This window comes from Ochotona curzoniae, unplaced genomic scaffold (genome assembly GCF_017591425.1).
Source record: "Ochotona curzoniae isolate NIBS_2020 unplaced genomic scaffold, NIBS_Ocur_1.0 scaffold_3890, whole genome shotgun sequence".
NCBI lineage: Eukaryota > Metazoa > Chordata > Mammalia > Lagomorpha > Ochotonidae > Ochotona > Ochotona curzoniae.
In genome coordinates this window covers 10719155-11243432 of record NW_024467115.1, presented here as the reverse complement: position 1 = coordinate 11243432, position 524278 = coordinate 10719155, and the positions used below count along the sequence as shown (strand labels likewise).

Sequence of the window (524278 nt, the reverse complement as noted above, 5' to 3'; positions counted from 1 at the left end):
GTAGTAAATAAAAGGGTGATGTAAATGACTGCAGTACAGACTGTGTTTATGATAGTTTTAGTGGTAGTACAGGAAAAATTACACATTTCTCAGATGCTCTTGCTGTCACTCTAATTAGGAGGGAAAACGCTGTTAATGAGAACAGTCAGAGAAGTTTTTAGCCTCTAATTACCAGAGCAGCCTGTGGGTATGATCCCGGAAATAATTGTGTGGTGATTTGTGGCATTATGGTTTTTTTTAATTTACAAATTTAAACAGAAATTTTGTAATTAAATGGCTTTTTTCCTAAATGATCTTCTCTCGGAATTATTAATTCTAGGTGTTCATAAGTCTCTACTTGCCTTTTTTCTTTAAGATGACTTTACGCTGCCACATGGACTGTTCCTGTGAAATGTCACCTCTGATTTTTAATTGATCCCATTGCCTTTGTGTGGCTGTTTTTTAAAACCTAGAATCCATGTGAAGTTGTCAAATTGTCACTTTTTTGCCTTAGCTTTTCTTTGTGCAAATTTCTGTTCTTTGGGAATTTCAAAATACACTGTTTATTCCATTTGTGAGTTTGACAATATGGATTAATTTCCCAATTAGCAACATTTAAACACAGTGGCTTCTTAACAAGTTCACAAAGACAATTAACAAAGTAAGACTAAGTGCTTGAAGTCTTTTATCCATGCAGAACTTCAGAAAAAAGAAAATACCAAATGTGAAGAAATGGTTGATTCAGTGGCTTTCTGGACCACGGTAACCTGGCTAGACACCTAGGGAGAGACACAAAAATTGTGCTAAGGGAAAAAATATCAGATCTTGGCAAAGAAAAATGTAAATGGCATTTTACCTTGAACCCGTTTTAGACTTAAGTTTGTTGCCATTGAACAGTATTGCATTTAACAAGAAATCTATCTGCACATTGAAAAAGCAGGAAGTGGATATGGACAGGCTAGGCTGTCAGTGTCCCAGCAGTCACGGTCAAGTGCTCTGTGATTTTGTTTTTCCTAGTGAGTTTTACGTCTCAGGTTATATTTGTTCATATTTGGGAGGGAAAATGAAAACAAATATTTGCCTTGAGTCTGGAACACTTTAACGCACTAGAGAAAAGTAAAATTCGTATTTATAGACAGGTTGCCCTGCTAGTATGCTGGCAAATGCTGCCCCTTTTTTGCTGGAAATTATTACCATTCTCTTCCTTTACATAAGCTTTAGTTAATGCTGCTGTAGGATTCGATGTTTTTCATTCCTCGTGAGCTTTCTTCGGGAAAAATAACTTTACCGCATGAGATTTTTTTTTTAATTGTTCTGCTTTTTGTTGAACCGAATTACAATTTCTGGTTGTTTTGATCCTTCACCCGCTCATCAGCAGATGGCAGTGTTAGTCAGGGATTCCTTTGGATCTAGAAAGTTCAGTCAGTTTTAAAAAGGAAGCCAGGATCACAGGCTGGGACTCAGTGCCTGGATGGGCACCGCAATTAGGAGCATTACGGTCGTCATGGCGTTGATCATCAACTTTGAGATTGTAAATAATAACTTCAGAGTTTCTGTTCAGTTTCTTTTATCCCAAGCCCATTAAATGGAGAAGAGGAGGGAAACAGAAGCCACCATTAGACATTTGGCCATGTATGTTAGCAGGATTATGACTAGGCAGACCAGCGAGATAAGAGGGATGTTTAGAACAGGAAGGCACAGTGACATCGGTGTTTGTCTTGGTGTGTCTCTGGTTATTTAACAAATACATGTTGGACACCTACCTGTACTCCAGGCATGTTCCACCACTGAAATGAGTCGGCGAAGAAAGCAACAATGATGAAAACAAAAAAGCCTTCATCTCATTGACCTTACATTCTGATGGAAGGAGATAGTAAATGAAATGCATTCAGAATAAAGAGCATGCTCAAAAATGTTTGTGAGGAGACAGAAAAAAAACATGATCAATGGAGCAGGGTAGAGGAGAAGGGCTTACTGCAGCATCAGTCAGGTTTCTGGGAATAGCTAAGACGTAGACAGACTTAGAGGAAGCTGGAGAAACTTGCCCTGTGGCTATTTGCAAACCCATCATTCTAGACAGAGCGAACAGGACAAACAACCTTACAGTGGAGTGTACCTTGCTGGCCAGAGGTTGGCAGGGGTTCTACTGTGACTGGAGTAGGTTTCATGCTGTTGAAAGTACTGGCTGTGGTCAGTGGTGATGCCAGGGTAGTTAGTGAGGGCATACATAGCCTTGGATTTGTTTTTGGTTGGTTGGTTTATTTTTTAATTGGGAAGCCAGAGAAGGAGAGAAGGAGAGAAGACAGATTTTCCATCCACTCTCCAAGTGGGTGCAGTGGCCTGAGCTGCGTCTCCCATGCAGGTGTAGGGTCCCAAAGCTTTGGGCCATGCTCCACTTCTTTCCCACGCTACACACAGGGAGCTGGATGGGAAGTGGAACTGTGGGTTCATGAAACAGCCAGCATATGGGATTTTGGCAGTTGCAGGGCGAGGACCCGAGGAACTAGGCTATTGTGCCGGGCCCATAGCCTTAGATTTGACAGCTTAATTTATTGCTCAAATCGGGACATTTTTGAGTTGCCTGTCAGAGTTGAGAGCACTGTTTGGGCAATGACAAGGAGTAGTCACATTCAAGGCCTTTTTGAAGGTGAAACTCATTGGGTTGCTTGTGATAGCAAATACGTATTAGGTCAGGAGTAATAAGATTTGGGGATTTTAGTTTTTGTTTGAAAGATCTGAACCTGTCTCAATGGCTAAATCCTCACCCTGAAAGTGCTGGGCTCATATATGTGTGCCAGTTGATGCCCTGGCTCCTCCACTTTCCATCCGGATCCTTGTGGAGGGTGACCTAAAGCTTTGGGACCCAGCAGTAGCATGTAGACCAAAAAGAGGGCCCTGGTTTCCGCTCAGCTCAGCCCCAGCTGTTATGGCTATTGGGGAGTGAACCACCAGATGAAAATCTTTCTTTTCATTTCTCCTCTCTGTAAATCTGATCTGCCTTTTTATAAATATATGCAGAGAGGAGGAGAGACCGGAAGATCCTCTGTCTGCTCATTCACTCTCCAAGTGACTGCAATGGCTGGAGCTGAACTGATGTGTAGCCAGGAGCCAGGAGTTTCTTCCAGGTCTCTCGTGTGGATGCAGGGTCCCAAGACTTTGGGCTGTCCTCGACTGCTTTCCTAGGCAGGGAGCTGGATGGGAAGTGGGGCCACCAGAATATGAATCAATGTTCATTTGGGACCGTGCCACTAGGCTACCGCACCAGGTCAAGTGATAGGGGTGATTGTAGTGGGAGAAAGAGAAAGTAGGAAAACTGAAGATTTGTCAGTATGGATTGTTCTTGCAAGGAGTCCTGTTGCTATGTGATTTAAATACATTTAAACAGATTCTTGGAAAGCTGAAATTTGAGTTAAGGATGTTGGCATTGGCCTGGCAGTTAACGTGGCTGGTTAGGACCTATGGCCCAGTGCAGAGTGCTTCCACTGCACAGCTGCCTCTGGCTCTCAGCTCCTGCTGTGTCCTGATCCTGACCTTTGGACACTGCACATGCTCACTCCTCTGGGAGATAAGACTTGAAATCTCTGTTCCCGAGTTTGGCACCTGCCCAGCCCTGGCCATTGTGAGCAATTTGTAAATGAACAGTAGCTGGGAGTTCTCTGTCTTTCTCTGTGCCTTGTGTAAATATTTTTCTGGGCTTGGTGCAATTGCCTACTCCTCAGTGCTTCAAGTCTGAGATCTCATAAGGATGCTGGTCCACATCCTGGCTGCTCCACTTCCTGTACAGCTCCCTGCTTGTGGCCTGGGAAAACAGAGCAGGATGGCCTAAAAGCCTTGGGACCCTGCACTTGTGTGGGAGACCAGGAGAGCCTCCTGCCTCCAGCTGTTGCGGCCACTTGGGAAGTGAACCAGAGGATGGACGCTCTTTCTGTCTTTCCTTCTCTCTGTGGATCTGCCTTTCCAATAAAAATACATCTTAAGAATATTTTTTTCTAATATCTGCGCTTATTCTGGTGAAGATTATTTTTAGGAAAGTGAAAACTATATGTTGTGAAAAAATTTGTGTGGATTTCAATTTCTTTGCACCAAAATGGACTCATACTTTCCATCATATTTTCGCCTGAACTTTAAGGCTCTGGGTAACTTGTGCCGATGCCTTAGGTACTGAGCTGGATAGCTTTTATAACTTATGCAGTGAAGCATTTTGAGAGAGGTAACATGGATACCAGAGCCCCTGTGTTAGCTAGTGTGTCCCTGGAGAAATAGCCTGAGCCTCACTCCCTGCTTTGTGTTAAGCATGTGTGAACTCTGTGGCAGCTAGCTAGAACTCAGCAGACCGTAGGAGGGTCTCGGCAGCCTACTTGCCTGGGACGTGGTGTTCGCTAAACCTGGATATTTTTATTAGTGATTTTGTGATTAATACTGTGAATTTTCAAATAGTGGTTTTGTGATCTGTGGTATTGCAAGCTCCTCTTGGGAATTATCTGAAAGCATCTTGTGATTGCAGCTATATTTTTCATCCACTTTCCCCTCAGTGTAGGGGAGAGATGTAACAGACCCATCAGTACAGAGCACATAGAAAAGGAGAAAGTGGGGGGAGGGTGGGAGCGACATCGATGCTAACCGGGCCTTCGTGATAATGTCCCGCACGAACATTCCATTGTCCAAGTTAGGAGCCATTTCTTAGAATTTGAAGGACTGTCCCTCCTTGTCTCCTGAGTGGCTATTTGCTTCAATGCCAGACGTTGGCACCTGGATCTTAGGGGTAAGCAATGCATCCGTGCGGGACCAGTCATGTTATAATAAACAGAATCAGGAGTCTAGATTTTTTTTTCTCTGATTCACATGATCTGAGTTCAATGTTAAGCATTACTGGCTTCATTTAAGATAAACTCACGTACGGGGTGGAGTTTTCTCCATGTGTCTCATACTCGGAGACCCAACATAACCCTGACCCAGTTTATATTAATTACATTGCATTATGTGACACAGTGTCATAGGCTCTGGGATTCCCCCAACCCCTCCCAGTGCCCTCCCCCGCCCCCCATGGTGGATTCCTCCACCTTATTGCAGTATTACAGTTCAAATTCAGTCAAGATTCTTTCATTGCAAGCATATACCAAGCATATTGTCCAGCATCTTATTGTCCAGGTAAATTCAACGGTTTCTTGGGCCATCTCTGGTCTGAAGGCAGAGCTGGCAGAATATCATCCCAATCAACTTGAAGCCACAATACAACATCAACAACAATTCACAACTTTATGGAATCATTTGACATGGTATTGAGTAATCAATGTTAAAAAATGCAAGCGCTTAACCACATCCTGTGACTACTTCATTGACATTTCAATTTTAGTTTATATGTACCTTAAAATGGCTATAGATTACTATTCAGCTGTCTTGTATCTATTTTCATTGTAGTATTTAGCAGTTATGTTGAAGCATAATTTTACTGAATTTGGCAGATTTTAGGATAGTCTAAACTGGCTTATAACTCTAACAGGGCATTTGTCAACAGTTGAGGTGCAGAACAGTTTTAGGAGGGGTGTGCAGAGAAATCCTCAATACCAGAGTGAGGAGTAACTAATCTTTGTGTCCTACCTAGTAAGGTGTGAGTCCAGGCTGACAGTTTTCTGTCTGGTTCTAAGCTTTCCTTATTGTTCTGTCTATCCTAATTTTGGGGGGATGAGGGCCTCCAGAGCAACCCTAATGGTGATTGCAAGAGAGGGTGGGGATCCAAAGTTGAAACTAAGCAAGGACCAGAGAAAGCTCCTCTCCCTATTCCTGAAGGAAGTTTACTGTTCTTCTGTTTCTACAGACCGCTCAGGGCTCCTGACTGTTGTTCCGATGACCTTGGATCCTGTGAGGAAGGATTTGGGCTTCTTCCATCCCATGTGGTAGATCCAAAGGGGGGTGGATGACTTCAGAATTCTTGGCCTCCGAAGGCACTCCAATTCCCCATGGTCTCCTTGGCAGTTGGGATGTCGTCCTTGATACCTGTACTGATAATCCTTGGTGAGAATCCGGGAGTCTCCAGGGTTGGGATACAAGCCTCCTCCTCTCCTGCTCCACTCTGGGTCCCCCCTGCTCTGTGTATATGACCGCCTGTTAAGAGGTTGTCTGGATCACTCTTGATTCCCTCTATTATTTCCCATTCTTGCTCACTCCCAGATGACCACGGGCTCCTTCATTAGTGTTGGTTGCTCCTGGTGATGGAAATCCCGCTTCGTAGTTTTGCTATTCCTGGGCATATGGTGTCTCAAATTTCATTTTAAATAAATATGAAAAAGCAACACTAATTTTCCTTCCTCTTCAGTTGAGGATTTGCCAATCAACTTTGCTTCCCACCTGAGACTGTAGGTATTAGTCAAAAAAGGGAAACATGAGAACTCACCTTCCTCTGTTTAACTAAACACTTTTTAAACTCCTTAAGGTTTCTTTGAAGTGTTTCATGAGATTTTTTCATGCATGGTTGCATATTGTACAAGAGAAACACACTGCAAGAAAAGGCACTTCTGTGAGTTTTCTGGCTAAAGCTAAGACATACTGGCTTTTTCACGGGTAAGCTTTTATCTTGAAACTTTACATCTTGATTTCTGACCAAAGGAGGCAGGTAAGCTTTAGAGAAGACCCCTCCACTCCTGCCATCCTCCCTCCTCTTTTTGATGTTCCCCCACTCACTACACCATTGGCAGCTCAGTCTGGCCCCTGTTGCACCTCTTACAGCCTGTGCAGGTGACGGCCTTTGTGTAATCTCTGTTAAGTCGGCTTCCTCTTCAGCCAGGACGAGAATGAACAAAGCATTTTCCCTGGAGTGGAGCCCTTAGGAAGACTTACAGTAGCCCCGTTCTGAATTGTCTGTTCATTAAAATCGGCCTTTCACTGGACTGAAGGTTTGCTGTAAATACCAGAAGGAGTGACTTACTAATTATTTTACAACTCTGGTTTCAATAGGGAGATATCTCAGGCCATCTTAGCTTTGATTATTTGTATCATTCAGTTTGTGTCTGGCAAAGAATTCTGAGAATATGAACTGGGCATGAGAGAGACTATACATTTCTTTCTGTCCAAGCATTCTGAAGTATCTTCTAGGATGTGCTTGGCTGATTCTCTGGCTTGATTTCCTGTGAAGAAAGGAGAATACAGTAGTATTGTTTGTTTTTAATTTGTTCTATTTTGACCTATACATGAAGTTGCTCATTTGTGGAGAGCCAAATGATATTTGATACATGGTTGTATTGTTTGAAGTCCAAATCATGGTAAATATATTTCCTCAAACATTTATCTTTTTTTTTTCAGAGAAAACAGTAAAGCTCTCTCTTAGCTCTTTAGAACTTCTCTCTGCAGGAGACTGCCAGAGATGCTTCCTCCAGTCTAACTGTGCCTTAGTCTCCAGGGGCCAGACTTTCGGCATGCTTCCTTCTCACCTGCTCTCCCCAGTGTTTACAGCATCAATTCTTACAGTTGACGTATAAGCCAGATTATGACGTATTTGATTTCCTGTGCTTGGATTATTTCACGTATTGTTGATGACCTTCAGTTCTCTCCATATTCTTGTAGAAGTTGAGATTTCATCTTTTTATGGCTGATGAACATATTCCATTGTGTACAGATAGCTCATTTCCTTTGTGTTGTGTGTTATGAATAGCGCTGTGATCGACATAGGAGTGCAGATATCTCTTTGACAGGCTGTTTTCATTTTTGTGAATATTCATTAGTAGATTTGTATTTGTAAAACTTTTTAGTCTGAGATCTTCCAACCACGGAATCAGATCCCAAATGTCTGTGACAGCCGGGGGCGGGGAGAAGAAGGGGGGCTGCCTGCTACTGTTGTAAGTTTTTTTTGAGGAACTTTCATGATGTTTTCCCACAATGTCTGTATTGATTTCCATTCCCACCATCAGTATGCAAGGATGTCCTTTTTTCCTGTCCCCACTTGCATGTATCATCTTTTTGACTTTGTGACAGTATTAACTAGAGCGAGAGGACTTCTCATTGGGAATTTACTTTGCGTTCTCCCGATGATTACCGGTATTGAGGAATATTAATATTCTTGAGAGATGATTAACTGTAACTAGTGAATGTCTTGAAATATGGTGTTAGTTCATTAGCTAAAATTATTATGATAAGTAATGCCTTAAAGGTTGGGGAGAAATACAGGTGTCTACTTGTTTCTTTTTTCAAAAAAGAAAAAAGAAAAACCTTTTAATGCTTGATGTGTGTTCTCCTTGGTTTGTATGGATTTTGTATGGATCTCTTAAAATATCAAATCACATGGTGCCTTTTTGTAAGTAGGCTTCAGTTTGCGGGTAGGATTGATGAACACGGATGGCGGATAGTGTTTTCAGCAAATGCTGTCTGATTCGAAGAAGATAGATTCAGGTACAAACCACCGGAGAATACAGTGACAGTGGAGAGGAAAAACATAAATTGGGTAATTTTTAATGGAAAGAGTGGTATATAAACTGGGAACCCACTTGGAACGCCATAGATAAGAGTTCAGAATTAGGGCTGAGGCAATAAATGGAGAATGGATTGGTCAGTGTTGCAGAGCTGGGGTCAACAGGACTTGGACCTCATTGGAGGGGAGGTATTAAGATACTAGTGATTTTCTCTGAGTTCTAGAACAAGGAGAAGTGCTGGTTGGGGATGAAGGAGTTGGGTCAAGAGAGGGGAGGCATTGATTGTGTGTAATTAGAAGAAAATGATGGGCACAGTGCAATAACCTAGCGGCTAAAATCCTTGCCTTTCATGTGCAGGGATCCCATATGGGCGCCAGTTCTAATCCCAGCTGCCCTGTTACCCATCCAGCTCCCTGCTTGTGGCCTGAGAAAGTAGTCAAGGATGGCCTAAAGCTTTGGGACCCTGCACACATGTGGGAGACCTGGAAGAGGCTCCTGGCTCCTGACTTCATATTGGCTCAGCTTTGGTCATTGTGGCTCCTTGGGGAGTGAATCATTGGATGGAAGATATTCCTCTATATCTCCTCCTCTCTGAATATCTGACTTTCCAATAAAAAATAATCTTTTAAAGAAAGAAAATGATGCTATGTTGAGACTGAGGTGTATGAACAAGTAAAACCATTAAAATGGGACATATTGGGGCTGCCAGTGTGGTGCAGTAGGCTAAACTTCTACCTGTAGTGATGACATCCTAAATGGACTGCTGCACTGCTGAATCAGGTCCCATCCTATGATATGGGAAAACAATGGAGGATGGCTCAAGTACTTGGGTCCTTGCACCTATGCGAGAGACCTGGAGGAAGCTCCTGGCTCCTGGCACAGCTCAGTTGTTGGACAGAGACCCAGTGTCCTTCTCTCTGTGTAACGCTGCCTTTCCTTTTTAATATTAAATTTATTTATTTTATGATGCAATTCCATAGGTTCTGGAACTTCCCTCCCTTTCTCTCCAAATTGCTACCCTCCAATGATTTCCCCTCTATCATTATCATAGTATAGTCCTTCATAAACAGTTATAAGTTCATTATGCTGCTCTTTAAGTGTACCCTGACATTGTAGGTATGGCAATGGCAGAGAGTCCAGCATCAATGTGAAGATATTTTCCACAGTTTCATTGGGAGTCCATGTTTGATTTGGAAGTAGAGATGCCCACTGCATTGTATCTTCACCCCTGGATATGATAGTCTCCATTACACAGTTACTACACACTGGAAGGTGAAGGAATTCGAACCCTGGCATGTTGGTGTTAAATACAGGCACCCCAATCAGGATCTTACGTGCTAGGCCAAATACCCTCCTATTTTTTTTTAAAAAAAGCAATTTGCAATAGTCTGACATAAGAAATTGTTATCTAGTTATGGCCACTTATTTGTCAGCTAATGAAAAGCAAGAATATAATTACCTGCTCAAAAAGTAAGAAAATTCAATCTCATTGAATATTTTGCCAAAAACAATTTTCAGGAAAATTATATTAACTTTATTTTTGTCAGTTGCAGTTGAGGAATAATATCTCTCCATAATATTCTTTATATTTTAAAGATTTATTTATTTTTATTGGAAAATCAGATATATAGAGAGGAGGAGAGAGAGAGAGGAAGTATTCTGTCTGTTGATTCACTCCCCAAGCGACTGCAACGGCTGGTGCTGAACCAATCTGAAGCCAGAAGCCCAGAGCTTCTTCTGGGTTGCCCATGGGGGCGGGGGGTACAGGGTCTCAAGGCTTTGGGCCTTTTTTGACTACTTTCTCAGACCACAAGCAGGGAGCTGGATGGGAAGTGGGGCTGCCGGGATTAGAACCTGAATGCATATGGGATCCCTGCATGTGCAAGGCGAGGACTTTAGCTGCTAGGCTGCCGTGCTGGCCCCTCACCATAATTTTCTTTAGAATTTATTGCTTCATGGGTGAAATAATCTCTGCTGTTTTAATTTGCATTTCATGTATAGCTAATGAGATGAATTATGTCTTGTGTTTATTAATGATTTCATAAAAGTATATCTGTTTCTCAATTATAGGACATATAAGTACTTACGTAAGCTATATTAGGATACTTATAAGTATAATATTTGTGCATTGTGACTAAGTATGTAACATGAAATGTAAATGTTCTAGAAGAAACATAATCCATGATATGCTTGTGTGTATATAGAAGCATTTGCATGTCAATCAGCAGCAGCATGATTACTTATTGGGAGATATATTTTATAGTTTTACTTTAAATATTTTGATTTCTTTTAACATAAAGTCCATTGTTGAACCCTTGATATTCCAAAGTGCTTCCGACCTCCAAATTTGCTTGCTAAAAAAATAGTGCCCAATGTGTATTTGGGATTGTTCTTTGGCTTAGATAGCCTTATGGGAGCAAAGAGAGAAAGAGGGGACGAACTCCTTTTTTGCATGCATGTGCCAAGATGAAGCCATGTGAAGACATGGTGAAAGTGTACCATCTGCAAGCCAGGAGGAGAGTTCTTGGCAGGAACTGGGTCGTCCAGCTACTTCCCATTGGCCTTTCTGTTCTCTGGAGCTGTAAGAATAAGTTTCTGTTCTTTCAGCCATCCAGTCTGTTGTATTCTGTTATATCCAGCTGAATTGGCTAAAACATAAGGCTTCCTAAAGAATATGAACTGTCATTCTTTTAAAAGCTGGTGTATCATCATGTATTATATCGTTATAAATCAATAATATTGATCCTCATCCTCTCTTTCAGCTTATTGATTTGCATGCAGGAATTGCTAGACAAATGGAATTCTTTTCACTTTTTTCTAAATTTTGGAATTTCCTACATTGTTTTGTCTAGCAAATTAGGTTATATTTCATACTGGCATACCCTATTGTATTTTATAACTAATAACTTACAATAAAGTCTATACAAGTAAATGTGTAGATGTAGGGGGACAATACTCAGACCTTGATTATTCAAGTGCCATGGAATTATATGGGCATTTCACCTGAAGAACTGGTATTGTACCATTCTGAGTCAAAGCAAGAAAATGTTTAGGTAGAAAGAAATTGGTATATGTATTGTAAATTTAAATGTGATGTCTCGGTGGGTCTCAGGATGAGGCGTCTCATGCCTGGATCCCGGACAGCCGCCATGTGCACATGGTGAGCTGTTCCCCGGGCCTGCTGGGTTCCGGGGGCTGCTTCCTTCAGGGTGAGTAGACCTAGGGGGGAGGCGTCCGGGACTGGGCAGGTCTGGGACCACCCGCCGCCTTCATTGGGTGGTGAATGGGATTTGGGAGGGGCGCAACCTTGGGCCTGGGTTATTTAAACCTCCAGCAGCCTCCCAGTAGCTGGTGGGTCTCAGGATGGGGCGTCTCATGCCTGGATCCCGGACGGCCGCCATGTGCACATGGTGAGCTGTTTTCTCCGGGCAGCCAGTGCGTCATTTGGTGCCAGGCTCCGCCTGCTGGCCGCTGGGCTGGGAGCTCTGGGGATTTGGTTCTTTGAGTCGCTGCTTAATTAGCTCCAGGTTGAACCCATTGTGCTTCTTGGACCTGAAACAGGCAGTAACTCTTCCTTTGTAAAACTTGTAATCACTAATAATGCTGAGCACCAAATACCAGTCCATGCAGAAGCTATGGCTTGGGGCTTGTCCTGCAAAAGTAGCTCCAACAGCTGGCTAATGTGTCAACTGGTAAGGGAACAGAGTAGATCAGGCACGACTGAGCAAACCTTAGCCCACAAGTAAAACTAGAAACCAGGAGGGAGCAAAGGTCATGCCGAGCTAGGCTCTTGTACCTACTGGTCTGCAGGAGCCAGGGATGCTAAGCCACAGTGTCTAAGGCAGAGTTCAGGACAGGGGAGGAGCTGTGCCAAGCTGAGTCAGAGCATCCACTGGCATGCGCATGATCTATGGCTGGGAACAGACCCGGTTGGGGAGCAAAGGGGACAACCCTAGCTGGGCTGAGGTTCCCACCAAGAGGCGTGTGGCCTGGAAGAGGGGCTGCGTTCTGATCTGGAAACAGTTGTAGTCTCCATTGGCACAAGTGTGGACTGGGATTGGATGCACCGAACCGGGCCAAACCCCAACACCCCCTGGTGTCCTGGAGGACCAGGGCAGATGTGGGATGGACTAGGCAAGGTCTCAAACCCCTACTGAGCCATGTGTGAGCCATACGTGGGTATGGACAAACCATGGCTGGGCTGGAACATCCAACAGCAAGAACCAGATTGGGTGGAAGGCCAGTCAGGAAAAGCCACAGTTCCTGCTATGACAGGAGGTGGACTGAGTAGGGTTGGCTCATGGACCCACTGGTAAGCGTGAAACCTGGCATTGGGAGAGGTTCTGATGGAGGAGCCTGGGCAACTCCTCTGGCAGGACACAGACCCAGCAGGTAAGTGCAAGAAACATGATAGGAAACAGCTCAGAACAGGCCATGGAAAACTACCCACTGGCATACAATTGGCATGGGTCATGGGCAAGACCAGGCTGAATCAGTTCACGTCATCCACTGGCAAATCCAGGCACCAGTGTGGGTCTACCGAGGGTCGGTCGCAACAAAGACTAATGCACAATATGGAATGCCGAGGTGAGGTTGCCTGTACCGGAAGGGACCGCAGTGCCCAACCAGCCTGAGAACAAGAAAGGAAGTGGGCAGAGCTGGCAGGGGAATAAGGGAGGGTTCCTTTGCTGGACAGCTACTTCCGCAGGAGAGCATAGGCTGGGATGGGGGCAGACCAGACTAGGCAGAGCTACCACACCTGTGCGCCTCATGTGGACTAGATCAGGGAAAAGCTGGGCTGGGCGGATTATTCCTACTGGTGCAAACAAAATTAAAGTGGGCGAGGTTTGTTTGGGCTTAGACGCAGCATCAACTGGAATCTGGGAGTGGGAGAGGCCTGGGATGGAAATAGTGGGCTCATCCCTCTAGGGCTACCACTTCCACAGGTGGACATAAAAGCAAGATAGCAGCTGGGGTGGAATGGGGTGTGGGACAGACTGGATTACTGCTACACTTACTGGCAAACCAGGGCAGGGGGCAGGCCTGGTGGGGGTTATTGTGGGTCACTCCAACTAGGCTGCAGCTCCCACTGGTTTATGTGATGGCCAAGTATGTGCTGGGCAGAACCAGGCTGGACTGCAACACCCATTGGTTCCAGTGGAAGTCGGGAGTGAAAACAGAACCAACCCAGCAATTACAACCACCAGCTGATTGGAGCGATGGACGGTGCCAGGCCCTGTACTTGTTAGCACATACAAGAAGTTTCTTTGGAGATCTTCCTAATCTAAATGCTGGACTCAGAACCCTAATGAAGAAAAGAGAGAAGACAGAACAGGGCAACCAACCATCTCAGCTATGATGGACTATGTCAATCAGTGGATTTTTCAAAGACCTCATAGTGCTTGGAGTGGCAAGATTGACAGCAATTCGTAACTCTGGTAATATCAACACTACTTGAGAAAGAACCTCAGAGCATGCCCTACATCCGGGACCTGGGGAGGGTGGGAAATTTGGTGGGCCTTCTCGCTTAATATCCCCCTTTAAACATGAAGGTAACAATATGGAAAACATACTAGTATTATCCACTTTCCTGTAGCCCTTGAACCTTCTTACCCTAATTAACTATGTAAAGAATGTCAAAATAAAGTTTATTAAAAAATAAATAAAAATGTGATGTCTCAAGTTGTTAAGCAGAATATACGTAGCTTAAAAATCTGTTTTTACAGAATGTCAGTTATTTAGTTAAAAGTTACCTGTGGAAGCAATGACACAGAAAATGAATTCTCTAGTGGTACACATTTGATGAATAGAAATTAGTTAAGAATGAAATCTTTCATTCGTATGTAGTGTTTGGCACAGCATTTAAGGTGTTGTGTGGTAGGCCTATGCCCCCATGTTGAAGGATCTGGATTTTAAGCCCAGTTTTACCTTGGTTTTACCTTCCTCACACCCTGAAAGGCAGTAGGTATTGCATCATTGGTTGATTGGGCTTTTCTGTCCACGTGGGAATTCCAGATTGTGTTTCTGATTCCTGGTTTTGGCTGGTCCAGGCCTGTCTGTTCTAAGCCTTTGGAGTGGAGATTTCTGTCTGCTTTGCAAATAATTTTTTTAAAGGATTTATTTGTTTTTTTATTTGAAATGTGGAGTTACAGAGAGAAAGGAGAGTGTGAATCTTGCACCCATTGGTTCACTACTCAGATGGCTACAATGGCCAGAGTTTGGCTGAACTGAAGCTGGGAGCCATGGAGTTCCTTCAGATCTGCCATGTGGGTGCGGAGGCCCAAGGACTTGGACTTTCCTCTATTGCCTTCACAGGCCACCAGCAGGGACCTGGATTAGAAGTGGAGGTACCAGGACTCAAATCGGAGCCCATGTGGGCTGCTGTCTCTTCAGGACAAAGGCCCAATCCACTGTGCCATGGTGCTGGCCACTTTGCAGTTGCATTTTAAAAACTGATCAAAACAACTTTCAGTTACCAAGGCAACATAAAACTGAGAGTGATGATGCTGACTATAAAAAGATCCTTCTAATCTCTAAATGGGTACAAGGAATAGTCAATGACCTTCAAGGATAACTACAAAGCATTGGGTTTAGGAGAAACACTCAAATTCGAAACGAAAAATTTGTTACCTCAAGACTGAAACTAGAGTGGAACTTTTGTAGATACTTTATAGAATGTTCGAGGAGGACAAAGGCTCAGTGAACTGCTGTGTCCCAATAGCCTTCTGAGTATCCAGCTGAGTTAACAGGGATACTAAATCCCAGTAGAGAAGGTACAGCAGAAAGCTGGGATGACACAAGCATTATGAGTTCTGGATGTAGTCTATGAGATCTTAGCATTGGTATACATTGCACATTGTAATGACAGTTCTGATAATGGCAGTGGCAGAAGTGCCATTATAATAGAACAAGAATGAGATTCAGGCTGGTGGTGATGACTTGAAAGATGCCATTTTGCTATATTATGCTGCTTCAGCTTGAAACTGACAAAACTGAGAAATAAGATCATCAAATACTATTAAACTGTGCCTTGGTAAATGTTAATTTTGAGTATTAAAGTGGATAATGCATCCAGAGGTAAGGCTATTTGCACCTGGAGAGCAGGATATTTTCTGTTTGGGTGTCTCTAGGGTTTAAAAGGTAGTAATTGGCATATAGTAGGTGCTCACTGGATGTTTGTAGCTGATACACACTCAGAACCCATTTGTACTAGAAGCGGTTCTAAAATGATTCAAAGAGCAAGGTTAGTTACAATATAAATATGATTTGCTAAAGGAAGCTGTTATCTTTGTTGCTTTAAACTTGAACAGAATCCTGTCAATTTCTAAGTCATCCCATTAGGTTTTTGGCTAGAGGCCTTACCCCAGAGTGGCCACTTTTCAATTTAATTCATTTATTGTACAAACACAATATTTGTACTTTTGGGTAGATAATGCACATCAATAGCACCAGGAAACTGTTTCCTCCAGAAATAATTTAATGTGAATCTTTGTCAGACAGTGTGTTTTGTAGCAGGCAGTACTATATGTACCTTATTGATGCTGGCTTTTGGTTTTTTACAACAGACCTAAAAGAGGGATATATTTGTTTCCTATTTTACCAACAAAGAACTTTGTCCATGTTGTCACACAGTTAAGTGGCTGAGCAAGGGCACTGATTCCAAACCAGCACCATATGTTTACAACCTAATTCATAAAGCAAAAACAAAACAGAATGTCCTTCTGTCAGTTGCAAGGATAAGGAGGAAGCTTCCTCATGAGGTAGAGTTGAGTCTGCATGGCAGGCTCTGGGCAGGCATATCATGCTCACTACCTTCTAGGCCTGGCAGGTCTGCAGATGAGGGATCACTCACAACTGGTTGCCATTCTGGGACTGTATACATACAGCTAAGATGATATGCCAACTGGGCCCAAATCAGCAACACATCCATGTTTGTTCTTTTTAAGGTAACAATGATATCATATTCACAGTGATGTGGATGGGACTAAAAGATACTCAAAGTGTCCCAGTGCCAGACGTCCATAACATGCATACCAGCACCTACACATGTTCTGTAATAAGGAACTACTGAATGCCAGAAAAGCTGTGCTCTCTGTACGTTCCCAACTTAATGCCATATTGTAATTGAGACTCATGTACTTTAAGCTTAGGATAATAAAATATAATTTATGATGAATTAACCTGTGGTGGTATTGTGGCATTGAGCCATTGCTTGCAATGCATACATTCCACATCAGAGGGGTAGGTTCTGTCTCTGATCCTCTATTTCAATCCAGCTCCCTGTAAATGCTTCTGGAAAGGGAATGGAAATTGGCCTAGATTTCTGAATTTCTGCCACCCACCCTGGAGACCAGGATCCAATTCCAGGCTCTTGGCTTTGGTCTGGTCAAGCAATGGTCGTGGCAACCGTTTGGGGAGTGAACCAGTAGACGAAAGAGCTGTTCATCTGTCTCTCCCTTTCTTTGAAACTGCCTTTCAAACAAATATATATATTTTTAATTTTCTATGAGCCTGAGGGCATATTCTGACCAGTTTCTGAAATGAGTTCTTGAAGGTTCTACTGGACATTTTTGCCTTTTCATTGTCTCCAACCTTGCTGAGTAGAGCAAACAAGAACTAGAGAAAAAGACAGGCTTAAATATTTCTGGCTCTACCAAATCCCACTATTTCCCTTAACATGTACCTGTGTGGGGTTCTGGTGGTCATGCTGCATGGTACTACCCACCTTGTGTAACTAGATCAAGAGTAGTCACTTGAGATGGACTATGATTTTTTTTCCCCCTTGGAAATAGTTGAGACTGAACAGCCTCTTGTTGGTCTCACCTGTTGGAATGGCTTGAACACTCGAGTTTACCTTATCCTGCCTTTGGATTGATCAGAGAAAGAGATGATTTTGCAAAACCTGAATGAGGATCTTGTAATTGTTAGGCAATGGAGAGCTACTGCATATGGATACTGCAGCTACTGCATAATGTAGCTGAGCTTACCTACTTTGCTAAATACATTTTGCACTTCCTAGTTCTGCAGTTTTCAATACATCAGATGGCAGCCATTTCATGTGATGATCTAAGGACTTCACAGAGACAAAATCAGAAGTCCTTTTGCTTTAATGCACTTGCCTTGACCTGAGTTCAAGGAGCACCTGCAGTGGATAATGTGACCAAGCACTGCTGACCATGTTCTCATTCCTGTGGGGGATCAGGTAGGTTTTCTCTTCCTTTCTTCTCCATAATCCACACTTATATTTTCAACATTCAGAAAATTATTTCTCTCTTTTTCTAACCAGATGCAAACAGAACAGATCCATTGAAAATCTTGGAAACACTCAGCTTTCTAGTCCTGTTAATATCTAAGGGGAGTGCATTTCCATCATTTTATTTGTTGGCAGCCACAGTCTTGTTTTTATGTGACTCTTTGTTATAGTCTGATAGGAGGTATGGAAGGGCCTCTGGAACTGCCAGCAAATGAAGAGCTTCTTCCTGCCTTGATTATGAAGAGGATTGATGTGTGTAGGTTTTTGCAGACACAGCAGCTGTAGCCAGAGCACAGCTTGACATGGCAGCTGCAGCAGAGAACAGCCAGTGTTCTCATTCTTCCTCCTCTTGTGTTCTGGTGATTTCCACCAGCTGAAAGTCAGGCACTCCAGGGGATGGCCTCCTTTTGTCACATTGGGAACTGTCCTCCTTTTCTCTTGGCTGTTGCCTGCACTTCCCTTGCCTGCTCTTGGCCTGTTGTTTGCTTCAGTTGCCTTGCAGGCTATCTCTTGCTCGCCTCATGGGTGTGTTCTGTGTTTAGTAGGGGTGTGGGCACTAACACTCCCTCTGGGGCATCCTTGCTGGCTTCTTCTCTGCCTCCTTTCATTTTTACTTCACCAAGCATTGAAAGTAATTGACATGTTAAACATATGAATGCAGCAATGTTATTGCTTTGTGGCATGCACTGTGTTAACTCTTCAGAAATATCTGCTCATTAAATTCCCATCAAGACACATGGGATATATTTCTATTAATAGCTTGATTTTCTGAAGTATAGCTGAGATTCAGAGAGCTCATCTAGTTTTCTTAACAGCAAACCTGTAACCAGCAGAGCTATGACTTGATCTGACTTGTCAAGCCAAAGTCTGTCCTAATATACAGTACCATTTAACCTCATGTCTTTGTAACATTAAGAAAAACCCATCTGTGATTCCTTGACTTAGTTCATTTTCCATAATCAGTGTTTAACAACCAAATGTCCCAATGATGATTTTTTCCTTTTCATGTGTTGTTGCTGAAATCTGGTACCTGGAAACCTCTCTCAAATTCATAGTCATCTCCTACCTTAGACAACAGGTGGTTTTTACATACGTCTTCTGAACCCAATCAAACTACAGAGGGCAGCTCTCCATCCACTATGCAAATATCAATGTTCTGTTGGTTTTTAACTACTTTGTGTTAGACAGAATCAGTATTTCCTTTCAAGAAGTAACTCTTGTATTAGGAATGGGTAGCCTATGGTTATAAATCAGTAGCTGGTACAAGTTATGTGCAAAACGTGGAACTTAATGTGATTTCTCATTGAGCCATATAATGGCTGGGAGATTGATAACAGCATGAACTTTGACAGAAGGTCTTAGTTTCAATGCAGGGCTGAGGATTTGTTATGCATCACATATCAGAGTTTTTAGGTTTGAATCCTAGCTTTTTGCCAGTGCCTGGTTTCATTTGTGTTCTGGGAAGCAGCACAGAGTGGCTCATGTAGCTGGGTTGCTAACATAATGTGAATAAACCTAGATTGAGCTTCCTTGTTCACAGTTTTTACATGGACCAGCCCTGGCTGTTGAAGGCATTTGAATAGTAAATCAACAGATGAAAAACATACTGATCTCCCCGCTTCTTTCTCTCTTTGTCTTTCTCAAATAACTTTTGATAGCAAAAAAAAAAGTTAAAGCATAGCAACAAGAACAAAAAATTCAGTAACAAAAGCAAGCCATTATCATCTAGATATCTCTCCATAGTGGTATTTTTTCATATTCCTTTGTTCTTGCATTATTTTTCATAGGAGCAATAGTATTTTGAATGTGTAATTGATTAGGCTACTTCCTGATGGAAATTTCCTCTCTGGTTCCAAAAGTTAGAATTGAGCCTTGAATCCTTATGGTGGTTCAGGAGAAGTGTCACATCCAATATTTAGTGCACATACCTATTTCACACATGTGGTAAGTTGAGTATCATTTCTCGCCCCAACCAAGGAATGACCCTGCCCTGATGCCTGGGTCTGTGAATAGTATCTTTTATAGCTAAGAGGATTGTCCAGGTACAAATAGATTAAATTAAGGATTTTAAGCTGAGATTATCCGTGCTTATTCATTTGTGTCTTATGTACTCAAAAAGAATCTGTTAGATGGGTGTGAGAATGGTGGACCTTGGAATAACAGAAGCAAGAAGTTGGAGTTAAAGAAGAGGGTTTTGGAGCCAAAGAATGCAGGCAATCTTCAGAATCTAAGAAAGCAAGAAAATAGATTTTGTAAGCTTCCCTAAGGAATAAATCCCTGTTGACTAGTTTGTTTTTAATTTCTAATTTTGAGAAATTTAGGAGAATCAATTTGTGTTGTGTGGTGCTGCTAAATTTGTTGTAGTTTTAAAAGTAGCAATAGAAAATGCATATACTACATGACCACATTTTAGAATATATTTATATCTTTATTTTGAATTTTTGAATTATGTGGTACAATGTCATATAGACTGGAATTTCTCCCCCTTCAAACCCCTACCCCCAACAGATTTTCCCCACTTTACTACAGTGGCATAGTTCTTCATAAGGAATCATAATTTCATCAGTCTCTTATTTAAATGTACGCCGCCATTGCTGGTACAGACAATGTCAGACAGTCCAGAGTCCCAGTGTCTACTGGGGTCCAGAATAATGACTCAGTGGCTGAATCCTCACCTTGCCTGCGCCACGATCCCATACAGGTTCCAGTTTTTCCCTATTTCTACTTTCCATCCAGCTCCCTGCAGTAGAGATGGCCCAAAGCCTTGGGACCCTGCATCCATGTGGGTGACCCAGAAGAAGCTCCTGGATCGTGGCTTCAGATTGGCTCAGCTCTGGTCATTGTGGTACTTGGGGAGTGAGCCAGCTGATAGAAGATGTTTCTCTCTGCCTTGCCTTCTCTCTGTAAATCAACCTTTCCAACAAAAACAAACAAATGTATTTTTTAAAATAGTTGACTCAAATTCAGCATACCCATGTGGGATTTGAGTGTCTCAAGCAGCATCCTGATAACTACATCAAACTCCCATGCCTCTGAATAGTATTTTAAATAAAGAGCAAGAAAGGGATAAGAGATGAGGACAGAAAAGGAATATGCAGAGGCCTTTCCACTGGGATTAAAGTACACAAGATGAAAAATGAGTGGAATATTAAAACATGACTACAGGACATGGAGAAATATATAGTTTACATTAGAAAACTGGTTATATATTTACGGAGGGAGATGTCCTCCATGAGAAATTCAGACACATTTGCAACAAATCTTATTTTTTTTCTCTAGCTAACAAAATACAACAACAAATTTCAGGGATAAATATTTGTATTTCTTGTGTGTGGGTTCCCCAGGGATAATGCCATTTCTAGAAGCCCCATAAATCTTGATGTTGTATCACTGGAAGTATCTGTTATGTAATATTAGTGTGGCAGCTTGAAGCAAGGAAGATAATCTTGTGGCTTGGAGAATGAATTAGTCACTGATCCACATTTCATAGTCAACATTATCTGACAAGTGGTTCTTATCTATTGTTTGGTTGAAATCAGCTGATAACACCAACTATGTATTTGTACTTTCTATTTCATAAAATTCTTTCATGTGTATTGTCACTTATTTCTTGGAGATAATGTTCTTGTTTATAAAGACAAAACATAGATTTCAAAAGGCAAAGCATTTTAACCAACACTGCTAGACAAGATTAAATATTTAGCCAAGATCATTTAATTCAAACTCAAGATGTCCAGTTCTTTTCTTGCTTCATTAAGATACACATTCCATTTATTATTGGTTTTTGATGTCTGCTTAGAGTTTCCAGGAAAGCAGAGGACACTTTCCAGGCTCTTTGGGCATTTTAGCTATTGAAAATTCAATAAGGTTGTGTAAAATGTCATATAAGGAAAAAAAAGGTGGACTTAATAGAAGTCACTGATTCTTCCATGCTTATCTCCTTCACAAACCAGTGGGTACCCAAGGCCTAAATTGTTCCTTGATTGTTCCTTGATTGGCCTTCTGATTTGTTGTGGTTGCAAAGTCATCTAATGGCCTTTAGGAACACTAATTCTACTGGTCTCCTCACTTGAAAGGGGGTTTGTTCATGAATCTAATTACCCCAACATTTCTTCTTTAAATTCCTGTCACTCTTTTTAGGTTATGTTTTCTGAAATCACTACAAGAGAAATTGGAGTAAGCATCATAAGAATTCTACAATATACTTCTCAGCATTTCTGAGAAGAAAAGAGATATTAGGGGGTATCCTGTCATCGCAGTAGGCTAGGTTTCTAGCAGGTTTGTTTGTTGCCAGGGGTGGGACACTGGCTTTAGGAGGAGTATGAAACGTGGAATTCTCTAAAGATACTGGAAAGCTGGAAAGGCTTTGGGGTTCGAAAAAGACAGATTTAGCTAGTCTGAATGTTGAGCCACCATTATGTAGAAGCATTTGAAACTGACTTCAAAAGATGATTTGTAAAATGAAGCAATGTTTTCCAGGAACTTGCACATATGAGTGGAGGTGGAATAAGGCACACTAAGTGGCAACGCTTGCCATTTTGAATGAATGCTCCCATGTGGATAAAAGGAGATAGCAAAGAGTGTGGGGGAAATAGTAGAGAATGCAAATGACGACGTGCTAAGTGTTCTGTCCAGTTAGAAAAGCTTAGGGTAAGGGGCATTGGGCCAAGTCCTTGAACAGAGGTAGCTAACAACTAAAGGAAAATGAAATCTAGCTATAAATAAATTTTAAAAGAAATAGAACTGGTTTCAGGAGAGTACAGGGGGAAATGTTTCCTCTCTAAATATTGTACTCATGAAAGTAGGGCAAACCCAGTGGGACCTGAGATTTGAAGGCTATGCTGCATACTGTTATATTTACCAAGTTTCTGAGGACAAGGTAGCCCAAGACTTTACTGATGGATGAGCAGAGAAGTCAATGGTTGGAGAGATCCAGAAGCACAGTACAAGATTGGAGGGCAGTGGTTCAGGTCAAAGGTCTGGAATATCATGAAGCTGTGGAGACCTGTAGCTAGAAACTTAAGTTGTACTTCAACCTGCAAAAGATGGAGACTCTCATGTTGCTATCAAGTCTGGTCAAATAGATCTATGCTTCAAATAACCTTTAGACAAATGGTTTCAGTATTAAGAACTATCCAGTTATAGTGAAGCAATAAGGTGAACTCAGAGAAAATCATGAGTTTTTAAAATTAAAGTTAATTATTTATTGTAAGCCTATAGGCACTCTGGGCAAATGTTTAATATATTCTGCATGGCACAATGCCTTGGCAGGGGAGGGGGAGACAATAATTTAAATTCTGTTAAAATTATGGAGAGTTAAATACAGAGAAGGGTTTTCAAATCATTCTGAGGAATTACATTAAATCACATGAAGTATGTTTAAAGAGGATTTGTGATGCTTTAACTTTCTGAGGATGAGAAACACAATGAGAAATGTAGACATGATGTCACATTAATCACAACAGAAAATGTCAGTGAAATTTTGAGATCAGAAGATGTCCATATAACAGTGTGATCTGAGCCATTGCAGATTCAGGCCAGGAAGGAAAACTGGTTGAAAGTATAATGAAAACCTGGAGGGAAGAAAGCAGAAACTTCTTACATTGAAACTGCAGTGGCCACAGATGAGGGGGAACAGGCAGCAAAAAAGTGGACAAAGTCTTCCAACAAAAAAGTGGAAAAGGGAAGGTGATGGGAAAAGTATTCATTGTTTCTTGATTGGGTTACAAGAAGAAAGCACTATATCTTTATGATCATATTCCTGAAATTTTGTGTCAAGAGTAAACATTTAGGAAGATGGGGCAGGATTTTGTGTGCTTTTTAATCAGTTATGCATTGTATAAAATGAGCAATATCTTAATCAATGATGGGTTTGAATGATCTAGGCGATCATTTGCAGGATTCAATTTGGCTGAGATGCCCAACTGCCTGGAGACTGTGCAGTATTCCCTCTTTATGTGATGTGATTTGTTGCGAAAGTGAGCAATTAAGATCTTGTGTATAGTATTTCCCCAGTGTATAGTCTTGCTTTGGTCACATAGATCTGCATCAAATTTATTTAACTTTGATAATAACAATGTGTTAGTTCATTATCCAGCATGTTAAACTCTACTTTATGCAGCTGTTATAACTCACTTTGAAGTCATAATATCCTGTGATTAATGTAGAGCACACTGATGGAAGAATCAGATGACTGTTTATTGTCCCATTATTAGTTTGGTGATATTGAGCCATCATTTCTTCTGTGAGTTTTATTTTTCTCAATCCTACAATGGGTCTAGCCTGTTTAATGTTTTCCAGGGCAAGCCAGCCTTTGGAGGATAAAAAAACAGTCTCTGCTCAAGGAGTTCAGTCTTTTTAAGATAGTTGTAAACAGCTAGTGGTTTGAATGAGAAGCAAGTAATGACAGTGTAAACATGGAAAGCCAATACAAAATGTAAGATAATATTGTACGTATCAAAAACAATTTGTTAAGCACTGGATATGACAGACTCTGTACAGAACCTAATATTAGACCATTGGTGTGAACTACAGCTTGGCTTTTAATTTTTCTTCCTGCGAAGTATAGGCATAACTTCCTTGAAAACAATTATAAGAAACATGTAGACTATCATATGAAAACCATGCCTTTTTATTAATTAGGTTTCTCTTTTTCTGTTGATTTGTAAATACCCAAGCTGAAGGAGAGAACGTGCTTCCAGAGAAGTGTCATAGCTTCTTCTTTCTGAATGGTAGGAATTGACAAGCAAAATGTCAGCTGTAACACTGTATATATTTTCAAGGTAGGCCAGTAAAAAAAGTTTTGATTATTTGGCTATGTAGTGTGAAGAAAACACAGGAATATAGGAAATTAAGGAGTCAAGGATGGTTCCCAAGTTTTTGGCTTCAGAAACTATAAGGATAAGTTTGCTGTTATTTAAATGGGAAAGATAACAGGAAAACGAAAGCTTAAAATAGACTGGTAGAGATGGTATTTTTCTGTTTTGGGCTCTGTTATAGTTGAGAGATTTATTTGACATCTAAGTGGAGATTGTCGTTAGGTAAAGAAAACATGTGGATCTGAGGCTCAAAAATAATGAATTGTGCCAGTCTGAAGCCTGGAGCCAGAAGCCTCATCCTTTTCTCCCACATGGAGGCCTTAGGTTTCTCTGGTCATCCCTGCTGCCTTCCCAGTTAGCTTAGCAGGAAACTGGACCACAAGCAAAGCAGCCAGGACTCAAGCTAGCACTCTGATGTAAGATGTCAGTGTTGCAGTATATATAGTGAATTTAAAATAATGAATATACATCTAAAGTGATGAGATTGAAAGTACACCTACACTATTTTAGCTTTTAATAATCAAGGAAAAAGAAAAAAGAATTGGAGAGACAAAAAGAAAATTCAGAATTTTTTTTTTGCCCTGGAGTTAAATGAAAGAAATATTTTAGGAAGGAGGGACTAACTATATAAATCAACCAGATGTAACTTAGAAACTATTTATCAGTAAGAGGAAAAAAAATATATAGAGATAATCAGTGGTCTTAATAAGAGTAGATCTGATGGAATGATAGGTAACGAAAAGCTCAATTCACAAAGGGATTGATATGGGGAAACTGGATAGGAAGTCAGACAATGTCTGGCTCCACACCTCTGCACTCTGAATCTACTTTTATGCATATGAATCCAGGAGGCCCAGGAATTAGACTTTCTAATCTACAAATTATTACATTCAGGACTAGGGTAACACTTGGAAGTTCAACTTCCTATGGAAGCAACATGAAACACCCAGAAAACCCTACGCACACTAAACTGCACCCAAACTTCACGCTTTTTTTGTATTTAATTAGTAGGCCATCCCTACTCTATAAAGGAAACATGGAAGTGGCCATTTTTGGATTCTTGCCCTTAGTATTGGCTGTTCTTTCACCATCTCCATGTTTTCTCATTGCTGGCCCTCTTGTTGAGGATATCTCTCATCAGGAAGTTGTCCACTCTGATGCTTTTCAAATAAAACTTGCTCATATTTTTGCATTGCATGTATGCCTCCACTTGGAGTTTTCATCTCATAATAGGGCAAGAACTTGGAATAACAACTGTGAAACATATTCTCATAACAGGACTAGAAAGGCTTGGAGGAGAAAAATTGGAAAAAATATGTGAAAACACTTTCAGAGTTGTTCCTATAAATATCAAAATGTAGTTTTTTCACAACACGTTTGCTGCCAGAGCACAGGTGTTATGAAAACCATTGCTAAGTCAAGGCCAAAATGGGAAAGGAGAAGTCTAACATCCACATCATTTTCAATGAACACAGAAATTCAGGCAAGTCAACCTTTGCAGGATAGCCGATCTAATCTATAAATGTCATAGGATTGGTCAAGGAACCAGTGGAAACTCTTAGGAGCAGGAAGCTGAGATGTATGCCTGGCCCTTGGATAAACAGAGCTGAGTTTGCACAAGGGATCACCCTTGACAACTCCCTGTGCAAATTTGGGACCCTCGTGTTTTCTGTGCTGTCACTGCTGCCCATGGAAACAGGGACTCTATCAGAAACAGACACATATTTGTTTTTTTTTTCATTTTTAATTATATTTTTGACAATCTTTACATAGTTAATTAGGGTAAAAAAGGTTCAAGGGCTATAGGAAAGTGGGTAAGACTATTATTTCCACATTGTTTCCTTCATGTTCACGGGGGTTATTAAGGGAGAAGCCCCACTGAGTTTCCCACCCTCCCTAGGTCCTGGATGTAGGGCATGCTCTGAGACTCTTGCTCAAGTGGTTTTGATAGTTCACCAGTTATGAATCGCTGCCAATCTTGCCACTCCAAGCACAATGAGGTCTCTGAGGAATTCACTGATTGACATAGTCCATCATAGAGTCTCCTTTTGCCCAGTATTTTGCTGCCAACATATAGCTGAGTTGGTTGGTTGACCTGTTTTGTCTTCTCTCTTTTCTTGGTTAGGGTTCTTAGTCCAGCATTTCGATTGAGGTGATCCCCAAAGAAACTTTGAGGTGTTCTCAAACCAGATTCTTATATGTACTAGCAAGTACATGGCCTGCCACAGTGCATTGCCTCGATCAGCTGGTGATTGCAATTGCTGGGTTGGTTCTGTTTTCAGCCCCGACTTTTACTGGAAACAATGGGTGTTGCAGTCCAGCCTGGTTCTGCCCGGCACATATTCGGTCCTTGCATAAAGCAGTGGGAGCTGCAGCCTAGTTGGAGTGACCCACAATAACCCCCACCAGGCCCACCCCCTACCCTGGTTTGCCAGTATGTGTAGCAGTAGTCCAGTCTGTCCCACACCCTACTCGGCTCTCATACATGTTAATGGGTATTAAAGTTTTGTTCCATCTAACCAGCTCCACTATGCAGCCCACACAGATGCTGTTGGGTGTCTGTCTAGCCACTTTGGCCCCTGTCCTAGTTTTCGTGCCCTCCCATGGAAGTGGTAACCCAAGCGGGAGGAGCCCATTATTTCCCTCACAGGCCTCTCCCACTCCCAGATTATGCACTCTCCAGGTAGTTCTGTGGTTTGACTTGACAGAACTAGCCCCAAGTGCCAGCTTTCTGCCAGCTGACACTGTGGCTAAGCCCAAACAACCCTCACCCACTCTAATTTTTTTGTACCAGTAGGAATAATCCGCCCAGCCTGGCTTTTCCCTGATCTAGTCCACATGAGGCACCCAGGTGTTGTAGCCCTGCTTTGTCTGGTCTGCCCGCATCCCAGCTCACACTCTCCAGTGGGAGTAGCTATCCAACAAGGGAACCGCCCCCCCATTCACCCTGCCAGCTTTGCCCCCTCTTTTCCTGGTTCTCATGTGTGCTGGTTGGGTGCTGTAGTCACATCCAGTACAGCCAACTTCACCTTGGCATTTCATATTGTACACTGGTTTTTGTAGCAACCAAATGCGGCTCAACCCACACTGTTCTAGTGCTCGGATTTGCCAGTGGATGACGTGAACTGATTCAGCCTGGTCTTGCCCCTGACCCATGCCAAATGTATGCCAGTGGGTAACTTACCATGGCCTGTTCTGAGCTGTTTCCTATCATGTTTCTTGCGCTTACCTGCTGGGTCTGTGTCCTGCCAGAGGAGTTGCAGAGGTTCCTCCATCAGAACCTCTCCCAATGCCAGACTGTGCACATACCAGGGGGTCCATGAGCCAGCCCTACTCAGTCCACCTCCTGTCATAGCAGGAACAGTATCTTTTCCTGACTGGCCTTCAACCCAAACTGGTTCTTGCTGTTGGATGTTTCAGCCAGCCATGGCTCGTCCACACCTACATATGGCTCACACATGGCTCAGTAGGGGTTTGAGACCTTGCCTAGTCCACCGCACATCTACCCTGGTCCTCCAGGACACCAGAAGGTATTGGAGTCTGGCCCGGGTCGGTGCATCCACGCCCAGTCCACACTTGTGCCAATGGAGACTACAACTGTTTCCTGATCAGAACACAGCCCCCCATTCCAGCCCGTGCGCCCGTTGGTGGGAAGCTCAACCCAGTTTGGGTTGTCCCCTTAGTTCCCCAACCAGGCCTTTTCCCAGCCATAGATCATGCGCATGCCAGTGGTTGCTCTGGCTCAGCCCCTCACCTATCCCGGCCCTTGCCTTAGACACTGTGGCTTAGCGTTCCTGGCTCATGCAGACCAGTAGGTGCAAGAGGCTAGCTCGGCATGACCAGTGCTCCCTCCTGGTCTCTAGTTTCGCTTGTGGGTTAATGTTTGCCCAGTCCTGCCCAGTCCACTCTGTTCCATTACCAATTGACACATTACCCAGCTGTTGGAGCTACTTTGCCAAGCTTGTCTGACCCCCATGTCTGGACCACATGTTCACCAGTAGGAGCCATGACTCACCAAGGGAGTTTCCCAAGTTTCTCCACTTAATCCACTCCCAGACCCAGTTCTCATACATGCCATTGGGTTTCAGACCAGGTTCCGGTGAAGTCTGGCCTTCCATTTGGCCTTGTATGAGCTGGTGAATGTTGTAGCCCTGCCCACCCCACACCTTATTCAGGAGGCATATTTGAGTGCTGCTGCTTGACCAGTCCAGACTGTTGGGCATTCCTTTTCCTGTGATTCATGGCAAGCTGCTTGGTCACATCTAGCTTAGTCCATCACTACCCCAACTTTTGAGCTAACCAGTGGGACTAGAATTTCCACAGGGTTTCGCCCACACATCCCCCATAGAATCTACCCCCAGATATGGTTCTCGAGTGCTAGTTAATGTAATGGCCCTGCATAATGTGACCCTTCTCCTGATCCATCAACATGTCAGGTAACAGGATATGATTCTGCTGGACAAGCCTTGAGCCATAGCTTTTGCATGGACTGGTGTTTGGTGGTCAGCATTGCTTAGTGATTACAAGTTTTCCAAAGGAACAGTTACTGTCATAGAAAATCTTTAGGATTGATTCAAGTCCCAGAAGCACAATAGGTTTCAACCTGGAGCTACCTAAGCAGCAATTCAAAGAACCAAAACCCCAGAGGTCCCGGCCAGGTGGCCAGCAGGCAGAGCCTGGCACCAAATGGCGCACTAGCTTCCCGGGGACAGCTCACCACGTGCACATGGTGGCTGTCGTCTGGGATCCAGGCATGAGACTCCCCGTCCCGAGCCCCACCAGCCTGAAACGGACACGTATTAGGTTAATTGTGCTCTCCTGATTGCTGCTGTGAATCTTGGGAAGTTTGAAGTTGAGATCTCCAGACTAGTGAGTATGCCCTTCTGGGTAATTCAGACTGGATGTGAAATAAATCAAGCTGTTGCTATTAGCAAAATGGATTCCACTGGGCCATGCTACAGCTAGAAAATATATAAGATACTTATTAAGGAGGCCATCATCTACATTAATAAAGTTGGCCATAACCCTAGCATAATAGCATTTTTGCTGCTTACTGGTTGGAATGGTGAAAATATACTAGATCCATACTTTGGCTCAAGGGATAGCAAGTCACCCACAAAGATGGTAATTCCAGTAAAACCACACACCCAAGGGTCTGGACTGTAGTCTATCACCAGCTTCCCAATTGGCAAGCAAAATAAATAGCAGGCATTAGTTCTCAGGCAACCTTCTTGAACCCTTCAGGCTAAATTCTTGCTGAATGAAATTTGTCACACAGCTCACATTTCTTTCTTGTTTTATTTATTTATTTATTTTTTTTTAATTGGAAAGGCAGATTTACAGAGAGAAGGAGCAATGGAGAGAAAAGTCTTCCATCTATTGCTTCATTCCTCAAGTGGCCAAAACAGCCAGAGCCATGCTGACCTAAAGCCAGGAGTCAGGAGTTTCTTTTAGATCCTAAGGCTTTTGGACCATCCTCTACTGCTTTCTTAGGTGATAAGAAGAGCTGGAAGGGAGATGAAACAGCTAGGATACAAACCAGTGCCCATATGGGATCCCGATGTGTGCAAGGTGAGGATTTAGACACTAGGCCATCACACTCAGCCCACACAGCTCACATTTCTAGCAGGTTTTCTGGGCTCAAGGGAAAACTGACATTTTAGCAAGAGGATGGGAAAAGCTCCTGAGTCTTGAAATCTGGTCATGCTGCAGTCATTGATTGGGTTCCTGACAAGACCATGAGTGTCGTAAAATGGACAAGAAGGCTGCTGGAGTTGTCAAGGTCCCCAAGTTCAGAAAGCTGAGAAGGATGGATGAATAGTTTTTTTTTCAAATACCTGTCCTTCCACATGTGAATCAGTAGAGGAAGAACCACCATAGGATTACCTGGCTCAATTGTGTAGTTAAGCACAAAAGATTGGCTAAGCATAACAGCCCATAGTAAAATCTCTTGGAGAAAAATAAAATGTTTTGTAAAACATTTGTTTTTGTTGTGGGTTTGTTTTTGTGCACGGAGATTTTAAGTTATTTTACTTTAAAAATCACTAATTTCTAAAGCAAACAACTTGACCAGAAAAATGTGCCACAGAAATTTCAGCCACAATAAAACAAAGTTTAATGATAAACAGAAAGACCACAGTTGTGGTCCAAGAATTGATCAAAGAAACAGAGTCAGGAAAAGATTGGTTTATTATTATAATTATTATTATTATTATTCTTAAATATTGGAGGAGGTAGAATCAGAATATGATACTGTTCCTGAAAATGATCAGAAATTGATGTTTAGGCTAAGAGGAGATTTGATGAGAGGAGAACGGAAGGAATGAGATGTAATTAAAAATGTGGGATTGGTCATAGAGAGGCACATGCTTGGTTCCATCCAGGTTTATTATTATTGTGAATACTTTGATGATCTTTACATACTTGATTAGGACACAAAGGGTCAAGGGCTACAGGAAATTGGATAAGACCTTTGTTTTCACATTATTGTTATTATTATTGTTGCTTTTTTCTGTATCTGGGGTAAGGGAAAAGAAAAAAGGAGAAGCCCTACCCAGCCTCACACCTATCCCAGGTCCCCGATGTAGGGCATGCTCTGAGGGTCCTACTCAAGTGGTTTTCATAGTTCAGTTGTTGTGAATTGCTGCCAATCTCGTCATTCCAAGCATGATGAAATCCCTCCAGAATCCACTGGCTGACATTCTGCTTGAGTCTTTGCCCAGATATTTATTGCCAACATGTGGCTGGGGTAGTTGATAAATTTGTTCTGTATTCTGTCCTTTGTCGTGGTACTAGTGTCCTCTACAGGCTCCAATGGATTGCCATATCCTCCATGTGCACCTGGATATGCTGTCCATTGATCCACCTGAGCCACTGAAGAGGCTCAGCTTTGACACATGCTCTCCACTGTGGAACCTTCAATTCTCTCCATGGTTGGGGTTCTGAGATCAGAAGTTCAGTTGAGGGTACCCCCCAAAGAAACTTCGTCTGAGGTGATCCCAGACCTGATTCTTGTGTGTGCTTGCCAGTACATGGTCCGCCACAGTCTGTTGCCCCAATCAGCCTATGCATATGCCGATAGTTGCAAATACTGGGTCAATTCGGTTTTCAGCCCTGTCTTCTACACAAACCAATGTGTGTTGGAGCCCAGTCTGATCCTGCCCACCACACACTCAGCCCTCACGCAAACCAGTGGGAGCTACAGCCTACTCGGAGTGACCCATAAGAACCCCCACCAGTCCTACCACCTGCCTTGGTACCTTTGCCTGCCAGTATGTACAGCAGATTGGTCCAGTCTATTCCACATTCCATTCAGTTTTCATACATATCAGTGAGCCTTGAAGCCTAGTTCAACCCAACCAGCCCACTATCCAGCCCACACATGTGCCAGTGGGTGCTACTGTGTCTAGCCACATCTCCAATTTTGGTTTTCATGCTCACCTAGTCTGGCCTGCCCAGCCCCAGTTCACACTTATGCCAAGAGACACTGCAGCTGTATCCTGACCAGCATGCAGCTCCCACTCCAGTCCCTGCACTCACCAGTGGGAACCACAACCCAGCCAGGGTGTCCCCTTAGTTCTGCCAATCAGGCCTGTTCCCAGACACAGATCTTGTACATGCCAGTGGTTGCTCTGACCCAGCTTGGTATAGTCCCTCATTGTTATGACCTTTGCCTTTGGATGCTGTAGGCTGGCTTGACCCAGCCTGCCCCTAGTCCTGATTCTTGTTGGTGGGTGGTGGAACCTGGCCCTGCTCAATCTGCTCCCATCCCTGGCTCATGCAAACTAGTAGGTAATTAAAAGCTTATCCTAGCATGATCTATGCTCCAGCCTAGTTTCAACTCTTGCTGGAGAGCTAAGATTTTCTAGGCCATACCTGGTTCACCCCCTTTCAAAACCAACCCACATGTTAGCCAATACTTGGAACTACTTGGTCTAGCTTGCCTGACCCCTAGGCCTGGACCATGTGATCACCAGTGGGAATTATGCCCACTAGGGAAGTTTCCCACATTCGCACTTGACCACTCCCAGACCCAGATCTCATACATGCCAGCTGGTGTTAGGCCCTTATCCGGCATAGCCTGCCCCTCCATCTTGGCTTTGTATTAGCTGGTTAATGTTGTGACCCAGTCCACCCCACACCCTGTTTTAGGATGCACATGTGGGTATTGCAGCCTGGATCTGCCCGCACTATTCTTGGTTCCTGTGCCCATAAATGATGGCAAGTTCCGGACTCACACCTAGCTCAGCCCATCCTCACCCAAACTCTTGAGCTAACCACTTTGACTTTTGTATCCGCAGGGTTTGGCCCACATATTTCCCATAGAATCTACCTCCAGACCTGGTTGTCTTGCATCCTGGTTAGTGTCATGGCCCTGCCTAATGTGACCTGTCCCTGTTCTGACATTCAGTCAGGTACTAGGATCTATCCCTGCTTACAGGTCCCCAGCCCTAGCTTTCACATGGACTGGCATGTGGTGGTCAGCAATGTTCCCTGATAACAAGCCCTACTCAGGACTCACATGTAGGTTGGTGTATCAGCCTGACCCATACAGATCATCCGGTCTTCCCCTCCAAACCATCAGGCTTCAATCCCCTCACTTACCTGCAAGTACAGTGATTCTGTCATTGCGAGTCCCTCAGGATTGATTCCTCACCTACATGCACAGTGTCCTTATCCATGGATGTCCCTAGGCAGCAATGGCATACCCCAAGACCCCAGAGTCTGCCACCATGTGACCAGTGGGTGGAGCCCGGCACCAGTTGGCATGCTGGCTGCCCAAAAGCCCAGAACTCGCTCACCATGTGGCAATAGTAGTGTGGATAGGGCCCTAAGCATTGAGTCTGCCCTGGCTCAGGTATTCCCAGCAGCCACAAGTCTACTGGAAGCTTACGGCCAAGCCCTAAGATCAAACTCCGTGCAAGTTTTAGAAGGGAATTCCATGGTGAGTAAATAGGTTTGGGAAGTTCTTTTGTTCACATTTTATGCTTACATTTTATCAGCAGAGCAGGAATCAAGATTGTTGGTTTAGAGTGAGGCTGGGGAGAAAGTATTGTAGATTTATGGAATAAGTTGAGAGTGTGCAATATTCATTAGAGCGAGCTGAAGGACAGTGTATACACTGGAATATTATTCCAACTTTAAAAGAGAATTATGAAACATGTGACAATATGGATGGACTTTGAAGATATTATGCTAAATGAAATGTTAGTTCCAAAGAAACTGCAGTGCTTCCACTTCTGCAAGGCACACAGAGTAGTGAAATTCAAACTTGGGAAAAAGAATGGTGGCCAGTGGGGACTTGGGTGGACAGAGGAATAAAGTGTTTAATCAGAGTTTCACTTTTGCAAGATGGGAAGAGTTCTGATGATGGTGGTGGTGGCACAACTAAGCGAATACACACAATACCACCAAACTGGATGTTTGCAAGTGATTAAGAAATCATGTGGTTTTGTGTAATTTTTTTAAAGATTTATTTATTTATTGGAAAGTCAGATATACAGAGAGGAGGAAAGAGAGAGAGGAAGATCTTCCATCCGATGATTCACTCCCCAAGTGAGCACAACGGCCGGTACTGCGCTGATCCGGAGCCAGGATCCAGGAACTTCTTCCGGGTGTCCCACACGGGTGCAGGGTCCCAAGGCTTTGGGCTGTCCTCGACTGCTTTCCCAGGCCACAAGCAGGGAGCTGGATGGGAAGTGGAGCTGCCGGGATTAGAACTGACGCCCATATGGGATCCCAGGGCATACAAGGGGAGAACTTTAGCCACTAGGCCATGTCGCCGGGCCCAAAATCATCTTGTTTTAATGAGAGAACAAAAAAGAACTCAACAAACGAAAAGTGGAATATAGAGTTTAAGGGAATTATGGAACCAGTTTCTTTATGGACAACCTCTTTTATAGGGCTTTTTGGGTTGGGGGAAGTTTTGGTTTTAATTTTGTTAATGATGGAAAGGAAAAATTTAGGACACTGGTTTTAGAGATTAAAAATAAGAAAAGGCTACTTGGCATATGAGTAGATTATTTTTTAAGATTTATTTTTATTGGAAAGTTGGATATAGAGAGAGGAGGTGAGACAGAGAGGAAGATCTTCCATCTGATCATTCACTCCCCAGGTGACCACAACAGCTGGAGTTGAGACAATCTGAAGCCAGGAGTCAGGAGCTGCTTCCAGGACTCCCACGCAGGTGCAGGGTCCCAAGGTTTTGGGCTGTCCTCGACTGCTTTCTCAGGCCACAAGAAGGGAGCTGGGTGAGAAATGGGTCTGCCAGGATTAGAACTGGTGCCCATATGGAATCCCTGCATGTGCAAGGTGAGGACTTGAGCTGCTAGTCTCCCATGCTGGGCCCATGAGTAGATATTTTGAAAACATACTTGAATTTGTAGGTTAGAAAACCAGAAGTAAGAACTGAGCTGTGGATATACAAGTGGACTATAATAAACCTTATACACCACAGCCAAAATGTCTGTGGATTTCATAGACTTCAGCAAGGGTTTGTTGGATTCTTATCAGATTAGTTTAAATTGGTCTTGTTTTTTTAACTAAAACTTTACCTTTCAAACCATTGTACTTTTCAAAATATAAGTGATGCTTACAAAAATAACGATCCCTTCCCTCCAAATCCAACACTTTATGTTTTTCATAGCTTAGTTTTACTTTAGTTTTGCCGTATTCTAGTTCTGTGTTCCTCAGTACCCTGTGCTGCAGACCTGTTGTGTGCCTGGTGTCCCCCAGTGTTACTCTCATGGTGTCCTTGGCCTCTGTTTAAGCTTAGACGCCTTAAGAGGGCAAGGCCTCAAGGTCACACACTTCTCCACTGCTCTAATCCATGTGAGGTTCTCTACATTCCTTATTTCAGCCTCCTTTAGCACCTTACACTGTTTCTAGAATCTGTCCACTGTGCCTCTGTGAGTCTCAGTATTTCAAGAGGAAAACCCTCTGGATTTTCAAACTCTGATGCTAATGAAGGCCTAACAAAAATATAAGGCATGCCAAAAGAAATTTTTGCTTCCAAGCGCCACCTATGTGTCTACATAATATCAGTGTAGGCTTCAAGAAATGTACTGTACTCTTAAGTGACAAAATTTCAACTATAAAGAGCCCTGTGCCTTTTGTTGCATGTTGATGAAACAGAATAAGGCCACATGTTTTTATTGTTGGGCAGAAGTCTATCATTTCATATTTTATACTCAGGTTTTAATTTTTCAGATGAGTTATTTTTAAAGCTAAGATTTACATTACTTACATGTATATAACCAAGGCATATTTCAATTTGGGCCAAGGGGATCAGTGCTAGCTGAAGGAGCAGATCAAAGAAATGACGACAGTGTACCTTTAAAATAAGTAAGTTGAACTTCACTGTGGAGCCCTATATTATAACACAGGAAGACAAATCTTACAGTGCATTTATTTATAGTCATCATGGGCAGTCAGTTTGTCACTACTCTGGTCAAGCACTGGGAAATTATATAGTGGGCATGGATTTCCTGTGAGCCGCAGTGTGGATGGATTGTAGTGTCAAAATCATGCCATCATGACTTTGATACTGTCCATTGAAATTCAGGAACTTCTAACTGACCTTCACATCATGAATGAATTGCTGCTGTTTCTGAGATTTTCAGGGATATTCACTAACTTTGCAATTTGCAAGAGTGATCAAATCAGTATTCTGTTCAGGTATGTACTACAAAAGAAAGATCAAGTTGGGTATGTTTTGAAAGATCAAGTTGGGTATGTTTTTAAAGATCAAGATACCAGTTCTATTTGAACACATTTTGCGTGGAAATTAAAGTGATTCTTTTTACTCACACTCCCCTCCTTTCAGAAATGTGTCTCAGCAGAGATTTGGGAAAACTCTGAGAATGAGAATGGTGGGAGCTTTTTGGGAATCAGCATCCAAAGGGACAAGCTGCGGTGTTGTGTATAGAGCTAGCAAGAGCATTGCAGGAAGATGACAAGTAGAACAGAATGCTCGGGGGAAAAAACGTGATTTCTTTCTGTGAATATTGAGCGCCCCTCTCTGCTGTACGTCACCCAGGGATTCTACCAGAGGCCAAATGGAGTAGAAAACACCCAGAAGTGTTAATTGGGAAAGTTTCACATCAAGAGCTCATATAGTAATTCATCAATAAGGGATCAGCTAATACAAGCCCAGAGAATGCTGACAAATGCAGGAATGGCAGTTATAAGGAGTCCCCGCCATGGGTGATGCTAAGATCCAACATGCAAGGACATGCCCACCACTTCCAGGGCTCAGACACAGAACTAGCTCACTGGATCACGACATGTACTGTGGTACCCTAGTGGAATTCTCTAGCAATTTTCCCTCTGGAGTTTTGGGGAAAAGTATAATCCCCTGAGTCATGCTTTGTCTCAGAACACTTGAAGAGAGCTGGGACTGCAGCTGTAGTGGTAGAACGCACAGCCAATGAAACTCCGCTCTGACCTTCTTTTGGGGGGTGCACAGGAAATTTTCCCAGAGAGTGGCCATGCCTCAGGGAAGAGTGTGCGGCATCTCATTAACGTTCCACTATGGGGTCTCCTGAAAGGCGCTGCTGAGGCAGCTGCTGTAGTGAGCGGTTATTGGCTGTTGGCTCCTAGGCACTTCTGAGTGAAGGAGCCCAGCTCAGTGGACTCAGTAGAACCACAGCTGAAAATGGAGAGACTGGCAGAATTCATGTGCATTTTTGCTGGATGTGGAAGGAAAGATGGATTTGGAGTTGAGAGGCAATAAACAAAACAAACTTGCACTGTGTTCTAGATATTTACCCATCACTTTGCATTCCCTGAATGCAGGTAAGCTTGTATACTTTGCGTTCTGGTGAACCTTTGTTTAAACTTATTATTTTCTATGCTACAAAGTGCCCTCTTTTGTGCTTAAAGTGTTTTGAGTTTCAGAGTCTCTCTCTTTTTTTTTTTTAAAGATTTATTTTTATTAATTTTTTTATTGGAAAGGCGGATATACAGAGGAGAGACAGAGAGGAAGATCTTCCATCCGATGATTCACTCCCCAAGTGAGCACAACGGCCGATGCTATGCCGATCCAAAGCCAGGAGCCTCTTCCGGGTCTCCCGCGTGGGTGCAGGGTCCCAAAGCTTTGGGCCGTCCTTGACTGTTTTCCCGGGCCACAGGCAGGGAGCTGGAAGGGAAGTGGGGCTGCCGGGATTAGAACCAACGCCCATATGGGCTCCCGGGGCGTGCAAGGCGAGGACCTTAACCACTGCGCCATCGCGCCGGGCCCAAGTTTCAGAGTCTCTTAATAAAGGTGTGGTGTAGAGTGTGACGTGGCCTGCACATAACAGTCACAGCTCTGTACCAGTTCTGTGCCACTCTGCTGGACAAGTCCTCGCAACACCTGGAGGTTGAGCTGAGGCTCTGATAGAAAGTAATGAAAAAGCAATTTAGAAAAGCAGTAATAAAAAGGGAAAGTTGGCGACCAAAGTCTATTCACAGGGAATTACCTTAAATATATTTGCCAATTTGTGTTTCTGGAGTGTTTCTTTTGTAATTACACGGAGGCCTCTAAGGAACTAGTTTCTTATCAGCTCTCTCAAATTACATCTGTAGAAGACAAGGCAAATAGTTAATGTAGGTCACCTTTATTGTTGTGTGTGTTTGTTTTCTCTGAATATTTCTGGAGAAAGAATATAAAATAAAAGGCACTTGGACTTCACACAGAGAAACTGAAATCCCTGGTTAAGGATCCCTCCTCCCCAGACCTCTCCCACCATAGCTCTCACAGGAAGTCTTTACAGTCGTAGAGGCTTATCTCAAACAAGGCTTGGCGAATCAACACTCTATCCAGCCAAGCCCTGTGAAGTGGGCTCCTCTGGCCTGTGCCCTGTGACTGCCTTGTCCAGACACCTTCCTGTCTCCATGAGAAGGACCAAGAAGAAGACCCAGAATCAAGGCACAAGAAGCATTTCCATCTGTATGTAGGAGGGATTGGGGCCAGCCTCCTTTTATGTGAAACAAGACCCACGAGGAAACTGCCAAAATGAACAAAAGATAGAGAACCGTTAATGGTAGTCTAGCATCTAGACGTGGGGACCATTTTATGTAATACACATTTTAAACCAAAAGCAACCAGTAAAACAGAAGAAAGGAAAGAAGTCAGGAACCAATACTGTGGTGCCGCGTGTATAGCTGTTAGTTGCGAAGCCAGCATCTCAAATGGACATTGGCTTGAGTCCCAACTGCTCTGTGTCAGACCCAGCTCTTGCTATGGAGCCTGGCAAAGCAGGAATGGATGATCCATGAATCCAGCTCTTGCCAATGAGCCTGGCAAAGCAGGAAGGGATGATGCATGTGGATGGGCCCCTGCCATTGATGGACCCCTCCAGCATGGAGTTTCTGGTGCCTGGCTTCAGCCTGGCCCAGCCATGGCCCCTGCAATGTTTGGGGGAGCCATTCCAGTGAATGGAAAATTTCTTCTCTTCATGCCGTCCTCACTCCGAAATGCTGCCTTTCAAATAAAAAATCTTAACAAAAGAAAATAAATCAAAGTGTAGTGAGCTTAAATAAGGTCCCATTGGTTGCTGGGCATTTGTTAACAGTGTGATTGTTCTGGAATTGCTGAGTTTGTGTGCTGTCATTTTAAAAGCAGTAATGATTTTTCTCCTCTTTTAAAATATGCATTTCATTAAAATGAAGTATAGGTTAAACGCCAGAAGAAAACCCACATCAGATTTTCCTTATATTAATAAAGGAATAGAAGATGAAGATAAAATGAAAACTTGAGTTAGAGCTGGGGGCTTGAGTGACATGGAGAAAATACTGTGGATGAAGGCACCAGAAAGAAAACTCTGACACACCTTCCAGGCCCAGTTTTTCTTTAGGGTAATCGCATGCACGGCCTACAATGAGCTTCAGGTTTTAAATATATTACATGTTTAAGTGAAAAAAAATCAAGTCTTTTTTTTTTAACCTACTAAACTCATCATAGGAGATCATTCAATTAATAAAGATCTACAGTCACAGATACCATGGTGTAACTGTGTTTCTCAATATCTTTAACAGAGGAGTCATAAGACAGATATCACACTCTGTACCACATCGTATTTTGCTAGAAAATTGATGGCACTATTTTTTCAATGTGTGATTATTTTTAATGGAAAGGCAGATCAGATCTACACACAGAAGGGGGTACAGAGATAAAGGTCTTTAATCTACTAGTTCACTCCTCAAGTGACTACAGTGACTGGAGCTGAGTTGAGCTGATCTGAAGGCAGGAGCCAGGAGTTTCTTCTGAGTCTCCCATGAGGGTACGGAATCTCAAGATTTGGGCCATCCTCTGCTGCTTTCCCAGGCCATAAGCAGGGAACTGGATGGGAAGTGGAGCTGCCAGGACATGAGGCTGTGCTCATAAGGAATCCCAACGCTTGCAAGGTGAGGATTTAGCCATTGAGCCAGTGCAGCAAGCCTCATGGTATTATTTTTAAAAGCTTAATGTATGCAAGATTTTGAAAATTGTGAGTATCTAATATTATGATTGTTTAATTTAGAATGTCAGGATGTCTTAAGGGATTAACATTAGTCAAATTACTTTTAAGATTGTCTAGTAAAAACTTCTCCAGGCTAGCCACGGCCAAAGCCCATTAGTATTGTACAGTTGTTTTAACAGGCCGTTGTGTTTATGGTTCTCTAGACTCAAGACGGAAATGGGAAACATTTTCTGTCTTAGGAACTGCCTTTTATGTGTCCTTAGCTTTTCTCTTCCATAATGATTTTCTTTCCCCAGCTACTTCTAATTTTTGTTGCTCACTGAAGTCCTGCTGTGCTATCATTATATGTACCATGAAAGTTGATCACTTAGTATAAAGCTGTTTAGAGCATACCCAGTACCAAGAGAGGATACGCAATCAGAAATGTGTGGATTCAGCCTTTTCTACTCCATCAGTTGCTCCCCCAGAGGGGTTTAGACTCATTGGGATCCTGTAATAACCCAGACCACCTGGGTGCTACTTTGTAAATTATTTTCTTCCTGATAAGCTTTTCCCTTCTGTTGTGCTTTCCTTGGCTACTGGTTGTTGCTGCTTGTCATACCCACTCCACTTCCAAAAAAGTAAGAAAGTGGGGCAATGATAGGGAAAAACAGAAGCAGAATTTGGAGCTAGAAATAATTTTAGGACAGAACTGCTGATTATAAAAATGGTCTACTGAGTGGAATAATGTTAGATGTTTTATCCATCTATCCATCTGTTTGCCCAGATGGTAGAATACATTTTCCAAGAAAAAGAAAAAAAAACCCTTGGACATTTGTAGAATTAAATGTATAAAAGATGCATATAATCTTACATTTATGCATAAAAGTCAATTCTGCAATTAGCAAGTGGAGGATCCCCACAGTGAGTACTTACATAGATTTGTGAAAAAAATAACAGGTGATTAAAAGCTCAACTTCAGCCAATAGCTGCCAAAACAATCCTGCCATGATGCAAACAGAACTAGAACACGCATCTCAGCGGTGTAAGAGTCATGACCTCCTTGATGATGCTTGACACACATTAGATCGTTTAGCTCTGAGCATCACATTGAAGAGGCATACTGTGCACCGATATCTTCAAGCTGAAGTTGGAAGATGAAAGTTCATTACCCGCTCTGATGCTGAACCCGTTGAGGGTGAGACCGGGAGCTCTAGGTGCCATCCTTCTAGTCATTGGGAAATCATTTCCTGCGACATGAAGGACTAAAACTAAAGCTGTAACGGCTAAGGAATCTCACGTGGGTAGTTCTTATTTGAAGTATCTTCATCAGGAGCGTGTGCAGGCAGGTGCTTAGCACTTCAAATGTCATTAAAATATTCACAAGAGGATTTTGTTACTTACTTGAGACCATGTTTTTCTTTGGAAAAATCAGTCCTATTTATAATACAAGCCTGGTTAGGAGCATTTTCAGGAACAAGGTCTAAAAAAAAAATCATTGTATTTTTCAAGATCTGTCGCTGGTTTTACATTCTTCCATGTCTCCTGACTTGACTTTAAGGCTAGATAATTCTGCCATGAATTTCATTTCTGTGTCACAGCAAATCATTGTTATGCAGTGGTGACATCAAACATGTAACTATTTTTGTAACTTCTTGCTAATATTTGCCTTTTAGTGTGGTGAGCAGAAGCAACATTTGGCTCATGAACTGGCTTTCTGTGTGTTGCACCATCTGGCTGCGGTTGTGTACATGTGGTGAAGGAATATCGTGTTTGTGCTTGGTATCAACTGCTCTCTATTGCTATCTGGGTATCAACTGCTCTCTATTAAAGAAAACAAACAGGAAAACTCTCCCTGGGAATGCCTCCATGCGATATTCACATGAGAAACACATAGTCAAAACCAACAAAACATGAAGAACTAATACTAGGTGTTTCGTTACTTTAACAAAATACCTGAGGCAGGGCCTTATGTGAAAACATTTTTTTTTCTATCTCTTCTTCTCTGTGCAATTCTGACTCTGAAAAAATTAATAAAATCTTAAAAACAAACAAACAAGGGTGCTGATGTGGTGGCCTAGCACGTTAAGCTGCTGGCTGTGACACTGATTTTCTATAGCGGTACAGCTTCCAATTGCAGGCACTCTAGTTCACTGCTAATGGCTTGGCAAAAGCAGCAGAGGATGGCCAACGTGTTTGGGCCCCTGCCACTTACATGGGAAACACAGACGAAGCTCTTGGTTCTTGTTTTTCACAGATTTGGAGGTAGAAGATGGTTTTAAAATTCACATATTAAAAAAACAAACTTACTAAAGATATTCCCTATAGCAATCCTAAAAAAAATGTTATAGATACAATCAGCTATAAATGGTGTCATGAAGCTAAAATGCAAACATTTTCAATCATAACTGAACTAAAAAGAGCTTGTAGTATCTTTTTATTCCCTCAGTTGACAAAGATATTTCCTAATTATTATCACAGAATAGTAGCTTTCTAAATATACAGTAGGAAACACACATATTATAGAGACAGTTCAGCAGTTAATGTATGTGTTATGTTTAAATTCGTTTGAATATTCCTCATTACAAAGAAATATTCATTTCATGTCTAATTTTCTATTCATACTTTTATGTACTTTCTTTAAAAAGAATCCCAGATTGTATAAATTGCAGGTCCAAAAAACCTGGATCTGTTCTAGGCTGTCAAAAGACAGGTTGACACATGGTAGATAAAATGAAATATTCCAATTAAACGAAGTCAGATTCAAATGAAGAGAGAGAATTTGAAAGAGGAATTATTCAAAGAGGTATGTGAGAGAATTGAAAAACAGTACATTAGGTTCAGAAAAACACAGATAACACCACACCTTTACCTAAATGAAACTATAGATAATTACCAACAAATATGAAATCTTCAAAAGTTTCAGAGAGAATAGAAAGAAAACCTACAAAGACTACGACCAGAATGAAAATAAGACTTCTTAGGAATAAATGATACAGGGAGACAATAAGGCTTCAAAGAGTTGGGGTGGATTTCCACCTAGCAGTCTACCCTGAAAACTATGATTTAACATTAGGACCCACATAGGAACATTTCCAGATATTTAAACGCCAAGAGGAGGGTGGGCGTCTTACCCCGCCGCACCTCACACTGTGGCTTTGGCTCCTGACTGCCGTTGGCTTCCCATGCAGGCCTGGGGAGGCGTTGCTGAGTTCCTGCTACCCCGTGGGGAGAGCTGGACAGAGTTCCCAGCTCAGGGCTTCAGCCCAGGGAAGCTCAGTCACAGAGCGATGCACATACAGAGTGTCTTGTCTCCTCCGCCTCCACCTCCTTCTCTCTCTAAAGACACCTGTTTCTCACGCTGAAATGCTCCATTTCCAATTCATGCTTTCTTTCAGTACAAACCCTGGCAGGCAGCAGGTGGCAACTCAAATAATTGGGTTTCTGCCACTCACATGGCAGACCTGCATTGAACTTTAGCCTGGCCCACTCTTGTCTGTCGTGGGCATTTGTGGAATGGACCACTAAAAGAAAGATCTCGGCTTGCTCTCATTTTTCAAAAAAATTTTTCAAAATCCATTTATTTTTATTGCAAAGTCAGATTTACAGAGAGAAAGAGAGTCAGAGAAAAATCTTCCATGACCGCAACGGCTGGTGCTGCACCGATCTGAAGCTGGGACCCTCGAGCTCTTCTGGGTCTCCCATGCAGGTGCAGGGTCCCAAGGCTTTGGGCCATCCTGGACTGTTTTCCCAGGCCACAAGCAGGGAGCTGGATGGGAAGTGGAGCCGCCAGGATTAGAACCGCTATCCATATGGGATCCTGGTGCATTCAAGGCGAGGACTTTAGCTGCTAGGCCACCGCACCGGGCCCCTCATTTTTCAAATTTAAAAATAAAAAGTTGAAATGATCTAGAGTCAACTATCCAAGTGGCAGAAAGCAAAATCTTTTGGTATTTCATTAAGCTATCAATGTCCCCTTTACTTCCCTACTTGATCTCTGAAACAAGGTAATTGTAAGATTTGCTTACCATCAGGGAAAGAATACCTCAGCCAAATATATGAAGACTTTAGGTGGCCTTTATTACAGGGAGCCGCGGTCACGGGCGTTCTTTCCCCGTGCAGTGGAAAGGCAGACGGGAAGGAGAGGACTCCAGAGGAAGAACCAGAAAGAGTGCTAGGGCTTTTTAAACTCCCCCTGATGGGGAAGCTGGAACAGGTGCTGTTTCACTGCCTGAGGCGTGCGCCTCCAGAATTCTGCCAGGATTCCGTCCTTCCGGGTAGGGCTCAAAGCAAGCTCTGCTCTCCTCCAGTTACAGGGGCAAGAGCCCACACTCGAGAATCAAGTGCCAGCGCACTCCCACGGGAGCTGGGCACCCCGGTGCTGAGGCTGATTTTGATCTCAGATTTCTCCAGTTCAGGCTGGCACTCTTTATCAGTGGGAGGATCCTCTGCCATGGTCAGGGGGTGTCATCGTTCTCACAGGTTCAGTTGGCATAGCATAATCTATCACATATGATATTTCATTAGCCTCTTACACTTTCTCCCACTGGTCTTTATTTTACTATCATAAGAAATCAAAGGACTTTCAATCTGGTAAAAACTTGCCATGTTATGCACTTTCTGGTTGTATTAAATAATGCAGTTACATAAGACTTGAAGCAAGTTAAGTCTGGATTCTCTGTTACCACCGCCCCCACCCCTCCAAATCCCACTTCTTTTCTTTAGTCTGTTAATGACATCATCATCATTTACATGGTCACTCAAGCCAGAAATCGACAAGTCATTCTTGAGATGTCCTTTTCTGCCTGCTCTCTCAGGTGCATTCCCTACAGTCAATCCATTTCAAGTCCAGCCCCTTCTGCAAACTATTCCTTAATCTGTGCCCTTCTCTTTATACATTATAGTTCAGGCCACTCTCTCATCTTTCTCCTTTATACTTCTATGCTCCAGTAATCTTATCTCCAGAAAACATCAGACGGGGGCTTCTTACTGTTCTTAAAATCAAGTCCCAAATCCATCCCCATGGCCTGGAACTCCATGTAAGATGTGCCCTGGTTCTCTGTCCAATCTGTCCATGCAGTCTTTCTATGGGCTTGTTATCCCTGGCCACACTGATCTTTTTGCTCTCTCTAGAAGACAGTTGTTCCATCAGTTTCAGGTCTACATATTCTAATTCTTCCTGGGCTTTCTTTGACAGGTGACACCTTGCCTTTCACAGGAGCACCTGTTTCTCACGTAGCTGATTAATTTTCCCATCTTAGTTATCAGCATAGCGGATGCCTGCTCATAAAAACCTCCCGTGTGCACTTTTCATTCTAAAGTTGGTTAGACCCATTTCTCTACTTTAGTTGCTTTTTTCCCTTGTTGCAACTAATTTTTGTTTTATTTGATGCTTCACTTATCGGTCTGTCACAAGAAGAAAGGTAGAGACAAAGGATTCTTTCTGTCTTTCCCAATAGTGTCTCTCTGGCATTCAGCCAAAGCAGTTTGTACAGGAGGCCCCAAAGTTGGGTGTTTGATGTAATATGAAAAGTAACTGTTCTTTTTCTTCTTTCTCATAGCCAGATCTACTGATCTGATTCTGGCATTTATAAAGATTAGATTTTTTTTTGTTTGTTTAAAATGAGAGTGATATAGAGAAAGTGAAAAAAAATGAAAAGACAGTAAAATGAAAGTATGGAAAAGATGTTTTGTAATTCCCCTAGCCTTGACTATTAGTATCTTAGTGTCTTGCAGTTTTTATTCCGCTTGAGTGGGGAAGCAGTTTAGTTTAATGCAGTAAAGACCATCATGGATCTGTGGCCGTGCCCTAGTTGTCTGTGTTTATCAGGTATTACCAGATAATGAGAGAGGTCAGTGGGATTAATGTTCACTCGTCAGCCATGGTTTCTTTCAATACCGGTTTTTCTGCCATGAGGAAAAGCAGTTTCATCGGCCTTTCAGACATACCTTTAGACCAGGTGAATTATAGCCTTTCCGTTAAGAAAATTTGATTTTTGAAAAAATATTGGTACCATGTGGACTAGAATAAACACACAAACCAAACATTTTGAATAGACCTTGGGCCTTCAAATTATGGCGCAATTTAGATTAATCTGCCAGGCCGATAAGGTTGTTTAGAAGGAGGGGAGGGAAAGGAGGATTTTAAAAACTCATTATCATTTAATCAATGACTAAATATTTTTCAGTTGTGGTGATAAAGCTTTTATTTTAAAGCTAACACTCCATCAAAAAATTCTTCTATTATCTGTTGTTTTGGAAGAACTCAAAGAGACAACACATAATTCTCACAACATCTCTAGCGATATCTAAAAGCTCCATTTTCAACAATGTCAGTTCATTTTTTCCAATGTCTGTTTCTGTTGTTACCTATTTAAAAAGTGAGACTTTCATTCACTGGATGTCTTCAAGAGCCAGGTTTCAGATTCTCCCATCTGGAGCCCCTTTTGCTCCTGAATCCCTTATGACCAAAGTGAAACTCCCCTGGGGATGCTGCACCTTCCCTTCAGGTGGCTCCACAGCTCCTTCTTTTGTCTCATTTTATATTGCTCTTATGCCACGGTCTTCCAGCTCTGGGGTTTATATGTAGCCAACCCTCTTAAAGAAAATCCCCATCTCTCAGTTGCTGTGGAGTGTTTTATGCAGGTACGCTTGTAGCACCTGATTCTTTTTGTGGTAGTACTGATCGGATCACATGGGACCAATGCCTGATTCATGCCCAGCCAATCATGTTTCTTTGGCAGGAATTTGTGTATTATGAGCAGCTGGTTCTTCTCCAGGGACCTGTTGAAAGCGTTTATAATCAGAGGTTCTATTTAAATACAGTCAGAGCAAGGGCTCCTATGGCGGCCAACAGAGATGGGAGCAGGATTGCTGCTTTGGAACCTGAGAGTTTTCACTTTTTTTTGGCATTTCCTTGGGAGCTCATGTCTTTTTCTTGGATTCTGTGGAAATCCCTGGTGTGTGGATGATGAACAATCTGACGCTGATGTGGTGTACTTGAAGATGTTATGAACAAACTACAAACTGCAGGTAAGGTTATAAGCTTCTTCATAGTGCCTGGTTATTTTAAGATTTAAATGAATGTGTTTGTAGAATGAAGAGTCAGGAATGATGGATTCACCTCTCTCCTCCAAGAGAATAGCACTGGGCACACCATCAATACTTTCTTCGTCTTGCAACTCCCATTTTTTAAAAGTAATTGGAGTGTGAGCAAAATAATGTAATTGGAGGTTATTGACTCGAGTGAAAGTGCTTTAAAAATTCATGGTTCCAGGACTGCCTGACTTAGTGTCCTTGTGCTTGTCACTGAATGTTCTAAATTTCCAATTCTTAACTTAGATATCTAACATGGAGAGGACAGAGGGAGTGAAGGGATTCTCTTGGAAATCGTCCATAGAGTGCCTGTTGCTTACACCTGGATGCTATTGGCGAAAGATAATCCTGTTTTCTTTTGATCAGGTGTGTGTAAGGTGAACAGTGCAGGATCACAACAAACTTCAGCTGAGGCACTACTCCATGATGTGATTTCCCAGTGTCACCTGAGTCCTCAAGTTCCATCCTTTGGTCTCTTGCAGATGCAATACCAAAGCAAATTAGATGTAGTCATCCGGGCCCACACATCATGTGCTTCTGTGCCTTAGCTCAGGAGGAGGCTGACTTGCTTCAGATAGGCCTCACACTAAACTCACCACTTCCACTGGATTCCTTACCCGGTAGACTGAGAAGTGGAATAAGGACAGAGGCAAGGTTCCAAAGTAAATGCCAGGAGCTCTTACAGAATAAGAGGCTTACACTGAGTCAGGTGTCTTCTACAAATCAAGACATTTAATAAATGTAAATTTCTTTTACTCTAGGATGAACTTCAAAAACAGAGCACATGATCTCCTGCCATGTTTTATATTCTGTAGTACAATTGTTGGCTCTCCATATGACTTTTAAAATGGTTAAAGAACATTTCATTCTTAATTCAAAGGTAGATTTGAACAAATTTTACCTTGTCTTTTATTAGCCTCTTTCTCTTATGAGAGCTGTGTTCTTCAAATTATACTAAGTTAATACAATTTTGGGGAACGTTGTCTTTTGGAAAATTACTTTAATGTGCCAGATCTGGATGTGTTTAGCTCCTTTTCTATCTTATTCAATTATTCCTATGAAACCTTTATTCTGGCATGATTCCCCTTGGTCATTGCTACATCTGATTTCTGTGCTTGTGGGGGTGATGCAGCTGAGGTCCTTGGTATTCGGTAGAGGTGGAGTGATCACAGTTGAGGAGCTACTAATAAGCTACACTTTATTTTTTAAAGATTTATTTATTTTTATTGGAAAGTCGGATGTACAGAGAGGAAGAGAGACAAAGGTCTTTTGTCTGTTGATTCACTCACCGAGTGGTTGCAATGGCTGGAGTTAAGCCAATCTGAAGCCAGGAGCCTGGAGCCTCCTCCAGGTCTCCCATGTGGGTGCAGGGTCCTAAGGCTTTGGGTTGTCCTTGACTGCCTTCCCAGCCCACACGCAGGGAGCTGGATGGGAAGTGGAGCCACAGGGATTAGAACCGGTGCCCATATGGGATCCTGGTGCATGCAAGGTAAGAACTTTAGGACTAGGGTACCATGCCAGGCCCACAATTCAACACTTTTAAGTGGAATATTGTAGTACAGTTTATAAATTCAATGGCATGCATTATATTGGTCAGCCAACCTTATTGGATTAAATACACAAATTTTACAAGTTAATGATTCTAATAACTTCTGCTATTATAGCAAGAAAAATACATTTTATTTTGCCTTTGTTCTTGTTTTCATAGCTTATTTCATCATACTGTTTTTCTTTGTTAATGCGTTTTATAACATTACACAGTATGTGCATTCACAAGACTACACAGGGAAGCAAATTTCCTGAAATGGTCCTTACTCTGAGCAATGCACTTGGATGTTGTTCTCTGCTGTTCCCACCCACTCTTTACTATGTGAGTGACAGTCCTATACTTTGATCTTAACACTCACTGAGCGGTTCCAACGATAAAATTTGAAAATTACTGCTAGAGCCAGACTTTCCCACTAATTTTATGACTATTTCAGAGTGTTCTTGTCTCTGTAAGGCAGCATTAATAACATTTTAATTTTCATTGAAAAAGTCATTGTACAAATAAAATGATTATGTAAAGTTTCAATGGAGACCTTACTGGTGCACATCATATAACAATGAAAGTCAGATGAATCTGAGCATGATCATATTTATGCAGTTGGCTTACTCCCGTGAACCGTGGTCTGGATACTTTGATGTTACTGCTTTTTTTTCTTTGTGAAGAAAAGATATTTTTATAAAGTGGACAGAGTTTACATGTTTCACAGTGCAGACCTAGTGTCGTAGTGACACCTCCCACCCTACTCTTCCTCCTAGCTGAGTTCCTCGCCCACTGTTTTCTTTCCTTAGTCCTTGCTGTCCTTGCTGTTACAACGCCACAGTTTCTGTTCACATTGTAATTATGGGCGTAACCATCTTTAGGTAAAGTTCTCAACATATAGCAATAAGGGAAGAAACCCACTTCTCTATAAATAAAGATCGTAGACAGTAAGCAAATCTCAAAATGTGTATTAGTTGCCACAGGGCAGGGGAAACACATGTTGTTTTAGAGAATGGGTTATTTCACTAAGTATAATGGTTGCCAGTTTCTGCTATATACATTCTGCAAATATATATATTATATATAGGATTAGTACACTTATTTATTTCAGCATAATTTACAGTAGCCAAGAAATAGAATCAACCCAGATAGGTTGATTCATAGGTTGGTTGTATTTTGTTTGGGTAAATTCTTGTGAGTGTGATGCCTAGGGCTTATGGGCTATTTTCAGGTTTCTGAGGAATTGCCACACTGTCATCTATAGTGGTTGTGATAATTTACATTTGCACCAACAGTGGATTGGAGTGTCGTCTTCTCTACATATGTGCCAGCAGTTATTTTTCTTTCTTTCTTTATTTTTTTTGCCATCAGGTGATACCCATTTTGATTGGGGTGAGATGAAACCTTGTTGTGGTGTGTTGTAGAAATTTGCATTTCCCTGATGGCTAATGATAACGGAACATTTTCATGTGTCTGTTAACCATCTGTTTTTTATCATTTGAAAACTGTGTTCATCTTTGCCCATTTCCTAACTGGATTACTTGTGTTCTTGGGTTCAGTTTCCTGAACTCTTTTTTTTTTTTTAATATTTTTTATTTTAACAATCTTTACATGGTTAATTTGGGTAAAAAGGGTCAAGGGCTACAGGCAAGTGGATAAGACTATTATTTCCATACTGTTTCCTTCATATATCTGAGGTAGAGGGGGATATTGAGGGAGAAGCCCCACCTGATTTCCCACCCACCCCAAGTCCCGCATGTGGGGCATGCTCCGAGATACTCATTGAAGTGGTTTCAATAGGTCACCAGTTTTGGAATTGCTGCTAATCTTGCCTCTCCAAACACGATGAGGTTGTTGAAAAATCCATTAATTGACATTGTCCATCATAGCGTCTCTATTTGCCCGGTATTTTGTTGCTGAGGTGGTTGATTAACTTGTTCCATCTTCTGTCCCTTCATGGTTTGTGTTCTGAGTCTGGCATTTCAATTGGGCAGATCACCAAAGAAACTTCGTCTGAGGTGTTCCCAGGCCAGATACTCGTATGCACCAGCAAGCACAGGGCCCAGCACAGTCCATCACCCGGTCAGCTGGTAGTTGCAAGTGCTAGGTTGCTTCTGTTTTCAGCCCCGCCTTCTACTGGAACCAATGGGTGTTGCAGTCCAGCCTGGTTCTGCACAGCACATACTTGGTCTTCACCTAAACCAGTGGGAGCTGCATCCTGATGAGAGCGGCCCACAATAACCCCCACCAGGCCAACCCCCTACCCTGGTTTGCCAATATGTGTGGCAGACCAGTCCAATCTGACCCACATCCCCCTGGTTGTCGTACATGGCAAATGGCATTGAAGCTTGGATCCATCTACCCAGCTCAACAGTCCAGCCTTCACGGGTGTGGTTGGGTGCCTCTCTGTCTAGCTACCCCAGCCCCTGTCCTAGTTCTCGTGCCTTCCCGTGGCAGTGGTAACCCAAGAGGGGGGAACCCACTATTTCCCTCCCAGGTCTCTCACTCCCGGATTGTGCACTTTCCAGGTGGTTCTGCAGTTTAACTTGACAGGATTAGCCCTCAGTGCCAGTTTCTGCCAGCTGATGCTACGGCTATAACCAAACAGCCCTCTCCCATTCTAATTGTAGGTTGCACCCAAGGAACAATCAACCCATCCTGGCTTTTCCCTGGTCTAGTCCACATGAGGCGCACAGGTGTTGTAGCCCTGCTTAGTCTGGTCTGCCCCCATCCCAGTTCACGCTCTCCAGTGGGAGTAGCTGTCCAGCAGGGGAACCTCCCCTTATTCCCCCGCTGGCTCTGTCCCCTCCCCTCCTGTTTCTCACATGTGCTGGATGGGCACTGCAGTCACATCCGGCACAGTCAACCTCCTCCTGGCATTCTGTAGTGTGGACTGGTTTTTATCGCAACCAAACCTGGCTTGACCCTTACTCTGTTCTGGTGCTCGGATTTGCCAGTGATGATGTTAACTGATTAGCCTGGTCTGCCCCCAATCCATGCCTAATGTTTGCCAGTGGGGAACTTCTTGTGGCCTGCTCTGGGCTGCTTCCATTCATGCTTCTTGCGCATACCAGTGGGGTCTGTGTCCTGCCAGAGGAGTTGCCCAGGCTCCTCCATCAGAACCTCTCCCAGTGCCGGCTTTTGCGCATGCCAGTGGGTCCATGAGCCAGCCCTAGCCAGGTTCATGACTAGCTTTTGACCCAAGCTGGTTCTTGTTGTTGGATATTTCAGCCCAGCCATGGCTCGTCCAGTCCATTCCCACATACGGCTCACACATGGTTCAGTAGGGGTTGCAACCTAGCATAATCCATCCCACTTCTATCCTGGTCCTCCAGGAGCACCAAACAGTACTGGGGTCTGGTCCAGCCTGGTGCATCCAATCCCAGTCCACACTTGTGCCAAGGGGGATTTCACTGTTACCGGATCAGAACACAGCCCCCATTCCAGCCCATGTGCTACTTGGCGGTAGCCATAATCCAGTTAGTGTGTCTACTGGACAAGACACATGCCAAAGCTTTAGCATGAACTGGTATTTGGTGGTCAGCATTGCTAAGTGGTACACTTTCTTTAAAGGAAGAGAAACTGTCATTGGGAAACTTTAGGATGTATTCAACTCCAACTCGCAGAAACACATCGGGTTCAACGTGGAGCGACATAAGCAGCAATTCAAACCACCAAAATCCCAGGGCTCCCCTGCCGGGCGGCCAGCAGGCAAGCCTGGCACCAAATGGCGCCCTGGCTGCCCAAGCCCGGTTCACCAAGTGCCCATGATGGCGGGCGTATGGGATCCAGGCATGAGACGCCCTGTCCCGGGACCCACCCGCTGCCAGTTTCCTGAACTCTTTAAGCATTTTGGTTATTAATCCTTTACAGAAGCTTCTTAACTTGAAGTAATCCTGGTTGTTTATTTTTGCTTTATTTGCCTTATGCATCTGGATCCTTTTCCAAGAATTCTGCTTGTACCTTATGTTGCAAAGTGTCTATGATATTTTCCTCTAGTAGTTTGGTGGTATATCATGTCATGGACTTAGACTCCGGTCCCTTTAGAGTTGATTTTTTTGTATACTTCTGCACGCATGGATCCAATTTCCCAGTACCATTTGTTGAAGGGCCTGACCTTTCTTTCTGGATTGATTTTAGAATGTGTGTGTGTGTGTGTGTGTGTATGTGAAATATTAGTTGGCTATAGATGTGTCGTTTCATTTCTGGGATTTCTAGTCTGTTGTATTGATCTGTATGTGTGTTTTTATGCTAGTACCAGGATATTTTGATTATAACTCCACTTTGTTATGTCTTGAAGTCTGGTAATGTGATGTCCCTAGCTTTGTTGTTTTTTTTTTTATTATTGTTTTGTTTGTTTAAAATTGACTTAATTATTCAGGGACTCCTACATTTCCCTATCAATTTTAACAACTTTCTTTCTAGATTTGAGAATATCATAGATGTTTTAATTGGGCTCACAATGAATCTATTAGTTGATGTTGATATGGACATTTTGTTTATTAATAATTTCTGCAGCTTTCCCTCATCAGTTATAGTCCAGTTTATATTTCTTCAATTTTCATTCTTTCCCTTATTACTTTTCAAATTGGCTTGTGCTTATTTTCTTCTAGACCCTTATAGTGCATTGATAAGTCACTTATTGGATGCCTTTTCACATTCTTGTGAATGTACCGACTGCTTTAAATTCCCCTGTTAACATAGGTTTTGCTATATCATATACATTTTAATGTGTTGTCATCTTCATTCATTTTTCAGAATGCCTTGATTTCCCTTCACATTTCCTGTATGAACCACTGTCTATTTTGGCATACATAATTAATTCTTATGTTTGCACATTTTCTAGAGTTTAAAATGTTGATTTCCATCTTTTTAAAATGGTGTTTAGAATACACACATGATATAATTGCAATTCCATTGAATGTGTTGAACTTTGCTGTATGCCCTGGCATATAGCCTATTATGAGACAGTTTCTTGAACTGTCCGCACTGATGAAAAGAATATGTATCTGCAGTTAAATGAAATAGACACCAATTTAATCCATTTGGTCAACAATGTACATTAGTTCTGTTTCTTTGTCAGTTTTTTCTAGTAGATTTGCACATTGATGAAATCATGATATTGATGTCTAATTATTATTTATTGGAATCCATGCCTTCCTTCAGATCAATTGACATTTGTTTTAAATAGCCAGATGTCCTAACCTTGAGTACATTTTTATTTTCTATGTTCACATATTCCTGGTGGTTTGATTCCTTAATCATCACGTAATTCTCTCATCTGTTTCTTAACAGTTTTTGCTCGTCTATTTTGTCTCAATAGGATGGCTATTTCTGCCTGCTTTCATTTGTTAGTGTGCAATTTTTTCATTCTTTAAATTTCAATCTGTAAATATTTTTGTTGGTGAGATGTATTTCTTATAGAGAGCAAGCTTGAGTCTTGAATTAAACCATTCAACCAATCTATCTCAATTAGAGATTTTTGTGCATTTATATTCAAGTTTATCAATGCAAAGTAATAATTTGGTTTTGTCATTATCATATAAATACATTCATTGTTTTGGATTGCCTTTGTAATTTTACTAGATTTTTTGCCTTCTCATTTTGTTATTGTTCTTTTTTCTGATCCTAGATTCATATATCCAGCTCCATAAAATATTGTGGACTTAACAGACTTCATAGTTTAAACTCAACATGTCACAAACTGTTTGCTTTTTCAGAAAAAAGTCTACTCCATCAACCATAACAATACATACTCTCCCTACTCCATCAACCACTACAATCCATACCCTCCTCCCCAAAATAGCCCTGGTATTCTTTCAGATCAGAAATTACCAGTGTTTTCTTTCACAAGACATAGATGTTTCAGAAAACACTACTTACCTTCAGAATTTATCGCTAATTCTTATTACGTTCTTTTTTTCCCCATGGACATGCTTATTTATTTTTTGTTTTTGTTTTTTCACAATGTGTATTTTTTATTATATTTTTGACAAGCTTTACATAGTTAATTAGGGTAAAAAGGTTCAAGGGCTATAGAAAGTGGGTAAGACTATCATTTCCATATTGTTTCCTTAATGTTTACAGGGGGTATTAAGGAAGAAGCCCCACCCAATTTCCCACCCTCCCCAGGTCCTGGATGTAGGATATGCTCCAAGATTCTTGCTCAAGTGGAGTGGCTGCCAATCTTGCCACTCCAAGCACAATGAGGTCTCTGAGGAATTCACTGATTGACATAGTCCATCATAGGGTCTCCGTTTGCCCAGTATTTTGCTGCCAACATATAGCTGAGTTGGTTGGTTGACCTGTTTTGTCTTCTCTCTTTTCTTGGTTAGGGTTCTGGTTCCAGCATTTCGGTTGGGGAGATCACCAAAGAAACTTTGTCTGAGGCATTCCCAGACCAGATTCTTGTATGTTGTAGCAAGCACAGGGCCTGGCACAGTCCTTCACTATGATCAGCTGATGGTTGCAATTGCTGGGTTGGTTCTGTTTTCAGCCCCAACTTGCACTGGGAACAATGGGTGTTGCAGTCCAGCCTGGTTCTGCCCAGCAAATACTCAGCCCTCGCATAAAGCAGTGGGAGCTGCAGCCTAGTTGGAGTGACCCACAATAACCCCCACCAGGCCCACCCCCTACCCTGGTTTGCCAGTATGTGTAGCAGTAGTCCAGTCTGTCCCACACCCATTACACCCCTGCCCCTGTCCTGGTTTTCGTGCCATCCCGTGGAAGTGGTAACCCAAGAGGGAGGAATCCACTATTTCCCTCACAGGCCTCTCCCACTCCCAGATTATGCACTCTCCAGGTAGTTCTGTGGTTTGACTTGACAGAACTAGCCCCAAGTGCCAGCTTCTGCTGGCTGATGCTGTGGCTAAGCCCAAACAACCCTCACCCACTCTAATTTTGTTTGCACCAGTAGGAATAATCTGCCTGGCCTGGCTTTTCCCTGAACTAGTCCACATGAGGCGCCCAGGTGTTGTAGCCCAGCTTAGTCTGGTCTGTCCGCATCCCAGCTCATGCTCTCCAGTAGGAATAGCTGTCCAGCAGGGAACCACCCCTTATTCCACCTGCCGGCTCTGCCCCTTCCCTTCCTGGTTCTCACGTGTGCTGGTTGGGCATTGCAGTCACATCGGGTACAGCAAACCTCACCTTGGCATTCCGTATTGTGCACTGGTTTTTGTAGCAACCGAACCCGGCTCAACCCACGCCTGTTCTAGTGCTTGGATTTGCCAGTGGATGACTTGAACTGATTCAGCTTGGTCTGCCCTGACCCATGCCAAATGTATGCCAGTGGGTAACTTTCCATGGCCTGTTCTGGGATGTTGCTTATCATGTTTCTTGCACTTACCTGCTGGGTCTGTGTCCTCCAGGAGTTTCCCAGGTTCCTCCATCAGAATGTCTCCCAATGCCAGATTTTGCACATACCAGTGGGTCCATGAACCAATCCTACTCAGTTCACCTCCTTTCCTAGCAGGAACAGTGGCTTTTCCTGAATTCTCACTACTTTCAATGTACCACCTCTTAGATCACTAAGCTGTTCCCTGTAAAAGTACTGAGCTGCAAAGACACAGCAGTTCTCTACCGGCCTATGAGGATGCAAGACGACATGAGTTCTGCAAATGTGAACAACCAGCTTTCAAGAAAATCCTCTCTGCTGAAGAGTTCAAGAAGTACTGTACTGGAGTGAGGGTTTTAGCTTTTTGACTTATAATTGCTTATAATTGCTATGTAGCCATTTCTAATGTTCTCAACAAGTTACACAAATAGATTTTTTTGACTTAAGTCTGTGCAAGGTTTTTATCTCAATCTTGCACAGGTCATCACGTAATTCACTGTAATTGATACATGTGTTACACCATTTAGAGAACATGAAATGGCCTGGAATTGTATTTGTTAAATTTTATAATATTTTAAAGTTTTTATTTACTTGTAGTGAAGAAATATTCTCACTGTTTTGGGACTGCAATACTACAGAATGGGTGGTATAAGCAATAGAAAATCTGTTAGATTTCTGAGATCAAGCTGTCAGCAGATCAGTTTCTTGTGCCATTTGGCTTCTAGCTGGATAGCTTCTCATTGCATCTTCTCATGGTCTTCTGTGTCTGTGTCCTAATCTTTCCTATAAGAACACCAGACATATGAGTTTGTTTCACTATATACTTCTTTTTAAGGGCCAGTCTCTAAATACAGACTCTGATGTCTTGGGGTTAGAATTTGAACACAAGTGTTGGGGGTGGAAATCCATCCCATCATAGTTTCAAGGCAGAAATTGTGGACAATCTGTGTGTCAAAATGCGAAAATAATGTTAAAATTCTGGGGAGAACTGGTGGGATCCTTTCCTCTAGGTTCTGTTTGTACTGATGTTAGGCAAATAAGTTCTGTTGTTTGTATCTATTGTCTTTTTTTTTAAAGATTTATTTTTATTATTATTGGAAAGGCGGATATACAGAGAGGAGAGACAGAGAGGAAGATCTTTCGTCCGATGATTCACTCCCCAAGTGAGCACAATGGCCGATGCTATGCCGATCCAAAGCCAGGAGTTTCTTCCGGGTCTCCAACGTGGGTGCAGGGTCCCAAAGCTTTGGGCTGTCCTCAACTGCTTTCCTGGGCCACAAGCAGGGAGCTGGATGGGAAGCGGGGCTGCGGGGATTAGAACCGGTGCCCATATGGGATCCCAGGTGTGCAAGATGAGGACTTTAACCACTGCGCCATCATGCTGGACCCCTGTATTTATTGTCTTGACCAGATCGACTACAACACATTTAAGAATGAAATTGAAAAGTTGTATCTTTCGTAAGTGATTGTAAAGAACCACTATTTGTAAAAAATGATACTTTGTTTTAATAATCATGATTAAAGTAGTATTTTCTTCTGCTACACTCTAAAAAGAATCTGCAGTTGGGGACAGTAGTCTAAATAGCAGCAAAATAAAAAAAATATTTTTCTAATAGTTATTGTGGGGCCGGGGCAAAGAGGTCACTAAGTCAATAAGATGGTGATTATCAATTCAGGTCATTGGCGGGCAAGATGGCAGCCAAGGATAGAGCCCTGGACATCAACCAGGGCAGGAGTCACGTAGCTCCAAGGAAATACTGATTGACCAGGGCCATTTTGTTCACTTACCCCTGGCCTATGGGAGGTGGCTTCTGCAGTTGTTCTCCTAGCAATTGACTCCTAGTTTCTCCCCTCCTGGAATTTCCAAAATTCCTGGCCTGAGGCTATCCCTTATCCTATATAAGAAATTGGATTTCCCCAACAAATCGGAACTGCTTAGACAGAACCCCTGTCTGTCTGTCTGTGTCTGTCACAGGCCGGGAGGTTGGGGTGGCGGGCAGCAGGCTCATCCCCTCCGGCAACAAGGTACCAAAGGAATCTGTGGGGGAGACCCCGCAAGTTTGAGTTATAAAACTGCTCACTGAAATGATGAGGGTCTGCATTATGCTCAGTGAAATAAGTCAATCCCAAAAGGACAAATACCATATGTTGTCTTTAATATAAGGAAGCCATTGTGCAAATTGTAAGTTCAATAACCCTTTCCATACTGTTTTGCTGTATTCTAGGTATTTTGATTTTTTTTATTTCATTTTCATTTCTTCCAAATGGTTTCTTTTCTCTTGTGGAATTCATCGCTGGCTCATGGATCATGGTGGTATCATTTTACCCAAAGGCTGTTGTGTTTTCTTTCTGTCACTCATGCATTGGTTATTCAGTGGAGCGCTTTCTCGACTCCATGGTGTTTTAATTAAGTTTTTTGTTGTTTTAACTTCATACCTGTTGTTGACTTTGTTTCATGGCTTCTCATTTAAGGGAATGTATAGTGATGGTGTAGTAGATACTACCATATCCAGATGTGAAGATACAATGCAATATGCATCCCTACTTCTGAATCAAAGATGGACTCCCCATAAAACTGTTGGACATATCTAAACAATGGGATGCTGGACTGTCTGACATTATCTATATCAGCAACGTTGGGGCACACTTAAATAACAGATTGATGGAATCATGACTTCTTATGAAGGACTATACTGTCGTAATAATATGGGGAAATCAGTTGGCAGGGTGATGATTTGCAGTGGTGGGAGGGATCCCAGACGCTATGCAACTATACCATAAAATTCAAAATAAAAAAAAAAAAAGTTGAGCTTCTGTTTTGGTAACCTGTGTCTGAAATGTGCCAGTTAGTTTCCATTATCAGTTGTGTTCACCATGGTAACTTCAATGAAAGTTTTCTATCAACATTTTTTATTCTAAACACATTTGTAAAGGAAGGAATGCTAACCTAGTAGGAGGGGGTGTGTGGAAAGAAGAGTATGATGCTTTCCTGGTGATTGTTGTGGGTGGCAATGAAATGAGCGAATGATGAGGGGATAGAATTCAAGAAAAGTTTTGTTTTGGGCCAAAAATTTGAGTTTTGAGGTAGAAAAAAATACTTGAAATATGATAGGGAAAATTTTTATATTAATAAGTGTTCTTTATTTCAGACCTTAAAATGCTTAAAAGATTTGCCAATACAAATACACAGGCTGCTATGAAGTCTAGATAAAGCAAGTTAATTTCTCCAGGGTCTCAATACAATTTTCTTGTATCTGTATTGGAGACTTGCTATGGTGGGAAACTGAGCATGCCATCAAGTCTCCCTGAGTTCCAGGAACTTCCTCCCAGACCAATGCAGAGGTGGCAGCATCAACTGTGAATCTTTAAAAAGTACCAGTGATAGAACCCTGGAGGTTATGGTTTTGTTAGACTAAGTGACACCCAGATGCAGATTCTGCTTTTTAAGGATCTGAGGCTCTATTAATATGTAAGTAATTGAGAGTCACTGTGGTTTGTTCTCAAATGCGCCTTCCAAGTCTACCATCTGAAGGCATTTAGGTACAATTTGATTTTTGTAGGACTTTACTCTAAAAGGCATATCAACTGAAAGCCTTTGCCTTTGAATTTATGCATCTGGGTGCACAATTCTGGAAAGAAAATCATTTGTTTTTAATTTAAGGAACCTAGTTTCTTTACATCTGTTTAACCCATTCAGTATCTAGAACCCCTCCCTAAACCCTTATCAGTGTTCAGTGCAGAAGAAATATTTTTAAATTCAAAGCATATTGATTCTCAAGTACTATTATTACTTAAAGGTCGCTTTAAAGGTTAAAGATATTAGGTTCAATATAATTTTATATGTATGAAAATGGTCATGAAAACATTTACAGTGATATTTTGAAATAGCTGCACAAGCCCTTTGGTGTGGTAGTTGATTTTTCCCCTTGGGTTTTCCTCTTTGACTACATAATTTTAAGTATTCTTTTGAGTGTTCTGTTATCAGACTATAATTGCTTCTACCAAAGGGGGCAAATCATTTACTCCTTAAACCGAGGGAGAAAACCTCCACCACTCTTGTCCCAGGCTCTTTGACAATGGTTGAAAGAGAATGCAAAAGGAGGGAAAAAGAGCAGAATGTTCTAGCAAAGGATTCTTACATACTGTTACAGCCACAAAAGAATCACTGACGGATACCTTTGAAGTTTCTGGCTTATTGTTTCTCAATAAGTGAAAATACTTTTCAGTATTATTGCTTTCCATAAATTGTGACTGTCACTGAAAACATAAACAACCCCAGGCCTCAAATGCTGTGGTATCAAATGTGTGCTTAATTGTCATTCCACAGTGTAGTGCCGGTACTCCCGAAAGCCTATAAATCATCATCAAACAAGAAAATCAAGCAATTAAACTCTCTGACCTGGATCCGATCTATACTCTCTACCTTCAGCAATAAAAAGGTGTTCGTTCATACAGCTACTTAAATTCTCTAATAATGAATGTGGATCAAGAAAATGATTTGCTAACGCTTTTACAAACACAGGGAGTAAGAGAGCAGATTTCTCCCCAATCACATATGCCAAGTTCATTTGCTTTCAATAGCTTGGACAGAAAGCCAAAGCTGACAAACACGGAAAAGGATGATAAAAGTATTACTTGGAATACATTAAAAAGGACCTCTGCCTTTCCCAAGTTGCATCTGTAGTTGCAGACTCCAGAGTAGTTTTCAAATCCAACAGTTTATGGTTAGTTGCTTTTTATCATTAATGATCACACAAAACACAATTATTTAGAATGCAATACTTGTTTTAATATTCATAGACTTGAGAAATAATTTGAATTAGAAATCAGTGTAGGATTCTGAATTAGCACCATCTGAATACAGGAAGACTAAATATGTGCACACATTAGTTTTATTAACATACGTAGGTACATATACTTATTGTACTTGTAATAGTGGCTTTGATGGTCCCTTCTGAAAGGGAAACCTCTTCTGGTTAGTTGGCTGGGCATGACACTGGTTGAACGCCTCTTAATTCCAGGGCCTTGGCAAAATTAATCTCCAGTGGTTTGCCAGTGCCTTTGGTGAGCCTCAGGGACCGGATACATCCTCGGAACCGGATGTTGGTGGTCAGGCCGAACTGGTTGAGGTCATCTGAAGAAAACAAACCCGAAGCTGAGCTTAATATGTTACTGACCTGAATGTCAACAAGTTTCAAAGTCAGCTGTTAGCTGGAGATTAAACTAAAACCTGGTCTTACATAAACTTAGATTTTTTTTTTTTACCTTTACTGATGCATTTGTAGAAAGTTCTTTTTAATTACAAAATTTGTAAACATAGATTTATTCCTTTTACGATATTAAGCGGACTATTCGCTTAAGAATAAAAATTTACTGTTCTGACAAACTGTTTCATTAAGCATCATTTTATGGATTATCAAATACTTCTAATGGTGAATTAGGACATGGATTATTGCTGAAATTTAAATAAGTATTTGTTTGAAAGACAGAGTGACCCAGAAAGACAGAGGTGAAAAATGGAGAGACAGAAACATCTTCCATGTTCTAGTTCACCCTCCAATCATCACACAGCAGAAGCCAAGAGCCAGGAACTTCATTGGGTTCTCCCGTGTAGGTGACAGGCAGCTAAGAACCCCATGTCCGCTACCTCCCAGGGTGCACCTGAGAGGGCCTCACTCACTGTGTCACTTTGCCTGCCCCAGGGCCTGGATATTTAAAGGTGACATTTTTTAAAAAATTTTTTTAAAGATTTATTTTTATTGGAAAGGCGGATATACAGAGAGGAGAGACAGAGAGGAAGATCTTCCGTCCGATGATTCACTCCCCAAGTGAGCCCAATGGCTAATGCTGTGCCGATCCAAAGCCAGGAGCCTCTTCCGGGTCTCCCACACGGGTGCAGGGTCCCAAAGCTTTGGGCCATCCTTGACTGCTTTCCCGGGCCACAGGCAGGGAGCTGGAAGGGAAGCGGGGCTGCGGGGATTAGAACCGGTGCCCATATGGGATCCCGGGCGTGCAAGGCGAGGACCTTAACCACTGCGCCATTGTGCCGGGCCTGATGACATTTATTTTTAAGATTAAATTTCAACATGTGGCATGGAGGCCCACATTAAATCTTTCTTACTAAAGAGGTTGGCCCTTTTTATAGCACGCCGATAAGAGAGCAACCAGCAGTTTATTTTATAGACTGTACAGTAAGAAGAATATGATCTCATTTGCAAAATGTTGGCATTTATCGTGATTGAAGCAGGTCTTCTTTGAACACCAAGCAACACCTTCGGGGAGAAGAGGTCTCAGTGGTCCCTGTCACATTTGTGTCTTTTGCTCTGGCACTCACCACAATGTATCTTCGCTGTGTGACACATGTGAGGGAACACTTCAGGAATCTTGTGATTACACTGCTAAGAGTCACTTGGCATGTGCTTCACAGGTTGACCACTCTTCATGAGCACTTTAGGTGATTCTGTGGTTCACGTGGTATACTTAATATGTGGCAGAAGGACTCTGAATGCAGATCTATTGCTTGGGCTTCTTTGTAATAGAAATATAACCTCTAAATAATCTCTAAATAGCCTAAAGGGGGAATTAGCTATGTCTAACCCGATGATTTCCAGAACATGAGGAAATTAGTGTTACAGCTTTTTATGATTCCTCTGGTATATTAATATTAAGTGAATAAGAAAGAACACCAGCTTTGGTCTTTACTAGTGTTAAATGCCTCATATCTTTTATAAGCCAAATTCATTTCCTCTAGTCCATATCTTCCACAAATGGAGTTTTGGGAGTTGGCACGAAAAGATCAGTCCCAGGTTGTTTTTGTAAGTAATGCACTCATTTGATATCCTAGAAATTCCACAGAAAGTTATTGATGGGATTGGGAGAAGATTCTGAAGCTGCAAAACAAGCACACTGCAGCACACATTCTTGAACACACTGACGTGTTGATGTTTTCAAAGACAGGAACAAGAGAGCATGCAAATCCTTGCTATTATAGCCCACACTCACCTGGGAAACCTCCCACAAACACAGGGTCGTTTGTATCGGTGGAGGTAGATGCAGGGTTAGGGCTTTCCGCTTCCACCTGGTTCCCATCGACTGTGAGCACAATGCGGTGTTTGATCTTGTTGGCAGTGACTTTATGCCATTGTCCATCACACAAACGCCCTGGGGTTCCCGCATCATAGATAGCAGTGAATAAGCCAGCACCATTGTCCACATGAAACATCAGCTAGAAAGTAGGGAATGGAACAGGTACAGGTGACTTGATTACAGGGTCTTTATGGTGGCTCAAGTGGCTGAAATTCTCAGGGCCCCATGATCGCTGGCTGGAATCATTTGAAACAAACACTGGGGTATCATAAAAAAGTTTAACAAGTGTACGAAGTTAAAATATAGCTCTAATCATTAGACATTTTAAATTATGTTCTTTGCTTTTCGCTTTTCAACATTTGGGGGATTAACTGGCAAATGGTATGAAGCTGGTGTTGCTGGAAGAAAATTTGGTATCAGGTGACAAAAGAAGCCTCTAGCATCACGAGAAAAATTTCCCCTTAGATCTCCTTTCAGTATAAGAGTTCATAGTGACCCTGACAAAATACTCTTAAAAGCTGTTGTTTGAGTGGCTCATTATTTCGGTCAACAAATTCATTTTAAAGTTTTTTTTTCTTAAATTAACCGTTTGATGTTTTAATTGTATTTTTTTTTTCCTGCATGGATTTCATTTTCCATACAGATTGGGAGTTACATAAATCACTTTTCTGGGACATGTTTCATGTTGCAGGTGCCAAAGACTTGAGCCAGAAGGCCAGTTAAATTCCCAACAATGAAGAACTTAGATTAGAAGTTCTTGCTTAAATGAGAACAATCTGTTTTCAGTAATGTAGAAAGGCCCCTGAAATTTGAGATGATAGAATTCTTTTGAAGTTGATGAAGAAAAGAAACATATTGAAATATTAAAAACATCAGTCAATTTGGGAACACGTTTTGAAAAAATATGAAAAGTCAAAATAAGTGAAAAGTTTGCAACCCATACGGGGATGTAAATGGAGTGAGGAGTAAGCACAGGATTTTGCATGACACCTGACAGGAAAAGTGACTGGTTCGAAGCCTGTGGGGAAATGAAGCTTACTTGCAACATGTAAAACAAAGTATACATTGAAAATATGGCACAACTATGAAGTACTGGTTATTTTATTTTTTTACCTCTAAGCCCTTTCCTGTTTTTTTTTTTTTTCTATGTTTTCTTGCTGCTCTGAGTATGGTTTGAAGATTGATGGGAGCAAGGGAAGCCCGTTTTGGGTCACAATGTGTTTTTCTTTTCAGAAGGCCAACAGTGCTCCAAGAATGGAAATATGAACAAAGCTGATGTATCATTGTTATTTAATAGCTAGAGAGGAATAGACTTATCTGGTTTTGCTTCCTCTTCTGAACTCATGGTAGGAAGTACACTTAAGCAGATCCTCACACTGCAGGTTGCTGGTCTTAGCAAGGCAGGGGTTTCAGAGATGCTTAGAATTCAATTATCCATTGTAGGCAGAGTGAAAAAAGCACTTCCATGAATTAGTTCTTTCCCTCTTTTTGAATAAAGTATCTGGTTGCTTGTAAATAACATTTGAGAAGCTCACATACTATCTGGCTGACTTGACTGCTGAGAATATCCTGTCCTGCTAAGTGGCAAGCAGATCACAAATGAGCCAAACCTTCTCTATTTTTCTTTTCCACTGGAATTAGCCGTTTCCTAGACTATATGTTCATCATTGTGCTTATGGCAATAGTTTAAGATCTTGTATTATAAAGTCATTTGGTCTACCAAGGGTCAACAAGTCAGTTTTTTGTAGAATTAGCACATATAAAGTATATGCTGGTTTGCATAAAAGAAATACTGGAAACATATACAAATTGAGATAAACCAGAAGGATCAAAAACAGATTTGAGGTTTCTGTCAACAAAAAACACAGCAGGGCTTCAGATTATAGTTCTTCCCATATGGACAATCCCGCAAAATGCAGAAGTGTCCACAAGTGAACACTCACCTTTTCATCGAGCATCTCAATTCCCATCCCGTCCATTTTTTGACTGCTGATTCCCAGAAGAACTCCAGTGGTTCTTGTTGTGCGGAATTCAAATTCTATAAGAAGATCCAATCCCACTTTGAATCCACCAACTGAAAAATTAAGATTTAAAAATGTATGAAGTAGAGTACAAGAATCTTAAATTCTCATCTATATGAGGCAGTATTTGTGCTACATTAATATGCATGCTGTCTAATTATAATGAGGGTTGTACATTTCAAAGCTACCTATGGCTTATTTTTCAGCAACAGTTATATCCATGACTTATTTTCCAGGTAGATTTTCCTCCCAGAAAGTAAGTTTTAAAGGAAAGAGAGTTTCTATTTCCCATCTTTATTCCTGTCTCTAGTAAAGTAATGTAGCATGTGATGGAATTTTAATTTATTTGTTGAAAAAATGAAAGGATTGACTCGGAATCCCTCAGCCAGGTAAATATGAGATGTCTCTTACGGATTAAGAAATGCTTTTCAGTGATTATTCAATACAATTTTATTGGGGTACTTGAAGTGATATCATAATGGTCTGAAAGGATTAAGCATTTCTAAATTGTGTTAACAGACAGACTAATCATAAGCATAATTTTGTTAGGATGGATCTGGAACATAGATTTCTTCAGTTCATCCGTTTATTCTCTGTATAATTATCCATATTTGATTTATTGATCTGTTTCATCTTTTAACTAGTGCTTCAGACATGACTCAGGAAAAATATTAAGATGCATTTAGACCACATCAACTGCTAGAGAAGGACAAAAATAATTTTTCTTATGCCATTTAGTTATTAGGTAATAAGGGTAATAAGTAAATCTTTTGTGTAGCCACAGTTGTCTCCATTAATGGATGAAGCCTACTGTGTGAAAAACGTTCCTTCTGCTCATCCCCTTGATGGATTGGGGTGAGCAAAGGTGAATCTGGAGCAGGTTTCAAGAGCAAGGGTAGAAGTTTCAGTCTATAGGATAAAACAGGAACAAGGAAATAAGACAAGAGTGACCAGATGGCCGTTGGACTGAGGACTTAGAAAGTAAAGACACTAATAAAAACTCGAGGGATTGGGTGACTTGAGAGCTTTTGAGAACAAAGATACCAAAGGCTAAATTGAAATAGTATGTTTACCAGCTAAGTAATCTTCTCTACTACCCACCCACATCTTACGAGGCTTTTATTATGGTGCATGTTGATGAGATGGCAGAAATTTGGAAATTGGGGATGTGGTTAATTTTCTGGATTGGTGTGATCCAGAACCAAAGGAACCCAGGCAGTCTAGCAAGCTAATCCACCAACTGCAGATGCCAAGGTCCAGGTCAAATTTGTAGGCGAGAATGCTAGCCATTTGTGAATCCCCCAAATGTTGGGAGATTCTGGACTCTCACAGCACAAGCAGTTTCAAGATTTAACATATCCTGTGTCTTCTGTTTCTGCAAAGGTAAGGTTGTATTGAGAGGTCTTCCTGTTTCAGCCCTACCAGTTATCCTGGGAGTGCTTAGCATTTCAACTTAATTCTAGCTCACATGTTTGTTCCTCTGCAAAATATTTTGTGATTTCTGCAACCAAAATTAAACACTCTTACAAATACATACAGGATGTAGCTTGCATGTCTGTTAGTTTTGAGATACTTTACTTGTCATGTTTGAGCAAGTAGAACCTTTAATATTGATATACGTATAGGTAATCCGTGTGTGTGTGTGTGTGTGTGTGTGTGTGTGTGTATTCAGACTTCTATTAGGCAGAGAGAAGTGTACCAATCTGCTGGTTCATTCCTAGATGCCTTCAATGGACAGAGTACAGACTGAGCTCGAAGTTAAAACTGGGAACTTTGTCTACTTGTCCCAAGCATACAGAAAGGCCCCAACTATCTGAGAGACCAATACTGCCTCCCTGGGTCATTTTTTGCTTCTAAGATCTTATTTTTCTTGGAAAGTCAGATATAAAGAAAAGAGGAGAGACAGAGAGGAAGTTCTTCCGTCTGATGATTAACTCCCCAAATGGCTGCAAGGGAGGTTGCTGAGCCAATCTGAAGCCAGGAATCTCCTCCACATCTCCCACATGGCTGTAGGGTCCCAAGGCTTTGGGCCATCCTTGACTACTTTCCTAGGCCACAAGCAGGGAACTGGATGGGAAATGTAGCTGCTGGTATTAGAACTGGCACCCATATGGAAACCAGGTGCATGAAAGGCAAGGACTTTAAGCACTAGGCCACTGCACTGGGCCCTGCCTCCCTGGATCTTAGCCAGGAAACTGGAGTCAGGACCCAGATCAGCGAATTGAATCTTGGTATGTTAATGTGGTCTGGAGGCATCTTAATGACTCAACTAAATGTTCTTTAAAATGATATGTTTTTTGAAGGAAAAAATTGTCTTATTTACTAGTGTGCTATCCTCAATAACTTAAAGGTATTACTTTTTCTACTGAACAATTGTCTATGAAGATCACAGGACTGAATACTGCTATCTTAAAGTATGTTAACATTAGTTATATTGTGATTAAGTAGAAGTTATTTCCCATTTTTCTTTCCAAAGTATAAATTCATGACTAGTGATCTACATCTATATTAGGAAAGAAAGCGAGGGTCAGCTGCCACACATAGCCATGAAAAAAGAAATGGACATGAGGATATGTGCATTGAAACTGTGTGTATTGGCGATCATGTGGCAGGGCCTGGCAAGGAACTGATGAACAAGACGTGAAAACCATTCTCCTGTCCAGAAAGGTAGTTGGAGAACTGGAAGATGGAGAATGAAAGAATCTAACACACAAGGCTTTTTGCAGAATGTTGTTGATTTTGCTATTATCTGCAGAGAAGAGGATGGCATCAACCTACCCAATAAGCTTGACCTTTATTTCTTCTATTGATTCTTGGTAGACATTGACACACACATTTAAGAGGCATTATTTTATTAATTTCTATAAGTTTATTTCTGGTTTACATTAAGCATGTGAGTTAGGAACTTGGCAAATTTTAGCAACAAATCAGTATTTGTACCTTGACCACAAAAAACAGGAAAGAAATGCAGGAGACTCACTTGCTCTGGCAAAACCGGTTCCGTCAAAGTACGTTCCCTTCTGAGCACGTGCAAAACACGTCCCCACGTGGAAGCTGGAGGTTGGCTGCTCCAGATCCACAGGGGCCTCTGCCATGTGAAGGTTCCGGATGCAGCCATCAATACTGTAGGTCACCTGAGTATTGGAGACAGAAGGAAGCTTACATTTGATCAAAACTTTAATATGGAATGCAGTCTTTTTTTTTTTTGGTGGGATACACCATGCTTGAGGTTAGCAGGTTGTTGTTTTAGGGCATCCCTGGAATCCTGCTGGGTCTGTTTTACCATCCCAGGCTTCCCAGTGCTAGGGAAGATGATCTTGTGCTTCCCGATGTATCTGACTTAGAATATGAGCATTCTGGTATTGCAACTGCTCTGACACTGTTTCTACACTATGACTGTTCTGTCACAGGGTTGCTCCTGATTTGACAGAACTGTTGGTTCCATATGAGTGTCAAAACTTTTAATTATGTTCCTGATATTATATTAATAGAGTTTGTTACCCTTAGTATATGTGTGTGTATATATACATAATACACACATATATACATAATATGCAGTCATAAAAGGTTTCCAATTTCTACTGGAAAAGTTAATTATGTTTGGGTCTATACTTAAAGAAGTAACTGCTCCTCTAAGAAAAGACACACACATATAAAACTTGAAAGTTTGCATGAAACATTTAGCTTTCAAGGAATTCAGAAATAACACACCATGCTGTTCTCCATTATATTTCATCTGGTTTTAGGAATTTAATTACTTCTGTCACTGTCACTAGAGAGACTTCTGATTTTGATGCACCAAAATAGCACATCAATAGCTGGGAAAAAAGTCAAATTGATGATCCACAGAGGGGCAAAATGACGAGAATTATAACTAGATGGGCAACTATCTTTGATGAATGAAAAACGCTATCCAGTTTTGATATGAGCATAGAAACCCATTACATTTGTGTTAAGTGTATGTTCTGCTGTAATCTTTGCTTCTCAGAACAATGAGTTCCAAGGCAAACCAGGATACACAGTCTGGCAAAAAAAATGCTTAGTAAATATTGATTTATAAAATTGAGGGTTCTAAATTCTGCATTGAAAATTAAATAACTATTTTGAACACTGCATCTCCACAGTTCACTAAATCTCTAGACTTGAAACATTACCATAAGTACCATCTTTTGTTGTTGTTGTTCTACAGTGCTGCCTAAGTGCATCTATGTACTCTTCCAAGCACTTTTGCCATCTCATTTCAAGGTGGGCTTTTAGCCTAAAGTTGCTAAACCTGCAGCTCTTGTAGGGGAACCTGGATTCAGTACCAGGTTAAATCCCTGCTAATGCTTATTCTTTTGGAAAGCAGTGAGTTAGGCTCAGAGTAACTGGGTTCCTGCCACCCATATGGAGACTTTGATTGTTTTCCTAGCTCCTGGCTTCAGCTTGGCTCAATTTTCACAATAGCACACTTTCATTATACTTAATAGGTAGCAGATAATTGGGTCCTGTTTGTTGATCCATTCTCTTAATCTATGTCTTTTGATTAATTTAGGCCATTTGTGTTTCGAGTTAATACTGAGAGGTTGCGATTTTGACCTGCCATGCCTGTGTATATGTGTGAGTATGTGTATATGTGTATTTGTGTGTGTTGGTATCTCTGTTGAATTGTCTCCTTGTGTGGACCTTAGTAAAGCGGTCTTTCCATTTGCCATCTTTGACTATGGCTTGCATCCTTTCTTTCTGGGTTTAGCACTTTCCAAAGGAGATCACAACTATTAGTACAATAACAGCCTCATTTCCTTTCTTACAAGGTGATCAATGGTAGGCGACCAATGCTTACTACAACCCGCTACCCACATCAGCACATGTATCATGCAAATCTGTGTAATTCTGTATATGCTTAGAGTACAGTTACGTACCATACACTATCATCAGTCACAGAATTCCCACTATCTTGGCACACTATTCCAAATCAGAAGATCCTTGGGATCTCCACAGGCCCTTGAGTCTGCTCTGATTTTAGAAACGACAGAGGTATTTCCAGCATGAGAAATCTGTGAGCGCTCCACTTTGGCAGCTAGTGCTGCAACTCCCCTCAGGGCGTGTAGTCAGGTAGGGGTATGTGAATACCTCACAGTTCTTGATATGAATGCCTGCTGCAGCCAGGCCACCAGCCCAGCAGCCCAGACTCAATGCCAGTGGGAAATACAAATTTATCATCTAGACAGAACTACCTAATTGCATGTGAACTCAGAGAGCCAGGCACCTGGTGGAGATGCCCTAGCCACTGTGACTTTGGGTGATCTTACTCTGGTGGACTCTACTGGATGTCCCTTCTCCCACTGGTATGGGTCCTTTCTTGGAGAATGGCGGGGGGGAGTGTACTCTTTGCAGCAATGAACTGTTAGAATCTCTACCCCCCACCCCCGCCAATTCTGGCTGTGGTTTGAACCTAGAGTCAGTGTGGTTCACAAGATTCTGCACCAGAAAACATTGTGGCTCTGGCTACTGCAGCTGCTGCCACCCCTTTCTGGATCTGCCATCTTCCTAGTTCCCTGGTGTGGTGTCTCTGCTAGCTTCCTCATGAATATACCACCCACATTGCTCCATGGTGCCTTTCAACCCTCTGCAAAATTTCCTCTGTGAACCTGGCTTCAACTCTTCCCTAGGAGTGTACCTCCTTTGTTCCTCTTTCTCCAGCCCTCCCTGGTCAAAATCAGCACAGCATTCCATATTCAGATATCTTGGTGACTAATCAAAACACATACACAAGTAAATGACTCAGCCAGATAATTTAGGCAACAAAGAAGCCATCAACACTTACTGGACCAATCCTTCGGGTAGTGTAGTTGATGGGTAATCCACCAACATAGAGCATCCCTACAACATCCAGGATATCTGCCTTCTTGGGACTGATGGTTCTGTTAGAAGCATCATCTACAGAAAGAACTCCTTCTTGCTTAATTCTTGTGATCTTTATCTGCAAAACAGAGGAACCATTAATGCCCATCTTGAATTTAAAAGCTGCAGCATCTAAGACCTACTTTTTTTTAATATTCCAAAAGAGAAATAGAACAAGTGATAAAGTGCATGGTATTTGTGTACCTCACAATATATATGAGAGGAAAACCTATTTACAAAATATGTCAGACGAGGTATTTTTTTGTGGCTATCATCTGCAAAAGAACCAAATTCTTTTCCTGGATAAATTTTCAGGTGAAGTCTGTGCATGCTTATTGTGAGGTAGGGATGTTGCAAGGAAAGCTGCAGATGCATAGCACTATCATGAATTAGGTGAGCTAAAACAGGTTAAAGGGTACATTTGTTGATCGAGTAAAGCACAGCTTTGGATCTGCTATATCCCACGAGCTAACAGGCTCTTCTAGTAGAGAATTAAAGAGGACCAGGGCACACTTGAAGCACTGCTGTTCCTGCGGTGTTGATTACCACACAGTCAAGAAGGAAGCTGGTGCTGGTAGAGTGAATCACCTGGTGGGACAGAATGAAGTGAGGGGTCTGAACATTGGCTTGTGCATAAAAATCTGACTTTTGGAAAAGGAGTATATGAATATCTGACTTTTGGAAAAGGAGTATATAAGCCTGTGAACTGGTGGCATGCCAATCATGTTTTTTTTATTATTATTTATTATTTTTATTATTTTTTTCATTGGAAAGGCGGATATACAGAGAGGAGAGACAGAGAGGAAGATCTTCCATCCGATGATTCACTCCCCAAGTGAGCGCAACGGGCCGATACTATGCCGATCCAAAGCCAGGAGCCTCTTCCGGGTCTCCCACGCGGGTGCAGGGTCCCAAAGCTTTGGGCCGTCCTTGACTGCTCTCCCGGGCCACAGGCAGGGAGCTGGAAGGGAAGTGGGGCTGCCAGGATAGAACCGGCACCCATATGGGATCCCGGGCGTGCAAGGCGAGGACCTTTAACCACTTGCGCCACCGCGCCGGGCCCCAATCATGTTTTTAAAATGAATTGGGATCGTGATTAGAGAAATGTAACAGCTTATTGTATGCTCTCTATTCTGCTCTGGGAAGTGTTCTTTTAATACCTACAAAAATAAAATCCATCTCTAATTTGGTTTAATTATGGCATTTACATGCTTTTTCTTAATCCAAGGCTCATTGTGGCCCAACAATATGTCTTTCTTTTCTGTCATGTTTATTACACTATTAGCTAGAGCTGAGAATAATCCTTAATGAGGGCTTTTCACTAGCAACAGTATTGCACATCACAAGCTCCCAAGTAAGTACCAAAATTCCATTCCTTATTTCCAAGGTAACCAATTGGTTGATGTTGAGTTTATTGGGTATTCTTTTCTTTCGGGTTCGTTGGCTTTCAACATAGTGTGACAAGTCCAAGTATTTTAATACATCAAATTTAACTTAACAATCTCCTGATTGGCAAATATTTTATTGTTCTACCTAGGAAAACTTTACTTAATAAGCAATCACAGGTGCAGAGACAAATTGTGAAAGTTTGTTTCAATTGGGAAGTATATTATCTATTTATAGTCCTGCCAAAGAGGACAGTAGGCTGGCAAAGGAGTCGTCTGTGTACATAGTTGTACCACTTTCCACGTGTAAGGCCAGCATTTTAGAAGTTGTTCCAAATGACTGTCAGTACAAATGACACCTTAGAGCCCTTTAAACATGAAAGAGCAGAGGTTCCCAGACACTGGGTTCTCACAGATCAGTATGCTGTTGGTGGAAGGTGTGGGTAGTTGGTCTGAGATCTGTCTTAGCATTGCTAACTTTAAGAGATCCTTTGGCACCTTAAACAAATATGTAACCTCAGACTGGATCTGTTCCTTTAAGCTGAATACATAGACTTTGATATGAATACACTGTTGTCCGTATTTCTCAAAGCAGCAGCAACACATTGAACTGCCTGCTTCTTGTTTGTAGACACATGTTTTGGAACCACAGACAAAAAGCAAAGAATGCAAATGTAAACCCACCTACTTCCATCACACTTTCCAAGGCTGAGACAGTTGTTTGAGGTACTTGCTTTATTTTTAGCTGGAGTTAGATTCCAGCAGCACCAGGGTCAGTGTCTGCATTTGTTAATCGGTACTGGCACCAGGGGAGTGCCAAAGGCTGCCATGTGGTTTCCCACTCCTACGGTATTGCCAACTTTCCTGGCATCATTACCTTGTGCCACCGGCCATCATTGATTTGGGTGGGAATCATGGTGCTGGTGTTCCCACTGCCCAAGTCATAACTGAAGTAGGGGAATCCATTTCTTAGCTGTACTGTAGCAAAATCCGCATGATTGACTCGAGCCATATAAAAAAGCAAGCCTGATTCAGCTTCTGTTCGAACCTCCAGCTCAATTGTGAGGCTGTAAAATAAAAACACACAAAGAAAACCAGGATATGGGCATGTTCCTGAGAGAAAGCGGAGTGGTACCCAATTGTGGATATATATGCATAAGATTTTGTAGAAGAAACTTTTCTACGGCTTCCAAACTGGGTACAATTGGCTAAGACAAATGTAAGTTCTTTCCTGCCATTCTCACTGAATTATTAAAAAAAAAACTAACCTCATTAATGAATTAAATGAAGTTGGTTAAGTATGAAAACTCAGTTCATATTTTTTAGCTCTTACCCAGTGTCACTGAAAATACATACCGGTTTTTAACTTTGGTGTCATCAAATGCAATTGCAATGTGACTATTTTTTGAAAGACCAAATTGCTTGCTCCCCATCAAAAGATCTGGCACTGATTCTGCAGCACAAGGACCCTGTAAAATATCAAGGAGGGAAAAAGAGGTGACAATGGATCAGTTTTTCCAAGACAAAATGCTGCTAATTACTTCTTCTCTAGTAACCTATTATCCACGTATAGCTGTAAGTTCCTTAAGAATGAAATCCATCTTTTCTTTATCTCTAGTTTTTACTAGACATTAGGCACTTACTACTCTGTGTGAATTACTTTTCTGATACCACCTCTTTGAATTTCTAAATAAATGTATTTTCACTTTCCTGTAAGGAAATTCATTGTTGTTTCTGAGGGGACTGGAATTTCCTTTTCACTTGCACTTCATTTATGCAGGGCCATATTCTTGGGAAACTGAAGCAGAATGACAAGCTAGCCACCCAGGGTAGTAAGAGTAGAAAAATTGTTCCTTCTTGCCCCCCCCCCCCCTTTTCCATCTCACATGGTATTACCCTTCCACTTGAAGGTTGTCATGAATTTAGACTTTCAAGATGGTGTATCAGAACCTGCAAGTCAGCGCATTCAGGCCTGCAGCTAGTTGCTAGGCAACCTAGCACTTTTTTATTTATTTAATATAACCCACCACATGCCATTTCAACTGCCACTGTTTAAAGATCTGCTTCCCAGGGTATTTAAGAGGGACAGCTAGGTGCAGGGCTGTGCAGTCACTGGGTTTAAAGCTTTACGGTCACTATCTCACTTTTTGTAACAATTTTCTACAAGCAGCCCTGTGTTTGCATTTTGCATGGGGCCCTACAAATGGCATAGTCCGTCTGTCTAACTGGAACATATTTGGCCACTGTAACACACAGCTCAGTAGATAATTAAGACTCCTTGAATGACCCATACTCCTTCTCCTGTTCTCTATTTTCACAAGGTAGTTGGATGTGCAGGTGGTTTACAATGCCATTTAGAACATGCAGTACTTGAGGAAATAAATAACCGAGACATTTTCCCCAACACATCTGTTTTTGAGATCTGCATTTAATAGCTCTGGATTGGGCCATAGCCCACGGAGCACTGACTCAGCAGGGGATCCTGAAACCCGAAGCAGGATTTTGGTGCAGTGTCTTTCCAAGTAGTCACTTTGGAGGCAACGCATCTGCAACACAGTCACTGCACTTTCAGTGGAAACGCCTAGCTGCCTTTCCTCCTGAGTGTGGTCAAATGGAGCCCTGTGCCACAGCAGGTAAAAGGCTTCAAGTGGTGGGAAATGCTCTAAAATTGGGCTTCCTGCAAATGTTTCCCTTCTGCTTCCCAGGAGATCGTCGGCTATGAAGGGCAGACTGTGACTGGAATGCACACAGCTGTGCAAAAAAACACAGTAGGCAGGTCAGGAAAATGCACAGAGCTGTACCTTTCTTCTTACGGTGCCTGCAGAATGAGCCCGAATGGAAAGGCTGTTGTGACTTAATGCCTTTCAATGAGGCTATTAATAGAAGTACGATCATTTATCAACTTCTCATGCTATTTCCTGTGCAGATGACCATCTCAACAAACACATGTAGCCTTCAGTCTTCAGAAATCACTAAGAGGATCTTCACTGCTAGGAGTCCACTGAGGGCACAATTCCACTAAGGCATCCCTAAACTCACTGCTTTGAAAACTGGAGGACTGGAAAGGTCAATATATACACAGGGGATTTGTAATAGTAATGTATTATCAAAGAGAAAACTAACATATGGTGATTTCCATATTGTCGTGTCAGTCACTCAGATACAATGCATAAATATTAATACTAGACTTAATTTAAGTTTTTAAATGATCAAAGTGGAGGTTGTAAAGGTGACATATTTTGTTGATGGGGGCTCTATGTTGTACAGACCCTTTGTCTTTCTCTTCCACAAGGCAGCCCAAATACCCTCATGACTTTGCTTGTAGGTAGAACAGGCAGGAGTTTCTATAGCTTGCCCTGAGCTGAGCAGCAACTCTTGGTCACATTCTGTTGGGTTTTCCGCATGAAAGAGGTCTGGCTTAAAATAAAGGGAACTTTTGATCAGAAAAGAGGTGCTTTGTCAAGGTCCTTTTTAGATAACAGGACACATTCACTTGGAAATTGGAAAGAAACTGAGAGCTGGGAGATCCTTTCTTACTGTTGTGGAGGGTGCACCACAGGGAGCTGAGAGAAGCAGTGGTTATAAAGGACATTCTCAGCTTGGCCACTACAGAAGGGTGTAGTAACCAACCGTTGGTAACCTCAAGATAGACAATCGTGACGCTATGTTCATTGTTCTGAAAGGTTATCCAAATTGATGTTTACCATCATGGATTTGCAGTAGGATTGATATTAATATTGCTTTAGTAAACATTCCCTTCATAAAATTGGCTATTACAAAGTTCTGAGAAGTGTTCATGTAAGGTTTTTGGATTTAATGGAAAGAAAACTCTGACTTCTAACATACTAACATTTTGGTGCAACTGAAAATCCTTCCTCATTTCATTAAAGGCAGGACATATTGTGTGTTCCATGCACTGTTTTCCCTAGGTGGAGTGGAACCAAGTCAGATTTGAGGATGGTATGGGGCAGCAATCTCCCAGCATGTTGCTGCTGATGCACTTTTCCCATTATTCTCCCCACATCCTTCGAAGAGTGAAATCGCTTATTCTGAAGCTCCAGCTTCCTTTATACCCCATAACACTGAAAATAATTCTTAGCAACATACTCTCATTCTTGGATTACTCCCTAAAATCCTGCAAAGATAAGAGCTGGACCAGACCAAGCCTAGGAGTGGATAATGGATACAGGTGGGTGGCAGGGACTCCATTACTTGCACCATTACTTCTGCCTCCTGGATGCACACGGGAAGGAAGATGGAGTCAAGAGCAGCATCTGGACTTCCGCTCAGGCATTGTGATGGGAGACAAGGGTGATCTGCTGCTGCTTGCTTTGTCACATAATAAGGAGAAATGTAAGAGATAGAAACGGATGGAATAAAGTCATGTTGTCTATAAGCATGTTTTCAACCCTGATTCCCTATGAAATCTAGCTAAGGAACAATAGGTAGGAAAGAGCTGATAAGGTGATTTTAAAAGACCATTTAAAGAATGGTCATTGCACAATTAATCTTTCCCTTCTAAGCTAATGTGAGCTTGAGAGAAATAATCAACTTTATGCACATGATGTTTTACCTATATTTTGGAAATACCGGTCACTGAAATTTGTTAAAACAATAAATAAGTCAGAAGCTCAAGAGGCTCATCAATCTCAACGTGTTACAATTCTGCCACCTTGTGGGGACTGCATGTATGCAGGAGGAAGAACAGCGTATAGAAGGACAAGATGTTCTTTCTCCTGATTGGTCTCTTCTTGGCACGTGAAAAGTTACAAGCAGACAGAAGCGGAATGAGAAGTGTAGTGCAGTGGGACACCTATTGAGGGAGCAGTGCTGTGGCTGAAGGTGATTCCAACAGAAGCTGTGCTTGGGATCCATAGGGAAGTGAAGAATACAAAAGATAGGTCAGCAGCGAGTGCAACACCCTGTTGCTCACACACTGCCACTCATTTCAGGTCAGAATGAAATGGCAGTCATTTCAGACTCCTGTTTGGTGACTGGCAAATGGAAATGATTTATTGTTTGCAAGGTAGCCTGTGATTTATTGGTAAACATCTCTTGACTTTAGATAGGTGCAGAGCAGAAATTTAACTTGTATTTATCAAAACTGGAGTCTTCGTTCTTGAAAGTTTTAAATGACAAATCACCATCAAAACTGCCCAATTTTCTTTTTTCATGAACCAATAATCCTCCGAACAAATATGGGGAGTACCATATCTGAGGCTTATTTATGATGACCTTCTCGATGCATGAATACTGACTAGAAGATGCTTTTATAGTACAGACTCCGGTGTTGTGAACTGTAAAATCCATAATTAAGCTATTTATTGGGAAATTAAGTTATGGCAACTGCCTGTACATGAGTTCTTTTGGAGGTTCCTGAGTAGATACAGTAATATTTATATACTAGTTCATGAAGAGACATTTGTTAGAGTATGGGAAATAACTTCAAACACATTCTGTTTCAAATTGATTATTTGACCTTGATTTTCTTCAACTTTCAAGGTTGTAGCAATAAAGCTGTTAGAGGACTTTTTGCTTTATTCTTCTGTTCTCTGCCCTCTTTTTTCCTGGGTTCCCAGAGCTGTGATCAACATAGGAGCTCTTCACGTCTACTACTATTGTTCTTAGTTTACACATTTTAAAAAAGATTTAGTTATTTTTATTTGAAAGGGAGATTTTTACAGAGAGAAGGAGAGGTCTTTGATTCTCTAGTTTATTCTCCACTTGGTTGTAACAGCCATAGCTAAACTAATCTGCAGCTGAAACTCAGCAGATTCTTCCTGGCTTCCTACATGGATACAAGGACCCAAGGCACTGGACCATCCTCCAGTGCTTTCCCAGGGCATAAGCAGGGAGCTGGATCAGAAGTACAATAGCTAGGACATGAACTGGTGCCCATAAGGGATGCTGGTGCTTACCAGTGGAGGATTAGCTTGCTATACCACTGTGCTATCTTGATTCTAAATTTTGAGGTTCACAGTTCAACTTTTCATTAAAATTCAAACAAAAGATACCTTCATATCAATGCAGCTAAATCCATGGAGGCCAATCTTGCTCTAACTTACACATTGGTACATTTCTGTAATACTCAAACTCCAGACTTGATCTATGCTTCCTGCCATCTTTATGAGACACATGCACAATTACAATATGCAGACATGTTTTCTCCAATTAAAAGAGAATAAGAGGTATAAACAAATTAGACCATACAAGAAAATAGAGGGGTGGGTATTGAGATATAATGGATTGAGACACAATTTGTGATGGTTTCACCCCATATTGGCATACCAGTTGGAGTTCTGGTTGCTCCACACTTCCCATCTAGCTTCTTGCAATTGTCTCTGGGATGAACTGGATGATGGCCTACATGCCTGGATTCCTGTCACCTACCCAGGGGATCTAGATGGATCTTCTCTCTCAGACCTGGCCGTTGTGGGCATTTGGGGATTTATCACAAGACAGAAGATCTCTTCCTAATATTCTGTGTTTCAAATAAATGCACTGTTTTTCTAGACAGAAAATATTGGCAATGAAGCAGTGTCATTACGATCCAGGCATTGTGCTAGGTCGTTTGCAAGCACTATGTTTCTTCATGATGATCCTGAAAGGTATACATTGCTGTTTTTCTGTTGTTTCTTACATTTTGAGGGGACAAGGAACTTGCCAGAGTTTAATGTAGGTGTGCGCTGGCAGGTAGGTCAGACTGTTTTCTCCCCATCCTAGGCTGACATTGATAGTACTTTACTCATCATTGCAATCTGTAGGTTCTTAATAAAAAATCACTGTAAGTCAAACTCTGAGCTTTTAGTAATCTTCCAACAGAATACACCTGCTCCTACCAGCAAAGGAAAAATATAAAAAAAAAGCAAACTTAAAGAAAAGGGATTTATGCCTTCATGATCTGAAACTCTAAAATGCAATGTGATTCAATAGAGATGGGAAGTTTTAAAATTAGGATTCTGGCCACACAGTCATAATTTGATGTCATAAGAGACTGGGAGATAAAAGTCAGAATTTAGATATCTGTTTTAGAGCAAACTGCCTCTCGTATGCAGGACCACATTGTATACATTCCAGGACTTGCTTTCTTCAGATATAGGGTTGGAATCCTTAGGGTTTTTTCTTCATGGTCTTTTTTTTTTTTTTTTTTCCTAAACCAACCAAATAGGCAGTTACTATAATCCTTTGCTTCGGACTCATCATTTAAGTGGAATGTGCTGTTTTCAAAAACACTATTGTGAAACAATGCAGACCAGATTAGAACAGAAGGTTAAAACAAATAATAAAATAAGAAAACAAAAACCTCAAATATGTGAACATGTCCAGTTCCAGAGAAGCAAGAATCTTTACTTTCAGCAAAGGAAGCTCCTTAGAAACTACAGAGGGTTTTATTTGGTATTCCTACAGAACAAAATGTGCTTGAGAGAAGTTAAATGATCAGGGGGATAGCGGAATTGTCCCTTTAAAAGCAAAGCAAAACAAAACACAACTCAAACCAAGACCAACAGGCTAGAGATCTGAGTGAAAGAATTTAGAGTGATAAGAAAATCCTTAAGGTCTTACTTGATGAAATATGATTTCCAATAACATTCAATAGCACCGTGCATTTGGTAGAAACATAAAAGCATTTAAAGGTGCTTTGCTAGAATATAACAGACCAAAGAGGATTTCAGTGTCTCCTGGGCTGGTCACTTCATTTTGACTAGTGTAGTCTAGGTACTATATTTTGAAAAGGCTATTTCAACTGAAGAATGATGATTAGGGATGTGATAATTAGACGTTAGGTTATAAAGGAATATCTGAGTTTATTGACTATTTAGCTTAGGGAAGGTGAAGATATTTTTAAATCTTAAAAGGGGCGAATAGAAAAATACAAATTTAATGCTAGGGTTGCAGAACCTCTTGCTCTTCCAAAGGATATTTGGATTTTTATAAAATAATTTGCAAGCCATACAGAATTATTAGCATAAAATGAGCATGCTACAGATTTATTGAGTTTGGGGTAGCCCCTGCGGTTACTTAACAGGGACAGACCAAATAATTTGGTGGGCCTTAGATAACCCTTTGGTCAGATATTCTCTGTGATTAAAAGTTGCAAGCATGTCATTTTATTTTAATATAACCAATAGCTACCTACAGTTATAGTCTGTGCCATCACAGCCCCAGGAAATCCCCATTAAGAAAGTGTTATGGCAAAGGTGGCAAGTCTACATCAAGTGTCCCATAGAAAGATGTCATGTAGCAACATAGTCATTTCACTAGATGATCTCCAGTGCTCTTGCTAATTATAGCCAACTTACATGGATGCAAGCTCAGCTGATTTCTCCTGCTAATGATTTTGTAATGATTTTTGACCCAAGGTCAAAAAGTTTATTCAACTATGGATACATATAAATTCTTCAACTGGAAACACATTTGTAAGGCATATAAGTGAGGCAAGGTGGAGGATCAGTAAATAGTCCCTTGGCTAGGGAAAAATCAGCCTGACACACATTGAGACATTCTGAAATCCATGCTGCAGATCTCAGGCCTTAGACAGAAAGCAACTGCTTGAACTAATCTCTGCTTGACTGGTGGTTTTCTGCTTGAATGATCTTAGTTATATTCTTTGGTGAACTGGAGTAAATTCCAGTAACACAGAAAAGTGTAAATAAAACAAGAGAGTGTGAGACCAGATGAAACAGTGGATATAAAATTCTTGGCATAGCAGTGGGTACACTTTGGTTATGTAGTACCTGCAGGGGTTCTTCTCAGTAGCCACATGGACATGCTCCTTTCAATTTTCAAATACTTCCATGTGTATCATACCATTTGATTAATACAATAAGGAGCAGGCACTTAGCCAAGCAGCTAAGAGCTGCATTTAATATCAGCGACTAGTTTTGAATCTGGGCTCCAGATTCTTGCTGACATAGACTCTGGGAGGCAGCAGAGATGGCTCAAGTAATTGGGCTCCTGCCAATCCTGGGTTGCATTCCTGATTCCTGGGTCTAGCTCAGAAGCAATGGTTCTTGCTCGCATTTGGAGAGTGAACCAGCAGACAAGACACTTGTCTTTCTATACTTATGTGGTGGGTAAGATATGAGCAGTAAGCACACTTTAAAAAACGTGAAATGATGTTGAATCACAGATTTTCCTGATGGCTCACTGACTTATTTATGAAGAGTTTCTGATGACAATTATCACTTTTACCATGGGCAATAAGGAAGAGGAGTGTTAGAAGCAGTTCAACATCTGTATTCAAGGAGACTTTTCATTCATTTTTAGCATAGCTGATAAAGATCAAGCATGTGTCACCACGAATGTAGTGAGACTGGCCTTCCTGGATACACAGGTGGGGAGAGTCCGAGTTGGTAAAATCAAAAGCAATTTAGGTGTATTGAGAACTTTAGCAAATATTTGCATTAGGGCTCTATAACTCGCCATTTATGTATATATTCTAAGAAAATTATCAGAAATAATTAAAAAGCTTGATGCACAGATGTGTCAGATGTGCACATCAATATAGTTTTTAATAGTGAAAAACTAGAAGAAAGAAAAGCCCACAATGGGCTCTTAAAGTAGGATGCATTGTAAAGCCAGAGCATTACAGGGATAGTAAACTATACTCTGGAATCTGACTCACTGGATTAAAATTCTCACCCTTGCAGTTACTAGTTGTGTGAGGAAGTTAGCTACATAAACTACTTAATTCTTAATAATGTGACTTAATTGGGCAAATGATTTAAATTTCAGAGCCATTAGCAGGGGGTTATATAATGCTGGCAGGAAATGGTTTAGTTGGGGTCAAAACTTGAAAGCAATGCTTATCACTGTAGTATCATAATTATGCCATTTATCCAATGCCTAGTATTATCCCAGGCATTTAGAAAACATGGTCTTTTTAAGAATCCTGCTGATTACTCTTAGTTATGACATATGCACTGTTAACATCTTAATTTTATGGATGAAGATATGGAGGAACTAAGTGGTTTTTCCAGATTCATATGGATGGTAGGTTAGAGGCTGGATTTGAACCTAAGTACTCTGATTTAGCAGCCTACTAGCTCACCAAAGACTGTGTACTTTGATATATATATGTATAAAATTTGTGTTATATATAATAATGTGCATATATAACACACTCATATAAGACACAAATACATAATTTAGAAACAGTTTTAATTATGTGTGGTCATCTCTTGGTCATCCATGGAGTCTCACGATAGCCACCTACTGATGCTCAACTTCCTTATAAAAATGACGTAGAATGTGCATACAGTCTATGCATATTTTCCTGTTCAACAAGAAACTTCATATTTATAGATTACTGGAATATTTAATATGCTATAAATGTTATGTAAATAGTTATTATACCACCGTTAGAAAATGACAAGAAAACAACACACTTAAAAAATATCTGATTTGCAGTTTGTAAAATCTGGAGATGTGGAAGCTGCAGCTGTAGAGAAGGACTGTATCATGTCTGTGGATGAGATGTGTGTAATGTGCAGATGAGGACCGAAAATGCACAGTGTTGCACCCCTGAAGTTGTAGCATCACAGGTGGTACTTGTTCTTGGTTCTTGGATATTTCTGCTTTCTAGCTTTTCAACTAAAAAATACCATTTTTTATACTCAGAGTAGATATGTATAAATAGAAGTAATTCAACGAAGATTTGAAGTGGGTAAGTTTCTACAGAAGACCACCCTTCCCTCAGTTCTAATATGTACTGTATACAGTGTTTGCTATTGCTGCAGTATTTCAGATGACTCAACATGCTGGGTAAAACTGGAAAGCAATGTGAACATAAATGCTTACATGCGACAGAGTCACGGTAGGTGTAGGGAAAGCTGGCGTGGGAACTGGCTCCGGCTGGATCACTATTTCAGCTGGAACTGCTCCATCTTCATCTTCACGGGGTTTCTGAAGAGCACAGTGGCCGATGTCTGCATTTTTGAAGGACACAGGCCTTGCAAAGTCCATGGGGCTATGGAAAAACGATGAAAATATTTTCCTTATTTTTCAGTGTTTTCTTTCCTTTACACTAAAATCAGATCCTCCCATCTCCCTCCTTGAGGCTATTAGTGCAATTTCCTGAATTTAACTTGAAGACCTTCATGGCTTCTGTCCCCTGAACATGATTTCAGATAGTGCAGATTCAAGAGTGAGTCTCCTACCAACAACAGCACAAATCAAACCTGGTACCAGGGAAATTCACTTACATGGAGTTAATAACGAGATTCCATACACAGCCTTCAAAAGGAGGAATATTCCTGAGAGAAGACGGCTGAAATTCAGGTGGTGCACCACCAATGAAAAGCTTTTTGACTTCAATGGCTTGTTCAACTGTTAGGTTTTGCATATACTTCCTGTCTTCATCAATTTGGACGGTAAAGATGCTGATATTGGAAATAAACAGATACAAATAAGAGAGTACTCAATAAAATTCTTCCCTGCTACCCCAACCTTCCCTTTTCCCTCCTGTAACTTTTAAATGCGCCACGATAGGATGGTTAGGCATGCTACACTAAGCAAGTGCCATGGTTAGAACCTTGGCACGTATCTCCCTTGTTAACTCTCCCTGGATGTTTACTGAAACCAGGCAATTGTGCAGCTGGCACATTAGCATCTGGTGGAGGTGGCAGCAGCAGTCTATAGCCTAGCACAGGAGCCTATAGGCAGCAAGGCTTCCTGTACTGTGAAGTAATGTCTGATTGTATCAGGATCAGTGGCGTTAACACAGCATGTGGCCCCATTTTGTTTGGTTCTCTATTTCTTGGTTTGTGCTAGCTATTATCTTCTTGCTAGGGGACAGACTGTACTCCCAAGAGGTTAGATTGCAGGAATCAACAGCAAACACTCAGAGCCCATTTTATAAAGCATGTGGCTGCTGGCTTTGAATAGAAGAAGCAGGCAGGAACACTAAGCTAATTGTTGTTTAAAATGATTTTGCTTAGTGGCTGTTTTATTAATTTCCCTAATTTGTTTATGAGAGATAAGCCACACTACTAACTGAGAACCTCACACTACTTCACTACAGTTGTTGGATCCTTGGGCAAAGAATCAGGAACAGAAAAAGAATTTTATAGATGAAAATGATCAAAGGAATGTTCTCCTTGGTTCTAGAAGCAGATTTTTGCCTGCTAATCCAACAGTCATCTAGCTATCAATCAGATGTATTGGACACCAACATGAGGATCATGAGTGAAATGCTGGCAACTTCATATCTGGGGACAACAATCAAAGTACTTCATTGGAAAATTCAATTTTATATTTCCATCTCACTGGATTTTCCAGAGGCAAAATCACACGTGCAGCTGGAAATAATAAGCTGGAGCAACAATGCTCTGACTAGTCAGTGAGCAGTTGATTCCTTTCAGTACAAACCACAAGTAAAAGAACGGAACAAGAGATGAATTTGGCTATGGCTTGGGGAGGATGGGGGAGACCAGTCAGTTGAAAGGGAAGACAACATTTACTTATTGTAGCAGTCTGTGCAAGAATGCATTGGCAAAAAATCAGAGGCACAGCGTCACTACTGACACTGTTGACACGTAGTGGTTTCATGAGACTCAGAAAAGTTCTCTTGTAGGCTTGTGTGACTCACTGAAATGTTTCTCTACCCGCATTTTTTTTTTTATTTTGGGAAAAAATAGCCTCTTCTAGTATATAACAGTGTTCCTAAGGGTTTAGCAGGAGCTCAGGTCACCATGAGACAGGGTCTAAGGAGAGGAGATCTTTGCACTTGGTTAAATTTTTAAAGATTTATTTATTGAAAAACAGAGTTCACAGATAGAGAAAGGTCATCCATCTACTGACTGGTTCACTACAAATGGGTGCAATAGCCATAGCCGGGCCAGGCTGAAAGCACCATGCCCCAGCACCACTGGTGGGTGTTTAAAGAGCCACAAACCCTCGCCTATCTGGTGGAAACTTCTTAACAGAGTACTGCCTCAAGGAATATAATAGTTGTCCATGCTTGCTAGATTACAGGATGGTGATGCAGAATGAACATGGGCTTTCAGAAAGAACACACTGGAAATTAAGTTTGACTGTGGAAGCTTAGTAGCACTGTGACCTTGGACAAATTGTTTAATCATGTTTAGTTTCATTTCATTCATTTATAAATTGAAGATAAAATACCTAATTTAAGCTGGGGAAAATATTAATTAAGGGATTGCCCTGAGGCTGTATTACTTAACAAGGGAAGTGATAGAACATTATAGTTGAGTCTTGCTTGCATTTTTCATTCCAGGAACAACAAAGCCATACATTTACTCTTCTTCTTTTTGATTCTGTATACAAGGACATCATGAATATATCCATTATGCTGCTGGAGACTTTAAGTACTCATTAACAATATCCAATGTGAAAAACTGTTGAACACTGAAGTACTTAGATTTTTGATCAGTCAGGGGTATTTATTTTTGCAATTTCAGTTCTTAGATTTTCATAATTACATAACTTATTTTTACATTGTTTCTTGCTGGGGAATATGGTTGCAAGACTTTATGTCACTGCTGATTGCATAGAATATGTGGAAGAAGATACCAAGACAAGCAAATGCCTTGGTAATTAACATAACACAGCAAGCAAGTAAATTGGTAATTTAGAAAACCTGAATTGTTTTGGAGGGATGGATAGAGAATCAAACAGAAGCACTAAGGAAATAAATGAGGGAGACCTATCATATCCACTGGCAAGTTCCCCAAAGTCTACAGTACCTGGACTGGGCTGGAGCCACAGTTCACAGGTTGAGACTCAGTCATGTACTGGAGGCAGGAATCAGTCACTTGAGCAATCACTGCTCCCCACAGGGCTACTCTGATTGCAGTCAGGATTCAGAGACAGGAATCGAACCCAGGGACTCTGATGTGAGACCCACATCGTCATCAGTGTGCTTACTGCTTGCTACTTCGATTTTTTTTTTCCTGATTGGACATATCTTAGAAGGTTAGAAGAAAGAAAGCATTTGGTTTCACTTTCCAAACTGCTCTTACTGTGGAAACTTCAAATTACTGCTAAAACCTCTCTTTAACTCTGCAGTTCTTCATACTTGTGTGAAGAATGTTGTTACAAAGCAGAGATAACTCAGCTATTTATCTTCCTGACACATACAGTTACTTAAGCTTTTGGGGATGAAGAGTTTTGTTCTGTTAGAACTGCTGACCACTGAGATAGAGCCCAGTAGAGGTTGCAGAGGGAAAAATAAATAGAGAAGGCAGAGGTTGTTAGAAAACCAAAAAACAAGCTACTGGAGCAATTAAATGAAGGGATGGAAACTAGAAAGATAGGCAGAAGAATAACAGGATAATCATAAAAAGCTTATCCCCCATTTTGGTGAAAATTCAGTGATTATGTGACATGGGGTTTCAGACAATTCTAGTCTGGAAAGTGCAGGGAGAAAGTGATAATAATATAAAGAAATATAAATCTTTATGATCACAAAAGGGTAAGAATAAGTTGATCATAAATGGAGGTATTTCAGTCAAATTTGGGTTTTAAAGCCTGCTTTGTTATAATAATTTTGGATCAGTTAGGTTTTCTCATCTGTGAAGAAGGACTATTGTAGATCTCACATGAAGAATGAATAAAAGATTTAATGTTTTTCTAGCGCTCGACTGAGAACGTGCCACACCACAGGTACAGGAAGTACCAATGTTTCTAGCGTTTGAGGTCACTAGTGAGCTGTTAGTTTTATGTGGCACTTGCTTAAAGGGCTAGGGATTGTTGCATTTTGACCTTAGAGTGTTGAATGAGACATTATGGAGGTAAATGTGTTCTTGATTTGGCAGAGTTCAGTGGCTGCACACTAATATATCCAATACATTATCCTGTAATCAACAGTAAATGGCAAAACTGTTTGTTTATATGGCCAATTAACTGAATGGCCAGCTTTCAGTGATGTACTGTACACTGAGCTTAATCAGATAAAGAAGGATTGATGGTCAACAGCTGTGAGGTTGACATAATAAAATACCCTTTGCGGAGAAACACCTGTTAAAAGGACACCTTACTACATAGAACATTGGGGAATTCCAGAATAATCTTTCTCAACAGAAAAACATTTTGGGTGATTTGGACTAACTATGTTTCTCAAACCTGTGCTTATTGAAATTCTTTAAAGATTTTTAAGTTTTTTTTTTTTTTCAATGAGAAAGATAACAAAAGGACCTAGAATCTAGTCAACAAGACATGGGAAAGCAGCATTCTGCACATTGCCTAAGATGTAAATGAAAAAAAAAAATCAGTCTGAATTTCTCCTCAGGGACCATGACTACAATGTCTGGCAGAATAACAAAATCCTCAGTTTGCCCGATATTAGCCCCTCATTTGTCTTAATCATGGCTTCCAATCATTGCAGTTAACAGACATGCTGCATGGCTGCTCAGTATCGGTTTAGCTCGCAGCTTAATGCCCTATATAATAGTCAAAAAAATAAGTGGAGGAACACTTCATTACTTACTTTGAAGGCAAGAAATCATTATTGCTAATCTGTGATGCACACCAGAGGCTAATTAGAGCATGTAGATTTTAGGCATAGAATTGTACCTATCTATTTGTACCATTGCCACACATTTACACTCCTGTTGTATAAAAAGTATTCTCTGAGTTTTGGGGTTTAGTCAAATTGGATTTCCAGTTCTTCTCTATGTCTTCAGCCTGACATATGGATGGCTGGTTAGAAGGTCTGAGGTCCCTGAAGTCTCTGGGCTTCTGTTCGCTTTCCCTTTAATTGTCTTTCTAAACTAATTACCTCTCTGTGTTGCCATAGAGTATTTTGATGAAAAATACAGATGGCTTTGCCAACAAAGTAAAGTAGAAAGTGCTGCAATGTTTTGAAGAGATGAAAACTCAGTTTGTGCACTATTAAGGTCAATTCTCTGGCTTGGGGCTCAGGGGAAGAAGACAGGGCTCCCTCCCGTTAATCTGATATCACAGAGATTGGCCGGTAAGTGGGTCCCAGGACAGCAGCCATTTCCCTTGTGGTCTCAGCTCCCTTTCCAAGCTACTCTGTAGGGACTTTGCATATGTTGGGGATGGGGACTGGGCAAGGTGTGCACGTTAGAGGTTCCACAGGGCCTGCAGTTGCTATCATGCTTTATGTCTATGACAGTTTTCTGAGTAGCTGCCATAACTGCTTTGGATCCTGAATGAAATAACAGCTGCCTAAGGCTGCTGGCTCCCACTGAGCTGTTCTGGGTTTTTTTGCTTTGTGCATACGTCATATGAGAAGGGGCAGTCAGAGAGGTGTGGAGCAAGAGAGATTGTTAGTTGCAGCTTCACAAGCTCCACTGGATTTTCACTAAGGTGAAAAAACTGTTCCAAATACAAATATTATGAACAGAACACCCTAGGGCTCAGTTAAATGAGGTTCCCGAACTAGACACATAATGAAGACATGAAGCCATTTTATCGTCTTGCAATGCATAGCATGTCCAGAGACAGTGAGGGTCAGGCAACGACGAAGGCTAGCACAGGAAGTTCATGTTAGTCTCAACAGTGCGTCCTCTAGTGTTCCCATTACCCTCTCGTTCTTTCAACATGAACAGAATGTTCTCTTCCGTCATGAAAGAGGCCCGGGTCTGGTTTGATGACAATTTTCCTCATTGTGCGTGCCCCTGTGGACAGATGCACCTCCAGACGACCTTTGTTGAGGAGTATCGCGTAATAAGCCTGCAAAATGACAAATGTTATCAAAGACTGTCAGGGTCTCCTTGATGAATTTAGAGATTCTGTGACAGAACTGCAGGAACACTTGCTCTGAGATCTTACCTGGTCAGCCGAAGACAGAGTTTTAACAGGAGCTACGAATGCATTTTGGTCACTTACCATTGTTTTTTTTTCCTGTTGAAGGATTTAGAAAATACATGTAGTAATAGTGAAGTTGTCTGCAAGACACATTTGCGATACTGAAGGCAACAGCTGTGTGCACAGTGGTGCTCTAACTTACAAAACCCAGCAGGTAACAAAGGTTGTCGATCAAGCCCCCTTCCCTATAGTCACAGGTGGACAGCCAGCTCTCCAAGTTGAGTCTGACTCTGAGTATTGTGGCATTTTGAGGAGGTAGGCTTCAATCTGTTTTTTAAAGGTGGTGGAGTGGATCACTATAACCAATGTGGAACTTGTCTCTCACATTTAGAAAGGAAGAGGAAAATTTTTCATCACAAACACGCCTGCTGTCTTCCTGCTACAGTTACCATAGCAACGAGAATGGCTTTGATATCTGGTTATGAACCCCAGAGAGTTTGAATGCAGTTCTCATCTTTCAAGCGGGTGCCACATGTTCTCCTTTTTTTTTTTTTTTTTGTATGGGGTATCAGGGCACCTGCTGCAAAATCATTGCTCAGTCCTTATGTTAAATTTAGTTACATTTTAATCCTTCTTCCTATGTCATTATGCAAAAACGGCTCTGGTTATTGAATTGGACTTCAGCTGATGAACTTTTTTGTTTCTAATTTCTTCTGTCATAAGAATACTAGGATGAACATTTTGTGCATATTTCATTGTGTACAGGTGCATAAGCTTAGGTCTTTAGCACTGGACTTACTGGATTACAGAATATGTACATGATCATTCATAAAATTGTTATCCAAAGTCACTGTAGAAATTTACTCTCCTTTTAAGCTTTTTAAAAAGACTTATTTATTTTTATTAGATAGAGAGGAGGAGATACAGAGAAGAAGAGCTTTTGTCTGCTGATTCACTCCTCAAGTAGCCACAACAGTCATAATTAAGTCAATCTGAAGCCAGGAGCCAGGAGTTTCTTCTGGGTCTGTCACATGGGTTGCAAGGTCCCAAGGCTTTGGGCCATCTTCGACTGCCTTCCCAGGCTACAAGGAGGGAGCTGGATGGGAAGCGGCATTAGAATTGGTGTCTATATGGGATCCCAGCATGTGCAAGATGAGGACGTTAGTCACGGGGCTACTGTGCTGGGCCCAGGAATTTACATTTTTTTCTTTTTACCAGCAATAATTAGGATTTCCCTAGTCTCCAGATCATTTGAGTACTTGGTATTAGCATATTATATATGTTATTATTGCTATTATTTTGCCATTCTATTGGGTATACAGAGTGGCTTCAATTTGCATCTCCCCCATGATGGTGACACTGGACATGTATAAAATATTTTTGAGTCAATCAAGCTTTCTGTGACATACCTTTTTGATCCTTTACTCATGGTTGCCTTTTTTTCTCTCCCTGGTTGTTTAGAATTACTTAAAAAAATTCAATTATTAATTTTTATTGGAAAATCATATATACAGAGAGTTACAGAGAGAACTGACATCCACTGGTTCACTCCCAAAGTGCTTACAACAGCTAGAGCTGAGCCCATCTGAAGCCAGGAGCCAGGAGCTTCTGGGTCTGCCATGTAAGTGCAGGGTCCCAAGATTTTGTGCCATCCTCGACTGCTTTCCCAGGCCACAAGCAGAGAATTGGATGGGAAGCTAGAGCAGCTGGGACACACACTGGACACCTGTATGGAATTCTGAAGCATGCAAGACAAGGATTTAGTCACTAGGCCATCAAGCTAGGCCGGGTTAGCATTACTTTTATATACTAATTTTTTGGTAGGTTATTTGCATGGTACATTTCCAGAATGGAACTCCTGCTTGATGTTCAATCAAAGATTTTAAAGTTCATTTAGTTTTAGTATTTATAATCTTGCTTTGTTCAACAAGTCATCTGCTTCTCTATAGGTCAAAGTTAGCCTTCTATATTCTGAAGATGTTATAGCTTTTTTCTTCCATACTTCCAGATTTCAGTTCATTTATTTGTGATATGGGTGTAAAGTAAAAATTCAGCTTTGATTTTCCATGTAATTAACCAGTTGCCCTGAAATCATGCACTGAAAGATGCATTGTGTTTCAAGTGATGTGCAGAGTCACCCTGCTGCAGGCTGTTCTCAGGCTTGGGTGTGTTCAGCTGGGAGAGTTCTCCCTGACTCAACACCAGTATGCCACAATCTCAATTGTGCAGATATGCGGGAGCAACTCCACACCTTTATCTTCTACTTTAGGTTTTTGCAGATTTTCAACTTTGCATATTAATTTTAGAACTATCTTCCCATGATTTATGAAAGGATGAAGTGCTTTTCGAATAAAAATGGCATCATTTGAGAAAAAATTGGCATCCTTTAAATATTAAGCCTTTAATATTTTTTAGTGAAATTATGTAGTCTATATTGGGTTTATGCCTATTTTGTTATCATTTTTTAAAATGTATATGCATGTTCTTACATTATGTTTACTTTTTGTTTTTTATTCCATTGGAATGCAGTAATAATGTTGATTCTTGTGTGGGGCTTGATTTCCCAACAAATGTTTTAAACTACTTCCTACAGTTTTCATGCAGTTAACTAAGAGAGCTCTTTTCTCTGTTTACTGGGCAGTTTTAATCATGAATGGCTGCTATATTTTACAAAATACTGAAATTACTAAATGAGTTTTAGATGTTCTACTCTTAATCTTTTTGTGTCTTTGACATTGCTCAAATTATTCGTTTTTAAGATTTGTTTTTATTAGAAGGGCCGATTTACACAGAGAAGGAGAGACAGAAAGATCTTCTCTGTACTGACTCACTCCCTAAGTGTCTGCAATGGCCAGAGCTGAGCCAATCTGAAGCCAGGAGCCAGGAGCTTCTTTCAGGTCTCCCATGCATGTACAGGGTCCCAAGGCTTTGGGCCACCCTGTACTGTTTTCCCAGGCCACAAGCAGGGATCTGCATAGGAAGTGGAGCAGCTGGGACACAAACTGGCATCCATATGAGATGCTGGTGCACACAAAGTGAAGACCATGTTTAAGCTGCTAGGTTATCATGCCAGACCTAAATTATTCACGCTTATAAAATTTTTTTACAAACTATTACTCTTTTGTGTTAGGATCTAACTTTTAGGGAAGGAAATAAAGTGCATATTCAATATTATTGATTATAAACATTAAATGCTAAGATTGGTTCTTATACTAAAAAATCACATGATTTAGTTTTTAGATCTGCATTAATATTTAAGGACATTATATATATATAAATCAATTCATTCTACTTATCATGGTAATTAGATAATTTCTGCATTTTCTCTCACTGCATTAAGTGACACATGTTATCTATCTTAAATTATTTTTTACATATCCTAAAAGATTTATTTCTTTGAATGGCAGAGTGGCAGAAAGAAGTATTTGCCATTCACTGATCCATTCCCTAGATAACTGTAACAAACAGGGCTAATCAGAAGAAATTCAGGAACCGCATGCAGGTCTCCCACATGGGGAGCCGGGACTCAAGGACTGGAGTCGTCACTCACCACCTACCACATACATGAACAGGTAGCTGGATCAGATGCAGAGCAGCCTGGCCTAATACTAGGCAACCTGATGTGAGATGCAAGTATGCTAAGCAGTGTCTTAACTCACCATGCCACAAAATCTACTCTCCCAAATCTGTTTTTGGTTTTTTGTTTTTAATTGACTGATGTGTGTTAACAGAGGGAGTAAATATTCATGATTCTTGTACCTGGGATGCTGAAGAATGGCTTCGATGAAATCAAATGGCTAGGGGATATAAATACTGAAACATCTGGGTATATAGCAGATGCTCCTTTGGCTTTATTTTAACATTCTTGAGGGGATATTGTAAGCTACAGTCATTCAAGGGTTTTGCTTGTGTTCTAGCTGTCACCTTCTACCCCTCTCTTTATATATTTTTTTGTGTTCAGAAATTCATTCAAAACAAATTAGCATACAACATATTACACAATATTACCCACAGCAATTGGGAAAAAAATTAGAAGGACTGTAAATGCAAATATAAGGAACTCTAGTTAAAAGTTGATGAATCTGATAAGAAATTAGAGAAAGGATTAATGTGTAATTATTTCAAATTTTTTGTATCTATGCATATGCTCAGCCCTGATGAACACAGGTAGGAAGTCGGGTGTGACTTGGCACCTGAAATTGAACAGAAAGAAAATTTAGAGCAGACATTGTCTGAAGATGTCTGAAATGCAGGAGGCCAGCCTGGGTAAATGGAATGCTCATCTTGGTTAACCAAGATAAGAATAGATACAAAAGGTGAAAAAAAGAGAAAGAAATGGTTCAAAATAATAATAATAAAAAAGCAGTTTGATGAAAGCATTAGAGAAAACATAGGGTGAACTGCTGAGAGTACCTGTCCAGTCTGCCTTCTCTTTCTCCTGGGTGCTGGTGCGCCTCCACTTCCCAGGAGGATGATTCCAGACTCGTTCTTGGTACTGAAAGACAGATTGATTTCTGTCCCTACATCAATTGGCACGGGGGAGAGTTCCACAAACCCAGGCTTGGAGAAACTAACTGTGTGGACATTCTGTGGACCAGAGAAAAGAAAAAATGAAAACTAGAACTGGAAATTTACATTCATTTCCCCACCTTGTTCATTCCATCCAATCTCTTTTATGGAACACAAAGCGACCTAATAAAGTGTGAATAACCAGCTTCATAGAAAACTCAACAGCAGTTGAAGAAATATTCTTTTCCGTTATAACTTCGAATACTTCAATTAGTAGTTTGGGATAAAGCAAAAATGATGGCCTCTGCTTTTGATGGCAGAACTTCTGTTTGAAAATATAGATTATTGCAGGTAACGTTCTTTTAGGTTTCAGGCTGCCTTCCTGAGTCTCGCTGAGAACACTGCATTTCAGCCCTTGAAAATACTCTGTCAGTCCTTTACAGATGAATGTGACCATGGTCTACGCATGCATTCTTCCTCGTGATAAGCACAGACTAAATATGCTCAGCGTTCTTAAATGGATATTCTCCAAAACAAATGGAAAATCAACTGCAGCCTAGGCCTTAAAGATGAATTATTTTTCATAGAAATGAAAATGCTATTTGTTGACAATAATAATCAAAGTTACATTTAGACAAAGTACAAAAGGGAGAAAATTCCCATATCCCAAAACGATGATGCAGCTTTTAAGAGTTCACCGACTCACTCGGTAACTGAATCTATCTCAGTTTTACACTCTTTCTTCTTTCCTGCATTTGAGTTGAACTATGTTAGACATGTTCATTTACAATGTGAAGTATCTCTCTCAGTAAGCATAAATGATCATCATTTTAAACGTCTGGAAGACATTCTAGAGTGTGAACATGCTAGGCCAGGCCACACAGGTATTTGAAATGCTTAAGATATTTATCTTTAAAATCTTACAAGGAACCCTTTATACGGAGTATTTCTAGCCTGCACCACAGTATTTCAAGGCCGGTTGAACTGCACAAGAGCTTGTAAGATGTATAATCTGTTTTTTATTCCAATTTTCAAATTGGGGAGTATTAGATCATCTAGATAAAACTACTGGGTGGGCAGACTTTTCAATATTTATCCATGTCAAATTTCTGCATCATACTTTATTTGTAGAATAATTTCTGGTTATTAGAAAGTACGTTTGCAGAATTGCCATTTTCATGCATACAAACAATTCACTGTGTGGACAGCACTCTGTATTTATGCATGTATCTTTTGAAAGCAGATGAAAGTTAAGCTTTGAAGGTTAGAATTGTCACTAAAATTTTCTTTAAGAAACCAGTATAGATCTGTAGTTTTATTTTTGTAATGCATTTCATTTTTCCTTGTCTTTGGTGAATTCTAAGCTGGAGTCTATGATTATGAGCAGTGAAAACTGAAATTCCTGTTCTTTATAACTCATTACTAAGAAGGCAAGTTCATGTTTTTTCCCCTTGTTTCCCTTCCTCTTCCTAAATTCTATCAGGAAATAACTTTAATGGGAAGAAGCAGCCAAAATGTATTATTGTATTATAGTAACGTAATAAAAAATGTAGGTTTTATTCATAGTGAGCATTTTCTTATTTTAAAAAATGCATGCTGATTGAGTTCTCATAAAGTTTAAATATATCATTATTAGTTTAAAAATGTATGTAAGGTTTAGATTTCACAGTTTTTATGATACAGATTTAGAAGTATAGAAGTTACTCCTTCTCCTTTTTTTCTCCCTCTTTCTTCTATTAACTGCCTTATTTTTCCCCTAAATGATCACAACAAGAAATTCATAAGCTTCATAGTAACAAGCTTAAGTTTGCAATATATGATGGTATCTTAACATAGCAAAAAAAGGGAAAAGGTAAAATGACTTAAAAATAAAATAAATCTTATTGTTCATGAGTATACATGTATGTTGCATACAGCAGTTAACTATAAATATTCTAATCTCACAGAGATTAAGATGTTTGTGCTCTGTGCATTAGTTGTCACAAATCAGGGAACAGATATTTGTCTTTTTGGGACTGGCTTATTTCACTAAGCAGACTGGTTTCCAGCTGGGTTGATTTTGTTACAAACAATAAGATTTCATTCCTTTTATGGCTGAGTAGTATTTCAGAGTGTATATTTACCACACTGTCTTTATACAATCATCAGTTGATGAACATCTGGGTTGTTTTCATCTAGTAACTATTGGGCATAATCATGGGATTATAGGTAACTTTGTTATATGCAGGTTTCACTTCATTGTATGTATTCCCAGAAGTGGGAGGGTTGGGTCTAGGGTACATCTATTTTCAGATATTTGAGGAATCAGCATACTGTCTTCCATAGTGGTTGCACTAATTTACATTCCCGCCAACACTGGATTTGAGTATCTTTTCTCCTGCATTCCTGTCAGCATGTTTTTTTTTAAAGTTTTAAAAAAATTCTGTATATTAGCCATTCTCATGAGGTTTAGGTAGAACTCACAGTGGTCTTATTTACATTTCCCTGATATCTAAAAAATTTAGACATTTTTTATACGCTTATTATCCATTTGAATTTCATGTTTTGAAAGATGCTGTATCCATTTCTTAATTGGACTGTTTATTTTGTTGTTGTCCAGTTTCTGAGGTTGTCAGTCCTGGATATTCGACTTCTATCTGTGTTGCCCTTTCTTTTGGGTGTGTCTTCACTTTATTAATGGTTTTCTTTGTAGTGCAAAAGCATTTTAGCTTGATGCAATTTAAATTGTTTATTTTTTGCTTCAATGGCCTGTGCTTTGGGCATCTTTTGTAAGAAGTCTGCCTACAGCTATGATTTGCATAGTGTTCCTGATGATTTCTTCTATAATTTCATGGTGTCTGATAAAAGAGTTGGTGCTTGATCCATTTAAGAGTTGATTTTTTTTTTTAATAAAGTGTGAAGCAGGGATCCTGTTGAATACATCTTTACATGTGGATAGATACTTTTTCTCTGGGTTGATTTCCGTGTGCTTCTCAAATATTAGTTGGCTGCAGATGTATGGGCTCATTTCTGGGATTTCTATTTTGTCCCACTGATGTGCATGCCTTTTGCGTTTTCATTTTTTTTCTTCTTCTCTCTTTCTCTCTTTCCCTCCCTCGCTCCCTCCCTTCCTTCCTTCCTTTCTCTTTCTTCCTTCTTCTCCCCCTTCCTTCCTTTCTTTCTTTCTCTTTCTTTCTTTCTTTCTTTCTTTCTTTCTTTCTTTCTTTCTTTCTTTCTTTCTTTCTTTCTTTCTTTCTCTCTCTCTCTCTCTCTCTGTCTCTCTCTCTTTCTCTCTCTTTCTATTTCTCTCTGTTTCTCTCTTTCTCTTTCAGGCGTGTGAGTGAGTCATTCCCACATACAGGTTTTATTTGGTTATTTTCAATACAACATTATGAAGATCTGAGTGTTATTTTTTGTTATTCATTGCATCAAAGATGTCAGCAGCCGTCACTACTAGTTATGTTTAGTGAGTCATAGTCGTTTTTTCCTAACTGACCCTGCTATAGACTCAGATCTGTGAACCATTATCTCCAGGGCTTCTATGGCAGGCAGGCAAAACTGTAGGCTCTCCATAGTCAGTCCCCACCATACACGGGCAGGTGCTCTATCAGCACAGGACATTTCTTGGTAGCTTCTATTTCTTTATTTAGCGTTTTGTACTTGTCATCACAGAGATTCCCTCTTGTCCTTGATTAATTTTTTCCAAGGTATTTAACATTTTGCTGTTGGTGTGAGTTGCACTGATCTCACAAATTCTCAGTCATGCATGGAACTGTTTGTGCATACAAAGGCTACTTACTGTTTGTGTCAGTTTTAAATTCTGCAATGTTCTCAACTCTTCCGAGTTTCAGCAAGTTTTTGTAGAGTCTTTGGGTTTTCCCTTTGTAAACATGTCATCTGCAAACAGGGAGAGCTTGACTTCCCCCTTTCCAAAGTGTATCCCTTTGATTTCTTTTTATAATGGCACTAAAGTTTCCAATACTACATTGAAATGCATACTAAGATTGAGCATCTTTTTTTTTTGTTGTTTCGAATCTCCCAACTTTTCTGGACACAATACGATGCTGGCATTGGGGTTTTGAAAACTGCCTTGATTGTGCTGAGGAATTATCCTACTATCACTAATTTACTTAAGGTTTTTAACTTGAAATGACACTGTATTTTTAATCCTATGCTTTTTCTCATCTATTGAGATAACCTTATACCACATTAACAAACCAAAGAATAACAACCATATCACATTTATAGGATTGCATAATGTTGATCTATTCCTGCACAACAGAGGTAAATCCCACTTCGACTGGGTGAATGATTTTTCTGATGTCTTGTTGGACTTGATGAGCTAGAATCTTATTGTAGATTTTTGCATTTATCTTCATCAGGGATATTAGTCCATAGCTCTCTTTCATATATCCCTTTCTGGCTTGAAAATTAAGGTGATGTTGGACTCATACAAGGAGTGTGGAAGAGCTGCCTCCCTTCCTATTGCTTTGAATAGATTGTGAAAACTTAGAATTAGTTCTTGAATGGTTTGGTATAATTTAGCAGTGAAATATTCTGATCCTGGACTTTTCTGTGTTGGATGAGTCTGCATTACTATCGTAGGTATTGTGCAATGTAGCTTTTGGATGGCTTCACAACTCAGTTTTGGTGGATTATGTGTGTCCAGAAATCTACATTTCTTCTTAATTTTTCAATTTATTCCATATAGCTGTTTATAGTAATTCTTGATGATTCTTTGCATATCTGTAGCATTCACTATTTCCATTTTTGGTTTTACTTCTGACTTTGGGGGTCTTCACCCTCTTTTGCTAATTTTTATACCCTTGGCCCAACTATTTCTTTTTAATATCTATGCTTTTGGTTAATATTATGAACCTTTTTGATTCCACTTTTTATTCTGTAATTTTAATTCTACCAATTTTGGGTTTGTTTTGTTCTTGTTTATCTTGATCTTTAAGTGTCATTGGTAGATTGTTTATTTGATGTCGTTCTAATTTCTTGATAGAGGCACTAATTGCTATGAACTTCATTCTTAGCACAGTTTTTTGCCATATCCCATGTTTTGATGTATTGTGTTGTCATGTTCATTAATTTATAGGAATATTTTTTCCCATTTAATTTCTTTGACCTACTATTCATTCCACAGCATTTTGTTCACTCCACATGCATTTGTATATTTTCTAGAGTTTCTTTTTTTTTTTTTTTGACTTTTTTTTTTTTATTATTATTGTTGCTTACATTGTATTATGTAGTACAGCTCCATAGGCGCTGGGGATTGAATTATTTATTACCAACTTCATTCCTTGGTGGTCAGAAATGTTATACTTTCAATTCTTTTGACTTTATCAGGCTGTTTTATTGGCCGTCTTCTAGTCTATGCTGGAGGAGTTGCCATGAACTGATGGAAAACAATATGCATTCTGCATCTGTGGATATGTTAGGGCCATTTGATTGATGGTATAGGCCAACTCTGCTGCATGTTTGTTGATCTTTTGTTTGTCTGATGGCTCCATTGATCATAGTAGAGTATTGAGACACATCCTGTTATTGTATTGTAGTCCTTGATTTCCTTTACACCTGGTAACAATTGTTTTTGGACCTGGCATTGGTGCATATACATTTAATATGGTCACCCCTTCTTATTGCATCGATCCATCAATCAATATATAAAGCTCTTGTTCATCTTTATTGGTTTTGTGTTAAAGTCTATTTTGTCAGATATTGGAATGACTACACACAATCCTTTTTTCCTTTCTTTTAAAATGAGATACATTTTCCATCTTTCCACTTTCATGCTGTGTGTATGTTTGTTGGGGAGGTGTGTTTCTCATAGGCAGCAGATAGATGGGTCTTGAGTTTCTGGTCCACACTGCCAATCTATGTATTCTGACTGGAGAATCTAGACCATTTGAGCATAGGGTTACTGAAAGGCAATAACTTTGTCCTGTCATTTTAACATAGATTTCCTTGTTATTTGCTTTAGATTTTCTATGTAGCTTTACTAGGAAGTTCTCCACCTTTTTTTTTTTTTTGATTATTGTGCTTATCACACACTATTTCTGTGTATGTCATATCCATAAGCATAGTATTGTAGGGCTGGTTGGTGGGTGGCAAATTCTTTCAATATTTGTTTTGGAAGTCCTTTATTTTTCCTTTATTAAAATTGAAACCTTTACTGGGTATAATATTCTGGGTTGGCAGTTTCTTTCAGAATATAGATTCTGTTTCTCTTTCTCTCCTACCCCACAGGGTTTCTGATGAGAAATCTGCAGTAAACCTTATTTGAGATTCTCTGAAATTATCACCATTTCTCACATTCACGTTTGAGAATCTTTTCTTCATATTTATTGAAAGTTTCACCCTAATGTGTCATGGTGAGAGTTGTTTCTGGTCATCTGTTTGGAGTTCTCTGTGCGTGCTCTTCTTGGATATTCTTATTTTCTCCAGTTAGGGAAGTTTTCAGTTACTATTTCACCAGTAGGTCCTCTTATCCATATCTTCAGGAGAGCTGAAGACACTAATGTTTGGTTGTTTGATGATAGCACATAATTCCTGGATGCTGTTTTTGGTTTTACTTAATGCTTATCCTCATTAACTCTTTTTTTTTGTCTGAGATCTACCCCAAGAATTCTAGTTCTGCGATTCCTTCCGCTCACTGGCAGTGACTGTTTCAACTGTTGCACCATCACGTCTTCATGTCTTCTGCAGTTTCCCTGCCACCCAGTCCTCTGCACACATTGCCTGGGATCATACTTTGTCTGCTAATCTCTTGTTAGCCCCTCCCAGCCTAAATGAACATGTCTTTAACCCTATTCAGCCATCTTGCAACCCACTTATAAAATCTCTACTACCATTTGTTGTTGACTATTGATTTTTACAAGGGAGAAGCTATGGCCAAGGGCCTTTCTTACATATGGATCAGCACTAATTGAAGCCAGTGCTGAACAATTAACAATAATTGAGAGGTGTTAAGCTGCGTCGCCAAGAAGAATAGTGACTGAGGATATCTTCCAACAAGTGACTTTGCAATTCTGTAGAAGACTAGAGTTTTTGTAGCATTGGATGAAACAGATCCAAGTCTTTGCTATCTCAAAGAGCGAGAAGGCTCAATTTCAATGGTGTTGATCAGATGGCATGCACTAAATGGTTATTCTACAAATCAATACTCCTTATTTGTGTAAACACATTCTAGAAAAAAGTTAAGGTGCCAATAAAGTCACCTAAATACATATACAATGAATAAGTTCAAGAGAGTTATCAAACATGACTAAAGATCATGTAGTGTTAGGAGGAAAGAATTAGAAAAGATATTAATATTGTACATAACATACATGATCATACATTTGAAAGAATGGACTATAATATTCTATTATTGTAATATCATTTATAGCACAATAATTTCTACATTTCAATAAGTTCATGGACATTTTTGTAATACATTCATAATTTTTCATGCTCATTTTTTCATGCATTTTTTGAAAACTAGATAGAATGCTTCAGTTTTATCATTCATTTATCAACTAAGCCCAGGTTAGTTGAAATATAAAACTACAGTAATAAAGGAGTGAAAACACACAAACTGAACAAAATGATATGAACATGTTATGGAGCCATTAAAAACAGACTCACCTCCAGTGAACATCCTTTGGTAACACCAACATAATCAGGGCTGCTGAGTATATTGTATGGAGTTCTTGAAATTTCTATATCTCTGAGGCAACCAGAATATTTTTTCAAATTCACTTCTGGCCTATTGGAGAGTTAAGTGGAAAACAAAAGTGACATCATTGAGCTGATGGCAGTTCAATCTCTATTGGCAGGAAACTATGTGGGAAACTATCAAACTCTATGCACAGCACCCAGGTAGTCAGCAAACTACACTTTCTGTTACCTACTGGATGTAGGAATTACATGTTAACACCATCGTGCGGAAAAAATCTGCATGTGTTACTTTTTCTCTTTAAAAATAATCTCCTTGTATGGGAGGGGTGGGGGGAATCCCCAGCGCCTATAAAACTGTACTACATAATACAATGTAAGCAACAATAAAAAAAAAAAAAATAATCTCCTTGGCCTGGCGCGGTAACCTAGCGGTGCAAGTCCTTTCCTTGTGCATGCCAGGATCCCATATGGGCACCAATTCTAAATCCGGTAGCCCTGCTTCCCAGCTTCCCATCCAGTTCCCTACTTGTGGCCTGGGAAAACATTAGAGGACAGCCCAAGGCCTTGGGGTCCTGCATCCACATGGGAGACCTGGAAGAAGCTCCTTGCTGCTGACCTCAGCTCGGCTTGCACTGGTCGTTGAGGTCACTTAAGCAGTGAATCAGCGGATGGAAGATCTCTGTCTCTCTTCCTCTCTGTGTATCTGACTTTTCAAAAATGAATAAATCTTAAAAAAAAAAGTTCCCTCATAGGGGCTGCTGCTATGGCTCAATAGCCCAATCCTTTATCCTGTGGTGCCAGCATCCCAGCACCAGTTGGTATCTTGGCTGAGCCATTTCTGATCCAGCTCCCTGCTTGTGGCTTGGAAAAGCAGTAGAGTTTGGTCCAGTTCCTTGGGACTCTGCACCTGTGTGGGAGACATGGAAGAAACTACTGGTTCCTGCTCAGATCAGCTCAAGTTCTGGTCACTTGGGGAGTGAACCAGTGGACAGAACACCTTCTTTGTCTCTCACTTTATAAATGTGCTTTTCAGATAAAATCTTTAAAATAATCCCATTATAGTATTCAGATATAAGGTATAGGAATTAACTGATTCCTTATTAATATTTTATGTACATAAGAAATTTTTTTTTCTCATTCAGGAGTAGGTAACTGTTTAAGCAGCACAAAGTATCTAAAAAAATGTTTAAAAAATCTGGCTCAAAAATAAATATGGAAATGTTTATTTGGAGAGAAATATTTTTTAAAAATTAAAGATTCATTTATTGATTTGAAAGACAGGGAGATGGAAAGACCATTGGCTGGTTCACTTCCCGGATGGTCCCAATGGCCAGAGCTGGAATAGTCCAAAGCTGGGAACCAGGAGTTCCTTTTAGATCTCCCATATTCTTCACTGCTTTCCCAGGCACATCAGCAGGGAGTTGGATTGAGAGAGGAGCAGAAGAACTTGAATGGGTGACCATATGAGATGCTAGCTTCATAGGTTCCGATGTTGGCCCTGGAAATATTTCCTTCAGTAAAATTCCTGGAGCAGGCATTTGGTATAGTTGCTAAATTTTTTATTGGGGTGCTTGCATTGCTATATTAGAGTGCTCGAGTCTAAGTCCTAGCTTCTAATTTCATATTCCTAGTACTGCAGATCTTTTGAAGCATCAAGTAATGGCTCATGAATCCTTGCTATCCTTTTGGGAGACCTGGAATGAGTTTCCTGACTCAGCTAGGGCTGGTGCTGCCAGAATATGAAAATGGCATGTATATGTATGTCTCTCTGCTGTTAAACTAAACCAAAAAAGTAGTAATTTATCAATTTGTGCTCTGTATTGAAATAATAATGAAGCAGTCAACTTCAGAATATATTTAATCTAACAATATTGACCAGTAGCTATAACACACTTATGTTTTGTTCACTATTTCCTTTTTTCCAAATACTTATTAATTTTAAGGCATAGAGAGAGTAGTAGAGGAATAAAGGTATCTTCCATGTACTACATCACTCTGCAATTACCAGGTCTAATCCAGGCAGGAATTCAAGAGCCCAGCATTCTGTGCACATCTATGAAAGTGGAGAGGGCCTGAGTCATCTCCTGTTGCCTTGCTAGTTGCATTAACAAGAAGCTGGATTGGAAGTAGAACAGCCGTGACTCAAATGGGCACTCCAATTTGTGTTGATGGCATTTATAGATAGCAGCTTAGTTCATTGTACTATAATACTGACCCACTTATTTTTTCTTAAACAGGATAAAGATGATACAGAAGAGAAAGGATCTTAGTTTTCAAATTGCTAACAGAAGTCCCTGTCCTGGCAGAAATACATTGTTCTGATTTATAATGTAACAATTATGCAAGTGTTCTGACTCACTCAGCATTCTTTTATGTGAAAAGGGATGAAAATATTATCTACATTAAAGTGTTTTGAAGTTTGGAAAATGAATGAATGGCAAAGTACACAATAAGTGCCCAATAAACATAAGTTAGTAGGCAGTAAATTCTATTTCCTCATGACTGAGCTTTCCAATGGAACTTTGAGATGATAGTATGTTCTGCTCTGCACTATGTGTGCTTATGTAGACCTAGCATGTCGATTATGTCAATAAGGAATTGAATATTAACAACTACACATTTAAAGGTAAAAAGCCACTGTGGTTAGTGGCTGGCTATCATTTTGAACATTGAAAAGTGAACTGGTGTAAATATTCATGTGTAAAATCTATCTACTCAACATCAAACTGTTGTGTTTGATAAGGTAATACTTCTCATTATTCCATGATGTTTCCATTTTTCTCTTGTTCAGCTAATAAAAACCTCATGGCCTTTCACATAACTGAAAATTAAAATAAACAAAAACCAGTGCATGATAAAAACTGGTGGGAAAGCAAATTAGACCCTGGTAATGGGTACCAGATACCTTGCTTCAGGTCAGCTATTTGTCCTGCCTTCTGCCCTCATCCCTCTCGTCTATTGGAACATGTTTATTTTTATATGACCACTTTTCTTTTATTCCAAATGTTCTCTCATTCTGTTCAGTCAGTTGATTATGGTGAAGAGTATGTACAACTTCAGGGAAAAGGTCTTACTTATATTCTTCTATAAAGTCAAGGGAATGGGTGAAGTTCATTTGTTGTGTTCACTTCCATAATTTATCATATTTTCCCAGGGTATTTATAGATAAGGCAATTCATTTTTATACATTCATTGCCTCAGGGAAATCCACAGGACTGTTTCAAAAGATAAGGCAAGTTCAATATTATGAAAATCAGGGAATGAATGATATATGGGAATTGGACTCCTAATGGTAACCAGAGACCTCAGTTTCATGAGGGTCTTCATTCAAAGGCAACATTCCAAAGTCATCCTGTGATATCGCAACGTTGATGGATATATTTTCCATTGAAAGCCAGTTTTGTCTTATAATCATCATCTCAGTAAACATTGCAAGTGTTCTCAAAACTGCATCATGATAGAACAACTTGACTTATTTTTACCAACATTCATTTTTTCTGTATTCTATTTTCTGGTATTAAAAGCCTAGCCTCTACTTCAAAAATGTCTTGGATCGCTGAAGCTTCATTATCTCCTTTCCAGAAATTTGGCACACTGACTCTGAAATGCCAAGATGCCAAGCTTTAGCTCTGACCAGAGTGTGCCAATCCTCTACATTTCTGCAGTTTTGATTAGCCCTTCACAGGGTAGGCTTAATTCTTACACTAATGCCTAACTATAAATAAGAATTTAAATGCTTCTGAGAATCTGGGGGGACTTTCTGTAAACTTCATTATTTTTAACACAAATACTTGTTGTACATAAGGCATTTCTTAGATTCCTTTCAGCAGGCTTCAAAGCAGATTCCTAGTATTAAGGGCAATAAATAAGCAGTTTTGAGAACAGGTGCAAAGGGTATGAAAATGCTCGCATATTCGCACGCCTGCACAACAGCAGCAAGGCAGAAGCAAGCATTTGGAAAGCATAGGTGAACGGTTCAGCAGACAGCATGGTCCCAGGGCAACCAGAGTTGGGTTCAAACCAAGAGACCTCTTCTGTCCATTTCCTAGAACCCGGCTGTGCTCATGAACTTGACCAGTTTGCTGTTAAGCAAGTGCTGCTGAACATCAGAGGGCACTATGCATAGGTGGCTGAACGAGTGAGCAGAGCAAGTCTACCATTTTTGCTGGTGAAGTAACTCAAATTGCAGCCCAGTTTTTGGCAGATAAGCAACAGGATCTTTTCTATGAAGAGCAGCATGAGAATGTTCTTAGAATGCATTACTTGCTCTTGAAATACATTTTGAATAAAGCTGCACAGGCATCGCTCTATTTCTGCGTAGCTTCTGTATCTAAGTGCCAGGCAGTTGAAAGGCATGCATACATTTAAAAAAAATGTTACCTTGCTTTCATACTAGGTAAAAGGGAGGAGAAAAACAAAACAAAATCAATTTATTTATAATTGCATTTTCATTGAATGTCAAACAATAATAAACTTTAACCATGAATCTTTTTGTAAAACTATCTCAAAGCAATTCTTATGGAGAGAAATGCAAAAAGCAATGAGAACAGAAGACAGCCTCTGTTCTCACTGTAGTGAAATTAGAACCCAAACTTGACTTTTTTCCACACTATTTCCTTAGAAAAAATTTTATTTTGAAATATGAATTTAAAGTATATCAAATTAATGATTGGCAAAATGTACAAGTGATACTTTTCTGCATTACTTGTGAATAGCTCACGTATTGCTTCTCAAAGAACTTCAGCTGAACAATATTTTTAAAAACAATAAAATTCTAAGTATGGAAATATGACCAGTAACTCTGGATGCTTGCTTTTTTAATAAGCCACAAACAGGTGTCTACTGAGTGTTCTGAAATAATATGCAATGCTATAGCTATAATGTAATTTTGACTCCTATAGTCTGAAAATAACATCTTCGTGACAAATATTCATTAGTTATGTGGTCTCCAAACCAAATAAAATAGTAAGCCTATCACAACGAGATTAACCTGTTTCCCTTTGTAGATAATTCCTAAAAGTCTTTTTATGATAACTAGTTCTAGCATAATACATGAAGGCAGGTTTGGATAGTTTTGTTTTGGCTAATTCTTTAATGGACTAGCAAGGTAAATCTTATTCTTGAGCAACTGCTAGATACCTAGTACTTAGCATAATGCCCGGTACATGGTAGAAGTTCAATAAACTCTTGCTGAACAATGATGTAATAAATAGATTTCCAGTAACCATGTCACTATTAAATGTATATTCCTAACTCAAACACTGTAGCTGAATGGGCACCGAGTTAATTTATAACCGAAAACTCACCAGGTTATACCAAGGAAAGTTTGGAAGACAACTTCCTGCTCTTCTAATCCGTTTATGTTCAGGGAGAAAAATAAAACCTCAAATTTCATAGTAATTGCTAAAAGATGAAACTAACCTTATACTGCTTACTTGAGAAATATGGAAATAATTGATTACTGAACTTTCAACTATATCATTCTGAGACTTTCCCAAACACATTCTATTTTTTAGGGTAGAAATACCTATATGAAGACTTTATACTCATTAACAATAACCAAAGTAATTAAAGCACAAATTAAAGTCAAAATAGTCTGTGTTTACAATAAACATGTATGTTTAGCCAAATGAGTTTTCTTCATTTTAATTAACTTCAAGTAAACATTACTGAACACTAAGTACTCTGGGTTTGTTGTTTTATATCAAGCAGTACAATTAGACACTACATGAAATATTCTGACATTTTTTGTTACTTTATTTTCTTAACCATGAGATAAGTACGTTTCTCCATTTTTCTAGATAGAAAGCATCTGTGCTGGCCTGGGCTTGAGACCAGCTAATGCATTTCTAATATTAGGCATATGGGACAGTTCCAATATGCCATTATTCTGCTAATGCTTAGCAATAAAATAGGTTACATGCACAGTATCCTGGAACACTGACTAATTTTCAGAACACTAAGCAATGTCTGAGCACTATTATTTCCAGTGAATATGCAAAGAGAACAGCAATTATAAGATCTACATCCAACTCAGGCTTCCACCTTTAATTGCTTTCATAATTCTATTCAGCAGGTACCTGTAAGGGAAACAGTGATTCCAATCGATCTTTTCAACAAAGATGTCAAATTAATCCTTTAGTTTCTAAACTCTGATGCTGTTCTAATGCACAACATGGCTTTTTTTTTTGATTAGACCTTTCTGTAAGTAAAGGTTATATGACATTCCCATTGTAATTGAACTTCAAAACTCCAGTGAGCACAGCGACCATTTAATTGAAACTTAATCCTTAGCTTTAAGTGTGTACTAAATTACCTCAGGTTTCTCAGGGTCGGCAGGCCACCAAAATATATTTTATCATCTGCTTTCAAGTCAAGACCAAAATTGTTTCCGGGAGATACAGTTGATAAATTTTCCTCCTGGTTAGTGTCTATATCTAAAATTGATATGTTGGCTGAAAAGGAGAGAGAATACTTTTCATTGGGCAAATATCAACCATGTTGTATTACCACTTACTCGAAGATAAATTCAACTTAATTTTAAAATTAGCATCAACCCTCTTGAGCACTTGTACTCTATTTAGACATTTAATTACTACAGAAACAACCACATCAACAAAATGCAATAGTTAACTACACATAAATGACCATGAAGATAACTCTACTACCAAAGAAAGAAAAAATAAAATTAACAATTTATAAGGCTATCAAAGAATAAACTAATACACTTTTCTGTGATGCAGATATAATGAAACGATTTTAATTGAATGCTGATATATATATGTATAATGAACAATGAAAAAACTAATTGTAAATATGCCCATCCATGGCTCTTCTTGTAAATTTCAGTATGTACAAGTATGTATAGTCTGGGGTTCAGATTCCCCTGAAAAATGTATTATTTCCTTTCATATTAAGGATGTATATGGAAGTGGAGGACAGCAATGCTTGGTTCTGCCAAATGGGGTGGGATTCTCTGCTACTGTAAGTAACATTTTTGTCTGGTGGCAACGATTGTGAAAGAAGAGCTGTTCTTAGGTGTCGCTGACTTTCTCTCGTGTCTTTCAAAGTAGTTATGATTATGATGAGGCTAAAGAATTCAGACTTGGAAATAGAAGAAAGGTGCTTCTCTGTTTAAAATGCATTGTTTGCGAAGTAGTTGGAAGCTCTTCCATTCACTAATTTTCTTACTTTAAATTGCCAGATTTAAGAATCTCTAATATCTAATCTTCACACATTTATGCCATACAATGCAATATTTTGACATTTATCTAGAGCGTAAGTGGATGAGGTAACTTCTATTTCTTAGTTTGTGTTTGGATTCTATCAGTTTCTCCCAATTCTCTTTATATAATGGGTTATTATGAAATATAGATATCCCACTGTGCTGTACCACACCAGAACTCATTACTTCATTATTTTCTTCTCTATTTCCACCCTTCCCAGCCTCTAGAATTCACTATTCTAAGTTCAGATACATTATTTTTAATTCCACATATGAAACTATTTGCACTGTTCCTTTCTGCATTGGTTTTACTCTGCTTATATAGCAGTAGGTGCCACTATATTATTTTTCTGCAAATGTCAGGATTCCATTTGGTTTAGTGTGTCTGATCATTTTTAAATCCATTGATGGGTACTTAGGTGATTCTGTATCTTGACTATTATGAATAGTCAATGAATATGAGAGTGTATCCCATCTCTTTGATAAGCTATTTTAATTTCCTTTGACTATATATCCAGAAGTAGCATCTCTTACATAGTCAAATCTTTTTAAAAGATTTATTTCATTTGAAAGAGTAACAGAGGGAGATACAGAATGAGAATCTCTTTTTTTCTTTTTTAAAGATTTATTTATTTTTATTGGCGAGTCAGATGTACAGAGAGGAGGAGACACAGAGAAGAAGATCTTCTGTCTGAGGATTCACTCAAGTGACTGCAAAAGGCTGGAGCTGAGCTGATCCAAAACTAGGAGCCAAGACCCTCTTTTGAGTATCCCATGCAGGTACAGGGTCCCAAGGCTTTGGGCCATTCTGCTTTCCCAGGCCAGAAGCAGGGATCTGGATGGGAAATGGTGCTGCTGGGACACAACCTGGCACCCATATGGGATCCTGGCACATGCAAGGTGAAGACTTTAGCCACTAGGCTACCGCACTGGTTCAGAGAGAGAGAGATCTTTCATCTATTACTTTGCTCTCAAAATGGGTGTAAATGCCAAGATTAGGCCAGGCAGAAAGCAGGACTCAGAACTCAGCCTGTTCGCTCATATGGGTCACAAAGAACTGGAAAACTTGAAGCATCATGTGCTTCCTGCTACACGTGCATATGAGCAAGAAACCTGCTTAGAAGCAAGGTAGACAGGATTGAAAAGGCATTCATATATAGTTATTGGCATTCCAATTAGGGGTTTAATTACTACTTCAGCTGCTACCCGTGGGAAGGAATCTAAAATGGGACATACATATCTTAATTTTATGGCTGTATAAGATTTTGAACATGCTAATATGTGATGAAATGCTCCATGAGAGGCCTATGGAACAGGAAGTATATCCTGAATTTATTTGACCATGGAAAATTATTATTTTTCCCTACTCATTATCTTTTAGAATTGGTATTCTATGAAAAATGGAGGTATTTTTTAGAAATTCTAAAGTACCATTGTACTCTATTGTTCTACCTTTCCAATAAGTTACAAAAATGACCTGAATAAGATATCCAAAGCTATTAATATTTCAAAAGTTTAGGTTTTTGCAATAAGAAACAATGCACCAAAATGAGTAATTTTACTATCAGAAAAACTTAGCAAGGTAAGTTTTAGCAATCTAATTATTTTCACACACCATCATACACTTATTTAGTAATTTTCACATACACAGATACTTTCCTACGTTCCCATCTCCTTGATTCAACTGATGGTTAAAATAATAAAGATTCATACAACATGGGCCCGGCGCGGTGGCGCAAGTGGTTAAAGGTCCTCACCTTGCCGCCCGGGATCCCATATGGGCGCCGGTTCTAATCCCGGCAGCCCCGCTTCCCTTCCAGCTCCCTGCCTGTGGCCTGGGAAAGCAGCAGAGGACGGCCCAAAGCTTTGGGAACCTGCACCCGCGTGGGAGACCCGGAAGAGGCTCCTGGCTTCGGATCGGCATAGTATCGGCCCGTTGCGGCTCACTTGGGGAGTGAATCATCGGACGGAAGATCTTCCTCTCTGTCTCTCCTCTCTGTATATCTGCCTCTCCAATGAAAAAATAATAAAAATAAATCTTTAAAAAAAAAAAGATTCATACAACTTTAAAAACATTTTTCAGGCATTTTCTTTTTTACTCTGATCAGCAGTGAAGTTTTCCTATGGGGCTGTTGACTGAAACATGAAAACAGTAGCTTTCTACAGACCTAATGAGTATTTTGATGGTGCCTGTGGGAGAATGGGATTCTGCTTCTCCATCGCAAGCAAGCCCATAACTCACTTATTCCTGAATGAATATGTTCATTTTGAGCAATCATTTCTAGGAAAAACTGATTAAAGAACAGCCACACAATGGAGTTGAAACTTGCTGACCCAAGAGTTAACTATTGGCAGAAAGACAGATTCAGGATAGCGTATCTCTACTAACTTAAAGGAAGGATCTTATTCCACCCTTTATGTGGGATACTGATGAAGTAGGGTCTGCTAGAAAATACTAACACTTACTTTTATTTCTTACCCCATTTCTTATTGAATAAGGAGATAAGTTATTAATATAAAATTTCAAAGCTGATGACTGTGGACATTTTATCAAATAATCACAGTAGGATTTTATACTCAATTATGAGTTATCAGCTGGTTGTTTTTCCGTTGGTTATTCTTCTCTGTCTTAATCCAATGAAAAACTAGTAAGCATTCTCAATTTGTTTAAAATCAATGTATTAAGGGGAAAATGCACACTTGTGACCCTGGTTCTACTGGCTGAAAGATAAAGCAGGATCCCCTGGAAGATTGTATTTGAACCTTCAGGGACAGTGCTCTCATACACAAGCAGAGAATAATTCACATAAGACAGGTTCTGATGGGAGCTAGGACCTGAATAGCTGGGCCTTACCTCATTTCTATATCCACTCTGTGAACTCCAGTCTTGCTAGCCCCTGGACCCTTCCTATATGGAACTCCCAAAAAATCCTTTTGGCCCTCATCATATATATTACATTATGTTTATATGTAGTTCTTTTTTTTTAAAGATTTATTTTTATTATTTTTTATTGGAAAGGCGGATATACAGAGAGGAAGATCTTCCGTCCGATGGAGCCGCAACGGCCGATACTATGCCGATCCGAAGCCAGGAGCCTCTTCCGGGTCTCCCACGCGGGTGCAGGGTCCCAAAGCTTTGGACTGCCGTCCTCGACTGCTTTCCCAGGCCACAGGCAGGGAGCTGGAAGGGAAGCGGGGCTGCCGGGATAGAACCGGCGCCCATATGGGATCCCGGGCGTGCAAGGCGAGGACTTAACCACTTGTGCCACCGCGCTGGGCCCCTATATGTAGTTCTTAAAGCTTATGAACATTTCATTCCTTTGTAAATGTTTCCTCTTCGACTTTCACAATACCGAGAAGCTCTCTTGCTTCTCTTTATTCTCAGCCTCACACGGTGAGACACTGTTTTGTTTAACATGTTTTTGCTTCTTCTGTTTTCCAGATTTTAATCACTGGGCTAAACTTACATTTGATATCTACTTATAGTACATTGATAATGCAGAAGTATTTATTCTTGGATCTTTTTTGAGGCCATCTTTGTTTCACTTCAGTGTTTCAAACTAAGCAGCTTGCAAAAGTGATTTTGTCTTCCTTGTTAAGTCAGAGTTCTTTATTACATTTGGTGGGAATATGATGCTGCATGAAATTCCAAAGGACTTTGTCTAAGTTATTCACATGTTATCATTCAGTATCCTCACTATATTTACACTTAAGTAACTCCAATATCTGTCCCACTATGAAAAAATATAAGCAGTTAGCTGATAAACTATAATTTGCTCATATTTTTCAAAATATTTGCTATTTTAAAGAAAGTTATAGTGGGAGAGAGAGAGGGAGACTGGGTTTGTATCTACCAATTCATTCACCAGGGCTACACCAAGGTGATATCAAAATATGACAACTTTACCCAGGCTCCCATCTCCCCTTAGCTGGCAAGGACCCTATTAATTCAGCCATCATGTGCAACTTCCTGGTACCTTACCAGGGCTCAGGGATCAGAAGCAGTCAGTCATGAACTGAACCAGTCACCCCATTAAGGGATGTGGGCATCATATGTAGTTGTTTAATATGTGGTGTTACAACTCCTACCCATTTTGAATTTTTTTATACTCCTTTTCCTGTCCCCGTTTGCAAAAACCTATCTGGTGTCTGTAACTGCAGTTTTCTTTTACTTTTTAGATTTTTCTGTTTTGCACATGTATTAATAGTTTACTACTTTATTATTGAGTAGTACTGGATTATATAAATATACAGTTTTTCCACTTCACAGCAAGGATGCTTTATAATAAATACTTAGTTGATTCCATGGTTCTGTGATTATCACAGGGTACAGTTATTCAATCCCAGAGGATGTAGTCCACTTCACCATACTGTATAGTATAACTTACTGTTCCTAGGCTACAGACCTCAAAATAAATACATGTGGTGAATACTACAGAAAATTAAAACAATGATATTTTTACATAGAAATACATTCAAACATGGTAAAGGTACAGTGCAAAATCAGTTATAGGAACACTTTCTATTTCATTACAATGTTTTTCAATCACTATTGTTTATATAGCCTGCTATACAGAGCAAAACATTACCCAGTATATGACTGCACATCAACTTACTTGTTGATGAATATTTGCATTATGTTTAATACTTGAGCATCACACATACAAGAAATGGACTAAAAAAGATATTTTAGAATATATCTTTGTACAGATACATGCTTTCCTGTGCCATGGGTGAATGCCAAGAACCACAATGGCTGGTTCAAATGATATGTATACATTCAAACTTTGAAAAATATACCAATCTGCTTTTAATAATCATGTGCCATTTTACATGGTCAATAGCAGCATGTAATAGTCCAGAAGTGGGCATGCAGTCAGCAGTTAAGATTCTGGTGTTCCACACTGGAGTGCTTGGTTTGACTCCCACCTCTAGCTTGGAGGTCTGGAGAGTTTTCTCTCTAGATTCACACCGCGCCCTGGGCCATGCATGGCAGTTGGAATCATTTGGGAAGTAAACCAGAGCTCTCTGGTCTCTGTATCTCAGCTGCTCAAAAAAACAGTATAAGTTCTAAAGAGTTCCACTTGTTCCACATCCTTGTCAGCACTGGTTAAGGTCAGTCTCAAGTTCCAGACATTCTAATAACTTTGCAATGATATCATTGTGCATTTTTTATATATTTCCCTGAGGCTGGATCCCAGGGCAATTCTTATTTCAAGCATGATTCATATTCTTCATGGACTATCATTATTGAACCTAACTGGTTACTCTACCTTTACTTTTGTCTTCTGAAAATAGCTCATCCACACTGATACCTAGATTAATATGCTTCAGCTGAAATTACTCCTGTTGCAACTATACTTAAGACTCTCCAAGAACTCATCAAAAATGAACTCCAAACTTTTTAGGAGTTTACAAGGCCTTCTGTGACACTGTCCTTGCCAGAATTCTTTCCCACCAGTGCTTTGAAACTTTCAACTTCAACTCAAATGAAGTACAATATCTATTCAAACAATACTTGCTTTTACGTATCTTTACATTTTCTACATGTAAGAAGAAAACACTATATTTCATGAAATTCAGATCTAAAATAAAAGTGAGAATGACAGGCAACATTGGATAGCTTTAAGAAGGCAAAAAGCATTTTAAGGCTAGAGTCAATTTGAAGGCCAAGGATACATACAAAAAAAAAAAATAGGTATCATCTACTGTTTCAGAAGGATGGACCTAGAGAACAGTAATGAAGAAATGGGCTAAGACATAGAATATTTTTTTCTCCAATTCTGTGCCACAAAATAATAGCAATGTGACTTTGGTAAAATCTAAAATATTAGCTATAGAAGAAACTATGAATTTTGAGGTATTTCAAAACTGGGGGTGCATCTGGTTGATGGTTAGTACTCTTCTGTTAGGTTAATTTACAGTGGTGGAAACAGTTTCCACATTCGATGCTTCTTACTTCCTCTCATGACATTCTAGATAATTCAAATTAATTGACAGTGTAGAAATGACTCCAGAGGTTTTGCACTGGGCCCCTCCTGCATTCTATTGCGATAGTTTAGGTTGGTTAACTGCAGGAAGACTTTGGGATCTAGCAGTTCCCTTCCTGCCTGCTGCACATGGAAACTTTGTTCTGTATGGCTCTTAAATTGATTGGAGAGTTAAAGCTTTACAATCCTTGATTTTTTATGGTGCAGTGTCTCCTGGAGTAGCTTGGGAGCTGCTGTCACCAAGCCTGTGCAATGAAGACAATCCCAGCAGCCTACATTTGGTTCTGGTGTGATCCCTAACACTCTCCACAACATAAACTACTTTAAAATCTATGTACCATTTTTATCCTTTGATCAATAGTTTCACATCATGAACATTTTTGATAATTTCAGTGGACAGAATAAAATTTCAGATAGCTGAGTAATTGTAGCAATTAACAGGTTCAAGGAAATACCAGTTAATAGAAATTATTTTAAATTGTTGGATCATTATACCTCTGTTTTTTATATTACAAATTTACTTAACTCATTATTAACTAGAATTTAAAACACTGGATGGTCCAATCCAATCTCCAGTTTCTTTCATTTATTTTCTTCTCAAAGCACATTGGTTATTTCCTTCTTTCCTCAAGCTTGCTATTCTGTTACCTGCCACCTTTTCCTATAATCAATTTTCTACCTGTAATTTCAATGAAAAGCAATGGTGGATCTTGAGGGAATTATCTCAGAATCTCTGTACCTATAAATTCTTCTCACCTTCGTTTGTCCCTCCTTCTCTTCTTCCTGTACTGGAGAGGAGGAAGTATTTGTTTCCCATTGAGCAATTTGTCTCTAGTTTCAAGTACCTATAATTTAATTATAAGATTATGTATTATAATATTTATTAAATATTTATATATTTATAATTTTAAAAATAAAGATTAGAAATTTAATTATAGAATAAAAAGAAAAACTATACTGAACCATCAACCACTTTATTTTTAAATTTGCTATTTCCAATTCTTACCTCTTTACCTGAAACTTCTTCCTTAGCCTATAACCATGATCAAGAGTCTTTTGTTCTTTCATCCAAAAAACACTTGATAATTAATATGTTCTGGGAACTTGTAGAGAAAAACAACATGGTACCTCACCTTATTATTCTTGCCTTCTATTTCCATATCTCTTTTCTTCATGACTGGCCTGCCTGCCTTGTGCATTTCAGAGCAAAACTTCTTTAGAATCCACACACGTGCACACTTTCCTTGATTTCCCCGAGCATTTGGCTTTCCGGGTAACCACATCAGCATTCTTTCCAAATTCTCCAATGACCTCAATATTTCCTTTTTACCAATCTTCCTGATCACTTCTTGCTACCATGAGGCAGTATTTTCTCAAGGATTCATTTTTCCTCCATTTTAAAATTGCTTTTTCCCTTTGTGAAATTTTCCTCTACTGTATTAGTTCAATACAAGCGTACTCCAGAGCTTTGCAACCTCGTACTCTAGATTTGATGGCTGGTTTTTCTTACTACTATTCAGGTACAATTGTTTATAATATGATAATTTCTAGTTACTCATTTGTATCTTAGAAATTTACTGATACTCAAATACATTTAACTAATTGCCTGCCAATTACACAGCTTTCCTGCTAAAGGTACTGAAAATATTCTCAATACAACATGTTAAAAATAGAACATACCTATTTTGCAGAAAAAAAACTTTTTTTCCTGTATTCAATAGCTTGGTGAATAGCACTGATATATTCTTGCTATGCAAGAAAAAATTTCTACATAGTGCTTTTAGCTTAACTTCAATATCAGGTAAATTTTTTACTTTTAAGATGCTTAATACCTGTAAAATCTTTAGCATCCTCTCCATTTTTGTGATTATTGACTTATTTTTCATTCTCCTCACGCTTTGCCTGTTTTCTGCAGACTGCAGTGGTATTCAAAATGGTCACAAATCTATCCTCAAAGCTACTGCCGCAGAAACATCACTAAAGCACAAATCTGAGGGTGTCACATCCTTGATTAAAGCTCTTAAACTCCCTGATAACTTTGAGGAAATAGCTTTAACTCGTTCACCGATATCAAAAGGCCCTTTCACATACCAGCTTCATCATCCTTTAGTCTCAGCCAATTTTCTGCCAGCATTTTTCTGTTTAGCCTATGGATTCACTTGTAGTTAGTAAGGTGAGAGGATACTTCCATAGGTTAAAGAGAAATGGATTTAAAAGATAAGCTTATTTCTGTGAAAATTTTGAAGTGAATATCTAGTTTTCATAATATGCATTTTTCAGGGATTCTCTGATGCACTCTTACACATGGATTTCAAAATGCTTTCATTAAGATGAATGTATTGTTTAGTTTGATTTTCCATGAATTTTTGAGGCACATTTGCATCTCCTAGAGGGAAATTTTAGCAGTATATTAGTAATTCCGGAATGGAAGAATTTTTGTCAAGGCAGAAGCTTGGAAATTGTGGAAAACTAAGTTAAAGTTCTTTTTTGAGCACCTGTGCAAGGCTTGTGACATGCAAATGTGCATTGCAACTTTCTTACTTGGGAGCAATGTATATGGTGATGCTGCAATTTACACACAGGCACATATCCAGGTTTTCTTCTAGTTGGGATGTTTCTCCAGATTTTTGTTTTTTGTTATTATTCTTGCTTCTGATGTATTATGTTGTGTGATGCCTCCAAGGTTGCATATGCCTTCACTGCTCTGATATATCCGTAACTTGAATTAAAGCACTTCACTCTTCACCTCATACTTACGCATCAAGGCCCCCCATAGGCTGAAGTCTGATTTCTATGTCTCTTCAGTCTGCTGCCTATAGGTTTCTATCAAGGTAATTATACTACTTGCCTATCTGCCCTTGAGAGTTAGAAGCTTTTTGAAGGCATGGATCTGTGTTAGATTTGACTTTGACCTTGCACAGTGTTCAGTAGGTAAATATGGAATCCAGGAAGAAAATACAATATATATTCTAATCTAAATTTTCAAAGAATGTCACAATAATATTTTTATATGCATTAGGTCTACTTAAATGAACAAGAAGTGTTAGAGTTCCTTTGGTAAATATTGGCAATACCACAACACACAGGATTAGGGAAATTATAGCTATGATTAATTATCAGAACTAATAGACTCACACATCTGTGTTGGTATGAGATTATATTTATATATATTAATTTTATGAGCACATTATATATATATCTAAATATGTACATGTCTATGACACAAACCTGTTTGAGAGCGTATTTTTCTGTGATACCTGAACAAAACACATAATCAAATAAAATAATATTGCGAAAGTGGTTTTAAAATGTCCTAGAACAATAAATATGCCACATAATTATATACTTGCACTCACAGTAATTCCTGAGACTTTTAAGGAACAAAGAGCTATTGGCACACCCATGCCTTATCAGCCTTAAAAATTCTACTGTGGGCTGCTTTAAAGGAAATATCTTGGCAAAATACAGACAGAAGATAAGCACACAAGATTTTTCAGACCTATTATAGGATATAATTTTACAAGTTATAGGACAGTTTTATGCCTTCAAATTAAGCTCTCAGTTTCAAAAGAAAAATGACAGAGATGCATTTGGCTCTTCAATCAATCATAGCTAATCCAAACTACTCAGAATCTGAGCCAAAGAAATGACTGCATCTATTTTCACAGAACTTGTGAGTAGCTACAATTATAGAAAAAAAGTTGCTTTGTTGATGAGTTTCGTGGGTGCTTTAGATAGCATGATTAAGGCACATCCTGCATTATTCCTATAAAAACTCACCTTGTTTTTGAATTCTTGACAGGGTGAATGATTTCCATTTCCCATCATTATGGTTTTGACTGCTGACAACTGAAGTCATTCCTGAACCCAGATCATAGCTGACCTTTATGTATCCATCTGTTAGCTCCACACTCATGAAATCTTTCTATTAATATAGGAAAAATACAAAAGGTGATTAGATACAAAAGTATAAATTGGCAGTCTCTCCATTTTTGGATTTGATAGTAATATCTAAAGGCTAAATTGATGAATGTAGGTTTGCAAGAAAATATTGCAGAATTGGCATCACTGTTTTGTGAAATTCTGTGGGCGTGTTGTAAAGGCATGCAATGGTCAAACTGAATTACTAGCTCTGGACTTTTGTTTCATTAGTACAAAGAAGGTTGCTTTGGAAATATTTTATGGAACCTTAAAGATGGTTTCCCTTAAGGAGTCTACGAAGAAACACTAATTCCAAAAGTGAAAAAGGACAAGCCATATTTAATCATCTTGGAAGTTAGGTCTCTAAAAGATTACAGAAGTAGTTTTGCATGGCAAATTACTAAACTGGGAAAATCTTCACAGGGTGCTTTTCTTGAAAGATTCTATAAGCAATTATGCCCAAGGTAGGTACCAAATTTATATTTGTCAATGAGGACTCATAAGTACTACCTATATCACACATTCTTAGCTGTCAGTCATCTCAGACTTTAAGTAATAATTGATAATTTTATCAATAGTTAATGATTGATACTTCACAAAAAAAGTAATACAATTATTGGAACATGTATCATGTACGTGATCTTTTACCAGGTCTCGTGTGGCCAGATACATCAGGAGAGCACTTGAAGAAAATGTCCGGAATTTGAACATGACAGTGGAGATGTTGGGGTACCAGCGGATGGGGCGGCTGACCATGGCATAACCTTCTCCATCAAACTGAATAGTCCCCTCGCTATCTTCCACCTGAGGACTGAAGGTGAGATTTCATACAGTGAGATCATATCATGTTAGTCTGTCATTTTTCTTTTCTTTTTTTTTAAGATTTATTTATTTATTTTGGAAAGGTAAATATACACAGAGAAGAAGAAACAAACATTTTCCATCTGCTGGTTCACTCCTCAAGTGGCCCCCATAGCTGAAACTGAGCAGGTCCAAAGACAGGAGCCAGAAGCCTCTTCCAGATCTCCCACATAGGTGCAGGGTCCCAAGACTTTGGGTTGCTTTCCTAGGCCACAAGCAGGGAGCTGGAAGGGAAATGGAGTAGCAGGGATATGAACCAGTGCCTATATGGGATCCAGTGCATGCAAGGCGAGGACTTTAGCCGCTAGGCTACCATGCTGGGCCTAGTCTGTCATTTTTCAAGCTGTCCCCTGGGAGTAGGCTGCAGCCTGCTGTGGGGAAACCATCATGAACCCCATCTTTGGTCTCTTCGCTTATCTCCACTTCTGCTACCACAGTGGACCAGGTAACAACCCCCTCTTGCCTTGATTTCATTTAAGTCTTCAAAAGTGATGACATATGTGATTTAACTGTTTTATGTTTAAAAAAAATAAAGGGTGCAGAGTTATATTGATGTTGATATTTATGCATAACTTTGTGATAATTTTCCAGAAGTGGAGGAGTTTTTGGAGGGGTTGGGAATGTACAAGACAGTCCCCAATTTTAGAACTGTACAGACCACATTTCCTACTCTTCGAACATCTGCCATCCAAAAGATCTTCTACTAAAGCAGAGCAGATCAGACAATAAATGATACTAGTACTTGGTTTCTATGGTTTTTTAACTTTGTTTTCTTCTCAAAAATTTAAACCCTGCGAGAGCACCCAGAGGCTGCAGCAGGCTTTTCCCTATGCCAGGCACAAACTCAGCATCTTATGTACTCGCCTCAAATAATCCAGTAAATGCTTTGTAAGTTAGTGACTTTAGTGCAGCAAATTGCTTCATGTTCAATCAATATTGGTTGAATAATTAATGAAATATAAGTGATTCAGGTGAATACAACATTTAGAAACACTATTTCAAACTGTGTGGTTATTTATTTTTTTTTAACTATGCAATGGTTTGGAATAAGTCTTCATTGTGAGGATATTTTTTCAGACTTTAAATATTTGAATATTAGCATATATTTGAATCCCTGAAATTGGAGTCTTATGTTAATTTGATAAGGAAGAGTAATTGAGAAATATTATGGTAATATCAGTATAAAATAACAAGGGGCAAGATATTAGTTTCATTAATTCTTGGCTAATGAGAAAAATAATTTACAAAAATTAATGGGCTCATAGAGAACCAGTTGTTATGCATCTTACACAAAATGGCTTTTTCTCTGTTTCTGGACCAAGCAGAAGTGAATCACCAGAGACAAAAGGCAGGCAAGCAGCTGGATTTTTGTCTTTCATGATAGAATTTTTAAAATTTTATAACACATGGTGAGTTCCTGAAGTACTTTTTCCAATAACACTAAGATATGCTTTTTCAATACTTGCAAAAATGTTAATTCAAAGACTTAGGAATCAAGTTGGGCTATTAAAAATATAAATCATAGTGAATAAATCGACCTTAGTCTTCCTTCATCATGACAATGAGTGGATTAATATCTGGAACATTGAATTAGAGATAAAATGTTGTATAAAATATAGTTAGTAGAATTTCATTCAAGTTTCTATTAAGATTTTGCATTTTCTACAGATATTTTACCAATGAAAACCCAGAGAAGAATTATGGGAATCACTGACAACAGTTTTCTAGATATTTTGCTGTATATATTATAAATGATAATAAAAATTAAAAATCTAAACAAAACTTTGTTACCCAATGTGAAGGTAAACAGTGGGAGTCAAAATAAAAATACCATGTTTCATCTTTTTATACAAAACCTCTGGACATTTATATCTAGATATAATTAGGTCCCTTAATTTATTAATTTATTCAATATACAATAGAAAAAGACAGTTAATGAGATGACAGTCCCCTGTAGTTTCATGTGGAATTTCTTTTTTAAAAAAAATTCACTTGTTTATTTTATGGGAGTGAAAGAGAAGGAGAAAGATTTGTTCTCCTCTCTACGTTCCTTGCCTAAATGTCCCCAACAGCTGGAGTTGGATGGGGCTGGGCCCAAGCTGGACGGAAGGGTCTCCTGTGTCACTGTCACCTCTTGGGGTACATGACGGAAGGAAACAGGGATACTGTCAGGACTTGAACCTAAGCATTCTAAAATGTGAGGGGAGCTTCCCAAGAGACACCATAACCACTACACTGAATGCCCACTCCCAGATATGCAGTTTTTATTGCATCCCATGATTTTTGATAGTGTTTATTTTCATTTCTTCAGAATAGATCTTCTCTTATTAAAATTCTTCACTGACTCATAGCTCACATAGTCACATCATTTTCTCCAAGAAGCATTTGTGTTTTCTTTTTCATTTCTTCATTGACACATTGATTATTCAATAGCCTGTTCCTTAACTCCATGGTGCTATAAGTCTTGTTTTATTTTTATTTCTGCTCTTGATTTTGTTTCATGGCTTCTTATTTAGGAGAATATATAATTGTAACTGTGCAATATACAGACTATCATATCCAGATGTGAGGATACAATACAGTATGCATATCTAAGTACAAATTAAAGATGGACTGTCAATGAAACTATTGGCTATATCTTAACAATAGGATGTGGGACTACCTGCCACTGTCCGTGCCAGCAATGCCACTTAACTAACAGGATGATGGATTTAGGGCTGTTCATGAAGTACTATAGTATTAAGTTGGGGAGATGGAATATGGGGAATGGGTAGGGGAAATCCCAGAGTTTATGGAATTGTAGCATAAAAGTAAAAACAAAATAGAAGAAAACAAAGTCAACACTTCAGATATCAATTTCTCAGCAAAGAGATGAAATGGCTATTTCCAAGGCCCATTTTCATTCTAATATGGTATGAGATGCTTGTATTCAAGCAAAAAAAAAAAATCTGTTGGGAGGAGTTGTGTGGGGATTAGCAGACAGAGAGAGATCGGTCTATGTCACACATTAGCTTATATAAGCCAAAACATGCAGAATTTGGCTTTCAGCTGCCAAATCTGATGGGGAAATACTTTTTCAGGTATATTCAATAATATTTGAATATTCAGTACAGGATATTTTCTACTAACTTTGAAACACTTTCAAGGACATACAGTTACTCTTTTATAAAGAGTAAAAGCTGAGCTTCATTTTCTGCTTTTAAAAAGGTAGATAATAGACTACTTGGATTAAAATTATGCCATTTTTGAATTCCATATTCTTACATATTAATTGTTCACTATACAGCTAGATGTATATCAAATTTAGGGTAGGAGAGTACTTTGAAAAGTTTTTGGGGAAAGTAGTGTTTGGCCTGGTGGATAAGATATTTGCATCTCACCTGAGAGTGGGTTTGAAACTCAGCTATGGTTTTTGAGTATTGCTTCTTGTTCATGGAGAAGCTGGGGAGAAAACTGGGATGGTTAAGAACTGTCACCCATAAGAGAGACGGGATTGAGTTCTCGTCTCCTTGACCCCACATACAGTCACTGTGGGCATCTGGGGCATGAACATGCAGGGGGAACTCTGTCTCAAACAACTAAAACAACCAAAATTAGGGAAGGGTGTGGTGGCAGAGTAGATGAGAACCTTGCTTGGGCCTCCCACATCCAACATTAGCGTGCCAGCTCAAGTCTCCTATTACATTTCGGATTTAGCGTCCTACTGGTTCATGCTGCGAGGCAACAGAAGATGGATCCTGTGCACAGGTCAGTACAACTCACATCGGATACCCATACTGAATAACAACACCCCAACTTCTCCTGGAACCAAGTTGTTACTGCTGTAGGCAATTGCAGGATTTCTGTCTCCCTGATGCTCTTGTCTTAAAGTAGATGAAAATAAATATTTTGGAAAGTAAAAATGTTTAAATTGTGAAAATTCATTAAGTTGTTTTAGTGTAGAAATTTTTGAAACCCTTTGGATTTTAAATGCATTTTCTGTTAACTGAAAATTTTCTGTTATTTGAAAGTTCCTTGTATTGAAGGCTCCTCATGATTCTAATTTTCAACTAAATTCATTTTCGGTTGCGGCACTATTTGTGATTTTAATTTTAATGTGATTTTCCGAAATTCCAGAAGAATAAAATATATCATTTATAGCCTTGTCAGATTATTCTTTCTAAAGCATAACAACAGATTCTTCTTAAGATATATTAATAGTTTTTAAAATATGCATATACTTAGCATAAAATTGTCTTTAACTGGATGAATGGTCTTTATATTAAATATAAACATATGGTATAAATACATGTATGATAATACAAATGTTTTCATTAAAAGAACATACCAGGAACTCCATTAAAAATATATCTACAAATTGGCTGAGATATAGTATTTCAAAGTATGTAACTATGTAATCAGAATACCCACAAAATCCATTACAATTTTGATTAAATATTAGTATCGCTCAAAAGTGTATGTGAAAGAACTAAAATATGGAGTCATTTTAGAAACTATAGAACTTCCCAGGGAAACTTAAAGGTAATTTAATGACAAGAATCTACAGAACATCTGATGCTGCTGACTGGTGAGTGGCATCAGTGTTGTCAAATGCACAGTGATGGAGGGGAGCTGGGCAATGAACACTTGCAAGATACAGAGCTAGTCCAAGATAGAGGGTAGACCAGTGCCTGTAAGAATAGGAACTTGTGTAGGCTGCATGTGTGGTCACAGTACCCTTGAACCTGGTGTCTTCAGCTTGTTGTTTGATCTGGTATTTACCTACTCTTGCCTGGTGTTACAAAACATTAATATGCTCTGGAGAACTGTATGCAAATATGTAAGGCCACAACATCTTACAATATTTCCTTATTCTTTAACCTATATATTAGTACATCCCCAATAATCCTTTTCTGATAATATGCAGGCTTTACAAATAGCCTAGTGTCACTTCCTCTTGTATGTGGGATGAGAACGCTTTCCACTTCCCACTGGCTTATTAGCCAGATAATGAATAATATCAGATGTAGAGTATATCTTTCTTTAAAGAATTTTTATTATAATTTGCATTTTGAATACTTTAATAGCTGTCATTTCCTATCTCCCTGGCAATAACTTCATTGATGTTTGGGACTGGACTATAATCAACTAATTATCAGAAAGGTGTGTAAACCTCTGCAATCAACAAAATATACTATGTAAATATAGAAAGATTACTGTAACTACTTTATCAATTTCATTTTATATGTACATAGTGGAATATCATTTCAGAATTGGAGGGGATTTAGTAATTATGCATCCCATACAATGCTGAACAAATAATCAAATGCTTTTTATATTTTCTTGATAAAAAGGCTTTCAAAAATCCTAATTAGAAATGCACAAAAATGTTTAAGGAAAACTGGTATTTATTTGTGAATAGCAGAATATTGTTTGTTGTAGCTAAAAAATTCATAGGCAACCTTCCATGTTAGCTTTCAATTGAAGATTTAGGACTAAACCATCTTAAACTGTAATGGATCAGGCTTTCAAACGATTTTCCATGCCATGGTGACAAGGTCATTATGTCAAAAAGAGTTGGAAATTAGAATGTTTAAAGAGGCTATATTTTTGGGCTCCATTCTCATACAATTCTAGACTTGTTTAGAAGGAAATATGAAATATACTCTGGTACAGTAACAGAAGATTTAGGTCATGGCAAAGTGCATGTGTCTTTTAAGTTGAAAATTAGAAAACTCGTTACCATCTTTGAATAACCTTGCATATCATAATAAATTCCAGGCTATTTAATTTGCATTTTATAGTTTTCACTTAATATGATTAAAGTAATTTTGGATTCAGTTGATTAGTGGGCTCTATTTTGTTTAATGTTGCCAAACTCTAATTCTAGTGAATGATTTGTATCTTCCATCCAAGATTATATAAAAGTATTTGTTCCCCATTTTTGATTTCTGTGTTTATTCTTCCAACGTTACTTTTATAATTAATCATGTGTAAAGGTCCTTTTCTCCTGGACTAACTAGGCTCCTCATTATTCTCTAAAGAGTTTTTATGTCTCATTGCTTATACTTGACACACATGTAGGACTTTGTCAATCTGAAATATCCTATATGACATGAATCCCAGATAAGGGTTCTAGATTTTGCTACAAAGGGAAGTGGAATGAGCACAGACTTAGGAAGCCCTGAAATATTATTTTTTAGAAAAATTCATGACTGATCCCGGCGCAAAAGTGTAATGGTTAAGGTCCTTGCCTTAAACGCGCCGGGATCTCATATGGGCACAGGTTCTAATCGCGGCAGCCCTACCTCCTATCCAGCTCCCTGCTTGTGGTCTGGGTAAACAATAGAGGACATCCCAAGGCCTTGGGACCCTGCACCCACGTGGGAGACCCAGAAAGAAGTTCCTGGCTTCTGGGTTCGGATCAGCACAGCACTGGCCGTTGTGGCTACTTTGGGAGTGAATATTCAGATGGAAGATCTTCCTCTCTTTCCTCCTCTCTGTACATCTGTGTTTCCAATAAAATAAGTGAATCTTACAAAAAAAAATTCATAACTACCAGGCTCAGGCACAAACACCCCTGAACATAAAGGATGATAGATTACAAAGAAATAGTGTTAAGTGACTGTGGTTAAAATCTCTTCTTTATAAATTTTATAAAAAACACAGGACCGTGCAAAAACACTGATTTAGCACCTATTAGTGCCTTTGAAAAGGACATCCCCAGTGGGAGAAAGGCTACTGAAATTTCAGTGGCTTCATGGTAAATTCTCCTCCAAGAATAATCATTTCAATCATGTTCCACATCATCCACAAAATAGAATATTACAAAATAACACTGAATCTGTTTTGATAAGTAGGACAGATGTTGGCAAAGTTCTCAACTCACCTGACAGTACATCCTTTGCAGTCACCTTCTATTTCTCGGAAATTCCACAATCCTATAGGCTTGTTGTCAAAGTACGTTTCTCCCATACAGCCAGTGAATGTAATCACACGCACAGCATCAGCCTTCTGCAGAGAGAAACATTTGTCAGAAATAAGAACGTCATAAAAGCCATCATGTGTCTGTGAGATTTCTTACCAGCAGTTATTTGCAACTGGAGTATGAACCAACCATACTCTGATGTTCTTGGTTTTGCACATTATCATTTCTTAACAATATATTCCCAGAGCAATTGTCAGAATGGATCAGCAAAAGGGCAAAAGCCCAACAATTTCATTAATGGATACCTGTTATTTTTGATAAGCCATTTTATCACCATTTCCAAATCAATACTTCCTAGCCTCTGACCTTATGTGACCTCTTGAATTTCTCTGCAATTCTAGTTTTTTTTTCTGTAACAAAGGATTATTTTGGAAAGCAAGCTAAATAACTAATTTGTTGTTCCCAACTCAATGCCTTTCTTTGAAAAGCTATTCAATAAACATTAATGCCTCTACATCATTTTGGGGTGAGGGACAAATGAGGGCTACAAATACATATATGGACAAATCTAATGATATGCCATCATAAGAATGGGTACACACCTGAAAGAGAAAAAGAGATGCATGGAACTTGTTCTATTATATTCCTAGTCTAACTTTTCATTCCCATCCACAAATAAGCAAGTTTTCAGTTAAATGAAGAAAAACAAACTTTTCTTAAGGGATCATGCCAGTGTTGTTTGTATAGACTGCACAGAGCTTCTAGCTAAGAAAGAATCAACAAGTGCTTGTCAAAAACTCATCCTGGTGTCTTTGTCATAATGTAAGGTCATAAGCATGATGCCTACTGTAAGCACAGAGGAAGGGAATGACTAGTTCACATGAAGATTTTGATGCAATTTAAACAACATTTCTTGGCATCGAGAGGTTACAAACACGCAATATGCTACCTGCAGCTTTAGAAAATCTGTGCCAAAGCAAACCCATATTTTTTGAATTACGCAGGAGAAACTGTAAAATGTCAGGTTCAAATTTCAGAGCTCAGGAGACAACACTGAATAACTAAAATTTTGCAGTTTTAATTTTAGGTCAAATGCAACCCCATCCTCCTGTGACCATGATCAAACGGTGTGCAGCCACGCAGAAACCATGCTGATCAGAGTCACTGACATGTACAAGTCAGAATGGTCCTTGGAGTGCTCTGTCTCCAGTCGGAGCCTTTTAATTTTCCAGAGGTTGCTTATTCTACTTCTGGATGCAACTTGCTTTTTGCTTCTCCTCACAGCCTGGGAAGCTATGCTTGAGATAATTTACTGCTCATTTAAATTTTCATGAGTAAGTTCATTGGTTTATTTTCAGCTTTGGCTCATATGGTATAATGAAATCCTTGAACTTCTTGGAAGCTCTTAACAAATGATTTCTTAAGATTCCCAGATTTGGTTCACCTACATTATCTTACCTTCTGAGATTAACATAAAGTATCTTTGTGCCAAAGCTTTATATGCCTACATAAAGCTAAGGGTTATTCAAGGTCACAGTATAAGTGTGACCATCACATGTCAGCTATTTGTCATTTATTTTCACATACTCTCACTAGTCACAGTGGCAGTTAGCATGCTAAGAGTGCAGGTGCCTTGGTCTGTTAATTTGTGTTCAGATTCAAGCAGCATTTGTCTTCTCTCTTCTTCAAACTACTTATAAAATAAGGAAAGTGTTAGTTTCTGTTATGATCCAAATGCTTAAGATCCTTCAGAATTCATGTTTTAAATCCTAACTCCCAATGGGATTTTACTAAGAAGCAGGATTTGTAAAGATGATCAGACTGGGAAGGTTAGGGTGGAGCCACCATGAAAAAGATCACTGCCCTTAACAAGCAGGCCCAAATGGACATGTTCACATCTCATACAGGCTTTCAATGAGGAAAGGGTCCTCACTGGGAGCCATTTCTGCTGCTACTTTCTTATTTCTGGACTTTTCCAACTCTAGCACTGTGAAAAAATGCTCATTATTTATTGGCCCCAGGATCATACAGTCTTTTTATTTGTTTTCTGGGAGAATCTCAAATGGATTAAGATATCAGTTGTTTGGGGCTGGCGTGATGGTGCATCAAGCTAATCCTCTGTCCTGGTGCCAGAATTCAATATGGCTGCAAGTTTATGTCCCATTACTCCATCTACTACCCCATACCACTCTACTTATACCCAGCTCTCTGTTCCTGACCTAGGGGAAGCAGTGGAGGATGCCCCATGTCCTTGCACCTACATGGGAGACCCAGAGGAAGCTGCTAGCTCACAGGTTTGAATCAGCTCAGCTTCGGCTGTTGGCAACCATTTCAGTAGAGGGAAGACCGCTATGTCCTTCTCTGTAAAATTTGCCTTTCAGATACATAGAAACATCTATTTTTTTTTTTAAGTTATGAGTGTACTCAACATGAGTTAACCCACAGTAAAGGTTGTTAACATGTCATAGAAGCTCATGATTATATCAGTAATATTTGAGCTTTCAAGTTTTATTGATTTGTTTTTATTTGAAAGGCACACACAGAATCAGTACGCTATTTGCAGGTTAATTGTTCATTCGCTCAAATGCCTGCAACAGTTGGGCTTCATCAGGCTAAAACCAGAAGCCCGGAACTCCGTCCAGGTTTGCCATGTGAGTGCCAAAGCCCAACACATCGCCTGCTGCCTTCCTGGGTGTTAATTAGCAGGAAACTGAAATTGGAAGCAGAGTGGGAACAAGAGCCCAGGCATTCTGACTTTACTAAATATCTGCCACAAAGGCCAAATTTCTCTTTTTATCAAATTTTAAATGCAGAATGGGTAGACCGAGTGGGGGAGAAGGAAGAGGTAAAAAGGGGTAGGGGAGACAAGAAGGGGAGGGAGAGGAAGAAGACGGTGACTGACTGCCAACACTTATTTTACTACCCATATGGCTGCAACAGTTGAGGCTGGATCAGGCTGAAGCCAGCAATTAGAACTCCAACTGGATATGTCAAGTGGACAGCAGGAATCCAGGTGCTTGAACACGGTTTGTTGCTTTCTGGGTGTTATCAGGAGCTGGATCAGAAGTGGAGTCATGGGAACTCTAGCTAACAGCTCAATATGGACTGCAGGCATCTCAAGAGGTGACTGTACCACAAAGCTCTTGCTCAAAGTAAACATTCTTATCCCCAATTTATAATTGAAAAAACTGAAGGCCAAAGGTTAAGTGACTTGCCAAGGATCAAGTTTCAGTACAATGGTAGAGGAGGGAATTTGTCTGGGTTTGAATTCAAAATCTGTGTCCTTTGTGGTAATCTCTGATTCTCCTGTATTGCCCATATGTGAAGGACAGTTAGTAATACCACTCTGTTATCATGCGCCACTATGACTTTAGTGTATAGTAGTGGAATCAGTTCCCAGAGTTCAGCGTCACTTCACATATACAAAGCAGGTAAAACAATCTCACTCTCTGAAGGCTGAGTTCTTATAAATTTCGGGTGACCCTGGATTTTCATATTTTCTGACTAATCATCCCAGGGTGATTGTCACATGTCCAGGATTATTCATTTTATTTGATTGTGCCCTTGCTTCTCACAGGTCATTTTAAACACCTAATTCCATATAATCAACATAAGCTTCTTTAATATGCAGGTACTTTACAATTTAAAATACACGAGTACCTGGCATACAGCAATTATGACTATTAAGTGCATAACTCTCTAAGAATGTGGAGAATAGTAACTTGAAAACTTGTGAAATCAGATCATGATTTGAAAGCGTATGGCTCCTGTGATATTTCCCAAGGTATTCATCAATCTTTTAATTATACATAAGTATGAACTTTATAGCACTTCATTCCTATAAATTATAAACAGATTCAGAAAATGAAGTATACTTTAAAAACACTTTGCTCTTGAGTCAACTAAAAGAAGAATACAAAAGCATCTAATGCCACAGATAAGGGCATTGGCAAGCCAACTCATAAAGGCTAACGAATATTGTGTTTACAGATTGAATTTTCACAGTTTTAAGAAGAATCACATTTAAAATAAGCCTATATTCCCATAAACATAAACAATGGTCACCTTTTGACAGAGCTTCAACACAGCTTCTGCCAAACTAATCATGCCAGAGGTTGTATAAGCAATAAAATTAACAGGCTTGGAAAGCACAAAAATATAGTACCTTTAGTTTCCCAGTTAAGCCTCCAACAAACAGCATTGCATTTGCGTCCACATCTAGGATAGTATACCCTGGCGGAGACGCGGAATGGTAGGTACGGGGCATAATGCTGGCTTTGGGTCCCTCCAAGGCTCTTACAGAGATAGTTCCATTTCTCCCAGTCCTTCAGGTGTGTATGTTGAAACACAGAAGAAGAAAAAATACAGAAAATCATCTATGAATCACATTTCTGGGAACACTCAATTTTAACACAAATATATAAAATGCACAGATATGTAATGAAATGTTTAAGAAATAAAAACATTCCAGATACACGAAATGTAGAATAAGGATACGGGGTCAGACCTTCACTAGATAATTGCCATCAGCTTCAAGCAAGACCAGCAAGCACATATCCTGATTCTGTGTGTGTGCACTGATATGAAATGACATAGCAGTAATTAGCAGATGGAATGTTGTTGCTTAAGTGGAAAGCATTTTTCTTATAGCTTTACCAAATAGCTTACTATTTATAAACATGTGCAATTTAAGCAAGTTTATTCATGTAGCACTCCGTTGTGTTCAATTCAGCAATCAAGTCATATAGGATCCATCTTTCTATAGTGTAAGATGCAAAGTTTTCTTAAAGTCCCTTACTATATCTTGGATCCCAATTGCTAAAATATTCTTCTTAGAATTGTATTATATTGTTGGACATGGCAGCTTAATGTGTACAGTCTTCAGAATTGTAAATACAAATTTTATATAAGAAGTATAAATTCAATTTACAGAGCTTTAAAGCTGTATCATTTTCTTTCTTTTTATCTTCTAACTGATTTATTTCCACAAGTTGTTAAATACAAAAATCTGGTCTGTTTCCTGAGACAAGAAGTTATAACAAATTTTTCTATTTTTCTCCCTCCTGTCTCACTTCAGCTATCTTTCTTTCAGGGTAAAATATGATGTGAAATACATGGTAACAAAAGAATGAACTTAACAAATGAAGCTATATGTACTCTGATATAAGGCTATAGTTTTTATGTGTAAATGCTCTTAAATCCTATACATTATTTAATTCTCCCAATATCACACATAAATCCATTTAGTGTCTCACCCTCTTTCATACATACAGCACACACACAGGCATATCCGAATTTGCTGAATAGTTGAAGAACTAAAAGTAGTGCTTCTCATTAAGTTTTATTTTACATATTTTACTACAGGAATAGCTAAACTCATTCAAAGAGAATGAAACTTATGTATCCTTCACTTACTTTCCATTGCTACCAGAGCATCCTGTAATGCCTACCGTGCTCTGTCGGTTTCATTTCTAGCCCCAGGTACTCAGCAACACCTCCCAACTGTTAGCTGCTCTGTGCTTAACAGAGAGTTGGAAATTGGCCAAAGAAGAGAAAATGAGAGGAAAGTATACAAGATAGAAATGGTCTTTTAAGTAATCTAAATGCTGCTCGAAGTTAATAATTGAATGGAAGATTAAAGACAAGATTATTGAATCAATATCCTGTTACTTCCCATTTCAGGTTGTGTGGAGCTGACATACTGCATATGAACACCAGAATTTTGGTTCTGCATATATCTGCAGGCAGGGACTATGTATTGCAGAAGAGGAATTGCACGCACCAAAGATCAGCAGTAGTGTCAGCTCCTGTGCTCTAGCTCTTTCTTAATGAATGTCAGTACTTTTATTATTTCAGAAGGGAAAGGGTGAGTGAAAACAGCTGAAAGTCCTAATTCCTACCGGATAAAATGTCATTTCCGAACAGGTGACCCGTTCTCACACATCTGTGCACGTGCACATGGTCCGTGAAAGCCATATGCATGCATGTATATACACACGAAGCTGCCTAATTGAAATGGCCACAGTTTTCTTAAAAATAACTTCCCCATTCTAAAATTTGTCTTAATTGCTGTTGCATTAGATACCTTGATGCTTCAATACGGTACCAAGATGAATCATCAATAGTCAGATCCGGGTACTCCACACGCCCAACTCCAGATCCAACGTCCCAGAGGAAGCTTACTTTGCCTTTTCGCATTTCTATAGCCAGAAAATCAATCTAGTTCCAGAAACAGGGAAACAATGGGTATCAGATACAAAATGGGTATCACTGCCCAGAAAGCAGGGCAGTGAACTATTTTTCAGTAGGCTGCATTTATTTGTCCAATAATTAAAGCCTCATGACAAAGTTTCTAAAGTAACAACATTATGCATTATTAAAACAACATTTTATTACTGCATTTTTAAGGTAAAAGACAGACCATGATGTTGAGGCACAGGTGCTCATTTCTTGTCTTCTAACTAAATTTGTGAGACAAAAAGACCTTTTCTTACTCTTTTTTGGTAGAGACAAACATGAACATTTGAGTCTGTTATTGCTTATTACAAAAGGAGCAATTTTAAAATAAGAAAATAATGATCTTTTGAAAACATATATATGTTTATTCAAAAAGATCTCAAACCACCTGAACTTCAAATACTGACTTAATGCCATGCTGGATGTGTTAAAAAGCCAGAGTATTCTGGAGAAGGACTATACTACAAATCCAAATGGTGGGGATGCGAAGAATTAGAACCTTCTGAATTTTTTTTATAAACTCATCATTTCTGTTTGAGTCATAAATTTAACATGAATAAGAAGAGTTTTCACTGGTAATCAGTACATGATTTGCTCTGTTCATTTTCACTTCATTCGCATGGCAATTCTCTGTAATTGAATGGAATGTAAATTCTTAGTTTGAGAAGAGTTAAAGCAAGCTTAATTTCTATTTGCCTTTCTCCTTAAATACCTGGATCTGAAAATTTGGTTCAAATTAAACACTGACATGCTGATAAAGGGACGAGAACATGCTTAAACACTGTCAAGAATTTTCTTCTTTTCGTTTGCCTTATTTGGTTCTTGAGAATGATGTCATATAAGATTTTGAAATTTCAGGGTCTAAGAGGCTATATTAGAAAAGTTTGAGGTGATATTCTTAGACTGTATACTTTTTTATTACCAAAATTAATCTCTGAGTATGCACATTCACAGAGGCTTTGACTTACAAATTTAGCACTTCCAAGATAAAAAAGGAGATTGTCAGCAACAGGTGTTTTGACGTTGATGATAATATTATTGTAGCTCCCTTTCTTGATTTCTGGCTTGTATGTCCGAATGCAGTCACCTCCGGAGGACACAGATACTTTGATCTTCAAGAAAAACAAGGTACAAAGAAGCAAAACTAAGCATCTCAGCAAGTTGGAAGTAGCTCCCAAACACACAGACATAATTATTTCTTTGAAGTTATTTTCCTATCGCAAAATAGTCTCATTAAATGACATGAAGACACATTATACTTGTTAATGAGGGGGAAAGGACCTGCCTTCCACTAGCATTTTGAGGATACACTCTCCCCAGTTCCAAGTCATGTCAGCATGCTACTCTTACTTAAAGCATGCAGCTAACAGATTTTTGCCTTGTCTCTCTTGTTTATGGATAAGGGGACATTTTCAAAAGATGATTTTATGCGAAGATTTCAGAATTGTCTTCATAAATAATGTTTATTGGAAGTCTCTAATTTAAATTTCTGTGATTCTGATATTATTTAAAGTAGGAAGCCATTTTTCTTTAGTCCTTCAAGGGAAAATTACCTACCTGCCTATGTTCTTACAGTTGAAAAAGACCAAATAGATTTTGTTCTAGATGTCCTAACAATAAGAAGGATATTAATCATTCTACTCAGAATATACATTTCAGAATAAATTATACCTTTCTATTAAGTTGCCAGGAAATGAAATGGAAATGATTTCTAATGGCTATCACTGCTAATGTATTTAACAGTGCCTTTTTATTCTGAATAGTACTTTATAAAAATTACTATAAATTGCTCAGGAAGGAATTCCTATGTGAATAGAGTGACACTGCTCATACCGATTTTTTACTTACATTTAGGAAGGCTTCCTTCAATCACAAAGCCATGAATTCGTTATTTAATTTAATTTCCTTGGGGATACGTGCAAAATTACCATCAATGGGGCACTTTGAGGACAGCAGTTAGTTCCACGGATTCAGACAGAAGAATATTTTGCTCACTGATAGTTCTAAAAGCAGGAGGCAGAGTTATGGGAAGTGTACTCCTCAGCTCATAACTGGTTCAAATTCTTGGCTTCAGAAAGTCTTTTGGCCCTCACGAGTAGTAATCTTCCATTGTCTCCTGTCTTCTAGCATTTGTGTTACTCATCTAGTCTGTACACTCAGGAGAAAATGAACTGGCATCGTTATGTCCACGGAAGGGCTGTGCAGACTCCAGAGAGTCATTGCACACCAAGCTACCTTGCATATCCTGGTGACACAAGGCACTCGTAGAGTGTCATTTTGGTGTGAGTGTAGGCAGCTCTGTGGTCCCTACACAAGCATAGGCGAATCTGCCCCAAGAACATGCTTGGTGCAAGATTGGCTGTATTCAAAACAGAAAACTCAGCAGAGATTTTTTGGTCCATAGAAATGTGTAAATTTAAGTCCATTTGAGAATTTCTGAGGAATATTGCGAGTCTGTTAAATCCCCTGCCAACTCAGCAGAAGTCATCTATTTGTACATGATCGCCGTTTCGCCTCATCTGCTAACCAAATTGCCTCTCCACACAGAGAAAATGCCACACGTGACAGAAACAGGGGCTATATTCTCCATCTTCTGGCGGAGTTGGGGCAGGGACTCTTAGAGCCCTGCATGTGGCAGACCTGAGCTGGATGCCCAAAGGAAGCCTCCCAGGATTAATTTCTTCCACTTTTGCTCCACAAAGGGTGAAGCCCAACTGGAAGACTGGAGTCAAATTTGGTCCCCAGAACACTCACTCTGCTCAGGCAGAGTTTCCCTGGAGACAAGATTGTCAATCGGTTATTTGCTCCCCACATGGTAGAATTTTCTTTTTATATACAGTGCCAAGAGTAGTGGGATCAAAACAGATTATGCAAAATGGAAACAGGATAAGTACATGTTTTTTACTCTGGTATATATACTATAAAGTATATAAGCTGGGGGTTGAATCCAGTGTGACAGGTGACAGAACAGCAACCACACAAAGGATTATCCAAATGTATAGCAGTAAATAAAGAAAAAGATAAAATAATATAGGATATATAGGGGAAAATGCAGTCCTTAGATATTTTTAAGGTGCAGAAAAGGGTGTGACATAGAATTTTTGTTGTTGTGTCAAAATTCATTTTTTAATCATTTTTATTTGAAAGACAGTTATGGAGAAAACAAGAGAGGGAGAGTCATTTTCCATTTGGTGGTTTAATTCCTGTAATGGCCACAACATGCTGGAGCTAAGCCAATCCTGAACCAGGAGCCAGGCACTTCCCTTGGGTCTCCTCCTGCTGTCCCAGGCCATAGATCGGAGCACCTGGACTCTAACCGGCACTGAAATATGCCGGTGCCAAAGGCAGAAACTTAGCGCACAGAACTAAAGTATGGCCCTCTAAGCCCTCTAAGTGTTTTTTTTTTTTCTTTCTTAAACAGAAACAATAAAAACAAAGTAACTGCTGCAAGTACACCAAAGTGTCATCAGGGAAAACCTTGTGTAGAACAAGCTTAACATCTGAGGCAGACCATGAAGGCCACTGATATCATGAAACCATCAGAGAGAGCGGTAAATCAAGATCCGACTGGAACTGATGAGAACTGAGCAACATACTGAGCTGTCCCTGGTGGGAAATCACACCTGAATTCATAATGGAGCTGGAGTGGTAGTCAAAAGTAGCTATGTGTGCTTTGTTTCATCTGTGGTTCACAAATGCTCTCAGGCTTGGCCACAGAGTCATGTTAGGCCTCGTCCAATCACTGAGAAGTCATTTTATTTAAATAAATAAAGGATCTCAGTTACTGCTTAGAAAAGCAGCCACTAAATATGTAGGCAATGTGTGACTTTTTCGGGCACCGGGTGTGTTTCACACTACTTAGAAAAACCTGGAAGAAACAACAGAAGACTAAATGAGGGCTCTGTGGAAACAGTGTCTGCTGAAGCATGGAAAATAGAGCCCCAGAACTGAAAAATCACCAAATGAATGAGAGCTCACCTGGGAACTCAGTGTGCAGGAGAATGGGCATTTTGCAATTAAGGATATTTAATGTTGCCAGGAGTTACAATTAACCTACTTTAGAGTATACTTAACATATATAGATAATTATGGTTCCATGAACCCAATGACATTTTATACCCAATATACCAGCAATTAATCTTATAAAACAATCTATTGCATAACTCTTACTCATATGAACACTTATTCATATAAAAACGATTTGGATTTCCTGCTTCTAGAGAGTGATTTGAAGTATTTCAATACCTGAAGAATCCTGGCAGCCCAAACCGCTGGCAACCATTCCAAAACTATTAATTCTTTTCTTTTAAATGGTTTGTATTTTGATTTCTAATTATAGGAATTGCTTTTGCTCAACACAGGTAAATAAAATCTTAAATGTATATGAAGTCCTTTAGTGGAAATCTGGACTCAATCCCTCCTGCAAGTGGGAAAAATTTCGGAGACACAAACTTTCCGAAATAGGTTGTTTAGAATTGTTTAATTTTACAACTTTAAAAAATTTTTTTGAGAAGCAGGAAGAGAGACAGTGAAATGTAGAGAGAAGAAAGGAGCTGGAGCTGAAGAGAATGATGGAGGAGAGAAAGGAGAGGATAGGATAGGAGAAGGCAGTGGGGAGGGGAGGAAAGAAGATGGAAGAGGGTTGGGGAAGAGGGGGAGAGAAGAGAGGAGGGGAGTGGAAGGGAGGATGTGTGAGGAGGTGAGAGGAGAAGAGAGAAAGGGAAGGGAGGAGGGGAGGGGAGGGGAGGTAAGAGAAATTAATTATATCCTGCTGCTTTACTCCCCTCCCTAAATGCTTCCAATAACAAGGGCTGGTTTGGGGCTAGACTAGGCACAGAGATGGGAGCTTGGAATGCTCTCAAAGTCCCCTACACAGATTTCAGAAATTTAATTATTTGGGTTTTTACAAATGTTCTGAGGATGTGTATTAGCAGGAAGCTGGGGTCAAAGCTGTGGCCAGGTATTGAATTCATGTTCTCCATCATGGAATGCACTCTCAACCAGTAAAGCCAAACACCTGCTTCTGTGCCATTTATTTCTATTGTGAATCCTTTAGCAACAAAGCCAAACAAAAACCATTGTTATGCATTTCTGATACACCTGTTAATCATCATGAATTCAATTAAACATTATTGAGAACCCTATTTTATCCAACAGATTTCCACTGCATTTTTCATCTAGTAACTGGCATTGGAAAATATTTTAGCCATTTGACTTTAGAACTAGATATTTTAAGACAGATGTCTTTGATTCCTAAATATGGTGTTTTCTTTTGATATCAAATATACGTGAGGCTCATATACCAATATTCATGCTAGGTTGCAAATATATTTCAAAGTCGAAAGAGGGAATTGTCTTTTAGTACAAAACTAAATTTTAAAAATTCAGCTGCTTGAATATTTCTAATATTCTGTAACATGTAGTGATTTTATTAAAATCTGCACATCTAAATAAGGGGGTGAAAATTTCCTAAAAAGGCATAGACAATTTTTAGAATTTCTTAGCACTATAATTCACTTTCACAAGGTTCTTGGAGACAGGTTTATGTACTTAGCACACCAGGATTTCATCTTTTTGTGAGACAAAGGGAAGGTATTCATAGATGATGAATATAGGCACAGTCTTAGATTTCTTACAGTGAAAAAAGAAACAATAAAAAAGTCCATATGTCCAGATTTTATCACTGAGAAACTTACTAAATGTGATTCATAGAAGAATATTTACTGCTTTTTCTTCTAAAAATGTTACACTTCAGAATGCATATAAAATGTGAAAATCCAACTCTTGGTACTACCGCGGGTTTTATTTTTTGAGACTTCTTTATTTTATTTCGAAGGCAGAGATACAGAGAGATGGCAAGACCGAGAGAGTTGATTCATTTCCTGGTTCACTCCCCAGGTGTCTGCAGTAGCTGGAGCTGGGCTGGTCCATAGCCAGGAGCTAGGAGTTTCTTCTGGAGCTCCTCTGAAAGTACTGCAGCCCAGGTACTTGAGCCACTCTCTGCCACGGACCAGATGCGTTAGCAGAGAGTTTTTGGGTCATAAGAGGAGCAGTTAGAACTTGAAAGGTTTCCTGTAGAGGATGACAGGATCAGGGGCCACGCCATCATGCTGGCACCTCTCTAAAGGTTTTTGATGAATATCAGCAGAAAACAGTCTTTCATTGAAGAATTAGAAATGTTTTCCACTGTTTAAAATTTGTGTAAATTCTGATTATTTTCTTTGAGTTTATAAAAGCTTGTACTATTTCAGCATCATATGATGGTATAACAATGCATTCACACACAACTTACTGTTGCTTTATTGTTGGGTTTTTAGCATCAGAGGGTACCATGCCCCAATCTCCAGTTGATGTGTAATTCAGAATGATGTGGAGAAATATGTACAAAGGAGTAACACCATTGGCACAGGTTTGGGGTCAGTTGCCAAGGGTTTTTATACCTGGTTCTGGGTCTCACTGTGCAAGAAATAGTCCCAGATTCCTATGTCATGTCCTGGTAACAACCTCTTTCCCCCTCACATTGGATAATTTTAAAAATAATCTACTGATTTTTATTGGAAAGGCAGATTTACAGAGTGAGAGAGAGACACAAAGAAAGATCTTTTGTCCACTAGTTCACTCCCCAAGTGCCTGCCATGGCTCAATGGCTGGAACTGAACTGATCTGAAAGCAGGAGCCAGGTGTTTCTTCTGGATCTCCCACGCTGGGATTTTGGGCTATCCTTCACTGCTTTCCCAGGCCACAGTAGAGAGCTGGATGGGAAGTGGAGCAACCTGGATACAATCCAGTGCCCATTTAGGGCCTTGGCAAGGACTTAACTACTGAGCCATAGCTCCAGGCTTCAAAATGGATAATTACTCTGTATTGTACTACACATGTTGGAAGAACAATTATGTGGCAGTACAGCTGTTACTAATGCCACAATGCCAGGCCACACTTGAAGCTTCCTCATCTCTAGACTAGTGCAGCATGGAGATTGGATGAAGGTTCATAATACCATATGCTGCCTGTTCTTGAAATGAATGTTGTTGCAACCAGCCTTAGCTGATGCTGCACAGAAGAGGTTATTAATTCCAATTGACTAGGGCCACTGATTTCTCCTTGTCTCCAGGGTAATTTGAGACTCCAGACATGAGCAGGTCCTGGGAACATGGACAATTAGGAGCTCCCCTGAGTTACCATGTCCTTCTCCCATCAACTGGATTCCTGTTCTTTGCTGTCTACTTGAAGTTGTGGGAGGGAAGTAAAGGCAATCCCTTGATATCTATGCTGAAATTAAAATGGGTTACACCCCCAGCTACAGAACTCTGCTTAAGGCACAATCATTGCACATAAGGTTGGCAGCATTTCAGGCTGAAATACAAACTGTTTTACGAGGGCACAGGCCCATGACTGATGCCTGGGTGGGTTTAGAGGCTCCATCTGTGGAATATGGACCTTAGGAATTTATCTGCCATGGACCTCACTATGGTGGGACTGATGTTGAACTTCAGAGAAAAGACCTGAACTCACTACCCATTCTACTTCTCTGTAGTTGAAGTCTTATTCCTTGCTGTATGCCCAAGGATGGTGAGGGCCGTGGAGGCTGATACTAAGCTGTGTCACCTGGACTTTCTTGGTCTCTGGGGTTTGTGCCAGTTCTATGTGTGACTGGTATTGATGCTGAGTGCCTTTTACTGAGAAAGAAATACCTACCTTATCTTTGGGGTGGATGTACAGGCCCAATCTGCAAGCACTAATCTGAAAATAGACACTATTTGGGACTCATCCGATGCTGTGTCTTACAAGGGAAAACCAATAATTAGCTCCAGGCAAACACTTTCGAAAGGCTTGAGTTTTGTTGTGTTGTCTTCTGAAGGTTGGATGGGGCAGAGTGGCAGAGGCAGTTCCTTGAATTCCTTGCCAACAACAATCCAAAGGCTCAGTGTACAGCTACTGGCATAATTTCAGGGGCCACGGAGTCCTGTGTGGCAATGGGTTTAACTGTAGTGGTTCTGGTATCAAGTTTCAGATCTAAGAACTGATTTAATTGCTCCTTCTTTCCAAAAGAAGGGAGTGAGTTTTCTCTCCAGGCTGTGCTACTTGGAGAGAAGTCATACAAGCAACCCTTCCCTTCATGTTTTCTTCAACAGCGAGTCTTCAAAATTATATTAGGGGGCCTGGAACCACAGCATAGCAAGCTCATCCTATGACTGTGCTGTTAGCATCACATGTGGGTTCAAATTCGATTCCTAACCACAGTATTCCAGTCCAGCTACCTGCTTATGAGCTCAAAAAGTCGGGGAAGATGGCTCAAGCCACTTGGCCCCTAAATCCACTTGGGAGACATAGAGAAAGCTCCTGGTTCCTGACTTTTATCTGGCTTAGCTCAGGTTATTGTGGCCATCCTGGGAGTAAATGTGGTGAAAGAAGAATGTTCCCCCCTCCTCCTCTCTGTCTTTCAAATAAAAATAAATAAATAAAAATCATTATACATGTGCCAGGTATAATAATCTCTTGACTGCCTTAGTTTCTTCCTTTTATTTTAAAGATCTATTTATTTTTTATTGAAAGGCAGATATACAGAGAGAAGGAGAGACAGAGAGGAAGATCTTCCATCTGGTGATTCACTCCCCAAGCTACTGCAACAACTAGTGCTAAGCCAGGAGGCGGGAGCTTCATCCAGGTCTCCCACGCAGGTACAGGAACCCAAGACTTTGGGCCATCCTCGACTGCTTTCCCAGGCCACAAGCAGAGAGCTGGATGGGAAGCAGTGTGGCCAGGACATGAACTGGCACTCATGTGGGATCTTGGTGTGCAAGGCGAGGACTTCAATCACTAGCATACTGTGCAGGGCCCCTATCTTAGCTTCTTTCAAGGTAGCTTGATACATATATGGCAGTTCAAATTTGTGTCTGCGTAGGGAATGAAATACTGTAGCTCCTTTTTTGGGTGTCATCATGGGGCACTCTTCTCTGAATGCAATTTTTCCTAACCTAAACTGTTTAACATATCTTTGAAGAGCCCATAAGCCTGAGTCTATATTGATATTTGCAGTTTAACATTCATTTGAACAATTTTTTTTCTTGGCAAACTAGACTGCACCTTCACACACTGGCACTTGCCTTGTCCCAAGCTGTGCAAGATTATGTTTCATTGTAGCACAAGATAGACACATCTTGTCTTAACTGCTTTCCTTTGTTAAAGTGTTTTTTAAAGTCATACATGAGCTACTTTTTAGGCTTCACCTTAAATGGTGTTATGCTTGATTAGAGGTATTGGTTGTGTCTGCATATATGTATATATATGTGTATATATATAGACACAAACACATATATGTGGAAGAAAATGGATTATGTGGTTAAATGAGTATATTTTGAGTAGCAATGTGTAAATTAATTTAGAAAAGACTTTTCATTCCAGTTAAGATACTGAACAGTGGGATTAAAGAGATGGAAGACTCAGATATGTATAAAGAGTTATAGTAAAGCCTGAAAACATATTTTTTTTCTATTTCTAAAATTATTCCAGGATGATTTTGCCAAGCTACAGGTTGACAGTGGCACTTCAGTGTTCTAGCTGAGTAGCATGCTATGTTCTTGAAAGATGTTCTTCTAACCTACTGATTTTCTAATTGGGTAAACAAAGAGCAAGAGCAAACTTTTGATGTTAGCTAACGCCTGCTGTCAATGAAACATAATTGTAAATATTTTAACCAAATAATTTTTGTTACTGCTACTTATACCAAAGATTATACCATTTGTAAAATAATTGGTTAACTTCTGCTCCCATATAACTGTTCACTCATTCCTTCTATACCCCATTTGTCCTTTTGGTTGTATCAAGAACAAAGTCCTCTCATCAAACCTTTAATATATGTAGTGAACAAGTTTTTATTTCTGTTATTTTTACTACTCTGTTCAAACAACAATTCAATATAACGAAATCTGTTGTGATTATTATTCTCATGAAATGTATTTTGAAATTAGTGGAAAAAAATCCAATCCTTCTCCCTCTATGCTACCCCATATAGCTTGAAATGAAAGGCTAAGAACCAGAGGCCATTCGACAGAGTCCAGGGAAGATATTTTCTAGGGCGATAAGATCTAATCAACTAGTGACATTAAAGATGAAAAGAACTTACAGAATTGGCTTGTTTTCGGGCTTGGTTTATCAGTTCCTTAATCTCAGAAATGTTTTTCTTCAGGTTATCCTCGAGTTCTTTGATGGGTTTGAGTTTGTCTATGAGCCGGTCAGCTTCTTGTTCTAAATTTTTCACAGTAGCATCTGCATCTGCAACTGCATGGAACAGATTTAGTGCACCTGCATGCATACCTACAGTTAACACAAGTGCAAGCAGTAGTTAACACAGCAAGTGCTTTGCAGAGTTCATCTTATCCACATGGCAAAGCAAGGCCATGGCTTCTGAAGCAAAGTGTATGATGGCATGTGACACAAGGGAATGTTTCATTTAAGATTCATGCAGCCCGGAGGAGATGTTAGCAAAGTCTTTGGCATTGTGATTAAGGTGAAAACTGGCACTGGAGGCAGCACATTCAATGGACTTAATTTAATGCTTAATTTTTAGCTTTAGCTAAAAATCTAACCTTTAGAGAATAGAATTTTAATCACAGAAGCAAGAAAATGAAAGCATCTTTAAAAATGTCACCTGGTATGTTCAAGCCAGACTGTATTTAAATCAGAGTTCTCACACAAAATTGGTTTTCTTTCTTTGTATATCTTAAACAGAGACACTATCAAAATGTCTTTTGAAGAACATCTGATGTTGAACAATCCTTCTGCTGAAGGCCTCTGTCATGTTTAATTAAATCTTTCACTTGGCAGCTCAAATCCTTTTTGAAGAATAGTTGATTTTTCCTGCTCTATATATGCATGTATGAGACTGAACTATATTAAAAACCTATATTTGAAGGTAATAAAATAAAATAAAAGTTTGAATTCCACATTTTCCATATTGCAACCCATAAATAATTGAAAGGTAACAGTGATCCATGGTCTCCTAGTGTTTCTCATGGAAGAGCAGACAACATGGAAAATCAGGGCTGTGCTCCTGGAAAGTGGGTATTTTCACCCAAATATGCCATATATGCTATGATTCAGTATACATCATATGTCTTTCTGTCATTGTGCCTGTGACAAAAAAGTAAAACTGCTTGTGGTCTTGGGCCACATACCTTGTTATTTTTCACACGATCTATTCTCTGGCTGATATTTAACCCTGAGAACTAAACCTTAGGAATAAATCAAATATATGCTAAAGGAAGCAAACTGTTACCAATTTTAATCTAGGGTTTTGAAGCAGGTGTTTCGAATTCATGATCATAAACATAAATTGCATAGCTAAGGTCATTTGGAAAGAACACACATCTCTGGGGCTGGCATTGAGACACAGTGGATTAATTCACTGCTCACAGTGCTAGCATTGCATATGGTCATGGGTTTCAATCCCAGCTGCTGAAGTTCCAATTCAGTTCCCTGCTAACTTTCCTGGGAAAGAAATGGCAGATGGCCAAGTATCTGGACCCCTGCCACCCCTGTGGCATACCTGAATCTAGCACTGAGAATCTGGCCTCCACATGGACTATTCCTGCTGTTACAGCATTTGAGATGTGAAACAGTACATGGCACATTCTCTATTTCTTTCAGTCTGAAGCCAGGAGCCTGGAGCTTCTTCCAGATCTCCCACAGGGGAAATAGACCCAAGGATAAGTAATTTATTTCTGTTGCTTTTCCAGACACTTTGGCAGGGAGCTGGATTGGAAATGGAGAAGCCAGTTCTCAATCCTGCACCAACATGGCATGTCAGCACTTTAGGCAGAGGCTTTTACCTACTATGCTATGATGCCAGCTCCAATCATTTAAGTTGAGAGTAATTATACAGGAAAAGGGCTTGAGAAAGAAAACCAACAATGCAAAATGATTCTCTTTGGGTTCTGCTTCAAGGAGGCCATCTGAGCTTTGGTGCTTGACAACCATTGGAGTTTACCTAAATCTGTGGAGGGATTTAGTTTTCCATTTTCATGGCTTATCACTTGACTAAGTTTTCAAAACACTATTAAACACATAGCACCTTTTTGCAGAGGGAGATTCTTTCACATATCTCGCATTAATACTGTGATGGAGGAGAGTGCTATGTTTAAAGCAATACCAAAGCACAGTGAGCATGCAAAGCTGAAGCTTTTGGCGACAGGCAACAAAGCATGAACATTATTGTTTGTGCAGCTGAACATATACATACTGATTTCTGCAGGGTGTTTCATATGGAAATAAAACAAAAAGAAATTTAAAAATTCATGAGAAATACTTTCTATAGATGTTAGATAGTGTGACTATGATATTTTTTCATGACAGGCACTCATAAACAACGTCACCCCATTGTAGGTTAAACAAATATATTTTAAGTTCTCAAATATCTGTTAGCAAGCTATTTTTAAACCAAAAGACGATTTACTATAACATTTTAAGAAAAACAGAAACAGTGATATTTATAAATAAATAACAGGCATCAAAAGCTCAGGATGCTATTAAGATAAAATAATATGAATAAATCAAAGTTGAAAATCCAAAATTGAATAAAATCTATAATTATGATTTTATACATAGTAGCATTTATTCAAAAGTTTTCATCAAACTTGGGTGGAAATATGGTGATTTGTTATGTATCAGAAATTATTTAGGTGAAGTCTTTGAATTATATTAGCAGCTATTTCTGTGCTTACAAAGAATAAAAAACATACCAAGTTTTTTCCATTAATAACTTCTGAGGAAAGGCTCCTTCTCAATGAAAGGTGTTCTGGGTATATGTACTCTTTTGTATTTATAAAGGATCATGTTAATGTGGCTAAAATCTCACAGGACTCTCAGCATTTATCTAAGTCATGGTGCTCATGAGGTTTCTTGCCCCATTCAAACAGCATCAGAGCTGTAACGTGTCCACTGTCACTAACAATGTTTTAACACTGTACTTTAACATATTTCAATGCTCAATGACAAGGCTGGTATGTTGAAAATGAAAAGTCCAAACACTCAAGCATCTCTCGTTAAAATGAACACCAAGACAGTACCTTATCATGTGTTAGAAAAGAAATACCCCTAAAATCCTGATATTTATCACATTAACTAAATTATTAGTTTCTCCCAATGTTGTCATATAATCCATATGGACATCACATTATATAATACAATACTTAACAGGTGTGAAGAAATAATCTTTATAAACAGGAGAAACTCCTTAAATACCTAGAATTTAAACAATTACTTATCAAGGTTTTGAGTCTGATGCCATTTCCATACAACCCATCAATAGTTGTGTTCTATAGTCACTATGCTGCATGAACCTTCACCAAATCTGAGCACAAAATTTCTCCAATACTTTTGTATTTTCTGTTACACTAAAGGGCTTCAAGGAATGGCATCCTCACCCCAGATAACCATGGAGAACTCAACTGGACAAAATTGAGATCTAGAAAGCACTGGAACAAGGCTGGGGGACTTGCGTTCTGGCTCAGAGTTATTGTTCAATGAACTCCTGAGCGCCGTTTCTGAGGAGGAAGGCGGGCTATGCCTTTCTGAGGGGTTTTCCAGATCTAATATTTATGAGTCCAGTGCACATGCAGAGTTTGAAGAGTTTAATGACATCATTGAAAAAGTAGATCTTACTGTTCTTGGCAGGATCTTTCACCACAGCATTGGTTTGGGCCACACTGTCTGCCAGTTGTTTGTAATTTTTCTTCAGACCGTCAAGGTTCTGGTGGAGCTCTTTAATCTGGGCCAGCACTTCCTTGGCTGTGTCGTTGGCTTGTCTCGCCTTGTCTTTAACAGCTTGCAGCTTAGCAGCTGTGTCTGTGAGCACACAGGAGCATAGGAAAGAAAAGATCTAGTCACTGGCTTCATCCATGCTTGTCAGAGAGAGTCTGCGGCCGCTGGGCTCAGGGACACATTTATAAGGCAAAGGCCTTGTTTCATCCAGTTGTAGTAAATTAGGCCAATTTTTTAGCTAAATTAAATTTTCTCGGGGACCTTTGCCATGAATACGTGAATAGCTTTCAAAATAGCAAAATGATTATCCTAAATGTTCATTGGATAAGGGCATATTGTGATTTGCTTCAGAACATAATAGAGGCAGAAATTTATCCACATGAAACTCATAGTTTTATCAGGAACTAGGCTCAAGATTTAATCTTCCAAGGGGTGGGGAATAAATTTATTTCAGTTTTAGTAAAAGGTTTGCTTTTGTATGTGTATGTTTCTATTTATTTTCAGTTTGGGGAACTTTTTAAAAAAGAAATGTGCACAAGAAAAAACAAAAGGTTACTCAATGTATTTTAATATTAAAAAAGTAAAATTCATTTAGCTTCACTATTTCTCATGTTGTAACAAAAAAGTATATTGGTTTCTTATTCATAGTTTGTACACAGTCACTGTGCATACCAATGCTGTTGGGTGTAGGTTAGTGGTTAAGACCTTGGGATCTTCAAGCGGGTGTCTGGCTCAGCAGTTTGGATGCTGCTCAGGGAGTTTGGTGTCATATCAGAGTGCCCAGGCTTACAATGTTGTTTCACTTCTGTTTTCAGCCTGCTGCCTACCTGAGGAAGTCATGGGACCCTGCCACCTGCAGTGGGAGACCTTAATTGTGTTATGACCTTCTGAAACTGTCCTGGTCCAGTTCTGGCTATTTTAGGTTTTGAAAAGAGAGCCAATAGATGGAAGATCATTTCTTCTGTCCATCTCCCATCTCTCCCCATCTTTCTCCAAAGAGAAAGAGAGATAACTCTCATCTATTGATTCATTCCCCAATGGGTCTACAGTTGGTGGCAGGGACCGGGGGGGGGGGGCGCATATGAGCAGGACCTAGAGTTAGGATCCTGAGACTTGAATCTAGGTTCTCTGATATGGAGCACAAGAGACACAATCACTAGGCCAAAATCCTGCTCTTCATATGTGCAGGATTTCAACAATGGCTTTTAATATCCTGTGTGTCAGTGTCTCACCTGTGAAGTAGAGACAACAGTACTATCTACTTCGCAGTTAGTATGAGAATTATATAATGTAACCTAAGCATTCAATAATGTTTGCAAATTTTGTTAATGTAATGCTATACATACACAGAAATGTTATCCATAAAATAAATAATTTCAGAAACTAAAGTTCAACAGCTTATCTGAAGTAATTCTGCCAAGTAGGGATTTATTACAGAGTGTGAGCCGTAGGGTTTCTGACATCTGAATTAACTAAGGTATTTAATTTTGCAGAGATGAATGGAAAGATAGCAGTCTCTAACTCATTGCTATGAGTACTACAATAAACAGATGTTTTGGTGGTACGTTAATATTTTAGAGTGCCCAGATGGTTTTATTTTTTCCCAGCAATAGAACATTTTTTGGACAGAAAATATGGAGACATTATAGTAACATAATTCTATGGTTGCCAGCTAAAGACAATAAAAAATAGAAAATACTACAATGGAAGTTGGGGTATACCATCTCATTATTTTTTTATAGAAATTAATAAATTAATGTAAATGGCAATGTGTCGGAGAGAGCAGGGAACACTTTCAGGCTGTGATTTGCAACCCCAAATGCCCAGAAAAGTTAGGGCTGGACTCAGATGAAGCCTGGATCCTCGCTGTTTCTTTATGTGAGTGGCAGCAACCCAACTAGTTGGGACATTATATGCTGTCTCCTAGGTGAGTTAGTATGTTACTTTGGAAACTCAGGCAGGACCAGATTCCAGGTACTCCAATATGAGATCCAGGTGCTGAGGGGGAGGCTTAGCTTGCTGTGTCATTTTGTTGTCCCTTGTGGATGGTTAAAATGAATTCCTAAGGAAGAAAGCCAGTGTCTTCTGACAGTAGTACAAGTGGCATTAGGGACGTGGTAAAGGGTAAACGTAGTCTGTAACAGTTGAAGTGTTCAGAATGCTCACCGTTTGGAATGGTTGATAACTTGCCCAGAGTGTCATTCAGTGTCCTCAAGATAGCCCCGTTCCTGGCATCAGCATTTTCTAACCGGATGATTAGGCCCCTTAGATGGGCATCATTTTCTGGGAACAGAAAACACACAAAAAGAAGACAAAGTTACTAATCCAAGTTGATATCTGCATATGTCATTTTAGGTTATTTTAACACAAAGTTAATAAAAAGCAAGAAAATTGATTTACTTCATCTACTTTATTGGCTCTTGTCATAGATATATTTCCAATTACAACTCAAAATGTGTTGTTGTGGCCTATTGATGCTTTAACATGCTGAACAATTACATTTCTTCTCGGCATTTCATCTGTATCTGATTTAATTTGATGATTTTCTTTGCAAAAGAAAAAGCTGCAATAATCATCAATCTTTTGCTGCATTTGCATGCCCTCTTAATATGATTAATTTTACTTATTTTTAAAAAGTTTATAAAATTGAAAGAAAAACAAAAGAAGGAATGATGAGGCTAGCGGATGGAGAATACAAGCAAGTAAGACTAGAGTGGGAAGCATAACTATGTTCCTAAAACTCAGTTGTGAAACATGCAAACTTAGCTTGCTTTCAGTAAAAATTAAAACGTAAAATTATTTCTGTGATTTTTATTTTCATCCCTATTATCAACACTAATTTTGTCTTTCAAAACTTTTTACTTTCTAAGCCACTCCATTGCAAAGTTTGGAAAGATTTAAAAAAAATCTTAGAAAATTAAAAGTAATTAAGGAAAAAAATTGTGAAGTGTCAAAAATGGATTGTTGTAACTTGCAAATCTTCAAATATGATAAGCAGTTTGCCAACTTTAGTAAATGCTACATATTAATATGTAAAATGAAACAAAAATCAAAGAAATTGAAAACAACTTTTAGCATATCTTTGATATTTTAGAAAAACAATATCTTTGCAAATTTTCCCAAATAAATTTTATATTTGTTCTTTCTAACTTGCAATGCTTTCTTCAAGATTCAAACTATCATTTGCTAAAGGGAATTTATTATTTAATTTCTGAGTGTCTTGACTAAATTTTTTAAATAATGAAGCATCCAGGTGTTCAGTGAAAATACCATTAAGTTAGAAAGCATCAATGGTTTATTTATTTATTTATTTCGTGTCTTTTGCTTGCAAATGCACACTGAACAATTAAGCCAATTATGCAGGAAAAGGACTTACAAGATTATCTCATGAACACTTTCAGTTTAAGGTTGTAGCTGCAATTCTATACTTTTCTGCACTGGAAAGTTAAAAGCATATTATCTGTTCTATGATTTTAATTTACAGCTAATTAATTTTTCCATTCTTCCATTGACCTGGTTGGTGATAGAATGTCTTAAGTCTAAATGTTTTACAGCTGCAGTGATAGAACTATTTGAATAGATGTATAGAGAAAAATTGGGAGTCCTAAAATGGAGACTTATAAGAGAGGAGGATCAATGGAGTAGCATAGAAGCAACAGAAGGGAACCCATACAGATACAGCCAAATAATCTTTGACAAAAAAACAGACGACAATCCAGGCAAATGGGAAGGTCTCTGCAATAAATGCTGTTGGGACAACTGGTTGACAGCTTGCAGAAACAAGAAGATAGACCCACATTTTTCACCATATACTAAGTTCAAATTGAAATGGATAAAGGACCTAACCCTACATCAAGAAACCTAATTTTCTGGACAATAAGAGGCTGCACTCTATGCATGGAACATGCTCGCAATGAAGGAATCATGACTGAATATGAACTGCAATACTGCAACAATGTGGAAGGAATCCAACATGGGGATAGGGCATGAAGGGGGGTTGGGGGAATCCCAGAGCCTATAAAACTGTGTCATAAAACGTAATTTAAAAAAATGGAGACTTATAAATTGCTAGCATGGAAAAATACAGAAAAATAAGCACTCTCAGGTTGGTTTTAAATGAAAAGATTTATGAAACCTCAGGGACGCACAAGTGTGATAGAAAGGATGCGTGTGATTCAGTTGTTAACAGTGCTGATACTGGCAATTGTTTAATGAAAATTCAACCCAATTCTTTACTGGCAATTTTTGAAGGAGAGGATCCAATTTATAATTTGCAACTATGTTTTATAGTGTTTCTCCTGTTCTTAAGCTTTTACATCTAAAGGGTGTAGCCAAGTCATTTTTTCTAAAGACCACACCCAACAACTCTGAAAGTTCACACACACACACACACACACACACAGTTAGCTGTGGCTAACCCTTTCTCATTCTCTCTTTATAAAGTATGACAAGGGTCCTGAAATGAATTTGGGGAAAAGATGGGGCTCATACAGCAGGCAGCAGATGCAAACTGTGCATGAACCTGACAGTTTAATTTCCCTTTGTCATATGTCTACCAAATTGTACTAGATATATTTAGAGTGAAAATTTTAATATTTTGAAAGTCTCTTGCACTAATAATAAGCACATAGTCATGCTCTTTGTGTAGAACCAAAAATGAATTAGAGATGAGATAAATTAGAACTGGAGCCTCAAACCACGCTTTGTAAGGTCTCGAAGCTGTTAAACACTATTCCTTTAATTGTTAATAATTGCCTTCTTATATAAAATTCTGGTCATTGGAAATACAATGTACAATGAAAATGGTACTGTTTATAGAGTTGGCAGGTGTGGTTTCAGCTATTGCTTCGTTTTCTTGTACTTCTGTAACTGAAGATAACACCTTCCTTCAAGTGACAGATGAACGAGATTAATTGCAGGTTGTGTGTGGAACTACGAATTTACCAGTTTTCTGCAACGTCATTTATATCATTATCTTCTTTATGCCTACTTTTAAAAAATGTGTATTTTATTGATTTAAAGGCAGAATGACAAGGGGGGCGCAAGGAGAGAAAGTGGGAAAGATGCAGAAAGCAAGGGAGGTTAGCGGAGGGAGGAGGAGAGGGAGGAGGAGAGGGGGCAAGTTCGATTTTCCATCTAGTGGTTCACAACCAGATAGATTGCTGCAAAGGCTTGGACTGCAAAGCTCCCCACTCTGAGTTTCCCATGGTGGGAAGAGCTCATGGACTTGGCTCACACTGCTTTCTCAGGAGCAATAATGAAGCTGTATTGGAAGCAGAGCAGCTGGGACTTCAACCCATGCTCTGATATGACATGCCAGAATTGTAATCAGTGGCTTAGTCTACCGTAACACGATACCAGCCACTTTGACACTTAAACAACTTCATCCAGAACCTTGTTTCCCTTTTATATTTCCTAAGCACATCTACATATACTCCTATTCAATTAAATATCAGGATTTTTTTAAATAGAGATGTTCTATTTGACTATTCAGACTCTCAAGTCTGTCAAATGCAGTTTCTACTTTTAATTAGTAGAAAATTGATATAACCAAATTATCTGAGCAAATCTCCCAGTTGCAAGAGTGAAATCTGTAGGACTCCCATAATTTTGAGGGCATACTACTAAATGAAGTCTATGACCAAATTCCTGTCTAGTAAAATTTAAAATAAACTTTTATTTTCATTGAATTCATTTTATAAAATACTACTTTAAAGCTCCATTCAAATTTTTTCATGCCTTCCCTACCACCTGCACACAATTAAAAGTTTTAACATTTATTTAGGGTTTTCTTGTAGGCAACAATCTATGGAAACATCTTAGACAAAGGACCTTTCAGACTCTAGAAATGTTTTGCTTTTCTAAACATTAAGCATTTTTATAAAGCAAAAAGATCCAAAACTACAATTTTAAAAAGGCGGTTCTGGGGCTGGTGTGATAGCTTAGTTGGTTAATCCTGCTCCTGCATGTGCCAACATCCCAAATAGGCACTGGTTTATGTTCTAGTTGTTTCACTTTTGATGGAGCTCTCTGCTTGTGGTCTTGGAAAGCAATGGAGAATGGCCCAAATCTTTGGGACTCTGCACACACATGGAGACCTGGAGGAAACTGTTGGCTTTGGATCAGCTCAGGTCTGTGTTATTGTGGCCATTTGAATCAGAACTGTTGGCTTTAAGATATTTCTCTTGCTGCAAATCTACTTTTCCAATAAAAATAATAATAATAATAAATCTTAAAAAATGAAGTGGGGGTATTCCTCTGTCAATCTCTCTAAATATTGCCTGTCCCTAAGGGCATTAATTTCTTTTTTTTTTATATGATACATGCATTTTTACAAACTGGATGAAGGTCAACAGGAAGACCAATTCCAAAAAGGAAAGACAGTGGTGGGATTTAGGCTTCACATACATGCCAAGTTCTGCTTAAATTTCTATGTGTATGTATATACGTATAGAAACAACATGAATTATTGACACATGCATAAAATAGGTGCTGAAGTATTTAGTGTAAACAACATCTCTCTGTTTTCATTGTGGTTGGAGCCTGGGAGCTCCTCTTTTCGATTTGCTGAGTAAAGGTATAATACATCATTATGGGCTACAGCCATCCCACAGTGCTGTGAAACGCTTGGAACTTAACACTGTCTATCTAATTCTGACTTGGCACTGATTCTCTAACCTCCATCTCACCTCTGAATCCTCCCATCTTCAAGCAGTTATTTCTCTATTTTAACAGTGAGTTCTAAACATGTTAACTTTAAACCTTTATAACTGATCCTTTGGAACTGTTTCTTATAAAACTAAAATACATTTATGAGTTACTCAACGATCCTGTAAATTTACAAATTATCTCTTAATGTCATTATGATTCTGAGGAGTTGGTTTTCTTGCTGCCTATTCTTTTATCTCCTGCTTTCCATATAGTTTATTCCCTTATTTCAATCAATATAAACATTATTTTCATAAATTTTTGAAAACTATATTGATCTTAGTCAACACCAAGGGATTAAATCATTCTGTTATTGAAGGAGTTGAGTGCATCAGTGGACAAGGGAGCTATTCACAAGCTAGGAACACCTGGGCTTGCGTCTAACCTTGGAACACCAAGTGGCAGATGGAAATCCACAGTGCTATCTCTCCTTTTGCTTCCCTCTGGTTAAAAATAACAGAAGAGAATGTCCCTGACCTCAATGCTATCTCTTCTTATGCTTTCCTTGAGTTGTAAATAACAGACCAAAGCATACCAAGATGCTGTGTTAATGTTTTCTCTTACTTTTTTTTAGTTTTACTAACATAAGCACAATTATTCTAAGAATTGTAAGTTTCATATAAGAATTAATGAAAGCCTTTGTGTGACATTTGCATTCTTTTTGGGTGTAAATGTCTCTGTATTCTCAAATAAATAGCATCATCCTGAAAGTGTGGATGATGGCCATAGTGTAGAATAATAAAATCATTTCTCTGTTAAGCTTCTTGTTGTCTGATTAATCCTGACATGTTATTGATACTTATCGTATCCCTTGACAACTTAACATATACGAAATATATTCATCTATTTAAAAATTATATCTCACAGAAAAATAAATATATATAATATGAATATATGTAGATATGGTTATTTAAATGTGTGGAATCAATTTTCAGAATTTTCAAAAAAGTTATGTTTGCTAAATAGCCTACCAGTTGTTAAATAATCAAAAAAGACAATGCCAGGGTTTCTGATGTGTCAAAGCTCATTGTAATGCAGTGGGATAAACCACTCACCACTGACACTGGCATCCTATTTGAGCTCTGGCCCCAGGTTCAGATGCTCCACATCCTATCCAGCTCCTTGCTAATGTCACCGTGAAAGCAGGTGAAGATGCTCTAGAGCTTGGGCCCCCACCACCCATGGGAGACCCAGATGTAGCTCTAGGCTCCTGGCTACCTGCTAGCCCAGCCCTGAATGAAATGGAGATCTGGGGAGTGAATTAGTGAGCAGATCTCTCTCTCTCCCTCTCTCTCTCTCTCTCTCTTTTTCTATCTTTCTCACCCTTCCTTTAAAATAAATACATATTTTTTAAAGAAGATAATTAGATTGGAAAAAAACATTTCTTTAAGAATTCCTATTTTAGAGTTTGTTTCCTAAACCAAGTAGAAAATTTCAAGTTAATTTCTCATTGTAATTCTAGTTCGGTTTTTTTTTTTTGAAGCAAAATTTTGCCTTAAATCTAGCAGGTTGAGCTTTGTTTCTTATGAAACTATTATCTCCCAAAATTTAGCTTGCTTGGCAGCTGAACAGTGATGGGTGTGCTTGTTCTGCTTCTCTCCTGGCTTTGGTCGAAGGTGCTATAGCTCAGGAAAGGAGGCAAAGGGCACTTGTCTGGGGCAAGCTTTCCAAAGAGTTAAGTTTTGGGTAGTGTGAGCAGCAATCTCCCAGCCAATGGAATGAGAAGCTGAATGACCAGACTCCGAAGCCCAAGTTTGATTTCTGCAGGCTGTGCTCTAAGCCTGACTGTAGGCACGCAGTCAGGAAACTGAATCCAAATAACTTCTGAATATGACAAGTATGCTCTGGTTTAATATATGCTTCACCATACCTTTTGTTGTCTTTCAGGCTTTTGATGGCATCTATGTTTGTTTCTAATCTGAATGTGTTTGCTTGTGCATAAACCCACAGAATGCAAGACTCTTAGCATACTACACAGACTGGGTGAAGTTTTATCAGTAACCTTCATTTTTATTATATATGCTTCTTTTTAAAAAGACAATAGGAATGTTTTTGAAGGCTTGCTTCTTTTCCTGTATCCTAGTCCTGGGGCTGTCCAGTGGATCTTTAACATGTTCTTGGAAATGCATATCATGAAAAATCTATGCATGGTTTTAAAAAGACATAAAAGTAAATGGATCATTTAATTCCACTGTCAATGAATTTCCTTAAGTATTCTTAAACAAACCAAGCTAAATCTTATCGTTAGGGAACCTCTTTCCAATGGTTCAGACGCCTCCAAGTTTAACACTGGTTGCTTTTGTTTTGCCTTCTAACCAGAATCCCTTCCAGTTCTAGTCTTTTTTTTTTTTTACTGTGTACACTCCAGAAAATACAAAGTTTTTTTTACAAGGGATCAGCAGTTGCAATGAGATGTGACTGCTTTGTTTTCCACATTACGATGGACCAAGGCATTCAGGATAGCGTTCAATTGTTGCCCAGGAGGCAGAATTTGTCCTCCATGTGGCTAATTCTGAGAAGGCTGAGCCAGGCAAATGGCAGGATTCCAATTCAGAAGGAGTGCATCCTTAACAATCAAAGCATACTTTAATCAGAATTCAACCCCTGTTTCACATTTTAACTGCACTGCAGTATGGCTGTTGTTTCTTTTTGTAAAACAATTACATGGGATCGCAACAGATTAGCAGGTGTGATTGTATTATATCTACAATTTCAGAATATTTCTGATACACCTGTCTGAGCTAAAAGGCTGAGTACTGGAGACCATAGTATGGAGGAAAAGTGTTAACTGGTTTGATAAAGATTAACGAGGTTTAGCCCAGTGTGTAGGAAAGCAGCATGATATGCCAAGAAATACACTGAATCATTATTCTTGGGCTCAGGAATAGATGTTTGATGTCTTGTGTTATGATTCATTTTAAATATTTAATTTTTCCTAAGTCTCTAGATAATTCCACTTATGTTTGGAAAAGACAAAAATGAGGAGTACATTAAGAAGTAAATAAATTTTGAAAGCTACTCAATATAAAGTGCATAATTTAAAAATCTTAGTATTTACACAATACTTCCTTGCTTGCCACGTGCACATTCCACAGCATCCTCACTAATGGTTTTATTGACAGTATTTCCCATTTATCTGTAAAATAGCATCAGGTCACCCCATGGTATTAATTCAACTTCAAACACTTTCAATCATCAATTTGTAGCACGCTTCCATCTACACAAGGATCTGTGTCTGCTCAGATGTTCAATCAGTGCAGTATCATCTTGCTTCAGATCTAAGATTTGCTTTCAACAGATGTATGTTCAACAATTAAAAAGCAAAACAAATCGCTACTGGCAAGTTCAGATTCCCCAAGATCAAGGGCAGCACAAAACGTTAGGGAGCAGGTTTCAACCAGTCGTGACTGAAGCTCACGGTCTCACTGAGTTGCACCGGGTTGAATCAAGCAATATTTTAGAAATATGGAGGGTAACCTGGCCCAACCATCTTTAATCTTTCTAGCTCAAGGAACCACGATGAACAAAATGACTAAATCTCTATTTTAATAGCTGCTGTCAAGAGTTTTGCTCTGTAGGGCCCATTTTAGCCGCGCCTGGTGGTAATCTATGGCATTTTCCTGATTAACAGCCATTTTATAACCTGTATAATTGGCCACAAATCAGGGAAGTGTCATAATGTAGCAAGAAAACATTGTCATCTCTGTCATAGTCTTGGCTTGGTTTTCTGGAGGAATTACTGGAGTAGTTGTAGGCTTTCATTACTTTAAATAATGTACTAACTGAAACACAGAAAGAGACATTTAAATTAATGAACAGTTCTGTCTCCCAACCCTTTCAAGCACTCCTGCTTTTAGTTTTTCCTTTTACCTTAGTGGAAAAAGTACCTAAAAATAACATTTCCTTTATGGGTGTACTACCAGTATTTGGGTTGTAGGGAATGGGGCTGGGGCCAAGGCTAGGGCTTGGAGTAGTGCAAGGGTGAAGATGATAGTTCAAGTGTGAATTTAACGTGGGGCCAATAAACTCAGTATTCAGGATAAAACATTATTTTAATTCAGTACTTTAGGTTTAAAAAAATTATTATTTTTTTGTAGCAAGACTACTGCTCAAGCACTGTAGTTGGATTTATTCTGTGCCTCATTTAGAACTTGATGTGATTTTGCATTTTCATTGTTATGCCTATCTACGTTTTCCTTTTCTTTTGATTATTTTTTAGTTGCACATAAGGTCTTTCAAATGTTTCTGTAAAAATTTAATTTTAGGGCCCGGCGCGGTGGCGCAAGTGGTTAAGGTCCTCACCTAGCACGCCCGGGATCCCATATGGGCGCCAGTTCTAATCCCGGCAGCCCCGCTTCCCTTCCAGCTCCCTGCCTGTGGCCTGGGAAAGCAGTCGAGGACGGCCCAAAGCTTTGGGAACCTGCACCCGCGTGGGAGACCCGGAAGAGGCTCCTGGCTTCGGATCGGCATAGTATCGGCCCGTCGCGCTCACTTGGGGAGTGAATCATCGGACGGAAGATCTTCCTCTCTGTCTCTCCTCTCTGTATATCCGCCTTTCCAATGAAAAAATAATAAAAATTAAAAAAAAAATTTAATTTTATTTTTGTGAGAGGCAGAAAGAGAGTGGGAGTGGTGAGATAAGGGGAGGGAAAGAAAAGGGAGGAGAAGGAAAGAAGAGAAACAGAAAACTCTTCTAACTGCTGATTTACTTCCCAATGTCTGAAGTTGTGTGGGATAGACTTCAAGAAAGTCAGAGCAAGGGACCCCATCTGTACCTCCCCAGTCACTCCCAGACATTCACATACTTGAGCTATCACCTGCTGCTGTGCAGAGTGCACCACACACGAAGCTGTGATCAGACCTGGAGCAAGGACTCAGATCCAGGCATGCTGATATAGGAATGCAGGTAAATCAAGCAGTCTTTCATGTTATACCAGATTCCTATTCTAACATAACATTTTTTGAATGCCCCTAATCATCACAATGACTAAAATTCCAAAAGCTTGAAAAATGGGAGGATCTTACCTCCGTCCCTGACCTTGAACAAGTCATGTCACTGACCTGCCTCTAACCTTCCTTTGTGGAAGGGTGTTGGATAGGAGAGAGTATACAAAATAAGGGGTTCGCCTCTATCCAACAGGGAAAAGTACTTTGGTTCTTTACAGTCATCATCAGATTGCAAAAAGATCTATCTGCTATGCACACTAGTGCTAGTTGGGAATTTTATTTCAACCATCATACTCATTCTGAACTATTTTACTATCAAATTGCTATATATAAGGGAGACAGATCTTATAATTCCATAGCAACTTTTACTGAATATTAAGCTTATTAATTTGCAGCATTCCAAGTGCAAATTATTTAACTATGTGTTTAGGATAAAGAGTAAAGTAATCACTCTACGAAAACATAATTAACTTATTTGAATCGAGCAGTAATGTGATACATGGGAAGATCTAAATTAACAAGATCCTATGTCTTTTTTGAAGAAGATAGATAGAGCAAAGTCCGTGACTCAGTTTTCGACAAGTGAACGTGAAATCATATGCAGAGGGGACTTGTGAACTTGATAATGGGCTAGGATCCCTGTAGTAGATAACACTTTGACGGAAGCTTGGTCAGGTAGAAGGTAGTGAGATGTTGCAGGCAGGATGAAACATTTCAAGAATGAAGATTAGCAATCTGAAAGCATGGAGTCTTGCACCCTGAATATTTATGCAGGTTGTGGGGACAAGCCAAACAATTCTATGAGATGAGACTGCAGCAAACCAGAGTAAGTAATGGCATTCGAATGAAAAATGTTACAGGAATGGAAGAAATATTATCTTACATAGAGAGTAATCATGTTTACAATATGTCAACACAAACATAAAATACAGGAGAATATTGAATACATTTTGATGTTTGATTCAGGAATATAATATATGGGGGGAAAGCATATTTAAAAAATTTGAAAACTTTTCAGAATCCACTAATAAAATTAAAGTTTTTTCATAGACAATGCAACATCTGCCTAACCCAGACCCCTGTGCTTGTCATTCCTGAAGGGAACCAAGTGAAGTTTGGTACTCTTAACAATTTGTCATGCAAAAAGCTGAGATGCTTTAGATAGAGTTAAAATGATGCTGTGGAATTAGTCTTTAAATGGTTAACTTGTAGCCAATATAAAAGAAGATATTAACACAAAACATAAAACTAGTAAGAACATAACTTCCATTAAATTAAGATTATAGAATAATCATACAAATCATATTGAATATATTATATTCTCCAACAGTGGGATAGATTGTCCTGTCCATTACAAAAACATTTAATCTGAATGTAATAAAAACAGTGGCCAGACTCACCTTGTACATCCTGGGCTAGCTTTCTGGCCTCATTTAGAATCCTGAAGCTTTTCTGCAGAGAGCCTTTGGCATCCTCCTTCAATGAACCCTGCGGACTTACTGCCTGTAGACAGAGAGAAGAATATCTAGTGTTCAAAGCCATGGAATCAAAAATAGAACTATTTAAAGGCAGTGTCTGTACAGAATTTAGTTTCAGCAAAGTGTTCTAGACTCCAGATTTGGCACTGTCAGCCATTTAGCACATATTTGGTAAAATCAGGAGACTGTTTATTAGAGTTGAGAAGATGTTCCAAACAGAATTTTTAATATATTTAAGAAGCAGGTGGAGAAAATGGGGCTGGTTGCACCTGCAGAGAGACAGAGGATAAACAAAGAGGGTATTTTCTCAAATGAATTATTTTGTTTATTTAAAAGGCAGAGTGACAAAAAGGAAAGAGAAAAGGGGATGGAGGAAGTGAAGGAGGGAAAACAGAAGGGATGGAGGGGGACAGAGAGGGAAGAGAGGGAGGGATAGAGGGAGGGAGAAAGAGAAAGATATTTGCCATCTGTTGCTTCACTCCCCAAATGGTTGTATAATCTCAGACTGGGTCAGGCCCAAGCTAAGAGCTTAGAACTTCATCCCAGTCTCCCATCTGGGTGGAAAGAGCCCAAGGAGTAGCTCAATCTTCTGCTGGTGTTCCAGGTGCATCATCTGGGAGCTAGTTCAGAAGCAGAACAGTTTAAGACTTGAATTGATGCTTGGATATGGGATACCAGCATTGTAGACAGCACTGGCTTAACCAACTTGTACCATAACGCTTGCCCCAAATTCACAGGCTTAAGGAAGCCAGAAATTACTCAACACTGATGTTGTTACAATGTCATAAATGGCCTTATTATTCAGTGCTGAAGGATTCATGTACATCTAACATAAAAGTATCCAATGACTTCATTCCTAAGCACGGTTAACTCTAATTATGCAACCAGTGGGGAACATTTTCTGTATCCTCCAAGTGTCACAATGATTCTTTGAGAAATCCACCTCAAAGTACCATAGCAAACCATAATCTTGAAAATAACAATTTCTGAGCCATAATCATTTCCTGGCAAAGATCTATTCATTGAGGCTTAGATATTAAAAAAGTGACACAAAGATAATGAAAAGGAAAAGGGTCACATAATTTGGCTGTCTAGCTATCCATTTTAATAGTGTTTGCTCCTCAGCAATCATTACATATTACATGTATACTGGGAGATAAATTAAATAAAATCATATGTGGAAATGTTAAATTGGAAAATCATTTCAGAATATAAATAGAGTGAAATATTTGAAATTATAAACTCATCTGAAATAAAATATTTTTCAGATATCTTCAGTACCTTAGAAGCACTGTTTTAACAATTCATGCTATAACAGCATTAAATAAGAGAGACTACAGAACTTTACTGCTATTGTAACATGTCCTTCCAACATCATTTGTTTAAGTAATCCATTGCTCTTAGCACAGACTGAGTATACAATTCCATGATATCGACAATAGAACATACTAGAAACTTGACATGAATAACATGAGACATTGTGTATAGTTATTGCAAAAAGCCACCTCAGCACATTATTCTGGGGGAAATTAATGGAATGCTGAAATTCTTAGTCCTACTTTTCTTTTAGAAAATAGGGACAGTAACATTTCCTAAGTACAATCTATCTTGCAAAAAGATAAAAACTAATGGCACAAATTCAATACAGTTTACTAAATAAATTTAAAAAAAATCCTGCATGCTTCTTATTATCCACTTAGTTTCTATTTTTGATCCAAATTTCCACACTTAAAATTCCCATGGTTATAGCTATTCTGACTCAAAACATGTTAGAGAGAGGAAATGATAAAGAATGATGTGTGAAAATTCCCTAGACACATGAAAACAGCAGAAGTGATGGCTGGAAAGCTGTCCGAACACGAGGAAAGAGAAAAGATTATTCTAAAAAAAAAATGAGAGGAGATTTTTCTAAAGCTTGGGTGTCAACTAAAGTTTAAGAAGGGTAAGCTATCTATAGGTAATATAGGTCTCAGTAGAAGTAGCACCATTATAGTACAACTTGTTTTGATAATAATGATTCTGATTCACAAAGGTAAGATGGTCCTTTATAATATGAGAAAAATCTAGAAGAAACAGAATTAATACAAACTAAAGAAGGAGGAAAAAGATACAACAGCTTTCCCTGCAATCTCAAGGTTTGGATACCTTTTTTATGAGATAATCTGGCAAGCATTTAAAAAGCACAAGATTAAAGATAATGTTGGATGTGTAGAGTTAATAAGCATAGAAGAGTAGATTTGCTGCGTGAAAGAAAATTAAAGGGAATTTTTGGGACCTGGTGCATCAGCCTAGTGGCCAAGTCCTCATCTTGCATGTGCCAGGATCCCATATGGGCACCAGTTTGTGTCCTGGCTGCTTCACTTCCCATCCAGCTCCCTGCTTGTGGCCTGGGAAAGCAGGGAAGATGGCCTAAAGTCTGGGGACCAGGTGTTCATGTGGGAGACATGGGAGAAACTCCTGGCTCCTGGCTTCGGATCGGGGATGAACCAATAGATGGAAGATCTCTCTGTAAATCTGACTTCCAAGAAATAAATAATAAATAAATCTTTTAGAAATTACAGGAAATTTCTGGAAGTGAAGAGAGGAAGGGCCATGCAGTACTGAGAGGCTTGAATCTGAGCTTTGGAAAGTGTTGAGGGATCACAAAAACTGATATTCAAAATTCATTTGTTTGAGGCCAGTGTGGTGGCTCAACAATCTAATCCACCACCCGCAAGCACTGGCATTCAATATAGGCATCACTTTGTGTCCCAGCTCCTCCCCTTTCCATCCAGCTCCCTGCCTGTGTCTTGGGAAAGCCGTGCAGGATGGTCCCAGGCCTTGGGTCTCTGCGCCCACACGGGAGAGCCAGAGGAGGCACCTGGCTGAAGGCTTTGGATCAAATCCCCTCTGGCTGTTGTAGTCATTTGGGTAGTGAACCCACGGATGGAAGATCTTTTTATCTCTTCTCTGTGTAAATTGCCCTTTCAAGCAAAAATAAATAAATCACTATTTAAAAAAAAAATTAAGAGTTCTTACTTTAATATTTTCAATAGCTTTCTCATATTGCAGTGAAAGTCACCAAAATAAACTTTACATATTCAATCTGTTCAGCAATCCATCATTGTCTCACACAAGAGGATCCTCACAATCAAGGTGGGAACGTATTCACTCCTGCTGTTGAATCCTCATCCACCCCACTCATCTCCTTCCTTTTCCCACAAACTTCCATGCTTTCTATTACCACATATTTGGACTCTGTACATTTTTACATAAGAATCACATTTAAACTATTTTTCTGCTGTTGGGCTTGTTTTACTTGGTATAATCTAAATATTCATACACATTGTATATTAATATTTGATCCTTTAGTAGTTACAGAAGTTGCAACATATGGATATACTCCCAATCTACCCACAGACTTATTAAAGGACATTTGAGTTGTTTGCAACTTTGGCTATTGCAGTTGAAAGTGCTTTGAATAGGTGTGTATAAATATTTGTATGAACATATACCCTCACTCTTCCTAGGAGGAATCCCCACAGATAGAATCGATGTATTACACTTAAGTGTGTACCTAGTATTAAAAATGGATTTCCCAAACCAATTTATGCTATTTTACATTCCAAGAAGTGTATAGAAATTTCATTTGCAAGACTTCATGTGGCTAATCATTTAAAAATTTCAATATTGTAATAGATGTTTAAATCAGTTTGGTTTTAATTTGCATTATCCTAATGTAATTTCTGTTTAAATTCTTTGCTCAATTGTATGAGTGAACTCTGAAGGATATTTATGCATAACATAGATATATTTCCTGCTAAATTAATTGGATCTATATTACTCCAATTTATTTGCTAATCTTTTCATTTTCTTAAAAGTATGCTTTGGGTGCAGTTCTCAATTTGGGTGAAGTCTAATTTATAGATTTTTTTCCCTTTAAGAATTATGCCTTCAGTATTATACTAACGAATCTTTGTTTTTCTGCATATCAAAAGGATTTTTCTTGTATTTTTTTATGTTTGACACATAGATCTACAATCTATTTTGAGTTAACTTTGGCAGAGATACATGCATACAATGTTTTTTCTGTGAAGGGGTCATATACATTTTTTTTTCTGCTGGAGTTTGTTGAATGGACTTTCTGTTGCTTTTCTAACTAAACAGAGATCATTTGACCATATCTGCCTTTCAATTGCTGGCCTCCTAACTTATTCTAATGATCTATTTGTCAACATTGATATCAGCATCATACTGATACTGCAGTATGTGTACAAAACTGCCATTAAAGGAATGATTTTTCTGATCAATGAATAAAGTTGATTTATTTAGTGTTTTATTTCTCTCAGTAGTATTCAGTGTAGGGGTTTTGCAATTTATTAAAATTCTGATTTTTGGAGTTAGTGTTTCGGCACTGCAGGCTAATCTGTTGTTAGCAAGGTTGCGTCCCATATAGAGCTGCCAGTTGGCCTCTTAGCTGCTCTGCTTCTGATCAAGCTTCCGCTTACTGTGCCTGGCAAGGTGGTGGCAGACAGCGCCACAATCACTCATGTTAGGTACTGGGAAGGTATCTTTCTCTCTTTGCATTTCAAAAAAATAAACCTCAAGAAATCAAATGTATTACTAAATATTTTATTTTGATTATATTATAAATGTATTGTTTTATTTATCTTTAGTGTTCTATATATGATTAGTTTTGTAGATTTATGTGAATTGTATCATTTAACATTGTTAAGCTCATTATTTCTAGTAGCTTTTGCAAATAAATCTCACTGGATTTAATGTTTAGACTGCCATGACATTTCTAAAGAAAGACATTAGTACTCCTTTTCAATATGGATTTTTTTTTCAGCTTTTGTACTGGGCAGTGAAATGTTAAATGGAAGTCATGAGAGCAGACATTCTGGCATTGTTCCTGATCTTAAATAGAAAATATTCAGCCTCTTACTATTAAGTGTCATGTTAACTATAGGTTTCCTAGAAAATAAATGTTTATAGATATCAAGAAGTTTCAGTTGGATCTTAGAATGCAGAAGTTTTCTTCTTTAAAAAATATTTATTTTATTTTTTGAAAGGCAGACTTATCGAGAGAGAGAGATCCATCAGTCTCAGATCTGCCTGCTCATTCCCCAGTTGGCTGCAATGGCTGGGGCTGAGCAAGAACAAAGCCAGGAGCTAGGAGCTTCATCTGGGTCTCCGCCACAGGGGCTGGGGCCCAAAGCCTCCGCCATGCCCTTGCTGCTTTCCCAGGTGCATTACCAGTGAGCTGGTTGGGAAGTGAGACAGCCTACATGGGATGCCGGTATTGCAGACAGTGAATTAACCTGCTAAATAAACGTGCTTGCCACACAGTGTCACTCCTCTTCCTCCTCCGCCACCTCCTTCTTTTCTCTCTCTCTTTAGTTTTTATTTTTTTACAATACAGTTCCATTGGCTCAGAGTTTCAGATTTTATCAAATGCTTATTCTGCCTTAGTTGAAGAGTTTTATATAGTTTTTTTTAATCTGCTATTATGGTAATAGATTTTTCAAACAGCAAAACAAGCCTAATTTCTTTGTATCTCAGGAATTATCTATAAAGCATTCAATAATTGGTTGGATTTTGTTTGCAGTGACTTTGTCAATTTTTGTGGAATGAGCTTTGGTGCAGTGCTTAAAAGGCTGCCCTGGATGCCCACACCCTTTTGGAGAACCTGTGCTAAGTCCTTGCTCCTCCTCTTCTGATTCAGCTTTATGATGCAAGCTAAAACAGCAGATAATGACTTGTGTACTTGGTTCCCTGCTACTCACAAGAGATCTGAATGGTATTCTAGGTTCTGGCTTGGATTTAGCACAGCCCTGGCGATTGCAAGCCTTTGGGAGGAACAGCCCTTGCTATTGCAAGCATCACAAGATGGAAAACCCTCATCTCCCTCTCTGATTCTCTGAAAGAAATAGGACCATACAGTTGCAAGTGCAACATTTTTTATTTGAGTATGTCATGGAATTGTAGGTATTGGCAATGGTGGAAAATCTAGTATCATATTGTCAAGATATATTTAATAGCTTCATTGGGAATCCTCCTTTTACATGGGAGTAGAGGTGCATACCCCAATGTATCTCCACGTGCCGATATGCTAGTCATCATTATATAGTTCATCTATGAAAATATGTGTGCATGTGTGTGTAATATATACATATATATGTTTTGTATTTGTTATGAATTTCCTCTTAATATCCTTTGCTATCTGCAGAAGTTGTACGGGCTTCACTTCTCTTACCCCCTCTAATATTAGTAGTTAGTGACTTTTCTGATTTTTTTGTTCTGTTAAGTCTGGCTGGATGGCTGTCAATTTGAAGATCTTCCACTAGACACTGTTCCTCCCCCCAGCAACACAAATGAGCTCTGACTGGAGATAAACTACAGACTTCCTTGTTGCACTTTTTCTGTGTCCTTGCCTTCCTGAATATCACCATTTTTCGGCAAACATGCCTGGTTGCAGCAGCAGTGTGAAGAACTACGGCTACCTGGCACAACAGGGTCCACTGTTAAAAATTGTGACTATCAGACAAAAGAAGCTGGACAGCATGCTGTCTGGAGGCACTGGAAGTTTCTAGATAGGAGAGGACAATCAGGACTGGGCTCTATGGGTGGCTATGTGGGAGAAAACAAATCACTAGGTGGCTACCACAATCGTATGCACCGGGGAAAGCAGGGTATAAATCTCAGGCAAGGAGCACAGAATTGAGAGAGTTCGACACACAGGACAGGCTTGAACACTTCAAGAAGCTCTCCAGAATATTAATGGGTTGATGGCACACAACTGTCAGTCATAAGTACTTGGCAAATATTCCAGGTTTAGATGACAGGATTTTTATACGATAAGTGAACGGGAAACCACTCTCCTTGTATGCATGGATTGAGGACTGTTCAACTTGCTGAAATTTGAAGAGAACCTCTTTCATCCTTGCTTACTAAGTTGCTGAAGCACATCAACAATATCAGGAGAGGCGATGAAGCAGCATTTTTCAAACTAATTATACTTCATGTATATTCATAAGCATCACATCTGAATTTCTAGCTGTGTCTAGAGTTTACAGCACATGTAAAATATAAATGACAGTCTTACGGTTGCAGGATATTTTTTGTTTAAGAGGCTGTGTTTCATAACAACAAATTCTTCACATTCTCAATGTTGTATCTGTATACACATAATGGCATATATATGTATACATATAACATATAGTCATTTTATGTCCTATGAAATGGAATATATTGAACATCAGTTGTCATGTTTTGTCATTCATAATTATTTACAAAATGTGATATAATTAAAGCACCTGACCAACAAATACATAAGAAGCAATGAAATGACAAAGACTATAAAGATTTAATGGTGGGTCTGGCACTTGATTGCATTTTAATATGTGTTAGTTTCCTTCTCCTATTTGTAAAATATTCATAGCAGCTCTGGGGAAAGCATAATATCACTGTTTAATGAGAACTGAGTTGACTGATTTACCTCACAATAGTTTTGAGATGTCTCAAGTACCACATGAAACTCTGAGCATTCAAAATGGAAATACCACATTCTTCCCTAATGGACCTGGAGTCAAGTCAAAGAAAAGGACAAAGAAGTCACTTTTAAAGAAACACTTTTAAAGAAACACTTGTCACTGCCACAATGAAGCACAGAAGTATCTAAGTATCCCCCTGCCCTGTGGGTTCGATTCTGGCAGGTGAGACCTGGAGATGTGCTGGCTTACTTGATGCCCACACTCGTACCTCAAACAAGCCTGTGGGTCATGGGTGCTGTTTGCTTTATTCTGGTTCTTATATTTTTTTCAACATTGCATCACCAATACCCTTATTAGAGACACATTTTCTGAATACACTAAAGTTAATAAAGTAGTAACAAAAGAGTTGATCAGCATGGATTGTGGTCTAGGCCATTGCTCTCCTCATGTAACATTTTAGAAGACAATCCTGCACGTTTCCACAGGGATTAGCATGTTAAAATAACATGTCAATTTGGGTGATTTCAAAGTTAATACGTTTTAATAAATAACTGTTCCGAGTCTACAGGGAAGATTAGTTGTAATGTGTTTATGTGCAGCAGGAATGAGAAGATACTCATTTTTGAGTATCCTCTACTTCAGTTACAAATCAGGGACAATGTTCTCACTGTAACAGATTCTCAGAAGCAATAGTGCAGTCCACTCATGTATATTTTTAAACAAGGTATAGTTTTTGAACCTAAAAAAGTAATTCGTGTGTAATTTTAATTGACTTAAAATGATAAAAGTATTAAATAGCAACCACTTATATGTGCAAAAATTAACTGCATAGGAAAATGTAGAATATAAAAAGTACTTGAGATTAGGTTAGCTACATATGTATTCTCTGCCTCTAGGTTGTGTGTATGTCCTACTTTTCATTAATGAGGATTAACTGCTTTAGTCAGAACCTTTAAAGATCATGCAAAACGTTAAAATAAGGAAATCATTACATATTAACTTAAATACATTTTAATATAATCTGCATATTTTATATAGTAAGAAATACGAAAATGAGATGTGAATTACAAATGATCCAAGAAATGAATCAATGAAATGGCCTTAGTCAGACTTCGCCTGAACGGCTGTAGACTCCTGGCAGTGCACACTGTCCCAGGGAGGTGGTAGGGCAAGATAAGCCTCTTTGAAAATTCTCAAAATTCATGAGGAACATCAAGGAAGAGAGGAGAGTGAGATTTATGAACTAGAGAATAACAATAAGAATGTAGCTAGCTAATAATCACTTTTGTCCAGTTGCAGCGTAATTGCTCCAGCACCCCCGGGGACCAATGGCAGGGTCCAACGAGGCAGCTGCTAGATTAGCAGCTGGACACAGAGGTCAGATAAGAAGAAACTGTAAGGAGCTTTGATTTTGAGTAAAGGCAAGAAAGAAGTAAGACCAAATGAAAGGCTACTCTTAATGTCCAGAATCCAACCAAGCCAAGCCAAGCTTTTAATTACTCCACTTATGAGCGGGAATGCTAAATATTAGGGTGATGCCCACCAATGATCTTAAATAAATTTAGTTGAGAAATTATAAACTTAGAATACCCTACAGCATTATCTCAAAGAGTTTCTGATTGAAAGTATAAATGACCTGAATTGTTAAAAATATGTTTAATGCTTGGTCTTATTGAAAATCTGCTCCCTTGGGCCCAGCGCGGTGGCGCAAGTGGTTAAAGGTCCTCGCCTTTCACGCCCAGGATCCCATATGGGCGCCGGTTCTAATCCCGGCAGCCCTGCTTCCCTTCCAGCTCCCTGCCTGTGGCCTGGGAAAGCAGTCGAGGACGGCCCAAAGCTTTGGGAACCTGCACCCGCGTGGGAGACCCGGAAGAGGCTCCTGGCTTCGGATCGGCATAGTATCGGCCCGTTGCGCTCACTTGGGGAGTGAAACATCGGACGGAAGATCTTCCTCTCTGTCTCTCGTCTCTCCTCTCTGTATATCTGCCTTTCCAATGAAAAAATAATAAAAATAAATCTTTAAAAAAAAAAAAAGAAAATCTGCTCCCAACAGATTATTAGATTTTTAAAATGTTTATTCATTTGAAAAGCATTTATTCAGAGAGAAGGAAAGTCATACACGCAGAGCAAGGCCGAGAGAATGAGAGTGAGTCAGAAAGAAACAATAGTCCATCTGCTGATTCACTATCCTAATGGCCAGTGGTGCTAGTCCAGGCCAAAGCTGGGAGCCAAGAGCTTCCGCGAGGTCTCCCACACAGGTGGGAGAGCCTCAAGCACCTGCACCTTCAGTGCTGCCTTCCCAAAGCATTAGAACTGAGCTGGATTGGAAGCAGAGCAGCTGTGACTCAAACACCCCTGTGGGAAGCTGGTGGTGCAGACAGCAGGATCACTTGTGGCACTGCAGTGCTGGACCCATTGGATTCTTTCAAATTACTCTCTTAAGTCTACCATGTGCAAAGAAAGTCATTAGAATCAGCATGCTTGATGATTTCTTTTTCACAGGCAGACTTAATACTCTTCACAACTTAGATTCTTAGTGACTTTTCCATGTTTTCATTATATCAGTCAGTTCTCAAGTAAACTGCTGAATGGGTGATGGAGGGAACGTGCTCACCAGTTTCAGTGACAGATTCCACTGTCAACTCAGTCACAAGATTACACTGCCTTCCATTCATTTTACTCTAGTAAAAAACGTAAATTGCAATGATTATACACACTAATGAGCAGCCAAAATTGCTGTTTCATTGACTGCTATGGAAGGGAGATAAAACACACATTTAAATATTTACAACTTGGCTTGAACCACAACTTTCAGACCATTTTAATACAATGGATTTGCTTCTAATATCTATATAGTCTGTTATGTAAAAAATTAGGACTCAAAAGATACTTACAGGTATTTTTTATATCTTTTAGTTCAAACAATTTCAGCAATTATATTTTAAAAAGATAGGAACTGGCGCTGTAACATAATGAATTAAGTTACAGCATGTAATTTTGGTATTTAATATTGGAATTGCAGTTTGCATCCCTGATGTTTAATTTCTAACTGAGCCTTCTAGTATCATGTTCGGGAAGGAAGGAGATAATTCAAGTATTTGTATTCCAGGTCTCACAAACCATGGGTGAGGGAGAAGGTGTGAGTCAGTCATGACAATAAGAACACATAATTCCTTGCAGGTTGCTTGATGGAAATAATCACCCCTTCTCTTCTGTAAAAGGGCAATGCTATCTAAACACCTACTGTACTCTACTGGAATAAATCAGAGTGAAAAAATTAGAACGGCACTGAATGTCACAAGAGAAAGACTTAATTTTTCCATGCAACAATTATCTAAGTGGGATCACTGTGAAAATTGATGAGACAAAGACTTAGAGGAGGAAAGAAAAGGAGAGAAAAAAGAAAGGGAAGAAAGAAAGGAAGGAAAGAAAGGAAGGGACAGAAGAAACAAGCAAGCAAACAAGCAAGAAAACTAAAAGGGAGAAGCAGGACAATAATATTTTTCTCTTTTAAAAAATATTTATTTATTTGAAAGTAGAGTGACAGAAAGAAAGAAGGGAGGGGGAGGAATGAGAATGAGAGAGGGAATGAGACTCTTGTTGGCTCACTCCCCAAATGGCTACAACAGCCACATCTGGATTAGGCCAAAGCTGAGCCTGAAATTTCACTTATATCTCCCATGTGGGTGACAGGAACCAACTACTTAAGCCATCTTCTGTTGCCTTCCCAGGCACGTTAGAAGGAAGCGTAAACCAGTACCAGTTAGATCGGAACTTGAACCAGTACCCCATCCAGTGGTTTGTTTCACTGAGCCACATTGCTGGACCCATAATTTTGCATATGGGATGGAATTCATTGATTATGGAGCAAGAAACAAATATATTAGTGTATGCACTTAAGTTTAAGACCAAAAGAGTGAAGGAGCTAAACAGGATGATGAGCTCATATTTGGTCAAATATACTATATCTTATTCATCACACCATTAGTTAAATATACAATGCTCCACATTAATCAAATATGTGATGGTTCATTATATATTTTGCTAAGCATGGCAATAATAAAACTAATATTTGAACTATTTAGAAGTGGTGCAGGACACAGAAGTGCTGGGTTAGGGAATTATTAACTGAACATTATTGTGTTAAAGAAAATTAAAACAAGAATGTTGCTTAGAACAGAAAATAATTTAGGGTCCCTTGTTTGTGTGAAGAATGAGGGTTGCTGTTTAATTTCCACATACGTTTTTCTTGATTTTTTAAAATAGTCAACATCTGGGAAGATTGATTTTCTATCTTCTCTTCATTTTCAATCATTTTAAAAATATTTAACTTAAAAATAATGTAAGCACTTTGAGAAGTTGAGAAACAAATACAGATACCTGCATTTACAGCATCATCGAATGAATGTGAGCTGTTTCTGTATTTGTGCAGATCTTTAAGACACAGATCCTCAAATGTTCTTTCATAGCATAGTGTTTATTCAGTTCCACGTTCCTTTTTTTTTAATATTGCCCTGTATATATTTCGTGTCAAGATTATACTAACTTCAAAATGTTAACTTGGGAACTTTGTTTTGCTATTCTTGGAACAATTTACATGATCCATCCTATATATTTTGGTGGACATTGTTATTTTACTGCAGGAACAATATTAGCTACTGATTCAATTTAGTTTCTTGATAAAGTTGCACTAAGGGTTACTGAGTAAATTTTGGTCTAGTCTTATTGTTCATTGCATCTATGTCTTCAAAGTCATTTAAATAAAGCAGACATACATTTAAGTATATCTATATTTATTTTAAAATCTAGACTGCATAGATATAGCCCCCTTTCATTGTTAACCCTGTTCAAACATGCCATCCATCTTTTCTAATTGCTCTGTTTATTTGCCTGTTTATTTTATCCTAGGAACAAGCTTTTTGCTTTGTCAATCTGATCCAATGTATTTTCTAGGTCATTACTGTCTGCTTATATTTTTATTTCTTTGAACTTCTTTTGGATATCTTAAGCAAAAGCATTAGGTAACTAGCTTAAACTCACTTTTCCAATTTTGCACTATTTATGAAAAATACAAATTTTCTTTCTCTCTCTCACACACACACATAGAATTCCTCCATGACATATTAGTTTTCCTTGCTTTTATTTTGATTAGCTTTTTTGAGATAACAGATTTTTATTTTCCTCATACAGGGAATGGGCACTGCGAGTTATTTAAAAGAGCAGTTCCTGTATTTATAGGGATACAATAAAGCTTCATTTCAAAATAGAGGAAGATTTTTATTTGTCGATAGATCTTAATGTCAGAGAATTTTATTTATTTTGGAAACAGACAGATCCAGGAAGCAAGACAAGCAAACCAGGATAGGGGAGTGACAAAGAGAATTAAGGAGAATTTCCATCTATCCCAATGCTTAAAAATACACAGGGCTGTGCCAGGCCAAACAGGGGAATTGGGAACTCCATACAGTTTCCCAATCTGGATGGCAGTGTCCTAACTTCCTAGGCCATTATCTGCTACATTCAAGGTACAAATCAACAGGAAGTTGGCATTGGGGGCAGAGCTGGACACTGAATCCAGACACTCTGCCGCAGGATTTTGGTGACTCAAATGGGGACCTAACCACTAGATTACATGCTCACTTCAGTGAGATGATTTTTATATGATTTTTTTTTGCATATTCTATAGAGTTAAGAAATAAAATTACAATATCATTTCATCTCATCCTTATTTTTCTTTGTTGAGTGTATGTTGCTTGGATACACTGTATGAAATAGTATAGACCTAAGATTTTTCCATTTAAAGGGGCACAGGGCTCATATCCCAGTGTCCTTGAAACTGCTTACTGTCTCTGGTGGTAATGGCAGAAATGTCACAGCACTATAAATCTATTTGTTCATAATTAAGTAAAACCTGATTTGGTTTATAACCTAGGATTACATCACTCATAACATTGAATTTTCAAAAATGCACCTGTTGTTTTAGAGTCTTTGATAGGATTGTAGTAAATTAGGACATAAATTAATGTATGTTCACATAACATCATCTAAAAAATGATGCATTTTATTTTACTTTTTCCTTGTAGCCACCAAAGGAAAACACTACACAAGATGTTATTATGAAGAGCATGCATAGAACACAAATGCCCTGGGGTACGTTCCACATCCCCACTGAGTGTTTTCATAAGGTCTTGATTGTCAGGGGAACACCGGCTCTGGCTCTTGACTCTGGCTTCCTGCTAATATGCATCCTGTGAGGCAGCAGCAGTGAAGAGTCAAGTAATAAGATTCTGCTACAGGGAGAGGAGATGTGCGCTGAATTCCCGGCTCATCGCTCTGGCCTAAGTCCAGGACTGGCTGGTGTGAACATTTGTGGAACAAAAGTGAGCCTTCTGCCTTTATACACTATACGTATGTCTGTCAGTGTCTTCACCTGGTCCTCTCTAACCCAAATTTAAAAAAAAAAGCCAATTTATTTCTCAGTTGTATGTGTCTGTCAAATCCACTCTTGATTATCTGTGTGTCTTTATAAATAGTAAGATTAAGTACACTTTGAAAAGTAGAAATGATATGGAAAATATTGCTTCAATTATGCCTCAGATCATTTCCATCATTATTTATTTCTTTTCCTACAATAGTTTCAAAATTTTCTTCTCTCAAAACTTCTCTTTTTATTTTTAATTAAAGATTTATCACCTCTATTGGAAAGGCAGATTTACAGAGAGAAGAAGAGAAGAAAGACCCATCTGCTGGTTGACTCCACAAATGGCTTCAATGGCCAGAGCTGAGCCAATCCGTAGCCAGGAGCCAGGAGCTCTGTCCAGGTCTCCCATGTGACTCAAAGCTTTGGGCCAATTCCTGCTGCTTTCACAGGCAACAAGCAGAGAGCTGGTTGGCAAGTGAAGTAGCTGGGACACCAATAGGCACCCATACAGGATCCCAATGTTTGCAGGAGGAGAATTAGCCAACTGAGCCATCATACCAGGCCCCACATTCTATTGCATTTTGCTCACGGTGATTATAATTATTGTTTCATTGCTTGTTAAATGGGTGTTTTGTTTCCTCCCTGTAAATGCTCTGCTTCTTTGTATTTTCTAATTTATTTAGGCCATTTTTTACTTGTTTGTTGCGTTACAATTAAATAAGCAGAGAACCATTCTCTATTGCTATCATTGAAGTCTAAACTAGATATGGAGTAATAAATTTAATCTCACCCTTTTATGTTTACATCCATTTCCAACAACAATAGCAGATCTGATATATAGTGTATGCTAGTCCTGTTGAGGTAATGGTTCAACTTAATATTTGGCAACTATATTTCCTATCTGGCAGGAAAGAAATATTTTATAATGATCTCTAAAAAACTAAAGCTTTCTTTTTTTTAAATATTTACTTATTTTTATTGGAAAGGCAGATATACAAAGAGGAGGAGAGACAGAGAGGAAGATCTTCTGTCTGATGGCTCACTCCCTAAGTGAGTGCAATGGCCTGTGCTGAGCCAATCCGAAGCCAGGATTCAGGAGCTCTTCTGGGTCTTGCAAAGCTTTGGGCCGTCCTCGACTGCTTTCCCAGGCCACAAGCAGGGAGCTGGATGGGAAGTGGGGCGCCCAGGATTAGAATCAGTGACCATATGGGATCCTGGTGCGTTCAAGATCAGGACTTTAACTACTACACTATCGCGCCAGGCCCTAAAGTGTTTCTTTATTCAACTGATGAAACATAAGATCCAAAAATATCCTGAAAAAAAGCTATCTTTGTATTTTCTGTAGTCATTTCATAAATTAGTCATTCTCTTTAGCAGCTATCTTACAATTTTTTAGACATTAAATATTTTTACAAGGTTTGTGGAAACAGGAAAAAAAATAATCATAACATGGGACATGTTATAATGCTTCACCAAGCCTGATGAATCATGGTGAGCACTGGTGGTAAGGAGAAATAAATGTACATTTCACTGTGGCATAAAACAAGTGTTTCTAAGCATAATGTAGTAATATTAGATGTGGGTAAAAATAAACAATTATTAATCTAAAATATTAGAAGTAACTTATAATGAAACAATATCAAGATTTTCTTTGGTGGGCCAGATGCAATGACTCATAGGGCAAGTCTTCACCTGGCATGCACCAGGATCCCATATTGGTACCAGTTTGTGTCCCAGCTACTCCAATTCCCAACCGGCTGTCTGCTTGTGGCCTAGGAAAGCAGTAGAGGATTGTCCAAGCCTGCGCACCCTTCATCCATGTGGGAGACCCAGAAGAGGCTCCTGGCTTCAAATTGGCTCAGCTCCGGTCACTGTGGCCATTTGGGGAGTGAACCAGCAGATGGAAGATTCTTTTCTCTGTATCTCCTTCCCGCTCTAAATCTGCCTTTCCAAAACAAATAAATAAATCTTCAAAGAGAAACGATTTTCTTTGGTGCAAAATATTAATCTAGTTATAAAAGATAACAATTATAATAAAATTAATTCATCAATTCCCTCAATCATAAAATCTTTTTGCCAGGCACCATTAGATATTGAAATTAACATGTAATAAAGCATAGGGTAGATGAAAACGGTGAATTTAGAAATTAGGAATTTTAAAATGCAAAGCTATCTGACGAATATAGGTTTAAAAAAAAAACCCTTAGTTTAGATGTTAAAATTAAATTCAAATTGAAAGGATAATGGGGGTCCAGTATTGTGGTGTAGATAATGAGGTGGCTGCCTTCAAAAGTAGCATCCAGTACGGCCACATGTTCATGTCTGTTGCTCCATTTCTGAACCAACTCTCTGCTAATGCTCCTGGAAAGGCACAGATGACCCAAGAGATTGGGCCCTTGCCCCAAGTGGAAAACACAGATAAAGCTTCTGTCTCTGAGATCCCTGAAAGCATTTTTGTTCAAGACCAACACAAAGAAAATATTTAACTCTATTGTTTATGTATATTTAATTCATGGACAAATGTTCACTCACTCCCCTTCCCCTTGAATTCTGAAGTCTTTGGTAGATTCTATGAGAAGCAAAAGGAGTAACTGTTGAAACTGAACCCTTTAAATTCTACAGTGCTATGAGATGTTAAGGACAGTGGGTAATATTATTAAGGTTTACTCACAATTTGTTTGATCAGTGACTCAGAAAAGAGTTTTGTGATTATAGATTATAGAATATTGAGCATTTTCTTTGGGTTAAATTTTAAAAGGGTATTCAAAAATAATTCAAAGTGACTCTTTTGATTTATTGGCATTTTCCAGAGCTCATATGAATCTGCAAAGTTTAATTTAGCAACTTGTTCAGAGAGGTTGACCTCCATTCTCAGTACGTGATGCAGTTTGTTTCTTACCAGTGCTGCAGCTTCCTGTGCAAGCTCTTTGGCTTCTTTAGCAACTTTCTCAGCCTCATCAATGTAGTCCTTGATATTGCTGTACGCTTTGAAGGCTGCAGTGGCATTGAAGGAGATGTTTTTAGCCTCATCGAGGATCCTGTTGGGGAAGTCAAAGTAGTTACTATGTAAAGACAGAATATCGAAGTCATGACAAAAATAGATCCCAAATGACCATGTCAACATGCCTGTGATAATTCCAAATCACACTGAAATACCAACTTTATCTATTTTGCTGTTGGAACTCAAATTAACATTCCTAAATAACTCTTCTAGAAAATTCTAGCAGCATACATTTAATGCCCACAACATCCTCAAAACCCCTTTCATCCAAGTGTATCAAGTAGGTATGTTCAGTGGAAAAAATCCTCTGCAATATTTGTGATGTATACTATTGGTTTTGGAACACTTGTATCACATGACTGGAATCAACCTCCCAGAATATCCTGGGGTGGTACACTTTTTATAGCAAAGACACATGACTCTCAGATGGTTGAGTGGCTTATTTCTGCTACATGACCAATACTTAATTAAGGACTTGAAGCACAGATCACTGATGCCTGGCTTACTGTGGAATCTGTCACCTTTAATTCTACCTTTGTAAGTTGGTTATAAAATAGTTTGTCTCAGGGTATTTAAGAACTTCTTTTGTATCAACGAGTATTAAATACATAGCTTTGTGTATAAAACATGTTAAATATAGATTTATTTAGGAAAATCATTACTGGAACTAGTAGTAACTGTCTGCAGTATGATGGGTCCAGAAAATACAGAGGAAGCATGGTACTCATACTTACAAAGCTATTAAAAGGTAAAATACAGCTTTACTTCCTGCCCCCTTTTCCATAAACTATGGAGCAATCCCAGTTACAGCAAGCTGTTATTTGACAGGGAGATTCGAATGTCTTACCACAGTTTGCAATGGCCATATGAATTTAAACTATACATGAGGATACTTTATGAAAAACAACCCTTTAAATAATATTTTTGAGTTATATTAGAAATGTGATATTGAAATTTGAAATAGTTTGTGTGTTTATATATTAGTATTTAAAATGCTAATAAAGCAATTGCTATCCTTTCCAATAAAGAACGGAAACTAATTTTTCTAAGTGTATCCCTAGGAATATGTTAGTTTCCTACCTCGCCATATTTTAATCCAAAGTTAATTTGGACTTTTGATGCTGATCCCATAGATTTTCCAAAACCCTCCTAATCAGGCTTTTTTACAGAGAAGCCATGAAACTCATGTATTCATAATTACAATTAATATCTGGAAATAACTCCCCACATTTCTGCCTGTGCAAACTTTGGGACAAGCATCAAGACACATAGACATTTCCAATGACAAAAGACATACCCATCAAGGATGGCAGATGAGTCGTTCAACTGGGCTGCATGACTCTCGGCCTGGGACACCTTATCAGCAAGATTCTTGTCCTTGATTTCCTGGGAGAGTTCATCTACTTTATTTGTGAGCTCCTCAGACATTGGAGGCAATTTGGTTTGAATGTCTTCAACATACTGATATATGAAAAAGAGAGGGCATTTTAAACAATTCCATCCAAGGCTCTACTAATTTTTCTATCAGACATAATTTCACACACTTAGTGTTTCATGAAATTTCAAATTTATTATCATAAAAAGAGAATAAAACATATCACCTAATGAATGATACTAGGAACTTTATGAAACCAACATATACCAAGAAGAAACTATTTTTTAAAATGTTAATGGATTGGAATAAATGGACAAATGATAATCATTATGATCTTATCACATTAACATTTTTATTACCATATATCACTCTGTGTAATGTTCTAGAAGCATGTTAACAGTATTTTTAAATTAACATTTCTCAAATGAGAATTAGAACAATGTGATGTTCTAATTGTTTTCAACAGAAATATATGGTCACAAAATAATGCCAACTAATTTCAAATAAGGAAATACTGACATTTGCTTGTGATATGGAATATTTGATTGATTTCTTCTTTGGGCGAGCCTATGCCATAATGGCTTATGTTAACCTAGGGTTTGTCAAATACTCACTTCTATAACTGAGTTGATTTCATCTGCAAGTTGGCTGGCTTCATTGAGGATGTCATTACTCTCTTTTAAAGTGTTCTCAATTTGTCGTTTACCACTCTCAACAGCCTCCTTCTTTTTCTGAAATACAGGAGGGACAAAACATCAAAATATCATTTGAGTAAAATCTTTCCAGTTCTGTATTCTTTACATTCCTGAGCTGTCTGAATAAAATTTTCCCATTGACTTTATTTCAGGTTGACAGTCTGGCTAGATGAGAATGATGTTAAGTACTAAAAGTTATTCTATTTAGAGATCTGCACAGGTAATTTCACTTTTCTATTGTGAAAAAGTGATCTAAGTGAAGAAAAGTCATAGGGCAGCAGGTGAGGAATTGAACTCATTTTTAAAACAAAGTGGAATATCTCTTTTAACTAAAATTTAAGTGCTGAGCTATATTGCATGCTGAAATACACAGGAATTACATATTGAGTTCCAGAATCTATAAACAAATGAGTAGTTCATGAATATAAATAGAAGTTTATCCTACAGAAGTTCTATGAGAGTCAAAGAAGTGGGAGTTTTATGAAAATTTAGATGAAGTGTTTTTCAAGAAAAAGGAAAAAAAATCTCCCAGGGAAGAGTAAGCAGAATGGACTGCTTTTCCAGGAGGGAGCAGACAACGTCATTGAAACTCATAGCTTCGTTCAAAACTCTACGAATTCATTCCTGGTCTCACCACAATATTAAAGCTGTGTTTTCTATCACTGGGCATGTAAAACCCTGAAGTTTTTAATTGAATTAATAAATGAAAAGAAAGCGCATCAATGGATGTGTCCCTCCACTACTCCATTGCTGATTATTTCAGGGAATATTCTGACATGTAACTCTCTTTTCACAGACAACTAAGGTAGGGACATCTCCTAAATCTTTCATTTTAATGTCATATTTTTCAAGGGTTTGAAGTTCTTTTAAAACACAGCCAATTTTAGCCCTTAGCTGCTACATGAAGTGATTAAAAAGTATATCATGTATAAGAATTCCAAGATTATTTCCTCTAATAGGGCTTGTTCTTATTAATGAATCAAGATAACTTAAAATGTGGCACCAAGGGAAGAGAGAATATGTGTGTTAAGTGAAGTTATAACTGTTTTGATTTCAAGAAAGTAATGAGACTCCTTTGTAAAGTTCCAATGAAATTACATCAAGGAAGGAGGCAATTGTCATGCAAAGATCAAAACTGCTCTTCATCACAATAAAATAGGAATGATGATTGAAAGATTAAAAGGATTTTAGAAGTGGCTAATTTCAGATTGGACATTGATGGAATCTAGCTTTGAAACAAGGAGTGACACTGATTTGGAGGTACCAAACATGAACAAATGTTTAAAGAAAACTTTTATATAGGCTTAACGTTTTCTTTTTCTTAAGCATTTAATTATAATAATCATACAACATTTATACTACATATACTATATAGTATATGTACGATATAAGAAGAGCATGAGTACACAATTACTTCGTCATTAAAATCACTGGTAATTAACACCAAATTAAGAGAAAAACAATACTTGTACCTCAAGCGTCCTCACTACTTTTTATTGGGAAAATAGTCTGTTTTCCCTTTGTGGAAGATTCTGTTACAGGCTCTGTGGCTATAGTCTGGAAGATCTGCTTTTTTGGATTATTTGAAAGAGGGAGAAGCTGAATAGGGAATGAATGCATCATACATTTTTTTTAAGTAACGATAAATGAATGCTAAAAAATAAATAGAGGGAATGTATGTATAATGTTTTCGCATGTGAAACACTTGAAACAGGGCTTTGAAGTGATCTGAAGAAGAAAGAGTAAGGCCCATGTACAGATTTCCTCTTCAAAATATGCCACGAGCCTTGTTGTTCATCATTCTGTTTGAATATCAAGGTTGACGACATTTGTATTCCTGGCTTCTAATTAATTTGTCTTTTTTCATTCCCAAGCTCTTTGAGTTGAACATCTTTTCTATTTTGTGAGTGTGCAGGAAGATGAGCAACAAATGTTCAGGATCGTGCAATAGCAAACTTCCTGTGTATTCTGCATGTAGCAACCAACTCTCTTTGTAGTTCCTCTCCAGGCAAGCTCACATGGTAGACACTGGGACAAATGGTTTCACATGCGTCCTTTGCTTCGGCGAATTGTTCATTGCTACCTTTTCAGTCTATCAGATCCCTCACTGCCTTCTGACTCATCGTCATCACTGAAAATGCCTGTTTACTGCTATTAGGTGACATTGAATAATCGCATTTGAATTCCATTTCTGGAGCCATTTTATGCTAAAAAAAACTTCAGGATTTGAACAGGTGTGGTTGTCCCATCTGATCTATCCTAGAACCCTGAAAATACCACACCTCTGTTTTTGTCATAATGTTGGGCTTCCCTTTAATCAATTTCTTCCAATTTCTGGTTTGATGTAGTCATTTTGTGAGTCTTTCACCAACTCTCCAGATATTTACTATCTCAGCATTAGATACAGGAATCATTTCTCTTCAACCTAAAACAACCTGGTTAGCAACAGTACCTTGATATGGGCGATACCTGACCAACATTTGCATATCATCCCACCAGCTTTCCTAATGTAGTGTTTCTAATTTCCAAAGTAAAACCAATACTCCAATTTACAAAAAAAAAGAAAAAAGCACTCATAAATTTCCACAAACCCATATTTTAGTCCTCAAGTATAATATCTAAATTTCTTTATATAGTTTGCAGGGTAAAACCAAGTCCTTTTGGGCCCGGCACGATGGCGCAAGTGGTTAAGGTCCTCGCCTACCACGCCCGGGATCCCATATGGGCGCCAGTTCTATCCCGGCAGCCCCGCTTCCCTTCCAGCTCCCTGCCTGTGGCCTGGGAAGGCAGACGAGGACAGCCCAAAGCTTTGGGAACCTGCACCTGCGTGGGAGACCCAGAAGAGGCTCCTGGCTTCGGGATCGGCATAGTATCGGCCATTGCGCTCACTTGGGGAGTGAATCATCGGATGGAAGATCTTCCTCTCTGTCTCTCCTCTCTGTATATCCGCCTTTCCAATGAAAAAATAATAAAAATAAATCTTTAAAAAAAAAAACCAAGTCCTTTAGTCCATTGCATCGCAGTTCTGTGAAAACCCAGGCTCTGGACCCTCTGATTGTCCCTTTGGCTGCTCATTGATGTGCAGTCTTCATTCCACTACTATCAACCCTTTGAATTTTCTCCAATTATCTTCTTTTTCTACATGCTTTTGCATATATATTTTTCTTATATCTGAAATGCTCTTTCTTTTCTATTAATTAGTGTTTCCCCTACTAGACCTAGCATCAGGGCTTGTATTAAGCCCTTCCAAAGTCCCAGCAGATGTTTGGAGCTCCTCTTTTGCGTCTCCAGTGTGTTAATTCCTACAGCACACAGAGTGGCTTCTGTGTGTACATTTTTCACTAAACATGAAGCATTTGAAGCTATCAGACATGCTGTTTTGTACATTATATCGAGGATTGTAAAGTGTATGTCATGGTAAGAGTTCAACCTAAACACTCAAATTCAGGTACAGGTGCTGATCTTCAAGTTTATACCTGATGCACTGGAGAGATTTTAACACACAGATTGCTGGGCCCCAGTCTCAGGGTTGTGGAGTTAACAGACCTGGGGTAGGGATTGAGACTTGGCATTTAGCAAGTTTTCAGATGACACTGAGGGTCTTGACTAAGAAGCAAGTGATATGAAGTCGGATACATTCATTTCTTAGGTTTAGCAACTTCAATTTTTATTTTTTTCAAAAGGCTGGGAACTCAGGCCCGGCGGTGTGGCCTAGCAGCTAAAGTCCTTGCCTTGAACGCCCTGGGATCCCAAATGGACGCTGGTTCTAATCCCAGCAGCCCTGCTTCTCATCCAGCTCCCTGCTTGTGGCCTGGGAAAGCAGTCGAGGACGGCCCAAAGCTTTGGGACCCTGCACCCACGTGGGAGACCCAGAAGAGGCTCCTGGCTTCGGATCGGCATAGCATCGGCCGTTGCACTCACTTGGGGAGTGAATCATCGGAGGGAAGATGTTCCTCTCTGTCTCTCTTCCTCTCTGTATATCTGACTTTCCAATACATAAATAAATCTTAAAAAAAAAAGGCTGGAAACTCAATTCAAGTCTCCCATTTGGGTGGCAGGACTTCAAACACCTGAGCCACAGATCTGCTGCCTCTCAGGATGAGCAATAGCAGAATGTTGGATTGGAAGAGGAGTAGCTGGGACTTGAACTAAGCACTCAATATGAGAAGAGGACACACCAAGTGGTGACTCCACTTGCTGCAGTGAACTCCTACCCCTGAATATAATGTGTTTAATAAAACTCACATGCTTGCATCCCTAATATATATATTATATATTATATTATATATTATGTATTATATATTATATATTATATATACTTTTAAAAAAGATTTATTGCAAAGTCAGATATACCGATAGGGGGAAAGACAGAGAGGAAGATCTTCAGTCCATTGAGTCACTCCTCAAGTGGCCACAATGGTCGGTGCTGTGCCAATCCAAAGCCAGGAGCCAGGAACTTCTTTCCGGATCTCCCATTTGGATACAGGGTTGCAAGGCTTTGGGTTGTCCTCAATTGCCTTCCCAGACCACAAGCAGGGAGCTAGATGGGGAAAATTCTTTATATGATCTTTTTGTGTACAGGTACAATGGAATCATCAGATGCTTCAGTTGTTCTCAATCCTTGGTGGGAATTAATTAACCCAGTCTTTGGACACAGATTGTGGGTCACACCCCAGAAAAGCCTATGCAGACCTTGGAAGGAAGGAAACACATGGGATCTGTTTAACAAAACAGCTTGTCTGAAATCAGAATCAGTGGACTCAAACAATCTTAATTTGTGCCTATTCATGTTAGATTAGTGAGTTTATTAGATGCAATATATCTTTCAAATGACCCTCTAGTTAAGGTTGGCTTATAAAATGAGAATATAGAGAGGACTACTTAGAACTTAGCATTGAATAAACAAGCTTCTGGCATCTGCAGGGGCACCCAAAAATGATGGCTCCTGGTTTCAAACATCACAAAAAGGAAGCAGTGGCTGGAAGCACCATTTACTGGGTGACTATAACTCTTCTTGAAATACTTCTCAAATGCTCATTACATTTTCCACACAGGTAATTTTAATTTCTTAAACTGTCGCCATAAAATGGAGTGGAGCACCTCCAGGTAAGTTACACAACTGATGCAGAGGAGGATGAATCACACTGCAGCCTGGAATGGGACAGCAGCTCAGGTTCCTGCCTCTCCAGATGGTGCTTTTTCTTGAATATTACTGGCATGTCAGAAGGTTCCGAATTGGTTCAGATTAGATACATTAGTTAGGACAAAAGTGAGCCTTGTCAGGTTATTACCAGAATGACAAGGCTAAATTGCAGAAGAGCAATGTGGAATTTAAAAGCAAAAAACAAAACAAAACAAACAAAAAACATTTAATGCATCCTTCGCTACTTATTCAAAGGAAAATGAAAATAAATGGTGAAACAGAAAAATCCTAACTTATTCTATCCAACTGCCATTATCATTCAACAATCATTTTTAGAGCATTCTATAGAGCAAAGTGCCACCACTGAAGATGAAATTATATGTTAGAGGAGAATATAGGTTTGTCACTCTTTTTGCACCTGCTGGAGTCAGACCCTTTGAAAAAAGCAAAGGAAGGTTAGTCTCTATGGATAAAGTTCTTTAAATGCCAATTCAGGCATGTGCCACCGGAAGTGATGAGTTTAGTCATAGTCCATACATGCTTAGATTGAGAAGGAAGTGACAAGAAGTGAAAGGGAAATAAAAAAAACCTCCCATCTACTGGTTCCTTTTCCATATGGTAGGGACACAACAACCTGCTCCCTCGCAGGGTGTGCATTAACAGGAAGCCTGAACCAGAGGCACAGCTGGATCTGAAAGCCTGAACCAGAGGCACAGCTGGATCTGAAAGCCAGGCAGTCCAACAGGAGATTCAGGTAGCCCCATTGTGGCACAAAACCCCTTTTCCTTCCCGTAAGTTCTTAATAGGAAGTAACTCCAGTCCATGGCAGAAAGGAAGGCAAAATAAACCAGTCTTGATCCATCCACATTGGTCTCTTTTGAAATGTCATCTACATATTACACATTGCACAGAAAAAGGGACTAACATTTTCTCAGAGCTCACCTTTCAATTTCTCATGAATTCAGATGTCACTTCAACACATGGAGAACTTTTATGGTTTTTAGCAGCCAGATTATGAACACATTAGTGGATTGTGCTAGAGGAATTGCAAAATCACGTGCTAACTCTTACAGATGACCAAGATATACAGTAATACAGGCCATTCATTACAGAGTTGGGGCATCTATACTTTAAAGGCAGTATTGACATAGCTGGGAATTCTAGTTAGTGGCACAGCTATCATTGAAATCAGTCTTCTGACTCCCAGCAGTGCGCATTTTTCCCCATTGTATTTTCTTAAGAAAATAATCAATACTTTAAGTGACTTACATTTTATTTGATTCTTGTATTAAAGTAATTAAAAACCATGCCTCCTCAAATGAGTATTCTTTATTCTCATAATTCTCCCAAGTTTCTATCCTTGACCTTTGAAATTGTACATCCACTTGACCTTTCCAGTTGCCCCCAGTATGGCCACTGACCCCTACTCCCCAAGCCTATGGTGAACGTTCACCCAGGGCTCACCTCCAAAGCAGTCATGTTTCTTTGGTTTGCAGTAGATAAGCGATCAGCTTCTCTGATTTTATTGGTGGCTTCTGCTAGGAGCTCCCAAGCATCATCAACTTTGTTTTTGTAATCTGCCAGTGTCTCACGAAGGTCCTTCTCCATTTTTTCATTCTTCCCCCGGGCTTCTGCCAACAGCTTGTTCACTTTCTGCAGGAGGGACTCTGCAGCCCTGGAACCACCCAAACACAGGCTGTAAACCCATGCCATAGCTGTGTGATTATTTACTTTGTAAGCAGTCACTAATACGTGAAGAATGAAAACATAAGAATTATTCAGGCACAGTTACTATGTACTAAGTGAAATGGAAAAAAAAATGTTCCTGACAGTGGCAAGATTACTTATCATCAAAATTAAACTGAAATGTCACATTTTTTTAAGTGAGATTATCTTTTCCACTGGAGTCTCCTATGCTACACTCTACTCACTGATGAAATCAGTTTTATGATTCATTTCGCAAACCAGAACAAAGTAAAGCTTGTGTTTCATCATCATGAGACATTCTCTCTATTACTTTGAATGGACAGAAAGAAAATTGATGCCTGCTCAGGAACAGCAAACAGAACTCTGTGTAATTGCTGTGCTAGTGAAATGCTGTCATTTTGACCTAATTTTCCATTTTTTCTTCTGAGTGATTCTTGCTTATTATACCTACATTGCTTAAGGAATGACACCTGAGTTCTTAACAGGGCTACATATTTGAGAAGCAGTGATTCAACAGCTAGAATGTATCAACCTCCCCCATGGGCTTTTTAACACATAGAGTGCTATCACATATCCTCAAAGTTCCCCCATTCAGTACGTTCAGGAAGGAGCCTAACAATTATATTCCTGAAAGTTCTCAAATATGGGAGATGGTTAGTTGTGGCACAGCAGTTTGAGACACTGCCTGTGATAGGAGCACCCCATACTGAGGCACTGCTTTGAATCCTGGCTGCTCCATCTGTGATCCCATTTACTAGCTATTATGCCTGGGAAGACAGAAGAGGACTCAGTTCTTGGGCCCCTGCCATACTCATGGGAGACCTGGATGGAATTTCTGGTTCCAGGTTGTGGCCTGCCCTAGCTGTTGCGATCACTTTGAGAGTGAATCAGTAGCTGGATGAATCTCTTTTTCTTTATTTTCTCCCTCATGTCTCTGTCGTTCTGCCTTTCAAGTAAATAAATCCTTTGTTCCCTCCACAAATGACTGAAGTTGCCAAATGAGTGTTTCAGTCAGTAGGCTTAGCTTCTTTTCAAGTCCCCAAAATGGTTACACGGGTACAAGGATTTGAGCCACCCTCCACTGTTTTCCAGGCAAGTGGAGCAGCTCAAATAGTAACTTATGCTATTATGGGATGCTTGACACTTCAAGTAGAAAATTAGCCTGTTTCATCACTGCACTGGCACTCAGGAAAATAAATCTTTAAAGTTGAAAATCTCAGATGTTTGTCACATTGCTGGCGTATGATGTTATTTAATTACTAATAAGATCATCATGTTTAACTTAGCTCTAAATGTATAAATGTATTGATTTGATTGGTTGTGAGATCACTACAATCCCACTGTCATTGAAAATATCATTATTACCTTTCCCAAACCTCAAATTCCCAACCATTATTTGAAAATACTGGATATTTCCCCCTTGATTCTTCAGCATTTTGTAAGATGACTAAGTGTACAGGATGACCTGGGAAGGTCATTACTGTATTTATCTGAAAGAGCTGTTGTTAAAAGAAAAGGACACTGGGATTCTAAAATGTTCTGTTACAGGCAATGTACAAAACAAATCCATTGGTCTGTTTATAGAAAGGATCATAAAAAGCTTTTAATTCATTTAACGTCAAGGTGAAGCATGAATAGGAACCAAATGAAAGAGCAAAAAACATTCTTCAGCACAGAAAAACAAAGTTTTTTTCTGCTCCTGTGTGTAAAGGAGGTGTAGATATGAAAGTGTCACAGAGCACGTACTCACACCAACTCATCTTCAGCAACTTCCTTCTGCGTTTCTAGATTTTTCCTCCTCAGTTCTTTCATCATGTGATCAATCTCCTTCTGAAGTTCTGGCAAATGTCTCTCAAAGCCCTTGTCTTGAGTTCCTAGAGTTTCATTAAGCTTTACAGCTTTTTCATTTACAGCTGCAGGGGGTAAGACAAATTGTGTAAATCAGTAAACCAAAATGGCACATGCAAAAATGACATTCAACATCTGCTCTTCACCACCATCCCCAGATGAAATGCGATTGGCCATGGGTGTTCCTGCTGGGAAAGAGAAAGCCAGTTAATACAGGGCCTGGAAACACACGGCGAAATGTGATATGACTGTCTGTATTATGTATCTTTTCCAGGGTATGGTAATTAAAACCTGGTGTTGCTACAAAGGAAGAAATACAAATGAAGAAGTAAGTTAAACCTCTTCAGGTAACAGGTAAACATGTGAATTGTAGCAGAACCCTAAGCAGCTGAAAACACAAGCTCCACACTGCAGATAAGACAGTCATAGTCAGTTAAAAAATACTGCGTATAGAAATACCATCAGCCAGGAGATCTCTGAAAATGAATGTGCCATGCATTTCCACACGGTTGTCTAGTGCTCATTTTTTTCTTTAGGCAGTAAGCAATGGAGCACTGATGCGGGGACAAGGGTCATAGTTTAGGCCTGAAAGGTACCTTCCAGCAGTTACATCCATCGTGAGAGTCCGTGTTTACTATGCATTAAATGGGGCTTCAAGCTGTGCTCCTTGGAATATTAGGATTCTCCAGGTGCTTCAGGTATTTTACAGATGTCTGTTCTGCCAGGAACTTGTTTTATAGGTGGTGTTCGGTGCAAAATTTCATTTGGAAAAAGAATTCTTATGTCAAATAAAAGTCTAAAAAACTGGTGAATTGAAACATTTATGCAGTCCTACTCCTAGCTTAAAGTTTCTTAAAGTATGTTCTATGGAGCATTCATTTAGTAAGTTGAAATCCAGTTACAAAGAGAGAGGAGCAGACGTGGGCCAAAGCTGGAACTCCTTCTGGGTCCTATTTTCTTTCCAGAATATACAGCAGACTGAAGCTGGGTAGAAAGCCAAGCAGGCAGGACTTGAACCAGTCACTCCGATTCTGAAACTTAATGTGAAGGTATTTGAAGGGATGGCCTGTGAGACTAGATGAGATCTTGAGGTGGGATTGAGATCAGCGTCCTTATGCAGAGGGAGTCCGAGACATCCCCTGTCCCTTTTACAGTGTAAAGTTATAGTGAGAGGGCAGCCATTGATGAAGCAGACAGGGACGCACATGAAGCAGATCTGTTCATCTTGTGCTTCTTCATCTCCAGACATGGGAGAAAGAAATTTCTGTTGTTTATAAGTCACGAAGGTTGCAGTAATTTTTGTTGTAGCGGTCACAATAGACTAAGACAGACAGCTATTCATTGCATAAAAATTTCAGTCACATAGCAACAAATAATGAAGTCATTCCTAGTACAGAAGAAATTACTGCCTGGATGTTATATTGTTGTAAGCCACTGAGGGCGGTCCTTAGTCCAGGGTCATATCTGGACATAAGCCGAGGACTCTTCCCAAGATCCCACCAGTATTTTCAGTGACATATCACATGCTAATAACCCATGTCTGATTTGTCATGGAAGTAGCATGATTATGAACTAATGATTGTGTCACCTGATCCAGCAGATCATGTGGGAAGCACGCCACAGTATTTCTGCTTCTAAGATTTTAAGAAAAGTGGTAGATTTGGTGGTGAGTTCGGTGTTGCCTGTCTTTACAGCTGATTTTAAACAACTGATAAATGCCACCTCCCAATTCTCAGGGCTCTTTTTACTTGATTATATGAATATATTGATGAGTTTTTCTAAGAGAAATCATTTCAAATGTCTTTAGCCTAGGCACTACTTTGTAAACAAAGAACATGAGCAAGAGCTCACTATGTTCATTGTGTTATATTATTAATGTTCTATTCTGCCAAGAATTTGGTGGAAAGAGAAAGATGTCTTACAGAAACAAAGGGAAAAGTAGTCTTGGAAGACATACCACTGCTTTTGAAAATTAAAAACTTTAGGGAAAACACAGAAAGTTGGTATTTGAAGATAGAAAATTTGCCTTCTGTGAAATGACATGTTAAGATGGAATCCATCATTTTCCATCAATTAAAACATTGGACCTTTTATAGCTTTATCATTTATGTATGTACATTTGTATGTATGTGTTAATATATATCTTGGAACACCTACGAGTATTTTTAGACAAAAAACATTTTAGACAAATGTTATTTACTCTAAAAAGGTATATATATCCCCTCTTTAGTATACATACAGAGTAACAACAAAATAAAAATTATTCCTCAGAAGACACAAAACTATTTTTCACATTAAATCTTTTTAAAAAAATTGATGAGTAAGTTTATAAAAAATGAGAGATATTGATCTGAGGAATACTGTGACCTGAGAAACACGATAGAAGGGAACCAAGCAGTTACTAAGGCCTGTTATGATTCTGGAAACAAACAATAATGAGTTTATGATGTCCCATTCATTAATTCTAACAATCCATGGAAGAAAATATAATTTATTCATGATCTAATCAGATCTCATACATAGCATCGTAGATATTACAAAATTATAGTGAGATAAAAATGCCTTCACTGAATAGAAGCTGATTATGTATAAAGAGACTACGACTGTTAAGGAGAAATAGGCCAAGTATTTTACTATGTAAATACAAAATTACCATGAAATAGACAAAGGTCAGTTTGCAGCATTCACTTTTGTTACAGCAATTTACTGCAATAAATAAGACGCTGAAGTTCTATTGATTATGATCCATTGTTTTAGTTTTGAGAGGGAGAAAAAAAAAGATGTGACAAGTCAAGTCACTTAAGCTTTTGGATTTACTTTCATTCTCCCTGGCTCAAATGGTTAATCCTCCCCTTGCAATTGCCCAAATCCCATATGGGTGCTGGTTTGTGTCACAGCTGTTCCACTTTCATCCAGGTTCCTGCTGTAGCCTGGAAAAGCAGTAGAGGGTGTCCCAAAGCACTGGGATTCTGCCCTTATGTGGCAGACCTAGAAGAAACTCCTGCTTCCTGGCTTCAGATCAGTTCAGCTCTGGCCATCGCCGCTTTTGGGGAGTGAATCACTGGATAGAAGATCTTTCTCTCAGTCTTACATTCTCTCTGTAAATCTGCCTTTCCAATATAAATAAATAAACCTTAAAGAAAAAGAAGAGGCCCATCTGGATGACACAATCGAACCATCAGAGTAATGCACTATTCAGGGAATGAGAGCCACCTTTGGTAAGAGGTAACAGCTTTTTGATGGTGACCGTGGATTTTGAATGTTAAAGTTTGTATTAAACCTTATTTCCTCTCTGTACCCAGAAGGGGAGATGTGAACTTTACAGACTGTACAATGCCCCCTAACACTTGTGAGTTGGGGAAATATTCCTATTAAACAAAGCGTAATTAAAATTGAGTGCCATAAAAGCAGGTGTTACATATCATTAGGCCTCAGTTTCCTAGTTTCCCTCCCTTAGAATAAACATTGTCTACAGAGACCAATGTTGCAGAGTAGCAAGTAAAGCTGCTGATTGAAAGAAAGGGCATGTGATATAAACATTGGTTCAAGTCCTGATTGTTCCATTTTGGATCCAGCTGCCTATTAATATGCCTGGGAAAACAACAGAAGATGCCACATGTTTGGGGCCCTGCCACCCATGTCGGAGACCTGGACGAAGTTCCTGGCTTCCAGCTTTGGTGGTGCTCAGCCCTAGCTGTTGAGGCAATCTGGTGAGTGATACAGTGGATGGAAGACCTTTTTCTCTCTCTTATTCTTCCCCTCTTCGTCCCTCTTTCTGTCTCTCCATCTATCTCCCCATCCCTGTCTGTAACTCTGGATTTCAAATACATTTTTAAAATGTCTGCTTTAAAGTATTTGCATTCTGTATTTCTGATAGTAAATCAACTTTCAGTGAACAAGCTGAATTCAGGGAGTCGTACAGCTGGCTCTACAAGTTTCTAGCTGTCAGGTGCATGATGCTATTTTCTTCTGCAATATATATAAGACCTAGGACACTGGTATTGTCCCAAGAGACTTCTTTTCAGAAAATTCCAGGTTTGGGACATAATTTCCATGTGCATGTGTATCCCAGCACCTCCCTTGCCCCACCCCATAGTGACTGGAGCCTAGTCAGCCATCATAAAATCTCCATGAAGAACACCGTATTGTCAATATCTTAAAGGATGGCCATGGACACCACGTTCAACCTGACATGGACACACGCTGGCTATATACCTCCACCTCTCTTCTGAACTTCAACCCCTAAGTGTCTTCACCCTTACCCTTTGAGAAGCCCAGGAACTAGAAGATAGGCCCTTGTTCCTTGCTCTGCGCTCTGCAGTAAATGCTCCCTATCTTCCACCAACCCAATTTCAGTGACTGGTTCTCTGCATGCTGGGTGAGTGGACCCAGTTTTCAGGTGACTACAGAAACTCCTCCAGCCAGCTTTTGGGGTATCATCTATTAAAATGTGTAACCATGAATAGGCACCTCCCTTTGACAGGAGGTGAAGAGCTAATGGTGAAGGAAAAACAGTAAGCAGATACTAGAACATGATAAAAGTAATATTAACCTTTGTTCTCATGGGCAGTGCATTTGATTTCAATGGAAGGAGCCCCAGGACAGGTTGCATTGTGATGAGTGTTTGAGATTTTAGATAAAAGGAAACAAAGTTTCTGGAATACTAACTAGTACCTTCAGAGTCCCACACAGTGTGAAGCCACCCAACACCCAGGGGGTTTTGGTGTTGCTCTTGCTGTTTTTGAGAAGTTAGGATATTTTCAAGTAACATCAATGAAAAATAGTATCTGGGGAAGAACACCCTCATCTGGATGGGTATCAGCCACCAGGCATCCACTGAGATATTCCTAGGAAATGTCACCTTTGTTTCAGACTGTGACACATGTGCTTCACATCAAGCCTCAGATTAAATCTCTGTTGCTACTTGCAGGGATAGATCTTCAGGACTTTTTGTTTCTTTGTGGCCTGGGAGGTATATGAATTACAGTGAAGATGAGCCTTGAAGGTCACGCCCCATCCTGATGCAGTTAGCTATGTCACAAAGCAAAGTATTGAAAATACAGAACACCGAGGAACAATGAAAATGTCTATTCTTAAGACGATTTTGTTTCTGATATTAGAGGATGTCAGCATTTTCTCTGAGTTGCTTAATATGGATTTTGGCACAGAGATGATTTTTCTGTGAATCCCAATCATATTGAGAGGTTCCATAAAGTTAAGCCTGGAGAATTTTGTGCTAGCGGTTATGTGTCTGGTAACGGTCTGATGGGGTACAGCCTGGTGATATCCCCCCAGAGCATTAGGCAGATGTAACTCCATTTTAAATCCTTGACTAAGTTTCAAGCATAGCTAATGGCAGTTATTTCTATGTAAACATGTTTGGTGGCTGACTGCCTTAAAGTATAGTCTAAATTTAAGTTGATTGGATTCAAAATGCACAATACCCAATCTGACTGGATTATTTACGATATGTGCCAATTAGAATGTGGTCCACTGATGGAACGGGTTGAGAAAAAAATCCCTAGTTGCCACATACCAATGGGAGCTTCAAAACCTCTGACTTCAGCCATGCAGCACAGTGGTTGCTGGAGTGTAGCGGGAGCTGCTGTCACCAAGCTGGGCTAATCAAGACTCCTACTTACACCCTACACTTGTGTCTGCTGTGACTTCTCTCACTCAATGTAACAAAGGCGCGCATCCAAATGGCAAGCAAATGGTGTTCTAATAAAAGCCAGTTCATTATAGACCACTTTGAGAAGTTAGAGTGCTGAATGCAATAAAACTGGTTTGCTTAGCGAAAAGTCTTAAAATAGTTGGAATATAAGCAAAAGCCAAGCAGAATTTGCCCACCAGTTAACCCTGAGAGTCATTTCTCAAGAACTGTCTGCTAGTGTACACTTGTAATCATTAATTCGCAGAAGAATGTTATTAATTCCACACAGCTGGTTATAGGTTGAAGCAGATATTATACTAAATGTGTTAGTTAAAATACTTTTTAAAATTTGAATTTGGAAATGTTGTCAGTGACAAGAGAAGTTCCAGGCAAATGTAATCTATTTTTGTGTTTTTATTTTGCTAGAAATAATAGTAAGGTAAGAATTTTCCAATACCTTCTGCATCCCTGACCAGCTCCTGGATGAATTCTTCCAAAGACTTGACTCTGGCATTGGTCCTTTCAGCATCCTGTCCAGTTTGCTCGCCATCTGCGGTTACTTTGGTAGCCTAATGGTTCAAATTTTGGAAAATCATAATTAATAGAGATGACAAAGCCATGGCCAGCTATTACATTTTCTTTCAAATATTACTTTGGGCCAAAGACAATCAATGAATTATTGATCAGAGGTACTGGAAATAAGGCCCCACGCTCAAGTATACAATTAAACTTTATTACTTCTTCTATTAAATGAAAATCACAGAGCTATATTTGGTCTTTTAAAACTCTCATTATACACAATGGCACAGAAGAAGCAATAAAGCACAATTATTTTTGAAATATCTTTAAGGTATTATTGCCAAAGGTCTATAATGGGATTTTCAGCCTCTTTTATTTTACAGTTTTGCCCATATTTTGTTTACTGGAAAAAAAGTGTGAAGTGCAAAGATGACCTCAAGGGAGAGGCAGACAGTCTGTCTCAATCAGCTTGAACGTGTAGACTCGGCTTAGATCAATACGTTAATTAAAGAAACAAAGAGGGAAATGCTTAGCTACTCAGTAGTGAGTGCCTGTTTTAGAATACTTTAAAGATAAGAAATGTTTAAGGAAAAATAAATGCTACCTTTTCCCTTATAATATCATCAGGGATACAGGTGTTATTCACACATCCACACATTATCAGCAAAATCAAAGAGAACCCCAAATAGCTCCGCCTCTCGAGGAGCATGCTTCTATATAATCACTTTTATCACACTGAAAATACCATTTGACATAACAGAATACAGTTCAAGTGCTCACAATTAACATACACCATGCTTAGACAAATACAAGCGGTGTGTATCCCAATTCTTTAAAAGATACTACAGGTATAGAGCATCTTGAAATAGGTTCACACTTTACCTTTCTAAATGTGTATGTATATACTAATAAATATGACTTGTGTTAAAATAAAAAAATGAACAGTCTAACTGTAGATCATAAATCACAGATATAATATTTCAATATAATTTTCAACAATATTCAAGTTGTCAGAGTTCAATACCTTACAGCTTTGTCCTGACTATCTGAATTTTAGGCATGGCCAAATAGTTAATTACATTCAGAAGTGGATTTTAAACAGAATTAAATATCTGGCCTGTAAAGAACACGCTAAGAGATTCTACAGGTATTGTATTGCAATCAATGATTTCCTAGTGGCAGCAAAATATTTAATTCATGGTAGTTTTCGCAGCTTTACATAACGGTACATAAACTATCACTACTGATTTTCTCAAGCTGTGGTGTCACCAGAAATAAAATATGAATGAAGAATCCACTGGAAAATTTCTAAGTTTCCTCTTTGCAGTTGTTAGGACATACACAAATGATTTGGAAGCTACCACCAAGGGACTACAATACTCAGGATTCATTGTTCTAGATGTTAATAACGAAATTATTTCACTTTTAGGCGTTTGAAAAATTCTCTTTGGAAATAAAGGCATGTAATCTCTAAGTTTCTCAAATTCTGCTTTTGTCATAATGGCTACAAACATTGATGCAATCATTCCCTAAACTTAGTATCATATACATGTTTGCCATCAAGACTGACCAAACATTGTTTCACATGCGCCCACACACACATACTCACTCATAAAAATCATTCAAAAAAAGCACAGTGCCTTAAATTTATCACGTTAGGTCACTTCCCTCTATCGGCACTCTAAGTGCTTTCAATGTTTCTCTAGTGTGGACTTCATCGTACTCAATGGCACCATGCCTGTATTCGTAAGCCACAAACAGCACAGTAAAGGACTCTGTCTATATTATCAGCAGGTTCTAAGATCTAGCCTAAGAATTAACGATACCAACCTCGATTATTACCTGTTATTCTGAAAAGACATACTTCAGTTTGAATTTAAAATTTATCTTTTGCCTCGACAATATTTTTTAAATATTGCCAAATATTTTTTTAAAGATTTATTTATTTCTATTTTTGTTAGAAAGTCAGATATACAGAGAGAAGGAGAGACAGAGAGGAAGATCTTCTCTGAATTGATTCACTCCCCAAGTGGCCACAGGGCTGAAACTGTGCCTATCTGAAGCCAGGAGCCCAGAGCCTCTTCCACATGAGTGTAGGGTCTCAAGGCCATCTTTGACTACTTTCCCGAGCCACAGGCCGGGAGCTGAATGGGAAGCAGGCCTGCCAGGATTAGAACTGGCCCCCATATGGGATTCTGGTGCATGCAAGATGAAGACTTTAGTTACTAGGCTACCATGCCAGACCCACCAAATAATTTTCTTACATGTTCTTACTAATAGCTGAAAACATATAATTCTTCAGAATAGATGTATATTCATAAATTATCTCTTAAGTTCCAGATGATCAAGATCATGTTCCCTGACTTTTAACTTACTCCTTTATGTGGTAGCATGAGTCATCACTCACAAAGCTTTCAGTCTTAGCATTGATTATTTAATTAAAGATGCCAACGAGTCTGCTAATACCATAAGAAATCAATTTTAAACATTATCACTAAGATATTGAAAAATTATTAACTCTCTCTTCCTTCATGCATACAAACTAAGCAACATTCTTCTTTGTTTTGTGTGTTTTGTATTGTGTTCTTTTTGTGCAGAAAGAGCTTCTGCTCGATTCTTTCAGAAACAGAGCTCCTGTCATTCATCAGATCTTAATTTAACCATCCACTCTTAGAATACGATTCCTCAGGTACCATCTGGGTTTGTGTGTTTCCTTTAGCAGATGGCACCACTTGTTTATTGCTTCTAAACTGATTTTTACTTAGTAAAACTCACTGCTGCTTTTGAGATTCAGTCCCAGTTCCCTGTGAAGCATATGTATTTTAGAAATACTTATTTAGTTATATAAAAAAGTTATTGTTGGGGCTGGTGTTATGGATTATCAGGTCAAGCCACCACTTGTAACACTAGCATACTGTATGGGTGCCTGATTGAGTCCCTTTTCTATTTCCAATCCAGCTCCCTGCTGATGAGCCTCAAAAAGCAGTGGACCATGGCCCAACTGCTACAGCTTATGCATACACATGAGAGACCTGGAGAAATTTCCTGGCTCCTGGCTTTGACCTGGTCAAGCCTGGTCATTGCAACCATTTGGTAAGTGGTCCAGGGGATGGAGACATACATGTCTCTCTCATCTTTCTCTATGTCTCTCCATCTGCAATTCTTTCAAGTAAATGATTCTTTAAAATGAACAAACACACTTTAAAAAGTAACTGTCTTGCCAATTTATTGATTACTTTCCCAACTGCAAGATAAAATCTAAGAGAGCAAGAAAGCAAGAACTTGGACTTTAAAATATACTTTTTTAAAGTTGTATTTATTTGTTTGAAAGGTAAAATTATAGAAAGCAAGCAAGAAATACGCACAGAGACAGAGTCCACTCGATGGCTCATTGTCCAAATGAGGCTGGGAACAGCAGAGGCTGTGATATGCTGCAACCAGTAGATTTTCTTATGTTCTTCCAAATGGATGGTGGGGCATAAGTACTTGGGTTATCATCTGCTGCTTTTCCAGGCACATAAGCAGTGAGCCGTGTTGAAACCGGAGCATCTGGGACTACAACCTGTGCTCATACGGTATGCCAGTGCTGTCGGCAGTGCCACAGTGCTGGCTCCACTTGTCCTGTGCATCAATTTACATCCAGCTCCAAACATGTATTTGTTGATAAGTATATTACAACACAGCAATCTTCCTAACCGATGTTGCCAAACTATAAATTTCATTCTTCTTTCAGCTCTTTGAATATTATCAGAAAGACTGTATTTGTATCATTGTTTCTCAGCTTCTTTCTACTCATCAAGATGAATCAAACCTTAAGATTCAGCTCCACTTTCATCTTCTGCATAAGGCCACCCTTGCCTATGCATGTGCTCCCCTTTCATCAATCCTGATGAAAATGTGTAGTGCTGTGTTATCTGTATGCTCTGTCTACCAAATGTCCATCACTAAGGCTAATTCTCACTTTTCTCTTTGTATCTGTGACAGTATAGTTCTTGATCAGTTGCAGCAGTAAAAGATGCTGGCTCATTGCCTGCTACAATACTATTCAAACCAACTCCCTTGAAGTTCTAAAGCCCTTTGGAGCATTCCCAATGCCATTCAAACTGACCATATGCCTTGTGCTAGGCTTGCCAGCAAGTGCACATGGCTGAGCAGTTTTCCAAGCAATTTTAGAGTGTCAAAGGAAGCTGCTACTCAAGAACAGCAGCTGAGCGTTTGGAAGGATAGCCAGGCATAAGAACATCCAGCCTCACTGCTCTGTATTCTAGACACTGTTTTGATAGTAGTTCAAATCTGGGCCTGTAATTACACACGGAATCCAGTGCTGCTTGGATAAGGATTAGGCAGAACTCTTCGGGGCCAGCAGAGTACTGCTGAAGAGCCTTTCTCTCGGCACACATGATGTGAGCTTCCTTTCCTGTTTACTCCAGGCGAGGAGATGTCAAATTCCTGGCACCAAAACCATAGATTCCTGTGAGCTCACAGTCTAAAACTAGGGTTGCACAGACATGCTCAGCTGCACCCTATGTTTATATGCTTACTTGGAAGGGCAGAAAACACTCTCATGTCTCATCTACTCTTTTTGTCTTTAGAGAAACAGTGAAAACATAATCCCTGGTTTCACATCAGTCAAAATATAGTATAGAGAGGTTATCTCAACTCACATATACGTAGGTAAGATAAATTTTCTGTTTCATAACTTTATATTCTATTTTCATTGAATGCTATTTTATATTTGACTAACATACAGGAATGCTAGAAAAATATATGAAAGTGTTGAACACACTGGATAAGAGCGACATTGTTTTGGCTTACATAGTATCTTAAGTGTGTATAAGCTTGGGCTTTTAGCAGATTAATGTATTTTGAAATCCATATCAAAACGTCATCTAGATATATTTTTAAAAATCATGTGACTCTGTACAGTAACTAAGTTCAAGGGTCTTTCTTGTCAACACTCTGAGATGCTGCATAAGGAAAGGCTATCCCAAAGTAGTGGGAGCAGAGATGAGAATGTCAGCAGCGTCACTGAGGTACCACTACAAAGGTCAAACATAGGTCAAGTTCACTCAGTACATGCTGTTGATACTGTTACATGAGTGCTAAATGCTGCCTTATAAAAGCTACCCAAAAGCTAGTTTGCCTCTTTCCATGTTTCATTAAATTGCCAACTTCATCTCCTATACTTGCTCCTTATTCACAATTAAGTGTCCTCTGAGTATTTGACAAATATAATCTCATTTATCTTAATGTTTTTCAGGCTCCCTCTCATTCTCTTTTTCTTATTTTTTCATCTTGCTTCCTCTAAAAATCTTTCCAATGTTCTTTTTAAAATGATGCCTAATACAGTATCTCATACATCTTTCTAATCTTTGATTAATTTTTTATATTCAAGCTCATTCAACCAGGTCCTTTTTCTTTTCTTCCTTGTGTTTTTAAAAGAGTATTTATATCTAGCTAGCATGCATTACCATTAGGCACGCATTAATCTACTTCTGAACAATGTAGCAGTTACTTTTTTGCTTTAGCTCAAGCAGCTCTCACTGTGACTTGTGAAATCTGCACATAATTTTCTTGGTTGGATATTACTGAAGTCATTCATTTTCTGCTGTCTTTATGTTAAAACTAGAATGTAATGGAGCATGTCTAACTACTGAAGAGACAACACTGCTTAGATGCCTCCCACCTTTGCATCTACAGATTCATATGGCTTACTCCAGAAATGAAACTTAAGAGCTGATCATTTGTACGATACTCTCAAGGGTGATCTGAAAATGTTACAAGTCTTGTGTGTCTAAGTGTAGTGACACATTCTTCAGGCAAATTATCAGAATCAGCCAAAAAGAAGGAATGGCAGCAGCCAGCTAATCCTGGAGAATGATAAGGAGTCCATCTTCCTAAATATTTCAGGTGTCAAGTTTTTACAGATTCAAATCTAACGAATTTGCTTTGTTACATATTCTCTCTTGACTGGTGAAGACGTAAAATCATCAACAAAAAGCATAGCTGGCTGCTGTGAAAGTTAGTTTCTGTTACTATGAATAATAGTTAAGCTACTTATGAAGAACAAACTTAATTTTGGCACATAATTTGGGAGGTTCACCGTGCTAGACTGGTTTGGCCATCGGCAGGGGCAGACCACATGTGGAGGAAACATCACACAGCAAGCCAGGAATCAGAGAGTAACTAGGGTGTGTATAAACAATATTTCATGAAATGTATCTTGTAAATCCCCAACATAATGACCTTAGAATGTCCTCTAGGCTAATTTCCTACACAGCATAACTGGATTAAGATTTCACCCTTCTACTAACATTATGTAATGAGTTGATCTTTAACCACTGTGAAGCATGGATGTCATACTTCCTTCAACTACAAAAGCAGCTGAAATCTTTGAAAACTATACCTAAAACCTTGTAAACATAGGAAGCTGAAGGACCTTCATTAAGTTCACAGAAAATGAATAATAGGAGTAAATTATTACATAAATCATACAAAAATAGCTTTGTATTGAAAAAAAAAAACTGTTTCATTTTCCCACATTGTTAAGCAATCCTACATTACCAGCATTTAAATTACTGAAAACAAATCTAATCATTTGGAAAAAGGCTTCATTTTCATTATGAAGGAGGGAGAATATGCAATAAAACCAATTAGTTACCTTTGGATCTTTATAAAATTTTGACAGCTGAAATACTTAGAAAGATATTTCACGTAGAATATTTAAGTCTCAAGATGTAGTAAGACAGTATATGTAAAGCTAAATTTTTATGTACTTCAATCAAGTATATAAAAATCCCCTCTATTATAGAAGATATACACCTAAGAAGTTTTTTAAATAAAAAAGAGCATTCATCTTAAAATAAGTACTTATACTTGATTTCTATGCATGTTAGAGAAACTAAAATCAATACTTATTTTATGCTTATCTACCTTTAATTTGCTTGGCTAAATACTATAATCTTCACAATTAATTAAGAAGTACTCGTTGAACACCTATCATGTATAAAATATCAAGAAACCATGTAAGTCATTCCCCATCTCGAAGATCCCAACCCATGCCAAATAAAAGTCTTCTTGTTGTTTTGGTGTTTAAAGTCCTTTAGTGTAGGGTTACTCAGCAAATACTCATGCAGATATGATTATAACCAGGAATGAAAGAAAATATACTACAGACAATGAAAAGAGAAATCTCATCACACCCAGAGTGCTTTGGGGGACTGAAATTTGAAAGGTGAGTTGAAGTTAACAGAAGTTGACAACATGTAGCAGGGAGTGAAATGAAAAAACAAATTTTGGAAAGACTGTTTTAAGATAAAATGATGGAAGGTTAGTGTAGCTGGAGTACAGATGAGGAATGGGGGACATGGGTGGTGCAAGATATGACCAATGGGAAGATTTTGGCCTTCATTCTAAGAGCAATGGGAAGGCAAACTAGAAGACAGAGTACATTCAAACTACACAGTACAGAGAAGATTTGCAGAACAAGAGGAAAAGCAGAGAGATTAGCCAGAAAGCTAATTTGATAATCATAAACTAAGGATTATGGGAGAATGTAAAAATGTAGCTCAAAGTATTTTGTGAGTTAGCTACATGGGAGGACAATAAAGGAAGATGGGTATCTTAAGGAAGTTTGCTTCTGGCTTATTTGCTGATTATAAATACTACAGGGAATCCAAGAAAAATTAATAAAGTGACTGTTGGATTTAATGACTAGCTTGTGATTGGTTATCTTATAAAATTAATTTTCATAGTGGGCTGGAAATGGAAATGCAGGCCACGGTAGAGTGAGAAATGAATGCATGCCTATTTCCAAATGTTTCAAAACTGTTGGCTATGACAGATGGAAGGAGCTAAGGGTAGCGGCTCTAGAGGCATATCAAACTCTCATCAAAAAGCATTCCAGTATTTCACACATGTTGCAGAACAGTCTGGATATGCCAAGTATTATTCTCATATTCAAGGAATCAATATTCCAATGAAGGAAACAAGACAGCAATACATCAAAGTACATAGAAATAGATATATAATACTTTAACGTAAGACAATATTTGTAAGTTAAAATATATCAAATTTTATAGTAAATATTAGTTTTGGGGAGGTTCATTATCCTCTTTACCCAGTAATATTAAGAAATCAGATTCCCTATGCAAAAATAAGCAACAAATATAGAAGTAGTTGAAGGAGATGCACACACTCCAGATAGAAGTTGCCAGTTTCAGTCCTGGGTATTCTGTTTTCAATCCAGCTTTCACACTTAAAGGCAGGGGATGGTCCAAGTACTTCATTCGGTGCCATCCTTGTGGGTGACATGGGTGGAGTTCCCAGCTCCTTGTTTCTACCTGGTCCATCCTGGATGAAGCAGCCATTTGGGGAATCAATCATAGGATAGGAATTTAATCAATCCATCTCTCACTCTCCACTTCTCCGTCTTTTCTCTTTCCTCTCTTCCACCCTTTCCCTTATCTTCTCTCTCCTCCCTCTCTTCCACTGTTTCTCCCTCTTTCTTTCTGTCTCCCAAATAAATACAACTTTAAAAATGTTCTAAATGCTTGCAATTATGGCTGAAAATCATTGCAGTGGTGATAGTCTACAAAATAAAACAGAAACAGATATCTAAGAGAGGCACAGCCTACAGAATACTTGAACCTGTCAAAACTGTCCAGATCATCAAAATCAAGTGTGAGAAACCAATACAGCACAGAAGAAACTCTGACAAGATGTGATTACTAAATGTAAATGATGTCCTGGAATGAATTCATAAACAGAGAAAGAACATTTAGAACTCACTGAGGAAATCTGAAAAACAAGTACAGTTTCCACCAAACAATAAAGATCCAGATCATGAGTTGAGACAAGGCAACACCCTAATGAAGAAGAAAGAAAGTTGGCTATGGGGAAAGTGGGGAGGCAGAACATGGACCCTCTCTGCACTGTATTTGCAATTTGTCTGAAAATCATTCTAAGATTGAATAAAAATAGCATTGGAGTTAACCACACGTGTATCCACAACTAAAGGAAAAATGCAATATTGTAAATTTCCAAAAGAATAACAGGAGAAAAGCTGGATGACCTTGAATAAGAAAATAGCTTTTTAGGTACAAGAGCAAAGGCACGACTATAAACACATCAAATGATCAGCTGGACTTCATTCAATATAAAAACTTCTGTGAAAGATACAAGAGAATAAGAAGAAATGTCAGAGAATGGGAGAAAATATTTGTAAAAAAAAATCTGTGCAAAAGACTGCTATCCAAAATATGCAAAGATCTCTTAAAATTGGACAAAATGATTCTATTAAGAAACAGAAGAGAAAATATGGATGTCTCCACAAAGAAATTAAAGAAGGCAGGTGAGGAAATGAAAAGGTCGCCAACACAGGTTAGTGGAGAAATGCAGAGTATAAGATGCTATAATTTTGTATTAGAATGTTCAAAATCCAAAGCACTTTAAACTCAATTGTTGAAGAGGACATGAAGTCACAGTATAGCGGACGACAAAGTGAAAAGGCACAGCTAATTTGAAAGAGATTTTGGCAATTCTTACAAAACTGAACATCCTTTTACTATAGAATCTGTTAAGTTTGTTCCTTGGTATATGCTCAACGGAATTGAAAAACAACACCCACATATAAGCCTTCATTGACATGTTTTCAGCAACGTTTTCACGTTGGTAAAACTCAGAAACAATTAAAATGCTCTTTAGTTGAACAGCGAAATGAGACAAGATATGGCAAGACAAATGAACAGTACAAGCTAGCAAGGCATGAAAACATAGAGCAAACTCAATTGTGTGTTATTATTAAGGGATAAAAACCAACCTGAAAAAGCTGAATTCTTGGTCTAATTATATGACATTCTAGAAAAGATAAAACTATGAAGATATTCTTGCTTTCAGCATCCCCCACGTGAGTGGTATAGTAGAATAACTGATGAACCACACTAACATATCATTGTTATTGAAAATGCCCTATATTTCCAACAGAGTTCACTCCACGTGTTGCATCTGTATGGCATGAGCCCATCATTCAAGTGCCATAAACAATAGTTTCATTGCACTAAAAATCCTCTGTGCTCTACCTGTATACCCCTTACCACGCCTCAGCTTGATCATTCTAGTATTTCTATAGTTTTACCTATTTTGAAATGTCTCATAGTTGGAGTCATATGGTATGTAACCTTTCCCAATTGACTTCTTCAATTGAGCAATACTTATTTAAGCTTTCTTTTGGTTATTTGATATCTCCTTAGGTTTTTATTGTGAATAACATTCCATTTTATGGATGTCCCATAAGTTATTTATCTATTCACCTAGTTATGGGACATATTAATTGCTTCAAAGTTTTGGCAATGATGCGCAAACCTGTTGGAATCATAAAGAAATCTATGGCTACAGTAAAAAGACCATTATCTTCCGAGTACTATGGTGGGGTGGATGTATGAAGCACGAGACATTTTTAGCGCAGTGAAGTGACATAGACTGTATCTGTATCAACACTCATAGAATACACAATAACAACACTGAACCCAAAGTAACAAATGGATTTTGGGTGATAGCAATGTATTTGCATTGAATATAACATGTAGTACTCTGTTAGGGAGCTTAGTAAGTGAGGTAGGGGTGTGTGTGTGTGTGTGTGTGTGTGTGTGTAAGGAGGTCAGGAGTTGACAGAAACACTATACTTGCCACTTCATTTTGCTCTGAAAGCTATTCTGAAAGTCTACTTTTACAAATTAGACTGTCAATAAATATAATGAATGAATCAGTTTTAAAAAATTAGTTTGGAAGAATCTTTTGGAGAATATCAGGTAATAGGCGTTGACCTAAACAAGGTCAGACACTCACACTGAAATAGGTCATGAGTCTCCAGGCTCAGATCACTGGGCTACAAGACACTCAATAGGGACTCGGCTGCCTATACTTCTTTCCCTAGAATTTATCATAGAACATACAGCTTGACACAGTCACTGATTAAAAAGTAAGCAAATGAATAAAATGCCTCCAGTTTTAAGGAATGTTTTGCTGAGTACAATGATATTAATTTTTGTTTTCATATAATGCATCAATAATATTTTTGTCCCCTTGCTGTTTGTAATGTATTTGCATGAAAATGTTTCATACTGTTCTGTATATTCCTGCACACTTAAACACACACACACACACACACACACACACACACACACACACACACACACAACTCAAATCTCCTGGAAAACAGTAAGAGCCTTATTAATATTTTTTAATTGCCAACACTTAACATGGGCTTGTGTATTTTTCCATGGGCCATTTAAAATTTTGTACCAACAGTTATGTAAATAACATAAAATTGTTAAATATTAAGCTAATGAGAGCTATATTGGCACCTTAATTCAGTGTCCAAAAATATCTGGTAAGACTTCTGTTTTCTATCGACACATTCTACATTGCTGGAGTGAAATTCTTAGGGGTGTTTAGTAGGGTACTTGTGACATCAGGGATGTTGTTTAACATTTTGTACTCAGAAGCTAGTTGATTTCCCTGTGGAAATTTTTTTATACCAGCAGCAGGTTATGTAGGAAAGTCCTGGGCCAGTGGGAATCATAAGAAATTGGTACTTTTTAGGTCCCTGAACTTAGAAAATCATATGACCATTAATCACATCACGATAATGGTGTAAGCAGCTAGTCTTTAAAATTTAAAGCAGCTGAGAAAATCGTTAGGAACTTCATGGCTCCAACACTCCTTATTTAAGATAATCAAATGGATCTTTACTTCGCAGGTCTGTCTTCCTGTCACGCATAACTCTGACCACAAGATGGCGGGCTTTATGCTGTTTTCTTCATTCTCTAGCAAAAGGAACATTAACACTCTGTCTTGTGGATTTCCAAAATTGAAAACTCCCTATACCTTAAATGCAAAATGGACTTCACATTCAGACTTTTAACAGTGCCTCGAATGCTTTGGATTTTCTTTTTCACCATAATGACTTTCTTCTTTTGTGTAGGAGTACAGATTTAGACTGGATTTTATACAAATGCCAAGCTCCTGGGAGGAGATCAAAGAGACAAGCATTTTCATTGGCTTTTCTTTACATAATCAAGGACAGTGCTTCTGAAATTTATTAGCGATTAAAAACTTTAGCAAGGTATCTACAGGATAAAATTCTCAAAATCCACAGTCATTATGATATTTTTAGCTATCGACATTGAAGATGCCCAAGGACCTCAACCAACTTGTTAAAAAAATCTGCTGGGTTCTAAGATTTGACTTGAAGTAGAAGCAGCAAGCTCTACTCCATCTATTGCATAAACCCAAGTGGTTATTACAAAGAACAAGATTTGCATTTTGAACCTTGAGGTAATGTTCCTAAACTCTAAGGACATTCTTGAGATCTGTTTTAGGAGTTGGCGTGCTTACCCTGGTCAGCAGCTCATTCATTTCCATCACCAGTGTGTTCAGATCCCCCTCTGCCAAGGTGGCAAGCCTCTCCGGGGCGCGCTGTGGCGAGAGTAAGTGCTGCAAAAGACAGTATCCCATACGTGTTTCAGTAAATGCATTGTGACACTCAGAGCTGCACAGAAAAATTTCCCCAATTTACCAAATAACTAAACCTTCTCAGATCACAGGAGAGCAGAACCTATTTCAATTGGGAATTGGATGCTGATTGTGCAGGCAAACAATAAATACTGTCGTGATCTATTGGGAAATGTTGATGTACTCAGGCTTTTGTTTGTATTGATTTACTTTTCATTTAAATCTTAAGAAACCCTGTGATATCAGCGCTGACACATTTGTGGAGGAATAAACTGACCTGCAGAGGATTAAAATACCTTAAATCTTATATAAACCAGTAAGGGTTGAGTTGTTATGGAGTCTTAGATTCCTTGGAGCCTCCCCTCCACACAACAGACAGAATTTACAGACAAGAAAGGAACAGCCACGCTCTACATAGGGAGCGTAAGGCAGGGCCCTAAGCCTTGGGGCTGGCTTCAGTCTGTCACAGCTGGCCATGTTTGCTTGCTGTTGAGCATGGAGACAACCTCACAGGACACTAACTGCAGATAGAGTCACCACTGCGAGTGACAGAAACAAAATGCGACTACCCAGCATTCTCATGTGAGCCAGACAAAATTCCACATTTCCTGGTCAATAAGGGTATCCACTGCCTCTCTAAACCTAGTCTATTGCTCCCTATTAGATGATATTAGAATTCTCAGAGACTTCATTCCTTATAGCATCCAATCTAGCACAATCCCCTGCTTCCTCAATCTTCCCTACAAATTGACTAGTATAAGCCCTAATGCTATATTATTCCTAACACCTCCACTGACTAGTCCCCTAACTCCTACTGTGCACAATAAATGATACTGCAACAAGTTAATAAATGCATCTCTGTTCTTTTACACGTGTATTTGTGCTGGTTTTGACTGGAACTTGAGGGCACTCACAGGTAAAAGAACTGACCAAGGAGGTTAATGAGATTCCTTAAAGTTTTAAAATATCATCATGGGAACTGAAGTGTCCAAATATCGCATGAATTATGGCAGAAGAACATAAACACAGAAACAAACATGGAAAATAATGTCACTGTGATCAAAACCCAAGGAGGTGGGTGACTGAATCCTTGGCCTAGATTATGGACATAAATTAGAATCTCTTTCTTATTCAGGATTTTCTCCTTCAGAGGAACTGGAACTGCAATGTCTGGTTTTTAAATTTAGTACCCATGTTTCTTCTCCAAGTACAAAAAACAAAACAAACAAAAAACCTGCTCAGCATCCTCTTTCTGAAATTTCCCTGAATATCAGATGACAAGGTCAGCTCAGACACCTCTGCTAGGCTTTCAAGGATGTCCTTCTGTGCCGGCCTGCCCCGTGTAAGTCTCCAGGCTTATCTCTCCCTAGCAGACCTGTTGTCTAACATCTGTGAGGCAAACAGGCACACCTCTGCCTCTGTGCCTGCCTAAGGGCCATCCAGATGCACATCTAAGCACTAATGTGGGCAAAAGAGACCCCACCTCTGTCTGTCTGGGACTGCCACACAAGACACAGGTGAGCTATGCAAAGAACTTGTATTCTCACATGCCCCAAAGTTTCATTATCTCTATTCCAATGATGCTCTACATGCAGTAGCCTTGTGACTGGAGCCTGACAGTTTCTCTTTGCCTCAGTTTCCCATCCTGGACCACACAGATAATGCAGTATTTCTGTTTTAGTTCAGGCTACTCTAACAAAATATTACAGTCTGAAGAGCTTATTGGCACATTTCTTCATGGTTCTCAAAAATGAGAAATCCAAGATCAAGATCAAAATGCCCACCAATTTGGTTTCTGGTAAGAACATGCAGATGTCTGCCTTTTTCCCTGTCTCCAAGCATGGGGAGAGGATATCACTGGGGCCCTACCTGCATGTCTGAGTAACAGTAAATAACTCCCAAAGGCTATTACAGAGTGCCATCACAAAGGGGCATGAGATTTGCCACAGGTAGGGAATGGTTGCACCTCCCTCATATTCACAATGAAATGCTGGGTGATGGTATTAGAAAGCAGGGGCTCTGGGAAGTATTTGGATCTTGAAGATGAAGCTATCTTGGTTGGGATTGCTGCTCTAATGAAGGCAGCCCCTAGGACCCTATCCTCCGCTACCCTCTGGGTACGCAACAGAAGCACCAACTGCACAAACAAGCCTTCTAAGCCATCTCCTTGATGGTATTTTATTCCAGCAGTCTGAAAAGACTCAGGAAGTCAGTACTTTATCATCTAATTTATGGAGGATAAGTTGAGGATAGTTCTTTTCTTTCTTCTTTGATGAAAATCCATGTAAGACTTGCGTTAATTGCTGACTTTACCTTAATGTTTCTCTTGTTATTATCAGTATTGGTCTCTTTTGGAAAATAGATGTGATAACACTGTAAAGGCTCTGGTGAAACAAAGACTACTTCTCCTAGAAGAACTTCTGCTAATAACAAGGAATAAATCTTAACTTGCTTCCTTTAGGCCTCACTCAACCCACTGACGTTGGAAATTTTGCCTACTCTTCAAGTTATAACCCAAATCGCATTCTCATTGATGATGCCCTCCCCAGCTCCTGTGAATCTTACTGAGTTCTGTAATCTTTGTACCTCACTGTACTTCCACTCTTTATACAGCACATCATTATGCATTTTAGGTAATTATATAATAATTTAACAATTTTTCAAAAAAATTCTATAGGCTTTACGCTTCCGGAGAGAATTGTGGTGTTACCCGAGTCATGAGATGGCCACACATATTTCTCTCTTTGGAAAATACAGTGTAATTTCTGAATAAATGTCTGATAATCCATTGATAGTCACCTGCCAATTTTTCATAAGATGAGGCAACCCTGACTTCCTAACACTAGCATTTCTTCCCATCCAGTTAGTGTTCCAAAGATTTACAAATGTTTTAAAATAATGTTTGTCAAATTAGTGCTGGCTGAAGTATCTTTAAAGGTTTAGCATTTCTTTAGTACAAAATTTGAATCTTATTTTTTCAGTTTGAGGACAGCTGTAAACATTAATATGTTTCTATCACTTATGATTAGGTGAAATGAAAAGTACTTGAGAGACCAACCTGACTGCCCATCTCTGCCTACATTTGCATAAATTTTTGACCATATGGCAAACTAAGCTCCTAACTCACCTATATTTGCTAAGTGATGCCAAAGGTCATTTCAAAACCCCCATGTAGTTCAAATGTGGAGAGAAAAGTTACCACATATCACCCGATCATTAAAGAACTCCTGTGCAAGTAGTCAATATCATATTTGTGTTGTAAGCAGCAATTTACTTTCAGCCAAAATCATATTACTTCAGATTAATGTTTTTAATTTGAATTTTATTGGTTTTTTAGGCTTGTGTGAGGATTAATTTGTTTCGATTTTATGGCGCTATAAGTATAAGGAGCTCATACCTGATTTTATGTTTGTACATGTTTAAGTAACGTAATAAAACTGATTTAGCCCAAACACTGGGGGGTACATGAGACATTTTTCCTTTAATGGAAATCTGTATATTAAAGTTTCAAGTTTGAAATACACTAGAAAGTCTGTAAACATTTATAACAGCTGCTTCTCTTCATTTGGGGCAACATAAGGACTATTAGCAAAGATGTCCACTGCCCTTGGGTAGTTCTGTCATCGTGCGCCCAGCTATCATTGTTACCCACAGCAACCTACCTTTAGTTCCTGAGTTGTATTTTCAATACTGTACAGCATTTTATATGGGGCAGGCAGTGGGCCGGTGAGGTTGACGGTCATGACTGCCTGCTCCAGGCGAGCCAAGTCCCCAAGAAGGAGGCCCGTGCATTCGTCACCACAAACTGGGAAAGGAAAATGACAATGAAGAGTTATTTCCACTAAACATCCAAGGGAAATGTTTGGAAATTTCAGCCTTGAAGTGTTTCTTTCCTCTCCAGCCCCCCAGCCTAGAAGTTCTTTATGAACCATGATGGTTTCTGTGAAACACAGTGTTACTCTAGCAGATAACTAATGCTGCCAAATCAATGGCAGCTGAGAAAAGACGAGGGGAACAGGAGAATAGATATGCCAATCAGCTTGAATCTGAAATATGGAGCATGTTGTAAATAGAAGAGCTAAAAAGGAAAAGAAAATATGAAGAAAAAGGTATTTCTCAGAAGAATTAAAGGTGAGGTCAGACTTAGGACATAATACTGCAAAGCACCCCCAAACAAATCCATCCCTATCCTGGAGAAAACCTGTACATTTGGAGCAAAACACATTCCAGAGTGTAATGATGCATAAGAATGTGCGGGTCACCAAGGGGCTGCACTGTGGAGTGCAGCCACATGGCCTTTCCATGCTTAATGTATTACACAATCAAAATTGCACCAATTATTAGCCTGCTACCTATTGAGAAGAATGCTGTAAGCGAAAAGAAGAGCCTTCTCCTAATTAGTGATTTGTTTCTCTTGCTATGTACTTATTTATTTGCCAACTCTTCTCAGCAGCTCTTTAGCACGTTGTCTTCGGCGATTAGATGCAGTGCCACAAATCCCTACTTTGATGTTGAACCTTACCCAGGCTTGAAGACAAGTAATTGCAAAGGACGATGAAAAAGTGTTCTCGAAGTATCCAAAAGTGCTAACATCATTCCTATAATCCTTCAATGATCTGAAAAGACCTATTCAAGTCTTATGATGGTGGACTGGCGCTGGTACAAGAAAAGTCTTCAATTTCACATGAATCTCATAATTGGACTTTTGGGGAGAATTAAAAATACATACACATTTCACCTTGAACATTTACAGTTTTAAGTTGCATAATAATGTTTCCTCATGCCAAGCAGCACATGCTGTCATATTTTTGAAATGTATCATGTATACAGTTATAATCAGTTTTATATTCAGCAGGCAGAGGCAAAAGAAGTGCAAACACTAGAAAAAAGAAAAAATAGGCAACATGGACAATACTGTGTTTAGAGCAGTACTGGATCATGCCCCAAATTGGCAAGAATTCAATTAGTTCTCCAAGAAGCACTCCCCTGAGCTGCTCAGTGGAGAGAGAGCCATTAACTAGAGCTTGTAAACAAAGAGTGTAGTACAGAGAGTGAATTCTTGATAGGACAGCAGGTATAGGTGAGTTACAACATCCTTGCACAGGGATTAAAGTGGTCCAGCAGGGCTTTAATGAATTACATCTTGCAGGTTGCACCTGTAACTCTGGAGCATTAGCTCCAGGGCCTTGCAAGCTCCTGATGCTTCTCTGGCTCATTGAAATGAAGCAATGGAGGTAGGAGTGGACATTCCTAGTGAGAGCTACATTTCTCATACTTCTGTCATCCAAAAATAGAAGAGATTTGCATTTCACAGAAAGTTGCTAACAAGACAGCAATATGGCTTCATATGCTTATTCAGAGCAAGCCTCTCTACATTAAAAGTGAGTAAAAGAATGTAGAAACAAGAAAGCACTAAATTGACCAAACTACTACACCACAGAACCACGAGGACACACACAGTTGCCATTTCAAACTGCTGAATTTTGGAATGGCAACAGATAACACACTTCCCCAAGTGTCACATGCATGATATCCAGGATGAAACCAGATGAGATTTTCAAGGTGCAATTCACAGGATAAAAAAGAATTAGTAACAGTTATTGATTTTACTCCAAATTACAAAACGCTGAAGGATTCTTTCCTATAAACAAGTTACATTTGATTTAAAGTGAACATGTGTCTTTGATCTGTCTTCCTAGGACACAAACAAGGAAATTCTCTCTCCTTTTTTCACTTCTCAGATTCTCAAAGATTTTTTGATAATATAATGCCTTATTAGGTTTTCTTCAGGGCAGGCTGTTTTTCAATAATCTGTTGCTAGCCCTTCCTCTAATTTATTTATAATGCATAATCTATTTCCAAGAAGGAGTAAATCCGTTTGTTGATAATCATGTGGTTAGAGTCTCTTTACTGGATGGTTCCAGAAACTTGCATGGGAAGCACTGACAGTTTTCTCAGTTTTTACTTCATGTGACAATAAACCAGGAATAGAATGCAAAAGTAGATCTGATTTAGTATAATATACCACACAGCAAATTGCTGAGCTAGAATGCCAAGAGGCATGATGAATGCTGATTTTTCTCTCATTTATTCTACCCCCTGCCCATCTGTTTTGGTTCCTCATCATCAGGGTTGAAATGAAAATGTACTTAATTGCTCCTTCAAGGACTCATACACTCTTTACATCTCTGTGGTCGAAGTTCTATTATTAACTTATGTCATACCTTATCTGAATTTGGTTTTTGGAAAATAAGAACAAGTACATTTCCATAAGTGAAAGGTAAGCTTTTTATTGTGTTCCAAATAATCCACTATCATCTAACTGAGTCGGTCAGAAATACTTATAAAATTTATAGCCATGGAGTTTTTTCAAAGCCTTCGTACATCTCTAACTCATGCAAGTAAGACAAACACATGTGGAAATGTGCCCTTTCCATAATGGCTTGCTGTTTTACTTTGACACAAAATATTTTACTTATATCACAAGCTACTTTCATTTGCCCTCAAAGGGTCTGAAGTGTCTGGCAACGAACATTGGAAATGGGATGCAAATTAAAAACAAATTTAATTCACCATGATAGGAAAGATCTGACAAGTGTACAGAGACGTGGAATATTCACATTATGTAAACAACTGTTCTTTGGTAAGGGTGCAGTGAACGCTCAGTGTAAATTAACGTCTCGCTATAATCAGGAGCCCAAAGAACTTCTGCAAACCATTCTCCTCATTCAGCAGTACAGAAAAGGCCATAAAATGAATTCCTGCCTGAAATTCATGGGAGCAAAAGCAAATATTTCACGACTATGATTCTATTTTACATGACTAAATGTTTCCAAGCCTTTGCCAATAAAAATGTCAGGACAAATTTGTGTCTAATATTAACAAAGGCATTACTAAATTCAAATCATTATAGCTGGGCATAAGTAAGAGGCATATCATACAGCTAATGTTACAGATCTTTTTGCTAGCAATTAGCACAAAATATTGCATTTCCACCAGAATTCCCCAAGCATTGTAACCACTGGCTCACTATCACACAAAATTCACACAAAGCATGCAAGCATAAGAAGCTGAAGTTGGAATGAGTATATTCTATATTCTAGGAAAGGCCAAGGTTCATAGCCATTTTCAGTAAAGATAAAAGCATTATATGCCCTAGTGAAATAAAAAAGATAAAACTTACAAACTCTTACCCATGTTTTATGTTCTCTACATGAACATTTCTAGTAGGTCCCTAGATTAGGATTTTTAGATTTCTTTCTCTTGAGTCCCACTGAAAGTAACTTTTAGAATATCAAATTTTTATACATAAGTAAAAGGGATTTAGTTATTTGGTGTTATCTGTTAATAAATATCTTTAAACTTGATTTCATAACGTTTTTAATCTGTTATGTCCATGTATAGAGGGAGTAGTATTCTGGAGGCTTCCATTGAGGATGATGAATTTGTCCATGTACCATGTTGCTCTGTATATGTAATTGAATACATCCTATAAATGATGAATATGGAAAGTTCACTATGGTTCACAGATGTTGCAGCTCTTCACAAATCAACAGGGAACTCTGTCAGTACTAGAACCAGTAGGAGTGAATATCCTCACCTACATAACAATTGACAGGCAGTGTGATGCTTTGCTATCATTATCTGATCCAATTTCTACAATAATTCTTTGAGGAAAGGCCTATTGATATCTTTATTCACACATGAAAGAAATAGTTATGATCAGGGTATATATGCATCCATAAGTAATGCCTATAAAGAATTTTAAAAAAAGAAACATAAGTTTCTCGTGAAAGTTGTTTCTGGTGACTCGGAGAGCCTGGAATGGGAAGAGAGCACAGTAAACGCCATTCAACCCACCGCAAAGACAACACTGCACTAGAAGCTGAGGGGCTGCACAGAGCATCACGCCTGTAGGGAAAACGGGAGTCTCCAACAATAACTCCGGCAATAATTTCAGAATTCACCGAACACGTATTATGCTTAAATATTTTACATACATGCCCATCCTATTTTATTTCTGTGTTGCAGATTAAAATGTTTAGAAATGTTATATAATGTCACACAGGTTCTATAAAAGTTTTTCAAAAGTGCATGGGAAATGTGTACTATGACTACCTTATACATAAGTTTTATCATTTTTTTTTCAAATAGCCTTAGTATTTAACTCCACTTTTTCCCAAACTTTTTGAAGTACCCTCATGTGGGGGCATGCAAGGACTCAAACCTTCCACTTGCTCCAGAGCAGCAGGCTTGCTTGCATCTGCATACTGTTTCAGGAATGCCACAGAGAAAGGAAAGCTTAGCCTACCTCATAGACTTCCAAGTGTAAGATCAAATAATTTCACCATTCATCAAGATCAATCAACCTTTTAGGCTAAGCCTGAGTGGAAATCGTAACCAAAGTGAAGTTTACTCCTACAATAAAGCCATTCTGAAAATGAGAAACACATTGATCAACTTTCTGTGAATGAGCTTTCAGCTCTACAACTCCTTTAGCTGCTAACAGAACAGCTCGTGCAATGCGATGTGCACACAGGAGACTGATGCTTAATCATTTTGAAAAATAGGCAGAACAAAAGTGACAGTTGCAGCTACCTATGTTTTTAGGCTACACCAATGCTAAGCAGATTGACAAGAAGAAATTTAGTTCCTTTTATTAACAACGTAGATGCGTAGGAAGATGTAAGGAAGATGACAGTGAGCAGCTTTAACACACTTCCCACCACCTGGATTTGAGAGGCATGACATGCCTTAGAACTCTGGAAAAACTGAGTAGATATATTGACTGAAAAACGGAAGATTAAGTCTGGGGTAGAGAAAGCAATGAGATTTAGGTAGCTGGGACAAAGGGTCCTCATGATAGATTGATCAAAAGTTTCTGAAGGTCCACTGATGATTCTGTCTTAACTACGGTGATGACCATTTTCTACTATTTAGTTCCTGCACCTGTAAATAGGGATCACCATTTGTGACCATCTTTGATTATAAGTGACCAAGTATTCTAATGATAACAAAACCCTCTGCACATCAGATACAGATCTTTGGTGGAATCTGTTTCCTATTATCAATAACTATAATTGTGTCTTTGCAGTTCTTATATTAAAGACACTTCATGATCACATTTGAAGACAGGTAAACAAACCAAATTAAAAAATATGGCTACTTGTATTAAAACCAGTATATGGGACATACCTCACAAGTGATGATTAAAGTAAAACATCAACTTGATATCTATAAAACACTATCTCAGACATACAACATGGAGTTTTTGTTTTGCCAGCGGTTACTAATTATAATCTATTCTGCAGAGAGATAATACATCTTGTGATGCCATTTATAATGTATATTAAATGACATGAGTTATTCATTGTCAACTATGAGTGTGGGGAAAAATAGGATAAAGGGGGGCAGTGTTGTGGTGCATCAGGAAAACCTATCTCTGTGCCTTCAGCATCCCAGGTGAGCACTGATTCCAGCACGGGCTGTTCTACTTCCTACCCAGCTACAGAAAATGGCCCAGGTACCTTGGTCATGCCACCCTTGTGGAAAACCCAGATGGAGATTCTGACTCTTGGCTTCAGCCTGATCCAGTCCTGGCAATTTTGGACAGTTAAGGAGTGAACCAGTAAATGTAACATCCAACCATCTCTGTCTGTCTGTCTGTATCTCTCTCTCCCTCTCTCATCTGCCATTCAAATAAAGAAGTATGTAAATAAATCTTAAAAATGAGATGTAAACTAATTCAAGTTTTGTGTTTCTCAACACAACATTTCAATATTATAAAATGACAGGTTCTTGATGAATGAGAGTTGAAAGAGGCAAACAGAAGTATAGTCTTACTAAATGAATATTCTGATTCAGAAAAAGCCAATAAAACATCTATTCAGAAGTTATCTACAAACATATGGGAATGACACATTCTAGAACTCTCCCAAACTGTTACTATCAAATATATATTAAAACCTGTGAAATTTATGTGAGCACCTGACGAACATGTCATTTCTTCTGCAGAGAGGGCACTTAATAATGATCATCTCTGAAAAACGGGACTCTTTCATAAACACCACAATCATTTAAAAATTAGGGAGAGAATCTCAATGATTAGCAAGAAAGAAATATGTCCTCATTGATCTTAAATAGATTTTTAAATCTTTTATGTTTTAAGTTCACTTTATTTTCAGTCTTCATGGAGATAATGTGGGCCCAAGCAAAGAAGAAACAAATAAAGGACTGACTTCTTCAGCATTGAAGGCACTGAGTGAAACGTGCTGACTTAATTTTAGAGTGATAGCCAAAAGAGATTAACAAAGTTAGATTTAGGTCTGGCATGGTAGCATCATGACTAAAGTTCTTGCTTTGCACATGCCTGGATCCGCATTAGCCTCACTTCCCATCCAGCTCCCTGCTTGTGGCCTGGGAAAGCAGTCAAGGACAACCAAAGCCTTGGGACGCTACACCTGCTTGGGAGACTAGGAAGAGGATCCTGGCTCCTGGCTTTGAACTGATTCAGCTCTGGCCATTGTGGACACTTGGGGAGTGAATCAGCGACGGAAGATCTTCCTCTCTGTCTCTCCTCCTCTCTGTATATCTGACCTTTCAAAAAATAAATAAATCTTTTTATAAAAGAAAGATTCAAAAGGCTGACTGAGGTTATGAATCATAGCTCTGTCAAGATTCAGTCTGAACTTTGAAAAGCCACTTAAAGTGCGTAAATCTATTTTATCTTTTTTCCCCCAGTCATCCTATGGTGATAATAATTTATACAGATGTTTCAAGAATTAAAAGAAGAACCACCTACATATTAAATGCTCAACATAGGGCCTTGCAAACGGCAAGCTTCAGCCAAGCTTTCAGAAATACCTAGACTCTGTGAGATTTACTGCTTAGTTATGCCCGGGCACCTGACTCTACTTGCTCAAGTTGATAACCTTGGCACCAGTGATTTTCACTCAGGCTCTTACATGGCCATGGGGAAGTTCTTAAACAATTTCTGTACTTATTCCCTGTTGCTCAATCTCTTCAGCTGAATTTTATAACTTTTGTTAAACAAGAGCTAATTTAAGCTAAATTTATACTATGTATATACTTGGGAGATGCCTCTCCCCCACCCCTCACCCAGTATGCACTTGAACTTGGATAATATGATGACTACTATTAGGTCATTTATGCTATGGGCCAAACTTAAATTGTTTCCTAGTGCATTAACAAAAGAGAACAAAATTAATCATTGTGCCTCACATTCTAGTGGATTCGCTGTTAACCGATGTCTCTTTAATGAGACAGCACTACATCTCTCTGACTATATCCCTCACTACATGTGGAGCTTTTATGCAAACCAGGCTACCTCCTCCAAGGCCCAAGCTAAAGTCTTACAAATTTCACTGCACTACACATAAGAATTTTGGCCTTGTAGATCAAACACATCTAAGAATTCATTCTTTGATCCCTTGGTCTCATTGACCTTGAGAGCATGGTAGTATCCTATAAAGGGAATTGAGAATAAGTCGGAACTATGTTCTTGCTCGCCCCTTGATCTTGTCTGCCAATTTGAAATGAGGCATCACATCCCAGCCATGGGCAAGGCCACTCTGAGTTCTGGCCAAGGTCACTCTAATAGAAACACAGGCATAGTTTTTCAAGTGGAGAGATGTTAGAAGATGAGAAAAGTAGACATGTCTCAGCAAGCTCTTTGCAACAATACTTAGGGTTCACTTGAACAGAGAAGAGAAAATATTTCAGGAATGAAATGGAAACCCATTCCACATAAGGGGAGTACAAGGAAAAACAGTACAGTATAGCAAAAAAAAAAAATTAGAAAAGGGGTCTAGAGGTAAAAACAATGCCATAATTGAACATTTTTATTGTAGAAGAAACATCTCTGTTCCTGAGTCCTTTGGAAGAACATTAGCGTATCTAGAACATGACAACTGAACTGAATATCATGTGCAATGGTTGCAATCGCACAGTCATGTTCTATCTGAAAAACAATATTTTGGTCGGCTGTGGATGGCATGTGCAGCTGTGGTCCCATAATAACGGGTTCCTGGCAGCACAGCTGCCCTCTTAGTTTGTGTAGGTGCACTCCAGGATGTCCACACAAGCCACAAAATCTCCTAACAATACATTTTTATGAATGTTTCTCTATTGTTAAGCAATGTATGATCACAGATTTCTCAATGGAAGAAAATGACACAAATAAGCATTATAACACTGGAGTAACAGGGACTCGAACACCTGTTAGTATTACACGGGGCGTGTGCAGGTGACAGACCGGTATGACAGAGGCAAAGTCTTCTTGTGATAAAGCTATTTAAAACGTATATAAAGCTTTGCCTACTAGCAAATGAAAAATTTAAAGTCCTACTGAGAACATTTTCAGGAAATGATTCCATGATTCGTCCATCCTAGATGTTAATGCATCATTTACTCATTTCTTTAGTATACCTTGAATATTACTTTTCTATTTTAAAGTTTATTTCTGAATAATTAATCAAGTTGACAATATGTTCAGAGTAGTATTCATGTTAAAATTAACTATACATGATTTAAATGTTAAAATACATCTGCATTAATAATTTAACTTGAAAGCAATATTATGAAATACTTTGTTGGTCTACTTTTTAATTACCATTAAACCACTCCATTTATTTGGTAAAAATGATAATCCCTATACCAAAAACTGAATTTTATAAATGTATGACATTTATTTCTAATATATTTTTACTAAGTATGATTGAAAAAACAAACGAAAAATTGCGTAAGTCTCTTCTTCCTAAACATACCCAGTCTTAACTGTTTGGCATCTTTTTAAGTTCAGACTTAACATTTGAGGTTAACTCTTATGAAATGAGAACACACACATTCTTCTAATTAAAATGCTATTAAGATTCAGACACACGGAAGATGTTAAAACATGAAATATTTGGCATGCATAAATACATAATAATAGGTGAATGTTGAAATAAAAGGGGCTGAAGTAAATTTCTATTAGCAAAAGAATATTAAAGTACAATTTTCCCTCCTCAACTAAACCCATTTAGATTAGAACTGATATAAAATCCAAAAGTCATATTTCACTACCGATTTCAATGTGCATTACTGATCAAAAACTAGAAAGTTAGCATGTCATACAGATATAGAAGCAGCTCTCCGTTTACGGGGCATGAGAGCAGAACTACTTGGGTTTACTGTTACTACTTCTAGGATCTGCAGTTGAAGAGAAAGTGATGAAGTGTTATGGCCGTGGACTTTCATGAAAGATAGAAAAGAGAAAAGCCAGTGTTAATTCAAGGCTTAAAGTGTGAGTCCAGCTGATTACAGATTCGGGAGGATTCTAGAAAACTTAATATAAGTGGATATTTAATCCATCACAAAGGCAATACCAACTTTAGCAAAAATGCAACCCTGGCATAGACAAAAATAATGAAATGAAATGAAATGAAATGAAAAATAAAAAATGAAATGAAATTAAAATAAAATAAAATAAAATAAAACAAAATAACCCTGCAGGAGCTTTGTGGAAGGCCTTTAATGCACTGGCTAGCACAGGCTGAGGATTTTCTCAGCTGCTTTGGCTCAGCAGGATGGAGATAAGAACAGCAGGCAAATAGCAGAAGGTGGATGGATAGTGTCAGAAAGAGTGAGAAGTAGCACTAGCTATTGTAAAAAGAAAGTCTTTGTTATTGCAGATGAGACAGAAAGGGAAGCAAGGCCCCCAAAGTACCAGCTAAGTTAGTATACGTACAAACACACTCTGTGCCCTCGCGTGCATGCCAGTGCTCGCAGCCGTCACACTTCCTGCCCGTGGCTCCGGGTCGGCACGTGCACAGTCCTGTGATGGGGTCACAGGGCACAGGCAGAGAGCCGTAAGGGTCACACTCACATTCTTGGCAGGAGCCTCCAGGGCTGCTGGGACTGCCAGTGTAGCCAGGGGCACACCTAGATAAAAACAGCAACAAAACACAGGAGGTTAAAAGCAAGTTGTGTATCCAAATTGTTGCTGTTGTTGAATGCACCAGTTTTGCTTCCTATAAAACAAAATTCCGATTATCAGGAGGTTATTGGCCAGGAGACAGCAAAACTGTTCTATAAAATGTCAGATGATAAATATTACACTCTGCGGATCTGGATGCTAAAGCAACGCGATGTAGTAAAAGAGAGACAGATATTCATGTGCTTTCAATGATGGAATTCAATATTTCATCATAATAATGGAGCAGAAACCAGTGTAGATTATCAATACCAAACGGGAAGAATGAAATTCTTTTTGAGGTATCAAACATTATTTTATTTTAGCTCAGATTTAATGCTCGCTGTCATTAAACTGAGTGCAGATGTTTAATTATAGCAGTGGTTATCAGCCACTTGTTAGGAGCCATTTAGAGGCAGGCAGTCAGCCAGAATTGCTTGTGAATAGATTGTGAATTACTCGACCTGTGGAACACAGTTTTGCTAATTCTGTTCTAGATTGTAAACTTTTAAAAGATTTGCCATCTAAACTATGAATAAAATTATATACTGACTTCTGGTTTTCTATTATGTATTGTAGAGATCAAATTTGCAAAAATATAAAATCCATTAATTTTTTAATGAAGAAAAAGGATAGATTAAATGACAGATAATCAGATTTTTTTGGACTTTTTTGTTGTATATATGTAAAGGGTAGGATTACAAAAATAAAATACACATGGTTGATTTGAGAAACAGAAAGGAAATCAATAGGATGAACCCCAAATGTAGCCCATTTATGACCCTGTACCCATTCACGCATTTATTCACCTAACATCACTATGGATTACCGTACTAGAAGCTGATAGTGGTACTGCAGTTCCTCTTGTCCTGGCTTAATGTGTAAAAACATTTTGTGTCTCTCATTGAAGTATTCATGAGTGATCACAAAAATCACATATGTGGTTAGTGTAAATACAACCATTAGATTTTGTCCTGCATACAAGTATTGGGGGAAGTTGAGGAAAATAATATTGTTTTGAAACCAAAATTTATCAAAGGATCATGTCTTTTAAAATTGCTTCTAAATCTTATTTATTTATATATTTACTTATTTGAAAGTGAGAATGAAAATGAGAACAGGAGAGAAAATCCCATGGGTGGATTCACTTCCTAAATGTTCACCACAGTTGGGATTGGGCTGGGTGAAGGTTTGAAACAGGAAATCAACTCTCTTCCTCCCTGTGGATGCCAGGGGCCGAACCACTGGAAAAACTATTATATCTGCTGAGAATGCATATTATCAGCAAGTCAGATTCAGAAACTGAGGCTGGACTCAAAACCAGGACCTCAGTCACAGGAAATGGGCATCCTATGTGGTGTCTTAACTGTGATGCCAGAGGCCCACACCTTAGAGCATTGTAGTGGCCTGGGACTGCAGAAAATTTGCATGGTTGATGGTTAAAGTGAATTCATTTTGTGCTAAAGGCAAAGCAAGAAGAATAACTTGCCACAAAATCAAGTTTTTAAACACAGTCATGGGTTTGCTTGCTATTAAAAATGTCACTTAAATAAGGGAAGGTGTTTTGTTAGAACCACATGTGAGAACACAGCATCCCAACATCCAAGTATCTTAGTTTTTTTCCCAGTTGCCTGATAATGTGCACCCTGGAAGCAATGGTGGTGGCTCAAATTGTTGGGACCATTTTGCACACATATGGGCATTTGGGCAGTGAACCAGTGAATAGGAATATTCTCTCTGTGTCTCTAATACGAATGATGAAGATGAAGAATAAGGAGGGGCTTCTATATTACAGGGACACTAAAAAATGTAAGCGGTTTTAGCCTTCAGTTGATGGGTTTAGGTTAAACTGAAGGTGATCTAAACAATTTAAAAGCTCAGAAGTAGAACAAATTTATCTGGAAGGTTACAATAAAATTTGATCCAATATATTTGGCTAAATCAGATGAAGAATGGTGTTTTTTTTTTTCAAGAAATTTAATCAGATTATTTACATGTTCACCATGATGGATGCAAAGCTATTAAAACAGTGGAGAATTGCGAAAACAATTCATACCACTCACAGTTGATATTAAGTGTATAAGTCTATTCATCTATAAGCTATATGAACTGTCAGCCCTTATTGATTAAAATGGATATTAAAAATAAATTTTCTGTAACTGCTATGATTTAATTCCAATGATTGTCATTTCTGCATAACCTTTCAACATTCACATGCTTTTGCAGATAGCTGTAACCCAAGTTTATTAATGTAACTACATGATAAAATATTTTTTCCATAAATTACTACAGATAATCCTGTCGTACAAATCCTTGTAGTCATTATCCTATTGGTATTTACAAGGGCATGAATGAATATTAGTTTAAGCATAAATAGTAAACACACTAGTGGAAACAAATTTATATATAAACATGCACATAAAATATTCAAATTACACTAAATATTCAAAATCAATGGAAGTGACTTGAGTTTCCCATTGCAGTGAATTATTTAACTACTGCTAATTTCTGCTGACATGGACATTGTGAATGTGAACCTGCAAGTAATAGATGCCATGCTTAGAATTACCACCTATAGCTGATATTTAGAAATGTATTTTATTTATTTTACTCTTATTTTTATAAGGTGATCATACTTCCTGCATTTCACGATCCAGAATTAGGAACAAATTAATAGTCCTCACATTATACTCTTTTCTCCCTTTTTTAAATTTTTACAACTTTTCAGTTCCCTTTATAGCCACAGACTTAACAATTCATTAGCTAAATAACTGAACAAATAGCAGAGTAGAAAAAACATCACTCTTCCTCAAAATATAGAGTGACTGTAAACAATAATCAGTCTCAAAATGTCAGTTTCATTCCGGTGGAATATACTGTTTGTTCCCTGCATTTTATAATTTTAAAATTTATTTATAAATTTCTAACTACATTGGCATTTTCATTTAGTTATCTTCTTGTTGCCTTTATTAATGTGCTTCCTGTTGGCTATGTAATAAGAATATTCTTAAATATGTAAATTACATCTTCAGATTCTTTAGTTTGGAGGTAAATGAGCAGGACTTTGTACTTGTTCACTAATGAGTCATTGGAAAAGTTTCAGGTCTGTTTTGTGCCTCCTACTAAAGAGGTGTTTGCCTTGTAGGTGCCTAGGTAGAGTAACAGCAAAGTCCATTAAACACGTTCAGTGCCACACTATCAATTTTATATAAAGTATCAGTCATTATGATGTACAAATAATAAAGAGGGGAACAGTTATGTTGGTGGAATGAAGCTAAGTTCACATATCCCTCTAAAACTTGAGTTACACTTCTACCAATTATGCTAAAATGATTGTGTATGAAAATGTTTAAATAAGACTTGTTCCCTAGAATTCACACAAGAGTTTAATTTTAAGGTATATATTAATGATATTAAGCAATAGGCATGTTATCTGACATTGGGTTTAAAACCGCATTGGAGTCAGTTTTCAAAATGGGCCCTTTGATTGAATCATGCTTAAGTTACCTTTCACAGTACTGGCCTTCATACCCCCGAGGACAAGCCGTGCAGCGGTAGTCGTCCAGACCTTGCATGACACATGAAGGACTGAAACTGAATCAACAACATAAAAGATTGTAAAAGAGACATTAGCTGAGTTCTTTTTTTGTTTTAATAATCAAACACATCTGTCATTATCAAAGTTATTAGGATAGATCGGTAGGTGGTGACGAAAGCTACATTTATAACTACTGGTATTCTTCTTGTGCAGTATCAGTTAAATACTACTAATAGTGAACATATAAAATTTGCTTTGATGAATCAACAATGCCTTGCATTACATAAATATCTTACAATTTTAATAATTAGCTAACAGCCAGGGAAATGCTAGACATTTAGCAAGATCCTATTAGTTATTAATTAAAAGAAAATATGATTTGGTTTTATGCACAGGAGCCAAATGCAAAAATAGGTATTACTAAATATCTGTCCCATTTAAACATGCACAAGAGCTATATAATTTGTTCCTAAAAACCTAGTCCAAATTGCCACTGACACTTTAATACATGGTATGAATAAATGCTTTGCCTAGAATAAAATAATTCCTTTTTAAATTCATATCCAGATTTCAAGCTATATTTTACTTTAAGCACAAAGTAATATGATTTAGTACGAGGAAAGAAGAGAAAGTTTTCTGTGTAAAGCTGAATATTTGCTATTTTAAGGTCTTTTCTAATAATTAGGTGATCTATAACTGGTCCTGTGTTTTCATTCCAATACTAGTAATAAGAGCCAGCTGGTCTTCTTTCAAGATTTTTGTTTTTCTAACAATATAAAGGAAACTTGGACAACGAAACAGTACAAACAAGCAGCTTTGAGCAGTTAAGAACAACTGGCGGATATAAGCAGAGCTGTGTACCCACTGGGTTAAATTTCCCATAGCATCATACACCATTGTAGAAGATGACTCTGAAAGACTCTCTTTTAATTTTGATGAACTTCTAAGTGAGTTGATATTGAAAAGGCAATATAAGAAGTATGGACCAGGACCAAAAAATCTTCTGGACTCTATTTCAACTGTCCTGCAAGGTATTCAATCTATATTCCACGAGTGAATGACAAACTAACCTTCTCAACATGGGAACAAATTGAGCTAATACCCAGTAGCTCATTATCCAACCAATTTACAGTTGGCCTTTTCAAAAATAGACCCACAGACTCATAATTGACACATTCTTTCAAGTTTTCAGCTCTTTAGTTCAGAGCTTGCTGCTGAGTGCATCTGCTCACACACATGGACACACAACTCACATATATATATATAGGCACCAAAAACAGATTTGAGACATTTGAGGTGTAATTGGACAGAGCCAACACCAAGAAGTTACATTCCTCTACAGTAAAGCTGTAAAGTGGCAAGAAATGTAACATTCAATAACAAATTTTAAAAGTTTCTGAAAGCACTGTGCAGAAATGTAGCAATTCTCCTTGGAGAGTTGATAGAAACTTTTAAAAGTTATGATATTAGGGCGAATTACATTTTTTCCCCTGGAGTCACATGAAGTAGGAAGTAAAAGTAACATGCTGCTTGAAGTGAGAGTTAACCCTTTCTGCTCTCATTCTCAGCCTGTCTCGCAGTCCACCCAGAAATTTTCATCTGCCTGTTTGGTTGCCCTGTTTCAAATTCCCCTATGATAGGTAATTCTTTTTTTAAAAGTTATTTTATTTATTTTGAAAAGCAGAGTTGCAGAGACAAGGGATACAGAAAGAGAGATTTTCCATCCCCTGGTGAACTCCCCAGATGGCTACAACAGCCAGAGCTAGCCCAGACTGAAGCCACAGGGCAAGAGTTTCTCTCTGGTCTTCTCCCACCAAGGCCTATATACTTGGGCCATCTTCTGCTGCTTTCCCAGGCCATTTGCAGGGAGATGAATCAGAAGTGGAGTCAGACTAAAACTGGCACCCATATGGGATGCTGATGTTGTAGGCTATAGCTTTACCCGCTATACGACAACACCATTCCATGTGGTGCTTGATTCCAATCTGTTCTCTGAGTCATGCCCTGTGGATTCTACAGAAAGAAACGTGCTTCCCACAAACTACCATCTGGTTTTACCCATTCGTGGGATGTTTCCTCTTCATTTCCTTTGCTGGATGTATAGTATATCATTGCTCTCGTATGTGCTTCACAGTTGCTTTCAACTTTTCCTTATCTCTCTTCTTCAAATGACATAATTATGTCTTAAGGACTTTAAACACTTTTTTTACTCTAGCATATCTAAAACTGAACTCCACTTCGAAAAGTACACATGACTTTTCTGTAATATTTTCCCCACCTCAATGAACACCTCCATGTTCCCATTTGCTCAAAACCTGTGGTGTCAAATCTGTCTTTTCTCTCCCACTCCACATATACAAGGATACTACAAAAAAGCCTGGGAATTCTTGTATTTTTCTTCATAGGTTTTTATAGCATCCTTATATTCTATTTGCAAATACTACGGGCGCATTCATTGGTACCATGACTGTGTAATATTTAACCAATTGACCTGTGATAGCACATTTAAGTGGCCATTGATGCTCTGATGAATTCATTTCATGCCATCCTCTTCATCATTAATTCTGCTTTGGCCACTCTGCCTCTTTGTATTTTGCCAAGTATGGACCTGTCTCTGGGTCAGTGCATTAGCTTCTCTGTTGGGCTGTTTTTGCCTATGGACACTTATATGGCTCATTCCGAGTCATATGTTTGTAGAGACCACTGCCTGCATAAGTAACTAATATGATGTCCCATCATCCTCAATGATCAAAAATCCTTGTGATCCTTTGTGATGTAATACCCAATATCATATTCTATGTGTATTTGGTCATTGTCCACACTTAAAAAATACAAGCTTTAGGAGAGCAGGAAATGGGGACTGTTTTGTTCATTTACAAACTCCCAGCATGAAGAACTATGAGTTGAATTGGGTCCTTATGAATAGTTGTTGAGTAAAGGAATATATAAAACAGTTTCTATACCTTCAAAAAATTTAAAATTTGTGTGAAAGACATTTAGGTTTAAAAATAAGACTGAACTCTTATCCTTTATCTATTATTCAAAATGTTCAAAACACTTAATATTATTCAAAACACTTAGTCAATATTTAATTCTTCTGCAAAAGATTTATTTATTTATCTGAAAGTCAGAGATGGAGAGATATTTTCCATGTGCTGATTCACTCTCAAGATGGCAGCAATGGCTAGGGTTGAGCCAGGCTGAAGCTAGGTACGAAAGACAGGAGTGTCTTCTGAGGTTCCAAGGTTGTAGCAGTGGCCTAAAAGTTTGTGCTATCTATCTATCTTCTGCTGTTTTTTCTCAGTCATTGACAGGGTGCTGGATCATAAGTGGAGCAGGCAGGACATGAATTTTGACCCAAATGGGATGCCATTATTGGATATGGTGTCTTTACCTCACCATACCCCAATGCTGTCCTTCCTCTTTTTAGTGAATGTTTAATATCTTTTGTTAATTTTTACGAATATAAAGGCAACAGATTTCATGTATTTCATAGGTACAGTTCTAAGATGATAACCATACTTCCTTTCTTCCCTCTCCTTTTTCCTCAACTCTCCTCTGTCTTTCCCTTTTGTTCTTTAATTTTTTGCAAAGATATAATTTCAATCTCCTCTATAATCACAGGCTTAATTCAGCACTAAAAATAATTTCTGAAGCAACATTTGATTGAAATAAAGACATGAGATTAAATGCATGAGGCGTGTAAAAAAAGTACAAAAGACATGCTGTGCTATGGAAATATTTTACAGTCACAGTGACATCTCCACTGGGCCTTTAAAAATAGATTGGATTTCACAGGGATTGTCTTGGGAGCAGCAACAGCAAAGACTGCCGAGTACGTGCAGGGAAGAGAGAGCAACTCCAACCTCGTCTTCTTGCAGAAGGCAATGCAGGGCAGCAGGCCTATCGAGTTGTTTAGATTGCAGAAGGCTGCTTGTGCTCAGCTAAGGCTTCTTCCCGGGGGGAAGAAACCCTTTGAGGGCATTTGAATGTTGCTGCTCCATCACAACCCTACAGATTCTGACATAATTGCTTGATACTCAGGAATGAAGATGTAAGCAAATGTTGTACAAGTGAACTGGGGATCATTCGTATCTTCCTTATGCAGATGCTAAAAATGCGATAGCTCAGCTTTGTCAATCTGTGCCTTAGAATCTCTTTTTACATCTCTGAAAGAAGCGCTTCTTTGCCATGACCTACTTTTGTACTTTATATTTTAACTCTTCTTTACATAAACTGGTCTGCTTGGCTTATACAATTACATCTAGGTGACCAAATTAGTAGGCTATGAAAATGACTTAGTTTTAACAAAAAATGAGATAATAAAATGAACATATGTTACATACATAGTATGTTTCTATATCTATAGATGTAAACTTTTACATGCTGAGTTATGATGTAAAAAATTTTGCTCGCAGTGCTATAACCAGAAAGTTTAAAAACTATTCAATTGGCTAGTTTATCTTGATAGTTGGATCATTTGTATAAAATTATATGTACTATAAACATCATAAAAAACAAAAACGATTTCAGCCCTATTGATCCCATTCATCAATCACATAGTACTCTTTCTTCTTACTCTTGAGGTTCTGGAAAACTACCACAGATATCTTCTAACTTCCATTTCCACTATCATTTTCAAAGTTTGTCAATGACCCATCTGGTCAATGGCTGCCATGTTGTTTGGGATCTCTTAAAAGACCATCATTCGATACATGGTCACAGACCCTGCTCTTTCCCTGAGATGCAAGAACCCAGGTGCCTGCATTCCCCTGGATGCTCCTGCCTTGAAACTGGATTCTGCTTTGCTTTATTCACATAGGAAATCAAGTGTTTCCTGCTTTTCCTGTGCTCGCATTAACTCTAGCCTGGAAAATCTTATGCAATTTAACCTCATTAGTAGCATAGCTCTTTTCTCATCTGCACCTCCAATTCTCTTATTTCCATTTCCTGAAACTATCTGCATATTTCCATTCTCATCAATTAGGATGTATTTGAAACATAATATATCTTTCTTCTGTAGCAGCTCACCCCATGTTTCTCTAATAGCTATGGCCCCATCATTTTGGAGGGCAAACTTGTTAATTTCAGTCTCCAACTTCTGCCTAGATTCTGACCCCTCACATCTCATTCAGAATCTGTACTCCTGTGTTTGACAATTTTCTCACATTTATCTCCTTGTCTCCATTCTTGCCACATTACCTACAGTTGGCTTCAATCTTCTCTTGCCTTGGTTAACGTAATGCTTTTCTTCTTTTCCTGTTTAAATTTATTATTCTAGATTCTATGATAACAGTCTTCTTAAACTGCAGCTTTAACTATATTAACCTTTTAAAATAAAATCTTGAAGTGTTTCATTACTACTAAAAATACAAATTTTGTGGATTAGTATTCAAAAATTTCTGCAATATCCACCTCTATTCTCTCACTCAGTTTATTCTTTTAAAATTTTATTGGAAAGTCAGATACAGACAGGAAAAAAGAGAGGAGGATTTTCTCCTTCGATTTATTCCCGAAGTGTTTGCAACAGCCAGAGCTGCATCAATCCGAAGCCAGGTACCTCTTTCAAGTCTCCCACACTGGTTCAAGGTCCAAGGCTTGAGACTGTCCTAGACTGCTTTTCCCGACCACAAACAGGGAGCTGGAAGGAAAGCGGGGCCGCCAGGACATGAACTGGCACCCATCTGGGATCTGGCATGTGCAAGGAGAGGACTTTAACCATTAGAGCCCTGCTCATTCATTTTTATCAACAGACAATTTCTATATGAACTCCATATTCCAAACTCTATTACTAACACATTTGTGTTCTCTGTTATCTAGGATTCTGGTTATGTGATTTCCAACTGTAACTACCAACAATAGTCAAACACCTTTAATAAACAGGTTGAGAACTACTATATGCTACCTACAACTTCCTTTAACATATTCTTTTTAAAAAAGATTTATTTATTTTTATTGGAAAGATGGATATACAAAGAGGAGGAGAGACAGAGAGGAAGATCTTTTATCCAATGGTTTACTCCCCAAGTGACCACAATGGCTGGAGCTGAGCCAATCTGAAGCCAGAAGCCAGGAGGTCTTCTGGGTCTCCCATGCTGGTGCAGGGTCCCAAGCTATGGGCCATTCTTGACTACTTTCTCAAGCCACAAGCAGGGAACTGGATGGGAAGCAGGGCCGCTGGGATTAGAACCAACGCCCGTATGGGATCCCGGTGCATGCAAGGCAAGGACTTTCACCACTACACTATTGTGCCAGGCCCTTTCAACATATTCTTAAAGGTCAAAATTGTCGTATGTTGTGCCTATGAATTCTCTTTATATTTGAGTTGACTCATCTTAAGACGCATGCATAATAGTGAATGTCTGTAAAAAGTAGCATACTATTGTTGGATAATTTTTACAGCTTTTATTATAGTGTACCCAACAAGAGATTATCCACAATGATCAAATTTTTGTAACTCAATTTGCTCATACTTTAATAAGAAAACTATTTTTTGCTTAAGTTCAGTCATCAGGAAGAGATTAGGGAAAACAATATGAAAGTAATCTTATGTTTCACACACCTGTACTTGTTGTTTTAATGAGCAACAAGAATATTACAGTCTCCAACTCACCTAAACATCTATATTTGAAACCTCATAAAGGGTTTGTGATTCCAGTTAAGAAGAACTTAAAGAGGAAGGGCAGACAAACTCTACCAAAGAATGTTGAGGATAGAAGTAAGGCATAGAAGAAGACGACAAATACCCGGGCACAGGTAGAAAGATCGTTGTCTGAATTGCTCCACGCTTCTTGTATAATCAAAGTAAGATATCTAGAATTCTAATTCTGAAAAAACTGTCACACATTCTTTTCAAAGGCTAGTTCTTAGAGAAAAAAATACCCAACAGATTGAAGCCTATAAATCACTTAACACAAAGTGTAGAGAGTCTTGCACAAAGTAAATGAAAATGCCTGGGTTTTTCATCAACATATAAAGCAGTACAGAATGTTCAGACTGCACTGAAATAAGTTATTCTTGGTTTTGTTTCCCCTTATGGCCATGTTTCCATGGTACCAAGCTCAGACCATCTTACAGAAGGGGGCTGTGATTCTGGGAAATACTGACTGTCTTAGAGTGTAGCAATAAGTCACCCTGCTTTAATGTTTCAAATCTTTTTTTTTTTAAATTATTTCCCAGTCTTAGACAAAACACATGAAATGAATGGGAACAGCTACAAAAGTAATGTAATATGCACCCAAACGATCCATCATAGCTGGATTTATGGTAGAGCTATATGAAAATACTAGTTCTGTATATTTATAAAACTGTGCACATTTGTACATACATCATTTATTTTATAAACATATCTTATGCAAATGTAATTATTTACATTTTAGTAATTATTACTTAGGACAGAATTTATAAAGGAAAAATTAGTCCTCACATATTATATATTAAATTTTGCCATGCTTATACATTGCTAAAGGGCTTTTCTGTCTTACATTAAGATTTTTGTCTATATGGGTGAAACAAAATGGCCAAATCTTAGCCCATGTGCTAGACAGATGGCATTACTGATTGGGAAATATGGGTATGTTTTTCAATCTTACTTGTTGCTGGAAGAAATCAGAGGGCACGCACATTGCTGACAGTCATTTGGCAATCCCTTGACAATTCCATAGTATCCAGGAGCACATCGCTCACAGAAGTCCCCAGTGGTGTGGTGCTGGCAGCTCTGCAAGGAAAGGGCGGAAAAGGCCTGGTTTTCACTTCCCAAGAACTTTAATGTGATTTATAATAAAACTCTCAACACTTACCATACACACACACACACATACACAATACACACAATACACACTGACTCTCTGTCACTGACAGAATACTTGCTTTTTAATGTGAATATTTTAGAGAAGCACCTTCATTTCAGATTCTACTCCTACGCTACTGAGGCTGTACTGACAAGTTTCTCGCCTCTTTTCTCTGTGCCTGTACCTGTGAAAATTTAGTTTTTAGCCTTAGGGAACAGAATTAGAGAGTCTCTAACTTTTATCATATCACCTGGTCATTTATTTATTTATTTATTTATTTATTTATTTATTTTCATCTCTGGTTTTAGTTCTATAAAACACTAGGAAAAAATATACTAGAAACACCAGACCCTTATGCATGCTGGCTAGTGGTATGTTTGAAGTCAAATCTAGAAGGAAAGCGAAACTATCCAAAATGGAAATGACCGCTACAATGTAAATCTAGTCACTTCATTAAGAACTTCGAACTTCATTTGGCCAATCTTAATGGATCTTGAAAGGATCAGAAGACACAAAACAAAAATAGCCATTTAAGGTATTCTGCTTTTCATGCTCTTATAACAATAGACAGTAGGGCGACATGACTAAAAGCATTTCTAAAAGCAGGTGAAAACTGCTTTAAAGCAATGTACAGTTTTGACATAAAAATTTTCATAAGGTAGAGGAAGATGTACTATCAAGCAATAGAGTGACGTGCAAGACATGGACATGGGCACTGAGATTGTCAAGGAAGGGGAAATGTAAAATATTCTTACTCTCCAGGAAATCGCTTCCTTTCTGGCAAACAAGCAAGCAAACAAACAAATAAAAACTTAACAAATAATAAGCATGGGAGAAAGAACATAATATTGAATATTATTTACTGGACATGTAGTACTTGACTTAGGAAATTGAGAAAAAAATAAGATACATTTTTTGAAATGTTTTTAGAAAGCACATGGAAAATAAAATTATTTTTATTTAAAACTTGTAAAAGCATGCACAGTTTTTTTTAGCTAATATAGATGTTTCAAAAATCTTTGAAGATGTCACTATAAAGGAAATTTGCAGTTGGATTCTAGCTTCATCTTATAAGATGGTGGGTGGTAAAAATAGCAATTTACTTCTGGTAAAAAATAAATCAAAGAAAATTTGAGAAGCAGTCAGTTACAAAACATATATATTTGTGAGTGATTTGATCATCTGATCAACTTGACCAGAGCCGCAGGGCTGCCTGAAGGCTCCATACTGAACTTGAATATACCACATTCTGAATATGGCTTTATTCACAGCTGAAAAACCGTAGTTAGTTTTCATATGTCTCCTACTGAGCAAACAACCTTGGCTTTGAAAATGTCATCTTTCATTAAATGCTATTAACTAAAGTCAATTCCAACACATATATTGTGAAATTCTAAAATATTAACGTTCGCAGTATATTTATGAGAGTTTATGTTGTTATCTGCAAAGAAACTGCAATACTGCCATAATGAATATTAGACTACTGGCTTTTTATGTTACTGGTATATTAACATATTCTATGTCATTCAGAAATGCTTGTGGAACAAGAAAACCACGCAATTTTTTAATATGATAGGGAATGGATTTCAAAGCTTCTAATGCTCCACTTCACTCTCAGTAGATGCTGGATCTGTAGTATAAGAGCAAAGAACACCATCATCTAGGTATCCACTCAGATTCCTGCCAAGCAATGCCCCAGCTTGCCTGCTTATCATGCGTCTCTTTGACACACAGTCAGGGAAGTGTTATTTTATCCTTGGTCCATAGATACTTTTCCAACAAACTGGCTTCCCTGTCTCCTGCACCAAATCTTCTCCAACGTTTTTTCTCTTTCCTTGTCTTTTTTTTTTCCAATTTACATTTGAAGCTAATCAAGAATTTCTATTTAAAAATATCTGTGGTATCTTAGTCCCTCAACAACTTCCATATTTGCTAAGCTTTTGAAAAAGAGAACAGGTTTTATGCATACACATCCCATAGATATAGTTCTAAGAAGACAACCTCATGTTCCTGCTCTTCCCTAACACCGGCTCCTCCTCATCGCTTTTAAAAAGGCTTGGCTTACATTCTTGTTTTCCACTCACTCAACTCCAATACATTCTTTGAACAGGCTTCTAATATCTCCTTCTAAGCATAATTTCATGCTTATTAAAACTGCAAAATGATTAGTTCTCAGAATAGGTGAATTTTCTGCAACAGTTGATATTTCTGAACCCTCCCTCTTTGAAGTATCCTTTTCTTATGATTCCTCTATAGTTACTCTTACTTTCCCTCATGGAGTATAACTTCTCTTTCAGCTAGGCAAGTTTAATGTTCTTTATTCTAACATAACCTGCATGATTTGCGGGGAGAGTCCCTAAACATTGTACTTGGTGGTTTCAACCAATACTTAAAATTTACTATGAGGGTATTAAAAATTCTACATTTTATTTATTCAACCTGCACAACGCTAATGAATTTCAGACTTGGATTTCTAATTGCTTCTATGATCGATATTATGACGTGATGCAAAATTGTACTGAATTTTAAATGCCAAAAATATAACTCATGTCTTTATTACCTAGATAATATTACTATATTCCCATTTCATTTCATTTCACTCAGCTGTCCAAGTCAGCAACCTACAGGCCTTCTTATTCCATGTATCTATTTAATGACTTACTCCATGATTTTATCAATCTATATATCTTCTTTCAACATTTACTTTTATTTATTTCAAACTCTGAGTGATGGATGTATGTTTGTGGACAGGGTAGGCAGGAGAATGACATCTAAGTTCATTCCCTAAGTGAGCACCACAGCCATGGCTTGGCCAGACTGATGCAATGAGCCTGGAACTCCAGCCAGGTGTCCTACATGGGAGACTGGGCCCACACACTTGGGATATTTGCTGCTGCTTTCCAAGCTACGTTAGCAGAGAACTAGTTAGAGGCTAAGCAGCAAGGACTCCAACTGCTATCCAGCTAAGGGTGCTGTAGGTGGCAGATTACACTGTTGTATCACAACCTTGACTCTACCTCGTGCTTCTAGACTTTCTTCACATATGTTCATATATAATCAAATATATATGTATATATTCATAAATATGTACATGCACATGTATTCATAAATATATATAAACTGCTAGAATATTTTCTTATCCAGCATTTTCTTCTTCACTCCTTTTCCTGCACCATAATCAGCAATCAACCTAACATTAATTTTTCACTGCCTTGTGTATAAATCACAAACTTCCTTGTGTGAAAGAAAGATCATTCTTTGTCTGCCTCCGTTTACCGCTGCAGTTTCCAGCCAATGAGTAGGTACTCTTCTTGTGTACTGTGCAAGTACGCCATTTGAAATTCTTAAATCATGCAATTTTCACTCTCACTCTTGGAATTTCTCATTTGAAAATTCATTGCACTAGAATGTTTTTCCTCTGTTTACCTGGCTAATACCTATTCATCTGAGCTCTTATTTTAAATGTTATTATTTTCCGGCAAATAATTGCTGCTGTCCAGAGTCCGACATAAATTCTCCCTCTGGGTTAATACAATGAATGAAACCTAGTAGGTTTTCAATGAATATTTTGAATGAATGAATGAACATATGTTTCAGGCAGTACAAAGCAAATGGTCAGAGTTCCTAACATGAAAAAGATGATGTTTCAATTCTAATAACAACAGCAAACTGTTTTCTCAGTTTTAATGTTGATTTAGGTAGCATGTGCCTCATATTCAATATTCAAAGCAACACACCGTATTTTTGCAATGAAACAGCTATTTCATATTTAACAGTATCATTGTGAGAGATAATCGCTTCAAGATAAAATGATTGTCTATGAATACCGGCATCAAGTCATTCAGCCAAGTGCCAAATGATGAATAAGTGCTAACTGGGGAATGTTTTAAGAATATATTTTATAGTCATGGAAATGAATGTTTGCCAGAAGCACATGAGATCTTTAGCAATAATTTTCTTCAATTTGGCTTTGTAATAAAATCATTGTATAATGAATATTTTGAGTAATATAAATTTAGGATTCACATCTGAATCAAAATACTGAGATGATCATAACTCAAACTACAGAGATGGAAGCAAAAGATTTGATTTCTTTGATACATGCAATTTTATGAAATTTCTTCCCTGAATAAGCAAATATTTTCAGCTCTTCTGGTCAGTCAATCTTTCACAGGGCTGCTGACATACTCAGTTTGGTTAAGTGAATTAAATGTCCTGATTAGGTCTAAAAACAACACAAAAATTACAGAACATTGTAATAATAACTAAAAGATAAGCAAAACATAATAAATGGCCCATGAACATTTCTTAATACATAAAATGTGCTTATATCTATTTATTTACCATGGCAAATCAAGGAGAAAAAAGAATACTTTTCAATAGATCACTCTTCACAGAAATACATATTTGAATAAATATTTCCTAATAGCACAGTGAATTCTAAAAAGGTTAAAGTGTTGCATCCAAAATTAAATTGTGAAATTAATGACAAAAACTATGGATGTCAGGAAATGTATTGAAAATCGCTTGCTTGGGTGATATCATTGTGAGAATCAATCTGCCAGAGAAGGAAATGCCTCCAAAGCTGAATCACAGGATCACTACCACATGGATTTCCAGGTAATGAGGAAGAAGAAGCCATAAGGCTGAAAAACTCCACATTGTCAAAGCAAGCTTAACCATAAATTTAAAAAATTTTAAGATGGAAATAAAAATAAAAGCTGGTCATTTGAAGTAAGGGAGATTCAGTGCCGAGGCAATGTGCATGCTCGGGAGGAATCGGAAGTAACGCGATCACAAGTGCAAGATTTGGTCTGCTCTAGAAACAAGAAGAGATTGGTGAAAGTCATGGGAGAGAAAATCGTTTGGCATAGATGCAGAAAGGTAGCAGAGCAGCAGAGAAAGCTCATGCCACCTCTCTCTTAATCACCTTTAATTTTTTTCATGAAGTACGAAATATCACCTACTGCGATTACAGATATAAAGGAATGAGCGGAGAAGGTTAGGCTTGAAGAGTGCTAGGAAGAAGTTAAACAGTGATTAAGCAATAGAAGGGAGGAAATGGACAACCATGAAGTGTCATGACTGAGAACAGCATAGAGATCTGCTGAAACAGGGTGGTCATAAACTTTACAGTATTATACCTGTTGTCCTGATGCCTGTCTCTGTGTAGACCATCTAAGTGTGGAGCAGACAGTAGGATGCAATGAGCGTTGAAGTTAACTGAGCAAAAATGAGTGGTAGACTAGAAAGGAAAATGAGTGTTGCAAAGCAATGATACCAATGAAGGGCCATAGTTTTTAGCTGGTTAGGACAGTTAGGGCATGGATGAGATAGGACCAAATAAAAGGTGTAACCACCACTGTGAGGTTAAATACTGAAGTACTAAGATGTGCACTAAAGAGAACAAAGGTGCTTGGCAACTAATAGGGTTCTCATAAAACAGAGACTATAGAATCAAAAGAGGCCAAGAGTTAAATAATGAGAGTTGTGATAGCTGCAGTGCTGGAGAGAATGGCAATGATATAGAGAAAACATCTTACAGAAATGATTGCAAATCATAGTTAGCAGGTGACATCAGCGAGGTGTGGTAGATAAAGAGATGGAAGCATCACTTTCAGAACTAGGTGTTGGTGTGAAGAAGAGGAAGAATGTGTGAAAATGGCAGCAAGCTGCAGGGGCATCTGCCTTAACTGTATTCTCAGAAGAATAAAATGTGACCACCATGTGAGTTTCCAGGGCAGCAGAGTGGGGTTTGCGTTGGAAACAGGTGAATAACTTTAAGGGAAAATGGCTATGGATGGCATTCGACAGTGAGTCCCATAAAGATCATTGGAAGGACTTCAGAGATGAGGAAAGATGGAAGAAGTTGGCAAGGATGTCAGACCTGTGCCAGGAACATAGTTCTGGGTGACAGGCGATGACACAGGAAACTTGGGTTTCTCACTGTGACTGTAAAGGACAGAACACATGAAGGCTGCTGATGCACATACACACTAACTCTGTGCACTGCGGATGAGCTGGCCTTTGCATGCTGAGCACTGTAGACAAATGAGTAAAGAGACTTGTTTCACAAACGGTTCAGATGCCCACCTGGCATATGGAGGTTTCCGGGTCACACAGGCTGCTATGTCCATTGCACTGACATGGCACGCATGTGCCCAGGGTGGGTCCAGGGGTGTGACCACCTGGTTGAGAACGCAGTCGATAAAACCCTGGCAAGCATGTCTGAAAGAAAAAGATGCCAATTACGAAAGTTAGGACAGATACCTAGCTTTAGTAATGCCCAAGTTTTTCAATTTTTGAAATTACAGAATGTTTTCCCCTCCTTGTACTGGGGCCACACTACTTGCTCATTCCAACACTAGTTTGATGGTATCTCCGGCGCATTTATGCCCAGCCCCTGAAATAATCAGGTAGGCAGCCTGTGTGGAATCAGATTAGCTAAAGAATGCGTCCATTTGCACACACAACACTTATGCTCTGTTTTAGAAAAGTCTTTGAATAATCCTTTTTGCTGTTGTCATTCCTCAATTTGTTTTTTGTTTTTTTTTTGTAATTCTGGAGGTTGAACTAGTGAAAGAATTGAATGACAACCTTGATATGTCCTTGATAAACTAAAACACATTTCTTCTGAGCTTGATGAATAACTAGCAAATGTCCAATGAGACTCACCAAAAAAATATAATTGAAAAAATAAAAAAGAATAAACATGTGTCATGGATCTATCATACATATATTAACAAAACCAAAGCTATAAGTTTAAAAATATAAAATAAAAGTTGTACTTGTTTGGGGACTAGTCAGCTGTCAATAAGATTTAATCTTTCCCTGATTGTTTTTTTTTTAAATCTTTCATTTCACTCTAAACACTTGAATATCAAGGAAAAGCTACTAGTGAAACTGACATATGCAAAATCCAGGCCTTCATGTTCATTTGGGTCTCTATGTAATGTATCAAAAACACATCTAGTTTTTTGGAAAGAAGGCCATGTTTTTGGAAAGGGAGTAAAAACAGACCTGCACCGCAGGCTGAGCCCTTCCATACAAAGATGCCACACTGAGCAATTGTTGGTTCTTTTATGAGTCAAATATAGAATCAGTTTTTTCAGATTCTGGTAAGGATTGTTAGAGAAACCTTTTTACTGTTTTGGTTAGGGAGGGTATTTATTTCTCACTGAAAAACATTTCCCCAGTACGTTAAATTCCCAGCTCACAATTGGTTCCCTGGATGGGAGCACAAGGTAAGTGAGGCAGGTACCAGGGAAAGGTCAGGATCTTCTTCATGTATGTTCTCACTCCATGACGCCTGGAACTTATGCGCATTGTATTTTCCCACAAGTTTAGAAGTTTAGAAACTTAATGAAAACTTTCCAAAGTGAAAGTAAATTTTTTGAAATGGAAAAACACAACCATGCTCCCAATTTGAAGAAAAATGATTTATTGAATAAGTAGGAGAAAATGCTAGTTTTAGGAGTTCCATGTCCTCCACACACTTTCAGGAAGTCCCTCAGAAAAAGAATATGTGTTTTCTTTGTTTGTTTTTATTTGGAAAATGCCAAAGCAGCTCAATCAAGCCCTTAATTAAGAGCTTGCCCGCTTTTATCAGAGCATGTAAGAAATTCTAGTAAGATTTAATAACACCCCAGAGTCGAAAAAACTTAATTAAAATAAAAAACATTGCACTCAAAATATTTTGAGTTACACTTGTTTTAAGGTAGATACAGTTGTATCTTTTAAGTAAATTCATTTTGATTATGCAAGTCAATTTTCATTTTTGTTGTTCTTACTGAATTAGATCTGAAAGCTACGGTTGCAGAATTTAGTTAAGTATAGTTAAAGACACAGTGCAAAAGTATATTTTAAAGTGTCTCACCGTGTGGGTTGTTCCAATTTGTTAGCATGCTGACTGCTGGATAAAATTAGATTTTCTTTACTTGGATTTCATCCTTCAATACCTGTATAATTATTTTTCTCTTATTGTTACATTTTCTTGAAGGTAAGGATGTGTGTGTATGTGTGTGTGAAAAAGTCGCTCAAAGTGAGGAAAAAGTTCCTAGCTCCTTTCTTTCTCAAATGAAAGTTTAAAACACAAGTTAGAATAAATTCTTCAACTCTTGGTTGAAGAATTACATGAAACTCATTATTATAGCCTGAAATGCCTGGGGAGCACTAAGCTGAAGTTTATTGTGTGGCAAACCTCACCTTGTTCCTGTTGCTGTGGCTCTTCTCTGAAGGGAGAGAGAAACGGAAAAGCACCTGGGGTGGGAATTCATGAACTTCCTGTCAAACTCTGGCTTAATTCTTTTTTAGAACTTTTCCTGGCATATCTGAGTTTCTAAAAATAATGATACTTAGCTTTACTCTAAGAAGCCAAATTTAATTGGTAGAAAGTGGGGTTGGGGTGTGTTTTAAACCCCGAGAAAGTCTAGTAAGCAGAGGATCACTGGAAAACCCTCACTCTATGCATATACTGCTTTAAATGAGTGCTACAATGTGAACAGATTTACAAGTCCTGATTTTAAAAGTGGATTTCATCTGAGCTATGGGCAAGTTACTTGTTGTTGCAATTTTAACATTTTAGGTGAATTTAATATTCTGATGGATTAAATTTCTGAAAGCAAAGAAAAAACCAAGACTTTCACAATGCAAATGTTAGAAATAATGTTAGAAATTTAAAATTGTTTCCTTTAAACAAGGTGATCTATTTCTTCCTCTTTAGTCCCTTTTATGTGTCCTCTCATATTTCTTATTTCCATTTTTAAACTTTTTCAAGATGTTTAATATTATATATTTCTTCCCTGAGTGGACTGATAGATCAGTTTCTTGAGAATAAGCATGTCTGGGTTGAAAACAAAGGAAAGACATTTTGAGTCCCAGCTAAAATTCTTTCTGGAACACAATAAAGAATTTAAAAAAAACTGCACATTCCTGATTTCATCTTACTCCCTTTTTATCCATCACTCAAATTTTACCAAAGTTCTTTTTGCATGTGCTGAAATTATTCACAGCTAAATTTTCCCCTTCTCTCCTTCCATCTTTCACTTACTGCCATAAAATAGTATATCAAGATGTGAGACTCAGATTCACACAAAAATGTTTTTGAATAAAGAAAAAAGAAATTAGACAGCCAACATGTCCAGATGGACAGTTGTACAATGCATTCCCCCTTTCCTCAGAATTGAATAGTTAAAATAGATACTTGTGGTGCAGCCAATGAAAGCACTCTTCTATTTCATCTTTCCATAAGTTCATTGACCAGCTAACACATGACACTGGACAGATTTTGAATATTGTGTGCCCCGTTTCATTCCCTGAATCATAAGGATGGAGTGCAACTGCCAACTATGCATTTATATGGATTTTGGAAGTAGATTTATTAGGGTACAGATTGTAGTTCTGCTACAGCTTAGCTGTGTGATAATGAACTGAGCCTCAGTTTCCTCATCGGTAAAATGGAACTCATATATTATCCTGAATGACTGTGCTATCATAGTGTCAGGAAATGTGCTGGGGTTAGGCAAGAGACAAAAATCCGTCCATAAGTGGTGAGGAAGAACAAAGACAATGCCTCCATGCCTGATGTGAAATAAGTTAATATATCCACCCCTAGTATATGATTTACATATTTTACATATTTGCTGTGGATAAACCAGAAGTAAAAAATCATTACTGTTCTAGGTATCACTGGGAAACAAAATTGGCATATTGCTGTAGTGATAGGATTTGCATGCGGGAGCTGAGCAAACAGATATGCCTATTTCTACATTTTGCCTTTTGGGTTTTATGAATTGATCATAAATATTACTTGTTGAGATTTTATAAAAAATACTAGTTTTAATAGTCACGCTTGACAGTCACAGCCTCATGGCTTCAAGAGACAAATCTGGTAAGGAAACCATGTTACTTTTTTCTCTTCTTAAAACCATAAATTATAATAATCAGGCATTTATAAAACAGGGTTTTAACGAAGTTGCCATAAATGCCCTATCACTACAGGTAGTAGGCTAAGGCTTTCAAACAGATTGTGTTGTAACTGGCAGCCAATGTTTAACTGCCAATAAATTCTGCATAAAAGTGAGGATATACTGTTGATGCATAGGCCTCCAGGTACATTTGGTGAAACTATTTTAAAGGGATTGCTTTGTGTATTCATGGCCCAAAGCATATGCTACTGAAATGGAATGTATTATTTCACAACTGTCCTGCGTTCTTGCTTTGGTGATTAGATTTTATGCTTGAGTAATTGTACTTTAAAATCAGAATGAATTATAAATAAGGTGTATAATAGATTAGAGGCAATGGATTGTGGAGAACACCTCAGGTATCTTATTATGAGAGAGAAATCTTTGTCTCTGTAATCTTTCCTTTAAGATATTACTATAATTATTGTCTATAAATAGGAGCTTAAGTGAAATACACAGGACATAACTAAAGCCACTAATGCAGATGATAGTTTAGCTTCTAAAGAGTTTTCTTCATTTATCATTTGCTTTTCTCAACCAATTTTTAATCTCATACAATGATGGAAAGTTAATAGTTAAGTTTATTTTAGAATATATGATTTCAGTATTTTCGGTCACGTTAAGAGGAGCTTCTGTAAAACATAATCTTGAATAAAAGGTAAATTGCATTAAAATAATTTGTTACTTTCAAAGTATTTGTGTTCATTAGTGAACAATATTATCTTAGGTAATACAAACAATATAGCTGAACTAGCAGCATTCTTTTCAAGATATATAAAGGTCAACCTTGACAAAATACTGAATCTTGTCTGAAGCCAAACAACATTGCAACGTCAGAGAATTTTGGAATTTCAAATCCCAACCTGTCATTTCATAAATTGGATACATATATAATAATTAAGGTCTACAGAAATTAAAAGAATGTGCCAAGGTCACATAGTCAGCAGTGTAGTTGTATTTTTTGTGGGATAATATGCTATTCTCTTGTCTAGAAAATCCAAGGTTCTATCTGGCCTTTGAGATACACACATACACACAAAAATACAGACACACACACACACACACAAAACCAGAAAGAGAGAAAGAGAAATAACACCTCATCCATTGCTTGATTCCCCAAATGGCCACCACAGCTGATCTGGGGTCAAAGCTTTAAGCTGGGAATGCAATCCAAAGGTTGCCGGGGTTCCAATTATTTGAACCATTACAGTTGCCTCCCACTGCGTGCATTAGTAGGAAGCCAGTATTAGGCTAGAGCTAGAAATCAAACCTTGCTACTCTGATGCTAAATGTTTGGTTTTCCTTTATCTTCTAATCTTTCAAAATTAATTGCAATATTAGAAAATGTGATATTTGTACACCATACATTTTTTTATTCACATGCTGTTTCTACATGTGAATTTGTGTGGGTTTTGCATACCAACACATACACATTATTTATTGGTATGTACATATGAGTTACTATTTAATGAGGGTATTTTCTTCTTTGTTGCATCAGAATTGACAAATTCATTCATGAAAATTGCTGTGGAATTTTTCCAAGAATGCCTTATATTTGTAGTTATCCTATGAGACTCTTCTCTGAACAAGACATTTTTATGTAATGCTAACTGAAATAACTATTTATAAAGAGGCTTTCCCATATATGTTTTCCTTTAAATTAATCCTTATGTGAATATACTATAATTCTATTTGAACCAAAGGTACCAGATCAAGCAGAGCTGATGGTGTAGTTAAATGAGATTTAGCAAATTTCTTTTCCTTTTAATTTTTCCATGCCACCGGTTAGTAAACTGAGTTGATATTTGTAACTTATAATTCAGTTTGATATGGTATTATCTTCTGCAACATTAATGTGACATCCCAAACTGTATTTACAAAATTATTTGCATACAAGAGTTGATGCATGTATATAGTTAAAGATTAACAATTATAACAATTGCTAATTGATGTTTAATATTCAGCCCTGCATTGCCGACTGCATGCCAGGCACTGTGATATATATTTAAGATATATAACTCATTCAGTTTTCATAAGATTCATAGGTTGCAGTAGGTACAGTGTTGAACTTTCATAAAATCTAACTTGTCCACCGGGGGAAAAACCAGCATGATGTATAAACAGGCATTTGGGCAATGGCGCTCTGGCAGGTTCTGGAGGTCCTGTCAAGCCTTTGTTTTAGGTAAGGGAGTCTTTGGTGGAGGGCAGATCTGATGGCAGCCACTCAAGGATGTGGACTTTTATAAGCTGAATCCTTAAGTGACTTAGTTTCTTGTGCAAGATGTCTGCATGCTTGAAGTCCGTGCCTGTTTCTTAAACTATTTTTTCTGAATATCACATTAGTCTTACTACTAAACAACATTTGCAGACAGTAAATTAATTTCCAGAAGATGAAGATCTAGTTTGTCAATTTTGCTGATATATATATATATGCATATACAGATTTAACTGAATGTGGGTTTGAAAATATATGACTGGAATGAAAATACAATGATTGTAACTTGAAGAGCAGGTGTATGCCCATCTGTAAAGGCTGTGTTGAAGGGTTCAGCCTACTAGTGAATATCTACTCAGGTATATATGACCGATTACTGTTAGATTATAAAAACACTTTCAAACTTGATATATTCTTATTTATGGCCACTGAAATTTAAAAGCCTTTATTTGCCCAGAAACACCACCAAGAAAATAGATCAGTTTTTGATAAATGACCCTGATGTAATTTTATTATTTCCTGATTGTTCCTTTTTTTCTCAGATTTTTCACGCTATCAGTTGTGACGAGAAACTTTCAATTGGCACTCACATCTTCTTGCTATCATGTCTCACACTATAAGTGAAAGACCAAATAAAACAGGTTAAGAGTCTTCATAAGAGTAAAACGGATGGAAGCAGTTGACTGTTCTGCAGGCATTTCCATCCGACTTTTCTTAATGGAACTGGGTGGAATGAGAAGAGCTTACCTCACAGGACAAGCCTGAATAGCCTGGGGGACAGTCACATTTTTCTATCAAGTGAGCTGGAGGAGTTGCTGCTGTGATCTGCCCTGGTTCAGCTACCTCCATTGAAATTTCTGAAATCCTGAAAAAGAGCAAGTGCACACTTAGATGATCCCATCAGCAATTAACATCAGCATTCAACAGAAGAGTCTGTCAGGGTTCCATCAACCTCCTACACATTCTATTTTCAGTTGTTTTAGTTGGTAAATATAAATAACATATATATCTGGCATATATTTACCAAAATAATAAACTGTTGTTAGTAATATACATACATTGTAAGTTGACCAAATCCAGCCAGTTAACGTATCATGCAGAAGTTACTTAAACTTCAAGTACTCATGTGCTATATCTTATCACTGCAGCTTTGCATTCTCTAAGGCTGAGATTGCACATTAGCAAAATAGCCACATAAATCACAAGAAGCTTAGTAAATTGGATATCTGACATCCTGTTGAGAAGTTATTACAAATGTTTTTCTGCCACTTTTTAAAATTTGAGCAGACTCAAGTAGATATGACCGATTACTTGGACATTTTTAATCATGCAAATAAAAAATTCAAGGACATCAGACTATCTCCTGTAGTCACTAGCAAAATCACTTTTCATTTACTGATGTCCTTGATTTATTTCTTTTGAACTTTTGGATATCTCTTCAAGAACTTTAGAAAACCATCAAGTGTATTCTGGTAATCTTGATCACTTCTACAGATAAAGACCTTTTCAAATGAATAGTTTAAATGTTATTAACTTGTGAGAGATTGAGATAGAAGGAGAGAATCTCCATCTGCTGGCCTACTCTTGACTCTTCAAATGACTGCAGTGGTAAGAACTGGACTGGGCTGGAATTTGGCATTAGCAATGCAACCCAGCCTTTCTAAGTGGCTGATGTGCTTCTAAGGATTTGAGATATAGAATATCCATCTAAGGGCCTATGCGAGTCAAGAGCCAAGGCTTGATACCCAACCCAGGCTTTATGATTTAGTGGGCATCTTAACTACTAAATCAAACTTAAATTTTATTAAGTTTATTAAATAAATCATTCAATTGACTTAGCTAAAATTCTTATTGGTACAAAAGTTCTTATGATTGGGAAAAAAAAAAAAAAGCACAGTGAAACCATTGATATCCTTTCCATCAACTCTAAGTTGTACATTAAACCATCTGTGTAGTCCGTAATGCAACTGATTTCACGGCTCACTGTTAATGTATAAATGTTCTGCAAATACATTTTTGAAGGAGACAATGGATAATTTTGCTTCCATAAAAGCACCTCCAACAGTTTAAGGAGTTTCAATCATAAAGTTTATAGCCAGCATAGGTAGATTTTGTTGACTGAAATATGCATGCCTGTTCTAGCTTCACTAGCATTGCAGTCTACACTCAGATCAGCCAGTCTTTATGAAATACAGTGTGTTAAAATTCAAGTTTCTGCCTGCCTTCTCAGAACACACAGAAGAAAGCAGCTATGAAGAATTATTCCTCTCCCCATAAGAAAAATTCCACCCTTCTGCTCCCCTGGCAGCCAGGAACCAGGTACCTCAGTGGGAGTCAGGAGGTAACCAGAAGATGCTGCTCTCTACTGGCATCTCTGTGGAACTTTATAGCCAGAGGTGCTACTAGTATAATCCTCCCTTCTCTCTTCTACACATGGCTGCACACAACAGATCAGCCTGTGTTTAAAAAATCAAATGAAGTCTGAATGACAGCACAACAGATATTTCTGGAATGCACCATCTTTCTCAGGGGATTTGTGAAAAGTGTTATTGGTTGCATCACAGCTTGGCTGTGCTGAAGTTTCCTAAATGAATACTGGAATGCAAAAGAGGCTCTCTTTGCAAAGGCAAAGAAAAATGAATATGCCAGCACTGGCATATGATATGGTCCGGGTCTCAAAGCACAGGTGTGGCTCTTACACTTTGCATATGAAATAAAAATTTCTAAATGATCTTAAAACTTTAAACAATAATAACAGAATTGCTTTACATTTGTAAAATGAAAAGGGTGAAATAGCATGAAGAATTGCCAAATAACACACATACAGCTTCCCTTACTATTTTTTTTTAATCTAAATTCCCTCTGTCTTTCCCAGCCTCTAGATGAATAATCAAATATAGAAGGGTATGTCTTAATCACACTGGGAGTATATAAATACTTTTAAAACCCCCTGCTGCTACTCCACTGCCCTGCAACATCAAACACTGCTATTATTCACTTTATTTTCTATCATCACCAGCCTGTAACTCTAACTTTTGTGGCATTCACAAAATGTGAAATGTTTGTTTATTCTGAAGGTTCAAAAAATTGCCACTTAAGCCAAAGGATCTCATTTAGTGAGACATGTGAATTAACGTCACAGAGGAAGAGACATATAGCGAAAATAAGATAAAGTGTTCCACTGTAGAAAGATGAAATCATGTGAAACTCTTTTAGGGCAGCATGGAACAATTTGCAAAATAATCAATTTGCATGCACACAGAATCACCTGCTATCCCCTATGACATGCAAACCGGCTTCGGTTTTTGTCACCTGATTTCTATTTAATATTCTAACATAATTAAAAATGCAGCTGAAGGCATTTTTTAGTGCATGAGCTGTTATTATTGTTTTTTTCTAAATCTCCAATTACAGTGAGAAGCATAACAAAGAACCCAAAAGAACAGATCTGAGATTGAATTTTTGGTCCTTGATTTATTCTTTCACCAAAAGACCCCACGTCAACCCGGAAAGCAAAGTGGATATTCTGCATGAGCCAAAAAGACGTTATAGACTACTTTGTGCTTACTATACCAATAAATACTTGAAATACAGTCTTTCCATGTTCAGTAGTTAGAATACTTCCATGCTTTTGGTGGGGATTATCACCATAACACTTTCATTCTTTCTGGTCTGATAATTTAGCCTATGAGGCTATTTATAAACATATGTTGATTTCATATTCCTATAACATATTGAGCAATCACATGAGACAAAGTGAAAATTTGTATATACTTAACTTGCTATGTGTTACAAAACTTACATCTTTATGATTCCTCATAAAGAATTTGACAATTTCTCTTCTACTCTGAAGGAACAGAGCACTTTTGATCTTGATGTAAAAGTCTCTTTGCTCCCCCATTAGTTATTTTCTCCTTGTTCTGTATTTTCATATTTTGCTTGCTACTGCTCCTTTTCCTGAGGCCTGTAAACATGTTTAAGTCTCTCTCGTAAAATAATCATCCTTTAAGACTATGCCATTTTTTCCTCTTTTTACTTATGTTCATCCAAAATAACAGATCATAATTACAATATTATGATTATTGTGTTCCATTGTTTTTTTAAGATTTACTTATTCACTTAATTAACAAAGTGATGGAAAGAGAGGACAAGAAAGATAATGAGAGAGAGGAGTCAAAGGAGAGATTTTTCTTCTGCCCACCACATCCACAGCTGAATCAGGAAGAAACCAGAAGCCCAGGCTGGATCTCCTTTGGCTGTCAGGGACCCAATTAGATGCCACGTAGCCCACTACCTTCCAAGTGGCATTAGGAGGCAGCACATTTACAGGTGAAGTAGTGAGAAGCAGAACCAGCACTTTGACATGAGATGTGGGCAATCCAAACAGTGACTTCACCTATTACACAATAGCAACTGTCCCTTAATTCATTCTTCAAAACGTTGATATTATTTCTTTTTTTTTTTTTTAAAGATTTATTTTTATTATTTTTTTTTCATTGGAAAGGCGGATATACAGAGAGGAGAGACAGAGAGGAAGATCTTCCGTCCGATGATTCAATCCCCAAGTGAGCGCAACGGGCCGATACTATGCCAATCCGAGGCCAGGAGCCTCTTCCGGGTCTCCCACGCGGGTGCAGGTTCCCAAAGCTTTGGGCCGTCCTCGACTGCTTTCCCAGGCCACAGGCAGGGAGCTGGAAGGGAAGCGGGGCTGCCGGGATTAGAACTGGCGCCCATATGGGATCCCGGGCATGCAAGGCGAGGACCTTTAACCACTTGCGCCACCGCACCGGGCCCGATATTATTTCTGGTCCAGGAGTTCACTGTAGTTAGTATTATGACTGGGACTGGTGTCATTTCAAGTGTCAGTTCTCACAGCCTTGCTTTAGCTGTCCTCTTTGGTTCATACACAAACACCGAGCACTTTTTCAAAGTAGGCCTAACAATTTGAATTCCGTGATCAATACATTTATTCTTGATCTTCTGTATTTTTTTTTCTTTCAATGTGATTCCTCATCATTACACATCATGATGCATAGGGAATGATAATACCAGGTGGCAGAGCAGGGCATAATAATAAGAGCAATAATAATTGGAGCAACTTGGCAAGTCTGATTCCTGACAGTTGAAGGCAGTCACTTGTATAAAACTGAATTGTATCTGACCTACCACACATGTTTTATATGTGTTCCTGAACTTCCAACTGGTATCTTAATCTCATCATGTCTAAAACTAAATCATTTTTCTATTTTCCATTTTAAACTTGCTGCTGCTTTTTTTTTTTTTTTCTTGTTTGGTGAAAGGCAACAACCTCTATCAGGTAACAGGGAGACATTCTAGTCTTGGTTTCTCTTATTGCCCTCCCAAATCTATCACTTCTAAACTGCTCTTACCAAGACGTATTATGATATTCCCAATAGACTATAGAGAACGTTTTCAGCTTGAGGCTTTTTATTATAACTTACCTGCTTTGTCGCATGATATTCCCATAAGTAGCCTTAATAAGAACATAATGAATATCATACAGGACATTCAAAAAGTCTTCCCGGGTCACAGTTCTACTGATTCGAGGATCATCACCATAATATTTCCATTCTTTCTGTTAACAGGAAAAACAAACATTCTCACAAAACTGAAGACAAACCAACTGGCATATTTAGACAGAGCAACTAGTGAATTTACCTCTGTCATTTCAATTTCATGCCTTGTCAACTGGCCAATAAGAGGAGCAGCCATATGCCTGACGATAATTCTAGCATGTGTAGGAGTCCCACCTCGAATGATTACTTGAGGTTTATATGTAGAGAAACCCGTCTCTTCCCGAGCCTCAAAATAGATTGTGTACTTGAGTTTTCCTCCATAGGCCATCAGCTGACAAAATAAAATGAAGAGTAATGGTTTAGATAACTTCTGCAAAGGCATGATTGCCAAAACACATTTCTCTTTGTTCTCTGAGACTTAAGTGTTCCTCATACCTTCTTGCCTTCAAATTGTTCTGGAAGTTTCCAATAGAAAGGTTCCAGATGGAGATCCTGTCTCACCAATTCCATGTTGGCAACAATTTCTGGATGCTGAAAAGCAATCCCTTTTGTGGTTGTGTGCTGCAGTGCCTCATCCACTAGAGGCAGAATTGTCTGCTCTTCAGTCAAAGTAACCTGCGGGGTTCAAAGCACAGCAGGAGGCTCAATTCCATTTTTTTGCAAATCCTTTGAAATCCCAGTTAAGAAGGACTACACATTCATCTGCAGCACTTGGCCCTGATTTTGCTGAGGTACTCTCACAAGTGAGGGGGCTTGCCACAGAGGAGGCAAGTATGATTTTGCTTAAATGTGTAGTAAAAACAGCAATGTTGTTAAAGAATAAACTCTTTCACGCCAATACCTTCAGAATTTAGAAGTAGGAAGAGTTGGGGCCAGCATGGTGGTGTGGAAGGCTTATCCTTCACCTGTAGCACCAGTATCTCGTATGGGCACCAGTTAGTGTCTCAGCTACTCCATTTCCAATCCAGTTCCCTACTCATGAGTTGGGAAGGCAACAGAGAATAACTGAACCCCTTGGGTACTCTACCCACATGGAAAATCTAGCAAGAAGCTCCTGGCTTTGGACCAGATCAACTCTAGCTATTGTGGACATTTGGGGAGTGAACCAATGGATGGAGAACATCTCTTGCTGTCTGTCCTTTTCTCTGTATAGAATATGCCTTCCAAACATATTAACCCTATAAAAATATTTTTTAAGTAGGAAGAGTTAAAGAAACAGAAAAAAGCTAAAGGAAAACAAAACTGTAAACACACACTTAGCCACTTTAAAAAGGGATAGTTTCCTAGGGCTAGTTATGCACACGTTTTCATGTTGAAATTCGTATATCTGGACATCCAGGCTAAGTGCCTTCACTCACAAAGCCTTCTCTTCTAAGCTAGAGCTTACCACTTCCCTGACAAATTTTTCCTTTGCACTTGGCATCTATTTCATAATCAACAATGAACTAATTTTACGGAAGAATTTTAAAAAAGACATTTGTTCCAACTGCTTAACAGCACATGGCCCCCTTATCATTTCTAAATGTGCACAGGGGGAAAGGTTACTTGAATGTGTCGCCATTTCCTACTACCCCTCAGTGGCTATCTAAAAGATGCCAGCAGGAACTAACATTATACCATTACATGGCTCAGCAGCTCCTTACTCACCCACGTCCGGATCAGTCCTTTTGCCTCAGAGCACTGAGTAGTTACACCAAAGCAGTAACAGCTGCTACAGCCAAGTGGATTCTTGGCATCAAGCCCGAATTTTCCAGGCCGGCACCTGTCACAGTGGACACCTTCCACATTCACCTGAAGAAAAAGAGCTATCCTTTAGAGTTCACACTGGCAGAGCTCTGGGGGATTCAACTCCAAACAAACAAATGGGTCACGTTTGCTTTCATTTTGAAAAGTCAAAATAAAAGAATATCGAGCGTGCCAGACTCACATCTCAAATGGCATATGTAGTTTACCTAATTGTTAGGATTTCATGGGTCCTTAAAAAGTTATGAATAAATGCATATGGTACTGATTATATTTTGTCTTTTAAATATAGGCAGTGTATTTCCTATCATTCTAACATAATAGGAAAAACTCATGAGAATTTTAGGATCAAAATAAAAGCATTATTTCCTAGGCAGTGCTTTTATGCTTATGTAAAGTTGTAGAAAACAGAAGGTTAAAATGTTCACTTATATAATTCTGAAAACATAATATATGTCTTCATACACTAAGTTGATAATATCACATTATAAACATGACATAATATATAGCCATAATTATAGTGTGTAATAACATAACATTGTATTATTTTGTTCTGACTGGGGTCTCTATAGCATAAGCCACCTTTATACTAATTTCTGAAAACTAGATAAACATTTGCTTCTGAGATTTCATTCTCCAGTCGCCTTTGGCCCTCTCTCCATAGTCTTTGTCTTGAGATGATACCTAGGTCAGATTAATTACATTTATCCTGGGATTTATTTTTCAGAAATGCATACAAGAAAAAAAATCCTACTTATCCTTTTTAATTGGCTGTTTTTCTACATCATTTAGCAATATTAATGAGAGCTAGAATTTGTATATTTTCCCTATTTGTAATGGCAGTATGTATAAGTGATGAAATTTTACCAAACTTCCACAGCAGTAAATATATTTTTCAGCAGAGAGTGATCACAGAAGAACTTCAAGAGAAATGGTCATCTAAAAACTTGATTGTTTATGTGATTTTCTCTGATGGTGCTTAAAAAAACTGCATTACTTGTCTCCCCAGTGCAAGATTAGTATTATTGTCCAAAAATAAGGAAAATAGCTTTATTTTACCATGGAAATTGTGTCACCTGCATCTACTAGATTAAAGCATGGCAGTTGGGTTGAACAGTTCTTGCCACCTCAGCAGCACCTACCTTGCAGGTGCACTGCCCTGTTGCATCAGTGCAGGAGCATGTCTTAGTGTCCGAATCACAGGTGGCAGCATTTGTCCCTGGCAGGAAGCAGTCACAGAGCCTGCAGTGAGGGTAGTTCCAGTGGCCTCGATTGCACTCAGTGCACTTTGCACCAGAGAACTTTGGATGACACTTGCATTGGCCAGTATTTACGTCACACTGGAAATTCAAGGATCCCACTGCGCTGCAATTACAAGCCTAAGGCGGAGAGACAAACAGAAACCATTAACACAAAATCATGACAAATATCTTAAAATGTTAATTCTAATGTTGCTATGCTGCCATGCAGCACATACATATTAATGGAGTATCTACTATTTGCTTTGTCTTAGTTTAGCTCAGGCACTTGGGAAACATCAATGATCATAAACCTCAAAGTTCCTTCTTGCATTTACAAAAAATACATATGAATGTCCAGAAATCATAATGCTGTGTGCAGAAGAAACATTTTATCTGACACTGTCGTGGTGATGAGAGATTATATACGGGATCTCCTAAAACTCTTTTTGTTTCAAAGATTAAACCTTGAAGTCATCTTGTCATAATTTCTTGTTGTAGCATTTGAATTTTGCAAAAAAGGATCATGCAATCTAGTAGAGGAAAACAACTGAATACATAAAAAGTGTTACAGAATCCACACTACAGCCAGGAAACAGTGGAAATGTTGATAACATCATAAGGAGACAATAGTACATATTTTTTGGCATTTAGTTTTACCAATAAACCTGATTTGAGAGGCATCAAGTCTTTTTCTTTGCCCTAGATCTTCACATGACTTTTTATCCATATAATAATTTTTATTTCTCAGAATCTTTAAAACTTCAAGTTTTTTCTTATATATTTACTGGAATATGGTGAGTTTTTTCATTTTAGGGAACAACACTTTTTTTTTAATACAGTGCTGTTTCTTCTGATTTGTCATATTTTTGAATATGTTTTAATTTATATGATTCCTTTTTTCCAATTCTAATTCTTAAGCTACATCATTCCATTCACATGACAAATCTCCAATATCCTAATGTCTTCTCTAATCTTTGTGATGTACAAGGTATGGGAGGGTCTTCAACAATTTTATGAAAAATGCATATTAAAGAAAACCTACACACAGATTACAGAGTTTTTAATGTTGAAACCCCTTTTAAACTGCTCTGTTCTAGGAACCTTTCTGGGGATCATTCTATTTCTCTACACTTACTCTCCACTGTACAGCTTCTATTTTGCAGAGTACAAATTGTCACATGTGAATACCATCAATGCTTATTGTAATTACATGATTATAATTTCAGCTTCCTTTGAATAATCATATTTCATTTTGCTCAACTTCAATCTGCCCACCCATTCGTCTCTGTACTGTATGCTTCTTTTAAGGGTCTTTGCTCTTGATTTTCAGAGCTCCTATCAACTTGTAATTTAGTGAGCATGCAAAGAGAATTTCTAAAACACAATTTAGTTTTCTGGAATTAAGCATTTTTAGAGGCCAGCTGTGCTAATTATCAATCTACAGTTCCAAATTCACTCTACTTTATGATACTGTGGTTAGATTGTACAGACACCCTTCTTTAGCTAGGGTTTAATCAACATGGGGCCCTCAAAGGACCCAGTGAAGTCATGAAGGTGGACATAAAGCGTATTCCATCCTGGGTTGTGGTTCCTTGGTATCATTATCACTGTTATTTTATTGTTTAGTACATGTGGTCAGTGGGCCAGAAAAATATCCCAGTATTTCCTTAGGGCACTCTGCCCTCTCAGTGCCTTTCTCAGTAACTTTGGCCCTGATCACAAAAGTCACTTCTAAGGAACTCCAGCAACAGGATGTAGCTTGTCCTGACCAGCACTGGCCCATCACTATGACATACTGGTTTTGGTTATTGCCATTTACCATCAGCATACTGGGTGCTGACATAAGAAGAAGCAGTCTGTTCTCCACTGGCTTTTAATTTCTCTCCTGCACATCTTCTCTCAGACTAGAGGTAGTAGCTGACATTTCTTTTTACTACATAAGGATACTTTCCATTCTTCATGAGTTTTAGTAACTAGCTTTCTGCTGTTAGTTTGTTCTTTACATCCATCTTTCCATACTTAAATAGCCACTATGGTTTCTGTCCCCCAAAGTGGGACTCGGTCTGAATTTGTCACCACGTATTATTGTTTGTTCTTCGTCTGTGACCTGACTCTTTGGTGTATTTTCTATTATCCTTCTCAAACCTATAGCCCAGAGGTAGACTTACACATGCAACTTGCTAGGAAATTTTCAGATACAATTCTGGCTGGACTCACTTTTTTATCTCATACTTTTATTGTTAAGATTAGTTCTTATTTCCACCACTACCAGGACATGTCTGCCTGGTGGTTTACTTAAACAATTAGTCTTTTTGGAATGTGATAAACAATCATAGTTTCTCATATTGCTTTTCCTGGCCAAATGTGTGATTAAAAAAACCTTTCCAGGTTATGATATAAAAGTAATCATCAGGCCTTATTTTTGCTGCCAACATAGTCAAATATTTCTCTATGTTTTCATTGTTATAAGCTATAATAGATAATGTTGTCTTCGCCAAGTAGCTTAAGTGTACGGTAACTCACTTAAAATAAGTCAAATTAAGCAGTAAATAATTATATGTATGGAAAGCATAACAATGCAATAAACTTAAAAATCTTGGGAAGCATTTTTATTTGAAAATAACACACGGAATACCTGTTATCAAGTTTATTATATAAACCCAAACTTCTTCCAGAAGAATCAACAGTATACATTGGGATATTCACAAATCTGAAAGTTTATTCAGGAAACTATAGAGCAAGATAAATAAGATACTTAACTGTATGTTTAAGTAGCACTACAACCAATATCAACCTCAAATAATATTTGAGTGTAATGACTAGTTAGCAACAGAAAATTTATTCAGCATTTCCTTGTGAGTTAAAGATTTTAGCCTTTATTCTACTTTAATAATTCTATTTTAATAACAACTCAGATGTTGTTTGTGCTCACACCTTAGCATGGAAAGGTTACCTATGCCACAAGGAAAGGGAAGCTATAAACCCAAATCACCATTCAGTTCAATTATAGTCACTTAAGTTCTAAAAATAGTAAAATGCATGTTCATCAATAAGTTACTTGTAAAGAATCTATGAATTTTCTGTAACTCTTTATAATGATGAAGTGCTTAGTAACTCTGAGGTTTAGATTATTAATCACAGTTCAAAATAACAAAAAAGTCATTCAACCAATATAATCTTTATCGAATAGCCACTGAAATTGATAGAACAAGGCATACAATTGTTTTTATATAAATCTGGAATGAATCCTACCCAGATTAATATGCTAAACATCAAGTAAAGATTTTAGTTTTAGAGCTTTGTTAGAATTTGACAAAATCTTATTTTTATAGATAGAATGAAAATCCAATTCATTTCTTTATGCCTTATTTTTGAGTGTAAGTGATATAGAAGGTGTATATATTACATGTTGAGACTACAAAATATCAAGCATAAAATCTTTCAATTTTGATTGTACCAAAGTACCCTGAATTTGACAAAGTTTTGCTTAGTTTCCAAAAACATAGCTCTGTGGAACTTCCAATTTAACAACATGACATGAGAAAAATAAAGTGAGCTGTCTGTAATGAGGCAGAGAAAATGACTGCTGAAGTGCAATCATTGGCCAAATTATTTTAAACGAACTGATTTAATTTCTTTTTCATATATCAGAAAATAATTGCTCCAGAAAATAAACTCATCACCTTTTCTTCCTGTTCTTGCTTCTCCCCAAATGACCTTCATCATTATCCACTCTGTCATAAAGCCCAAATCAGGAGTCATCAGTGTCTTTTCTATGCCCTGGATCATTAGATAAACAACACCCAGCAGCTTAAAGGGCTGTCCCTCACTCCTCATGGAGACACTGACCAGCTCCAGGGTTTAAACAGTTCTTACCAGGATTTCAACAGTCATTCTAACTGGCACTTTAACCTATGGCGCTGATTCTTTAAAACGGAGTCTGGCTACGCCATGTTCTATCGTCCATCCAGGAAGAAATACTGAAGATTTTTTTTTTTTTAGTGTTGGAAATGCAACTCTTCAGAATTCTTCCGACTGCTTACCAAAAACTGAAATCTAGTCATCATTCCTATTGATTTTGCAACATCCCTAGAATTATTTCCCCATTTCCTTGCCTTGTAATTCTCAGGAAGTTTCAGCTATATGCTGTTATAGAATTTTTTGTTTTCTTCACTTTTTTGGTAGGGATCATGGGAGGCTGCATTCCTACACTTTTTCTGATCAACCTTCCTATGAGTAAAATGTAGCACACTGATCAATGTGGGTCATCACACTGTAGTGACAGGTCCACTCTGTTCTGTGACATAATTAGAATTTTGAAATTGTCTATTCTAGTGTCTACCAAAACAAACATGTTTTAGAAATAGAAAGCTCAGTGCAAAGTATGATTCACTCACCTTACAACCAGTGATAATGCTGTGGCCCCACGTGTTGGGTGCGCACTCAGAGCATTCTTCTCCAATGGTATTGGGAGGACAAATGCATTGGCCAGTCCTGGGGTCACAGTTATTACCCAGATGGGAACAGTCACATGCTTCATACATACAAGAGGGAATCAAATAAAAACGAAAACATTAGAAACTTGATATAAAGAGTGGAGCTTTATATTGTTTTGATTTGTGATGTTTTCTTTTCCTTACACTATTTAAGGATATTTCCAAATATGCAAAATTCAAGTTTGAGGATATATTCAAATTTGCTCAAAGAATGTGTGTAAATTACAAGCAATTGTTGACCTAGCTACTGAGAACATCTTTTATTTTACTTTTTCCATGAAAAAAATTGACATTTTAAAATCTTATTTCCGTGACATACAGCTGTAAGAGTATCATGCCACTTCCCACTATATCCTCCCCCTTTATGATTTTAACTTTTTCTTTTAATATTCACAGAGACATATGATAATATGTTTTATTCATATACTTGGTAAACCCTCCATTTTATTTTTATAGGCTAGGAGAAACAAAGAGAACAAGATTACATATACTTTCAAAAAATGCACAAAGCCAGCAGCTCCATGTAGGTCTGGAGTTGGGAGCAAGGAACTGAACCCAGATCTCCCATATTGGTGATAGAAGCCCAATTATTTGCATCATCATCACTGCTACTCAGGGTCAGCAAGAGCAAGAAGCTAGAATTAGCAGCCTGCAGTGTCTTCATTGCCAGGCTCAAGTCCCACCACTAAAAGCATTTTGTAGAGGACAGTTTCACATCAGATTAAGAAAAGAAAAACATAATTCTTAAATTCAAGTGAAAGGCAAAAGTTCTGAGAAAAAGTGATTTTAGAAGAATATCCTTAGCATATTTGCTTAAGTTTTCTTTTTATGGGCTCACAATTACCGCTGTGCATTCACAGCATTCCATACCAGTTGTGAAAATTGTCTAGCAGAATGCTGGATTCAGGGTAAACACAAAAGATATTAGTCATTTTTTGTATTATTACAGATATTTTCAAGCCAAAGGATGTATTTTACATGTGCACTAGGAAGAAAAGTAGTTAGCATTATGATTAAATTTATGTGCCAAAATATATCTTGCCACAGTCTGAATCATTACTTGCAAACAGAAATCCTCTAACTCGTTCTTCAATGGAAACAGAACAAGGAGCAGGAAGACCCAGACCATTAGCTAGTTTTCTGCAAAGCGCAATGTTTACCACAGTTAAAGATATTAATAAAAATAATAATGATAAACACAGGACATTTATGCATCAGCTGTTATCTTCAATATTTGGAAGTCATTAACACAGATAATTCTTTCAGAAACCCTATAGCATACACACTGTGGTTATCCTAATTTAACACAGCAATTTTGCAAAAGGGAAAATGAGGGCAAATTACTCATTCAAATTGACAAAATCAGTTATTGATGAAGCGGTGGGACAAATCCAGGCTATTTGGTATAATTCACACTTAATGCTTCTCTGCCCTTTTTTGCACATGCTGGCAATTTTGTTGCTTTGGGTTAGAATGCTACTGGATCTGCATTTCTGTAATGTGATCACCATTTTATAATTGCAAATTCAGAATGACTTCTAATAATTTAACCTCTGATTTAAAAAAACCCTTATCTCTCAATTGCTGTTTGACATCTCAAACTTATTCGTTCTTGAAATAATTTACAACATTATCCCCACTGCTTCTCATTAACAATTACTATCATAGTCAATGATAATATTTAAAATGTTATCAAAATTCTGAGGATAAAGGAATAACATTAAGGTTAAAACAACGACTTCAGAAAGCTAAGGTAAGTTCCAATCATGATTGTTTGGTTAAGGGTTAAGTCTAAATTAGTGACATATAAATCAAAAAAGTAATGTTCAGTCAGTGTTTATTTTCAGGTTTGCTAATTATTTTCTCCATTCATGACTTGGAATGCTTTAGCTGGGCATATGAGAATGTTAGTTTAAGGAACCTCTGTCTACATTTTCCGATGCACTAACTATCTGGAGCCACCTGTTTTTGTGTCAGACCATTACCATTTTCAAGGCAGCAGAAAAAAGATAAAAACACTCTTTGGTATCAGAAAGATCTTTGCACAAATTTTGCAACAGGAAAAGGAGAAGTTGAAAGTCATTAGCCTGGGAATAGAGTTTAAACAAAGATAATATTGACAGCAGAAAAAACTGAACATACAATTTCCAAGGAGCAACAGCCAAGGAGCAAATAGCCAGTAGATCTAACAGTTAGGCAGGAAAATAGCAGAGTTTTTAATCTGTAGATGGATTTTTACCAGGTTCTTGTCAACATGGTTATACACGGGGCAGTGTTGCTGCAATATAGTTTATTTTCTACTTAAAAACAGATATGCATTACTCCTAGATAATTTGTACTACATATTAGGGTCTTCAGAAGCCCCATGGAATGGTCAGGTGGTTGTTCAAGCAGGGATACCTACCTCCTTCATCACAGTGGTTGGTTTTGAGTCTCAGCTGTGCTTCTTGCTAATGGGTACACCGGGAAGCAGCAGGGGCCCAAATAGGTCATTCCTTGCCCTCCAGCTGGTGGACTGGGATAGAATACCCTGCTCCTGGCTTTGGCCTGACAGTACTAACTAGTGTGGACATTTGGGAAGCAAACTGGTGTATATAAAAGATCTGCTTTGTTTCTTTCTGCTTTTGCATAAATTTGAAAAGCTCTTATGGGAAATGTGTGTTATGGAAAATGGTACACAGATTTCAATATTTCTTCCAGCAAAATAAAAAAAATGATTCTATTTTCCTATGATCTATTTGAAGTACCTATGTACTCTTTCCTGTGCCTTTCCAGAAGCAAAATGCACTCCCACAGAAGGGAGGGCACCACAAGCAGGGCATGAATATTCAGGACTCGGTCCCTTTGTACAGACCTGTGCAGCCTCCTTCTTGGAAGTTGAAATATCCGTGGGCACAGCGGTCACACTTCTTCCCTGTGACTCCAGGCTGGCACCAACATTGCCCGCTCTCGTCACAGTCAAATGATTTAGAGCCGAAAGAATTACAGTTGCAGGGAACACATCCCCTTGCTGATTGCAGGCCGAATGTTTCACGCTGGCATCGAAGAGAAAAAAAGAAAAATAAATTTAAATCAATTAACTCACAATGAAATAAGAGGCTTCTCACTAAGATCAGTTAGGAAAAAGGAACTGAGCAGCCATCGGGACTCTGCAACTAACATTGCAACAACCATGCTATCATTAAATCGAGCAGACTGTTTCTATGCTGGTCAAAGAAAAAGATTAATTACTTCAAGATTCCATTAAATTTAATGGCAAATTAGGCATTACTGTTCTTTGTATATAAATGATAATTGATTAACGTATGTATTTAGTTGAAAGGCAAAGCAAGAGAATGAGAGGGGAAAGACAGAGATGCAAAGCCAGGAGCTCTTCTGGGTCTCCAACTCGGGTTCATGGTCCCAAGGCTTTGGGCCATCTTTGTCTGCTTTTCCAGGCATGAAGCAGGGAGTTGGACAGGAAGCAGGGCTGCTGGGATTATAACTGGCATCTATATAGGATCCTGGCACGTGTAGAGTGAGGACTTGAACCACAGGACTATTGCGCTGGACTATTACACTTTAACTCTGTGTGTCACAATACCGGCATCCAACATGAGTTTTTTTGCATGCTTTGGTTTCTTGGATTACATTATGATATTTGAAATCCATTTTGGAACCACATATTAAAACAGCAGATTTGGGAGAGAGAAGGAGGCTTTTATTCTTTAATGTTTACTCATTTCTTTTATCTATTATAAACAATCCTTATAGTAAAGCTGGCATTGTTACCTTTTGCTGTCTTTCTTGAAATTCATAGTTTCTGGTCAAGAAACTCTATGATGTAGGATAGCAGTTTAAGTCCCAGCCTACAGCACTGCCTTTCCACAGGGGCACCAATTAGAGCCTTGGCTATTTGGAACTAAATACTTCCAATCCGGCTCTGAGTTAATGTGCCTGAGAAGGCAGCGGAAGGTTGTGCAAGTGTGCAGGGCCACGATATCATGTCAGTGACTCAAATGAAATTCCTGGCTTCTACTTCTAGCCTGAGCTTGTGATGACTGTTGGGGAATGAAACAGCAGACAGAAGACGGGAAGACCTCTCTATTTCTCTCTCTTTATCTGTCTTTTCCTCTTCATAACCCTGGCATTAAAGAAAAAAAATCAGTCCTATGATGAAATGAAAAGCATATATCCTACTTAAAGCATGTGAGGGTTGTCCTTTTAAATGTAAACTATGTCACATTATTACGATATTTTAACCTGGAAAACTACCTTCGGGATTATGTCTTTGTAAAAAACAATCTTGATCTTAGCAAATTTAGTCATAAAAATTACTTCCTGATAAAAATAGATTCAGCCACTTAATGTGCATACCCAAAGAGAAATGAATAGTCCTCATTATGTATTTCTTGATTATGATTATTAGTATTAAAAATAAGTTCAAAAAATGAAACTGTTGAAGATTAACTTTTCTAATGATTATAGCTAAAAGTACTTCTATTTTTTAAATGTAAACTAGATTGAGTTTGATAATTATTTTGATCTTTATATTTACTGCTGGCTTTAGGTGTATATAGTTTTTTTTTTTTTAAAGATTTATTTATTTATTGGAAAGTCAGATATACAGAGAGGAGGAGAGACAGAGAGGAAGATCTTCCCTCCGATGATTCACTCCCCAAGTGAGCTCAACAGCCGATGCTATGCCAATCTGAAGCCAGGATCCAGGAACTTCTTCCGGGTATCTCATACAGGTGCAGGGTCCCAAAGCTTTGGGCTGTCCTTGACTGCTTTCCCAGGTCGCAAGCAAGGAGCTGGATGGGAAGTGGAGCTGCTGGAATTAGAACCGGCACCCATATGGGTTCCTGGCGCGTTCAAGGCGAGGACTTTAGCTGCTAGGCCATGCTGCCGGGCCCTATAGTTCTTTTTCTATTTTTTTTAAAGGCAAAATGTGAAGGTGAGACAGGGAGATATGGGGAAAGAGACACAGGGAGAGAGAGAAGAAGAAAGAGAGCGAGAGATTAATCTTCCATATGCTTGCTCACACTTCAAACAGCCACAACCACTAGAGCAGAGCAGATCCAAGGCCAGAAGCTTCTTCCAGGTCTCTCACATGGTACAGGAGCCCAAGGCCACAAGTAGGAAGCTGGATCAGAAGTGAGCAGCTGGGACACAAATCCACCCATCTGGAACACTGGTGCAGCATGTTCAAGCTAAGCATATTACAACACACTGCCAGCCAGTATTTCTAGTTCTAATTCAGATTTCATTATGTAATTGAAGAACAACATTTATAATAATTCTAATGACATATATTTTAATTAAAATGACCTATATGAAAATAATGATATAATATTATTGTTAAGAAAAGTCAATTTAATACAAAATTCTTATTACTTGGATTAGGGAATCAGAAATTAGGATCACAAGCTGGAAACATGCCAAGTACAGTATGACCTATAGTAACAGTTAACAGGTTAGCTGTCCAATATAAGAGAAATAGTACAACAAATAATGACACACAGTATAAAATGATAATGTATAATTAATATATATATATATCTAAAGCAGTTCAATGATAAGAATATGCTTAGGATATGGAACTAAGTAAGATTATTCAAAGTAGAATACAAAATTACATATGCATGTATCTGTAATACATGCATATGAAAATTTCTAGTACTAGATTCCTCAGACACACACAAATAGAAACTTACATCCAAATGAGCACGGAGAAAACTGACTAGCATGCAAAAAGGCTATTTTTTTTAACCAAATGAATTTTAAAAGTAATATTTTATACTTCTGTTCATTTCCTAAATGTCTTTCACTTAGCATGGATTCATTCAGCACCTGCTTCCTGGAGGACACGGGTCAACAAAGACCCTAAGATCTAGAACTGCAGATGAAAAAGCCAAAATATAAAGTTTTTAGGAATTTACAGCCAGGAAGACCTGAGGCTGGGTTCCACATGAAGCAATTGGGTATCAGTAGACACACACATACACACATATTGGTAAGCATGTGTATACACATTTATATGAGCATATATTAAATATGATTTGAAAAATCAGTACTATTTAAATTATGTATTATTTCAAAATATTTTTCCAGCAAAATGTCTTTTAATTCAATTCTTTCAAAAATGTTCAAACATGTTTTCTGAGAGGCAGAAATCCCATTTGCTCTTTTACTTGGCAGATACCTGTATCTGGTTAGCAGGGTGGGACATGAAGCCAGAAGCCAGGAACAAAGTCCAGGTCTCCCACATGGGTGGTAGGGACCCAGTCAGTTGGGCCATCAGCACTCCTTCCTACCCATTGTGGTAACAGGAACCTGGGGTTAGGATTTGTAGCTGGTACTTTATTTTAGCATATAGGCATGTTAATCAGAGTCTTAACCACAAGGTCAAATGTATGCCAGCCAGTCAACTTCTTGAAATACCCCCCATATATGCAAATATACCCGTAATGAGCAAATAAATATTAAATGTGCATGCATGTTCCTGTTATCATTACAAACTCTAAATTGATAATTGCAAAAGAATATACAAACATAAATGTTTCTACCATAATTTTGTAATTTTAAAATAATATAAAGTCTAAGTCATATACTACCAGATCTCAGTAATAAAATATTCATAAATTAATTCTTTAAAAATCTGAAAGCATAAGGAAAACCTTAGTAAATAAATTTAAGGAGCAAATGTTCCTTGGCAATAATTGAGATTAATGAGGTACAACAAACATAGGAGAGAGTGCCTGACCAGTCCCAGTGGGAGATGGATGAGCTCACATAAATTGTGTTCCCGTGGGGGTAATAACACATTCTAGAATTTAGATATTATGTTTCCCATGGACTGAGCCCTGCTCTAAAGTCCTTCATAAATATGAACTTGTTTATTCCTCAGGACAACCCTGGGAGATAACTGCTATTGTTAGCAGTTTATTTCTTTTACAAAATGGTGAAACTGAGGCCCCAAGAAACACACACTGCCTGAGAAGATGAGGATTCCGGCCACCCTGCTGCTAGTGCATACTTCTCAGCCTCGCCTGGGGCCTCAGAGCAAGAGTCGCAGAATCATCCATCACTTTGCACAAGAGGATCAGAAAAGCATGCATGAAAAGGACACACATAGGAGCCGGTTTTCTGCTAACTTAGTATTCTGAGATTCTCTAATCAGGCTCTATTCTTTTTAATTTATTCATTTGCTTTTGAAAAATGTCTTTTTAAAAGTGTATTTAATAACAATAGTAATGCTATGTAACATTCACTAAAAATGCTCCATATTTGTGTCTCATTCACGATTCTGTAATCCTGACAATGCCTCAAGGAGTCCCTGACTGCTCCCACAGTGTGCAATGCTTCTGACCCACACCCTGCATTTCCCAACCTTCTGGATCCATCAGTGGAGCTCCGTGATAGACCGGATGCTTATGCTCCAGGTGATGGTTTTGGATAAGATGCTCATCCTTCGCAAGGGGAAGAAGAAGAAGCATGATGGTGAAGACCTCAACAAATGGGATTCATGGCTTTATAACTGGGGAGCCAGGGATAATTTGCCAGGCTGCAGTACCAAGCTGTGGGTCCTCACCAGGGTAGAGGCCCTGCCAAGGTCTTCAGATTTGGGCTGAGTGCACTGCATGAAGCTTTTCCTACTGCCTTTTCTTGCTTTCCCCCTATCACAGCCATCAGAGCTTCACTGGAGTGGAAGGCCCTTGCTTGCTGCACTCTTACTCTTCAACCTTCATAATCATTGCCCCCAGGAAGTATCTTGGCACTTGTTTTTTGGAGGGACACATCCCAACAAGACCCTTATGACATAGATCCACAAATGAAATGGCTGAATAACAGAAAGCCTAGGAATTTATAACCAGGAAGAAGAGAGGAGAGGAGAGGAGAGGAGAGGAGAGGAGAGGAGAGGAGAGGAGAGGAGAGGAGAGGAGAGGAGAGGAGAGGAGAGAAGATTTGACCTGAAGCCGTCATATATCAGAATTTATTTTCTTAGAATTGCAGGATCATGAAGCAAAAACACATCATGATTTCTTTTCTTCATGTTTTCACTTTCTCTTTCTTCTGATACTCTCCACTCCTTACAGGTACATACTATACATTTTATTACTTGTTATTCTGCTGTGTTGACAGGTATTCAATTTTTTTCTTCCATCCTTCTTCCATTCCTTTCATTATTTTTTTCAAAGCCAATGCCTTCATCAGTAAGTGTAATTTCTAAATTTGTAGTTTGCACATATCGCAACCATTATTTGGTGAAGTTCAAGCCAGGGACCTTCAGCTTCAGCACACGAAACACAACATGCTGAGGCACAAGTCATGCAGTGCCTTTGGGATTACCGGAGCTGGGGCACGGTAAGCTCCCCGAGGGCACCCGCTGGAGCTGCTGGAACCCCATCTCTGGGAAGAGCCCAGCACCCGTTGTGATCTCCGTGGCTGCTCCTCCTGTTGATGCACCTGCCTGCTGAGGTTGCACTGGGTCCCTACGAAGCCTGATTTACAGACACATCTTCCTGTAACATCACATTGTGGCGATGTAGAGCCAAGAGGATTGCAGTCACATCGTGCACAGAATTGCTTCTCTGGATCCCACCACATGTTGGGCTTCAAAAGCCAACAGAAAAGTAAAGTGAAAACAAAGCTGACAAAGAGCACACAGCATAGTGGAGAGTTAGATACTGACGATACTTTGAAGCCTCCAAAGAAAGGCAAGTTTGACATCTGAGAAGCACTGGTTTTTGCTTAAAGAGCTTTATTACCAATAAAATGAATTTTAATGCACATCCATCCACTATCACGGAAGAACCTAAAGACGCTTTCTCTACTGAAGGCAGGGCAATCAATACATCCTGGGACTGTCAGCAACTGAGTAATTGAATATTGTATTTTAACAAAATGATATAACCAAATGTACTTTGATTGGTTTCTTGTCTGAAAATAGAGTATCCACTGAAAATAACTTTTACACGGCAAAACCAGAAAAAAGATGTTTGCCAAAAGTAAAGGAATTGACATACTTTATTGTCAAAATTTTGGAAAGCGAAGGAATCATGGGTTGAAATTGTATGCTAGTTCCCTAAAAAACAACTCAATTACAGCAAATATTATATAAATTTGCCATCACAAAATGAGGTTTACAATTCATTGTCAACAAACAGGGAATTTTGTGCTATTCTGAGAAAACATTTCACTAATCATTTACGTCTCTTGTAGAGACACATAATCCTGAATTCTTCTTTTAATACACTGGTGCGGTAAGGCACGGCATTGAAATCCTCGGAAAGCTTCCAAAGGAAACAGAAGAAATGCCCTGGTCGGCTTCTGCTCCTTACCTTACATTCATCACACCGCTGTCCCTGCACATTGGGTCTGCAGTCACACTGTCCAGTGCGAGGGTTGCAAATGTCTGAGAAGGAACCATTGGCATTGCAGTGACAGGCTGCAAAGAGAAGAAAAGTCTGTAACTCAGACGAGATCGGGCACGTTCAGGGTGGTATGGCCGTAGACGAAAAATCTGTAACTCAAAATTCTTTCTAAATATCTTAATGGGTTGTTGATGGTATCCCTGATGGTCACACTGACACCTAAAAATTCCTTAATGCAGTATTTTATGGTTTGCCAAGTTTTGTGTTACGAATTCTAATCTTTTCTCCCTTTAATTCTACAAGTATGGACACCACAGTGTCTTTAGCACCATAAAAGCCACTTGATATTCTATTGTAATACTTATGTTGACATTTTTTCAATGTTGAAAAATCCCCTGGTTTAAGGTATAATATTTCACTACTCCACAGCTACATTTGGGTAACACTAAAAATATTATCATTATCATAAACAATATTATACATATTATCATAAACAATGTATACTGACTCCTAGGTCAAAAATTATTTGAGAACATTTCTAAATTGCTAATTGCATAAGTTTAGCAAAATTATTAATTGAAAAACATTTAGTTATTGTTAAAATGTAATACTTATTACTAGGTAACAAATTTGAGATTAGGATCAAATACTGAGTTATAGCAAAAACAAGGCATCTTCAAAAATGTTGTGGAAATTAGTGTATTAAAAATGCACGGCTTAAAAATTTTTTATAAATATGAACTTACTGATTTCATTTTCCAAGAACATTTTAAAGTGACCCTGCACAGGTAGCATCAAAATTAAAAAAACAACATAAGCAGGCCAGCATGTTGGAGGAGAAAACTAATCTTACTCCTCCCTATGGCATCAGCATCCCATATGGATGCCAGTCCATGCCCCAGCTGCTCCACTTCTAATCCAACCCTGTGCTTACAGCCTGGGAAAGCAGCAGAGAGTGGCTCAAGTCATTTTGAACCTGCAGCTACCTAGGGGGACCCATATGAAGTTCTTTGCTCAAAGCTTCATGTCAGCTCAGCTGTGACAGCTGCAACCATTTGAGGAATGAATCAGCACACAGATGATACCTCTCTCTCTCTCTCCCTGTAGCTGGTGTGCCTGTACATACACACCCTTGCCTTTCTCTGTGTAACTCTGACTGTGAAGTAAAAATAAATCTAGCCTTAAAAAAGAACATAAGCTAAAGATATTATTTCAATTCCATTAGAGATTTATTATAACTTTTAGAAACTTTTGTCTTAGAATTTTGATACAAAAAGATAATTAACATTGATTCAAGTAATCTTTTACAATAATCTTTTTCATTTTTGTGTTACAAAGTTGTCTGGTATTATTTTGAAATATATAATAAATCAGTCTAAAACTTAAGTGGTCTTTTCGCAAAGAGAACAGTAATTAGTGGTTTATTCTGTACTGTCCAAACGTATTTTTAATGTGACAAATAATTGCATTGATTCCTGAATAAAAATGTGAGGGGAAGATGACATGGTAATTTAGACTCATCATAGATGGGTTTTAATATATTTTATACAATGTTTCTGAATACTTTGGCTTGAGCACACTTACAGAAACACATTGTCAATAGTTACTGCATCAGCACATGCTATTCTGATCAGCTGGATCTGGATTCTACTTCCTTCCACTGCTTTCCTAAACTCTGCGTTATTCTTCTAGCAGCATTTGGCCTCAGTGTCCATCGGTCTGATACAAGCAAGGTGGCCACTGAGTCACCGGCAGTCATCAGTCAGGCATTTTCCTCAGGTAAAAAAGGCCTAGTACAGTCTATAGCTGAAGTGCAAGAAAAGCCAAAGAACATATTTTCTTTGAATACTGATTTACATTTGAATGCACAAAATGTTTTTACACTACTATTTTCTTATTAGGGTTCTCAGCTCAAATTTTGGAAATCTATGGTTAAGTACATAAATCTTTAAGAAAAGGTAATATAAAGTTTTGTCAAAAATGACGTTTTAACAGAAACACAAAAATATACATTTAAAATGAAAATTATATTTCTTTGCAGGGGTGTGCTTTATATGTGCAAATCTAGAGGCTACTATTCTTTTTTCATTCATTTTCTCTTAAGTTTACCACATGTGCACAGAAAAGCTAATACATCATGTAAACTTACACACAGAAATAGGCATCGCTTTTATAGTTCTGAAGACAATTATACAGTAAACTGCTTTAAAATTGTAACCATGTCCACATTTCCTGAAAAGCAGTATCAAAATGGGCTATTATGTGAAATGTATTCATTTCTATGTGTTTATAAGAGTTCATAGCCCAGACCCAAAATTTATCATCATAAAATAAACCAAAGAACACTGTCAGTTTCATGGGTGACAGAATCACAGGTCATTAGATGATTAACATGGCCTACTATGGAAGGGGTTAGTTCATGAGTATCTGCAGGCTCCTAGAGCTGCCTGGGCACTTGCAGTGTGCTAGAACCTTTCATCCCCAGAGAAAATTCACAAATGTTTCTGTAGACGAGTCTCAACAAGAGCAGATTTCTTGCCCAGGAGCACACAGGAAAAAGCACAGTTTATAAGTGATCTGTCTGAAGGGAAGACTTTCTTTTCTTAAACGCTGTACAATTCGATTTATACATCCTAAATTCACTCTCCTATGTAAAGGGCCTCTTGGAAATTCACTTTTATCGACATTATTGATTTACAGCTACTATTAACATAAGCCAATTATTTGAGATGGTGTTTTGCTTCTGATACGACGCATCATCATCCTCACTTTTTTCACATTATTTTTCTATGGTGCATGCTGTCACTTATCTAAATACCTAAGCAGAGGACATATTTGTTGCTAAAGCAGTGAACTCTGTCAGGTCTTCAGTACTTACAGGAGACAGGATGATGCATTTTACCTTCAGGGGTTTGTACACTTTTGGAAGGCCTGGGACCTACCTGAATGACTAGTAGAGTTTCTCTTCTTAGTACACAACTTCAGCTGAAACAAACTATTGGGCTAGTTTCACAATATGCCTTGCCCACACATTGTGAGAGCTGATGACACTGACCCTGACAGCATAAAGTGCATGGGTACCACCGAGGACTCACATTTCTTGTGACTTTCTTGTAATAATATAAAACATCATAAAATTCTGTAAATTGGAGTTAGAGAATTGGAGAGGAGGGAATGCCCTTATGAATATGCATGAAATCCTAGAATAGATAATTTTGTGTAAGAAAAAAACCAGAAATTGTCCTAAAAGGAAGCTTAAACACTCAATTATAAAACCCAGCATGTGAAAATATTTTACACCTATGATGAAATACAAGAATATGAAAAGCAAAATTGATCAACACCAATTGACAGGTACTAATGAAATAATATGAGCACATATATGTATTTTAGGAAAAATACTGGACTTGAGATCAACAAAAAATGATGAATTAATTTCCAAGTTCCTGATTCATTTCCAAGTTCTTTCTGCCATAAAGATAAATGAATTTATTTTAAAATCTTCATCCTACATGCTAACAGAAATATTCATATTACTTGAAAAATCATGCTACTTTCACAATTCAGCAATTTTCAAAGAACTTATTCTACAAGCTAGGGCAAAGAAATATTTTACCACATGCAGACTCTGTGTCTATGCTGTGCATCCATCATCCTTATATTACAGACAATTTCCTACTCTTCCATCCCCACTCAAGAACTCATCAGCGACTTTGACGCACAATACATCAACTCTGTCAGGAGCATCAATAGTTCAGGACTTACGCTGACAGTTCTTTGCATCAACAGCGTCTCCAAAATATCCATCAGCACAGAGCTCACAGTGCTGGCCTGTTGTACCTGGCTTACATATCAGACAGGAGCCAGACAGGCTGTCACAGCTGCCAGGGATGGAGAAGTCAAGGTTGTCATTGCATTGGCACGGTTGACACGATCCTCCAGGTGTAGCAGGTTGTCCAAAATAGCCTTCTGCACACCTAAAGAAACAAATTGTATCAGGAAGTATTTAGGAGAATTCATGAAACCCACAGAGGCAATGTTTACATAATTTTCATGCTGTGCTTCTTGCAGGATGATGGGTTTTTCCTTTTAAGCATTCCTTGTCCCCGATGCAAGGTGATTCAAAAAAAGTTTCTCTGTGACTGCATGTAGATTTGAAATGAAATCCTGCCAGTACCACTAGTAATTAGATTTCAACCAGAAAAATAAAAAAGTCTTGTTGTTGGCACCAAAAATGAGAGCAAAGCACAAGAAGAAATGTGCTGCTGGCAGTTGCGAGGAACACAGGTCCTGGCTGGAAGGCCTTTGTAGAACGACCCATCATGTGTTTCTATGCCAAGTGTTGTTGTTGTTGTTATTGTTTTTCTGTGCAAATATCTAAGACTCATATTTGTTGTTGCAGCAAGAGCTTGTTATACAGAAACAGGCTCTCAAGTAAATTCAGCAGTGTGAGTTCAGAATTAAATAGAAATTGTGACTCAGAAAACTCTTACCATTCAGCAGGGGATATGGGTATCTGAATTAATGATAGGTTTGTGTATATTTGCATAAGGGTCAAGAGGCAGATTTTCTTTGAAGTCTGGGAGGTATGCCTCCTGTTATGCGAACAGCTCGTAATGTGATGCTGAATTGTGCTCACCACTCATCTTAACAAAATCCAAAACTTGATATAAAATGCCTAGAATGTGTTGCACACATTATTGAAAAATTTTCGTTTATTTGTAAGCTATGACACCAATAATTTTTAAAAATTAATTGCTTCAAATTTTTCTGGATTCCAGTGTAACATTTTGAAATGTTATTTAATGTTCCCAAATTACAGATACATCCTTATAGGTAGTGACAATTTATAGCCTGCTAGCTTACAGTTATATCTGCTCATGCTTCCTATTAAGCTACATTTGCCAGATGAGAAATGAGACAGGGCAGCTAAAATGTGATGATCAGGCCAACTCTGTTAGCTATTCCATCTCATCAAAACAAAGTCTTTCAGCATGGATAATAATCCCACAGGGAACAAAAAACCAGTGTGGCTGAATAGAATTGCCTACATCATATGATACTTTGTGACTCAGCCACTCATAGATAGGGAAGTCACTGAATAAAAAAAAAGACTTTCTAGTATTTAAAATAGAAATGACCTCAATCTAGCATATTAATAACACAATTATGAGGTAAGCCATTAATTTGAAACTGGTTGTGCTTTTTTCCAAAAAATATGGAGGTGCTGTAATTTTGCATAATTTAAATTATAATTTTAAAACAGGCTACTTTTTATTATATTCACAATAAAATAGTTTATAAAATTATGAATGCTGCATAGACATACTTAGAAGGATGTTGCACCCACAAGCAAAATTGCTAAAACATGAGATACTATTTTAGGACATACTATTCAGTGTTATTGAATAAAAATAATAATATTCTTTTGAATTTTAACCTCATTCTCCTTGCCTTATTTGTTATTCTGGGTTTATGATGATATTCTCATGTATTCACGTCTCATTTTGTTTACCACTAACAAAGTGACTTTGCTCCACTGGAACAAGAATATAAAATTGTCATTATCACAGCCAACAAACACCTATTATTTTCAGCTCAGTTGTCTCAAAATGACTTTCTGCCCTCAGGAGACATGGCAATACATAACCACATCTTGTGATGTTTCTTAACATAGACACCAATTAATAAGTCAGAAATCATTTCACAATAATAAAAAGTTCCATTTAAAGATAAATCTATGCATTCAACCAAAGAAGCATCTGATTTTATTTATAGTGCAGGACATGAAAGGAAAATCTGTGTATATATTACAAAAAATGTCATATAGCATTTTGTTCTAAGTGGGACCATCTCCTTGTAGAATTCTCAGATTTCCTCACTGTGTGTAGTTTTAGAGTTATAAAAACAGTACCATTAAGGATTGAAAAACAATGCTAAGGTCACAGAACATAATAATGCTAATCATTTTACATCCAGGAGAGCAACTAACATCAGTACTGGCCTCACTATTTTTTATATTCATTTTAAAATCGCTAAATATTAGTATGACTGTTTCAGCCACATTTGCCATTCAAAATGCAGCCTCTCAGTTTTTCTATTTTTAAATGTGTAGATGACAAAAACTGCATCTTAATACATGCTGTTAATAAATACCTTCTACCTTACCTTTTTCCTTTAAACATTTCGAAGCAATGATACCTCAAAGGCATCCTTGGCTCCTAGCCTGTGTTCCCCAAGCTATAGCTAATGTTCTGTATGTGGCAGACTATGAATACATACTTCAATGGAGCATCTTGTTTTGTCAACCTCCTGTTTACTATTTTTCTCCAGGTTTTCAATTCAAGAGCCAAGATGTTGCTTTACTACAAGCCAGTGTGAGGAGATGTGGCATAGAGACAAAACAGAAACATAGCAATCTTTTGGAATGTGGTCTCTGAAGTTCTTCACATCTAATATGTCATCCACCTTCCATACAGGACATGGAAGGGAGGGGCAGACCTTGGGGGTCTCAGTGAGAACTGAAAGACATCAGACATCGAATGGCTGTTTGGTTCTCTAGAGGAAGATGAAAGAAACAAGAATTGCTACATCTGGTAGTGAAGTAACTCGAGAGACAAAGAAAAGGCACAGGTCAGTAGATTGGTGCTTAGATGAGTTACTCAAGACTACTTGAGCCTATCATTTGTCCCCTTCCCCAATTCATGAGTTTATATCACACAGACACACAGACACAGACACACACACACACACACACACACACACACACACCCAAGGTAAGACCACTAGAACCAGAACTGATGTTTGGGGGTAAAAGGAGAAAAAGCATTTTATTGGATGAGATCCTGTTTACTAAACATTCACCATTGAAACACAGAGAATGAGGTCTCAAAGTAGAAATCAGACTGAAGTGAAAAACATAAGTTAGCATTTTTTTCTATCTGAGTCTAGTTTTACATATGTTCTCACGACACAATAAAAGCAGAGGATTTACAGCCACTTAAGCCTAGAAGTGCTGAACTAAACAAATTGATTTCTTCACTGCACACTACAAGAAACAACTAACTTTGGACATGTTAAAGGAAACTTGCCAAACTAGAATTCTTTACTCCAGGAGTACCTCCTTGGGAAACAATTTTCTATGCTGATTTATGTAGATGATGCTCATGTGCTGATCACACAAATCACTTAAAGAATGATTCTGATTACAAGCTTTTCCAGTTAACCAGTGTCTTCTCTACACCCTGACCTTGTCTCCCCTCCCCACTGCTTCAATATGCACATTTTAAAAAGTATTTCTGCTAATATTACAGATTCATCCATCTTTTGGTTCATATAAATACAATGAAATGAAAAAATCCTAGATATTCCTAGAAAATGTTCATCCAAAATTTGGCTAGAAAAAATGTAATATTCATATAACGGCATAATAAATATAGTCTACATAATAATGAAATGTTATTTTTGATTGAACAACTTGAGCTGAGATAAAATATGCCATTTGATACACAGAATACTTATGTGGCTATATCATTCTGAATAAGACCAATGCAGATTTTACACTGGAAATCATGGTTCCTGCCAGGTCTTTCCCATCCGTGTTGGTGACATTTATTATTTAACTAGATTTCTCTTTATAGTATGTTTGACTAGTCTCACCTGCATTAAACAAAGATGTGACCTGATTGTGGGTAAGGCTATGAACACCTGTTCCTAGCTCAGGGATGACACCAAACAGATATCTGTCAAATAAAGTGTAGACTTCCAAAGTGTAGATGGCTCAGAAACTACTATCAACACAGAGAGAATGCATAATGTGTAAGACAAAGCAATATAAACACATCAGAGATTTGCTCACCTAGATGAGTGAACGTAATGGCCTGGTATAACAAAACAATTGTCATTTTCCAGTTACTAAAAAAAAATGTTGCCTGTAGTAAGCTGGGGGGTCGGTGTGCAGCATTTGGTGGAAATCTATCTTGGCAATGATATATCTTCCTATTATAATGAGTAATATATATATGCCTTCCTTTCTTTAAAAACAAACCACAATTAAACATTTCCAGAGTCCCAATGTCAAATACTCATAAATCCTACTTATTTCAGCAAGTTTCCTTCATAACTAACTTACAGATGATGCCTATTCACAAATAATACTTGTTGCTGCTAGAAACTTGATCTGCAGGCTGCTGGTTGCTAGCTAAATTCTCTCTGGGTGACTGGCTCCTTTTATTTATTTATTTTTTTTTATGCATACTGGTTGAAAGAGGATTTGGCTGCCAAAAAAGTTAGGAGTGCAGAAGCAGAAATAGCTCTTTTCCAAGTTAGTCTGGCAGTAAGGAGTGAAAATAGGTCATGTCCATGGCCTTCCTCATCCGGTGCTCTGGGACTGTGGCCAAGGGGACTATCTTCAGCGCTTAAGCCAATGGCAATAACGCAAAGGGAAGAAAGACTGTACCATTTGTATACTGAGTTTGAATATATTTTCCAAGGAAAAATACTTGCATGAACACATAAGATAACACCCTGTCAAAGTCACATTGACAGATATCTTGGATTAGGAAAGAACATAAATCATGATGATAAATTATATTTTGCATCTATTTTCAAATATATTTAAAGTGAATTATGGAGCACTTTCTGAACTATAAACTGAACATTTAAACTACATTTTAAGGACAAAAAGCTAATTATGAAAAATAAATGGTGCCAGTGTTGACGGTCAGATAAATCTTAAAGTGTATGACTCTCTACTTGAGCAACACTTTTGGGAAAGATTGTAGGTTAATGCTTAACCTTTAAGATTCAAACATTAATCAGGCATCCTCTGACTGAAGATTTATAGAGAAACTCATAGAGAATGACTAAACTAAACTAAGTATAGCAATGTTTGTTTGACAAGTGTTAAGGCAAACTTTACTTGAGCTCCTTGAGCGTAGCAGCTTTTCTGGGATGGGAAGATGACAAGGCCTGAGGTCTTGTAACTTCCCAGGCAGAAATTATGTTTTGCAAGTCAATGTGGTAAGTGCTTACCTCTCACAGCGTGGTCCTGTGTAGCCAACAGGGCATGCATCACAGACAAGTCCAAGACTCCGATCTAAATGGCAGGTCGGGCTGAAGCTGGGTGGTTGTTGGGGAACACCAGGGGCAAAGGAAAAGCACACAAACAAAGTCGTTAGCAGCATGTTTTCATTTCTGCCTCCCACCACCGCTGTGACAAAGGGGTGCACAGGCTGGCCATTCTCGTCTCGCAGACAGAGATTAGGGTCTAGCCAATCGAGGATGAAATGACATTGCTATTTTTGCAGATGTGAAAATAGCCCAGTGGAGAGCAGTATCCCTGTGACACGTTATTAACTGACTTTTGACTGTTCTGAGTCTATGATCATCAGTGACAAGAGGGAATGTACAATTGCTTCTGTGGAAATCCCCGAGTCTGGCAGTCTCCCACACTTTCTCTCTACATTGATCTCAATGTGAAGCTGTCTAGAGAAATCCTCTTACACATTTGGGAAGCCTCAGTTTCTAGGAGTGTATGTGAATGGGAATGGTTTTGGCAATGCTATCCCCTTCCAGTGCTCGTCACGTTGCCAGGTGCTGCATATAGATGTTTAGTATGTGCTACATAGGTGAAATCCCAAGGAAAGCTTTCAGAAGAGACAAAACTCAAATTATACCAAGACTTATAAATAAAAGAAACTACCAAAACAAACTTGTTATTTCATATTTTCTAGCAGATTACAAAATTTCCCTCTCTTTAAATATATATGATTTGGGACTGACATCACAGAGTTAAACACCAAGGCAAGAACCAGCAGAGTACACATGTGTATTAGTTTTAGCTTTCAATAACATTTTCTTCTCCAGCCAGACCTCCAAGCCTGGTGGGTAACATCTCTCATGCTTGAATGGCTTGCCCCAAGACTGACAGATTGTAATTTGACTCTCTGATGAACAACCAATCATTGTGAATTTTATGACTTCTATCGCCGTATCATTTTAAGGGAAATGCCCTCAATTAATCTTTCTTCCATTACATGTTTCCAAAATAAAGTTATTTTTCATTATCTATGACAAGACAATTCAGTGGAGGCTTGCTTGATGGCTAAATGAAATAGAGAATAAAAATTAAACATTGCAAAGTCTTGATCTCATTCTGCTTCTGCCTTCATACGACTTTGGAAGATTTTCTTAACTATCATGCACATTAGATCACAGGTATTCTTCTGGCTTAACTCATGGTACTTCTGTAAAGACTGTAATAATTCAGATTTGGGGAAATAGTACTAAACTATTAGAACTAAATGAGTGTATTTATTTTAATCTGAAGGGCAAACAGTGAGAGACAGAGGGCGAAAGAGGGGAGAGAAAAAGAGAGATTTCCTGCTCACTGGTTCACTACCCAAATCCCACAATGGCTGGAGTTGGACTAGGTCAAAGCTGAAAAGAGCTAGGAAAGCAATTTAAGTCTGCTCGTAATCCGCTGCCCACCAGAATGAAAACAAACAAAAGGCCGGAATCAGGAATAGAGCAGGGACTGAAAACCAGGTACTGCGGTATGGACGCAGGCATTCCAAGCAACATATTAACAGCTAGCCTAAATGCCTCTCTCCCAGCCACCATTTTAAATATTGTAACTCAATGGGATGTTGGCTGAGGGGAAGAACCTAGCCCAGAATATCTTGACTTTCTAAACATCACAAAGGTAAAACGTTCCACATTAAAGGGTTCTGGTGACTGCTACAAAACAGCAGGGACAAGATGGAGTCAGTCTGTGCTCTTTGAGAACCTAGTTCCTTTGAGAGCAGCCTGGGTCTTGCTATTCACTTTCTAACAAGAGCTCACTTGGTGACTCATGGCAGGGGGTGATAGTAGTGGAGAGAAGAGGAATGTATTTAAATGTGTAAAAGCAGGATTTTCTCTTATTAAGATCTAGCAATTTACTATGGTATTAAGGCACACCAGAGGAGATGGATTTTGACAAAACTGCCACAGGGTATATAAATATTCTTCACAGATCAGCATTCTATGGCTCATCTCTCCTCACCTACAGAAAAACTGACTCCAACTAAAAGCCCTGATTTCCTCCCCTCTATGGGACCACACGGATTAAAGGTATACCATAACAATCATTTTTTAAGACTCTCAATCAGTTTGGTATAATCATGTCAAAGATGGTTGGCCTGGCTTTAGGCACTTATGGGAACATATGGAAACAATATGGAAAATAGATTTCTTAGATTATATTCATACGTCAGTGAATATCAAGAAAATTAAACAAATATGTTTTACTGTATATCTGAACTCTTCGCCATCCAGAAAACTTTCACAAAAAGGTTTCACAGAACAGTTTTAAAACATGCTTTGTGACAAAATATGAGCTGGTAGAGTCAGGGAGCATTTCTTTGTTGAAGGTCATGATGTAATTTCCAGCAGCATTTACTATGAGACCTTTGACCCTCTCCTATGCATAACTGTCATTCAAATCTACTGGTCAGAATGATGTGACTGCTGGATTCTGGAATATAAACAGTTGATATGACACTTCAAATGATGCATTTAAATAAAATCTCAATATTTATGATTTGAACTTTTAAAAAATATCCTGAAAGTTTATTCTCTTAGCACTGTAACTGGAGTCATGGCCTTGACAGAGAAAGGAATAATAAAAATAAATTCAGGATGAAAGACGACTAGGCACAGCACCAAAACCAGGTCCACCCAAGTTGGATTGGCAAGTGTAGCAACTTGACATTGACTTTGCTCTAACCACAAAACACCATTCTATGCTTTAAAGAGAGAACCACAACCAGACCATCAATGGTTATAAGTGATTCCAAAGTTAGGCTGTTTAACTCTGGCTAGCTCCACACTAGCAGAGAAAAGAATCTATTTCTCAGATTATCTAATTCATGCCACAGAGTATACAAGAGAGTCCAGAATGAAAGCCATTTTCCATTAATGAATACAGGAGAAAAGCCTTCAATGGAGTAATTTTAATGTTATGAACATTGGTAAAATCCCTCTTCATGTTTAAGCACATATCATATATGTATAATATATAAACATATATAAATATATAGGTGATAATTCACACGTATATAAACATATATGTGATAATTCATTTATAAGTATGCATGTGTACATAGAAGAATTGCCCTTGAACATATGCCTACATTTATGAATGTGAATACATACATGCAGTTACAATTAACCTGATTTAATTTTTATCTATTAAAATATGTACATTAAGAAAAATTATGCAATAATGCTAGTGTGGAAAAAACACTGAAAAAAAGATAAAACACATGATGCATTTAGTGTTAAAATGTTTCTTCTAAGGTATACTTACTTGATAGATTGAAACCTGGTTTTGAGATGTTTCACAAATACAAGAGAACATTTAATAGACAAATGATTCAGAAAATTCCAAAGTGAAAACAAGTCAATTGCTAAATAGAAGCTTAATAATGCCTATCAGGCATGCCTACTCACACTCTGAGAAATTTATTCTGTGGACTCTGAAACTTAGCTCTCGTATAAAAATCCTTTAGAAGAGTGTTAACCTTATATGGTAAAATAAAATTTAAATACATTAAGTCAGTGTGTGATTCTATCTTTTATAATAGTTTAAGCCTGATGCATTTGGAATAGAAAATACTTCACTGAAATTTTGTTTGTAATATGATGTGAAACAACTATTCTTTTCATCCTCAGGGAATAAAGTTTCCACCATGAAGGTTAAGCAATCAAGGATTTGTTCTGTATTTGTATACACCATAGGAGATGAGAATTCTGACTCAAACATCATCCTGTATATACTATTAAGACACGGAATTCTGACAGCATGAGTTCTTGCACCCCATCAGAGACAGGCTGGACATAAAGATGGTTAGATACAGCAGTGTAACTAGGACAGGGCACCACACTGGCAGGTGTCGAGGAAGGAGTACTTATCCACTTCACGATGTTGGTCGGAATCATATGAAGTGTTAAAGCTTTGCCTTTTTTGGATTCAATGATCTCTGTTTGTTTTCCAGGAGAATCTTTAAGAAAGCATGCCTGTGGTGATTTCAAGAAGCTTCATGGAAAATTGAATTTAAAAGCAAATTGATTTGGTGCAATATATATGGGATCAGCAGAAAGTTTGATTACAAAAGTGTATATTATGGAAAGATTTGTAAAAAAATTTCAGGCACCAAAAGAAGTTTAAATTTTAATTCAATTTCTGTGATTCTGTCTCTATTATTTCTTTAATCTCCTGTAAGCTTATGAAACCTGAACTTACTTCCACAATTGAAATTAATTACACTTGACTCATTTTCTTTTATAGTAATTCTATGTGAAAATCACCATTGTTAAGTCACTACTAAATATGAGTATCATAACCATCAATTACTACAAGTAACATGGCATTTTAGCTCTTAAACTTGCTTCTGCCTAAGCGTATAGGGCATAGTTGCTTTTAAAATTTTCTATCATTGGGCCCGGCGCGGTGGTGCAAGTGGTTAAGGTCCTCTCCTTGCACGCCCAGGATCCCATATGGGCGCCGGTTCTAATCCCAGCAGCCCCGCTTCCCATCCAGCTCCCTGCTTGTGGCCTGGGAAAGCAGTCGAGGACGGCCCAAAGCCTTGGGACCCTGCACCCACGTGGGAGACCAGGAAGAGGCTCCTGGCTTCGGACCGGCATAGTATCGGCCTGTTGCGCTCACTTGGGGAGTGAATCATCGGACGGAAGATCTTCCTCTCTGTCTCTCCTCTCTGTATATCCGCCTTTCCAATGAAAAAATAATAAAAATAAAAATCTTTAAAATTTTCTATCATTTTCTTCATTTCTAATTTTTTTATAAAAAAGAATTACCAGACACACAAGATGTACAGATTTATAGGATACTACGTGATGCTTCATCACAAATATGCAGATTATGTGTTTATGACCTTGTTTCCATTGGGAACAAGGGTTAAAATGATCTGAGAGGATCATAGGGACAAATTATGACAGCAAATACTGAACATGGAGCCCAAATAAGGCATATGTGCCACTAAATAAAAACTTTAAAAATAAGCTTTCAAGATATATTGATTGATTTAATTTTAAGGTGATCAGTGTTATCACTCCCTGGGGTTTTGAATTTGAGCTAACATCATTATTGTCAAGCAGAAACTGTTAATAGTTTTTTAACATTAAGCTCTATTCGTTGTCATTTTCTTTAATGTCTTCCTTATTTCCATTCCTATAGATGTATGAGAAGAATTACAGAGCAGTGCTTTTCTCACATTGATTCTGCCACCAATAAGCTCTGTAATCAATATCAAGGCTTTTGGCATTTCTAGACTTTTTTTTCCCATCTGGCATAGGGGACTATTAAGAACTACTACAATCACCAACATGCAATTACCTAAAGAACGCTCAAATGTCTCAAAAAAAGTGGTTCAATCCAATGTTCCTTTAAATTTGCCTTTTGTCTTGGAGTATATTTCTGCAAGTACTAATTTACTTTATTTTTTATTGTCTAAATTTATTTGACATACAAGGGTAGAGTGGGGTGCAGGTTTTCCATTACTGTTTCACTAGCCCCTAATTCTTGTAACACCTTTTGGGGTGAATCAGTCTAAATCCAAGAGTCAGGCACTTTACCCGAGGTTCCCAGATGACTGGCAGGGAGCTACACTTGAGTCCTCATCTACTGACAGGATGTACAGTAGCAGAAGCTGGATCAGAAACAGAGCCGGACTTCAAGCAGGCATTGAAGCTGAACCTGCTGTACCACAGTGCTCAGCCGCCACAAGCACCAATTTCAGTCAATAACTCGACTTCCTGAATGAACCCCAAAAATAAGTTCTAGAAATGTCTCATTCCTTCAAAAATTTTAATTTTAGCATTTATTATGCACACAATGCAGTACAAGTCACAAGGATTTTAGAATATTACCGTCAACAGAACTTGTGGAGGCACTGTGTGAATCTTTAATATTATTATGTGACTGAAAAAAAATTATAAAAACTGTGATAATGTGATATATTCAAACACATCCAAAATGCATGGGCAAAGATGCTTATGTGATTATTTCATATCTCATTTAATCTGTGAGCTACAGGACACAGGCAATAATGAATATGCATATCTGAAACATTTGCATTTTCCTTTCCTTCTCCAGAGATAACCTTCACCACCTACTTGCAACCTATAGCTGGAATACACATTATCAAGAGGAAAAGGCCAAGAAAACAGTGGACACTGAAAATAGCAGATGGAGTTGATATATTTGTATCATTTATATATTATATGCTTGTCTGTATTCATACATCATAATAATTATACCAATCTATCTCTATCTTCCTGCACATTTGATTTATTTAGTAATATTATCTAAGAAATTTGGAGCCAAAATGCTTGTGATGTGTAAGATTTATGATCAAGGATTAAGTAGATAAATCACCAGGGACAATTATTTCTGAGGCTTATACTGTAAATGAAGGTTGCAGCAACCTTTAGCTCCTCTCTGCTCCCCTTCCACCCAAATAACATGGGAAAAAATCAAATCCAATCTCCTGGATTACAGGTTAGGTAGAATCAATCTACACGTGAAGTTTTCTAACTTAGATTAAAATTGTAATGATCAAAAAACAGCTCTTAAAATCAAGATAGTTCCCAAGGTCATCAAATGTTTTATTGTTAAGTAACTTTATTTTCAGGGCTTTAAGCCACCAATAAATACTTCTCATTGCATTTGTATGGCTAAATAATAACATCCTAAATTATTTTAAAAATTTGAAGTACCTTAGAATTCAGTAACAGAACTCTAGAATTTATAAATGAAGTATACTTGTCACTATCTCCTCTTTCTACTTATAAAAAGGCCACGATGAAAGCTGGAATGTAAAATATGCTATCAATAGATTCCTAATTCTACTACTAAAGAGAAAAATTATTATTTAATAGCTTAGCAATTACACATTGCAATGAAAAGCACCTTGAAAATGAAATATTTTTTACTTGATGACAGGCATTGTTATAGTGGTATGTATTTTACAACATCAAGCTTAATATGATTATACTGAGTTGGAATATATATATGAAACATTTTCATATGTATATATTTATGTATATAAATATATACAAATAGTAATGTTTCATATATACATATTTATACATATATAAATATGTAAAAACATATATGTATATATAAAAACATTATTATTGGTGTTTGAGATTCCAAAGTGTTTGGCACTGAAGGATGGGAGTCAATTATTGCTTAGTTTCAGGAGTAATAGGATTAGAATCCACTGTCAAACGGAAACTCAGTGAAAACAGACAGAAGAATAGATCATGAATTCTACAACCAAAACCCTTTCCCTAACACTTTCTCTTCCGTGTAACATGTGATTGTGTCCCATCTACAATCTCAAGAAATGATATACTTCTAAAATATTAGTATAAGGATAGCATGATTCAATAAGTAGCTATCTCTGATGAATTGACACTATTCCTATGCTGTTTTCTCTGGGAAGGAAATGCATGAAGTGAGCGAATGATCACATACAGTGTTACTGCTTTTCTTAGTAAGAGTTAGTGTGGATCAATGAGTAGGTGGCTGGTTTGGATGATGCCTTTCAGCCATGGTGAATGAACAGATTTTCCATTATGTGGTGCGACCATTTACTTACATGCCAAAAAGAGAGTTTTGTGTCCCGCTATGGCCAACTTGTGGCTGAGACTCCATTAATTGGGAATTAAACCTAATTATTTTCCATCATTATTGTCTCACAGATTTCTCTTTTATCTACTTCCTGTTACCTGGCAGCTTACCTCACGTTTCATGCTTTCGAGGCGTGTACCCTAAGCAATAGAAATGCACCACGATTTTCTCAGGACCTTGAGTTATCCGGCGGGTCAATCAATTCTCTCTAGCTCTCTCTCACTTAACATTCAATGTGTATATTTCTTAAAAGATGGCTGCCATGGAGACTGCAGAGCATATACACACAGGAGGACACGTCTCAGTGTGACACAATACCTCATACCCTGAACAGGTAACTTAGCAAGAGCCAGCCTTTAATAGAGCCCACCACGGCTAATCACTGTTTTAGGTGTCTCACATATTTTAAATATATAAGTTACACAATGACCCTCTAAGTGAGCACACTTTACAAAACCAATGACCAAAAACAAAAACAAAACAAAACAAAACAAAACAAAAAACTGAGGAAGAGTTTATATAACTTGGCAAAAGTTAGTGCAGAACTGAGGGTTAAAGCCAGAAATCCTAGCTCTGGGGTAATGATGCCACGTTCCCATTTAGCACCTTCATCTATTAATCTATAATATGCATCTTATTTCTTATTTTAAAAAATATATTAAATAACAAAGATATTGCCTGGCACAATGCCTGGTTAGAGGGATAATTCACTAAATACTGGTTCAGTCTTTTCTTTCCCAAACAATAAATAAATAAATAAGGTAGAAAATTCTGAAAGAAGGGGATACACTGAATTGTAGGAGACACACATATAATGAAGACTTGTAAACTTAATTACAGAACTTTGTTTTTTTTGACAGAACTATTTTGAAGTCTTTAGCTATTAGCATTCATTAAAACTACCAATAAAGGACTATTTTAACTAGGATCACCTTCAGTAAGATCTCTGAGGACAAACTGCTTGCTGGAAACTTCACTTTAAAAGACTGTACCTAACAAACAACAGTTTAAAAGTAATTTAAATTTTCCCTTTCCAAACATCACTACAGAATTAACAACTAGCTAGTACCAATAAATATAAAAGATGTTTAAAGTTATGGCTACTTGATAATTTTAATTATTTGGAAAGTATGTCATAATTACTAAGCACCTAAGAAAGTTCACCATGAAGAATGTACAGTTATTTAACATTGCTTACTAGTGAAACATTTTAGCTTTGACTAAAAATTGTGTGTCCATTTTATAAAAATTTGCTTTAGGATCTAATTTCTTAGAGGGTTGCCATGCATATATATGAGCCACAGCAGCTAAAACAGCATTCTCCTAAAATGTAAAGGGGAAGATGAAGCTAAATTATATTTTTATATCATTTAAAAGTGCATTTTAAAAAATTAATGATCTCGAGAGAATCAAGATGGCGGAATAGGGTAAGGACATGTATAAACAGAGGGAAAAACATTTAATCAGGATGAAGCAGAGATGACACATTCCAGGAAATAGGAGAGGACAGAACAACAGCAGAGGGATGCCTGGAGACTGACAGACACAGGAGAGCAGCGGATACAACGGTGTGGTGTTGCGGTGTGTTGCGGTGACTGATATTCCAGTAGCATTCAGCTAACATTTGAACTCCACCAGCAGCCGGAACTTCACCAGCAACCAGGTGGGAAGGGACTTTCTCTGGGAGCTTGGGAGGTGAACCCAGACAAAGAACCATCTGTCCTGCTGCTCTGTTTGATTTGACTAGCAGCAAAGACAGAGCAGCAGATCCCAGACAGGCAGTGCGAGAACAGGGTGAATTTCACAGCCCAGTCAGTCCCCTTGAGCTGAATTGGATGCCATTTTGCCTAAGGAGGCAAAGGCAAGGGAAAGGACTGAGCATACACTGAGCTGGGAGTGAATTCCTTTCTGACTCGGTGAACTGCAGCAACATGGCATTCTACAGGTTCTACCCAAGACAGGACTGGGTAGCCCTCAGATCTGACGGCCAGCAGATCAAGAACTCTAGTAGTGGCATGTCAGGCGCCATTTTCTACACTGTGGCAAGAGATTTAGGACTGCAGGGGACAGCAGTGAACTGCACATGTGCTGAGCTTGTGAGAACTTAGTGACTTAGTGAGTTCCGTGAATTGCACTGGTCCCGCAGGAAAATAATACCAACTGTGACATCCTAGGGGTTAAAATTGGTCCGTGTGGCATTCAGACCTAACATCCAACAGGTTCTAGAAAGGTAATGCCACAAACAACCTAGCTATATAGCACCTGGTGTCTCTCTAATCTTGGGACCTGCTCGAACCAGAAGTGAATGGTTGCAAAGACAACAGAGCCTATGATACTGTGTCACATAATGCAATGTAATTAAACAAATAAATAAATAAATAAACCCCCCCCCCAAAAAAATAATGAAAAGGAGAGCAGCAGAGAGTGAAACCAAAAAAATTCTCAGGAGTTGAATTTATGTAGACAAGTCGACAATTTCAAATAAATATATTAATTAACCTTAACAACAACAAAAAAGATGCTCTCTTGACAGATAAGAGGAATAGCACCTACCAAAATCAAAGGCAAATGTGAAGAACATCCTGGTAAAATGACAACAGAAGACTAAACCAATGAACAACCCATTCCTAAAATGATAGGACCAAAGTACCACCCATACATATTAACCCTGAATGTAAATGGCTTAAGCTCAATCAAAAGTCATAGATTAGTAGACTGGATTAAAAACAAAACAGCATCTATTTGTTGTCTAGAAGAGACACATTCCACCAACAAATATCAGTGGAAACTATATCACATGTTTTCGATTAGTTTCATCTCTTCAAAACACTTTCTTCTGATTAAATCATTCTATGACTCATAGATCATACAGTAACTTCATTTTCTTCAAGAAGGTTTTTGATTCTCATTTCTTCAGCTACACGTTAGTCATTTAACAGCATGTTATTTAACTTCATGGTGTTGTTCATTTCTTTTTTCTTCCTAATGTTGATTTTGTTTTGTGGCTAAAGGAACGTATAGTAGCTGTGTAATGGAGACTGTCATATCTAGTAACATGTTATTTAACTTCATGGCATTGCAAATTTCTAATTTTCTTTCTATTGTTGATTTTGTATTATAACTTTTCATTTGAGGGGATGCATAGTAGCTGTGAAATGGAGACTAACATCCAGATGTGAGGATACTATGTAGTATGCATTTCTACTTCCAGACAAAGATGGACTTACAATGAAACTGTTTCCTATATCTTGACAATAGGATGCTGGACTCTCTGCCATTGTCCATGCCCGCAATGATAGACATATGACTGTGTGTGAAGAACTATATTTTAGTAATGATATAGAGGAACTAGGTGGTGGTGGGGGGAAGTGGGGAAGGGATAAGAGAAATACCAGGAGCCCATGGAATGGCACCATAAAATAATAATAATAATAATAATAATAAATGTAAAAATAAATAAATGAATCTTTAAAAGAAAAAAATTATTGATCTCAGTGAAAAATCAAAACAAAACTATGAAACACGGTTAGTCAGAGAATACTATAAATTTTGAATTAATGCTTTTATGAATCTAAATAGTTTCATAAAGATAATCGTGATCACCATAGTTTAATACCCCTCATTATTTATAAAACAACATGTGCCAATCAAGGAATTAGAAAATCAACTGTGTAACTATGAGAATTTTCTAGTTAAGGGTAAGTCAAATAAATATTTTCATCTTACTTTATGAAATTTTTTTCTGACATATGCAAGAATTACAAGTAAATAATGTGAGAGTAGGCAAGAACAGCATTTACATGCATTGTCTTTTTAATAAGTTATGAACATGATGGTGTGTGTGTCTTGGTGAGTGTATCTGTATGTATGTATGCAAAGGCACACACGTGTTGCCTAAAGCATGTCTATTCTATAGAACTGATATAGAAATTCTGAGTTCTATGCACACATTAAATCACCAGAATTAGAGCCAAATATTTAGAAAACTTACAATACCTTCTTAAGACTCCCAAACACAGACCCCAATAGTCTGCGACTCACTTGTTGGATGGGATGTTGAGCGGACAGGCACAGGGCTGACAATCCTCAGGAGTTCCTTTGGTTGGATCACCATAGAAACCAGGAAGACACTGATCACAGTAGGGGCCACCTGTGTGGTCTTCGCAGCTCTGACAAACAAAAGAACATAGGACTACTATTTAGCTCTCATGCAGCAGTATGCTGCCTAAAGTCAGGTCTGTAAGGTCATCAGTCTTTTTCCCAGGAGGAAGATTAATTTCTCAATATTAACTGGTCAGTTTTAGAGTGGGGAAATGGCACTGAAAGTTGATTCCATTTCCAACTTATAAAACCACATATGCATTTCAGTATAGGCATATTTACAAATAGATGTCTGAAATTTACCATCATTGCTTTCATTACTCAAACATAATTCCCTCTTTAAATTTTAATTCCTAAGGAATGAGTGTGTGTGCGTGTGTGTGTGTAAGTGCATGAAAAGATCCCTAAAAACACATATTTAATGGATATTGTTGCTGATTCTAGATGAAATTAAATTGTCCAGCATAAACATGCCCATTTAATGAGAGCTGGGGCTAATCATTGAAATCTCCTCAGACTGGGACCTCTTACAGTAATTTCGAACTTATTGTACTCAGATGGGTTGGATAAGCTTTTCCTCCATTATCTTTGTGAATATATTGCTTGAACCTTGAGAAAATTAAAAAATATATATTAAGCATACAACAATCTATAATTAAATGAGGTGTATATTTTCTTCACACATTTAAAAAGAAAACTGAAATTATATTTTTCTGCCAATTAGCAATTTCCAGACCCAATTTTTTCAAAAATAAAGGTAATTTATGTCTTAAATTCTTCATGTGAATTAAAATATATTACTTAAATCAGCATGTGTTCTTAAAACCCCTCACAGTTAGTATAAAAATGAACCATTCAATAAATAACACAGTGGAATTATCTTGAGGCTTCTAGTGACGCATCTTGATGAATTTTAAAATGTCTTGGCGTCATGTATCCATAATTCCTGGCAACATTAGTATAATAAAATATATCTAATTCTAATTAAAATCTTGGGCTTATTACTAAAATATGATTTTATATCAATCCATATATATACAGTTATAATTTTCCACATATTGAAAATTTAACAAACTTCAGGCAATCACAACCTTCATTTTATGATCAATAAAAGAATTTGCATAGGCAATTAACAAAATATATATTTTAAACCGACACTAAAAATATGCTAGTCTGTGTGAGCACTGGAATGGTAGGATATAAATCAGTGAACTATTTTAAATTATTATTACAATATATTCTAAACAATTTAAATTTGGACTATCTCATGAATGAATTTGTAGAAATCAAATACAAGTAAATATTCATTTAAACACAACGTCTTAGGATAACAGGATTGTAGATTTATTTACCTAGGGAAATATCTTAAAGTTATAACTCAATTATTTAATCCACAGTACCTCTCATTTACATCCTGTGGAAAAACTGTGCTAAAATCCAATTAATAAAATTTTTAAGACGTTAAAATCCATGCCAGTTTCATCAATTACAGGTGAACAGGTACTTTGTGATAACTGATGATTTAAATGAAAAGGGCTTTTTTTCCTTTCTTTAAATTTTCTCTCAGAATTATTTAGCCAAACCTTTAAAAATAGATCATAGCATTTAAATTTAGTACTGGCAGCAGTCAAGACTAAATTTGATGAATTTTAAATAAAACTAAATAAAATGAAATCTGCCAATACTTGTGAGTTTTTAAAGGACCATAAAATTGATCTTGCCTTAACCAGACTGAAATTTTTTTTGTAGAATTCAAGTAAAAACATTGCATAATTGAAAGATCTTGTCTTCAACTATCAGTTTAAGATGCAATAATATATAAAATTTTCTTATAATTTCAAGTGATCTATTTTCTTAAATGTATATGAAAATTTTATATTGAAAATATAAAACAGCATTAGTCCATCAATATAATGAGAATCAAAACCAAAGAAGATGAACCTTTCAGTCTGATGGTTGTTTATTTCTGCAGGTGTCCTGCCATGAGGCACACGCCAGACGACTGTTCACATTACAGATCATACGGGCCACAGGAAGGAGGGTGCACACAGGCCTCCTTTGTGAACATGGATGCATCCTGAGTCATCTCCACTGCACCTTGAATTTAAATAACATTTTGGCTTCTTTTCTAGGATTTATATTATTTTCGTTAGGTAGATTTAGGGAGAAAAGGAGAGAATAAGATCTTCCATCCACTGGTTCACTCCCCAGGTGGCTGCAATAACCCAAGCTAAGATGATCCAAAGCCAGAGACCAGGTACTTTTTCTGGAACTCCCTCAAGAGTGCAAGGGCCCAAGGCTTTAGCCTGTCCTCTACTGCTTTCCCAGGCCACAAACAGAGAGCTAGATGGTAGGTGGGGCAGCTGGGTACAAACTGCTGCTCATATGGCATTCCAGTGCATGCAAGACGAGGATTTAGCCACTGAGCCATCATGCCAGGCCCTAAAATAATGTTTTATACAGTCCAGTTGGAGCAGAGGTGTGAGTTTTGCTCTAATGTAAAAAATTTATCTCAGTTGACTGACCATTTTATTTCAAAGCCAAGCTAAGCTGAAAAACAGTTTACCTCTAATTTCCATAAATCGGTTAGCTAATATGTGGAATGGAAAACTGGAAAAAATAAAAAGCTAAAAGTAAAAGAAAAAGGAAGGTTGAGCAGTAAGAAAGTCCATGCCTCTGGTGTTGTGACACAGCCTAGGGACAGGTTGTGACACTGACATTTCCATTCCAAAGCTCCAGTTCAAGTCTCCACTACGCCGCTTCAGATCCAGCTTCCTTGTGCTATGGCAGCAGAATATGGCCCAGTTGTTTAGGTCCCTAATACCTAGATATAGAGTTCTTGGTTCTTGGGTTTTCAGCTGGCCCGTTCCCAGCTATTATGGGCATTTGAGGAGTACCAGAGAGATGGGACCTTTCTCTCAATCTCTTCCCCTCTTTTGCTCTCCAATACTCTGTTTTATATGCAAATAATTTTTTAGACAGACTGTCATTGATGTGCATCATTTGAATACCTTTTCTTCATGGATTACACTTGAATCGAGGTGTTCAAAATGGAAATTCCTTGGTATGATTTTACATTACTGCATCTGCGCCAACTACCCAGGAATACACAGAGTACAAAATTCTGTCCCTGGTTACTGAATTTCAGACTCCAAACTTCTTGTTCTCAGATTCCACAGTTCTGTCACTTCTTTCTTACAAAATTGTGCTAACAGAGAAAAAATATTCTAAGAAATGGCATCTGTTCTGAGCAAATCACACTAACAAATGGACCAAGAACATATGGTATGGTGATAGGGTTATTTTTGTACTTTTTTTTTTTTTGCATCAGTTTTGAGTTGAGTATTTCTTATTCCATGTTAGTAAAGTTTTAAAGGATAATTTGATATTTTTCCCAAGGTATATTTTAAAAGACTTGTGACATAATTAAAATGAAAACTACTTTTTTTCTATTCTTAAAATGTTATTTGAAAAATCTACTGATTCACAAATTAAGGCTATCAGATTTTATATTGCAATGCAGTTAAATAAAATCTAATATATGCAAAACAAAAAGAACATCCATAAACCTAAATGCTAAATTACATCAAAACAAAAACCCTGAATTCTCATTTTGTATCTTCCCAGAAGCTTTTACATAGCAGAGAAAGTGAGGGGAAATGAGCAAATGAGAGAACATTAGGAATTACTGATATTAGAGTTTGCCTCAAATTCTTGAGGGAAATGAGAGTAGGATATCCTCCTAAATTGGCACAGCTTCAAATGTGTTTCTCAAGACTAATGAAATGAGAAGTGTTGTTTCTAGTTTCATGTCATGTCAGACAATGTAAGACTAACATGTCCTTGAGTTAATCAGAATGATCTATTTGGCATAATTTTCCCATCCAAAGGCTCCTTAGCAAGATTGAAAGTGCTTTGCACTTTGTAGAGCTTACTTTCTGGTTAAAAGCACTGATTGATTGTAGAAGCAGCAACAGCTCTGATGAGTACATATATAGTATATGTACTTATTATTTTTTAATCTGTGCATGGCATTGAGTTTAAATAAAAATTAAAACTTCAATAAAACATGCAATATGTTCTCATTTTCAATGTGAAAAAACTGAGTTATGTCTTTCATAAGGTAATGTTTTACACTTTTCTTATTATGGGGATATAAATCCTTTCCTACTTTAAAAGCACAGTTTACTTTTGGTAGATTTATGGGAGAGTGAAACCGCACATTCATGGTGGATACACATTTTGGTCAGTAGTTATGCTTTATGATACATCTGATTAAAACTCAGTTCTTCAGACTAATATGAAAAAAGCCTTTCCAAATACATGCTGGGGGAATTGCTAATGAAAGAATGGCTGCTTCCACATCAACTCAAAGACCTTTGTTGAGCCGCTTGTTGGCTTCAGTGGTTGAGAAGTCCTGATGAAACACAGGGTCTGTAGAGCTGATTTTAGCAATGTTATTCAGTGTTCTCAAAAGCAGTGAGGCACTTACCAAACATTCTCCAGTGACGTCATCACAGGATTCCGCATGACCAAAGCACTGACATGGTTCGCAGATGCCACCGAAAATAGTGCCATTAACCCTTCTGTGCCTTGGCCAACAAGACTGAAAAAATGTAAAGTTTTATTAAGTTTACAGGACTAAAAAAAGGGAGCTTTTTTTAGCAATAATAAAAAAAAAACACAGCAAACTTAACAAGTGAGTCAACACATTTTTCAGTGCTGGTCAAAACATTGGTATTATTAAAACATAACCACAAAGCTATTCTTGACACCAGAACTTTATACTGACCTTAGTGTTACTGGCAGGTATGAAATTAGAGGAAACAATAGCTTGGTGTGTCTTCTGAAATGGTAAAATAAAGCACAGATATAAAGAATTGAAAGGTGACAGCTTCAAAGCAAAAAGTATAGAAGAGAAATAAGAGGAAAAGTACTGAGAAAAAAAAAATAAAACAGCACACACAAAAGAACTCTCCAGAGAATCTGAGGCTAAGAAGATTGCCAGTATCATCCAGGCCATTTTGATTATCTGTAATGTGATCCCTTTCCCACAGCCCTAAGAACTTCACTTTCAGAACACCTTTGATGGTCTGGAAGACACGCTGCCCCAACTCTTCCAATGAACAACATGAACAGCTGGATTCCTTGCATGTGCAATTTACCTATTTCACTCCGCATTCCTAGGTTTTTGCACGTTTACAAAGTATACTGTTGATGATTTATTTAGCATATATTACCTTGATTGTTTATAGTGTTATTTTGCCATGACTTGCTTATGTTTATCCCTTCTTCCCTTGAGTGGGACACATTTCTTGGTATATAAGCACAGTGCTATTTTGAGCAGTATACTTGTATGTGTGGAAGTCCTGCATGGCTGGGCTGCTGACACCCTTAATTATGTCTCCTGTCTGTGCAAACTATGACAGATTTTAAGGGATACAAAATAACTATGTGGCAAATACTGCTGTCCTCCCAGAACTTATGATTCCCCTCATTGATAATTTCATTTTTACTTTTTTAAATACTCTATTTCTAGATGACAAAACAACAAAATACATTATATGCAGCAAGAATGGCTTTTTTTTTCCCCCTAGTTGAGATTGGAAACAAGAAATAAATCACTGAAGTAACAAAGTATATAGAATTTTGTTCAGTATGGTTAGGAAGGTGTCTTCTGCCCAGGACAAGAGGACTGGAAAGTTTGAGCATCAATAACTAACATACAAAAATATGGAAATAATTCACATCTGAAAATTAGGTGCACTTTCTCCTTAATTTGGTCTGTCCAAAATAGAAGGGGCTAATTTCCAATCCCTTTCTGATAATTTTTCCCCACTGAAGTGTTTTCTCCCTAGATTACAGAAATGCTTTCTTCTTTAAAATATGCTCATTGACACTATGTAACCAAGGAGGGCAAAGGTTGAAGATGTTGAGAATGGGGGAAAGGTTGATTATAGTTGTAGGGGAATATGTCCATAGGGTTTAAATTAATCTATCTATCTATCTATCTATCTATCTATCTATCTACCTATCTATCTATCTTGTTGGAAGATCAGATTTTCAGAGAGGAGAAACAGGAAGAAAGAGCTTCCATTTGTTGGTTCACTCTCCAAGTGGCTATAACAGCCAGAGCTGAACTGATCTGAAGCCAGGAGAGGCATCTAAATTCTGGGTTTGGCCTGGCAATGTCCAGACCCAGATGTTGCAGACATTTGGATAGTCCATCAGGGGATTGAAAATCTCTCTTGCTTTCTCTCTCTTTTTGTCTCGCTCTTTCCCTTTCTGTAGTGCCATCTTTGAAATAAATAATAAATCCTACAAAAAGCTGTAGTCCTATAAAATTAGATTTTTCACTGAAATATACATTAGTTCAATCATATGAATATCAAATTACTATGTTTATCAGCACAATGTATTTTGCTTTTGCCCTAAGACACTGAACAATGAGTACATTTACTGCAACAGGCACACATTTCACAACCCAGACAAGAAATCCCAGGTACTCCCAAATGGAATTCAAGCATTCTAACTGGCATCTTAGCCCAAATATATAAAAATGCCTGCCTCTTTTTTTTTGTTCCTATTAGATTTACTATCAGCTCAAAAATACGATCTAATGTCTCAATAAAAATGACAAATACTCCTTAAACATTATTTTCAATTTCCTACTTGTCTGTCTTTTAAAGAAAAGTATTCAGAAAAATCTTTCTTTCTATGTCTATGAATCATTCCATTATAATCTTTCCTTGGCCACTACCACATCATTAAAGCTGATCTTGTTTTTCCCATCAAATTCCAGATAGCCACAGTCAGTGGACAGTTCTATAACTGCCTTTTTCCTGCTCTCTCATCATCATTTGAGTCAGTTGGCTCTTTCTTCTCAAAAGCCTTATCTCAATTTCCTTATCACATAGGGTTTGAGCATGATTATTTTAACTTTTTAAAAAATATTGGAAAGGCAAACTATAACAAACTATATTCTTTTTTGGGTAATTCTATTCTGTTTGGCAGTAAATGATGGTTTTGAAATATCTATGTTTCGATCAGAAAGACATGCTTATTCAAAGCTTGCACAGTCTAACTCTGCATTGATATGAACTCTTCACCGGATTCCCAAACCTAACATTTCTAAAGCAAACTTGGTTCCACCTGCTTCCCAAATCCTTCTCACCTTATTTGTCCAGCTCTGTAAATAGCACTGCATCTAATCATTCCACTATTTCTCTCATCTATCACTCATGTTACACAGTTCTTTCCTCTCCCCTACCAACATGCATATAGAAGATACTTACAGGTCTCCACATTATGCCATTACCTTATCACCAATTATCAATGCTATATTCCCATAAACACCTTCCTTCCTACCACTCCTGCCCTCTTCTAATACATTCGTCATACCTCCATCATAACAGCTTTTACAAAAGTATAATTCAGATCATGGTGCTACTCTGCTGACACACTTCTAATGGTTTTTCATGAAATTCCAAGTTCTGAAGCTGCATGTGAAGCTCTGTGTGGCCTGCCCCTCTGTACCACTCTTAGTCCCTGCATCACCAACATACTTGCCTCTTCATAGGCCCTTATAGTCTCCAATATTTATGCTACCTTCATCACCAGCTCTTTTTATACTGATCTCCATCTTATTTTCTAATATTCAGTTGAGATATCATCATCCCAAAAATGTCTTTCCTGATAAATTTGCAGAAAATAGATTCCTTTCTCTTTGTAAATATACCCTTTCCCATCTAATCTTTGCATATATATGTTAATATGTTAATATATATCAAATTCTATCCAGTCTATTTTATCCTGTTTACCTTTTCCATAGCTTGTATTTATCTACATTTTCTGCCTGGCATATTATTTAGCCAAACAATAGATGTGAATTTCCTGAGTGCAGGGACTTTATGTTCATCAAATTAATCTTTATGTTGGTGATCTTATCTCTAAAAATAGGCTCATCAAATAATTACTAGCCAAATTACAAATTACAAGTATCAAAACATATACAAGCTTCTGCAAAAATATTAGGAAAGGAAAAACATATTTGAAATATTAAATTTGGAGTAATTTGTAAGATCTCAAAATAGATTCTAAAAGGATTTTGAGTCAGTACAATGGTCTCAAAAAATAAGCCGAAGAGATTGATGTCATAGAGTCATTGGGTTTATCTTAGGCTCATGATTTTCATCAAGCTAGAATTAAGGCATCATTGCAATCCATTTTAAGAGATTCTGGGAGGCCACTAGTAAGAAAGCTAGAGTGACTGGCTTTATAAACTAAGCTCAATTTGAAAAAAGGCAAAAGAGCTGAAAAAGGGAAAGACTCAGTGAGTTTGGGAACAGAAAGTTGGGATAAAGAAAAGAAGGCATTATTACACAGAAGGAATGAGGAGATCAGAGAAATTGCTCTCCTCAGTTGACAGAATTCCCATATGTACTTTAAGATAACTGTGTATCAAACAAGTGTAACAGACACAACCAGCTTTTATTTACCCCCTTTGCATCTTTGTTCTTTCATTCTCACATGGTTTTCTTTTGTAACACATTTGCTACTGTTCCTCAGCATCCAACTGGAGATTTTTTTTTCTAGACTTCTTTCTAAGACACCTTTCTTAGACTATTCACCCTTTATGTGATTATTATGCTCTTCCTATGTGCTGATTCATGAACTGTTTGGTGCTGTGACCCAACTTTTCATAAATATTTGTTCTGTCTCCCTAAACAGATGATTTAGCTCTTCAGTGGCAAGGATTTTGCTGGCTAGTGATGTTACATGATGAGTGTTATATACTTAATCATATATATATGATTATATGTATATATATATTCAAAATGATTTCACAAAATGGAAGAAACAAAAGGTATGATCAAATAATGCTAATAGTCAATTTTATATTAAATGGGCATTTTGACTTATCAGTAAGTTGATGAAAAGGATTGGGGATGACTAATCTAGGAATCAAATTATTTATTACTCCAACTGAAACAAATCTAAGAGTTCAATGAAAGATGGTTGATTTAAAGTCAAAACTGGAAGGCCTATAATAATAGCAAAGGTTTCATTAAATAAACATACATTTTATATGTAAAATCAGATTAGGCCAATCTACCTAAATAGGAATATTTTGAATATCTTTTCAGTATGAAGTTTAGATTAGTAAGTATGGCCATGGATACTACATGGTTTCTTTTCTATCCAGGTGAGTCATGCATGTGACCACACCGTGCACCTTCTCCAGTGGAATGTATTATTTCCAGGTAAAGAGAAATGACAGAGAAATGCCTAGGGTATTTCAATAAATGGTATAATGTGGTAGTATTCTGAAATGTGGTAGACATTCTGATATACTCAGATGATTCCTTACAAGCATGAGCTTACACAATCTCTTGTTTGAAAATTATGCCTCCTATCAAGGAAATAATGTTCACCAGGTTTTAAATTAATAAATTTTATAATTATCTAAAGTACATATAAGTTCCTCAAATTAGTATCTTGAAGTGATACATGGTAGTATTAAGTTAAAATTTTAAGCTATTATATGTTAAAAATATTAAGAAAACAACATGTATCTGATTTATTTAGTTGTTACATAAATCAAAGATCTCAGAAAATTTTTAGAGCAAGGCATTTCTTCTATTTACTATATTTTTGCATTCTGAAAATTACATACTTAGTTGATTGAACTTGAAATTTCTAGGAGTACAGTAAAGCAAAATGTGTTATATGGGATCAAAAAATTGGAAAACTTAAACAAAATTTTTAAAATGTGCCAATTTCCAGATAACCACTCAAATGGACATGAAGGAAAATATGTTAGAATATTACTCTTTTATCATGTATCATGCAAGCCTTTCCATGGGGAAAATCATTCATGGAACTACATTTTCTGCTAAAGCAAACACTGATTAAAAAAACACAATTTCAGGATAACATTATGTGGTTTGCACTCCCTTTGGAAGCCACACTTCAGCAGACATTCATATTTCTCTATCACTTGCTTGTACAAATATCGACAGAAAATAAGACGCTTCTGTGAATGATTTTTTGACAGCAATGTTGGTGGGACTTAGAATGCAGTAAGAAGACATTCTTGCAAACTTACTTCACACGAGGAGCCACTGTACCCTGGTGGGCACTGACACATTTCCACAGCTGCTGCAACACTTGCATCGGTAGGGTAGGCGACTGCAGATTCCAGGTTAACGGAGCTCAACCTGGAGAACAGAGAAGTGTGGGTAATTAGGAAAATATGCCCTGTTACGCTGTACATCTGGAGGCATGCCACTAGCTGCATGGAGAAATAAGGATAATAACTATCCACAACCTGAAGAAGCGTATCATCTCATACATTATTCAAAGTCTGCTCCACGAAAAACGCTGACAAGCTGGCTTGGTGGCCCAGCAGGTTAAGTCAGCATCTGGAATGCAGGCAACCTGTATGAGGCAAGGTTCCAGTTCTGGCTGCTCTGCTGGTGGAACAGCAGTGCCCTACTAAGATGTCTGGAAAAACAGCTGGCAGTGGTCCAGGTACTCATCCCCCTGGCATCCACAAGGCAGACACAGACGGAGTTTAGGCTCAGGGCTTCATCCTAACCCAACCCTTTCCTTTGCAGTCATTTGGGGAATAACCCAGCAGAGGAGAAAATCTTCACACCTCTCCCCACTTTCCATAACTCCTGCTTTCAAAGAAATATATATATATTTAAAAGTTGACAGTTACCATCACCATCAAATGATGCAAAAATACGAGAATGCTCATTTCTTGGTTCTTGGCTACGTAATTTTACTGTTTTTTCAAACAGGTGGCAGAAAGTTGAAAGGATTCTTAAAACAGAAAACACTGTCATGAATTTTTTTATATTAACATTTAGACAAGAAAAGCAGGAGACTTGGTAATATTCAATTACTTCAGGTTTTAAGCTGAAAGAGACAATGGAAGAAATTTTGTTTTCTGTTTCTCAGAGACAAATCTGTATACTTCAGTAAGAATCATGTCTTCAATTTTGACTTAAATGTATACTTCTGTGGAACTGTGGGCTTCATTTTATTGGCATTTTTATATAATCTGATGAGCTCAGCATATTAACTTATCATTAGTCACTATGTTATAGAAATTATTGTTTGGGCAAAATTGAAAATTTGAAACAACTTTTTATAGAGCATACAGATACAAGCACAACTCATTATATAGATAAGCATATGTATATATACACATATGCATTTGCATATATATAATTTAAATACTTATTACTAGTGTCTTATACGTGGTTATCCATTATTTTATAAAAGAAAAAAATTTAAAAGTTAATTATTAAGAAAGAAAATATCAGGAATGAAATAGACAAAAATTTGATCCTGTGTATATTTACAAGCCTTATAAACTAGCAAAAAATGATTCTTTGCCATCTATAAAATGGAGATATATAGTAGTCCATACATCATGAGCTTTGGTAAAATAATTAAATGAAACTACAAACACAAGCTCTAAACATAGGATTTAATATGTGGTTGATTATAATAATACTAGATATTTTATTAAATTATTTTCAGTGATTGCTGAAATAGGACAAAAATTTCAAGACTAGTATCAGAAATGCTATTTATAGCCCCAGGACATATTAATATATGAACGTAAGCTTTAAATAACTTTAACATCATAAAACTAAATGGCTACTCTTATATTTATTGATTTTAATATGACTGATAGACCATCATAACTTCATAACCATTATACTTCTTTGACCAAGTGACTTTTCCTAGGGCGTGCCTTGTCAGTCTGTTTCTCAAGAGTAAAGGTGTCTTTCATTTATCTGTGATTTATACTTAATAAAGACCCTTGCTAGCCTGGAGAGTCCATGTTGCAATCAAACCAGAGAATAAAATAAAGAGCTCACTAGAAACTTTTAATGCTTGCTCAAAAACGACATTTAACCAAGCTGTAAATCTTCAGTTTCTAAATCTTTATGGCTTCCACCCCAAACCTTTACCATCCCTAAACATGCTTTTCTGTTTTTTAATAATGTTCACATTGTTGATGAAGGTAGGAAGAGTTAGCAGAAAGTGGGTGAGACCATTGCTTCCACATTTTTCTTTTTCTTCTTCCTCTGTCTGGGGAAAGAGGATAAGGAGAGAAGGCACATCAACTTCTCAGCTGCCTCAGTACCCAGGACCGGGGATGGCGACATGATTCTGTCCCAGGGTCCCCAGTGTGGAGCACGCTCTGAGCGCTCTGCTTAGGCAGGTCTGATCATTTTGAAATGCTGTTGTTCTAACCGCTCTAAGGTTGAGGAAACCTTAGCTGACATAGTTCAACTTTAAGTCTCCATCTGCACAGATCTTTACCTCTATTGCTTGGCTGGGTAGTTGATCAGCCCGCTCTGCCCTCTTTCCCTGCCCCTGTACCACACGTCCTCTGCAGGCTCTAGTGGGAGTGAACCAGCGGACGGAAGATCTCTCTGTATCTCATTCTCTCTGTAAATCTGCCTTTCTAATAAAAAATAAATCTTTTTAATATAGGACTGGATTTTATATCTTTTCCTATAACTGTAATGTCATGAAGCACTTAAATAGCAGAATGTTGAACTTGTAACTGTTATGAAAGGACTTTAGTGTTGTGACAATACGGGGGAAATGGTGGGACGGAAAATGAGGAAGGAGAGTAGAAGTGAGGAATTCCTTTATCTGCTCAATTTTTCCATATAAAATAATTATAATAATTTAAACAATAATATTGATTAATAAGACATGCAAACCTTAAGGAAGAAATATTGTAAGTTTCAAGATGAAAAAATGAATGCTTGACTAAGGAAGAATTGAAAACAGAAATTTAAAAATATTTTCCGGGAAATGCCAAATATCATTTGTCTTTTTAACAACAGGTGTTCTTCTCCTTAATCTGTGTAACCATTTTGGGCAATGAGAAATTTCCACACTGAGATGTATTTCTCAGTCATATTCCATATTAGTATTCAGCTAGCTGTTTCAGTGTTCATTAGGTTCTGTTACTTGTTAAATGGGATTTTAATGCATTTAACAGTTTTAAGTATTATTCATGAGAAAGCTACAGATTATTTTTTTCTTTCAATATGGTCATTTTATTTTTTTGAAATGTGACTGCATTCATTTAAATATATACTTTTGACAGCAATTAAGTACTGAAGTTTGGAAATGCATAAACTATCAAAGATCTGTGAAATAAGTCAAATGCTGTAGTTGGTTACTTCTCATTAATTTTATGACTTGGAAAAAATCAGATACTCTGATGAATCAATAGAAATGAGGTAATTATTTGAGCAGCTATGGAAAACACTGAAATTACCTTAAAACACTGACGTGGTACTAATGTAAAGCTTACTGTACGTGTTCTGCTTTAACATATCCCATCAGAGTTTTATATGTCAGCCTCCCATGAAATAGCCACTATGACACATTATGATTTGGCACCAAAGCTCTTAACTAATTGTTTCTGTTCTACCCACCATTTTTTTTTTCATCTCAAAGATCTCTAATGTATTCCATTTAACAGGATATCACTTTGGTCGAATGACCACAAATATTTTTAATCCTGTGAAAGTATTTTTGCTTTTGTCAAAACCTAAGATGAATCAGGACTTCTTCTAGACTCTGTCTGGTGAAAATTACACAAAGTGTTATTAGCTTGATAATGTTGATTTTATTTTTTGAAAGACAGAGTGGAGGAAGAGACAGAAGGACTATGTTCTTCCATCTATTGGCTCATTCCCTGAACAGCCAGGACTAGGCAGACAGAAGCCAGGAAGCAGGTGTAAGGACCTGGAGGCTTGGCCTGTCCTCTGCTGCTTTTCCAGGCTCACTAGCAGGGAGATGGGCTTAACATGGAGTGGCCAGGAAATGAACTGGCATCCATTTGGATGCCAACATCACAGGCAGTGTTTTAAAGATTTATTTTTATTATTTTTTCATTGGAAAGGCAGATATACAGAGAGGAGAGACAGAGAGGAAGATCTTCCGTCCGATGATTCACTCCCCAAGTGAGCGCAACGGGCCGATACTATGCCGATCCGAAGCCAGGAGCCTCTTCCGGGTCTCCCACGCGGGTGCAGGTTCCCAAAGCTTTGGGCCGTCCTCTGCTGCTTTCCCAGGCCACAGGCAGGGAGCTGGAAGGGAAGCGGGGCTGCCGGGATTAGAACCGGCGCCCATATGGGATCCCGGGCGGCAAGGTGAGGACCTTTAACCACTTGTGCCACCGCGCCGGGCCCAAGTGTTTTAAATTGCTATAGCTCAATGCTGAGGCCACTGATGGTTTTTGCTTATTTAGGCATTGCAAAGGCAGGGTGCGAGAGAGGCAGCTAGAGCTCTTTCATCAATGGTTCACTCCCCAAGTGCTCACAATAGCTGAGGACCGGTCAGGCCAGAAGCCCAGAGTTTCAACCATGTCACCCATGTGGGTGGAAGGGACTCAACCACTTGAGTCTTTATGTCCTATATCCCAGGATTACATGACCATGAAACAGAATCAGAAGTGGTGTAGGTGAGATTCAATCCAGGTGTCTGATCGGAGATGTGGGTATCCTGGACAGCAGCTTCACCCACTGCACCACAATGCCTGCCCCATTAAAACAATATATTATGTTTTTGTATTTATTTATTTTTGTACTCATTTCAATGGCACAACAGCAATGGGAAGGCAAGAGAGGGAGAAACAGTGGGAGAGAGAGAAGAGAGGAGAGGGGAGGCAGGGAGGATGGGAAGAAAGGAGAGAGAGACAGAGAAAAAGATCGATCATGTGTCCTCTAGGAGTGCGTGGGTGAGGGAGGATCGGAGAGGCAGCGATGGTTCCTCCAGTGTGAGTCCCACATTAAGTAAGGGAAGTAACTGATAGATTCTGATTCTGAAGAAATTTTATGCAAAACGGCACATATATAAAACGCTTACATAAGAACTCATGGCTTCCTCCCTTCTCCTTCTAATGTAAACTGTGTACACTTCTATCCAACTACCTGCTCTATATTTTCTAAAGATTTATTTATTTTTATTGGAAAGGCAGAAATACAGAGAGGAGGAGAGACAGAGAGGAAGATCTTCAGTCCGATGATTCACCCCGCAAGTGACCACGAGGCTGGAGCTGAGCCAGTCCAAAGCCAGGAGCCTCTTCCAGATCTCCCACGTGGGTGCAGGGCCCCAAAGCTTTGGGCCATCCTCGACTGCATTCCCATGCCACAGGCAAGGAGCTGGATGGGAAGCGGGGCTTCTGGGATTAGAACTGGTGCCCATATGGGATCCCAGCGTGTTCAAGGCGAGGACTTTAACCACTATGCTACTGCGCCAGGCCCAAACTACCTACTATATTTTAATTGTGTCTATCTGCCTTCCCTGAGACTATACTTTGAATGCAATAATCTCTCTATTATTGTATCCCTATTGGGTGGCCTAAAACTATCACCCCATAATAGTTGGCCCTTATTACCTGTTGTTTTTGGTGCTCTATAATGGAGGCTTGAAAGATATGTCATGTAACTATAACGAAATCCACCAAAGAAACTGTGTTTTACGTATATTCACAAATAAATAGTACACAAAATACAGGGCTCAGAATAATCCACCCAGCACCTGATGCAGCACAGATTTGAAGCCAATTATGATCTCAAAGCCACTGGTCGTCTAGGTATCATTTATTGCCTCCCAATTATGTGAGACAGTGAATGAGGTGCCCTAAAGTCTTTTCTATACAGTATGTGATCACTTCCTCTTTGATCTTGAATGTAGAGATCTTTCCCTGCCATTTTACAGAAGATAAAAACTGAAATTTAATGAGATACACGTGGAAGGTGCTCATTAAATGTTTACAGAATATCCTTGGGAAGCAAAGATAATTAACAGCAAGCACACGCAGGCCTCGCCTGCTGGCTGGCTCAGAGCGTGGTGTGTGAATTCCCTCAAGCTTCAACGTCATAATCAGCATACTTTCCTCAAAACATGGTTACCTGGCTCATTAAATTCCAAAGGAAGAAGCATTCTGGGCGTCCATTGCCACAACCGTAAGAGTTCTTTATTTGCATGGACTTTTTTAGACTACTTCTAACACAATTTCTGTAAAATCTTTCAAAATATAAAAAAAAAAAGGTATTTTTTTCCCCTTTCAAATATATGTGCAAATATTTTGCCTGAAAAACACTGTGTATTGATTTTTAGGCCATAAAGACATATGATCTATATCAGGAGAAATTTCTAACGGGCTTGGTTACACTGTGCTGACATTTCCAAATGCTCAGTGGTGCCCTGCGCCTGGAGGGGACTCTACACAAGGCGGTCTTTGTTCGGCAAGCCAAAGATCTAAACCCCCAGTGCGGCTGACCTCCCCGTGCTGTCAGGGTTTTGGGGTGTTTTGATCTTCTGCTTGCTGAATAAACTCCAGAAACTTTCACAGTGGCGATTCAATGTTGTACTTCAGGGGGAAAAAAAATACTAAAGACACCTTGTTTGTGTGCATATTTCATTGGCTAACCCAAGTCATATGATTATACCTATTCTCAAGGACTAGAAAAAGACAGTATCTTCAAAGGATGACACTGAAAATCAGGTGATTTTAATGTGTCTGATAAGGAGAAAGGAAGCTACTTTTGGGACATACTTCTGTATTTAATAGGTACTTGAAGATCAAGGTTTCCTGAATTCAAAATCAAAGCAGTCATAAAACTCAAGATTTAGAAAACCCAATAAAGAACGCTATACAGTTTTGCTAAGTTGATTTCTCTTACATTCTTAAAAGAAGAATGCAAAGTATTCTATTTTTCTTTTTAGCTCATGTGTGAGAATAGTAAAAGGAAAAGTAATAAATTTCATTTAATGGCTCTCTCAGCCTTCTGGAAAAGACTAGCTGTGTAACTGCCATAACTATGGAAATAGAAATTGTGTCTTATTTGATATCTCCAAATCTTCAGGCTACTCGAAGAGAAACTATCCTTTGGAATGAGGTGAGCTCCATGGAACACTTCATGTTTGTATTCTGACTCGCCATGCACAAAACGATCTGGAAGCCCTTTAATTCCTCTCTTATAGCGACCTCGTAAAAGCCAGCACAGCAACTGTCTTCCTCCTCATTTCACAGAAGTGACTGGAGTCCACAGAGGTCAAAGCCATGCTTAGGCCAACAACTACTAAATAGCTGAATTGAAAACAAAATTCAAAATCCTTGACCTGCAGCTCAAGTTTCCCTCAACGCTTCAATTCCATCAAACCATGCAACTGGAAAATCTAAGCTCATCCACTGCAGAAACAACCACAGAAGCAGATCCTCTCTAAATGTCTTAAACCTGAAATTTTGCTGTGATAGCTTCCATTTGCTCGCACTTGCGCACAAACAGTACACCCAGTCAGAAGCCGACTGTGCAGGACAAGTTGAAATCAATCCCAGTGATCTTTTACAAATAAGGGTCCATCTCCTGTGTCTAGTTCAGAGATGAATAAAATACAACAAGCTGGCTGATTCAGAATTCGTGCTTTCAGTTCATCCAAAGAGGGCAAGAGTTTTAGATTTGACACTGGTTTTTTTTTTTTTCTTCCTGAATCAGAGATCTGTTGCGAGAGGTGACAGAAAAAGCCCTTGTGTCAGCACACGCCGCCCACGCCCGGAGTGCATCACCCTTGTATTGCATAATCTCAGAAGACATCAAACTGAAATCAGTGATTGTAAGAGAAGCAGATACTGAAATTGTCTGACATAAATCAGGAGGAAATGTTTTTAGAGTAATCCGTCTGAGAAGCAAATCTGACAAAAAAAATTAATTAAATAAAAAATGAAAAAGCCTCTAGCCACTTGGTCAAATTTGCTTGTCATTCATTTTGAAAGCTAGAGGACTCATCTCCTTGTACTGTGTAAACATCATGACAATCTCTATTTACAAATGGGAAAAACATAATTAGTTCCTAAGTGCTGCTCTCATCTTCACGGCATGTTTAACCCAGCTCCTAGCAGAATTGCCTATGCAAAAGAGAAGTATTGTTTGGCAGTGGCTCTGTTTACAAATCTGTAATTCTCCCCTTTGGGAAATTGTAATAATGATTATACTTAGTTGAAATATTACTAGTGAAAGTGAAACTAGGCAGTACAAGCAAATGATGTAAGCGGAAAATATCAGCAATAAAATAAACACAATATTGGAGACATTGCTTTGATTAGAGTATGCCAAGTTGTCAGGTGGGAGTCACGTCTGATCATCCAACTTGCTTGGATATAGGTAAAACATCCCATTATATCTTGTACATTAGAGTAGAACAGCAGAAGGAAAAAAGAGCTCCTGGGTCTGGCATGGTAGCCTAATATGTAAAATCCTCTCCTTGCACACCAGGATCCCATATGGGCACCAAATCGTGTCCCAGCAGCCTCACTTTCCTTATGGATCTCGGCTTGTGGCCTGGGAAAGCAGTCAAGGACGGCCCAAAGCCTTGAGACTCTGCACCCTTGTGGGAGACCCGAAAGAAGATCCTAGCTCCTGGCTTCAGATTGGTTCAGCACGAGTCATTGCGGCCACTTGTTGAATGAATCAGTGTACAAAGATATTCCTCTCTGTCTCTTCTCTCTGTATATTTAACTTTTCATAAAAATAAATACATTTTTTAACAAGAGCTCATTAAGCATTCAGATTAAAATCCTATCAAAACAAAGGCAGGTGGCTGTTGCAGCAGTCAACATAGCATGGTTGGGTCCCTGCATCCACACTGGAGTATTTGGTTGGAATCACAGTGCTATGCTTTGGATCCAGCATTCTGCTGCTGTGCACCTCCGGAGGCAGGAGTCCCTGTCATGCACGTGGGAGACCTGGATTCAGTGTCGCCTTCAGTATCTGACCCCGTCCCAACTGCTGATGTCATGATGAGTGATTTAGCTAGATGGGCGATCTTTCTCTTTCCATGTCTGTCTCTCTTTTTAATGAATGAATGAACAAATAAATAGATAAATAAATTTTTTAAGTTTTCAGGCAAAAAATCATTGTTTTAAAGACAGAAATAGTAACCTAGAGTCAGTTGGATATAGGCAATATTGTGCTCAAACAGAGGAATTGTCACTTTACATAATGAAAAATGAGAAGACGCTATTGCAGCGAAGTGTTTAGGCAATGATCAGTTCATGTAATTATCACATATCACTTTCACGAGGACTCTGTATGGTAGGCCTTATTCTCTCCAATTTGTACTTGCAGGAGTTGAGTCATTCAAAAACCAATGCTTGAGAAAGCTCACATCTAATACGGTCCACAGCTTACTGATCAGTTTGGCTCCAAAACTTTTTGTTTTTAAGATTTATTTATTTTTATTGGAAAGTTAGATATACAGAGAGGAGTAGAGACAGCGAGGAAGACTTCCGTCTGATGATCCACTCCCCAAGTGACCTCAAAGGCCAGTGCTGTACAGATCTGAAGCCAGGAGGCAGGAATTTTGTCTAGGTTTTCCATGCAGGTGCAGGATCCCAAGGATTTCGGACATCCTCGACTGCTTTCGCAGGCCACAAGCAGGGAGCTGGATGGGAAGTGGAACTGCTGGGATTGGAACCGGTGCCCATATGGGATCCCGGCACGTTTAAGGCAAGGACTTCAGCTGTTAGGCCACTGTGCTGGGCCCTCCAAAAATTCTCTCCTCTATATCATGTAGTTATTATGGTCATTCAGTGTTTTATAAAGAGCAAAGATGAAAAAGAGCGAATGAAGAGGTTTACATGTCTTATCCTAAATTATATATTGTTCTGTCAAATTCTAGCGAGTGAATTAATGGAACAAAATACATAGTAAACAACTCTTTGTATATAGGACTTCCAAAATTAAATCTTGTATGATTCCCACAATCTAAGCCACTGTGAAGAAAACTTTAATTTCTAGGATGGTATTTTCCATATAGGAAACATTTTTCCCCCTAAAAGCTATGGCAACACAGCTAGTGAGCCATCAAGTACATTAAGCAACAAAAGAAATCTATTCTTTACATTTAACATACTGACGGCATGTTAGGGATACCATTCAGAAAAATGCTGTTTATTCCTATTTGCTATGTGAAGATCATAAATCTAGAGATTTAAACTATCCTAGCCAGTGCAGGTTTGCCTAATGATGAACCTGTGAGCAAGGGGAGATGCAGTTCTTGCTTTTACCTGAAGATGGCATCCATCCCAAAGCTGTATGTGATCTGTATCAGGACTCGCTTCACATTTGCCAGCACTGTCATAAATTCTCTTCTGTTGATTGGAATACGTGTGTCATATCTGTGAAATGATTCTCTTTTAAGCAACAGTACGTGAACGTGCTCTTCAGATGGTTGAAGGTAGACTTCTTCTTGGGCTGTGCTGATTCTCAAGCCATGTCCCTAAAAGGAGAAAGTGTTAAGAGCTAAAACTAGGAGGCTCTGACAGAGTATAGGGTACCTCAACGGGTGTTTAATTCTAGCTGAATTTATCATTAAGTGTGTTTCTCGTATCCATACAGGGAGGGCCACGCAATGGAAGCATTAGTCTTAGCCAGACACAATACAAAGTATAAGTTTCTTGAACTTCAATGACCTTGCTCTCCCCATGAGCTCTACAATAATAATAGTTGGCAACCTGTAAATATGCATTAATTACAAGAATTAAAATTACAAGATGCTTGATTTTTTAATACATGACAACATTATGCACTTGAAATGCATTATTTTCTAATGGGTAAAGGTTGTAAAGGACATTGAAAAAGAAATTTCAGTTAATTAAGCTATCCTTTGAAAAGACTCTTACAAATGGGGAAACGCAAATGAAGAAAAGGCCTGCGTTCAAAGTCACAAGCGGTTCATGACATTCGAGCCCACAGACATATACAGCATACATTTCTTCCTGCATTTGTAAGAATGATATGTAACTTGCCCACATTTGACACCCAGAGAATCCCTTTATGCTTAATGAATCCCAAGCTGAAATGATAGTTTTCTATCCGACCACCTCATTATCCAACCCTGGAAAACACTCATTTCTAGGGAGGCATTTTGGAACTTTCTCACTGATTCTCATAAAAGATTCAAGACAAAGTACACAACAGCCTGATGACAAAATAACACCTATTCACTTGGAATGATAACAGGCTTGCAAGGATGCGTCTTTGAGTTTGAGAGTATAAGCTACGGGGAAAAAAAAACATATGAAAGACAGTATCTATGATACCTACATGTTTTCCACATGGGAAATTTCTATGAGCTCCGTGTGTTGAAAGGAATTTGTCCTATACATTTTTTTTTTGCCTAAATTAGGATGTTAAAGCAAAAAATAAACTGAAGTAAATCAATTTTGTTTTTTCATTTACTTCTGCCTAAAATCAACAAAAGTTCAGGGGAGATGGAAATATATAACTATGTAAACATACATTCACTTAAATATTGTCATGTGTGCATTCTTGGAAACATTGCCATTATGTTCTAAATTTTAATTACAAATTTGGTGTATGGGCCACCTTTCGTAATGAGGACTCGGTAACTGTTCTTGGCTTCTTCAATATATCTAACAGTGAAGTGTGGAAGAATAAAAAATACTAAGGTACATTTTCCACAGTAGTATAGCTGATGTTAATATAACAACAAACTTGCCCATGTCAAAAGTAGCACGCCCAAATCAAACCAGATAAAGATTCCAAATGGATGGACATGAAGAATGGCTCAAGGACTCTACCTCTAAGATGATCAGAAGCTGGAGGGTACGTTCGATGTCTTCTTCTTCTTCCTCGAGGTCATAGGATATAGTGAATGTCAGTTGTCCTCCGACTGCCGAGAGCTACAAGAAAGAAGATGGGTAATCATTACAAGACAGGAGATGAGCCACTAAATCAAATGTCACTTATCACGTGAGAATCATTGTATTTCTCTAGAGGGTAGGGTTAGAAGATGCAGAGAATCACTGCTGCACGGAGTGGGAATGCCAGACACGTCTTTAGGACTAACCTTTCCACCAACCATTCCCAGCAACGACAAGCTGAAATAAATACAATGCATATCTTATTGTTTCTGGTGTTGCAGGTTTGCTGAAATCGGGGGAGTCCCGTGAAGCCCAAGGAGCCCTTCCCGTCATCCCTCAGTGTATGAGTTGAGCTGTACAATTTCCAAACAGTGAAAGGGTTTCTGACAAAATTGGGAGATTTCTACTTGTCCCCACGGGTCATTCACTTTTGGTGATTTTAACTGCTTCCAACGAAGACATTCCTCTACCTGACAGGCACTTTAGCTCACAAGCCAAGCTGGGAAGTGTTGTTGGTCGAAGGATAATTCGAGTTTAGCAGCAAATTTTAATTTTTGTTAAAATTCAATCAAAACTGCCAGAGAAGGTAAACTTTTCCCTATGTAATCAAATTAACTTAGTTTGAATGAATGCTTTAGCCTTTTTTCATTAAGTCAACTTCTTTCCTCCTCACACACATGCCAAGTACGATTCAATTATGCTTGAGGTTTACATTTTCTGACATTGACAATAACCTTGTAGAAATTAAAAACGGGAAAAGGAGAAAGCAAGATTATTGATAGGATGAGAATCAAACGCAGAACTATGAGGAACAGAGTCAATGCAAATGTGGCAGGCTGTTTCTCAAAATTTCCACTCTAGCTTTGTAAATAAATATATTCATAGAGTCAAGTACATGACTGCTAGTCCATTGTTTGCTCGACACTAACATAAGGAGATTCAGCTTTGCAGCTGTCAGCTCTCCATGGCCCTTCAAGGAGTGATGCTGACCAGAAAGCAATCGAAGTGCAGAGGATGAAAGAGGAAGGACTGGACGAATCGTACACATGGCAATGTGGCTGATTCAACACTTTTTTAAAGATTTGTTTATTTTGCTTGAAAGTGATACATGGAAACAAAAAGAGACAGAAACAGCTTCCATCTGCTGGTTCATTCCTCAAATTGAGCAACAACCAGAGCTGAGATGAAGCCGGTAGCAGGAGCTTCTTTCGCATCTTGCATGTTGGTGCAGGGACCCAAGGCCTTAGTCCATCCTGTGCTGCTTTCCCAGGAGCTGGATTGGAAATGGAGCAGTCAGGACTTGAACCAGTACCCATATAGTATTCCATTGTTATAGGAGGAGGATTAATGGGCTATGCCATTGCTCCAGTCATGGAAATCTTTAAATTACACCACACCAATAATTCTAAGGAGTCGTTGGTGTTCTATGAGGAACTAAAATTCAGAAAACTTGTATTCTCTTGCTCCTCTTCCTACACAAGTTAATAAATAGTTACTTGGAAGATATCATTTGGAATTATTATGAATAACGAGGGGGGACTTAAGTAAAATACTTCCATTAAGACATAAAGTCCTTGTGCAAATTTGCAAGGCATTTGTTCAAGAAGAGGGAAAGGCAACACAAAGAATGCTTCATTTATTTCAGAGAAGATTGAAATTATGCAGAGTTTTGTAAATAATTATATTTGGTTAAAATTGGAGATTATTTGGAAAAGACACAGGGACACATATCTAAAATGTTTCACAGTTTTAAAGATTTATTTTTTTATTATTTTTATTGGAAAGGCGGATATACAGAGAGGAGAGACAGAGAGGAAGATCTTCCGTCCGATGATTCACTCCCCAAGTGAGCCGCAACGGGTCGATACTATGCCGGCCCGAAGCCAGGAGCCTCTTCCGGGTCTCCCACGCGGGTGCAGGGTCCCAAAGCTTTGGGCCGTCCTCGACTGCTTTCCTGGGCCACAGGCAGGGAGCTGGAAGGGAAGTGGGGCCCCCGGGATAGAACCGACGCTCATATGGGATCCCTCCCGGGCATGCAAGGTGAGGACCTTTAACCACCGCGCCACTGCACTGGGCCCTCCACAGCTTTAGAACTTAAATAATATATATATATACACACACACATATATATATGTATATGTATATATATACATACTTATATATGTCTAACAGACATATATATATAATTAAATGCGCATGTTACACTATCATTTCTTCTGTATATTTTTCTTAAAAAAACAACATATCCAAATTAGAAACTTTAATTTATACATACAAAAGTCAGAAGTTCTAAAAATGTACCTTTTCATTGTTTTATATTCATATAATTATCATCACATCTAGAAAATTCTTTAGTCAAATACATACACAAACAGGTTTTTAGAAACAGATGCTTAAGGTTTCACTCAGCAGTTTAGAGGCTAGACTCCTGGAAATAATAACTAATGCCCTGTTTTATTTCTTTGTACCTGTCTTCCATGAATTATTTCATTAATTGCTTATGGTGTCTCGTACGTGGGTGCAGAGGTCCAGGGAAGTTACTCAGCGTTTTCGGATGTTTCCAGCTCATGCATCTCAAAGAGCACATGCCATCGTATGTGAGACTTTCCAACAAACCAGTTAGGAGACTTTTTCTTAGGACATTATTTTCATAGGGAAATTTTGAGAATGCTCAGAGCCTACGTTGTCCTTTTCCACCTTTTGGAGAAATGTTTGCTGCCTCCTCTCTGCTTACTTCTCCCCTGTGCCAATGCCGCCTTTGCTTAGTTTCTCCATAGCCTTGCCTCCACACACCAATGACTCTGTGTCATCCCAATGCTTGTTCTCCATCAAATCCCACATGCCTTGTGCTGTCAATCACCGAATGGATTCACTCTGTCCTCTAGCTTTTACTAAGGGCTGTTTGTTCATTTCACCACTATACTAGTTTTTAGTTGATGTAACAAAATACTTGAGGCAGGCCATTCATGAAGAAAACGAGGTTCTATTTACCTCAATTTTGGAGATCTGACTTCGTGACTGTATGCCAAAGAGTCTCTTAGGAGTTTCCGTTAGACTGCCTGACCACAGCCAAGGGTAATGGTAGAAACGTGTAAGGCAAGGAGTAATCACATCTCAGAAGCCAGAGAGACACTGTGTGGGGCTTAGTTCATGATCTCATAAGGATATTTTTGAAATAATTAATTAGTGTCCAAGGAGAAATACTAGTGTTGGATACCTTAAAACCACACTGCAGTTGAGCCGATAACCTTCCTCTAGCCACCATCTTTAAATACCACAGTCAGAATACATTTTTACACCCTCACTAACTCAAAGCTAGAATTAAATAACAAAACACAAGGTCATGGGCAGGGGTGGGTTGGGGAGGAACACTAAAACCATATGTAACCCCCAGCAATCCACCAAACTTTAGGATACAGGATATTACACCTACTCTTTGTATTCCTATCCATTCATCCATTGTCCAGCATCAGAATTCCATTAAATATGTTTTTAAGCTTACTGACAAATCATGAAACATCTTTGAAGCCTTATTGTTTAAAACACCTAAGGATCCTCTCATTTTCTCTCATTAACTTTTTTTTTTGCATTTAATTTTATAACAATGTTTCATAGTCTCTGATGTTCCCCCTTCCCCTCCTCTTACCCTCCCCCCGTGGTCATTAACTTTTATTTTTAATCTTTATCTGACCTGTGATAGCTTTTAGAATCCCTGACCTGCTTGTTTTCCATTAGCATGAAATCTACACACCATCTGCTCTGGCCATATGTATCTCAGTGTCATTACTAGCTACAGTTATGTTTTTCTTATCTCACACCCAGTTTTCAGTTTAAATAGCTCTCCCTCTATTGGTTTCAAGGAAAATTCACGTCTCATTCCTCAGTCGACATCTCGTATCATATGCTACGATGCTGCATTAATTCCCTTGGGCCACCATGACAAAGCACCACATACAGAACAGTTTAAGCTATAAAATTTTGTTTTTTCACAGGGAACAGGAATAGGCCAAAATTGTGAGATCCAGGTCAGTAGAGATGGCTTCTCCTGAGGACTCCCCTGATGATCATCTTCCCTCCATCTCTTAATCTCATCTCCCACGTGTATCTGTGTCTCCCTCATTTTATCTTCTTGTAAAGTCCCAAGTCAGGTAGTGCTCAGCTTAAGGCCTTCAGTCTGTCTTAGTTACTACTTTAAAGATTGTCCCTGGGGAAAGCACTCCTAGCCCAGTGGTAAAGATGCCCATGTCCCACCTCAGAAGATCTGGGATTCCTACCTCCAGCTTCCCTCCAACGCAGGGGAGCAAAAATGGCCCCTGTAACATGTACACCACCACATGGGAGACCTGTGCTTTCCTTTTCCAGCTTGTGTTCATTTCCCAGGTCTCTGCTTAAGCCAATCACAGCCCTGGCTGCTGTAAGCATCTGGGGAGTAAGTAGCCGAGAATGTTTTCTCCCTCACTCTTTCAAGCAAAACAGGCTTTTTAAAGATTATAATATGAGACATTTAGAGGAACAAAATTGTATCTAACACAAGCTTTCTCCAGTGTCAATCTCATTATTTCTAAGTTTCCCAAAAACCACACTTTTTTTCATTTTTCTCAACTTTCATGGTTAGTTGTAAGTTTGATCAAAGAACCAAAATCTCCCTTATCTTCACACCTGAGTGCATTTCCCGGTACATACACTGTATTTCAACAAAATGTCTTTATAAGTGCTGTATTTCTCCATTTTAAACTAGAAACTCAAGAGCACTATGATGTATATCACTTAATTCTTTCCCCAATCTCCTTTGTTGAAAAAAATCATGTCTAAATTTCCATTCCCATTGATATATCACAGTATTTAAATTCATTTCTCCTACTTCAGAATCTCTGTTAAAACAAGCAAAGTTTCTTCAATGATTATTTCTATTGTTACACCTCCTAAAGCACAGCTTTCAGGGCCTCTGGGATCTCTAACACCATTCGCCTTTCAGTGTAGATTCAGTACCTTCCGGGAGCTCGCCAGGCCCTGATTACAAGCTGTGGATTTACATTCTTCTGGGCACCACACTAAACTCTCAAAGGCATTGTGGGATATGAAATACACTTGGAAGAGAACTACAACAAAACTAAAGACACTGCACAGCCAGTTCAGGATAGTTTATAATTTTCAGTTAACTATCAATGTATTTATGAGTCAATATTGTGATTTAGCAGGTAAGAACCAGTACTTGGAATGCTGGGGCATCACACCCATGGTCACCATTTGGATCCCACTTGCTTCTTTTCCAATCCAGTTCCCTACTAATGGTCAGAGAAAGCAATGACCCAACAGCTTATGTTGCTGCCCCATGTCAGGAACCTGAAAGGAAGCTCCTGGCTCATGAAAATGCCTCAGCCCAGGGCTGATCACTGGCAGACTTCTGGGGAGTAAATTAGTGGATGTAACGTCTTCTTTGCTCTCTCTGTCTCTATATCTTTTGAATAGATGAATTAATGTCAAAACAAATAAAATCACACATACATATTTTTAAATTATTTTTACCCTAACTGCACAACAAAACTACGACACATTTTTCTGACTCAAGGAAGCACTTTGAAAAGACTACAAGAAAAAGTTCTCCAGAGTAAGTTTGAGAACTTCTACTGTAGTCTATTTTTATATCTACATACCCTGATATTTTTTCCTGTTGAAATTCTTATCAATACAAACTCAACTATTAAAGTGTTTTAAAATATACTTATTTTCATTTCATTTTATATCAGAAAGAACTACAGAAGGGTGGAAGAGACAGAGAAGGGGAGCTCTTCCAATGACTCCAGGCTCACTCCTCAAATGACTCCAGGCCAGGAAACTAGAACTTCCTTTAAGACTGCCATGTAGGTATAAGAGGTCCACCTGTCTGGGTCATCTCCACTGCTCTTCCAAGTGCATTAGCTAGGAGATGAATATGAAGTGGACAGCCAGGACTTGAGCAGGTACCCATAATGGATGCCAGTGTCACAGGCAGTAGCTTAAGCTTGGACATGAAGCTGTCTTAATATGGAATGCCAGCATCAGAGGTGGCAGCTTAGACCACTATGCCTGAAAAGCTACTTTTCACTGATTTCCTGGATAATGTTGCAGTAGTTTTAAGACTTTAGAAAGAAATGCTTACCCTTGATATTTCCACAATAAAGGACTCTAGGATTTGTAGAATATCATTCAAACAAACTCATCCTTTAACATTCATTCAAGAATTCTAGGAAACATATCAAAATATTGGTATGTTATATTTACTATACATAAGTTTAATTTTCCATAATTTTGAAATTTTTGTGGTTCTCATTTATTCTTTTTTATCTCTGAAAGTTTCAAACTAGTTCATTTTGGGAGTGATAATGCTTTCTGAACTTATAGAGAGTTTTACCTATGCAGCTAGTAGAACATTTTATATTCTTTGTAATTTTGGAAATCAGCTGTTATCATTCTATTGGGTAGCAAAATACAGCCAACCAAAAACAGAATTAAGTGCAATTTCAAGTATACTTCAAGGCAATCCAAGACATAGATTAGATACCATTTACCAGAAAAAAAAAAACTGTAATCCCTTCCAGGACTTAACCTAGAATAGTTCATTCCATAAGGTTCCCTAACAATTTAGCCTTTCATTTCTTTGTGTATTTATTAAGGGGAATGCACTTTAGGGAAATTCATTCATCAAAACGAGAGGCCACCACAAGGAAAAGGCGCTGTGTCCATCCATCCTTGGAGATGGCTTGTGGCTAAGCCAATCACACTCAGTTTTGCCCATCAAGAAAAGGACAAAACAAGTAGCTGTCCCCTGTGAGACCCTATTTTCATTCTTCAGGGAAAACAGTCCCATTTGCAAGTTATTGTCACTAAGCAATCTATAACCCAATTCCAGATTGTACTGTAGAGTGCATGGCACATGACTGCATTACAGATTTAATAAGGCAGGAAGGTTTCCCACTATGACTAGAAAGACAAAAGGTAACTGAAGAAATTTAACTTTATGGAAACTTTTAATATTAGAATACTTGTGTTCTGGACTTTCTTTCAAACGTTGAGACTTACTGGTATGAATTGAGGCACCAAGGTCTGATAAGCTTTCAACCTGGAGAGAAAAGTCTTTTCATAACACCATCCTGAATGTTTAATATCCTGATGATTGATTATATTAGTTTGCTAAATGGAGTGTAAAACTTTACTATTTGATTTTGCTCATTAGAGCAAATATTTTAGGAATGATATACCAAAATCAGATGAGGAAAAGGCTTTGTAATAATAATGAAAGGGTAAATTAACCATAGATCACAAATGGGGCAAACAATTCATCTTTGTAGATCTGAAATTTCAGAACCTTCGACTTTCAAAGAAATTGTCCCTCCCACAAAAGCATCTATTAATACATCTATGTATGGTGTTCCTCCGTGATATAGAAACACTATCAGACTTCAAGGCTTTGTTACATTCCTAAGAACATTGGCAACACTGAGATAGAAGTTCTGCTTTCTTAGAAAGCTTGATAGTTGCCAAGATTGGACAGAAACAAAAGGGTTCAGAATTAGCAGATAGAATGTAGAAGGAATGTCTTAAGTAACATTGCTTTAAGTGCACAGAGAATGAACTAGGGGTGCTGTGCATCAAATAGAGACAATATAATTCTAGAAATGGTGACTTGGGAGAGAGGGAAGGAGGGAGAGAGAGAGAGAAATGAGACAAGAAGAAAAACTAAACACTGTAGTAGTTCAGGGGCTACAAAGAGGGCATCTGAGGGAATGAACTGCCTTCCTCTATATTTTTTTCCTTTCTGCTTCTCAGCAGTTTCCACTCTCTTTCACAGAATTCCCTCCCTCCCTCCCTCCCTCCCTCCCTCCCTCCCTCCCTCCCTTCCTTCCTTCCTCCCTTCCTTCCTTCTATCTCTTGCTCGCTCTCTAATTTATCTCTCTTCATCTCGTCTTCTCTCCTCCACTGCTTCACTCACATAGAAATTCTCGTTGTCCTTTAGTGCACAGCATTGTTTGGATCGCAACAATGTCCCCTTTTTACATAAGCAGTGATTAAACTAGTAAGTAATACATATGATTTGGGGGCTCTTACTTTGGTACAAAACCTTTACAGTCAGTCCATGGAGCTTGATAATTTTGCATTCCTCTGTATTCAGGTCTTAAGTTTATAATGTAATGATGAACATTATGGATATCACAGAGCCAAAGACACTACCAGAAATACTCCCTCAGTGTAACTAACAATGGTAGATTGATTGAGGTCTTTCAACAGCCCACAGACCTAGTTTATCATATCCATTCTCCCTACTCACTTTAATTCCCCAAATTCCCATAAATTACCTCCTAGTCAACATTTATATAAACATTTCTTATTGGTGTCATCAAGTGATATTCACTATAACATTTTGATTGGCAGATGGAAGAAAGTAATTATGAGAGGCATTTATAGAGGAACCAAGAATCCAATATGAGCTCATCATAGGAATGCTTGTTTATTCACTGGAATCATGTCAAGCTATGTTTCTAATATTTTTCTTCCTTTTGTGTAACAAAGAAAAGACCAAACTCTGTTTTCCAGTAACTCAGTTATAGCACAAAGCAAGTAGAACTTTATGGGTCCAATCAGGTAAGACTATTTTTGGCTGTAATTGATCATGAAAAAAATCAATGTTTTTTTTTCATATAACAGGAATTTCATATGAAAAGTGGGACTCATACAAGAAGACACCCAATAAAATTTTAGACAGTCCAAATTTGAAAACACAATGGATTATTTTATTATTTCATATACATTTTGTAAGAGATCTACTTGAGAGCTGATGAAAATATAAACTCATAAATGTGTTTGCTATTTATCAAGTACTTACAAAAAGAACATCTTATACTATTGGTATTTAATGTTTGTTTTCAGATTTCTGATTTAGAAACCTACTTGATACTTTGTAACAAACACTGATAAAATTTTGATTTGAAATAGTAGAAACTCAGTTGTTCAATGTTGTGATATAACAGGTTAAGTCATTGCCTGTACAAAGGTTTGAGTCCTGGATGCTACACTTCTAAACCAGCAGTTCCCTGTTAACAACACTGGGAAAGCAGCAGAAGATGGCCCAAATGCTTGGGTCCCTGAGCGCCCATGGGATACCTGGAAAAAGCTCCCAATTTCTACCTAGCACAGAGCTCTAGCCGTTGCAGCAGTTTGAGAAGTGAACCAATAGATGGAAAATTACCTATTGCCCTGCCTTTCTGCGTGCTTCTGTCTGCCAGTCTCACTGTCTTACTAGCTCTGTGTTTCAAATAAAGAAGCCCTAAGAAAGAGAGAAAAGAAATAGCATAAGCTCAACAGATGTGAGTAAAAGGCAGGAGCCAAGTTTTATGAACCACTTTGGATTATCAGGCCAGAGTCAAAAACAGGTTGTCTGTAACAGCTGCATGCTCTCCATCTGTTGGTGTTTGGACAGAACATTCCATTAGTGCTCCTGTTATGGGCTGGATTAATTTATGTGTACATATTCGGTTCAAAAATACATGCAATACATAATTAAACACCAATATAATCAAATAAACCATAATTTTATATATATGATTGTTTCTTACTGACTTGGGCTTGAAATGTTTTCATTGTCTCTGCCAAGGAAATGGGAAAACTGCAAGCTTATGATATAAACACTGATGTTGATGAAAATAACAGGGTGCATTTAATCCAAGTTCCACCAAGTTAAATAGAAACAGACTTATGATTGTTATTTAAATGACAAGTCGGGAAAAATCAAATGTGTAATTCTTGTGAAAAAATTTTGAGAGAGCATAATGAAGTGATACCCACATTACTATTTTTCTTTTCTGTAAGAGATGTTTCGTTATTCTTTATCTTGCCAGTTAAGGATTTTTTTCTTCTCATAAGGATATGCATGATCCTGAATGGAATACAGCTGTTGTGCAGCCATTTCTTCCCTCTATTTTCAATGGAGAAGAAAGTGTGGAAATAGAGTCTTATTTTGCCTGTAGGTACCCTTCCGTGTGGTACCTTCTGCATCCATGCACACAGCCAGAATTCTGGATGTTTAACTGTGCTTAATTAATTTGAGTTTACCTTGTTCATACTGAGGCTATTTTTCAATAGTGGTTAAGAAACTGAAACACCAACTTTATAATACCTCATTGGTTTGATGCTAAGTGCTACTGATCTATCACTATCCCATATTCTCACTTCGTTCACTATAAACTCTGCAGGTGATTCTTTATTACAGTAGTAGAAGCTGGTTGTGAATTTTAGGAGGTAAGAATCCCTAGGGTTCAATGAATACTAAGTGATACTCCCAAGGAGAATGGGCAGGTTAATAAAATACAGTCAAGTGTCTACTTTCAGTATAAACAAGTAAAGAGTTCTGTTAGTATCCGACATGATTATTAATATAAAAGTCATATACAAACCACAAATGATTAAGCTCATTCTTGGAAAATTTCCAGACCTAGTTTTGGATATTGTCTTTAAGTGCTGTTTGGTCCTTTGGAAGTTATTTACATCTCTGAGTTTCAGTTAGTTTTCACTAAAATGAGCTAAATTAAACATAGGCCAGAAGTTGTTCTTTTTTTTTTTTTTGAGTATGAAGTGAGAAACTACAAATAAACTCATCACCTGGTACCTTGTTTTCAACACCTGTTGTTAGTCATACTATTTTATAAGTATAGATTTCAAAGTTAAAATATCACTAAGATTTCACACTTAAAAATTCTGATGACACTAATATATATTTCAACTTGCTAAATGCACTTTAAAATCTTAGGAAATGGGAGAAATTACAGTGTGGTAAGATTCAGATCTTAATTCATGCCTTAATGTTTTCCTGTGCTATTCTGCATATGCATTTTACAGACAGTAGTCGCCACATAAATATCTTCTAAATTTTATTCAACTTCATCACTATATATCAGCTAAATATAATATACTCAGACAAGATATAAAATCTGGGATAAATTTATATTGTCCCTATGAGATATCTTGCAGGTATTTATAAAATATGAATTGATTCATTTTCTATTATTTTTGTCAATTGTAACATTAGGTCAAAGGAGATGTGTCTATTGAGCCTTTTGGTGATTTCAGCTTATTACAGCAGCTTACTGTACTGGTTAAACAAAAGCATATTTGTTTTCAAACAGAAACCTTTAGCCTTTGGGAAGTTTGATCTGAAGTTGAAGGGGACAAACCAATCTCTAAGTCATTTAGACATTTACACACACAAAGCAACCATATAGCATTACTTTTTGCCATCTCTTTTATGCTAGAAAAGTTATGTAAATTCCAGCATCCAATGCATATTTTAAAAGTCACAAGGCAATTTCAATGCATTGCAATATATGAACAAATAGTACCTATCTTACTCCAAAGGTGGATAATACATGGATTACAAAAAGCAGTGATCAAGCCACAATCACAGCTAGTCAGAGACTATTCGGAGGAGAGGTATCATTCCTTGACACCACCATTCCAGAGACGAGTGGACAAATTAGAGTTCACCCAGTGGTATGTACGACCAGGATGGTGATGGTTCCAGCAGCTGAACAAAAGATCTGGGAAGAGGATGGGAATCTCACACCTTAAAAGGAAATGACTTTAAAAATGTGACTGCTTTTTAGAAAGGCTGGGAGGCCTACTGAATATACTTGGAAGGAAATTTGCTGCTTTTATTTCATTCATAGAGCCTAAACGCACACATTATATTAATTTATGAAACCTAGAACCACTATATATGGAATGAGTTCTCTAGGAGGATACACATGTGTCCTAGACATGAGTCCCTGAAGAGATTTACATGTATCTGCAAGGATGAAAACACTTTCTTGCTTCTGCAGAGAGCTTGGTCTACATCTCTGATTTTGGTATAGAACTCATAATTCCATTCTGCTAAAGAGTACAGCTGATGTATTAGAAGCCTGTTACATTTCACCCTTTATAATTTCTACTATACAGCACCAGAAAAGCAATTAGCTTTATATAGATCTGCACCATGTTTTATGATTCTGGATATAAAGTATAAAGAGGTAAGCATAATATGTTTGATAAGTAGTGTAGGATTAACATATTTAATAACATACTTGTACAGTATTGATTAATGTATTATACTATGGTGAAAAAATACAATTACAAACATAGACTTCTTGATGTAAAATACCAGCTCTGCCACTTGTTGGTTCTGTGTGAGCAGAGTAAATTAGCTCTTCAATTTTCACATAATAAATATATATGTATATTTATACAAATATATATATTTACAGAAAATTAAGATTATATAACACTACCAAATATGTTTGTTATGATGACTCAACTGATTACTCTGGTATAGTACTTGACAATTTGTAACTGCTTAAGAAAGATTATCTGTCAATATTGTTATTTTCATTATTGCCCTTGTAAAAAATTATCTCCAAAATTTTGTAAAATAGAAAAGCAGAAATATAACATTTAAATACAACACATGGTTTTTGTTCTTTCAGTATTACTTATTCTTTTTTATTTTTACATTTTATTATTATTATTATTATCATTTTATTATACAGTTCCATAGGCTCCTGGCATTTTCCTTATTCCCTCCCCACTTCTCTCCCCCCACCTAGTTTCTCTATATCATTACTAAAATATAGTTCTTCATACACAGTCATATGTCCATCATTGCAGACATGGACAATGGCAGAGAGTCCAGCATCTTATTGTCAAGATCTAGCACACAGTTTCATTGTAAGTCCATCTTTGTCTGGAAGTAGAAATGCATACTACATTGTATCCTCACATCTGGATGTTAGTCTCCATTTTATAGCTACTATACATCCCCTTGAATGAAAAGTCATAATACAAAATCAACAATAGAAAGAAAAATAGAAATTTGCAATGCCATGAAGTTAAATGACATGTTACTAGATATGACAGTCTCCATTACACAACTACTATGCATTCCCTTAAATGAAAAGCCACAAAACAGAATCAACATCCAAGAGAAAAAAGAAATTAACAACACCATGAACAACAACATGCTACTAAATGACTAACATGTAGCTGAAGAAATGAAAATCAAGAACCTTCTTAAAGAAAATGATGCCACTGCATGATCTATGAGTCATTGAATGATTTAATCAGAAGAAAGTGTTTTGAAGAGATGAAACTACAGAAAACAAGAAAACCCATGTGATATAGTTTCTGTTGTGCATGTGAAAAAAATCAACTGACATATAAAGGAATGCCGATTAAATTCACAGGAGATCTCTCTCAGGAAACTCTATAAGCAAGAAGAGAATGGAGTGACATATTCCAGATTCTAAAAGAAAAATTGTCGGCCTAGGATAACATATCCAGCAAAGCTTTCTTTCATCTTTGAAAATGAAACAAAATTCTTCCAAAGTAAAGAAAAGCTAAAAGAATTTGCCTCTTTCAAACCTACCCTACAAATGATACTTCAAGATGTTCTCTTGACAGAGAAGAGGAATAGCACCTACCAAACCCAAAGGCAAACAGGAAGAACATCCCAGTAAAATGACAACAGAAGACTAAACCAATGAACAACCCATTCCTAAAATGACAGGACCAAAGTACCACCTATGTATATTTAACTCTGAATGTAAATGGCTTAAGCTCAATCAAACATAGATTAGTAGACTGAATTAAAAAACAAAACATCTATTTATTGTCTAGAAGAGTATCACTTATTCTTAAATGTTTTTTAACAGGTGAAATGATTTGAATGAAAAAGATCTCCACTATTTGTGATATCTGAGCAATATATTTGTGATTTTAATACCTACAAAATGTCACTGGTATTCAATTAGAAAGTATACTTTACGTAGAGTACTTTTAAAAGATGTTTTTAAAAACCCATAGGATTTTCTGAAACAGTACGTTGAGACAACACAACAAAAAGGAAGTCATTTAAATGATGCCAATAAAAATTGTTTAAGAATCAAACCAAAACAAAAATGCAAACCATGAAAGTGAAAAGTACAGAAACAATGTTTTAGCTTAACTATTTCCTAAAGGTATGGCTTGGGAAAAAGAAAGCACCTGCACAGTGAACATTTAAACCATTTGCAGTTTATTGCGCTGTGTAACCGAGACTGCACAAGCAATGCTTAATGCATTTTGGAGACTACACTTTATCATTTGACACTTTTGGTTCTGCAATTCCCTGACTTAAATGACTGATTTTAAAGTTGTGAAATGCAAATCTGTTGTCTCTGAAATCATACCACCTCAGTGATTGTTCAAAACTTCTTGCTTAGTTGAGTTTGAGTAATACTCAAAATGTTAATTTGTCTTCATTTTTACAAAACAGATCACTAGAATAAAGCTATCTTGTCAGAATCCACAAATTTCATTACACACACACACACACATATAAATGGATCAGAATTCAGCTTCCCTGGCTCAAAAAATTACAAGAAGGACAAGAGAGGAGATCAAGAGAAAGAGGAGTAAAAGGGAAAGAAATATTAGGGGCAGGAGACGATGATGAGGGGGTATTATGAAGAGGAAGAGGAAGGAAAGTGGCCAAAGGCTCAAAACAAGCGAGCTTTTCCCATGAGCTACATAAGAAAGTTTGTGATTTTTCTACCAAGTTCCCCAAATCCCATAAATGGTAGGTACCCTCTGAGAACAAAGTGAGGACAAAGAGTGTTCTTTACTATTTTTTAAGAAAACAGAATTCCTACTGTACAAAGGCAGACAGACCCCCAGGACACTCCAAAGTTCCTGCTAACAGTTCAAAGTGGGCCATGAAAGGCTTCCTATCAATCACAACATGAAACACACATCTTCTCACACTCTCATGAGGGTGCAAATATTTATGCAGCTTTGAACACTTATTTTCTTCATGCACTTTCACATCAGCTCTGCAACTGTATACTTCCAGGCAGGGGGCATGTTTACCCATCCTGTCAACTTCACCATAGTGCTTGGCATTTTGTAGGATGCAATTCCTTGCATAGATTAGTTCTAAAGAATTAAAAATTTTTGATGCTCTTTTTTTTTCAGTCATAACTAAACATTCCCTCCCACACAGAGCAGCTGTTTCTTTGTTTAAAAGAAGGCAAATAATTCAACATCATAAATACCAAAGCTCATCTCAAGGTCAAAGTCAAAAGCTTGCATGTCTCATTTATCTTCAGACTCTTTTATCAGTTTTTCTCATTGAGCTTACATTTAGATACTGTTATGTAAAAATGCAGGAGACTTGTGTTATCAGTTAAAACAGAAGACTACTAGTGACTAACACACAACAGCCCCAGTTAAAAGTATCGTATCTCATATAGGCATTTGGAAATGCAACAGCAGTGATTTTAATAATTCAATGCTCTATAAAGTTTCTGCCATATTCAACTACCATCTCTCCTTTCACTGAAAAGACAGAAAATACCTCTTTGTGTTAATCTATGTCCTAACTGTTAAGACTTCGTAATACTGAACTTTATCTTCCTTCTAAATCAAACCCAGTTCAATCAGACATGTAATTTTTGGAAGTGACAATTCTGATTACAAAACATCAGGAATGTTAGAAAATCATTAAAACTAAGTAATGAAAACCTGTGTGTACTATTATGTTTTGCTAAATAAACAATAGTTTTATAATACTTTACATATCTTTAGAATCTGTATTTCTGAGAGTAATCATATAAAAGGGTGCTGAAATAAAGTCTTGTTGATTACATTTATATTCTCATTACTTAAAATATTTTAACATGATTTAAGTATTTATTTATTTTTATTTGAAAGACAGACCTACAAAGAGCAGAAGAAAGGAGAGGAGAGGGGAAGGGAGGAGAGGGGAGGAGAGGAGTAGAGAGGGGAGGAGAGTAGAGAGGGGAGGAGGGGAGGGAACAGAAGTTGTGGGAAGGGGAGGGGAAAGGAGTGGAGGTTGAGATCTTGCATCCACTGGTTCAATCTCCAAATGGCCACAATGGCAAGTTGAGTCAGTCTGAAGCCAAGAGCCATGAGCTCTTTCCACGTGAGTGGGAGGACTTCAGCCATCCTTGACCGCCTTTCCAGGCACATTAGTAGGAACACTGTATCAGAAGTGGAACAGTAAGGATGTGAATCAGTACATATGGGATTACACCACCACAGGCTGAGGCTTAGCTCCATATGCCACTGCACCAGCCCTGAATTTCACACAATTCTTTACATTTTTAGCTGAAAAAAATTTTTAAGTCCAAACCACTTATTTTATCATTAAAAATATGGCCAGGGAAGTATTAACAGTATAATATACATGAGTTTAAACACGAATAATGGCATTAACTCTGTCTCATGTCTCTGTGTGTCCATCAGTTCTATCTGGTTTGGACAACATGGTTGTTATTTAATTTTGAAAATGATTTGAATTTTTTTTTTTAAATCTTTATCCCAGGCAGCTCTGTCTCTTGAGTTTAGAAGGGAGCATGGTTGCTTTGATCAATGGACTGTTGTGAGTGTGCCTCTCAGCAACTTTCAAGGTACTCTTATTTTTAGGATCATGGTGATTTTTGCTTGTCCTCTGATTACATGCTCTTTTGGATCCCAGGGCGGCAAGAATATTACCTGACTCTGCTGTGCTCTGAGAAAGTCCACTACACCTGTTAAATTTGTCAGCATATTAACATAACTATTTCTATACAGCTAATTAAAAACATCTGATTGCTACAGGTAACCAACAAATAAGTGGGCATTGCTAGAGTTTAGTGGTATCGCATATGATTTTGAGTAAACTGGCTAGTTGGTAAGCTTAGCTACCAGGAGTCAAAAGTCAGGCTGTGCATGTAACACTTACATAATCTTCTGAGGTATAGCACAATATTTTAACACATGTATATAATGTAAACTGATAAAGACAATCAACTTACAACTTCCTTATCCTTTCATTGTGTTTAGTGCTTACCAACTTCTGTCTTTCAGTTATGTGGATACCATATCTTGCAATGTTGTGGAATAGTGAACCCGCTGTGCAACGGAACAACAGAATTTACTATTTATATCTTCCTGTGTTTTTGTACTGTTTATCCTACCTCCCAGTTTTCTTTTAGTTGGTGATTTTCCTTCACATCTATAATTATTCCATATTTCCAAATATTATTTTTATGGACATAGAGCACAATCTTTTGGGTCAAATTCTTTAGTAAAAAATCTTCCTCTATGTAACTGTGCAGAATTAATTTGTTTTAAAAGATTCACTTATTTATTTGAAAGAGTCACAGAGATGGACACAGGTACAAACACACATAGAGAGAGAGGGAGGAGATAGGGAGGGTAGGAGGGAGGGAGAAAGAGAGAGGAGAGTGCATCCATCTACTGGGTCACTCCGCAGTGCCCACAATGGCCAATGTTAAGCCAACCCAAAGCCAGAATCCAAGAATGTCTACTAGGTCTTCCAAGCAAATAGAAAGGAATGAAACGCTGGGCCCATCTCCACTGCTTTTTCTAGGTCATTAGCAGGGAGATGGATCCAACAAAGAAGATGAAAGCAGCATCCCTGCAGGATGCAGGCACAGCAAACAGCAGACTTAACTACTGCATCACAATGCCAAATCCATCTTTTTAAAAAAAGTAGGAAAGTAATATAAGATAACTGAATATCATAAAATAAACCAGGAGTTTCATTATTTCTGAAAAAAAATTGTTGAAACACAACAATATACTTTTTATTCATTAACAAAAGTACAAGAGACAAGAGAATATCTAAGACCAAAAATGTTTTTTGCAAGATAAGTTGCATAATAAATTTTCAGCAAATTAATGCCGTAATAGATATTTTAAGTGTTACATTACATTTAGCTAATGAGAGATGAAGAAATGTAAATGTGTATCATAATGATTAGGCAAGTACATACATCATATTATCAGCTTTTGTAATATTTCATATCTATCTGACACACAAAAATTTAATCATTTTCTGGTCAAATAAAATTGTTACAACTTTCATTATAATTAGGTAATTCAATATGCATATTTTTATATATGGCTTGGTGCTAAGCTTGGACCCATGCATAGCCTGCATAAATCTAAAGATTTTGCTAAGCGGATCACTGCATTTCTATTTTGGTTTAATTCACAAAAATAAATCTACTTTCCTTATCATGCAAGAATAATATGAAGATCAATATTTCTCCAAGAAGATGGAAAGGATGAGCAAGCCAAGTTAACTTCTTTGAAGAAGTGCTGATGGTGCACAGCATGACAGAGGACAAAGCAGAGCATCGTGAAAGGGCTTTGAGACATCCACAAAGAGCCTGCTTCTCCTCGCTGAGGTCTGATCAAAGTAAAACAACACATGGCAAAGTTGTGGACGTGCAAGTAACATAATAATTGTTTTATTTTTGTTGACCGATTGTATACACTGAAATATCTAGCATTTATTTTGTTCCAGTTAAATTGGCTCCAAACTTCTCACTCCCTGATGCTCCTTGCTTGCCTCTTACATGAGAACCTATTGGTGAATGTTAAACATATTCAGATGGGTCATCTAAGTTCTCATACAAATTTGAAACAAGATTATCTTTTAATCACCTCAGAAAGCATTGAAGATTTTATCTCCAACTGTATTAAATTGCACATTTGTCCAAATAAATCTGATAAGACCAGGTCAATTCAATATGCCACATTTCAGTCACACAAACACACAGACCTCAATTTATAGTAGGAAAAGATGACTGAAGGAAAACTTGACCTAATAACTGGCAAATTTCCCTTCCTTATTTGTAGTTGCATAAAGACATAAATTTGAGGATGACTTTTATTTCTTCTCTATATGTGTTACCAGGGTGACTTAAATATTAAGTCACTTAATATCATCTATACATACTAAAATTTTCTCAATAGTAATAAAGGACATATACCACTGACAATGAGTAATAACTTTCACTTGTTCCTAAAATAGACTTAATTTGAAAATCAGGTTTGACTTCAGAATTCTTCACAAAATATTCCCTAGCAGGCTAGTGCTATGATATATTGTTGCTTTAATGACACAGGCTGGCTTGCTTGCTTGTTTGCTTGCTTGCTTTCTCTTCATATCTTCCTTTTTTCCTCTTTCTTTCTTCATCCTTCCTTCCTTTCTTTATTTTTATTTCTTTCTTTTTCTTTACCCTTCCCTCCTTCCCTCCTTCCTTCCCTCTCTCCTTCCCTCTCTACCTCACTTTCTTCTCTCTCTCTCTCTCTCTATATATATATAAATATTTATATATATAAATATATATAAATATAAATATATATTTATCTCTATATATATAAATATAAATATTTATATATAAATATATATATATAAATATATATATATATTTATTGGAAAAGCAGATTTACAAAGAGAAGAAGAGACAGAGAGAGATACCTTCCTTCTGCTGGTTCAATCCCCACAAGGCTGCAATGACCAGAGCTGAGCCGATCTAATACCAGGAGCTTTCTCTGGGTCTCCAAGGTAGGGGCAAAGTCCCAAGGCCTGTTCTGTTCTCTACTGCCTTCCACTGGCATAAACAGGGAGCTGGATCAGAAGTGGAGCAGCTGGAACACAAATAGACACCTCTTTGGGATGTCAGGCTTTGCTTATGGAAGATGAGCCAATTAAGCCATTGTACCTGCCATAATAAAACTAACTGAATTTCTTATTTTTCAAAACCAGTCCCAATAGACCATATGTAGGGGAGAAGGCACAAAATTACATTAAAAAAACTATCATCTTTTTTTTTTTTTTGCTATATTCTGATCATCCAAACTTGTCTATAACTGGAAAACTCATACAAGTCAGTAAAATAAAAGGATGTCCTCTGATAATGATAAACACTATTAGGATGAATAATTCACTTTTTAGGTTCTCTTTTGCACATGTGCTACTATGTTGACATCATTTAAGTTGGTTGACTATTCTACACAAATTACCTATAGTTCTTTTAATCATAAATATGGCTTCTTTGCATAATGTACATATATACAGGCCTTAAGTTTGTATGGATGGAAATAAAGTCTCAGCAACACGGTTATCCGGGAGAGAGAGCTCTTGGGCCCTTTGTTGTCTCCAAAGCAAATATGCTGTGGCCACCCAACAAGGAATTTATTACTCTGCAAGCAGAGCTGTCCTTCACCTCTTATCAGTCAGTTATGGGGAGAAAAAGGCCCTTCTCCACTCTGAAGTTGTCTCACAATATTTTCCACAAAAGTGTCTCCTTTATTTCTGGTGTTCCTCTTTTTTTTTTTTTTCCTTACAGAGTGAAGCTTTAAAATTCATTTTCAATGCCCCTGAATACGGCTGGAGGGAACAAAAGGGACAAACACTATATTCCTTCTCCTTGAGTGTTCTGATTAGTTCTTGCCAATCTTGAGGACAATATATTTCCCAATTTCTTCCAAAGAAGAATCCATCCATATTTATTATATCATATCCATTCCCTACTACTGCCTAATATTCAGCAGGTGAAAGCAGTACCACATTATTTCAGCCCTTTGATCAAGAATTCCAACATTGGTGTCCTAGATTAAATGAACGGTGTCAGCAGGCATCACGCCATTCCAGATGCTCTAGCTGAGCATCTATTTTCTTACTCACTCAGGTTTTTGGCAGAATCCATTTCTTGCAATGGTAGACCTGGGGTTCAGTCAAGAGCTGATATCCAGCTTTATGGATATTTCCTACATCCTTTGCCAACAAGTCCTTTCTTTCTCAAAAACCTGCAATGTGGATTGCTGTTGTACACTGATCCTTAGCCTGCAGTGCTGGCATTCCGTGAGGGCACTGGCTTACGTCCCAGCTGCCAACTTCCAGTCCAACTCCTTGCTTATGGCCTCAGAAACAGAGGAGGCTGACCCAAAGCCCTGGGATCCTGCACACAAGTGAGAGACATGAAAGAAGCTCCTAGCTCCTGGTTATGCATCAGCTCAGCTTTAACATTGTGGCCATTTGGCCATCAACAGATGGAAGAACTTCACCCTCTGTCTCTGCTACTCTTTGTGAAAATGTGCCTTTCAGATTAAAAAATATTTTAAAAATAAATATTTTTAAAAAGCTAGCAGAGATACATCTACTGTTTCCTTTTTCCAATCTTTCTTCTTCTATCACCATAAAACTTCAACCATTTGTTCTTTCTACTTAAAACAGCCTCAGTTCACCAGGATAATTCAGGCTAACCATCCTACTTCAAATGTCCATAAACAGAAGCACATTTGCCAAGTTCCTTCTGCCATGTAAGGTGGTCATTGCTTCCACGGAGTATCATGCGGACATCTTTTTGGAGGGGGGATGGGAAGGAATCTTGTACCCAAATGCAAGTGATGGTCTTAAACATTATGGAAAAATGAAAAGATACTGTGGTTTTTTTTTTCCATTACCTCTATGATTCAAAGTTAAAAAAAAAAAAAACACTTTGCTGAGAGTGTCACTGGCCACCAGTTATGCAAACACACTAAGAATTCCAACTTGGAATCAGTTCTTTTGATTATAAATACAAATAAAACTGAATTGTGGGAGGATGAGTACTGAGACAGAAGCAGGAAGTCTGCAAGTGTTGTGTTTTACTGGGTCACTGCACAGTCTTCAGGGAATGATGGGGTTAACAGATTTACTTGCAATACCTGGAAAAGGAAGGCTCACACTGAAACTTCTGACAGACATTTTTAACAATAGGACCAGAGCCCTAGTAGACATGTTTATAAAAAGAACATATACCTTTCTCTACCTATATAATATCATTTTTGCTGAATTTCAAGTAGGAAGGAGTAGAGATCACCTTGGAATAAAAATCATGTCAAAAATGAGAGTTAAATTCCAAAATACATTCATTAAAATTTCAGGTGACAATCCAAAGCCTAGCATGGACAGATACAAATTAGAACCATAGTGTATAAATGCTGTACATTGATAATAATCTGCCTAATAAGAAGATGCCTTCTCTAAATATATAGCCATATTTTCCAGGCTATAGGGATGAGAGAAAAGGACAGCATTGAGTATTATTTCAACTGGGAGGTCACAGGAACCACAATTAAATCAAAATCATCTTCTGTAATATCTTATAGCTACATGTATAGTATAAAATACTGGTAGTAAATACATAGAAGCAAACAACATACACTCATTTAAAATTGCATGTTACTGCTGTGTGACAGCATGTCAATTCAGAAGCTAAAAATTTTGTTCAAGCAGTCCTATATTATTTTATGTTTAAGAATGCATTAAATAATATTTTGGAAGGCATGTGTTCACTCTTTTTTCTAGTCTCTAAGCTCTCAATTTTAACAATCAATATAAAGTAAGCAAAAAAGATGTGTGTGAACAGTTTAAGGAACTGAAGTACAAAGGAATAAAACGTGATAATGCCTAAACAAAAGGATAGATGCACCATGTCAATTCATATAAATGAAAAATGCATAATCATACTGCAGTATTGCAACATTTTCAATTATCTAAATAATAAGCATGCTTTATATTGTTTGTTATATAATCAAGGTAATCATAACATAAAGGTATTTTTAAAAGTTATTAGAAAATAAAATCAAAAGATAATGCATGTTGATGCAAAAAACCCTGAAATATATGCATGGAGGACATTTTCAAAAAGTTTGAAGACTCTGCATTATAAGAACCTATTATCAACATTGATTTCTAATTTTTTAGCCAAAAATAAAGCATCTTTATTTATTTATTTTTAATTTGATTAATTACACTGCATTATTTGACACAGTTTTATAGGCACTGGGATTCCCCCCACCCTTCCCCTAACCCTCCCCCATGGCGGATTCCTCCACCATGTTGTTGCATAACCTCAGTGCAAGTTCAGTTGAGATTCCTTCATTGCAAGCATATACCAAAGTATCTATTAATTCCAAGGTCCATGAATATTCTGCAGTACACTTGTACATAATTTCAAATCACTGTATAGATCAAATTAGACAATACAGCAAAAACAATGAGCATGGTGGTTATATCCACCTCCACCCACACCCACACCCACACACACACACACAGACACACATGACTGCTGTGCATTTCATTTATTAACATATGTACATATGGAAGAAAAAAAGCACAGATGGCTGGTAGAAATTGCAATATGTCATGTGAAATATACTTTTAAAATATTAGACTACATTTTCCTTGTTGATGTGCTTGTTTTACTGTGTGTAATTGATAATTAGATGACTGGACTGAATTGCCTCTTTGTATCAACATTTTGGAATTGTATAAACTAGTTTGGTCTTTGAAACATGTAAAAAAAATCCATTTTAAAACAGAAAATGTGGCCCAATATGATGACTCAATGGCAAAATCTTCACCTTGAACATGCCAGGATTCATGCCCTTCTGCTCCTTATTCCATCCAGCCCCCTGCCTGTGGCCTGGGAAAACAGTAGAGGACGGCCCAAAGCCTTGGGACCTTGGACCAATGTGGGAGACCTGGAAGAAGCTCCTGGCTTCAGATCAGCTGAGCTTTGGCTATTCCAGCCACTTGGGAAGTGAACCAGCAGACAGAAGATCTTTATCTCTGCATTTCCACTTTCTCGAAATCTGCCTTTCTAACAAAAATTAAAAATTAAATAAAAATTAAGAAAATCCAATAGTCTTAAAAAGTGTCAAATATGAAATAGAAACATTCCAGGTGATGTGATTGTCAAGCTGGCATGGAACTGATAAGCCAATTCAGTAAAGTTTCAGGCAAAAAATAAACATACAAAAACTGTGGCTTCTACATAGTGCTGATAAACTTGTAGAAAATAAAAAATATGTCATTTGAGTAACTACAGAAAATCCTACAATTAGGAATAAATTTAGCCTAAGAGGAAGATCCCTATGAGGGAAGGTATAAAACATTGATGAAAGAAATAGTCAAACACACAAAGAAAGTATAGATAGTATTGCCTCGTGTTTCAGAAGAATTCATGTAATTAAAGTATCTATTTTACCTAAAACAATCTGGAATTAACAAAAAAATTACTAAATACCGATGCCATTAATCACAGAATTAGTAAAAACAATAATAATAATCTTAAGGCTAAATGGCATCACAAAATATTCAGGATAATCAAAGCAAACCTGAGGGAAGGAAAAAAACCAATGTGGAGGCATCACAATATCTAATTCCAAAGCATACTATAAGACTGCATTAATTTCAATCAAAACACCAAAACAAACAAACCACTCAAGAAATGGGCACTGGAAATGGGCAGACATTTCACAAAGGAACAAACCAAAATGGCAAACAAACATATGAAAACATGCTCAAGTTTCCTGACAATAAGGGAAATCCAAATTAAGACAACAATGAGGTACCACTTAATGCCAGTAACAATGGCTCATATACAAAAAACCACCAACAATACTTGCTGGCGAGGATGTGGGGAAAAAGGGAACCCTTCTCCACTGCTGGTGGGACTGTAGGTTGGTGCAGCCTCTATGGAAATCACTATGGAGAACACTCAAACAACTGAAAATCTGCACACCATATGATCAGCAATAGCACTCCTAGGAATATATCCCAAACACCTGCTACATGAGAAACCTACATGCACCCTTATGTTCATTCCACAATCAATAAGTGCAAAAACTTGGAAGCAACCGAATGACCATCAGCAGAAGACTGGATAAGAACGCTATGGTTCATTTACTCCATGGAATACTACTCAGCTATTAAAAAAAATAAAATGCAAATTTTTGTGGCCAAATGGGCCTACCTGGAAGTCATTATGCTAGGGGAAATGAGCCAATCCCAAAAGGTTAGATACCATGTTTGCCTTAATTTAAGATGAAATGATGTCAATATGAAAAATACTACCTGTAAATTGTAATATTATTTCAACCTCAAATAGCCTGTAACACATGCAATAAGACATTGTGATGTAATCAATGAACCAATAATGTGAGTCAGATTGCTCATGATTTACATCAAAGAATTGTAAAACCTAATGCATTTTTAAGACCCTATGCTTCTTGGTAATGGGGCGGGAGAGCAGAGAAATCTTCCATCTCCCCAGAATGTGTGAGGAAGACGTGAAATATAACCTATCAAGAACATAACTGGTAACTCATAGACAACAGACACAAATCAGCATTAGAAAATAGTAAAACTATAAAGATATACTGGGGAATCAAGAGCGATCCTGACAACCTCTGAGCAGGAGGTCATATGCACAGAGCAGGGCAGACCCCAGAGTGGAGCAGGTGGACAGGAGGAGGCAGCTTGTAACCCAACCCTGGAGACTTCCGGATGCTCACCAAGGACTATCAGTGTGGGCATCTAGAAGTACATCCCAACTGCCAAGGAGACCATGGGGAATTGGAGTGCCTTTGGAGGCTGAGAACTCTGAGGTCACCTACCCCCATCTGAGTCTCCCACATGGGATGGAAAAAGCCCAAATCCTTCCTCGCAGGGTCCATTGTCATCAGAATAGCATCCAGGAGCCCTGAGCAGTTTGCAGAAAACAGAAGAACAGCAAACTCCCTTTGGAACTAAGGAGAGGATTTTTCTCTGGTCCTTACTTAGTTCCAACTTTCGGTCCCCACCATCTCCTGCAATGATCATCAATGATCATCAGGGTCGCCCTGGAGCATGCCACCCCCCACCCCCACCCCCCCGCTTAAAAACAAAACAAAACAAAACAAATTAGAATAGACAGAGAACAATGAGGAAAGGTTAGAACCAGACAGGAAACAGTCAGCAGAGACTCACATATACCTTACTACGTAGGACATGAAAATAAATTACTCCTCACTGGGGTATTGAAGATTTCTCTGCACACCCCTCCTAAAACCGTTCTTCACCTCAACTGTTGATATATGCCTTGTTAGAGTTATAAACCAGTTTAGACTCTCCTAAAAACTGCCAAGTTCAGTAAAAATTATGCTTCAATACAATAAACTGCTAAATACAAAAATGAAAATAGACACAAGTCAGCTGAATAGTATCCTATAGCCATTTTAAGGTATATAGCAGCTGGTTGTATATAAACTAAAATTGAAATGTCAATGAAATAGTCACAAGATGTAGTTAAGAACTTGCATTTTCTAACATATCAGTCAGTCAATACCATGTCTACTAACTCCATAATGTTGTAAAATGTTGATGTTATGTTATGGCTTTTAATTGGTTGGAACAATATCTGCCAGCTCTGCTTTTAGACCAGAGATGGTCTCCCCAAGAATCTGCTGAATTGATCTGGACAATACGATGCTGGACTCTACGCTTGGTACATGCTTGCAATGAAATAATTATGACTGAATTTGAACTGTAATACTGCAATAAGGTAGAGTAATCCACCATGGAGGGAAGGTACGGGGAGGGGTTGGGGGAACCTCAGAGCCTATGAAACTTTGTCAAAAAATGAAATGCAATAAAAAAAAAAAAAGAACTAAGGCCCATATGGGATCCCGGCGTACGCAAGTTGAAGACTTGAGCCACTAGGCCATTGTGCTGGACCCAAGGTTGCTTTTTTTTAAAAAAAAAAACATGTTTTGTTAACCGATTTCATATTGTAGCACTCTGTGGTCAGAAATCCTTGATATTTTTGGCATACACTGAGTCATGCAAACTGAAATGTTCAAATCCTCGATACTCTGTTGTTTGCCTTGTTCTAATGGAACGTTGTCCTTCCTCCCTTCTCTTTATGTCAACTATGTGATGATGTTTGATGCTAAGAGAATCCAAACTGCTGAATGTTTTTGTGGTGAATTGTTCATATTTTCTTTTTTTTCATACTTTCTCATTTCTAATAAAACAAAGTCCTTTCTAATGTCAATATTAAAAAAAAAAAGACCAGATTAATTTCAACAGCATGGTACTGGCATACAAGCTGACATGCAGGTCCATATAACAGGAGAACAAAATCTGAATTTTTGCACATTCAGTGAACTTATATTTTATTAAAGTGACTGGATCATATAAGCAATATAAGGGTATTATTTTCAATTATGCTTGTAAAACTATGCATACAAAATCATGAAATGAACTCCATATCACTCAACAGATACAAAATTAACTCAAGTTGAGTCAAAGACCTAAATTTAAGACCTGAGATTATAAAATTCCTGGAATAAAATGTAGGTGACGCAATCCAAGGATCTGTTACAGGTGATGGTTTTCTGGATAAGACAGCTACAGCATATGCAACAAAAGCAAAACTTGACAAATGGATTATATCAATCTTAGAAACTTTGAGCATTAAAAGAAACAATCAATAGAGATTTTGGCCTATCTGCCAGAATGGGAAACTATTTGCAGCTACTTATCTTACAAAGGATTAATATTTACAATATATTAGCAATTCAAAGACCTCAAGAACAAAAAGTAATCAATCCAGTTAAGAAAAGAGCAAAGGACCTTCACAGATACACAAAGATAGAAAGAAGGAAAGAACAAAGAGAAGCGAGGGAGGGAGAAAGGGAAGAGGGAGGGGGAGGAGGGAGGGGGAGGAGGGAGGGAGGAAAGGAGGAGGGAGGAAGGGGGAGGAGGGCGGGAGGGAGGAAGGAAGGAAAGAAGGAATGAAAACAGAAAAGAAGGAAATGGAAAGAGGGGAAGATGGATAGAGGAAGGAACAAAAGGTTAGAAGGACCGACAGACAGAAGGGAGGAAGCAAGGAAGACAATTGGTAACAAATATTTGTGGGAAAGAAAGGTCAACATCACCAGTTATAAAAGAAATGCAACTCAAAACCACAACAAGATCACCTCAGCAGGGTCAGAATGGTTATTATCCAAAAAATAGAAAGTAACAAATGTTAGCAAGGATGTGGGGGAGGGGGTCTTTTACACTGTTGGTGGTAGTATAAATTAGTGCAGGCACTGTAAAACAGTATAGAGTTCTTTAAAAACTAGAAATAGGCTCTGCATGATCGAGGAAGCTCAGGCATGCTATATAACCCCAAAGATGTGAACACACCATGTTTGTAGTGGCACTATTCATAATAGCCAAGATAATTAATCAACCAAGATAGATATCAGATCAATGAATACAGATAATATTCAGCCACAAAATAATGAAATTATAATTATAATGAAATTCTACCATATGCTTCTCAACAAATGCAACTGGAGTCACATAACAGTAAGTGACATGAGCTCAGAACAGAAATAAAAATATTGCATGTTCTCTTACATGTGAGAACTAAAATTAAAAAAATAAAAAAGAAATGCTGATGCACATTAGTATTATGACAGTTTTGGCAAACTTTGTTCTGTATCTTAGCAACTAAATAAGAAAACCAGACTGCCAGTTTTAATGATCCATGATTACTTCAGGGTGACATAATTTTTGTTATGGTCCTATGTTCCTGGTGAACTACGGTCTTTTCGATAGAGATGCTCTGTATTTACTAGGACATTCAGGCTTTGAGTGTAAGGCAAAACATATACTCCATCTGTGCATCTTTTCTTCCACCTATTCTTCCTTCCTTCCTCTTTAAAAAGGTAAAGATGAATGGATGGAAGGGATGAAGGGCAGATGGAGCAGAAGCATCATTATTTTATTAGATTCACATCTAGGAACTGCATTAAACTGGTTTTCTACATATTAATAAAACTTAAAAAATAAGTCTAACAAAAATTTCCAAAAATTACTTACTGTCCTTTAAAGATAAATTTTGCTAATATTTAGTGTGTTGGACCAATTTATATCAAGTGTCTTTAAAAAGTCTTTCTAGAGTTCCATAAATTATACAGTTGTCTTGACCAATACTTGACTATCACTTTGTCGCCTCTCTACTTCACAGCACCTGAACTCCTCTGGCCATTCTTAGCTCACTGCAGAAAGCACACAGTTCAGTTCAGTTTCCTGCCTTTTCTGTTTTCTGCCCACAACCACGTAGCTCGGAATTTCTGAAGAAACATACTATCTGGCTGATTTATCCCCCTGCAAAATCATGTTTATTAAGCTGATGTAAATATTTCATGCTTACAAATCCTTCACCCCTTCTTCTTGTTTCCAGATAAAATTTCATACTTTTTTTTTTGCTGCAACTCCAAAATCTTCTCCCATATCCTTTTATGAAATTATCTTCTAATTTTCTAGAATAAAGAGCAGGCAGAAACTGCCACTCTCTAGTGAAGCCCTAATCCAGTTAACAGGCATCTTAGTCCTTATAGTCTTTCTTAAAAGAGGATTCTATACTTTGATGCCTCCACATTGCTCCTTGCAATTCTCTTTTGAAACTACTCCAGAGGTAGACACCATAGTGTAGTTGTTGAAACCTCCACCTATGGCACTGGCATTCCATAGGCCACTAGTTTTTCCATATTCAGCTCCCAGTTAACAGCTTAGGAAAGCAGCAGAGGCCAGCCGGAGGGCTCAGGTCCCGTCACACAGGTGGGAGACCCAGGAGTAGGTGCCAGCTCCTGGTTTTTGAATGGCCTATCTCTGACCATTGTATGCACATGGGGAACCAACTAGCAGATGGAAGATATTTCTCTGCCTCTCCACTTTGTGTGACTTTGCCTCTCAAATAAAAACAAATACATCTTAAACAAATAGTCCAGTCAACATTTAACCCCTATCACATATAGCCAATGTACTTTTGAAGGTCATCAGTAGCATTCACTGCCATATCAATAGAGAATATTCATCCCTTACCTGGATTTACCCAAGGATAATACTAGACTAAGTTGGGACCGGTGGTGTGGCCTAATGGCTAAAGTCCTCGCCTTGAACGTGCCAGGATCCCACATGGCTGTCGGTTCTGATCCCGGCAGCTCCACTTCCCACCCAGCTCCCTGCTTATAGCCTGGGAAAGCAGTCGAGGATGGCCCAAAGCTTTGAGAACCTGCGCCCGCGTGGGATACCCGGAAGAAGTTCCTGGCTCCTGGCTTTGGCCCGCATAGCATTGGCCATTGCGCTCACTTGGGAAGTGAATCATCAGATGGCAGATCTTCCTCTCTGTCTCTCCTCCTTTCTGTATATCTGACTTTCCAATAAATAAATAAATCTTAAAAAAAATACTAGACTAAGTTTCATATTACTGAAGAACTCTATTGACTTTCAATACATTATTCATGCGGTTTTGCTTCTATGTCTCTAATCCCTCTTGTTTCCCTTTTCTATTTTTCCTTACTTTTTAAATCTGCAAATTTTCTGATGCAATGGATTTTACTGTTGAATCTTCTCCTTTGTTTACATTTCCCCAAGTTTTTTGCGCATCTCATCTAACTGCCTCTTTTGAATGACATGTATGTTAATGATTCAAACATGTTTCAATTGTTTAAAATTATTTGAAGGTAGAGGTGCAGAGAGAGAGAGAGAGAGATCCCTCCTGCTCGCTCACTTCCCGAATAGCCCCATTAGTTGGGGCTGCACCAGTCTAAAATCAGGATCTAGGAGCAACATCTGAGTCTCCAGTGTTGGAGGGAGAGTCCCAAATATTTGGAACATTTTTCTACTGATTTTACAAGCATACTAGCAGGCACTGGATTCAAACTGGGGCAGGTGAGACTTCACCCGGCTCTTGTATGAGACACCAATGCAACATACAGCAACTTCATCCAGTTTTTCACAATACTGGCTCCCTCATTTTTTTTTTTTTAATCTTGACAAGTACCATGCTACGCACTGACCTTCTGAATCATTTGCTATAATTAAAACACTACACTTAGTTATTGGATAGGTTTACCTAATTTTGTAAAATGAGCTAATGAGTTCCTATTCTGCCTGTCCACATATGCTCTGCGACAGTCGTTTTATATGTCAACTGTTGCTGTCTTCTTTCAATTGTTCAGGCCCCTGACCTTAAAGTCATCTGTTGCCTCTTTCCTTCTTGTCACTAAACTTTATCAACTTTTTTTTTTTTTCAAAAGACAGACTCTGGCATCACAGCACTCTTCATTGTCTCTGCTGTCACCACTCTGGTCCTAGTCACCACATCTCAGAAGTGGATGAATGCAAGCTATCCTATCACAGATGGTCTGTCTGCCCTTGTCTTCTCTCAGTCCATCCTCAGTGTAATTGGCATTTGACTCTGTTAACACATAAGTTAGTCGTACATCTGTGCTCAGAGCACTGTCACAGCTTCACATTTTGCTGGAAGAAAAATGTTCATTGTAATGGCCTTCAGTCTTATAACATTAGTTTCCTTCCCACATCCATCCACCCACCATCACTCCTTCATTTATTCCATTCTTGATACTCTGGAGATCTGGAGGTGGCAGGCTCATCCCATCCTGAAGTTTTCACACTTGCTTTCCTCTTACCCTATGAATCCTTGTGCCCTCAATATCCCCATTGTTTGTTCCTGTGTTGCTTTCAATTCTCGGGATCAAATGTTCTTGGTAAAACTGTATCTATGCGTATCCATCATCATTCTTCCCATTTTTGCCTTTCTCTTTCCCCTAAGTATTTATCACGACTGCAATCACTACGTTTTACTCCTTATCTGAATTTCTTCTAAGTATAATATAAGCTCCATAAAGTCAGCATCTGTTCTATTCATTGTAACAGAAACTGGAAAGTTCCTGGAAAATCAGTCTTTTTGAACAATTAATCAAATCATATATGATGAAATCACATATATGTTCATATATGATTTATATATGTATGAGTGGATACATAAATAAGTCAAGCAAAAATTACTCTTTTTTAAAGCTTTATTTTGTTTGAAAGACAGATATTATTCCATTCTCTGTTTCTTTCTCAGGCCACAAGCAGGGAGCTGAATGGGAAGTGCAGCACCTGGGAGTAGAACAGATGTCCGTATGAGATGCTGGCACCTCCAGGTGCAGGATTAGTTTATTGAGCCATGGCTCAAACCCCCAAATATTACTCTTAAAATTACTTTTCCTAAACTTAGTTCCTTGAATGTTCACACTCACACATATACATACTCTACATACAATCATTATGTACAAGTTCCTTGATATTAATGTTTATTAAGAGTTAAAAATTGGGCCCGGCGGCATGGCCTAGTGGCTAAATTCCTCGCCTTGAACGCCCCGGGATCCCATATGGGCACCGGTTCTAATCCCAGCAGCTCCCTTCCCATCCAGCTCCCTGCCTGTGGCCTGGGAAAGCAGTCAAGGACAGCCCAAAGCTTTGGGACCCTGTACCCACATGGGAGATCTGGAAGAAGCTCCTGGATCCTGGTTCCTGGCTTCAGATTGGCTCAGCTCCAGCTGTTGCATTCCTCTGTCTCTCCTCCTCTCTGTATATATGCATTTCCAATAAAAATAAATTTTAAAATCTTTAAAAAAAACTTAAAATGGCAGTGTGATCAAATATGTATTTCTGCTTTTAAAAATCTTGATTTAGTACTCCGAGATATTGCTAAATAGTGGTCATTGAAGGTATGTTTTTGATGTTCATGACTGTTCATGATTTGTCAGAGGAGAAAAGAGATACCACACAAAAACTACATAGGTCCTACTACAAAAATTGACTGATAGCTGGTCATACTAAATTATGATATCTTCAAGCCTTCTGTGGAAATTTGGCTAGCACATTTAATGATTTTTATTGTTTTTAATATGAAAAGTGTTTAGGATTTGTGGTATTTTAACATATTTAACAAAATGTTTGAAAACTCACTGAAATTGTTCAGAAGATGTTAAATATAGTTGCATAATTAAATTTAGAAAATCCATGTTCAGAAAAGAGTATTAACGCATGATTAGAAGAGTATTAATGTGTGCCACAAAATCACGTAATTACAGAAACCTTCTGAATAAATGCTTTCAAAATACTTTCGGGAAATAAAGACTGTTTTGCTAGACAGTTAATTTCTCACTCAGTGACCCATTTTTCCATCAGTTCAATGTGGTCATTAATTTCATTTCGTTACTGAGGAAAAACTTTTATTAACAAGGGTAATAATCATTTAAGTGTTCTTGTGTTTGTTCACTGCATTAACCTGTGTAAGTCTTTGGGCAGGCTTCCTTTAAACAAGAATGTCAGTAACAACAGTTAACAGAAAACAAGATACATAACATTTGCTGAAGTTAAGGATCTAGGTAGTGTATTACTGTAAACTGCTTTCCTTGGAGATGATACATTTTCCTTTATATCATCTTAAGCAAGAGATTACACCTGCATGCAGACAATGGAAAATCCTTTACTGGCTTACTTTTTAGATTAAATAATAATACAGAAGGCCTAATGTTTCACTCCACATGCTCCTTTGGATCTCAAGCATACTTCCTTGGCTCTTGGAGACAGCTGTCCTTTTTTTGCTCATATATTTTTGACATATATATTACAGAGCATTATATGGTATTTTAACCTGAATGACTAAAAATTTAGAAATGAGCAAATTTTTGAAGGGCTAAAAATTGAAAAATTCTAGCCACATGTACTTCTGTTAACATAACACTCAACGTATATCTTAGGTGGAAGTCTTATATATAAATGGTTTACAATTCAATAACAAATCTAATAAAAATGATACCTGCTACCCAATAGTTTGATAGATTTAGAATATGAAAAAATATCCAAATTGAGATACATACAAATAAAAATACTATCTTCTCATATTATCTCGTTCAAAACGAAGCACAGAAAACAAAAAAAACTAAGATATTTTGACAGAGAAATTTCACATTTCCTCCAGTAAAATATTTTACATAATTAGAACATCAAAATTCTACTATTTAATCTATGACTGGATGACAAATTTCTAATGATTAGTTTATCTTTACTGCAATCAGTTTTCAGAAAAAAACAAAATTTCTTTTAGGATTTAATAAACTGCTGAAAGTTTAACATGTAGCCTAAAACTATTTTATAGTGTAGATATCATTTATACTTAATATACAATGTTCCTTTAGAATCTTATCAACTAAAGATATCTTGCCTAATTTTTGGAAATGCTTTTTAATTTATATAAATATTTTAGTGCATATCAATTTTTTGATATTAAGAGTGTTTTGAATACTGAGAAATCTGTTGACTAACTATTGTGCTGAAGGTAACACACAGTGCAAAACCCTCACAGGATGAATGAAATATTTTACTTTCATCAAGAAATGTTAAGTCTAGAGGAGAAACAATTGCCCAAATGAACAATAAAAATACATTTTAAATTAAATGTTATTTTAACGTTAACATATGGGCATTCTATATTGATACAATGAGTTAATTACATTATCTTCACTCAATGTCAGTTGAAATAATGAGTTTGAGGATATAATCTTTATGAAAAGCTTGCACTTTTTCATGTTAGGGCTTTAAATTTTGATTAGTTACTCAGAGTTTCCACAGTTTCAATATGCCCTGAACCTTATGGTAATACAACCCTGTGTTTCCATGTTTGGTAAATATTAATTTTGGTAGTCTGAAGGAAGAGATGTTCACTTTGTGATGGGTCCGGCTGGGCTGGTAGTGACTACTACCTTCTCTGTTCTGGATCAATAACAAGCTAATCAGAAGGACACTTCATCAATTCTGGATCACAAGGATTTCAATAAAATATAAAGTGTTGCCTACTGTGCCATATTTATATTTTCTTAGGAAACTCTGAGGAACATTTTGCAAACTTATACAGGATGAATTTGAATCCAAACTTCAGAATAAACTCTGCAGTCAAGGAGGCTGGACTGTGCCAAGCCCGTAAGTGCAAAGTTACCATTGCCCGGGACATCTGGTCCAGAAAAGAAAACATCTTGGAACTTCTCAAAAACTGATATGTTTATTTAAAATTTCTATGTCTTCCTCTATAAAAATATTTGTAAGATCCACAACTTGATCTCGCAATCCTATTTCAAGGAAAGACATTTTGTTTTAGTATCAACAAAGTGTTTTGATAGAAGGAATATTTGAATTTACTTTCAATTTGTTAACAGATGGTATCTCTGGAAGGCACCATGGGCACGCCTGCAGGAGAAAGGACGATGGAAGGACTAATGTGCAACCCTCTGGAGGTCTAATTCGGGGGGAGACTGTTAGCGCTCCTTCCTCTTATTTAAAAGGAGAACTCAACTCAACACAAGCAGAGAAGGTAATCCTCAGAAAGAATTCAAACACTTGCTAGATGACTTGGTATTCACGGTCATCTACACAATTAACATAATTATAAATGTAATAGGCACAGACTGATCATGGAAACCAAGAGTTGGGACTTGCATATGAAAAGAAATAGCTTGGAGGTTTAAGATTCTAAAAACACTGGGGAGGGGTGGGGGAATCCCAGAGCCTATGAGACAATGTAATCAATAAGAAAAAGATTCTAAAAACACTCATTGGTATTCAGAACACTCCACTATTTACTTGTGCTATAAGAACATCATTATGCAGCTTGCCTTCTTGCTCCAAAATCTAATTCTCAAAACAAAGGCTTTAACACATATTTATACTAAGTCCTTCTGATGATTAGAGATTGTTGCAAGTATTCTCCAATATTTAAAAGTATTTTCTAATTTTGCAGCAAACTTTTATAGCATAAAAAAAATAGTAGTGCCACTTTAGGTTAATATTCCCTGTATTAGTGAATAGAATAAGAATAAAAATAGATCTCATATTGCCTTACCTAATTATTGACAAACATTTATTATGATAAATACTTTAGTTGTCACGGAGACTATCACATTATTCCAGAAAAAAAGTGGCTTTTTTTTATTTTAATCAATTAAAATCCACTTGTAACATAGCATGATCCATTACATATTCTGATAGTAAAAGTCTACTTACTGAAAAACTAGCTCTAGGCTGTTGAGATAACCATGTGTCTCCAGTCTCATTCCAAAGAATATCAATTTAATTACAGAGATTACTTAGTATTTTTACAATGTTCCAGAATATGCTCGGGGTAGCCTAAGCATAGGAAAGGGATGATTCACCCTTAGGGATGTTCTTCTACCTTAAGACTGAAATAAGAACAAAGGAGAATGTTTTGCATAAACCATAAAAGATACAGTTTCCATCGCTACAATGGTGTTCCTTGTATAGATATGTGGCTGTAAGTTATTAGAATTATATAATCAGGGGTAGCGATTCCTAGTTGCTTTATCATCACCATTTGAAAATGACAATTTTCCTTCTTATTCATTATTTTCATCATGTATTGAGACAAGTTGCAGAGTAGACATAATCAACCCTTATTGTCCCTGTTCATTTAAAATCCATAGGTATTCTGCATATAGTCACTGCTTTCATTTCTATACATATTTTTAAATGATGACACAGAAAAAAATGTGAAAAGTATCCCCTTTCCACAGATTTATTTATTTTACTGGAACTTATCATATACTTCTAGGTACTGAATCAAGAAATTTTTTTTCTGGAAATATGGTAGAAGCAAGGAAACTAATAGTCATTCAGCTTTTACTATGTATCAAATATTTTATGTATTATTAGACTAAGTCCTCCTGGGATGCCTTTAAAATGGCATTTAAAATCTCTAGTTTCTAGTTGAACTAACATAGGGTACAAATGGAAGGAATTTAAGGTATCATGGCTAATAAATGTTAGTTTCTAAGAAGTAAAATAAAGTTGATTTGATATGAGCTAACTGCTATTCCACAACCTGGGGAAATATATTTGGCCTGAGATGAACCAGTGCTCTATTGCAGTATTTAAAATACGTGTTATGATATGCAGTAGCCTCATTAGTTCCAGTTGAAAGATCAGTGCACTTGAAACAGAAGAGAGTGGCTTTAGTGTGGGCAAGAACTGGTATAGCAGGTAAAGCCATTGCTTCGAATACCTGCATTCCATATCAGAATACCTGATTGGATTCTACTCTGTATTTTTGACTCAGATCTTGCTAATTTAATTGGGGAGCAGAAAGTGGCTGTGTAACACTGGGATTTCTGCTACTTGTGTGGTAAAACTAAATGAAGTTCCTTGCATGGCCTGGTCTCCACCTGGATATTTCAGGTATTTGGGAAGTGAACCAGTAGTTAGAAGATCAATTCCCTTTTGTCACTCCAGCAAATATTTTAAAAGAAGATTTGGTCCTGGATTAGGTCTGAGTCCAACATAATTCTGTGTAAAGCATCAAGGATTCATGGAAAATCAAAAATTCTGATTTTGAATAACCACTTGACACCTTACCTTATTCAGTCACTTAGGTCTTAAGTCTTATATAAGGATTTTAAAGGCATACTTCATTCATAAACTTCAGAAGTAAAGTCTATCATTCTTAGAAGAAAGATGAGATTTTTAAGATGCTTCTATTAGCTAGAGCTTGGAGAATATCAGTTTCCAAGTCACTTTTTTGCAGCTGTCAAGAAATAGTTCAGACACAAGTGCTTTCTAATATAGTATAATGGTAATTTAAATTTTCAATGAAACACACAATACCAGTTATATCAGCATTACCCCAAATGCTTAAATATAATCCAGCAAGATATATACGAGACCTATATGTGGAAAACTATAAAACCCCAATAAAAAAATCAAAGAAATACTAAATAGAGAAATATTCTATGTCCATGGATGGGAATACTTGAGATTGATGTCAGTTCAACACAACTTGATGTATAGGTCCAATTATTAATCCTTATCAAAATCCTTGCACGTTATTCTGTGAATATTAACTCACTGATTCCCAAGTTGTCATGGACAGGTAAAGGCCAAGAATTGTGAACAGAATACTGAAACATACTGAAGAGTTGGCAGCCTGACACAGTTCAGCATAAAGACAGACATGCTATAAACCTATAGTAACCAATAAGCTAACGACTAGTACAAAAAAAAAAAAAAGGCCAAATTGATAAAAGAACAGAGCTCCCTAAAATAGATCCACTAAACAGTCATGTAATGTTTGACAAAGAAGCAAAGGTAAATTAATTTAAAAATAAAGAAAGAAAGTCTCTTCAAAATAGTGGTGAAAAAACGGGACATTGATGGATAAACATAAGTAAATCAGGATGCAGAACATGTGTTCTAAACAAAAAGGATCATAGACCTCAAAATATATGAATTTAAAGCCAAACCTAGGGCCCAGCACATAACCTAGCAGCTAAAGTCCTCACATTGAATGCCCAGGATTCCATATAGGCATCACCCAGTGCCCTGCTTCCCATCCTGCTCCCTGTTTGTGGTCTGGTAAAGCAGTCAAGGATTGGAACCCTAAACCCATAGGGGAGACCCAGAAGAGGCTTGGGGCTGCTGGCTTGGATGGGCTAAGTTTCTTCCGTTGTGACCACTTGGGAAGTGAATCAACAGATGAAAGACCTTTCTCTGGCCCAGCGGCATGGCCTAGCAGCTAAAGTCCTTGCCTTGAACATACCTGGATTGCATATGGGCGCCAGTTCTAATCTCAGAAGCCAGGCTTCCCATCCAGCTCCTTGCTTGTGGTCTGGGAAAGCAGTCAAGGACAGCCCAAAGTCTTGGGACCCTTACACTGCGTGGGAGACCCAGAGGAGCTCCTGGCTCCTGGCTTCAGATTGGCTCAGCTGTAACCATTGCCCTCACTTGGGGAGTGAACCATCAGACGGAAGATCTTCCTCTCTCTCCTCCTCTCTCTATATCTGCCTTTCCAATAAAAATAAATAAATCTTAAAAAACGATCTTTCTCTGTGTAAATCTGTCTTTCCAATGAAAATAAATTTTTTTAAGTCAAAGCTATAAAAAAATACAATTAAATGTTAAACTATGAGAAAATCTAAATGATTTGGTTTGTGATAACTTTGTATACAATAATGAATTTCAAATCCATAAATAGAAAAATTGCAGCAATTTCATTATGACAATAAATAATCCTCACAAGACATGGTCAAAAGACTGAAAAAAATGGCTGGTTCAGTGACACAGTAGCTGAAATAATAGCCTGCAATGTGAGCATAATATAATTCAGATGCAGCTCAAGCTTAAGTGTCCCATTCCTGATCCTGCCCTTTGTAATATGTCATGGAAAGCAGCAGAAGATGAGCCCCAGTCATACATGTGATAGACCCTTTGGAGTTCTGGGCTACCACAACAGCTGTGGCCATGAGTGGGGGTGAACCTGCAGATGAGAGTATTTTTCATTCAAGATTATATGCAGAAAAAATAAACATATGAACATTATTTACTAGTATATGCCATAGGGAAAGTACAATGCAATTCAAATCAAGATGTCGTTACACAGCAGTCAGCGTGATTAAAGTCTAAAACACGGATCATGGTAAACGCTGGTGAGGATTTGGAGCAGGGAAACTCTCACCCAGTGCTGAGAATGAAAAAAGGCTCAGTAAATGAAAGGCAGCTGGGCATGTTCCTACAAAGTTAATTGTCCCGTACCATGCAGGAACCACACTTCTTTGTATTTATATCAATATGGAGAAATCTGCCCAAAAAAACAGCACAAGAATGTGTATAGCAGTCCTGTTTATATTGCTATAATTATCCATTCACCACTGAATGACCTCATGGATTAGTAAACTACAGTATATTCTGACAACAGAATATTATATAGATAGTTTTACTATTAAATACTAAATATTTTTTAGTATTACATATTTTAAACAATATCTTTTCAAGCTATGAAAAGACATAGAAGAATCTGACATGCCTATTTTCAAGTGACAGAAGCCATTGTGGAAAGCCTATATGTTATATGATTTTAACTCCTGGATGGCAGGTTGGCATCCAACAAAAGACAAAAATGTAGAGACAAAGAATAAACTGTCCTACCCCATATCTGTCACTTCTCAAATATTCAGGTTACAAATCTTAGATATCAACTTAAAATATATGCAGCCACCGCAAAGACCTGACTGTGAAGAGGGATATAGGGCAGTAGAAACACAGCCAGACTTGGGATCTAATAAACATTTGAAAAGCTTTAAAAATGTGGATACTTCCCTTGAGGAGAATATTCTGGAATCCAGTAGACTAAACAGCACTAATTCAAACATTTAAATTAAAAGCCACAGCTGACCAAATATTATTGTATCTGTTTATTTTACTATCTTGAAAGGCAGCTGCTTCCTAAGTGAAAGTAAATTAATCTCAGTTAACCAAATTCTTCAATCAGCTGACATGAACTCTAAGTCGGCGTCACAAATTTAAGCGACATTGGCCATATGTAAATGGCCCATGCTTTTATTTCTGTATTGCATAGAAAAGTTAAAAGAGATGTGCAGTGGAAAGGAAACCATAAATCTAATCACATCTTGCTGGGGTACGGAGAGGCTGCGTAACTTTGTCCAAGGAATTTATGCTCTCCAGGTTTCAGTCTGCACATTTCATTCCATGTTCTGTCCACATGCATAGCAGATAAATACTCCCTGCTTTTAGAGGGAAAGGAAGCCTTTCTTGCCTCCTGCCCTAGCATGGGAAGACCACTCAGAACATGTTATAAAAACCATTGAGTGGAGTACCACCTAAGTTTTCCCCAGGTTGGAAATTTGCTCTTTCAAAAATCAATATACAAAACATCTTAACTTCTTCCTGATTCACAAAGAACATGATTTTATAAAAACTATGCTGCTTGGGCTCATAAAATTTAAGGGCAAGAAGCTATTTAGCAAACTATGCAGACTATGCCGGCATTTTCCTTGGTTTTGAAGTCTTGGCCTTCCTTAAATGATTCCAGGGAATGTATATTCCCTTCTGAAAAAAATAAAAAACCCCAAGTGAGTACATATTCAAAAGGTTTCATTTCTTTAAAAGAGAATTCTACCTTTCTGTTTATTTGCTAAATCACATACAATAATGACTTTGTATAGAATATTCATTCAGTGAGGAGTTACTGAACGCCTGTGCTGTCTAATGCAATCTGGTGGGTCCATGAGGCATACAGGTGAACAGACTGCAGCCTCCAGGACCTCACTGTTTAATGAGAGTCAAAGGAGTATTTCTACCTGCTGGGCAGTGGAGGATCTCAGTCAAAGAGAACAGAGAAGAACGGTCTCAACTACAGCTGGGAGATGCGGCAAACAGTTTACTACACAAATTAGCACTCAAACCACATTTTGAAGGATCAAGAGCAGCAAATCATGAAAATGCTACAAGTGAAATTCAAACAGGAGGGAATCCTGTCAGAAACCTCCAACTATTTATGAGCAATTTAGAGAACACCTGCCTGAGCACTAGTTCTAGAACAATTTCAAAGCTTTCACTTTATTTTTATGGCAGTATGATTTTACACAAGAAAAGAGATAGTCAAATTTGAGCTTCCTAGTTATTCTATCAGGTATGTGAATAAAATTTTAAACAGCAGAGGCTAGTGGCAGAAGTAAGTTCAATGATAAGAAACTATGAGACCTGGAAACCCACTGTTCATCTCAGTCACTTTGCTTGGACACTCCCTAGTTTCCTGGCCGGGCTTGCATATCAGAACATCTGGATATGGACAATAACTCATGTCGTTTTCTTTACCACATTTGCAAAGTCATGATTTCTTTGTTCGCAGGCAATTGAGTGTGCATGATTCGATCTGGGGTCAGAATCATATCATTTGCAATTTGCAAGAGAACTTCTAATTTACATAATTAATTTGTTTTCACAATTTCTTTTCTAAAACCTAGGTTTCTTATGGGAGGACCCCAGATAAGGATATGGGGACTTAATACAGATGGGGCTCATGATCTATTAAGCCATAATAGGTAGAACCTGCTTTAGTGGTTTCTGTAATAACTCCAGTCCAAGCCCCTGTGTGAATCTAACCAATCTTGTCTCCACGGTAACCAGCACCATTCCTGTCTCCCATTGTAAGCAGCACTGGCTGTTGCCATCCAGTTGAAGCATTTTTTTTCTTGATTTTTAGATTTTCCAATAAGAGTTTGCCAGTAAAACAGATTGTGCTGTTCAGACATTAAAACTCCTTCCCAAATTCACCAATGAAGAATATAGGTGCCTTGCCTGTATGTAGTTACTTTCGGTTAGTAGGCAGTAGAGTTCAAACACTGAAGCTGTTAGAAACATATTCCGGAGAAGTTAGAAACTATCCTAAAATCTAAAACTTTCTCCAACCATCATGAAATATTCAGATCCTGTCAACTTTTAATTCTTAACTACTAACATTAATGACAGTGCACTTCAGACTTCCTATTAAATAAAGCAGCTGCATTCTAATAGTCTCTTCTATGTTAATGCGTATGTTTTGTGTATGTGTGTGGGGGGCATGTTTCTGCTTGTAATGCAATTGAAAGTATATGTGGATTTGCAAAGTTTTTAGTAACTTAAGGAGATATCATTTTAAGGTTCCCTTATATAGGCTATACTATTGCCTATATTGAATTCTTAATTCAGATTAAACATGATGCGTAAGTTGTATTTTGTTTTGTTTATGCCTTAGAAACGATCAGATTCAAGAAATGTGTATAGAAAATTAGTCATTAGAGGCTTTTAAAAGGTGAGGTCTTTAAAAGTTATATATGACAGGTCAGTTGGAGAGGCTGCGAAAAACGTACTTACCCAAATTCACTGAGTAAATCTTGGATAAGGAATCCGAAACATCTGTTTTTAACAGTCTCTGCATGACCCTGACACAGTTGGCTGGATGCAGTATTTCAGAGACTGTTATTGCTATAATTACATTTTAAAAGGAATCTATTTAAACAGTTTTGCTGAAATCCTTTACCCAGTCTGGTTTCAACTCACTAATGATATTGTACTATATTAGCCAGCGACAAATGGTCCAACCTCAACCCAGCTGAGGCTTCTGGGACCAAGCTGTGGTGGATTTCATTCCCAGCATAGTTAACATTTTCCCTAGCCTAATATCGTTCATCAGGTCCAAGTTCATGAGCATAACATAAATTATTTCTTGCTTCACACAGTTATTCTACCCTTAGTCCTCTAAATACCTGTTAGGCATGTCATACATACAGTTTATTCTTTCCAGTGTAAAGTTTCAAAAGAATTTTTTATTAAGATCAGAATATTAGGTATTATGATGATTAGATTTCTCTATACTTTGAAGGAAAAATGAAACATTTTTAGTTCTTTTTTAAAGATGTATTCACTTTTAATGATGAGTCAGATTTAGAGAAGAAAGATCTTTCATCCACTGGTTTACTCCCCGACAGGCTTCCACAGCCAGAGCTAAGCCAATACAAGGCCAGGAGTCAGGAGTTTCTTCTGGCTCTCCCAATACAGTACAGGCTCCCAAGATTTGGGCCATCCTCTACTGCTTTCCCAGGTGACAAGCAGGGAGCTGGAAGGGAAGTGGAGCAGCAAGGAAACCAAGTGGCACCAGTTTGGGATCCTGGCACATGCAAGGTAAGAACTTTAACCACTAGGCTATAATATAATCATAATTATTGTAAGAACTACAGTCAATACAACTTCTTGAGTTAAGACTGAAAACAATATCAGTTTCCAACACCCAAATCAAACTGTGAAGTTCCAAGTACACTTGTTCTTACGAGGGACCACTTGAACTTTATTACTTATAGAAGAGCATATGCTGTTCAATGCTTGAATTGAGACCCTTTGTGAAAAAAAAAAAACATTAAACTGTCATTTGTCCTATTAGCTCCTGGTCATGGAAGATCAGCCTTGGAGCTATTCCATCTTTCCCTCAAACCCATCAATGTTTTTCTCCCTTAACTTTATAGGAAGTTAGCTCTGTGTCATGGTGGTAGTTACCCCTGCTGTAACAACTGCATCAGTTTAGTTACCTTTAACCAATAGGTTTGTTGAGGCACGTTTTTGGGAAGTTGGCTGATGACATCTGATATTTTATATGAATTAAAAGCCTTTTTTATTACATAACCTTTTTGGTATTAATCATTTTGCTTGGTAGTTAATACATCAGACTACGTATACTCAGTTCCAAGTTGTGGCTCCTGACTTGAGCTCTCTCTAAACACGCACAGTATACTAATGGAAACGTAAGGTTACATGGAAACGAACAGATGGCTCAAAAAATAGGACCTCGCCGAACACTTCAGAAACCTGGGCTGAGTTTTTGGTTCCTCATTGTGATGTATTCCAACCTCAGCTGCTGTGGGCATTTCAGAAGTGAACCGGAAAATGAGAGCTAGCTTGCTCACTGTCTCCCTCAACAACAATTTTTAAAGCAATCATTTCCACCCATTAAAAAAAAAAACTATCACTCTCACACTCTCATAGCACACAGAAATTATCACTCACTAATAATCCAGAGGAAATTTTTACACTTTCCTAAAATTAAAAAAAAAGCCTGAAGTATTTACAAGGATGTTTTAAACTATTTGAAAATGATTGGTTGTCACAAAACCCTATATAGCAAAAAACAAACAAACAAACAAACAAACAAAAACTTTTAGGGTGGCTCCTAGAAACCACATCAAATAAAAATGGTGAGATTTAACTAGAAATGAAATACTATTTTACAAACACATTTGTGTGTATACTGTAAGCACCTTAAATATCTAGATACTCTTAATCTGAAATTTTACTCAGTCACAAACCCAATAAAAATGAGGAATTTTAACCTGTAAACAAGAGTCAAAATAACGAAAAAAAAAAAAAAAACCAAGAGCCCCTACGTGCAATTATCTCCAGATTCTTCAGACAGAATTGCCGGTTTGCTTCCTAATGAAGGAAACGTCACACAGTAAACATTTCAGGTATGGCCACATAGTGCGCAAAGGAGGATCCGTTCCTGCGGCAACAGCTGTAAATATATTCATCCGAATGAAACAATCATCTGTGCCTAGTCATGCATGCTCCCTGTTCCCGCGGCTGTCACCGCTGTCGATCTGAAGCTGAGAGGTAATGGCCTCATGATTCAAGGGGACTGCTCAAGTGTGTACTCAGCCTTCACTTGGAGAGATGGGTTCATTTATCATCATAATAAGCTATTACCTTTGATAGGTCACAACTCACTGAAGAGACAGTCGCTCTAATTGGCTCAATTCCGTTCGTTTTCGATGTGTCTCGAGGAGATAGGCACTCTTTTGCAGGTAATTTTCAATCACCCAGCAAACCACCTGTTTAATAATTCATGACCTTTCAGATTAGGGGTCCTATCACATAGCTCCTTCTTCAACACAGCAAATGTTGAATTTTAACTGCTTGGAATCTCTGGCCCAGGCAATTGAAGAAGAGTTTTAGAAAAGTAAGGCAGGAGAACACCTGCTTTCATTCAACTGCTATTCTTGAGTGGGTAGGGAAGCTTTCCGGAATGCAAATGTAAACTTTGTGCTTGCTCAACTGGTTCTGCTGAAAAATACCAGATTTCCTGACTACATCTGGAAAGACAAGCATGCTATCCCAGCCCTTGAAACTAATTAAACATGACACCCGATTCTTAGCTGATAGGATGGGGGTGCATACTACTTATTAAGTAATCATTTCAAAGCAGAGGATTTTATAACAATGTCCAAAATATGGATGAAAGTGTAACATGTTAATTTAAGAAGAAAAAGTAAGGCTATCTAGTTAATACATCTTATTCTACACACTTGACAAGATTCTATATTTTAGGAGGGCAGGAGAAAAGCCTTTGAGACAAACTCACTTCATTTCAAATGCCACTTTAAAAGAGAAATGGTAGCCAAAATTATATGCTATTCACTTCTAGATTTAATTTCTTAAAACTGCACATTTGATAATTCTACATTAGTATACAAAGAAATTCTTCAAACTATTCCTGGTTTTATGGTGTTTGTATGGATATGCAAAAATTCATTTATTCAGGTCCTAAGTTGTAGCATTTTATGGTTATCATAACACTTTTAGAAAAAATAATTCTGTGTATATCTATTTCATACATTTGCATATACTTCTAGGATAAATTCTCAAGCAGGAAGTCTATAAGAATATGTGTCACTATAATTTTAGTGTAGAATTTTAAATTGGTGTCCTTGGATTTCATGAACACATACCGCCACTATCAATGAGAGAGTCCCCATGTCCCCTTGGAAAGCCTGCAATAGACACCGTGTGACCCACTGTTGTCTTTCCTATATGACATGAAGGCATTCCCCAGCATGTTATCACAAAACAATCGAGGTTGAAAACTACCGCACGTTTAAAGGTCATTTGCACTTTGTCCTCTGGGACTGTTCTCTCCTCTGTTGCTCGTTTGTTGCTGCTATTGAATTCTTGGCCTTTTATCAACTTGTATTAATTTATATATGTTATACTATCCCATACATTGCAGCAAGAATATAATTACTTATGTTCTTAGTTTGACATTTGTCTCAGTTTCTTCAGGCTGTCACAGTAAATGAGGGTAGACTGAGTAACTTAACCACTAGAACTTGGATGACAGTTATAACCTAGACTCCTCTCCTTAGTTTGGACAGAAATTCCCAACCCCTTAACTTGTTGGATCTCTAGTGAAGCAGTGGTAATGCAGGGTTCTCATATTGCATGCTAGGGAAGACATGCAGCAGTCCATTCTAGTTCCATTTAGTCCCTCAAAATAAATAAAAAATACTGTAGTTATTTTTCAATTTTATGACTTGATTATTTTTCATTTTGACAAGACCTGCCATTTAAGTTAAAATTGCTGAAATCAGCTTATCCGCTAAAATTAACTCTCCATGTTTGTCCACTTTCATTTAGAATGACATTTTTTCCTTACCTTAGTCATATGCTGTTGTCAGGCTGGGGACAAATGTTATCAAAGATCTTTACTGACACACTGTAACATACAAATGCAACAATGCACAAAATACCTGAGACAATAGAACAGCTGTTACTACTAAGGACAGAGAAAGGGAGAGGAAGAGAGAGAGAGAGAGAGAAAGAGAGAGAGAGAGAGAGAGATCATTCATCAGCTAGTTCACTCCCCCAATGCGGTGCAACAGCAGAGGCTGAGCAGGGCCTAAGTGAGAAACTAGGAGCAAAGAGCTTCTTATAGTCCCCCCATGTGGGTAGCATGGGTCCAAGCCTTTGGGATACTCTCTGCTGGTTTTCCCAGGCTGTTTATCAGGGAGCCAGGTCAGACGTAGAGCAGCTGGGAAACAAACCAATGTTTAGGGAATGCTGATATTGCAGGTGGTAACTGCATAACACCAACCCCTCTTTGTTACCTGAGGTCTAATGCTAGAAACAGTTGTTTCACGTCCCCTCACCCCTCAGCATTTCTTATTTACAGTAGAGAGGTAAATCAAGATCGTTTTAATTTAGTCATCTTTAGAAAGAGAACTCAAATATCTTCACACAGAAATTTTACTATGGTTTTTGAAATTTTGGTCCCCATTTCCATTGGCCTTTACTTTTATGTGTCACAAAAGTAGGGATGCAGGGCCCGGCGGCGTGGCCTAGTGGCTAAAGTCCTTGCCTTGAATGTGCCAGGATCCCATATGGGAGCCGGGTCTAATCCAGCAGCTCCACTTCCCATCCAGCTCCCTGCTTGTGGCCTGGGAAAGCAAGGATGGCCCAAAGCCTTGGGACCCTGCACCCACGTGGGAGACTTGGAGGAAGTTCCTGGCTCTTGGCTCCAGATCGGCACAGCACCAGCCGTTGCGGCTCACTTGGGGAGTGAATCATCGGATGGAAGATCTTCCTCTCTATCTCTCCTCCTCTCTGTATATCTGACTTTGTAAAAAAAATAAATAAATATTTTTAAAAAAATTTTAAAAAGTAAGGATGCAGAAACTGTTCATTTTCTCCAGTTGAGATAGCTAGTGGTGTCAGAAACATTTAACATATCCTGATGTCAATTATCTGCAATTCCTATTTTGTCTGGAAACCAAGTGTCCATACGTGCCTTGGGATGCCTGTAGGTGTTTGTGTGTGTCAGTTCCATGGGTTTGTTTATTTTCATACCAACGGACCTTCTTGTTGATCATTATGACTTTTAAAACGGCGTGAATCTTTATATAAGAGGAGATTTGATTAAAGCCACCATCCTCAGCTTCCCCTGAGATTATTCTGATTACTCTTCCTACTCTGCTTCGCCACTCATATTTAACCCAGGGTATTTTTAATACATTTCCTATTATAATCAGATTTTTAAAGTATTTTTAACACTCATTGTTTCTGATGGAAAAAAATAGGAATGACTTTAAAACATTAATAATCCAATATAATTCTCTTCCTGAATAACTTATTAATAAATTTATCTACAGAATCAACCGAGTCTACAGACAATGGAATCATCCAGCTATGACTGTTTTATGACTTGCTTTTCAATTCCTGTATCTTTTACTTCTTATCTAAATGCCCTGTCTATTCCATTAAAAAGTTGAATAGGAAGGACAATATGAAAAATGGTTCTTGTTTGTGGTTTTAAAGAAATATTTTAATACTTTATATTAAATGAGATAAAATTCTTGGTTTTTATGTAGATACTCCTCATGAAAAGGGCTTTCCAAATACAGTTTGAAAAATTTCAAATATCATGAATGGTTAATAACTATACATGTTTTCCCTGCATCTCTATAACTGAATTTTTTCTACCTTTTAATAAATAATTATAGTTACTTATTTAAAGTAATTTGTCAATATTAAACTAACACCAACCCCTACGATAAAATCACCTTAGTCAATGTAATTAAAACACCTTCATAAAGTGGTGGATTCGAATTTTTAATTTTCTGTTTACGACATTAGCATCTGTTTTTGTGACTGCCTTGGGCAGGGGCTTCCTTTTTGGTAACTTTTGCAAGTTGTATAAAAGCAAGGTTTCAGGCCCATGAACACCTTTTCTATTCACTGATACACTTTTATATAAGAGATTATAAAAAAAATTACAGTGTGAGTATTAATTGAATTCACTTGAATAAGACAGACTTTGTTACGTCTTTCCGGGAAGAATTCTTTGGATTACTTATTCTGTTACTTTAATGTTTATTTGAATTTTCAGGTTTCTCTTCTATTCCGTTGGTAATGATTTGCATTTTTGAGAAATTTATTTTTATAAATATTACTCAGATTTGTGCAGTATGGAATTTTATAATACCCCACATTTGTTTATTATTGTAATTTTCAAATTGGTCATTTTTACATGTCAAAGGTAATTTGAAAGTCTTTACACTTTTAGCTTCATTAACTCAGTGAGCTCTTTGGCATCCTTTTCAAAACAACTATCTGGATTTCCATCCTCTCTCCTGATACTTGCTTTCTATTTCACTTATTGACATTTATATAAGCTCATTTTATTTTTTCCTTTCGTATGCTTTCTTCTGGGTAAATTTTTGTGCATTTCTATTCCAAAGTTAAAAGTCTCAAACTAACAAACATACTGAAAAAAGGCTAATCCTTTTTTTAATAATTTTTTTAAAGAGTTATTTTTATTATTTTTTTCATTGGAAAGGCGGATATACAGAGAGGAGAGACAGAGAGGAAGATCTTCCGTCCGATGATTCACTCCCCAAGTGAGCCCAACGGCCCATGCTATGCCGATCCGAAGCCAGGAGCCTCTTCTGGGTCTCCCACGCGCGTGCAGGGTCCCAAAGCTTTGGGCCGTCCTCGACTGCTTTCCCAGGCCACAGGCAGGGAGCTGGAAGGGAAGCAGGGCTGCCCGGGATAGAACCGGCGCCCATATGGGATCCCGGGCGTGCAAGGTGAGGACCTTAACCACTGTGCCACCGCGCTGGGCCCAAAAAGGCTGATCTTAAAACAGCTAGACACATCTGGATTTTAGTTCTTCCCAGATACCTTTTTTTTTTTTTAATTTACAATATTTGTCACATGCTTTCACATAGATAAAAATGGAAACTCATCAGCAGGTTGTGTTAAGTGACATGGCTTTTATTCAGAATCTGTGCTGTCTTCACTCTTTTTGTTGTAACGGGCCATGTCCTATCAAGGGAGCCCTATTTTGCATGAGTTGCATTGTCAAGCTGACCACAAACGGAGCCACTGCAAAGTTATTGTTCAGTAAACATTTTGATTTTTACTACCAAGCTGTTAAGCTGAACATTCCCTCCTCTAACATTTACTTACTGGATTAGGTGTAAAAACTAACCTTTTTCCTATTGTATTTCAATACTCTACACTGTAAATAGAAGAATGAACACAAATATTTTATCTTATCATATGATAATTTCATAACATTAGAATCACTGCTATATCAATTTGGAAAAATATGAAAGTATTATTATATCTAGGCTTTGTAACACCATAAGGTTTCTGTTTGGTCTTGAATCTTCCTCAGGGGCTAATTTTCTACAGTAGGTCTCTATAATAACCATAGGCAAAACACGCGTTTTTGAGGATTTTTTTTCTCTTTGTTTGCTCTTAATAATTCAATGGGTCTATTCCAGGCATTACTTATTTTTTACTCTACTGCTTTACAAAATCATTCTTTATGGTCCATAGAATAGAAAGGAAATCACATTAAATCATCCTATTCACCTTAATGGCCATGTACTCTTCATATGCACTATGATATTTCTAATTAATATTTCTTAAATGAGGAAAAGTAATTTGAACATCACTTTTAAGTAATTTTGGGAAAAGTGGAACAAAAAATTAGGAAATAAAAATTATACCACTGAAAGGAAAGGCTAACATCTTGGTAGCAAATTTTAATTAAGAAAAAAAAAAAGAGATCATAATTCAATTTACACAAAATTCTAATTCCAGTCATTTCTGACAAAGCTAATCAAATCAAATCAAGTTTTTGAGTTTGGCTTGCATTCAACCCACATCATTAATATCAAACTATTTGCTGAATTTCTCTTAGTGATAAGAACTACCCTGCCCTATAAACCCCAACTGCCCATCTCTTTCTAAACCACAGCTTTAATCTGGGATCAGTGAAGCAGAGCTGAAAATCCAGCTAATCCAACCAATGGTTTCCCTTCAGAAGCCAGCTGCTTTTGTGTCGCCGATGCTCCTGCTTGTGTGCCTCTTAAACTACATTACTGGCCTTCCTGGCAAGGACAGGAGCAATTTAAAAACTTCTCTGTGCTAGAAACAGAAAGATGCCATAATGTTGCAGAAAATAGAAAATGTTTTGTAAAAGACAAATCACATAACATTAATTTAATAACATTTGGGAGACATAATTTCAAACCAGTGGTAATGCCAGAAGCGGAAACAGGCTATGCCAGATTCTCTGAGAACTCTATATATGCAGTGAAATTGCTTTTGGAAGCTATACTAACTATTTCAGACCACCAGGGTAACTTTAAGTAAATGGTTATTTCAATGTTCCAGTAGCACCAGGTTTATAAAAGTAGTACATTGTCCCAGATCTGAAGTTCCCAAAATGTTTCTGAGCAGTTTGGAGCAAATCAGTATATTCTTTGTCTTCCATAACTTGCTACTTTTACCTGTTTCATGCTTAACCAAATACCCTAAAACCAACCCTTAACACTTACCAAATATTTAAGAAATAAACACCTCCTAGGATAGCACTGTGCTTACCTGATGTAATTCCCTTTGTTTACAATGAGATGGAAAAATTGTCAATTGAACTTGCTATTTGTGCCAAATGTTCATTCTCACATAACAAAGAATTCACAAATGCTAATGAGGAATTAATTCACAGCTGAGATTAAGAATTTTTTTTTTCAATGGATAGCATAATATTTGCTGGTCTCATACTCAAAATACTGTGATCACTTATTTAATCACTTCTTTCATCCTGAAGAATAAAAGAGAGATTATACTTCTTTGCCAAATGGACTTGTGTTCCTAAATTTTATTATAATAGAGAAGACTTTTATGTCTGCAAAGTGTGCCATGTGAATGAATTTTTATTATTGGGAGTTAGATTCCTAAGAAAGGAACAAGGGAACAAGGGTGTTTCCACTACAAGAGAATATGTACAGCAGATTCTTTCCCTTGCAAGTTGCCTTGGTAAATGTTTAAAAATTTGTTTCATAAACATTTAGAGAAAGCTAATAACATGTCATAAATATTTTTTAAACTAGGGAATTAACACTCAAAAACCAGAGGAGGGATTATGTACCCACAGCCTACTAGTCATGGATGTAACTGAAATTCTATTTAAGCAGATGCACTAGTGTCTTGATGTACTATTTTTGTCAGATTCTGGCAATAACTTTGAATTGAACAGCAATTACTGGTAAAAAATTTAGCCTCAACTATTTAGAAGAGTGGCTTTATTGAATTTATAAACAAGGCTCTACAATTTTCCATTTCCTTAGGAAGATATTAAATCAACCAAGCTAAGCATGTTATCATGACTATAATTTACGTGATGGGACATGACAGTTAAGATGTACTGTGGTAATTTTTGAGAGCTTGCAGTATTATTGTAGTATCAAAAATTTATACGGTTCAGTTATTAAGGCAAATTGTTTCATTCATACTGAGATGCCTGACAGTAAACCACCAAGGGTTTCCACATTACATTTAAAAACGTCTTCCTTATTCAGACAATTTACACACCCTGTTACCATTATTTTGTTCACTGAGTAGAAACTGGAACACAGACAAACACATAGTTCTGTGTGAAAATGATCTGTAGGGGAATTTTCATCATGGGTGGTAATAAGAAACATTAGAAGCCAGGTTATAAGCCAAGATAAGGGGAGTTATCTTTGGGAGCCAACAGCAATGAGCAGGATGTCCAAATCCTTTTCTGGGATAATATTTAGCAACCCATTGACTTGCTTTCCTTCTGTCAATTTGATTTTCAGCCAACAAAAAGAAACAGCATATGACCAAAGAAGAAATGATGGAAAATGTGGTTATTTCTATAAATGTTATCATAAAATTATAAGAATTCTGGGTCATATTCAATTTAGAGCCAAAGCTCTTCTTGGAGTTCTTCATAGCAATTAAAAAATTATGCTCATTTAGGTTTTGGCAAATTTAAGCAATAGAAATTAAAGTCTTCTCTGTTATTTTACGTTTGTTGGGAATACAGGAGGTTCCTAAATAGAACAGGATAAAATGACTTGTCATGAAAGGCCTTGCAAATAAAAGTTTAATTAGATTTTTATTACAGCTATTGAATTTCATGGAACATACGCTGTCTCTTTAAAAATATAAGTTCACTGAAAACTTGTTTTATTAATTTACACTCTTTTTTGTAATAGCACTTAGAAGCCTGTTAAAACTAGGAAATTGTCCATGAGTTACAATTTATCAACTGGCTAAAACCACTGTTTCCCATTCATAGAGTAGCATGTAAGGTACTGATTTTTTCTATTCTAATACTCAGACATACAGAGAATTACAAATTATAAATATACTTATGCTTACTCCTTAAAAATACCACTGCATTCTTGAGAATCTGGTTTAAGCATCAGAACTTTTGGTGCCATACAGTCAGTTGAACTTCATAGGAAAAGCAAGTACTCGTATGAAATTTAGTTTGCAACCAATTCTTAGGCAAAATAAAATGAAACAGCAAACACAAAGCACATTACCTAGGTAAGCACTCACACAGAAGAGGGGGATAAGAATGCCTGTAACTGCAAGGCTACATTTGCGTATCTGTATATGTTTGCACATCTATAAGTGTGATTTAAGACATACATTTTCCATCTGTCACTTTCAAGATAATTCTCTGTCTATAGGACATATGTTGTTTACATGGTCTCATGACAAGCATTAAATTTGTCATGTAATAATTTTTCCCAATGAACATTCATACCAGGACAAGCAGTGCTCTTGAATATCAGTTTTAAATGTAATAGACACAGATGTCACTAAATAGCACTCCATAGGCAACTCTACACAGGAGCTATCTCTAGAATATACAACATGGCTTCTTCCAAAATCTATAATTCATTTGATAAAAATATCCTAGCATCTTAATTAACTTCTCCATTCAAAAAGCCTGCACAGAAATCCAGCTGTCTGTGGACAAAGTTGTGTACGAGGGATGCCAAGAGACAGTAATCCATCGATAGCCAGCACACACAACATGGGAGAAAGGACCAAGTTGGTATAACTTGGCAGTTCTGGCACAATGCTCGGTGTTTGACATCATCTTTCTTTAGTGAAATACTGAACAAAACCCCTGCTCATTACCTGTCCATTGAAGCAGAGTCGTGAGAAGGATGCACTTACTTTGTTCCCCAGGTATGCAGCTGGTGCACTCCAGTAGTAGCTGTTGGGTAGGCTTTGCCGGACCTGTGTGTTACTGATGCTGATCTCTGGAGAATCCAAATTGTCTCGCTGAGGAGCAACTCGAATGCGGTCAGAGATGTCAGTCAGATACCAGCCACTCATGTCTTGTATCTTAGAGAAAGACACAATTAACATTAAGTCAAAAAGAAAAAACTCCATCAGTTCCTTTCATATTTCTTATAGTATCTATCTTTGGCAATTTATTCCTAAAAATCTGAGAAAGTCAGAGCAAGAAAGACAGAAGGAGATCTCCCCCAAAGCGGTTCAGTGGTTTAATGCTCTTAATGCTCTCAATAACCTATGTTTGGAAAGGCCAAATCTGGGAGCAGAGAACACAAATCTGGGAGCAAAGGACACAAATCTGGGAGCAGAGGTCCTATGTGTGGCGGGGACTCAACTATCAGAGCCAATACCATTGCTTCCCAGTGTTTATGCTAGCAGAAAACTATTCCCAAAAGCTGAGCTGGCATACAAAACCCAGGTAGAGAGAGGACTGATGGGGAGAAAGATGTTCCATCCACTGTTCACTCCCCAAATGGCCACAGTGGCAGGAGCTGACCCAATCCAAAGCCAGGAGCCAGGAGACCCTTCCAAGCTACCCACATGAGTGCAGCATCCCAAGAAACTGGGCTATTCTCTGCTGATTTCCCAGGCCCCACTCAGAGAGCTGGAGTAAAAAGTGGAACTGCTGGGACACAAATGGGTGTCCATATGAGAAGTAGCAGGAGGATTAGCCAGTAGAGTTATTGCACTGGCATAAGGCTTTAAATTTCCTATTTTTTTTTGCTCCACTAGTAATTTCTTGTTATTGGTGGAAATTATTACAAAATATGTTAACATATGTACAGAAAAGTCTCAAAAATTTCACAGAAGGACCCGGAACGGTTGCCTAGTGGCTAAAGTCCTCTCTTTGAATGTGCCAGGATCCCATATAGACACTGGATCTAATCCCAGCAGCCCCACTTCCCATTCAGCTCTCTGCTTGTTCCCTGGGAAAGCAGTCAAGGACAGCTCAAAGCCTTGGGACCCTGCACCCATGTGGGAGACCCGGAAGAGGCTCCTGGCTACGGATTGGCACAGCTCCGGCCATTGTGATTACTTGGGGAGTGAATCATCAGATGGAAGATCTTCCTCTCTGTCTCTCCTCCTATGTATATATCTCACTTTACAATAAAAATAAATAAATTTTTTTTAAAAATTCACAGAAGACAGCATTTTAAAACTTTGTCTATAAAATGCTTTGAAATCCATACACAGTTTAATCATGATACACATTTTAAAAAACTTTTTGAAGAAAATAAATAAAAGCAAGAACCAGAAAGCTTTCAATTCAACATTTCCTCCTTTCCTATTCTTAAAATTTCATCTGTGGAGCTTAGACATTTGACTCCACTAACATGTTACTATGAAAATACTGCATATATCACTTCCTATAGAGCCCCAAAACCTAGATTGCACATTCAATAAAGTTATTTTTTAAAGGGATAAGCATGCTGTAATGATTTGCATTTTCATCTTTATGTTCCAAAGTCAAGCACATGGACATTTTTCAAATTTAAAGCATCCCGTGTTTTAAATACCATCAAATAATAAAGTATCCTACCAAGTAAGAACAATATCTTGGTCACTAACATTTCTGGCTTCCAGCCACTGGTAACCTACTAAACCTAGGTGATATATTTGGAACAGTGTACATCAGGAAGCAAAAAGTAGAGACAGCATGCAGTGATTTTAAAAACCTATTCATATACATAGTATTTGATTCTTCTTGTTCTAACACTCCAAAGTCACGGGGACTTCTTTAGTCAACAGAGAAATAGAATCTAGATAACAAGTTATCGGCCACATACACCACGTAGGTCCCTTCTGTTTATAGTATCATTCTTGGTCTTTGTAAAAACAGTTATGCATGATTCAGTGGATGTGGCTTCCATAGATCAAGGTATGACTGCCCTTTCTATTCCTTGGCTAGCTAAGAAATTCTCCTCACTGTGGAGCAGGATAGAGTGTTGGCTGGAATTTTACAAATAAAATGAGAAAATTAAGGATAGATGTCTATTTGCTGTTGACCTTTCTGTGGTCCACTCCAACAGCAGCAGTTTTTATATAATACACACAGTGATAAAGGCTCAACTGATATCTTATTATTTAAAACATGACTGGAAAGCTGTATAGACATAGTAAAATACTTGACAGCTGTGTTCAGATTCTTTAATACATTGTAGTTTCGGAAAACAGCAGTCTTCATAGAACATGGCTTTGATTACATAATTTCTCTCTTTGAAGTCCCTTAATGACTTTCCAAAGAGAATATAATTCACTTCTCACCCTACTCAAGCACCTGAGCTATAGTTTCTTACTCTCTATATTACTCTCTCTCCAACCTGCTTTTCAGTATTTGACAGTCTTACATTCAGCTCTTTAGGCTATCTGTAATTTTCTAAATGTCTCTCTTCCTTCACATACCTTTTCTATAAGCAAACAAAAATCCTGTCTGCACTGAGAGGCAGTGCCCACCATGAAGGTATTCATTGTAGAAAAAGAAAATCAACAGTTTGAGTAATAACAATTTTCCAATGACTTAAGAAGGATAGCAGTAGCCATTCAATAGCAATTATTCATGAGAGCCAAGTTAGCAACAAATTGTGGTTGAAAACCCGGACATACATGTGTATGATATAGGTAGATAATTTGGGGGTTGGGGCTAGCTCACTTATTTATTTTCCCTGTTTCCTTGGATGTCAAAGAGAGGGAGAAAGAGGCAGAATGGGAGAGGAAGGGAGCAGGAAAGGTGAGAGAGGAGAGTGGAGAGAGTGAGAGAAGGAGAAGAATAGGGAGGGACAAAAGGGAGAGAATAGAGAGACAGAAAAAGAAAGTGATTTTGTTTTTATCTTCCAGTTAACTCCCCAATGATTCTAACAGTGGGGAGTTGACAAATATGAAGCTAAGCACTAGAAGTCAATCCAGATCTCTTACGTGGGTAATAGGGACCCAGACACTTGAGGTATCAGCTACTGCTTCCTAGGGTATATGTTAGCAGGAAGCTGAAATTAGGAATAGAACTAGACTTGAACCCAATCATATAAAGGATGAAGATGTCCCAAATGATATTTTAACTGTGGTACTAAGAATCTGCCTCAAGAAGAGTTCATTTCTTAACTTGCATACAAAAACCACAGTGTGTGAAAAATTAAATTCTTAACATCCCCATCCAATGTTTCTTAAGTCATGTATTTTGGAATTGAAACATCATCATTAATCCCATTTTTGTTTCATATACTAATTTTAACATCGAAAAGTTAGGGTCTGTATATTGTAAATGGATCCAGTCTTCACACTATTACAAATGCAACTTTGACCCTTTGAGTGAAGAAACAGAATAGGAAGAAAATCTCATAGCCTTGTGATAACTTTAAGCCAAAATTCATAACTAGACAAAAACTTTTAAAAGTTGTTGTTAAATGATCACAGCAAAGACCCAACGACCCGTGGTTCAGGCAGGGAAAGATCTATGGGTCAGGAAGGGAATGGGGATTGCTTACATTGCCATAGGTCCAGTAGGAACTTTGGCATCTGTTTGAAACTCCTGAACAGAAACATTCTTCACAACCTTTTGGATTATCCTGTTGCAAATTGAAGAAGCCTGCCTTGCAACGACTGCAGTCACCTCCTTCAACGTTCTCCTGTAAATACACAAATGCGTTAGCAACAAACAAAAGCAATTTGTAGAATGAAGGTCTCTGCTTATATCTGTAAACAGGAAATACTGCTACACATCTCTTCACTTTCCTCTCGATCATGTTTTAGGATATTATAGTGTGTTCAAAACCCTGCACAAAATCTCATGGTTAAGAAATATCTAACCACACTTCAAGGAATGATTACTGGATACTAAATTACCTTAATAAAAATTACAAATTTGATTTTTGCATATGTTAAGGATAGGGAATCAATGTCATAATAAATAAATATGCTTGACTGACATGGATCCATTCAGATGCGTTCCTTTGTGTCATTGAGCTATTAGAGCTACTTCATCTTAAAACAAGGATAGAGCTAATATTAAAGACATTAAAATAAAGGATGAACTTAGAACAGAACATGGTTCTTAAGCCAATTGTAAAACACTTCTCATAGATTAAAATTATATACATTCCAGGCAGCATAAGAACTTGACAACTAAGCAGATGGGGAGAGGAGTTACTGCGTTCCTGATTTGACCGGGTCAGAAATGAGCATGCTTTTTCCCTCTGCTTCCTTTACCTAACAAGTACAGCCAATTAATTCAATTATATTATGTCAAAAAATTGTTCTTGTTCAGTAACTGCTCTCCAGATTGCTTTGATTAATCCTAGTTGCAGCACACTCAAAATCATTTATAGGTAAGCCACAACTTGGGCTTAGACCTGTGACAGTTTATTCTATAATAAATGGGAAAGTTCTTGATGTAAAGAATGTTTAAACTTGACTAATACTGGTAAAAGAAGGTTTCCTAGCTTTAGGGTAGCAAGTTTTCAATATTACCCAAACATGTATTTACTCCTCTTTCACGAATTCCTTTATAATGCCATTTGAAAGCTTTCCTTTTTTGTTAAAGAATCAGCCTGCTTCTCCAGTGTGTTTTGTAGCTGTTTATGCATTGCCTCATTATAATCACACAGCTGTTTTGTATGACTGTACTCTCCAACTTTATACCAAAATCTACTTGAAGGTAGAAATTGCATTTAGTCAACACTAACCCCTAGCTTCATAAAAATCCATTAAATGAAACTTGATTGTAATGTTCTTTATTTATGACAAGGGGTTATGCACACAGTAGATAATTAATAATAGGAGGTTTGAATAAGCCCATGTTGAGCAGAATATAAAGATAATAGAATTTATGCATATTCAGGGCCCGGCGCGGTGGCGCAAGTGGTTAAAGGTCCTCGCCTTGCACGCCCGGGATCCCATATGGGCGCCGGTTCTAATCCCGGCAGCCCCGCTTCCCTTCCAGCTCCCTGCCTGTGGCCTGGGAAAGCAGTCGAGGACGGCCCAAAGCTTTGGGACCCTGCACCCGCGTGGGAGACCCGGAAGAGGCTCCTGGCTTCGGATCGGCATAGTATCGGCCCGTTGCACTCACTTGGGGAGTGAATCATCGGATGGAAGATCTTCCTCTCTGTCTGTCCTCTCTGTATATCCGCCTTTCCAATGAAAAAATAATAAAAATAAATCTTTAAAAAAAAAAGAATTTATGCATATTCAAGCAAAAACAGAAAAAACTGGCATAAGAAGAAGGAGAAGGCTGAGGTGGTAGCACTTTAAGCTATACTCCTCAGCCCTGTAGGGCTGGCATGCCATGAATGGGAATTCATATCCCAGCTGCTCCATTCCTGATGAAGCTTATGAACTAGGAAAGCAATGGAGGAGACTTAGAAGAAGCTTTTGGATCCCAGCTTCAGATCAGCTCAGCTCTGGCCAACAAGGGGTGAGGGAACAAAAGAGCAGACGGAAGATCTTATCTCTCCTTCTCCTACTCTCTCTGTAAAATTTACCTATCAAATAAAATAAACATCAAAAAAAGGAGAAGGAATTTCAAATAATGAAAAAGAACATCTCCTTATGATGCAAAGAATTTGTTGAAATTTAGTTTTTAGCTCTTAATTTCTGACTTATTTACAGGGTAGATCATTTTTATATTGATGACACTATCAACAATGGGATGTCCATAATCCTGTTTCATAGTGCTTAAATTTTAGCACCATGGAATGCACATATAGCGAAGTATTGTCACTACAATTCTTGTCAATTTTTATATTTATTCTAGACTAAATTTGGGAGCCAGTCACTTAATACTGTTCTCTTATATGGCTGGCAAACCCCAGTCAGCTGAGCTATCACTGCTGGCTCTTAGACAACGTATAAGGAAGAACCAAGAGAAATGTGCCAAGGTTGGGGGTCAAATTCAGGCACTTGATTCAGAGGCTTCAGCATCCTAACCATTAGGTGAAATACCTGTCATGTCAGTCTGTAGTCTTAAGGTATTTGTCAGATATTTTGATTCGACAGGTGTCAGTAAAACCATCAAATTAATATATCTCTAGTGACAAATGAATCCCCAAAACACTGAAATAGGGAGCATCTTGAAAGGGCATACAGACTGAAAATTCAAAACACAGCACCTGTTCCACTGAGGACATAATACAGCTGTTTTGAATATTGTGTCTTTACATGCTTTGTCTCATCTACTTCTCATTTGCTCTTAGTTGATACCAAATAAGACCACTTTTCTGAAGTTCATACCACGTTCTATAATTAGAAAATGTTAGCATTAGTTACAATTTTTTAGCTCTACTTCCACTCGGTAATATGACTTTAAAAAAAAATCACAATTAAATAATTGCATGCTGAATGTAAGTGAATAACCTGAAGTAAAAAGTTAGGCAGGAATTCTGGATGCCATAAAGACAGGTCAGTCACAGTTTCTGTGTAAAAACCAAAGGCTAGTTCAGGAAGCGTTACACACACTATTTTAATGCAAGGCAGAATAGTGTATGTGCACTTCAGAAATGAAATACATTCTGATAACTTAGGTGAGAAAGCAGACATTTCTGTTTTGAGAATTTGATCCATTTTTATGATAAGAATGCTATGTTTCCTAAACCTTGAAACACAATCTAAGAATGAACTTTTCAGCAGAGCCAGGATGAGAAGAAATTTGAAATAAGGAATTTGAAAAGTAGAAAGTACATTTATTATATATGCTTCCAAAACAAATATATTTTGTTGCATTTTAAAAACCAATCTTATAATACAAAAGTAAAATGGAGGATGCAGAACAATTCAGGGAAAAATGTGTCAAGCAAAAACTATCACATAGATATCAATATTGTGGGGTACCAACACTTTTTATTAAAAAATGTAAATGTACTGAGTAATTCTGATATGCTTCCGGGAAGCTCACTTGTTTCTTATAATCCAGTGTGTTTGTCCTTAGGTAGGTAACATTTAAATATAGTGAGGGGATAAGAATATTTCCCCACAGGAATTACTAAGTTGCTAACTGTTGTCCAGCAGGAGAAAAATAGAGCTATTTTTGAGGCACTTAAGTACACAGCAGAATGTCTACAAAATGTGTGACAATTGAATACAATAGGAGTACGGTTAACACAAGTGATCTGGGAAGCTCAAACCATACACTTTACAGTGTACATGATGCTAATATATAAACCCTCCTAACACCTGCCCTATGATCGTGTCTTTGTATACTAGTCACTTCAGATGCCTATATGCCAGCAGTTCGATATAAGGTAAATTCCTGGTTTTGTTGAGTGAAATGCCCTAAGACTTCAGCTTTACTTCTGGAAGTTCTGGAGAAGGAATGGTTAAGGCCAGTCAAACGGGTGCTTGCTATCAATGTGACAAGCTCCCAATCAAATCCTTAGACATCAAGACCTGCATGAGTTTTTCCAGTTATCAACACTCCGTTTCTGTGATAACTTACTGCTGGAAAATTAAGCTCTCTGTATGATCCCATAGATGACTAGTGAAGTCCATACTTGGTCTCTCTTGCACTTCCTTGTGTATTTCTTGTCTTTGGCAACTTCAGCCTGTAAGGTTTTGTGTAATAAACCATACTATGATGAGAGTACCTATTTTTGTGAGTTCTCTGAGCGAACAACTTAAAATAGAGAGTTGGCTTTGAGACCCCTAACACTTCATATTAAAGAATATTGGATGTATGCACTTAAAAATGTGTTATTCTAGTGGTAGTTTTTCTTAGCTTATTGTTACAGATCTCTGAACCAAAAATACTTTAGTTTGATACAGGTCCTCCAATCTATCCAAATTCTCTCCTAAGGTACAATTCACGTCAATTTTCCTCACAATGGATTATCACATCTTAATATTATCATGTACTTTATATAATATTGCTCCACATATCAACTGAATACCAAAACTTCATATCTTTTGACTCCCAGTTTTTAATTTTGCATCTGTACCAGAGTGGATTAAAATTATATCACCCCAAGTAATTACTATGCAATACTAGTTAACCATAAAAAAGGAATAAAATTCTGTTCTTTGCAACAAAATGGATGCAACTGGAAATGATTCTGCTTAGCAAAATAAGCCAATCTCAAAAAAAACTAAATGCCCCATGTCTTCTCAGTGGAAATTAATACAGAATACACATAGAGAAAAGTGTAAGAATGAAATGGTCACTTGAAGACAATGGTTGTTTTTAGCATGTGTTCATACTCCAGTGAAAATAGGTTTTGTGGTGTTTTTACTTGTTGAATATTATAACTAGTGAATATAGTGAATAGTCTGTCACTATAGAGTGGATTAAAATTATATCAGCTCAAGTAATTTTGAAGTGATGGAATGGAAAGGTGGTGTATTGAGGTGGAAGGAATGAGATAAGTCTGGTTATATTCTTGAAACTGTACCTATTGAATTCAGGAATTCTGTTCTCCAGAATTTAATGAGTTAAAAGAATGAGTTCTTTGTGAAATTTTATTTGTCTCAACCTCAAATCATCAATAAATACTCTGTACATTATTTTTTGTTATCCCTTCACTCTTCATTTCATTAGTTCACTTACTGAATCATAGCAAAGCCAATCTAAGCAAGGCACTGTAAGACACTGAGGAAAATATAAAAGTATCCTCAAGAGGATCACAACAAAGGAAATTAGAGAATTTATTACCAGAGATCCCTATATTCCTGAAAGAAAACCAAGATAGAAAAGCCATCATATGGCAGAGTGAAAATCATGTATTCCAAGATTTCTATTACAATATTCAAGTAGGCTACAGTGGTGTTATCTAATTAGAATGATTCCAGAAATCAGCACAAAATAAAGACAATTTATCGAGACAAATAAATACAAGCAGTGAAGCTGTAATTTTTGGCATTGCTTTTCATTTATGTTAGAATTTTGGCAGAAATGATGCCTTAGATGGTGTTGCCATATATCTCAGTCCATAGAGCAAAACTGGGAATATACTTAAGTCTAAATATCTAACGATGATAATAGTTTATATATTTCTACTCTAACGACATTTTATCCATTCTGATTTTTTTATTGATCTCCTTCTCAAAGTTATTAACATAAAGAAATAAAAATGTTAGTTATTTTTATTAATTTAAAAAGTGGGAAACAGAAGCACATTTTTCATCCAACACTTCACTTCCCAAAGGCCCACAACAGCCAGGGTCAAAGCCTGAGGCCAGGGGCTCAGGCTCACACAGCAGCCATCCCACCAGAGTTGTTGAGTGTTCACCTGCTACATGAAGGCATTAGCAGGCATCAGGAACGGGGAGTGAATCTCAGACTCAACCCGCCGCAGACACTTCAGAATGACATGCAGGCACCAACGTCAGTGACTGTCTTAACCACCGTGCCAAATGTCTGCCCCAAATTATGCAACCTAATTATCCAGCTGAACAAAATTCCGTTTAAATCAGTATTTCTACTAAGCATTGTATTCTGCTATCCATCGCTGTTATCCAAGTCGCTGGTTTAATGAAAATTTTCACATTGAATGCTATGAAAGTGATAATTTTGAGAATACTCCAGAGTACCACTTTATGGAGATTAATATTTACATCACCATGCTTTCTTAAGACAAAATATTTGACTTTCACCCTTTGTTTCTAGATCATTTTCTGAAATAAGCAAAAAATTGAATATATGCTAATAATAGTCTAATAATAGTCTGCACTCTTTCTACTGGAAATAATCCAGATACTTTATCATTTTATACACTGTGATACTTCAGGTCACTTCAGGTTAGACCAGTATTCTCAACCAATTCTACCTGTTTTTCATTAACAAGTCCCTAAGGAATCTGCTTATTTTTTCCGTTCCATCTCCACCATGAAATTTTAATACTACACATACACTGAATGTGCAGATGAACGGGGTGAATGCTTGCTTTCAACATAAAAAGAATATGTAATATTTTGCCCTCAACAGCCAACTCTTATCCCATTAAGGACAAATGTGTGCTTTAGACACATACCGCCTTGAATGTCTTTAGTTGAATGTCTAATTAAATGTATCCTGTCATATCCTATATATAATGGGGACCCGTTTTTCCCATGATACTCTTTTCCTCTGAAAATAAACTTGGTTTAGAAAATTCTATCTCTTTCTCTTATTCTGATTTATTGAAGTTAGATTCTGGTGTGTTGACATCAATTTTCCTTTTGTTATTGCTTCCTCACTGCAGGTTCCCTCTGGAGAGTTAGAGTAACAATAGTTTGTATTCTTTTTCATGAAGCAGTCTCATTGTAAATTAGGTACAACTTTAGCAGCACATGTTTAACTGTGTTTGTTAGTCAACTGGGAATTGTACTGACAAAGTTACCAGGAATATTTCTAGTGACATGCAAGCTATGCTCTATGATAATTGCTTCATGAATGTTGCAGTCTGCTTGGTATTGTGGTTTTCTGTAAGTAACTGCCAAGTTTTCCTATCTAATGGTCTTCACACTAATATATCAAAGCATTAGGAGATATTAATGAATGGGAGGATAATTAGTTAATTGGCAGTAGACGATGTCGAGTGTTTAAACTTTTTTTTTCCTAAGGCTACATGATACACATTGTATATCAGGAAAGCAACAGAGTAGGAAATAAAGGAAAATTGTTTTTCATTTTCAAAACCTTAGCTTTTCATATTGACTATAAATGGAACCAGGGCAATAGGTAAAGCAGAAGGACAAACTTTCCTCAGGAACTATTGTAACAGGGAAAGTAACCTTGGTATAGAATAAGGCTGCATGACAAATACAATAAGGGTAGGTGCAAATGTGTAGCCAAGGAGCAGGTGAGAGGTCAGAGGATGGAAAATTGGCAACAGGAAACATCAACACTAAATGGATTCTTGTTAAACCGGCCTAATAATGTTTACTCATGAACATGAACCAAGGTGAGAAAATCAAAAGGAGTGGAATTTATGTGTAAAATGACTTAATACGGTCCCTTCCATATGGTTCTACAGTTAGGGCTAAAGCAAACTATAAGGCTTAATCAATGGGCTCAAAGGAGCCTAAGGTTCAGTGTGGGAGAAAGTCTGTATAGATATGGTAATTTATCATTGTTATTATAATAGCAATAATTAATTATGTTATTATTAACCTTAGCTGTTGCAAAAGATAATGCCTCCATAATATGCCACATGGCTATTCTTATGCATAAATGAAAGAGGAGCATTTAGAACCAATGCAAATGCTGAAAATACTATACAAAGCCTATAGATAAAATTTGTGCAAAGCAAGGTAAACAAGAACAAAGAATAATGCAGTAGGAATGTATTCCTAGCTTCATATTCATACAGCATAGAGAAATTCAATGCTTAATTATACCTATTGATTAGCTAGAAAAGAGCTAAAGCTATCATTTCATAAATTATGAATTGCAACCCATAAGTGAATGACTGCCAAAATTTCACAATTGCCAGTTTCCTGACTTTCGTTTTTTTTTGTGTGTGTGATTCACATGTGTCACTGTTTAATAATTAAGAAAATACATAGAGTCCATGCCACCAAGGAAGTAAGCCAGATACATCAGAAGGGTGGAAACTGTGAATGATCATAAAGGAAAAAATAAACCAAAGGATTGTCCTTCATTATGATGACAAAATGACTTACATCAGTGGATCAAACTGGCTGAATGAGGTCTAAGCTCATACTGGAAAATTTCTGGTTAAGCAATTGGAAAGGGAGGATAAAGTTTTCCAGGATTCATACGGACGATGCAGTACCATAGTTGCAAAGACCCTGGTACTCAGGTTTTCAGTTAGGCTAGCAGATATAGCCAGAAGTTCTGAGAAGTGTAGACCAGATCACAGTGTTGTGAGCCATTAACTTAAAATATAAAATGAAGATAAAATTTAACTGCTGGTTTTTTTTTTTATTTCACTATGTAATATAAGGCTTCAATTAAAAAAATGAAACACAAGTTCGTACCTAAATCTAGATTAATTTGTGTTATTTATCAGATACTGCAATGCAAATACTTTACATGAATAATAAGATAGTAAGTGTAATTATTCAATTTCTTGCATGCACTGCTTGCAATAAACAAATGCCACAAATGAGACAACACTAATATACAGTAGACTTCTTATGTGTAAACCTGAGATTGACTTGCATCTTATAATTTGTAAGTAACACATTTCAAAATTGTTAATGATGCATGACAATTCATAGACATTTTAGATCTTGAGCTGGCATTACTTTCATTATACTTTGGAAGTATAATGAGGATCTTATTTACTAACATTTTCTAAAAAGGCCACAAAAGAAAATTCTAGATTTAACACTGCTAGTGTAGCTCATGTTATTTTAAGAATTTAACTCAGTTAAATTAGAATTTATTTTTATCTTCCATTAAAATAATTTTAGATTATTCGTTTTAAATTAGAAAGTATTTAAAAACGAGTAGAAAAGTACATATGACATCACTTACCCTAACACAAGAGGCAATAAAATATTTTTAACTTACATTTTTGCTTTAATTGCTTTATTTAAGAATAATACTTAGACAAAATTGCGTCTCCTTTCATTTCTTATTCTATTTCCTTCCCTCATTTTCTAGCATTAACTAGAGGCACAGGGAACATCTTCCATAAATTTATTTATAAATATCATTAAGAATAACAAATAATGTTGCCAAAAGTAATCTTTTATAAGCTATGATTTAAAAATGATTTTAAAGTTTTATCCTTATTTTGACTACTTACATCTGTGGGGTTTGTAATAATAACTCTACATGTGCATTCAATAAGTGGTAATAAAACCAGATCAGTATTTTCATTCCCATTAAAGCATGTTTGTTAATTTAAAAAACTCAAAAAGAGAAATAGCACATGTTTTCTCTAATACAAGGTATCCATCATGCAATTTGGAATGTATAGTGGTGGAGTAATGAAGACTACCATATCTAGAAGTGAAGACACAATGAAACAAGCGACTCTGCTTCCAAAAGGTGGACTCCCAATGCAAGTGTTGGATATACCTAAACAATGGGATGATGGACTGTCTGACATTGTGTGTACAAGTGTTGTCGAGGCACAACTAAATAGCAGACTGATGGAAATGTAACTCCTTATGAAGAGTGTAACATTATGGGAAAAATCAATTGGGTGGCAGAAAATGGGGGTAGGGAATCCAAGACTACATAGAATTGTATGATAAATTTCAAAAACAAAAATTCAAAATTGAAAACCCAAAAAGTGTTAAATCGTAATATTATGTACACGGGCCTAGCACAATGTTTTAGTGTCTAAATCCAAACTTTATAAATGCTGGGATCCCATATGGGCGTAGGTTCATGCTCCGGCTGCTCCAATTCCATCCAACTCCCTGTTTGTGGCCTGAGAAAGCAGCTGAGGACGGCCCAAAGCCTTGGAACCCTGCACCCGCATGGGGAACTGAGAAGAGGATCCTGGCTCCTGTTTGCTGGCTCCGGACTGGCTCAGCTGTGGCTCGTGCAGACAGGGCGGGCATGAACCAGTAGGAAAATCATTCTTTCTCTCCTGTCTGTAAATCTGCCTTTCCAAAAACAATGGAAAAGTCTTTGAAAAAATAAAATTAAATTATGTGAACTTTTGGGATATGTATAATGCTTCAATAAATATGTGCAGTGATCAAATATATCTATGCCAACTAATATTTATTATTCACTTTATGGCAAAAACATCTAAAGTCCTACCTTTGTGTTAATTAGTTTTCTTTTTATAAATACAGTGTATTAACCTTATATATAGCCATCCTATTGTGCCATGAAACTGAGCTGTATTTAAAAATTTTTTGTTATTATTATCATTTTGATACAGTTTCATGAACACTGGGATTTCCCTTAGCCCCTCCCAAGACCTCTTCCCCCATCCTACTGAATTCCCCTGTATTCCTATATCATAGTTCTTCATACACTGTCCTATATCCATCATTGAGGGCATGGAAAATGGCAGAGTCCAGCATCCTACTGTCGAGATACAGTAAACAGTTTCACTGGGAGTCCATCTTCATCTGGAAGCAGAGATGCACACTGCATTGCATCCTCACATCTGGATACAACAGTATACATCCCCTCAAGTGAAAAGCCACAATACAAAATCAACAACAGGAAGAAAAACAGACATTTACAATCTGAGCTGTATGTTCAGGTACATGAATCGACCCCTCCCAGTCTTCCTTCCTTCTCTGTCTTCCCTTCCTCTGGTAAACACTATCGACTTTCATGGAATTACCTCAGTTAGCATCTACATGAGTGGCTTCTTGTGATCATGCGCTCTTTTGTGCTTGGTTTATGTCTAGTTTTCTGAAGAACATTATGATTATTTCAATAAAGACTGCTGAATCGGTACTGTTTTTGGTGATAAGGACATCTTAATATTAATTGTTCTAATGTATGAAAATGGATGCGTTCTTCCCATGCTGTTTGCATCTTCTTCGATGCTTTTTGATGGTATTTTGTAAATGTCCCTGCTCAAGTCTTTCGTAGTTTTAGTTAAACTTATTTTTAAGAATTTTATTATTTTTGTATATGTTCTGAATAGCATCACTTTTGCAATTTCATTCTTAGGAAATCTGCTGCTGATACAGAATGCTAGTTCTTGTGATTTGCGTGCCACAACATCACTACATTTAGAAGTTCTAATAGTCTTCAGCTTTCCAAAGAGGGGCCTAGAAGTGGATTTTTGTTTTACCTTCTCCAAACTGAAGTTATAATCTTTATACATTTTTGATTATGCTTTACTCATTATATACGTTCTCATCTTAAAAAAAAAAAATCTTTCTTATTTGCAAGGCAGATTTTTGGCCCGGCATAGTGGCCTAATGGCTAAAATCCTTGCTTTGAAAATGCCGGGATCCCCTATGGTCGCCGGTTCTGATCCCCGTGGCCCCGCTTCCCATCCAGCTCCACTGCCTGTGCCCTGGGAAAGCAGTTGAGGACGGCCCAAAGCCTTGGGACCCTGCACCCATGTGGGAGGCCTGGGGGAGCTCCTGGCTCCCGGCTTCGGATTGGCACGGTACTGGACATTGTGGTCATTTGGGGTGTAAACCATTGGATGGAAGATCTTTCTTTTTGTCTCTCCTCCTCTCTGTACATCTGACTTTGCAACAAAAATAAATAAATCTTAAAAAAAAAAAAGGAAAGAAAGAAAGGCAGATGTACAGAGAGGAGGAGAGACAGACAGAAGGATCTTGTGTCCTTTGATTCAATCCAAAGTGGCCGCAACATACCTGCGTCAATCCAAAACCAGGATCCTGGCGCCAGCAGCTTCTTCCATGTCTCCACGCGGGAGCAGACACCCAAAGCTTTGCACCATTCTCAACTGATTTCCCAGGCCATAAGGTGGGAGCCGGATGGAAAGCAAGATCTCTGGGAGTAGAACCAGTGCACATATGGAATCCCAGAGTGTGCAAAGAGAGGGCTTTAGCTGCTGGGCTACCACGCCGGGCTTTCTTTCTCATTTTTGTCCACTTAATCTTTTCTTAGCTAATTTCCATACCATTATAATTACTGTTTTTTTTAATCTCTACCACCCTATATAAATTTACAGAAAATTTCCTGACTTCTCTTCTTTAGTTCTCCATCTAAAACGTTTCTAGTCTATTTATTTCTACCAAATCCACTGTTTTTTTTTATTTTACTGACAATATTTTTACTTCTATAATTATATTATTTTCCATCCAAAACTGATTTTCCTTTATTTTACTACAGTTTTCTATTTTCCATTATTCTTTCTTACTCATTCTGCTTGCCCTTATAATATTTTGGTAGCATTTTGCAATTGATTTGAAAAAAAACATGACAAGCTTCAATAATAACTTTCATAGATTGTTCTCTAGTTCATTTTGTGCAAGTGTTTCCATTGTCCTGATATTCCTTGAGGTTATTTCCTTCATGTGAAATTTGTGTTCTAGCATAAGTTTGCTTTCAGTTAGGTCTGCATTTTATTTTCCTGTGGGAATATAATTTGCTTGCCCTGTTGAAGAATCCTAGCATACAAATACGGAATAAAATCAATCCTATTCCCATGTGGCAACAGGTACGGTGAGGTTTCTGTTCACAAGATACAAACATTTTTCCTCTCCTACCCCTGAGGAAAAAGAAAAAAAATTAGTAGCTGCCTATCCAGGCTTGAGAGAAATCTTGTAGTTCACTCATCACAGTGGGAAGGCTTTTGTAAAGCTTCAGTTTACGTGAGCTGAGTTGCTATTTGTCTTTTGGGGTCTAAAACCTGAAGTTTGATGAGGGCATAAAGACCCAAAACATACCACTAATCTCGAAATAAGATCAGCCTCTCACCACCACAGCATGAGAATAATTATCCATCTTTGTTGATTTTATGTTTAATATTAACCTTCCAATTTTGACACCTAAGAGTTTCACATTCCTGAATCACTGGTTTATAAATGTATTTGTATTTATCCAGTATGTTTGTGTGCTTGGAATAGAATAAATGGGAAATGTGGTTTCTGTATCAACACAGCATTTACTCAAATACCAGCCACTGAAGAATGATGAGGTTTCCCTTTTTTAACCAGCACATTTTCTGTATCCATTCAGCATTGATTGAACATTCAGGTTATTCCCATTTTTTAAAGCTTTATTTTTATTTTACAGTCAGATATACAGAGAGAAGGAGAGACATAGAGGAAAATCTTTCATCCATTGATTCATTCCCCAAGCGGTGGCAATGGCCAAAACTGAGCTGATCTGAAGCAAGGAGCCCACAGCCTTTGCCATGTCTCTCAAGGCTTTGGGCCGTCCCCTACTGCCTTCCCAGGCCACAAGCAGGGAGTTGGATGGGAAGTGGGGCCGCTGGGATTAGAACACATGCCCATAGGGGATCCTGGCACATGTGAGGCGAGGACTTTAGCCACTAGGCTACTGTGCCGGGCCCTATTCCATTTGTTATATGAACAAGCAGCAATAAACATGAGTGTATAGATGTCTCTTCAGTACATGGATTTTATTTTCCTTGGTTACAAATTCAGTAATGCAAAATCTGTTTCATGAAACCGTTTTAATTTAATTCTTTTAAGAATCTTTTCTAGGGCCAAAAGCAATGTCCTAGTAGGTAATTCGAAGTCTTTCATGCAGCAGGATCCCATATGGGCACCGGTTCCTATCTTGGCTGCTCCACTTTTCTTCCAACTCCCTACTTATGACCTGTGAAAGTAATTAAGGATGGCCCAAAATTTTGAGACCTTATGCATGCATGGGGGAGCTAGACAAAGTCCCTGGCTCCTGGCTTCAGATCAGCTCAGCTCTGGCCGTTATGGCCACTTCTTGAGTGAACCAGTGGATGGAAGATCTTTCTCTCCATATTTCCTCTCTGTAAATCTGTCTTTCCAGTATAAATAAATAAATCTTGAAAAAAAAAAAAGAATCTCTGTAATCTTGACAGTGGTTTAATTATTTTACATTTTCACTAGCAGTATCTCAGGGTTCCCTTTTTCTACAGTCTTACCAACACTGATTATCTTCTATCTTTCTGATAATTGTTTATCTTATTAAAGTGAAGTAATTCTCATTGTGTTTTTTTTAAGATTTATTTATTTATTGGAAAGTCAGATATACAGAGAGGAGGAGAGACAGAGAGGAAGATCTTCCGTCTGATGATTCACTCCCCAAATGACCGCAATGGCCAATGCTATTCCGATCCAAAGCCAGGATCCAGGAACTTCTTCCAGGCTTCCCACGCGGGTGCAGGGTCCCAAAGCTTTGGGCCGTCCTCGACTGCTTTCCCAGGCCACAAGCAGGGAGCTGGATGGGAAGGGGAGCTGCTGGGATTAGAACCGGCGTCCATATGCGATCCTGGTGTTTGTGTTCAAGGTAAGGACTTTAGCCACTAGGCCATGCCGCAGAGCCCTCATTGTGGTTTTGATGTGCATTTCCATGATGATCAACAATACTTAAACATTTTTTTTTCCTCATTACTTTTGCCCATCTGTATGATTTCATTTGAAAAATGCCTGCTTGGATCTACAGCTCATTTTCTAATTGGATTATTTGTTTTTGCTACCAGGTTGTTTGAGTTCAGTATACACTGCAGCTTCCCATTCCTTGCCATATGTGCAGTTGGCATATATTTCCACCATTTTGAAGGGTGTCACTTTGTTGATGGTTTCTTTAGCACCACAGCATCACAGTTCTCTATTCTTTTTGTTTCCTCTGCTTGAGGTGTGACCTACAAAGCTCTTGCCCATTCTAATTTCCAGAATAGTTTTCCTATGTTTTCTTTTAACAGTATCAAAGTTTTAGGTCTCATATTTAGATCTTGAAAATTGCCTGTTCACGTCCTTCTCAACTTCTTAACTGAACCACTCGTCTGTTGCTGAGTTTCTTTGCTTCTTCACAGATCTTAGCTACTAATCCTTTAAGTTTCACAACAGTTTCTCCCATTCTGTTGGCTGCCTCTTCACTTTGTTCAATGCGCATATGCTTCTTAGCTTATGATCCCATTTTCCTATTTTCAGTTTTTTGTATTTAATTCTTTTTAAAAATTATTTTTATTATTTTCCATGATATAGTTGTGTAGGTGTAACGATTCCCCTCCCTACCTTTTCCCCTCCACCCTTCACCCCGTGATTACTATAGTGTTTCAGTAACAGCTCCAAGCTTAACAACGTGCTATTCAAGTGCTTAGTGCATTGTAGGTACAGACAAAACTAGAAAATCAAGTTGTCCAAGTACATTTAACTGTTTCACTGGAAGTTCTTCTTTTAGTCCGGAATAGAAATGCCTTCCGCAATGTATTTACATTTCTCAGTATGCTAATCTTGCCTATACATTCATATATAATATATATGTATATACATGTTCATACATATATATATATATTTGTTTTTTATTTTACAAAAATGTTGTCTCATACCAGTGAGAACACAGGATATTTGTTCTTTTTGGGTTGGCTTATTTTACTTTTCTTGCCTTTGCTTCTGTGGTTATTTCTAAGATGTCTTTGCCTACGCCATCATCATCAGATTTTTCCTGATGTTTTCCTTTAGCAATTTCATGGTATCTGGTCACATATTTAGGTCATTAATCAGTTTAGATTTCATTTTTGTATAAACTCTAAGGTAGAGATTGTGTGTTATAGCTTGGCACATATGTATTGAATTTTTCCTGCACCATTGTTTGAAAAGACTGTTCTTTCTCCTTGTATTGATTTCAGCCCTCTTGTCAAAAATTAGTTGGCCTTGGATGTATGGGTTAATTTCTGGGATTTCCATCCATACTATTGATGTGTAAATCCTTTTATGCACCAATACCAAGCTGTTTGAATACAACTGCCCAGTAGTATATCTGAAGTCTTATATTTTAATGCCTACAACTTTGTGTTGTTTTAAGCCACTTTTATCTTTTTGGGTCTCCTGTGTTTCCACATGATATTTAGTACCAATTTTTATTTATTTCAGAAAAATATCATAAGCATTTTGGTGGGGATCACACTGAATCTGTAAATTGCATTTTGGTTGTACAGATAATTTGATAATATTGGTTCTGCCAATCAACGAACTTGGAAGATTTTTTTCCATATTTGGAAATTTTCGCCACAGAGATCTCTCACATCTTTGATTAAACTTACTGTATACTTTTTGAAGCTATCGTGAATGGGACTGATCTTACAAGTTCTCTCTCAGGCATATTTTTGTACATGCAAATGATGTCTTTGTGTTGATTTTATATTTTGCAATTTTATCAAACGCTCCAGTGAGTTCCAATAGATTGTTAACTGTCATACTGCCTTGATTGTGCTGAGGAATATCCCATCTGTTCCCAATCAGCACAAGGAATTTCTCATGAAAGTATATTATATCTATCAGTTACATTTTCTGCATCTACTTAGATAACCAAACTTTTTTGTTTTAGAAAAAAATATTTAGACTGAAGCCTTCCTTGCAAAGCACTTTACTAAAATGATTTTATATTTTAATAAATGAGAGATTTTTCCCACGGAATTATGAAAAATTGCAGTATTGTAATTAACCAAATATGTTTGGTTAATATGTACTTGGAGATGAATACTTCTATAATCCTGCATTATATGCAAATTATTCAATTTACAAATAATTACTCTTTCAAAGTTACTAAATTTGAGTGTAGCTGTATGTGGAAGTATATGTTCTTCCTATTTAGTTAAAAATTCCATTTTATTAAAATTTAAAACTCCAATATTTTATTCTCTCAAAAAATTTTATATATTCCCTAGCATCTTATGATTTTTAACTGTCTAAAACACATATGTCAAATAAAACTTTTGTGAATTATACATAGTTGCCTTTTGCTATTTAAAATGGAAGTATAGTTTGTTGTTATTGTTCTGAGGAAGAGGCTACTGGTTATTGGAGCATGCTGCAACATACTTATACCTTTTGATATAATTTATTCTAATCTATTATGGCATAATTTTGTGACAGAATTCATAGTTCATGCATATTGAATTTTTACACACATTATATATAAACATATATATATATAAACACACGTATATAAACCCTGAGATGTTTTCTTTCTATGATTTGTATTCTAAAAATTCAATTTTTAGAAGCATGTGGTCTATTTTAAATATCATCTTTGAAACACATTATCCTAATGATGGTATTTACTTAATCTTTTATTTTGCTTTACAACTTTTTAATTGTTCTTTGCTACTGTATTTTCGTTGTCTGCGAGATACAAGTGGCTACATGGGAGGCATTTATCTTATTAGGGCTATAATCACTACTGATACAGTATTAAGTCAGGCCAAGAGCTGCCTTGTAATTAGGTAAAGGTACTATACAGAGAATTCAGGGAATACAGAGCTATTCCCGCTTCGCTTGCTCTATCCTGTCTTGCTGCATTTGAAGGAGCCAAATAAATAAAAATTAAAAAAAAAATAGTAAGGCCTCTCTTCCTTGCGAATATCAGATATTATAATTCTATAATGATAGATGGATCAAAAATCCTCACTACCCTCCTCAACTCCTACACTCATTTGACTTGCTGTATTCTAGAGACTGGGCAAGCTTGTCTTCAACTTTATACTTAGTTTTGCCTGCTCTGTATTTGAGAAAGTGGTGAAACACATATCTGCTTTTATGAAAAATGAATACAGCTCACACAAGATATATTTTGGTAAATATCATGGATGTACTAAAAGCCTGTAGAATTTTCACAAGGGAAATCCATGATATAGAGGGGAAGTTCCCTTTAGCAAGCAATCAGTCACAGAGGACCTTGAAGTCAATGTCTGTTGGAGCAGTATTTCATTTCTGATAGTACTGGAATGAAATACACTAAACTTGAAAATACACTGTAACATATACTTTACAATAGACCAGTACATGACAAGTCAATACTAGAACACTTTGGACTTTCTACTTATTCAATGAGCAGGAGTTTTATTGTATTAGATAACTTTCCCTGATTTTTCTATTATGCAACTACTATGATAGTTAGCTTTGTGTTTAAAATAATTCCTGGCCAAAACACACACATTTAACATTCATTTAAGTTCACATTTCCTTTGTATGTTATGATTTAATGTTTATATACACAATAATATACCCACACAGAGATCAACTATGTACATAATATTTTATCATTGTCTGGAAAAGACTAAAACAATCAGAAAACAAAAAGAAATATCAGGATTCCATCTGTAATTTAAAGCAAAAATGGAGAAGTAATTTCCACAACAGTATAACAAGCCTGTTTTTTCAAAGAATGGTTTATTCTCCCAAGCTGTTATAGTTACACACTGATGAGAAAATTACTGCTCAAGTGTGCCAGCTTTCCCTTTTGACTTGGGTATGCCTCTGCTTCCTCAGTGTGTATAAACTACAGATGTAATGCATCCCTTGGTGTTAGCACGAAGATCTATTAGCTGAGTGTTTACCACAAACGTGGTTTCATTTCTAAAAGTACCCTTCAGAGGAAATGTTCAATCTTTAATCAGTTCTACCAGGACTTCTCACAGTTGCTGTAATTCAACAAAAGAGTTTGCATATGGTGAGTATTGTTTGACCTATCTCAATTCAAACTTCAGAATGCTATTTACAAATCAAGAATGACAAATTTGATAGCATTCTTACAAGAATTAGACATCAAACTGTAGAGTGAAGTGTCCCTTACTTTTTAGAGACTGTTATGTTTAGGGACTATACTTTTAAATTACCGTATTTTATGGGCAATGTTAGCCAAATTCTTTGAAATGAAATGGCAAATTCTTGAAGTGATTTATGCCCTGTGTAATTTTAGGTTTTTAGGTAAATAATAAGTAATTTAAAAAGATCTAGTGACAGTGTACCTGGCAAGAATTTGAGGATGCTTATCCATGAAAGACAACAGGAAATCAAAGAGAAAAATTGCTACCATGCTTAATGTAAGTATACAATACTAGGTGCATTAGAGAAAATAGCTCTCTAGGTTGGCACTGGGACATTACCATAGTAAATAACATACCTTGCAGTTACAAGGTCCTAAACAAGGGTCCTCATTTGTACTTCCCGAGCCACTGCAGTTACAGGATTTGCAGTCTGGATAGCCAGTGTAGCCCCTGGCACACCGATCACAGCTCACCCCTCCGAAGCCAGGTTTGCAATAGCAGGATCCAGGGGCCAGACCTAAGGGAATGTGAGCCACATACTAATATATTTTTCAAACAGATACTTCATTAATTCTTAAGAATTGTTACAATATTTTGGAAATGCATATCTTGATCATACAAGTGTAAACCAAAAGGCCCAGTGTTCAGCTAGAAGCTTATGGTAATGATAACATAGCATATTCTGCGTAAAATTAATTTAAAAATCAGGGAATACTGTCCACAAACTCTGAGGCTGATAACAATTCACTGAGAACTAAATTTTAGCTGAGGTTATGAAAGCATTAGAAAATATTTCTGGGGACAGCACTTTGGTACTAACCCACAGTGATGCTGACCCACTTGCAACGATGGTATTTCCTATGAGCACCCAGTTGGAGTCCCTTTCTACCTAGCTCCCTACTGCCACGAAAGCAATAGAATATGGCTTAAATGCTTGGGCCCTGCTCTTCATATATGGGTTTCCTACTGGTGCTCCGGAATCCCAGATTAGACCTTACCCAGTCCCAGCTGTGGTGGGCATTTTGGTGATGAACCAGAGGACAGATGATCGCTCTCTGTCTCTGCTTCTTGACTCTGTCTTTCAAATAAGTAAGGTAAATCTTAAAAAATCAAAACTAAACAAAATCTCCATAATGACTTCTTATGTTAAAATATCCAGAAATGAAGGTAAAATGTAAAGGCTTTCCATGTAACAAATAACTTTTAGGTCGATTTTTTGTTTCTGGAAATCCTGTGGGTTAGATATCCAAATACCCTTTTTTGTTCAGAACATTAGAAGATACAGAATAAAAAAGGATGGATGGATGGAAGGATGCATACATGGGAGAAAGGATGGAAGGATGAAAGGAAGAGTGGGAGGAAGAGACATTTTATGTCAAGCGCTCTATGTTTGAAACATCAATAAATTTCATTCCCCAGAAGTGTTTTGTTTAAACGAACATCAGATTGCCTCCTTTAATTAGCTCATGGCTACACACCAGTGCATAATCTCTTCCCATTGTACCACACCTAACCCTTACCTTTCACTGAATGTTAATACTTCATCCTGGAACCCATGGAATGCACAAAATTACCTTAATAATAATAATAGTAATTTATTCTCTAAATATAGACATAGACAATATATAAACTTGCGTATACCCAAACCATTCAAAACAAATGATTCATCTCTCATAAACCATGAGAATCAAACATAATTACATTAATTACAACAATGAATGCAAGCTGCTTTCTTGAGGAAGCATGGTACACTAATGGATTTATAAACAGATTGCATTGTTGCCATTTACAGCATTGGTTCACAAGATCATTGGCTCTGGCTTCTACTTTTCCGTTCAAATGAAGCACTCACCTCTTCGAGCATGTTTCTCATCCTTGACGCAAAATTCGCTTATAGAGCCAATTGGATCACAATGGCATGGCTGGCATGGCCTTGGGTATTTAGGAGACACCTAACAAACATATTAAAATGCTCTTAATCAACTAAAATAAAATAATACCAGTCTTTTCTAGATCTGCAAACATGAAAGAATTAATTATTTTTAAAAACATGTACTGATAAGTCATTTAACATAAGTTGTAAGAAAATGTTTCAGTGGGTTTACATTTAAGATCTAGTTGTTCTAACAGACACATAACATTAAAGAGCACAGAACAATGAATTTTACTTAGATTCAAGAATTTTCAAGGTTATTAAATGTCATCACTTTTTACACTTTGGCAAGTTTCTAAAAATGAGTTTCCAAAGAACAAGTCTTTAATTCTGATACATTTTGGCCTTCAGCTCTTTCTAACCACAGTGTCATTTTTAATAACAAATAAAAATAATTAAAAATGGATAATGAGAGTTCTGCTTGGTTTCCACAATGGTCTTAGTAATTGTTCCAGTCTCCAGTGCAACACAGTTTGAAATTATTGATGTAAAGATTTTATTTAGTAAGAACTCTGTACAGCACAGACATATAAAACATTATTTCTATATTCAGATTACAGGTATAGCATATTTAAAATATATTGGCTAAAAAGAAGATGCCAAATGACAGAACAGATGTACATAACAGATTGTTACAGGGAAAAAAGAAGACAATATAACAAAGCAACATAATAAAGTAATATCTCACAGAAAAAGTGACAGATAAAGTGGAATTTCATATATGAGTAGCAATTAGAGGTGGAATTAGGTGACAGATTTTTATTTAGAGAAATTACTAAGTCATACAACGAACCAACCAACATAAGAAAATAATAAGACACTTATGTGTAGGCATAGTACAAACCAAAAAAAAAAGGAAGGAAGGGAGGAAGGGTCGGTGAGAGAGAGGGAGAAAAAAAAGAGAAAGAAAGAAAGAAAGAAGGAAGGAAGAAAGAAAGAAAGGAGAATGAAAAAGAAGAAAGAAAATGAAAAAAAAAAGAAAGAAAAAAGGAAAAGGAAAGGAAAGGAAAGGAAAGAAAAGAAAAGAGAAAGAAGGAAGGAAAGATGGACAGACCTAGGACCAAATTTTGGCCATTTGAAATAAAAAACCTCCTTATTCTTTCTTGAGACTATTAAGGAATCTGCCTAAATAAAGTTGCTCAACAGGAAATCTTATCAGCTCTGTAAGTAAGCAACATATGAATTCCATGATGATCTTTAATTTTTTAAAAAAATATTTATTTATTTTTATTGGAAAGGCAGATCTAGAGAAGAGAGACACAGAGAAAGACCTTCCATCCACTGTTTCACTCCCCTAAGTGACTGCCACAGGTAGAGCTGAGCCCATCCAAAGTTAGGAGACTATTCTCAGTTTCCCACAAGGGTGCAGGGTCCCAAGGACTTGGGTCTACCACTTTTGCTTTCCCATGCCACAATCAGGGAGCTGGAAGGGAAGTGAATAATCAGAACACAAATAGGCACCTTAATGGGATCCTGGCTCTTGCAAGGTGAGGATATAGCCCTTTGACCATCATGCCAGGTCCTACCTTTAAATTTTGTTAAAATAACAGAACAAGGCCTGATACAATGGTTCAATGGCTACATTCTCACTTTAAAAGTTCCAGGATCCCATATGGGTTCTGGTTTTTGTCTCAGATACTTCACTTCACATCCAGATCCCTGCCCTTGGTTTAGAAAAGCAGACGAGGATGGCCCCTGCACCCATGTGGGAGACCTGGATGAAGATCTGGGTTCCTGGGTTCAGACTAACTCAGCTCTGGCCAATGAAGCCATTTGGAGAATGAACCAGCAGATGGGGGATTTTTCTCTGACTCTCCTTCTCTCCATAAATATGATGAGCTTTCCAATAAAAGGAAATAAAACTTAAAACAATATACATGAAACAAAAGAATAGTTCAGTCTACTATAAAAATTGTCTGTATTTAGTAGAAAGATTATAAAGATAAATTTGACAACATTAAGATAACATGTAATGTTTAAAGCACAACTCATACAACATTTCTATCTTTAACTTCATAGACTTCTGAAATACGAAGTCTTTCCAACGTTTTCATTTTACATTGCTCATTATAATTATTTTATAACTATTAAAATGCTAAAATTTAGGCTGACACTACTTAGTTACTGGAATTATAATAAAAGCTTGCTCTAACTTCCATTTAGACTTGGTATTGTGTCTAACATAGGACATAGGACACCACTGAGTAATATTTATAAATTCTAGAAAATATGCAAAATACAAATGAGGAGCTAAGACAATAATCAAAAGGAATCAGAAATCGGAAAGATTTGGTCTATGGAAAATAAATAGACCAAACTCTGAAAATGAATGCCACTCAAGGGTGTTATTGCTGCCTTTTCTGTTATATATGTACACATGTAATACTGTGTTTTGTTTATTTTTTTGCTTTTATTTTTTGCTTTCTTTAACCAGGCTGCTCCTTGGAATCCAATGGAAGGCAATAGGTAGAAAGGCAAAGAATCTAATGAATTCTCAGGGGCTGATACTAAATGTAACAAATAATAAATAAGATTTTGATTCAATCAAATTAGAAACCTTAGATTAAAACCTCTGACCTTCTCTTCATCAATATGCCTAAAGCATAAAAGCAAGTTCTACCAGTTGCTGCTGATTATTCATTGTCTTCACAAACTGTAACCAGATTAGCACTATCTGAGGAATCTCATCATTGCTTTATTACGGGGTCCTTACACAAGAAGAAATAAATTAATAAAAGTAGACTCCAAGGTGACCCAAATATTAAAAAAAAAAAACTTTAGGAAACAGAGAAATAGGAAATGTTTCCTGCCTCCTTTCTGGGACCATTTTATCCCAATAGAGTGAAATAAGCCAGTCCCAAAAGGACAAATACCACAAGTTTTCTTTGCTATGTCAACCTTCTTGCCAAATACAAATAGGTATATAGATAGGTTAACGATTTTACACATGTATTCTTCAAGATGAACTGTGTAATAGAGATGATCATATCAGGAAGTAAAGATATATTGCAGTATGCATCTCTACTCTGAGTAAAATCAGGACACTCCCTGCTAAAACATTTAAATATGCCTTGACAACGTGATACCAGATTTTCTACCTTTTGTCTCTGCCTACAATGCCATGATGCCACAAGTATTACTAAAGCATTGTACGACTGCGATAATAAGGATGGTGGGGATGATGGGAGGAATTGGGGTGGGAGGAAAGAGAGGGGGAGAGTGGATCACCATGTCTACAAAACTGTATCATGGAAATTAATAGGAGTAAAAAATAAAATTAAAAAAGAAAACAATTCTGACAAAGATAAATAAAATCACAGACTGATATCTCTTAGAAGACACAGAAACTCCTGGGCAAATAAAGTCATCCGCTAAATAAAAATCCTATTTTAATAAAAAAAAAAGTGGATTTTAAATCACAACTGAAAATTTGGTTTAATGTTAAAAAAAAATTCTCAGGGAAAACTGAGCTCAATGACAACAGAGAGGCAAATCTTCATGTCTACTTTGGTAGACATAGAAAAGCATTTGACAAAATTCAATGATCCTTTGTTTAAAATTTAAAAAAAAACTCTCTCAGCACTCTAGTAATAAAAAACTTCCTGTATTTGATAAAAAAAAAACTCCATAAAATATCTACAGCTCCCATCACACTCTATAGTGAAATACTGTACTTTGCTTTGATTTTTAGTGTGAAGTAAAAATTCAGCTCTCACCACTTCCACTTAACATTGACACAAATATTGGAAGGGAGGAAGCCTCAATTTATTTGCAAGAGCAATGATAGTGTGTATACTTATAAATAGTGTAGTTTAAAACCACCAGGACCAACACATGAACTTTGAATGGAGTGGAACCGAAATATTCAAAAATAGTTCAAATAGGACATCAAAACATGAAAAACGTGTTTTTAAAAAGCAATGTTTCACAAAATATAAAGCAAAGTGCTGAATATAAACTCCATAAAGGCAAGTGAGATCTGTACATGGAAGACATTGTTATCAGTAATCAAAGGGCATTCAAGTAAGCAGAAAGATGTACTCAATGCCAGGGACCTCTACATTTGTACATACATACCAAACAACTCCAAGCAACAGATTCTCTACTTGACAATGCAATTTTAAAATTATATGGAAATGCAAACAAACTGCCAGAGACAGAACAGTCTTCAAAGAAATATAAAGCTGCACTTACAAATTTTAGAATTAAGAAAGCTAAATCAGGTAGGTGAAAAGAGGGCACAAGCACATCCAACAACTAGAGGCTCCAGAAACTGACATGCAATGAGCAACTTACTCTTAAAATTCTGTTCTGGAGTATCAGGTTAGCTATGTATACCCTGCTTGATTACTTCACACCTCTAATTAATATTTACTTGAGACTGTCCATAAAGTTAAATGATAGAGTATAATTTCATACCCACTAGAATGACTGCATTCCTGCAAGAACTGTCAGCATCAAATACTTAAAGATGGAACAAATGGGCATTTAAACATTTTTAGGGAATGTGTGAAATGCTACCATTGGTTTGTCCATGATCAGCAGTTAGCTATTATATCAAACACTATCATATACCTGTGTTATGTAAAATTCTAGGTATTCACAACTTGGGTAAGTGAAACTATGATCATATACTTCTACAAAATAGTTGGTATTAGGTAACTGAAACTATAAATGATTCAAATATCTGTCAAGAGGAGACTATATTAAAATATTTTGTATATTCAACAGAGGACTACTCATCAATAATTCTTAAAAATCAGATTCATTTAACATGGATCAATCTTAAAATCCTATGATTGAAAAGAGAAAAGATACAAACCAGTACATACCGTATATTTACATTTTTATGAAATTTTCCAAACTCCATAAGTAAGTTATAGGGGCTGGTACCATGGCATAGCACATTAAGTCTCTATATGTGAAGCTGGCATTTTATATGTTTCTCCACTTCTGATCCAGCTCCCTGCTATTGGCCTGGGAAAGCCGTGAAGAGTGGCCCAAGTCCTTGCACCCATGTGAATGGTCTCCCTATAACCACATAGGAGACCTGGAAGAAGTTTCTGTCTTCCGTGTTTGACTGGCCCAGCTCTGACTGTTGCAGCCATTTAGGAAGTCAAAGAGCAGGTGAAAGATTCTCTCTCTCTCTGCAAACCATGATTCACTCCCCAAGTGAGCGCAATGGGCCGATGCTGTGCCAATTCAAAGCCAGGATCCAGGAGCCTCTTCCAGGTCTCCCACAGGGGTGCAGAGTCCCAAAGCTTTGGGCCATCCTCGACTGCTTTCCCAGGCCACAAGCAGGGAGCTGGATGGGAAGTGGAGCTGCCGGGATTAGAACCAGTGCCCATATGAGATCCCGGTACGTTCAAGGCGAGGACTTCAGCTGCTAGGCCACGCTGCCTGGCCCCCAAAAGAATATTCTTTAAAAACTCATTTATACTCTATAATAATATTTTAAAAACAGATTTCTAGAGTTGGGGACTGATTGGAATGTGGCATAGTGGAACTCTCAGCAGTGAAGAAAATATTTAGTGTTGTGTCTTCAAAGATTACAATTACTCAACAATCCTTGTCTCCGGAATTTACAGTTTGAAATTCAAATTTTTGGAAGACCAATCCAAACAATTGTGTTATATCATCCTTTTTTGTATGACAAGGTAATAACAACACTTAGTGCAGGGGAAAAAAGATACTCACCCCTCTGGGTCGGAAGAAACCATCAATGCATGTTTCACAATTTATACCAGCAGTATTCTGGGTGCAATTAATGCACACCCCTCCTCCAATGTACTTTCCATGTATATTTAAGCTCAAGTTTCTTCTAGCAACTTCTTCATCATAATAGCATTCCTCAGCTTTTCCATGGCAATTGCATGCTGTATTTATGAAGAAAAATAAGTGATCATTTAATTTCAGGACTTAGAATCTTTTAACAATGATTTTCTTGAGTAAGAGCTCAGCATAGGGGCTAAGAAAATATTTCAGATGCCCAGATCCTACTGGTTGGAGTCCTGACCATGCTCCCAATTCCAGGTTCCTGCTGGTGCACACTTGGACATGGGAAAGCAACAGGCAATGGCTCAGGTGTTCTGTTCCCTGTCACACAGTTGTGTATCACCCTGTCACGCAGCTTTAATATGCCTTACTTTCAGGATTTTGAAAGAGTGATCTAATGATTACAAGATCTGTCTCTCTACCCTTCAAATAAAAAGCATACATACATAAATAGTTTTTTTAGGCATTTGCAGCACAAAATTGTCTGGAAGACATTTGTATTTATTAGATACATTGACAATATACACTTAAATATGTTATATGTGACCCATAGCCTATTTGCCAGCCACATGTGGTGAACATGACCTGTGGCATACCTGCCAGTTCTGAGTATTGTGTGTGGCCTGTGACATGATCCAAGGGTCCAAAGAGATAAACATGCCTTCTAGCCAATTACATTACCATTGCAGGGTAGAATAATTGTCGGGAGACACCATTCTGCCTTCCTCCTTTCTTAGTCTATAGAAGTTTGTGCTTGCTTTACAGTAAATGGACATGTTTGTTCAGACTGCCTCTGATTGGTTCTTGCTACTGCTGAGCACTGTCCATCTCACCCCTTGGTGACTGCAGAGACCTGCTGGTCAGAAAACTCCCAAGGAACATGGAATGATTAACAACCAGGAATCAATAGTGACCGATTAATATATATGCAGCCCAAATTAATTGTCTTTGTTAAAAGGAGGCATGTAGTATGTAATTCTTTTCTTTTACTAATACCATCAATTAAAATTGTTTTGTAGCTCTGGCACTGTGGTGGCATAGCAGGTAATGCTGCCCCCTGTGATGCCAGCATCTCATGTGCATACCAGTTCAAGCACTGGTTGCCTTATTTCAGATTCAACTCCTTGCTCATGCATCTGCGAAAGCAGTGGAACACAGCTCACACGCTTGGGCCTCTGAACCCTTGTAGCAGACCCAGAAGATCTTCACAGCTTTTGGTTTTGGACTGGCCCAGCTCCAGTTGTCAAGACCATTTGGTGCACAAGACAGCAAATGGAAGATCTCTCTGTTTCTAAATCTGCCTTCCAAATGAATAAATTAATCTTTAAAAAATATTTTTGCTTCCCAATGTCAGGCTGTGTTCCAATTGTTTTTTTTATGCTCACTGACTTTACTTTCCAAAACATCTTCACCAATCAAGTATTGTCGCTGATCTCTTTCTTTAGGAATCTGAAGCACAACTAGTGAAAACAATAACTATGGTAAAAGGAAACATAATTGGTACTGAATACCAAACTCAGAATTCAGACTCTGGAAACATGAAGCGTTATGTCTGCCACCCTCTACCTGGTGAGCAGGACAAGACCTACAGAAGGTACCAAAGAATCAAAATAAAACAAGAGTTGCTTGTTTAGTGGCTAATATTACGCTACTTTCCATCAACAGGTATTCTCTCCACTAATTAGTAGTCATGTAATGCGAGGAACTTCTTAATTTCCCTCAAAACTTGGTTTCCATTTAAAACATGGGTGATCAATAGTAATTACCAGCTAAGGATACTTAAAAGCATCAAGTGAGATAATGCATATAAAATCATTAGCATAATGGCTTATAAATAAGTTTTCAATTGATTTTTCCTCCTCTTCACCCTACTTGTCTTTTTCATGTCACATTATCTGAATTCAAAGAGGTGAGAATCACTTTCCCCACAAAGGACTAGGTAAGACTTTGAAAATATGCAGACTTTATTTCAGGATGGAAATCAAAGATATATATATATACACACACACGCATATATTCAAAGCCTCCGCTATCTCAGATGAGTTGAGCTTCTTATTTGCTCTGATATGGATTTTCATGTATGTATGCAGGTGCACAATAGAACACAGCTCAATGTATGGTTTCTTTCACTCCACATAGGTTGTGGAGGGGCCAGGGCAATAACTTCTGTTCTGTCTGTAGTGTTCTGAACTGTGTCATTTTACAAGCAGTAAATAATTACGGAGTTACTTCCTAATAGTGCATAAAATCCCTAATGCTATGTAGTGTACTTCATGACAGGAGTTATTTATCATGTCCCATTAATGGACAGACAGCCTTCTTCCAGGCTTTCCTTTACAGTAACACTGTGCACACGCTGGGTGGTCAAGGCAGGAGTGGGAAGCTCGGGGGCTCAGATGTCAGATTGTCTCCTATATACCAATGAGTGATTTTGAGGAAAACAAAACCAGAATTTTACTGCTGTTTCTCTTACACTCTTTTGAGAATGCAAAACCACTGAATTCTAAATTCTCAGCTCTAACAAATAAATCACAGCAGTTGCTGCATAATGATAAAGATCATTTTAATATGGCAGGTCCATTTACATGAATGCATGTATAAAGGACATGGAAAAACTTAAATTTTAATTTGAAAAGTTCCCTTCTAAAAATGCTATGTCATTCACTCTTCCTGCAGCAGATACTGCAATCCATCTCCCTAGGGCTTCTCCAACATCTTGTGTTTTCAGTCCTTTTGATACTCCGCTGGACATGGTAAGCCTTCAAGATTTGTTGAATTGATGAATAAATACTTCAAAACATGAGTAAGAAGTCTTTCATCACATTTAAACAACATTACTGAATTCTGTTTGCTGATATATAAGCTCTGTTAACACAGTATAGATATTATCTCCTTGTCATGGTTGTTGTAGATACCTCCTCCACTCTGCTTACTTTGTACTCAGATTAGAATATTCTGTTAAACTAATACAAAGTTTTAAACTTTCTTCTAGAGAACACATAGCATATATAAAATCAGGTGCATGTGTGAATATATATGCAAATATATATGTATGTAGCCAAGCAACTGTTTCTTAGACTATCCAAATCATTGACATCAATGTGTTCCAAGTGAAGGCTTAGTAAGTGGAATGAATATTCTTTGCTCTTTAGAGAAACATCTGGGTATAAATAAGCAAGATTGAAGAAAATCTAAATCAAACTCAAATGAATTAGAAAGAGATTATCATTTTACGGAAGCATTTGTTATGTCACTAAAGGATTTTTTTGAATCCTATTTTGCTCACAATATTATTCAACTTGGAAAAGGAAATTTTCACTTAAGCTGTTAGGAACATATGCATGACTTAAAACACGATGCTTATCTAAGGTTTTACAACTGAGATCAAATTTTTAATTTCTTGATCTATTAGGTATTCATTTTTCAGTTTTGAAATGTAACCTGCTCTCTCTCCTACAGAGAGAAACTTGCTTCTAGATTATAAGAGAGTATACATGGCTATAAATGAACTCTTTTCCTTGTACACGCCAGCTGCTAACAAGCTAAGTTATTCTTTTGTGTTCCAACACAAAATACTCAAATGAAGAGTTCTAAAGGCTTCTGACTACCCACTTAAAAGTATGTATTATAACTACATGATAAAATAACTTGAAATGTTGCTCCAAATTGTAATTACTGATATTGCACAAATAAAAAATGAAGTTTAACTAAAATTTAAGCAAATTTAAGGACAAATATGTTTAGGTGGCATGTCATTTCAAGCCACACTGGAGTAAGTCTCCCTTTGGGAGAGCTGTGCAGAATCTGGCGGATTAGCTGAAACAAGACTGTAAGTAGTTGAAGAGGACAAGGGGGAGCCCTAAGGTCCCCACAGTGATGTTAACCACAGATGGCCCATGACCCCACATGGCCCAGTGGTAGAGTGCTCTCCTTTGTACTCTGTATATTAATTTCCAAATGTGTGAGGAAATGTAATATTTGTCTTTCTGGGTCTGGCTTCTTTCATTTAGCATAAAAACCTCCAGTTCTGACTAGAGATTTCTAAGTATCTTTCCAAGAAAACCAGCACAAATAAAAAAAGCAAAGCAGGTATATGCAGAAAATTAAAGTCCTCAAGACACAGACAGAAGGTGCCACTTGTTAAACAGAAAATATAGTTTGTGGTTGGCAAGATTTTATGATTAAAATTTATTATGATCCAATAGTTTCAAAGGCCTAGTATGTCTTACTATGATACCTAATAAATGTTACATTATGTTATTCAACAAATATATAGTGCTGTTATTGGTTTAACTTATCTACAGAATCTGTTTTGGAGGCCATATAAACTTCCTGTACTGAAATAAGATGTGGAGAATTCAGACTTTAAAATATTAATAGTTGAGAGTCCAGTGTTGTGGCATAGCCAATTAAGCTGCTGCCTGCAATGCAAGAATTCCGTATGATGGTCACTCATGTACAAGTTGGTCCACTTTTGAAACAGACACCTGCTAATGGCTTGGGAAAAGCAGGAGGATGGTCCAATCCAATGGGTCCCTGAATACAAATAGGGGACCCAATGACTCTCCTGATTTTGGCCTCGTTCCTTCTTGGCTTAGTATTTGCTATTGGAGCCATTTGGGGAGTGAACCAGCAGATGAAAGGTCTCAGATGAAAATCCCAGGGAAACAAGAGGGATACACTTAGAAATCTGTTGGCTTCTCATGAACTTACCTTCACACTCGGTTCTTGTCAGAAAAGTTCCTGCTCTCCAGGGCTTTTGATGGAATCCTGGACAGCACTGATCACAACTTTCCCCACATGTGTTATGTTCACACTCACAGCGAGATTTCTATTAAAAAGGGGAAATCATACTCACATTGTTTGGAATGACAATGCAGTAAGAACAAAGAAGATTCTTCTCAACATGATAATAAATGCTAACTTCCTATAATTCCTAAACATATCTAAGCATGGGGAAAAGAGCAATCTAGTAGGGCTAGGTATTTGGACAAATGCTTAAGCCTGCAGCACCTATTAGTGCACCGGGCTATTAGGCCCACTAGGCTCCTGACTTCTGCTTCCGGATATTGCAGACCCTCTACTTGCATAGAACTGAACTGTGAGTTTTGGCATTGACCTTCTGGGCATTGTGAGAATTTGTGGACTGCAGTGAATTGGGAATACACCCCCACAACCTTTTGCACTCCTGAATGCTTGCTCACCCCCTCTTTTTTCCTTCCCTAAAATGTTTAAAACAAAAGAAAAATAATACTCCCAGAAATAGATTCCTTTATATGTTTTGATTCATCTCATGTGACCGGCCTTCCAAGATTGGCTTGTGAGCCCCAAAGTTTTAAGAAACACACCATCTTATTAGCAAATGTGTCTGATAAAAACTATTCACATCATGCAGAAATCAGCCTGAGAACTTTGAAGAGGAAAAGTATTCCAGGGTAGTTGAGTCTTCCTAGGAGATAACATTATAATCTATTCATTAGAAAATTAACTCAGGCCCAGAATGATGACGTACTGAGTAAACCATTGGCTGACAAGCACTGGGAAACCCCTGTGAACTCTGGATCAAGTTCTAGCTGTTCCATTTCACATATTGCTTCCTAATTGTGGTCTGGGAAAGCAGTAAAGGACTACTCAAAGCTTTAGGGTCCTGCATCCACGTGGAAAAACAAGAAGGAGTTCCTGGATCCTGCCTTCTGTTCAGATTGGCTCAGCTCTAGCCCTCGTGGCCACTTGGGGAATGAACCAGCAGACAGATCTTTCTGTTTCTCTTTCCCTCTGTAAAATCTGCCTTTACAATAAAATCTTTCAAAAAAGAAAAAGATTATTTCTGCTTTAACTCACATTTGTAAGATATTTTTAGTAGAGGGAAAAAGACCCATAGTCCTATCTACATTCGCTTGTCTTATTGTTCAGTAGAGTTCTTCCATACACAGCACAATAGATAATTTTATTTTTAATTACATTTTTATGAAAGTACAGAGACCCATTACCCTCTTCAGGGTATGTTCATTTAATACATAATCATTAACAAAAAATTCTAACCAAATCATTTCAGCACTTTCTGGTTTAACATTTTCAATGTTCTGGATTTTCTATCCTATTCTTGTCATTTTCTCCCACTTCAGTCTCTTTTTCCAGTGTCATTTGCATGTTTACATTCACACACATATTTCATTTATGTGCATTAAATTTTTTTTTGACTAAACAATTTAAGAGAAATGGTCAGGATAATGAATGCAGGTGTTTCCAGAGCCTAAATCACACTGCAAGCTGTCACCACAAGAGAGGCTGCGACATACATAGATCAGTTTGGAGTCTTTTGGAAAAAAATAATATGTTTTCTGATATTGTGATGGCTGGCTTCAAAGTCTATCATCCTAACTGTCAGCTCTATTTCACCCTAGCACAGCTTCGTGCTGCACCTACTAAGTGGGGACCTGACACCCATTCACAGCGTCTTCCGTCAGCAAAGCCTCTCATAAAGCGTTTCCCAGCTCAGAGCTCCGTTTTGCCTAAGCAGTCTATAAATATACCTACATTTGTCACTGGATCAAGCGGACAAGCCCTGGCATGACCATAGCAGATGCACATCCCTCCAACGGAAATATCCTTGACAGAGTAGTAGTACTGCAAAAAAAAAAAAAAAGCAATCCAGAGAGAAATCGTGTTAAGGGGACTGCAAAGTGAGAGTCACAAAAGGGAACATTCAGTTACAAACTTTGTTTTCTGCTTCTATCCTCAGCTTAAAGCCCTTGTGTTTCTCTAGGACAACAAATGAAGGCTCAAAGAACAGACTCAGGAACTCCTAGCATTGTCATCATGGTCCGAGCAAGGAATGTCCCCAGTTTATTAGGTAGTCAGATAAGCCATTTGTCCTGGTAGTGTACAGTCCATCGGGGAGAAGCTCATGTTTGGAACAGTTTTTATCTGTGTTACTAAGGTCAATTCTTCATAAAACATATTTTAGCATATTTTACATTATTTTTTGAAAGAGAATATTTTGTGGTGATAGCAACCTCAGAATTCATGAATCATATGCTGACTGTTTGACCGGAGGAGTTAAAAAACTAAAGAATGAAAGAAATGTGGGGAAAATAGCACGACTAGCAACACTTATAAAGAAATGCAGGTAACCGCAAGTCATACCAATTTTTCTCATTATTATGTTGAAATGTCCACTCAGTTATCTTCAAACCTGAACTTGAGAGCTTTCTTTGTAATTATTTTAATTTATTCAGCTACTTCTAACATTATTTATAACTACAGTATTGAACTTTAAACGAAACATGTTAACAAAATCCTACGTAGTGGTTTACAATTATCATAGCACTTTATGCTATTGCATGGAATATAAATAACTTTCTCAAGATGTGATAGTTCTACTATTCCAACTGTACACATGAGAAAATACTAGATTTAGCGAGAACTCCTAATAAACACAAATGTTCAGTTCTCTGGCTACAAGCGCCACTGTTTCTACTTCTTTTTTGAGTTCTTCCTTTTGTTTGCTTCTTTCATTTACATAGAGTTGGTTTAAACATATTTTTTGCCACATCACCCTACTTGATAAACATAGTCATTGGCCTAATGGAAGCTGCTGGAATTTGGGGTTAATACAAAAAGTCCCCTTGTGCTAATTTTTACCACTTAATAGTACAGCTACAAACGGGAATATTAGCTCCGAAGGCTGGCACAGTAGTATTTGTAAGTGCTATTAAACTGGGAAATCTATTTTAAATATAAATGTATAAGGCTTCCCTTGCAAGTCATGAAGAGGAGCTGGAATTCAATATCCTATTTTTATATATTTAAATTTACATGCAATCTTTATTGAACTCCAGTGCTTTCAAAAATATATTTATCTATTGACTGCTGCTGCAGTATTTTAAAGGCTCATGTACAATGCAGCTATAAATAATAGATGTGTACCCCATCCCCAATGCCTCCTGCAAAAAATGATAAAAGGAACACTAATTTGTTTTCATTGATTTTTTTTTCCCGCGTGATAGATGTAGTGTCAGGAAAAAATAAATTTCACTTCAGTATGATTCAGTTTTCCTTGGTGTATATTTTTAAGTCATACCAAAATTAAAGTCAAAAGTGATTTTTTAAAAACAAGTGAAGAATCTCAATGCTACTGTAAAGTAATGATTACTTCTGCATGAGACAATTCGTTCTATTTTTAACATGGGACAGGATAAAAATTTTTCAGGTTGGAAAATATAGGGTACTAAACCATCTATCACGTGTTGTATGAGGGGGACTAAAATTTGTGTCCTGTTCTGGGCTGATGGAGAGACTTAGTGTGCAGAAGTCAAAAGGAGAGAAAGCTGGTGAGGAATACACAGGAATGGTGTACATTCAGCTCCCTGGCTCAGCAGTCTGGTGAGTGGTAGCAGCGGTCTGACCATTAATGGACTTACTCCATCGTGAAGTGCTTTGCCTCACAATGTGAGTTTAGCCACACAACCTCTTTCATACCCACACCGCTTGTCACCCCACAGTGCTGTGTCAGTGTGAATTTTCTTTATGTGTTTGCAGATGAATGGACTCCATTGGTAACAATATCTGGACCATGAGGTAGCATATGAGGAGGTGACATTAGCTTAACCATAGTAAGGGCCGTTAGAAGGCAGTTATTCACAGCAATCAGGATTGATCACTCATGGTATAACTTCACGGATTCCAGTTTATCATGCTGCAACACAGTACTTCTAATATCTCCTGTGTTCAAAGATACGTTGGAAGGTTGAATTTTCTTGGATCTTTTGTGTTTTTACATTTTACCTCTGCAGGTAAATAAAACTGAAAGCAGAATAACAGCAGTTTTTTTTTTTTAACTATGATTTGCAATTCACTAGTGAAGCAAACCAAGCTTTGTAGACAAAATTGTCCACAGAACAACATGATATAACCCAGGAACTTTCTAGAATTGAAGAATCTCTGCATTGCTGTTCATAGACTATATCAGAATCGAACTTTCCACCAGAGCAGGAGCTGAAGCTGAAGACATGAAAGTGCTCGTGGTTCCAAACGGAGCCATGGGACCTTATTTGGCTTAGGCCTGCCTTGGCTATTTCAGGCATTTGGATGGTAAACCAGAAAATGAACGCTCTCTCCTTCTTACTCCCCCTCTCTCTCTGTGTCACTCAATGTTTCAAATAAATAAAGAAAACTCTTTTACTTCCTAGAGTGAGTTGTAGAGAAAAAGTTTCAAAGTCATTATACTTTCTGAAGAGACTCTACAGGGACAATTATAATACTTTTATAGATCATCTACAATGGTTTAAAAATGTGTCTATATTATTCTGTTCATTAAACAAGATTATTTACTGAGCATGAGAGCTTAAGGAACTTCTCATGTTTGGCTCCTGGCAAACCAGCAAGTAGCAGAACTTGGACTTGAACCATGGAATGTTTACAGAATTTCAAAATCTCTGATAACAACATTCTTAAATATCTTTTAAAATAGTGTTAAGATAGATGTGAAGTCATTTATAGACTCCAGTGAGATTCATCATGACTTACGCGTCTTGTGACGATAGGGTCGATTTCTCTCGGGTCTTTGTGTGCAAACATCATGAGGTCAGCGTTTAAAGTGCGGATTCTCTGAAACCTTAGGCGGATGTAGCGAGCAGAGGTAAATTCCAGCAGCTCCGGGGAAGGGTCATCAGCACTTGGTCTCCCATTAATTAAAGAGATGTGGATCTACACAACATGGAGTGAACAATTAAACTAACATAATGAAATACATTGTTTTGCTTTTTCACAACAATAAAGGTAAATTATTATTTTTTCTCAAACAGGTAAATCTGGGCTCATATTTACCCACTGGAATAGAATTAATCAAAATACTTTGTGATTGTTTTAAAATACATACATGCATGCTTATATATTACCAGTACTCATATGGGCTCTGGTTCATGGCTTGCCTGTTTCGCTTCTGGATCCAACTTTCTGCTAAAGGCCTGGGTAAAGCAGGAAAGAATGGCACAAGTGTTTGTGCCCCTGAAACACACAGGCTTCTTGCTCTTAGCTTCAGGCAAGCCCAGTTCTGGCTATTGAGACTAACTAGGGAGTGAATTTACAGATGGAAGCTTCTCTCCTCCTCTTTCTCTTCCTGGGTCTTACAAATTCATAAATATTGAAAAATATATTTACTATTCATTTACTTATGTCTTACTATTCTCCGTACACTAATATTATAGTATTATACCTATATTCCTGTTTTGAGGCAGAGCATCAACTTCCCCTTCCTAGAATTTTCATAAATTGCCATATTATTCTTGTTGGCATTTTTTTTAAATCTGGGGAACTTAGAGGAATCCTAAAAAATCTTTATTTTTATAAATTATTAAAAATAAGAATCTATTACAAACTTAAGTCTGATATAAGCTCTAACAAAAATGCACTGCTTTAGCAATGCCTTCAGTTTAAAAACAATGATGAGATTTGGGGAAAAAACTGTACAAATGAGAGCAAAGCACAATCAGACCATTTTCCAGGTACAAGAAAACACTGCCAAGAACTGCCATCCAGAGGTGAGGAAGCTGGCATCACAGACACTTTTCAAGAACAGGGACTTCCAGGGAGAGTAAACTCTTACACCAAAGGCAAGTATCTCCTGCGACAGAAAAAGGAAGGCTGCCCCTAATCCTAACCAAACAACTTCCGTACATCAACAAGGAAAAATCCCTATAGACAAAACATATGAAAGCAACTTGTAACCAAAAAAGAACTATATAGGAACATTAACCTCATGATAAAATTCTGAGCCTCGTATACAATAAGAAAAATGTTAGTTACCAGCTCACTGTTACATGTCTTTCCATTGTTTCAAGTTTGAAAAATCTACCAAATGTTGGTGATAATCTTTCATGGCAAGACTAAAGTAGTGTGGATGAACAATGAAGAGTGTTGGTATAATAAGACAACACCCTGAGAAAGGCAGAAGTTTTAACGTAGTGATTCCACTTCCTGGAATTATCCTACAAACATGAAAATATAGGTACTCTATTATTTATGAACTGAAGAGATTGAAGAAACTGAACTTTTGTATTCTCTAACTCTCCCAATTCACATTACAGTATTAATGCCCAAGTTTAACAGTGTTACGACAGTAAATCCTATGAATGGGGTTAGTGCCCTAATAAAAAGAGGCCAAAAAGATTGCTAGTTTTCCTTTTAATCAGCAATGAGAAGCTGATACTCTACAAACCAGGAAAGAAGGAACTCACCAGAACCCAACCACGCCAGCATCCTCATCCTACACTTGCCTGTTCCAAAACTGTGAGATATAAGTGTCTCTTGTTTTAAATCACCCCATTATGGAATGCCACATAGAAGATCTAATTAGAAAGGCAAAGTTATTCTCTAAGAATTTGCAGTAAGAGTAAGATAGGAGTAACGATACAAAACTAGAAGCAATTTTATATTCAACAGTGGAATTTATTTATTTTTAAAGATTTATGGTATTTTAATTGGAAAAGCTAACTTACAGAGAAGGAGGAACAGAAAGATTGTTCAAATGCTGACTAACTCCCCAGATGGCTGCATTGGCCACAGCTGAGCTAATCCAAAGCCAGGAGCCTGGATCCCAAGGACTTAGGCCATCTTCTACTGCTTTGTCAGGCCACAAGCCAGGAGTTGAACAGAAAGTGGAGCAGCCAGAACATGACTTGGAGCCAATAAAGGATGCAGGCACTTGCAGGTGGTAGGCTAGCAAACGGAGCCATCACATCAGATCCTGAAGTTGAGTGACGATTAAAAATTGTTGAAGAAATTGAAACTGAGTTGGAGCAAATATTTAACTAAAAATATGCACCTGCACACATATACACAGCAAACAGAAATGCACGGAGCAGAGTGCTGTGCTGGGGTGCAAGATGTTCAGGGACAGCATGGCCTTTGTGTGCCCTAGGGAACTGTGGTATGAGGTCACTCCCTAGCATTTTCATCCACTTTGGACAATATATTATGTGTGCTAATTACATTTTTTGACAGGAGAGGCAATGATGTACTTTTCCAATGCTAACATTTTGCATTTAGATAATCCCAGAGAGCATTTTGAAAACTGGCTGCCAATAAACTACTCAGGTCACTGGAGAAATATAGCAAACTATGAGAGGAGAAACTAATTCTGATGTCACAGGAATAGACTCAAGGTGACTCATGAGATGAAAGGATGAGATGTCTCAGCTAATTGAATCTACCTTGGATACTTAGTGAAGAATATATTTATTCAAATAACACATAAAGGGTGATATCAAGGGCTCCAAAAATACTTAACTGCACTATATCTAATATAGGAAATTCTAGAAAAGCAAAGCAGATCTTGTGTATCTGCCATTATGTTATCTAGAAGATGAATGTAAAACACATTTTAAATTAGGTTTCTTTTATTGAATAATGAAGTATAAAGTGTTAAAAGAATCAATAGCTACATAAAGCCATTAGAACTAGTCTCCATTACACATTTGATTTGACATTCAGAAAATTAGTAACCTTGAGTTCACACTAAAATTTCTGTGAAGTTTTTGTTTGACTACACCCGAAAACAATATTTGTAAGGAAAAACAACATCAATGTACAACTAGTATTAAAGTTTCTGCAAATTGTTAAGGGTTTTTTTATTGTTGATAATGCTATACTGAACTGCAATTTTACTGTAAAAGAAGCAGTATGTGTTTAATCACTTAAACATACAAGGACTTTTTCTTCTTAAAGTGAAAAGTGATACTAGCACTCATTTAGGTTAATAAGCTCTATGGTAGCTACATGAAGCACTCAGCAAAGGAACACTTCTCCTCACAGCTTTGGTATTTTCATCAAACTCGCTGGCCAAGAAATATTGGGAGTATAGTCAGTCCCAAGCTGTTTCTGGGACGGAAAACCAGCCAGCTGTTTGGCCACGTTGCTTGCAGCTTCCCTTCACCATTTCCCTCCAGTCTCCTGCAAAATAAATCATAATACTGGCTAGACTATTTCCACTGGCACGAAGTTGCACAATTTCAAGTCCACTGGAGGATGTAGCAGACTTCTTTATATCCTATGGGTTCCTGACGGGAGGGTGCCTGTGCTCAAGGATGATGGAAAGGCACAGCCCCCTAGACCACAGCCTTGCTGCGAGACCCCAGGGCATCTGGAGCTGTAACTGTTTTCTGAAATGGTTCCTATTACACACATGTTGGTGGATGTGTGGTCATGCTGTCTCAGGAATTCATGCCAACTGAAAATATAACCTTAGGATGATCACCTGGGAGTTTGGAGTGTAAAATTATTTATCTTTGTAATTATTGCTACAGATAAAGTTAAAATTCTCATAAAAACATGTTTTTATAACCAAATGACTAAATCAATGTTATACTCTATTCATCTAAATCATTATTTTATGAATGTAAATATGTTACATAAATCACATTTCCCTGAAGATTAGCACAAGATCTCGATATGACATTTTACTGTAAAACACAAATACGTTTTATGTAACCAAAATCAGATTACTAACACAGATAATTATTTTTATGTTTGTCTGTTTATATTACCGCCTCTGTCTTAGGTTGCTTCAAAGACTATATCACAGTATCCTCTTCAATAATGCAAGTTCGGGGCCTGGCGGTGGAGCCTAGCAGCTAAAGTCCTCACCTGGAACACGCCCGGGATCCCATATGGGCACTGGTTCTAATCCCTGCAGCTCCACTTCCCATCCAGCTCCCTGCTTGTGGCCTGGGAGAGCAGGTGAGGACAGCCCAAAGCTTTGGGAACCTGCACCTGTGTGGGAGACCTGGAAGAACTTCCTGGATCCTGGCTCTGGATCGGCATAGCATCGGCCGTTGTGGTCCCCTGGGGAGTGAATCATCGGAAGGATGATCTTCCTCTCTGTCTCTCCTCCTCCCTGTATATCTGACTTTCCAATAAATAAATCAATCTTAAAAAAATAATGCAAGTTCATCGTGTGAGTGGATAGGAAAATAAAGGCTGCCAAAAGCTCATTAAAAGCCATCAGAAACTGAACTAAGTTGTGGAAGTGTATGCAGGTGACAACTTCATGTGTAACATTTTCCCCTGTAACATTTAAAAATTTCATTTGTATGTTCAATCTTTATGAGTACACCTGTGGGTTTAGTAAAAGAAAACAATAACCTGACCTCAAGAGAAAAAACCATGAATCTGTATGTGTAGAAACAGGGTAGCTATCTACTGGTTTTGCTGAATCATTTTTAGCTTAACAGGTAGCTAAGTTATTTGGGACTCTGTTAAATGAAATCATAACTAATATGTTGTTAGTTCAGGGAGGGAAACTTATCAAGACATGATTGAAAATGAGAGTGCCTTTATTATAGGGCATGTGGAGAATAACTTACAGAAGAGAGGAGAGATGAGGAAAGTTAGAGAAAGAATGGAGCATAGAAACTCAACATCTTTACAAAAGATTTCCTTATTAATTTGAAAGAGGTGCAGAGAGACCCAGAGCAAGGAGAGGGAGGAGAGAGATCTCCTGTTCACTAGTTCACTCCCTAAATGACTGCAGTGGTGACTAAGTCATGGCTAGACGGAAGTCTGGAGCTTCTTCCAGGTCCCCCGCATGGGTGGCAAGGGCCCAAACACTTGTGTCATGCCACTTTGCTTTCCTAGACACATTAGCATGGAGCTGGATCAGAAGTACAGCAGCCAGGTCACAGTCAGCGCCTCTATTGAATTCCAGCATCACTGACATCTCCCACATCTAAATCTCCAGGCCTGGCCTCTTCTCTGAAACCCAAAAGTGGATATCAACTGCTAAATTCGCCTGGCTGTCTCACAGGATCTCACACTGATTTCCTGTTCCTCTAGTTTCATTAAGTAGTTATCCCCATGTCTAATTCAGGCCACCAGTTTTGAATTACAATTGACCCCTTTTAAAAGATCTGTTTATTTGAAAGGCAGAGTCACAGTGAGAGGGGAGAGACAGAAAGAAAAGCATTTCTTTCTGTGCTGACTCATTACCCAAATGATCACAATGGCCAGGTCTGGGCCAAACCGAAGCAGCAGCCTGGACTCTATCCGGGTCCTCAACATGTGAATAGTGGCCCCAGATCTGGGGCATCTTCCACTGCTTTTCCAAGAAGGGAGCTGACTCAAAAGTGGAGTAACCAGACTTGAAATGAGAGTTGACCCTCCAATAACACAAAACTGACCCTGCTTGACTCATTTTTTTTATTCACCTTGTGTTTAATTTATCTTCAAATCTTGTTGGCTCACCTTCCAAAATATTTTCTGCATCCAAACTAAGCTTCTTACTACCTACATTAAAACACTTAGGTTGGATCTTTTTCATTTTCTACCTGGAGCACTAATGTTAAAATATTTTTCTGTACTCACTGGAACATGAAATATGGCTCATGAACTCAGATGTGTTTATGTTTGGTTAACTGATAAAATCTGGAGCAAATATTAAATGTTAAGTGAAAAAATAAACACATAGAATATAAGATTATAAAATGCTTAGCAAATTCTAGTTTTCTAGATAAAAATTATTGAATACTTTGATATTTCTCTGTCATTATAGGAATAAATTTGAGTATGCTATTTCACAAAATGAAATTAAATTCACTAAATTTTCATAAAGTTTCACTTATGTTACCAGAACAGCTTTACTGAGATTTTCAAAAACCCATTAAACAAATGCAATATGGGGAGATTCTAAATTGTTATGAAATATGAAATACGGAACATGATTTATTAGTGTAAGACACATAAGCTAGATTTAAAATTAAAATTGTGTCATATGTCCTTGTAAATCCAGAATAAAATACTTGAAAAATTTTGAACTAATGATTTTCCTTCCAGGAATCTTCAAATCCTTAGAGACAGACAGTTATGGATACAGGCCTTCCTGAGGTTATTGCCACTAGTGTCAGCCACGGTTTGCTGACGTCATCTTTGGTTTTTCTGAAATCCCATTTTGTTACTTCCCCCAACTAAAAACTTCATGCTTAGAAAGATTTTTATCCAGGATGGCTTTCAGTATTGCTCATTTGCACATTCTGAAGATGAGCTGCTCTGCAGGCTTAAAACACACACAGACCCTCAGAACTTTCTCATTCTCGTCATGCCTAATACATATTTATCTAATAATCTTCATTTCCCTTTTTAGTCCACGTTGCATCACGACCATTTGTCCAATCCTCAACAGCCTTTCGGCATCCCTGCTGCTCCCTTACGAAGTGTTATTTGTCTTAATGATCTGATTTGAAATGCCAAGCATGCCCCTCTTTACAGGAGCACTTCTGGAAACTCTTGAGGCAGCCTGCTACGAAATTGCCATACCTGCTTGCGTATGTTATCAGATTTTTAGTTCAATAAGGGTAACAATACACTCTTATTTACATGACAGTCTCAGCGCTGAATGGATTGAGTAGTACATGGATTTTCAATATTTTTTGAATTAAATTAATCAATATCAGCACCAAAACATTGCAGAACTTCTAATGAATTAACTCACCTCTCAACCATTTACAATTTGTGCATTGTTTATATCATTTAAAACTTCAGTTCGGATATGTTTTACCTGGATTTTATTCAAATGTACTTGGGGTACATGACAAACTTTATTACCATAATCTGACAAATCTTTCCAGAGCAGGAATAGTACAAGCACTTCAGGAAGGACACTTCACAGGTATCTCTGAGGCTAAGCACTTGAGCAGATCAATGAAAATTTATAAAAGACAATCACATAGCTATTTTCGAATAGGAAATTAATGAGAAAAACTTGCTTTAGTGAATATATGCTTTCAGGTCCCTGGGTATGTCTATTAGCCAGAGCTGAAGAGCATTTTTTTTTAATTGACTCTGACATATTGAGTTAGCTCAATATGTCTTTAATACACTTGTCATTAGAACTTTACATTTCCAATCAAAATAAATATTCTTACATGATCGATTACTACTTAACTGCTTAAAAAATAGTCACTTTCACCATCAAAAACAAAATGCCAGGGGCTGAGTGTGGCTAACATCTATAAGGTATTCCAAGAATACCGGGAAATGTCAGTTGAATTAGCTGTTTAACAAATGTAACGGGACCTCTGAAAACTCTACGCTGAACATAGTCTCAAATGGGCTTCCACTTTTCCATAAAAAGCAGTTTGCATCTCACATCTAATGGTTCTAATTGCACTGAAAATTTAAATGACTTTTCTTTCTCTTTATATTTACACTTTCTTGCATTTCTCATTCCTGGACAGAAGGTTTGCCTTCTATAAGACTTTCAAAGAGATTCTTCACTGTCAATGTTACAGTAATTAATAAATTGTAACCTAATACGAAACTTGGGTTTTGCTTTGTTTTGTTTTGTATTCAAATAGTGTCTGCATTTCACATTTTGATTTCTCTTTGAACTAACATTTGGATGAATCCACATGCACATACATAGTACAGTATTATGTATATAATACTAAATATCATCAAATGTTTACATAGCTTCTCAGCAAGCCAATGGGACTCTGTCTCTCTGTCACTCCCACCTCCTTCCATCCTCATTTGCTCTATTTGTCATTTTTTTGTTGTTGTTCCAACAGGTTTCACATAGCTGTGCTTTCTGCCTCTTTGGAACCACTTAACACGCAGAAGGTCTAAGATTTTAGGAAAGATTAAAAATAGAAGCAAAGTCTCAGCTGCTGTAGGAGTTTCAATTTCCTCAAAGTCCCAGAATTGGCAGGGTATTTCTGTACAAAAAGCTCCTGGTGGTCTTCTTGCTTTATATGACTCAAAGCAATCAACTAAAGCATTTATTTGTAAGTTCCTCTTCAAGATGAGCTTAAAGTTCATTTCCTCTGAAATATGCCCAGATGGTTGACTTGTAATCCATCACAACTGAATCAAAAAATTTCACATCATTCCCACTGGTCATGATGGATAAATGGAACACTGACCAGTCAGAGCCTACCATTTTCAAAAGTAGAAAATCATTATAAACACAAGTCTCATCCATTATCTGTTCTTAAAGGAGCTTGACATACAAGAGTCCATTTTACATGTATTTAAAACACTTTCAAGTAATAGCTTTTTATTACTTCAGGTAAAAAAAAATTTATCATTATGTTTTTCTCCAGTTAAATATATAAAATAAGAGTTATGAAAACAATTTTTTTCAGTTTCTTCCAAGCTTTTCATTTATATTTTATCAAATGCAAATGCCATTGCTAAATCCTTTTGCTGTCAAGCTGAAGCTATATAGGGATATAGTCATCATCTCGAATTCACAAGGAGGAAAGAATCTAACCAGAATAGTTTCAGAGAAAGACATGAGAGAAAACAGCAGAAGGATGCTCTCGTTTCGCTCAAACATGTGCATTGCTCCAAATTTTGTTTGGGTTGTGTCTCAGCTAGAAACAGCCTAAAAGAACAGAATCATTAGTTACCTGTTCCAAATTAGCAAGCACTTGAGACATTTGTACATAAAGGAACTTGTACACAAAGACAACAGTGGTTAGCATTATGTATATATTGGATAACAGAAAGTTCGCACGTGATCTCTGTGTACTAACTCACATTGGTTACAACCTCCTGAAGTGGGTTCTAGCATGTTCTTTTAATAGAAAAAGATGCTAAAGTTCTAACAAGTATCTAAGCTGTATTATTATGACATGCTTTAATTGCTATCTTAATTCATTGAAGATGTTCTTCAGCTCCATTCTTGCCTATTCTGAGTATGAGCTGAGCAAGTATTTGTTGAAAGTAACTTCTGGTCATCTAGGTGAAGATTTAGAGTGACAAGATGTTCGCCAAAGATGAGAGCTTTTCCACATACTCACCCTCCATTCATACTGTCATGTGACTTGCTTTCATTTCAATTTTGTATGACAGACCTTGTATTTAAAATACTTATTTGAAAAACAAGGAAGGGTAGGGAGATTGGCTTATGCATTTCTCAAATGCCCACAGAACTAGAGTGAAGCCAGGAAACAGTAGGAGCGTGGAAATCAAGCTCAATCTTCCACATGGCACCATGGGCCCGCGTAGTTGAGCCACTACCCACTGCCTCCCACGGTATGAATTAGTGGAAAGACAAAACCTGCAGGGGAGTCAGGACCTGAATGAAGACCTTCCAATACAGAATGTAGTAGTCCCAGGCAGTCTGCTAATGGCTTGCCAAATGCTTTCCTCCAAACTCAGTAGCGCAACTGTGGTTCTTCTTGAAGTTTCTTTCCCCTAGAATTGTGTGATTTTCCCAAATTCCCTTCATGAATTTATGTAGGACTTTTTTTTCCTGCTGTCTCATTGTGTTCTAAAGCATTTTGGGTAAACAAATTTTACCCTAACCCAATAACCACTCAGGACCAGTCAGTTGAGAAAATGCTGCCAGGCCTCCTAAGAAGTCATTGGTGAGGCAGATTAGTACATGAAAAACTCCACTAAATCAAATGACAGTCCTTATCTCAACAATGCTTCCTGCAATTAATCTGCTATCATATAGACCACCCCGGCAAATGGAAGCAAAGTTTGTGCCAATCAAAAGTGGAACTAATTGCCTGTCAGCCTTTTGACTAAGATCAAGTGTAAAACTGGAACTAGAACATATCAAAAAATTTGAGGGCTTACTTTGCAATTATCCAGAAAAAAAAAAGCAACTCATGGAGTCTTAATAATAAATAAAATTCGTTATGACAAATGTAGCAAAAGTCAATGATGTGCAACTAATATATGTACATGAATATATGCATATCCATATATGCATATATAGGTGTATTTGCATACATTCACTTTATGATACATTCTATACAAAAGATATTCAAATACAAAATTATAGAACACAGAAAAATGTTTATGGCTAAAAGCATCTGTGAGGCTAATATTATCTTCCTTAATGTGGAGAGCTGTTAAAAGAACATCCTGAATATAAAAAAGCTAGCAATTCAGAGTGCCATGACCTACATTGAGAGGACAGAACAATCAGTCCACTTGAAAGACACAGAGTAACAACACAAAGGAAAACTTAAGCAACATTTTCCTGTTTTGTTTTCAGGCCTCGTGTGGGAACACTTGTTTGAAATTAAAATAAAATCTTGGAGCAGGAGCTCTAAATGTGGTGCCAGATTTTGTGTCATTGGATTGGAACAAAACTTAGCTGTACACTTGAGTGTAAAATCCTCTTTTTCATTGTCTTTCTCTGACTCTAGGGCTCCTCAGAGACAGAGTGAGTGTGTGTATGTGTGTGTGTTTGTGTGTGTGTGTGTGTGTGTGTCTGAAAATGCCTACACATATATATTTAAAAGTACGTAAATTTACGCAAGAGTAGTTTCCCCTTTTAGATGGGTAGCCTTTTGCCTTCTCTAATTGAATGCTCAATAAGGTTCACTCTCAAACAGCAAGACCTAAGAAATTTTAAATTGTGAAGTCACATATATGACCACAGACACAGTACATCTGAGGCTAGTTCCCTTAGCTAGCAATAATTCTAGGAGCCCTCCCATTGTGTGTATGCAAACCAGCAACCCTGCTGTCTACACCTCCCCATGCACCAACATTTGCTACTACAATCCCTACTCCCACCCAGTAACAAGACATCTCCTGCTCTGTTGGGGCCCTTCTTTTGCTATGTGCACTCCAATATTTGTTCCATGTTACTAATCTATTGGCATCTTTTTCCATATGTTATTCTCCATTCATGTCTTTTTTAATTCTTGCCTCCTTTAAATTCATTTCATCTATAGAAACTGTTCGTCAGTGAAAACCAGTACAGCCAGTTGCTGTGTTTTCAAATGCTTTAAAAAACACATACCTCATGTGTGTTCTAATACTCTAACTATAGTTGCTTCCCTAATTTTGTAAGAAGAAAGTAAAGGTCTCCTCTCTCTCTCTCTCTAAGCATCTTCATTTGCATAAGAGATTTTAAAAATAAAATATTATTGAAGTAATTATTTCTGTAACTGGTTTATAAGTCTGAAATTCTCGGCAAGACTAAGAATGCATGCCTTTCTATTATCGGTTCTTTCTGTGTTTCTGATGCTTTATAGACCTCAGTATACATATATATGTGTCCTGAAAGTGTTTATTGCCCTTCAAGATCATATATATTGGAGATAGAATTCCTGTGTACAAGTTCAGACCTTGCTACTTAGTACCTGCAGAAGTTTGACAGCTCACTGACTCCATTCGGTTTCTGAGTTAAAAGGAAGATAACAATATTAACTATAGTTCCATTTGATGGATTAAAATAAATCATGGAGATAATATTATAACAATGATTTCTAGCTCACAGGAAAAAGTATGACGTGTTGCTATTGTCACCTTGAAAGAACAATAACACAAATGGTTTTGTGTCTGTTAAGCAGGATCTTCCATGCATTCCTAAGCTTTCCATGTAGTTACCTTTTAACCTGGACAGTGTCCAACTGGATAAGCAACAACAGCAATGTCCTTACCCCCCACAGAGATGTGAATCTGATTTGCTAAGTTTGTTGTACATCAATAAAAACAAGTGCGAACAAGAGAGCACAGAACTGTCATGCTTTTATCTACTCATCCATACTCAGTTTTCTCACAAACTGTTAAGCAAAAGAATGCTTAGTGGTCCTCCTGGTGCACAACCCTTTTAGATTTGTGTGGACCCTATTGTTCAAGGTGTGGCTTCTGGAATCAGAGTAGATGATCTCAAAGCAACACTAAGGCTGTAAGGCAACATGGGTTCAGGGAAGAAGGGGTGCTAAAATTTAACAACAGTTTGTGAGAGCAGATCAATGAAAACATGTGATGTGGGTTGACCCTCTGTCATGTTACTTCACACAATGAAATTTGTTGAAACCACCATACTTATACCCCATCCCAGCTACATGCACAGATGGTTAAATACCTTTCAAAATCGCTCAGAATGCTTCCAGTGAATATGATATGCTTAACAGAGCAGCCACAATTCTGCTACACATCAGTGGTACCATAGGTTTACATTCATGCCATTCTTCCTTAGAAAAGGCTAATGCTCCTCTATTTACTGGGTGTGTAGGATGCTGCCTTTGTGCAAGCCAGCATCGTAAGGCAGCAGCAGGTCTCAAGTCCCTTCACTTAAACAGAGGGTACCAAGGGACTTCCCCTCCCACACAACCAGCAGATGAAGTTGTTTTGTTTTGTTTTGTTTTTTTCCTGTAGATTTCCCAAGAACTCAGTGTTCTTGTTCCTTTGCTGGACTTGGACTAATAACTGACCACAGGAAGCTGAAGGCTGTGCCCTCCAAGAGGCTCTGATACGGAGTGCTGCTGGTTAGCCAGTGGGGGGTGGGAACATGCTGGAACTCAGAGCCTCATTCTCTCAAGGAAGCCATGCAGAATAACTAATATTTGAAAACATTAAAACTCGAGAAAAACTAATAAACATTTGATTGGAGGTCACTGATCATTATTGTAATTTGTTTGTTGAAACTGCACTGTGTTTCGTAACATTCCTTTTCTCTTTCCTCTTGACAAACACACTGTGAATGAAAGGTAAGGGGAATAAAACATTTAATCAATCACCCAGGGGCCGGAACCGAATTGCTTTCTGTTACCCATTTGCTGCCAAGTTCACAGAATTGGGGTTGTTTTCAATTATTTGCAATATGCTTTCCCAGAAGAATTTATAAGAGGTTGTTTAGGCACTGTTCCCTTTTCTATTAATGACAGAAATACAACTGCTCCTCGTTAGTAAAAAAAGGAGTTAAATTAGGAAAATTGTTACGAATGTCACTGTTGGGTTTCCTAGCTTTTGTTTTTATTTTAAACTGGCTCCAAAGAGAGATGGCAGCAGGGTTCTTTCATTTCTTCTGCCTCACTATCTTTCTTCTGTCATAAGCAGCTGATATTGATTTCCTTGTTGAGATAACTCACAATGGCATTTTTCTACAAATTAAAAATACAAATTACATTTCTCTAATGCTGCACATGTAAAGCTATGCATTGGGAACACAGTACTCTGAAAAAAAGGCACAGCAAGTGTCCAGTGACTGCTCACGGCCCACATGCCCAGATGACAGGACGCTATTCCTACCGCAGTCACCTTTTCCCTATCTCAGGCTTCTCTGCAGCATTTCTCAACATCACTCATGTCCCTCAGCATCACATTAGCCACCTCAGTGTCTCTCAGTCTGATAGTGTGGATACCTAGACTCATTACCAGGAGATGTCATTCATTCTTAAGTGGCTGGAGGAGGGTAGTCGGGGCAAATTTGCAAGAAACAGAGACAAGAAATCTGATATCCTCTTTACTGGCAGCCCAATGGGCTCTATTACTTATGAGGAGAGATGACGTCCCAACTTCTGTCATTTTTAATTCCTACTCCACAACTTAGCACCAGAGCCCACAATGTCTAGGTCAAATAACTTCTTTTTACCCGCAATGAGCTGAATGCCCCCAGAGATCCACTTTCAAAACACCTCAAGCTTCTGTATTCCCAAAGATGAACTCCCAATGAAACTTAAATATATCATTTTTAATGTTCATCATTTTAAAAAATTTTAATGTTCATGATGCTTACATAGTTGATTAGAGTGGGAAGGGTCAAAGTATAGGGAAAAGTGGGTGAGACCATTTTTTTCCACATTTTATTTTTCTTCCTCCTGTATCTGGAGGAAGGGAGAAATAAGCGGAGAAAGCAATTCCAGCTTCCCAGCTGCCTCAGTACCCAGGGATGAGGAACAGCCACCCATCAGCACCCCAGGATCCCTTGATGAAGGGCAGGCCCCAAGGGTCCTGCTCAAGTGGTTTCAATGGTTCAACAGTTCTGAAATGCTATCGATCTCTCCAGTCCAGGGATGATGAAATCCCTCCAAGGTCCATTTGTTCACAAAGTCCAACTTAAAAGTCTCTATTTGCCCTGATATTCGATGCCAACCTTTGGCTGGAGTGGTTGATTAATTTGTTCTGCCCTCCTTCCTCTGTTATCACACCAGATATCCTTGGCAGGCTCCAATGGATTACCACATCCTCCATGAACATCTGGGTATGCTATCCCTCCAGGTTTCCCAAGTGGGTGCAGGGTCCCAAAGTCTTGGGCCGTACTCAACTGCTTTCCCAGGCCACAAGTAGGGAGGGAAGCGGAGCTGCCAGGATTAGAACTGGCGTCCATATGGGATCCTGGCATGTTCAAGGCGAGGACTTTAGCTGCTAGGCCCCACCACCGGATCTAACTATTCAGTATATTTAGATAAGGATCCTGGATCCTCTAATATTGCCTGTAACTGTAATGTCATGATAACCTTAACTAGTAGAATGATGGACTTGTGATTGTTGCTGAAGAACTACACTATTGTAATAAAATAGGGGGAAACAATGGGTGGGGAGGGTAAGAGGCAAAATCCCTGAGGCTATGGACTATATCATAAAAAATAAAAAGTTGGGCCACACAATAGCCTAGTGGGTAAATTCTTGCCTTGCATAAGCCAATATCCCATATGGGTGCTGGTTCATATCCCGGTTGCTCCATTTCCCACCCAGCTCCCTACTTGTGGTCTGTTAAAGTTGTAGATGATGGCCTAAAGTCTTGGGACTCTAGACCCATCTGGAAGACCTGGAAGAAGCTCCCAGCTCCTGGTTTCAGATTGGCTTAGCTCTGCCTGTTGCACCCACTTGGGCAGTAAACCAGAGGATGGAAGATCATTGTCTCTCCTTCTCATTGAAAAATCTGCCTCTCCAATTAAAACAAATTTCAAATTTTTTTTTTCTAAGAAAAAAGAGACATTATGCTAAATCTGGTTTTATACAATCAGGATACTAAGGGCACATTTTTCTGAAAACCAGATCAATATTCTATCCCATATTTGACTCTAATCCTAATAATTCACCTTCTGTTCTGTTTTTAATTCTTTCTTTTCTATCATAATTAAGCAAATTTACTGTGATATCTGTTGACCTTCCTATCCTCAAAAATGTAATTTAGCTGAAATTATCCTCCCTTATCTGCCACTTCTATGCTCCTGATTCCTTAAAATCTCTTTGTTTTAAATAACACTCTTTAGAGACTCAGCAAACAAAATATTCTCCATCCTAAAGGCATGCCCTACTTTGTGCTCATTAGGAGCTTCACCCTCTGATTTATAGGTCCATATTTTCATACAATGCTATAACTGAGAAATGACATAAGACTGCTAAAGAAAATGAGGGGAAGACATTTTCTTACAAGACAGACATGATCAATTTATCCAATCTGTATTGAAGGATGCATTTACCACTCACAATCCATTTCTTTCTTGCTGGCTTTTATTATCATAACTCTAAGTCTGTCTGAAACAGTACTACAGAAATGAATTAATGACACAGAACCTTAAAACCTAAAATAGGTTAATTTAGAACCTCAAACTAAGAGCAATAAAGTATACAATGGATATTAAACACAGTTTTTTGGAAGATTGGCAAACACTGAAATTTTAAGAATGAAAAGAAAATTTAAAGGGTACTTGGAGGTAAATGCTGTACGTTGCAAGCTGCACTGCCAACATGGCAGAACACATTTACCCCCCTCTAACACCGAAGTCTATTTTCTTATTGTCCTTTATCTCACAATCTCTCTCTTCTTCAAGTAAATTGTAAACATGTATAATTCAACATATATGCTAGAGTTGATATATTCAAGTGCATGTTGGATTTTCAAGGTAATTATTTTGGTGTTCTCTAACGTGAAACATTACTGCCTTTTCTTCAGTTATCTTAACAAGCAAATTTGTTATTGTTGTTGTTGTTGTTGTTGTTGTTGTTCCTGAAATGCTTCTTTATATGGTAGGATGAAGACCATTTTAAGGGAAAAAAAACCCTTATTGCGGATAAGGGATATGAGTCACAAAAAATAAATATCTGAATGGTAACTGAAAATTCATGTACAGAGAAAAGTACAGATAGCATAGTACATACAAATCTGAGTCTTTTACTAAGTAGAATTCTAGGATTCCTGAACTATAAACCACAGGCAGCTGCTGCAAATATTAAAGACTTAAGAAAGAACTGGCTTAGTTTTCAAATCTTTTGGGGAATGCTAAGAAGGTACAGTGTGTAATGACCCTGGCAATTCCACAGAAAAGCCATTTCAGGTCCCAGCTGCTCCAGTTCCCATCTAGCTCCTTAGAAGTGTTCCTGGGAAAGCTGCAGCAGAGGGTCCTAGCTCTTGGGCCACTGCCACCAAGAACACCTGAGTGGACACTAGGCTCCTGTGTTTGGTCAGAACCTCTCCAGTCACTGATGGTCATGAGGGGAGTGCACCAGCATAGACCAGATCTCTGGATCCCTGATCCCTTTATCTCCCCTCGCCTCTTTTTCACATCCCTCCTCCCCTATGCACTTTGTTTTTTCTATAAAGCAAATAATGAGTTATTTATTAAAAAGAAATATTTTCCCTCATAGTAGTTGTCTTTGGTCCACATATTGGCTTCCCACAATTTAACTTACAGTCAACTGTGCTGTGAAAGTATGATTATTTGTCTGGAATCATATTCACATAGCATTTGTAACAGTCTAACTTCTCTATTTTATCTTTATTGTTATTAATTTCTTCCTATGCCCCATTTATACATTAAGTGTTATCGCAGATATACACATAAAGGAAAAATGTAGTATGCATGAGGGATATTTCAAATGTTCATGAAATGAAATGAAGAGGTAAGTTTATTCTGCTTAAATTTTTTAATCATCACTTAGTTTTATTACAATATGCATTTTCCATAAAGTGTTTCAAGCACTCTCACGTACACAGATGTCAGAATTTTTATATTAAAATAAGCTTTTATTTTTTTTTCAAAAGTTTCAATTTAATGTTTATTTTCATCGACTAGAGAGGCAGAGCCAGAGGGAGAACAGAGATAGAAATCTTTCCTCCACCGATTCACTCACCAAATACCAGTACCACTCATCAAAACCAGTACTGAGCTAAGCCAAAGCTAGGACCTGGAACTTTATCCAGCTCTGTTACTGGAAGCCTCCTGCACTGCCCTCCTGGTACGCATCAGCAGGAAGCAAGAGCAAAAGTGGGGCAACCAGAACTTGGAGTGTTGTATATCACAACAGCAATCGAACCTCCCCGGACACAATTCCTATCTTATTAAACTGTCTTTTAATTCCAATTTTTAATGAACTGCTGAAATACCCTCATACAGGATTCGATATTATCTGCAGTTTTAAACATTCACTGTGATTCTTGGAATGTATTAAACACAATAACAAATAAAGGGGAGGGAACTAATCTATTATTCAATTGTGCATTTAAAAATAATAATCACTGAACATGGGTAGCACTTTAAGGTCCTGAAGTCACTTATAGACACTTAAAAAAAAGAACTAGCAAACTGTGTAATATGCTTAAACCTATATTACAAACTATAAAGCACATTTACACATATATAAATTACAAATGATATTTGAATTTATGATTTTACCTGCTGCTGTTTTCTGGTATTAAGCTAATTAAAATACAAGAGTTTAAATCAATTTTTATACATTATCAGTTCAGTGTAAAATCTTACACAAATAAAGAAAATAACATGTTTTTATGCATAACTGAATGATTATGCCAACAAGTTTGGTACCTTTGTAACTTTGAGAAACCGAAGAATACCAACGCTTCAGTTGGAAAACCTAACGAGCCCATCTAGCATGTGGTAGAGTTGCTCTTTGTTTGTTTAATGAACATCTGCTTGACAAATCCAGATGCTAATTATGATTTATCATTTCCATGACATCAAATATCCAGATAGTAATAAACACTTATGACTAACTATATTCTTTCAGCTTCATCCAGATGTTTGGCATCACATAAGACACTACCTTAGTTTCACACAAAAATAAAGTATTTGAGTCTAGCCTGTGGAGAGGAAACCCATATAAATGCAATGTGAGGTGCTCCATTTCCCCCTTAATAATACAATTTTATGACACTATTTCAAAATATTATAAATTAAATAGTACTTAAAATGACTATCAAGGTTTACAAATTCAATTTAAAAACAAAATGATAAGCCAATTTTGAATATCTGGCATTAAGTATAAGTAGACAAATGTAAATATATTGTAATTTTTTTTCCTGGCAAAGGCCTCAAAGCTCAAAGGTTAACCTTCACCTATTTTACAAAGGTACCATTGAATTTGTGCTTTAATATGCATTTTTAAAGATTTTTACTTACTTTTAATTAACATAAAGGGAACAGATTTAAAGTAGTTAATGGGTATAATTCTAAAAATATAACACAAAAGATCTAAAGGGACATGAGCAAGCGTATGGTAATCTTTTACTTCTGTCCAACATATACCAAATCTGAAAAACTCCAGCCACAATTTGAATATACCAGAGCCCCCCGTCCTAGCAAAAAGATCATTTTCACATTGTACAGCAGAGAATATATATAGTTCATAATGCTCTCATGAGAACTCTCTCAGCCCAAAACTGCATGTTTGCTATTTTTTTTTTAAGATTTCTTTATTTTTAATGGAAAGTCAGATTTATGGAGAAGAGAAAGTGACAAAGATCTCGCATCCACTGGTTACCTCTCAAATGGCTTCAAGGGCCAGAGCTGAGCAGATCTGGAGCAAGGAACTTCTTCCTTTTACTGTTTCTAAACTATCCCTCTGATCTCGAAAAGTTTGACATATCTTAGGACTTTTTTTTTTTAAGTGTCTTGTTTTTCAAACAATTCTTTGGTATTTTCACATACCCTCATAGCTTTGAAAGCCAAAATTATTATCTTTAAGATTTTCTCATCTAGTTTCAAGATTCCATATTTTGACAGTTCAAGTTTTAAAAATATTGAAAATTGAGCCAGCATTTTTCCTTTTCCAAACCTGCTAGATTCACAGTCTTCCCCAGCTCATTGAAGGGTCACTCAATCCTTTCAGCCACTCAGGCCAGAACTGAGTCATCTTAATGTGACACCTCACGGAAAATCCATCAGTACATCTTCTTGGCAGATCCACTTGGTCAGCAAATCCTATTGTTTCTAAAGATGCAACTTCTGCTAGTCACTTCTCATGCCTTCACTGCTGATACTTCCCTGTAAACCATCATTTATCTGTGACACCCAGCAAAAGTCACCAAACTTGCCCCACACTGCCTGACTAGGCTTTAACATCAACCACCCCAACTGGAGGGATGGGGGAGCAAAAAGAGTAGGGACAGCGAATGACTCATTATGGATGAAGGTTTTTTTGAGGCATGGAAAATGATCTAAATAGGATTACACAACTGTGAATAAACTGAACAATACTGAGTTATACACTAGAAGTAAATGAAATGCATGGTGCATAAAATAGATTTTTCAAAAACTGTTAAAAAGTACTTGAGAACAGCCTGGAGATGCACCTATTTGCAAGAAAGCAATTCAGACTGAGATAGTATCATGATTATGGATAAAACATGGAAATTCCTGAAATGAAGTTGTGTTAATCACCACCCATGGAGCAGCATGGGTATTAGTGTATTAATGTCTTCAGTGCTGCTTATCTGAGTTCCACTTCCCCCTCAGAGATGAAAGTCAGAAGAACTCAGAGGTTAAGAAGCCACTTTGGAAATGGCTAACATTCTTGTCCCTCCTCTGGAGGCAGACACCGTCTATCTTATTAGTACTAAGCAAACCTGCCATTGGCTTCACAGAGTCTTGATCTCAGCCATTGAGCCTTCTCAATCTACAAGCATTCCAGCAAAACTTGTTTGGAGCAAAGCCAATCTGAGCTCCTAATTTCAAAATGTATTACAAGTTTGCCAAGGTTTCTATATGAATTTCAGCCTAAGATTTTAAATCTCAACTATTGCAAAGAGCATAACTACCACTTAAAGAAAGCACTACATGAAATAGATGGCTTCATATTGCAATATTTGTTAGATGCATTTATATGCTAATTTTAAGAGCTACTTTACAGAGGTGTGATTAACATTCAAAAGCCTTTGTATATTTAATACATATAGTTTGAGACATCTGGAGATAAGATTACAACTGTGAGACCATCATCACAGTCTGTGGCTTAAATATGCAAGTCATAGCGACCAGCATTGTGGCATAGCAGCGGTTTAAGAACCTTAACAAGAACTGGCTTATTTCACCGAGCAGAATGGTTTATATCTGGCAACATTAGGTTCCTCATGGTAGAATTTCATCCTTTGCAATGGCTAAGCAGTATTCCACAGAGTAGCACATCACAGTTTCTCTCTCCATTCTTTCTCCAATGGGCATCTGGGTTGTTTCCCTGTCTTGGCTATAGTGGATTGTAGATTGTGCTGCTATAAATACAAGTTTGCAGGTCATTTTCTCATATGCAGATTTTAGTTCCTTTGTATAAATTCCCAGGAGTGGGAAAGCTAGGGCATGTGGTAGATTGATTCTTAGTTGTCTTAGCACTCCCCATATTGATTTCTATAATGTGTGTGCCAGCCTCTGCTGCCACAAATAGTAGAGCAAGGTATCCTTTCCCCCGCATTCACACCAGTAGATGTTGTTAGTAGATACAGACCAGTCTCGCTGGAACTAGGTGGAATCTCAATGTCATTTTTATTTGTATTTCCCTGATAGCTAGGGAGTCTGAGAATTTTTGTTTTCATACATCCGTTTGAACTTGCTCTTTTCAAAACCAGGGAGAGGAGAGAGCATTATTCTCTACTATCTATATAGTAGAGAAACAAAAGTGAAACTGATACAGAATATAAAAGGAATTGTTCATTTCCTCCACCCATTTCTTCACAGAGTTGTTTGCTTTGCTGTCACTGAGTTTCTGAAGCTCTTTGTAAATTCTGGGTATTAGTCCCGTATCAGTTGTGTAGTGTGATAAAATTTTCTCCCATTCTTTTTGTTGCTTCTTTGCTTTGTTGATAATTTCCTTTGGTATACTGAAGTTTGTTAGTTTGATGTATTCTCCTATATTTATTTTGGCTTTGGCTGCCTGTGCTTTTCATGACTTTCTGAAGAAGTTTTTACCATGACTCTCATCTTGGAGAGTGCTTCCTATGTTTTCTAATAGTTTGATGGTTTCTGGGTGCAGACTTCCACCTTTGGTCCTTTTAGAGATGCTTTTGTTTCAGGTGAGAGTTGGGGGTCTTGCTTCTTACTACTTTGGACTGATACCCAATTGTACCAACAGCGTTTGTGGAAGAGACCAAAGTTTCTCCCTGGATTATTTTCACCTCTCTTGTTGAAGATAGTTGATTGCACATGTGTCAGCTCACTTTTAGGGTTTCGATTCTGTTCCACTGATCTTTTCCTCTCTGTTTCTGTACCAATAGCATACTGTTATGATGTCCACTGCCATGTACCATGTATTGAGGTCTGGGATTGTGATTCTTCCAGGTTCATTTTTGTTCTTCAGGATGACTATTTGTGGTCTCTTGTGTTTCCAGATACACTTTTGTATCATCTTTTCTATTTTCTGAGAATGTTGGCATTTTGATGGGGATTGCATTAAATCTGTGCATTACTTTCAATAATATGGACATATTGATGATGCTGATTCTACCAATACAGGAAGATGGTAAATGTCTCCATCTTTTAATGTCGTCTTCTATTTCTTTTTTCAAAATAACATAAAGGCTTTCTGAGTCATATTTCCTAAATTTCACTGCCAATAACTGCTACTAAGATTGTATTTGTGAAAATGAATACTTTTACACATTGAATGAAGCTCATCAAAATAACGTTCAGTTGCACAGGGGATGCAAAAAAAAAAGTCTGGATTGACACCATCCCATCATCCCATGAAAGAACATTTGGAATGCAATGATAAACACTGATATTCATATAAGCTTATTTTAAATGATACTATAAATATTGATTAAAGAAATACAGTCAAAAATGCATTTCTTTGAGTACTCTGTTAAAATGTTTGCTGGACATTTGGCTATATAACCAGAAATTAATCAAAGAACTTGCAAGTTTTACTTTCAAATTTGAAGCTAAAAATAATGTTGACTGACCTTTCCACATAATTAAGATGATTGACTGTAATTTGAAAATTGACATCCTAATAATGTGGAGTAATCACAAATTTTATTTTTCATCCTGATTCAATCAGTAGAAGCAACAAGCAAGGTATCTTTCCTTTATCTTAACCAAAGTGATTTTTTTCAGGAAAATAAAATTTTCCTGAGATTTTATGCAACTCCGAAACCTTTAATAGCTTAATATCTCACAAAATTGACTCCATTTTAGTTACAATTCCAAAGTAAATTGTTTACAATTTACCACAGCTTTATATATTTTTGAGCTACAGCCTTTTTCTACAGTTCTTAAAGGCTATCAATGGAGTCAATGTCTTAAAACTCATAATGTTAGAAGATCTAACCCACAGCTTCACTAACAGGGCAATTCTGTTTTTCAAAATTATTCAGTTTCCAACTTGAAGACCTTTTTTTTTTTGAACACTTCCTTCCCAATCTTCCAGCTTTAGTGAAGGTTTTCTGAGGATTTGTCAGTTTTAAAGTATCAAATTTAAGGAGGTCTTTGGAAGAGAAGGCACATGATTGAAAACAGATGGAAAATATGACCAGCTGGCTGCATGTCTGATCTATTAGACTCATAAAACCAAGTTTTTAATCCATAGCATTGACTCACATTAAGCTGAGATATTCAGATGAAATAAAAATGTAAGGATAAACAATAGTACCAAAAGCACTTATAATAAAAATGAAAAGTATATTTGTTGAAGATTTTGGAGTTCTATTTTTCTAAGGAAAATATTTAGCTTAGTAGCTAAGACACCCATTAGACTGTCTGCATTCCACATTGCAATGCCAGAGTTGGATACTTGGTTCTGGCTCTCCCAACTCTAGCTTCTCTGCTCATGAGATGCTGAGAGAACGTCATTGCAGCTCTAGTATTTGACTTCTTGACACAGATAAGGAAGATCTGGACCATATCCCTGCCTCCTGGCCATGGTGACCCTTGATGGAGAGAACCAGCAACTGAGAGCTCTGTGTTTCTCTGTTAGTATCTGTCTCTTTCTTTTAAATAAAATTTAAAAGCACAATTATTTCTTGAAACATTCTTATTACATGTCCCAATTTAGAAATCCAATAGACACACAATCCAAAACAGAAAACAATGAAGGGAACAACTCCTTTGCTTTTTTTTTTCCTAAATTCTTTTTCAAGAATTAGCCCTGAAGATATATCCCAAGCCCACCATCAGTGAGGAACAATGGGGCAGGAGCTCTAGGACTTGGATCAGCTTCAGCCTCTAGGCTAACACGTATTCCCACCCTCTGTCACTGTCACCACAAGGTTTTGTGCAATGAGACTCAGCCCCTGTTAATGATTTCAGCATTGCAGAAAGTCTCCTTGAAAAACCCTCTGAAAGGGCACACAGATTCTTGTGGGTTAAAAACATCCTTATAATTCCTCAGCTACTTTTTGTTTAAGACAATGAGGAGGCAGTATGGGGAGGCATAAGTCACAACTGGAATCTTGTATAATATTCAATTACACATTTGCCTGTTTGTTCCAATGAAAAGCAGATGTAATAGCAAAAGACTGTGTCAACTTGACGATCCAAATTCCTTGAAGATTTATCAACACAATGCAAAGACACATGCCAAAAAAGTCACAGAAAAATCACTTGATGGAAGTTTAGAAATAACTATGGTTATGCAGCAAGGTGGAGGAATCCACCACGGGGGGAAGGTTGTGGGAGGAGCGGGGGAAATCCAAGAACCTATAAAACTATATCACATAACGCAATGTTATTAACAATAAAAAAAGAAAGATAAAGAAATATTAAAATAAAACTACACTAGAGAAAAATATGAAATTATTGGCAGATGGTGGTATGATTTGAAGTCTCACAGAAGTCAGAACTGAGAACAGATAAACATCATGAAACTACATCACTTGCCTTGATTTTGGACTGTTGTCTCAAAACACCTTTATTTATAAAATAACTATACATATTTACTTATCTGACCCTCATGAAACCTTCTAAGTTCAAATGATAGAAACCAACTATGTGAATTTTTACAGCTGACAACTTCCTTGAAACAAAGCTTATTTGTTTTAAGAGCTTTGATTTGATTTTTTCTTGTTAATAACTTCATAGATTATGAATTTTCACTATTTTCAAAATTTTCAAATATTTAAAACTGTTTTTAATCATATTGAACTCTCACACATAAAATGAATGCAATCCGTGGCACTGAAATATTTCCTTTTGATTTTCTTGAGTGTTCTATCTTAGGAATATCTTGAAATCTATTATCTTTAAAAAGGTCTCAACATATCTCCTTTTCTTATGGTCTGAGGCACTAGAAATTATTTTTAAATTTTTCAAATTGCAAATGAATGGATAGATGAACAGATGAATTGAGAGAAAGATAAACTTTTCTTAATAGCAAAGAGTATTAGTTCAAGATTCCATATCCCAACCCCGAGTTTGGAAAATCCACGCAACTTAAATCCTTGAAATAAAACAGTCTGACATTTCAGTATACACATGCTCTTATATAGTTTATCCCTAGATTATTTCTGGTATATAATACAACATAAATTCTATGTAAATAATTATGATAATATACAATTCATAGGGTAATTACAAGATAAAATGTGTACGTGTTCATTAGAGATGCAATTTTTTTAAAGACTTATTTATTTTCATTTGAAGTCAGATCTACAGAGAGAAGCAGATAGAGAAAGATCTTCCATCTTCTGGTTTACGACCCAAGTGGGGTTCATGGATGGTGCTAAGTCAAGCTGAAGCCAAGAGCCAGGAGCTTCTTTCCGGTTCTCTGATGCAAGTACAGGGTCTCAAGGGTTTGGGCCATTGTCTACTGCTTTCTCAGGTCACACACAATGACCTGGATGGGAAGTGGGGCATCCAGGACATGAAGAAGTGCCCATATGGTATCCCGACCCATGCAAGGCAAGGACATTAGCCACCAGGTTACTGTGATGGGCCCAAAATGCAATGTTTTTTGTATATGTCTGATCATTAATTGAATCCATAGTTTATATGAAAGATAATTTTTTACTAATGAAACAAATACATCCTGCACATATTTATTTGTTATTCACTCAATTAAGTGACAATACATGCAAAAAATGTGACTTAGCAATTCCCCTTAATTAACTTATTAATGGGAATAATTGTAAAACATGCCTGAAACAAGCAACTTGCTTATAATCATGAGAAGCGGAAATAACCTGAAGGACTAACAGGAAGTCTGTTATTCAATACATTGCAGAATATATGCATTTCAATGAACTACTACCTAAAATAAAAAACAATATAAATCCACAATTACTGAAAAGACAAAACAGAAAAACACTGTGTATATCGTAAGAGAAAATCATAGCACTATGTGGATTTCAACTCTAGTGATATAAATAAAACAGAAATAATTCATTTTTGTATAGAAAAATTAAACCCGGAGCAGGCATTTGGTACAGTGGTTAAGACACTAGATAAAGACATGTTTTCGGAACCATTTGGCAGTGCTTGAGTTGACTGCTAGTTTGGGGTCCCAATTCCAGCTTCCACTAATGAAAACCCAGGGAGATAGCACAGACCAATCAAGCAATTGTGTCCCTGCAACCTGTGTCACACACGTCAACTGATTTCTAGTTCCTAGTTTCTGCCTACCTCATATTCAACCAACATGAACACGTGGATATTAAACCAGAATAAAAGCATTCTCTTTCTCTCTGGACATCAAACAAGTAAATAAGCAAGCAAAATACCTCCTAGATTAAGAGTCTTTTTTGGGCCCAGCAACGTGGCCTAGTGGCTAAAGTCCTCACTTTGAACATGCCGGGATCCCTTATGGGCACTGGTTCTAATCCCTGCAGCTCCACTTCCCATCCAACTCCATGCTTGTGGCCTGGGAGAGCAGTTGAGACGGTCCAAAGTCTTGGGACCCTGCACCAGTGTGGGATACCCAGAAGAAGTTCCTGGATCCTGGCTTTGGATTGGCATAGCATCGGCCGTTGCGCTCACTTGGGGAGTGATTCATCCGACAGAAGATCTTCTTCTCTGTCTCTCCTGCTCTGTATATCTGACTTTCCAATAAATAAACAAATCTTTAAAAAATGTCATTTTTTTTAGAAGTGGAAAGAATGTGGTCAAAGAGGATATTTGCCTATGACATCCTGTTTAGTTGCTTGTTGGTCACCAAACAGTTCTCCTTATCTAATGGGCTACATATTTTTGTACTCGTTTTCCCATTTAAATTTTAGAAATCTTGAAGCAAAATTGTAAAGATGTTACTATAGTTTCACCCCTTAAGGAATTTTCACATGGGGACCCTCACCATCACACATGTGAAATAACCTCCCACCAACACCACTGTGGGTTTGGATTAACTTCTTCCATTCTTTAGAAAATTAAAAACAGTAACACTTCTCACTGCCTTCAGAGGTTTCTCATAAACCTCTGATTCTTTGAGAAATTCTGCAAATAGGGTATTAGTATATATCCCAGTCTGAAAATTTCCTTAAAAAGAACTTTATAATAATTGGGCATAAATTGATAGCAGCTGATATCCCAACTTTAAAAGTTGTGAGATGGATTCACACATAAACTATTCATCTTTCAGACTTAACTAAAATACGTTGGCACAGCTTTTATATTCTCTAAATACATCACACCCAAGTATGTTTGAATACTGTGCATTTTCCAGTTGCCTGAGAATCCATAGGGCCATGCACATACAGTATCTTAGCTAGGACGTATAGGAAGAAATCAATGTTAAATCAACTTAAAGACAAGTTAGCGTCTAAGAAGGCACACTTAAAATTTCAGAGAAAGACTAGGAAGTAGCAGAGATATTGAATGTATAACTGAGAGTCAAATCATTGGTCTAGGTTTTGGTTCATATTCAGCGCATTTTCCATCATTCTACAACCATCTCCCTTTATCAGCATTCTTTTCTACCCTAATGCTAGCTGATAGATGAAATCAATCACTAGTACTCCAGCTTTGGTGTCCTGGTCACATGGCAATCTCTACTATGATCAGATGTTTATCAGGGAGTCACACTGATGCACTTCCATAGTCAAAGCAGAACATTTTAGTGACTACTCACCTGATTGCTCATGCCAATATTCACTTTATGACTGTATTATATACTATAATCTAAAGCTTACATCCTGCAGCATTGATCCGCATTTACACAAACCCAGGCGGTTTGAGATGGAGTGCATGATTGTGGCTAAGCACACAGGATATAGCATAATCCTGGGCTTAAGCCCTGGCTCTAGCTGTTTATTAGATGTATTGCCTGGTACATGCTGGTACTACTTAGTACCATCCTCATTTTAAAATAAGAACAATGATAAGGTCTAATGCATAAGGTTAAAGTGAATGTGTGCTGAGTGAAAAAAAAATGTGAAATATTTAGAATATTAGCTGGTGCGCGATAAATGATTAATTAATGTCAGCAATTATGATTCAAAGTAAGTGTTGGGAAAATATAATCATTCTGACCACAGGCTACCTGAAAACATAAGCCCCTTCAGGAAAGCTGCTTCTGGTTTGGGCGGATAGACATTCTGTAGGTTCAACACACAGAAGGCTAACCACAAATGAAGAATACTGATAGTTAAGGCTCTGTCAAGTAACTCAACCCGGAGAATTTGCCCATGCATCCGACATTTGACAGTGACAATAGAATACACATCCTAATTATCCATCCCAGGGTTGCTTTGTGAGTTAACTTAGACTGTCAGAAAATTACATTTCCTCAGTTCCAAAGAGACACATACATTCCCACTGGATGGGGAATGTAATCTTATATTCTTGGCTTTCTTCTATGGTAGGAGTAAACAAGTAATATCTCGCTCTGTACTATTTATACTGAAAATGTCCACTGCTTGCTTTTTGAAGTATTTGCATAAGGACCACTTTCAAATTTGCTCTTAAGACTTTACTGCCAACAAAATTGGTCTTGAAAATTTGGATGTTCTCCCCATTGTCTCACAGGGAAATTTTATAATTGAACACTTTCATGTTTCTGTCTGAGAATTCTGAATTAGGAGTTCAACTATACTAGGTGTAACTCATATCAGATGGGGAGCCAATGTCACTTTAATTTACATAAACTTCAGCTTCCTTTCTTGTTGACAGTTTAAAATTGGGTTCCTTCTATATGCTGCTTGACACTTTCCTGCTTAATAAGTCATAAAAGGGGACACTTCTTTAAAACCAATGAATAGCATCATTTTCTCACCTCTTCATTGATAAACACATTGAAAATTTTTGAGCTCAATCCTGGTAAGACCACAAGGGGAAGAACAAGAAATCAAACCATTTGTAAACTAGCGATTCCTCAGAGGAAGAACACAGCAAAAGAATATATTAAAGAACACCACTGAATTATCAGAATAAACATGTGAAGCCTATTATTACTAACTGTTCTGATACTCCTGTAACTACACCACTCAGAAAACGTCATTCCAATATGTGAATATAAAAGGAAGTTGCTAATTTTTAACAAAAAAAAAATATACAACTAAATGAATGAGAATCTTTTCACACTAATTCAGGTTGGTTCCATTGTTTTTTTTTTTATCACCACAGGAGACTTTTAAATTACTCATTCAGTACCTTAAGGAAACTCCTAGCATGTAAGTTGCCAATATTAATAAAACTAACCAATTTACCAGTGGCCATTATAAAGAGGCTCAACCCCAAGAAGAGGTCCAAAAAAATCTTTTGAGCATTGCATCAATATAGGCTCTTTGGCTGTGGGGCCACAAGAGTTTGGATGTCCAAAGTATATTTTGTGAATTTTGAGGTTTAACTTAAAAATTGAGGTTACTTTATTAGCACACATGCTAATCAGTGCCACTCAAAAAGGAGACATTCTCTGCCTTTAGCCAGCATAATTCTTCCCTCGCACAACCCAAAGAGCATATTTAAAATGTGTCCAAAGAGCACATTTTAGGAGAATCAGGATGGGTAAGGACATGTTTAAAAAAAAGAAATATTTGCCAGTGCGAAACCAGAGAGGGCACATTCCAAGAAACAGGAAAGGATAGAAAAATAGCAGAGGGGTTTCTGGAGACCCACAGACAGGAGAGCAGCAAAGACAATGGTGTAGTATAGAAGTGACTGATACCCCAGTAGCATTCAGCAAATGACAATCTGAACTCCACCGGCAGCCGGAACTCCATTAGCAACAAGTTTCCACCCAAGGCAGGACTGGATAGCTCTCAGACCTGATGGCCAGCAGATCAAGAATTCTAGTAGTGGAACATCAGTTGCCATGTGTTACAGTGCAGCAAAGAATTTAAGACTGTAGGGACAACAGTGAGCTGCGCATGCATTGAGCTCATGGAGAATTCACTGAGCTCAGTGCATTGCACTGGTCCCACAGGAAGATAATACCGACTATGGCATCATGCATGTCAAATTAGGTCTATATGGCCCTCAGACCTAACAGTCAACAGGTTCTCACAAGATCAGCACCACCAACAACCTAGCTATATAGGATACCAGGTGTCTCCCTAATTCTGGGACCTACTCCAAATGGAAGTGGGAGAAAGTTTATACAGACAATGGTGCAGCCTGAGCAAGGTATCACAGGAGGTGGAGACTGGCGAGCCAGGGGCTGAGGCTATGAAGACCATGGTGGAAATTTATCAGAAGAACCCAGAACTGGAACTTGCTGGAGGGAGTGGCACCATTAGCTACAAACAAAGAGCCATGTTCCAACTACAATAAGTAAAAATGAACTATAGACCTATGGGTGACAGAGCTTAGAAAACTGTCCCAAGGAGAAGAATCTGATAACCAGAAGTACAATGACCAAGAGCAAAAGAAGAAACAAAGGCACAATGAACAGTACTGAAGACTCCCCTGCAAAGGAGCAAAACCTTTTGCTAATTTCAGAGTTCAGTGAGGAAGACTTATTTTTATCAACAACAAGAAGCATGTAAAGCAGCATTCAAGGAATGCAAGGAATATGTCACACTGGAAATGAATCAAATGAAAGCTGATATATCTGAAATGAAGAATAGAATGGAGCAAACTGAAACTACAATGTAGAGTCTCCAAAATAGAATGAAGGAGGTAGAAAAAAAATATCTCAAAATTGGAAGACATTTCCTCTTACCAGGGCAAACAAAAGGCTGGAACTAGAGCTGGATCAGGTAAAAAAAAATATTCAAGAATTGAAAGACACCATTAAAAGGCCAAGTATAAGAGTTATGGGAGTCCCGGAAGGTGCAGAAAGAGGATCTGGGTTTAAAAATGCATTTAATGAAATAATAAGGGAAATTTTCCCTAATCTAGAAAAAGAACTGGGAAACAACATCCAGGAGGGGCACAGAACTTCCAACAGGCTTTATCAAAAATTATCTTCATCAAGACACATGACAATCAGGCTCTCTTCAATTGAACATAAGGAAAAGATCCTTAAATGTGCTCGTGAAAAAAAAATCAACTGACATACAAAGGAATGCCAATTAAACTTACAGGAGATCTCTCACAGGAAACTCTACAGGCAAGAAGAGAATAAAGTGACATAATCCAGATGCTAAAAGAAAAAAAAAATGTCAGCCCAGGATAACATATCCAGCAAAAGTTTCCTTTGAAAATGAAATAAAATTCTTCCACAGTCAGGAAAAATTAAAAGAATATGCCTCTTCCAAACCTGCCCTACAAATGATACTTACAGATGTTCTCTTGACAAAGAAAAGGAATAGCACCCACCAAAACCAAAGGCAAATGCGAAGAACATCCCAGTAAAAATGACAACAGAAGACTAAATCAATGAACAACCCATTCCCAAAATTACAGGACCAAATTACCACCTATTTGTATTAACCCTGAATGTAAATGGCTTAAATTCATCAATCAAACATCCTAGATTAGTAGGTTGGATTAAAAAATAAAACCCATCTATTTGTTGCCTACAAGAGACACATGTCACCAACAAAGATCAGCAGAAACTGTATTTCATGGATTTTGATTACTTTTTGTTAGTTTCATCTCTTCAAAATACTTTCTTCTCATTAAATTCTTCAATTACTCATAGATCATATAGTAGCATCATTTTCTTTAAGAAAGTTCTTGATTTTTTTTTTTCGTTTCTTCAGTGACACATTAGTCATTCAGTAGCATGCTATTTAACTTCATGGTGTTGTTATTTTTTTTCTTCTGGTTTTTTAAATTTTGTTTATGGCTTTTCATTTAAGGTTTTGTATAGTAACTGTGTAATAGAGACTATCCTATCTAAAAGCATGCTATTTAACTTCATGGCATTGTAAATTTCTATTTTTCTTCCTGTTGTTGGGTTTTGTATTGTGGCTTTACATTTAAGGGGATGTATAGTAACTGTGTAATGGAGACTGTCATATCAACATGTGAGGATACAATCCAGTATGCATCTCTACTTCGAGACAAAGATGGACTCCCAATGCAACTGTTTACTATATCTTGATAATAGGATGCTGGATTCTCTGCCATTGTCCATGCCCTCAATGATGGACATATGACTGAGTATGAAGAACTATATTTTAGTAATGATATAAAGGAACTGGAGGGAGGGAGAGAATTGGGGAAGGGATAAGGGAATAGGGAACTGTATGATAAAATGATAGCAATAATAATAAAATGTGAAAAAAAAGTAAAAAAAAAAGAAGAAAATTAAATAAAAAAAATGATACACCAAGTTGAATGGTGTAATAGAGTAAAATGAATGGTAATAGCTTTCATTTACAGAGTCTTCAACCTGAGCCAGATATTTTTAAAAATTACCTCATTTAATACCACTAGCATGGGAAGAAACATATTTCTATTTACCCATTTTAAGATTAGAAACCCCGACTTCAAAGTGTTGCCCAAGGTTACAAAGCTACTGGCTGTGAGACAGAGATTCCAAACCAGTCTTGTTTACAAAGACCTGTTCAGCCAATGATTCCATTTTAATATTCTAAGCTTTTCATTCCGTAAGGGTACTAACCAGTTTTGCCATGGGAAAAATGGAATGGAGAGGAAGTAGATTGGCAAGACTTTCAATGATTTGTGTTTCCTAAGGAATTTTAAAGACTGTTACACTCATTTAACCATGTCTCTTTGAAATGAATAAGCAACAGCTGGGAAAAAAACGTTTTTTAAAAAGTACTCTATATGCATTTTTTTAATCTCGACTCCAGATTTAATGTGAGACTGTCCAGATGCTACAAAATGATCATCTTGACTACCAGAGGCAAAAGAAAACTCACTTGGAAATTCATTTCAAAACAGAAATCAAACTGGGACACCAATTTGCTTTTTCTAAGTTATAGAAGACTGGTTGTTTATTTATTTGGTACATAGTTATAAAAGATCTCTTCAATGACGGAATGAAGGCGACAACAAAAAATGTTGATTTGAGATATTCACGCCATTTGCAGGGCAAGGTTAATGGGGCTCATGGAACATATTGCTCATGTTCTGGTTTTGGGCTGAGGAAGCAAAGATCTCTTAGGCTCACAAGAAATGAAAGAAAAACTACTACATGGGCCAGTGTGGTGGCTCAACATTCTAATCTTCCACTTTGAAGTACTGGCAGCCCAGACAGGTCTCAGCTTAAGTCCCAGCTGTCCCATTTCTCTTCCAGCTCCCTGTTCATGGTGTGGAAAAGCAGCAGAGAATGGCCTAAGTCCTTGGGACCTGGAAGAGTTCCTGGCAGCAGATCAGCTCAGCTCTGGCTGCTGCAGCCATTTAAACAAATGAGTAGATGGAAGATCTTTTCCTGTCTCTCTTTTACTCATTAAATCTGACTTTCAAATAAAAATAAATCATTTAAAAGAAGAAAAGATACTGCTGTGCAAACAACTTGCATCTGTAATGTTTTTGTATGGATAATTATATTTGAATCCAGAAATGGGGGTGAGCATTGTGCTACTGGTTTTCCGGATGGTTTGGTCCATTCTAGCAATCAATAAACATCACTTGTAAAATTGAGGGCAATTTCTTTTATTCACAAAATTAATGTATTAGAAGTTTTGTCCTTCCATTGATGAGGATAGTAGTTTAGGTAAACTGAGGACCCCTACTTTTTACTCCAATGCATGATTCACTGATTTGGCTTCTCTGTGCAAGCTCCAGAGTGGGAAAATGGCAGAAGCACTAAATGCTGAATCTCTCCTCCATAGAACTCAAAAGTTTATGTCTACTAAACCAAACATCTTTCAGCCAGGTATCCATCCATAAAAGACACTATTATATAAATGATTTTATGTAAAAATGCAGATGTCTTTTTAAGGGAAATAGAGAAAACATCCATGCTTGTTATCTGATTTAAAACAAAACAAACAAATAGAAGTTATTTGTATGCTTATCTAGGGAAAAATTCTTCTGTAGTTTCCCTTGAGAGAATTTTGTGAGTTATATCAATGGGAATGAACAAGAGTTTCATTTAGTTTTGCATCTTCAGCTGTTCTATAACCTTGAAGTCTACAAATCGGAGTTGTTTACTTCTGTCTGCAGCTGTGAGTTCTGGACAGGACTGTAATGAAGTTATTTTTCAAAATAACCCCAAAGCCTCTTTGCAGACCAGAACATCAAAGCATTGTTTGGTTCGGCATATACTTTACTGATTATTCATGACCTAATTATTTTATACATTTTCAAACATGATTTGCATTTACTGTTCTTTCTACAAGTCCTAACAATTAAGAAAATGAATGTCCCATTTCTCATTATTTGATCTGTTTCCAATTTTGGAGTCTGAAGGACCCCAGGATGCTATTTTTTTTCACTATTTCAAAACAAATTTAGTGTCATTGGAAGCACTGACATCTGTTCCTCTTCACATTCCACCTTTGTTTCTTTTTTGATAAAAGAAAATGGCATTTGGTTGAAGAATTACATCTACTATTTTCAGAAAAGAAAGTTAGTCACCAACTGTGCTATTTTTCCAATGATGGGGATTAAATATCTTACACCATCTCTTCTTTTCAGCCCTAATGCAAGGCAGAGCAAGGGTGAGTGATGAACCTGGGCTCCCCTATATGGGGTGCCTGCAAACACCAGTGAAACATGGCAAATTCAGCAGAGTGGATAAAACACACACACACACAGGACACCATTTCCCCTCGTTTTGCTACGATTCCAGTGATTTACCTTGGCAACTTCAGTACACATTTAGCCAGCATTTCTGAGGCTGCAGGGGACATTTTTTGTTGTTGTTGCTTTGTCTATACTGTCATGCTTCATTTAAAGATAGCGACACAGTCTAAGAAGCATGTCCTCAGATAGTCTTCATCATGTGAACATCATATAGTGAGTTTACACACACTCTGATGGCACAGCCTACTAAAAGCTTAGGTGCTAAGGCAGTTATAGCCTAGTGCTCTTGGGTTCATGATGAACAAAATGGATGCATTCAACATGAGTAATGAAATGAGACGCAGGAGACAAAAAACAGATGTATGCCAGTGGAAAATTCAAGGAGTATTTTCTAACAATAACAGTATATTAAATATATAAATACATAAACAGTTGTTTATTACCAAGTATTATGGACTGCAAACAATCATATACATTCTATGTGTCTGTTCAGTGTGTTTACTTGTACAAGCATCACCACACAGGTGAATGATTGCCTGTGCTACAACAATAAGATGGCGGCTATAAACTACACAATGGGAACTTTAAAATCCCATTATCATTTAATGAGAGTAATATCTTATCTGTGGCCTTTGTTGACTAGCATGCCTTGACGGGGCACATAACCAGGTTGAAGCACCTTCTGTAAGTAGTATGGTGTTTCTAGCAGACATTATATGCTTGAGAGAAATAACTGATTCCTCACTGAGGCAACACAGTCTACCTGCTGAAGGCAAGAGTAGTTACTTTGCTTTTGTCTTTTCCCTCCACATTGGGAATTTATCCACTCTTTGATGTTTTCAGCTAAGCATTACCTCAAAATTGCAAACTAAATAAACAAGCCTATGGGTGCTTCTCTTAGATAATCCATTAAGAATGCAATCAACTTTTCCCAACTGGACGGATTTGACAGTATGTAGAGGCCACACATGCTGCTGGCTTGTCATAGAAATTAGTAAAGGTTATTTCTTATTGAAAGTCATCAAAGCGCTAGGAGTTAAGTGGAAGGCTCCAACACTGTACTTCCAGGGATACAGTCCCTGATGCTTGAAGAACAAACCCCACACTGTGCGAGCATGATTGCAAAAGAACTTGAAAACAGAATGCGTTCTACCAGCAAGCATTCTAAGCATAATCATTCCTTACGCTGATAAATATTCTCTTTTTAAACAAGCATTTCATTATTGCAGTGATATACTTTTGCTTTCTTAAAATCTGTTTATGTGACCCTTTTTAAGGTAGATTTCCCCTGTGAACTCTAAAATGGATTTTTTTTTTAATTTGGCACCTGTTCTACAGCTCAGTACATGCAGCCTCTCTTCTCAGTGTATTCAGTTATTCTATATTGGAAATCATCACAGTGAGTCAAAACATCAGCTATGAACGCAGCCTGCCTCCCATCTCTCCCTCCCCCACTCACTCTGAGGCAGCAAAGGTTCATCCACAGATGACTGCCATTGCCCTCTTCCTCCTCCCCTCCCTGTAATAAGCCTCCTCTGTGCTAAAACGCATTAACAAGCTTCTCTCAGACTCTGAGATAGTTCCCCTTTAGAGATTCCCCCAAAGTATAACAATACCCTTTGTCCCCTATGCATCTGTCAGTTTGTCACACAGGTGCTGCTCAGTATTCATTAGTAGGGAAAGAAAAAAGAACTAAATGTTGAGGACTCCATGTCAGTTCCACAAACTCAGTAAAAATCTATCCACAATATAAATTTAGTTGGTGGTTAAGGTAGAACTGAATTCTGGCAGGTTTTGTAGGGTCCTATCTTTTGGGTAAAGCAATTGCTTAGTATTGATTAATGTGCTAACTGCTCGACTGTAGCTAATTCAACACAAAAGCTTATCTTGTTACTAGATAAATGGGGACAACATAGCACATTGTAAAAAAGAAAAATGAAGTGTTTTTAATAATGTGGAGGTAAGAAGACAAAATTAAATTATAGCAGTAATATTTTCCCTTCAAAAAGGGATCGTTTCTTTTTCCTTTTCCCTTGACATAATCTTTCAAGAGTTTTTCATCAATAGCCTTGCAATAGGATAATTCATCCTGAGGCAAAGAGCAGATAAGTGCTGAAAGATGATGTCAGGTTAAAACATGTGTTACGCCTCTTCACAGGTGGCAGCCATCACTCCTGACACAACTGCTAGTTTTGAAATCATGTGATTGTGTTGTGCACACAGGAGTTTTGGAATGTATCTGTAGAAACACAGAAACACACATACTCTACCTTCCGTGAGCCCAAATGACACGCTGCTCAAGCTTGTTATTTAAAAACAGTATACCCTCACCTTCCATGTAGTATTCACGGTAGCTGGCATAACACCTGACTGTTTACATAAATATTGTATTTGCTATCCTCTCCCATTAAGCTAAGAAACAAATTCAAGAGGATTCATTTTTAGCTTAATAGCCACCATATTACCAATACAACAAGAAAAATGTTTTCAAAAAGAAATCCTCATGAATTACCAGTATGCATTACGTTTTCAAATGATCATCTCAGTGGGTAGGCAGTGACACACACATTAAGCAAAACTAACTCTTGGTTACCCTGATCAAACTGCTTAACATAATGTCCTCCCACTATTTCTTATCCAGCTTCCTGCTAATGAGTTATAGAGGACAGCAGGGGATCGAGCATGCATATGTGTTGCTGCCCTATACTTGGGAAACCCACATTATGAAGTTTTGGGTTCCTGGCTTTGGCCTCACCAGGGACAGTGCTATGGACATATAAGGAGTGAACCAACAAATAGACAGGATTCGTTCATTTTTTTTAATTGAGAAATTCATATAACAATTCATATATTGGGGTTGTATTTAGGATGGTTTGAATTTCTACAAGTATTATTATTCATGATTTGACAGAGAAAAGCTATATGAAACTGCAATTTGCTGATTCAAACTTGTCAAGTATTGCCAATTTCATATAGCTCAATCTGATAGTAGGTTTGTGTTTAGGAGGCATTTATCAGTTGAGTAAGAAAGTAAGTGATGCTTATTATTGAATGAAGCTAGAGAACAAATTGGCACATGGGAATATAATTTTCTAACTTGTAATCTTGCCAAGAATGCCATTTTTCTTTGCAAAATGATTATCATAGAATTTTGTCTACCCATGATTACAATTTCAATTACATATCTTATGCACTTCCCAGGTTGCAGAACTCAGCAAAGTTATTTATTTCCATATTTCCAGAGAAAATATTTGACTGCAGTCAGTCAGCTTTGGTGCAAAACAGTACACATCTCCCGGGCTAGAACTATTCACAGGTTTTTTCCAAGATTCATTCCTTAGCAGGGAACCTGATAGGGCAGCTCCCGATATCTTTTTAAATTTGCTTGTAGAGTGTAATCATAACCATTCCAGTCCTGAGTTATTTTTCTCAAGGACTTTTGATGATAGCTCAAGTGTTGAAACAGTTTCCCTAAGGATAAGAAATGCATTTTAAACTAGTGCAAGAAACTTTGTTCTATTTTCAAGTATACTTCAGCAATAAAGATAATAGTATGTTATCTTTCCTGACGCTGATTAACTGCCACAAGCTAAGGTTTTGCACAATAGATAGGGTGGAGGGCACTGAATTTTCCACACGGTGATACCCACACCCTGTGACCAGTGAAAAGATACATTTGAAGATGGCTGATTGGATCTGAGTTCAGTTTAAGAAGCATGATTATGAGATTCACCACCCAAATATGTGCACAGAATCTAGACTAGAGATTCATGACCTCAATGAAGTTATTTTGTTTTCTTCTGTATAAGTTCCCATATCGGCAACAGTTCATGATCCAGCTGCTTTGCTATACAAACCAGCTTCCTGCATACAACCTGGAAAATAGTGGAGGATGGCTCAGGTCCTTGGGCCTCTGCACCTACTTGGGAAACCTGGAATAAGTGCCTGGCTTGCAGTTTCAGGCCAGTTCAGCTCTGTTCATTCCTGACATTTGGAGAGTAAACCAGGTACATAGATGATCTCCCTCTTTCTCTCTCTTTCTCTCTCTTTCTTTCTAATGCTGAGTTGTCAAGTAAAACAAAACAAACCTTAAAAACATTGGCAGCACGCACCTCCAAGGCTTTGGTGATTGTTAGCCAGAAATCTGTGTGGCAAAATGATTTGTAACTCACAAAGCATCATAGATAAGATGGTTAGTACAAATGTTTTTGACAACAAACTCAACATTTTATTACCTGGAACCCTCTCTTTGCTTGGGACTCACACTTGAACAGAAAATCTTAGATAGTGGGAACTAAAATTTAGGAGCCATCAAACCTTTGTGACTTGCCATTTCATTATGGCACGTTTATGCCAGACTTTAGACCCAATTTTTAAATGCTGTAAGATGAATTTTGACATTGTTAAAGGCTTCTAATAATATCTAGCACACTTAGTAGTGTTCTACTAAATTCTCCAGTTTCTGCAGCAAATATTGTTCTTCCTCTGTATTTTTGTGATCTCAACATGTTTTTGAACTTGGGCCCAAATTACTGACTGCAATTAAAAAATCTTGGTTCATGCAACCTTAATGTAGACTTCCTATGATGAAGTGCATGAACCAAGAAAATCTTGTTTTTCTTAAATATATTTTACTGTAAGGTGGCAGCAAAGTTAAATGCTACTTTGCCTAACTCTTCAATGCTCCAGTGAAAATAAACACTTCAGAGTGCATAAGTTAAAGTAAATAGTGTATATAATATTGACTTATTTATAGTGGTTTTTTTTTGCAAGGTGATAATAATTTTTAGCAAAGGTCAAAGATGAAATGTTTGAAAAAATGTTTTATTTGTCCTGAAAAATAAAAATTGCTGTTGAAATTTTTTTATATCAGAGATTTGAAGAAAAGTCACAAAGTAGGTGAAACAAGAAAATTCAGCGTTGGGTCTGACATCCAATTTCAAAAATTTTGCAAGTTTATATTTATTTTGGCACAAATTTATTATGAAATTGGATATATGTAAATTAGAGCATTGGAAATTTATTTGAAAAACCATGCTATTGAAATAAAAGCAACTAATTTTAGCATAGCAGTGTACTCTTTTTCAACAAAAGGATAAGAATTTCTAATACTAAGAGACATTCTAGGTAGGGCAATCAAATTTCGTGCTTAAAAAACTGACACGTGTATAGCTTAAGATACTTGGGAAGTTCTGAAGTTCTTTTTTAAAAAAATATTTTTTCTTGGAAAGTCAGACACATGGAATGTAGGAGAGACAAAGACTCTCCATCTAATGATTCAATCCCCAAGTGGCTGCAATGGCTGGAGCTGAACCAGTATGAAGCCAGGAGCAAGAGGCCTCTTTCCCGTCTCCCACATGGGTGCAGGGTCCCAAGGCTTTGGGCCGTCCTTGACTGCTTTCCTAAGCCACAGCATGAAGCTGGATGAGACTTGAGGCTTCCAGGATTAAAACTGGAACCCATATGGGATTCCAGCACATGCAAGGCAAGGACCTTAGCCACTAGGCTACTGCACTGCTCCCAAAGTTCTGGAATTCCAAGTGTATTTTGGCCACACAACTTGAGTTCTGTTGTTCATTTGTAAGAATAGTCTATTGACTTAATTCTTCTCATTTCTCCTAACACCAACCCCCCACATAGAATCAATAGTTTCTGTTCTTTAAATGTTCCTGTTGAAAACTTAGACCCGAACAATTTATCATTGCCCTGTTTAAATCTGGGAGGCTCCCGGGACACCCACAGGAGCAGATCCATTCCATAACCATGCCTAGAAAGAAGTGAAAATCAATACCTCATTCTATAAGCATACTCGGAAAGATGTTAAATTCAAATAGCAGTGCCACATTAGGTACAAATATTTCAGCAAAGTCATTTTCTAAAATCCTTTTTATACAGTTTCTATCAGATCTCCTGTAATGTGATTCTTATTAAAACCAAAGTGGATTTGTGTTTTGAAATTCTTCTTGGAATGAAACTTACACCAGCTATGTCATGAGCTAAACGTATTTCTTCAAGGTTCTCCCATTTCATGCAATGAAATTGCAACAGAATAACTTGTTTAAAGAGCTTCAATAGTAAAAAGACCTACAAGTCATTTAGCAAATAGCCACATACATTAAGATGACTGTCTTGGGAAGAACTGTTTGTCCGTGGACCTTGTGTGTTGCCGTTGCTTTTGTGATATGACACTGAAGGGAGAAATTCGAGAGGGACCTTTCAGAATAGCTAACAGTGTTATTTACCAGGCTGAACTGGGGGATAAATGTAGCTGGCTTACTGTCATTGAGGTCTTTGTGATCACATATCCTATTGATCAAATAAATGAATAAAGCACAGAGAAGGCAAGCTTATTTTCAAATGTCAATTCCAAGGTAATTCAAAAGGCTACTTTCTCATCTGTACACAGACTCACACCCAAAATCTTGGTAAATTTGTAACAATGTTAAATCAAATAAGGATCTTGAAAGCATTTGTAATATAGTACTAGGTGTGTTTCTTCCTTCTCCAAAATTGGCAGTTTTAAGGATATCATAAACTCAGGTGATGAAAAGAAAAAGAAAAAAAAAATACAAGTCGGCATATAAAAATTTTGTCACATAGGAAATCAAAATAGTGTCAAGAGACTGCATAGAGTTTACAAGAAAATGTGTCTCAAAGAATTAATGATGGTTCTTCTAGAGATTTTTAGGTAAGCCTGTCTTCCTTCAAAACCAGATTCAAACTGAATCCAAGCACCAGAGGGGTGTGTTCCAGCGGAGTGGAAAGGATTGGGGAAAGTAAGAGAGAAAAACCATATGTAAATAACTGAAGGGCTTCTGTCAGAGGAAATTGTAGCAAAATCATGTGGTAACCATGACTATTTAGTTATCAGTCACGTGACAATCAATAAGACAAAAATTCAAAGTAGCAATCCTAGTCATAGAAAAGAAAAAAATCTCATATAAAGAAAAAACACTTTTACAAATTTTAATTTCACGATCCCCATAGCAATGCTAACTACAAAGCTGATCCTCTCCAAAGTGATGGATACGATTCCTCTTTCACCCTCCTTGCAACATTTGATAACCTAGTGATAGTTCAAAATTTATTTATTCAATTCAGGACCAGCCAGAGATTCGACACAGTACATTCTATCAAGTTTGCCAGTGGAAAAAATGTAGTCCCTTTCTCCAGTCAGAAATAGTTACAATGAGTGATGCCTTTTTCCAAGATAACTGATTCCCTGTTCTCCTCCAGGGTTTGAGAAGACTGGAAATATCTGAACAATAAATCAGTAATAGTTATATCAGACCTACAAGGAAACTTGCTTTGAAATATAAACCTGCTTTCCTTGCCCTCCTAAATCTACTGAATTAAAAGCTCTAGTCAAGCAAGTAGTTCTTCCAAACCCTCAAAATGAATGCTCAGTGGTGCTTTCAAGTGGCAGGGTTTTGTTGTTGTTGTTGTTGTTGTTGTTGTTGGCTTTATTTGGTTTTTTTCTTCTAGAAGCTCATAAGAGCAAATGGAGCAACTTAGCAGAGGCAGCACTTGGGCCGTGACTGTAGGTGTTGATAGCTACCTTAGCAGCTCTGGAGAAGGTTCTCTAGGTAGCTGTCCTCCACGCCAGTGCCCTCCTCTGTGGCTGGTCCCACGGAGTGGAGGCCCCTGAGGTTTGTTACTTCTTATCCTGTAGTTCCTACTAGGAAGCTCAGCAGGAGAAAGCATGGGTCCAGCTGAGTCCTCTTGCGATTGATGATACAAAATTGCTTTTGTAAGATGGAGCCCTTCTCAGGAACCCACTCAAGCCTCCTGATTACTGCCTGCACAACAACACACAGGGCTATCCTTCCACTGTCCTCCCTTTGCCTCCTTTGCCAGGCCCTGCCTGGGAGCCCTGGGATAATCTCAAAGCTCAGTCAGCTTCCCTTCTTTAGAGGTCAAGCACAGATGCCACAGGGTAGTATTGCTCTCTCTCTGGGTAGTAGCTTTCTCTAGAACTAGGTATAAACCTTAGAGTCATTCTTAACATCTATTGATTTCTTGCGGGCAACCTGGAGTGGAGTATGGGGGTCAAGCCAAATTGTAGAGAATGTGAGTTGGGATGACTGGAACAACAGAAAAAAACTAAAGAAATAATCAGAGATGATGCAGTTAAAAGCAAAGAGGAATCCACCATGGGGGAAGGGTACCGGGAGGGGTTGGGGGAATCCCAGAGCCTATGAAACTGTGTCACAAAATGAAATGTAAGTAATCTTAAAAAGTAAATGAATGAAAAACAAATAACCAAAAAAAGACAAGAAGGAAAAAAAAAACTGTACGCTCTCCAGTGATAGCATGGGAGATAAGCAACGGAGAATGTTTGATGCAGACACAGAAGTCAAGCCTAGGGGACCATTCGACAGATCAATGAAGAACTGACCAAGGGCAAACTTCAGCTCAAAAATGATACAATTCTTACTGAAATATAGCACTTTAGGATGTCATAAAAGTTTTGGTACAATGCCTTCAAAATTCTGTAGTCAACTGACAAAAAAAAAAAAAAAACACAACTTTCCACTCAGTAGATTTAGTCATTACACAGATATTTTCTTTTATTGTTATATGCTTAAACCTAAATGTTTAATGTAACTGAAAATTTTATCATAATTCTTCACTTCATGGTTGGTCCTTAATATATCCTAACTATTCTTATCTCTGACTTAAATTTGTTTCCAAAGAATATCGCATAGGATTGGAAAAAAGGGATCAGTCAACTCTTAGGCAAGAATACATATTAGACATATTTGGAAGCTGTTGTCCAAACTTAAAGTGAATCTGGAAGTGTAAATCAAGCAATAGAAAGGAAACTCACAGAAGATATGTGAATAGTAAAACAGACAAATGATGTCAAGATAAAGCTGTTTATTTTGTGGTGTTCTTTCTGCAAACCCAGAAACCGCTTAATTGTGAGAAAATATCAGCAAACCTAAATTAAGCAATAGGCTACAAAATATGTCTAGATATCTGCTAAGTATCTTTTGAAACGCTCAGAGGGACTGGAAAAAAAACATGACTAAATACTATTAAATAACAGAGTTGAATTTCAAATAACAAAAGTAACAGAACTTGAATACCATCTGTGGTTAATGGCAGGATACCAACACTAACTTTTTGTTCGCACCAATATAGTGTTGCTCTATGCTATCCTTACAATAAGGCTGAGCAAACATGCTGTGGATATTTCTAAACACTCCTTACACTTACGTAAAGCTTCTTAGTCATCGTCTTCTTTTTTTAAATGAAAACACAACTTCGCCTCTCTTTGCAGATTAGATCATTAGGGCCAATAATCTCAATGAACATTTTGACAAACTGAATAAACCATCTATGAGTTAACAGGAAGATTAAACAATAACCGTGTCAACTTCAAAGAGAAGGAAGATGTTTAGGGATGTGATTGGTACGCTGTCCCGTGGGCTTTTTTCTTCCCAGACAGGGCTGAAAGGCAAAGCAGTGCAACTGACAGTGCAACTGACAGCCTTGCTGCATTAGGAAGAAAAAGTTGAATTCCAGGACGTTTATGGATGGGACTTTGGTAAATCCCACACACACTGGCTTAGACTCCAGACGTAGGCAGCTCAAGAACAGGGGGATACGAGAATGGATGAAGTTATCACTGAGTGAAATTGCACTTTCGAATTGTCTGAAGACCCAGAAATTTGAATGCTTCCCATTAATTTAAAGTGATTAAGATTTCTCATATCTAGTTGAATCATCACAGAATATTAATGCAAAAATACTACCAAGTAGTTCTACACATACTTTGTCAAATAGAACTCTGTTGCACAGGCAAATGAGGATGTAAAATGGAAAAGAATCTACAGATGAAACAATGAAATATAAGAGCCAGATATTAGAATCATCAACTGACAACCATTAAATATGTTTCCTGTGTGCCTACAGAAGAAAAAAATACAATAAAACACTGAAATTTTATAAGATATATTGGTCAGTTAAAATTTTAAAGTCAATATAACATTTTAATATTGAATTTGTAACTTTCAACCTATTTGAAAATGAACCTAATAAAACTAGAATATGAAGTACAGATTAACATTAATATTTCTGTTAATCAGTTTAGATTTTGCATAGCTGAGGAGAGAATTAAAGAATTAGAAGTAGGCCAAAAGGAAATAGCTGGAATAACAATAAAAACAAACGGATGAAAGCTACAAAGTATAAGATATTTAGTGTATGCAATAAGAAATTGCAAGGTATTTCAAATTGGAATTACAGAGGAAACAGTATGAAGAAGTATTTTTTGTAGAGTTATTGGCTTAATTATTTCTTAAAGTGTGTAAAAAATTCACAATGAAGATACATCAAAATGAAAGGAAATCTATTCAAGAAAATAAAAAGGTATAACCTGGAGTAGTATTTCTCACAGAACTCAGTGCAACATTAGAAAAATGTTACAGGTTGCAAAATCCAAGGTCACAGCTGCTAAGTGACCAGAAAGGTGGCTGGTGTAGCAAAGGAACTTAATTTAAAAAAATAAGATGTATGTGGGTCCAGCACAGTAGCCCAGCAGCTGGGGTCATTGGCTTGCACACACCGGCATCCCATGTGGGCACCGGTTCTGGTCCTGGTGGCTCCTCTTCCCATCCAGCTCCCTGCTTATGGCCCGGGAAAGCAGTAAAGGACAACACAAGGCCTTGGGACCCTCTACCCATGTGGGAGACCCAGAGGAAGCTCTGGGCTCCTGGCGTCGGATGGGAGCAGTTCCAGCCATTGTGGCTGCTTGGGGAGTAGATCTTCACACAGAGGGTATTCCTCTCTCTCAACCTCCTCCTTTCTGAATATCTGACTTTCCAATAAAAATAAAATAAATCTTTAAAAAATACTACATGTGTATACATGTTTTTGAAAGGCAGAATGGGATCAGGGCAGGAAGGAAATCTTCCATCTGCTTTAGTTTTTCCTGAAGCCTCCAAAAGCTGGTACTGGGCTCAGCATGTCACAGCAATCTGGATTTAATTCTGATTCTTAAGTCCTATTATTCTATTTCTAACATTCTGAGCTATTCTCTTTCTTCACCCACTTCTCCTCTACAGACTCCAATAAAATTCCCATGAAGTAGAATCAATTGGCAGAAGCACTGTTAGGTGATTTTTAGTGAATGAGATCTGGTAGTGGAAACAAGCGTCAGCGGGAGAAACACATTCATGTTCAGGTTCACATTGGCAAACTGATAGAACCTGTAGGATGGAGAGCTACATTCCGAACAGGGAGGATGTGGATATAGATTTGCATGCAAGTTCTTCATGACACATATACCTGGCTGTATTTTTACACTGTTCAACCAACTTATGAATTAATAAAAGGGTACAGGGCACGTTGAGGCAGCCTAGCAGCTAAAGTCCTCATCTTCCACACACTGGAACCCCATATGGGTGCTCATACACGTCCCAGCAGCCCTCTTCCCATCCAGCTCCCTGCTGTGGCCTGGAAAAGCAGTCAAGGACGGCCCAAAGCCTTCGGTCCCTGCACCTGTGTAGAAGACCAGAAAGAGGCACTGGGCTCCTGGCTTTGAACTGGCACAGCCCCAGCCCTTGCAGCCAGTTGGGGAGTGAATCGATGGATGGAATATCTTCCTTTCTGTCTCTCCTCCTCTCTGTATTTCTGACTTTCCAATAAAAAATAAATAAAACAAAATAAATAAAGGGGATCAGAACAGCTTTGAACACATCATAGAATTATTTATCCAGGGTAAGCACTCTATCCAGGAGAAAAAGAATCAAAATTATACACCGATATACTCTCAGTCCCTAATCCTACCTCCTCAGGACAAACTGCCCAGGAATTGGGTATCACCGAGCACTCAGCAGGCAGAACAGCTGTTTGACACTCCTTTGGACTCCTTGCCATCTAGCAGCCTGAAATTTCTGCTGACAGCACCACTGGGAATCTTTTCCCCCAAATCAGTATTTCTAAACAGGGAATATGAAATATGTTGATGCACTGGTATCTGCCCATAAGATAATACTGCCAAAAAGAAATGTGACAGATTCCTATCAGGAGCCTAAATTCCTTCCAGAACTGTTTAAATGAAAAGCCACATTAGCTACAGCAAATACGAAAGAATGTGAATGAGTTCTCCAAAAATGGAAATGTAGAAGATGACACTAGGCTCAGACGTGTAGACTACTAAGATGGTATCAGACATGAGTATAAGCAGGTAGCATTAAAGAAGGTTCAGTCACATACATTAAATGGGGAGCTGTTCAGGAAATATAGAAATGCCAAAATCAGAATAACTAAGTGAAGTGTCCACTATTTGGCAGTTTAATAATAATAATTATTATTAATCATTAATAATTATTATGATTACAAGAAACCTTTAAAAGAGCACTTGATGTGCATGTCAATAATATCTTAATGTTTTTATAGAATTCATTTCATCTTTTTGACAAGCATATGAGATAAGAAATTGTACTATTTTTGCAGTATATGAGATGAAACTGACGCTCAAAGACATTTAGTAACTAGAGCAAGAGCCTATGACTAGAAACTTTAAAGGCATAGTTCACATTTGTGACTTACAAATCAATGAATGTTAAAAAAAATCAATGAATGTATCCAAAATGCTAACCACAACGTCCCCCTCCCCCCTAAAATAAATGAGTGAATACAAACTACTCCAGATGAGCAGGATATATTCTAATTAGCATAGAACCAGGTTGGCACACCTCCATTCAGGACAGCCTGAGCCACAATCACAAGCCTCATTGGAGCCCCGTAGGATAACACAGAACAGCATCCAGGGACCAACAGGTGTTCTTTCACTTCAGAACTTCACAAAGATTCCATTTCTTTACAAGTTCAGCTCTTTTGTCTCCATCTTCTGAAAAGAGCCCACACAAACCTAAGGTATTCTTTAAGGGCTCCAATTCTTCTCTAATCATTAGAATCCTCATTGTCTGTAAAATTTCTTCATAAGGAAATTGAATCATTGACTTTCCAACTTAACCTCATTTCCTGTCTCTGATCTTCAGGGGAGATGAGAGACACGAAGATAGATAAAACTCTAATCACTTCACTTTTTAAGTTAAGAACTCATTAAAATGTACCTCTGCATAATCCAATTTTAAAATCTCCCTGACATTAATTACTGATATATTCAAATCTTTCTGCCTGGCCTTTTTCATCATCTTATCTGTACTACAGTGGTGTACTTTCTCATCTTACCTCTCCATTTTCTAAGGGATGAATCTTGGAATAAAATGAAGTGCAGATAACCTCGTCGTCTTTGGCATACGAGGGTGGGCCAGTGCGGGGATAAATGTTGTAGAGGGTTAGGCACTCTGTGTCCGTCACAGCGTGGTACTGCCACGGCTTGTATTCAACATCATCAAGCGAACGCTCCAAAATCCAGTTTCCAGGCCGAGGGGAGTTAGCTGCTTTCACAATCACATACGCAATCTGGAAGATCTGGAGAAATAACAACACCATATTTAAAATCTCAAAGTATTCTCACCAATCTCCAAAGTGGCTTTTAAAAAAACACTACAGAAAGCACAATCAAAAAGTTTGCAACCAGAACAATTTGAAATTTACATACAGTATCCTTATAATACAAATCTTTCATAAATGTTTTAAGGATCCTTTTCATGTCAAATATAATGCTAAACAGTAAAGATTGTTATTTTATAACCTATAATGTTTTCCAAAACAATCTAATTACCATGTGTACATATTTAACTTTTTGCCAAGAAAAAATGCTTCATATTGACAGTCATGGTTTTGAGCATAATACTGGCTAAGACCAGATTTTAGTGGCAGCATTTTTTGGTGACTTACTTTCTTTTTATTTTGAAAGGCAGAGTTACAGAGTGAAGGAGAGACAGAAAAAGCTTCTACCCATTAGTTCACTCTCTAAATGGCTGCAAACCAGGAGCTCCTCCAGGTTTCCCACAGGATTTCCAGGCGACCAACTGGATACCAGCTCCATAGAGGCTCGGCCTGCTACACTAGTGTCAGCCCCACATTGCAACATTTTGCTTATCAAAGTCCTGTTGTTATCATCATCACCTAAAATGCTTATTATGCACAGATTATTCACCTTAATGTTTGACTTCAAAAAAAAAACTCATGTAAAATTTCCTATATAAACAGTGCTTCTTACAAAGCATGTCTACTTATATCACTTAAATCTCACCAAAATATTACTAAGATGGAATTTGTATGGTGCAGCAGTAACAACATAGGGCTTTAGAATTATATTCCTGTTACATGATCCTAGCATTTATATAAATGTGAAAAGATTACATTTCCAACTATTTTCTTTTTTTCATGCTTTAAAATCAGAAGCATACCACTGAGATAAAATGTAGATTGAAAGAGATAATGTACAGAAAGGGTGTGGCAAATAATTTGGTAGCCCATAACCAGTAACTATATATTCTATGCCCTAGAACAGAAACCAGCACAGAAGACAGTTTGGTGACGCAGAGATAACTGAGTGAAATTAGAAACACATTAAATGAAGTATTACATTATCTTCTCTTTATAAATAAATAATGTGCTAAGAAACTGGGTGGGGAAGACATGAGAAGAAACAAAGAAGCATTGGTATTACAAGGGAGCATAGTGACAACTGAGGGAGATACTGAATTCCTGCCTTTTCAAACAAAAGGAAATAATAATAATAACATTAAAAATGTGCAGAAACTCAGGTGTTGAAGGTAATGGTGAAGACAGGCTGAGATGTTCATATCCCATTTGAGAATGCCTCGGCCGATTTGATCACTGCTTCTACTCCTGACTTTTGCTTCTTGCTAACCAGTGGTGACAGGGTGATGCAATGGCCAGTCATGTGGAAAACACAGATAGAGTTCCCATCTCCTGGTTCAGTCTGCGCTGTCACTCATGATCTTACATTGGATGATCTCTCTTTGTCTGCCAACTATCACCCAGAAAAAGAAATCTGCATAAAATTCAAAGACCTAAAAATACATATTCTAGGCATTTTCTGAGATTGCATATGTGTGTGTCTAACAACATCATTCTGAAATCCAAAATATTAATGCTTAAATGTCACTGAGTGCCATTGTATGTTATGTGTGCCATGTCTTAGAAGGATACATACAAACTGGTCATGTGACTGTCCTGTCATCATTGAATTAATTGCATATTATAATAATGAAAGAAGTACAGTATTGATAAAGTAATGTTGTTTCATTAGTAACTGCTGTCAGATATGGAAAATTTGACAGCTCTAAGTTTGTGGTGGTTGGGGTACAACTTAGAGAATGGTTGGCAATAGTGTGGTTGAAGGGAGTTTCAGGTCTCCTGATAAGATCTCGGAGACTGGATTCATAAATATGAAAAATTGACACACAGGAAATAACACAAATGTTTCTAACATTGTTCCCCTTGGATCCTGTAGAACGTGAGCCTTGTATGCACACTCTAGGAAGTTGCAGCTCTGAAGTAACTGAAATAAAGGCTGGGGTTTGCTCGTTAGACACTGCTGTAGAAAGGCTAGTGCTTACAACACAAGTGCCTCTGCACTTGCTGCTAAATCACTACTTCTGAACTTTCCAAATTCTGCCCCTCTTTCAAAAGTTACAATTAACCCCACTACATTAGGGAATCATAAAAGCATGCGGTTTTTCTGTACTTTAACCACTCAGGAAATATCAATGAATTTACATGTACAAACATGTGTTTAAGTGCAGGTACAAAAACACCTCTTTCCATGCTTTCACAAACTTGAATACCCTTAGACATTCAGGGAATGAAAAACACAAACACAAGAGAAGCTGCTACCTCCGGTTGTCAAGTAGGAGAGCCACACTGAGAGAGACCTGAGATTTTACTTTTGTACAACACCTGCTATGCTGCTTCATTAATGAAGAATTTTCATTTTTTGAAATACCCAAAACTATAACATCAAAGCAAGGAACCAAGAACTGGTTAGTGGGACATACTCTATCAAAATGCACTTTATTCTGTATTTTTGGTGCATTGTTCTCCGTGACTTAGTTGTTTAAATAGTGTGTGTGCAGTAATTGATTACATGAAGCTGATTTATTGAAAAAATCCACTAAACCACATACCAACAGATTACTCTCAGAATTCAGGGATAGAACAGTCTCAGCTACAAAGTATGAAATACTTGTTCTTTGATTTCATTGTTGGAAATCCCAAAGTATCCCTGGCAAAATCTTAAATTGACAAAGAAGGAAAATAAGTCACAAAACACCCAGAGGACAAGGATTTCAGCTTTTACATCTCAAAAGATACTGCAGTTTTTGCTGTAATTTTTTTTGAAATGGCAGGAATCCAGCATGATTAGATTTAGTACAATAACCAAATTCACTGTATTATACATCAATGTTATTGCTACCAGTTTAAAACTTGTCTTTCCTATTCATTAGAACTTGAACCCCAGTCAATGTTAGCAAATTTTATCACTTTCAGCAAAGAAGGAATACAACTCTTGGGTGATCATTCTATTAAGTTTATGTACTATACAAAATATTTGTACTTGTTTGTCCTCTATTTTCATTTTTTTCCCCAAACTCAAACCATGGGAGATGCAACAACACAATGAGTACAAACCCAGTGTTCTCTTTGAAAGGGACAATATGTGTAAATATCTTAAGTTAAAATTTTTCCTCCAAAAAAATTATATGTCAAGATTTTTAATATAAGAAACAAAGAGAAAAGCAAAAATGTATTAGATATCACAGCTTCTCAAGGATACACTGAGATTTTGGATAAAGAATCTTGTTCAGGAAGTAGCTGAATCAGCAACTACTGAAAGACAAAAAACCTTGAAGCTACAATGTGGATTTATGATTTAGGTCCTTCTGTTTGGGCTGTGAATTAACAGCTAATTAATACATTTAAAATGTTCTAAAAACTTCAAATGTCTCCTTCTGTATTTTAATAGAGCAGTAACATTAAGTGACATGGGAACACAGTCTTTGGCTGACAGAATATTAAAGGCAAAAAAGAATCCCTCTGTTTTATGTATTATTTCAATTCCATGCAAAAGTAATTAAGTTGCATGACATGTAGTGCTTTGAACAGACTTGTAACATGTTATAAATAGAACTATTAAAAAGACAATGAATAGTGGAGGCATTCATTGAAGACTTCAGAAAAACATGAAAAAAACTTTATTTTTATTTAAGATTTATTTATTTTTATTAGAAAGTCAGATATACAGAGAGGAAGATCTCTTGCCCAAAGGTTCACTTCCCAAGCAGCCTCAAAGGTTAGAGCTGAGCCAATATGAAGCCGGGAGCCTGGAGCCTCTTCCAAGTCTCTCACAAGGATGCAGGGTCCCAAGGCTTTGGGCCATCCTCAACTGCTTTCCTAGACCACAGGCAGGAAGCTGGATGGGAAGTGGGGCTGCCAGAATTAGAACCAGTGACCATATGGGATTGTGGCACATTCAATGTGAGGACTTTTAGCCACTGGGCTATCACGGCAAGCCATGAGAAACATGAATATTTTAACAGTGAATTTCTAGATATTTCAGATTTTCAATGGCTTTGACAGGACTATCTAAGGCTATCTATGCACCATTCATTAACTATGTCTTGTATTTTTAGTATGATGTTCTTGAAATCTAGTAGTAACATTGTATTTCCAGATGAATAAAACTCCAACCTGGTAGGATTTGCATCAAGGAAATCCAACAGACTCATTAAAAGAATACTAAACACCAAGAAGAATCAATGAACCAAACATATATATGTACTACATGAAGATTGGCTCATATAACACTTTTTGCAATTTTAGTTGGTCTCTGTAAGACTCAAGGTAACTTAAAATACTAAACATCAGAAATTTTACTCTAAGGAAACTTTCTATTTCATAATCCATTTGGAACTCATTTGCATATGGCCTAACAAAAGTCTTGTAACTGCTTCACTTGTTGCAGAATAAAAACAGGTGCTTCTTCTAAAGTAAGCTGTGTGTTAAAAACTTGATCTCGTTCCGTGTGAACTAGAATACAGGGTCTTTCTGAAGAACGCCGAAGAAGTTCCAAAGTAACAACATTCCATGATCACATCAACAATGGTTTGCTTTTAGGTCTTTGTTGCTATTACGGCTAAGATAGATTCTATTTGCATACCACTAGAGGAAAAGGAGGCTTCACAGCTGGGAAAACTAATCTAGAACCTTTGTTCATTGTAGATAGAATTGTTCATTGTAGCTCACATAGAACCAATGGCAGTAAGTCTGACATCAATTTCAAATTCCTAGTATACACATTTCTGGAGATTTCAAACAAGTATCTGCTTCTGTAACTTCTAGAACCTAATTTCTCCTCAGAAGAAACAAGATATAGAGGAAAAGGCTACCAAAAACACTGCGTTTTGGAGATTTTTCTGAGACTTTGGGGTCACTTATACATGGTTAAAGGAGCCAGGTCAACATATGACGCGTCATGACACAGAGCCACTGAATCTCAACCTCCTAAAAGTTTACACATTACAAACCCGCATATATATGGTGCTTTATTATTTCCAAATATCCTTCCACATCTTCATTCACGTTCTCTCATGAGAACTCTAAGTGATCTAATTGCTACCCAGAGACAATTTCTACCTCTTTCCCCTCTCATTACTGTCTGTGAGCTTCACATAGAAAATAGTTGTCTACATAATGGTTTCATTTTTAAAAGATTAAGTTTCTAGTAGGTCATCTAACTTGTGTGTATGATACATTTTATTTTACAAAGTAATGAGAATTACAGCATGTAAGATTTAGTGTTCAAAGAAGTCAATTTCTAACAACAAAGGTTCAAAATGATGCTTTTAAATGTCCAGCATGATAGCTCAATTGGCTATTCCTCCACCTTCAAGGACCTGCATCCCATAAGGGTACCGGTTCATGTCCTGACTTCTTCCCTTCCCATTTAGCTTCCTGCTTATGGTCTGAGAAAGCAGTGGAAGATGCCCCCAAGTCCTTGGTACCTTAAACCTATGTGGAAGACCCAGAAGAAGCTCTTGGCTCCTGACGTTGGACCTGCTCAGCTCCAGCCATTTTGACCATCTGGGGGATAAATCAATGGATGGAAGAATTTTTTCTGTCTCTCCTCTCCTTGAAATCTGCAGGATTTCAGGGCTTTGGCCTATGCTCTGCTGCTTTCCCAGGCCACAAGCAGGGAGCTGCATCAGAAGTAAAATAGCTGGGACATGAACCGGCACCCATCTGGGATGCTGGTGCTTTGAGGTAGAGGATTAGTCAATTGAACCATTACACCAGGTCATAAACACTTACTTGAAATTACTTACTTAATTTCCAGCTTTCCCTAAGTTGTTTTTTTTTTATAAATTACTGCAATTCATTTTTCATGTTAAATGTATATTTTTCTAGAGCTGGGCAAATTATTTTTAAATAATTGTAGCAAGAAATCCAAAGACGGAAAAGCAATGGATTGAGGGATATATTGTTACATGAGAAAATAATAAGAAAAAAATGATCCTAGTTACACATAGAATGCTACTGTTTCCTGAGAAGCAAGTCCCGTGAAATGACACTTATCTAAGCACCCAATGCTTACCCATGGTCACTAATGTCACCCTAGAAAAAGGCCCAGACATTTGCTGTTCTCAATGTGGTGAAAGCAAGAAGGCACATTTATAAAGTGGTTATGTCCAAAAGTAAACTTGACTCTGAGCAAGTCTTTTCAGTGTAACTATCAGTTTCAGGAATTGCAGGAGCAGGAAGAACAGCTATCATTGCCATCAGAGTGCAAGTACTAAAACACGGAGTCTGAGAACATCTACTGGACAAGAAATGTGGATTCTCCAGAAGTAGAAATTGTGAGAAAAATTAACAAGAGACTGATTAAAGACGTCAAGTCAAACAAATATAGTGACTTTGTGTCTTCTGATTTGATCAGCCACCTGTTTAAATATATTTAGAAGTTATAGTGCAGAAATCTAATACTGGTTATTTGTTACTTTTAAAGTAGTAACAGTGATCATTTTTTAGGAGTAAAATAGGTTCTGTTTACAAGAGCCTTTAACATATATGTAATATAAAACTTATGGAGAAAATGAGACACATGAATTTACTTCCAAATCTACTAGGGAGCAGAATTGGATGTGGATAGATTTACAAGTGATGGCACGGGCCTGGCGCGGTGGCGCAAGTGGTTAAGGTCCTCGCCTTGCACGCCCGGGATCCCATGTGGGCGCCGGTTCTGATCCCGGCAGCCCCGCTTCCCTTCCAGCTCCCTGCCTGTGGCCCGGGAAAGCAGTCGAGGACGGCCCAAAGCTTTGGGACCCTGCACCCGCGTGGGAGACCTGGAAGAGGCTCCTGGCTTCGGATCGGCATAGTATGGCCCGCTGCACTCACTTGGGGAATGAATCATCGGACGGAAGATCTTCCTCTCTGTATCTCCTCTCTGTATATCCGCCTTTCCAATAAAAAATAATAAAAATAAATCTTTAAAAAAAAAAAAAAGAAGTGATGGCACTAAGTTATAAGTTAATTTTATAGGTGGGTACTGTGTACATGTAGGTCCATGGCATTCCTTTTTATAATTTAGCCTGAGTCTAAAAATTTGCATAATCAAAATGTAAAATGTTTACTAATACATCTTAATAAGCAAATAATTCTCTTTCATATAATGATATTGCCATACCAGTAACTGGGTGCCTGCTCTTGAACAACATTTAATGAATCTTCTTAATTATCTTGATAAATGGTTAACTCTGCTTTTTACTATGACCACCCTACATTCTGAGCTTAAGAAATATGTCCTAATAATTCTTTCAAATTAATTATCAACTTCAAAGGTCATTGTTGGACCAGAATCCCTCTAAGTTTTAGTCCATTCTTAAGAAAAGTAGTAACAGGAGCAAGTCGAATACACAGAGGAATGAATGGAACCCTCCTTTAGCTTATTAACGCATTTAGTATCCCATGCTTCATTAAGTTGCTATCCTTTTCAACAATACTAGCTGCAGGGAATACCCAAGCAAGCATGTTCCTTGCCTTCAGCACTGTCCTTGACATCTACCTGTCTTCACACGTTTCTCTCTCATTTGAAACAATCCATGATTTCGAAAGACTGACCTGCCTCCTGTGAATAAGTCACTGGCACAGCATGGCTGTTCCACCAGCTGCTGCTAAAAGAACAGGTAGGCTGAGTCCCCATAAAACATGACAGCCCTTTCAATGAAACCATCACGGAGTGCAGTATTGGTGTGAATTACAGACAATCAGGAATGTGACAGTTGAAAGCCTGCCTTCTAAAAATTATTTACACTAGAGGAAAATACCCAACAGTGCCTTTGTTTTTGTGCTTTTAGAGTAATCAGAGTAAAAAGAGCATACGCATTCTCCAATCTATGACATTACAGACATGAATGAATCAAACTGGTCATGTTAACACTGTACAATAACAAATCAAAGACAGAATGAAACTTTCTGGTCCTGGTTCATGAATTCTTTCAACAGATCAGAGTCGCTTAACACTTCTCAATTTCAGCTATTACAGATGAAATAGCATTGGCTATTTTCATGCTTATATGTAACCCTATATTTATTTTTCCCTATGGATTTGCTTAAACTTAATCTGTACCCTCTGTTGTTTCATTACTTCACCACACTTTCTCTGTTTAATCTAATAGAGCCCATGGGATATTCTTCTATCCTATTATAATCAGCTATATGAATGTTACCAGTGACCTGACTGGAAAGCTAACATTCTTTTTCTCCTTTTTAATATGCTTTGGGATATCTAGAGCTTCTGATTATCTCTTTGAGAAGAAATGACATTTATTTAAGATTTAGGTTTATTTTAATGAAAATGGTTCCTAATACACTAATTTTCACTTTCTGGAAGAAATAAAGACAGAAGAATTCAGAAGACTACATTATACTTGAATTTCTCTCTAAGCCTTGAATTTGTTCATTTTGTATTGGTTCTCTAAACCTTGAAGTGGTTAATTTTGAGTTCCCCAAGCAAAGATCTTTTCCTTTGGAAAGTAATATTTGGTTCTTGTATTTTATGTACAGGTATTTGTTTCTACTCTAGAGATAGATAGGAAATGATTGGACAATTAAAATGACAGCAGTAAGGTCTGTCAGAATAATATTCCCTCAGCGTTACCTAGATGCCAATCATTACTTTGTGTGGCAAGAGAGACTTTACTTCGAAGTATCCAGATGGACCAAAAGAAACACAAAGTTTCTTGAAAAGAGGGAAGAGTGACAAAAGAAAAGTGGCCTTGAGATATTGTGATGCCTTGTGAAAATCTGGCTTAAGAGCTGGAGGAAGAGCCACAAGCTAAGACAGCAGGTGGCAGGAAGAGCCAGCAAAGACGACGAATGGAGTGGACTCTATCCTAGAGGTTCCATAAGGGAATGTGACTGCAACCCTCCCTACACTTTGATGTTAGCCCAGTGAGATTCAGGACATACATATTAAATTGTAATGTAATAGACTGATGCTGTTTTAAGCTGGAAATTTTACAATAATTTGGTTTGGTAGTAACAGAAACATGTATATTACACAACATGCATATGGTTGTAACAGAAAATTAATAATACACCATGTGTATCCTACTGTACATTCCTAGTAAACTCTGGAATATGTTTGTAGCTCTTCCTTTTTTTTTTTTAGCAAAATAATACCTTTCAAGTCTATGCATATTACAACTCTTAATACAGATATTTTTCCTTCTGTACCTCAATTTCTAGTGTTATGCCCAATGATATTTCAAAGTAACAATTGAACATAACCTTTGTTTTGTGCTAACGAAATCTTACTTTGCTTTCCCAAAACTAGGTTTTAAGTTGCTACCAATAGAAAGCATACAAAACCCTACAGATAGCTGTTAAAGCCTTACATTTAACAGATGTTCATCCATTATCAAGTCTACTTAAATAGGTGATCCAAAGTAGAATCTGCTCCTGAAATGATTTAAGGGAATGTCTAAATGGATTTTTACGAGTAGTTAAAAATATTGATGATCAAGTTACAATACTAATAAGTATGGATGGCACACTACACATCATTAACAAAGGACAAATTCTACCGTTAGTATTACGTAGTTTTAAATCACATATTATTCTTCTAAAGTGAAATTCTGCTGCTGCCACTATTTGTCAATATGGTTTTTACTGCAAATTTTAAACAAATGATCTCACTTGCCAATTAAGTGAAATGAAAAAATGAGAAAGCTGCAGTATGATAGCTCTACTCCCCTTGGCCCCTTGAATATTCTAATACTCACTTAACCTTTGCGTCTTGCATTCTTAATTCATTACTTGTTTTTATTAGGGACCACATTAGTACAGTACAAGTGATGGTTCTGAAATCCCAGTACTTCCCGGTCCTAAATCTGATTTAGACATAGAGACCTAGGAGCCATGATTGGCTCCCACAGTTACTTGAAAGAGGAGGGAATGAAGAACCTCAGTATCAAAATCCCGACCCTTTGCTCATGGCTCATTGCTACTAAGAAACTGCGTGAGCTTGCAGGCCAAATGGCCTATGTAACCTTTAGTGGCCTATGTGACCTTTAATGAATCAAGGCCCACCTAAGTCAGGTTATCTCACAGGTGGCTCCAAGTAATTAAGTGGGTGCTTACCTTAGTTGCTGGAGGCATGGGCTGTCCAGCCAAAATAGGTTGGAAATGTGTGGTATTTCCCCTCACCTTGCAGGTTTTTGTGAATTGCCCATTTTCAATCTATTGTAGACTGCCCCTATAAAAACCCTATGAATGTTCTATTGGGGCCACAATCCCAGTAAAGGGTATTGGTCCAGGCTGGCCAGTTGGTCAGCCAGCTGCCTGCTTTCAACCAAGAACCCAGGCTTGGATGTTCTGAGCTTGAATAAAACATTGTTGTGCACTTGGATAAAAAAAAATCATTCTGGCCATAATTTAAAACCAAGGTTAACAGATGGCATTCATATGATGATAAAGAAATTTTCTAAAAACAATGCCCCAAATTTAAGAAATATGTCCCAAGGGTCTATGATAATTAAAAAACATCATAAAGATTATATACCCAGCCTGATTACTGCTATTTTTAAGTTAGAAATTTACAACATCATAATATGACTCTGATGACGCCAAGTCAAAAATGATGTATCAAGTGCTAAGAGCTGGATCTAAGCAAAATATACAGCACACACAGCACTGAAATTTGTCTGTCTTCCCTCCGTCAGTGTCCTGCCCTTAGCAGATCTGAATATCTGCTGCCCATGGTCATTCCAATGGTCTCTGCTGGGCCTGATTGCACCAGAATCTGGTGTATCCTGCTTCACCAAACTAGGTCTCATACAACCAAAAGGTAATAAAGGAAGTTAGCAAAGTGACATGGGAATAATTTCCTAGTATTGGAATATTTCCAATTCAACAGATTCTGAGTGGCACAAGAAGTCATGGTCACAATGATCTTGAAAAAGGGCAAGTGATCCTGGATTCTTTATGTGGTTCAAAATGTTCTTTTATGCACAATTAACCATCCCTTGATATCATACAGTTACGTAAAACACTTAAATGGGAAACTTAATAGGACAAAATTAAGTGAGTAAATTCCAACACTACTATCAAATAAAACTGTGGGTTAGAAAGTCTAGAAAAGGGCTTAAAAGGAACAATGCATCTTTGGATAACAGAAATAGGAACTCACTAATACAGAATCAAGTTCTGCCTCATTTATGATACATGAGGCTTTAAACATAATCGACGGGACTTCCTCTGAACAAATCTGACCAAATAGTTTCTTAACACTGAACAATAAAGTTACAAAATCATCGGTAGTAAAACCTGATAGGGGAAAACCAGTCATTATCAGCAAAGAATGAATGACAGCACCTTGTAGTTCTACCATCAACCTGCACGGGGAGACAACTATAGAGACATATTTAAACATACTTTAATGAAATGGTAATGAGGCAGCTCAGGCTTCATGTCTACAGTGAGTAAAATAATGGTGTTGTAAGTAGTGGCCATGAACAGCAAGGACATATAGAGACTTGAAAAACATATTTGCATATATTTGGCATGGAAAGGACAACTCTGAATGTTTGTACATTGAGTATTTTACCCAATTAAGTATTGTCCCTCATGGAAATAACAACAGTAAAACCATGACCATGAATCATGAGTTAATTCTTTAAATGTATAGGTCAGAAGCTTTAAAATGCAAACCACAGAAGGTCATGATTTGAATTGTAGATAGGCCTGACATGGACATTTTAGAAATGAACCAAAGGCTTGATGTACACAATACGATGAGCTACACACAGATGCACTTGTGTAGCCTAAACAGAAATGAAATTATTTAAATAGAAACAGAATAAATTTAAATGTCTATATTCGCAGTAACCTTCTTAGGGAGATTTGAGAGAGAACATTCAAAGGTAGGCTCCGGTGACTCTTTAAAAGAGGACAGCTGCACGTGTAGTCAGCTGCACATAAGCTATTGTAATTCTCCCCTACTTGGAAAGCAAAAGGACTAACAAGCCTATTAGATTCTAACATTTTTCACTTCCATATATATGTCACCCACATTACATAGTTTGCTGGTGTTTTTACCGTATACACATTATAAAGCAACACACAACTCACTGTGGCAGCCTATAGCCAGTCTATTGAAATATGGTAGTAGTCAAAGTTTCGTCCACCTTGGGGTTATATTCTAGAAGAGTAGGCAAAAGCCATGTTTTCAAAAACCATGCTTTCCCAAACCAGGTTATGTATCTCTTTGCCGTTCTTTTTAATTATATCACACTGATAATTAGAAAATCAGCTATATCAGGAGTATTTATACCATGAAATCTGTCTAACACTTTCAATTATGATAAATTAAGACATTTTTTTTCAATCCCCTGGAGAGCTAGGGTACCATAGTAATTAACAAGGTAAATGAATATTTGAATGAGTAAATGAAATTCTAGGCAGTGTTTTCTTTACTAGATGGTGAGCAGAGACTCCTGAGAGCGTGATGACTGAGTACAGACCTTAGTAATGTGATAGAGGGAGCCGTGACATCTTGGAAAATGTCATTTATGCCAAAGGAAACAAGCAAGCATTGAGACTGACACAGGGGAACCCACACAATGGCTCAATTTGCTAATCCTGCACCTTCAAGCAGTAGCATGCCATATGTGCACTGTTCTTTGTGTCCCAGCTGACCCACCTCAGATCCAGGTCCCTTCCTTCAACCTGAGAAATCAGCAGAGGATGGCAAAAGTCCTTTGGACCCTGGACCCATCTGGGAGGCCTGGAGGAGACTCCTGGTCACTGGGCTTCTGGCTTCAGATCAATTCAGCTCCAATCACTGTGACCATTTGGGGAGTGAACTGATGATGATCTTTCTGTCTCCCCTTCTCTCTATAAATTTCCTTCCCAATGAAAATAAATAACTCTTGAGAAAGAGAGAGGGGCAGACAAACTGACTGACTGAATTAGGAACAAATTTGGTCCATTTAAGGCAGGCAACATGGTAGATTAAAATAGGAACACACTGTGTTTACTTAGGTTGTGAGAGAAGCAGACAAAGGTTATGCCATATAAATCATTCAAAAGGTAGTTGACAGTTTGGATTCGGTGATTCCACTGGGGGATTTTGAGTAGTGAGGTGATAAGATACTTGATTTATTTTAAGGCAGAGCTACAAATAGAGAAAGAAAAAGATGGAGAAAGAAAGAGATGGAGAGAACGTTCTTCCACTGGTTCACTAACCTGATGGTTGCCAGAGCCAGGACTGGGCGAGCCTGAAGTTAACAATCAGGAGGTTTATGAGATTGTCTCATGAGCTCAGAGACAAAACACTTGGGCCATCTTCTGCTATTTACTCCTTACTTATTATCAGGGAGCTAAATTGAAAGTGAAGCAGCCAGAATTCCAAAAAGTGACCAAATGGAAGGCTGGTGCCACAGATAGTGATTCAATCTACTATACCATGATGGGTTCCTGTATACCTATTTTTTAAAGATTTATTAATTTTTATTGGAAAGTCATATTTACAGAGAGAAGGGGAGACAAAGACAAACATCTTTCATTTGCTAGTTCACTCCCCAAGTGTCTGAAGCAGCAGGAGCTGAGCCAGTCCTAAGCAAGGAGCTTCTTCTGGGTCTCCTACCTGGGTGCAGGTCCCCAAGACTTTGTGTCATTCTTCACTGCTTTCCCAGGCCACAAGAGGGAGCTTGAAGGGAAGTGGAGCAGCCAGGATATGAATCAGTACCCAAATGCAATCCCTGAACATGCAAAAATTTCAGACACTAGGCTATGACACTGGACCTCATATACCTATTTTAAGTTAATTTTGGCTGCTGCTTGGCAAGGCATGTGAGCTTTGGGGGAGAAATGTGGCAAGGGAGTAATTATACAGGTGGGTAGAGTACTTCCGGGGTAAGATTGTGGCTTCTGCAGTTGTGATAGTCACAGAGATGGTGAATATTCAAATTCAGAAGACATTTGTAGGTATAGCCTCTAAGACATGAATAAAGGACAGGAAGGAAGGAATAATCAAAGGGCTGTTCCTAAGTTTTCTGTTTGGTTGGTTTATTTGCCAGAACTGAATTAACTAAGGTGCTACTCCTTGTGAAAAGAGCATTTTGAAGGAAACAAATCTCGGGCATTTCATTGTAATCTTAGAACTCTGTGATGTTGTATTAGGAATTCAAGAGAAATGACTGGGTCAGGGACATAGGCAGCATTGCCACTGAATGGGCCCTGCCACCTAGGGCCACTTCTTCATCTGTCATGTTTATTTTCCAAACTGCAGAATAGAAACAAAATCATTATTCTTTACCAAATTTATGCAGATTATAAAACATAATACATATGAAATATTTAGAGTAGTATTTTGTCTCCTTAATTACTAGCAATAATACTTTATGATAGTTCAATGATTTTATTAGTGCTAGATAATATATGAATTATGTTTTTACAATAATAAAAGAAAATCATTGAATATCAAATTAACAAGGTTCTTGTAATTTGGAATTTTTAACTAAAAAGGCAACAAATTAAATTTACAATTAAATTGATTCGATTAACATGCCAATTGGAGGTGCTTCAATAGTTAAAATATTTAATTAAGGTAAGGATTGGATCGATTTTTTTTTTTTCAGGAAAAAGAGAGCTTAACTTTTTTTTCTTAGAAAAGATTTACTTTATTTTTAAGGAAAGGCAAATTTACAGAGAGGAGAGATAGACAGAAAAGATCTTTCAACCATTGGCTCATTGCCAAAAGATCTCTCAATTGGCAGAGCTGAGCCAATCTGAAGCCAGAAGCACAAGCTCCCCCTTTGTCTTCCATGTGGGCACAATATGCCAAGGCTTTGGGCCATCTTCCACCATTTTTCCAGGCCAGAAGCAAGAAACTAGATGGGAAGTGGAGCAGCCAGGACATGAACCAGCACCCTTACTGGATGTCAGCCCTTATAGCTTGAGGATTTGTCATATGAGTCATCTTGCCTGGTCTGGATCTTTACTCAAATCTTTATAATTACTGCACAGTTCTCATTGTTTTTGGCTGACTTTTGTCTGGATGCCATTCTTCACAGAATAAAAAAGGAGGGTTATAAATGAAATGGTAGAGTATATCTTTAAACTTGATCATTCACATGAATTTAATTTTTAGCTCCAGAGTTCTTCTTGCTGACTCCCATGATCATGGCAGGCCCTAGCAACAGGGCTATTTCCTGACATTCTGCAGGCTAAGGGTCTCACTTAAGTGATACTTGCATGTCAGAAGATACACAACATAAGAGATCTTGCAGCAGGAATATAGTCTACAAGATCATGTATTTATGACATAATTTTCAAATAACTAAGTCTTAAGACGAGTTACATGAAGTAAGATGCTTTTATATGATATCAAGTTAACTAAGAAAAAAGTTCTAACCACAACTTGCCACCAATTTGAAAACAAGTGTGTTTGGGGCAGGAGAGCCAGATGGGGGTGGAATAAGCACAAATGTTCATGCTTTTAACTAACTTTCTTATAATGTGAAAAAAGTAACATTTATACAAATCAGTTAATTAATGAGACAAAAATCTTTAAATAATACCACATGTATTATAAAGCAGCTAAAAACCTCAAGATATACAGGAAAAACAAGAGTATAGAAAAAGCAAATGTTTTAGCTAAATGTAATGCTTTTAAGGGAAAAAAATGAAACATTATTTTGTGAAATGTATTTTTAGATTTTTTTATTTATTTGAAAGTCACAGAAATAGAGTTCCAACCTTGTAGCTCACTCCCCAGATGCTTACCACAAGCAAGGCTATGCCATGCCAAAACCAGGAGCTTAGAACTGCAGTTCTCCCTCACGGTTGGCATGAATACAACTATTTTCACCAGAAATGTACTTCTAGAGAGGCAAGAAGGCCATTGTGAATTTGGAATTAGAATAGTTAATGAAGAAGATTAAAGCTAGTCTTAATGCAGCCAGTGCATAAATAGGCATATAAATAAGCTATAAAGATCAGCTTCTTCTTTAAAAATTGGTAATACTGCCAGTTTTGGAAACACTATAAATTATAGTCTAATGTTGATGTAATTTTGAATGTCATATACTTGAAATGCATACCCGGAAAATAATCCTCATATTATCTGATCAATATAATAACGTGTGGAAATCAAGTCCTTTTGGACACCAGAAAGTGAACACATACTCAAAGAGTCATATATATCCTCAATTTACACATTTATATCACTAAAAATATGCCTCTGCGATTGCATTAGCCACTTATGCTATTTTTTTAGCACTAAAATTTTACACTGCCTTATTATAGGAGAGGAATAAACTACAATTCAGATATCCATATTATAATAGTAGTAAGAGGAAAGTTCAGTAATAGGAAGACACAGACATGCAGTTCATATACCAGTAACCTGCATTCATGTGGGTGCTGCTAAAGTGATGTGAGTGTGGTAATAATTGCTATGAAAAGCCCTGTCAAGGATCCCCACATATGGGGGTGACATTGTGGTAAAGTGGGTAAGGTCCCCACTTGTGATGACAGTATAACATGCTCATGGTTTGTGTCCTGGCTGATTCACTCCTCATCCAGCTCCCAGCTAATGAACTAGAATAAGCAACAGAAAATGCTGAAAGATTTGCACCCCTGTGTTTGTGCGGCAGAGCCAGATCGAGTCCCTGGATTCTGGATTTGGCCTGGCCCAGCCTTGGCCATGGTGGCAATCTTCGAAGTGAACCAGTTTTGCAACATCTTATTCATTCACTCATGTTCTTTCTGTCTCTTTCCCTCTTTCAAATAAATAAATAAATCTTAAAACAAATCCTTACGTATTTCTTCATTTAAAAAGCAGAATGTATACCTGTAGACTGATCCAATCACTCACCCCCTAATTCTAATTAAAGTATAGAATGCAGTTTTGTTACAGTTCTCAATGTCTTTTTCAGGAATTCTGTAAGTGGCATAAAACTTGAAAAGCCCAGCTACCTGACACATAGATTAAACAAGTTGATAAAATATTCTTTGTCCGTGATAACTTTTTTTAGGGTCTTAACCTTTTCTGTATTGGCAATGATAAACACATATAGAACTTATTTTGATAAAAAGTTATCTCTGGAGCTGGCATTATGGCCTGGCATATTAAGCTGCAGCCTGGCATTATGGCATAGCATATTAAGCTATGGCATCCCATATGGGTGTGAGTTTATATCCCAGCTGTCCTGCTTCTGATCCAGTTCCTTGCAAATGGCCTGGGAAGAACATTGATCAGAATGGTAGCAATGAAAAACAAAACAGAAAGTAACAGAGGTTGGTGAATCTGTGGGGAAAAAATAATGGAACTCTTGCTAACTCTTGCCAGTGAAAATGTAAAACATTACAGGCACTACTCAAAATTATATGGTACTTCCTTAAAAAATTAAAAACAGAATACAAAATCCAGTAATTCAAATGTTGGATATGTAACTATGAAGAAATGAGACCAATTAGTAAAACACGACTGCACTAAGAGCAGAAATAATCACAGCAGCCAAAGTGTAGAATGCATGGATTACTGAATGCACGGATAATATAATGGGGTAGGAGACAGTGATGTATCATTTCACATTTAAAGGAAGGGAATTGAGGCCCGTGCAATAGCACAGGAAGCTACTCCTCAGTCCGGTTACACAGGCTTATGGGTGCCAGTTCACATCCTGGCTGCTCCACTTCCGATCAAGCTCTCTACTGCAAGAATGCCCAAGTCTTTGGGAACTCTGCTCCTAGGTGGGAGATCAGGAAAGAAGCTCCTGGTTTCAGACCAGTTCAAGCTCTGTCCACTGTGGTCATTTGGGGAGTAAACCAGTGGATGGAAGACCTTTTTTGTCTTTCTTTTCTCTGTAAAATCTGCATTTCAAATAAAGAAAAATGAACCAAAAAGGGAGAGAATTTTGGCACATACTACCACATAGGAGAAATTTGTAAATATTGTACAATTACCAAAAAAATAAAGTATATGGCATTTCAAGTTTTTCAGGAAGAAAATGGTTCTAGTCTGGATGTCTATAAGGTGGCATAGCCGTGTGAGTGCACTTCATGCTACTGAGCTATACATTTACAAAATGGTTACAATGAGAAAATGCATTTTGTGAATTTCAGAATTTTAGAAAGAATTATATTTTGAGATACTCAGCACCGGTAAAAATGTGGTCAAAACTGTTAACACTCGGAGCTGAGGAGGGAAGACTAATCTTTAACTAAGAGTTTGTAAGCAATATAGTATTTATTTTTGTCTTACTTCTTCAAGGTAGGGGTGTGTGTGTGCGTGTGTGTGTGCATGTGTGTGGGTGTGTGTGTTTCGGTCAGGGATGGGGGTTAGTTGCACAGCAGAACTGAGAGAAAGGTACAGAAATTTCCCAAATAGTCTTGTCCATCCTCCACCTCCTACCATAGGCACAGTATCCCCATTACAATTTCCCAAGAGAGGTGTATTTGTTACAGCTCATGACTCTACTTGTATGCATCAGATTCCCTAAGGTGCAAAGTTCACAGCATACAATGAGGTTCACGTGAGCCGCTGTACATTCTATAGGTCTGGAAAAATACAGAATGGCATGCATCTCTCTGCATGCCATCATAAAAGTATTTTCACAAGCCCTAAAATTTCTCTTCTGTGACTACTCATCTGTCTCCCTCACACACTGATTTCTTTTTAAAGAAAGTGAAAAAATATTTTTACTGATTGTCAGTTTGTGTGGTGCGGAGATGAAAACAACAGCTTTCAGAAAAAGAATTTGACATATCAAAAGGCAATTCAAGAAGTGTGAGCTTTTGCAGTGATAAATCTGGGTGCTCTGTAATGTTTCCTAAAAGTATATAAAATACTACACTTGCAACTTTATTCTACAGCCTGTTTATGCTACTTTGTATCTTCTGCTCTATGCATCAGTATATATGCTTATTTCCTTACCTACATACAAAAATGCTACATGCGCCACTTGAAATCCAATATGCCCAATAAACGTATGGGAATACTTTAAGATTTTGTGGAAAATGGAATTAAATGATAAATTCAGGAGTGAGTGCTGGCCAAGTGGTTAAGCCAATGTTGGAAATTCTTTCAGCCCTCATCAGAACATCTCCTTGTGAGCCCCAACTCCACTCCAGATGCCAGCCCCCTGGGGAGAGCACTATACAAAGCAGCTTGCGGTGGATCCAGAGCCAAGATTTCTCAGCTCCTGGCTTCTCCCCTGTAGGGGGTCACTGATGGAATTTGTGGAATCAATCAACTCGTGGGATACAACAATCTCATTCTCTCTGTGAAGCTCAAATAATTAAAATGTTCATAAAAGGAAGTTATTTTTTGTGCAAGAAATGTGTTTGGTATAAAAATATATACAGTCCATGCATAAATACACTTATTTAGCCCTGCATAAAAAAGTATTGAAGACAATCTCAAGCTAATCATAATAGCAATATGTCACCTACTTACAAAAGAATGCTGCAACAGATCAATTATGCTAACTGCAGAACTGATATTTAATTTAGTTTATAAACCTGTGTTGTCACTAATTTCATATTCCTCATTGTAATCTTGAATTTCAAAGAAAAATATCTTTTCATCACAGATTATTGAGAAAATCACATATTTCAGCGCTGCTATGTGATATTAGCATGAATAATAAATACTAAGAATGTAGAAAGCCAAATTAATCAATTGCTCTGCATTTTAAAGATTATTCATCTTTGTTTCCTAAACTGACCTAATTATATTCAAATCTTCAGATGACCAATCCAGAGGGGTGTGTTTTGAACTGATTTTCTTGGCTGTGTTTTATTACAAGGCCAATGTTTATTTAACTTCAATTAATTTTATCTAACTGCAGCTAATCGGGCATCAACCTCAAGCACTGTGATAGGAGATGCTGGAGTTGCAGGTGGCAGCTTAACACATGATACCCCAACCTGAGCAATACACAAATTTTTACTTCGTGTAAGTATTATTTTTCATATAAAATAATGAATGTTTATCAGAAACAAGATGCTTTTCTCAAGTTATTCTCAAAATATAACTTTCACCTAACCCAGGAATTAAACTTTCTAATTGTTTCTTTACATTCCTATATTATTTGCATTGCATCATTATTCTTACATTATTCTTCTTACATTTTCAGTGAAGACTAGAATCAAATGATCACTAAGTATCAATTTATCTGCAGCAAGAGGCAAAATTCTTCACTTGCATCACTTCGTATCTAAAATAATCTTGTTCAAAAGAAAGAGCTCTACTTTATCACCAAATTGAAGAAGGAAAAGTCGACCAATTTTCTAAGGTAAATGAAATTACACAAGAGAGTGACAGATGAGGAAACAGAACTTAGCTACATATCCTGTCTCCCCAGACTCACTCTTTTTTTTTAACTTTTAACTACTTTAATAACTCAGAATAATACTGAAATATGTCTTTCTATATATTAAAATACATACCATATCCTCTAACTTATTTTGTCAGCTTCTTAAAAGAACATGTTACATATAGAAACAAGATATATATATATAATACGTATATATAAGTATGAAATATTCATGGAATTACATTAAAAGATAAATTTATTCTGCTATCAATTTTTTGTAATCCATGCATATGAGGTGTTTTAAAAAATCGCATATGAGGTGTGTTTAAAAAGATGTATGAATTTTAAAAATTTCTTGCAAATTAATTCCATTTCCTTGAATTTTTCTAAATGTGAGTATAATAATATACATGGAAAAATTAAAATGAAAATTATAAAATATTGCACCATAGTGATAAACACAGTTGCTTTACATATGGAAGTCTGACAGCTGTGAAAATTACCCATAGTCGATCTACTGTAGAAAATTATACTCAGTCCTTGCACAACACAATTAGTGTGATTTAAAAATTTTACCATATCTTTTCCCACAGATCTTTAACAGAACTTTTTCTTGCATGTTATTGTTCCTATTTAAAAAAAAATCTCTTTAATTTATATCATGGCTTCCAGCAACTTGACTCTATTTAAAATAGGTTCTATATCTACAAATGTTTATACCACCATGGGTTGTTACACTTCAGCTTAGCAGTACCACTTATATTTACCTTCTTGTTTTAAGAGCATCACAATGATATTCTCTTTGTTTCTTGTAACATTTTTTTTCCACAAGAAATAATACAATATCAAGTTCCCCCGCCAAAAAGTTGCAGTTCCAGACCTCTTCTTTATAAAAGAAGAGTTAAAATAGTGAAAACTTCCTTTCAAAGATTATAAATGTGGCAAAAGCATACACAGCATAACAAGTGTGAGAAAGTTCAGAACTTGTTTAGGAAGATCACTGTGAGTTTTCCCCGTGCTTCTTTTTGGAAAATATTTGTGTTCCCTCCTCTGAAAAATTGTATGCTAAAATCCTAATCTCAAAATAACTCTTTTTCTTGTCTTTTAAATTGCTATATATTTTGGTTCTCTGTTACACTGGGGTTTTGCATATATATCAGTGAAAGAATTAAGCTTCTCTTCAACTTAATGCTGATTTTAGCTGCTTATAATAATTATAAACACCAGATGGAGTTTAGTTGTTTTATTGCTATTATCATTATTTTAACTTTCTTTCCATCAGATTGTAATATTTATTCTGCTACTCCAGAAATTGTAGCACAGCATGATTAAATCAAGCTTAAGATTTGCTCTAAGTAAATAGAATTTGGAGAAGTTAATAATTCCTTAGTAATAAATGTCTAAAAACAATCTAGTTATAAAATAAATAGCTACTTCCTTCTAAATAAATCATTATAGTTTTGTAACAGTTCTCACAAACATTAAAATGTAACAGAAATTTTCTAGTGCAATGTATAATGATTTAATAAAGGAAATCTTTTTGTGCTGTTTACATTTAAAATGGTATTTTATTTCAAAGTGATTCACAGAGGAGTCATTCAGCAATCAACAAAAATATTGGCACTTGTTGAAATGTACACATCTTAAAATGCAAGGGAAAGGCAGTAAATGGTCGATTATTTCATTAAAGCAAAGATAACTAAGACAATTAAGCATTTAGTGAAATTTACACCCTCATTACAACACTACTGGCTTTGAGTCCCAGGTAGATAATAGCTCATAATCCCATTTGGCATAGGGGAACAGTGTATACATAATTTTAGTGGCATCTGGAATGTACTAGAAAATGAGATTCAGTTCCCTATTTCATGACAAAACCAGTGTTCTCCATATTCTCCCAGGGAAGCCAGAGGAACACAGCATCGTGTTTTTAAATGGTGTAAGGGACATTTAAATATACATATAACAAAAACTATCATGGCTCTCTACCTTAGGTCTTCAGATTCCCATTTTAAAAATATCAGGATAGTATGAGTTCTAGATTTACAAGACTCAGGATAAAATCTTAATCCTGCCTACACGAAGTTCGTAAAGTAGCCCAAGTCACTTAAACTTTAGGACTCAGTTTCTTCAGCTAATAAATAGGGATAAATACACTAGCCACTTCCAAGGTTGTTATGAGAAGAGAAATAACTATGATTTCCATATGGTCTTCACTGCAGGGAAATAAGAGAGTTTGATTGTCAGTTCTGGCACCCAATTCTATCTTCTTGTTACTGCATGACACAAATTAGGTCCCGGGCATTCATGTGAGAGACCTGGATGATTCTTGAGTAATAATTTAAGCCTAATCGGAATATTGTAAAAAAATGTAAGAAGCCACTGAGCTTATGCAACAATAATTCAAATGACTTTAAGAACCAATTTTACATACATGGCTAATTCAAATATTTGTGAAAACAAAGATGTTCATTTGGATGCAAAAAAAAAAAACCTTGAAATCTTTACATAGTTTTTCATGATAAACATTTTCTAACACACTTTTGAAGACTGTACCTGTAAGGCTTGTTTGTTCATTTAGTGGCACAAACTTAATTTGCAAATACTCTAACAGTTTTCTCAGCACTAAAAATAAGAGGCACTGTATTAAATAATCTTGTTATCCAAGAACCTTTAACTGCATACACCATCATTTCTGCTACAGATTAAAGATGGCACTGTTGTATTTTCATTATTTGAAATTTTTTTCATCTGTATTTTTATCATGAAGTCCAATGAGTTACCATGGAGTCAGTTTTCAACTAATTCCCAGCTGCTTCACATGGAATCATTTTAGCTGTGCCTTATAAGCAAATGCCAAATATTTTTTAATTAGCATCTACAAATGAACAAGGATCTTTGGTCACTGTATCAAGAACATAATGGAAAATAATGAGAAAGAATATAAATGTATTTAACAAGCATCAACAAATATAAAATGTAAGATACAATTTCAAGAATGAAAAATAATAAGGCACTGTACCTGCTGTAAATCCAGAGTAATTGTCACATAATGGTATTCGATCCCATTCTTAATACTGGGACTCTGCCACCAAGTGTTCTTCCCATCAATGGCATTTGTAATCGGGTGTCTCTCTATTGAGCGATGAATAGCATGCAAAAAGTGGAGAGAGGCCCATGTAATGAATTGAGTTACATCATCGAAGGACAATCAATCAAAACAATCATCCTGTACATATCAACATCAAAATAATATAAAAGAAAAGCCACTGTTATCTTTTTCATCGCATTGTACACAATGGTAGGAAATGGTTAAATTCCTAGGCTACCAGACAAGCTGCAGCCATCAACAAACATGGGCAGCTTCAAAGATAAGGAAAGAAAGTCGGTGTGAAGAAATAATATTGAAATGCAATTGATGTGTCAATCATTCAAAGCACAGGCTCTACTGTTTGAGGCAGCTCAACTAGGCCATCCACTGTGTTAACAAAAACAGAATTCTGAACGAAGGATGGAAGGTATTTGAAGTTGTCTGTCTGACACATTCATTATTACCAAGACTTGGGCCATCCGACACACAACTGCTTTTAATAAAGTGCTGTGAAAATCCATCTTATGAGGCTTTTTGCAACAATTCTTCAGCTTTGCCAATTTTCTTCTATTATTAAAAACTAAATTAATACCAAAGCTCTCTATCATTAACTCTACTCAAAGAATCTGGACAATCATGGCAAGTAGGCAGCAGGGGTGCACGCTTACTCCTGGGAGTTGAGCAGAAAACCTACTGCAACACCTGCCTCACGCTTACTCCTGGGAGTTGAGCAGAAGACCTCCTGCAACACCAAGAGGGCCCAGGAATAAAGACAAGGTGTGGTGAATCACTGCTTGTCCTTTGTTACAGCTACATTCCTTCTTTAAATCTCCCACCCCGCAGACCCCCAACTCCCTCAACGTAGCTCAACAAAAGTCAACAGAAAGCAGATGCACCCTCATGACTACAGTATATTTTGGTTTCCAGTCACTGGTTCTTATTTTAAATCTTTGCTTTCCATCCTCCAACACAACTTCTGATCCCTTTCTACTCTTTAAACAGCTCCAATCGTGGATGAAACCTACAAGGGCCAGCGGTTGTTGATATCCTCAGATAAGCGGTAAGGAATCGATCTTCTTACACTCTCACCTGAACGTGTACATGTTTGTCTATGGAAATCGAAGCCAAGGAGAGGGGTGAGTTTCTCAGGAATTCTTCTATTCTTTAAGTCTACTTTGAAATGTGAATTGGTGACTACTTATGTGACTACTTATCTGGGAATATTTTAGATGAATGCCCTATAAATTATTAATTTGTTTATAATCATGAATAATTAATTTATTAATAATTACTAATAATTATTAGATTATTAATTATAAATTATTGATATCAGAATGTCTCATCTAATGAAAGAATCACACTACACAAAGCAATCCTGTACCCTGTGTGCCTTAATGCGGGAGAAACTCAACCATGAATCCTAAGGATGATGACTCAGTAAGAGGAGCTTGCATCTGAGAAGCAAGATACTTCTCCTAGATCCAATATTAGTGCTTAACTGACCCAGGACAAGTCATTTAATGCATGTGTTTATCACTGAAATCGGGATAACAAAAATCCACTCAGATCAGTAGCTTCCAGGTTTATAACTTTCAGAAGGAAAAGTAAAATTTCAAAAAAATTGCATCTGAGACTCTTGTGAAATTGATGAGATCTAGCTTTGCATTTTTCTGAGTAACAGCAAGCCGCAACTTATCTCTGCTATCACTACACTATAAACTATTTCATAAAATTAAGAACATTTGAAAACCAAAAAAACAAAAAATAAGATACTAAAATACAAGAAAATTCTATAAGACATAGTCCCCTCTGTTTTGTTGAAAACTATAGAATTTTCCCCTCATTTGTCACACATTAGTGATGGGAACTTTTGATTCACAGGATTAACTTTAAACATTAGAACCACTGATAATATAACCACCTTTACACAAATACCTCAATTATGCATGTTCAAAATGTACACTGTTCTGAATCAAAGAAAAACGCAATAAAATATCTAAATGGGCAGTCACTGTGCCGATGTCCCATATGGGTGCTGCTTCAAGTCACAGCTGCCCTACTTCAATCCAACTCTCTGGTAATGTGCCTAAGGGCAGAAAAAATCAGGAGCTAGCCCAAGTGCTTGGGTTTCTCTGCCCAAATGGGAGAGCCAGAAGAAACCTTGGACTCCGGCTTTGGCCTGGTCCCCGCCCAGGTCAGCCACTGTGAGAATGAACCAGTGGAAGCAATGTTCTTCCTCTCCTCTCCCCTCGCTTCCCCTCTCCCCTCGCGTCCCCTCTCCTCTGCATCTTCTCTTCTTCCTCTTCCACTCTTTGTGTAACTTTCAGATAAATAAATTTTAAAGATTATGAACAAAACCCAAGCAAAATTAATTGCTTCCTGCCATAATAGCATGATTGCAAAGTAGAAATTCATATAAAAACTGAATATTTATTAATTTGTCATTTTCAAATTTGTGTTTTATCATATATTAACTTTATTTAAGCAATTAATTGTAACCTATAGCCAAAAACATAAAGGGTATGACCATGTTTCTAGCAGTCTTACATCAAATTTTCAAAAATGGATATACATTTTCCAGCATCTGCGTATATATAGAACAGAATGAAAATATTGCATTTTTTGGTAAAATTTTAAATAATTAGGTAGACTTTATTTATTATCACTTTGTCTACTGGGATGAACTTCCTAAATATATTTAATAATTATCACTAGTTCAATTCAGTTGGAGATGCAGAAGAAGACAGGTCTTTATAATAACAGAAAATATAGAAGCACAAATGAACATGAAATAAAAGCCCCTGGTGGTATGAGTGGGTGCCAAAATTGGCACATTAAGAATCAGAGCTGTAAGTGAAATGCTGCTGGAATTGTTTCTTAGGAAAACAAAACAAATATCACAAAAAGCATTCTCTTGAATCATCACTACAGATTGTGGGTTTAATGGATGATAGAAAAATATACATACGATCTGACATTTCCAAATCAAATTTATGTCTCTTAGATAATAGTGAGAGACATTGTCTGATTGGAAATCTGATATGGGCCACCTCGGGTGAAGCTGACAGGAAAATTAGTCATGAAAAGGAGGGCTGGGGGATGAATCAACAATTAGAAATGAAATTTAATCATCATTAATTTGTAAATACTGATTTAATGTTGGCATATCTCCCTTATTTAAAAAGAGATAAAACTGTGCAACATCCCTGACAAGCATAACTATGCAAATCAACCCATGGGCTAATGGCATCTGGAAATTGGCTAGGGAATCCTTGAGGTAAACTTCTCATACTGCTAGTTTTTAATTGAAAGCATAAACTGCTAGCAATCACAAAGTTCACCTTGCTTTTTCGTTGCATGGATAATTAAGCACAGACCTTCTCGCCTTATTCTAGAAGTTCACTGAATTTTTGTATCTTTATCATCTGTTGGGTTTAACACATTTATCTCTTTTATTGCTCAATTTTTATTCTTATGTGGTTTTGTTCTTTCAAAACAGCTAGTATCAAAACATGATTTAGGAGCAATGCAAGGAAGCTAGCCATTTAAAAATGAGGTTAGCTGCACAAAATAAGCCCCGTTTGTGACAAGTTTAAAAATACCAGTAATCAGAAATGTAGAAATACAAAGCACACTCCATACATGTCTTTTGTTACTGAAACCAATTATTCTATTTTGGACACATTGTGAAAACATCAGTGACATTTGTTACACACTGAAGTCTTCCAGGAGACATAGAGACCTTAGTAGCAAACTTTGAAGAACAGAAGGGACAATGCAGCTTTTGGACACACTCAGCTTGCCAAACGCATTTCATCTATATTTCCATGCAAATCTATAATTATTTTATGCATTTATTACTTCATCTTCTTCCCATCTCTAGAATTACATGCATTTGTTTCTCTCCTTTCCTGTAGTTCCAAGCATGCGTTTATTCATATTCTACTTACACATGAAAATGTATCTATATAGTCTATATTTAAAACTATATGCTATCTGTAAGCACATGCACACACATAAACACACAATTCATAACCATATGTAAACATATATGCATCTACATGAATACTCACAAATGCAAGGACACGCATGGTTTTACAATCTTTCTTCTCTTACTCTCCCTCTCCATCCAGCCCATCCCTAGCCACACAGCTACACTCTCACTTCCCTCCTCCACCAACATGTCCATGCCTTCTGGCTTATTCATATTCTCCATCAAAAAAAACAGAAACACCAGTCCCTGCACCAGTGAAAGTATCACTCCACAAGGGCTCGTTTTCTTCCTTAAAATCATAATCTCTTTGTTCATTTGGACTTTGGCCCTGCTTCGGTTTCCATCCCACTTGATTCTTCCACTAACCTTCTCATAGTCCTCAATGGGTATCAGTCAAAAATCTATCTGTTTTAACTTAGTCATATTCTCACTTTACTGTAGCTCACCAATCTACTCTTATTTCCTTAAGAGGTAAATCCAAAAACTTTCTTCCTTGAACACAATATCCTGAAAATGCCAGGCTCATTTTCTCCAGGTTCTCTACTTGCTAAGCAAAATAACTCAAGTACTCAGAATGTATCACTCTTTCACATCTTCACAGTGTGTGTGTGCTCTGCTTTTCACATTGAACTTCCTCCCTTTGGCTATATCATCAATGTGTTCTCTTAGCCTGAATGCCATTTTCTCCAAAGAAATTGTGTAATCTCAGCATCTTCTCCAAATTCCTTTTCTACCCCCCGCTATTTCCTAATCACTTAAGTATAGGACTATGTAAAACCTGACACTGTTCTAGTGCAATGCCTTTCTAATACAATGTCTTCAAATACTTCTGGCATACATCCATGAATGGGTCTAAGTCATCAAGGTGGCTTTTCAAAACATCCTTAAACTGGTTTCACCCTTCTGTGAGTGATTCTGCTCCGACCTCTACTTTATGGTACTTTCAGTTTGTTTGCATTTTCCTGAGCAAGTGATTTTTTTTTTCAATGAATGCTGATGTGCTGCTGGTATTCTTTGCTTTGCTAACCTTATTCTCCTCTGCTCAGTTTGTAGGAAAGGGGTACAAAAACACCCAAGAAAACAGAAGTGTTTGGATGCAAAGAGACCTTGAGACACAGCAGGGATGGCTCACATAATTAGGTGCATACCAGGTGTATTTCTGGACCCTGGTTGTGACTTGGCTCAATTGTGCAATGTCCTGGAATCGAGATATGCCCTGGTCCAGCCACAGGGACACTTGGGAAATTAATCAGCAGACAGGTAGCTCTGTGTTTTTTGTCTGTGACTCTTTTTTCAACCTAAATGGATATATGCTTAATTTTAAGGAAAAAAAAAAGCTTTAAAATCATGCTTGTTTTCATAACATTCATTCTCCATGAACTTCCTGAAGTGCATTTGTACTTGTCCTTGGTTGTTAGCCTATGTGTTACCTCTATTAGGAAGCCTTTGTTTACTTCCACCAACACTGGCTTTATGTTGTCAAGTCGGGAGTCCATGCTCATTTCTTCCACTCTACCTACCACACTATAGAGAAACAGTTGGTTTCTTTTCCCTTTTCCTCAATAGTCAAATCTAAGGACCACACCTAACTTCTTGAGTATCATATACAGTATCTGGGACATGAACTGAAGCCTACTACTTTGTCAAATAGCAGGATGGAGCGAGTCACACTAAGGTTGCAATAGGTTTTCAGCAGAGAATTTTTTGGAGATCACTATGGGTGACACATGTAAAAAAATTCTAGTGTTGTAATGTCAATTGAATAAAGGAGTGAGAATGACTGTGAAAAGGATTCAGAATCTAAGATAAGTTCTAGGCAATCTCAGGATCACGGGTCCTTAAATTTGATGCAAGTTAGGCCTCCAAATAACTCAGATCCCAGCCAGTGATTTACAATTACATGCTGAAATACATACGGTATGGATTGCTGCTGTTTTGATTGCAGATTCGGCATTGTGGGTTCCTCACAGGCTGCCCTGGGACATGCTCTACCAACTTGCAATACATTTCTGGTCCCTTTTCTCCACATGTTGCATTGGTTGTGATGAGAGCATTTGATGCAAGATTCAGGACGGCAGGGAACAAGCCTGAAAAAGATGGACAAATAAAGGCTTGTCAGCTAGACACAAAGATATAATCTTCCTGTTTCAAAATGCAATTAAGATAATTTTTTCATTAATTCAAATTAATCTATAATTACCTAACTAGTCGTAATGCCCGAGTTGATTAAGTATGTCACATAGATACTATATATTATTCAAACAACATTTTATTATTTCTGTCACCTTTAAATACAGAGGATAAGGATGTCTCCTCAAATTGAATATTTAATTTGACAGAAATTCTTGTCTCTAACGGAGATTTAAATGTATCTCCTGAGCACATTATACGTAAAGATGTTTCAGAATCCCTCCTTTGTCATAAAATAGACACCTATTTATGTCTAATATTAAACCGCACTCAAGTGTAAAGTTTCCGTAACTACTTATCTACATTTTATGGTGATTGAAAATACCAACTACAATTTAATATAAATACTTGTTAGTACCCCTTTATATTCATGCTAAGGAATACAGATACTGATGAAAAAATTTTTGAAAGCCGTTCTTCACAGTCATGTTATACATCAATATCTTGCCAGAACAAAGTCTTCATAAGAGTTAATGATCATGACCCAGACATTAATTACTTCTCAGACAAAAGAAACATGTTTGACTTTCATAGCTGAAATCTCTCAGAGGCCCATCTCAGAATAAGGCCAGGGAGGTTCTTGTTTCCATTTGGGAACACATGTCAGGCACTTTGTTTCCCAAAACTTAATCCTTAATTCTGTCTCATGCTTGTCTACTGTTTATTTTGCAAGTCAATGACTACTAAGGACATTCTAACAGAAAGTGCACTTGAGCCTTCTAATAATTTGAGTTACTGAAGAACATGTGCCAAACACATGTACATCTATTCAACTTCTGATAGAAAATCCTTTTTAACACTTGTAGCCTGATCAATATTTTAGTAAAATTTTGAATATTGTGTTTTGAGGTATTTTCTCCTTTCCTTTATTTTCAACACTTGACACAGACTGGAGACGAAACAGTCATCCAGTACTTCTATAAAATGAATGAATAAATGAATTGTAAATATTGGCTGTGTGAATATGGTGAAGTATTATCAGCCTATATGATGGTGATGGTAATGTATTTGCTGGTGAGAGCTGGGCCTGGGGATAGGTTGGGCTGAGCAAGTCTGTAGCACCTGTTGGCAAATGCCAAGACTAGGGGCAGGCCATCTTAGCTTGGACACAGCACCTGCTGGCATACGCATGACCTGGAGCTGGGAACAGGTCTGATGGTCAGCACTGTGGAATATTTGTAACAACCCAGGCACTACTTGTTCTTGCAATTTTACTTATGAATCTTTTCCACAAAGCACACCCGTTTCTATAATAATTCTTGGTGGCTGACATTAACCTCTTTAATTTGCATTTACTTCATTTCAGTAACTAATATAAACCGAGACATCAACAAAGGCTCCTGAATAATCAGCAGTATTAACCTTCATCAAGGTAAACTGACAGGTGGGTCAGTTAATACCACAACATGCCTGAAGTGATGTCTTCAACTGCTGATGGAAAAGTGACATTCTGTGTGGTTGATGGTTGCTGTGTATTAATCACATATTTTTAAATGAAAAAAAAAAATCAATGGAGATTTACTACAGATTTACTACATTTATGTTTTTGAACTTTTTTAAGCACAAAATTGCAATCAAATTTTGTAAAATGTTACCCTACCATTCCACATTTTCTATAAGCAGCTTTTATAAACAAAGGGAAATGAAACACTTGCATAAAGAGCTCATTTTGGGGCCCGGCATAATAGCCTAGCTGCTAAAGTCCTCCCCTTGCATGCATCAGGATTCCCTATGGGCACTGGTTCTAATCCCGGCAGCCCCGCTTCCCATCCAGGCCCCTGCTTATGGTCTGGGAAAGCATCGAGGAAGGCCCAAAGCCTTGGGACCCTGCACCTGCACTGGAAACCTGGAGGAAGTTCCTGGCTCCTGGCTTCGGAATGGCTCAGCTCCAGCCATTCTGGTCTGTTGGAGAGTGACTCAATGGACAGAAGATCTTCCTCTCTCTCTCTCCACCTCTCTGTATATCTAATAAAAATAAATCTTAAAAATGTATTTTTAAAAATGCTAATTTTGCTAACATTGTTCTATCCTTCTCTTCATGGAAAAATTTGTTTCTGAAAATATCCTTGAGATACGCTAATACTACCTTTACTCATGTAAAGGCTACTCATGTAAAAGTTGAGATAAAAGTTTATTTTTATGTAAAAATGAAATTTATACATAATTAAACAGCATAATGCCATTTTCTGTGAAGGATATGAAGATTTATCTCAGCATGAATTCTAGATATATTTGCACTTAGTTTTTTTAAAAAAATCTGTTTCTACCTTCTTGGTTTTTCTGAATTAACTTATTTTCATTTCATCTGAAAAGCAGAGAGAATGTGCACTTTCTGACTTAGTCACCAAACTCCTACAGCAGCCACAATGGACCGGGGCAATGACAAGTGTCTGGAACTCAGCTTGAGTCTTACACATGAATGCTAGGACTCCTTGTGCTTCCATCATCATCTGCCACCTGCAGCTGCGCATGAGCCACAAAGGGAAACCAAAGCCCAACCGAGCCTCAAATTAAGCATTCAGATTCGAGTTGCAAATGTTCCAGGCAGCATGTTAACTGCTGTGTAGAATACTCACTCCAGTTTCCACAAACTTATTGAGGTACTTGTATTTTATTAAGGCAACACACAGCTGTTAAGTAACTCACCCCAATTACAACTATCAAGTAGAAGAGCTGTTATGTGAGCCTTAGTAATCTGATTCAAAGATTCGCTTGATCAATATGTTGATACAGCTCTACTGTTGCATGAGACATACATACATTTGTGAGAATTTGTGAACATGCTGCATTTGTATCAAAAACAATAAAAGGAAAATCAAGGAGCAAGTGCTTTCATGGTATTTGACGATTAGACTTCTATGTGTTTGTATTAGACAATACATTTTTACAAACTATATAGTACAAAGAATAATTTTAAACAATTTGAGTCTTTAGTAACTTTCAAAATGTTTAGAGGTAAGTAAATTCGTACAGCCAGGTGAAACCTCAACTGTCACCCAGTCACGCACTTGACCTTCCAAACAGCTGCAGTCAAACCATCCTGATTTATCAAACACAAGGGCATGTTGTTACCTGTTTGTAATTACAGCTTTTCCTTTCTTATGTATTTACCTTCTTCCTAATCTTCCTAAAATGTCTGTGTCCTACCCCCACTGTGAATTATGCCAGTTAAATGATCATTCATCAGAGAAATGGGAGGCATTCGTAAGACTTTTATAAGAAAACATAGAATATTTCATAAACACAAATTAGAACATAAAAGCTGTTTATTACCTTTCTAATATTTTCTATTCATGTAAGACTTAAGTCTGTCATTGTAGCAACATTAAAAATGTGTAGTCACCAGTGCATTATTTACCTTTATTAGATATTTTGTTCTCTAGGTGAGTGTGTGGCAGATAATTACATGCATGGTGATTGTCTCCATGTTTCTCTTTTGTCATGTGTCATCATTTTAAACAAATATTTTGTCATCAAACATATTTTCATCACATAATATGATAAACAGTAAGATTTGAGAACAAAGATTATGCAGGCCAGCACCAGCACTGTGACCCAGTAGGTAAAAGCTGCTGAGCTCATGTCTACATCTCACCTTGTAGTGCTAGGACGAGACCCAGCGGCTTAGCTTCTAGCACCTCTCTGCTCATGAATCTCAGAGCAGCAGATGGCCCAAGAAGTGGGGACCTCCCACTCAGGTGGCAGGCCCAGAGTTCCAGGCTCCCGGCTTCAGCAAGCCTGGTCAGTCAGTCTTATCTAGACTGGCCACTTGGAACGTGAAACAGCAGATGAAAGATCTCTTTTCTCTCCCCCTCACTCTGCTATCCTCATAGTGTCATTCAAATAAGTAAACCTTTCCTTAAAATGATTAAGAGTGAATTGTTGGGTACAGCGTGATTGCTTTGTGGCCAAATGCTCACCTTTGTTGCATCGGGATCTCACAAAGGTGCCAGATCATGAGCTGGCATGCTTATGGCCCTGGACAGCAGCAGAGGATGAACCAAAGCCTTGGGACCCTGCAGCTTCATGGGAGACCCAGAAGAAGCTCTGGGCTCCTGGCTTCAGATCAGCCCTGTCCGTTGAGGCCTCTTATGAAATGAATCAGTGCGTGAAAGATCTTTCTCCTATCTCTCCTTTTCTCTGTAAATCTACCTTTCTAACAAAAATAAACAGCCTGTGAGTATGGACTTCAAAGTTATAGTATTTGTAACTGTTCTAACATACAGGATTATGGAATTGTATAAAGACTCTGATAATAGATGCAGATTACATATAGCCTGTACGTCACGGTTCACATATTTATTAACACATACCTATTTGTTAATGTTAGTAATTTTAGTTTGTGTTCCCCATGTCTCAGAAAAATTTTACTCTGTAGTATAGAGAAATAGGTAGAAGGGAGGGAGGAAGAGCCACCAGGTATTCTGTTTTCAGGAGGCCACATATCTGGTGCGTCGGTGACAGATACGACGAGTTATGGAGTAAAGCCACACAGAGCCCTTGAAAGAGCCAGTTACCATGTACAAGGCATGTCCACTTACCGGCATCTCTAGCACTTCCTCCAAACACTGCACTTCTTATTCAGTACCTGCTGTGTCTGCTTTCATTAGGTAGTTACTCCAACCTTGACCATGTCCTTAGCTCCGCATATACAATAATCCTGTTTGACCCTGACATGGTACAATCAGTCCTATAGAATCTGCCTTGCGCTGGTCATTTCTAATCATGGAAGGAAGCCAAGAAGTGATATATCAAGATAACAGGAAACATTATTTTTACAGCATATAATTGAGTTACGTATGGATTTGGGCCATGGGATTAACTGAATTAAAAGTCAGGAAAAATGGTAGAGGCATAAGAGGATTCCAGACATGGAAGCAGTACTAATCCAGAACCTATTTAATATTCTTCATTTGACCCAAATTAATCACACAAATAATTCAACTGTGTTTTAGTAATTGCACTTTTATAGCAAAGAAGCATACCATTCAGAGAAGATAAACAAGAGCCCTAGAATTAGGATTGATTATATGAGTTAAACTCAGTCGTTTGAGAAACTCAGAAGACTGCACCAAGGCAGGAAGAGAAACCAGAGACTGTAAGTTGGCAAAACTTTTAAATTTACACATTAAATGATATAACTTACCCACTAACGAACGCTTTTACTGTTGCACAAAACCAAAGGTGTTAATAAAATTTACATTTAGCATCTTTGGATTCCTTCCAATGATTTGTTTCATTACACTTATTGATCATAGAGTCAAAATTAACCTTTTCACAATCTAAATGCCTTGCTTTGTGGCCAGGGAACAATTACTTTATGAAATCATCAATTTGCCATTTTTTTTAATTAGCAAAGTTTATTATTCACAGAAAGTCCCCAATTAGTTGCTAACAGCCAAGGTGAAGAATTAGTCAATATATGAGCTTTTATTGAATCTTCAACAGGCTGCATTATAGATTACACCCCATTTTTATTACATAATGGCACCTATTTATTCCCATTCAAAAACATGAGAATAGGCCCCGATGCAGTGGCCTAGAGTTTGAAGTTCTCACCTTACACATGCTGAGATACCATATGGACACCAGTTCCAAGCCCGGCTGCCCTACTTCCCATCTAGCTTCCGGCTTGTGGCCTGGGAAACCAGTCAAGGATGACCTAAAGCCTTGGAACCCTGCACCCACATGGGGGACCCGGAAGAGGCTCCAGGCTCCTAGTTTCAGTGCCGCTCAGCTTTGGCTGTTGCAGCCACTTGGAGAGTGAATCAATAGACAAAAGATCTTCCTCTCTGTCTCTTCTCTGTGTATCTGACCTTACAATATGAATCAATCTTTTTTTTTTTTTTTGTAAAAGCACTAGAATAGTATTTACAGCTATGTTCAATATGGGCTAGTTGGTTACAATATTAGGAGTGTGAATCTTTAGGAGTATAAATGAATAAACATCTCTAGAATACTGAGGACCACAATGTTAATGACGTAAAAGCCAGTGATCATTATCAATGTAACTATGATTGACAAATTGAATGGTATCTAAAGCAAGTAAGTCTGGTTGAATTTACAGTATTAAGAAACAAGCTTTTAACAAAAACAATGATTTATCTAATAAATAGCACATATTTTCTTAGAGACTAAGCTGTGTGTGTGTATATACCCCATAGCTAGAATTATATATACTATATAACATATAGCATAACATATAAACACATGGATATTAAGTAGACACATAGAAAGCCTAAGTCCATATCATATGAAAACCGAAATTCTGTTATAATACGGAAAAAATATATAGAAACTTCACCTACTATTCCCTTTGTCATTTAGAAGGTTTTAAATTATATTTGCTTAACAAATAACGTAGCATGTTCACACATATTAACATAATTTTGAAGATTTGCCTTTTCTAAATCACAGTTTTCAAAGGTGGAAGCATTTTAAGATGTACTTATGGAAGGATCTTTTCCAGTCATAGCTGAGTAGTTTTACTAAAGCAAAAGTCCCATTGATAATAGTTATAAATAAGAAAAACAAATAACTAGAGAGAAACAGAGAGAGGTAAGCCAAGAGAAATGTATATGTGTAAGAGGGGTGGAAGACATTTTTCTCCTGAGGGTCATTTAAAAGTTATTAATATCATTTGCAGACAATACAAAATTAACATAAACTCTTCCTGTTATAGATTGACTGAATTTCAAGTTCACTTGTATCTGTCTTGGCAAGTCTAGACCAAATGGTTTTGCAGGCCTTATAGCTTATGGGTCACACTTCCTTCCCCACTGGTGAAGGAAAACACCCTAATGATCCACTCACCATGGAATGGCTAACATTCAAACAGCAACACAAGGTTCTACTGCTGGAAGACCCAGAGAGCAGAACTGAAGACAGCCACCTCTATCGCGAAGCTAGAGCAATACTTTAATAGTCAAGAAAGAGACTCAAAATTCATGGGCAAACTCTGCATATCCTTGGACAAAATCCAAGTGTCTCAGCTAATACGGAAGAACTGAAGAGAGATTAAAGTTGCTACCCTCCGCAGGGAGGATAAAATTTTGGAGTTTTAACCCTGAGAAGTGAATCCATTGATAGAATAAGTTAACAAGATGGTTGGATGAATACACCTCATAGGAGCTTAATGGAATTCAGAGTTTCTATAGAATGCCCTGTCTGCTCTCCAAGATTCAGTTTTCAAAAAGGTGCTACATATGAAACAAACAATAAAAAGCAAATATTTGTTAAGGGAAAAGGCAATTAATGGAGAGAAGCATGAGATCTACCAGGTGAGGAATAAGTAAAAATTCCAAGGCGGCTTTTCAAGAGTGTAGCATTAGTGACACAGAAGTAAAAACATAAAATACCTATATTAGAACTGAAAAATGTATTAGAAGGGTCCGGATGAGCAGAAAAATGAAGATGGCAGAAGCACCAATAAACTTGAACCTAAATTTTTACCTCTTGAAATTTTTAACATCCCTGTTAATGTGAAGATAGTTTAAGATGTTTGTGGAAAAAGTGGAAAAGTTTACTTTTGTGAATAGTACTTTGATGTGAAAGTATTTTTCATAATATGGGGAAAAGATGTATCATGAAAAACTATGTATAATTTCAAGATTTTTCTGATGCAAATCAACTCATACCTTTATTTCAATTTTTCCATGAATTGTTTTTTGAAGATTTTATTCAATCATTTAAAAAGTAGAATTACCAAGTGGGCAAAGCAGAGACAGAGAGGTCTTTAGTCCTGTGGTTTGCTCTCCAAATGGCCACAATTCCTGGGGAAGACCTGGCTGAAGGCAGGAGTCCAGAGCTTCCTCAGGGTCTTCCATGGGGTTAGAGGAGTCCAGGAATATGAGCTTTCATCCACAGGAAGCTGGGTCTGAAGTGGAGCAGCCAGGCCTTGAACCAACAATCATATGCGACACCAGCCATTGCAGGTAGCAGATTAAGTGATGCTCCCCTCCCCTCCATAAAAAACTAAACTAAATATGCTTTTACTTAAGGCAGAAATTAGTGTTGCCTCAAAAATATTAGAATGTTCATAGATAAAGTCTAAAGAAATTGGTGCTGGCATTTTGTCACAATGGGCTATCCTGCTGCCTGTGATGCTAACATTCCAATTAATTACCATTCTATATCTGGGTTATTTCTCTTACAAATCAATTTCCTGTCAATGTGACTAAGAAGGTAGCAGAAAACAACCCAACTGCTTGGATCCCTAACACCCACACATGAGACCTGAAGGGAGTTTGGGTTCATGGCTTTGGATGGCCCACTCCATCTGCTAATGGGGAGTAAACCAGTAGATGGAAAATTTCCTTATGCCTCTATCATTCTATATTTGAAATTCTGCCATTCAAAAAAATAAGCATATCTTTTTAAAAAACATCCGTATGACAGTTGAAACAAAGGGATTTTGTACGCAGGAAAGAAAGTGGACTTGTACTTTACATCAAATGGTGTAACATTAAAAAGATTAGAAGAACTGGAATTTAACCACAGTGCTGTTTGGACTGTAAATTAGGATAATCACTTAGATCTTCAGTATGAATTCTTGTGCCTTCTCACCAATAAATACTCAAAAGAAATAAGAGTCCATATCCACAAAAGAAGTAAGAATGTTTACGGAACAAAAAAGAATGTTTATGGAAACTAACTCCAAACAGTTCAGGTTTCCATCAAAGAAGAGAATTAACAAAGAAAACACAGTGTGTATTGTAGGAGGACACTGTGACCCCGGAAGGCCAGCGAGCACAGGATTGCAGTTCATTGGACAGTATTTGCATGAGAACAACCAAATGGCTACCTTTGTATAAACAGCATGTAAATGAGAACACCTGGTGTAATATACAAAACAAAAGGAATTCCAATCAAGAGTATGAAAACAGTAGATGGGTTTTGTTGATGAGCTCAATACTTCCTCCCGTACCCCATAGGGACTCTCAGTGTATAAAGTCTGGGGCCCCTAATAAACTTCGGCTTTGACCATCCGTCAGGGTCCACGCGTGTTATTATCGGCTCCGTGCACCAAATCCATTGCTGTGGGGCAGCAACAGTGTAAAGTGAGTTACTCATGATATTAAGAAGGAACAAATTAGTGAGTGGTGCAACATAGATGATTCTCAAAAGCATTATGCCAAATTAAGGAAGCTTTATATAAGACGGCATACTCCGACTTGTCTATGGGATCTTGTTGAACAGGCAAATCTCATCTTTTGGAAGCATAAGTTAGGAAAAATTGGTTGTCCTGGTTACTTGGGGTTAGAGACTGAAGGGAAGAAGATATAAATGGTGAGATAATAAAATTGAACATGTTAATTTGCATGAGTCAACTATATGCATTTTTAAAACAAAACAGTATACTCAATTTGTGACTATGCATCCTTTTCCTCACAGATACATTTTGAATTACATGAATGTATAGTGATGTTGAACTTTAGTTGATTTCATGATGGTATATACTAGGATGAAGTTGGCCATCTATCAAAACATAAAGTGGATTTAAGGTTATAACTATTCAAATGCATAGTTATATGATAAAAATAGCATAATTGTATAAATTAGATTATTACTATATGGTTGTGTTCATTGACCTTTATTTCACTTTTTCTGCACATAGAAATTTCCATAAGAAAAAATAACTGCAAAAGCTAATATACCAAATAAATATGTACAGGTTATTTGGCTTTTATAAACCAAAAATATACCAACAAAAATATAGATATTTGTAAAATCAGATTTGTAATATTCACTGTCTACAATGGAAGGCTGCCCTTCCAATTTCAAAATCAGACAAACTGAGCAGAAAAGCCAACACTAAATTAGCAAAATTCCTAAGTGTCTTGGGAAACCCACAGGTCTAAACTCAGCAGGCAACTCTTGTTTTGTACAGCTTTCCAGTGCTTCTAGTTTCTATTCCATAGAAATGAAACTTCAACTTGGCATCATATTTAATGCATAAGCATTATCTTTCAAGAATTACACACAAGTACATGAAAAATGAACTCAGAAAATTAGCCAGTGGTTTGCTAGATGACACAACAAAGCCTGTTTGCTTAGACTTTAGGCAGCATATTCTAGATATTAAACTGTAGGATATTCTTTGCTTACAAAAATTCATTTTAAAGAACCTAAGTTAAAATATGAATTCTACAAAGAACAAAAGGCTCAGAATCTAACATAGCTAGTATTAAAGCACGATGCTCATAATGGCAAAACAACCAATTTAGTCTTCACAGCCCTATTCTTCCTCTGCCCTTACACTAAATTAAAAGTCATACCACAAATTGCATAAGTCCGGAGCTCTGCCTCGCTCTTTTTGCTGTTACATGTACACGCCAAGGCCAGCTTCCATCACTGTTTTACAATTCCTCCAATTAATTTTCAGATGCTTACATTTTAACTACGCTCCCTTAAGGCTTAATTTCCTCTGAGGCTGCAACATTTGTTAAGATCTCAAGGACGCCTGGAATCATTCTGGCCTTAAAACTCCACACAGGGATCAGTCCCATGGTTGCTTACTCACTCCTTTCCAAGAGCGTTCCAATAAGGGACCACTTTCTTTCCATATTCTTCACCATTTATGTCTGAATTCGGGAAAATTATCCACAAAAACATTAGTACCTGACAGTTATTTCTCAAATTGTGTCATTTTCCCCTCAGTAGATACTCTTCAGGCATCATTAAGAAAACTGAGTCCATACAAAACAAAGCATATTATTTTTCTGAATATGTATGTTATTTATTAATATTCTAATACTTCCTCTCCCATATACTTAATGTTGATATCTTGCTTAAGCTTAGCTGCAAATGTATTTATGTTTAGTTAGGTATATAGCCTAATAGCTGTCATGATGGTAACTTAACTAGTCTTAAATGATTGCACTTCCAGGTATTTTCTACATCACCACTGAGGTTATCTTCTTAAAAACGATATCTTAAAATACACTTTTCTTGTTTAAAACTGTGTGACTGGTCCCGTACAGTGGTCTAGCCGTTCAAGTCCTCATCTTGCCTGCACCAAGATCCCATATGGGCAGCTCCACTCCCCATCCAGCTCCCTGCTTGTGGCCTGGGAAAGCAGTCAAGGAAGAACAAAAGCCTTGGGACCCTGCACCCACATGGGAGACCTGGAGGAGACTCCTGGCTTCAGATCAGCTCAGCTCTAGTCATTGTGGTCACTTGGGAAGTGAATCATTGGATGGAAGATCTTCCTCTCTGTCTCTCCTCCTCTCCATATATCTGACTTTCCAATAAAAATAAATAAATCTTAAAAAAAGAAAACCTGTGAGACATGCCTGTGGCCTACTGTAAAGCAGTGAAATTCATTGGTGAGGTAAGCACTTATAATCTGATCCCTATCTACCACTGTGACCTTGATCATTACTATCTTATGCCTTCCCATAGTCCTGTGCACTAATACACAGATAGAGCAGGAACTTAGAACTTAGAAAAGCCTTCATTTCTATATACAATTCTGTTCCGATTTTATTCTGTAGTCATTTCCTCATTTCTCAGAAACTAGCTCTTGTTCTGAGAGTATTTCCTAACTTAATGACAGAATTTGTTTCTTCTTGTCATTTTAATAGTACTTAGTTGATACTTTATTATAACCCTCATCATATTGTGATTTTTATCTGATATTGCACTCCCATCCATAAAACTATCAACTGCACAGATCACATTAGCTGGAACACAACCCACCCCCAAAATTGAAAATTTACTGGATGAATGAGAATAATGAAGACCTTGTGTAAGTTTTCTGGAGAGAAACTGTACATATCAAAAGCCATTCAACTATTCAGACCCTGGATTTAGTGAATACTTAGAATTTTATTTTGGTAATATTAATAAGTGGAACAGTCCAAGGGAAAAAAATCAATCTATTTGAAAATAATGACTACCTAACATCTTGAAATAAAATTTGGTATAGTCGGGTAAAAAATTGTAAAATTACTGTCCCATAAATTTAACACTCTTTTTCGGTTTTTCTAATTATTCCTTTTTTTGTGTGTCAGACAGATATTTCCAAAGTTTTGTCTTTTATCTTAAATATTCTTCTTTCTGCTTCCCCAATTCTGTTGTTCAGGCTTTCTACTACATTTTCTATCTGACATGCTGAATTCTTCATTTCCACTACTTTTTTGATTTCTCTTCAATGTCTCAATCTCTTCACAGAAATTTTCACTCACAATTTGGTTCTTTCTGCCTTTGAGTAATCCTGTAGTCAATCTCTCTCTCTCTCTCTCTCTCTCTCTCTAAATGTCTCTCTATCTCTCTGGTTTTCTCCTTGCAAATATATTTATCTACTATGGAGTGTTAAGCTTATGGTTATGAAGTTAAATGAAAGTAAGCCTCTGTTAAAAATCAGAAAAACAAAAAATGGTAGAGGAAGCTGGGTGGGGAACATGGGCAGGAGGGGAGTTTGGATGGGAAGTAATGCTGTGCTGCTAAGTCTATGCTATAGGTTATCTCAAATTTGTTCATTTTCTATAAATGATTAAAAAAAATGAAACCATAGGAGCTTAAACCAGTGCTATGATATAGCATGCTTGTATTGCAAGTGGCTTCGTAACCGGCTATGCCATGACACTATCCCTCAAATAATGCTTCTGGGTAGCATTTATACTTCAACTTGTAGAAAGCATTATTAATATAATCTCTAATAGGAAGCAGTTGGGGATTAACTATGAAAAAGTCATTCCACAGATGATACCACTGCCATCGTAACATTCTTTTTTAATAACTGTTAATACTCTCCCTAGTACTGTTACTATAATACAATGAAAAATTCATATTCTGATTCTCTCTTTGTCTTCTTGGAATCATTGCACGCTATTTCTATTAGGCACCTAACACTTCTCAAAATAATGCAAGGAAACTGTCTATTTGAAGCGTTGCCATTTCCCATGTCAGTTGCTAGATCTGTGGATCATTTTTAAAAACAGAGTCATGCAAGCAGTTATTTGCAAGAGATTTGGTATTTAAAAGACAAAATCAACATGCCAGTTTAAAATGTTCTCCAAGATGTGTCAAGGAAGAAAAGGAGACACTTGTCTGTTGAAATCTTGAGCTACGTGGGTGTGTGGGAACATAAAAAACAAAAAACGGGACAGAACAACATGTTGAAGAGAATGGTTTCCAGCTGTGCTCAGCTGGAAGTAACATTAATGCACTTGATCCACAATGCAGATGACGAGTTTCAGAGAACTGGGAAATCAATCCAATTTGAGCTAATAGCTGTCCAGACACAACAAAACAGAATCCCGTTGCCCAGAAATGAACAAAACCAAAAAAGAGCATGTATGCTACTTTGGCTCTAAGGAATTTCAAATCTGTCTAGTTCTGTAACTTAATTCTGCCCCTTTCCAAAATAGAAGATTTGGGGAAGCTCTGAGTTAGTCTGGTCTGCTTCTTTCTTTAACCAGAGAAAGGTGTTCATGTTCCTCTGCGGAATTATTTTTAAAAATTGTTTTTTTTTTCTGTTAAGGGGAAAATAAGCTGAACATTGATGTAGCTTTATTTTCATCCAAAATAAAAGAACCCAATGATAATTACAGAAATTGCAATGGATCATAAAGTATTATTGATAGAGTATCAATATTTCATGTATGCAGATCACCCAAACAAAAGAACAACTACCAGGGCCACTATGGAATCAAATGTCAAGCCAGCCATTTGGCCCAGCCAACCAACACAATATTCGATTAAATTTCTAAACTAGAGAAACACATTTAATTAAGACAGGGGCATATTGTGGATCTGAACTGGCCTATAATTTAGACATACTTATTCCTAGGAAAATAACTGCCATTATAATCCACATTTCTGGTATGTTCACTAGAGGAAACAGGGCAGTCACAATAACGCATTTCATTTGTACTTCAAATTTCCCCAAACTACCATAACAGATTTGGAAAGCAATTTTAATCACTAAACACTTGGTAAATTGTAATTGACCACATTGCCAATGATCAATACAACTTCAAAATACGGAAAGAAAAAAGAGAAGCCAAATGTAATAAAAATATTATCTCTGGGAACACAGTAAATAGAATCTTTAACGTCAAAGCTGGAAGCAGGTCCTCATTCCACCCAGCTCCCTCTACTTACCAATTGCCCACTATCTGATGGACACTATACTGATCACCAAATTTTTATTCCTTCACTTTTGAGTAAGCTATACATTGCCCAGCTAAATCAGAATTCAATTAGAATTAACAAACTCCTTTAAGTGTTACTGTGCTCCATTGATAGAACAGTCCTACGGATTTTCAAATTCACTATCCAAGCTGGAGGAACTTATCTACACTGTTCTACAAAAAGGGGGCCCAAAATATTTCCAACAGTGTAATATTCAGGGAATAGCCTGTTCCCATGTTCCTTCCAACCTCTTTCTCTTTTTAAGATTTTTTAATTGGAAAGTCAGATATAGACAGCAGGAGAGACAGACAGGAAGATACCTGTCCCAAGATTCATTCCCCAAGTGGCCAATATGGCCAAAGCTGCACCAGTCCAAAATCAGAAGTCTGGAACCTCCTCCGGGTTTCCCATGCAGGTGCAGGTGCGAGTCCCAAGACTTTAGGCTGTCCTCTACAGCTTTCCCAGATCATAAGCAGGGAGCTGGCTGGGAGGCGGGGCTGCTGAGACACGAACCAGTGCATATAAGAGATCTGGCACATGCAAGGCGAGGACTTTAGCAGCTAGGCTATTGCACTGATCCTCTCGTCAACCTCAGCAAGCATGTGTTCAGTATCCGTTTCCTTCTGCTTGCCTTCCAAATGAAGCCTATACGCTGGATGTCTCTGGTAGATCTGTACATGGACTCAGAATGAGAAAGGAAATAAAGTATCATATGAAATACAAAACGTTTAAACGTCTTTGAAAACTACACTCAGTGCCCTAAATTGACAATTACCCAACATAGAGATGTTTGTAATACAGAAGGCCGATAAAAACTCATGTGGCTATGTTGACTATTAATGAACCGAAAGATAAAAGTACAATAAATCCCTAAGCTGATTGTTATGCTGGAGGGATGAGTTTAGAATTACATCCCTCAAACATGTTAGACAGCATTCGTGTAGCTGTGATGAATACATCTTCAGGAGAGATGTGTCCCCATGGGCCCTGCTCTACCTTTACTCAACAATTCCTTATCTCTAGCGTGATGAAACATTAAAAAAATGCTGTTTTACACCGCCTTTCCTCTGACTTAAAAGAGTCAGGCAAAATAAAAAGGGAAAGGTATATTCTTTTACTGCACCTTTCCCGCCTCTGTTTTTAACCAGTAGAAGTTTCTCAAGGCTTAAATCTGAAACTTTCTCAATTCATTCTTCTCCCCTAATAATCTCATTCCCTGGCATACCATTCACATCCCAACTAGAGTCAATAGCTCCCAGGTTTTATCTCTAGGCCATAGCAATTGGATGCCTCAGATCCATTTACTCAAATGCTTCTAAAATCTCCAGGGCACTGGAATGTATCCCAAAAATTGCTCATGACTTAAAGTGCTGCAAACTCCAACAGACATACAACCTGAGTTCTTTGTAGCTGCACACATTTTACATGGCTTACTTCATGTGTTACACAGAAAACGTTACGGTTTCTCTGTAATTTTTTTCATTGTTAAAAGATGAAGAGACAGACAAATGTGAACACACAAAAAGGGGGACACAAATAGATAGAGACAGGAGCTACAGATGGACATGTTGCACTCAGGGATTCAGTTCTAACATGCTTACAATAGTCAGGGCTTGGCCAAGCTGCATGCAAGTACTAGAATCTCTATCTGTGCCATGCATGTGGAAGGCAGAAGTACAAGTAGCTGAGACACATCCATCTGCCTCCCAGGATACAAACTGCAAAAAAGTTAGATAACAAGCAAAGATGAAATTCAAGCTGGTGCTTCCTGTTGGGCTGTAGGCTTCCAAATGGCATCTTAACCCCTGGACCTAATGCAAAACCCTCGAGTCATTATGTCACCCCATTATTAAATACTTGCCTGGCTTGAAAATAAGTTTCAAATCCTACTCCTCCTCTTCACACCACTGCCAACACATGGAGACAGACAACTGGCATTTATGTCATGGGGACTTCTTTAACAGTCCCTCAAACGGATTCCTTCTTACCCACTGCCTACTTACACATTGCCTACCTCCTTATCCAATGTTTTTCACAAAATGGGTTTTCTTTGCATACATTTATCATTTCACTCATCTTCAAAAAAATTTAATTGATTTTAATTCACCTCACTTAATACAATTACTAACTTAGCTTGCAAGTTGTTTGTCATACCCAACAAATACTGACTCTAATGAATTTCTATGCCAACACAATGCTCAGTTTTCCTGAGAAACTTAGATACAAAGCCTTTTGACATTCCACTGCTCTTATTGTTTCAGATTTTAAACAAGCGTCTTTTCCTTCTACACTTCCTCTATGAGGTCTTCCCTAATCAATCTCATTGTGTCTTATTATTCCTGTGCAGCACTGATTACAATACTTGAAGTTAAATAATGAAATCCCCACTTCATGGAACATAAACTTCCTGATACAGGCTGCTATGTATATTGAGTAATTCCACCACTCTATTCTTAGTCTTTGCTCAGAGCTGAATACAGAAAGGTGTGTAAAACTTTCACCAGCAATGTGTTTACATCAAAATTTCATGCAGGTCTGGTATGATAGCCTAGCGGCTGGAATCCTTGCCTTGTACTCACCAGTATCCCATATGGGCACCAGTTCTAATCCTGGCAGACTGGTTTCCCATCCAACTCCCTGCCTGTGGCCTGGGAAAGTAGTCGAGGATGGCCCAAGACCTTGGGACCCTGCACCTGGGAGGAGACCTGGAAAAGGTTCCAGATTACTGGCTTCGGATCGGCTCAGCTCTGGCCTTTGCTACTGCTCTGGGAGTGAATCATTGGAAGGGAGATCTTCCTCTCTGTCTTTCCTTCTCTGAATATCTGGCTTTCCAAAGAAAATAAAACAAATGTTTAAAGTATTTTTTTCGTACAAAGCTTTTTGTTCGGCAGAAATGGTGAGCTTCTGTGCAAGTTTGAAGCAAAGCAGAACACAATACAAATAAACTCAACAGGTACATTTTTCTCAGTGTTTTAGTAACTGAGCAACACAAAAGTAATATTATCTCCAAAGGCGCAAACCAATATTTTCTGAAAATGTTTTGATGTTTTATTCTTAAATCCATATTCTTACCCTATGAGTAGTGCTTCATTTTGCACCTCAAAAAATGTTTCATCATTTGAGTTTTTTTCACAACTTACTTTGTGTTCTCTCTGGGATTAGTTTGGTTTAGTTTAGAAACCAAAAGATTAATTAGTTAACATATTTGCCAATATTCCAGTTTATTACCCCCCTCTTGCCAAAAATATTGGAAAACAAACATACTGCTCTGGTAAACACATTGTTAAAGTTATGCAAACCTCTGATGCTTCTGAAAATTTCACATGTCATTATCATTTTCAAATTGTAACGGACCACAGCCGGGCAAACTGGGGGAAGAATTAAAATGAGAGTTGTTTGGAAAAAATACTTTATAGCTGATTCATGCATCTAATTCTATCTTTTGCTACAAAAGCAAATTCCATGCAGCTTCAAGATATCTAAAGAAATACTTGTTTTACACTGTTTATAGAAAAGCACTTTGTTCTCTAGCAGCTGTCTGGAAACACACATAAATTTGCAGAAAGATTCACAAATATTCTATTTCCTCTTAAAATACTTCAAGTAAATAAATCAGCACTTCAGAGTCATTGATATAGTGTTTGTAATAATACTCTCTACTTACTTAGCATATATAATCTCTCAGATATAAGGGTATTTTTTGTTCAAGCCTTTTTTTGGTCAGAGCATGATTTATTAATAACGCTTATTCTCTTGGAAAGCTACACGTACTGATATCAAATCAGGGTTTAGTAACTACTAATACAATGCATGAATGAAATCAGATTGTATAACTCAATTTAATCACATCATTTTTAACCTTAAAACATCTTAATGGATATTTGGTACAAAATGATCTTTCAAAGAAAAATAAACAATCAAACTCTTAAGCCACATGCCTTTATCACAAGGAATATACAATTAAAATTTTCTTAAAGAATGCAATTTACTGGGCATAACAAATGTGTAATGCTAGATTTTGCAAGGAATTTTCACTCATTCTTTATTTCCACAAAAACATAAGATAGGAGCTATTAGCTGAATTTGACAGACAAAAAATGAGAGGACGGTAATAACAGATGATTTCCTGATTATGAAACATGTGTTGGTAAATCCCATATGCAGTACACATCCATTCAATCCTTGCAATTGGCTAAGCATTTTAACTAGGTGATAAGTGCTCTATGAGCAACACAGACCAACAGAGCTTTAAACTAGCACAAGAGCAGGATATGGTAAACTCATGAATAATTTATTAGATACATTTCATATCAGAAATACCAAAGACAGGATCGGGAACTGACAGCAGCATATTAGAGTCAAAGACACTCAAAATGTGTCTGGCCAGAGGTCAAGGCCACAGGGAAAGCAAAGATAAAGGCACACACAACACCCATCCCCCGTCCATCCTTCCCACCAAAAAGAAGAGAAATTCCTGCTAATATTTATTTAGAATCCCGGGCAAAGATGAAGAGCACAGGCTTGGAGATGAGCATATTAAAGATCTTACAGAAAGGGTCAGACTGAGTAACTGCCTCAGAAGAGATAGACCAGAACCTGACACAGAAGTGGAGGTGGTCTGCCAGATACGCAGAGATGAGTCCATGGATAAACACTCAAAGTCTCTACAGTCAGTTTTCCTATAATGTTAAGCAGCAGCAACAACAATCAAAAGAAATTTAAGATTTTCAAAATTAAAAATTTGTTTTTAAAAGAGAGCCAAAAATCCTTTACCAGTGCCTGCTAGACGCAGAGCCATGAATCCACCTCCTCTGCAGCTTTTGTTCTTTTGCTCCAGTTTTCCTCGCAGCTCATATATTAAGAAATATATCTCTTTTCTCAAATAAGTTATGAGCAGTAAGGATATAGCTCAGTATTTCCAACTCACCTCCTTAACATACTTTACACAACTTCAAATTTTAATATTTTCTTCAGAATACCCAGAATTAAAACCATAGCAAGAATTTCCATGTGTTAAAAAAATGCTAAATTTTCACTAGAGTCAGTATATTTGCAAAATATAAGTGGAAATAAAATATTACTCTTTGCAATCTGAACAAGGACCTATTACATTGCAACGATTACTAGTTGGCCACATGGAAATTTCTCAGTTTCCTAATTGTGTTTGATACTTAAGTTGATAGCAACAAGTTGATGCTGGGGCTGGCACAATGAGATGGCAAACCAATCCTCTGCCTGCAGTGCTAGGATCCCATAGGAGTGCCCACTCAATTGGTGGCTGCTCCACTTCCAATGCAGCTCCCTGCTGATGATCTGGGAAGGCAGCAGAGAATGGCTCAAAGCCTTGGTACCCTGCATCCACTTTGAAGACCCAGAGGAAGCCCCAGGCTCGCAGCTTCAGACCCACCCGACTCCAGCTGTTGCAGGTATTTGTGGAGTGAACCAACAGAAGATCTCTCTCATGTTAATGTCTGTCTCTTAGTCTCTTAGTCTCTTAGGTTAAAAAAAAATCTTTTAAAAATTAAAGGAAGCTGATGTGATCCTGGATATATTTTTGGCAGCCAAGAAAGCATCTCTACACATGTCTATGGGTTACGTGTCTTTGAAATATCAAACTTACAAAAAATACCCAACATTACACATTCTTCAGATGTATGGTCATACTCTAATTAAATATTCCTGATTAGTTTTCTTTCTTGAGAGAATCACTGTCATTAAACTGCATCCACTTCTGAGTTCTCATGTGCTGCTGCACATGGCACTCTCTTATTTATACCCTTCAGTATTTTAATTGCATGGCAGTTAGAGCTCCTCACTGCTGATGCATAATGAGCTCGTGGATCAACTATGGTGTCACAAACTTTTTTTCTTCACAATTGCACATACGGTAATTTTTTCATCATCTTCCTTAGTTTCATGAAATCTTTTGCCTCCAAAGTAAATTGGCTTTCAGTTTTCCATAAGAAGCTTTGGATTAGCACCTGCATTTTTGGTCTCCGTATTATTACCAACATTTTATACTTCTAGGTAATCCTACAATATATTGCATCATTAAAATACACGGAAATCATTTTGTTATTTATTTTGGTGGATTTTTGTGATTTAATATTAAACCAAGATTTTTCATTTTTTTCTGGTTCTTTTTCTTATTTGCTCATCACTATAATTACAGCAGTTCTTGCAAAAAAAATGCTAGTTACAGGAAACTATCCCAAATGAAAAATCAATGTATTAAATATATAAAGTGTTGATCACTATGGCAGGAGTTTAAGTTTAGACATGTGGAATTAAACTTAAGGACCCTATTGATTTCCTTAAAATACAAAGTGTCTCAAACTAAAGATTAACTTACTGAGTAACATGTTCCAGTATAAAGAATTACTCATGAACATAATTGCAAACATGAACTTTTCTATGGCTTGTTTTAAATAAGAATTACAAACCATTTTTGAATACTATATACTTGCTTGGTTACAATAAGCACACCCAGAAAACAATTCCTCAGAGATATAAATTCTGTCTATCCTGTCAGCCTTGAAAACCATGCTTGTGAAACTGATAGATTTGAAGCCTTAAGATGTCAAAATACCCATAACAAAATTTATTTAGCCTTATTTTTCTGAAGTGCATTGAAATCTTTTGAAAAGAATTCATTTGTTTAGCACATTGCTAGACTCAAGAAACTGCTGAAGAAATGCTAGATAATGGAGATTCACTGAAGGTCAGTTTCCACCATAAACTCATACTGCAGCAAGCAAAAAAAAGGGCATTTATAATTTAATGTGTGTGTGTGTGTATTGACACTGTTTTGGAGCTAAAACAGTAATTTTATCTCAGGTCTTTTCCCTGCTTTTCAAAATATTTTCAAACTCACATTACTCTCCAGCAGTAATGATGCAGTCAAAACCTCTATTTTCACTGAAAACAAATAATTTATCCCATGCCTATGAATAATTATTAAGGTCAATGGAATACCAGTTTATTCATTTTTTTTTCCTAGAACCAGAAAGAACCTGAATAACTCTCATTTGAATCTTAGATAAGACACCAAGTCTTAACCTAGATTGTTTAAGCATTCTGTATAGTCACTTTAATCCACATTCCCTATATAAAATTACTCCATTTAACTCCTAATATTTTCAACTAAAACTTCCACAGTTTTGCATGCCCAGGGAGGCAGTAGGTTATAGCTGGGTTCTGGCCATCCATGAAGGTGACCGTCTAGGTTGATTTGGGGGCTACTGGCTTCATCCATGCCCAAATTCTTCTGTTGTGGGCTTTTGGGGAGTGAACCATTGGATGGAAAGCCTCTATGTATGTTTCTCTTAAATAAATCAATCTTTTTAAGAATTATTTTTTATTAGAAAGGCTGATCAGAGTAACAGAGAAGGGGAAAGAGAGAGAAAGACTTCCTACCCACTGACACACATATGTAGTTACAATGGCTAGAGCTGAGCCAAACTGAAGCCAGGAGTATCTTTCAGGTCTCCTATATGAGTGCAGGATCCCAAGGATTTATGCCATCCTCAATTGTTTTCTCAGGCCATAAGCAGGAAGCTGCATGGGAAGTGGAGCTGCCAGGATAGGAACCAGCACCCATTTGTGATCCTGGAGCTTGCAAGGTGAGGATTTAGACATTGAGCCATTGCACTGGGCCCAATAAATCAATTTCTCACTATAGTCATATTGTTCTATTTTCCCACCTTTAATTTCTCTCCATAAGTTCAAACTTAGAACTTCTTTCAAATAGTTCAGAACTGTCCTGTTATTAAAAATTTTCATCTTGCATGTTAATTTATATTATCCATTGTTATAATTGTAAAATAATTTGTGTAATTCCTTTTGGTGTGGATGTGCTCAACATTAGTAACAATGTTATAGAGTTCTTTCAGGTGTCCAGAAAGACCACCTTATCAGCAGGTACACACTCAGTAGTTAAAAGTTCTAATAAAATATGTGAATCAAAACTCACTTATAGAAACATACATACTTCATGACACGTAGGTCCATGTGCCTCACACATCTCCACATAAAACCTATTAGTTAAGTATACTAAAAATTATTACTAGATTACAAAATATTCATTATTTAGAAAAATTTTTACAAACTGCCTCCAATCAGGTAACCTCTACTTTGGACATTGGAGAGTTTCTCATTTACATGATTCCTCGATGTCTAATAGTTTACACACAATTAAAACAATGATAGCCTTTAGGGATCAGCATTGTGGCATAGTGTTAGAAGTGCCTGCTGTGATGCTGGCATCTGATATGAGTGCTAGTGACCCCTGGCTAATAATCTGCGGAAACCAGTAAAAGGTAGTACAAGTGTTTGGACCAAGGTCATCCACAGGGGGACCCAAATGAAGTTCTAGACTCCTGGTTTTGCCTCACCCAGCACTAGGCACTGCAGCCAACTAGGGGGTGAACCAGGAAATGGAAGCCATCTTTCTCTCTAACTTTTTCTGAAAATAAATGAATCCTAAAAAGTCTTTTAAGGATACAAGTTGATGTCTATTCTTAAAGAATCAATTTATTTTACATAGCATTTATAAGATGCTTTCTTTCAAATATTTTTAATCAAAATTAAGTATTCCTGTGCCTGGAATGATAGCTCAGTGGCTATATCCTTTCCTTACATTTGCTCAGATCCCATATGGATGTCAGTTTATGACCCAGCTGCTCCATTTTCCAACTAGCTCCCTGCCTATGGCTGGGAAAGAGGTAGCCGAAGACCTGAAGCTTTGGGATGTTACAACTGTAGCGGGGTGGGGGGTGGGGGGGAGGGCAGAAAAAGCTCCTGGCATCAGATCAGTTCAGCTCTGGCTGTTGCAGTCACTTGGGGAATGTACCAGCAGACAGAAGATCGTTCTCTTTGGCTTTCAGTTTCTGTAAATCTAATCTGTCTTTCCAATAAACAAGTCTTCTTTAAAAGTTAGTATTCCTATATTATATTATATTTACAAAGTGGATAGTAGCTTTCTATTCTAATAAAAATGAAAGCTAACTAACTTTTGAGTTTGAAAAATGTGCAATTTTGGTTAAGGCTGAACAGACAAAGCAAGGTCTGAGCAGATGGCTTTCAAACACCAATGACTACATATCATGGCTGAGAACTTGCACACAAAAATATGCCACTTGGTACACAGAAGACTTCCTCTCTGTAAATGCCAAAGGACATCTGGTTTGCAAACTCTACAAAACCAATTTGATGCTATTCTATATTTGCCCTGTTTTCCATGGATATTAAATTATATCAGCATCTGGTTGCATCCCTGACACAAAAGGCTATGTCCCCAGTAACATTTCAACCTTAGGTTTTACCTTTCAACATTAGCAAATAGCTGGAAGATGAAATCTAACTCACATAAAGAGCATTCCTGGAATGATTGGAGTTATGAAAAATGAACTCCTCATGTCTGAAAGAATTAATGTAGCCACTGAAAATAAATTTTCTGTCTAGCAAAGCACATGTATACACAATGCTGGTAGACAGCTTTAGTTCAGAGCTTATTCATAAACATAAAGCTACTGCATTCCTCTTTCCAGTTGGACCAAGCTTAGTACACATTTTTAAATTGTCTTCATGTAAAGTATATGATATTTGTTACCACTTTGTTGCTTGTAATTTGACAAGATATTTGAGTATTTCAGAAGAAATCAATACAAGTTTTGTCAATACAATAGGAGTGATTTTATCATAATAGTCACTTTTGTATCTCAAACAAGAACATGCCTCTTATTCTACATAAGTGAAAGATTATTTGCAATATTTTAATTACACATAATCACTCATTTTAGTCTACATCATACTAAATATGAAATCAGTAAAAGATATTATGGAAATCTTGGTATGTGGATAAAGTGCAATACTACCCAAGCCAACACACACATTCTAGATGGTGACTAAGCTGGTACACTTGGTCACGCAGATGGCAGATATAAGCTTCTATGCCTGAAGTTGCACAAAGCTGCATGAACATCATGTCTGTGACTGAGCCTGCATTGTGTGTTACCTGCAGGAAGACTGAAAAATGTCTCTGAGCTTTAAAAAGCAAAGACTTTGTTCCATTAAAAAGAAATCACTACGAATTTTTGCGTGGCTCCATAATGTTGTTAGAACGCTTCAAATGTCATTTCTGGAAATGAGCAAGAGTAGCACAGGCAGGCTTTGAGCACAGAGCTCATATCACTACTGTTCAGTGGCTGCAAATTTCCCATTTCCCATTTAAAATGCATGAATTTGCACATCATTCTGAAAGAAGTAAAAATGGTTTCCTTGATTTAAATTTTTTCAATTTCGTTTTAATTCTGATATAGCTGGGCTTTTTACTCCATAGGCTCTTCATCTTAGATATGATTTTTCCTTGACCTACTAATAAAATTGTTTATAGACAGGGTGCTGATAGCTCTGTTCAAGCAAAAATTTATACTCAAAATATTCCTAACAAATGGTAACTACTCCCAGAGCAGTTTTTAAGATCTTTAACATATATAAAATTCATAATGTGAGCTTTTGTCTTTTTTAAATAGTAGCTGTGTCCTAATATATATTTCCTTTCACTTGCAAAGTATGAAAATAATGTAATTTTCTCCACAATTTGCTTGCCGCAATGACAGGAATTATATTTTAAAAGGGGTCTTTGATATCATTGGAATTGGACAATCTGCTTTATATAAAACAGCAGAGCTATACATTTAATTTTTCACATTAAATGATACACAACAGTTTTCTCACTGATGCAAAAACAAATTATGCTATTTAACCAAGTCACCTTGATATATTACTCTTAATATGTATAATATATATGTATAATAATATATTTCAAGATTCATTTCTATGTATTACAAACACCAAATCTACTTTACTATAAGTAGATTTTTAAATATTCTAGGGACAAACATTTTCTCAGGCATTTTATTTTCTTATTCAAACTGACCTTAGGCACATTTTTGCCAATTCAAAAAGTAAAATGATATTTGGATAGCCATTACTTTTATAAAAAGCGAATGCATTTAGGCAAATTAAAAGCTATTTTAATTTGATTAAACTTGATGGGCTGAATCTACTTTTTCTTTCCTTTTTTTCCAGTCATAGACAAAGAAACTTTATTTGCAAAGTGGACAAGTGAATATGAAATGAAGGAAGTTGAAAGCACTTTCCAGGAGGTGGGGTTTCCCCCAAAAGGGGTAGAACCCAATGTCTATTTCTTATACAATACACTATTTCTTCTAGAAACTAACATCACATAGGACAATGCTTACTAAAGTTCATAAATATGGCAAGAGGGGTAATGTGCAGAAAAGAAGGGGAAGGATGAATCCCTACACCAAGAAAACTGCACTGTGGAAAATGAAACAAGATTGTAAAGATGCATTGTATGTGAATCCCTGTTCTCAGATAAAACGAGGACTCCCAAAGAAACTGTTAAATATGCCTTGACAGTATGGTGCTAGATTTTCTATACCTACAATGCCATGATGCAATAAAATATCAGAATGTTAGACTTGGAACTGTTACTAAAGGATTAATCTACTGTAATAATATGGGGAAAATGGTGGTGGGGGGAATAAATGGGACAAAACGAAAGGAAAATAATCCCCATCCCTACAAAAGTGTATCATGGAAAATAAAAATAATTTTTCAATGTTTTAAAAGTTCATAGAAACTGATGATGAAGGAAATCTGCAAATATACTTCAAAACTTTTTATACCAATTTTTTTTTCATTTAAATCCACTTAAAAACAAGTATTTCAAAATAAGCTCATATCATTTGTGTTGCTTCATTTATATATAACATAATACTTAAGTAGATCCAACTTTGAGGTTGTATTTAACTTCTTTAAAAAATTCTATATTTACATAGAATTCCATATGCATTATCCTACATTTAATATACACCCATCGTATAAAAATGAAGGAAGAAAAAAAAAAGGGACTCCCCTAGATTGTTAAAGCAGCCGCAAAGATACCCCTTCAGCTTTAATGACCACTCATATCCATGCTCCAATACACAGCAGTTCATTTCATCTGCTGTAGGAGCCGACATCCACTTTTTCTCCATATTTATTACACATTTATAAGCTCTATAAAGTGGAGTAATTGATAGTGACAAAAATTATGAGCAAATAAAGAGTGTGACTGATAAGCAGATAGTAACATAAAATGTATAGTGCAAGTTTGTAAGTGGCATAATAAATGTAAAATAAGACTAGAGAAGTGGACTAAACAGAGATAATGGCCAAGCCACAATGTATGCAACTGGATGCTAGGCTAGCAATGTGAGCAAGATGAGGGTATAGGTATATAGCATAAAGGAAGCAGGAACAATGTGAAAGATACCGAGAGAGTAAAGCCAATAATATTAGAAACACACCAACCGCAAAAGGAAGAAAGTAGGATTCATTGATATTGTGCTTCTGGATGTCATAATGCTGAGAGATTGCCTAAACTAACACACTGTGGAAAGCAATGGAGGCTGAACCAACTACCTGGATCCCTGAATCCACGTGGAGACCCAGAAGTTCTCAACTCCAATTGTCTGCCTGGCCCAGCCCTGGCTGCTGCAGCCACTTGGGAGGTGAATCATGCATGGAAAATTTCTCTCTCTCAGCCTCTCCCTCTTTCTGCAACTCTGATTTTTAAATACTTAAATCCCTTAAAAAAAAAGCTGAGAAAACTGGCAGTGTGTTTTAGCTATCAGTGGAAGATAGATCTTAAAATGAACAGAAAGAGAATTCAAACATTTAAAATGCCACCATAAAGTCAGTGTAGGTGGACTCAAATTTACTAGACTCAGAAATTAGGAATTTGTGAACTTCAGAACAGCCTTACACAGAGATGGAGGCTAAAAGCCGATTGTTGGCAATTGAAGGGTGAAGAGATGGTGAGTGGCCTATGAAGCAACAGCAATGGAACATGCATACAAGGAAGGCGACAAGGGCATCTTTGTTTCTTCTCTTGAAAAGGGGAGAGACTTAAGCAGGTGTTAAAGAACCCACAGTGGCTGAAAAAGGTCTACGTAAGGAAACACAATGGATGGAGTGGATCTGCAATCTGAATAAAAGCAGGGCCATCTCAATCAGCTGTAGAGTTACGGCATTCTCATCTCCACCAGAAACATCAACAATTTCTAAAACTCACATTACATTTACAACAGCATTTGGAAGTTACAGTTTTTATTTATTAATCTGCCACCTACAAAGAAGTCCTCTTAGAAAAGCAAGTGAAGTAGGTTGTATCTAGTTATGCAAACTGTATGCTTATTATTGAAAGGGAATGTCTACAGCCGTTAGTTATATATGAGAAGCTTTTGAAGTATGATGATTTCCTTTAGGTACTGCTCATGTATGTATTTATCTATTGATTTTATCCATATTTATCAAATTCTAAGAATAGATTTACATTGTGTCCAAATACTATTCCTGTAAAACTATTATGTTAAAAGTAATTAAAGTACAATTTCTTAAACAGCAAGAAAAAAATTGCAACCCAAAGATTTTATAACATTCATAACATGGAACACTTAATTTTAGAGTAAATGAGAGTCTAGTGTGGTGATGAATATGCAATGAGAATTTGCCAATGGACACAATTTCTTCTGGGTTTTATGAATATAGAAAAATGTAGAATAAGCAAAAGTGCAGTGCATTGTAACATTCCTTCCAATTGAAACACAATCAGAATCTCAACCAAAGAAACATCAAAAATATGATACTAACTTTAAGCCTCCTGAAAGATTATTGTATTTTATTCTCTCTCTCTCTCTCTCTCTCTTTTTTTGGCCTTAAGTGTTTTGGTTTTATATGAAATATCAACAAAGATACAAACAACAATCTGGAGAAACCACTTAAATATTAATGATGATAATAATAACAGCAGTAGCAGCATTTTCCAGGTAGTGCCATTCAGTAATGACTTGTAGTGGAGTTTTACTAACATGGCCAATTTTTACTATTGTTTCCCTTCTCATACTGTTTAAAGCATTGGGGAACTCTGCAATGGATGGAATTTTCTAGAACTCTGATATTCATAAAGATGCCTGGCATGCCTGGTGGCCTATTTTTGGTCCATGGCCTACTTTAAGCACTTTAGAGAAGTGTTTCTTTTTTGGAAACACAGAAATGTAGCATTCCAAATGAGTCCTCATCCCTTTGTAAAACCCACAGACCCTAAAGAAATGACATATATTTAAGTTGGAGAACACAGCAAGTTTTTATGGTGTTCTTCCCCTTGGCTATTTACTATATACTCTTTCCTTATCCACAAGTTCTTATCAGGGCAGGACACACTTCCAATTACACAAAAGTCACTTACAGTTTCCTCCTGGGATAATAACACCTGTTCTTGCTTGAGCTATTCAAAGGGATGCTCATGGCATTCTTTCTCATGCCTTTTCTTCCTGAGCTGCTGCTAATTCTTTAGCAGGATAAGTAAGCATGCTATAATATGCTTGTAGCAATTCAAAGACCAAAAGAAGACAATTTTTCTGTTCTTGAACACATTTATGTCCAGAATTATGTGTACTTATTGGTGCATACTTTCAAGAAATAAGCTAATATTATATAACATACACAGTTTTACATAGAATCTACTGGAAATCAATGAAAACCTAATTTCAGGTTCTGAATTGTTTTAAGAAGCATTTTAACTTTGAACAAAGAAAATTCTACAGGGGAGACCAGCTGAATCACAGGCAAAATATCTGGCAATAAATAGTTGGTGTAATGTCCCCAAAAGTCATCAATTTTATATTGGGTGTTAGATATTGTAGTTTAGCAATCAGGACTCCAATCAAGGAAATTGTGATTTAATATCTGTGGTTTATTACACACAATGGAATTTAAAACTGCTACTCATTTAATGAAATTCCAAAAAGTAAGAAATGTCAAAGACTTACCGAAGAATAAAGGGCATACATTTTTTTTCTTAGATACATCAGTTATGTGCAATACAATTTATTCATGAGATGCAAATACACCAGGACATAATTTCACAAAAGTAATGGAAACTTTCTTGCTCAGAGGAACACTTCTTTCATTTATGTTAAGAAGAGCTGTTTCTGCAGAATGCTGGTAGCCTCTTCTCATGTGTAAGTATGAAGGTTACCTCTCTGGGCAAATGATGTAAGCCCGGAAGAAATAATCTACTCAGGTTTACCTTTAATGTTGCCAAAGTACAGCAAGCTCTGAACCTAAGTGAAGACTACCAAGTTATGAGTTGGGAGTCCTTCTGGAAAAGAAGGCTTGAGATTAAACTGGAAAAATAACCTGGGAGACAAGAGTAAAAAGTACAAAAAAAGAAGAAAGAAAGAAAGAAAAAAAAGAAAGAAACGAACAAAATGTCAGTGTATCAGTATTGTCACAAATATAACTTGGTCAAAGTTTGTTTCATATCTTTGTCAAATCCATGGTTAAGAATGATAAACTAGTATTATAGATGCGGCAATCTGTGATAACTTTACAATGCACCGTTTGAGGGAAATGGTCATTTTTCTGTATTATTTAACTCTTGCCTGTATTCCCACTAAAAGGGGATCTTTTTGTTTTTTGTTAAACTTCATGTTCAGTGAAGCATTAAGCCTTTTACTATAGTGTAAATCTAAAATACTTCGTAAGCTAAAAGAAAAAAGGAAAAGGAAGATAAGATCATTGTTATTGTATCTATACTGAATCTTTTAAATATAAAGATAAAAAGAATTTTAATAAACATTACTCATAAGAAATAGTATAAAAATAACCTAATTGATGTTCTCTTTAAAGGATGTATTTGCCTTATTTTGAAAGACAAAGGTACATAGAGAGGGTAGAAGAGAAGAAGGGATGGAGGGAAGGATAGAGATTTATTTTGATGTAAATCTTTTGAAATGAATCAACACTTTTTGCATTACACAGATTTTCATCAATTCCTGAAGATTTCATAGCAAATATAGTACATACATGGCTTGTATATAACAGAAGCACATATCCCTCTTGAAAAAGAAAGATTTTTAAATGTGCTGTTTTTTCCTTTTAAAATACTTTAAGAATTGGCATATTGTTTCATACTATATTATAAATGCCATATGTTACATATAATATATGCAGGGAAATGAATATAAGCATTATTTTGCATATTCATAATTAAATAATTAAAATTTGTGTAATGACAATATATTTCTAGAAAAAATGTAATCCATACTATAAATCCTCTTGTTCTTACCCAAAGACAACTATTGTCTTGTCTTGTAACATGACAGCTAAATGACATCTGTTTATCAGCTTCACCTAAGTGGGATCTGGCAATATGTACTTCTTGTATTTCATTTCCTTTGCTTAATCTCATATTTAAGAGTTGGTTCATTCTATTGTGTATGTTCTCTTTCATTTCTCTATATTGATGTTGCATAACTCACAAACATCCATACTAACTCACAGCAATGTCATTTAGTTGTTTCCTGGTGTAGGACTGTCTTCTGATATAAAGGTATGTGTTTCTCTTGTATATGTGGTTAAAGGTGAAGCCACAGTGTCTCAGAAGAGAGATATGTTATGTCCCAACGTTTTCGAAATAGTTTATGCAGCATACTTATCTTAAAAACATTCTATGCCTCATCTAAATCACCGAGAATTACTCAGTTCTGTTTGGTATTCAGATTACATTCCTTGGTCTGAAATTTGACGTTGCTTTTAACACTGTCATAGATGATGACCTAAACTCTTCTTTAGCTAGACAGAAGTTTCTTCAGCTTTCAATATTTAAGACACAAAGGGCAAAAGAAGATTTATGTCAAATATTGTATGCCATGTAGATGACAGGTACTAGTTCTTCCAAACCAGTGAAAGAGAACCTCCTGCTGACAGAAGTACAGACAGGAGTAGGTATTTTTCTAGTTGAATGCAAGCTTATATATTGGGAATCACAGTTCCGTCTCCAATCTAAACTTTACACCACAGTCAAAAGCGAGAAGAGCACAAAATGCAATTGTAGATTTTACAATTGTGCACACAATCATAAAAAAATAGGCAGGCTCAAGATGAATAAACATCTTCCAAGGGTTAAAATTTAATATTTTATATGCATTTTTAATTCCTAGGGATGACTGCATAAACTGAATTATTTGATTAGGAAAAAAAGAAAGAAACTCCAATTTATAAAGATACTATCTTCCTCTGAGATTAATACAAATTTAAGCAGAGCAAGTTTACAATTTTGGAGTGTCAGGGTACTTAATTTTCTAATAAAATTAGGGTTGGTAAGAAGATTGTCAGCTTAAATAATCATCAGATGGGATGAATTGCTTCTTTAACATGGTTAATGTGCTCCATGATAGTGAATTTGCATAGCAATCTTAAATTTTAAAAAAAAGCTCTTACATTCATAACGCAGATAAACTGTGGGGAACAGAGGAACTGGCAGGGATTCTGCATTAGGGATTTAAGCAGGATCCCTTTTCTGGCTTTCTTACCATGTTCCTAACTGTAACTACTGCTTGTTAGCATGGATGTTTGACTTGAAGGTCCTCAAAGCAAAGTCATTGATGAACCTCATTGGCATGAACTTGTCCCATAGGTTTTACAAGAGGAAGGGGTAGGCGTGTGCAACCTGGAGATCGGACACAATTGTAATTTCTGCTTAACCTCAGCATGTTTACTTTATTGCCCTAGATAAGATTATCCGTAGTTCTCAACCTCTGAAGTTTGTATCCCTTAGTTAATATGGTCACATTTTACTGATAAATGATCTCTATTAAGTTCCATGTCAGATGAAATGGTTTCAGTTAATTTGCAAAAGCATTTACTGCACACTTTGCAGTAATTTCTACTTAATGACTTGTTTGATTAGACTCCTGAGTTATATTTCTAAACTCCATCAAGGCCAGATGGACAGGTGTCTTTGCCAGAGTATAAAAACTGATACAGTCCTGATTTGAGTTTTAGGACACTATTGAGCATTCATTATTTCATAACACTTATACCTTTACTCTGTCATAATAATGCTATCTGCCTTTAAAAGCATTTACACTTGCTTTAAAGATGACAAATTAAATAATACCACCAAAGCAAGATATTTAAAGGGGAACATGAAATTCAAGTACAGGTTTTCACTTAAAGAAATACAACATGATGAACTCTGGCCTGGAACTCTTTTTTTTTTTTTTTTTGTAAGATTGATTTACAAAGAAGAAGAGAGACAGAAAGAGCTTCCATCTGCTTGTTCATTCCCAAGGGCCACAACAGCTGGAGCTGAACTGATCCGAAGCCAGGAGTCTCTTCCGGGTCTCCAATGTGGGTGTAGGTTCCCAAAGCTTTGGGCCATCCTCTACTGCTTTCCCAGGACACAAGCACAGAGTTGGAAGGGAAGTGGAGCAGCTGGGAAATGAACTAATACCCATATGGGATCCCAGTGAATGCAAGGTAGGGACTTTAGCCACTAGGCTACAGCACTGGGCCCATGTCCTGCAAATTTTCAAATTCAAATCTAACTCGCTTATTTTCCTGTTCCATGACGTGTTCCGTAACAAACTCAACCACAGCACAGCCTCTTGTATTCCGCCTACAAAATGGAAGCCTCTTCTGCTTGATGCTCAGAAAACCTAACTGGCAAATCTCAGAGGTCATCTAAGGGACCATGGAAGGTCAGCACTCGTTTAGCTCTTTAGGTACAGTGGATATTCTGCGAGGGAATGATGGAAAACTAAACCTTGGAATAACTGAAGTGAATGCTAGGAACTCAATAAGCTCATCACAAGTATTTACATATTAGTAAATAATAAGTTTCACAAAGACAGGTGGCCTAGTATGTGAAAATTTAGAGAACAGGGCTGGTATCATGGCCCAGTGAATCAATCCTCCACCTGTGATGCCAGCATCCCAAATGTGTGCCCATCTCTGTACCACTTTGATCCACCTCCCTGCTAGGATGCCTTGAAGAGCAGCAGAAGGTAGCACAAGTACTTAGGTCCCTGCACCCAGTTGAGAAACCCGCATGTAAAGTTTTTGGATTCTGGCTCCTGACTTCAGCTTGGCTATTGCAGTCACTTGAAGTGGTAGATGGAAGTTCGCTGTCTCTCCCTATCTCTCTTTGGCTCTAACTTCCAAATAATAAATAAATAGATCAATAAAACAGGCAGGGTGTCGCATTAGACCTAAAAACTAAATGCATGCAAGTAATGAAAGAACAAATACAGCTCCCAAGTTTGCTAAGCTTTCCAGTTAAGATTAGAATTTCAACAGTGCATCAATTTGAAATAGCCAGAAAATGTGACACGAAGATAAGGTACCTGTAATTTCTCCTTGTTAATTTCTATTGTTGAAGGTGTCCCTCATCCGGCTGCCCTTGCCTTACACCTCTCTGAATGATAAGCAATGAGAGAGACTGACATTTGCAAACCAAACACATCAACCCACCAACATCTGTATCACATTCTGTGCCTTCTCACCTATGTTGGAATTGAAACATTTTTCTGCCTTTAAGGCCAAATAGCAGCAGCCTGCCGGTTTCCATAACTATTTCTGTTCTCTGAAAGACTTGATTCTGAATGTAACCTATCTTTTCTTAAAAGGCAGAGGAGAGAGAGAGCGAGCGAGCACTACAAAGGCTGGAGCTGAGCTGAAACAAAGCCAGGATCTTGTTTCAGTGTCCCACATGTGAGTATAGGGCCCAAGGATATGAGTCCTACTTCAAATGGTTTCCCAGGTCATAAGCAGGGAGTTGGAATGGGACTTCAACAGCCTAGATATGAGTCAGTGTCCATATGGAATGTGGACACTGCAGGCAAAGTCAGAACTTGCGATCTCACTGCACTGACCTTTATCTTATTTCTTTCCTGAATCATCTTGCTCTTCTCTATTGGATCATTCTTATCAGTTTTCAAGCTATATTCTTAAAAGAAAATGCAAGTTATTTCTGTCTTCCCTGCTACTGCCTAATTCTTCTACTCTAAAAACAAATTTCAAAGCGGTTGCTTATGTGTACTCTGCCTGCTTCCTTCTTAAAACTTATCAAATCTTAACACCACAGAAAATTATTTTCCCAATCATTAGTCACTTAATAATTACTCATCATGAATCATTTCTTATCTCTATCTTCCAAAATACAATGACCATTTCACAGATCCTATTAGATTACATTTCCTTTTCTTGACTTTCATGAGCTATGCTCTACTGGTTCATCTTCGAACTACATAATTATTACTTCATGGTCTCATATATTTCTCTGTGCTCCTTTGACAATTAAATGCAGGGAAACACCCTTCATTTTTCCATTAGCTCATTCTTATTAGATGACACTGTTTTTTCATTCATTCCTATGCTTTTAGACAATATTTAAATGTCAGAGACACCCAAAACATTGCTAGATGATTTGCTTCCTGGAACATCAGACTAACATATCTAAATGTCAAGTCAACAGTTCTACTTAAGGGTCTAAAAAGTGTCTCAAATGTTTCAGAAAATTTCCCCCAATAAACCACGACTGCATTAGGATTGCTACTTCAGAACGTACACTTGAACAAAAAAACTATATGTTAACCAAAATTAATTTTTCTAAGGAAAAAAAAAGCCTTGCCTTTACTTAAAACTTACAATAGAATGTCTCTTGCCCACCACTCTTCTATTTCTTTTTAGAATTGAGCAATCTGCTTCTGAAGCCTACACTTTCTACAGCTCTAGTCACATCATTTCTCGATGGCCCTAACAGATTATGCTGGCATTTTTTTTTCCTTACCATTGTTTGACAACTCAGGTACTTCAATACATCATTCGTTCAATAAATTTCAATGAAAATGTCAATCATACATAAAATTAGCAAGGTTTGTTCAAACACAGCAGTACCTTCAGTACCTCAATCCAAACATGTGGCCATATTTGCTTTATCATCAAAAGCAGATTTAGTGGCAGAGACTGACAGCCATATGCAGTACCTCAACAGATAGGAATTCGGCTAGTATTTAAAGGATGGTTGTAATATGTCTGTGTTGAAGTGGGATAGAAACATGACAGCATTTTCCTACTGAAGGAAAACTTTATAAATTTTGCCACATATATGGTATATGCCTCACTATTCTCAACAACAATCTCCAATATATACTTTCAGCAGATAGAATTATACTAAGTACCAAACATAGCAGCTTTTATAGTGATTTTTCGTCATCTTTATAATCATTTAATATGCTAACTAATGTTGTCACTGGAACATTTATAAACATTTTATAAACCATCACCTTGATGAACAGAAATTCAACGTAGTGTACTGTTATTTCAATGTACAAAAATCACCAGCAATTTTCCTTTAGGATAAAACAATGATATTTCTAATGAGACTTCAATATCTTTGAAAGACATGGAAAAATCAAAAAGGCATGTGTCTCATAAATAGTTAAGCATAAGGAAGTATGTCCAGATCAATTTTTTAAAAAAATTTTTCTAAATACTCCAACTATAGTCATGCTTTATCTGCAGTATGGTTCTTTCTTCATTAGTGATAATAAAGCTAATCTTCATTCTAATTGCAACAGTTTTGAAGAAACACATTAAGAGTGATGGCAGTAATTATGTCTGTGATTGTCTGCAAAAAGAATGGCAAGGCAGACCTAAGATGGATGAATTATGGGCAAGTTGTGTGGATTTTGATAATAGGAGGATAATAAAAGGGACAGAACTGCATTCCCAGGAGACAGTTTGCAAAGGCCAGGAAGCTGGCTTGAGGGACACCACAGAAGCTAGAAGCACAGAAGCACTTCCATCAAGATCCGGAACTAGAGACAGACACCTACTCTCATTATTTTCACCCAAAGTCATTCAAGAAGGTTTAGTCACAGTCATTAAGCAGGAAAAAACAAAACAAAACAAAGATCTACAAAGGAGAAAGGAGGAAATGCAATTACCGCTCTTTTAGACAATATGCTTCCATACAGAAGGAAATCAAGAACTCCACCAAGAAATTATGGAACTCATAAGATAATTTGGTAAATTTATAGGATATATATTTAACACACATGAATCAAAGATGTGGAAGATATTGACAATGAAAATTACAAAACATTAAGGAAATAGAGGATGCCAAGTGATGGAAAAATCTTCTATGTTCATGTATTAGAAGAATATCATCTAAATGTTTATTCTAACAAAAGCAATTCACAGATTCAAAGCAATAACAATCAAAATGCCAAAGACATTCTCTCAGATCTGAAGATAAACCTCAAATTCATAGGAAATCATCAGAGGTCATAAGAGATATGCAAAGCAAATCCTAAACAAAAGCTAGAGACATCACAAAGCTGATTTCAAGACATATTACAGTTTGGTTATAATCAAAACAGCTTGGTACTGGCACAGGTACATATAACCCAAAGGAACAGAGTTAGACAGCCCAGAGATTAATCCATGTTTCTATGACCAACTAATCTCTGAAAAAAAAAGTGCTTAAAACAAACAAACAAACAAAAAACCTCCCCGGAGAAAGGGCATCTCAACAGGTGGTTTTGGGAAAAATGGATCTGTTCATGCAACAGGAGGAAACAAGATTCCTACCTTACACCTTATAAAAGATAAATTCACAAAAGGTAAAGGATCTTATGCTAGGACCTGAAACCATGACATCACTAGAAAACACAGCAGAAACACTGCAAGGCATTGGCATATGAAAAAACCTTTTTAGATAACACCCTAGAAGCCTAAGCAATAAATATAAAAATAGAAAAAACAAATCAAATCAAGCTAAGAAGCATTAGCCACCAGGAAAATACAAATGGAAACCACAACGAAGTTTCAGCTTTCTCCAGTTAAAATAGCAACCATGAAACATGAATTTAGAACATTGCTGGTTTGCGTGTGGGGAAGAAGTGTCCTAATATAGTACAGTGCTTGTAGGAATGCAAAAAGGTACAACCATTACAGAAGATAATGTGGAGATAGCTCAGAAATCTTAAAATAGGTCTACCATGTGACCCCGTAATCCCACTACGTCATCGTCAAAATTCAAACAAAAGGGGGAAGAAATGGAGGTATGAGGGAAGAAGGAAGCGTGAGGTGGGAAGTATTATTTTGCTCTTAAAATTGTATATATAAAGTACATTAAGTACATACATCTTTATTAAAATAAAATCCTTAAACCTTAAGCTAATTAAAAAGGTAAATGATAATAACTCATAGGACACGGTGTCATCACTGAATTCCAATATGAGCCACAAGTATTGTGAGCATATCACAGAAATAGCTACATTTATTAACTATATTATGTAAGAGAGTTTGCAGGTTCAACATGTGTCTAAAGATGTTTTAAATGTCTTTTGTGAGAAAATCACATAAAATATTTCCTTGGGACTGTGAAAGGCCATGATTTGAACTACAATATTATCTTAGCATTGCAGAAAGACATCAAGTCCTCAGGAACAGGCAACGAAAGCATGAACAATAGAAGCTGTACTAGAAGAGCCTGTCTTTTAAAAAAGCTACATATATTTATATATATCTCATATACTTTTTGTACTTTTGCAATTTTGTTGGTGTTACCAGACACAATACAAGAAAAAACGGCTATCTATAGAGACTTATTATTCTTTTTTTTCTATCCATTTCACTGAAAATGAATTTATTAGGCACATGTGAGAAACTGCCAAAAATAGTTCAAAATAGAAACCAACTTTGTTGAGAGGTATTTGTACTGACCTTGAGAGTCTAAGTAAATAACACTAAAGAAGCAGGTCCTTTCCGAATGGAAGATGCCAAGAGCAAGCTTAAGGGAGTTCATTTCCTGGGCTCAGCCTTAGTGTTGACACACCTCTGCCACCTTCAATGTTTTAAGACTCATTGATGCACAAGCCCCCTGTGCACAGTGCAAGAGCAACTCCCATCCATCAGATAGAGGCTAACAATTATATCAATGCCTGAAAAAACATAAACCCATAAATCACAAATCACAGTAATTTTATATATGTGCAAAGGAGATAAGTGTGGACACCAGGCTCCCAAATGGGAGATGAGTAGATCCATTTCCTCCCATGAATTCTCATGTAGCATTTCTCACTCATTGGCCCCAAACAGCAGGGCTTTGGTACTCAAACAACTGGTAGTTGTAAGGTGTGCCACTAGGATGATGGAAGTGCTTGATGCAGTTACTCTTCAGAAAGTGGTCCTTGGATTTGGAAGCTGTGTTAGTGACAGCATGGGAAAAAGGGGAGAAGAACAGTAAATGTGCACTAAAGATTTCACGTTGACCTATAGGATTATGAGTGAATATGCTTTTCTAATGGACACAATTTGAATACAAACATAAACTCATACATATAAATGAATACGGAAATACACAGGTAGAGGACTAGGCATAGGAAATAGACACACTAAATAAAACTCCATCTACTATTTGCTTTAGTTCTACAATATTCATCAACCCCAAACATATTCTGAATTGCTTTGAGATTTTATTTCAGACAAAGAATATATTTAGGCAATCAGAAATGATGGTTTGTATAAAGCAAAATAATATAAGGCAAAATAAATAAAGGTTTAAACTAAGTTTTTTACCTCCTTCCCTCTCATGGTTTTAATGTTTCTATCTTGCCTGAATGTGAAACATCCTTACACACCAGACACAGTCAATTCCATATTATGACCTCAGAGCCACTTTCCTCTATTCCAAATTTAATAAAGCATAGAACATCCAAATATACCAGGAGTGTTTAAATACACCTATCTTTCATCTAGGACTGAATTTTCTTGATAGTGATAATTATTTCTGCGATCCACATACCTGCTTCCCACAGAAACTCTGTCAGATTTACATCCTCCATTCACCTACATCCAAGAGACAGAACACTAAAGAAATACTGTTGCTTTGGTATCCTTCCTGTGTGTTTGATGAGGAACATTTCTTTGTTGTATATTTCTGGAGGGAGACGGCCTGGTTTCAGGGCATGGATGTTTATTATCCAGACAGATGAGACACAAGTCTGTCCCAAGATAGACAAGTTCATTCTGGTTAACCACCTAGAATTCACATCTTCAACTATTAAGACACTATTATTATACCCTCTCAACGAACCTCTTCAGTAGCCAGTATAAGTCTCAATTATTTTGTTGTCACACTGATCCTGACAAAGAAACCTGCAGTAATTTCTGACAGCTGCCAGTCTTTTGGTGCTGCAGAGTGACACAGAAACCCTGAACCACACACTAGAATCAATTGTTACAATCAGACAAGCAGAAGAGATGGAACATTTTCAACCTTACCTTTAATATCCTTAAAAAAATAAAGATGGCAAACAGAGCTCTACCATATAATCAAGACAGCACACTCCCTGTCATGATAATTGTTCTGCAGAGCCATGCATTTTATAAGTCATAAAACTTTTAGGGAAGGTCATCTTCTGAAATCAGAACGCAGCTGTCTGGCAGTAGGAACCACAGTTATCAGAATTCAGTATCTGAAAGATCATATCCATGGGTTTAAATTTTAAAAAGTGCTCATTTGTAATCCATGGATCTGTATTGAGGCAATTTAAACTGTTTTTGTTCCCTGGCCCCGAATCAACATTCATAGTCTTTTCCTTCTAACTGCTTTCATCTTTTTGAAAATGGACATTTGAAAAGTCACAAAAGGTCAAATAGTTAATTAATGATTTCAAACCTTCCCTTAAAGAATGTCTTCACTTTTCAAAGAGACATTCTCATTTCTATTTTCAGTCTGGATTTTTGGACTAAGCATGTAGTGACTTTTAAAAATAAGTATTCTAATTGGAGAAAATGTAGACTGTTTCTCAAAAGTTTGAGAAAAACCAGTCACAACACTCCTGAAAAACCAGGAATCTGGGTCATAATTTTGAAATGCTTAGGAGAAAAAAAAAAAAGAGGAATCCTAAACATTCACTTGTGAGACTGTGTACAAGTTGGGAAAGCAGTTAACTTCTACTACGCAATTCAAACAGTTCTAGACCTTTTTAATAATACATCAAGTGAATATCAATTGGACTAACAATTCAGCATCCATCACATATTCACCAAATAGCCTAGGAACAGGACCAATTCTTACGGACAGTAGGTGTCAAACACTTGAATGGCATGATGTCATTCTCAATTAATTGATTCATAAAGATACTAGCATGTTGAATGTGGATGAAGGTATTTTCTTGTTGATAAGTATTTATTTTACAGCTTGAAGTGCTAAAGTCAGGTAGTTATTGTAAGAAAAAAACATCGTAGTATGCATAGTGTACTTTAGCTATACAATGCATCTGTCATCCCTAATATTTTCCAGGAAAACATGTTGATTCTGTATGAGTCATCTGAAGAATGTCTACAACTGAATTCTATCCAAAACGTAATCTCTCATGTTCCTCAAGCACCTGGCAATCAACAGATTTTGACTTCACTGCCACTTCAGATATAAGAGTTGGGAAAAAGCATGAAGCCAGCATTGTGGTGCAGCAAATTATGTCGCCACCTACAACACCACAATCACATTACGGATGCATGTGTAAGTCTAGCTTGCTTAATATTCTGATTCACCTTCCTGTTCTTGCAACATAAATGAAGTGTAAAAGGAACAAGATCTTGGGCCTTGTTACTCACATGGGACACAAGGGTAGAGATCCAGGCTGCTCGCTTCAGTCTGACCTAGTCTGTGGCTATTTCAGGGTATGAGCCAGCAGATAAAAGAGTGCCCCCTCTTTCTCCTTCTCTATTAATAGGCCTTTCAAACAAATAGAAGATATGGCTGGTGTGACAGTTCAACTAACTCTTCCCACTGCAAGTGCCAAGATCCTATATGCGCAGCAATTCATAACCCAGCTGCTCAACTTCTCATCCAGTTCCTTGCTTGTGGCCTGGGAAAGCAGAGGAGGATGGCCCAAAGCCTAGGGCATCTGAATCCACATGAAGATCCAGAGGGAGCTATTGGATTCAGATTGGCTAAGCCCCAGCTGTTGAGGCCATTTAGTGTGAGCCATTGTATAAAACATCTCTATGTAAATCTAGCTTTCCAACAAAAATAAATACATCTTTAATAAAAACCCCAAACAGAAAATGATTTTCAAAAATTAAAAGGTTAGGTAATCTTGAACATAAATTTTATCAGCATTGCTTCACTTTTGGGAAAAAAAAAATGATCAAGATACCTGCTTTGATGTTAGACTGCCGGCAGCACCAGCTAAGAATGTGTCTCTGAGTTCACATAAATCTGAATTCAAACATCAGCAAATCATTTAGTATCTCATTAGTAAAATGAGAAGAATAGGATTATGTAAATTGCCTGGCAATGATAGGACTAAATTTTCTTGCATAATAGCACATGGCTTTGAATGCTTGCTGTTCCGTGCTAGAAGAGCATGAATATTCTTGCCATCGCTAACGTTTAATTTTTTTTCTAACATTCAACAGCCTTCTATTACCTTATACCCCAAAGGAGTAATCTTAAAATCAAAAAGATGGACAGGCAATGCTTACGTCAGTGAATGCACACAGGGTTTCTGCAAGCTTTGGCACAAAGATTAATACCAGCCTGCAAGGCAGCATCAGTATCCCATTGTGCAGATAATGATACTACGTGTAAGAGCAAAATAAGCATGTTGTCATCATCGTGCATGATTTCAACCCCGAACAACCCTGTGTGGAGTGTATAAAGTCTTATTTTCAATTGAACAGCTACTAAAATGGCACAGGGATTTTCTCAAGGATGTATTTCATTAGATTTAAAACTGCCCATAAAATCTGACAATTTGTGTCAGTGCTGCTGCTGAGAAGCCCATAAAGCTACACACCATAACAGGTTGCATGAAATGCCAGCAGGATCTTCATCATCTGATGAATCAACTACATGTGCAAGACAAACTAATCAACATAGACCATTTTACTGACAATACGCTGTATGCTCTGAGAGAAAAAAATGGCAGCCTGAAGTACAGAAGGCCAGCTTTTGTTATTTCTGACTTATTATCTCATCATAAAATACTGACCAATGAGCTTCCTTTATCTGCATCTGCATTAGCAAGCAAGATCTGAGGCTTGCTACTTACACAACACTTTCATGTACTTCGCACTGGTTTGGCTTAATCCCATTCAAGCTCACAGATCTTAAATCATACTAAACCCTACTCATTTGAGGAAAGGGTTTATTTGAAGAGATATCAAAGCAAAAAGTATCAATGAATTATAGTTAGTACCCATTTTTTACATGAAATACCCATTGAAATAAGTTAAAAGATACCAAATTCTGTTACAAGGCACTTTAAAATCTACATTGAAGTACTGCAAAAGGTGATTACAGAGAATAAAATTTCCTATGTAAGGCAATAAACACTAAGTGAAATCCTCCTTTCTCCCAAAGATAGTTCATTTTAAAAAACTGACAAAGTTGATTTCCATTTAGCTGAGATACTTGTTGCAGCATTTATTACTGAATTACTGATGGTAATAGTAAATAATTTTTTTCTACAATTCCAAAGAGTAAGACATAAACTTAAAGTATCAAACATAAGTAACTGAGTTTATAATAGAATTTATTTTGTGAATTTAATTCAACCTGTATTGTCAACACTGTACAACATCAAAAGTCTTCATTTCCCCATGGAAGCAGTCTTATATTTACCCCAAAATGAAGTGTGTGTGTGTGTGTGTGTGTGTGTGTGTGTGTGTGTAAGTTCAAGTGAGTGAATATTGGGATATGATTTTGTTCAAAAGAAAGCGACTACCATACCCAGTCCTCTTACTTGGAAACTTAATAAAACACTGCCAAGACCTGGAGGTGACTGTTTTCTGGAGGTAGCATACCAACCTTGCAATTTTGCACTTTTTGGCAGCTACTTCTTAATCATCCATCTCTTTCTAAATTATATATATATTATATATACATATAATTATTTTATATATATATCTCTTTCTAAATTATATATATATATAATCATATATAATTTAGTATGTATATATTCTGTCTATTGTGTTGTTGTGAGCTTACTGATTCTCTCCTAAAAATGAGGCTCATGTGTCTTTATTCATTAGCCAGTGGACTCCCCTGTACCGCTGCAAGCGGAAGAGGAAAGCAGCCCTAAACGGCCACTTTCAGAGCTTTTTAATCTCACCTTGGCATAAAAACTGTCCAGTCAACAGTTTAGACTGTTAACATGGGTGTGGGCACAAAAGACTATCCAATCAACCAGTCTAACACTGGCACAGTGTGACAAAAGGAAATCTGGCAGGAATTCTTGCCTTTTCAAGATGGAGCAATCTTTTCTCCCAGGATTGCTCTCGGTGAATTACTGGACGTTTGGGAACACCCAGGCTTTAAACCATCCAACTGGCTGGTAAAGGAGGTGATAACCCCAGTAAAGTTCTGTATTTTGGCCTGGGGTGCCGGGACAAACTTAGTAGCTGTGTGCTAACCAGGATATGGGAAAGGTCCACTACTTGCAACCCAACTGCCAGGCACCACTAGGAGAAACAATGTCTTAATTATGTATGAGATATTTTCTTGAGATATACACTCCCATCCTTACAAGAGACTCCCCTAGAATTTGAGGTTGTGGTAAAGGTCAAGTTATGGACATTTCATGGAGTTAGACCAGCTTGACTGTCACTATTTGCTATTGTCTGGGTTGCCACAGTATCACACATTGCCACTATAAAACCACCTTCTAATCATTTACTGAAGACAGAAGTCTATCATCTTTCTTCTTGTATCCTGGGGTAAACAAAAAATCAACTATGTGATCCTCATAGTATTGAGGCCTTTGTTTTATTCATCCACTTCTTCCCCTCATCTTCACTGCAAGCACTCACTCTCTAGGCTCTTCCCTAACACTGGCAGTCAGCTTACCCAGAATTTCTGCTCCCGTATTCTTATACCCTGCTTCTAGGAACTCAGGGATCCTTCCCCCTGCCATCCCTTCCTCATTATTGATTTTATGATTCATAAAATTCTGTGTCACTGATATCCACTTAAGAAAACCACTATTAATTTACTTAAGCCTGGGCCCGGTGCGGTGGCGCAAGTGGTTAAAGGTCCTCGCCTTGCACGCCCGGGATCCCATATGGGCGCCGGTTCTAATCCCGGCAGCCCCGCTTCCCTTCCAGCTCCCTGCCTGTGGCCTGGGAAAGCAGTCGAGGACGGCCCAAAGCTTTGGGAACCTGCACCCGCGTGGGAGACCCGGAAGAGTCTCCTGGCTTCGGATCAGCATAGTATCGGCCCGTTGCGCTCACTTGGGGAGTGAATCATCGGACGGAAGATCTTCCTCTCTGTCTCTCCTCTGTGTATATCCGCCTTTCCAATGAAAAAATAATAAAAATAAATCTTTTAAAAAAAAAAAAATTTACTTAAGCCACATCATGACATCTAAACTGCTGATCCTGATTATCAGGTTTTCAACATCCAGGGGATTTTTAAATTTCACCCGATTCATTTTATTTTCCCCTCTGTGACTTCACTTTCATCAGACTAACCAATCCATCTCTTGAATTCCCAATGTCCTTCATCCCTCCCATTGTTGTGCTTCATGATTTTCTCACTCTGCCTGTTGGCCTTACCTCCAAACTTGCTTGGCCTTATATCATCCTCTGTCTGCTTCAATGTCACCTCTATATGTATTGCTCTCTAACAATTTTACCCAGAATAAGACAGGAAAAGAAAACTACTTCCTGCTAAGGTTTTCATAGTTGATTAGGGCACACAGAGTCAAGGTGTAGAAAAGTGGGTAAGACCATTGTTTCCACACATTCTCTTTTTCCTTTCAGAATTTGGGGGAAGTGGAGAGAAAAACAGAGAAGCCATGTCCATCCTCCCAACTATCACAGGGTCCCCAATGTAGGGTATGCTCCAAGGGCACTGCTAAAGTGGTTTTGATAGTTCAACTGTTCTGAATTGCTGCCAATCTTGCCATTCCAAGCATGATGAAATCTTTTCAGAATCCACTGGCTGACATAGTCCACCTTAGCATCTCCACTTGTCCAGATTTTTACTGCCAACACTTGGCTGGGCTAGCTGATCAGTTTGTTCTGTCCTCTGTCAGCTGTCCTCTCCAGGCTCTAATGTACTACCGTATTCTTCATGTGCGCCCGGATACGCTGATCACTGTTCTGTCTGAGCCTCTGAGGAGGCTCAGCTTTGACACACGCACTCCATGGTCAGAACATGGAACCTATACTATTCTTCATGGTTGGGGTTCTGAGTCTGGCAGTTAGCTTGAAGGGTACCCAAAGAAACTTCATCTGAAGTGATCCCAGACTAGATTCTTGGGTGTGCTTGCCAGTACAATGTCCGGTACAGTCCATCATCCCTATCAGCCTATGCGTATTCTGGTGGTTGCAATTGCTGGGTCAGTTCTGCTTCCAGCCCCTTCTCTACACAAACCAAAGGGTGTTGGAGCCCATCCCAATCCTTCCACCACACACTTGGCCATGTAAACCAGTAGGAGCTGCCCATCCCCTGCCTTGGTTTCTATGTTTGTCAGTATGTACAGCAGACTGCTCTAGTCTGTCCCACATCCCATTTAGCTCTCATACTTGTCAATGAGTATTGAAGCCTAGTGCAATCCAACCAGCCTCACTGTCCAGCCCATAAACCTACCAACAGATGCCAATCCCTTTCTAGCCATGCCTGCCCAAGTCCTGGTTGTCATGCTCACCAGACAGAGTGGCATCCGAGGAGCGAGGTACCCACTGTTTCCCCACTGGGCCCACTCCCATTCCCAGATCATGCACTCTCCAGATGGTTCTGCAGTTTGGCTTGACAGAATCAGT

General features: G+C 37.7%; 1 protein-coding gene across 1 annotated transcript; it reads right to left on the bottom strand.

Moving 5' to 3' along the window:
* Positions 1–60703: 60703 nt before the first annotated feature.
* Positions 60704–482085, bottom strand: LAMA2 (laminin subunit alpha 2). Its single transcript, XM_040965651.1, has 65 exons — positions 482031–482085; positions 478162–478332; positions 472183–472295; positions 448591–448833; positions 400958–401137; positions 397967–398056; positions 396143–396260; positions 391352–391530; positions 385574–385673; positions 384078–384238; positions 365158–365298; positions 361556–361726; positions 307786–307887; positions 306250–306461; positions 296233–296344; positions 290617–290730; positions 286065–286192; positions 274358–274444; positions 269090–269301; positions 265292–265398; positions 258823–259003; positions 255870–256006; positions 251374–251610; positions 250136–250279; positions 248924–249103; positions 248631–248819; positions 248414–248547; positions 243699–243816; positions 236865–236999; positions 230574–230698; positions 222951–223037; positions 219219–219412; positions 209134–209276; positions 205355–205453; positions 192897–193008; positions 186689–186851; positions 184696–184906; positions 178008–178124; positions 177316–177479; positions 175917–176055; positions 159044–159146; positions 148155–148271; positions 145890–146072; positions 144469–144474; positions 142354–142508; positions 133199–133342; positions 132079–132212; positions 130159–130318; positions 125955–126079; positions 118874–119036; positions 118085–118229; positions 107406–107544; positions 105470–105481; positions 101057–101177; positions 93350–93523; positions 88713–88861; positions 83407–83583; positions 83003–83171; positions 73559–73671; positions 73080–73269; positions 70741–70896; positions 67915–68068; positions 64857–64987; positions 62830–63052; positions 60704–60961 (listed from the first exon to the last, which is right to left on the bottom strand). The coding sequence occupies exons 1-65, from the start codon at positions 482083–482085 to the stop codon at positions 60804–60806; spliced, it is 9306 nt and encodes a 3101-aa protein (XP_040821585.1). The 3' UTR covers positions 60704–60803.
* Between the last annotated feature and the right edge of the window lie 42193 nt (positions 482086–524278).

Bases quoted from the DNA above. Each gene is read 5' to 3' on its own strand.
- LAMA2 (XM_040965651.1), bottom strand. From the start codon at position 482,085: ATGAGCAGAGAGGTGCTAGAAGCTAAGCCGCTGGGTCTCGTCCTAGCA. The intron at 248,548-248,630 runs GTAAATTCACTA...TCCTGTTAACAG, and splicing joins ATGAAATTGAAATGACAGAG to AAAGAATGGAAATATTATGG. The intron at 73,270-73,558 runs GTATGTATTTTC...TTTATTTTACAG, and splicing joins GACACCAAAGTTAAAAACCG to CCTCACAATTGAGCTGGAGG.